Genomic DNA, 576,716 nt, shown 5'->3' on the forward strand with positions numbered 1-576,716 from the left:
ACAAAAACATCCTCTCTGCCCAGCAGCATTCCTTGACAATGGAAGACTATATCTTAACCATCACTACTCACACTTTCATCGAAAGAGCTTTCAATATCAAACTCACATTTTTCAACGTTACTTGGGCATTCCGAATAATTATCACTAAGTAGAGAGGCTGCTGTTGCTCTCTGCATTTTTCTTGGAATTGTCTCGCACAGAAGATCATGTCAATTGCGCCTCTTGAGGAACAGAAACCACACTGAAGCTCGGGGAGAATCTTCTCAGAGACATCTTGGAGACGGCTAAGTAGAATCCTTGCAAGAAGTTTGCCAGCTAAGCAGGGATATACCGATATAGTTGCCACGTATATTGTAATCAAATTTGAATATATTGAAAATGAATTGGTCCATATAGCCCTTTAATCCCTGCATACAAGTTTTGCACATCTCTGGAATTGGATAACCTTTGACATTCTTGAACTTTCTGTTGCCATTACTTGTTCCTCATTTCTACGAATTCTGTCTGGCATTTCCATTTAAGATCTTGAAAATGGGCTTTCTTCAAGCTGGAGAATTGATCTTGCTGAAGGGAGGTAAGGGCTTGCCATTTGGCATCAATGAGGCTCATACTTTCTGCATTGTTGTCCTCACACCAGTCTTAACTCTTCTTTTCTTCAAAACCAATTGTTTCCTTAGCTGACTCAAGAAGAACCGTTCAAATTGTTGACCATTCTTGCTCCACGTCATTTGCAGTATTTGGACTAGATGCTAGCTGCTCAGAGAACACATTCTGGAACTGCGTAGCAATGAATCAGTCAGAATATTTATAGATGTCAAACTTCCTTCTGGACAGACTTGAATGATGCAGAGGCACTTTATGGCGGAAAGAGATTCTGAGTTGGCAGATCAGAAGTTTGTAATCTGTCCAGCAGTCATCAATATTTCTTGTGGTCTTGGTGATCAGAATCTCCTTCTTTATCACATTCCCAGGTGATGATGTACCAGTAGTGAAGAATATGCCAGTGCTTAGAGTGTGAGTGCATCCATGTGGTCTTAAAAATGGTTAGATCGCTGAAACTGAGTACTGGTGACAAACAGGTCATGCTCAGCATGATACAATAATCCATTGGTGTAGCATTTTCCAATACCATACCATATTTGACCATCACATTTTCTCACAACTGATTATCACTCCCAATTCTGACATGGAAATCACAAGCAATAACAGTTTGCCCTTAGGTGGTACTTTGCAGATGATTGTGCTCAGCTGGTGATAAAATTTGCTCTCAACATCTTCATCAGAATCTAGAGTGGGAACATGTGAGGAGATGAGAGTGATAAAATGTTCTTTGTGAGGGGTATACAGAGAGTCATAACTGTAGGGCCAGAATTTTGATGTAATATCTTTCTTTCTTAATCTGCTTACCCTCCAGGGTTGGCTTTTCCCTCGGACTCAGCGAGGGATCCCACCTCTAGCGCTGGGACACACTTGCCAAGGATTGCTTGCTTTGGCGCCAAACCACCTCTACTGCTGTTAAACCATTTGAGCAAGAGCGTCGCTATTATGCATACTCCATCAGGTGCAGCCTCGTCCTCCCCCATCCATTGAATGCAGTATGTGTTGATGCATGTTTCACTCTAGAATTGGTTTGTTCAGTCATCAAAAGTATGAGCACAAACAGCATTGAGTGTTAGTGGATTGTAAGCAGGAGAATTTGCACACTCGAAAAAGAGTTGCAGCCAACGACGATGACTGTAAGATGATTGTGTGTCCATAAATTTCTCCTTATGCGCATTGATAAACTGCATAACTGGTGATTTTCTTCTGTCTCAATTATAAGAGTGAACAAAAGGAGGATTTTTAAAATGTATATGTGATTATTAATACCGAGCAGAGTGGCCGCGCATGTTAACATGCTATGGCTGTGGAGCCAAGCTCTGCATTCAGGAGACGAGTAAGATTTGAACCCCACCATTGGCTGTCCTGAGAATGGTTTCATGTGGTTTCCCATTTTCACTTCCAGGCAAATGCCAGGACAGTTCCTATTCATAGGCCACAGCAGATTCCTCCCCCTTCCTTACCCAATTTCATTCACCAGCATCCATCCCATCTTCATTAGCTCCTCAACTGAGATTGGCATCAGGAAAAGCATCAAGCCATAAAAACATGCCATATAATTTCACCCCACCTTATTCCTGACCCTGCATCAGGAAACGGGACTAACGAGGTAGACATACATTATTAAGGTTCACTGGATTGTCTTTTTAGGCAATGTGTATTTCTATGAGCTCTTTTTATGTTCAGTCATGGAGATAGATACTTTTAATCATAGTGATTTCCACTATGGACTACTTTCACAAAAATGCTCAAAAATTACTTCTATGACAAGTGAAAAGTATTTTATAAAGAACATTATTTTATTCAAAGTGTCTGCAGTTCCTATTCAATAAAGTTCTTAATCAAATTACACCAATACAGACCATTACAATGAAATTTTTCAATTGTAAAAGTACTTTATTGTTCAAAAATGAAATATGTGACTCACCTAAAAGAAGAAGGAATCAATTTTACTATCATTGCTGGCTGCAAATTTATCAAAACACACAGGAAAAAAAAAAGTACAACTGTGCAACGAGTCTTGTTTCTCAAACATAACAGCTTTAAAAATTCTACTAATACTACAATTGCTTGTGAAAGTTTGATAGCTGGTGTTGGTGTTTCAATATCTATATTTTCTACTCTGACAGCCTTGATAAATTGTTTTTGACTGCAAACTAAGTACCGAATTAATCAATATTCACTTACAATTTTCCTGTTATAATAGGCATTTTACAACAAGGATTAAGACAAGAGAAACAGTGTATAACATATGTAGTGTTTACAAGCTCAAATGCAGTGAATGCCCCAAATTCTACATTGGACAAACTGGCCAATATTTCAGTATCAGCACTTAACACATAATTTGTATTTGTCTTCCACTTAGGCACAGGGCACAAATAAGTGCACATTAATTTAAGCATGAAAGTTCTCCAGAACATCCCTGAAGGACACACTCTTGACACACAAAACTACTATCAAATATATGCCCACATAATACTTCAAAGCACAAACATTCTCAATGAGAAGACAGTAAGCCTGTCTAAATCCCATGCATTAAATGACCATATCTCACAAAACTGCCTTTCTAACTGCAGAAGAATTTGTAAGCTACGAAAAAGTTAAGGATGAAAAACATGAAATTCTGGGTGTAAGGCCTATCTCTAAAGATAATAGGCAACTTGATGTCTTTGAAGTGTACAGACCGGGAAATGGTAGCGCTGACGCTGATTTGGAATTATTTGACAAGATAATCAGCTATGTGGGAAACAACAAGGAAAGGAACGTGATTGTAGCAGGTGACCTCAATTTACCAAATGTCAATTGGGAAGGTAATGCGAACGACAGGAAGCATGAACAACAAATGGCAAATAAGTTAATATGGGAAGGGCACCTGATTCAGAAAGTGATGGAACCAACTAGAGGGAAGAATATTTTGGATGTGGTGCTGATAAAACCAGATGAGCTCTATAGAGGAACCAAAGTAATAGATGGTATTAGTGATCACAAAGCTGTTTTTGTCGTAGTTAAATATAAATATGAAAGAAAGGTATTAAAATTAGGACTATTAGGCAGTACCTTATTGCTGATAAAACAGGCATGAGGGAGTTTTTAAAAAGTAACTATAATCACTGGAAAATGGGAAATAAAAATGTAAACAGACTCTGAGTTGGGTTTAAAGCAATTGTTGAGGAATGTGAAAAAATAGGTTTGTACTTTTAAAGGTGGTAAGGAATGGTAAAGATCTACTATATTATAACAGAGAAGTAAAGAGACAAAGAAGGAGGTGCAGGTTGGAACGAAATAGAGTTAGAAATGGTTTTGGAAGTAAGGAGAAATTGAAGGAACTTACTAGGAAATTGAATCTAGCAAAGAAGTCAGCTAAGGATAACATGATGGCAAGCATAATTGGTGGTCATACAAATTTTAGTGAAAAATGGAAGGGTATGTATAGGTACTTTAAGGCAGAAACAGGTTCAAAGAAGGACATTCCAGGAATCATTAATGAATAAGGGGAGTGTGTATGTGAGGATCTTCAAAAGGCAGAAGTACTCAGTCAGCAGTATGTAAAGATTGTTGGTTACAAAGATAATGTCCAGATAGGGGATGTGAGTAATACTAAAGAAGTATTAAAATTTACCTATGATGACAATGACATTTACAGTAAGATACAAAAGTTGAAAACTAGAAAAGCAGCTGGAATTGATAAGATTTCTGGAGATGTACTAAAGGCAATGGGTTGAGATATAGTACCATATCTGAAATACTTATTTGATTATTGTTTGGTTGAAGGAGCTATACCAATGAATGGAGAGTTGCTATAGTAGCCCCTGTGTATAAAGGAAAGGGTGATAGACATAAAGCTGAAAATTACAGGCCAGTCAGTTTGACATGCATTGTGTGTAAGCTTTGGGAAAGCATTCTTTCTGATTTTATTAGACATGTTTGCGAAATTAATAACTGGTTTGACAAAAGGCAGTTTGGGTTTAGGAAAGGTTATTCCACTGAAGCTCAGCTTGTAGGATTTCAGCATAATATAGCAGATATCCTGGATTCAGGAGGCCAAATGGACTGTATTGCGATTGACCTATCTAAGGATTTGATAGGGTAGATCATGAAAGACTACTGGCAAAAATGAGTGCTATTGGATTAGAAAAAAGAGTGACTGAATGGGTGGCTATATTTCTAGAAAATAGAACTCAGAGAATAGGCAAAGCTTTATCTGATCCTGTAATAATTAAGAGGAGAATCCCTCAAGGTAAAAACAAAACTTCTAAAACCTGAGCAAAAAATCAAGATTATTAACGAGTTTGTTTGGCTGGGTTTGATCTATCCTCTACAATGTGCCCCTCTGACACAACTATCAAACACTTTTCTTAAAGATCTGGACAAAATTATAAGACATTCTGTAAAAGAAATAATGATGCTGCCTGATGATACTCCAAATTCGATGCTGTATAGTGCCAGAAAGGTCAGAGGGATGGGAATAATTTGCGCAGAATGGGAAGCAGATATACAGCATTACAATATTTGTAATCGCTTACTCCATGTTCAGGACGTTCACCTACCATACGTAAGGAAGTTACCTGAAGAACAAGATATGGCACTCCACAGACTTGACATAAAAAAGGAAAGTCTCCCCCCAAAGATTGACAAGGAAACTTATGAGAAAATTATGAGAAATCGATCCTTTCAATCGTGGTGTCAGCTACCACATAAAGGAAAAGGAGTAGTGTTATATTCAGACTGCCTGAAAGCAAACTCCTGGATGACTCAGAAATCACCTCTGTCCTCCTCTGAATACATGAATACAGTGAAGATGACACGCAACCTCACCGCAGTCAGGTCGGTTCCAGGTAGGTCATTCAACATAATCCTTTGCCGCCAAAATGGCTGCAACGAGACAGAAACCCTTGGACATGTGCTGGGATTCTGCCGGAGCACTGAACTAATGCGCAACCACCGCCACCACCATGTAAGATCGTCGATTGCTCAAGGCTTGAGACAGCGTGGATGGGAGGTGCATGAGTCACTGCGTCTCTACCGATGACTCTAATTGGAGGGCGGACATCGTAGCCATCAACAGAGAGGACATGAAAGCGATGGTCTTAGATCCCACCATTCGCTTTGAAAGGGACCTGGATCAGGCTCGGGATGTGGACCTAGAAAAGCAAGCTATTTATATTCCATGCTTGCCTTACCTTTCATCTAAGTATAAAATACCTATCGATCGGTGGATTGTCAGAGGCCTGCTATTCGGAGCAAGAGGCGCCCTCCCTAGTTAGACATCGAACTTCCTACAAAACTTGAAAGTTCCATTCTGCGAGTTAGAAAAAATAGTAATACAGATACTGACGGACTCTCTGCAAATCATTCACTTCCATCTGTACCTGAGAACGCGATTGACATTTCTCCCCCACTAACCCCGGGAAAAAATAGAAGATAACAGCTTCAACGATTAAATCTTCATTTCTTGATATTTTTTAACTCCATTGAAATTGAAACTGTATTCCGGATCCAAATGGTCACCCTCATTGGAGGACGGACGATTTATTTCTTTAATAAATCTCTCTCTCTGGACCTTTATATTTTCTTATATATATCAACTAGCAAGATACCCGTGCTTTGCTACGGTATTATACTGAAATTTAGAATTGAATGAATATTGTTTTATATATAATCCGCCGAAATTCGCGATCTGACTCGTTTTCTGAGAGAATCCGCCAAAATTCGTGATCTGACTCGTTTTCTAATAGATTATGGCAAGTTCATTTTTCAATCTTTCTTTCCAGCAATCGATTTCATACTTCCCGTGCTAAGTCCAGGTATTCCACCCGGTCAGTTGGGCCCATAATCTTTGCCATCTTTTACTATAAGTATTTTTAATATGGGTCAAATCCTTCAGGAGATCCAGCGTGGTGTCGTCTTGGGTGCCTTGGCGATACTGAACCCGCGGCCGGACTGCATTCTTAGTCATTACCCGTCCAGGACCCGTTTCCAGCGCGGTCCGCACATTTGACGACGGTCCAGAACATTATTATTATTATTATTATTATTATTATTATTATTATTATTATTATTATTATTATTATTATTATTATTATTATTATTATTATTATTATTATTATAGATGTTCTGGACCCAACAGCAAGATGCAAGACCGCTACTTGGCGGTAAATTACATCTGCTGCCATTGTCATTGTTGAAAATGTGACCAACACCCTTGTCGCGCGTAGGCAAGTGTGCTGGATTTCTGGCCGTACGAATGACATACTTCCGTGCATTATTGACCTTATTATGGAGGTGAAAAATTGGACTGTCAATCTCATTCCTATCGTTTATTTCAAATGTGTTTAAATTTTTATTTATATGGCAGGAGAATCTACTGTAATCTAAGAACGTTCTCCGAAGGAATGGATGGCTGTTGAAAATGAACCCAGGAAAGATTAAAAATGATCGGTTTATGATCAGAATAAGTACATTGAAAATCTACAGCCTGTTTCCAGTCATTCGACAGGGTCAGGAATGGAATGAATAAAGCCCTCATATAGCGGCGAAAATAGGAATTGTGCCGGCAGCCGAAACTGTCGCACTCCTCTGGGGCAATGATTAACGGATGACAAATGAAATGAAATTATATTGGACAGTGTTGTTGGAGTGAATGATGACAGGGAAAACCGGAGTATCCGGAGAAAAACCTGTCCCGCCTTTGTTTTGTCCAGCACGAATGTCACATGGAGAGACCGGGATTTGAACCACGGAACCCAGCTGTGAGAATTTTATTTAGCCAACCCCCACCCCAGAAAAAACTAAAAGATGGCGTGTTTCTTTATGTTAAAGGAGATTCCAAACACTAATGTTAACGTCTATTACCTTCAGTTGTGAAATTTAAATAATTCACTTTTTTTCACTTTCACACTACTCCCCCCCCCCCATCCCTTTGTAAATTTCCGGCAAAAAGTACTTGTTTCTTTAATAGTAAAGGATCTTCTAAATACCAATTATCACGACTGTAACTCTGTAACTTCTTCAGTTTTTTATTTATCTGTCCTCATGAAAGGAATTCATCTCCTTTTCACTCCCGCCCCCAAGATGATTTGCCCCCCAAAACGCGTTTTTCTTTGTTTTTAAAGGAGATCCAAATACCAATATTCACGTCTGTAGGCCCTAACAACTTTAGTTTTTAATAGATGTAAGTATTCTCATTCAATTAAGTCAATTCATTTTTCAATTCTTTCACGTCCCCCCCCCCCCTCCATTCATTGGATTTTCCGAGAATACGTGTTTCTTTACTTTCAAAGCAGATTCCAAATATCAAATTTCACGTCTGTAACATCTTCATTTTTGAGATAACTGTAGCCTAATTAAAAGAATTCAACACCCTTTTCAGTCGCTTTATCCCCCCCCCCACCCCCCACTCCGCCCAAGGGGTATTTCTGAAAACTAAAAATACACGTTCCTTTATTTTTAATAGAAAAAAATGCCATTTTTCACTTCTGAAACAAGTTCAGGTTTTTTTTGAGATATACTGTATAAATTCTCATTTTAAAATTTCACCCCATTTTTAGTTCCCCGTAAGAGGAGTTTCCAAAAACAAATCACCTATGTTTCTTTACATTTACAGGAGATTCCAAATACCACTTTTTACGTCTGTATCAATCTATGTTTCTCAGATATTCTGTAGATATAGTCTTTCAAAAAATTCACCCCAATATGTCACTCCTGTTAAACCGCCATTAATAGGAATTTCAAAAAAAAAAAAAAAAAAAAAGTGTTTCTTTATTTTCAAAGGAGATCCCATATACAAATTTTCAGTTCTGTAATATCTTCAGTTTCTGAGATATATGTATCCTCATTAAAGGCATTCAACCCATTATTCACCCTTTTACACCCCTCCTATTCGGATTTACAGAAAACCAAAAATACGTGTTCCTTTATTTTTAAAGGAGATTCTACATATCAATTTTTACATGTGCAAACTTTTAAAGTTTTGATATATAGATACACTCATTTTAAAAATTCCCCTCCCCCCTTTTCCCCCTCCCATTAAATTGGATTTTTCAAAAACAAAAAATACGTGTTTCTTTATTTTTAAAAGAGATCAAAAGTGCAAATTTTCAGGTCTGTAATATCTACAGTTTCTGAGATATAAGTACCGGTATCCTGATTAAAGGCATTCAACCCATTTTTCACCCTTTTAAACCCGTCCTATTGGGATTTACTGAAAACAAAAAAATACGTGTTTCTTTATTTTTAATGATGATTATAAGTACCAATGTTTACATCTGTAAACTTTCAAAGTTTTGAGATATAGATACACTCATTTGAAAAATTCACCCCCCGGATTAACTGGATTTTCCAAAAACAAAAAAATACGTGTTTCTTTATTTTTAAAAGAGATCCAAAACACCAATTTTCAGGTTTATATTATCTTCAGTTTCTGAGATATAAGTATCCTCATTAAATGCATTCAACCCTTTTTTCACCCCTTTCCACCCCTCCTATTGGGATTTTCCAAAAACAAAAAAATACGTGTTTGTTTATTCTTAATGAAGATTCTAAATACCAATTTTTACATCTGTAAACTTTCAAAGTTTTGAGATATAGAAACACTCATTTTAAAAATTCACCCCCTTTCCCCCTCCCATAATTGGATTTTCCAAAAACAAAACAAAAAATACGTGTTTCTTTATTTTTAAAAGAGATCAAAAGTACCAATTTTCAGGTCTGTAATATCTACAGTTTCTGAGATATAAGTTCTGGTATCCTGATTAAAGGCATTCAACCCACTTTTCACCCTCTTTCACGCGTCCTATTGGGATTTTCTGCAAACCAAAAGAAACGTGTTTCCTTATTTTCAAAGAAGACTCTAAATACCAATTTTTACATTTGTAAACTTTTAAAGTTTTGAGATATACACTCATTTTAAAATGTCACCCCCATTTTCACCCCTTTAGCAACGGAATATCCAAATATCCTCTCTTAGCGAGCACCTACATCTTAATATGAATGTATCCCCAAATTTCCATTTCATTATGCCCAGTTGTTTTGGCTCGGCGATGATGAATCAGTCAGTCAGTCAGTCAGTCAGTCAGTCAGTCAGTCAGTCAGTCAGTCAGTCAGTCAGTCAGTCAGTCAGTCAGTCAGTCAGTCAGTCAGGACAATCTATTTTATATATATAGATGATATGTGTAAAGAAGTGGAATCAGAGATACGGCTGTTTGCAGATGATGTTATTCTGTACAGAGTAAAAAATAAGTTACAAGATTGTGAGCAGCTGCAGGGCACCTCGATAGTGTTGTGAGATGGACGGTGGGCAATGGTATGATGATAAATGGGGTTAAAAGTCAGGTTGTGAGTTTCACAAATAGGAAAAACCCTCTCAGTTTTAATTACTGTGTTGATGGGGTGAAAGTTCCTTTTGTGGATCATTGTAAGTACCTAGGTGTTAATATAAGAAAAGACCTTCATTGGGGTAATCACATAAATATGATTGTTAATAAAGGGTACAGATCTCTGCACATGGTTATGAGGGTATATAGGGGTCGTAGTAAGGTTGTAAAGGGGAGGGCATATAAGTCTCTGGTAAGACTCCAACTAGAGTATGGTTCCAGTGTATGGGACCCTCACCAGGATTACTTGATTCAAGAACTGGAAAAAATCCAAAGAAAAGCAGCTCGATTTGTTCTGGGTGATTTCCGACAAAAGAGTAGCGTTACAAAAATGTTGCAAAGTTTGGGCTCGGAAGACTTGGGACAAAGGAGACGTGCTGCTCGATTAAGTGGTATGTTCCGAGCTGTCAGTGGAGAGATGGCGTGGGAGGTCATCAGTAGACGAATAAGTTTGAGTGGTGTCTTTAAAAGTAGGAAAGATCACAATATGAAGATAAAGTTGGAATTGAAGAGGACAAATTGGGGCAAATATTCGTTTATAGGAAGGGGAGTTAGGGATTGGAATAACTTACCAAGGGAAATGTTCAATAATTTTCCAAATTCTTTGCGATCATTTAGGAAAAGGCTAGGAAAACAACAGATAGGGAATCTGCCACCTGGGTGACTGCCCTAAATGCAGATCAGGATTGATTGATTGATTGATTGATTGATTGATTGATTGATTGATTGATTGATTGATTGATTGATTGATTGATTGATTGATTGATTGATTGATTGATTGATTGATTGATTGATTGATTGATTGATTGATTGATTGATTGAAGGTTGCTAAGAGACACATCACCACTTGTTCTTGTCCCAGGAGTCAGCTGCTTAGGACAATCATTCTAAAACTAACTGAATACAGTTCAGCAAGATTTGCCATTAAAAGACAGGTCAAAATTAAGTTGTTATAATAAATTTCCATAAACGAGGTCATCAATAATGTACTGAATTTTGAACGCAAACATTGATTTTTCTCAAAATGTAGGTAGTTGTACGTGAATTATGGCCATCATTAAATGAAAAAGATTCGTTTTAAAATAATAAAATGCTATTTGTTCGGGGCGTCGACCTATGAAGATATTTTGCCTCTTAGAAGATATTTAATAGGCTCTATTTTACTTATTCTGTTGAAGTACAGGACGCTTATATTTCTTGCTTGAGATTGTCCAGGGACATTAACTTTTTCTACAAATCAGTTTTTGTGTCCTAGCAAAGCAAAGCCATCTCTGTACAGGCCATGAAGGCCCCTAGAAAATAGGAACGTAATCGCTTTCACTATCCACAACCAGAGTTGGGAAGTAATTGAGTAAAAATAATTGAATAAATTGTAAGATTTACTTTCTTCATCATCTTTACTCATAATCATTACTTTTCATAAAAGGTAGTTTTTACTTGTAATTTACTCCTAAAAATAAAATTGTAACCATTACATTTTAGTAATCATTACATTCTAGAAATCAATATATGTTGCATCGAGAGCTGGGCAACTTTGGGGTCCCAGCACTGGAAAGGGTATAATTCCATTCATTCCATTCGTTCATTTACTTGTAGGTTGTTGTGGTTGCTGGTTGAGATTTAGATAATCGTGTACGTCATCGAAATGGTAGTGGTGGTGGTGATTATTGTTTTAAGTGGAAGTACAACTGGGCAACCACCCTCTATTAATGCTAACCAGAAGGAAAATGGAAGTGTACAAAAACTTTGAAAAATAAAGTTATCAGCAAAAGAAAGGGAAGGGCCATGAAGAGACTCGCTAAGCCTAAAAAACCTAATACCGTCGGGGTTGGGGAAGAACAAGAGTTGACCAAAGGAGTTCAGATGGGAAAGATGAAACCGAGGAGCCTGACACAAGTAAGTGGAAGCAATGTCAGACACAGCTAGTGGAACTGTGGTTGTCAACCCACGCCCCCAAATTGAGATTCTCTGGTCCAACTTTTAGTCGCCTTTTACAACAGGCACAGGATACCATGGATGTTATTCTACCAACCCCACCCACAGTTGTTACACAGTTGAGAGTGGAGTCCGAATAAACATGTGGCGTTGAAGGGGTTAAGGAAATTCCATTCCCCTATTTGAATAAATATTCTGAATTAGCTAAGGGTAGACTATTAAAATCAATCAAAGGCATCTATGTTGACCATTGGACTGCAGTGAGAATTGATAGTAGAATGAGTTCTTGGTTCCGCGTACTGACAGGGGTTAGACAAGGCTATAATCTTTCACCTTTGCTGTTCGTAGTTTGCATGGATAAATTGCTGAAAGGTATAAAGTCGCAGGGAGGGGTTCAGTTAGGTGGAAATGTAGTAAGCAGTCTGACCTATGCTGACGACTTGGTCTTATTGGCAGACTAGCTGATGTACCCGTGCTTCGCTACGGGATTCTCAGAAAGACTGTCTTCTTGGTGGTTTTCCTAACTGAATTCAACGTAGGTCTTCACAAAAACGTCAGTAGGAATGTAGCGATTGAAAGCAATGTTATCATATAAAATACTCGATCAAATGAAAAACCGCACACTTTCTCACTTTCAACGAACAGTACTACGGTGCCGATCTAAGAGTCCAAAATTCCAGAGCTGGAATAACCAGGTCGCAGACTGGCGTGAACACTCTTCTGTCATTATTCCGTTAAATATGCACACTACTCATTCCAATCAGTGCCTCAAAGTAGGGATTGAATAGCTCGAATATTATGATGAACCAGTGTGTTACGTACCAGATATATCAGAAAATGTATGAACCAGAGGAATGGCATGCTAAAGAAGAAAGTTATCTTACTCCCCAGCTACTTCCCGCCAATATACAGGCAGGCTGTTACAGTCGATAGACCAGGCGAGTTGCCCGTGTGGTTAGGGGCGCGCAGCTGTGAGCTTGCATCCGGGAGATAGTGGATTCGAACCCCACTGCCGGCAACCCTGAAGATGGTATTCCGTGGTTTCCCATTTTCACACCAGTCACACCAGGCTGTACCTTAAAGACAAGGCCGCTTCCTTCACAACACTATTCATTTCCTATCCCATCGTCGCCATAAGAGCTACCTGTGTCGGTGCGACGTCAAGCAAATTAAAAAACTCGGTACGCTGCAGTAATCCTATCTATCGGGGATAAGAGGAAACAGAAGACAAAAAAGCACATCACAACAAATAATGGTCAAGGTAATGTTATTGTTGATACAGTTTATGAGCTTTCTATATTGCAGGCCTTCACATTAATTTTCTTTCGACTCTGTGATATTAGGGTGTCTTACAAAATTATTTATATCGTAGACTGCACTTCCTTATTCTCAGACTTTACATACCGATTTTCACTAAATTCTGTTTACCCATTTCCTCGTGACTCGGCTCTGATATGGACTTAGTAACAAAAATGTAAATTCATGAATACCTCTGATTATATGCGGTGCGGTAACAATGTATAAGACATAAGTGATCGGAAATTTAATAACTTCTTACATAACTACTACTAACTTACGACATAACTAAAATTATGTTAGTTATGTAGTATTTATCGATACGACCACTAACAACATAAATAACTTATTTGAGAATTACATTTCAGGCCTTCCCCTAAACTACCATTTCACTCAGCGTGATTAAAATAATTTATAACCTAGATTGTAGTGGTTCATCACCCGACTTTACATTCCGATTTTCATTAAATTCTCTTCAGCCGTTTTCTCGTGATGCGTGTACATACATACAGACAGATAGACAGACAGACAGAAATTACGGAAAAGTAAAAAATGCATTTTCTTGTTACTGTGGACATGGCCGATACAGAAATACCATTCTTTTCAAATTCTGACCAATGTACAGACAAAACTCTTATTTTATACAGTTATATAGATTACATTTCAGGCCTTCCCCTAAACTACCATTTCACTCAGTGCGAATAACATGATTGATAGCCTGGATTATAGCGACCTATTCCCCGACTTTGCATACCAATTTTCGTGAAGATGCGACCTGTAATAAAATAAATATTTGACAATTAAATTTTAGGCCTTCCCCTAAACTATCATTTTTCTCAGCGTGTATAGCCTATATTGTAGCGACTTATTTCCCATCTTTGTCTAGCAATTTTCATTAAGACAGGACCACTAATAACATAAATATTTGAGAATTAAATTTCAGGCCTTCCCCTAAACTACCATTTCACTTAGCGTGATTAAAATAATTTATAGCCTAGATTGTAGCGGTTCATCACCCGACTTCACATTCCGATTTTCATTAAATTCTCTTCAGCCGTTTCCTCGTGATGCGTGTACATACATACAGACAGACAGACAGAAATTACGGAAAAGTAAAAAATGCATTTTCTTGTTACTGTGGACATGACCGATACAGAAATACCATTCTTTTCAAATTCTGAGCAATGTACAGACAAAACTCTTATTTTATATATATAGATTGTGCTGAAAACCTGCAGTCTAATATCTTAGAACTTGAAAATAGATGCAATGAGTATGGTATGAAAATGAGCCTTTCGAAGACTAAATTGATGTCAGTACGTAAGAAATTCAACAGAATTGAATGTCAGATTGGTGATACAAAGTGGAACAGGTAGATAATTTCAAGTATTGATTGAATCAAGGTGTAGTAAAGCTGATGCAGTGAACTAGCAGTTGTGACCAACAGTATTCTGTAAGAAGGAAATCAGCTCCCAGGCGAAACTATCTTTACATCAGTCTGTTATCAGACCAACTGTGCTTTCATTCATAAGTTAGAAGTAACAGACATGAAAGTAGCAAGAATGATTGCTGGTACAAACAGTGGGAACAATGGCAGAAGGGTACTCAGAATGAGGAGATAAAGGCTAAGTTCAGAATGAAATAGATAGATGAAGCTGTATGCTTAAACTGGCTTCGGTGGTGGGGTCATGTGAGGTGAATGGAGGATGATAGGTTACCTAGGAGAATAATGGACTTTCTTATGGAGGATAAGAGAAGTAGAGGGAGACCAAGACGATGATTTTTAGACTCAGTTTCTAACGATTTACCAATATGAGGTATAAAACTAAAAGAGGCAACAGCACTAGTTGCTAATAGAGAATTGCAGCAACGTTTAGTAAATTCACAGAGGCTTGCAGACTGAACACTGAAAGACATAACGGTCTATAATGATAATGTATGTATGTTGAAAGTAATGAAAACACAAATGTGGCATGCAAATTTTGCTTGGGAGCAAAACCTTGAGTTTCTTTAATCTCGCTTAGTGATGACAGTCTCATTACATCTGTATGCTAAAAAACACAAAAAGGAATACTGTAATGTATTTTTCCTTTCTAACTTTGGAATCATTCCATTCCCCTGTGAAGAAAATGTCAATTATTCCCTAAAGACTCGCAATCTGTGAAGTAATTGTAATTTTACTGATTACAAATTGAAAAGTAATTAGTAACTGTAATTGAGTAAAAATTTTCTCACGTAAGTGTAACTGAGCCCAATTACTTCTATTTTGTACTTTTCCCATCATCTTGGTACTAGGTGAGACAGAGTGGTTATCTCTATGCCTGGCTTTTGTGTCCGAGAGTGTAGTTTAATTATTTTTATCAAGTTTACGGAAAACACTTCTTTCTCAACATAAACTGAAAATATGAAAATACTAGCAAGATACCCGTGCTTCGCTACGGCTTCAAACTGAAAATTATTATTCAAAGTTTTATATTTTTGAGAGTCCACTGTCAGCTAAGCCTGTAAAATACGCCCTCAGTTTGTATGTCAAATGTTTTTAGGGGTATAATTATTTATTTTCTAATCTAACACACATTTGAACCCCATACGGAAGAATTTGAAAATTTTAAACCCCATCTTATTTAAAATCTGGGATGTAAAAGCGACAACCTGTGAAATTTTTATTTTCTATGTCGAGGAGGAATGAATACTTTTCAAGGGGTGAATGTTTTTAAACATTTATTAACATCTAGAGTACAGAAGACCAACTTTCATTAATTAAAAAAAAATAGTGCCTGAAAGGGTTTCGGAGGGTCAACCACCATCTAAAACCCTTAGGGGAGAAATATTTTGAAATACATAAGATATTTTAAACATAGGACATAAAAGAACACCCTTTTAGTAAAATTACAACTTTGTATGTCAAACAGCTTTGGAGGGATGAATAATTTCATGTACGGAGCTAACCTCACTTTAGGGTTGGAATGTTAAAAATTGTTTCCTATTTCACACCTAGGATTTGGAATTGGAATTTTGTCTTCGTACGTTAAACTGTTTTGGAGGAAGGAATGAACATATTTGTTTTGGGATCTTAATCCCCATTTATCTCTCTGAGTAGTTAAATTTGTTTCAAACCTTCTGTCATTTAACACCTAGGATATCATTTGGAATTTTAACTTCATAATTCAAACGGTTTCATATAAATGCATATTTTTTCATCATTCCTCACCCTCAGACGAAACGCCCTTACAGGTGTATTGTTTTAAGTCCACTTCTTATTTGTATCCTCATAAAAATAATTCAACTCCTTTTACGTCCCGTTAAGTTGATTCCAAACCCCCTCCCCACCACAAAATACATGTTTCTTTATTTCTAAAGGAGATTCCAATTTTCTTGTCCATAACATCCTTCATTTTCAAGATATAAGTATCTTCAAACAAAGAATTCAACTCATTTTTCAATTAATTTATCCCCCCCAATTGGATTTTCCGAAAACAAAAGAATACGTGTTTCTTTTTTAAAAGGATATTCCAAATACAAATTTTCATGTCTGTGTCATCTTTAGTAATTGAGATATACAACCTGTGACAATAAAGTTCAGTGAATGAAGTCAGAACGGTCGATCCGGTAACACTGGCAACACACAACGCTGCACCTACGTAGCAGCAGGTTTTGACCACCTGCTCCCAACGTTGTTCAGTTGAGCATCATGTGTGTGCCATGTAAGACCTGTTTGACACAGTGCGTGTTTAGTGTGCTGGTTCTGAATTGCAAATAGGAACATGAAGACCAAAGGATCCATGTACAGTTTTGTTTTAAGCTTGGCAAGACACCAAAAGAAACGCATGACATGCTGGTACGTGTTTATGAAGATCAAGCACTGTCCTTGAAGTGTGTGTACGAGTGGTTCGCCCATTTTCGAGGAGGCCGGGAAAGTGTTTCTGACAACCCCCGTAGCGGAAGACTGTGACCGCCGTCAGTGGCGAAAACATTGAGAAGGTGAGGACATTAATCACGAACGATCAGTGAATAACTGTGCGCATGACAGCGGATGAACTGCAGATTAACCGTGAATCTGTGCGACAAATCGTTACCCGGAAGTTAGGGAACAGGAAAACGTGTTCTCGTCCTGTGGCACATCACTTGACTGACGATCAGAAGCAGGCACGTTTAAAGGCTTCACAGGATTTTGTTGAAACGGCGGATGCGACACCAAATATCTTGAACTGTATTGTCACTGAGGATGAAACTTGGTTTCTCAGGTACGACCCTGAAACAAAACGGCTAAGCATGGAATGGCGTTCTCCAGGATCCTCTCGTGAGAAAAAGGTCAGAGCCAAAAAGTCACGCATCAAAACGATGCTTATCGTTTATCCACAAGCAATTTCTTCCTGAGGGAATGATGCTGAATGCTGCACGGTACAATGAAATTTTGACCCGTTTCATGAAACGTCTACGCAGGGTACGACCCCAGTATGCATAACAAGGTTCACGTTTTTTTTGTCCATGACAACGCTCGCCCACACACAGCCATACACATCCCCCATACTCGCCAGATCTCAATCCTCCAGACTTCTTCCTATTCCCACGACTCAAACTCGCTTTGAAAGGAAAGAGATTTGACGATATTCCTGACATCCAACGAAATGTGACGAGGCTTTTGACACCATCCCAAAGGAAGCCTTCTTGCAAAGTTTCCAGGACATGTATCGCCGATCTCAGCAGTGTATAGTTATGGGAGGGGACTATTTCGAAGGACAGTAAGGTCACTGCCATGCATTGTTCATCTATGTTGATAGTACAGGACTATTCACCGAACTTTATTGTCACAGGTTGTAAGTATCCTCATAAAAAGAAACCATCCCCTTTTACCGTCCTTTTTACAAACCCCACCCCTTTAAGTGATTTTTCTAAAACAAAAGATATATGTTACTTTATTTCTAAAATATATTAAAAATACCAATTTTCATGTCTGTAATATGTGGTAAGTTTTTCATATACTGTAGATAAGCTCATTTTAAAATTTCATGCGCTTTATCACTTCCCCTTACGTAGATTTTCAGAAAACAAATGATGCGTGTTTCTTTACTTTTACAGCAGATCCAAATGCCAATTTTCACGTCTGTAACATCTTCAGTATTTGATATATAAGTATCCTGATAAAAATAATTCAGCACTTTCTTAGTTCTTTTCAACCACCCCACCCCCTTAAGTGGATTTTCTGAAAACAAAAGAATATGTGTTTCTTTATTTTTAAAGAAGATTCCAAATACAAATTTTCATGTCTGCAACATCTTCAGTTTTTGAGATATAAGTATCCTCACAAAAAGTGTTCAACTTATTTTCAGTCCTTTTTCAACCCCCTTAAGAGAATTTTCTGGAAACAAAAATATGTGTTTCTTTATTTTTAAAGGAGATTCCAAATAGCAATTTTCACATCTGTAATATATTCAGTTTTGTAGATACCAGCATCCTAATAAAAATTATTCAACCTTTTTTCAGTCACTTCCACCCTCCCCCACCACCACTTAAGTGTTTTTTTTACTAAAACAAAATATACATGTTACTTTACTTTCAAAAGAGATTGAAAATACTAATTTTCATGTCTATAATATGTGGTAAGTTTTTTTATATACTGTAGGACGCTCATTTCAAAAATTCACCCCCCTTTAACACTTCCCCTTAAGTGGATTTTCAGAAGACAAATGATGCGTGTTCCTTTACTTTTACAGGAGATCCAAATGCCAACTTTCACGTCTGTAACATCTTTAGTATTTGATATATAAGTATTCTCATAAAAATAATTCAACACTTTCTTCAGTTCTTTTCACCACTCCAACCCCTTAAGTGGATTTTTTCAAAAAAAAAAGAGAAGAATATGTGTTTCTTTATTTTTAAAGAAGATTCCAAATATAAATTTTCATGTCTGTAACATCTTCAGCTTTTGACACATAAGTATCCTCATAAAAAGAGTTCAACTCACTTTTCAGTTCTTTTTACAACCCCCCTTAAGTGTATTTTGTGAAAACAAAAATATGTGTTTCTTTATTCTTAAAGGAGGTTCAAAATTCCAATTTTCACGTCTGTAATATTTCAGTTCTGGGGATACCAGTATCCTAAAAAAAAATTCAACCCCATTTTCAGTCATTTTACCCCCCCTCAAGTGTTTTTCCCGAAAACAAAAATACGTGTTTCTTTATTTTTAAAGGAGATTACCAATACCAATTTTCACATCTGTAATATCTTCAGTTTTGGAGATACCAGTATCATAATAAAAATATTTCAAACAATTTTTCAGTCATTTTACCCCCTCCCCCCTCAAGTGTTTTTCGGAAAACAAAAAATTTGTGTTTATTTTTAAAGGAGATTCCAAATAGCAATTTTAACACCTGTAATATCTTCAGTTTTGGAGATACTAGCATCCTAATAAAAATAATTCAAAACTTTTTCAGTAATTTTACTCCCCCCCCCCCACTTAACTGTCTTTTCCAAATAAAAAATGTGGGTTACTTTATTTTAAAAGAGGTTAAAAATACCAATTTTCACTTCTGTAATATGTTAAGTTTTTGAGATATACTACAGATTGCTCATTTTAAAAATTCACCACCTTTTCAGTTCCCCTTAAGAGGAGTTTCCAAAAACAAATCACCTATGTTTCTTTACTTTTACAGGAGATTCCATATACCAATGTTTATGTCTGTAACATTTTACGTTTCTGAGATATACTGTAGATATTGTCTTTCTAAAAATTCACCCCATTTGTCACTCCTCTTTAAACCCCATTAATTGGATTTTCCAAAACAAAAAATACGTGTTTCTTTCTTTTTAAAGGAGATTCAAAATACCAATTTTCAGGTGTGTAATATCTTCACTTTCTGAGATATACGTATCCTCATTAAAGACATCCAACCCATTTTCCCCTTTTTTCACCCCTCCTAGTGGGATTTTGTGAAAACCAAAAAATATGTGTTTCTTTATTTTTAAAGGAGATTCTAAATACCACTTTTTACTTTTGTAAACTTTTAAAGTTTTGAGATATAGATACACTCATTTTTAAAATTCACCCCCCTTTTCACCCCTATACAGTAGATGTTATCAGAGGTAAAAGGAAGCCAATGAATAGCATAAAGGCACTTGAAGATGAAAATGGAAATCTGGTTAGGACAGAAAGTGACATGAGAGAAGTCCTGAAGAACCATTTTGACCACCTACTGAATAGACCAGTTCAAGAACAAAATAGAGAACCAGAAATCCAAACATACAATGAGGAACCTCCCATCACCTGGAGGGAAACTGAGACAGCCTTAAAATCTATGTCTAAAGGAAAATCTTCAGGTGCAGATGAAGTGAATGCGGACATGATAAAGGCAGCAGGCATCCAGGGTATACATAGCTGCACAGAGTACTAAATGCCGTATGGACAGACAACAAAATACCTGCAGATTGGAGAAAGGGGGTTATAATTCCCCTGTTTAAGAAAGGCAGCAGATGGAAACCCACTAACTATAGAGGAATAACACTGCTGTCTAATTGGCTAAAAATTCTAGAGAAGATCATAGAAAGGAGATTGAGAACCATCATTGAACCACAGTTAGAGGAGGAGCAATATGGGTTCAGAAGTAACAGATCAACAACGGATCTAATTTTTAGCACCCACATGCTGATGGAAAAGTATTGGGAGAAAGGCAAGAACCTGGCCATTGTATTCTTGGATATATAAAAGGCCTATGATAGTGTTATAAGAGATAACATCTGGGAGTGCCTGAGGAAAAGAAATGTGCCTGGAGGACTGGTAAGGAAAATTCAGATGTTGTACAAAGACTGTACTAGCTGTGTACAAATTGGGGAAGGTCGATCATCATGGTTTGAGACCAAGAGTGGAATTCAGCAAGGAAGTCCCCACTACTGTTCATCACTGTTATGGACGATATAATGAAAAACATCAAGGAAAAGTTAGGTAAACTGAATGCAGTGGGCGTTGCTGATGATATCATGATTTGGGGTGAAACAGAAGAGGAAGTACATACCAGACTCAACATATGGAAATCCCAGTTCCAGGAATATAACCTCAACATCGGCGAGACCAAGATAGTGGTGATGGGAGTCAACAAAGAAGGCCGTCCAGCAGGTGTAAAACTAGAAGACCACCAGCTAGAGTGTGTGGATAGTTTTCCTTACCTTGGAAGTGTAACTCCAGTGATAATTTGGTTAGAAAGGAAATTACAAACAGAGTCCAAAAGGGATCAGAATTCTACCAACAAGCAAGAACACTTTTATGGGATGACATGATTCCAAAACCGGCCAAACTGATGATGTTTAACAGCTATTTCATACCAGTATTGACCTATAGTATTGAAACATGCACCCTCACAAAAAGAGATTCATGAAGACTGCAAGCATCAGAGATGAAATTTCTTAGATCCACCATCCAGAAGACCAAGATGGACAAGTTAAGAAATGAGGAGGTGAGGAAAGAAGCCAGAAAAAAACATCCCTATTAGACAGAAATTGCACATCCAGACTACGGTGGTACGGGCATGTGATGAGGATGGAGCCTACAAGAACAGCCAGAATAAATCTGGAAAGACAGGTGGAGGGGAAAAATCCTGCAGGAAGACCTAAAACCCGATGGATGGACATGATCAAGGTTGATCTAGTTCCCAGAGGATGGACAGTGGATGATGTTCTCCATGACAAGTTGTTTATGGACAGGAAGAAGTAGAAGAAGCTCATTAATAGTGCCCGGGAAACTGGAATTGTACAATGATGATGATGATGATGATGATGACAGTAGATTGGAGTGTGCTTACACCCGTATTGCCCACAGTTGTTAAGCAGATGTTATTGTCGCGGCTGTGGCCTTGGAGAACACGTGCAGGGGCATCGCCTTTTCTGGTATAGTCAGTCAGTTAGTCGCTAGCATGGCATGGAGTGGTGAGCATCGAGGTTTCGTGGTTGAGATTTATTTAAAAAATGCTGACTCTGTTACCACAACACAGCATTTATTTCAAAGACACTTCGGATTAGGTCGACATGGGAGAGTTCTGAGCAGGAATACCATTCTGTTATGGGTGAATAGTTTGAGAAAAAGTGGTTCAAGTGTTAAAACGAAGCCGCCTGGTAGGCATCGTAGAATCTGAACACCAGAGACAGTCCGTGCAGTGAGACACACCATTGCGCAAGCTCCTCAACGTTTGGTCCGTAAGCATACAAGTGTTATGGGACTCTCGGATCGCATCATAAGGTGGATTTCACACACAATGTTGGGTGTTCAGAAACACAGTGAATGTGATTGGGCCAACCGGAGAGCATGTTGTGAGACTTTCCTGGAAGCTGCGGCAGCTGACACCAATGTTGTGGCAAGTAATGAAGTGCACTTTCATTTGTCAGACTACGTTAATAAACAACCTTTTCCATACTGGTCTGCAACCAGTCCTCGACAGATCCATGAGTGACCTCTCCGGAGTGATTGTGTTACTGTTTGGTGTGCTGTCGCTGATTTTGGAACTGTAGGCTCTTGCCTTTTCGAAGAGGAGGACAGAACTGTGACAGTAACATCTGATCGTTATGTACAGCTGTTATGCAACTTCCTACAATGGAAACTCAACTATTTAGGGAATCCTGCTGAGTGGTTCCAGGAAGATGATGCCATTGCGCACACACAGCCAGGCATCGATGGGCCTCCTCAGAGAAATGTTTCCAGGACATGATCATGTCTTACAATGTAAGCCGTGAACATTACACGACCTGACAGCTGCCATCCATGAAGAAATCAAGCCAATACCACAAGCCATGCTCAATCGAGTCATGCGGAACTTCAGGGAGAGGCTTCAGAGGTGCATCGAAAAGGACGATTAGCATTTGGATGACATTATTTTCAAAACTTTTTGTGCATGTTTATACAACATAAATGGCAAACACTACTCGTTTAAACTGCACCAAAAAAATTGTGAATGGCTTGTTGTGTTGCTGGGTAAATTATGTTTGAAATTTGTCAGCTATTTCTGACGCACCCTGCAATTTCCTAGATTCTTAGTCACCTCTCATTTCAATGTAGATTAGTAAATAATTTTAAAAAATATTCTTAGGATATATGTGGTTGTGGTGGTGGTGTAATTTATATTTGAATTTAATTTCACTTCTGTATTACTTATTTAAGTGGGCATTGCCTGTGGGATATCTCCCAGTTACATTTTACAGTATATATTAAGAATAATAATATACTACTATATATGTCTCAAAACCCAGGTACAATGGATACAATCCCAGGTATGATGGATATTCAATGAAGTTTAAATCACAGTTGCTGTAGTTACTACTTTATTGTTAAACTCGTTGATATTTAATATATAGGTATATAGCAAGGATCCCATTTCAATATTGAGCAGATGGGAGAATTATTTATTGAATTATATTCATCAGTGAACAACTGTTATTTTGTTGGTAAAGATGGATTTCTTGAAATATGCTTACATAGCTGTATCAGTCTTAACAGTAGTATTTCCTTTTCCCCTGAAGGTTCATATATTATTACTAGCAATTTCCTGCAGCTTTGCTCGCTTGGATTTCATAATTTGATCAAAGTAATCGTTCCTTGTATTTTATATACCGTACTAGCATTTAACCGCGGCTTCGATCGCGTGGGTTTCGTAATTTGATCAAAGTAATCGTTCCTCGGCACTGTATTAAGACATTCTCTGAAAATTCCTAAAGTATAAAAACTCGCCCAAAAATTGAGTTTCATTTACCCCAGAAATTCTTTGTAAACCATGTTTGTGGTATTATCTTTTCGGGCTAAGGCGACCATGCGACATAGAACTATACATGTGAGAAACAGTCTTCTCTCAAGTCAAGAAGATAAATACATGTTTCTTTACTTTTAAAGGAGATTCCAAATACCTATCCCCACATCTGTAACATCTTCAGTTTTTGAGATATACATAAGTATCCCCATAAAAAGAATTCAACCCCTTGATAAGTCCTTCTCTCACCCCCACCCCATCTAAGTGGATTTTCCGAGAACAAAGTTACATGTTTCTTTATTTTTAAAGGAAATCCCATATACCAATTTTCAGGTCTGTAATATCTTCAGTTTCTGAAATATAAGTAGCCTCATTAAAGGCATTCAACCCCTTTTTCATCGTTTTTCACCCCTCATATTGGGATTTTTCGAAAACAAAAAAATACATGTTTCTTTATTTTTAAAAGAGATTCTAAATGTCAATTTTTACATCTGTAAACTTTTAAAGTTTTGAGATATAGATGCACTCATTTTAAAAATTCACCCCCTCCTTTTAACCCCCTTTGCGACGGAATATCCAAAAATCCTCCCTTAGCGAGCACCTACATTGTAATATGAATGTTTCCTCAAAATTTCATTTCATTATGTCTAGTAGTTTTGGCTCGGCAATGATGAATCAGTCAGTCAGCCAGTTAGTCAGGGCATTTTCTTTTATAGTAAAATCACTTGGTCTCACCTCCTTTTTCACCCCTCCGCTGTTAAGTTTATTTACACCCCAGCCCCTTAAAAGGAGGCGTGTTTCTTTTTGTTTCAAGGCGATTTCAAATACCAATGTTCACGTCTGTTATTTTCAGTTTTGAGATATAAGTATCCCCATAAATATAATTCACCTTTTTTCACCTCCTTTCACACTCACCCCCTTAAGTGAATTTTCTGGCAAAAAATACTTGTTTCTTCAATAGTAAAGGATCTTCTAAATACCAATTATCACGACTCTAACATCTTCAGTTTTTGAGATATGTGTCCTCATGAAAGGAATTCAACTCCTTTTCACTCCCGCCCCCCAAGATGGTTTCCCCCCAAAACGCGTTTTTCTTTGTTTTTAAAGGAGATCCAAAAACCAATTTTCACGTCCGTAACAACTTTAGTTTTTATTAGATGTATGTATTCTCATACAATTAAGTCAATTAATTTTTCAATTCTTTCACCCCCCCCCCCTTTCATTGGATTTTCCGAGAATACATTTTTCTTTACTTTTAAAGCAGATCCAAATTTCACGTCTGTAACATCTTCATTTTTGATATATCAGTAGCCTAATTAAAATAATTTAACACCATTTTCAGTCACTTTTACCACCCCCCTCAACCCAAGTGGTATTTCCGAAAACTAAAGATACACGTTTCTTTATTTTTAATAGAGATTAAAAAATACCATTTTCACTTCTGTAACATGTTACGTTTTTTGAAATATGCTGTCGAAATTCTCATTTTAAAATTTCACCCCTTTTTAGTTCCCCTTAAGGTGAGTTTCCAAAAACAAATCACCTTTCTTTACATTTACAGGAGATTCCAAATACCCACTATTTACGTCTGTAACATTTTACATTTCTCAGATATTCTGTAGATATAGTATTTCAAAAAATTCACCCCAATTTGTCACTCCTGTTTAACCGCCATTAATTGGATTTTCCAAAAACAAAAAAATACTTGTTTCTTTATTTTTAAAGGAGATCCCCTATACAAATTTTCAGTTCTGTACTATCTTCATTTTCTGAGCTACCGGTATATGTAACCTCATTAAAGGCATTCAATCCATTATTCACCCTTTTACACCCCTCCTATTGGGATTTACAGAAAACAAAAAAAATACAAGTTCCTTTATTTTTAAAGTAGAAACCAAATACCAGTTTTCAGGTCTGTATTATCTTCAGGTTCTGAAATATAAGTCGCCTCGTTAAAGACGTTCAACCATTTTTCACCCTTTTCCACCCTTACTATTTGGATTTTCCGAAAACAAAAAAATACTTGTTTCTTTATTTTTAAAGGAGATTCTAAATACCAATTTTTACATCTATAAACTTTAAAAGTTTTGAGATATAGATACACTCATTTTAAAAATTCACCCCCTTTCCAACCCCCATTAATTGGATTTTGCAAAAATAAAAATTACGTGTTCCTTTATTTTTAAAGCAGATCCGAAACACCAATTTTCAGGTCTGTAATATCTTCAGTTTCTGAGATATAAGTATCCTCATTACATGCATTCAACCACTTTTTAACCCCTTTTCACCCCTCCTATTGGGATTTTCCGAAAACAAATAAATACGTATTTCTTTATTTTTAGTGAAGATTATAAATACCAATTTGAGATATAGATCCACTAATTTTAAATATTCTTCCCCCTTTTCACCCTCCCATTAATTGGATTTTCCAAAAACAAAAACAAATACGTGTTTCTTTATTTTTTAAAGAGATCAAAAGTACCAATTTTTATATCCGTAATATCTTCAGTTTCTGAGACATAAGTACCCTATCCTGATTAAAGGCATTCAACCCCTTTTTCACCCTTTTTCACCCCTCCTTTTTGGGATTTTCTGAAAACAAAAAACTACGTGTTTCCTTATTTTTAAAGAAGATTCTAAATACCAATTTTTACATCTGTAAACTTGTAAAGTTTTGAGATATAGATACACACATTTTAAAATAATAATACCCCCCTTTTCACCCCCTTAGCGATGGATTATCCAATAATCCTTTCTTAACGATCACCTACATCTTAATATGAAATATACCGTACCCAAAATTTCATTTCTTTATGTCCAGTAGTTTTGGCTCGGCGGTGATGAATCAGTCAGTCAGTCAGTCAGTCAGGACAAGTTATTTTATATACACTGACTGACAGAGCAAATGCAACACCAAGAAGGAGTGGTCAGAACTTTATGCCAATTGCAGGGTAGACTGACGTCACTGAGGTATGCTCATGATGTGAAATGCGCCGCTGTGCTGCGCACGTAGCGAACGATAAATGGGACACGGCGCACAGTGTGCCGAATCCCCGATCTAGGTGGAAAAAATTAATAACGTCGTTAATAATCCTGGGATCCTATTAAAAGTTGGCACTATACCGTTTTCGAGGTCGCTGAATTCATATCTGGCATCGTCTAACGTGTACGATGTTCGGGGGTAAATATATAGGGGTGAGGGGCAAGGGGAGGTTTAAAAAATGACCGAAAGCAACAAAAGAATCGTCCATTTACGGGAGTAAAAATACGATTTGTATGTGTATATTATAGTTTATAACAGTGGTAAACATACTATTTAAAACTGGATAAAATATGAATAACAATGAGAATTTCAGTCCAGTATTCTTGTTACACCTTATTTGAGGGAATAGACGAAGGCATTGTATGTAAATTCTTCCAGATTGAAAACGTATTTTAAATACGTAGTTTTAGTAAAACTCACCTTACACACGAAAACAATATTATATATATTATATTTCCATATAAAAAAGGTTAAGATTACACTCAGAAACATTTCATAAAAAACGTGAAAGGATCATATCACAGTATTTGCAAGTAATTGTCTCATCAATCTCATCCTGTTCATAATAACAACATGTCCAATGTTCAATCGTCCCCTGATTCGTCTGTAGAGTCCAGAGAATCGTAGTCGTTGCTATACTGGTCTTCTTCATTTGATGTGAAACGATCTTGGGAGTCAGTAAGTAACTCAATAGCTTCCATAGGTAGATTACCAGGAGTTTTACGTGGCATTGTTCGGTACTTGTTTATTAAGGGATTTGATGTAATCAACAACATCTTAAGCTGCTACATTTTCGAGTATGAAGTTCACGAAACCTCCGACAATCTTTATTTCTAGCTTCTTGAGCTTCTTCAGATAAAGTTCTTATTGGCACAAGAAAATGTTTAATTACTTGAGTAATGTGTACTAATATGGTATGCACAGTTATGGGCATATAATTCCATGGATATAGTTTGACATACAAAGCCGCAGTTTGCGCACGAAATTCTTTGAATTTATTCACATTTATTTCAGAGCCAGAAGAAAGAGCAGCTAGTAATACACGATATCGTTTAATTAAGCCTTCATCTTTTCCCGCTTGATCGAAAAGAATCTTCAGCAGCAAACGCGACTTCCTCCAAATTACGCGATTCGGTAATATCACAAACATTTTGCTTCTTCGTCTTTATGGAAGAGTCCTTAAATTCCTTAGGGTGACGGCCGGCTTTGTTAGGTACACAACTTGTTTTTGGATCATACGCTGGATCAATGTCGTCTTGTTCACTTAACACGATGAAATCCGTCACATTTCCCTAATCACCGAATTTTTCTCGGAATCGTTGTTCTCTTCTTCCTGAACTCTCCCATTTTTGTTGATATTACGGGATATCAACTTAATTTTATTTCTTAACTCCAGAAATTGAGTGTCAGTAAGATTTGTAGGCTCTAATTTATCCATAACATATTGAAATATGATTTCTAAATGCCCCTTTTTAAGACAGGACCGCCACGCGTTGAAATATTCTTCTCGCGGTAACGCCCACATAGTCACTGAAAATAAGAAAATAAACTATCATGCACATTCGTGCGCAACAAAACCACTACAGATCCTGAATCTACATTAAATTTCCCATCGAATGACGTTTAAAGTAAAGTGGCACTATGAGGCACTCATAAAGTTTTTTTCGAGCAAATCGTAAAAACAATCTAATTTTCTACAACTGCTTCCTTTTACAACGCACTGTAAATAACTTGTTTACTGCAGAACGCTTGTATTATGCTTAAAATGAGAACACATACCTCTTTTCACTATTCCATGAACCACAGAATACAACACCTTGTTGAACTTACTAGAAACACAACGTTCGGTTCTCTCCGACACCTCCTATCAACTGAGTTGATAACTGCAAGGAAGATGTTTCAGCACCTGCCCCCTCCATCCTACGTACCAGAAAGCGAAAAGAAAGACTGAAGGTCAACATCTGGTTTGTTTACTATCGAATGAGCCAGGTTGCGCTTTGATTGGCGACAGTGAATTTTTTCCACCTAGATATGGGATTCGACACACTGTGCGGCGTTGGCGAATGGACCACTTCGTACCGTGATTTCTCAGCCGACAGTCATTGTAGAACGTGTTGTCGTGTGCCACAGGACACGTGTATAGCTAAGAATGCCAGGCCGCCGTCAACGGAGGCATTTCCAGCAGACAGACGACTTTACGAGGTGTATGGTGATCGGGCTGAGAAGGGCAGGTTGGTCGCTTCGTCAAATCGCAGCCGATACCCATAGGGATGTGTCCACGGTGCAGCGCCTGTGGCGAAGATGGTTGGCGCAGGGACATGTGGCACGTGCGAGGGGTCCAGGCGCAGCCCGAGTGACGTCAGCACGCGAGGATCGGCGCATCCGCCGCCAAGCGGTGGCAGCCCCGCACGCCACGTCAACCGCCATTCTTCAGCATGTGCAAGACACCCTGGCTGTTCCAATATCGACCAGAACAATTTCCCGTCGATTGGTTGAAGGAGGCCTGCACTCCCGGCGTCCGCTCAGAAGACTACCATTGACTCCACAGCATAGACGTGCACGCCTGGCATGGTGCCGGGCTAGAGCGACTTGGATGAGGGAATGGCGGAACGTCGTGTTCTCCGATGAGTCACTCTTCTGTTCTGTCAGTGATAGTCACCGCAGACGAGTGTGGCGTCGGCGTGGAGAAAGGTTAAATCCGGCAGTAACTGTGGAGCGCCCTACCGCTAGACAACGCGGCATCATGGTTTGGGGCGCTATTGCGTATGATTCCACGTCACCTCTAGTACGTATTCAAGGCACGTTAAATGCCCACCGCTACGTGCAGCATGTGCTGCGGCCGGTGGCACTCCCGTACCTTCAGGGGCTGCCCAATGCTCTGTTTCAGCAGGATAATGCCCGCCCGCATACTGCTCGCATCTCCCAACAGGCTCTACGAGGTGTACAGATGCTTCCGTGGCCAGCGTACTCTCCGGATCTCTCACCAATCGAACAGGTGTGGGATCTCATTGGACGCCGTTTGCAAACTCTGCCGCAGCCTCGTACGGACGACCAACTGTGGCAAATGGTTGACAGAGAATGGAGAACCATCCCTCAGAACACCATCCACACTCTTATTGACTCTGTACCTCGACGTGTTTCTGCGTGCATCGCCGCTCGCGGTGGTCCTACATCCTACTGAGTCGATGCCGTGCGCATTGTGTAACCTGCATATCGGTTTGAAATAAACATCAATTATTCGTCCGTGCCGTCTCTGTTTTTTCCCCAACTTTCATCCCTTTCGAACCACTCCTCCTTGGTGTTGCATTTGCTCTGTCAGTCAGTGTACAGTATATAGATAGACTAGCAAGATACCCGTGTTTCGCTACGGTATTATATTGAAATTTATAATTGAATGCTTATCGTTTTATATATAACCCGCCGATATTCGCAATCTGACTCGTTTTCTGAGAGATTCCGCCAAAATTCGCGATCTGACTCGTCTTCTGAGAGATTACGGCAACGTTTCTCCCATTTTTTATTCCTTTTTTCCAGCAATCGATTTCGTACTTCCCGGGCTAGTTCCAGGTATTCCGCCCGGTCAGTTGAGTCCCTAAATCTTTGCCACCTTTCCCTATAAGCATTTTTAATGTGGATCAAATCTTTGAGGAGATCCGGCGTGGTGTCGTCTTGGGTGCCTTGGCGGTACTGAACAGGCGACCGGACTGCAACCGTAGTCATTACCCGTCCAGGACCCGTTTCCAGCACGGTCCGAATATTTTGACGACGGTCCAGAACATTATTATTATTATTATTATTATTATTATTATTATTATTATTATTATTATTATTGATGTTCTGGACCCCACAGCAAGATGCAAGACCTCTACTTGGCCGTAAATTACATCTGCTGCCATTGTCATTGATGACAGTATGACCAGCACCATTCTCGCCAGTAGGCAAGTGCGCAGGACTTCTGGCGATACGAATGACATACTTCGTGTATTATTGACCTTATTATAGAGGTGAACAATTGCACGGTCAATCTTATACCTATCGTTTATTACAAATGTGTTTAAATATTTATTTATATGCCAGAAGAATCTACTGTAATCCAAGAAGGTTCATTGACAAAGACAAAGCCACCTCCGTACAGGCCATGAAGGCCCTTGGAGGAGTGGAAGGTAAAGGCTTCCACCATTGTTTACCGCGGCACATGATGGGGTGGGGTGGTTAGCTCTACGCCCGGCCTTTTTTGCCCCCAGGAATTAACCTGGCACTCATTTTTGGTGTAGGCTGAGTGAACCTCAGGGCCATATGCACCTCCGGAAGTGGAAATCTCGTTTCTTAAATTTTACTACTTCCTGACGGTCATTCGAACCCACGTCCTTCCGGGCGAACAGAGCACGCCTTTACCGCCCCGGCCAGACAGCCCCTTCTAAGAAGGTTCTCCAAGGAAAAGATGGCTCTTGAAAACGAACCCAGGAAAGATTAAAAATGATCGGTTTATAATCAGAATAAGTACATTGAAAATCCACAGCCTGTAGATTCTAAGTAGCAATTTTGCATCTGTAAAGTTTGAAATTCTTGAGATATAGATTCACTTATTTTAAAAATTCACCCCCTTTTCACCCCCATTATTTGGATTTTCCAAAAACAAAAAAACGTGTTCCTTTATTTTTAAAAGATATACCAAATACCAATTTTTACATCTGTAAAATTTAAAAGTTTTGAGATATAGATACACTCATTTTAAAAATTCACCCCCCTTTCAACCCTCCACTATTTGGATTTTCCAAAAACAAAAAGCACATGTTTCTTTATTTATAAAGGAGATCCCAAATACCGATTTTCAGGTCTGTAACATCTTCAGTTTCTAAGATATAAGGATCCTTATTAAAGGCATTCAACCATTTTCACCCCTTTTCACTCCTCCTAATGGAATTTTCCGAAAACGAAAAAATACGTGTTTATTTTGAAAGTAGATTCTAAGTACCAATTTTTACATCTATAAACTTTGAAAGTTTTGAGATATAGATACACTAATTTTAATAATTCACCCCATTTCAACCCTCCACTATTTGTATTTTCCAAAAACAAAAAGTACTTGTTTCTTTATTTTTAAAGGAGATCCCAATTACCTTTTTTCAGGTCTGTAATATCTTCAGTTTCTGGGATATAAGTATCCTCATTAAAGGCATTCAACCCAGTTTCACTCCTTTTCACCACTCCTATTGAGATTTTCCGAAAACAAATAAAACGTGTTTCTTTATTTTGAAAGGAGATTCTAAATACCAATTTCTACGTCTGAAAACTTTTACAGTTTCGAGATATAGATTCACTCATTTTAAAAATTCACCCCCCCCCCTTTTCATCCCCATTATTTGGATTTTCTAAAAACAAAAAAATACGTGTTTCTTTATTTTTAAAGGAGGTTTAAATTTAAATTTTTATGACTACAACATCTTCAGTTTTTGAGATATAAATTTTCCTCATAAAAGGTGTTCAATCCCTTCCCCCCCTTTTTACCCCCCTTCATGGGATTTTTCGAAAACAAAAAAATACATGTTTCTTTATTTTTAATGGAGATACCAAATACCAATTTTTATTACTCTAAACCTTTAAGTTTATGAGATATACATATTCTCATTATACAAATTAACCCGCCTTTACACCCTCTTAGCGACGGAATATCCAAAAATCCTCCCTTAGCGAGCACCTACATGTTAATAAGAATGTATCCCCAAAATTTCATTTCTCTATGTCCAGTAGTTTCGGCTCGGCGATGATGAATCAGTCAGTCAGTCAGTCAGTCAGTCAGTCAGTCAGTCAGTCAGTCAGTCAGTCAGTCGGTCAGTCAGTCAGGAGAAGTTATTTTATATATATAGACCAGTAATTACCCGCGGCTTCGCTCGCGTAGATATCGTAATTTGATCAAATAATCGTTCCTCGGCATTGTACTAAGATATTATCTGAAAATTCCTAAAGTATAAAAACTGACCCAAAAAATGAGTTTCATTTACCCCAGAAATTCTATGAAAACAATCTTTGTGGTAATACTTTTTGGGGCTAAGACGACCATGCGACATAGAACTGTACATGTGAGAAAGAGTCTTCTCTCAAGTCGAAAAAATAAATACATGTTTCTTTATTTTTAAAGGAGATTCCAAATACCTATTCTCACATCTGTAACATCTTCAGTTTTTGAGATATACTTAAGTATCCCAATAAAAAGAATTCAACCCCTTGATCAGTCCTCCCCCACACTCACCCCCATCTAAGTGTTCCGAAAACAAAAATACCTGTTTCTTTATTTTCAAAGGAGATTTCAAATACGAATTTTCACGTCTGTAACATCTTCAGTTTTTAAGATATAAGTATCCTTATAAAAAATAATTCAACTATTTTCACTTTTTTCACCCCCCCCCCCAACCCTTAAGAGCCTTCTCCGAAAACTAAAAGGTACAGGTTCTTGTATTTTTAAAGGACTTTCCAAATACCGAGTTTCTTGTCTCTAACATGTTAAGTTTTGGCATATAATGTAGATATACCTGTACCTACTCATTTTAAAAATTCACGCGCTTTTCCCAATCTCTTCAGCCCCTTAACTGGATTTTCCGAAAACAAAAAATGCGTGTTTTATTATCTTTAAAGGAGATTCCAAATACCAGTTTTCATGCCTGTACGTCTGTAACACCTTCAGTTTTTGAGATAAATGTATACTCATAATAATAATTCAACTTCTTCTTTTCACTTCTTTCCTCCCCTCTCCCGCCTTAAGTGGACTTACCGAAAACAAAAGATACGTGTTTCTTTATTTTGAAAGGAAATTCAGAATACCAACTTTCACGACGGTAACAGCTTCAGTTTTTAAGATAATGTATCCTCATAAACATATTTCAACTCCTTATTTACTTATTTTGAACCCCACGCCACTTACATAGATTTTCCGAAAAAGCAAATGCGCGTTTCTTCATTTTTAAAGGAGATTCCAAATACTAATTTTCATGTCTGTAACATTTTCAGTTTTTGAGATATAAGTGTACTCATAAAAGTAATTCAACTCCTTATTCACCCCACTTCCTACGCGTTAAGTTGATTACCCCCTTCCCAAAAGTGCGTGTTTCTTTACTTTTAAAGGAGATTCCAAATACCAATTTTCATGCCTTTAACATTTTTAGTTTTTGAGATATAAGTATCCTCACACAAAGAATTAAACTTATTTTTCATTTTATTCACCCCCCCTTAAGTGGATTTTTCGAAGACAAAAAACACGTGTTTCTTTACTTTGAAAGAAGATTCCAAATACAAATGTTAATGACTCTAACATCTTCAGTTTTTGATATATATAAGTACCCTCATAAAAAATATACAACTCCTTTTTCACCCCAGCCTCCAAAATGCGTGTTTCTTTATTTTTTAAAGTGATTCCAAATACAATTTTTCATGTGTGTAATATTAAGATATAAGTTTCTCCATAAAAAGAATTCAATTTTTCACTTCCTTTCACCCTACCCCCTTAAGTGAATTATCCGGAAACTAAAAGAAAAAAGTTTATTTATTTATAACAGAGCTTCCAAATGCCAATTATCACGACTGTAACATCTTCAGTTTTGAGATATATGTATCCTCGTAAAAAGGAATTAAACTCCTTTTTCACCACCTCCGCCCCCAAGTTGATTCCCTCCCCCCATCCAAAATTCGCGTTTCTTTATTTTTAAGGGAGATTCCAAATATTAATTTTCATGTCTGTAACATCTTTACTTTGTGAAATATAAGTATCCTCATACAAAGAATTCAACTAATTTTTCAATGAATTCACCCCCACCCCCCTTAAGTGGATTACGTGTTTCTGTACTTTGAAAGAAAATTCAAAATGCAAATTTTCTTGTCTGTAACATCTTCAGTTTTCGAGATATAAGTATCCTCATGAAAAGAATTCAACTCCTTTTTCAGTCCACCCCCGCCCGATAAGTTGGTTTTCCAAATACAAATTTCCAAGTCTGTAACTTTCAAATTTGAGATATAATTTTCTCCAGAAAAAGAATTCAATTTTTTACTTCCTTTCACACTTTCCACTCAAGTGAATTTTCCAAAAACAAACAGTACCCGTTTCTTAAAAAAAAGCTCCCAAATACGTATTATCACGACTGTAACATCTTCCGTTTTTGAGATATATGTATCCTCGTAAAAGGAATTCATCTCCGTTTTCATTCCCCCACCCACCAAGTTGATCCCCCCCACTAAATGTGTTTTTTATTTTTAAATGAAACTCTAAATATCAGTTTTCTCGTTTGTAACATCTTTAGATTTTTTACGATATATATACATTCTCATACAAATAATTCAACTGATTTTTTAATTCTTCATCCCCCCCCCCCTTCAGTTAAGGGTTTTTCCCGAAAACCAAAGAATACGTGATTCCTTATTTTTAAAAGAGATTCCAAATACCAATTTTAACGTCTGCAACATGTTAAGTTTTACAAATATACTGTAGATACGCTAATTTAAAAATTCACCCCCTTTTTCAGTTCCCCTTAAGATGATTTTCCGAAAAAATATTTGTTTCTTTACTTTTACAGGAAATTCCAAATACCAGTTTTCAAATCTGTAATATGTTACGTGTCTGAGATAATTTGCAGATATAGTCTTTTTTTTTTTATTCACCTCGTTTGTCACTCCTGTTCACCCCCTATTCATCAGATTATCCAAAAACACAAAAATACGTGTTTCTTTATTTACAAAGAAGATACCAAATTTCAATTTTCATGCCTGTAATATCTTCAGTTTTTGAGATATGTCTTCTCACAAAAGGTGTTCAACCACTTTTCCCAATTTTTCACCCCCCCCCCCTTAATGGGATTTTCCAAAAACAAAAGATACGTGTTTCTTTATTTTTAAAAGAGATTCCAAATACCAATTTTTACGTCTGTAAAACTTTAAGTTTTTGAGATATAGATATCCTCATTTTAAAAATTCACCCCCTTAGCGACGGAATATCCAAAAATCTTCCCTTAGCGAGCACCTCCATGTTAATATGAATGGATCCCCAAAATTTCATTTCTTTATGTTCAGTAGTTTTGGCTCGGTGATGATGAATCAGTCACTTGTCAGTCAGGACAAGTTATTTTATATATATAGATATAGATAAGTAAAATGAAAATCCACAGCCTGTTTCCAGTCTTTCGACCGGGTCAGGAATGGAATGAATGAAGCCCCCATCTCGTGGCGAGGATAGGAATTGTGATATAAGATATTGATTCCCATAGGGAATGTGAAATATTTGTCCCTAATGAGTAAATTTATAATACCAATATAGTTGGTCCGTTATTGGACATTATAAATTTTCCAGCTAACTCATTCCTGTTTGCCAGCATTTCGCCCCAGAGTGCCAAATTGGGCTCATCAGTTGGTAAATAGCACACCTACCAAGACGCCTGGCTAGTGCATATCGTGGAGGTCACTTCGTAGGCTACTTGGAGCCACCGGCAGTGCCAATGCACTATGAGAGACTTTTTCTCATTTTCAAAAATTGATGCCTGTCTGGCTATCAGATGATATAGATGTTGATACCCATAGGGAACATGAAATATTTGTCCCGAATGTGTAAATTTATAATACCAATATACTTGGTCCGTTATTGTGCCGGCTGCCGAAGCCAGTCGCACTCTTCCAGGGCAGCGATTAATTTTAAATTCTAAATGCCAATTTTTACATTTGTAAACTTTTAAAGTTTTAAGATATAGATACACTCATATTGGAGGGTGTTGCTGGAATGAAATATGACAGGGAAAACCAGAGTACCCGGAGAAAAACCTGTCCCACCTCCACTTTGTCCAGCACAAATCTCACATGGAGTGACCGGAATTTGAACAACGGAACCCAGCGGTGAGAGGCCGGCGCACTGCCGCCTGAGCCACGGAGGCTACATATATATATAGATAAGTAATAAAACAATGTTATCTACATCTGAAGACTGACTTCTTTTCTCTCTGCTAAACCACCCAACTTTTACTAGTTATTGCTTTAAAGAATATATATGACTCAGTAAACAGTAATTAGCAAAGACTCATACTCATGTGTTCTGTACAAATATACTGGGGGCATGGTAGCCGAGTGGCATAGACACTGGCTTTAAAGGGACTGTGGTTCAAAATCTGACCGATGCATGTAGGATTTGTGGTTTAAATCCTGGTCAATACACGTGGGATTTTTAAAAAGAAAAATCATGTCCTTGTGGTTTGGATTTAACATGAAACTGGAGGTCCCATGGATATGAACATGATCTCTACAGTCATGAAAAACTACAAACTTGCTTATAAAAATCTACTGTCCATAAATCACTATGCCAGTGGTCCCAGCATCAAACTGCATTGAAACTACCCCCCGTCCACTGCTAGTCAATATTCACCACCAAGTTGAATATTCAGTATTTACTCAAAAATACAAACCCCATTTCTAATGCCATTTTTAGACCCAAATCAAATAAGTATATATAAGTATAAATATAAGCATAGCCTATTCGCTATGGTGTAAGTATAAATATTATGGTATATTAAATTAAGGTTTCATTAAACTATTGTAAGTATTCAGATAAAAACTTGTCATTTGGGGCTGTATGTTATTTGATATCAGGTCATTGTTCTGTTCAAGTTCATAGGTGCCGGTACCAGTATACCTGAAAATAGCAAATAGCAATTAACACCTTGAGAATTTAGATCAATCTTTTTTGACAGCTTTAAGTTTATCTCTTTGATTTCTCCATTAACGAACACTCAGCTTGTGGCCTGCACACCATTATTTTTGGCAAATTCCAAGAAAAACAGCTTGAACTCCATAGGAAGGTTATATGAATTCATTTTACCAGTAATACTGACAAAAAAAAAGAAATGGCGTATGGCTTTTAGTGCCGTCAGTGTCCGAGGACACGTTCGGCTCGCCAGGTGCATGTCTTTTGATTAAAGTCCCGTAGGCGACCTGCACATTGTGATGAGGATGAAAAGATGATGAAGATGACACATACACCCAGCCCCTGTGCCAAACTTTACTAGTAAGAATCAAGCAGGTAGCAAACAGAAAGGTAGAAGCTGCTAGGATGTGTGAAGGTCAAATTCCCATCCCCTCCCTGTTAATGACATTCTTTCACAAACACCTGAAAGGGGGAAATTTGTCCTTGGCCAACAGTACAGTAAGAACAAAATTGTGAAGAAATTATTTTCTCAGATTTATAGCCTGTTCAATAAGACCATTTACAGGTTCAGTATTTGCACATGCATTTATTTTTCTGAAACTTAACCTCAAAACTTGGAGGGTCTTACAATCAAATGAATATGATATATACAAGAGTAAGTCAAGTGATATCCTTAAAAAAAAATTTCAAATTAATTTCATTGAGTAAAAGTGGTGCACAATTAGTATTTTTCTACAAAATCTCCATTACATTTAATGCAAGTCCTCCATCACTTACAAAGTGCAAGATTTCTCACAAAACATTCCTCTGGCTATTTGCACAGCCAATCATGTACTGCCTTTGTCATTTGTCTTCATCCGAATGAAACAATGAAACACCTTTCCTCCAAATGCCTCTTTTAGTGTCCCAGGCATGTGGTAATCACTAGGAACGATTTGGTGGATGTTTAAGACTTTCAAAATGGAAGTCTTGGATGGTCACAACTGTTGCATGGGCAAAATGGGGACTGGTATTGTAATGTTGCTGCTGTGAAAAACATGTATCACAATAGTGAACCATCATACATCGATGAATTTCAATAGGCACCTCTCCTTCACTTTCAAAAACTGAATAACAGACCACTGTTCTTCTTTCATCTATGTCTGTAGTGGAGTGGCCATAGATACTCTGGTACTTTGATGGTGTTTGCTTGTCTACAGGATATTCATTAAAGCCTATGTAACAGTACCAGCAATCGAAAGAACCGTGGTGTGACATTTTAAATTTTTATCACATTTTTAATGTTTCCATTTGACACACCCTCGTAAGAACAAGGATAAATCATAAACGTCCTTGAGATTCATCTACAAGTTCTTGATTAATAGCTGGAAGTTATTTTTTCCTTTATCTTAAAAGTCTGACTCTTCTATCTATCTGACAACTGACTGAAACTATCTACAGCTTTCTAGATTCAGCCCCATCTATGTCATCTTGTGCCACATTAAGTGTTATTCCAGCAACCTTTGGATTTGAGAATATGAACAGGTATAATTTATGAAACGACAGTTTCTGAAGGATTATCAATAACTTGCCTATATAATACAATATTGGTGCGTGGTTTGTAAAATATAAATGTTAATGAGAGTGAGAGTGACTATGACTAGAGCCCTACATGAATATACAAAATATTATCCGCACCTACTCCACATCTGCACCCTCATCTGCATCCTCAAATGGTTATCTGCACATATTGCAACTATTTACCTTTTTTTTTTTTTTAAATGCTTTCATTCCCCACCCTGAAGGGGTGGGGCGGGCCACCTAGAGGGTGTCGCCCTCTCTCTGGCCAGGAGAGATGACGGGGTTGAGAAGTTGTGAGAAAAGAGGGAGGTGGGTAATTTGATGTATGGAATTAGGAGGTGTGTGCGGATAGTATTGAATGATCGGAGATGTGTGTAAGGATTAAATATTTAGAGGAGAGTGCAATGATTGACAAGTTTTAGGTGAGAGGGCTAGGATGGAATTGAAGAGTTAGAAGGTGTAATGTTGCGGTTATATTGCATAAGGAGGTGGTGAGGAGTCTGAGAAGTTCAAGTTGCAGAGGAGGTTGATAGAAGAAGTTAGGTGGAGGTAGGGGTGGACGGACGGGTTGACAAGGTTGAAATGAAGGACTGGCTGGCCGGGGGCGACGAAAGGGAGTGTTGGAAGTGTGACGAAAAGGTTGGGGTGGGGAACGTGAGGGCTCCACTTTGAAGCGACGTTGAAAGATGTAGGCACCAGTGTTGACAAGTTGTTCCACATCATTGGCGGTGGGAAGGTGAATGCGGACCATAAAAGTAGGGCCGGAGGCGTTGTAAATCCTGAACGCACGACGAGCGGGGATGTCTGCTTCCTGGAGTTCTTGGAGAATTTCCCGTTCTGAGATGGCAGGTTCTACGCCGCGGATGACACAGCTTGACATAGTGTCCAGAGGTGGTGGTTGCGAACGTTGCGACGATGTTGCGGCGGCTGTTGTGGTGTCGTCTGGTGGTGACACGGCAGGGGAGTCTAGGATGTTGTCGGGAATTTGCTGGGAACGAGGTTGTACAGAAGTCAGGGTAGAAGAGAGGGAGGATATCATTACAGGGGAAGGATGGCATGACGTAACGGTAGTAACAGGAATATGGTGGCGAGTAGTGGCTGACATCGTAGTGGTCGCGGTGGTAGTAGTAGGTGGTGTATGATGAGGGGGAAAGGAGGGCGATGTTTGTTGTAGCAGAGGCTTGTGGTGAGGCGCGTTGACGACAGGCAATGTGGTGGGATCTGCTGTAAGCTGGGCTAATATAGGCTGGCTGGTAGGCTCCACTAGGTAGTATCGGTCGTGAATAGACACTCCCGTGTCAAGGAGGCGCTTCCAGTCGTCCAACGTAGGTAGATAAAGAAGAACCTGCGATGATGGTGATGAAGTTGAGGCATCCAACATCCGGTGGGCATCGTGGACTGGGTAGCCAGCGGTGCGAAGGGCGTAGCAAATCTCTTCTTCGGATATGGCAGGATTAACATCGGGGATGACACAGGTGCGCATGGTGTGGGAACGGCCGACTTCCAACTCGGTGTCAGGCCTATATTCTTTAGAGTCCGGCGGGGAGCTGAGTTAAAGACGTAGAGCCACCCGGCCGGCAACAAAAAATAAGGAGAGTCTTCAGAGATTTTTGAAACCAGCGCTCCTCGAGAATGCAGCGGTGATTTTTTTACCTATATTACTCCCGAGGTATTGAAATGCATAGATCTGTTAACATGTGAGTGACAAGTTTATGAGAAAATTCCTCTTGCGACAACTACCAACATATTGAGCCGTTCTCATTCAGAACCTGTTCCTTCCTTCCACCAAGTGCAGGTAGGAGCCAGTTAGGATTAGGTCAGATTTACGGCTTCTCAAGGCTCTTGATATATCACCATTCTCAATTAAATAAGCTTATAGTAGGTTCCACCTTTTCAATACATTCACAATGTTTTTTATCTGATGTTTACAACATTATTTATTTCAAATTACAGGACATGCTTCGGTGTACAATTTTTAACACCATCATCAGCTGCGTGAAAAGTGTATAGAAACTTGGCGGTCAAAACAATGAACAGCATATTATCATACATAACTCCTTATATACAGGCAATAGAATGATGTTATAATTAAATTTAACATCTTTTAACATCTTTTAATTGATTAATTATTAAGAATTATTAAAGCTGCATTCTTTTATATGCAACGAATTATTAAAGCTGCATTCTTTTATATGCAACAAACTTTTAATTCAACAAAATAACATATACAAAAAATGAATATCTTAATGTCAAACAGACTGCATTCAACTTCAATCCTCTAATTTAGGATTGCATGTGAAACCAATATTATGAGTGTATAATATTATAGACATTAAGGAACCAAAGACCATTCACATACCAAATGAAGAATTTTATATTTTGACATGCAAGAATCTCCTTGTTACACAAATTAGTTTTTAACTAGCATAAGAGATGTTAAATTTAATTATAACATCATTCTATTGCCTGTATATAAGGAGTTATGTATGATAATATACTGTTCATTGTTTTGACCGCCAAGTTTCTATACACTTTTCATGCAGCTGATGATGGCGTTAAAAATTGTACACCGAAACATGTCCTGTAATTTGAAATAAATAATGTTATAAACATCAGATAACAACATTGTAAATGTATTGAAAAGGTGGAACCTACTATAAGCTTATTTAATTGTGATCTCAGTTCAATACGGATAAAAACATGAAATTCCTTACGCTTAATATCACTTTCTCCCATTCAAGCAAAAATAACTCCATGAAATGTATGAAAGACTAACTTGTTGAGATTTTTAGGGTATACCTCAGTGAAAATTAATCATCATTATGTAAAAATTATCAGCAAAATTATCTACACTGCCATACAGTTTGCACCTGCCAAGACACTAACTTTGCAGATATCCACATCTGTGCGGGACTCTTCGCAACGATTGCTGATCACACCACACGTCTCTAAGTTGGATTTCTTCGCACTCAACACCACTTCTTCTTTTTGATCGGCCGGTGACGCCGCATCTTTACTTCCGCACTCAGCCGCGAAAAGAAGCATATCGGCTGATGCCAAGTAGGAAGAAGGCTTTCCCATCACCATCATGCCCAACTGCATCCTTCACGATGTCGAGCTCACCTACTCGGATGAAGAACTTCTCCACTACTTCCGCAATAACTGCTTCCCAATTACCAACGTATCTCGGGTACAGGACAATTGTCCTCCCACTCGGCGGATCCTCGTTCACGTTCCAACAGAAGATGCCATACAACAACTGCTCCAAGACGGTGTGTACCTTGACCTCTCCACGCATCATGTGGAACGTTGAACATATTTTGACGACGCTTTTGAGCCCTCACCGCACCCATACTACCCCAAGGACTTCCGCCTCCCCTGACATTGCTCTCTTCCTACGACCTCCCTGTCACCACCACCACTTCTACCATCATAACTACCACCAACACTTCTGTCCATGCTTCCTCTACTATTACTCAAACTACTACCGTTATGTCCCATTCCTCCCCACTTACGATGTCTCCTCTCCCAATCCCACCCTCCCTTACTCAACAACATGCAACAAACCAGCAGCCTGCTAAGGAAAATGCCACCGTTCAAGATACAGAGTGCCCACCTCCTCCACCATCACCGCCGACAGACCAACATACCATCTACAGCTGTGTTGTTTGTGGTGTGGATCTGAATCTCCCTATTGAGGTCATCGTCCATGAACTTCGCCTGGTAGGGATCCCCGTGCGTAAAGTGTTCAGAATCCATAATGCCGATGGACCCACATATCTCGTGCGCCTCCAACTTCTGATGTCTGCAGACAATCAACGCCTCATCGCTCATGGAATCCATCTCCACGGCCGCCACCATCGAGTAGAACCCTCCTGCACACCTCCCCAAATTTTGACCCGACCTACATTACCTCGTCGGCGTCCCTGGCCTGCCCCTCCTCCTCCTCCACTTACTCCCAATATGCGGTTTCATCCACCCCCACCCAATTACTTTTCTCCATCTCCGCCCCCATCAGACATTCTTCGCCTACTGCTCACATCTCTTATGAACTTCTCCTCCTTCTATCTCAACTTTGCACTTCACCTTTTCAATACCCACCCTCGAACTCTCCTCTGAATTTTCAATACTTGCACATATCCCCTTAAATAATATCCCTGCACACACCTCCTCATTCCTTACCTCGAATTACCCTCTTCCTCACACTATCGCTCCTTCCCCAACCAGCCGAACCTCCTGGCCAGGGTGAAGGCGTAACCTTCAAGGTCCGTCCCTCCCCTTCAGGGAGGGGAATGAAAACATAGGGGAAAAAACATCTGTGCAGGGCTCTAACTATGACTACTATCCATATTGATTTTATATTAATCTGCAGGAGACCTGGAGAAATTGATAAATGGTACGGACAAGCATTGCAGAGGGAGTATACAGTGAAAATAAATACTGTAAATAAGTAGAAAGATGCAAAATGCAAAAATGCAAAATGCCTAATGACTGTGTCAAATTTCTTTAATATCCAAGAAGTTGCTGACTAACTGCGTATCTCTAAAGCACGTTGCATTCACTATGATGTTAATAATATAGGCAGTGTTACTGTGAAATTTGCCTAACTTATAATAATATCAAAGTAGGTAATACCATTGTGGCCAAGCAAGTTGGCTACTCAATTTTGGTCACGTAGCTGAGAGTTTGCATTCAGGAGATAGTGGGTTTGGACCCCACTGTCAGCAGCCCTAAAGATAGTTTCCCATTGTTCCCATTTTCACACCAAGTAAATCCTGGAGCTGTACCTTAACTAAGGCCATGGTTCCCTCCTTCTCAGTCCTAGCCCTGTACTATCCCACCATCATCATAAGAACTCAGTACAACAATAAAAAAATTGTGTTGCTGAAAAAAGGTCAAACAATAATTGGTGTATAGTAAAACATAAACGTTACAAAGAGTGACTGTGACTACTGCCCTTACTCATTTTATATGAGTGCAGAAGACTTGAAGAAATTGATGAACAGTGTGGACAAGCATTGCAGAGGGGGTATACATTGGAAAAATATTGTAAACAAAGGCAATGAAATGCAATCGAATGTAGTTGAGTGATGCAGGAAATATCAAATTAAATTTAAAATTTAAGTAGATAAATATAGCTATGATGGTAGACATAAATAAAGTGAAGAGAGTACCTGCAAGTCACACAGAGATGCAAAGTATCAAAACGGTGGAAGATTCTCAATAGTGTAAAATTTAGTGAAGCTCTGCAATGTCGATGATACTGCAATAGCATTTCAAAGCAAGCTACTCAAAGAAGAACATGCTCTGACACAAGACTTGGGCAAACTCGATTGTTTTTACAGGCAGTGGAGATTATGTCCAAACCCAGCATAAACTGATGTTACAGCTTTTCAGCTCAATAACTGCATGGTAGGCCAACCATTAAATGTCACATACAAGACATATCTCAAGATAGGTGGAGAAAAGATCAAAACAAGGAATAATATCATCCAAAAATTAGCAGGGACAACTTGGAGAGCACAAACAGAACCTGTATGGACAGCTGCTCAAGCACTGTTTTATTCTGCTACAGAAAAGTGCACACCTTGTGTGGCAACAAAATGCCCATATTGGGAGAGTCAATGTTCACCTTAACAGAACAACGGGGATAGTATTGGGTGTCCTAAAACCTACCCCAACACCATGGTTCTACAACATAATGAATATCCCCCCTCCACAGCTGAGAAGCCTTCAGGCAGAAATTCATGAATGGGAGAAATGCAGTGACTTGAAGTTCCCGCAACAGCTACACATCAAGAAACTGTATTCAGTATCCTTCGCCTAAATTCAAGGAAACCATCCTGGACCATTAGCCACCACAAGGGATTTAAGATCGATAATAAGAGGCGTGTTTTTTAAGTAAGGTCCGTTTGAAAATAAGTACACAATGAAAGGTTATTTCAAAAAAGTAAGTTTATTTTCAGAAAGTACATACTTCACTCTATTTTTCGACATAGTTGCCAAGTTTGTTCAAACACTTATCATACCTCGTAACCAATTTTAAAATTCCCACTTCATAGAAACTTGCCGCCTGCTCTGATAACCAAGAGTTCACTGCCGTTTTCACGTCGTTGTCATCATTGTAATGGTTGCCACTGAGGTGATGTTTGAGGTGGAGGAACAGATGGTAATCGCTCGGCACAAGATCAGGACTATAGGGTGGGTAGTCTAAAATTTCCCAGCCAAAACTGTCCAATAAATCACGGGCCTGACCTGCAGTGTGAGGTCTTGCATTGTCATGGAGAAGGACAATTCCCTTTGTCAGCATGCCACGTCTTTTGTTTTGAATCACTCTGTGTAGCTTTCTCAGGGTTTGGCAGTATGCTTCTTCATTGATAGTGGTTCCTCGTTGCATGAAGTCAACCAACAAAACACCTTACCTATCCCAAAACACCGACGCCATGATTTTGTGCTGGGACAGAGTCTGTTTGGCCTTCACCTTTACAGGCGAGTGTGTGTGTCTCCATTCCATGCTTTGTTGCTTCGATTCGGGCATGATATGCAAAACCCATGTTTCATATCCAGTTACGATCTGACTCAAGAAGCCGTCACCTTCTTCGTCATAACGAGTCAAGAACTTCATCACACACTCATATCTTTGGTTTTTGTGGTCCTCCGTTAGGAATTTCGGGACCCAACGGGAGCACAGTTTTCTAAACTTCAGGTGTTCAGAAACAATGTTGTAAAGCACTGATCTTGACACGTCAGGAAATTCATTTGAGAGACCTGTTATTGTGAAGCGCCTGTTCCCACGAATCTTCGCTTCAACTGAAGCCACCAAATCGTCTGTAATCAAAGAAGGGTGACCGGAGCGGTCCTCATCATGGATGCTGTCTCGGTCATCTTTGAATTGTTGTACCCACTTACGCACTTTGCTTTCACTCATAACAGTATCGCTGTACACTTCGCAAATCTGTCGATGAATTTCTGCAGCAGACAGGTTCCTTGCTGACAAAAACTGTATCACTGACCGAACCTCACACACGGCGGGCGAGTTGATAGTCTTAAACATTTTGAAAGCACAGAACAGAACCATACAGGTTAGCTACAGAGCTGAAGCTGAGTACAGTTGTTCCCGAGGCATGCCAGTATACGACGCACGCGCTTGTTGCGATATGCGCGCAAACTACTAGTGTCTACAACAAAACGGACCTTACTTAAAAAACACGCTTCGTACATGTAAGGCAACGTAGAAGAGCATCCCAAACTTCAGCCACCAACAGCTTGATGACCCCATATATCTACCAGGACTTGAGCTACCCAGAGGAACTTGTTGCCGATTGAACTATTTGAGGACTGGTCCTGCCCAAACTAGGGCAATATTGCAAAAATGGGGAATGACCAACTCCCCATTGTGTGACTGTGAATTCTCACAACAGACAGAGAGACCCCACATTATTGAAGAATACTCTAGCCTCCTCAGTCCGTATGTAGCATGTGCTCTACATGTGGTTTTGTTTACTTACAATAATACAAAACAATTTAAAGAAAAATATAATAATGGTAGGAAAGTCAACTCTGAGTCCTGATGTAGCATATAAGCTACACATCATAAAACAACTTGGTGAAACACACTAATTTTCTATGGTGAATTTTTTAAAGTTATTTGAGAAAAATATAACACATTGAATGCAAGAACAGATTCGGGACTGAAGAGGCTAGGAGGCATTTTGTAGATAGCCAGAATGAACTAATGGATACCATACCAAGAGCAGTAGAGTGTATCAAGTCGTTAGCCTTCTCACAGATAAAAAATTCCACAGCCAGTTTCCAGTCATTTGACCGGGTCAGGAATGGAATGAATGAAACCCCCATCTAACAGCGAGGATAACAGTTGTGCTGGCTGCCGTCCTCTGGTACTGACAGATGAAATGAAATTATATTGAAGAGTGCTGATCGAATGAAAGATGACAGGGAAACTGGAGTACCTGGAGAAAAACCAGCCCCGCATTTGCTTTGTCCAGCACAAATCTCACATGGAGCACCGGGATTTGAACTACGGAATCTAGCAGTGAGAGGCCGGTACCCTGCCACCTTAGGCATGGAGACTCTCTTCTCATAGATAAATTGGGTAATTAACAGTACATTTTATAAATATTTATCTACTCATTACATTGCACATGGCTATTTGCTTTACATCGCACCAACACAGATAGGTCTTATGGTGACGATAAGATAGAAAATGGCTAGGACTGGGAAGGAAGCGGCTGTGGTCTTTATTAAGGTACTGGTCCAACATTTGCCTGGTATGAAAATGGGAAACCATGGAAAACCACCTTCAGGGCTGCCGACAGTGGGGTTCAAATCCACTATCTCCTGGATGCAAGCTCACACCTGCGCGCCCCTAACCGCATGGCCAACTCGCCCGGTAAAATAAACTTGAACCCAATTTGGATAAAAGTATTCTTATAGTAACATTTCATTTAATATAATCTCTCATGTTGTCCAACTCGTTTGCTGAATGGTCAGCATACCGGCCTTCAGTTCAGAGGGTCCCGGGTTCGATTCCTGGCGGGGTCGGGGATTTTAACCTTCATTGGTTAATTCCAATGGCCTGGGGGCTGGGTGTTTGTGCTATCCCAACATCCCTGCAACTCACATACCACACATAACACTATCCTCCACCACATTAACATGCAGTTCCCTACACATGGCAGATGCCGCCCACCATCATCGGAGGGTCTGCCTTAAGGACTGCACTCAGCAAGAAATAGCCACACGACATTATCTATATATATAAAGTAGCTTGTCCTGACTGACTGACTGATTCATCATCGCCGAGCCAAAACTACTGGACATAAAGAAATGAAATTTTGGAGATATATTCATATTAAGATGTAGGTGCTCGCTAAGAGAGGATTTTTGGATATTCCGTCGCTAAGGGGGGGAAAAGGGGGGTAAAATTTTAAAATTAGTGTGTCTATATCTCAAAACTTTAAAAGTTTACAGATGTGAAAATTTGTATTTAGAATCTCCTTTAAAAATAAGGAAACACGTATTTTTTTGTTTTGAGACAATCCCAATAGGAGGGGTTAAAAAGGGTGAAAAGTGCGTTGAATGCCTTTAATCAGGATACCGGTACTTATATCTCAGAAACTAAAGATATTACAGACCTCAAAATTGGTACTTTTGATCGCTTTCAAAAATAAAGAAACACGTATTTTTTGTTTTTGAAAAATCCAATTAATGCGAGGGTGAAAAGGGGGGTGAATTTTTAAAATGAGTGCATCTATATCTCAAAAGTTTTTAAGTTTAGAGATGTAAAAATAGGTATTTAGAATCTTCATTAGAAATAAAGGAACACGTATTTTTTTGTTTTCGGAAAATCCCAACAGGATGGGTGAAAAGGGGTGAAAAAGGGGTTGAATGCCTTTAAAGAGAATACTTATATCTTAGAAACTGAAGATATTACAGACCTGAGAATTGGTGTTTGGGATCTCCTTTAAAAATAAAGAAACGCGTATTTTTTTGTTTTTAGAAAATCCAATTAATGGTGGGGGGTAAAAGGGGGGTGATTTTTTAATATGAGTGTATCTATACATCAAAACTTTTAAAGTTTATAGATGTAAAAATTGGTATTTAGAATGTCCTTTAAAAATAAAGAAACACGTATTTTTTGTTTTCGGAAAATCCTAATACGAAGTGTGGAAAAGGGTGAAAAACAGGTTGAATGCCTCTAATGTGGCTACTTATATTTCAGAACCTGAAGATATCACAGACCTGAAAACTGGTATTTGGGATCTACTTTAAAAATAAAGAAACAGGTATTTTTTCGTTTTGGGAAAATCCAAATAATGGGGGGTGAAAAGGGGGACGAAGTTTTTAAAATGAGTATATCTATATCTCAAAACTTCTAAAGTTTATAGATGTAATAATTTGTATTTAGAATCTCCTTTAAAAATAAACAAACATGTACTTTTGTTTTCGGAAATACCACTTGGGTGTAGGGGGTAGTTAATAATGACTGAAAATGGTGTTGAATTCTTTTAATTAGGCTACTGATATCTCAAAAATGAAGATGTTACAGACGTGAAATGTGATATTTGGAATCTGCTTTAAAAGTAAAGAAACACGTATTCCCGGAAAATCCAATGAAGGGGGGGGGGTTAAAGAATAGAAAAATTAATTGACTTATTTGTATGAGAATACATAAGCTAATAAAAACTAATGTTGTTACAGACGTGAAAATTGGTATTTGGATCTCCTTTATAAACAAAGGAAAACGCGTTTTTGGGGGGAAACCATCTTGGGGTGTGGGGGGGGGGAGTGAAAAGGAGTTGAATTCCTTTCGTGAGGACACATAAATCTAAAACTGAAGAAGTTAGAGTCGTGATATTTGGTATTTAGAAGACCCTTAATATTAAAGAAACAAGTATGTTTTGCCGGAAAATTCACTTAGGGGGAGGGGGAGGAGTTTGAAAGGAAGTGAAAAAAGTGAATTAATTTTATGGGGACACTTATATCTCAAAACTGAAGGTAATAGACGTGACCACATTGGTGTTTGGAATCTCCTTTAAACATAAAGAAGCACGCCATCTTTTCATTCTTTTTGGGGGGGTAAATAAACTTAACAGCGGTGGGTTGTAAAAGGAGGGAGACCAATTGATTTTACTGTTCGCAATGTACTTACAAGGAGCCTCCGTTGCTCAGGCGGCAGCGCGCACATTGTCAACAATTACAATGGCAGCAGATGTAAGTTACCGCCAAGTAGCGGTCTTGCATCTTGCTGTGGGGTCCAGAACATCTATACTAATAATAATAATAATAATAATAATAATAATAATAATAATAATAATAACAATAATAAAAATAATTCTTCTGGACCGTCGCCAAATGTGCGGATCCCGCTGGAAACGGGTCCTGGACGGGTAATGACTAATAATACAGTCCGGCCGCGAGTTCAGTACCTCCAAGGCACTCAAGAAGACACCACGCCGGTTCTCCTGAAGGATTTGATCCATATCAAAAATGCTTATAGGAAAAGAGGGCAAAGATTTAGGGACCCAACTGACCGGGTGGAATACTTGGACCTAGCCCGGGAAGTACGAAATCGATTGCTGGAAAGAAAGATTGAAAAATGGGAGGAAACTTGCCGTAATGTATTAGAAAACGAGTCAGATCGCGAATTTTGGCGGATTCTCGCAGTAAACGAGTCAGATCGCGAATTTCAGTATAATACCGTAGCGAAGCACGGGTATCTTGCTAGTTTATTTATATATCTCTCATGTTTCGCTTTTTGCATTTTGCACCTTTCTTCTTGAAGGTACCCAATTAAGACTGGCTCAAGCAATGTAAGCCTTTTATGAGGAAGAAAAATATATTCACCTTTAAAATACAGCAAATATGTGTGTTAGAAAGATGCTTCTGAAGGCACTTGCATGGAGTGAGCACTGAATGTAAGTGAAATACTGACAGTAAGAATTCAGAAAAAAAGAAAAAAAAAATCATTGTGGTACTAATAGACAAGAAAGTAGAAAGTGAGTTGGAGAGATTGGATCATAAATGAAAAATGACTAAGCCAAGGTGCTGGAAAAAAAATTGGTGAAAATTGACCTGAAGGAGAGATTATCTGATAGGATAGATCCTGAGACAGCCATGATTTGTTCAGTTAGCAGGATCTGAAGAAAGTAACAAATGAAGGAGAGACTAACCCATAAATAATGTGAATAGATTAGCTGCAAGTCACATAGAAATGAAAATGCACTTGACTCCCACTAATGCAGCCATTCCTTGCACAGAGGAGTAGTGAATTAGTGAAAGTGTCGGATTACTGATTGATATAATTTAACACTACAAATGCACTAAACACACACAGATTACTGAGTCATATATATAAAACAATTAAAATGCACAAAAACCATACAAAATACACAAAACACTACTACTGCATGTACACAACAAATCTTGAAAACGGTTTACCCAGTATGGGCATTTTGAAACATGTCACTCAATTTTCTTTGTTTTAGTGAAAATGCTTGGTGGCAGCATGCTTTGCCATACAGTCTCTTCACTAGCAACATGTCAATATTGCATATATCTGATTGGAGCATCAGGTACTGCAGGAATATATCTGCAGCTTGGATGCCATCTGATTGGAATTTTCCTAGTCCCTGCTTCCATGGTGTCATCTTCCTCAGTACTTTCATCCTTTCTTCCTGCATGCTTTTTATGATCTCTTCATCTGCTAGTCTCTTCTTTTTCACTGTTTTCCTCATTCAACTATTTAGATATGTCTTCTTCAGCAACTCCTGCTCCTCCTGGAAATTTGTGTATCATATCAATATACACAGCATTGATGAGCCTGAATTGATTGGTTCTCCACTGTGACTGTCATTCGGTGCCAACTCCAACTCAATGTCAATCCTAGGTCACACATTCTTCCATAACTTACATATGGTTGTATTCTGCACCATGTCCCATGCTTCTGCTGCATGGAAAACATCACATACATTTCCACACTTTCAGCATAGACTCAATGGAGTCACTTTCATTCATCCAGTAAGAAGCTCATATCGGTAGTCTGTTTAATTGATTCCAGTATGACCTGTTCCATAGGCTGAATCAGGGCTCTCATGTTGAGTGAAAGAAAGACAGCTCGTATATCACCTGATTTCAGACACCAGTCCGAGGGGTGACTGGGAGAATTATCAATAGGAAGTATGGCATTAAGTGGAAGTTTCTTTTCCTTCAGTTCTTTGATCACAGGTGGTAAGAATTTGTTTTGGAACCACTTTGAGGAAATTTAACCTCCCATCCATGTTGCAATTTTGAAAATGTTGTGGTTCTTGCTTTTTTCCAATCACCATGGGGGGAAATTAATGGCTTTCATCTGTATTACTACATGCCATTAATGTGACACTGTTGCTTATATCCATGAGCTCCTTTCTTGTTCTTGGCAGCAACAGTCTTTGAAGGGAGCATTTGGAAAAAAAGAAAAGGCCTGTTTCTTCAGCACTGTATACATCAGCAGGCATTAAACCTTCTACCTCAGTCATTAACTCAACTTTTTTAAAATTCTTCAGCAACTTTGCTGTTTGCCAAGCGACTTTGCCTGGTAACTGTTAATTGTCACACATCAAGTCTATTCTTCCAGTTCAATAGCCAATCCTTGCTTCACTGCCACCAAGGTATTAGTTAAATAATATTTCCTTGCTTTATTATTGGACTGATGTTAGGTAGTCTTTTATTGTATTGTTGTATGAACCATCTGTAAAGGATTACATCACTTTCCTCATTTTTGCTCTTTTGCAGAACGTTTTGTTTTCCTACCTCATTGTCCATTTGGCTTGAATACTGTTGAATTTGATCTTCTTTCACTTTGATGCCATAAACAGTAGTACCTACGATCTATGTTTTATTAATGCATTGTAGATGTGGAGTTACAACAGTGCTTAGTAAAATGAGAGGGTGAAGAAGATTTGATACATTGTCGACATCGAATCACAACGCTGTCATACTACAATACATGTATGTAAGTATTGTACACATGAAGAAGATCATTAGGATAACTGATGACCTGAGATACTTAAAAACATTTAAAATACAGTACAGTAACCTATTTATTCTCATTTGGAATCAACCTTATCTTCATACATACAACTTATGCAGTCATCATCATCATCATCATTTCCCAACTCCAGTTTCCCGGGTGTGGTGTACAAGCACTCGCAATCTCCTTCTGTCTTCATACATCTTCTGATCCAGTACATCCTCCCATTTGTATCCTCTCTCATCCACATCTGATCTTACAGTCTCTATCCAACGTTTTCTTGGTCTTCCCTGTGGTCTTCTTCCTACGAGATTAAGGTCGAAATATTTTCTGGCAGGTCTTTCCCTGTTCATTCTCGTTACGTGCCCATATCACTGAAGTCTGCGTTTCTTTATGACACTGATAATAGAAACCTCAATACTAGCTACTTTCCTATTCACTTCATTTCTGATCTTGTCCTTTCTGGTTGTTTGGTTCATGGTTCTAATGAATCTCATTTCAGTTGCTTGGATTCTACTGAAGTCTTTGTTTAGTAGGGTACATGTCTCTAAACCGTACGTGAGGTCTGGTACGAAGTAAGTGTGGTACATGATTGTTTTTGCTTTCTGTGATATTTTGCAGTCCCAGAGGAGATTCCTGACTTGACTGTAGAAGTTCGATGCTTTCTGTGTCCTGCTGAGTATTTCCTGCCTAACAGTGTTGTCTTTCGATATTGTGCTTCCGAGGTACTTGAAGTGGGAAGCTGATTCGATTTTTTCTCCTTACGCAGTGTTCCCCCCCCCCCCCCCGGCCAAGAAAAAACCATGGCACTAGCCCTTGAAGGGCCTTGGCCTACCAAACGACTACTGCTCAGCCCGAAGGCCTGCAGATTACGAGGTGTCGTGTGGTCAGCACGACGAATCCTCTCGGCCGTTATTCTCGGCTTTCTAGACCGGGGTCGCTATCTCACCGTCAGATAGCTCCTCAATTCTAATCACGTAGGCTGATTGGACCTCGAACCAGCCCTCAGGTCCACGTAAAAATCCCTGACCTGGACGGGAATCGAACCCGGGGCCTCCGGGTAAGAGGCAGGCACGCTACCCCTACACCACAGGGCCGACAGTGTTCTCCTTAGGACCTTTTTAATGGGTGCACCACCCTGCAATTTTTACAGACCGCCTGGCTAACATAACCTAGACATGCTTTTTTTTTTGTTGCTATTTTACTTTAATTCGCACCGACACAGATATGTCTTATGGCGACGATGGGATAGGAAAGGCCTAGGAATGGGAAGGAAGCAGCTGTGGCCTTAATTAAGGTACAGCCCCAGCATTTGCTTTGTGTGAAAATGGGAAACCACGGAAAACCATCTTCAGGGTTGCCGACAGTGGGGTTCGAACCCACTATCTCCTGAATACTGGATACTGACCGCACTTAAGCGACTGCAGCTATCGAGCTCAGTATACCTAGATATGTGTAGTTACATAATATTAATGCATATTTGAGTCAATGGGTGTTACGAATTAAAACGTAAATACTGTAAAACGGTTTATTTAAATGACAAATCTGCATTATTGTCAGCGTAATTGCATCAGTTTAACTTGACTACCTATCATGTTGTGTTGTGCGTGAATGATGTCTGGAGTAGTAGTACTCCATAACAACCGAATAGTAAGCCCTGGTGTTACATAATTATGAACGAGCTGTGGAACACTAGAAGTTCAAAATACTCTGTTATGTCTCGTTCGTGATCACACTAAAATAGTATAATTATACAGTTAGTGATTACCTGCCTGATATTATTGTTAATAACCAGAGGGGAATACATTTAAATATTATCACATTTATTTTTTACATTGTTTACCCCGCCCTGCTACTCATTCCTACCACCCAGCTAACGAATATTTCTGGAGAGAAAACTATTATGTAAAAAAAACAGCTGACAGTGTAAGAAGAGAGTGATTCCTACTGCTAACAATGGAATCCAACTAAATTAATATCCTAATTTTGTGGATGAATAACCATCAAGACTCTTAAAAGCCCCATCACTATATATATTAGTTCAAGATCCAAATCAAATCCAAATGTTTTCTAGAAAATCTATTGATTGCAAATTCCACAGAATCATGTCTCAAGCAATATTCTGTGAGTAAAAATGTATTCTGTTAGATAAACCTCAACTTGACACTGAAGCCAAATCATATGTCTCAATTGAACAGGATCATGAACAACTTAATGCCAGTTCTTATCAATTTTCTGCAACGTTAGTTGTTAGTTACACCCGTACAAAAGTGATACATCCTATCATAATGATTCAACAGTTTTCTCTCAGGTTTAGTTAAAAACATATTACTGACTTTACAGTACACACAACCTTGTCTCTTAATTATGAGTCTGGTAATGTAGGGTAGCATGCCTATCTGTTACCAAGAGGCCCAGGATTTGATACCAGGCTCATGCACGGATTTTAATCCTGGACTGAGAGCTGGAACAGGGTTTGCTCAGCTTCATGAGGGACCAACTGAGGAGCAGCCTAATATGAGAGGCAGTGGATCCAGTCATGATTGCTGACCTTTGGCACTCCAATTTCTGCAGGCCGTCTCTCTGGAGAGCAATCATCTTGGTGGGATATGGTCTACTATGGTCTGAATGTGCCTTGGGTTTGTTTTTATTGGCTTGTCCCCAATTATGCTGAATAATAATAATAATAATAATAATAATAATAATAATAATAATAATAATAATAATAATAATAATAATAATTAGGGCACAAAGTTGAACAAACTGTGTTCTGGCTCTCAGGACAGGATTAAAATCCCTAAATGAGCCTGTGATGGCATATATTGCTGGGCCTGTGGGTGAGAGATAGGCATGCTGCCTCTACATTATTATTATTATTATTATTATTATTATTATTATTATTATTATTATTATTATTATTATTATTATTATTATTATTATTATTATTATTACCAGTACCTGTTCAGAGAACTTGACATTTATCAGGATGGGCATAAAATATTTGAAATTAGAGAGCTGCAATCCCCACTCACCTAATTCCAGGGCAATTCATGTAGACATCTGACGAATTACTTATGTGACTAGTAAAATAGTTTAGTGCAGATGAAAGGAAATGGTGTAATAGGGCCAACCCTGCACTCTACATTTCTGTACCGTAGTAGATCTAATGAACTATTTTAAAGGAGCAGAAAATATTCTAAACTAGCAATTACCCGTAGCTTCGCTCGCATGGATTTTGTAATTTGATCAAATTAATCGTTCCTCGGAATTGTACTAAGACATTCTCTGAAAATTATTAAAGTATAAAAACTCACCCAAAAATTGAGTTTCATTTACCCCAGAAATTCTTTGTAAACCATCTTTGTGGTATTACCTTTTGGGGTTAAGATGACCATGCAAAATAGAACTGCACATGTGAGAAACAGTCTTCTCTCAAGTCGAAAAAATAAATACATGTTTTTTATTGTTATAGGAGATTCCAAATACTTATTCCGACATCTGCAACATATTCAGTTTTTGAGATATACATAAGTATCCCCATAAAAAAAATTCAACCCCTTGATCAGTCCTTCCCCACCCCCACCCCCATTTAAGTGTATTTTACAAAAACAAAAATACATGTTTCTTTATTTTTAAAGAAGATTCCATATACAAATTTTCACGTGTGTAACATCTTCAGGTTTTTTTTTTGGTATAAGTATCCTCATACAAAGAATTCAACTAATTTTTCAATGAATTCACAACCCCCCCCCCTTAAGAGGATTTTCCAAACACAAAAGATTATGTGTTTCTTTACTTTGGAAGAAAACTCCAAATTTTCATGTCTGTAACATCTTCAGTTGTTGAGATATTAGTATCCCCATGAAAAGAATTCAACTCCTTTTTCACCCCACCACCGGCTGTTAAGTTGGTTTCACCCCACCAAAAAAATACATGTTCCTTTATTTTTCAAGGAGATTCCAAATACCAATTTCCACAGCTGTAACCTTCACTTTTTTATATAAGTTTCTCCAGGAAAACAATTCAATTCTTTTCACTTCTTTCACACTCCCTACTTAAGTGAATTTTCCAAAAATAAATAGTACCCGTTTCTTTAAAAGAGCTTCCAAATACAAATTATCATGACTGTAACATCTTGAGTTTTTAAGATATATGTATCCTCGTGAAAGGAATTCATCTCCGTTTTCATCCCCCCTATCAAGTTGATCCCCCCCCTCCCAGGTGCATGTTTGTTTATGTTTAAAGGAGATTCCAAATACCGGTTTTCACGTTAGTAATATCTTTAGATTTTTTGCTATATATATCTATCTATATATATAAAGTAGCTTGTCCTGACTGACTGACTGACTGACTGACTGACTGACTGACTGACTGACTGACTGACTGACTGACTGACTGACTGACTGATTCATCATCGCCGAGCCAAAACTACTGGACATAAAGAAATGAAATTTTGGGGATATATTCATATTAAGATGTAAGTGCTCGCTAAGAGAGGATTTTTGGATATTCCGTCGCTAAGGGGGTGAAAAGGGGGGTGAAATTTTAAAATGAGTGTGTCTATATCTCAAAACTTTAAAAGTTGACAGATGTAAAAATTGGTATTTAGAATCTTTTTTAAAAATAAGGAAACACGTATTTTTTTGTTTTCAGACAATCCCAATAGGAGGGGTGAAAAAGGTGAAAAAGGGGTTGAATGCCTTTAATCAGGATACCGCTACTTATATCTCAGAAACTGAAGATATTACAGACCTCAAAATTGGTACTTTCGATCGCTGTCAAAAATAAAGAAACACATATTTTTTTGTTTTTGGAAAATCCAATTAATGCGAGGGTGAAAGGGGGGTGAATTTTTAAAATGAGTGCATCTATATCTCAAAAGTTTTAAAGCTTAGAGATGTAAAAATTGGTATTTAGAATCTTCATTATAAATCAAGGAACACGTAGTTTTTTGTTTTCGGAAAATCCCAATAGGAGGGGTGAAAAGGGGGTGAAAATTGGGTTGAATGCCTTTAACGAGAATACTTATATCTTAGAAACTGAATATATTTCAAACCTGAAAATTGGTATTTGGGATCTACTTTAAAAATAAAGAAACAGGTATTTTTTCGTTTTGGGATAATCCAAATAATGGGGGGTGAAAAGGGGGATGAAATTTTAAAAATGAGTGTATCTATATCTGAAAACTTTTAAAGTTTATAGACGTAAAATTTGGTATTTAGAATCTCCTTTAAAATAAAGAAACACGTATATTTTTGCTTTTGGAAAATTCAATTAATGGCGGTTAAACAGGAGTGGCAAATTGGGGTAAATTTTTTGAAAGACTATATCTACAGAATATCTGAGAAGCGTAAAATGTTATAGACGTAAAAAGTGGGTATTTGGAATCGCCTGTAAGTGTAAAGAAACATAGGTGATTTGTCTTTGGAAACTCCACTTACGGGGAACTAAAAAGGGGTGAAATTTTAAAATAAGAATTTCTACAGTATATCTCAAAAAACTTAACATGTTACAGAAGTGAAGAATGGTAATTTTTTAATTCTATTAAAAATAAAGAAACGTGTATTTTTAGTTTTCGGAAATACCACTTGGGAAGTGGGGGGGTAAAAGTGACTGAAAATGGTGTTGAATTCTTTTAATTAGGCTACTGATATCTCAAAAATGAAAATGTTACACACGTGAAATTTGATTTTTGGAATCTGCTTAAAACGTAAACAAACACGTATTCTCGGAAAATCCAATGAAGTGGGTTTGGAGGGTTAAAGGATTGAAAAAATTAATTGACTTAATTGTATGAGAATACATACATCTAATAAAAACTAAAGTTGTTACAGACGTGAAAATTGGTATTTTGATCTCTTTTAAAAACAAAGAAAAGCGCGTTTTTTGGGGGGGAAACAATCTTGGGGGGGGCGGGAGTGAAAAGGAGCTGAATTCCTTTCATGAAGACACATAAATCAAAAACTAAAGAGGTTAGATTGGTGATAATTGGTATTTAGAAAATCCTTTACTATTAAAGGAACAAGTATTTTTTGCCTTAATATCACTTTGTGAGGGGGGGGGGTTGTGAAAGGAAGTTAAAAAAGTGAATTATTTTTAAGGGGATACTTATATCTCAAAACTGAAGGTAATAAACTTGAACATTGGTATTTGGAATCTCCTTTAAACATAAAGAAACACACCTTCTTTTAATTTTTTGGGGGGTGGGGGTAAATAAACTTAACGGCGGTGGGGTGTAAAAGGCGGTGAGACCAATTGATTTTACTGTTCATAATGTACTTATAAGGAGCCTCCGTTGCTTAGGCGGCAGAGCGCCGGGCTCTCACAGCTGGGTTCCGTGTTTCAAATCCCGGTCACTCCATGTGACATTCGTTCTGGACAAAATGGCGGCGGGACAGGTTTTTCTCCGGATACTCCGGCTTTCCCTGTCATCATTCATTCCAGCAACACTGTCCAATATTTCATTTCATTTGTCACTCATCGATCATTGCCCCAGAGGGGAGCTTCGGCAGCCGGCACAATTCGTATTGTCGCCGCTAGATGGGGCTTTATTCATTCCATCCCTGATCCTGTCGAATGATAGGAAACAGGCTGTTGACTTTCGATGTACTTATTCTGATCATAAACCGATCATTTTTAATCTTTCCTGGGTTCTTTTTCAACAGCCGTCTTTTCCTTCGGAGAACGTTCTTAGATTAGAGTAGATTATCCTGGCATATAAATAAAAATTTAAACACATTTGAATTAAACGATAGGAATGATATTGACCCTCAAATTGTTCACCTCTATAATAAGGTCACTAATACACGGAGGTATGTCATTCGTATCGCCAGAAATCCCGCACACTTGCCTACGCCCGACAGTGGTGCTGGGCACATTGTCAACAATGACAATGGCAGCAGATGTAATTTACCGCCAAGTAGCGGTCTTGCATATTGCTGTGGGGTCCAGAACATATAATCATAATAATCATAATAATAATAATAATAATAATAATAATAATAATAATAATAATAATAATAATAATAATGTTCCGGACCGTCGTCACATGTGCGGACCACGCTGGAAACGGGTCCTGGACGGCTAATGACTAAGAATGCAGTCCGGCCGCGGGTTCAGTAGGCTACCGCCAAGGCACCCAAGACGACACCACGACAGATCCCCTGAAGGATTTGATCCATATTAAAAATGCTTATAGGAAAAGATGGCAAAGATTTAGGGACCCAACTGACCGGGTGGAATACTTGGACCTAGCCCGGGAAGTACGATATCGATTGCTGGAAAGAAAGATTGAAAAATGGGAGGAAACTTGCCGTAATGTATTAGAAAACGAGTCAGATCGCGAATTTTGGCGGATTCTCGCAGTAAACGAGTCAGATCGCGAATTTCAGTATAATACCGTAGCGAAGCACGGGTATCTTGCTAGTCTATATATATAAAGTAGCTTGTCCTGACTGACTGACTGACTGATTCATCATCGCCGAGCCAAAACTACTGGACATAAAGAAATGAAATTTTGGAGATATATTCATATTAAGATGTAGGTGCTCGCTAAGAGGGGATTTTTGGATATTCCGTCGCTAAGGGGGTGAAAAGGGGGGTGAAATTTCAAAATTAGTGAGTCTATATCTCAAAACTTTAACAGTTTACAGATGTGAAAATTTGTATTTAGAATCTCCTTTAAAAATAAGGAAACACGTATGTTTTTGTTTTGAGACAATCCCAATAGGAGGGGTTAAAAAGGGTGAAAAAGGGGTTGAATGCCTTTAATCAGGATACCGGTACTTATATCTCAGAAACTAAGGATATTACAGACCTCAAAATTGGTACTTTTGATTGCTTTCAAAAATAAAGAAACACGTATTTTTTTTGTTTTTGAAAAATCCAATTAATGCGAGGGTGAAAAGGGGGGTGAATTTTTAAAATGAGTGCATCTATATCTCAAAAGTTTTTAAGTTTAGAGATGTAAAAATAGGTATTTAGAATCTTCATTAAAAATAAAGGAACACGTATTTTTTGTTTTCGGAAAATTCCAACAGGAGGGGTGAAAAGGGGTGAAAAAAGGGTTGAATGCCTTATAAGAGAATACTTATATCTTAGAAACTGAAGATATTACAGACCTGAAAATTGGTGTTTGGGATCTCCTTTAAAAATAAAGAAACGCGTATTTTTTTGTTTTTAGAAAATCCAATTAATGGTGGGGGGTAAAAGGGGGGTGATTTTTTAATATGAGTGTATCTATACATCAAAACTTTTAAAGTTTATAGATGTAAAAATTGGTATTTAGAATGTCCTTTAAAAATAAAGAAACACGTATTTTTTGTTTTCGGAAAATCCTAATACGAAGTGTGGAAAAGGGTGAAAAACAGGTTGAATGCCTCTAATGTGGCTACTTATATTTCAGAACCTGAAGTTATCACAGACGTGAAAACTGGTATTTGGGATCTACTTTAAAAATAAAGAAACAGGTATTTTTTCGTTTTGGGAAAATCCAAATAATGGGGGGTGAAAAGGGGGACGAAGTTTTTAAAATGAGTGTATCTATATCTCAAAACTTCTAAAGTTTATAGATGTAATAATTTGTATTTAGAATCTCCTTTAAAAATAAACAAACATGTACTTTTGTTTTCGGAAATACCACTTGGGTGTAGGGGGTAGTTAATAATGACTGAAAATGGTGTTGAATTCTTTTAATTAGGCTACTGATATCCCAAAAATGAAGATGTTACAGACGTGAAATGTGATATTTGGAATCTGCTTTAAAAGTAAAGAAACACGTATTCCCGGAAAATCCAATGAAGTGGGGCGGGGTTAAAGAATAGAAAAAATAATTGACTTATTTGTATGAGAATACATAAGCTAATAAAAACTAAAGTTGTTACAGACGTGAAAATTGGTATTTGGATCTCCTTTAAAAACAAAGGAAAACGCGTTTTTAGGGGGAAACCATCTTGGCGGTGTGGGGGGGGGGGAGTGAAAAGGAGTTGAATTCCTTTCGTGAGGACATATAAATCTAAAACTGAAGAAGTTAGAGTCGTGATATTTGGTATTTAGAAGTCCCTTTACTATTAAAGAAGCAAGTATTTTTTGCCGGAAAATTCACTTAGGGGGAGGGGGAGGAGTTTGAAAGGAAGTGAAAAAAGTGAATTAATTTTATGGGGATACTTATATCTCAAAACTGAAGGTAATAGACGTGACCACATTGGTGTTTGCAATCTCCTTTAAACATAAAGAAGCACGCCATCTTTTCATTCCTTTTTGGGGGGTAAATAAACTTAACGGCGGTGGGTTGTAATAGGAGGGGAGACCAATTGATTTTACTGTTCGCAATGTACTTACAAGGAGCATCCGTTGCTCAGGCGGCAGCGCGCCGGGCTCTCACAGCTGGGTTCCGTGGTTTAAATCCCGGTCACTCCATGTGACATTCGTGCTGGACAAAAAGGAGGCGGGACAGGTTTTTCTCCGGATACTCCGGTTTTCCCTGTCATCATTCATTCCAGCAACACTGTCCAATATCAATTCATTTCATTTGTCATTTATTAACCATTGCCCCAGAGAAGTGCGACAGGCTTCGGCAGCCGGAACAATTCCTCTTGTCGCCGCTAGACGGGGGCTTTATTCATTCCATTCCTGACCCTGTCGAATGACTGGAAACAGGCTGTAGATTTTCGATGTACTTATTCTGATCATAAACAGATCATTTCTAATCTTTCCTGGGTTCGTTTTCATGAACCATCTTTTCCTTCGGAGAACGTTCTTAGATTACAGTAGATTCTCCTGGCATATAAATAAAAATTTAAACTAATTTGAAGTAAACGATAGGAAAGAGATTGACCGTCCGTTCACCTCTATAATAAGGTCAATAATGCACGGAAGTATGCCATTCGTATCGCCAGAAATCCCGCACATTTGCCTACGCGCGACAATGGTGCTGGTTACATTGTCAACAATGACAATGGCAGCAGATGTAAGTTACCGCCAAGTAGCGGTCTTGCATCTTGCTGTGGGGTCCAGAACATCTATAATAATAATAATAATAATAATAATAATAATAACAATAATAATAATAATAATAATAATAATAATAATAATAATAAACCGTCGTCAAATGTGCGGATCCCGCTGGTAACGGGTCCTGGACGGGTAATGACTAAGAATACAGTCTGTCCGCGGGTTCAGTACCGCCAATGCACTCAAGAAGACACCACGAAGGTTCTCCTGAAGGATTTGATCCATATTAAGAATGCTTATAGGAAAAGATGGCAAAGATTTAGGGACCCAACTGACCGGGTAGAATACTTGGACCTAGCCCGGGAAGTACGAAATCGATTGCCGGAAAGAAAGATTGAAAAATGGGAGGAAACTTGCCGTAATCTATTAGAAAACGAGTCTGATCGCGAATTTTGGCGGATTCTCGCAGTAAACGAGTCAGATCGCGAATTTCGGCGGATTATATATCTACAACAATAAGCATTCTATTATAAATTTCAGTATAATACCGTAGCGAAGCACGGGTATCTTGGTAGTCTATATATATAAAGTAACTTGTGCTGACTGACTGACTGACTGATTCATCATCGCCGAGCCAAAACTACTGGACATAAAGGAATGAAATTTCGAGGATATATTCATATTAAGATGTAGGTGCTCGCTAAGAGAGGATTTTTGGATATCCCGTCGCTAAGGGGGTGAAAACGGGGTGTGAAATTTTAAAATGAGTGTATCTATATCTCAAAACTTTAGAAATTTACAGATGTAAATATTGGTATTTAAAATCTTCTTTAAAAATAAGGAAACCCGTATTTTTTTATTTTCAGAAAACCCAATAGGATGGGTGAAAGAGGGTGAAAAAATGGGTTGAATGCCTTTTAATCAGGATACCGGTACTTATATCTCAGAAACCGCAGACATTACAGACCTGAAAATTGGAACTTTCGTTCGTTTTTAAAAATAAAGAAGCACGTATTTTTTTGTTTTCGGAAAATCCAATTATGGGATGGTGAAAAGGGGGGTGAATTTTTGAAATGAGTGCATCTATATCTCAGAAGTTTTAAAGTTTACAGATGTAAAAATTGGTATTTAGAATCTTCATTAAAAATATATATAAAGTAACTTGTCCTGACTGACTGACTGATTCATCATCGCCGAGCCAAAACTACTTGACATAAAGAAATGAAATTTTGGGGATATATTCATTTTATGATGTAGGTGCTCGCTAAGGGAGGATTTTTGGATATTCCTTCGCTAAGGGGGTGAAAAGGGGGGTGAAATTTTAAAATGAGTTTATCTATATCTCAAAACTTTAAAAGTTTACAGATGCAAAAATTGGTATTTAGAATCTTCTTTAAAAATAAGGAAACACGTATTTTTTTTGTTTTCAGAATATACCAATAGGAGGGGTGAAAAAGGGTGAAAAATGGGGGGAAATGGGTTGAAAGCCTTTAATCAGGACACCAGTACTTATATCTCAGAAACTGAAGATATTACAGACCTGAAAATTGGTGCTTTTGATCTTTTTTAAAAATAAATAAACACGTATTTTTTTGTTTTTGGAAAATCTAATTAATACGAGGGTGAAAAGGGGGTGAATTTTTAAAATGAGTGAATCTATATCACCAAAATTTTTAAGTTTGCAGATGTAAAAATTGGTATTTAGAATCTTCATTAAAAATAAAGAAAAACGCTTTTCTTTGTTTTCGGAAAATCGCAATAGGACGAGTGAAAAGGGGTTAAAAATGGGTTGAATGCCTTTAATGAGGCTACTTATATCTCAGAAACTGAAGATATTATAGACCTGAAAATTGGTGTTTGGGATCTCTTTTAAAAATAAAGAAACACGTATTTTTTGTTTTTCTGGAAAGCCCAATTAAGGGGGGTGAAAAGGGGGTAATATCTCAAAACTTTTAAAGGTTATAGATGTAAAAATTGGTATTTAGAATCTCCATTAAAAATAAAGAAACACGTATATTTTGAATCGGAAAATCATAATAGGAAGGGTGGTAAAGGTTGAAAAAGGGGTCTAATGCATTTCATGAGTCTACGTATATTTCAGAACCTGAAGATATTACAGACCTGAAAATTGGTATTTTGGATCTACTTTAAAAGTAAAGAAACACGTATTTTTTCGTTTTTGGAAAATCCAAATATTGGGGGGTGAAAAGGGGGGGTGAATTTTTTAAAATGAGTGTGTCTACATCTTAAAACTTTAAAATTTACAGATGTAAAAATTGGTAGTTAGAATCTCATCTAAAAATAAAGGAACACGTATTTTTTGGTTTTCTGTAAATCCTAATAGGAGAGGTGTAAAAGGGTGAAAAATGGGTTGAATGCCTTAATTGAGGATACACATATCTCAGGAACGAAAGATAATACCGAACTGATAATTTGCATATGGGATCTCCTTTAAAAATAAAGAAACACGTATTTTTTAGTTTTTGGAAAAGCCAATTAATGGCGGTTAAACAGGAGTGACAAATTGGGGTGAATTTTTTGAAAGACTATATCTACAGAATATCTTGGAAACGTAAAATGTTACAGACGTAAAGAGTGGGTGTAAATCTCCTGTAAATGTAAAGAAATATAGGTGATTTGTTTTTGGAAACTCCACTTAAGGGGAACTCAAAAGGGGTGAAATTTTAAAATGAGAATGTTTACAGTATATCTAAAAAAACTTAATATGTTACAGAAGTGAAAAATGGTATTCTTTATCTCTATTAAACATAAAGAAACGTGTACTTTTAGTTTTCGGAAATACCACTTGGGTGGAGGGGAGGGGTAAAAGTGACTGAAAATGGTGTTGAATTCTTTTAATTAGGCTACTGATATCTCAAAAATGAATATGTTACAGACGTGAAATTTGATATTTGGAATCTGCTTTAAAAGTAAAGAAACACGTATTCTCGGGAAATCCAATGAAGGGGGGGGGGGAGGGGGTAAAGAATTGAAAAATTAATTGACTGAATTGTTTGAGAATACATACATCTAATAAAAACTAAAGTTGTTACAGACGTGAAAATTCTTATTTGGACCTCCTTTAAAAACAAAGAAGAAAGCGTTTTGGTGGGGAAACCATCTTGGAGGGCGGGAGTGTAAAGGAGTTGAATTCCTTTCATGAGGACACATAAATCGAAAACTGAAGAAGTTAGAGTCGTGATAATTGGTATTTAGAAGATCCTTTACTATTAAAGAAACAAGTATTATTTGCGGGAAAATTCATTTAAGAAGGGGGGGGGATTATTGTGAAATGAAGTGAAAAAAGTGAATTATTTTTATGGGGATACTTATATCTCAAAACTGAAGGTAATAGACGTGAACATTGGTGTTTGAAATCTCCCTTAAACATAAAGAAACAAGCATTCTTTTAATTTTTTTTGGTGGGGGCGGGTGGCGGTAAATAAACTTAACGGCGGTGGGGTGTAGAAGGAGGTGAGACCTATTGATTTTACTGTTATTAATGTACTTATAAGCATCCTCCGTTGCTCAGGCGGCAGCGCGCCGGCCTCTCACAGCTGGGTTCCGTGGTTCAAATAACGGTCACTCCATGTGGCATTCGTGCTGGACAAAACGGAGGCGGGACAGGTTTTTCTCCGGATACTCCGGTTTTCCCTGTCATCAGCCATTCCAGCAACTAATAATAATAATAATAATAATAATAATAATAATAATATTCCGGACCGTCGTCAAATGTGCGGACCGCGCTGGAAACGGCTCCTGGACGGGTAATGACTAAGAATGCAGTCCGGCCGCGTGTTCAGTGCCGCCAAGGCACCCAATATGACACCACGCCAGACCTCCTGAAGGATTTTATCCATATTAAAAAAGTTATAGGAAAAGATGGCAAAGATTTACTGACCCAACTGACCGGGAGGAATTCCTGAGCCTAGCCCGGGAAGTACAAAATCGATTGCTGGAAAGGAAGATTGAAAAATGGGAGGAAACTTGCCGTAATCTAATAGAAAACGAGTCAGATCGGGAATTTTGGTGGATTCTCGCAGAAAAAGAGTCAGATAAGGAATTTCGGCGGATTATATATCTAAGACAATAAGCATTCAATTATAAATGTCAGTATAATACCGTAGCGAAGCACGGGTATCTTGCTAGTTAAAAATAAAGAAGCACGTATTTCTTTGTTTTCGGAAAATCCCAATAGGAGGGGTGAAAAAAGGTGAAAAAGTGGTTGAATGCCTTTAAAGAGAATACTTATATCTCAGGAACTGAAGATATTACATATCTGAAAATTGGTGTTTGCGACCTCCTTTAAAAATAAAGAAACACGTATTTTTTGATGTTGGAAAATACAATTCATGGTGGGGCTGAAATGGGGGTGAAATTTTAAAATGAGTGTATCTATATCTCAAAACATTTAAAGCTTATAGATGTAAAAATTGGTATTTAGAATCTCCTTTAAAAATAAAGAAACATATTGTACCCGTAAAAATGTGTTCATATCTTTAAGGCGCTTGATATTAAATGAACGAGCATGATTCTTAACCTAGGGAGTGGCTTTATCATTGGAGCTGGTACAGAGAGAGGTATAGTTATCAATTTGAGAGATTATTTTGATAAATTGATTGTATTGATCATCAAAAGCAAGTTCATATCACCTTCGTACAGCAGCGTGGAAGTGTCGTGGCTGGATGGTAGCTCCAAGTCCTGGGATGGTGCTGGACATCGACTGGGCAGGGACCACACCCGCTCGGATGAGGAGTTCTGGAATGTCTGGAGGTTCTGGAAATGTCTCGACGTTCTGGAAGTCTCAACGTTCTGGAATGTCCCGACGTTCTGGAATGTCTCGAAGATTGGCACACGTTCCTGGGTTCGATTCGAGACGTAATTCACACTTGAATTTCCTGCACGGCACTCCACACATTCAGGGCACTGTCTGAACAGATATGACCCCTTAATTATGGTTACTGCACTCTAGATATTAAATCAAAACGTTCTCGAATAATCTCTCGAAGAACAAGTACTGGTAGAAATGCAAGTTCATAATGCAAGCTCACTGTAAGTCAGAATGTTCTAGAGGATTACTGTCACTGCAGTCCTAAATGCATAGTTCTGAAGATTTAAAACATATTGGCAATGAACTGAATAAGTAGCACTCGGAAACTGTCCTGTTGCATTAATAGGCGAAGTGAATAGCCATTAAAGAAAATAATATTTGAAAGAAAAAGTCTGACTTCATAAATTATGAATCACTCAAAATACTGGAAAGTTCTAGGCTTTCTGGAAATGCGATATGCGTATTCTGAATTGTCACAGTCTAAGAATCAAAACATAAGTCCCTGTGCAGCACTTGGAAAGCATTGCATATTTCACAATTAAACGTAATGTTGAATGTCCCCTAAGTTTCATAGTCTTTACAAGGCGTAAATTCAACGAGGCACTTGAGAAAACAAGTCACATCGTTTACACGTAAGTTTATGTTGGTAGGGCACAAGTTCATCCTACACGCTCGGAAAGTTTCAATGTTCCAGAAATTGATTCAAAAGTATATGTTCGAATAAGTTCGAAACGTAAGTTCAATGCGATACACAACACTCGTGAAAATTCAATCGTCGTCGAATAAGTAAGTCCTTATGTGGCACTTCAAAAAAAACAAAGTTCCAATGTGTAGAAATAACAAAGTTCCAATGGGCCAAAATGTTAAAGTCCCAACACGACACTCGAAGAAAATAAAGTTCCGTGGTGTCAAAATGTTAAAGTCCCAACACGACACTCGAGTTCCAACGTGTCGAAATATTAAAGTCCCAACACGACACTCGAAGAAAATAAAGTTCCGATGACAATGTTCCAGTGCGTCACCTTAAGAAAATAATAAAGTCTTATCGCGACACTTGGCGAAAATAACTAAGTTCCAATGAGACGCTTCAGAAGAAAACAAAGTTCTTATGTGGCACTTTAAGAAAATATCAAAGTCCAATCACGACACACGAAAAAAACCAAAGTTCCAACGTGTCAATATGACAAAGTTCCAATACGATGCTCTCAAAAATAAAGTCCCATTCAGGCACTTCAAGAATATGATGAAGTCCTGAGACAACACTTAGAGAAAATACCGAACTTGGATATCGCAGACTGTCGACTAGAAGTTCGACACGCACAATACTTCTCTTGTCACCCGTGTCACAGAGACGGCGGAGTGACAGACACTGAATTCGTAGGTCAGGTGGTCTTCCTTTTATACACGTTCGCATGGAAGTGTCTAGAACTCGGGTACTATCTACCCTTATAACTTCTATAATACTCGGTGGATTTTCTTGAAATCTTAAGAGATGATGTCCATTGTAAAGGTTTTTAAGATGGCAGTGTCAAAATAACGATAAATTAGCTCAAAATGTACTTTTGAGGACGAGCTGGATCATTACCATATATGGTAGCGGATAGCTGGCTTACGGCGTCCACGTCACTCGCTGGGTACGTCACTGCGTTCGGCGGGCTGCCTACCTTCCACCTCGCGCGAAGTTCAACAAACATACTTCGGACTTCTCTCGTAGCGGCGTTCCCGGTACATGCCCCCCCCCCCCTCTTAGGGCAAAGAAAATTCGGCAAAGATTTTCTTTAGGCTTCTCTCTCGAAGTATGTTTTTAGGCTAGAAGCATTATATATGCCTTTGGTGGTTCCATGATGTGTGTTATTGCTTATGCTCTGCATCTCCATACTATGGAATAGGGACGTCTCTTATAAGTGGAAGTATCCTTGACATCTAAATGATATTTAAAATCTCGGATCTCTCCGGGTTTATCATTGAACACGTCTGGATAAGTTTCGAAGATTTCCTTGACTGAATCCGCAACGTCTTTGTTGGCCACTGGGTCTTCAATCACACTGATTACGGAGCTGACATAGTCTGGACCGTCGTCGTACATCTCATCTATCAGGGGTACATCTTCGACGGGTCCCACTTCTTCGGGATGACCCTCTTCATCTCCGACTGGTGCAGCATCGCTATTTCCACCATCGAATTCTTCTTGCGGGGTATCTATCCCTTGTATCCGACCGTCGTCTCCTTCGATCAGCTGTAATTCTACAGGGTCAACGGTATAAAATGTAATGACATTTGCTGTGTAATCAATCACTCCTCCATATTTGATGAGAAAATCCGATCCAAGGATAACATTGAATTTCATCTGAGAGATTACTAGAAAAACATGCTCAAATTGAACATGTCCCACGACGAATTCCATAAACGCCTGTAGTTTACATTTAATGCACTTATCTGGAACAATCCCTTTGATCCTAAGTTGGGAAACAGGCATCACAAGTACATCGCGTCTCTCCTTTATGGCTTCTAATAGTCTGGCTGAAATAAGTGAGGCTTGAGCTCCTGAATCTACCAATGACATAACTTTAATATTGCCAACCCTAATGGTGATTACTGGCAGGCTACGTTGGATTCTTGGCCTAGACGGTGTCATGTTTTCATGGAGTAGTTCCGAGTCCTCTACGTGCCAATAATGTACCTGAGTTACGCAGAGCGGCTCTTCCCTCCTTCCATTTTCAGGCAATCTTCTTAAGAAAACATTGGAGTTTTTTTTGCACCAGTTGTGTTAGGGTTCGGGGCAGGCGTTTCATTTTTCTTACCAGCGGCTTGCTGATACTCTAGCGAGGCGGCTCCTTCTTGATCCTCGCCCTTTCGCTGTTCTTTCAAGTACTCTTGAGTATCTCGCCATCGTCTATTCAATTCATCTCGATAAGAAACCCTATCCTCTACTTGTTGGGCCTCTGTTGGCTTTTTCCATGTTAATCTATTTTGGTATGGCACTTTCCCTCGGTCCGGCCGTCCTTTATACCCTCGATATCGGGTAGGTGTGTTTCGTGATGTAGGCCGTTCCTCTGGTACTTCCGGATCTGGACGTCCTTGTGTCACAATGGCGACAGGACTGGTAGTCATTTCTTTAGTCTTACTCCCTTTCGGTAAACATTGAGCGTGGGCTGTGTCCAATCTACGAAGTATCCCATCCATTTGTTCTAAAGATTGTATGTTAGCAGCTACCAAAATCTCCTGAACTTGGGCTGGGAATTGCAACGTGATCGCCTGGATCAGCTCTTGCTCAGGCAATGGTGGATCCAAAAATTGCATCTTCTTAAGTTGCCCGATGAAATAATCTGAGTAACGGGATGTGTTTATAGAAGTATTGTACTTCTTAGCATACAACTGCAACTTAATTAAATGTTGCGTCTCTGAATTTCAAAAACGCTTCAATAGAGCTTCCTTGAATTCAGAATAAGCGTTAAAGCAAGATTTAAAAGCGGAATACCATGATAGAGCGCGTCCCTCTAGTAACTTGGAAACGACACGAAGCTGTCGATCAGGATTGATTTTATTTTCTTGAAAATATTCTTCAGTGTTGAGTAAAAATTCCCTAGCGGTGTATTCCTCCTTCCCAGAGAATTTAGCAGGTTTTTCATCGGTCATTCGGATGATAGTGGTAATGTTTGCGTTTTCATTCGTTTTTAATAGACTAGAAGAAAATAAGGGAGTATCCTTCAGTTCTAAATTAGAGACTTTACTACCAAGGGTTTCTATCTGTCCTTGTAGTTCTGTTTTAACATCCTTCACCTGTTGTTTAATAGTATCTTCTACTACCTTAACTTCATCTTGGAGATCCTTTTTTAATTCGGATACGTCTCGACATATACGCGTAACCTGAGTGTGTGTAGTATCTAATTGAGATGTAAATTTTTTATCAAACTCTCCCTGTTTACTCTTTTTAAGACTGACTTCATTGTTTACTCTTTGAATGTCATTTTTAAGCGTATCTCTAAGGTTCTCCTGAATAGAGGCTATTTTAACCTGGGCTAAAGATAATTGTGAATGTGATTCCTGTAACTGAGTTTTTAAGCCTTCCATCTCTTTAGCAATTGCCTGAGAAGTGGGGAGAATGGCTTTGAAGTCATCTTTAAGAAGAGCTACAACTTGGGTTTTAATTTCTTCTTTCATGACCTCCATGTTACTTTTCAATTGGTCATTGATTTCGGAAAATTTTTCATCTACCCTAGCGTTGGACTCTTTAAATTTTTGTTCAATGCGAGCACCAGCCTGAGTAAGCCTTTGTTCTAGGTTGGCATTCGCTTCTACAAACTTCTTATCTACTTCCGCATTAATTTGAACTACGGATTCCCTAAGTTGACGTTCAAGGTTAGAACTAGATTCATTAAGCCGATGTTCGAGATTAGAATTAGACTCATTTAATTGTTCTCTCAATGACTCATTAAATCTGTGTTCGAGATTAGAACTAGATTCATTTAGTTGTTCTTCGGTCTCAAAAATCCTACGTTCAAGATTAGAGCTGAACTCACAAAGTCGGTGTTCTAAGTTTTCAGTTGCTACTTTCATACTGAGCCTAAGGGCTTCAATCGCTGCCATAATCTCCTCCATTTTATTAAAATATATAACTCTAGTACCAAGTACAGAAATAATGATTGACACACTTCAAAAAAATTTTTTAAAGATTTTCGAAACGTGCATTCAGTCAAAAGTTCAAAGTCTTAAGTCCTAGTGCCAATGTTTCAACACAAATTAATTAAACCAAGTCTTTGCAAATCACCTCTACCAAATCACTTAAATTATGCACTTATACTTCGGTTAAGTTAGTGTCCACTGAAATTTGCAAACACTCCTACTCTGCTTGAATTTAGTCACCATAGTTTGAGCTGTATGTAAGTCTTTCATGTTAAGCTCCAATGAAATCTGATCCCTAAAGGTGGGCGCCACGTATACTACCTCCTCTCTGTACCCGTAAAAATGTGTTCATATCTTTAAGGCGCTTGATATTAAATGAACGAGCATGATTCTTAACCTAGGGAGTGGCTTTATCATTGGAGCTGGTACAGAGAGAGGTATAGTTATCAATTTGAGAGATTATGTTGATAAATTGAGTTTATTGATCATCAAAAGCAAGTTCATATCACCTTCGTACAGCAGCGTGGAAGTGTCGTGGCTGGTTGGTACCTCCAAGTCCTGGGATGGTGCTGGACATCGACTGGGCAGGGACCACACCTGCTCGGATGAGGAGTTCTGGAATGTCTGGAGGTTCTGGAAATGTCTCGACGTTCTGGAATGTCCCAACGTTCTGGAATGTCTCGAAGATTGGCACACGTTCCTGGGTTCGATTCGAGACGTAATTCACACTTGAATTTCCTGCACGGCACTCCACACATTCAGGGCACTGTCTGAACAGATATGACCCTTTAATTATGGTTACTGCACTCTAGATATTAAATCAAAACGTTCTGGAATAATCACTCGAAGAACAAGTACTGGTAGAAATGCAAGTTCATAATGCAAGCTCACTGTAAGTCAGAATGTTCTAGAGGATTACTGTCACTGCAGTCCTAAATGCATAGTTCTGAAGATTTAAAACATATTGGCAATGAACTGAATAAGTAGCACTCGGAAACTGACCTGTTGCATTAATAGGCGAAGTGAAAAGCCATTAAAGAAAATAATATTTGAAAGAAAAAGTCTGACTTCATACATTATGAATCACTCAAAATACTGGAAAGTTCTAGGCTTTCTGGAAATGCGATATGCGTATTCTGAATTGTCACAGTCTAAGAATCAAAACATAAGTCCCTGTGCAGCACTTGGAAAGCAGTGCATATTTCACAATTAAACGTAATGTTGAATGTCCCCTAAGTTTCATAGTCTTTACAAGGCGTAAATTCAACGAGGCACTTAAGAAAACAAGTCACATCGTTTACACGTAAGTTTATGTTGGTAGGGCACAAGTTCATCCTACACGCTCGGAAAGTTTCAATGTTCCAGAAATTGATTCAAAAGTATAAGTTCGAATAAGTTCGAAACGTAAGTTCAATGCGATACACAACACTCGTGAAAATGCAATCGTCGTCGAATAAGTAAGTCCTTATGTGGCACTTCAAAAAAAAACAAAGTTCCAATGTGTAGAAATAACAAAGTTCCAATGTGCCAAAATGTTAAAGTCCCAACACGACACTCGAAGAAAATAAAGTTCCGTGGTGTCAAAATGTTAAAGTCCCAACACGACACTCGAGTTCCAACGTGTCGAAATATTAAAGTCCCAACACGACACTCGAAGAAAATAAAGTTCCGATGACAATGTTCCAGTGCGTCACCTTAAGAAAATAATAAAGTCTTATCGCGACACTTGGCGAAAATAACTAAGTTCCAATGAGACGCTTCAGAAAAAAAAACAAAGTTCTTATGTGGCACTTTAAGAAAATATCAAAGTCCAATCACGACACACGAAAAAAAACCAAAGTTCCAACGTGTCAATATGACAAAGTTCCAATACGATGCTCTCAAAAATAAAGTCCCATTCAGGCACTTCAAGAATATGATGAAGTCCTGAGACAACACTTAGAGAAAATACCGAACTTGGATATCGCAGACTGTCGACTAGAAGTTCGACACGCACAATACTTCTCTTGTCACCCGTGTCACAGAGACGGCGGAGTGACAGACACTGAATTCGTAGGTCGGGTGGTCTTCCTTTTATACACGTTCGCATGGAAGTGTCTAGAACTCGGGTACTATCTACCCTTATAACTTCTATAATACTCGGTGGATTTTCTTGAAATCTTAAGAGATGATGTCCATTGTAAAGGCTTTTAAGATGGCAGTGTCAAAATAACGATAAATTAGCTCAAAATGTACTTTTGAGGACGAGCTGGATCATTACCATATATGGTAGCGGATAGCTGGCTTACGGCGGCCACATCACTCGCTGGGTACGTCACTGCGTTCGGCGGGCTGCCTACCTTCCCCCTCGCGCGAAGTTCAACAAACATACTTCGGACTTCTCTCGTAGCGGCGTTCCCCGTACAATATATTTTTTTTTTGTTTTCGGAAAATCCCAATAGGAAGGGTGGAAAAGGGTGAAAAACGGGTTGATTGCCATTAATGTAGCAACTTATATTTCAGAACCTGAAGATATTACAGACCTGAAAACTGGTGTTTGGGATCTCCTTTAAAAATAAAGAAACACCTATTTTTTGGTTTCGGAAAATCCAATTAATGGGGGGGGGGGGGCGTGAAAAGGGGGAGAATTTTAAAATGAGTGTATCTGTATCAAAAACTTTTAAAGTTTATAGATGTAAAAATTGGTATTTAGAATCTCCTTTAAAAATAAAGAAACATGTATTTTTTTTTTGTTCTCGGAAAATCCCAATAAGAAGGGTGGAAAAGTGTGAAAAAAAAGGTTGAATGCCTTTAATGAGGCTACTTATATTTCAGAACCTGGAGATATTACAGACCTGAAAATTGGTATTTGGGATCTACTTTAAAAATAAAGAAGCAGGTATTTTTTCGTTTTTGGAAAATCCAAATAATGAGGGGGGTGAAAAGGGGGGTGAATTTTTAAAATAAGTGTGTCTACATCTTAAAACTGTAAAAGTTTACAGATGTAAAAATTCGTATTTAGAATCTCCCTTAAAAATGAAGGAAAACGTATTTTTTTGTTTTCTGTAAATCCCAATAGGAGGGGTTTAAAATGGTGAATAATTGGTTGAATGCCTTTAATGAGGATACATATATCTCAGAAACTGAAGATATTACAGAACTGAAAATTTGTACATGGGATCTCCTTTAAAAACAAAGAAACACGTATTTTTTTGTTTTTGGAAAATCCAATTAATGGCCGTTAAACGGGAGTGACAATTTGGGGTGAATTTTTTGAAAGACTATATCTACAGAATATCTGAGAAACGTAAAATGTTGCTGACGTAAAAAGTGTGTATTAGGAATCTCCTGTAAGTGTAAAGAAACATAGGTGATTTGCTTTTGGAAACTCCACTTAAGGGGAACTAAAAGTGGTGAAATTTTAAAATGAGAATTTCTACAGTATATCTCATAAAACTTAACATGTTACAGAAGTTAAAAATTGCATTTTTTATCTTACTAAAAATATAGAAACGTGTATTTTTAGTTTTCGGAAATACCACTTGGGTGGAGGGGGGGGGGTAAAATTGACTGAAGATAGTGTTGATTTCTTTTAATTAGGCTACTGACATCTCAAAAATGAAGATGTTACAGACGTGAAATTTGACATTTGGAATCTGCTTTAAAAAGTGAAGAAACGCGTATTCTCGGAAAATCCAATGAGGGGGGGGTGTGTGTGAAAATATTGAAAAATTAATTGACTTAATTGTATGAGAGTACTTACATCTAATAAAAACTATATTTGATACAGGCGTGAAAATTGGTATTTGGATCTCCTTTAAAATCAAAGTTAAACGCGTTTTGCGGGGGAATAATCTTGGGGGGCGGGAGTGAAAAGGAGTTGAATTCCTTTCACGAGGACACATAAATCAAAAACTGAAGAGGTTAGAGTCGTGATAATTGGTATTTAGAAGATCCTTTACTATTAAAGAAACGAGTTAGTTGCAGGAAAATTCACTTAGGTGGGGGGGGGGGGGAGTGTGAAAGATGTGAAAAAATGAATTATTTTTATGGGGATACATATATCTCAAAACTGAAGGTTATAGACGTGACAATTGGAGTTTGGAATCTCTTTTAAACATAAAGAAACACGCCTTCTTTTCTTTTTGCGTGGGGAGGGGGATGAAACTAACGACGGTGGGGTGTAAAAGGAGGTTAGACCAATTGATTTTACTGTTTATTCATTCCATTCCTGATCCTGTCGAATGCTGGAAACAGGCTGTGGATTTTCGATGTACTTATTCTGATCATAAACCGATAATTTTTAATCTTTCCTGGGTTCGTTTTCCAGAGCCATCTTTTCCTTGGTATTCGGGAGATATTAGATTCGAACCCCACTGTCGGCGGCCCTGAAAATGGTTTTCCGTGGTTTCCTATTTTCACACCAGGCAAATGCTGGGGCTGTACCTTAATTAAGGCCGCTTCCTTCCAACTCCTAGTCCTTTCCCGTCCCATCGTCGCCATAAGACATATCTGTGTCGGTACGACGTAAAGCAACTAGCAAATATATATATACCTTGGGAGAACGATCTTAGATTACAGTAGATTCTCCTGGCATATAAATAAAAATTTAAAACATTTGAAATAAACGATAGGAATGAGATTGATTGTCCAATTGTTCACCTCTATAATAAGGTCAATAATGCATGGAAGTATGTCATTCGTATCGCCAGAAATTCCGCGTACTTGCCTACACACGACAATGGTGCTGGTCACAATGTCAAAAATGGCAATGGCAGCAGATGGAATTTACCGCCAATTAGCGGTCTTGCATCTTGCTGTGTGGTCCAGAACATCTATAATAATAATAAGAAGAAGAAGAAGAAGAAGAAGAAGAAGAAGAAGAATATTCTAGACCGTCGTCAAATGCGCGGACCGCGCTGGAAACGGGCCTGGACGGGTAATGACTACAAATGCAGTCCGGCCGCGGGTTCAGTACTACCAAGGCACCCAAGAAGACACCATGCCGAATCTCCTCAAGAATGTGATCCATATTAAAAATGCTTATAGGAAAAGATGCCAAACATTTAGGGACCGAACTGACCGGGTGGAATACGTGGTCCTAGCCCGGGAAGTACGAAATCGATTGCTGGAAAGAAAAGATTGAAAAATGGGAGGGAACTTGCCGTAATCTCTCAGAAAACGAGTCAGATCTCGAATTTTGACGGATTATATATAAATCGATATACATTCAATTATAAATTTCAGTATAATACCGTAGCGAAGCACGGGTATCTTGCTAGTATATATAAAAATAGCTTGTCCTGACTGACTGACTGACGGATTCATCATCGCCGAGCCAAAACTACTGGACATAAGGAAATGAAATGTTGAGGATATATTCATATTATGATGTAGGTGCTAGCTAAGAGAGGATTTTTGGATATTCCGTCCCTAAGGAGGTGAAAAGGGGGGTGAAATTTTAAAATGAGTGTATTTATATCTCAAAACTTTTAAAGTTTACAGATGTAAAAATTGGTATTTAGAATCTTCTTTAAAATAAGGAAATACGTATTTTTTTGTTTTCAGAAAATCCCAATAGGAAGGGTGAAAGAGGGTGAAAAATGGGTTGAATGCCTTTAATCAGGATACCGGTACTTATATCTCAGAAAATGAAGATATTACAGACTTGAAAATTGGTACTTATGACCTCTTTTAAAAATAAAGAAACGCGCATTTTTTTGTTTTTGGAAAATACAATTAATGGGGGGAGAAAAGGGTGGTTAATTTTTAAAATGAGTACATCTATATCTCACAAATTTTAAAGTTTACAGATGTAAAAATTGGTATTTAGAATCTTCATTAAAAATAAAGAAACACGTATTTTTTTGTTTTCGAAAAATCCCAATAGGAGGGGTGAAACGGGGGTGAAAGCTGTTTGAATGCCTTTAATGACGATACTTATATCTCAGAAACTGAAGATATTATAGACCTGAAAATTGGTGTTTAGGATCTCCTTTAAAAATAAAGAAACGCGTATTTTTTCGTTTTTGGAAAATCCAATTATGGGGGGCAAAAAGGAGGTCAATTCTTAAAATGAGTGTATCTATATCTCAAAACTTTTAAAGTTTTATAGATGATAAATTTTTATTTAGAATCTCCTTTAAAAATAAAGAAAGACGTATTCTTCGTTTTCGGAAAATCCCAATAGGAAGGGTGGAAAAGGGTGAAAAATGGGTTGAATGCCTTTAATGAGGCTACTTATATTTCAGAACCTGAAGATATTACACACCTGAAAATTGGTATTTAGGATATACTTTAAAACTAAAGAAACAGGTATTTTTTCGTTTTTGGAAAGTCCAAATAACGGGGAGTGAAAAGGGGGGGGGGTAAATTTTAAAAATGAGTGTGTCTACATCTTAAAACTTTAAAAGTTTACAGATGTAAAAATTGGTATTTAGAATCTCCTTTAAAAATAAAAGGAACAGGTGTTTTTTATTTTCTGAAAATTCCAATAGGAGGGGACTAAAGGGTGAATAATGGGTTGAATGCCTTTAATGAGGATGCATATATCTCAGAAACACTGAAAATATTACAGAACTGAAAATTTGTATATGGGATCTCCTTTAAAAATAAAGAAACACGTATTTTTTGTTTTTGGAAAATCTAATTAATGGCGGTTAAATAGGAGTGACAAATTGGGGTGAGTTTTTTGAAAGACATTATCTACAGAATATCTGAGAAACGTAAAATGTTACAGACGTAAAAAGTGGGTATTTGGAATCTCCTGTAAATGTAAAGAAACATAGGTGATTTGTTTTTGGAAACTCCACATAAGGGGGACTAAAGAGGGATGAAATTTTAAAATGAGAATTTCTACAGTATACTGTATCTCAGAAAACCTAACATGTTACAGAAGTGAAAAATGGTATTTTTACCTCTATTAAAAATGAAGAAACGTGTATTTTTAGTTCTCGGAAATACCGGTTGGGTGGAGGGGGGGGGTAAAAGTGACTGAAAATGGTGTTGAATTCTTTTAATTAGGCTACTGATATCTCAAAAATGAAGATGTTACAGACGTGAAATTTGATATTTGGAATCTGCATTAAAAGTAAAGAAACACGTATTCTCGGAAAATCCAATGAAGGGGGGGGGTGTGTGTGTGTGAAAGAATTGAAAAATCAATTGACTTCATTGTATGAGAATACATACATCGAATAAAAACTAAAGTTGTTACAGACATGAAAATTGGTATTTGGATTTCCTTTAAAAACAAAGAAAGACGCGTTTGGGGGGGGAACCATATTGAGGGGCGGGATTGAAAAGGAGTTGAATTCCTTTCATGAGGAAACATACATCAAAAACTGAAGAAGTTGGAGTCGTTATAATTAGTATTTTGAAGATCCTGTACTATTAAAGAAACAAGTATTTTTTTACAGGAAAATTCACTTGGAGGGCTGGGGGGTAGGAGTGTGAAAGGAAGTGAAAAAAGTGAATTATTTTTATGGGGATACTTATATCTCAAAACTGAAGGTAATAGACTTGAACATTGGTGTTTGGAATCTCCTTTAAACATAAAGAAACACGCCTTATTTTAATTATTTGGGGGGGGGGAATAAACTTAACGGCAGTGGGGTGTAAAAGGAGGTGAGACCAATTGATTTTACTGTTCATAATGTACTTATAAGGAGCCTCCGTTGCTCAGGCGGCAGCGCGCCGGCCTCTCACAGCTGGGTTCCATGGTTCAAATCCCGGTGACTGCATGTGACATTCGTGCTGGACAAAACGGAGGCTGGACAGGTTTTTCTCCGGATACTTCTGTTGTCCCTGTCATGACTCATTCCAGCAACACTGTCCAATATTTAATTCCATTTGTCATTCATCGATCATTGCATCAGAGGAATGCTTCGGCAGCCGGCACAATTCGTATTGTCGCCGCTAGATGGGGCTTTATTCATTCCATTCCTGACCCTGACGAATGATTGGAAACAGGCATAGATTTTCGATGTACTTATTTTGATCATAAACCGATCATTTTTAATCTTTCCTGGATTCGTTTTCAACAGTCACCTTTTCCTTCGGAGAACGTTCTTAGATTACAGTAGATTCTCCTTGCATATAAATAAAAATATAAACACATTTGAAATAAACGATAGGAATGAGATTGACCGGCAAATTGTTCACCTCTATAAGATGGTCAATAATGCACGAAAGCATGTCATTCGTATCGCCAGAAATCCCGCACATTTGCCTACGCGCGACAATGGTGCTGGTAACATTATCAACAATGACAATGGCAGTAGATGTAATTTACCGCCAAGTAGCGGTCTTGCATCTTGCTATGGGTTCCAGGACATCTATAATAATAATAATAATAATAATAATAATAATAATAATAATAATAATAATAATAATAATAATAATAATAATGTTCTGGACCGTCGTCAAATGTGCGGACCGCTCTGGAAACGGGTCCTGGACGGGTAATGAATAAGAATGCAGTCCGGTCGCGGGTTCAGTAGGCTACCGCCAAGGCACCCAAGACGACACCACGCCGGATCTCCTGAAGGATTTGATCCATATTAAACATGCTTATAGGAAAATATGGCAAAGATTTACGGACCCAACTGACCAGGTGGAATACCTGGACCTAGCCCGGGAAGTACGAAATCGGTTGCTGGAAGGAAGGATTGAAAAATAGGAGTAAACTTGCCGTAATCTATTAGAAAACGAGTCAGATCACGAATTTTTGCGGATTCTCGCAGAAAACGAGTAAGATCGCGAATTTCGGCGGATTATATATCTAAAACTATAAGCATTCAATTATAAATTTCAGTATAATACCGTAGCGAAGCACGGGTATCTTGCTACTGTATATATAAATATTTATAAAAGTAATTCAGCTAATGTTTCAATTCTTTCATCCCCCTCCCCCATTAAGGGTTTTTCCAAAAGCAAAAGAATACGTGTTTCCTTGTTTTTAAAGGAGATTCCAAATGCCAATGTCCACGTCTGCACCATGTTAAGTTTTTGCGATATACTGTACATGCGCTAAATCCACCCCCTTTTCCAGTTCCCCTTAAGTGGACTTTCCGAGGAAATATTTATGTTTCTTTACCTTTACAGGAAATTCCAAACACCAGTTTTCAAATCTGTAATATGTTACGTGTCTGAGATAATTTGCAGACATAGTCCTTTTAAAAACTCACCCCGTTTGTCACTCCTGTTCACCCCCTATTCATCGGATTATCCAGAAACACAAAAATACGTGTATCTTTATTTTCAAAGGAGATTCCAAATACCAATTTTCATGGCTGTAACATCTTCAGTTTTTGAGATATAAGTCTCCTCATAAACGGCGTTCAACCTCTTTTTCCCCCATCCCCCCTCCCCCCTCCCCGTTAATGGGATTTTCCAAAAACAAAAAATACGGTATGTGTTTTTTATTTATAAAGAAGATTCCAAGTACCAATTTATTACATCTGTAAACTTTTAAGTTTTTAGATATAGATATCCTCATTTTAAAAATTCACCCACTCAGCTCCGGAATATCCAAAATCCTCCCTTAGTGAGCACCTACACCCTAATATAAATGTATCCCCGATATTTAATTTCTTTATGTCCAGTAGTTTTGACTTGGTGATGATGAATCAGTCAGTCAGGACATGTTATTTTATATATACAGACTAGCAATTACCCGCGGCTTCGCTCGCGTGGATTTCGTAATTTGTTCAAAGTAATCGTCCCTCGGCATTGTACTAAGACATTATCTGAAAATTCCTAAAGTATAAAAACTCACCCAAAAATTGAGTTACATTTACCTGAGAAATTATTTTTAAACCATTTTTGTTGTATTACCTTTCGAGGCTAAGACGACTATGCGACATAGAACTGTACATGTGAGAAACAGTCTTCTCTCAAGTCGAAAAAATAAACACATGTTTCTTTATTTTTAAAGGAGATTCCAAATACCCATTCCCACATTTGTAACATCTTCAGTTTTGGAGATATACATAAGCATCTCCACAAAAGGAATTCAACCCCTTGATCAGTCCTTCCCCCACGTGATCAAAGTGTATTTTCCGAAAACAAAAATGCTTGTTTCTTTATTTTTAACAGAGATTCCAAATACCAAATTTTTCGTCTGTAACATCTTCAGTTTTTAAGATATAAGTATCCTCATTAAAAAATTTTAATATTTTTCACTTCTTTCAACCCCTGTTAAGTGCCTTCTCCGAAAAAATACGTACAGGCTCCTGTAATTTTTTTGCTATTTGCTTTACGTCGCACCGACACAGATAGGCCTTATGGCGACGATGGAACTGGAAACGCCTGGGTATGGGAAGGAAGCGGTAGTGGCCTTAATTAAGGTACAGCCCCAGCATTTGCCTGGTGTGAAAATGGGAAATCACAGTAAACCATCTTCAGGTCTGCCCACAGTGGGGTTCGAACACACTATCTCCCGGATGCGAGCTCACAGCTGCGCGCTCCTAACCGCACGGCCAACTTGCCCGGTTCTGTAATTTTAAAGGACCTTCCAAATACCAAAATTCTTGTCTCTATCATGTGAAGTTTTTGACATGTAATGTAGATATACCGGTACTCATTTTAAGAATTCACCCGCTTTTCCAATTCTTTTCAGCCCCGGAACTGGATTTTCCGAAAACCAAAAAAAAAAAACACGTGTTTCATTATTTTTAAAGGAGATTCCAAAAACCAGTTTTCATGTCTATACGTCTGTAACACCTTCATTTTTTTTAGATAAATGTATACTCATAAGAATAATTCAATTTCTTCTTCACTTCTTTCCACCCCTCTCCCGCATTAAGTGGACTTTCCGAAAACAAAAAGTACGTGTTTCTTTATTTTGAAAGGAAATTCAAAATACCAACTTTCACGTCTCTAACAGCTTCAGTTTTTAAGATAATGTATCCTCATAAACATATTTCAACTCCTTACTTACGTACTTATTTTCAGCCCCACACCTCTTACTTCGATTTTCCGAAAAAACAAATGCGTGTTTCTTCATTTTTAAAGGAGATTCCAAATACTAATTTCCACGTCTGTAACATCTTCCTACCCGTTAAGTTGATTCCTCCTCCCCAAAAGTATTTCTTCACTTTTAAAAGAGATTCCAGATACCAATTTTCACGTCTTTAACATTTTTAGTTTTTGAGATATAAGTATCCTCACGCAAAGAATTCAACTAATTTTTTCAATCGATTCACCACCCTTAATTGGATTTTCTGAAGACAAATGAACACGTGTTTCTTTACTTTGAAAGAAGATTCAAAATACAAATGTTCAAGCCTCTAACATGTTCCGTTTTTGAGATATAAGTATCCTCATAAAAAGAATTCAAGTCCTTTTTCACCAAAGCCCGTTAAGATGATTCCCCTCACCCGCTCCAAAAATGCGTTTCTTTTTGTAAGGTGATTCCAAATACAAATTTTCCCGTGTGTAACCTTAAGTTTTTGAGATTTAAAATTCTTCATAAAAATAATTACATTTTTTACTTCCTTTCACCCTCCCCCTTAAGAGAATTTTCCGCAAACCGAAAAAACTTGTTTCTTTATTTATAAAGGATCTTCCAAATGCCAATTATCACGAACGTAACATCTTCAATTTTTAGATATATGTATCCTCATAAAAATTTATTAAACTCCTTTTTCACCGCCCCCGCCTCCAAGTTGACTACTCACCCCCTCAAAATGCGTGTTTCGTTATTTTTAAAGGAGATTCCTAATACTAATTTTCACGTCGGTTACAACAGATTTTTAAATAAATTCACGCCCCGCACTTAGTGGATTTTCCAAAGACAAATGATTACGTGTTTCTTTACTTTGGAAGAAAATTCCAAATATAAATTTTCATGGCTGTAACATCTTCAGTTTTTGAGATATAAGTATCCTCATGAAAATAATTCAACTCCTTCTTCACTCCACCCCCGCCCGTTAAGTTGGTTTCGCCCACCCAAAATATGCGTGTTTCTTTATTTTTAAAGTAGATTCCAAATACCAATTTCCATGTCTGTAACCTTCATTTTTTATATAAGTTTATCCAGAAAAAGAATTCAATTTTTTTTACTTCCTTTCACACTCCCCCCTCACGTGAAATTTCCAAAAACAAACAGTAACCGTTTCTTTAAAAGAGCTTCCAAATACCAATTATCACGACTGTAACATCTTCAGTTTTTGAGATATATGTATCCTCGTAAAAGAAATTAATCTCCGTTTTCATCCTCACCCCCACCACCACCACCCACCCACCCATTTGATTCCCGAACGAAATGCGTGTTTTTTACTTTTAAAGGAGATTCCAAATACCAGTTTTCTCGTTTGTAACATATTTAGATTCTTTGGTGTAGGCCTATATATACATTCTCATACAAATAATTCAATTAAATTTTCAATTCTCCCCCCCCCCCCCACCGCTAAGGGTGTTTCGCGAAAACCAAATAATACGTGTTTCCTTATTTTTAGAGGAGATTCCAAATATCAATGTTCACGTCTGCAACATGTTAAGTTTCTGAGATATACTGTAGATCCGTTAATTTTAAAAATTTAAAAATTAACCCCCTTTTTCAGTTCCCGATAACTGGATTTTCCGAAAAAATATTTGTTTCTTTACTTTTACAGGAAAATCAAAATACCAGTTTTCAAATCTGTAATGTGTTACGTGCCTGAGATAATTTGCAGATATAGTCTTTTTTGAAATTCACCCAGTTTGTCAACACCTGCCCCCCCCCCCCCCGTATTCATCGGATTATGCAAAATCGCAAAAATACGTGTTTCTTCATTTTCGGGGGAGGTTCCAAATTTCAATTTTCATGTCTGTAACAGCTTCAGTTTTTGAGATATAAGTGTCCTCATAAAAGGTGTTCAACCAGTTTTCCCCCTTTTTTCACCCCCCTTAAATTTTTATGTATATGCCAGGAGCATGTACTTTAATCTAAGAACGTTCTCCGAAGGAAAAGATGGCTCTTGTAAACGAACCCAGGAAAGATATGGAATGATAAAGCCCCATCTAGCGGCGACAATAGGAATTGTGCCGGCTGCCGAAGCACTCCTCTGGGGCAGTGATTAATGAATGACAAATGAAATGAAATTATATTGGACAGTGTTGTTGGAATGAATGATGACAGGGAAAACCGGAGTATCCGGAGAAAAACCTGTCCCGCCTCCGTTTTGTCCAGCACGAATGTCACAAGGAGTGAACGGGATTTGAACCACGGAACCCAGCTGTAAGAGGCCGGCGCGCTGCCGCCTGAGCAACGGAGGCTCCTTACAGGTACATTATAAACAGTAAAAACAATTGGTCTCACCTCCTTTTACACCCCACCGCCGTTAAGTTTATTTACCCCCTCCCCTAAAAACATAAAAGAAGGCGTATTTCTTTATGTTTAAAGGAGATTTTAAACACCAACGTTCACGTCTATTACCTTCAGATATGAGATATAAGTATCCCATAAAAATAACTCACTTTTTTCACTTCCTTTCACACTGCTCCGCTCCCCCTACCCGGTGAATTTTCCGGCAAAAAATGCTTGTTTCTTTAATAGTAAAGGATCTTCTAAATACCAATTATCACGACTCTAACATCTTCAATTTTTGATTTATGTGTCCTTATGAAAGGAATTCAACTCCTTTTCACTCCCGGACCCAGGATGATTCTCCCTCCCCCAAACGGGTTTCTCTTTATTTTTAAAAGAGATCCAAATACCAATTTTCACATCTATAACAACTTTAGTTTTTATTAGATTTTTATTAGATTATTCTAGTACAATTAAGTCAATTAATTTTTCTATTCTTTCACCGCCCCCCCCCCTCATTGGATTTTCCGAGAATACGACTTTCTATAATTTTATAGCAGATTCCAAATATCAAATTTCACGTCTGTAACATCTTCATTTTTGAAATATATGTAGCCTAATTAAAAGAATTCAACAAAATTTTCAGTCACTTCCACCCCCCCCCCCGCCTCCTCCCTCCACCCAAGTGGTATTTCCGAAAACTTTCCTTTATTTTTAAAAGAGAGAAAAAATACATTTTTTCACTTCTCTAACATGTTAAGTTTTTTGAGATATACTGTATAAAGTCTCATTTTAAAATTTCACCCCCTTTTTAGTTCCCCTAAAGTGCAGTTTCCAAAAACATGTCACCTATGTTCCTTTACATTTAGAGGAGATTCCAAATACCACTTTTTACGTCTGTAGCATTTTACGTTTCTCAGATATTCCGTAGATATCGTCTTTCAAAAAATTCACCTCAATTTGTCACTCCTGTTTAACCGTCATTAATTGGATTTTCCAAAAACAGAAAATACGTTTTTCTTTGTTTTTACAGGAGATCCCATATACAAATGTTCACTTCTGTAATAATTTCATTTTCTGAGATATAAGTATCCTCATTTAAGGCATTCAACCCCTTTTTCACCCCTCCTATTGGGATTTTCTGAAAACAAAAGTACATATTTATTGATTTTTAAAGGAGATTCTAAATACCAATTTTTACCCCTATAAACGTTAAAAGTTTTGAGATATAGATACACTCATTTTAAAAATTCACCCCCTTTTCAACCCCCCCCCCCATGATTTGGATTTTCCAAAAACAAAATAATACGTGTTTCTTTTTTTAAAGAAGATACCAAACATCAATTTTAAGGTCTGTAATATCTTCAGTTTCTGAGATATAAGTATCCTCATTAAAGGCATTCAACACTTTTTCAGCCCTTTTCACCCCTCCTATTGGGATTTTCCGAAAACAACAAAATACGGGTTTCTTTATTTTTAATGAAAATTCTAAATACCATTCTTTACATCTGTATACTTTCAAACTTGTGAGATATAGATACACTCATTTTATAAATTCACCCCCCTTTTCAACCTCCCATTAATTGGATTTTCCAAAACAAAAAAATACGTGTTTCTTTATTTTTAAAAGAGATCAAAAGTACCAATTTTAGGGTCTATAATATCTTCAGTTTCTCAGATATAAGAACCGGTATCCTGATTAAAGGCATTCGACCCTTTTTACACACTTATTGACCTAATTCACTTTTTTCACTTTCACACTCCTCCCCCTCCCCTAAGTGAATTTACCGGCAAAAAATACTTGTTTCATTCATAGTAAAGGATCTTCTAAATACCAAATATCAAGACACTAAATTCTTCAGTTTTTTATTTATGTGTCCTCATGAAAGGAATTCAATTCCTTTTCACTCCCGCCCCCCAAAACGGGTTTTTCTTTGTTTTTAAAGGAGAACCAAATACCAATTTTCGCGTCTGTAGGCCCTAACAACTTTAGTTTGTATTAGATGTAAGTATTCTCATACAATTAAGTCAATTAATTTTAAATTCCTTCACCTCCTCCCGTCCCCAATCATTGGATTTTCCGAGAATATGTGTTTCTTTAGTTTTAAAGCAGATTCCAAATATCAAATTTCACGTCTGTTGCATCTTCATTTTTGAGATAACAGTAGCCTAATTAAAAGAATTCAACACCATTTTCAGTCACGTTTACCCCCCCCCCCTCCGCCCAACCGGTATTTCCGAGAACTAAAAATACACGTTTCTTTATTTTTAATAGAGATAAAAATACCATTTTTCACTTCTGTAACATGTTAAGTTTTTTGAGATATACTCGATAAATTCTCATTTTAAAATTTCACCGCCTTTTTAGTTCCCCTTAAGAAGAGTTTCCAAAAACAAATCACTTATGTTTCTTTACATTTACAGGAGATTCCAAATACCACTTTTTACGTCTGTAACATTCTACGTTTCTCAGATATTCTGTAGATGTAGTCTTTCACCCCAATTAGTCACTTTCATTCCCAAGTGTTGTTCCTAGGCAACATCGTATTTAAAGCTGTTATGTACAGTATTATGTTTATCAATCCTTGAAATACCCTTGTTGTTGAGGGACAACAAGCTTCTAGTATGGTATTTTGCCACTTGGTGGTGCGTGAATCTACTTCAGATGTATTCATCTCTTTGACTTGGATGTCATGTTTAGTTGCTGTCTTGGGATGGCTGTTTGTGTGGTGTATTTATAATCTTTTTATTGTTATTTCAGCAGTGAATTGTTATTTCTTTGTTTCTTTGGTGAAAGTTATGCCTGCATTATTGCTTTGAGATAGCAATTATCAACTAAATAGTTTATGAATTGATAATACACCTCAATAAACATGTGTGTTATCCATGAACAACATTGGGACTACAAGGTTAGTAATTGTCAAGATCCAAATAATACTATATTTGGCTGTTTAGATTGATAAAACGAGTGATAAGCGGAGATTCAATTCTCACAAGTATTCCATTTACTTTATTTCAGGTGGTACTATTACTGGACTACTAGATGGGTTTCAATTATAGGCTAAAACTACGAAAGCTTGTGTATAGTTATAACTTTTGGTAAGCTAAAGACAGTTTTACAATGGAACATTTGGATTTAGAAAATATGACAATTGAGGAAATTCATGAACTTGTTGATGGTGTAAATGATGGAAATTTATCAGAAATTAGTGATTTCTCAGATCATATTGATGATGATGAGCTCTTCCGTATATGTGATAAAGTGTGTGGTACTGACAAAGCTCAGAATGTTGATACCATTAGTGAAGTTCATTCACAGCAGTCTCTGCCATTTAACCCTGAAATAACTACCTGCAGTGTATCTGATGTAAATTCGTCTTCACCAGGGACTACTATTTCAAATTTATCCAGTGATGCTGCATCGTCTACGACAATAACTGCAGAAATAACAAACAGTGTCCCCAACAAAACAATTAAACGTAAAGCTGAGTGGAGATTCAAAAAAGTAGATTTTGAACCTCCAAACACCGCATGGGGCAATTACTTACCCCCGCCTCCAACAAATTTGGAAACTCCTCTAATGTATTTTAAAATCTTTATTACAAATGATATTATAAAAGAAATCTGTATTCAAAGCAATTTGTATGCTCATCAAAAAGATGGAGAGGTACTCAACTGTACTGAGGTTGAAATTAAGCAGCTTCTGGGGATTTTGCTCCATATGGGAATTGTAAAAATGGCAGCTACCAAACTGTACTGGCCTTCATCATGTAGACACTCTCCTGTTGCAGATATAATGAGTCGAAATAGGTTTCAAAAACTTATGAAATATTTTCATATAGTTGATAACACTAATCAAAAACCAAGCACTCACCTAGAACACGATAAATTATTTAAAATAAGGCCATTGCTTGACACTCTTCTTCAAGGTATTAATGCAATTCCAGTCGAAGAATACAATTCTGTCGACGAACAGATTGTGCCATTCAAAGGTCGCAGCTACTTGAAACAATATATTCGAAACAAACCCCACAAATGGGGATTCAAAATTTTCATGCGAGCAGGTTCATCTGGAATTATGTATGATTTTCGTCCTTATGTGGGCAAAGGTACCTGTGGTGATTTCGGACTTGGTTTTTCTGGGGACATCGTAATGGCACTTTGTCAAGATTTACCCGAAGGACAAAATTTCAGTTTTCTTTGATAACTGGTTCTCATCCCTACAACTTGCAGTAGCACTAAAAGCTAGGGGTATACTCTGCGTTGGCACAATTAGACAGGATAGAATGGGAAAATGTCCTTTGGCAAATGAGCAAGATCTGAAGAAAATGGGGCGTGGTAGTAAAGGCTGGAGAGTTGAAACCAAGTCTAACCTTTCCCTGATTCGGTGGTTCGATCGGAAAGCCATCAATTTCATATCATCATATGCTGCCATAGAGCCTGAATCGAAATGTAAGAGGTGGTGTGCTACAGAAAAGAAGACTGTAGAAGTGGATCGACCATTTGTTGTAAAAGAGTACAACACGTTCATGGGAGGGGTCGATAAAGCTGACATGCTTCTGGAGCTTTATAGAACTGACATACGATCGAAGAAGTGGTATATGCGACTGGTTTTCTGGTGTCTAGGGGTAGCAGTCGTAAACAACTGGCTGTTGTACAGGCGACATCAAGAGCAACTAGGGAAAAAATGTGAGTACTCTCTGATGCAATTTCAGGCTGATATATCAACAGGCCTGACAAAGAGTGGGAAAGTCGATGTGAAAAGGAAAGGCAGACCCAGCAGTAGTGAGAAGAATCCAAAGAAGAGGAAGGTGCAAGTATCAATTGCTGATGTCACATATGACAATATTGGCCATTGGCCAGAATATGATGTGAAGCAAGGCCGGTGCAAACTTTGCCCAAAGGGCTTTGCACATATCATGTGCAGAAAATGTGGTGTTCATTTGTGCTTGACAGCAAAAAAGAATTGCTTCAGTGACTATTACAAAAAGTAGTCATTGCATGTTGAAAAAACGTCGGTGTCTTTATTTCGGTTGTAACTGTTTCATACATAATGTTTGTATTTTATTTTTCATAATTATTTTCATTTTTGTACTTAGTATGATTAAGAGTGAAAATTTTACCAAATAATGTGTTTATTATTTCAGAATTTTAATAGTTTCCATCTGTTGTGTTAGTGTTATATTTCCCATTTCATTTGACTGTCGAGTCCCATTGTTGTTCCTGAACAACATGATGTAAAAAGTAAATTATTTGATAAAAAATATTAAACAACAAATGCTTGTGTTTAGTGCATTGTATTAATACAGAAAATGCTGAATTAAAAATTTTCCACAGCTGAATTCATAATGTGGGAATGAAAGGGTTAACCGCCATTAATTGGATTTTCCAAAAAAAAATATACGTGTTGCTTTATTTTTAAAGGAGATCCCATATACAAATTTTCAGGTCTGTAATATCTTCAGTTTCTGAGATATATGTATCCTTATTAAAGGCATTCAACACATTATAAACCCTTTTAACCCCTCCCATTGGGATTTACAGAAAAAAATGTTCCTTTATTTTTAAAGCAGATTCTAAATATCAGTTTTTACATGTGCAAACTTTTAAAGTTTTGAGATTTAGATACAGTCATTTTAAAAATCCAACCCCTTTTCAACCCCCCCCCCCCCCCTATTTGGATTTTCCAAAACAAAAAAAATATTTCTTAATTTTTAAAGGAGATCCCAAATACCAATTTTCAGGTCTCTTATATCTTCAGTTTCTGAGATTTAAGTATCCTCATTAAAGGCATTCAACCCCTGTTTCACCCCTCCTATTGGGATTTTCCGAAAACAAAAAGTACATGTTTTTTTATTTTAAAGGAGATTCTTACTACCAATATTTACATCTGTAAACTTTTAAAGTTTTAAACGTAGATACACTCATTTTAAAAATTCACCCCCCTTTTCACCCACCATTATTTGGATTTTCCAAAAACGAAAAAACACCTGTTTCTTTATTTTTAAAGTAGATCCAAAATACCAATTTTCAGGTCTGTAATATCTTCAGGTTCTGAAATAAAAGTAGCCTCATTAAAGGTATTCAACCATTTTTTCACCCTTTTCCACCCTTCCTACTGGAATTTTCCGAAAACAAAAAATTCGTGTGTTTCTTTATTTCTAAAGGAGATTCTAAATACCAATTTTTACACCTGTAAACTTTAAAAGTTTTGAGATATAGATACATTCATTTTAAAAATTCACCCCCTTTTCACTCCGCCATTAAATGGATTTTCCAAAAACAAAAAATACGTGTTCCTTTATTTTTAAAGGAGATCACGAACACCAATTTTCAGGTCTGTAATATCATCAGTTTCTGAGTTATAAGTATCCTCATTAATTCAACCCATTTTCCAACCGCTTTTCAACCCTCCTATTGGGATTTTCAGAAATCAAAAATGAAGATTATAAATACAAATTTTTACATCTGTAAACTTTTAAAGTTTTGAGATGTAGGTACGCTCATTTCAAAAATTCACCCGCCTTTTCACCCTCCCATTAATTGGATTTTCCAAAAACAAAAAAATACGTGTTTCTTAATTTTTAAAAGAGATCAAAAGTACCAATTTTCAGGTCTGTAATATCTTTAGTTTCTGAGATATAAGTACCGGTATCCTGATTAAAGGCATTCAACCAATTTTTCACCCCTTTTCAACCCCCCTATTGGAATTTTCAGAAAACAAAAGAATACGTGTTTCTTTATTTTTAAGGAAGATTCTAAATAACAATTTTTACATCTGTACACTTTTAAAGTTTTGAGATATAGATGCACTCATTTTAAAATTTCACCCCCCTTTTCATCCTCTTAGCGACGGATTTTCCAAAAATCCTCTCTTAGCGATCACCTACATTTTAATACGAATGTCTCCCCAAAATTTTATTTCTTTATCTCCAGTAGTTTTGGCTCGGCGATGATGAATCATTCAGTCAGTCAGTCAGTCAGTCAGTCAGTCAGTCAGTCAGTCAGTCAGTCAGTCAGTCAGTCAGTCAGTCAGTCAGTCGGTCGGTCAGTCAGTCAGTCAGTCAGTCAGGACAAGTTATTTTATATATATAGACTAGCAAGATACCCGTGCTTCGCTACGGTATTATACTGAAATTTATATTTGAATGCTTATTGTTTTATATATAATCCGCCGAAATTTGTGATCTGACACTCTTTATGAGAGAATCCGCCAAAATTCGCGATCTGACTCGTTTTCTAATAGATTACGGCACGTTTCCTCCCATTTTTCAATCTTTCTTTCCAGCAATCGATTTCGAACTTCCCGGGCTAGGTCCAGGTATTCCACCCGGTCAGTTGGGTCCCTAAATCTTTGCGATCTTTCCCTGTAAGCATTTTTAATATGGAACAAATCCTTCAGGAGATCCGGCGTGGTGTCGTCTTGGGTGCCTTGGCGATACTGAACCCGCGGCCGGACTGCATTCTTAGTCATTAGCCGTCCAGGACCCGTTTCCAGCGCGGTCCGCACATTTGACGACGGTCCAGAACATTATTATTATTATTATTATTATTATTATTATTATTATTATTATTATTATTATTATTATTATTATTATTATTATAGATGTTCTCGACCCAACAGCAAGATGCAAGACCGCTACTTGGCGGCAAATTACATCTGCTGCCATTGTCATTGTTGAGAAAGGGTCCAGCACCATTGTCGCGCGTAGGCAAGTGTCGGGGATTTCTGGCCATGCGAATGACATACTTCCGTGCATTTTAACCTCATTATAGAGGTGAAAAATTGGACGGTCAATCTCATTCCTATCGTTTATTTCAAATGTGTTTAAATTTTTATTTATATGCCAGGAGAAGGTACTGTAATCTATGAACGTTCTCCGAAGGAAGACATGGCTCTTGAAAACGAACACAGGAAAGATTAAAAAATGATCGGTTTATGATCAGAATAAGTACATCGAAAGTCAACAGCCTGTTTCCTATCATTCGACAGGATCAGGGATGGAATGAATAAAGCCCCATCTAGCGGCGACAATACGAATTGTGCCGGCTGCCGAAGCTCCCCTCTGGGGCAATGATCGATGAGTGACAAATGAAATGAAATATTGGACAGTGTTGCTGGAATGAATGATGACAGGGAAAGCCGGAGTATCCGGAGAAAAACCTGTCCCGCCGCCATTTTGTCCAGCACGAATGTCACATGGAGTGAACGGGATTTGAACCACGGAACCCTGCTGTGAGAGGCCGGCGCCCAGCCGCCTGGGCAACGGAGGCTCCTGATAAGTACATTATGAACAGTAAAATCAATTGGTCTCACCTCCTTTTACACCCCACTGCCGTTAAGTTTATTTACCCCCTCCCCCCAAAAAATTAAAAGAAGGCGTGTTTCTTTATGTTTAAAGGAGATTGCAAACACCAATGTTCACGTCTGTTACCTTCAGTTTTGAGATATAAGTATCCCCATAAAATTAATTCACTTTCTTTCACTTCCTTTCACACTTCCCCCCCCCCCCCACCCTAAGCGAATTTTCCGGCAAAAAATACTTATTTCTTTAATAGTAAAGGATCCTCTAAATACTAATTATCACGACTCTAACTTCTTCAGTTTTTGATGTATGTGTCCTCATGAAAGGAATTCAACTCCTTTTCACTCTCCCCCCCAAGGTCCCCGCCCCACAAAACGCGTTCTTCTTTGTTTTTAAAGGAGATCTAAATACCAATTTTCACGTCAGTAACAATTTTAGTTTTTATTATATGCATGTATTCTCATACAATTAAGTCAATTAATTTTTCAATTCTTTCAAACTCCCCACCCTCTTCACTGGATTTTCCGAGAATACGTGTTTCCTTACTTTTAAAGCAGATTCCAAATATCAAATTTCACGTCTGTAACATCTTCATTTTTGAGATATCAGTAGCCTAATTAAAAGAAATCAACACCATTTTCAGTCACTTTTACCCTCCCCCCTCCACCCAAGTATTATTTCCGAAAACTAAAAATACACGTTCCTTTATTTTTAATAGAGATAAAAAATACCATTTTTCACTTCTGTAACATGTTAAGTTTTTTAATATATGCTGTAGAAGTTCTCATTATAAAATTTCACCACTTTTCATGTCCCCTTAAGGGGAGTTTCCAAAAACATATCACCTATGTTTCTTTACATTTAGAGGAAATTCCAAAACCCACTTTTCACGTCTGTAACATTTTACGTTTCTCACATATTCTGTAGATATAATCTTTCGAAAAATTCACCCCAATATGTCACTCCTCTTTAACCGCCATTAATTGGATTTTCCAAAAACAAAAAATACGTGTTTCTTTATTTTTAAAGGAGATCCTATATACAAATTTTCAGTTCTGTAATATTTTCAGTTTCTGAGATATGTGTATCCTCATTAAAGGCATTCAACCTTTTTACAGCCCTCCCATTGGGATTTACAGAAAACAAAAAAATACGTGACCTTTATTTTAACGGGAGATTCTAAATACCAATTTTTACATCTGTAAACTTTTAAGGTTTTAAGATGTAGACACACTCATTTTAAAAATTCCCCCCCCCCCATTATTTGGATTTTCCAAAAACGAAAATATACCTGCTTCTTTATTTTTAAAGTAGATCCCAAATACCAATTTTCAGGTCGGTAATATCTTCAGGTTCAGAAATACAAGTAGCCTCATAAAAGGCATTTAACCCCTCCTTCACCCTTTTCCACCCTTCCCATTGGGATTTTCCGAAAACAAAAAATACGTGTTTCATTATTTTTAAAGGAGATTCTAAATACCAATGTTTACATCTATAAACTTTAAAAGTTTTGAGATAAAGATACACTCATTTTAAAAATTCACCCCATTTTCACCCCCCCCAAATAAATTGGATTTTCCAAAAACAAAAAATATATATTTCTTTATTTTTAAAGGAGAATCCAACCACCAATTTTCAGGTCTGTAATATCTTCAGTTTCTGAGATATAAGTATCCTCCTTAAAGGCATTCAACCCCTTTTTCTCCCCTTTTCACCCCTCCCATTTTGATTTTCCGAAAACAAAAAAATACGTATTTCTTTATTTTTAATGATTTTAAATACCAATTTTTACATCTGTAAACTTTAAAAGTTTTGAGATGCAGATGCACTAATTTTAAAAATTCATCCCCTTTTCACCCTCCCATTAATTGGATTTTCCAAAAACAAAAAATACGTGTTTCTTTATTTTTAAAAGAGATCAAATGTACCAATGTTTAGGTCTGTAATATCTTAAGTTTCCGAGATATAAGTATCCTCCTTAAAGGCATTCAGCCCATTTTTCACCCCTTTTCACCCCTCCTTTTGGGATTTTCCGTAAACAAAAAAATACGTGTTTCTTTATTTTTAATGAAGATTTTAAGTACCAATTTTTATATCTGTAAACTTTAAAAGTTTTGAGATATAGATGCAATCATTTTAAAAATTCACCCACCTTTTCACCCTCCCATTAAATGGATTTTCCGAAAACAAAAAAATACGTGTTTCTTTATTTTTAAAAGAGATCAAATGTACCAATTTTTTGGTCTGTAATATCTTAAGTTTCCGAGATATAAGTATCCTCCTTAAAGGCATTCAGCCCATTTTCACCTCTTTTCACCCCTCCTTTTGGGATTTTCCGTAAACAAAAAATACGTGTTTCTTTATTTTTAATGAGGATTTTAAGTACCAATTTTTACATCTGTAAACTTTAAAAGTTTTGAGATATAGATGCACTCATTTTAAAAATTCACCACCCTTTTCACCCTCACATTAAATGGATTTTCCAAAAACAAAAAAAATACGTGTTTCTTTATCTTTAAAAGAGATCAAATATACCAATTTTTAGGTCTGTAATATCTTCAGTTTCTGAGATATAAGTACCGGTATCCTGATTAAAGGCATTCAAATCCTTTTTCACCGTTTTTCAACCCTACTAATGGGATTTTCTGAAAACAAAAAATACGTGTTTCCTTATTTTTAAAGAAGATCTAAATATCAATGTTTACATCTGTAAACTTATAAAGTTTTCAGATATAGATACACACATTTTAAAATTTCAACCCCCATTTTCACCCCCTTAGCGAAGGAAAATCCAAAAATCCTCTCTTAGCGAGCACCTACATCTTAATATGAATCTATGACCAAAATTTCATTCCTTTATGTCCAGTAGTTTTGGTTCGGCGATGATGAACCAGTCAGTCAGTCGGTCAGGACAAGTTATTTTACACTGACTGACAGAGCAAATGCAACACCAAGAAGGAGTGGTTCGAAAGGGATGAAAGTTGGGGAAAAAACAGAGACGGCACGGACAAATAATTGATGTTTATTTCAAACCGATATGCAGGTTACACAATGCGCACGGCATCGACTCAGTAGGATGTAGGACCACCGCAGAAACACGTCGGGGTACAGAGTCAATAAGAGTGCGGATGGTGTCCTGAGGGATGGTTCTCCATTCTCTGTCAACCATTTGCCACAGTTGGTCGTCCGTACGAGGCTGGGGCAGAGTTTGCAAACGGCGTCCAATGAGATCCCACACCTGTTCGATTGGTGAGAGATCCGGAGAGTACGCTGGCCACGGAAGCATCTGTACACCTCGTAGAGCCTATTGGGAGATGCGAGCAGTGTGTGGGCAGGCATTATCCTGCTGAAACAGAGCATTGGGCAGCCCCTGAAAGTACGGGAGTGCCACCGGCCGCAGCACATGCTGCACGTAGCGGTGGGCATTTAACGTGCCTTGAATACGCACTAGAGGTGACGTGGAATCATACGCAATAGCGCCCCAAACCATGATGCCGCGTTGTCTAGCGGTAGGGCGCTCCACAGTTACTGCCGGATTTGACCTTTCTCCACGCCGACGCCACACTCGTCTGCGGTGACTATCACTGACAGAACAGAAGCGTGACTCATCGGAGAACACGACGTTCCGCCATTCCCTCATCCAAGTCGCTCTAGCCCGGCACCATGCCAGGCGTGCACGTCTATGCTGTGGAGTCAATGGTAGTCTTCTGAGCGGACGCCGGGAGTGCAGGCCTCCTTCAACCAATCGACGGGAAATTGTTCTGGTCGATATTGGAACAGCCAGGGTGTCTTGCACATGCTGAAGAATGGCGGTTGACGTGGCGTGCGGGGCTGCCACCGCTTGGCGGCGGATGCGCCGATCCTCGCGTGCTGACGTCACTCGGGCTGCGCCTGGACCCCTCGCACGTGCCACATGTCCCTGCACCAACCATCTTCGCCACAGGCGCTGCACCGTGGACACATCCCTATGGGTATCGGCTGCGATTTGACGAAGCAACCAACCTGCCCTTCTCAGCCCGATCACCATACCCCTCGTAAAGTCGTCTGTCTGCTGGAAATGCCTCCGTTGACGGCGGCCTGGCATTCTTAGCTATACACGTGTCCTGTGGCACACGACAACACGTTCTACAATGACTGTCGGCTGAGAAATCACGGTACGAAGTGGGCCATTCGCCAACGCCGTGTCCCATTTATCGTTCGCTACGTGCGCAGCACAGCGGCGCATTTCACATCATGAGCATACCTCAGTGACGTCAGTCTACCCTGCAATTGGCATAAAGTTCTGACCACTCCTTCTTGGTGTTGCATTTGCTCTGTCAGTCAGTGTATATAGATAGATATTGATAAGAGTTTTGTCTGTATATTGCTCAGAATGTGAAAATAATACTATTTCTGTATCGGTCTTGTCCACAATAACCAGGAAATGCACTTTTTACTTTTGCGTAATTTCTGTCTGTCTGTATGTATGTATGTATGTACACGCATCACTAGAAAACGGCCAAAGGGAATTTAATGAAAATCGGTATACAAATTCGGGGAATAAGTCGCTACAAACTAGGCTATAAATACTTTTATACACGCTGATAGAAATGGTAGTTTAGGGGAAGGGCTAGAATTTAATTTTCAAATATTTATGTTTAGTAGTCCTTTCTTCATAAAAACTGGTATGCAAAGTCGAGGAATGCTTCGCTACAATCTAGCCTATGAATAATTTTATTCACGCGGAGTGAAATGGTAGTTTAGGGAGAGGCCTAAATATAATTATCAAATATTTATATTATTAGTTGTCGTGTCGATAAATACTACATAACTACAGTTATAGAGAATTAAATTTCAGACCATTTATGTCTTATACATTTTTACCGTACCGGCTAGGATAACACAGATATTCATGAAGTTGTGTTTTTGTTGGTAAGTCCATATCAACGCCGAGCCACGAGAAAATGGGTTAACAGAATTTAATGAAAATCGGTATATAGAGTCGGGGAAAAAGAAGCTACAGTCTAAGCTATAAACAACTTTATTCATCCTGGATGACACTGTAGTTTAGGGGAAGGTGCCTAAAATGTAATTTTGAAATACCATTGTTATTGGTACTATCGAAAAGTACTATATAAAAAAGTTATAGAGAATACAATTTCCGATCATTTATCTCTTATTCAGTTTTATCGTACCGACTATGATAAGAGTGGTATTTCAGAGTCGGAAGAAATGTCGAAATAATATCGAACAATGACATTACATTGACCATTGTTTATTGTGATGTTCTTTGTCTCCTATGCTGCCTCTCAACTCCGATAGATGGGATTACTGCTGCATACCGAGTATAACAGCCTGACTGAAATTTGGCGGGAAATAGCCGGGGAGTTAGAAAACTTTCTTCTTTAGCATCCCATTCCTCTGGTTGATACATTTTCTTATACAGTTGGTACGTAACAAGCTGGTTCATCATAGTATTTCAGCTATTCGATCCCTACTCTGACGCGCTGTTTTCAATAAACAGTGTGCATACTTAAGGCAGAGCCTCACTTAGTAGTAGTAGTAGTATGGCCTGGTCCAGAAGAACAATTTAGTTCTTTTCCAAATTATAGCACCACAATATTAAATAACTCAAAATTCAATTCTGAAAAGAGCCGTTTCTTAAGAAAAGCTTCTTTCTCTTCACATTTGATGATGGGGTTTCTCTTCTGGCCTGGAGAAAAAATTTGCCTTCAAGTCCGATAGATTTTCCGCCGCCAGTGTAGTGAATTGATATTTTCCGACTCATCGGGTACTCCTAGGAAACAGAATAGTAATTGGGCATAGTTTTTGTCCTGGGAGCCTCCACTATTCGACCCTCTCCCCGCCGAAGGGTGTTCACGGATCACTGCTGTCTGCGGTTTGTTCATTCCAGGTCTGGAACTTTGGACTGTTAGATAGGCAGTGTAGTCCTGTTCGTTAAAAGTGAGAAAATGTGTGGTGTTTCATTTGAACGAGTATTTCGTAATATGAGAGCATTGCTTTTAATCGCGCCATTCCTATTGACGTCATTGTATGTTCATTTCAGTTGGGAAAACCACTAAGACAGTCTTTCTGAGGACGTAAAAAGGCATTATAATGAAAACATCCCGATCTGATTTGACTGATTGTATGATATTGGGTCTACAATTACGGTGAAAGTTCCATCAGTCTTCATACTGTATGAGAAAAGATGTTTGGGGACCTCCCGTTGCATTTCTAGGGTTACGTTAAGAGCTATACAATTTAAGACAATCTTGCTCACAACGTGTACACTACCTAACCTAGAATTCTGTATACAGTGTAGAATTCCGTAGCGAAGCACGGGTACATCAGCTAGTTTTATATATATAGACTAGCAAGATACCTGTGCTTCGCTACGGTATTATACTGAAATTTATAATTGAATGCTTATTGTTTTAGATATATAATCCGCCGAAATTCGCGATCCGACTCGTTTCCTGTGTGAATCCGCCAAAATTCGCGATCTGACTCGTTTTCTAATAGATTACGGCAAGTTTCCTCCCATTTTTCAATCTTTCTTTCCAGCAACCGATTTCGTACTTCCCGGGCTAGGTACAGGTAGTCCACCCGGTCAGTTGGGTCCCTAAATCTTTTCTATCTTTTCCTATAAGCATTTTAAATATGGATCAAATCCTTCAGGAGATCCGGCGCGGTGTCTACTTGCGTGCCTTAGCGGTACTGAACACGCCGCCGGACTGCATTCTTAGTCATTACCCGTTCAGGACCCGTTTCCAGCGTGGTCCGCACATTTGACGACGGTCCAGAACATTATTATTATTATTATTATTATTATTATTATTATTATTATTATTATTATTATTATTATTATTGGATGTTCTGGACCCCACAGCAAGATGCAAGACCGCTACATGGCGGTAAATTACATCTGCTGCCATTGTCATTGTTGACAATGTGACCAGCACTATTGTCGCGCGTAGGCAAGTGTGCGGGATTTCTGGCGATACGAATGACAGACCTCCGTGCATTATTAACCTCATTATAGAGGTGAACAATTTGACGGTCCATCTCATTCCTATCGTTTATTTCAAATGTGTTTAAATTTTTATTTATATGCCAGGAGAATCTACTGTAATCTAAGAACGTTCTCCGAAGGAAAAGATGGCTGTTGAAAACGAACCCACGAAAGATTAAAAATTTTCGGTTTATGATCAGAATAAGTACATCGAAAATCTACAGCCTCTTTCCAGTCATTTGACAGGGTCAGGATTGGAATGAATAAAGCCCCATCTAGCGGCGACAATTGGAATTGTGCCGGCTGCCGAAGCACTCCTCTGGGGCAATAATCAATGAATGACAAATGAAATGAAATATTGGACAGTGTTGCTGGAATGAATGATGATAGGGAAAACCGGAGTAAACGGAGAAAAACCTGTACCGCCTCCGTTTTGTCCAGCACGAATGTCACTTGGAGTGACCAGGATTTGAACCACGGAACGCAGCTGTGAGAGGCCGGCGCGCTGTCGCCTGAGCAACGGAGGCTCCTGATAAGTATATTGTGTACAGTAAAATCAATTGGTCTCACCTCCTTTTACACCCCACCGCCGTAAGTTTATTTACAACCCCCCCAAAAAAAAATTAAAGGAAGGCGTGTTTCTTTATGTTTAAAGGAGATTCCAAACACCAATGTTCATGTCCATTACCTTCGGTTTTGAGATATAAGTATCCCCATAAAAATAATTCACTTTCTTTCACTTCCTTTCACACTCCTCCCCCCCCCCCTAAGTGAATTATCCGGAAAAAAATACTTGTTTCCTTAATATTAAAGGATCTTCTAAATACCAATTATCACGACTCTAACTTCTTCAGTTTTTTAATTTATGTGTCCTCATGAAAGGAATTCAACTCCTTTTCACTCCCGCCCCCCAAGTTGGTTTCCCCCAAAACGCGTTTTCTTTGTTTTTAAAGGAGATCCAAATACCAATTTTCACGTCAGTAACAACTTTAGTTTTTATTAGATGTATGTATTCTCATATAATTAAGTCAATTAAGTTTTCAATTCCTTCATTCCCCCCCCCCCTTTCATTGGATTTTCCGAGAATACATTATTCTTTACTTTTAAAGCAGATTCCAAATATCAAATTTCCCGTCTGTAACATCTTCATTTTTGATATATCATTAGCCTAATTAATAAAATTCAACACCATTTTCAGTCACTTTTACCCCTCCCCTCCACCCAAGTGGTATGTCGTATACCGACCTCCCAGGGACTCGAACCGGCGGACTGCCAGGTGGAAGGCAGCCGGGGTTCGCAGCCGAGTCTCGAGCTCAAGGTGTCAGAGGAGATTAATTAGTGTTAGAATGATGATCAATGACAGGAGACACCTTGTAGTATTAAGGTAATTGAATAATAATTATAGTCAGATTTAGTTACTGTAAGAAAAGGGAAATATTTCAAGAAGTTACATGTAGTGGAGAGAGCTTGCAAAGTGCGCTTACAAAATTTGTTGACCAAGAGCGGAGACTTGTTGATCACAACAGGATATTTACTATGTATCAACAAACAAAGTTAGTATGCGGGCCAGGCGGCCTGCCTGGTGCCCGACAAAGGAACAAAGCAGAGTACAAGGCCAGTCAGGGCCAGTACAGATGCACTTTAGGAAAACAAGGAAAGATGAGGACAATGTAAGACAGAAGACCTAGGTAGCAGCACTTACTGTGACAACTATTGAGAATAGCTACTTGAAGGCGCCACGGGTTGGATGAACAGTTTGGTAATGCCCGTAAGACCCAACTCCTTGGTAGGAGGTAGGGATAGAACTTTGAGTTCAGGAGCGGAGATATAACCCCTGGCCAAGATGGCGCGGGGCCTTCTTCCAGTCAGTAGTTCGTACTTGTCAGAACGAGATTCTTTTCGAGCATAGCTCAAGTGCCGCAGGGCAAGATTCAGAGATACGCGTAGTAGAAAAGTAGGCGCATGTAGCAAGCTCGCTCTCTCTTTAGATCATCACATTCAGACTTGTAAATATCCTGTACATAGTAGTTGTAGTGTCCTCAGTAATAAAGGACAGGGAAATAACTTCTTCTTTTATTTCGGGAGTTGCGGGACGAGTCATACCTACAAATTACCTCCCTACATTTCGCTCGGCAGGTCAGGTAATACTTCAACATCCAACTGCCTGGTGACCAACCTACGAGATCGTCTCACTGGACAGGTAGGTCACGACAGGTATTTCCGAAAACTAAAAGTACACGTTTCTTTATTTTTAATAGAGATTTAAAAATACCATTTTTACTTGTGTAACATGTTGAATTTTTGAGATATACTGTAGAAATTCTGATTTTAAAATTTCACCACTTTTTAGTTCCACTTAAGTGGAGTTTCCAAACACAAATCACCTATGTTTCTTTACATTTACAGGACATTCCAAATACCACTTTTTACGTCAGTAACATTTTACGTTTCTCAGATATTCTGTAGATATAGTCTTTCAAAAAATTCACCCCAATTTGTCACTCCTGTTTAACCGCCATTAATTGGATTTTCCAAAAACAAAAGTACGTGTTTCTTTATTTTTAAATGAGATCCCATATACATATTTTCAGTTCTGTAATATCTTCCGTTTCTGAGATATATGTATCCTCATTAAAGGCATTCAACCCATTTTTCACCCTTTTCCACCCTTCCTATTGGGATTTTCTGAAAACAAAAAATACGTGTTTCTTTATTATTAAAGGAGATTCTAAGTATCAATTTTTACATCTATAATCTTTGAAATGTTTGAGATATAGATACACTCATTTTAAAAATTAACCCCCCACCTTTCAACCCTCCACTCTTTGGATGACCCAAAAACAGTCGCCCCCGAAAGTCCGTGATCAACACACTGTCGATCGCCTTTCTGACTGCAATGAAAGAGGTCAAACTGTCGCCACATTCTATTAGAACGATTTGAAACCGTTCCTACTATGCATCAAGCATGTTTAGCCATAGTTGTACATAACTGAAAAGTGGAGCCTCCTCCACAATACCCAGCCACACATTGCAATCCGTATGCACAACTTCTTGGCTAAGAGGCGCGTAACTGTTCTCGAACATCCACCATATTCTCTGGTGCCTGGTGCCTGGTGCATGCAGGCTTCTTTTTGTTTCCCTGCCTCAAGGGAATTCTGAAAGACACATTGTGCTCATATACCGGACATCCAAAGACGTGTGACATCAGTACTCCGACTGATTACAAAAGGTGCTTTCACTGCCAGTTTCCAGCAGCTATATAAAATTGTCAAAAGTGTATTGTAGCCAATGGTGAGTTCTTTGAAGGCGATCTCACTCATATTGTTTGTAACTTCTGTTTCTTTTTGTTATGGTATCATTCACCAAACGTTTTAGAGGCACCTTGTACCTGAATGTTTTGAAGTATAATTTTTTATTTCAATTGTGATTCTTAACACATGGGTGACGGGCTCCGAGGAATCTCTATTTTATTCACGACATTGTTTTCAGTCTTCCTTTGACATCTCTTGACCATACATTGAACTATTTTGGACTTGCACATTGAGTAGAATAAATCATAGATGTATATCTGCCACTTTTCTTTTATTCACTGCCTTTATTCTTTGATTTAGTTTCAAAACGTCGACTTTCTTTCTGTCGGTTCAGTCAATGATAAGATGGAGCACTCGCGTAATACAGTGTTAGCTGATGACGATATTTTAGAAGAATTGTATGCTGATGATCGTTCAAATTGATATAATCTTGTGAATTAGTGGAAACTGAATGTGAGAGTGATATTCAAGCCCCTACACGCCGTAATTTACATAGTATGCTCATTTATTCAAGCGACTCTGATGATGACAACAATGTAAACAATGATGATGTATTAGGAATTGACGCTGAAGATGGTTTTATAAGGACAGATCCTGCGACATATTTACAACTTTAAAGATAAAATCTTGACTAGTTTAATATTTACGTACATTTTTATAATCATGTATACTCTAGTATGCTCAGTAGGAAAATGTCTGGTCCACAGGGTATGTGACAAGCTCAAGTATCCGGTCAACAATGTGTTAAATATATAAATAATTAAATCATCTGCATGAAGGTCAGTATTTTGTTTGATTATATTGACAAAATACATAGTCATAGTCTGATATTACGAGGCATGTTTTTTAAGTAAGGGCCTTTGAAAATAATTAAACAACGAAAGATGATTTTCAAACACCACATCTATTTGCAGATTCTACATACTTTACTCTATTTTTCAAGTTTGTTTAAACACTTATCATACCTCACAACTACGTTTTGAATACCCTCTTCATAGAAACTTGCCGCCTGCTCCAATAACCAAGAGTTCACGGCAAAACACAGATACCAAGATCCTGCGCTGGGACAGAGTCTGTTTGGCCTTCACCTTTACAGGCGAATGTGTGTGTCTCCTTTCCATGCTCCGTTGCTTCAATTTGGACGTGATATGCGAAACCCATGTTTCGTCTCCCGTTACGATTTGACTCAACATGTCGTCACCTTCTTCGGCACAATCAGTCAAAAACGTTATCGAACACTCAAATCTTTTGTTTTTGTGGTCCTCCGTTAGGAGTTCAGGGACCCAACAGGAGCACAATTTCCTAAACTTTAGGTTTTCAGAAACAATTTTGTAAAGCACTGACCTAGACACATCAGGAAAGGCGTTTGAGAGAGCTGTTATTGTGAAGCGTCTGTCCTCACGAATCTTCGCTTCAACTGAAGCCACCAAATCGTCTGCGATCAGAGATGGGCGACCGGAGCGGGCCTCATCATTGACGTTGTCACGGCCATCTTTGAAGTACCATCGTACACTTCGCAAATCTGTTAGTGAAATGTCTGCAGCAGACAGGTTCCTTGCTGACAAAAACCGTATCACTGACCGAACCTCGCACGGGGCAGGTGAGCTGATAATCTTGAACATTTGAGCAAGCACACAACAGAACCGTACAGGTTAGCAATAGAGCTGCCACTGAGCACCGTTGTTCCCGAGGCATGCCAGAGCATGACGCACACGCTCGTTGCGACGCGCGCGTGAACTACTAGTGTCTACAACAAAACGGCCCTTACTTAAGAAACACGCCTCGTATTTACTGTATCAGCGAGTAAAAATAATAATGAAGAAAATTAACATTTCTGTAGAGACTGAAAAACTATTAATAAAAATAATGCGAGGTATAAAAAATATTTATGAACATTCACTGTGTTATTAAAGAAAAACTGGTCTCTATTGTAGGCCTACTTGCTTTTGCACAGAGGAGGATGTCTGAAGACTTAAAATAGGAAATTATTACCCACAGGCATGTCAGCATGAAATAATGAATCAGACTTATAGAAAGAAAGAAAGAAAGAACATGGATTACATCTTTAATACCTACTTTTACTTCTCAGCGAGATGCTTTCCTCCTCTTCGCTAAACATAATAATAATAATAATAAGGAGAAGAAATAAAAAAAAGCAAGAGAGGAAGATCATCAGGAAAATCCTAGGAGCAAGATATACCCAAGATGGTTACAGGCTACAATCAATCAAAACAACAGAAAAAGTTTCAAACATTGAAATTGACATTAAGAAAAGACGAATGAAATACTTTGGACACCTCACAAGATTACCAGAAAATCGACTGTCAAAAAGAATATTAAATTATGTTAGCTCACTTAAGAATTCAACACCTTGGCTGGACGAACTTCGAAAGGACCTCAAAAACGCAAACATATGTGCAACAGACATTTTAGAAAGAGACACCTTCAGACACAAAGTCAACAAGTGGGAAGTAACATCAGAGCAACCAAAGCAAAAACAGTGCAGACCGAAATGGTCGGAAGAACGTAAACAAGCCTTCTCAGAGAGAATGAAAGCCTATTGGAAGAACAAGAAGAAGCCAAAGAAAGCTTGATTGAGTTGTTTGCTTAACGTCTTCCATTATTGGGAGAATACGCTAATAATAATAATAATAATAATAATAATAATAATAATAATAATAATAATAATAATAATAATAATAATAATAATTGTATGGCCTCAGCTACCATGTACAGACATTTTAATTTGATGCCATCTGGCTGTCTCCTCATCAATTTTGACATTCCTTTTTACTTTAGGCCTACTAGATGGCAGACAGCATAAATCGAATCCCTCTTGGGCATATATGGCTGAGTTTTAATGAATTTTGTCAGGTAAACATCAAATGTGTCACCAGAGATCTTTTACATGCCGACATCATACTTTTTCTGCCCTTCAAAAATCTGACTACCTCTGCTGGGTTTGAACCTGCTATCTTGGGATCTGGAGGCTGACACTCTACCACTAATCCACAGAGGCAGCTATAAAAACTATGAAAGTAAGGTCTTCGCTCAAATGGCAGGACGTATAAAGATTTAAAAAATATTATGTATTCAAATACAATTGCACTTGAGAAATGAGGGGCTAGTGTTTGTTTATCACAGTTGATAGATGACAGCAGAGCATGCACAAGGCATGCCAGTGGACCAAATACAATAATCACTTGAACATTACTGACAGGAAAAGATGAATAAGAGAAGAATTTATGAATGCTTCAAATGCAAAAACAATAGAATTAATTCAGAATGGAATGTGTGCTAGCAACAGTTTGATCAAGACAGAAAAAAAGCAGAATTGGTGCAAAAGGACTGTCCGACTGATAAACTAAGCTGATATAGATCTAGTGTGGTACTGTTGCTGTTGACAGAGCACCGGACGTAAACAAGCATTTTTTTTCCTTGTTATTTGCTTTTACGTCACACCGACATGATAGGTCTTATGGCGACGATGAGGGAGGAGGGGGCTAGGAGTGGGAAGGAAGCGGCCGTGGTGTTAATTAAGGTACAGCCCTGGCATTTGCCTGGTGTGAAAATGGGAAACCACAGAAAACCATCTTCAGGGCTGCCGACAATGGGGTTCGAACCCACGATCTCCCAAATACTAAATACTGGCCGCACTTAAGCGACTGCAACTATCGAACTCAGTAAACAAGCAGTAGTCCCTTGCATGGCCAAGTGCAACTGAACACATTATAATTCCATTTCAAAGCAGTTAGTCAGGAAGTAGCAGAACCTTATACCCTAGAAACCAGTTTCAACTTCATAGTTGATTGTACCTCACTGATATATTGCTATTTACTTCAGTTTCCATTAGACCAAAAAAAAAAAAAAAAAAAACCATGTGATTGTAATTATCAAAGGTAATGTAGATGAAATGGTTACTTGTTGGTAATCAGAGTTAGTTATGGACATGCTCTTTCGAAGGGGTGGTATTTCAGCAAGATGAATTATCTCAATGCAAAACAGGATTCTTTCTTCCAGTAGGAGAACATAATGTTTCCTTTTCTGGTACCAGTAATAACGACTTAGTATGAGAAATGAGACTTGTTTACCTGTCTGAAACACTCACCCCATATTCATAAGGAGATTGATTGATACAGTTTCAAATAATCTGTAAAATTTCGTTTATTTCTCTCACTCATTCATTTGCTCATTTTCTGACATATGTTGCTTCATAAATTTCAATGAAAAGGTGCTTTGCTTAGATACTGCAAGATAAAATCTGTAGGAATGTACATATATATATATAACCAACTGACATAATTTCTTTTCAAGTCAAAAACTGATTGGCTCCATATGATTCCTTCCATTCTCTATTACTCCACACTTGTCTGAGAATATGTGAGTAGCACTATATAATACAAAGTAAATTTGAATTTGAACATAAAGAGAAAACTAATAGGAAAATAACATTTAGAGCATAACAAAATAAATATGTTAACCAGGCAATTTTGTGTTTTAAAAACAGATTCATACACTTATTTTGTTCCACTGGACTTGGTCTTATCTGCATGTACCGAGTTGATAATATGCTACACTTGTTTTTATTCTTAAAGATAACATAACTAAGTAAAACAATATAAAACACAAAACAAAACAGTAACAAAATTCATTTGCTTTCAAAAATAAGTATTCTGAGTCCTCTCAATATAATAACACAGTCTAATATTAGTTTCACTGGCAAGTCAATTCATACTGGTATACTACAAAGTAAACAAAGATTAAAAACTTATTTTACAGGTGATTCATATCTTCTTCAGACAGTAAATTATAATCTTTTGTCTTGAAAGACTATGGACCTCGCAATCTTCCCTACACAACTAAAATCGTTCATCTTTAAAGAAATTTATGGTAACCCACTGTTTTCGAGATCAGATTCTGAAATTTTGGTATCAGTGTACCAGTGCAGTCAGCATGCGTTATTTATAAACATTTAACAAAGAAAACACAGGGTTGCATTGTACCATTCAACTTCAATATTAAGATCAATTTAAAAAAAAGTATTATTCACACATTCTCACTGGCCATATATTTGTTCCAGCTTTCTGTGGGTTTATGTAATGAGCTCAGATCTTCTCAAATACAGCACACATTAGTCATATTAAAAAGCCAACACTTTTGAAGGTTGATGGCAGAGCACCATTGACCATTAGTATCCATGACACTGTCATTTATACATCCTCGCGAATATACATACTGAATAATCAGTCAGGAAAATATACATTTTTTTAATAAAATAACCATGCAGTCCCATTACAAAAGTTTATGGAAAGATGAATGTGAGAAGTGTATCAGCCTCAGGTTCTAGTAAAGTACTATTTCACCAGAAGTTCATTATTGTTGTTCGTCCTGAAGAGGAGATTAAAAGTGGAACTGAACACCCATTAGAAACAAACAGAATTTGTATTTCACAAGCACTGGACACCTTCCAATTGAAGACAAACTTCAAAAAACTATAAATGAAACAAAATGGAATTTTGTTACTTTAATTAATGAAAAACACCCATCTTTAATCTTATCTAAAATGAACAAATCAGTAGAATATTACATGCACAATCCAGAATACAGGTACATGAATAAGCAATAGCTCTTTCTTTTGTACCACATACCTGCTTATAAAATTCCAGGACTCATACACCAACTATGTAAATGCCATGATTAAACACAGACCTTTTAAATAAATGTAATATGGTTACATCAGTGTTTTGTAGGAGTATCTTGTACAAATATATAAGAAAACAGTTAAAAAACAAACTATATGCAGAACCTGATCTACAAAAAAATGTTAACAGCTGGACTAGCCACTGATATCATTGACAAAAATGTGATACAGAAAGAATATGAAAATAGCTAATATACCGGTACTATGCAAAAATAGGACATGGTTTTCTTGGAACATGTATTTAATACAATTCTGAGCTGCTGGGAGTAATGTCTTCCATAGAAGTAAAGAATGTGAAAATTTTATCATAAAATATGATTATAATTTGCCATGCAACTTCCTTGTAGTAGTTTCATTTAATTTCAACTTTGGCAGAATCTGTTAAGTTTTCAGGTACAGATGTCTTTCTCCTATGCTCTCTTCTACTCTTTATAAAGCTGAGGGAAACAATCTGAAAATATTTCCCTTTCAAGGTACCATGGCAAGATCAGAAACAGTGAATAATTTTATCTATACTCAGTTATTCCATTTATTTATTTTTTAAGTCTTCAGAAGATAAATAAAGTAAAACTTATACATTAGACCATGTCATGGAATACAACTGCAATAATTTTAAGCCTGGCAAATAAGATATTATTCAAGTTAATGGTTTAGAGCTTGAAGTGAATTGGTATTTTTTTATTTGGCTAAAAATAATTGGAAAGTAAATAAAATTTGTTTTATAATTTATACAATTAAAATTCAGTGCTCTTCTCATTCTTGGCAACTGGACCAAATACACTTTATCTTCCTTTTAACAGCAAATAGTCTGGCTATGCTGCCTTCAATATATTCACACCAATAGGAATGTTCTGTGTATGAAGCTTAAAATTAAAAGAAGTTCAAGTTTACAAAACCAAAATGTAAAATAGGCCATGGAAATAAATGTGTACATTCAATGTGAAGCCAATATTTCAAAACTGAACTAATACAAGGTCTTCAAACTCAATTTCCAACCCACACAACCTAAATTGCTGATATGAAATTCACAGCCATGGCCATGTTCAAGTATGTATTTTAAGAATATAGTACTGATAATATGAACAAATTGAGGTGAATAACTTAATGGTTTGGAAACACATCATGTGGAGATAAAATAAAACTGTCACGATTAAGACAATGATTCACTGCGAGTCATGAATAGTATGATGACCTTGCTCAGACAGGCTTACCAGTCAACTAGCTGACACACAATAAAGATTAGATGTTGGGAGGGTGTATTACCAGTAAAAAAGCATGCACCAAGTAACTAATTTTCAGATAACAGAAGTTACCATGCAGATTCCTGGATCATCTCATTGAGGGTCATAATATTGGTAAAATACCAGAGAGACCCTCAATTTTTATTTGATTTTCACTATGAACCAGATTGAAAAGACTGGATGATACCAGAAGGGTGAATAGCTAGTATTTCATAGTAATCATAGCTACCTATCTTTTTGAAACTACTATCTGCTTGGTATAAACAAATATTATAATATATTTTGAACAGAAGGTTTTAATGTATAGCTTGCATTTTTATGTAAAAAGAAGTTTTCTCAGACCAATGTGCCATGGAAAATGAATAAAGATTAAAATATCAGACCGAAGGGAATTTATCTTTACTGTGGTACTTATTAGTCACTCATGTACATTGCAACACCATGACAGTGACAATTTTTGAAAACAAGATTTAATTTCAATAATATAGATTGATCATTTCATACTTATGATTTCAAGGCTATGGTATGGCTATTCTTTTCACTGTGTTTGAACAAATTAAGTTAGCACATTTACTCCAAAAAGTAGCTTATTAATGTGTAAATGTATAGAGAAATTGCATGCACTTCCAGAATTAACAAACCCATGCAAGCTGAATACGGTATATAAAATTTTGATATGAACACAAAAACATCATGAATATTTTCTATAAGGGATGAATTCAATGTACATTTCAACATTCATGAAATAGCTGAGATGAAACAAAAACAAAGGAAGACATTTTGTGATGTGGAGTATAGTGATGTTAAGTTTACTTTGAACATTTTTCTCAGACTGTCACTGAAGTTAACATACTGTACTATACAATAACATTGGACTGCCAAAGTATTATAATTTTATGTTGGATTTTTTCACTGTTTAGTAATAGGAAGCTTTAGCCTGAAAAATAAAGATGCCTCAAACACTGCAACATACACCTGCAAGGTAATCTTTCAATAAAGGATAGTTGCTGTTGCATTTCAGAAAAGTATATGATCCTAAGAGCATTTTAGTACCAGGTGGCCCCTCAGTGCCAGAAGGAAATCAAATAGAGACAACCATTGAAACAGGAGGGAGCACAAAGTGTTCTCTTTATTCAAGGGGCAATATCAAAGGCGTTATGAGTTGAGCTATGTAGACCATGCTAAACAGTCACCAAATTCAAAGACACAATGAGTCAAAATTGCAATTCATCACGAATAACCTCCAGTGGTCAAAACTTTAAGTAGAAGTGTTCTGAACTCACTCCGTTCATTCCATTTCTGTTTCTGCAAGATTTAACTTGAGTTTTCCCTATGGGGCTACACTGAGACTAAGGTGTTCCAAACAGAACCTCTGAATATAGAGGACTTAACTTACATCAGAGAATTATTGTGATGTTTTTAAAATCAATATAATCATATAAGTAGACTAGATTGTTTCCAGTTTCTTTTTTGACTTTCTCTGAACAATGGGAGTCTTGTAAATTCTGCCCTTTCAATGCAGAGAACTTCATGTGTTCTCCTGTCTGAATGGTAGTCTCTCTCTGCATTCCTGTCAGTGCTAATGGGCCATCTGGTATATTAAATCCAAACCCATCATGCATATTCAAGTGAGTATCATATGGATATCCTCATCATCATCATTGTACAGTTCCAGTTTCCCGGGTACTGCTAATGAGCCTCTTCCACTTCTTATGTGGCTCTTATGTGTTTTAAAAGCAATTACAAATAAGCTCTTTTACTGGCTTGCTAGGCCTAACGTAAATATGGATATCCTACCATTAGCAAACTGAGAAGCAATTTTTGGGGAAAGCTCCACTATTTTAGAGGAGTCTAAAATGTTTCTCCCCTTTGAATCATACAGATATATTTCCCTAAGCAAAGTCACTCAATAAATTATACAGAGAAAGCAACTTAGGATAGGCAAAGTATTATAATTTTGGGTTAGATTGTTGTTAATGTTAAGGTATAACACTTGAGATTAGAAGAAGGTGACTGATAAGATCACCCAATCTATATACACCATCATATCCAACTGTAAAGTTATCTTTCAACAAAAGAAAATGTTTCTGCACCTTTAAATGAATAAATGTGTTCCTGAGGCAATTAGTTCCAACATCATTAAGTACGTTCAACTAACAAAAGTCTGACTGTAAAATACTGGCATGTGAACCTCTCATTTCACTTAGCTCATGTTGCTTATTGATGAAATGGAATCACATGCAGGACAAATCTAAGAAAATGTTCACTAAAAAGTTCTTTCATCCAAAGAAACACAACCAAACTGACCTCTCCACCATTGTCTCTTTTGATAAGTTTATAATATATTCAGGTACCAATATTTATTGGAAATCAGCTATTGGGACAACAAAATGAAAATTGGGAAATGTCATAATAGACTAAATGACTGACGTATAGTAGCACTCAGAAATATTTTGACAAGGGTTTGTTCACATACACCCTCTAAGCACAACACAGTCACCTTTCATTGTGTCACCTGATTCATGGACTGTCTGACCTTCACTCAGAAGATGCACTGCACCACATTGGACAGGTAAGTGGTTCCTTTAGTGAACCTTTCAGAAACCACTGCAAGCAAAACTATTTTGACATTAACATAGCAGCATACTAATACTGAGACTTTATATAATCAAACCGTATGTTATACAGGCTGAAGCATAAAAATGCTGAGATTATGTCGAAAGTGGAGGAATTCTCTGAAGACCCAAAAACAGCTGTAATCACTGCTCTAAGGGAGGGCCATTCTCAAACAGATATACTTCACGATTTCAAGGTGTCTAGACAAATTATAAGTCTATGGAATAAAATGTTTAACAAGAGGGGAACTGTTTGTAATTACCCTAAATGTGGATGACCAAGATAAACCTCCATAAGGACAGATAATCTTATCAGAAAGAAGTCTATGTTAAGCCCACACTGCACTGCTGTTGACACACATAATGATCTAGAAGCAAACTCTAATAGAATGTTGCATGTCTCCACAATATAAAGGCACCCGAATGTTGTTAATTTAAATGGTCAGTGACAAAATAAGAAGCTTCTCATATCAAAGAACAGGATACTTAGCTCAAAAGAGCAAACACTGGACTTCTGCAAAACTGGTCTAACGTGCTGTAGAGTGACGAGAGGAAATTCAATTCACTTTCTTGGGATGGAATTCATTATGTTTGATGTCCATCAAATGCACAAAACAATGTGTGATATCAGATTCCTACCATGCTGCTGTGTTCAGGTATGGGTGTGTTTTTCTCTTCTTGGAGCAATCTTTTGGTAGGTGCTGATGGGACGATGGATTCCTTTTGGTATTGTGATATACTGATAAACATATGTTGATGCATTCCAGAAGAACCTTTCATGGAATATGGACTTTCCAACTTGACTGTCACCCCAAACATACATCGATGTGTGAAAAGGATCACTTTAAGAAAGTGAAGGTTCAAGTTCTGAACAGGGCTTACTCAAAGTTTGGACTTCAAACCCATCAAGCACGTGTGAGTTCAAATAGACAAATGTGTCAGTCACCACAATTACACAGATAAAGATGCTTTTACTGAGGCTGTGAGTGATGCATGGAAGATGGTATCCTCTGACGTCATGGAGAACTTGGCTGACACAGTGTCGAGATGATACATGGCTGCTAATGGTTAGGGAACAAAATATTAGACATTGGAACAGCACACATGTTGAAAAATTGCATTACAATAAACCAGTTATGATGAATATCAAAATTTCTGTGAATTGTCAAATGTTGATTACTTTCACTTTACATTCTTGAAGTCCAGAAAACCTGAATGTTTGCTTTTGATATGTGAAGTATCATATTTTACTGGCTATACATTGTTCACTTAATTGTTCTATAATACAATAAACAAACAAAAGTGCTCTAAATAGTTTGTCAAAATATTGATGAGCGCTATTGTACGTATAATGGAAATACTTTGCCTTCGAAGCACCCTGACGATAGGGTAGTATCTCGTAAGCATATTGGTGTGAAATGCACAGAATAAATGCAATATATGGCACAGGAAAAAACAAAAGAATTTCATTTTCAGAAGATTCAAATGGAATAAGAATTAACTATGATATACCTCATATTAAGATTGGCAAACCAGGAAATCATTAAATAAAAATATTGTAGGTATAAAGTACAGGTGGGTTGGGGCATTTAAGTTAGCACTTACACCATTATCCAAAGGCTAACAAGAAGCCATAGACATTTATATCAAAGATGTGACCCACTGCATTTTTATCAACTACTACTGAAAGGATTCCAACCAGTAGTTGGTAGATTAGAAAAGCAGAATATAAATATAAAAAAGAATGAAGGGGGAAAAACAATGATTATGACCTAAACTGTCACAGGAATGTCATAATAGGACCAGTGAGAACACCGTGAAAGTAAAAGAACAGAAATGAAAGAAGAAATATTGTAAAACATACCGAAATATCGTAAAACATATCCCACAGTTGTTGTTGCTCAAAGCTCAGATATGCCAGTCAAAGATAACTCCCAGGAAAATATGAGGAAAGGAAGTCTTATAACAAAAGATGTATATACTAGTTCTGAAAGCAGTTTCATATTATTTGGGGAGGTGGGGCAGTAGAAAGCAAGGAAATAAATCCTCAGGGAAATATGAAATGTAGGATATTTACGTCTTTATAATTTTGCATGAGAAAGGACCTCAAGGTGGGGAATAGCTCATTTGAAGAAAGCAGCAAGAGGACAAAGCCCAGATTCAAAGCCAAAATCAGTTCTCAGCCAATGACTCCGCAACATGAAATTAAATGAAAATCCACAGCCTGTTTCCAGTCATTTGACTGGGCCAGGAATGGAATGAATGAAGCCCCCATCTAGCGGCGAGGTTAGAGATTGTGCCGGCTGCCAAAGCCTGTCGCACTTCTCTGGGGCAATGATTAATGAATGACAGATGAAATGAAATTATATTGAAGTGTGTTGCTGGAATGAAATATGACACAGAAAACCGGAGTACCCAGAGAAAAACCTGTCCCGCCTCCGCTTTGTCCAGCACAAATCTCACATGGAGTGACTGGGATTTGAACCACGGAACCCAGCAGTGAGAGGCCGGCGCGCTGCCGCCTGAGCCACGGAGGCTCTTCAGAAACATGAAAATGGACAATAAATACAAAGAATATGCTACCGTATTAGATGCAAAAGCAATTAGAAGGTATTTGGGAAAATAACTATGTATACTGCTGTGTACATTTAGGAAAGGCTTCAATGGCTGAGCAACTTGAATAGGATGAGCATAAGAAAAGTATACTCATATGTACTCTACAAAAGGCCAATATCAGGAATCATTCTTTTTCTACTGCAGTATTTATTTATCTATTTGATTGATAAATGTAATTTTATTTTATATAGCAAATATCTCTTGATTATTTATAAGATTATGTCATAACAATGACTGGTCCAACCACAGCATGTGATCATTCATGGCATTTAGCTTCAAAAAATGTCCCATTGCATATTAATATTCCTTACATTACAATACAATCCTTTCAAGATAGAGTTTCACGTCATGTGATTTCATTGTAAAAAGGGTTAAAATATTACTTGACGTCAGTTCAACCGGAAGTTTCCAACATACATATTTCTCCACTGCCCCAATTCCCTTCAGGATAAACTTAAAAGAGCTTCACAAAGACTCTTTGAAATCCAACTGGAGTACTGGAAATGAATCTGTAAGAGGTTTTGCAGGATTATCTCATTACCATAATAAAAATACAGCATGATTAAACAGCAAATTTCTCACACTTACAAACTGGGATAGTGTTACTCATCAGAGAATATTCAAAGCATTTTACACATTATGTTAAACAAACTACCCCTAAATATTCTGAACAGACTGAGCTGGAGTCCTACTTTCCCAGAAATTAAATCCACAGTCTCTCAATGTGTTACTGAGCATGCTACCTCAGAAAGAAAGAAAAGATTTGAACAGAAAACTTAAAGAAATCATAAAGAGCACAATTCACCTTGAAAAATACGTGACATTTTGAGTTAAGTATGGCCACTATATGTACACAACTCATTAGTAATGAGGTGACATGTCCAATTCTGGAGAATTAAATGTTTTCAAAATTTACAATAGCTTACTCTTAAAATCCATTTTTACATTCCTAAATTAATACCCAAAAACTGTGGCACTCATTGGGCAATGTGTGAGTAGAAATGATCATCACAATCAATCTTTAATAGACAATGAAAGTAGCTGAGATGGATTAAGAAGATAAATTTGAAAGGCTCAGAAAGGTGTTGCAATTGTGAAGAGGAATAAGCATCTTCAATGTTCTCCCCAGAAAATGTTCATCACCTGGGTGGCAGGGATAAGTAGCCGGATGGGGGATTGAACTATTTTAGTGTTATTATTGCGAACAATACATAACAGACTACTTTGAACTTCTAGTGTTCTACTGCTTGTTCATAATCGTGTAACACTGGGGCTTACCACTCACTTGCTGCGGATTGTCCAACGGGTTTGTGACGCCATGTGAAATCAAGTGCTAGCTTGCGATTCCACACCAAATGCACGACACTACATTATAGTCAAGCTAAATATTTAAACTCCGATGTAATTGATGCAATTACGCTGACAATAATGGAGATTTATCATTTAAATTATCAGTTTTACAGTATTTAGGCCTACATTTTAATTTGGAGCATCCAACGATTCAAATATGTATTAATATTATGTAATTAGCATATATCTAGGTTATGTTAGCCGGGTGGTCTGTAAAAATAGCACCCATTAAGGAGGTCCTGGGGAGAACACTGATCTTTATGTCCTAATACGATGATGCACTAATGAATCTTATCTTACGAAGCAAGTAGATTTCTGTATCCAAATTATTATAAAAGGTATTCAAAATCTCTGAAAAATGAGGAACAGCCCATTCAGCATCAGAGAACTGAGTGTGTCTCTTTGTGCTACCTCAGAAAGAAAGAAGGAAAAAATTCAACAGAAAACTCGAGGAATGTGGCATTTTGAGGAAAATATGGACACACTACATACAACTCATCAGCACTGAGGTAACATTTCTGGATTGATGTTGGAATTTTTGACTGTCCAAGCTGAATCAGTAAATGCACCTATCTGGAGGGCAGGGGATTCAGGTTCACATTCCATAGGTGGTTCATAATTTCAACTCTTTAGTCTTAGAATAACATTAAAGTTTTGATCTCTGAAAGCACTACCGACTATTTTCTCACAATAGAGATATGATGAGTACCAGATTTAAAACATGTAATTGGGTATAGTAATGTAGGCATTCAAGTCACTGGCAAAGATTCTGTCAAACATTCACACTTTGGTGAAAGCATTAATTAGCTTTCAACTAAAATGAAAGGGGCTGTTAAAATAGACTATAAGTGGTGGTAATTGGACAACTATCCCCATTAAAACTGTCTTAAAAGCCTGCAGGCCTACCTCAAATTAACCATCATATGGAAAAATCACAGCCTTTCTCACATTTAATAATATTTACTCAACTTTGATGGCAGTACATCTTCTGAGTAAGAAATAATTCATATATCTATAATTCCAAATGGATCCTAATGAAACAGATAATAGTGGCTGAACTTTGGAATATAAAGTTGTTCAGAAGCAACTGAATTTAGTTTCAGATTCAAAGTAAATAGTCCTACATCCTAAGTTTTCAAATTCATCTCAAACCAATCATGGAAACTCAGTGAAAAGATAGCTCAGTACATTGAGTAACATTTTTACACATGCGTGTATGCTACTCTCAAGATTTCTTTGGTAAGAAATACCTTGCAATAGTAGCTATATCTTATATTTCAGGATAACAGGATCTGACAGTTGAAATAAATTTGATAATAGAATATAACATTATTAAAATAACAAGTTGTACTACTGTAACTAAATATCTAACACAGAGCTTTGTTACATGGCATTCATAATACCAACTTTTATGCACACATGACTTTTTATTGTCAACGTCCAATCCCTTAACATTTAGAAGTATCAAAATAAGAGAGTATGACAGAATGAAGTAACATTTAAAATAAGATGGAGAGAGAAGAAAATACACTACGTAGGCCTTGCATTTGAAGTACTCTTGCTCGTGCAGTCCAACTTGCTCCAGCTGCATCTCATGTTATTGCTGTAGTGTTAATCTGTAATAATGATAGGTCATCACGGAAAAACTGTCATGGTAACAGCTGTCATTAGAGTATGATGAGTCTACAATGTTGTAGTTCTGTCAAATTTCCTTTATTTGTATAAACAACAGTATTGTTTTCACTTTATCTTCACTCACTCTTTGGTTTATCCTTTTAATTCCAAAATAAGCCAACACGTGTTTCTTTAGCATCATTTCTGAGCTGCAGTAAAATGAACAGGAATTTTCATTTATTAAAAGTCTTAAAAGTATTTCACAAATTGAGCATGTGTTCTTTCCCACTGTTGCAGCAATTACAAAGTTCAAATGTTCCAACTTTTGCAGGAAACAGCACTGTATTCCAATACCTTTCAACTAATTAATAAATCCTAATTTGAAGTCTTTACTGAGACCAACAATAGTTATAATTATCATTATAACAATAATTATAATAATCACTTCCATCGACACTGGGGGCGTAACATTATTGTCCTTTCTCTTTGAGACCTAAAAGATGTTCACTTGCCATTAATGAAGAAGATGTCGGTTGATGAGCATAGTTTCTTATTTGATGTAATGAAATCAACTGATTTGGAAAACTATTTGAAGAACTGGTCTTTGGCATTTCCATAGTTCCTCCTCCAAGACCAGATATCTGTCCTGATGATGAAGTAACGACTTTGGATGTAGGGAACGAAATAGCATCATATGGGATATATGATGGTCGTGATGAAGTAGACGACATTCCGAGTTGATGATGATTTAGATGATTTAAGTGATGATGTGCCTGTGCTAAACCTCCCATTGATTGAATTGGCGTAAAAGCCGAAGTGGAGGACGGTGTTGTTGAAGTCTTTATCGTCGAAGAATTAATCAGATTTGCTGCTGCCACAATACTGGAATCTGCATAAACAGAGGATGGCGAAGATGACACTATCACTTGTTGGGATGTAGGAGTTGGAGGAGGTGCTGGAGGAGCGGAGGTGTGTTGCTGGTGAAGTCCACCCTGCTGCTGACCCCGTATTACCACCAGGTCCTCACCACTGTCCCCAGCTGAGCCTGTGCCACCATTAATCTGGCGATTATGGTGTTCTAGCAAGCTCCGATGGTGAGATACAGCTAGATGGTGCTCTCCAAGTCCTTGGTTCCCACTCTGCTGAAGACATACTTCATGCTGATTCATGGCCTCCACAAGAGAATTAGCCGTGTCTGGAGAAACCTTAGGCCAGTACGGATGTGGATCACCAGGGTTCCCTGCAAGACTGTTAGGATTATTTGCCCCTAGGACAACATTGCGATTATTAAGACCAATGCCAGTAATTGGAGGCCGTTTATCTGTCCGTTCAGCATGTTTCTGCATATGTTTACTTAGGTAAGTTTCTTGTGTGTAAGATTTCCCACAGTACTGGCAGATGTGCGTTTTAAGATGTTTTGATTCTTTGTGCTTAGGAATGTGCTCTAATAATGAAGGTTCATCGGAAAAGCACTTATAACAGGAATTACACTTGTACGGTTTATCAGTCTGATGGCATCTCGAGTGACTCTGTAAGTTACTAAGTTGAGAGAAAGCTTTGTTGCATCCAGGATGACGACACTTATAAGGCTTGTCCCCTGTGTGGGTTCGGATGTGCTGCTGCAGGTGTGACAGCTGTGTGAACTTGCGCTGGCAGATCTCACAACGATACGGCTTGATGCCCAGATGAATGCGGGTGTGCTGGGACAGATATGAGCTATTTGCAAAGGCCTTACTGCACTGCGAACATTTGTAGGGCTTTGCTTCACGCATATGAATCTGAGTATGGAGCTGCAGATCAGCTTTGGACCCAAATATCTGAAAGAAATCAGAAAAGAAAAATTACTGAAAGTTCTATAAAACCAACACATACTGAAAAGTTTCAATGCTCCTAATTTTCAAAACATAAAGAGTTTGATAAATAGACAATTAACACCAACATTAATATGCAATGTACACTGCTGTGTAAAACTCAAGGATGAGATAGATAATGCAACATAACATATCAACTACTCGGTGGAAATGAATGAAAGTGCGTTAACATGTTGCCAGTGGTCTCCCACACGAGCATAGAAACTTGGTGTGAGGTCAGCATGACTACAGCGCCAAATGGGGCTGGCACCACAAAACAAGGCAGTTGAAGGAACGGGACAAGACAGTGTGAGTCAATCAGGGAGCTGATATGGTACACTGTGGTGGTGTTATTCATTACAATATGGCCCGGAGACAACATTAGGATGACTTCATACAGGGATGAATAATCGGGAAACTGGAAGGAGGAAGTGTGACGAGTGTAGCCCAGGAGTTGGGTATTGCACACAGCATTGTTTCACATGCATGGAGAGCATTCCGAACCACAGGCACTGCTGCCTGAAGGAGAGGAGCGGGTCGATCACAGTAAACTACAGCAGCAGATAATTGCTACATTGCACAACAAGCAAGAAGAGACTCACGTCAAAAAAGTGGGTGCAATTGTAAACACATTTAACAGGACTGCAAGGCGCACAATCTCATACTCCACAGTGACACGGCGACAGCATGGGGATGGTCTGATTGCCCGACGACCATTACGTTGTGTTCCGTTGACACCCGCACATCAGCGGCACCATTTGCGATGGGTGCATCAAGTCTGGAGCGACAAAGAGTGGGGTCGTGTGCTCTTCTCAGATGAGAGCAGATTCAGTCTGAGTAGTGATTCTAAATATAACCTCATCTGGAGAGAGGTGGCAACATGTAATTCACCCAGGAACATTGTCGAACATGATCATTTTGGTAGTCCAAGTTTTATGGTGTGGGGAGGCATAATGTTGCATGGGCGTACCTACCTCCAAATCTTTGAATGGGGTACACTTACCAGTCAACGTTATTGTGACAGTGTAGTCCTTCCCCATGTGCGTATTTTCAGGGGTGCATTCGGCCCTGACTTCATTTTTATGGATGACACTGCACGACCGCATCAAACAGCGCAGGTGGAGGAGGTCTTGGAATGAGAGGATATTCAAAGAATGGACTGGCCTGCTCGTTCCCCCAACTTAAATCCCATCGAGTACTTGTGGGACATGTTGGGCAGACGTATTGCAGCACGTCCACATGCACCAACGACCAACCAGCAATTGTCAACCGCGGTGGTGGAGGAATGGGACACCCTACCACAAGAACTCCTTACCAATCTTATGCCAGCATGGGAACACATTGCAGTGCGTGCATCGCTGTCCGTGGTGATCACACACTCTTAAGAAGCATGTCCCATCTTTTGTGATGTCCAGGGGAACATAATGAGTCACGGTGACTTACGCGTTATTTATTGTCTCTGTATAAAAGTGTCATTTCTGTTTGTCTCATCGCTTATTCCTTTCAGTTGTCTACCGTACCATACTGTAGCAGATTTTCCTATGTATGGTTCAAGTTTCATTGAGCGCATATTTGGCAGTGACACAACATGCCAAAGTTTCTTTTGTCCTTAAGTTTTGCATTCGATTTCCAAAATGACTTATTAGAGTAGATGAGTTTAATTAATGTAGGTAGTTTATGAATTTCAGCCAATGAAATTCCATATTAAGAAATGTATATCAGAAACAGTACTTAACACTCAGACACAGCTTATGATCATGATATGAAAATGAAACATATCCAAAAAATATTTTTTCAGCAATCATATTAATATCAGGGCCTATTCAAAGCCTAACATGAGTTATGCATTCCAATTGAGCTTTTTCTAATCTTACAATTTCGAATAAAGGTTAGCATGCACGTAAAAATACATTATAAAACAAAGCTTGCTCTAAATTTATGTCTGGATTATCAAGTATAAATTTACAATCGGTCGGTCGGTGTATGTATGTATGTATGTATGTATGTATGTATGTATGTATGTATGTACGTACGTATGTATGTATGTACGTACGTACGTATGTATGTATGTATGTATGTATGTATGTATGTATGTATGTATGTATGTATGTATGTATGTATGTATGTATGTATGTATGTATGTATGTATGTTCCTTTGTTTGAATTTGTTGGTTGAGATATATGATGGGATGAGAGAGCACTGTATCATGTCTGCAACAGCTTCCATTGATTCATGCAGTAAATGAATCAATCAATCAATCAATACTGATCTGCATTTAGGGCAGTCGCCCAGGTGGCAGATTCCCTATCTGTTGCTTTCCTAGCCTTTTCCGAAATGATTTCAAAGAAATTGGAAATTTATTGAACATCTCCCTTGGTAAGTTATTCCAATCCCTAACTCCCCTTCCTATAAATGAATATTTGCCCCAGTTTGTCCTCTTGAATTCCAACTTTATCTTCATATTGTGATCTTTCCTACTTTTATAAACGCCTTTCAAACTTATTCGTCTACTAATGTCATTCCATGCCATCTCTCCGCTGACAGCTCAGAACATACCACTCAGTCGAGCAGCTCTTCTTCTTTCTCTCAATTCTTCCCAACCCAAACATTGCAACATTTTTGTAACGCTACTCTTTTGTCGGAAATCACTCAGAACAAATCGAGCTGCTTTTCTTTGGATTTTTTCCAGTTCTTGAATCAGGTAATCCTGGGGAGGGTCCCATACACTGGAACCATACTCTAGTTGGGGTCTTACCAGAGACTTATATGCCCTCTCCTTTACATCCTTACTACAACCCCTAAACACCCTCATAACCATGTGCAGAGATCGGTACCCTTTATTTACAATCCCATTTATGTGATTACCCCAATGAAGATCTTTCCTTATATTAACACCTAGATACTTACAATGATCCCCAAAAGGAACCTTCACCCCATCAACGCAGTAATTAAAACTGAGAGGACTTTTCCTATTTGTGAAACTCACAACCTGACGTTTAACTCCGTTTATCAACATACCATTGCCTGCTGTCCATCTCACAACATTTTCGAGATCACGTTGCAGTTGCTCACAATCTTGTAACTTATTTATCATTCTATAGAGAATAACATCATCCGCAAAAAGCCTTACCTCCGATTCCACTCCTTTACTCATATCATTTATATATATAAGAAAACATAAAGGTCCGATAACACTGCCCTGAGGAACTCCCCTCTCAACTATTACAGGGTCAGACAAAACTCTAACTCTCTGAGATCTATTTTCTAGAAATATAGCAACCCATTCAGTCACTCTTTTGTCTAGTCCAATTGCACTCATTTTTGCCAGTAGTCTCCCATGATCCACCCTATCAAATGCTTTAGACAGGTCAATCGCGATACAGTCCAATTGACCTCCAGAATCCAAGATATCTGCTATATCTTGCTGGAATCCTACAAGTTGAGCTTCAGTGGAATAATCTTTCCTAAAACCGAATTGCCTTCTATCGAACCAGTTATTAATTTCACAAACATGTCTAATATAGGACCTAATCAGAAAGAATGCCTTCCCAAAGCTTACATACAATGCATGTCAAACTTACTGGCCTGTAATTTTCAGCTTTATGTCTATCACCCTCTCCTTTATACACAGGGGCTACTATAGCAACTCTTTAAAACAAAGAAATAAAGCACATAAAAACTAAACTGCAATTATATATTTGACTATAAATTACAAGAATTACCCTTGTGATATTGAGTCTTTTTATGTTTGACAGATTAAAGCATGAGAACTGAACTACTACAATTACTACTACTACTACTACTACTACTAAATGTTTTCATTCCTCCCCTGAAGGGGGAGGCGGGCCTCCTAGACGGTGACGCCGTCTCTTAGGCCAGGAGATTTGTATCCGAGAAAGTAGGAGGGTTTACGGGCGTGGCCTGTACTAGGCATTCGCCTTAGTACAGGAGAATGGAAAACCACGGAAAACCATTTTCAGAACAATCGAAGGTGGGGACCAGCCCCTCTCCGTCTCCCGAATAGAGACGTAGAGCCACGGTAAAGCCGCGGCCACCCATCCTCTGCTCGGTTGGTCGGTCGGAGTACAGAGATGTCGGACCACGGACCAGCCGTGGCCACTTGTAGACCGAGACCTACTCTTCGACGAAAATTGAAGCATGAACATTTATAATAGGGTAAGTTACAACTAACACATTGCGATGTGTTATCACGTCGATCTTTAGTGGTCTTAAGAAGCGCTAGAGTACTGGAATTCGTGACCGGGCAAGAAGGCCGTGCGGGTAGAGGCGCGCGGCTGTGAGCTTGCATCCAGGAGATAGTGGGTTCGAATCCCACTGTCGGCAGCTCTGAAGATGCTTTTCCGTAGTTTCCCATTTTCACACCAGGCACATGCTGGGGCTGTACCTTAATTAAGCCACTAAATCCTGGCGCTTTCTTACCCCATCGTCGCCATAAGACCTATCTGTGTCGGTGCGATGTAAAGCCCCTAGCAAAAAAAAAGTACTGGAATTCTGCCCTAAAAGAGTTTCTTAAACGAGCCAGTAAATCTACCGACACAGATCTCTAGCATTAAGAAGCACACGTGAATGTCGACCAACTGCGCTAGGATTCGATCTCACAATTGTGAGCAAGGCAGTCGAGCACCTATCCAATACAGCAACGTAGCCATTCAACTACTATGAAGTTTAGGCTTACTACCACAACAACTGATCTTGGTCGAAGTTATTATTTTTATAATATTATTACTACTATTATATTACTGGTTTTACCTCCTTCTAATTAACGTTCATTGATAGGGATTCTGCCACCTGGGCAACAGCCCTAAATGTAGATCAATGGTGACTGATGATTGATGAACTTAAGTCGCAACAAGTGACTCCGCCGAGGTGCCGAAATGTTGTCTCACATGAGTTATTTTATGTGCCAGTAAATCAGCTGACCATAGGCTTCCTTATCTGAGCACTTTTATTACCACCGGACTGAGCCGGGATCACCTCCCCCCCCCCCCCCCAACTTGAGCTCTGAAAACTGGCGCCCTACCCTATGAACCACTAAGCCTGATATTATTGTTATTATTATTACTGAATGAAAATCCACAGCCTGTCCGAGTCAGGAATGGAATGAATGAAGCCCTCATCTAGCGGCGAGGATAGGAATTGTGCCGGCTGCCGAAGCCTGTCGCACTCCTCTGGGGTAATGATTAATCAATGACAGATGAAATGAAATGATATTGGGGAGTGTTGCTGGAATGAATTATGACAAGGAAAGCTGGAGTACTCGGAGAAAATCCTGTACCGCCTCAGCTTTGTCCAGCACAAAGCTCACATGGAGTGACCGGTATTTGAACCACAGAACCAGAGGTGAGGGGCCGGCGCGCTGCCGCCTGAGCCACGGAGGATTATTATTATTATTATTATTATTATTATTATTATTATTATTATAAGTCGACCGGAATAAGCCAGGAGATCGTTTTGACACTTTTGAGTTAATTTTGCAGCTGCACCCTAGAACAAGGATTGAGAAATCAAACTGCGCAGAATCCAGGCCAAGAGAATCTCAATTAACAGCCTATGCTCAGAATCAGCCAGAACTCTCTGGAGTTCTCAACGCCCAATAATGTTTACTTTCTCCAGGTTCCACCAAAAACAACAATTCTCTTTTAATTTTACATGAGTATTTATTATCCGTCAATAGTATTTTTACTACATTTCAAGCACCGCTTAATCTCTGCGAGATTGAATTGAATTTATTGATGGTTTACAGGCCACTGAGATTGAAAATCAAACCAAACCCCATGGCACAACAGCCCCGAAGGGTAATGGCCTACTAAGCGACCGCTGCTCAGCCCGAAGGCCTGCAGATTACGAGGTGTCGTGTGGTCACCACGACGGATCCTCCCGGCCCTTACTCTTGGCTTTCTAGGCCGGGGTCGCTATCTCACCGTCAGATAACTCCTCAAATGTAATCACGCAGGCTGAGTGGACCTCGAACCAGCCCTCAGATGCAGGAAAAAAATCCCTGACCTGGCCAGAAATCGAAGCGGGGGCCTCCGGGTAAGAGGCAGGCACGCTACCCTTATATCGCGGGGTCTGCCTACTGAGGTTGAGAAGCCACTTTAATGTAGTGTCTCCATATAATAAGATACAGGTTTAAGAACACACTAACTAAATAGTTATAATATTAAATTACACATTAAAATATTTTTAAATTAGGATTGTGTTTGTGTAAATACTAAATCGAGTAAAATTAAATTACTTTGAAACTAAAAGTTATGAATACCGAGCTAGATAGCTGCAGCGCTTAAGTGCGGCCAGTATTCAGGAGACAGTGGGTTCGAACCCCACTGTCGGCAGCCCTGAAGATGGGTTTCCGTGTTTTCCAATGTTTGCACCAGGCAAATGCTGGGGCTGTGCCTTAATTAAGGCCACGGCCGCTTCCTTCCCAATCCTAGCCCTTTTCCATCTTAACGTCGCCATACGACTTATGTCGGTGCGACGTACATCAACGTGTAAAAAAGAGTTATGAATTATTTTGGACTACAAGAATCTAAAGAATTAGCAGTGATAAAAGCAACTGTATAAGAAATTACAGCTTTCTGATTCATAAACACAAGGTTGTGTGTTCTCAGCCACTTGCATACTCCTCCAGGAAGAAATATGTTAAGGACCAATTTAGTCGAGTACGGTACATTTAGTAGTATGTATGAAACGGTGCAGATTAAAGGAATTAAGATACGTGATGCCGTACAAATTTGTTAAATTTGGTGGTACGATGGATGGGAATTTGAAGAGTAGTCTTTGAAAACCTATTCTCTCCCGTGTACTGATTCCATAGCTTTAAATTATTATAAGGGGAGAACGGAGTCTTCGTTTCCAGAATTTTATGCGTAGTAACACCTACTGAGATCTCGCCACGTTCATGAAGTTTCAACCACTGCAGCCGTAGATGTGTTCATCACGTCTGGCATTTGTAGCGTACCGAACACATCCGTTTTGCACACTCTGTAGTCCGATGTTCAAGGTTTCAGACTAATCGTTAGATACGATATTCAGGAAACCGATCCCCATCTGAGTACATAACTAACAATACGAGGCTGTGTTGCAAGCTGTGTTTAGGTGATCAACGCTATCACTGTCAGCATCTTCTGTAAGATACAGTACTTGATTCTCTTCGAGAATGCAAATGAAAGTACAGTATAAGTAAGAGCCAAAATCCTTCTGTCTAAAGGACCTTCGAAAACTGTTTAATAAAGAAGAACTGTCCTTTAACTGGAATTTCTCCTTTAGAAGTCATAATCTTGAAGTATTACTCCACACCAAGTTGACAAAGATCTGAAATGTTCGTATTCTACTGGTGATATGGGCAGTTTGTAAGGGACTATTCTAGCATCTTGTATGCACAGGCTACCTGAAAATAACAAGAGAAATTCCAGGTACCCTGCTAAGGGCCTGTAGATGGGAATTCCCGGTGTGTGCAAGTACACAGAGAGTGGAGAATTCAAACATTTGTAAATAACCACATTCTTTCAAAAGTTATTTGCAAAGAGTTATTCTGTCTCACTGAAGTCTTGCAGGAGAATGTTTCATATTTGTAATCTCTTTACTATACAGTACCGTATCAGATTGTAATGTACTATGTGAAAAAGGAAATATCTGGCGATGCTATTTAGAGCCTAGAGGAAACTGGAAACATACAGTATTCGGTATTCATAAACGCGAATATACAACTATTATGCACTATAAATAATTGATAGTACACTTTTTGAAACAAAAAGTAATCGGCTGAAAATATAAGTCCCCGAGTACCAGCAAGACTGAAAGGAAGGAGCACATTATCATAGAGACTTCTTGGTTAGTTAATACACGGAAGTTTATCTAAACTTCTCCAGTAAAAGAGGTGCACATATTGCATATGATGCCCGTGCACAGTCCAGCACGAAGAAAAATGTCATTACAGTATTTTCCATTTCGGAAATTCTGACTAACAAGAGGTCGAGTATGAATCTATCGTTGAACACTTAAAATAGTTTGTGGTTAATAATAATGACGTACGGCTTTTAGTGCCGGGATGTGTCCGAGAACTTTGGTCCGCCAGGTGCTGGTCTTTTAAGTTGACGCCCGTAAGCGACCTGCGCGTCGTGATGAGGATGAAATGATGTACCGAGACATACACCCAGTCCCCGTGCCAGGGGAATTAACTAATTATGGTGCAATTTCCCGACCCTGCCGGAAATCGAACCCGGGACCCCTGTGATCAGAGGCCAGCGCGCTAGCCATGGAGGTGGACACAGTCTGAGGTAATATGTAACCAGTAAAATTTAAAGTATGAAAAATATGTTCATTAATGAAGTGTGGGTGTAGACTATGTTAGTACGGTATCATTTTCTTAGTATGACTTTCATAAATTGTACAAGCGCCTCCGTGGCTCAGGCGGCAGCGCGCCGGCCTCTCACCGCTAGGTTACGTGGTTCAAATCCCGGTCACTCCATGTGAGATTTGTGCTGGACAAAGCGGAGGCGGGACAGGTTTTTCTCCGGGTACTCCGGTTTTCCCTGTTATATTTCATTCCAGCAACACTCTGCAGTATCTTTTCATTCCATCTGACATTCATTAATCATTGCCCCAGAGGAGTGTGACAGGCTTCAGCAGCCGGCACAATTCCTACCCTCGCCGCTAGATTCCATTCCTGACCCGGTCGAATGACGAAACAGGCTGTGGATTTTCATTTTTCATAAATTGTACACATTACTTACGATTTATTTCAATTAAAATATGCCTTAATGTTTCTGTCCTAAGCATCACATATCATATGAATCCCCAAGACATTTCCTGCCTCAACAACTGTCAGCAGCAATACTTGCCTAAAACGGATGTAGATGATAGTGTAATCCACCACAGATATCCTCCTAAGAAATGTACCATACGAGGTTATATCCAGAGGCGTGATAGCCATCTGACATTGTTGCTGGCTTCTCATCGAGGTGGCCGCGATTCGAATCCCGGCCAATGCATGTAGGACGTTCCTGTGGTTCCGATTCCACGTAAAGCTCAATGTCCCATGCCTATGATCACGATATCAACAGTCATGTAGAGCTACAAGCTTAGCTTTCAGCTTTCAAATACTGTATATGTTATGTTATTTCCACTATTAAGGCATACACAATCAGTAAAGCTGATTTCTCGAACTAAAGCCATAGAAAAAGATCATCGGCCTGTCTGTGTTGAAAACTGTAACCTACTGGAATTATGAACTTTTACAAGATCTTCAAAAACTAACATATTGTTAATACCCATCATACAGCGGCAGTTTGGGTCACCTGGCTGTAAGTAAGGATGCACTGAGTCTCAAATATTCTCAAATAGACCAAATTACTAATAGCTACTAAGGAAATTAGGGACAAGGGAAGATTTTCGGAATATGAGCAAATCAATTACTTAATCTTATTGGCTGCAGATCATTTGGGAGAAAACAGATCACCTTCTACAAAGTGATCCAAATTTATTATCGAAATGTGCTGAATTACGAAGCCAGGAAATATAATGACAAGGTGTTGCTTTACTGCTTTATATTTCTCAAGGAATCTACAATGGTATATTACGCACGTATATACAAACGAATATAAAAACTTCGAGAAATACCACATGCGTCATTGTTCACATCCCGCACAATCAGCCTATCTATTGAAATACTGAATTTCTAACCCCACTGTCGGCAGGCCTGAAGATGGTTTTCCACGGTTTCCCATTTTCACACCAGGCAAATGCTAAGGCTGTATATTAATTAAGACCACGGTTGCTTCCTTCCCACTCCTAACCTCTCCTATCCCATCGTCGCCATGAGACCTATCTGCGTCGGTGCGACGTAAAGCCAATTGTACAGAAATATTAAATTATAGCATTTTAAACATGGTGCGATGTTTAATGAAGGTCTTACTCCACTTTCATGGTCAAGTGATAGAAACCCTGATAGTTAATAAAGTACTGGGTCGACACTAGTATGTTAACACTCAGTATGCCTCTAAGTGATACCGGGCGAGTTGGCCGTGCGGTTAGGGGCACGCAGCTGTGAGCTCGCATCCGGGAGATAATGGGTTCGAGCCCCACTGTCGTCAGCCCTGAAGATGGTTTTGCGTGGTTTCCCATTTTCACACCAGGCAAATGCTGAGGCTGTTCCCATTCCTAGGCCTTTCCTGTCCCATCGTTGCCATAAGACCTATCTGTGTCGGTGCGACGTAAAAGCAAATAGTAAACAAACCTCTATGTGTTAGGCAATTAACCTCTCCTTCATGTGCAGTGTCAGTATTCGCTCAAAACATTATTTTCCATACACTTCATATAAATATGCCAGAGATAAGGCAAATTCCTTTTAAATGAATGTTATGACCGGTCATAGTCGGATTTCGAGTCACGAATCCGTTCGTACAGGAGCCCTACCAGCTGTACAACACAACAATGGGTACCTAAAGTAGGTAAGGTAGGCATTACCGGATTCCACGTAAGAGATTGCCAATGTACTAATGTGATTGGAACAATTCTAATTTAGGTCATATTAATAAAGTAATTACTGATGATGATATCGCCAGAAAACTATAGGTTATTTGGTCTACTTTGCTATACAGTCACCTATAGGTCTAGTGTACAGTATGCTGACCTTTAATTTAAAGCCAGATCACTTTAGTGGATGATTTGTAACGACTGGAAAATATGAGTCACAATGATTAAAGTACAACACATATGTAATGAAATTAACACACATAACGATTACCATTTCTCGGACTATTTTTGACAGAACAATAATTGTGTAAACACTGACATTATAATAATTTCGTGTGGCTATTTTTAGCCGAGTGCAGCCCTTGTAAGGCAGACCTTCCGATGAGGGTGGGCGGCATCTGCCATGTGTAGGTAACTGCGTGTTATTGTGGTGGAGGATAGTGTTATGTGTAGTGTGTGAGTTGCAGGGATGTTGGGGACAGCACAAACACCCAGCCCCCGGGTCACTGGAATTAACTAACGAACGTTAAAATCCCCGACTCGACTGGGAATCGAACCCGGGACCCTCTGAACTGAAGGCCAGTACGCTGACCATTCAGCCAACGAGTCGGACTTACCACTGACATTGAAAAACGCAAACAAATCTACCTCCAGACTCAAGTACGTATCCTACGGTGAAGGCCATTATAAAGCCAACGCTTTGCCTTTCAGCTGACCAGGGTTCCAAGAATTAACACTGTTCCCTGTTAGACACAAGTGTTTGGAAAGTAAGGAGTCAGATTAGATCAACTAAAAGAAGACAGCACGTCAAATAAATTCTCAAATTCACTGTCAACTAAAATGTGATACATGAAAGCCTCTAGAACACACAAAAGTAAAGCAGTGATCTACGTGAGTGGTAATAAAAGAAACAAGCAATGGGGAATGCAACATGGTTATCGACAACAGCAAAATATATCATAAGCTCCTGTAACACAAGAGCTGTAATATCAAGAGGAATAGAAACTAGCTTCGCGAGAGACTGGAGGAAAGAATAAAGTGGTTGGAATTTCTGCCGAAGGTATTGAAGGATCTACGAATCCGTAATGTTTTCACTAGCTTCGTCCTAGAGTGAGAGAAATTATGTACACAAATTTCATGGTAATGGGTGGAGTAGCGACAATTCCCCAGTCCACTGCCAGAGGCTCCTTTTATTTTGATGCTGAGAGTAAAACAGAATTCTCCATAAGTTTGAGCATTCTTCATTTATAACAAACAACAGGCGTGTGCTGATGCAAGATCACAGACAATACTTGTAGCGTTGATAAATAGTTTGATGAAAATATTTTGCTCTTCGGTTTTGTATGTGTACATAATTTCCGGGAACATTATATTTTTAACTAATGATTAGGAGTAGAACATTTACAATATTGTGTAATATGTATTACAGTGTAGTTTATAATGCAGTTTGGTACAGCAGCAGGCTTTATAGTCTGAGTCCCCCCCATACAAGAGAGTGGTATGTTCCGAGCTGTCAGCGGAGAGATGGCGTGGAATGACATTAGTAGACGAATAGGTTTGAATGGCGTCTATAAAAGTAGGAAAGATCACAATATGAAGATAAAGTTGGAATTCAAGGACAAACTGGGGCAAATATTCATTTATAGGAAGGGGAGTTAGGGATTGGAATAACTTACCAAGGGAGATGTTCAATAAATTTCCAATTTCTTTGAAATCATTTCGGAAAAGGCTAGGAAAGCAACAGATAGGGAATCTGCCACCTGGGCGACTGCCCTAAATGCAGATCAGTATTGATTGATATTGATTGTCATGTCATCATCTGTTTACCCTCCAGGTTCGGCTTTTCCCTCGGACTCAGCGAGGGATCCCACCTCTACCGCCTCAAGGGCAGTGTCCTGGAGCTTCAGACTCTTGCTCGGGGGATACAACTGGGGAGTATGACCAGTACCTCGCCCAGGCGGCCTCACCTGCTGCTATGGCCTTGTAGGGGGATGGGAAGATTGGAAGGGATAGGCAAGGATGAGGGAAGGAAGCGGCCGTGTCCTTAAGTTAGGTACCATCCCGGCATTCGCCTGGAGGTGAAGTGGGAAACCACGGAAAACCACTTCGAGGATGGCTAAGGTGGGAATCGAACCCACCTCTACTCAGTTGACCTCCCGAGGCTGAGTGGACCCCGTTCCAGCCCTCGTACCACTTTTCAAATTTCGTGGCAGAGCCGGGAATCGAACCCGGACCTCCGGGGGTGGCAGCTAATCACGCTAACCACTACACCACAGAGGCGGCCCATACAAGGGTACTGTATATTATTATTATTAAGTTTAAAGAAGTGTAATTGAAAAGAGTCCGCCTCTGTGGTGTAGTGGTTAGTGTGATTAGCTGCCACCCCCGGAGGCCCGGGTTCGATTCCCGGCTCTGCCACGAAATTTGAAAAGTGGTATGAGGGCTGGAACGGGGTCCACTCAGCCTCGGGAGGTCAACTGAGTAGAGGTGGGTTCGATTCCCACCTCAGCCATCCTGGAAGTGGTTTTCCGTGGTTTCCCACTTCTCCTCCAGGCGAATGCCGGGATGGTACCTAACATAAGGCCACGGCCGCTTCCTTCCCTCTTCCTTGCCTATCCCTTCCAATCTTCCCATCCCTCCACAAGGCCCCTGTTCAGCATAGCAGGTGAGGCCGCCTGGGCGAGGTACTGGTCATTCTCCCCAGTTGTATCCCCGACCAAGAGTCTGAAGCTCCAGGACACTGCCCTTGAGGCGGTAGAGGTGGGATCCCTCGCTGTGTCCGAGGGAAAAGCCGACCCTGGAGGGTAAACAGATGATGATGATGATGATGATGTAATTGAAAAGAACATTATCCACAATCTAATTTAGCAACTGGAGATAAAAGACAGGACAAGTTAAATGGCATTTTCTCTTTGTCAGGTCAGACATGGCCAGTGAACATACTGAAAGGCAAAATATATTTTGTGTAATTATTCTGATTACAACACTATAAAAAGAGTTATTTTTAAGAGTAGGTGACTGTCTTCACAAGGAAATGAAAACAATCCGGGTTGAGTAGCTCAGACGGAAGGGTGCTGACCTTCTAAGCTAAAGATGGTTGGTTCCATCACGGCTCACAAGGGGGCATTCCCTACTCGTCACCGTCGATTTTGCTCAAATTTATAGAACATGCAGGGCTTGGCTAGAAAGGAAAGTACCCGAAGTGGGAACTCCAGATGGCCAAGCCTATCGAAAATAAAAATGTTGACGCAGCTCTCGCACCGTATAAGTCACTTACGTGAGCGCACACGCCGAGCAGTAGTGGGCGTAGCGGTAAGAGCTGGGACTAGTACTTCGGTGGTCGTGGGTTCGATACCTCGTGTGGAGACATCTTTTTCTATGGAGGCGTTGAAACAACGATGTGGTTGTAAAAATACGGCGTTTATGACTTGTACTAGATGCAGAAATAATTATTGTTTCCCCTGTTTCTACGATAAATATCATCCCGACACATGTAAAGCATCGAATGTCAATGAATAAAGTTTTGAATTTTCATGTACAAAGTCTTTTCGTCATCATCATCATATATTTACCCTCCAGGTTCGGTTTTTCCCTCGGACTTAGCGAGGGATCCCACCTCTACCGCCTCAAGGGCAGTGTCCTGGAGCTTCAGACTCTTGGTCGGGGGATACAACTGGGGAGTATGACCAGTACCTCGCCCAGGCGGCCTCACCTGCTATGCTGAAAAGGGGCCTTGTGGAGGTATGGGAAGATTGGAAGGGATAGGCAAGGAAGAGGGAAGGAAGTGGCCGTGGCCTTAAGTTAGGTACCATCCCGGCATTCGCCTGGGGGTGAAGTGGGAAACCACGGAAAACCACTTCCAGGATGGCTGAGGTGGGAATCGAACCCACCTCTACTCAGTTGACCTCCCGAGGCTGAGTGGACCCCGTTCCAGCCCTCGTACCACTTTTCAAATTTCGTGGCAGAGCCGGGAATCGAACCCGGGCCTCCGGGGGTGGCAGCTAATCAAGTCTTTTCGTACGCGCTTTAATTACAACCCCTTGTTGAAAAGTCTGACAATGAATTCCCATTTTTTTACCTTTTCTATGGCTTTTGAGTATAAATAAATAAATAAAATGAATTATTCACCTCTTTGCTTAATTGGAAAATGAATAAAATAAAAGTTGAGAGGAAAGAAAAGAAGTCTCCACACGGGGAGTCGAACCCACGAGCACCAAATTACTAGTCAGAGGTCTTATTGTTACGCCAACTACTGCTCGGCGCGCGTATTAACTTAAGTGGTGTATGCGGTGCGAAGCCGCGTCAACATTTTTTTTTTTCGGTACGTTTGGCCATCTGGAGTTCCCACTTCGGGTACTTTCCTTTCTAGCCAAGCCCTGCATGTTCTGTAAATTTGAGCGAAATCAGCGGTGACGAGTAGGAAATGTCCCTTTGTCAGTCCGGTAGAATATGAAGGTGCTCAAACACGTCAGCTTCGTGTCGATAGATTTACCAGCACTTGCATGAACTCCTGCGGGACATAACTTCGGCTCCTTAGTGACTCCGAAAACCATACAAGTAGTCATGAGGGATGTAAAACTATTATTATTCCAAAAAAAGTATATAATTTTTTTCAGTAGAGCGCATAAACTAGAGTCAAATCTAAAAGTGCTGGTATCTATCAGAAAGCTAGTAACAATCAGCCTAAATCGTCAGAACATTCAACTTTCAAAGTGAAACGAAGTCTACAAAACAGAACAAAGTATCAAGATCAGAAGATGTAGACGTAGAGAGACCAATAACGACCAGAAGAGAAGACCAAAAGCGAAACAGCCCATTCAAAAAGAAGACAAAACATAATGGACACAATCATGGTTTAATACAAAGAAGAGTTTTAGGAAACATTTAGAATCTGTAAGTAAGCAAGACTTTCAGGTCTGTAATAAGAAAGTTTCCTCATATTTCCTTAGACCAGTCTTCAGGAAAGGATATACAACAGATAAATGTGGTTAAGTTCATTAGAAGCATTATTATTTTTATTTTTTTAATAAATTGTGTACTCCTCTCATACGACATACGAAGACACAGTAGGTTATATTTTTGTGACATCATCTGACAGTAAGACTAACATCATCATTACTAACCCTCAAACACATGCGCTGGCGTGTAAACCACCCTAGGCGATTAAATTTCGGTTCAGAAGGGAGCAAATATTTATTTGATAATCTCACCTTCTCAGTACCTTTCCATCTGCAACTTCGTCACATGTCTTTAAAAAAATTAGCCATTTCGCACGCCGCTGATACGTCTATATTATAGAAGTTCTAGTTTCAAATACGCCATCTAGTTCATTAGTAAGGAATACAATACAGATTGAACTGTGACTGAAAACAGTTTTGAATATAAGAGAATAACGTGTAATTGATGCCTAAGAAGCAAACTAGTCGCAAAAATGAACCGACGGGATTCTGTGACACGAACACACGAGCGGGGTGCAATTCACCCGAGTCAAACATTTACGAAATGACTAATTGTTTGAAGACACGTGACGGGGTTGTAGATGGAAAGGTACTGAGAAGCTGCAACTACGGGAATATACAGTTTCATTTCTCCTAGCCTCATCTAAAAACAAAAATTTGTTCGTTCGTTCGTAATCGGTTTACCCTCCAGGTTCGGTTCTTCCCTCGGGCTCAGCGAGGGATCCCACCTCTACCGCCTGAAGGGCAGTGTCCTGGAGCTTCAGACTCTGGGTCGGGGATACAACTGGGGAGTGTGACCAGTACCTCGCCCAGGCGGCCTCACCTGCTATGCTGAACAGGGGCCTTGTGGGGGATGGGAAGATTGGAAGGGATAGACAAGGAAGTGGGAATGAAGCGGCCGTGGCCTTAAGTTAGGTACCATCCCGGCATTTTCCTGGAGGAGAAATGGGAAACCATGGAAAACCACTTCCAGGATGGCTGAAGTGGGAATCGAACCCCCCTCTACTCAGTTGACCTCCCGAGGCTGAGTGGACCCCGTTCCAGCCCTCGTACCACTTTTCAAATTTCGTGGCAGAGCCAGGAATCGAACCCGGGCCTCCGGGGGTGGCAGCTAATCACACTAACCACTACACCACAGAGGCCGACGACAAAAATGTGTACTATAAGAAAGCGCCAGTCTCTCTTACGAGTCATTTATATCCAATTGGTATGGAATATTTAAATTTTAATTTGGTGACAAACAAATATTCGTGTTTAATCATAGGTAAATATTAATCTACTTTATCATATAATTTTCTGGAGTTATGCATTTTAAATGCAGTAATTTTCTTTATTTGTTCATGTTCTTTAAATAAATCAACTATTAAAAATGTCTAAATACATTGTTAAGACATTGACGTTATTTTCCACAAATACGCACAATATTTAACATATTCACATGTTGTGCACATTATAGATAATAAATTATGGTCGTAGTAACATTTCAGAGCATAAGGCTTTATTATAGCCAACAGGAAGAGTTAACTTACTTTTAAGAAAATTAGTCTGAACACCCAATAAATATACTATCTTTAATTTTATAGAAATATAAAGTCTGGGGTATAGTGCACCCCGCGCGTGCGTTTGTGTTCTGAAACTTGGCGCGTGTGCTAAAGAGTTAGTATTAATTCCATCTTAATAAAGTACTGGTGTCTGCAATGAAATATTAACTGCAAATCGCGCGAATAAAAATTACGTATACCTTATCTTTTAACTGTAGAACACGATTTATTCTAAACTAAACGAAGATGGGCTAATTTTATTATTTCCAATAATAGGCAAAATTACTACAAATGGCACCATATCTTGACACTCTTTTATGTCCTAAAGTATCAACTGCATGCAGATACCAACGTACTCTTTCTTCATCGTAAGTAATGCTCCTCACAACTTTATTAGTTAAAAAAAGCCTTATTTATGATACTTTTCCCTGTCGAAAATACATAATTTCAAGAGTGCAAAAGTGAAGACAGCTAGGCACTGCAAGAATTTCGGGTCTGAAATAAGAATGTTCACTCCTTTATACACAAAAACATTCACAGAAACAATAAAACGTTATACTCTGTATTGGTATTTGTTTTATATTGTCAATTCCAATATATGTTGGAAATATCTGAAAGATGTATTGACAGTAACATGAGAATATTTAAATACAAATTTAGAAATTCTACTGTATTGAAAGTATTACTCGTTGCAAAATGTGTTTGGATATCACTAAAAATCATATTGAAAAACAATTATAGTTCTGTAAGTTTGTGTTGAAAACATATTTGCACCAATAATTACAAATTCCCCCCCCCCCCCTGAGAACCATGTGACCTTGCTGCCGTAGGGAGGCTTGCCTGTCCCAATGAAGCAGATAGCCGAGTCGGAGGTGCAACCATATCGGATGGGTATCTGTTGAGAGACCAGACTAACGAATGGTTCATCGAAAGGGGGGTAGCAGCCTTTCGGTAGTTGCAAGGGCGGCAGTCTAGATGATTGACTGATACGGCCTTGTAATAATACTCAACATGGCTTAGCTGTGTTGATACTGCTACACGGCTGAAAGCAACGGGAAACTACAACCGTAACTACCTCCCGAGGACATGCAGCTCTCTCTGTATGAATGATGTACTGATGATGGCTTCCTCCCGGGTAAAATATTCCGGAGGTAAACTAGTCCCCCATTCGGATCTCCGGGTGGGGACTACACGTGAGGGGGCGATCATCAGGAAGATGGATACTGACATTCTGCGAGTCGGAGCGTGGAATGTTAGAAGTTTGAATCGTTGTGGTAGATTAGAGAATCTGAAAAGGGAGATGGATAGACTAAAGTTAGATGTAGTTGGTATAAGTGAAGTACGTTGGCAGGAAGAACAAGATTTTTGGTCAGGCGACTACCGAATTATCAACACAAAATCAAACAGGGGAAATGCAGGAGTTGGTTTAATAATGAATAAGAAAATAGGGCAGCGGATAAGCTACTACGACCAGCATAGTGAAATAATTATTGTCGACAAGATAGACACCAAACCAATGCCCACAACAACAGTGCATGTCTATATGCCTACTAGTTCAGCGGATGATGAGGAAATCGAAAGAATATATGAAAAGATAGAAGATTTAATACAATATGTAAAAGGTGACGAGAATCTAATTGTGATGGGAGACTGGAATGCAGTGGTAGGCCAAGGAAGAGAAGGTAATACAGTAGGAGAAATTGGACTGGGACAAAGGAACGAAAGAGGAAGTCGGCTGGTTGAATTCTGCACTGATCATAATTTAGTCCTTGCCAATACTTGGTTCAAACACCACAAACGACGGCTGTATACGTGGACGAGACCTGGAGACACTGGAAGGTATCAAATAGACTTCATTATGATTAGAAGAGATTCAGAAACCAGGTGTTGGATTGCTAAACTTTCCCAGGAGCAGACATGGACTCTGACCACAACTTGTTGGTCATGAAATGGCATCTGAAGTTGAAGAAATTGAAAAAAGGAAAGAATGTAAAAAGATGGGATCTAGACAAGTTGAAAGAAAAGAGTGTGAGGGATTGTTTCAAGGAACATGTTGCACAAGGGCTAAATGAAAAGGCTGAAGGAAACACAATAGAGGAAGAGTGGATAGTCATGAAAAATGAAATCAGTAGGGCTGCTGAAGAAATGTTAGGAAGGAAGAAAAGATCAAGTAAGAATCAGTGGATAACTCAGAAGATACTAGACCTGATTGATGAACGACGAAAATACAAGAATGCTAGAAATGAAGAGGGCAGAAAAGAATACAGGCGATTAAAGAATGAAGTGGATAGAAAGTGCAAGGTAGCTAAGGAAGACTGGCTGAAGGAGAAGTGCAAGGATGTCGAAGGTTGTATGGTCCTGGGAAAGGTAGATGCTGCATACAGGAAAATCAAGGAAACCTTTGGAGAAAGAAAATCTAGGTGTATGAATGTTACGAGTTCAGATGGAAAGCCACTTCTAGGGAAAGAAGACAAAGCAGAAAGATGGCAGGAGCATATCCAACAGGTGTATCAAGGTCAAGATGTAGATAATTTGGTTCTGGAACATGAAGAGGCTGTTGATCCTGATGAAATGGGATACCCAATTTTGAGGTCAGAGTTTGACAGAGCTGTGAGTGACCTAAATCGGAACAAGGCAGCTGGAATTGATGACATTCCCTCTGAATTACTGACTGCCTTAGGAGAAACCAGCATGGCAAGGTTATTCCATTTAATGTGTAAGATGTATGAGACAGGAGAAGTCCCATCCGATTTTGGGTAGAATGTTGTTATACCTATTCCCAAGAAAGCCGGTGCTGACAGGTGTGAAAACTACCGCACCATTATTTTAGTATCTCATGCCTTCAAAATTTTAACACGTATTATTTACAGAAGAATGGAAAAACAAGTTGAAGCTGAGTTCACGAATTAACCACAAAGCAGCATTAAAATAAATTCCGCACTGTTATAGGCCCTACGTTTCCTCGTATTCTCTTAGAGCAGTGTTCAGGAAAGAATAAGCAGCAGGTAAAGGCGCTCAAGTTTATAAGAGGCGTAAGACTAAGGAAATTAAGTATTCACATCTAAGAAGGAAATTTGAAATAGCATACATCCTGAAATTTCAAATGCTACACTGGAGAGAAACAAAGTTCTGATTTCCTATATCCCTAGCAAGAGGTTAGGTCTATGAACTGCAGATTCGATTATTTATTTCGAAGTCACACGCAGTGCCTAGCTGACTGAAGTAACTTTTATGACTGTAAATTATGAAACTTATATAAAAATGTACTGAAGATCGAACATTATAAAAACAGAACAACAAGAACAATGTGAGGACTATTTATTTTTTATTCAAGAAAGAACAACACCTGCCTTAGTGACCATGGAGGTCCAGGATGACAAAGCAAAATATAGTGTGTGATTTATAAAACAATGTTTATCTAAATGTATGACACATAAAACAACTCATCTGTTGTTATATAACTGATTTTTCAATATATATGAATAGAATCCAACTTGATTCCCTTTTAAATGTTCTTATATTCCTGGTAACACAAACACAGTCGACTTATGTTCTACTATTGATTCACATCCCAAACACTAACTTAAGGATAGGAAGCTGAAGAGAAAAAATGAACCAACCAAAGGAGATCCGAGTCATAATAAACGTTCCCAAGTCTTGGTCAGGAATTTCGAACATAAGTTCTTTTGCAATATACTGTGCTACTGAATAAAATAAACGGCTAATTATAGTGCACAGAAAACTAACTACACACCAATATCGCGGGAAATTTGCAAACCAGAACTTAGACCATACATTAAAACACATATAAAAACTAAACAATCAACAAGAAATATTTCCCTGTATTTTCTACAGCATGGCATTAATGTTAAGTAAAGTGTAGCCAATGAGATCACAGCAATATATTTGCCTACCTCTGGGTTGCCGTGATCTATCCCTGTCCAGCTGAGTGCCCCTTCTCGGGCCTTGCCGCCACCCCTCTTCCTACCGCGCACCTGCCAGCAAATACACCAGTTCACAACTTTAGTTTGCAACAAAATAACACACTCTCTTCATTAAACATGGACGGGCATAGAGACATGCAAGTGATATAATATCCATTATACGGATACAACAATACGGATTGGAATAGGTAGAAACATGGATGGAAGATATTGCATTACAAAGAAACAACTACACACGAAAATCCAAGGACACACCAACAAACCTTACATAAAATGTACTATATAACGTCTCTGGACACTACAATTATTAATAATAAGGCCACGTTACACTGATGATAAAAAATATACGAAGTGACCTATCGAACTTCATAATCGCTAAAAGATTACCGAATTCTATCAAATTATTACAATATGTAGTGGCCAAATTTCTAACGCGTTTTTGTAAATATCTAGGACGAATTTAGGCCTCTTAAGATATAAATAACACCTCATAAATTAACTTTTGATTACAACAAACGAACACAAACCCTATCAAGGTCATACATTTTCTAACAGAGAATGATGCTACCGGTACTTCATTAGCACGAGAGGGTATCAATAATATATAGAAAAATTAATGTTTACACAGAATAATAATAACAATAACAGAGAACTTTATAGCTGTAAGACGTTTACGAAACAAAACACGAAATAAACTGTGCTTTTTGCCAACAAAGTGATTTTATTTTTACTTTCCTGTGAGTCATTCTACAATCTTTTTTATCCCTCACAAAAAAATCTGAAGATCTGCCAAGACTGTTTTTAACATCAGTTTACTTCTGCTCTCCGCAGTTCCCTTCCATCAATGCCACTGCCACTTCTTACCTTCTACTGCACTTTCAAACTCGCAAACGGCGTGGTATTAAGCAGAGCAAAATCATACATAATAAAATTCGCACGTGTTGAGTTGAGCATATTCTCTATTAGTAATTTAATTCAAGTAAACCTACCCTGCCTGAGACAAACCTAAACTTCCGATTTTAAAAAGTACCACAAGTAGGCTATAAATAATTTATCACAACTAAAAACGATAGTGCTCCTTCCATTTCGTCAGTGAAGAGAAATTCGGCTACCGTTGTGAATAAATAATGGAAGAAATACAAAGATAATATAAATATCCAAATAACATAGACATAACGCTTTATCTACAGTCCTGACCATCGGTTATCACCGAAATGTAATGTAATGTCCATAATGACTTAGGCTGATACTTAGGATCATCTGTGATCATGAGTCCCGCGTACTATGTGTTTAGGAACTGCGACAACACCCCCTCTCCCTATCTCTCTCTCACATACACTCTCTGTGGTGTCGTGTGTGTGTGAGAGAGAGAGTAAATATGGAAAACTCGGGGAACAAAACGACACCGAATATAGCAGCCATAAGTGATGGGATTCCCTTCAGAGCGAGATGTAACACGGTAAGTTAAAAGGTGGGTTCCGGGAAGCTGAAATTAAAGGTGTAGTGGTTTCCCTTCGGCGATGGTCATACCATTCCCATTCGCTGAAATGTACGGTATATTTCAAGGTAGTTTTCATTCAGTGAATGCATGAAAGAATCAGAAAAATAAAGGCACAATTTAAAGGTTCAATTCTGTATCGCACTACATTTAATACGTACACCTTTATTTACGTAGAAGAAATAATCAAAGATCAGCTGTAGTCGTTCTGTCAATGGTAGTAAAGAATATATCTTTACGACTGCGTGTACAATCACCAGTGCACTACTTCTTCTTTTCCCACATCTGTGGGGTCGTGGGTGCGAACTGTGACGCACATGTTGGTTTGGCCATATTTTACGGCCGGATGCCCTTCCTGATGCCAACCCTAAATGGAGGGATGTAAGTGCTATTCCGTGTGTCTGTGGTGGTTGGTAGTGTAGTGTGTTGTCTGAGTATGAAAAGGAAAGTGTTGGGACAAACACAAACACCCAGTCCCGGGGCCGAAGAATTAATCAGACGCGATTAAAATCCCCAATCCGACCAGGAATCGAACCCGGGACCCTCTGAACCGAAGGCCTCAACGCTGACCATTCAGCCAATGAGTCGGACACAATCACAAGTCACTAGAATGCGAAAAGACACACGAGAATGTTCTCTGAGTGAAACTCATGGCTCGCTGAATGAGCGACTTCATAATGTCATAACAAATGGTCACTGAAGTTATGAAAGACTTCTTGAAAAGTGACACGATTACAAGAGCTCTGATAAAATATAACTCGTCACTACTCATATGTGTCTAATCGCAGTAAAAACCTGTCAAGACAAAAAGTTACGGTTACACTGACCGTAAAAGAGAAGGAAGGCTGTTAATGGTTACTATTTACTGTTGATGATTACTTGATAGCAAACGATCTTGAAAAATAATCATTACATATGGACCTTTTTACAATCTCACAACCATCTGGCACAGTTTCAACAGGATCAGTCCTTGACACTAACCCAGACCAAGAATAGAATTCTATGAAGCAGTGTCGTTCAATAGTTCGAGATTTTTAGGTTCAAATAAGTTTTTATTTCAGCTGCTGTAACAAACCTCTGAAAAGACCTGCCGTACACCACGAATGTGTTTAAAACATGCCAAAAATCGATTAAATGGCAGTGAAAGAAACGAAATCATTCACTGTCTCCTGTCTTCGCCTGTATGTTTTCCGCACAATGCAGAGAAGCATTTTAAGGTAAATTTCATAATCGGTACAAGACTACATAATATAAACGATGACTTATCGGAGGGCACAGTAGGTACTTAACAGTGACTCATGTAACACATCTCTTTTCTGCCTTCCTTACTTTTCCAAAGCATCGAGAGTGATGCTATTATAGTTTTTAACTCAGTGCCAGTCGGATAAATACGTATTGAAACATCAATATGTAGGCATTTCAAGAAAATATACCAAACTGAATTAAGCATGTTCAGTTATTGGTTAGACTAATGCCAGCCAAAACGAACATATTGATGGTTTGACGTGGACTTTTTCAAGTCCTGATGTTACTTTCATGTTAAGCAAAATTGTAAACCACATGGGTGTTGCTATCATGGACGCCCTTCTTGGTGCGTTTTCAAGCAGTCTCTGCTTCCCGCTCTGAGGAGCCTGTATGCCTAATGTGGCCATATGTACAGATTTTGGCGGGACAGCCAATTGCTCCGCTTTTGAGAAATTGTCCCGATTTTATTATAATTTGCCATAGATAACAATGAGATGAAAGAATAACTTATTTTTCTCACGAAGACGTGGCGCAATGGGAAATATTGCAACTAACCTAACCCTAGAGTACAGCAGTAGGATTCTAAGTGTCATGTTAAAAAATGTAAATAATAACCATACAGAGAAATCTGACACAAATTGTATTTTCCTTCACGATTCTTGGCCAACGAATACCACCTTTCGAAACTTGAATTTCGTGGGAGTGGGAGTGGAGAGAGAAAAACGTGCCCCGGTTTTTTGGTGCAAGAAAAATAGTCACATTATGTATGCCCCTCAAGGAACAGCGTAGATCAATTGAACATCATGATGATCCAAGCAATGCATACAGTACTGAGATGTTTTCTCAGTTAATCTGAGAGACCATTGCTCTGCAGTAGTAATGGAAGCACTTCCCGAAGAGTGCGTCATGCATAGAAGGGTTGATTAAAAAAAAAAAAAAGACTGTAAAGGGACATTGAGTAGACATAATACTGAAGTAGGTCACTGCACAGTATTGTAAGATGGAGAAGCGGAAGGGAAATGACCACACTACCGCATAGCGAACGACCAGGACTAGATAAGGTTACGGAAGGTGCGCTTTAACAATGTGTGTTAAAAATAGACTTAGGTCATGGAAAACATGCAAGGAAGAGGTAGATTCCATCTGGGGTATTTTTAACAGATCGAGAAGTTAAGGACGCAGGTTTGAGTCACTTACTCTAAGTCAGTTCTATGCTAGCATCTGTCTATCCCTCTCGTGCCGAATGGGGTGTTACATACCCTGAGGCTATCGCTTAGACAGGTTGAAAGATGAGAAGAGTCCTTCAGACCATAAGATCCATAAATTCAAAGTAATCAGTAAATACAGTTAGTTAACATGTTACAATGCTATGAAGGAAAGTGATAATATGTTTACTGAAACACTGAATACATCAATTTCACAGGATATAATATCCATAAACATATCTCCAACCGAGCTCGATAGCTGCAGTCGCTTAAGTGCGGCCAGTATCCAGTAATCGGGAGATAGTGGGTTCGAGTCCCACTATCGGCAGCCCTGAAAATGGTTTTCCGTGGTTTCCCATTTTCACACCAGGCAAATGCCGGGGCTGTACCTTAATTAAGGCCACGGCCGCTTCCTTCCAATTCCTAGGCCTTTCCTATCCCATCGTCGCCGTAAGACATATCTGTGTCGGTGCGACGTAAAGCAAATAGCAAAAAACATAGCTCCGAGGTAACAACCGTAAACCAAAAATGTGACAAAGCCTCTGAAGACCTAATAACCGGAATATTCGACCTGACTGGTGAAAAGCCAGGAGAACCGAAAAGGCGAATGATCCTGTGAATTCTAAACTGGAATTAAACTGGAATTTAAGTCTCTGGTAAGACCCCAACTAGAGTATGGTTCCAGTGTATGGGACCCTCACCAGGATTACCTGATTCAAGAACTGGAAAAAATCCAAAGAAAAGCAGCTCGATTTGTTCTGGGTGATTTCCGACAAAAGAGTAGCGTTACAAAAATGTTGCAATGTTTGGGTTGGGAAGAATTGAGAGAAAGAAGAAGAGCAGCTCGACTAAGTGGTATGTTCCGAGCTGTCAGCGGAGAGATGGCGTGGAAGGACATTAGTAGACGAATAAGTTTGAATTGCGTTTATAAAAGTAGGAAAGATCACAATATGAAGATAAAGTTGGAATTCAAGAGGACAAACTGGGGCAAATATTCATTTATAGGAAGGGGAGTTAGGGATTGGAATAACTTACCAAGGGAGAAGTTCAATAAATTTCCAATTTCTTTGAAATCATTTAGGAAAAGGCTAGGAAAGCAACAGATAGGGAATCTGCCACCTGGGCGACTGCCCTAAATGCAGATCGGTATTGATTGATTGATTGAAGGTCTAGGAGTGGGGAAGAAAGGGACGTGCCCTTAATTAAAGAACAGCCCCAGCATTTGCCTGGTGTGAAAATGGGAAACCACAGAAAACTATCTTCAAGGCTGCCGACAGTTGTGTTCGAACCCACTATCTCCCGGATGCAAGCTCACAGCTGCGCGTTCCTAACCGCACGGCCAACTCGCCCGGTACTACGATTACCAAACTATGCATAATAATAATAATAATAGTAATAAAATGTAATCCCGTTTCCTGATAGGTCTACAGGTTCGGGGATGAGGTGAGATAAAATTACATTACATGGTTTTACAGCCGGATGCCTTTCCCGACGCCAACCTCAGAATAATAATATTACGGGAAAAGACTTAGTTTAGGCCTACATTCTCGTGACACGCATCGGACACCTTCAGAACTCTTCTCACACCTACTGTTGAACGGGGTAGACAGAACGCTTATGATTCCTTGTTGATAAATCCTACAAATACATCTTGGTGTCTTCTCGAGTCTCCCCACATTAGAACATGAAGAGAAAGAATAGCTTTCAGAATATGATATGAATTCGGTATCGGCACTATAGGGCTTCTAGTCTCATTCTGTCTGAATGGTGATATAACTCCCAAGATATGAACTAGACCTGTCTTCGTCGTACCGGTACTGAGGAAATTAAAACGACTGATACAGCAGTCCGTGCTAAGGCCCTGTCACATATGTTTGGATTCGGAAGGCAAAGTTAGGAGCTCGAAACAGGATAAAAGCTTGTTCAGACGAACATCCTGAGTAAGATTGTTTAATAATGTTACTTTTTTACGTCCCATTAACTCCTTTTACGGCTTTTGGAGACGCCGAGGTGCCGTAACTTTGTCTCACAGGAGTTCTTTTATGTGGCACTTAATCTACTTACACGGGGCTGACGTATTTGAGCACCTTCACACACCACCGGCCTGAGTCAGGATCGAGCCTGCCAACTTGGGCTCAGAAAGCCAGAGTAATATTTTTCCTTGGATTTCAGTCACCTGCCCTTGGCAAAAGTACATCCCTCCAGGCTTGCGCTATCTGATAACGTCCTGGACTAGCGCTCGTAACAGCTGTTTCTTGTGCACGCAGAGCTGTCAGTCAGCTCGTAACCTTGATATGCCTGCGAGAAAAAAGTGCGGAGAACCATTGCATGTGGCAACAGTATACTAATGAGTGAGTCACTTGAATTTTCGAGTTTGCAAGCTGCTCGATCTATGCAGACTAGTTTCTGCTCATTGTGATCAGACAGCAAGGACAATTCAGTAGACTCATTTGTTTAGTGAAGTTGAGGACTTTTTCGCGTTTGGTCCTCCCAAACGCTCATTGAATAAAGTGCTCGAGTAGGAAACTCTGAACGAGTCTAGACTGAGGGGTAATTTCTTGTAAATTAGTTTGAGCTGGTCTAGACGTCGTTTAGCACAGCTCTACTACACGGTATATCCTTCGAGGAGCTGAAATGTAGTAGGTCCACAGCTACACTAAAACTGCAGGTGAACTGTCTTTAAAACAATTCTGCAACTGCTCATGTAATTGTGCGCAGGCCAATAGGCCATATATCACCATCCCCTCCCACCTCTCGACTATACTGTACTAAGGCCCACGAGAGTTGGAGTCTAGCGTTTAGTGCTACCGGCGAGAAAATGTTGAATAACGCTGCTCGAAAATGGTCTGTTAATCTGTTACTATGACAACGATAACAGCGATGCCACATTTTACGAAGCAATCGCCACGTGGATTGGCTTGCTCTCGGTCGCTTTTGTGATACTATTCGGAGTGGTACTGTATGAGCCGTTGCTGCTTTGTATTTACGTGTTTGATTTCTGAATATTCTTTTAGTTGTTAGTTAATTTTGTTATACGTTAATCAGTGGCTAGTTGCACAGTTCTATTCTGAATTTAACTTGTGCACTTGTTGTGGTTATTGTCAGAAACTTATAATTTTGTTAGTGATTACGAAATCTCATCGCCTATGCCGCGTTCTGTCCTTACATACTGGAATTATAAGCACGAGCTTAGGAACGGGACAAAGTGTATTGAATTGCATTAAGCCTACATGTGTTATTCAACACTCAGCCTGTATGAAAGTGTGATATGCCGCAGATGTAGGCAACTATGACAATGCATATAGCACATCCTTGTTTTCCATCATAAGATCATCAGTTACAGATCGCGTAGTCAATATAGGCTACTTAACTCTCCTCCCACCTATTAAACCTGACCTAGAATCACTCCAAAACACTGCTTTTAATCAGGACGATATGAGCAATTAAGCACCAAAGAGCGCGAGCGAAGACTAAGATGCAGGATAAGTGGTAATAAAAACCATGTAGGAAACAGTAAATAATATATGCACATAGCTGTTAGTTCCCTTAATCGTTGGAAATGTATACTGTATTTCTTTACACAAACGAGTTCAATCTTGGAAAGTAACACCAGAGCAGATTTACTTTTAATCGACCGACCAAAGGAAAACATATTGTGTTCTTATTGTAATCCGGAAGCCTTCAGCTTCTCTCACTGATTGTCGGGTAGTTAGTAACATTTTTACCTAGGGGCAAAAGATCCACATGGGTCGACGCCCCGAAAAAATAGCATTTAAAAATATAAAAAACATTGATATCTGAAAAAGGAAGATCAATAAAAGAAGAAATTTGTTCCAAGACCCAAATTTGCTAGATTAGTCGGGGCATGAATCCTGAGTAGCGTCGTTGCTGACTTCATACCAAGGCGGCCGCCGTTCGAATCCAGCCAATAAATGTTGGATTTTTTAAACGAAACCTTTTGTCCCGTGGTGTGGATTCAATGCAAAACTGGAGGTGCAGCAGTCGTGTAAAACTATAAATTCGCTTTGGCTCGAAAAAGAAACCGTATTGGAAAATAAATACAATCAGTATATGCTGTACTCTCCTCCCACTTCCTAACCTTGACCTAGAATCACTCCAAAACACTGCTATTATTTAGGAAGATATGAGCAATTAAGCACCAAAGAGCGTGAAGGACACACACACTTTATAACAAGAATCGATACCGTGGGTGTTATTCTACCGCCTCCACCCACAGGGGGATCAGTTATTGAAAGACGAAGAGAATGTATTCCTGGCATCCTATGTGACAACCAAAGTTAGTACTTATTAACCAAGCACTTTCTTATGTGTTGCTTGATTAAACATGGACGTAAGCTGGAAGGCCCCACGTCGATCTTTGCAATTCTTAGGAACAATGTGTCCCAGTTATACACTGCTATAATCTGAACCGTAAATTGTGCATTACTCATTGACGGCTCATTTTGTATATGTTAGACGAACAAATCAAAACTTGTATCACACTTCTGTGAAGCCGCTTTACTGAGATAGCACCTTACGAAGCTTGGTTTTGCACTGAACCCTCTTCCGTTGTTATCCTGGAATTTCCTACCCGTAAATCGCACTCGTCGCACGTCTTTGTTATCGCAGAAGGCAATCGTTATCAGTTATCGGACAAGTAGCTGCGGCAGCTAGAGATAGGTTTAACAAAGTGATCCGTTCAAATCCTAATTTTGAATTCGTCAAGCTTATAAAAGACTTATTGTGGTGAAAATGCAAAAGATGTGCAATTCGTCTTCACTTCATCCCAAATGCTTTCATTTAAGTATGCACCTGTCACTTCTTGTGACGTAGCATGCTTAAGAATGTGCTGACAGATAAACAGATGAGCTTACATCAAGACTATTTGGAGAAATCACGGTAGTTTTACAGTGCTTCAAAAGGAACTGAATTTTGAAAGCGCATATTTTCCAAATTATTGTGCATGTTTTGCCATATGATAGGGCATGAATGCATGCATATTTTGAGATTTGATAGTGCATGGAAATCCGGGCTCTACCCTCATTAACTATATTAAACATAACAACAACATTACAATTAATAAAACAGCGGCGATACACGAATTTCGCAAATGGATCAAAGTTAATTTAATTACTTATATTTTTCCATGAAGAATAGTAGAGATACACAAGAGGCACCTTTATTAAAAAGAAACTACCATGAAAACAATAAACCAGCTCTAATTTCACCTCCCTACCACTCCTCTGAAACTTTTCCACATTTTGGCATTCTAAAGGAGGTTGCTGACGTGAAGATGTACAATCAAACAGTATGAAAGACGGATTACGATTTATTTTCAATATAATAATAATATTAATAATGTAATATTGAGTATTCAGCCCGAAGGCTGGTTTGATCCTCAAGAGCCCATTCAGCTGCCATAAATGTCATGGGCATCGCTGAATATGCATACTGCGGAAATGAGGAGTGAGGTAGTTTCCTGTTGCTTTCCAAACCAAGCTAGAAGTTGTCATTACATATCAGTCTGACAAGCCCACTTAAATGTACGCACCAATTGACCCTATGAGCGACATTTTCACACCATTCATAACAGGGACTGGCGGTATAACGAATGGCATTACTAGCATCGCTCATACCTCAGTCGCTTACATATTGTCAAAGCCAAGGATGAGGCTGGGACAGGTCAATGTCTCTCTCCAGTAAAGGCACGAAGAAGTTCTTTGCTATTGGTTTTACGTCGCACCGACACAGACAGGTCTTATGGCGACTATGAGACAAGAAGGGGCTAAGGAGTGGGAAGGAAGCGACCGTGGCTTTAAGGTACAGCATGGTGCGAAAATGTTTGTTTTTTATTTGCTTTATGTCGCACCGACACAAATAGGTCTTATGGTGACGATGGGATAGGAAAGGGCTAGGAATGGGAAGGAAGCGACCGTGGCCTTTGTTAAGGTACAGCCCCAACATTTTCTGGATGTGAAAATGAGAATCCACTGAAAATCATCTTCAGGGCTGCCGACAGTGGGGCTCGAACCCACTATTTCCAGAATGCAAGCTGGTACCTACGTGACCCAAACTGCGCGGTGGGATTCAAACTCACCATCTCACGAATACAAGCTGGCACAAACCACGTGGCCAACTCGCTCGGTAATAATAATAATAATAATAATAATAATAATAATAATAATAATAATAATAATAATGTTTTTGGTTATACGTCCCACTAACTACTTCTGCGACTTTCGGAGACGGTGATGTGTCGCAATTTTGTCACGCTGGAGTTCTTTTACGTGCCAGTAAATTTACTGAGACTAGGCCGACGCATTTAAGCACCCTGTAAATACCATGGGATAGAACCGCAGGAGATCGTTTAAAGTGTCGGAAACCAGCAGTACTGAGTTGTCGCATTTTAACATACTCAAATGCCACCGAACGCAGCCGGTATCCAAACCGCTCTATTAACCGACTGTGCCATGTAGCATTAATTCACATGTTAAACCTAATCACAGTCTACTGACTTAATATTAGTTGGAACAATCTGATCACACTCATCCGAAATTACTGACTGGTGAAAAGCTCGCCCCATCTCCTTCGACGGAGTTTTGAGTTCGAGGTGCAGGGTAATGTCTAACAGTCCAAGTTAAGCGTGAACTAATTTTACTTCTTTCTGGCAGATAATGCCGAATGCAAATTAAAAGTTACAAACAATTGAGCATCATTTGCGCATGTGACAAATGCAACGCACAGAATTCTGATTTTACAGTACATCATTCGATGTTAGAACACGTACCTTGAAATAGATGTCACTAACAAGGTTTCGTGACTAACAGTATGTGCCGAGAGGGGAGAAAGTACTTGTCCTGAACACAACGGAGCCTAATAAATACGAGCAACTGGGTGAGACCGTCACAACCACACAGTACAGAGATATCCTATCAAGTGCAAGAAACCTAGAATGCTTTCCAAAGGAGTCATCACTTCACATGATGATGTCCGTCCGTAAAATGCCACATGACTCTATGAAATCGCATGTAAAAGAAATGGAATGGGCATCAATACGGCCAAAATATGTCTTCGTGTGGTTTTGCAGTCGAACAATGTGTGGAAGAAAATTCCCATCAGATAATTCTGTGAGAAGTGTTGTCACAGAATGGTATCATGATCAATGCCCGCCTGGTGGCCATAATCGTTAAGACGTCAAATATATAGTGAATAGCCAGTTCGAGTCCCATTGGTCGAAAAATGTTCACCATCAGAATGTTGGCCGGCAGGATAGGGGAGGTGGTGGTATACAATTTATAATCAATAGATTGCGTGCCAAAAGCCTGGACTCAATTCCAAACCTCTCTGCAGTGTTCATATGGAATGACGGCATATGACACTGTTGATAGTGATTCGTCCTTCGCATGGAGACGTAGGCCTAAAGCTTAGAGCAGACCCCTTGGCATTGTTCGACATAGGGGCTGACACCCGGTTCCACCCTCTCCCTACCTCATTATCAGAATCATCATCCCATATCCAGACGCGCAGGTCGCCCATGGACAACAAATAAAAAGACATACACCATGCGAGCCGAACATGTCCTCGGACACTCCCGGCACTAAAAGCCATACGATAAGTACGTGCCATGATCAATCTACCATCTCCTACAGTACGAACCTTCACTGCCACTACCAATGATGTTTACAGTGAGGCAAGTACTCGAATTCTCACGGGGATTAGTTTTTAAATAACGCATCTTTAAATCAACTGCAGTTATGTATTGTGGTGGTCCGTTTTTGAACCGTAAATTTTCTCTTATTGTTTATCTCCGATACCTGAACAACAACAGCTGTGGTCACTGTCATTTTGCAGAATTCTCGAAAAATCACAAACCACTCATGATCTTTTTTTTTTTTTTTTGGCTCCTTAGCTGAATAGTCAACATACTGGTCTTCGGTTCGGAGGGACATGAGTTCGATTTCCAGCCAGGCCGAGGATTTTAACTTCGTATAGTTCGGGGGCTGTGTATGGATCCCGTCTTAATACACATCTTAATTTACATACAACACATCACACTATCGACCATCACCAAAACCAAACCCCATGGAACTACAGCCTTTGAAGGGCCTTGGCCTACCAAGCGACCGCTGCTCAGCCCGAAGGCCTGCAGATTACGAGCACGACGAATCCTCTCGGCCGTTATTCTTGGCTTTCTAGACCGGGGCCGCTATCTCACCGTCAGATAGCTCCTCAATTCTAAACACGTAGGCTGAGTGGACCTCGAACCAGCCCTCAGGTCCAGGTAAAAATCCCTGACCTGGTCTGGAATCAAACCCGGGGCCTCCGGGTAAGAGGCAGGCACACTACCCCTACACCGCAGGGCCGGCAATCGATCAACTCAGGAAACACAAGTGAATACATCCCTCACACAGGACTGGCGTCAAGAGCCTCCGGCCTTGAAGCTAGGCTTAATTCACATTAGTGTCGTCTGTAGGTGTCTGGGAAAAGACCATGAAATACAGGAATTCATAATATATTTTAGATATCTTATGATAACTTTATCCTGGTTGGTTGCATCTTTTGTAAAACCAAAACAGAAAAATGCTGCCTACGACTGTAAGAAAGATAAACTGTAAAATGAAAAATATGGTTTATAAATTATTTACGGAAAACCATAACTACGGCAGTACAGTGGTATAAGAGATATTAAAACAGAACTGTAATGTCTTACTTGGTCATACCATTAAAAGCACCATAGGCACACAGGTTCAGCTATGAGGCAGAACTGACACACACTAAATGCATAAGGCTCTTGCTTGCAATATCCCAAGCTTCTAAAGGGAAGCAACAACAACCATATTTGATTAGTTCACCGACAGTATCAAATTATACAAGCATAAAACGTAAACCTATGCCTCTTATCTACATTACAGCTCTCTGTATAATACCAACTCAACTGCAGGGAAATGAATGAATTAGTTTCTGAAGACCTTATTTATTAGCTAGTAGTAACACACAAACAAATATTTACTTATTGACTGAAATAAAGGCCGAAATAAAGTCGCAAAGAAATAATGTCAAAGTAAAAAGCCGATAAGCAGATGAAATACCGCCTATGTCAGCTAAAATGACACAAGTAACTTGCTGCAAACATACTAATTTGTTAGTGGAAAGAGTAAACACAACGGTTACTTATTATTTAATCATTTCATCGTGAGTATTGTGGAGGTAGGTAAGGCTGTTTAAATTAAGCTGAACGCCGAAATATTGATGAAAAACTATTTACTCATCACAGTTATTTTGGGATGTACGTGGAACCATCCCAACTCATCTTGGTTTTGGACGGAGATTTAAGGCCACTTGCCCTTCCTGACACCACATGATTTTTCGGGAGAAAATCACCTCCCGCGATTCGCCGAGATTCGACGCTCGACCGTCAGGTAGAAAGTCAGCAGCTAAGCTACAATGTTCTACCCATACTCACTTCCAGTAAAATGAAGAGGATATTGGTACAAAAAATGGGCTGAGCCTCTAATAACTACATACATTCTATTATCAAACTTCACATGCGGAAATCACACGGAGCTGTTGACCGTATTGTCCAGTCCCTAAAATGAAACAAGAGCAACGACAAGAAAACAGTCTACACACAGGATTGAAATTCAAGATTTTATGATCTCAAAAGACATGTGAAGGAGTATTTTATGACCTTAGAAACCTTATTCTCAATCGAAATTTCTAACGCAATTACTGTTACGTACCCAAATACTTCACTTAAATATATCCGCTGACTGCACTAATTATTTTTATTTAACTCAAGACTTCCCGTCGAGGACTGATTCCTATTCTAAGAAAGCTGCGATATTGTACACATTTCCCTTACCTACATCGGAACTTGTATTTAATTTTCGTGGTAATATCTGCATTAACTGAAATTTCAGGGCAGTTCTGTTCGTAAACAGGCCACGGCCGCTTCCTTCCCATTCCTAGGCCTTTCTTATCCCATCGTTGCCATAAGACATATGTGTCGGTGCGACATAAAGAAATTAACAAAAAAAAAAAAAAATATTCGTAAACAGCAGAATTCGAAGCCGAACCGCATCTGAGATTGTTCTTTCTAAGTCCAAAACACCCGAACTTATCTATATTTTCCAAAGAAATTACATACCGTTGTACCGGACAGCAGAAACGCGAATGCCGCGGCTGGCAAGGCATACCAGGATGATGCGATTATGAAGGATCATGGAACAGTAAACTGGAATGAAAGTGATCGGAGGATCATACGAATGTAACGTAATCCTCTTCCTGTTTCTTCGACATAAATTGCTTATTCACCTTCATACTGAGAATCAGATTATTATTATTATTATTATTATTATTATTATTATTATTATTATATTTCATAAAAGTGTTCATTCAACGTGAATAAACAAAATATTGAAATGATGTTCAATTGAATTAATAAACAACAGCAAGATTTAAAACTCTTTCGCGTGCAACAACTGTTTCGAAGTGTTTTGACGAGAAACGAGCTGAGAACCTCGAATCGAGCCTAGAATATTAACAGAGACCATTCGGTAGGTATATCGAGCAGGACAGACCTGACAGATTTTGTAATTCACTGCTATCCAGTAGGCATAGATGCGTAGGACAAATTTCTGAGTTGGTTCCATGACTGTGGATGATAAAGATATTGATGTATGAGTCACAATTGTACTCAACTTGCATACATGCAAGGATGTTTGTGATGACTCGTGGTTCTCAGCTCGTTTCTCGTTAAACTACACCAAGTTTCAACGTCGCAATATCTCAAATCTCATTAAATAACAATTAACATCCATATAGTTAATCAAGAATTTGAAATGTTAATGCGGGGCATTTTTAAGCGGAACTTGAAAATTATGTTTAAGAAATGGATGTCCTTTGTGCATTTACTGAAATATGAATATTTCAAGATTCCTTCCATAGTTAAATCTGAGTCTTCAAGATAAATATCCAAAATATTAGTGCTGTGTGCTTTCATTATTTTGTGGGAATGCATGTTGGTTAGTAAGTTAGCAATAGTGTAAAAATATTAACTTGATCCTATAGTTTTGGTATAGCGATAGGGAAGTAATTATTGGGAACATGAACAAGTATTGCATGTGGTTATAGGCTTCATATGATCCAGATCTATTGGTCTTACGTCCCACTAATAACTTTTACGGTTTCCGGAGATGAAATTTTGTCCCACAGGGGTTATTTTACGTGCCAGTAAATTTACCGACACGAGGCTGGCGCATTTGAGCACCTATAATACTACCGGGCTGAGCCGGGATTTAAACGCACCCCCCCCCCCAACTTGGGCTCGTTGGGCCAGTGTTTCTACCGCCTGAGCCACTCAGTCCGGCAGTTCTAATCTGGCTGGACAGATGATGTAATTTAATGGGAGTTTTTCGAGTCTTCACCGAAATGTTAGCCGTCCTAGTTTCTCCAGCGCCCTCCAATACCACATCAGCTCTGTTCGCAGCGAAAGCTGGACCGCCCTTCATTCAATTACACGGTCTAACACCAAAGACCGAGAGACGCAGTGCCGAAATCAGTCGCGAAGCTAAGTTCAGAAATAAATTATGCATCGTTCAATAAATAATAACGATGTATAACCAAATGTATCCTACTGAATTGTCAATGCTCGAAGGAAACATTTGAACTGATCTTTATAAAACCTATCCCTCCCTCTTATATAAAATATGACGCAATCAAATATTCGGTGTTTTTTGCTCATATCAAAACAGGCAATTTTAGGAAGCGAAACATGGTCGATAACTAAAAGAAGAGAATAGAGGCTTTTAAAATGTGCTGCAAAAGAATGCTAGAGGTGAGATGGGTAGCTCGAATCACGAATGAAGGGATACTGAATTTAAAGGCCAACGATTTGGCGAAATTTGACGAGAAGAAGACATAGAATAATAGGACACATTTTAAGTCATCCTAACCTTGTTCAGTTAGTTTTTGAGGGATGTGTAGGTGGTAAATACAGTAGGGGTAGATCAAGGTATGAATATGGCAAACAGATTGAGAAGATGTAAGATGTAGTAGTTAAGTAAAAATGAAAAGTTTAGCAGAGGATTAGGGTGGCATGGAGAGCAGCATCAAATCAGTCTGTGGACTGATGACCCAAACAACAATAACTTCGTTAACAGATACAGTTTTAGCGTATAACTCTCCAGCATGTAGTTACTGTAGTATAAATATGATACGAAGTACTGAATTTCACGTAAACTCTAGGCCTAGTTGTCTATCGTTTTGATTTATATAATTACTTGACTACTCTTAAATATATCCACAGGTCTTTACAGGCCAGGAGGGCTAATAATTTATTAAAGATTTACATCATTATCGTCCATTTCATTGTCATGATTTTATAAACTACAAAAATGTCAGTTTCGCGAACAAATGACTGAATCTAAAATAAACGTATTAAACGTCACTGACAAAATTCAGCCATGGGATGACGCTTTAAAAAGAGGAACTATAGCAGCGAAGTTGGGAGGTATTATCTGTCGTAAACGTATATCCACCTATCTAATCCATGTCCATCTGGCAAATCAAGTAAGAAATAAGTTACTTCTTAAGCGAAAATATCTCATATATCTTCGCCGAACATTCACATAAAAATGTACATATTTACAGGTGGATATAAATTTATTTATTTTTTATACTAATAGTATTCTGGTTACATTTGTTTTAATCGCCGCGTTAGTCGAGTCGCTTGCTTTTCCTATGCCATACATAGTGAACTCTTCAGAGACGACGAATACCGGGCGAGTTGGCCGTGCGGTTAGGGGTGCGCAGCTGTGAGCTTGCATCTGGGAGACAGTGGGTTCGAACCCCACTGTCGGCAGCGCTGAAGATGGTTTTCCGTGGTTTACCATTTTCACACCAGGCAAACGCTGGCCGCTTCTCCTATCTTATCATTGCTATAAGACCTATCTGTGTCGGTGCAACGTAAAACAAATTGTAAGAGAGGATGAATGGAAAGGTTAGCCTGACCGACCTCTGCAACAGAGCACATTAAGAAAGTGATTCTATTCCTTGCTGTAACACTTTTCAGTAGCTCTCTTGATAAAGCTTTCTAGGTTTTTCACTCATTCCCGAAAAATACCGGAATAGAGCCTATTTAAAGCTCCGAAGCATTAAGTCCTATTCTACGCCTTAATAATTGTATGTCTTAAATAGACTACAGCAGCCATCGCATTTACCGTCAGAGGGTTTTGCACACCTAGACAGATGTGCCTGATGGCCCAAGATGTCCTTGGCCCAAGATGTCCTTGGCCCATAACATGGAATAGCAACTTAGTTGGGACTGAAAACTATTATTTTGTGAACAGTATAGTGAAGGAAGGATCTTAGCCAACAACAACTCAGTGCATAAAGAGTAAAAGGTAAATAAAAAGCTAATAATATGCACATCAATAAAGATTAATCCATTACATTATTCCTGTAGACCTCAGATAGTGTATCTCTACAGGAAAACCATCAATTAAGAGCTACATAAACGTGGAATGACCAACAGCATACAATTTTCATTCCACGTTATTTATTCTGCAAGCAAAAGTTGGTCCTGTAATAACAAAGAAATGAAAAACGATACTCTAAATAATTAACTCTCCAAAAAAAAAAAGGAACCACAACATTTGACTGGCCGAGGAAAACTTTTGTGTTTACGTCAACTGTTTTTCACTTCATAAACTGGTATCTACAGTCATCATAGCTCTTCTCGAATAAAATAATCCGTTTAGTAATTATCCACCTAAACACACACTCTATTTAAGGATATTGCAGAAATGAGAGGAAAGTAATAATGATTTAACTTCACAGGGATAACACAAACAAATATTTCTGTATTATAATATTAATAATAATGCTACTGGTTTTACGTCCCACCAACTACTTTTACGGTTTTCGGAGACGCCAAACAAATGTTAAGAAATCATCTTAAAACAATAATGGTAATTCAAAATGTATCAAGATGAGCCATGTTTTAATACGAATGACTGGCATTAATTATATACCTTGAGCTGGACAGAACTGTCTTCCGCCAACTGCGTCGGGGGAGTAGGTGGTGCGCTGTAGCATACTTTAATGTCTTCATGATCGTGCTGATTCTCGTGAGGGAGTGTGTTGTTAAACTCATTAGCTCCAGCTATGGAACCACCTAGCGGAGAATGCTGGAACTCCGCCCGGCGATACTCGACTGTAGAGCCCTCCAGCGTGAAGTTTTTAAGTCACACGTTTACAAATGAACCGCATTTATGTGAAATAATAAAATTTTGTCCTCTCTCTCTTTCTAGTCATGTGACTATCTCTTCTCACGGAAGATATGAAATATAAATCACATGTCCAAAACCATTCAACACAATTATCTTCTGACGATATGGTCTCTCAGGCGAAGTTTTATGAATGGTGTGTTTTTTTCTACTTACGTTTGTACAAAGTTGTTTTATTTTAATCAGAAAAGAAATACTACCAGTTCAAAACCACACAACATGCACTGGTAAGTATGCTGCAGAATAATGGACAAGACTAAAATGCTAATTCACAAATTTCTATTTTCAGTTTCACTGCAGATAAACACACGTAAAATTTAATCGAGAGCCGTTGTTTCGGGTATATAAACACAAGCACGTGACTCTATAAAGAGTTACTTTTCAACATACGAAAGTGTTTTAAAATCACAACTATCTGACAGACAAACACTTCACCGCAGGATAATTTCAATTAAGAATAAAATAAAATATATTTGAGTGGTATAAAACTCCATCTTTATTATCCACTCCACACAAGTATAAAGACACTACTTATAAACACTACTGGAAACACAAATATTAACGAATAGAGTGCCGATGGTGACATTTTTTACTAGAACGCCATCACACGCACTTGCACACACTTTTTTTGTTGAACCTCTACGACATCGCGTCTTCCAACAGACTGCTAGTTGAGTAGGGAAAAGGGAATGAAAAAGTATGTAGGATGAGGGACGATGAAGGGCGGGGGGACGACAAGGTGGGGGAGAGGGCAGGGAGGGGGAAGGGGGAGGGAGACGAGAATAACGCTTCTTTCTCAGTTGGTGGTTGCCGATGCTTACCCCTCATGATTTAGGCTTCGTCTAGTATGCAGTCCCCTAACTAAAAAAAGAATGAAAAAAAGCTGAGTTTGGAAGAAGAGAGAGCAAGAGGGGAAGTAAAAACACGATGTTCACCTCCCCCATTCTCTCCATTTCCCTGACTCTCATTGTAGGCTGCAATCAGCCATCTATGTCACCAATCTATCCATTTCTCACTCTCTGTAATATTAGTTTACTGTGGCACTTAGTTTTTCTACCGGTAGTAATTAGACTAATGCCGGCCCCGTGGTGTAGGGGTAGCGTGCCTGCCTCTTACCCGGAGGCCCCGGGTTCGATTCCCGGCCAGGTCAGGGATTTTTACCTGGACCTGAGGGCTGGTTCGAGGTCCACTCAGCCTACGTGATTAGAATTGAGGAGCTATCTGACGGTGAGATGGCGGCCCCGGTCTAGAAAGCCAAGAATAACGGCCGAGAGGATTCGTCGTGCTGACCACACGGCACCTCGTAATCTGCAGGCCTTCGGGCTGAGCAGCGGTCGCTTGGTAGGCCAAGGCCCTTCAAGGGCTGTAGTGCCATGGGGTTTGGTTTTTTTTTTAGTAATTAGACTAAGTACCGATCAAGCAGTTAGTCAATATGTAATTTTATTACACGTGAACTTCCTTCCTTATTTCCCAACACATTCTCCATAACATTTCTAAAGCAATAATTATTTTGGTTTTTAATCATAGAAAATAGTTTTCAGTGAAATCAAACATCCTGACACCGAACACCAAGACATTTCGGCCTTCGCCTAAAATGGAGGAAGGACGTTCATGGGGTAAATGAGAGGCGAATTTCACTGTCTTGTCTTTGATCTGTGTTCCTAAAGTTAAATACAGTCCATTTATAACCCTCAGAGTACAGAATCGAACCTAGATCAACCTAGTGGTAAGTTACGACACTAAGATTCAGATTGTATTGTTGGCACGAAAATCTCATAAAGACAGGATATTAATCATGCAAACAGTATAACTTTCGTAAAGAGTAATTGGATCCATTTCCAGACAGACAACATAATATGTAGCCTATATAGGCTATCTCTTTAACGTAAAAATAAATGAATGTGGTTATAATGTAAAACTATAAATGCCGGGCTGAGTGGGTCAGACGGTTAAGGCGCTGACCTTCTAACCCCAACTTGGCAGGCTCAGTCTGGTGGTATTTGAAGGTGCTCAAATACGACAGCCTCGTGTCGGTAGATTTACTGGCATGTAAAAGAACTCCTGCGGGACTAAATTCCGGCACCTCGGCGTCTCCGAAGACCGTAAAAGTAGTTAGTGGGACGTAAAGCAAATAACATTATTATTATTATTATTATTATTATTATTATTATTATTATTATTATTATTATTATTATTATTATTATTATTATTATTATTATTATTATTAAACTATAAATGACGAAGAAAAACAGGTTCGTAAATAATTATCCAAATGATACTATCAAGTTCACGCTATCATAAAAACGGACTACAGTGCCACAATATTGGAATGATATCACACAGAAACTTCACAGTAATTATACCAACCAATCGAACTGAATAAAGTAGCATCGAACACACTTAATGTTGCTCATTGGAACATTTGGTCTCTTTACTGTAATTAGAGACCAGTTCCACTTTTAAAACCTACCGGGTTTCACGTAAGGAACAAAGGCAAACTACACCTTCCACATTTTTTTCTGAAAATGAATGTCTTAATTTCAGTCAACGATCCACGCTAGCGCCGTAAACTCCATTCGAGTAGACATGTGTTGGGATCTGAATAAATGGCAACTGAACTACATCAGCTGTAGCTCGAGACTGGATATGTGCAGGAATTTTGGTATTTGGTATATTGAGGGTATATCTGAGATCGGGCTAATGTATGTTAGTGGAATGGATAGAATATGAACGTAATAATCGGCTTGATAGCCACAGACGAAAAATGCAGTCCTTGTGAACCCATTAGCGTGAGTTCAGTACCATTAGGCCTACATTGCGTGAATATACCAAAATTTCTTCAAAGTAGATCTGCCGGAATGTAAAATCTTGCAGGCAAATCACCACTCGGAAACGGTATGGAGATTGTTAGTAATTGTCGGGGAAAACCCTATTAATATTATTAATAATAATAATGCTATTTGTTTAACGTCCCACTAACTACTTTTAAGGTTTTCGGAGACGCCGAGGTGCCGGAATTTTGTCCCGCAGGAGTTCTTTTACGTGCCAGTAAATCTACCGACACGAGGCTGACATATTTGAGCACCTTCAAATATCACCGGACTGAGCCAGGATCGAACCTGCCAAGTTGGGGTCAGAAGGCCAGCGCCTCAACCGGCTGAGCCACTCAGCCCGGCATTAATATTATTATTATTATTATTAGTAGTAGTAGTAGTAGTAGTAGTAGTAGTAGTAGTAGTAGTAGTAGTAGTAGTAGTAGTAGGTTTGGTTCACTACATTGTCCAGCACCATGGCTAAATGATTGGCATTCTGGCATTTGGTCCTGGGTTCGATTCCGGGCCTGACCGGGATTTTACCCTTAATTTGGTTAATTCGTCAGGGCTGGGTGCTTGTGCCATTTTTATCATTAGAAATCATCTTACCGAGCTCGATAGCTGTAGTCGCTTAAGTGCGGCCAGTATCCAGTATCCGGGAGATAGTGGGTTCGAGACCCACTGTCGGCAGCCCTGAAGATGGTTTTCCATGGTTTTCCATTTTCACACCAGGCAAATGCTGGGGCTGTACCTTAATTAAGGCTACGGACGCTTCCTTTCAACTCCTAGCCCTTTCCTATCCCATCGTCGCCATAAGACCAATCTGTATCGATGCGACGTAAAGCAGCTTGCGAAAAGAAAATCATCTTACGTACGGCCCCATCCTAACAGATATGAAGGTCGTTTACTAGAAAAAGAGCCGGAGACCTTGTTTGTTATGAATAAGCACAATATTGTTTCGGAACTGTAGATTTGTTTAAAATCATAACAGGTTAATATACTCGAGGGGAGATTATAATATTATTTAATCGTTGAGCACTGTCCTTATTGTTTTCTCACCATCTTCCGTTCATCTATTCAAAATGTCCCACGCTTCGAATATAAGAAGAGTCACCTCTTGTATAAAATCGGTTAATTACTAAATGTGAATTAAATGAAATGCTGTGACAACTAAATACTGTAACATGCTGTGTCATGCATGTTAAATAACAGACTTGCCTGAACTAAAGAATAAACACCTTCGATCTACAGTAACTTTAATCAAGGTAGACTCATTCCTTCCACATACAACAGACGCAAGCAATTGATCGTCAACTATAATTTCCTCATAAAATGCACTGGCCAGTATGATAAATATGCCAGTCCCCTGGTGTAGGGGTAGTATGTCTGTCTCTTACTCGCAGGTCCTGGTTTTCGATTCCCGTCCAGTCCAGCGAATTCTGGACTGAGAGCTGGGATGTGGATCACTCAAATTCGTGAGACCATCTGAGGTCCTGTCTGAGAGGAAAGGCAGCGGACCCCATCGCGAAAGCCACTAAGGCACCTGAGGATGTCATCACGCTGAACACGTGACACTCCTGTACCTCCATGCCATGTGGATGGACAACAGTCATATTGACGCTATGGCTGCTGCGCCACGAATTTGGTTTTTTTTTAACAATTATGAATGTACTTCATAAAAAGCATAAAATTCGTGATAACATTTAATAAACCAAACCCCACGGCGCTTAACGCCCTTGAAAGGACCTTGGCCTGCCCAGCGACCGCTGCTCAGCCCGAAGGCCTGCAGATTACGAGGGGATGTGTGGTCAGCACGACGCATCCTCTCGGCCGTTATTCTGGGCTTTCGAGACCGGGGCCGCCATCTCACCGTCAGATAGCTCCACAATTCTAATCACGTAGGCTGAGTGGACCTCGAACCAGCCCGAGAGAAAAATCCCTGACCTGGCCTGGAATCGAACCCGGAGCCTCCGGGCGAGAGGCAGACACGCTACCCTACACCATGGGGCTGGCCTAAAACACTTTTAATAGTACTCCAAAATATAAGTTGCAGACAGAAGATGTAGGATTTAGTTTTGCTTAAATTTAGCTAGGCCTATTTACTGTACACTGCATGGTAAATTCCATCTCCAAAGGCTTTCAAAGTGTATAGGATTGCTAGAGAAGGAAGAAGGGTCTATAAAGTTATACGTTATCGCAGACTATATTTGAATACTTGAGTCTAATTGCTAGAAACAGTAAGGAACTTAGCAACTTGTAACTTTTCAAAGCAAACAAGAACTCAAGGCAATTTTCTCCAACACGGACTTTCCCCTTGCAGGACCGGTTTTCTTCCCCCCAGATAGTAGCTGGATATTAACCAGGAGAATACTAGTAGTTATGACTTCCAAGCAACGTTAAATTTTAAAAATCTACACTTTTCTTGTATGTTTATGCAGAAGAATATTCCTTAAAGGAAATCGGGCAATATTAAACAATAATTATGATTGTAATTTAAAACTATTTAACTCTGCAGTGATGGTGGTAACGGAGACTGTTGTTCTAAGGAGCAAAACCAGAGAGTTTTTCGCATCGGTATAAGGGAAAATAATTACTGTTTTTTCACTTTGTTTTACGTCGCACCGACACACACAGATTTTACGGCGACGATGGAATAGAAAAGGTCTAGGATTGAGGAGGAAGCGATCGTGGTGACCATCTTCAGGGTTGCCGACAGTGGGGTTCGAACCCACTATGTCCAAATGCAAGCTAACAGCTACGTGACCTAAACCACGTAGCCAACTCGCTCAGTGACAATAATTAGGAGAGTGACGAAATGTCCATACGATGTCGAAGAAAGGAGTGCCAGAAAAGATGGACAATGAAGAGGCCGACAACACCAATGGGAAGAGAGGAGAAAGACTCAGTTCAGAATCATAATTTACGAGTTCACTAGTTGTTAGTCACTGAGGGTAGTCTTTAACGTTATCCTGGTTGTACCATGCTAAAGGCAAGGTGAATCAAAATGAGTAATAGGTATATCTGCGAACTAAGAGTGACGGTGCAAGACTAAACTGTATCGGATTCAGTACCTATTCGAAACCATAATACACTTTCACTCAGTTCAGTTCTCAACATAACACTTTGACTTGCAAAAGGTTCCTGTTGATACCACAGTCAAACAGGACGAAAAACGTAGTTTCTCTTGATATTCAAATGTAGGCTATGCTTTATCTAGATCTGATGAAAGTCCGCATTCCTGGACAGCGTAGTGGACTTAGGTTCAGAGGGTCCCGGTTGGGCTGGGGATTTTAGTCGCTTTGGCTGACTGAACCTAGTTCCTAGAATTCAAATATTTCGACTGGCTCGGAGTCGAATCCAGACCCTCTGGGCAAGAAGCAGACACGCTAACCCTTCACCACGGGACTGGCATGGAATACTTTATATTATTATTACTGTCACTTATGTTATTGTTGATTCATGTTAGAGTACTTGGACATCTTTAGCCATCAGCTACGTATACTAGAAAAAATTATCTGATAACCTGTGCAGTGCAGGGCCTGTAAGAGTGTGTTTTGGTCGAGAATTACGATAGGAGCCTCAAATGAGACTGCTGACGCCTTACATGGAGCAACAACAACATTACCCCGAAACTTATGAAGTACGAAGTTTCTATAAGTGTAGTTTTTTTACTCAAACGGTGGGCGGAATGGCACAGAGATCAAGTTGCTGGGTTCGATCCCTGCTCGGTCCGGTATCATTTGGAGGTGCTCAGATACGTCAGCCTCGTGTCGACGGACTTACCGCCACCTAATGGAACTCCAAACCCCAAACCCCATGGCACTACAGCCCTTGAAGGCCCTTGGCCTACCAAGCGACCGCTGCTCAGCCCGAAGACCCGCAGATTACGAGGTGTCGTGTGGTCAGCACAACGAATCCTCTCGGCCGTCATTCTTGGCTTTCTAGACCGGGGCCGCCATCTCACCGTCAGATAGCTCCTCAATTCTAATCACGTAGGCTGAGTGGGCCTCGAACCAGCCCTCAGGTCCACGTAAAAATCCCTGTCCTAGCCGGGAATCGAACCCGGGGTTTCCGGGTAAGAGGCAGGCACGCTATCCCTACACCACGGGGCCGGCTTAATGGAACTCAGGCGAGGCAAAATTCCGGCACCTCAGCATCTTCGGAAAACGTAAAACATTAGTTAGCTGGACGTAAGACCAATAGCATAATTATTAACTTACTGTCGTTTTATTTAAACCTAGATTTTGGGGACCTGGCAGAATTCTCCAGCTAAGCCAGGAACTTGGAGTTTACTTTAAATTCGGTGGTCAGACAGTGTCTTTATGTTCTTCCTCCAACCAACAGCACGAGAAGGCACACTGCGTACAATTTTAAAACATTATTCTTTTATATGGTCACATATCGCATACGGTTATTTTAAACATCGCGGTCGCATAGTCCACAGTGCACACGATCAATTTCAACATTGTGTGCCTCATATTTCTTACAACCGTACATAGTTCACGGGATTGAGAATGATTACACTGGGTTGATATTTTGTTTGCTACCTGACAAAAAACAAATCCCTAATGAGACTACTTTGCGTCATGTAATTTGTGTGCTAAGCTAGAGTAAAATTAAGTCCTGAAAAAGAGGAGCTTGATTATGAAATAGATTTACACAAGGCAGTGAAACAAATTAATTGGATAAACGCGACCATAATAGCGAGAAGGTTCCATTTGACCTAAGATTGGTGGAGGCACGTATAGCATGTAGGTTTAGCTCCGTATTACTAGGAGAAAGATTTTAATGCGTAGCTACCTTTATACTGTATTTTGGATTGTATTTATTGCCTCCCAGCGAGGTACAAGATACAGTACATTCACATAAGACTTTGTGTTAGAACTACTAGAATCGGCTAAGCCATTCGCCGATCATTTATTGAAGAATTATGTCAATTACGGAGGCGTTATCGGTGTCGTCCCATTTGCGATCACTCAGGTAGAATACAAGACTAATTTATTTTTGACGGGTTAAGTAAGCATTGTCCCATTTGCGATCACTCTTATGTGACATACAGTCAGGTTGCTGTGAGGGAATTCCCTACTGACTGGTACAGAAAGACATCCCTCAAGTAACTGGCGAACCTACATATACTAGAATTCTTACGAATCGTATGTTGAGACTCGTTAAATTATATTTACCGTTTGAGACTGATGCGTTAATGCCGGGACTGATAGAACCTTTTATTTAGAGTTACTAGATGGTCATGGGTGTAAAGGCGGTTAAATGAGTTTTAAAAAGTAGGACAAAAGAGGGGGTATTAAAACCCTTGAATTTTACACTTTCCAATTTCAAAACAAAGGATTTTGTTGTAACCCTTTGCTTCATCGATAGTGCTACCCTTTTTGAAGCAATTGTAGCTCATCTAAAACTTATCAGTTAGCTTACATTTTCTTATACAATACGGGGACACTATTAAATTACTGCTTAAATAATGCTTAAATTGTTAAACCATCATACTGACACGTTAAGTAAACAGCTCCTTAAAATATAATGAGCCTACTTTCATCAACTGTATGTATGTCTACACCTTAGTCTCGTTTCTTGATACCGGGTCGGGATGAGATGAGATTAATTTATACGGGATGCCCTTCCTAGCACCAACCTCAGTTGAGGAGCTAATGAGGATGAAATGTGTTATGGTGAATGAAACTGTGTAAGGGGCGGGGCGGGAGGACTCAACTCTGGCCTACGAATAGGAACTGTACCGGCATTTGCCTGGAAGTGAAATATTAAACCACAGAAAACCACTCTGAGAACAGCCGACGATGGGATTCGAACCCACACGTTTCCCGAATGCAGAGCTTGGCTCCATAGCCCTAGCGCGTTATAACGCAAGTTGCTTTACATCTCACCGACACAGATACTGTAGGTCTTATGGCGACGATGGGACAGGAAAGGGGTAGGAGTAGGAAGGAAGCGTCCGTGGCCTTAATTAAGGTACAGCCCCAGCATTTGCTTAGTGTGGAAATGGGGAAACCACGGAAAACCATCTTCAGGGCTGCCGACAGTGGGGTTAGAACCCACGATCTCCGAATACTGAATACTGGCCGCACTTAAGCGACTGCAGCTATCAATCTCGGTGCGTTAAAACGCGCGGCCACTCAGCCTACTTTCACCTACATAAATAAAATGATTATTTTTGTACAAGATTCTAGAACTTAATGTTAAGAAAATATTTAGATTAAAATAAGTTGAAGAAATGGTAATTATATCATGATAGCGCGAAAAGATGAGATTGCATTCGGGAAATAGTGGGTTCGAATCCCATTGTCGGTAGCCCTGAAGGTGGTTTTCTGTGGTTTCCTATTTTCACATCAAGCAAAAAATGCTGGAGCTGTACCATAATTAAGGCCACGGCCGCTTCCTTCCCGCTCTTAGCCCTTTCCTAACCCATTGTCGACATAAGACCTATCTTTGTCGGTGCGATGTAAAGCCAGCGATAAAAAGCCCATGTCACCAAACAACCCTGATGTTTCGTAAATTTCTGTAATTGTTTCAGTTATATAAACCACAAGCCTTGCCTTTATTCCTCTCAATGACCTGCATGTCGTAAGTAAGCATGCAGATAACAACATAACAACAAAATCTGCATCAACGATGAATGCCTACAGCTGGAATAATTACAATATGTAAAGAAAAAAAACTATAGAGTAATATGATCTCAAAAAACCTTCAAGAGAGAGGTTGTGTGGAGTACGCCCTAATTAGCAGTCCGCCTGCTGCATGGGCACTGGAAAACCCTGATAGGCTGCTGATAATTTTACAGTGGTGGCAAATGGGACACGAACTGGTCTTTCTTCACATTCACATTCTTGTTTTCCACTGTAATGGGAGTGATCGCAAATGGGACAACTTTTGCTGTGATGGCAAATGGGACACAACCGCGTTATCCACCAGCAACGTGGAAATCCCAGGAAATATAATCAATAACCGAGGAAGTAGGCCGTGTGGTTAGGGTCGCGCAGCTGTGAGCTTACATTCGGGAGATAGTGTGTTCGAACCCCACCGCCGGTAGTCCTGAATATGATTTTTCATGGTTTCCCATTTCCACACCAAGCAAATGCCGGGGCTGCATCTTAATTAAGGCCACGGCCTCTTCCTTCCTACTCGCGTAACCCTTTCTTATCCCATGGTCGCCATAAGAGGCGTCCGTGAGGCGTAAAGCCAATTGTAATATATGATCAGATTGGACAATAAAGACCTGCGAAGCTTTCCGCAGTGTGTCAGGTAAACAGTTTGATAATTCACATCCCAATTTTTTAAGCTTTTATTAACGTTGGAAAATGTATCCAAGCAAAGGTACACTTATATAAGAAAACAAGCAACTAAGACATTCAAAAAATCGTTAACACCTTAAAATACAGAAATACCTCAATGAAGTAATCCATCTCCACCAACATTGACAAAAACGCACTTTACTTTCTTTAAGTGGGCTGCTTACCACGTGCTTACCACTACAAAATACACTGATAATAATCAAACACAATGAAATAAACGTTTAAACCACCTAAGTAATATCAAAACACGTTCTCAGTATATTCTTATACCTCTGTAGTACCCGGCGTTGCCTGGATAGTTTTTGAATGTTTACCTTTAAGATTTGCCTTACCAGTTATGTGTGAAGTGAATTTGTATAGAATTCAATCTATTATGTAGTTGTAGAGTTATTTATATGTGTTTGATTTCAAGTTTTAGATTATTTAATTTTCGAGTAAAACTTTGTCACCGAGCTCGATAGCTGCAGTCGCTTAAGTGCGGCCAGTATCTAGCATTCGGGAGATAGTAGGTTCGAACCCCACTGTCGGCAGCCCTGAAAATGGTTTTCCGTGGTTTCCCATTTTCACATCAGGCAATGCTGGGGCTGTACCTTAATTAAGGCCACGGCCGCTTCCTTCCCACTCCTAGCCCTTTCCTGTCCCATCGTCGCCATAAGACCTATCTGTGTCGGTGCGACGTAAAGCAGCTAGCAAAAAAATAAAACTTTGTCCTTATGGTAGCTAGAATTGACTGGGAATTATTTGATCCTGTCAAAAATTAACAAGTGATATCTATGTGTATTTAGCCGTCGCAATATAGATACGATGTACAGGATTTCAACTGTCAATGAGACTGCCCGCCTCTCGCCCCCACCCCTAAGAGATAAAAAATCTGGATTGTCACCATTCATCTCAGTGACCCCGAAAAATGTGGATTCAACACTATTTTCGATTATTTTTATATCTCACTCCTCCCCTCACCCCCACGCCAAAGGGGGCTGAACATGGACTTCAAACAATTTCGGCGTGTCACTATTCATCTCAACGACCCCAAAAACTATGGATTCGACACTGTTTTCGATTATTTTCATATCTCACTACCCCCTCGCCTCTACTTGGACTTTTAAAAATTTGGAGTGTCATTGTTCATCTCACGACCCTGAAAACTATGGATTTGATACTATTTTAGATTATTTTCATACATTACACCCCTCGCCCCGCGCCCATAAGGGTGCTAGGGATGTCTTATCCTCACGCGGTTTGTCTCCTGACACTAAGTCATAAGAGTACCACATTTGGTTGAAATCGCTCCAGTGGTTTAGGAGGAGATGTAATACATACATACATACATACATACATACATACATACATACATACATATATATATATACTAGCTGATGTACCCGTGCTTCGCTACGGAATTCTTCATTGTATACAGAATTCTAGGTTAAGTAGTGTACACGTTGTGAGCAAGATTGTCTTGAATTGTATAGCTCTTGACATTACCCTAGAAACGCGACGGGAGGTCACCAAACATCTTTTCTCATATGAAGACTGAGGGAATTTTCACTGTAATGGTAGACCCAATTTCATACCATCAGTCACAATCAGGTTGGGATGTTTTCCTTATAATGCCTTTTTACATCCTCAGAAAGACTGTCTTAATGGTTTCCCCAACTGAAATGAACATACAATGACGTCAATAGGAATGGCGCGATTAAAAGCAATGCTTTCATATTACGAAATACTCGTTCAAATAAAACACCACACATTTACTCACTTTTAACGAACAGGACTACGCTGCCTATCTAACAGTCCAAAGTTCCAGACCTGGAATGAACAAACCGCAGACAGCAGTGATCCGTGAACAGCCTTAGGCGGGGAGAGGGTCGAATAGTGGAGGCTCCCAGGGCAAAAACCATGCCCAATTACTATTCTGTTTCCTAGGAGTACCCGATGAGTCGGAAAATATCAATTCACTACACTGGCGGCGGAAAATCTATCTGACTTGAAGGCAAATTTTTTCTCCAAGCTATAATTTGGTGCTATAATTTGGAAAAGAACTAAATTGTTCTTCTGGACCAGGCCATACTACTACTACTACTACTACTACTACTACTACTACTACTACTACTACTACTACTAAGTGAGGCTCTGCCTTAAGTATGCACACTGCTCATTCAAAACAGCGCGTCAGAGTAGGGATTGAATAGCTGAAATACTATGATGATCCAGTGTGTTACGTACCAGCTGTATCAGAAAATGTATGAACCAGAGGAATGGCATTCTAAAGAAGAAAGTTATCTAACTTCCCGGCTATTTCCCGCCAATATTCAGCCAGGCTGTTATACTCGGTACGCAGTAGTAATCCCATCTATCGAAGTTGAGAGGCAGCATAAGAGACAAAGAACATCACAATAAACAATGGTCAATGTAATGTTATTGTTGCTAAATGTTATGCTCTTTCGATATTATAGGCCTTCACATTTCGTTTTCTTCCAACTCTGAAATACCACTCTTATCATAGTCGGTACGGTAAAACTGAATAAAAGATAAATGATCGGAAATTGTATTCTCTATAACTTTTTAATATAGTACTTTTCGATAGGACCAATAATATTGGTATTTAAAAATTACATTTTAGGCACCTTCTCCTAAACTACAATTTCATCCAGGATGAATAAAATTGTTTATAGCTTAGACTGTATTTTCTTATTTCCCGACTCTATATACCGATTTTCATTAAATTCTGTTCACACATTTTCTCGTGGCTCGGCGTTGATATGGTCTTAGCAACAAAAATACAAATTCATGAATATCTGTGTTATCATAGCCGGTACGACAAAAATGTATAAGACATAAATGGTCGGAAATGTAATTCTCTATAACTTTGGTTATGTAGTATTTATCGATACGACAACTAATAATATACATATTTGAGAATTACATTTAGGCCTTCCCCTAAACTACCATTTCACTCAGCGTAAATAAAATTACTTACAGCTTAAATTGTAGTGGCTCATTCTCCGACTTTGCATACCAATTTTCAATGAAATAGGACCACTAATAACGTAAATATTTAGAAATTAATTTTTAGGCCGTCCCCTAAACTACCATTTCACTCAACGTGAATAAAATTATTCATAGACTATATTGTAGCGACGTATTTTTCGACTTTGCATACCAATTTTTATGAAGATAGGACTATTAAAAACATAAATATTTGAAAATTAAATTTTAGGCCTTCCCCTAAACTACCGTTTCTATCAGCGTGAATAAAATTATTTATGGCCTAGATTGTAGCGACTTATTCCCCGACTTTGCATACCAATTCTCATTAAATTATCTTTGGCCGTTTTCTAGTGATGCGTGTACAGACAGACAGACAGACAGACAGACAGACAGACAGACAGACAGACAGACAGACAGACAGACAGACAGACAGACAGACAGACAGACAGACAGACAGACAGACAGACAGACAGAAATTACGGAAAAGTAAAAAGTGAATTTCCTGGTTACTGTGGACATGACCGATACAGAAATACCATTCTTTTCCAATTCTGAGCAATGTACAGACAAAACTCTTATTTTATATATATAGATACTAGCAAGATACCCGTGCTTCGCTACGGTATTATACTGAAATTTATAATTAAATGCTTAACGTTTTATATATAATCCGCCGAAATTCGTGATCTGACTCTTTTTTTGAGAGATTACGGCAAATTTCCTCCCATTTTTCAATCTTTCTTTCCAGCAATCGATTTCGTACCTCCCGGGCTAGGTCTAGGTATTCCACCCCGCCACTTGGGTCCCTAAATCTTTGCCATCTTTTCCAGTAAGCATTTTTAATATGGATCAAATCCTTGAGGAGATCCGGCGTGGTATCGTCGTGGGTGCCTTGGCGGTACTGAACCCGCGGCCAGACTGCATTCGTAGTCATTACCCGTCAAGGACCCGTTTCCAGCGCGGTCCGCACATTTTGACGACGGTCCAGAACATCATTATTATTATTATTATTATTATTATTATTATTATTATTATTATTATTATTATTATTATTATTATTGATGTTCTGGACCCCGCAGCAAGATGCAAGACTGCTACTTGGCGGTAAATTACATCTGCTGCCACTGTCATTGCTGACAATGTGACCAGCACCATCATTGCGCGTAGGCAAGTGCGCGAGATTTCTGGCGACACGAATGATATACTTCTGTGCATTATTAATCTTATTATAGAGGTGAACAATTACACGGTCAATATCATTCGTATCGTTTATTTCAAATATGTTTAAATTTTTATTTATATGCCAGGTGTATCTACTGTAATGTAACTTGATGTTCTCCAAAGGAAAGGATGGTTCTTGAAAACGAACCCAGGAAAGATTAAAAATGATCAGTTTATGATCAGAATAAGTACATTATGAACAGTAAAATCAATTGGTCTCAACTCATTTTTCACCCCACCGCTGTTAAGTTGATTTAACGACCCCCCCCCCCCCACCAAAAAAAGAAGGCGTGTTTCCTTATGCTTAAAGGAGATTCAAATACCAATGTTCATGTCTGTTACCTTCAGTTCTGAGATAAAAGTATCCCCATAAAATATTTCACTTTTTTCACTTTCACACTCCTCCCCTCTTTTGTGAATTTCCCATTAAAAATACTTGTTTCATTAATAGTAAACGATCTTCTAAATACCAATTATCACGACTCTAACATCTTCAGTTTTTGAAATATGTGTCCTTATAAAAGGAATACAACTCCGTTTCACCCCCGCCCCCCAAGATGATTTCCCCCCAAAACGTTTTTTTCTTTGTTTTTAAAGGAGATCCAAATACCTATTTTAACGTCTGTAACATCTTTAGTTTTTGTTAGATGTAAGTATCCTCATACAATTAATTCAATTAATTTTTTATTCTTTTACCTCCACCCCCCCCCCCCCCCGTTTATTGGATTTTCCGAGAATACGTGTTTCTTTACTTTTAAAGCAGATTCCAAATACCAATGTTCACGTCTGCAAAATCTTTCGTTTTTGAGATAATATCTTCATACAAATATTACCAACTAATTTTTCAATTCTCCCCCCCCCCCCATTTAAGTACAGACATCTTCCATTTTTGAGATGTCAGTATCTTAATTAAAAGAATTCAACCCCTTTTTCATTCACTTTTACCCATTGGTTTTTCCGAAAACAAACAATTCATGTTCCTTTATTTGTAACAGAGATAAAAAGTACATTTTTCACTTCTGTAACAAGTTACGCTATTGAGATATACTGTAGAAATGCTCATTTTAAAATTTCACCCCCTTTTTAATTCCCCTTAAGAGGAGTTTCCAAAAACAAATCACATATGTTTCTTTACTTTTACATGAGATTCCAAATACCAATTTGTACGTCTGTAACATTTTACGTTTCTGAGATATACTGTAGATATTGTCTTTCTAAAAATTCACCCAAATTTGTCACTCCCGCTTAACCCCCATTAATTAGATTTTCCAAAAACAAAACAAAAAAACACGTTTATCTTTGTTTTTAAATGAGATCCCAAATACCAATTTTGAGATGTGTATTATCTTGAGTTTCTGAGATATAAGTATCCTCATTAAAGGCATTCAACCGCTTCTTCACCCCCTTTTCACCCCTCCAATTGGGATTTTCCGAAAAGAAATAATACCTGTTTCTTTATTTTTATAGGAAATTCTAAATACCAAGTTTTACATCTGTATACTTTTAAAGTTTTGAGATATAGATACACTCATTTTAAAAAATCATCCCCTTTTCACCCCCCCCCCCAATTAATTTCCAAAAACAAAAAATACGTGTTCCTTTATTTTTATAGGAGATCCCAAATACAAATTTTCAGGTCTGTAATATCTTCAGTTTCTGAGATATAAGTATCCTGATTAAAGGCATTCAATCACTTTTCCACTCCTTTCACTCCTCCTATTGTTTTTTCCGAAAACAAAAAATACGTGTTTCTTTATTTTTTAAAGGAGATTCCAAATACGAATTTTTACATTTGTAAACATTTAAAGTTTTGAGATATAGATACACTAATTTTAAAAATTCACTCCCCTTTTCAACCCCCATTCATTGGATTTTCCAAAAAAAAAAAAATACTTTTTTCTTTTTCGAAGGAGATTCCAAATACAAATGTTCAGATCTGTAATATCTTCAGTTTCTGAGATATAAGTATCATCATTAAAGGCATTCAAGCCGTTTTTCACCCTTTTTCACCCCTCCTATTGGGATTTTCTGACAACATAAAAATACGTATTTCTTTATTTTTAGAAGAGATTCTAAATACCAATTTTTAGATCTGTAACCTTTTTAGTTTTTGAGATATAGATACACTCATTTTAAATATTCATCACCCTTTTCACCCCCTTAGCGACGGAATATCCTCCCTTAGCGAGCACCTATATTGTAGTATAAATGCACCCTCAAAATTTCGTTTCTTATGTCCAGTAGTTTTGGCTCGGCGATGATGAGTCAGTCAGTCAGTCAGTCAGTCAGTCAGTCAGTCAGTCAGGAAAAGTTATTTTATGTATATAGATATTATTTTTATATTTCACCCCCTTTCCATCCCCGCCTAAAGGAGGCGTATGAGTGTCTTACACAACAGTATATTTTTCCAGATGGTATGTCATATACTGTATGTACAAATTTTTATCGGCAGCTATGTCCAAACGTACATCCACAATCTCGCTGCTGTAGAATCCTGGACCTGACGTTGCCATAGTAACGGCAGTTCATTTCTTTATTCGATTCCTAGAGCATTGGTAGTGTGGTACCAATACCTCCATAACGGTTGGTTTTAGGGTCTTAAAATATGGTTTTCGGGCCCCGTAAGGCTTACTGAGGTTTTTTTTTTTTTTTTTTGCGTCAAGGGACTTAAAATGTGCTTTGTCTCGCCCTTGTACGACAAATTCGTTATTTCGGCTATATTAGTCTATTATTTTTATATCTCCCCGTCGCCCCACCCCCCACTCGAATTGTTTTGAAAATAAAATACAGCCCATGTCCCTCGGGGATAATGTATATTTACATTAGTAAAATATTTTTTAGGATCGGTCCAGTAGTTCTTGAAATTAGCCATTACATTCAAACGAAATTTACCTCTTTATATATTAGTATAGATTACTTGGCTAGTCCTAATCTTATAATTTGAAAGTGTGAAGAAAAATCGCATTTCGTTTGAAAATGCATCCAATGTATCTTATACAACGCAAAGTGATATACAGTACACATAGTGTGTGAGAGTGTTTCCTTACTGATATAAGTATCCTCATAAAAGGAATTCAACCACTTTATCAGTCCTTCGCCCATCCCACCCCCACCTAAGCGGATTTTCTGACAAAATACATGTTTCTGTATTTTGAAAGGAGATTCCAAGTACCAATTTTCATGTCTGTAACATCTTCAGATTTTGAGATATAAGCATCCTCATAAAAAATATTTCAACTGATTTTTCACTTCTTCCCCTACACCCCGCCCCCCGTTAAGTGCCTTTTCCGAAAACAAAAAATACACGTTCCTGTACTTTTAAAGGACTTTTCAAATACCAAGTTTCAACACTGTAACATGTTAAGTTCTTGATATATACTGTAGATATACCATACCGGTACTCATTTTTAAAATTCAACCGGTTTTTCAATTCTTTCATCCCCTTAAGTGGATTTTACGAAAACAAAAAAGCGTGTTTCTTTGTTTTTAAAGGAGATTCCAAATACAAATTTTAAACTCTGTAACATCTTCCATTTTTGAGATATAAGTTTCCTCATACAAATAGTTCAACTTCTTCACTTCTTCCCACCACCTCTCCCTTTAAGTGGACTTCCCAGAAAAAAACTGTTTCTTTATTTTTAAATGAGATTCAAAATACCGAGTTTTTTTAGATATAAGTATTCTCATCCTCCTCTGCGAACCATGTGACCTTGCCGCGGTGGGGAGGCTTGCGTGTCCCAATGATGCAGATAGCCGAGCCGCATGTGCAACCATATCGGATGGGTATCTGTTGAGAGACCAGACTAACGAATGGTTCATCGAAAGGGCGGTAGCAGCCTTTCGGTAGTTGCAAGGGCGGCAGTCTGGATGATTGACTGATACGGCCTTGTAATAATACTCAACATGGCTTAGCTGTGTTGATACTGCTACACGGCTGAAAGCAACGGGAAACTACAGCCGTAACTAACTCCCTAGGACATGCAGCTCTCTCTGTATGAATGATGTACTGATGATGGCTTCCTCCCGGGTAAAATATTCCGGAGGTAAACTAGTCCCCCATTCGGATCTCCGGGTGGGGACTACACCATCATCAGGAAGATGGATACTGACATTCTGCGAGTCGGAGCGTGGAATGTTAGAAGCTTGAATCATTGTGGTACGTTAGAGAATCTGAAAAGGGAGATGGATAGGCTAAAGTTAGATGTAGTTGGCATAAGTGAAGTACGTTGGCAGGAAGAACAAGATTTTTGGTCAGGCGACTACCGAATTATCAACACAAAATCAAACAGAGGAAATGCAGGAGTTGGTTTAATAATGAATAAGAAAATAGGGCAGCGGGTAAGCTACTACGACCAGCATAGTGAAAGAATTATTGTCGTCAATATAGACACAAAACCAATGCCCACCATAATAGTGCAGGTCTATATGCCTACTAGTTCAGCGGATGATGAAGAAATCGAAAGAATATATGAGGAGATAGAAGATTTAATACAATATGTAAAAGGTGACGAGAATCTAATTGTGATGGGAGACTGGAATGCAGTGGTAGGCCAAGGAAGAGAAGGTAGTACAGTAGGAGAATTTGGATTGGGACGAAGGAACGAAAGAGGAAGTCGTCTGGTTGAATTCTGCACTGATCATAATTTAGTCCTTGCCAATACTTGGTTCAAACACCACACACGACGGCTGTATACGTGGACGAGACCTGGAGACACTGGAAGGTATCAAATAGACTTCATTATGATTAGGCAGAGATTCAGAAACCAGGTGTTGGATTGCAAAACTTTCCCAGGAGCAGACGTGGACTCTGACCACAACTTGTTGGTCATGAAATGCCATCTGAAGTTGAAGAAATTGAAGAAAGGAAAGAATGCAAAAAGATGGGATCTAGACAAGTTGAAAGAAAAGAATGTGAGGGATTGTTTCAAGGAACATGTTGCACAAGGACTAAATGAAAAGGCTGAAGGAAACACTATAGAGGAAGAGTGGAGAGTCATGAAAAATGAAGTCAGTAGGGCTGCTGAAGAAATGTTAGGAAGGAAGAAAAGATCAAGTAAGAATCAGTGGATAACTCAGGAGATACTAGACCTGATTGATGAACGACGAAAATACAAGAATGCTAGAAATGAAGAGGGCAGAAAAGAATACAGGCGATTAAAGAATCAAGTGGATAGAAAGTGCAAGGCAGCTAAGGAAGAATGGCTGAAGGAGAAATGCAAGGATGTCGAAGGCTGTATGGTCCTGGGAAAGGTAGATGCTGCATACAGGAAAATCAAGGAAACCTTTGGAGAAAGGAAATCTAGGTGTACGAATATTAAGAGCTCAGATGGAAAACCACTCGTACGCAAAGGAGACAAAGCAGAAAGATGGCAGGAGCATATCCAACAGTTGTATCAAGGTAAAGATGTAGATAATTTGGTTCTGGAACATGAAGAGGCTGTTGATGCTGATGAAAAGGGAGACCCAATTTTGAGGTCAGAGTTTGACAGAGCTGTGAGTGACCTCAATAGGAACAAGGCACCTGGAATTGATGACATTCCCTCTGAATTACTGACTGCCTTAGGAGAAACCAGCATGGCAAGGTTATTTCATTTAGTCTGCAAGATGTATGAGACAGGAGAAGTCCCATCCGATTTTCAGCAGAATGTTGTTATACCTATTCCCAAGAAAGCCGGTGCTGACAGGTGTGAAAACTACCGCACCATTAGTTTAGTATCTCATGCCTGCAAAATTTTAACACGTATTATTTACAGAAGAATGGAAAAACAAGTTGAAGCTGAGTTGGGAGAAGATCAATTTGGCTTCAGAAGAAATGTAGGAACACGTGAAGCTATCCTGACTTTACGTCTGATCTTAGAGGATCGAATCAAGAAGGACAAGCCCACGTACATGGCATTTGTAGATCTAGAAAAGGCATTCGATAATGTTGATTGGACCAAGCTATTTATGATTCTGAAGATGATAGGGATCAGATACCGAGAACGAAGAATTATCTACAATCTGTATAAAAATCAGTCTGCAGTGATAAGAATCGAGGGCTTTGAAAAATAAGCAGCAATCCAGAAAGGAGTGAGGCAAGGCTGCAGTTTGTCCCCTCTCCTTTTCAATGTTTAGATAGAACAGGCAGTAAAGGAAATCAAAGAGAAATTTGGAAAGGGAATCACAGTCCAAGGAGAGGAAATCAAAACCTTGAGATTTGCCGATGATATTGTTATTTTATCTGAGACTGCAGAAGATCTCGAGAAGTTGCTGAATGGTATGGATGAAGTCTTGGGTAAGGAGTACAAGATGAAAATAAATAAGTCCAAAACAAAAGTAATGGAGTGCAGTCGAACGGAGGCAGGTGATGCAGGAAATATTAGATTAGGAAATGAAGTCTTAAAGGAAGTAGATGAATATTGTTACTTGGGTAGTAAAATAACTAACGATGGCAGAAGTAAGGAGGACATAAAATGCAGACTAGCACAAGCAAGGAAGAGCTTTCTTAAGAAAAGAAATTTGCTCACTTCAAACATTGATATCGGAATTAGAAAGATGTTTTTGAAGACTTTTGTGTGGAGCGTGGCATTGTATGGAAGTGAAACATGGACGATAACTGGCTCAGAAAGAAAGCGAATAGAAGCTTTTGAAATGTGGTGTTACAGAAGAATGCTGAAGGTGAGATGGATAGATCGAATCACGAATGAAGAGATACTGAATCGAATTGGTGAGAGGAGATCGATTTGGCTAAATTTGACGAGAAGAAGAGATAGAATGATAGGACACATCTTAAGACACCCAGGACTTGTTCAGTTGGTTTTTGAAGGAAGTGTAGGGGGTAAGAACGGTAGGGGTAGACCAAGATATGAATATGACAAGCAGATTAGAGCAGATGTAGGATGCGATAGTTACGTAGAAATGAAAAGGTTAGCACAGGATAGGGTGGCATGGAGGGCTGCATCAAACCAGTCTATGGACTGATGACTCAAACAACAACAACAAGTATTCTCATACAAATAATTCAACTAATTATTCAATTCTTTCACCCCCTCCCTATTAAGTGCATTTTCCGAAAACAAAAAATGCTTTTTTTATTTTTAAAGGAGAATCCAAGTAACAATTTTCGCGTCTGTAACATCTTCAGTTTTTGAGATGTCAGTATCCTAATAAAAAGAATTCAACCAACTTTTTAGTCCTTAAGTGGATTTTCCAGAAACAAAAAATACATATTTATTTATTTTTGAATAAGATTAAAAATACCAATTTTCACGTTTCTAACATGTTAAGGTTTTGAGATGTACTGTAGGTAAGCTCAAATTAAAAATTCACTCCCTTTTTCAGTCCCCCTTAAGTGGATTTTCCGATAACAAATGATCTATGTTCCTTTATCTCTAAAGGACATTCCAAATCCCAATTTTCACGTCTGTAACATGTTACGTTTCTGCGATATACTGTTGATATCGTCTATTTAAAAATTCCTTTTCACCCCCCATTAATTATATTTTCCAGAAACAAAATAATACCTGTTTCTTTATCTTTAAAGAAGATTCAGAATACCAATTTTCATGTCTGTAAAATCTTCAGTTTCTGAGTATAAGTATCCTCTAAAAAGGTATTTGACCCGTTTTTCACCATTTTTTGCCCCCTTACGGTGATTTTCCGAAAACAAAAAATACGTGTTTCTTCATTTTAAAGGAGATTATAAATATCAATACTTTCGTTTATAAACTTTTAAGTTTCTGAGATAAAGATATACTCATTTAAAAAATTCACCCCCTTTTCACCCCCACTGGCAACGAAATATCCAAAAATACTCCCTCAGTGAGCACTTACACTCAAATATAAATGTATCCCCAAAATTTCGTTTCTTTATGTCCAATAGTTTTGGCTCGGAGGACATGTTGGTATTTTATTTTATGCATTTATTTTATAGGCCTACATGTCCTGACTGACTGATTCATCATCGCCGAGTAGGACTTCTGGACATAAGGAAATGAAATTTTGGGGATACTTTATATTTGACTGTAGGTGCACACTAAGGGAGGATTTTTGGATACTTCGTTGCCAATGGGGGTGAAAAGGGGGGTGAATTGTTTAAATGAGTATATCTATATCTCAAAAACTTAAAAGATTACAGACGTAAAAATTGGTATTTATAATCTCCTTTAAAAATGAAGAAACACATTTTTCTTTTGCTTTTAGAAAATCCCCTTAAGGGGGTGAAAAATGTGAAAAACGGGTTGCATAACTTTTGTGAGGATACTTATACCTCAGAAACTGAAAATGTTACAGACATGAATATTGGTATTTGGAATCTCCTTTAAAGATAAAGAAACATCCCTTTTCCACCCCTCCTATTGGGATTTTCCGAAAACAAAAAATGCATGCTTCTTTATTTTTAAAGAAGATTCTAAATACCAATTTTTACATCTGTATACTTTTAAAGTTTTAAGATGTTGTTACACTCATTTTAAAAATTCACCCCCTTTTCACCCCCATCATTTGGATTTTCCAAAAACGAAAAAATACCCGTTCCTTTATTTTTAAAGTAGATCCCAAATACCAATTTTCAGGTCTGTAATGTCTTCAGATTCTGAAATATAAGTAGCCTCATTGAAATGTCGTATGGCTTTTAGTGCCGGGATATCCCAGGACGGGTTCAGCTCACCAGGTGCAGGTCTTTCTATTTGACTCCCGTAGGCGAACTGCGCGTCGTGATGAGGATGAAATGATGATGAAGACAACACATACACCCAGCCCCCGTGCCGTTGGAATTAACCAATTAAGGGTAAAAATCCCCGACCCGGTCGGGAATCGAACCCGGGACCCTCTGAACCCAAGGCCAGTACGCTGACCGTTCAGCCAACGAGTCGGACAGTAGCCTCATTAAAGGCATTCAACACATTTTCACCATTTTCCACCCTTCCTATTGTGATTTTCCGAAAACAAAAAATACGTGTTTCTTTATTTTTAAAGGAGATTCTAAATATCAATTTTTACATCTATAAACTTTAAAAGTTTTGATATATAGATACACTCATTTTAAAAATTAACCCGCTTTTCACCCCCCCCCCCATTAATTGGATTTTTTAAAACAAAAAATACGTGTTTATTTTTAAAGGAGATCCCAAACACCAATTTTCAGGCCTGTAATACCTTCAGTTTCTGAAATAGTATTATCCTCATTAAAGGCATTCAACAATTTTCACCCCTTTTCACCCCTCCTATTGGGATTTTACGAAGAAAAAAAACGCGTTTCTTTATTTTTAATGAAGATCCTAAATACCAATACTTACATCTGTAAACTTTCAAAGTTTTGAGATATAGATACACTCACTTTAAAAATTCACTCCTCTTTTCACCCCCTTAGCGACGCAATATCCAAAAATCCTCTCTTAGCGAGCACCTACATCTTAATATTAATGTATTCCCAAAATTTCATTTCTTTGTGTCCAGTAGTTTTGGCTTGGCGATTATGAATCAGTCAGTCAGTCAGTCAGTCAGTCAGTCAGTCAGTCAGTCAGTCAGTCAGTCAGTCAGTCAGTCAGTCAGTCAGTCAGTCAGTCAGTCAGTCAGTCAGTCAGTCAGGACACGTTATTTTATATATATATAGACTAGCAAGATACCCGTGCTTCGCTACGGAATTATACTGAAATTTATAATTGGATGCTTTACGTTTTATATATAACCCACCGAAATTCGCGATCTGACTCGTTTTCTGAGAGAATCCGCCAAAATTTGCGATCTAACTCGTTTTGTGAGAGATTACGACAATGTTCCTCCCATTTTTCAATCTTTCTTTCCAGCAAACGATTTCGTACTTTACGGGCTACGACCAGGCATTCACCCCGGTCAGATGGAACCCTAAATCTTTGCCATATTTTCATATAAGCATTTTTAATATGGATCAAATCATTGAGGAGATCCGGCGTGGTGTCGTCTTGGGTGCCTTGGCAGTGCTGAACCGCCAGCCGGACTGCATTCGTAGTCATTACCTGTCCAGGACCCGTTTCCAGCACGGTCCGCACATTTTGACGACGGTCCAGAACATTATTATTATTATTATTATTATTATTATTATTATTATTATTATTATTATTATTATTATTATTATTATTATTATTATTATTGATGTTCTGGACCCCACAGCAAGATGCAAGACTTCTACTTGGCCGTAAATTACATCTGCTGCCATTGTCATTGATGACAGTATGACCAGCACCATTGTCGCCCGTAGGCAAGTGCGCAGGACTTCTGGCGATACGACTGACATATTTCCGTGAATTATTGACCTTATTATAGAAGTGAGCAATTGCACAGTCAATCTTATACTTATAGTTTATTTCAAATTTAAATTTTTTATTTATATGCCAGGAGAATCTACTGTAATCTAAGGAGGTTCTCCAAAGGAAAATATGGCTCTTGAAAACGAACCCAGGAAAGATTAAAAATGATCGGTTTGTGATCAGAATAAGTACACTGAAAATCCACAGCCTGTTTCCAGTCATTCAACCGGGTCAGGAATGGAATGAATAAGCCTAGCGGTGAGGATAGGAATTGTGCCGGCTGCCGAAGCCTGTCGCACTTCTTTGGGGCAGTGATTAATGAATGACAAATGAAATGAAATGATATTGGAGAGTGTTGCTGAAATGAATGATGACGTGGAAAAATGGAGTACCCGGAGAAAAACATGTCCCGCCTCCCCTTTGTCCAGCACAAATCTCACATGGAGTGACCGGGATTTTAACCACGAAACCCAGCGGTGAGAGGCCAGCGCGCTGCCGCCTGAGCCACGGAGGCTCCTTATAAGTACATTAGGAACAGTAAAATCAATTGGTCTCACCTCCGTTTTCACCCCACCGCGGTTAAGTTGATTTACCCCCCCCCCCCCCCAAAAAAGAAGTCGTGTTTCTTTATATTTAAAGGAGATTCCAAATAACAATGTTCAAGTGTGTTACCTTCAGTTTTGAGATATAAGTATTCCCATAAAAATAAATCACTGTTTTTTCACTTACTTTCACACTACCCCCTCCGTCACTTAAGTGAATATTTGTTTCTTTTAATAGTAAAGGATCACCTAAATACCGATTATCTTCAATTTTTTGAGATATGTTTCCTCATGAAACGAATTCAACTACTTTTCACACCCGCCCCAAAGATGATTTCTCCCCCCACCCCCCCACCCCCCGCTCCCCAAAACGCGTCATTTTATTTTTAAATAAGATCTAAATACCAATTTTCACGTCTGTAACAACTTTAGTTTGTATTAGATGTAAGTATCCTCATAAAATTAATTCAATTAATTTTTCATTCCCCCCCCCCCCTTCATTGGATTTTTCGAGAATACTTGTTTCTTTACTTTAACTGGAGATTCCAAATACCAGTTTTTACATCCGTAACATTTTACGTTTCTGAGATTTACTGTAGATATAGTCTTTCTAAAAATTCACCCCAATTTGTCACTCTTGTTTAACCCCCATTAATTAGACTTTCCAAAAACAAAAAAATAAATGTTTCTGTATTTTTAAAGGAGATTCCATATACTAACTGCCTGGTCTGTAATATATTCAGTTTCTGAGATATAAGAATCCTCATTAAAGACATTCAACCCCTCATATACAATTTTCACCCCTCCTGTTGGAATTTACAGAAAACAAAACAAAAATACGTGTTCTTTTTTTTTAAAGGATATTCTAAATATCAATTTTTACATCTTCAAACTTTTGAAGTTTTGAGATATAGATACACTAATTTTTAAAATACACCCCCCACTACTTGGATTTTCTAAAAAAAATACATGTTTCTTTATTTATAAAGGAGATCCCAAGTACCGATTTTCAGATCTGTAACATCTTCAGTTCCTGAGATATAAGGATCCTTATTAAAGGCATTCAACCATTTTTCACCCCTTTTCGTTATGTTGTAAGAATTTTTCACAATGATCACCGCCCGCTCCTAGAGACAGACTTATAACATTGGGGTCTGCTGTACTACTGTTAAAGACTGCTCTAAGAACAGGTTTCCTTTTTATTAATGATATTTTCAAGGTAGGCGTTTGCTGGCAAGATGTAGTGTTTACAGTGCGCTATGTCTTCTAGTATGGGGTAGAATAAAATTGTTACTTTCATTGACCTGTCTCCGTCCCTTCCTTGGCTTTGACAATATGAAAGTGGCTGAGGAATGAGTGATGCTAGTAATGCCATTCCTTATGCAGCCAGTCCCTGCTATGAATGGTGTGAAAATGTCGCTCATAGGGTCGGTTGGTGCAGGCATTTCAGTGGGCTTGGCAGACTGATGTGCAATAGCAACTTCTGGCTCGGTGAGGAAAACAACGGGAAACTACCTCACTCCTCATTTCCCTAGTACGCCTCTTCAGTGACACCTAGGCCATCTATGACAGCTAATGGTGAACCTGTTGAGGATCCAACCAGTCTTCGGGCTGAATATCCAACACATTCACCCCTCGTATTGGAATTTTCCGAAAACAAAAAAATAAAATACGTGTTTCTTCATTTTGAAAGTAGATTCTAAGTACCAATTTTTACATCTGTAAAGTTTGAAAGTTTTGAGATATAGATACACTCATTTTAAAAATTCACGCCCCTTTCAACTCCACTATTTGGATTTTCCAAAAACAAAAAGTACATATTTCTGGAATAACCAGGTCGCAGACTGCAGTGAACACTCCTCTGTCATTATTCCGTTAAATGTGCACACTACTCATTCCAATCAGTGCCTCAGAGTAGGAATTGAATAGCTCGAATGCTATGATGAACCAGTGTGTTACGTACCAGTAATATCAGAAAGTGTATGAACCAGAGGAATGGTATGCTAAAGAAGAAAGTTATCTAACTCCCCAGCTACTTTCCGCCAATATACAGGCAGGCTGTTACACTCGGTACGACCAGGCGAGTTGGCTGTGTGGTTAGAGGCGCGCAGCTGTGAGCTTGCATCCGGGAGATAGTGGATTCGGACCCCACTGCCGGCATCCCTGAAGATAGGATTCCGTGGTTTCCTATTTTCACACCAGTCATACCAGACTGTACCTTAATTAAAGCTTAGGCCGCTTCCTTCATACCCCTATTCCTTTCCTATCCCATCGTCGCCATAAGACCTACCTGTGTCGGTGCGACGTAAAGCAAATTTTAAAAAACCTCGGTACGCTGCAGTAATCATATCTATCGGGGATGAGTGGAAACAGAAGACAAAAAGCACATCACAACAAACAATGGTCAATGTAATGTTATGGTTGATAAAGTTTATGAGCTTTCTATATTGCAGGCCTTCACATTAGTTTTCTTTCGACTCTGTGATATTAGGGCGTCTTACAAAATTATTTTTATCGTAGACTGTAGTTCCTTATTCTCAGACTCTACATACCTATTTTCACAAAATTCTGTTTAGCCATTTTCTCGTGACTCGGCGCTGACATGGACTTAGTAACAAAAATCCAAATTCACGAATATCTCTGAGATTATATGCGGTACGGTAACAATGTATAAGATATAAGTGATCGGAAATTTAATAACTTCTTACATAACTACTACTAACTTACGATATAACTAAAGTTATGTTAGTTATGTAGTATTTATCGATACGACCACTAATAACATAAATAACTTATTTGAGAATTACATTTCAGGCCTTCCCCTAAACTACCATTTCACTTAGCGTGAATAAAATAATTTATAGTCTAGATTGTAGTGGTTCATCACCCGACTTTACATTCCGATTTTCATTAAATTCTCTTCAGCCGTTTTCTCGTGATGAGTGTACAGACAGACAGACAGACAGACAGACAGACAGACAGACAGACAGACAGACAGACAGACAGACAGACAGACAGACAGACAGACAGACAGACAGACAGACAGACAGACAGACAGACAGACAGACAGACAGACAGACAGACATTATGGAAAAGTAAAAAAAATGCATTTCCTTGTTACTGTGGGCATGACCGATACAGAAATACCATTCTTTTCAAATTCTGAGCAATGTACAGACAAAACTCTAACTCAGTACTCTAAGGTAGCACACACAGTACTTCGCTCAGTACTCGACGAAACTCGGACTCCGGAGGGACACTAACGACAGCCAGAACTTCTGCCGTCCCACTCCCACTACTGACTGACCGTTTGCGGATTGCCTCCTTTTTGTATCCTGATGATGAAATACTAGAATCTTCGGGGGCCAGCTAGATACGGAACATTCTCGTTTCACCTTCGAGAAGGCGCAAGGGGAAACCAAGCGAAGAAACAAAATAGGAGAGACCGCGGCGTGTCCTGGGACCAATTGGGAGGCCCCTAGCTTGGCTTAGACATCCCTTCCAAGAAATGCCGCAGGGGACTACGATATGGCTGGCACGTAACTTACCATACAGTGTAGCAAAACATAACTGATTTAAGTAAGTCGTAAATTCCCGTCTCTCTCGTTTGGTTCTTTTTCATTCTCCGCGATCTCGTACGATTCGATTTTTATTACCGGTATCAAACTGTGACACCGAGAAAAATAAAAAAGCTTAAGGCACGGAACCTACAATTACACGTGAAATCCAGTACCATGAGATGTTACTATTCATTTCGAGAATCTCAGCTGAATAGACTGAAATTCGATCTACGAAACTTGGTGAAAGGCCATCATGGTCGCCTCATTACAAATACCCTCCCGCGAGTGACTTATTGGTAAGAGTTTCCCTGAAAGAGAAAGAAAACAGAATAGCGCAACATTCAATGTGGCTTGAAGGCCAGGACAGAAATGAAAAGAAATATGACAGCAGTGCATATTTATAACAAATTATTCGGTACAAATTGGGCTCTTCACTACGGATGCTGCATATCACCACACTAGCAGATCACGAGCAAGAAACTTCACAGAACCCACAGGATCCAAAATTCGTTCGATTCCCACTATCTCTGGTCTGTTCCAACACTGTTCAGATAATACTCTCTTAAGACGGAAGCTGGATCTCAATAAACTCGGCATCTAATGCTTCTGTATATTACCATGGCTGAGATGGCGCCCCTGGGTATCAGTATCAACTTACATGATCTCTAGGAAATATGCTATACAGTATTTCCCATCATTCAATATCTCGTTCCGTAAGTACACAAACAGAATTCTACTTTGTTCATAAATCCGAACATTATAAAAGAGCCATGATAAGTGTCTGAATTTCAGAGGGCAGGTTTATTATGCAATACGGACGACGTGATTAGCATAGTGTTTTCAGTAGTGCACGTATAGTGGCCCCTGGCCAGGGTTATTAGACGTTAGAAAGTAACGTTGTATAAAGTCGGCAATAATCGGTGGTATGTGGTAAGTTTTCAGGCCAAACTGTCAATGTTAGATTACCGATAATCTGTAGAATCCGTTATGATGATAATGATGATGATGATGCTTGTTGTTTAAAGGGGCCTAGCATCTAGGTCATCGGCCCCTAATGGTACGAAATGAGGCGGAATGTAATGACGATTTAAAAGTTCAAAATCATCCACTGACCGAAATAAAAAACGTGATGATGAAGAATGAATGGATGGATATGAATTTAAAACAATCAGTGGATCCGACCCAGAAACTATCATAAAGAATAGTGTGACTGACCAAGGGACTGCTTCTAAGCACAATCCTGAATCAAGGATGCCTGTTGTCTAAAGGAGTCCAAAATCCATGTCAACGGCCCCTCATAATCGTACTTATCGCTAATAGGGTAGAACCATAGTATTTGTCATGATGCGGTACTAATCAAAAGTAGCGTAGACTCACGGTGTTCCACACATTATGGTACTAGGTACTCACAAGTATTGTACGTCGCATAGGTAACGCAGACCTACGGTGTTTCTCATATAATGGCGCCACTCATAGGCAACGCAAACCCATGGTGTTCCTCACCTAGGTGTACTAATCACGGGCGCCAGCATTCCTGTGGTGTTACTCATATAGTGGGCACTAATCACAGGCAACGCAGACCCATGGTGTCACTCATATAGTGGTACTAATCACAGGCAACGCCCAGACCCGTGGTGTTTCTCCTAATGGTACAAATCATGGGTACTGGAAAACCCATACAGATTCACCTTCTGTTGCTACCAATCACAAACGTATTGTGCACTTAACATCGTGGTACTACTAGCAAGTAAAGGCGACCCATGGTGTTCCCCGCGTGATGGTACTAATTACAAGTAGTTTCATAGTTCTAATACGATCATCCCTTAGTCGCCCCTTTTAGTCGCCTCTTACGACAGGCAGGGGATACCGTGGGTGTATTCTTCATCTGCGTCCCCCACCCACAGGGGTTAGAAGCCGTTAAGGAAACCACGTCAGCGTATTAAGACACCCGTACAGTCAACGTAGTTTGAAGAGATCGCATTGCTGGCAAACGAGAATAATAATAATAATAATAATAATAATAATAATAATAATAATAATAATAATAATAATAATAATAATACATACATACATACATACATACATACATACATACATACATACATACATACATACATACATACATACATTATCATTAAAGACTGTTATGCCTTTCAGCGTTCAGTCTGCAAGCCTCTGTGAATTTACCAACCATCGCCACAATCCTCTATTTGCAACTAGTGCTGTGGCCTCATTTAGTTCCATACTTCTTATCTTTAAATCGATAGAAACTGAGTCTAACCGTCGTTGTCTTGGTCTCCCTCAAATTCTCTTACCCTCCATAATAGAGTCCATTAATCTCCTCATTCCGAGTACCCCCCTGCCATTGTTCCCACCTGTTTGTATCAGCAATCGTTCTCGCTACTTTCATGTCTGTTACTTCTAACTTATGAATAGGATATCCCGAGTCCACCCAGCTTTCGCTCCCGTAAAGCAAAGTTGGTCTGAAAACAGACCGATGTAAAGATAGTTTCTTTTGGGAGCTGACTTCTTTCTTACAGAATACTGTTGATCGCAACTGCGAGCTCACTGCATTAGCTTTACTACACCTTGATTCGATCTCACTATATTACCATCCTGGGAGAACACACAACCTAAATACTTGAATTAATCGACCTGTTCTAGCTTTGTGTCACCAATCTGACATTCAATTTTGTTGAATTTCTTGCCTTTTGACATCAATTTAGTCTTCGAAAGGCTTATTTTCATACCATACTCATTGCATCTATTTTCAAGTTCGAAGATATTGGACTGCAGGCTTTCGGCACAATCTGCCATTAAGACCAAGTCGTCAGCATAGACCAAACTGCTTACTACATTTCCACCTAACTGAATCCCTCCCTGCCATGTTATACCTTTCAGCAGATGATCCACGTAAACTACGAACAGCAAAGGTGAAAGCTCACAGCCTTATCTAACCGCTGTAAGTACCCTGAACCAAGAAGTCATTTTAAAATCAATTCTCACTGAAGCCCAATTGTCAACATAAACGCCTTTGATTGATTTTAATAATCTACCTTTAATTCCATAGTCCCCCAGTATGGTGAACATCTTTTCCCTCGGTACCCTGTCATATGCTTTCTCTAGATTTAGGAAACATAAACACAACTGCCTATTCCTCTCGTAGCAGTTTTCAAATACCTGGCGCATACTGAAAATCTGATACTAACAGCCCTCCTGTGGTCTGAAACCACACTGGTTTTCATCCAACTTCCTCTCAACTACTGATCGCACCCTCCCTTCCAAGATGCCAGTGAATACTTTGCCTGGTATACTTACCAATGTGATACCTCGATAGTTGTTTCAATCCTTCCTGTTCCCTTGCTTATAGATAGGTGCATTTACTGCTTTTGTCCAATCTGAAAGCACCTTATCAAAATTCCATGCTAATCTTATTACTCTATGAACCCAATAATAATAATAATAATAATAATAATAATAATAATAATAATAATAATAATAATAATGTCTGTTCATCAATTTTAGTCACTCGACATATTTTACTGTTCCTCTTTGTAAGTGCTTACCTTTTTCTTTCCTTGTTAGTTTGTTTCTTTTTTCTTTTTGTATTCATTTTGGTGGTTTGGCGTGCTGAATAATGTTGGAACACCAATTCGTTTCTTAGAAAATATAAAAACAATCTTCATGGAAGTGTAGGGCCTACACCACATAGTGTGCAGTTTCTTTTGAATTTGTAGAATCATTTTCTTAACAATTTATCTTTTATTCAGTGCATAGTCCATCTCTTCCCTCTGGAAAATGTACGATTCGCGATTTTTAATTAGACTTATAGCTAACTGGAATTGTACAGAATATTTTATTCGCAATGTTCTACTGTTGCTAATTTAAACTTATTTTACTTGTCGCCGCTATTTTTGAAAGCTGAAGGAACTTCTCTTAATTTGTATTGGAATTTATTTATTTATTTATTTATTTATTTATTTATTTATTTATTTATTTATTTATTTATTTATTTATTTATTTATTTATTTGCAATTAGGTGCTGAGCACCATCGACTACCTTTCTTCTTACAAACACTCATTGTCAAGCGTGCAAAATTACAAATATTTACAAAGGTAACATTCAAAATATGTAACACAAGTGTTCACTTGAATGTACGTATTACAGCTGTTTAACACTTTCAAATTAAAACTCACAATTATGAAACAAGTGTTTACTCGGCAGATTACTTTGTTTCAATATGACGGACACTGGTCATGCGCACTAGAATTTGGCGCACGGATTGAGGGGAAGCTTCCTATTTCGTGCTTAGGTATCCCATGGATGATGTGTGTAGCAATAAATTTCTGGGGAACGGATTTGGGAAAGGGGTGGGGGAACTCTCATGAAGTTATATCCTGACACTGAGTGGTTAAGAACGAAGGAAAAGTCTCTCAAAACGACCATCTCGACTTGCTAAGTGTAAGTTGAGGTATTAACTACACATCTTGTGATCTTTCATTCAGGCGCCATTTCTAGGAATAGAATCCTGTACGAAAACCCAGGTCACCTCTTCATTTTTAGGTCTATAAAAGCACCAACACTCTAAGTGAGGATGATCCCCCACCCCACCCCACCTCCCACCCCAAACTCGAGAATCAGAAAGTCACAAAAATTTTAAACTGATGTATATTGAAATGCTCAAATTAAATATTACTAGAGTTCAATGGTAGTACAATGTAGTATACGGTAAGTATTCGAGCTTTTAAATGAGGAATATCGTTGCACACCGTATTGTCTACCAATGGACAAAATGGATTTCGTGTGATTCCCCATGTTCTCTTCCATGCTGCGAAATCGAATTGTGAAAAACCGTGTGTTTTGCTAGTCTACAGTAAATGAGGTTTGAAATGTAACTATCGATTCAATTTTCTTTTTGTCCGCCGAAATGACCGCAGCAAACCGTATTGTGTCCACGGATATATTGTTACATTGGATACAACGGAAGCTCGTTGCATTCTTAAGTACCGGGCGAGTTGACCGTGCGGCTGTAAGCTTGCATCCAGGATATAGTGGGTTCGAGCCCCACTGTCGGCAGCCCTGGAGATGGTTTTCCGTGGTTTCCCATTTTCACACCCGGCTGTACCTTAATTAAGGCCACGGGCGCAGATCGTAAAAAAAAAACATTCTTAAGTTGGATATCCTGCAAATGAGGCGCACTGGAAGCAAACTATCAGCTCTCCAAAGGAAGCCGAAAGGAGCAGATGAAAGAGAAAAATTCACACCAACTAAAATCTGAGGAATGGTACGTAAGAAATGTATGAAAACGTAACAGTTTAATAATAATGTTATTGGCTTTACGTCCCATTACCTAGTTTTACGGTTTTCGGAAACGCCGAGGTAACGGAATTTAGTCCCGCAGGAGTTCTTATACGTGCCAGTAAATCTACCGACACAAGGCTGACGTATTTGAGCACATTACCACCGGACTGAGCCAGAATCGAACCTGCCAAATTGAGGTCAGAAGGCTAGCGCCTCAACCGTCTGAGCCATTCAGTCCGGCCATAACTGTTCGTTTTGTAAAGCATATCAAACATACTGTTAAAGTATATTCTTGTATACCATATTTAAATTTCATTTCACATTAAATATTCAAATGAAGATTCACTGATCTTTCTAATAATTATTGGTGTCCGGCCACGCGCTGTAGGGGGAAACGCATCCACCTGTTACCCTTCGGCCCCGCGTTCGATTCCCGGCTGGGTCAGGGGCTTTTATTTGTAATGATTAATATGCCTGGCATGGGGACTGGGTGTTTGTGACGTCCTTAATGCTCCTTTCCCCACACACAACATTACACACTACCGCCATTCCAATAACACGCAGGTTCATACAATATGGTGCCAGTAGGGGCAAATGATCCACCTGGGTCGACTCCCCGAACAAATAACATTAAAAAATAATCATAATTATTGGTAATTTTTGTTATACAATCCGTGTCAGGGCCACATTTGAATCATGATACTAATAAAGACGAATGTGATTGCTTTGGAGCAAGGGGGAAGGATGAACAGAATATGAAAGCCTGTAAAGGAAACAAACCCACCCTTACTAGGGCTAAACGTGAAAAACTGTTATCTTAGAGTCGTTGTTATCTATAATATATATTGTTTCTTGTAAAAGAATTAGTTTCCTTCATTTACAACAAAGTTCCATAATTTGAGTAATTCAATGCAAGTGTAAAAAGCGAATATTACCATACCGTGTGAATAAAATCGTTTTATGTCCAGAGTGTATCAATTTTCGTAAAATCCAATTCTAAAATGATTTGATATTCCGTGGTTAATGGGCGCATGCATAACATGGAATACAGTACACTTTACTACTTCGTGATTTCTTGCCTGATTTGGTTATAATCATCTGTTTTCTTTCTCTTGAAAGATTTAATTCAGTGGACACAATACCTTCAACCACACTACTCAAACGTGAACATTTACAACTAAGTTCATGTTTTATAATCTGGCTTCCCTCAACACGAAACGGACAGCGGGTGGTAGATCAAACTGCCTCAGGAATATTATTATATTATTTTAATTTTTTATAATAGTTGTATTAACTAAAGCTATCTGATTGTCTTAAGGGACGTCGAACTGTCGACATTTTGCTCCAAAGAGAGGATTCGTTAATGTGCCAGTAAACTTACTGACACTCTTATCTGCAGCTGGAGTCAGTCGACCAACCTTGAAATCAGAATGCAAGCGCCCAGCTACACTATTTTTTTTATGTCGCACGACACAGACAGGCCTTATGGCGACGATGGTAAATGAAAGGGACTGGAGTGGAAAGGAAGCGACCCATTTAGGTACACACTCAGCATTTACCTGGTGTGACAATGGGAAACCATGGAAAAACATCTACGGCTGCTGACAGTGCGGCTGGAACCCGTTTTCCCGAATGCAAGCTGATAGCTACGTGACCCAAACCACGCAGCCATCTATCTACATTAAGATAGGGATATTAAGGATAGCAGTGAAAACCAGAGAAATGGCGTAGCGCACCATTTGTAACTGCTTGGCTGGTACTGTATGTGATTTTGTTGTTGTTTGTTGTTGTTGTTGTTGTTGTTACTGGTTTAACGTCGCACCAGCTCAGACAGGATTTTCAGCGACGATCGGGGTATAACGGAGCATTTGCCTGGTGTGAAAATGGGAAACCATGAAAAACTATCTTCAGGGCTTCCGATTGAAGGGTTTTAACCCACCGCATTCCGAATGCAAGCTAATGGCTACAGGGCCGAACCGTGCAACCAACTAGTTCGGTGGATTGTATGTGTTAAGTTCCCACTTCTGCCATAAGACAATCTTGGTGTGCACTCCGACTTATGAGGATAGTTAAAATATGTGGCCACTCTCAGCCGTCATAGACTTGTTTTTCAGTGGATTTCTACTTCAACATCTGGTACATGAGTAATCACAGACAATCACAACGAGTTCCATGCACGAGTACACGGATCTGTTGAACAAAAATCAAGTTGTATGGTCGGATGCCCTTCCTTGCGCTAACCCTATGAGGAGGGATGTGTTAACTCGCGCGAGCTTCTATGGTGATTGGTAGTATGATGTGTTGTGTGTAAATGAAGAGTGTAAAGTTTCTTCAGGGAACTTGAACACTCAGTTTGAAGCTCCAGAACTCTGAATTCCAGGGGCATGATAGCCGAGTAACATTGGTACTGGATTCCCACCCAAGCAGCCACGGTTCGGATCCAGACTAATGTAGTGAACATTTGAAAAGAAAAATCATATGCTTGTAACTCTTATTCCCCGTAAAACTGGAGATCTCGTGGTTATGACCACGATATCAATATTCACGTAAAACTACAGGCTTGCAGCCTTCTAATTCTGACTCCATTGAAAAGTTTTAAGTCTGGACCTACAGGTTGGCGCTAACGAAGTGGGACTTCCTCCATGAGAACATGAAGGGTACCTCAGCCATACGACGCAGTCGATAGATTTCAAAAAATAAACACATTCAATCTGTATCAACAGCGACAGCTGAGATAAGATGTAACTGGGGCACACCACACAACCTGTCGGAAGTGCAGTAGCTCTTATGCCTATTGGTATAATATTTTCAAGGACTACCCACTTTTGCATATAAAGTTAATATTTCTTTAACATTGTCATTATTTTATATTTCTGTTGTTGTTGTTGTTGTTGTTGTTGTTGTTGTTGTTGTTGTTGTTGTTGTTGTGAGGACCTCTATTCTGACACGGAATACGACCCACTTTTCATTTCAGACATCTCAGATGCAGTGAACGAAATTCGAACCGCAGTCACCTTCGTAAGAAGTCATTCGTCTATCATGCTCATCAGTCATATTTTTAAACGTTCCTTCCATCATTCTCACGGATAAACTGTACTAAATACGCAGTGGCGTGCGGTGAACATATTCGTTACTCCAGCTGCAAAAATGTTTTTTTTTAAATATATATATGAGCAATCGTAGCCCACTACACTCTCTAAAGTCAACATTACCATATGAACTCACTTGATAACTACGTGGAAATATAACAAGCAAACAGACCAAATAATAAATAAATAAATAAATAAATAAATAAATAAATAAATACAGATATTTTAGGTATTAAAGAACTTTCGAAATTATAATTCCCATGAATGATTTATGCAGGTGAACTCAGCTGCGTATTTGCCCAGTAGCTGGTACCCTGCAGTCGGGAAGGGTGGTTCAAATCCAGTCGAGATTTGTAATGTGAAAGAGAGTTTGGTGCACCATGAAGAATTCCTCCGAGATGATATTTTGCCATTCTGCCAAACGTTTTGGCCACTAAAGTAGTGAGCAGTAAATAACGAGATTATTAATTTCATGTTGCATAGTGACAGAGTGGTCTGTTCTGAATCATGTCGACAACGTTGGCATCCTCATCTAAAAGGTGAACTCCATTCTTCTCTCCTGCGTAGTAAAGTAGCGAACAGTTCTTTCAAAAAATGAATCTTTCTGGCGAACGTTTTTCAGTAATGCTGCTTCAATGGAAAGCAGTCCGGCTCCGTGGCTAAATGGTTAGCGTGCTGGCCTCTGGCCACAGGGGTCCCGGGTTCGATTCCCGGCAGGGTCGGGAATTTTAACCATAATTGGTTCATTCCGCTGGCAGGGGGCTGGGTGTATGTGTCGTCTTCATCATCATTTCATCCTCATCACGACGCGCAGGTCGTCTGCGAAACGTAAAGAATTTCACCTTATTTTCTTGACACGGCATAAGCCCAAAATCCTATATCACGTCTATAAGTACGGGCCGTGAAAGCATCAACGGCAACACTCGCACATATTTCCAAATTGATATTCACGGCAGTGACGACACCATCATAACTTAACCTACAGCATCACGACGCATAGCACACGTTATATTCATGAATAATGCCACAGAACTCACGAAAACTTCACCTGTAATCCAAGAGAAAACTGCAAAAATTCACTATACACCACCATTACAGACAACCAAATACAACATTTGCTTAGGTCTGTGTTCATGCTGGGCAACCTAACTATTTTTCTGCGACTATCGGAAAACATACTGTACACGTGCCATCAATGAATTGCTCGAAAAAAAAAAAAATTATACATGCCGAAATCCAAAAATAAAATATATTCTTTTATATTACAATTGATTTCATAAAGAGGTTCTATTTTTATTAGCAAGACGGTGTGTAAGTGGCTGTACTGTTAACTTGTTGATATTTTTATTGTAGCCTCTAGTGTGTGGCGCTGAACACTTCGAGTATCAAGTATTAAAACTAACAGGCCCTACCTAAGCTAGCTTGCCTGTCAAAGTAAATTGCTGTCTGGGGAGGGGCCATAGCTTCGAGGACAAGGAAGCTTCAAGTGCATGTGCCATCCAAGCGACTTAAATTTCGCTTCGGTAGCTCTCTTTTCCGCCGGCAAGGAAACCCAGCTCGTTGGAGAAGCTGAACTGCGCTAGTGCGAGCGGATCGTCGAGACAGCTGTACTTGGCTTAGATATTAGCAGTTTTAAAACTTTATAAAAAGCGTTCTAAGGAATAATAAGAAAATATAAATATAAAGTTATTTACCCAAGCAGCGCTGGGGTAGATGGATTTCAGTGCATGCCACTGCTGAATAGTTATTATGAAATCGTACGTTGCAATGTTGAAGCAGTACAATGTTCAACACGTACTCCTGGTGAAACTAACTATAAGCTATATCTATTATTATTGCTACAAATAAAACATTAACTTTTTTATTGGACTAATATATTTTAGGATGACCCAATCAGTACACAGTGAGGGACATAAGTATTCATACAGATGGGTTTATTAGGAAAAAATATTTTATCAGAAATAATTACACAAGAGAACGTAATTAAGTAATGACAAAGGGCCATGAAGGCCCTTGGAGGAGTGGAAGGTAAAGGCTTCCACCATTGTTAACCGCGGCACTCCACGCCCGGCCACCTTTGCCCCCAGGAATTAACCTGGTACTCATTTTTGGTGTAGGCTGAGTGAACCTCAGGGCCATATGCACCTCCACAAGTAGAAATCTCGTTTCTTAAATTTTACGACTTCCTGACGGTGATTCGAACCCACGCCCTTCCGGGCGGACCGAGTACGCCTTTACCGCTTCGGCCATGCAGCCCCTTATTAAGTAATGAACACTTGTTTATTAACATCTCGACTTAAACATATACATAAGAAAATCAACACAAAATGACTCCTTACTAAATAAAAAAATACGACTCATTGGAATATCATTTTTACGTAGGACATAAGTATTCATACAAGAACAAACGTACTGTATGTTGCTTCTATAAGTGACACTTCCACCAAATCGTTTCTGAAAACTTGGTATGCATTCCTTTGGTATGGATGACTTGTGTAAGCCTCTTTGGAATTGAATATACCAATTTCCTTGCTATTTCGGCCCAATTGCGTTTCGTTCCTGCAGCAGCAGTTGTTTAAACCTTTGTTTGCTCGTAATGTCATGCTTCATTACTCTTGTCCCCAGCTCGTTCCACAAATGCTCGATTGGACTGAGGTCTGGGGACTGAGCTGGGGGTTTCAGGGTGTATGGTGTGTGATAGAGCAGCCAGAGACGGACAATTTCCGCACTATGTTTAGGATCATAATTTGCTGGAAATAAAGATTGTACCCAATGCCCAGTTTGTCGGCACTCTTCTGCAAATTTTCCCTCAGTATATTCAGGTAACCAAATCTGTCCATAATTTCAAAGTTCTCCTACACCTGAAGCTGCCATGTAGCCTCATACCACTGCTCCACAGTAGCCTGGATATTTTTGATGTCCAGCCCAGTATTAGGCTTTCTCCAGACCAACACTCGTCCATCTATGTGAAATACTGTATATTATATTTACTTTCGTCACTAATAAAACTCGGTCCCAGAATCCATTATCTTTTCCTACATACTCATTGGTAAACTGCAATCTGGCTACTTAACTTTTCTTACTAATGTAGGTTTTCTTCCTGGGGACACTAGCTTTATACTCCGCGCGATGAAGGATTCTTCTGATGTTTCTACTTATGGCTTGTTTACCATAATATTCTTCTACGTGGGCTTTTATTTCCGTCGCACTTATCTCCGGATTCTTCATGACTATTTTCACTACCATCCTCCATTCTCGAGTCGTCAGGTTGTGTGGTCAGCCTGATCTTTCACTGTTTATAAGGGTTCTGTTTGTTTTAAATCTCCGTATGACACTTTAGACTTTACCATGGCCTGTATATACTACATCTGCGAATTCAGAATAATATTTATTTTGATTGTGAAGCCGTATCATGATCTCTCTATCAGCAGCCGTAGTTTCCTTGGTCTTTCGCACCTTTCGTATAACAATAACAGGTTGTACTCTGTACCGGTGCTGTGCATTGCTCATCTAATTCTTGTTAAGAACCGCTGGGCACTGAATAGGGATGGGGATGTATTCATTGCCTGTACAGTTGAAGTAAAACCAGGTGTATGAATACGTATGTCATTGGGTTAATCCAGACTAATTACGTATTTCGTTATTATTTACAAACTTTTTCTGTTTATTCACGTTGTGTCGTTTACGATGTTTTATGATAAAGCATCTCCGTTTATGTTTTAGTCATCTGAAATGTGTACGTAAGGCAATTAGTAATTTCGTGTCGGTATCAGGCTGTATGAATAATTATGCCCCCACTGTACACACTCACACACAGTGTAGGCCTACTTGAAAACAAATGACCTCTTCTTCTACTTTTTCTACCGCTTTTCCCATATCTGTGGGGTCGCGGCTGCGAACTGTGTCGCACATGTGGATTTGGCCCCGTTTTACAGCCGGATGCCTTTCCCGACGCCAACCCTATATGGAGGAACGTAATCACTATTGCGTGTTTATGTAGTGGTTGGTAGTATAGGGTGTTGTCTGAATAAGAAGAGGAAAGTGTTGGGACACACACGAACACCCAGTCCCCGAGCCAGAAGAATTAATCAGGCGCGATAAAAATCCCCGACTCGGCCGGGAATCGAACGCGGGGCCCTCTGAACCGAAGGCCTCAACGCTGACCATTCAGCCAAGGAGTCGGACACTTGACAACGAATGATCACAGTTCACTAATTAGTGACTGTCTACAAAGTCTCTAGTCCTCACGCCACGTCTACAGCTTGCTGGTATTTACCTGGAACGGGTGACCGTTCCGTAATCTTCATTGACAGCTGTCAACTTCCACTTGGTATGCAACAATAGTAGCTACACGCACACAGGTTCGAACACAAGTCTGTTGAATATCACGTAGTACGACCTTTGTACAACTGGCTCGACTCCAGACAAGGCCGACAGCCCACACAATCAATTGATGTGACTGCTCCACACACTGAACTACTCATCGCTTATCACTCGATACTAATGGACCAGCAACTCTCCAACACTTCTCACAACGGCACTCTCACAACACTTATCTCCAACATTACTACGACACACTCAACAGCAGCAACTGTTCCAACACTTCAACTCGTCGACATTCTTTCACCAAAACTGCACTGTTCGCAGCGTGCCGGCTTTTACTGTATATCCCTGGTGATGAAGCACTAGATCGTTGGAGGTGCGCCTAGAATAGGAACATTCTAATATCACCTTCTAGAACGTCCACGGAGACACCAGACGAAAAGCACAATAGAGGGTGAGGATGCCACATGCCCTCAGGCTATCTGGGAACTCCCCAGGCTGACTCACTCATTTCTGTAACTGGAGTAGTATTGAATCTGTTGGTGATAAATAATAAAATCAAAATCTCATTCCGTAATGGTACCCTACTCATTTCTATATATCCTACAAGTCACATTTTGGACTGAGCTAGATACCTGCAGTCGCTTAAGTGCGACCAGTATCTAGTATTCGGGAGATAGTGGGTTCGAGTCCCACTGTCAGCAGCCCAGAAGATGGTTTTCTGTGGTTTCCCACTTTCAAACCAGACAAATGCTGGCGCTGTACCTTAATTAAGGCCACGGCCACTTCATTCCCAATCCTAGCCCTTTCCTGTCCCATCGTCACCATAAAACTTATCTATGTAAAGCCAGTTTTAAAATGTCACATTACTGAACGACAGAAAATAAGGCACTTCATGTTAAGAGAAAGAAGAAAGTAATTTTGGAAAATATGAGTACACGATCATTCTGTGTGAATTAGGCTACAGACATTGTTGGCTCAAAGAACTATGGAGAGCGAGTTGGCTACGCGATTCGTGTTGCGTAGCTGTGAACCAACATTGGGTAAAGTACTAGCACAGAAGATGGTTTTCAGTGGTTTTCCATTTTCGAACCAGGCAAATGCTGGGGATGTACCTTAATTAAGGTCACGGCTGCTTCCTTCCCACTTCTAGCCCTTTCCTATGGCACCGTGGCCACAAGACCTGTCTGTGTCGGTGCGACGTAAATCAAATCGTAATAATAATAATAATTTTTATTTATGTAACATCCCATGAATTGCTTTAGCTTTTAAGAAACACCACTGTGTCGGAATTTTGCCGGAGAGGAGTTCTTTAACGTACCGAGCGGAGTGGCTGTGCCTGTTAACGCGCTGCAGCTATATTTGGGAGAAGAGTCTTTTCCCATATTCACTTCCAAGGTACTGCCGGGATAGTTCCTATTCATAGGCCACAGCCAATGCCTTCCACTTCCTTGCCCGATTTCATTCAACATCATTCATTTCAACTTCATTAGCTCCTCAACTGAGTTTTGCGACAGGAAGGACATCCAGCCGTAAAAATATGCCATACAATTTCATCTCACCTTGTCCCCGACTCCGGATCAAGAAAGGTGACTACAAGTACAAGAGTTCTTTAACGTGCCGGAAGCCAATTACACAGAGATGCGCCATTTAATACCTTTAAATGTCACCGACCTCAGCCGGAATTGAACCCGGTATCTCAGGAACAGAAGGACAGCGACTAACCAAATGCACCACTGAGCTCCGCAGTAATAATACATACATTTGCATTATGGACTGTAATACCTTTCAGCTTTCACTTTTCAAGCCTTACTGAATTAATTAAACGGCTCCATATTATTCAATTTGCAACTAACTATATGCCCTCATTTAGTTTCACACCTCTTATCATTATGTATTTAAAACTGCGTCTATACTGTATATCATCACCAAGGTCCTCCTCTACCTCTGTTACCCTTAATGGCCGAGTACATAATTCTCCTAAGTAACTTATTCTCCTTCATTCGCCTCACAAGACCACACCGCCGAAGCCGGTTTATGCATACAACTTCATCCATAAGAGTTAATTCCTAACTTTGCCTGTATATTCTCATGCCGAGTACCCTTCTATCATTGTTTCCACTGGTCTGCACCAGCTATCATTCTCGCTACTTTCATGTCTGTTACTTCCAAATTATGAAAAATATACCAGAGTCCATCAATCTTTCATTCGTGAACAACAAAGTCGTTCTGTAAAGATAGTTTCCTCCGAGAACTGACTTCTTTCTTACAGAACGTGATTCATCGCAACTGGGGCTCACTGCATTAGTTTTGCTGCACCTTGATTCAGTTTTCGCTTTCTAAAATACCATCCTGGGAGAATCTGTCTGCCTGTTAGGTCATCAGCACAGAGGCTACTTGGATCCTCAAATAGCACCACCAAAGGCTATGCAGATATAGGTAAGGTAAGGGTTATTCTGCCCGAAGGCAGGTCCGAACCTCCGCAGAGGTGTTCCTGAGCCGGAGCTTACGTGCGGTTAAGGTGGCCAGTTCCTTTCCGCTCCTCCATTCCCCTACCACCCACCAACAGCGCGTGGCAACCCATCCAACTCCTGACCACGCCCGATGTTGCTTAACTTCGGAGATCTCACGGGATCCGGTGTTTCAACACGGCTACGGCCGTTGGCATGCAGATATAGGAAAACCACAAAAACAATTGACAGCATCAAAATGAGGCGTACTAGGCAGGATGAGGAGTGAGGTAGTTTGCCATTGGTTTCCTCACTCGGCCACAAAGTGCTATTGCAGCCCGACATTTTTGAAATGAATCAACTGTTCCAGTTTTGTATTCCAGACCTGACATTCAATCCTGTTAGATTTCTTTTCTATTGATATCACTTTTAGTCTTGGAAGTACTTTCATATAATAATAATAATAATAATAATAATAATAATAATAATAATAATAATAATAATAATAATAATAATAATAACAATAATCGTATCGTATCGTAGTCCGTTTACGCTTCAGGGTTGGCTTTTCCCTCGGACTCAGCGAGGGATCACACCTCTACCGCCTCAAGGGCAGTGTCCTGGAGCTTGAGACTTGCGGTCTGGGGATACAACTGGGGAGGTGGACCAGTACCTCACCCAGGCGGCCTCACCTGCTATGCTGAACAGAGGCCTTGTGAGGGGATGGGAAGGCTGGAAGGGATAGACAAGGAAGAGGGAAAGGAGCGGCCGTGGCCTTAAGTTAGGTACCATCACAGCATTTGCCTGGAGGAGAAGTGGGAAACAACAGAAAACCACTTCCATGATGGTTGAAGAGGGAATCAACCCCCCCCCCCCTTCTACTCAGTTGACCTTCCGAGGCTGAGTGGACCCCGTTCCAGCCCTCGTACCACTTTTCAAATTTCGTGGCAGAGCCGGAAATCGATCCCGAACCTCCGGGGGTGGCAGCTAATCACACTAACCACTACACCACAGAGGCGGACAATAATAATAATAATAATAATAATAATAATAATAATAATAATAATAATAATAATAATAATAATAATAATAATAATAATCATCATCATCATCTGGACATGATTGGAAAAGGTGGACTTCAAGATATCCGGAAGAGAAAGAAAAATGCTAAGAAAAGTTCTGGGCCCCAGTATAAAAAATTGGGAGAGGAGACTCAAATTTAACAATGAATTATATCAACGATCAAAAGAAGTGGTTGAATTGAGAACGAGGAGAAAGTTACAGTTCTATGGGCACTTGTTGAGGATAGACGATAACAGACTAAGGAAGAGAATCTTTGAATTCTTCAGGAAGAGGAAGACAGAGAGAAAATGGTTTGGATTTGACTAAGATGGGGGTTAGGGAAGATTATATCATGGGCAGAAATCGATTTAGAAAACTGGTAAAAAAGTTCCGTGGTTTTCAGGAGACTGGGAAAACACTAGTGAGAAAAGGGAAATCCTATATAGAAGAACAGAAGAAGGAAGTAGGAGAAAGGATGAAAATATACAGGCAGAGAGTGAAGCAGAGAATACTATAAATACTGCAATAATTGTAAAACGTGGTCCATAGACGGCCAAAATAAATAAATAAATAAATCCTAATCTTTCTCCCAATCATCTGGGGTCGGCACTAATGTAAATTAGGCCTAAGCCCAGTTTTACTGCCGGAAACCTGGCCTACGTAAAGTAATGAGCTCAGTAATGCGTATTATTCTGGCGGATAGTAGTATGGTGTTTTGTGTGTAAGTGAAAATGTATATTACGACGATCATAAAGACCCAGCCCCGAGCTAGAGAAACTAACTTAATACGGCCAAGAACTCCGGACTAGCCGGGAATGACGGCGGAGTGCCGGAATTTTATACTTAAACCAGCTGATGTACCCGTGCTTCGCTACAGGATTCTCAGGAATTCTGACTTGGTGGTTTTCCTAACTGAATTCAACATAGGTCATTACAAAAACGTCAGTAGGAATGTAGCGATTGAAAGCAATGTTATCATATAAAATACTCGATCAAATGAAAAACCGCACACTTTCTCACTTTCAACGAACAGTACTACGGTGCCGATCTAACAGTCCAAAGTTCCAGAGCTGGAATAACCAGGTCGCAGACTGCAGTGAACACTCCTCTGTCATTATTCCGTTAAATGTGCACACTACTCATTCCAATCAGTGCCTCAGAGTAGGGATTGAATAGCTCGAATGCTATGATGAACCAGTGTGTTACGTACCAGTAATATCAGAAAGTGTATGAACCAGAGGAATGGTATGCTAAAGAAGAAAGTTATCTTACTCCCCAGCTATTTTCCGCCAATATACAGGCAGGCTGTTACACTCGGTACGACCAGGCGAGTTGGCTGTGTGGTTAGAGGCGCGCAGCTGTGAGCTTGCATCCGGGAGATAGTGGATTCGAACCCCACTGCCGGCATCCCTGAAGATGGGATTCCGTGGTTTCCTATTTTCACACCAGTCATACCAGACTGTACCTTAATTAAAGCTTAGGCCGCTTCCTTTACACCCATATTCCTTTCCTATCCCATTGTCGCCATAAGACCTACCTGTGTCGGTGCGACGTAAAGCAAATTTTAAAAAACCTCGGTACGCTGCAGTAATCCTATCTATCGGGGATGAGTGGAAACAGAAGACAAAAAGCACATCACAACAAACAATGGTCAATGTAATGTTATTATTGATAAAGTTTATGAGCTTTCTATATTGCAGGCCTTCATATTAGTTTTCTTTCGACTCTATGATATTAGGGCGTCTTACAAAATTATTTATATCGTAGACTGTAGTTCCTTATTCTCAGACTCTACATACCTATTTTCACAAAATTCTGTTTAGCCATTTTCTCGTGACTCGGCGCTGACATGGACTTAGTAACACAAATCCAAATTCACGAATATCTCTGAGATTATATGCGGTACGGTAACAATGTATAAGATATAAGTGATCGGAAATTTAATAACTTCTTACATAACTACTACTAACTTACGATATAACTAAAGTTATGTTAGTTATGTAGTATTTATCGATACGACCACTAATAACATAAATAAATTATTTGAGAATTACATTTCAGGCCTTCCCCTAAACTACCATTTCACTTAGCGTGAATAAAATAATTTATAGTCTAGATTGTAGTGGTTCATCACCCGACTTTACATTCCGATTTTCATTAAATTCTCTTCAGCCGTTTTCTCGTGATGAGTGTACAGACAGACAGACAGACAGACAGACAGACAGACAGACAGACAGACAGACAGAAATTACGGAAAAGCAAAAAGTGCATTTCCTTGTTACTGTGGACATGACCGATACAGAAATATCATTCTTTTCAAATTCTGAGCAGTGTACAGACAAAACTCTTATTTTATAGGCCTATATATAGATGGTGTTTCTTAAGGTCCTCGGAAATCTGCTAACACGGGACTATCACATCTAAGTACTTTTAAATACCAGCTGACATCCCCGGATTTCGATCACATAATCTTGAGCATTGGAAGCAATTGCCTAACCAAGTACTGTACGCACTTATGCAGCAAGTCGAGTACTGTAACGTGTTACGTTATTCCCTCTTGCGTGTATCTCTTAGCACAGGCCAGAGCAAAATGTAGTCTCCACTAAAGTCACAGTCTCATTATGCCTATGAGGTATGGGTGGTATTGAGTAATTGCCAGTCCTGAGAGTTATATGCACTAAACGCGCCTTAAATATACAGTACGTTTAAAAGCCTCAAAATATGCACTAGAAACGAAATCTTCCCAGTGCAATAATGCATTGTTTGGCGCTTTCTGTTTACTAACCTAACATGACACTTCTTATACTTAAAAAACCGAGCGAGTTGGCCGTGCGCTTAGGGTCGCGTAGCTGTGAGCTTGCATTCGGGAGATGGTGGGTTCGAATTCCTCCTTTGCAGCCCTGAAGATGTTTTCCCCGTGGTTTCCCATTTTCGCACCAGGCAAATTGTGAGGCACAAAAAGGCACCAGGTAGAACTGAGTAGTAGCTGAACTGTGGAAGTACGCAGGTGACAATGTAATCGATAAACTGACAAACATCCTCCACGAGATTGGGAAACAGAGAAACTTCCAAGAGATTGGAGTTTTGCGCTGATTCACCCACTTCATAAGAAAGCGACAAAAAGAATGTTAACATCGATGGTAGTATTCCCTCCTCTTAATTACCTACAAGATTCTTTCGAAAGCTCTTCAGACTAGGGCAGAAGAACAACTAGATCCACAACTAGGAAAATACCAAGGAGGCTTCGGTAAAGGACGCTCTTGTATCGAGCAGATTATGAATCAAAAATCTACCCTTTCATATCTGAAGCTCAGGAACAAGAAATTCGTGGTGACTTTTGTCGATTTCAAACATGCTTACGACTCGATTGATCGAAATAACCTAATACAAATCCTAAAGTAATTTGGCTTGGACAACAAAACAAGAGTGATCATTCAACAGACCTTGAAGTGAAGTTCAGAGAAGTAGTTTCAGATACGTTTGAAATAAGGACAGGAGTTAGGCAGGAAAATGGGCTCTCACCTCTGCTCTTCAATTGTGTTCTAGAGAAAGTCATCCGCGAATGGCGCAAGGAAATGGGAAATGAAGGGGTCAACAATGGAGTCAGTCTGGATTGCAGGAACACAAACCTTGTAAGTGGCTTTTGCAAATGATCTTGGAATCTTTCCCGATTCGTACAGACAGCTGCAAAACAAATCAGGCAGCTTATGACACAGGCAGCGAAAGCAGGTCTTCAGATCTCCTTTGTGAAAGTCCGTTTATAACAAACATAAAGCAGGCACCAAAAGAGCTAAATGTGAAGAAGGGAGAAATCAAGAGGGTAGGGAAGTTTAAATATGTAGGTGAGTGGATAGAACCCAACATATCTGAGAAAGAAGCCTTCTTGTCACGCATAAATAAAATGGCATACTATCTAACCAAGGGTGTATACAACAAAAGATCGATATCCTTGAACGACAAGTTCAGACACTTCCGGAGAGTCATTCGTCCGGAGGCCCTCTATGTAGCGCAGTGCCTTGCAATGAACAAACAAGACCTTATTGAGAAACTTGAGATCAAAGAAAGAAGGATTTTTAGGAAAATCTTGAGCCCTATCAAAGATAAAGGTGAATATAGAAGACGGCACAACCTTGAGCTCTATTTATACGTAGAGAGGATAACCGATACGATGCGGAAGAGAAGGATTGCTTTCTATGGTCATGTGACAAGAATGATGCCTGCAAGATGAACCAAGTGGATCTTTTCCTACTTCCAACAAAAGAAAACAAAAGCGCAACCACTTAAAGCTAGCCATACACGTACAGGAAATCCTCAAGGAAAATGCCTCCGGGATTTCCTTGAGGATTTCCTCAACCGAACCCTCGCCCACACACGGAGAAGATGTCCTCAAGGAAAAGACCTTGGGGATTTTCTCAAGGTTCAACTGCAGGTTGACTGGTGGTGGTTGGTGGTTCACGTGGTGTTGCAAATAACTTTCATCATGGTAATTTTTTGAACTCACTTGCCACAAGAAAGGTTCATTCTGGTATATTTGTATAAATTCTGTTAAAAGTTCTCAAGACATGACGATATAGGACACTCCCGACAATCACTTCACTTCACATATCCTCAAGGCCTACTGCCGTCAACACATACACGCAGCAAGAGACTGGGAAAATCCGCCTGCTTGGCCTCAAGGCGGAAAAGAATTGAATTTTGTTCGGGATTTTTGGATCTTTCGCACCCAGCGCGGCCTCAAGGACGCCACCACACACGTTGAGGAATTCCTCACGGATTGGACTGTTCAGACCGAACCTTGAGGAAATCCCGCTCGTGTATGGCCGCTTTAAGAAGAAACTTCAGGACCACTGGAGTTTCCAAGAAAAGTCGAAGGTAAAAACAGGGAAGGCATGGACCGAAGAAAGTAAGGAACAAAACCGGCAACGAATGCGGGAGTACTGGCCAAATGTTAAAGCCCAGGGAAGGAGACAGTTGAAATGACGTGGTCCTTAGTTGGCCGAAACGACATCAATGAAATCAATAAGTAGGCAATGGTGCCTGTTTATGATATAGTTAGAAAAAAAGTTCATCATTTATAGGGCAGGTGTATCTTGACATCCGGTGTGATATGAGCATTTTATTAGCTCTTTTCTCTCTCAGCACCTTCGCTTCACTTCTTGACTGATGAGAGAACGCAGTTATAAGGTGGCTGTAGCCCGAACGACAATGGTGCATACTTTACCGAGGTTTTTCCCTTGTTTGTTTGATAATGGAAGGGGAAGTATGGGGGAAGTATAACGAGGAAAGAACTGTATGTCTTAATCTCAGCCTGTCAGTACGACTCTTCTAGGAATTTCACAAATACCTCTGGCCTTCCCTTCTTCCCAAATTTGCAGGGAAGGCCAAACTTGACTTGCTTCATGTGCATCGGGAACAAAAAGAACGCAAGGAAGACAGAATATGCACAAATATACAGCTCAGTACTAAATATGCGCCAACACCCAAGTATGCTCAAATATGCACTATAAACTTTAATTCCTTTAATTCCACGAGACTCGTCAAACCCCAGAATTTGGTAAAAATACACATTTGCATATACTTCTCAGGTCTACTAACGACTAGTACATCTGAACGCCAGGAAAGGTGCTACTCATAGGGTCAGTAAAGCTTCATTAGCACTTTCTGGTTCAATAAAGAAAGCAATGGCAAACTCCCTCACTCCTCGTCTTGCCTATTACGCCTCATAGCGCTGTCAAACGTTTTTACAGTTTCCGTATAAGTACATAACCTTCGGTGGTGCTACATGAGTATCCAAGCAGCCTCCCGGCTGATGACTTGACAGACAGGCGTTACTTCCTAGAAGTTAGATTTTCACAAAATGGATTACTAAACTTCACTCTAGTAAATTAATGAAATTCAAATCAAGTCAATTCAGTATGCAAACATTTGAATCTGCCATTTCCTACCTGCTATTTAACAATCTCACAACGGAATACAAATGTCTATCAGAAGCACCTAAGGGTGACACTTCATTTTTAATAAATAATAATAATAATAATAATAATAATAATAATAATAATATATTGGCTTTACGTCCTACTAACTACTTTTACGGTTTTCGGGGACGCCGAGGTGTCGGAATTTAGTCCCGCAGGAGTTATTTAACGTGCCAGTAAATCTACCGGCATGAGGTTGACTTATTTGAGCACCTTCAAATACCACCGAACTGAGCCAGAATCGAACCGCCAAGCTGGGGTCAGAAGGCCAGCGCCTCAACCGTCTGAGCCACTCAGCCCGGCACACTTATATTTTGAAACGTAATATAAGTTATGTATATTCCTACCGTTTCACGAACATACAATGGCATGGGAACTAATATTGTGTTCAGTTATTTGATGGTGATGCCTGTTGTTTAAAGGGGCCTAACATCTAGGTCATAGGCCCCGTTCAATTAATTGTCTTAGAGTTAACCTGTTGTTTAAAGGGGCCTAACATCTAGGTCATAGGCCCCGTTCAATTAATTGTCTTAGAGTTAATGTTCAAGAAAATTTGGGGAGGAAAACAAGCATCATTCGCCACAACTGCGGGATGAATACATCTCCTTATTCTTAGCGAAATAATAGACATGAAGTGAAAAATTACGGAGTGTAACTCTCAACTGTATGCCATCTTTTTCTTCAACACCTGTTCCCACACACTGCTGGCGTGGTGGGTAGTAACTGTGTAACACATTTGGACTTGGCCCTGTTTTACGATTAGATGCCCTTTCCGGCGCTAAACCCACGTGGAAAGATATTTTAACTGTTATGTGTTTCTGTGGTGTGGTGTGGTGTGGTGTGGTGTTGTGTAAGCGTACGAATTGGTGTGTATTAAGACGTACTCAGTTTTCGAGAGGGAGAAATTCACCAGATGTTATAAATTCCCCGACCCAGCCGGCAGTCGAACCCGGGACCATTGCAACCGGAGGCCTCGACGCTGGCTATTCAGCCAGGGAGCCGGAAAATGCATGATAACTTAATGAGAATACACCATGATTTCGCAGTCTAATAATTTATTAGCAAATTCGTCGTCGTCAAACGAAAGCAGTGAGGATAAAACAGTACTTCTGATACACCAACGTTTGTCCGTATGATATTGACTGTAACGGCATTCAGATCCAGAGAGATGGATTTTGAGATATTTACCTAAAGTGGAGAGTAGAGAAGTCGGAAGTCAGAATCCCAACAAGCTGACCAGTAGTGTGATTCTGGACAGGAAAAGGGAGCGCGATTCCGAAACAAATAATACAGCCACATATTTCCTTTAGTGTTGCAGAGGGAAGGAAGAGGAAGAAGCGAAAATGTACAAGAACGAGCAAGACGACCTGTATATCGTGATTCTGTTTTCATGCTAGAAAAGATAAATATGATAATGTTGTTGAGGGGAAACTTGGGGGAAGGGCATAGAAAGCAGAAGGTTCTATAGGGGAGGACTGGACGGAGCTAAAGAAAGGAAATATTACAAAAGAACGTAAAATAATTTGAATTTTTTGTTAGAAATTCCCACGTCTCTTTACCTGAAATCAGGAAGTGAAAAGTATTCGTTGATTTCATATTCAGACATAAAATATTGCATGACAATCTCGACAAAATAAATTTCTGCCGTATATCTGAAGCAAATTTACAACCATAGTGAACACGTCTATGTTCGTCAAGTCTAACAATTACCGGCAAGCAATTGCCCTCAGAGAAAGGACATTAGGGGCAAACCTCAACAACGACGATCTAACAATTGTGTAGGCCTACATGGAGAAGGAAATGTTCGCAATTGCAATGACCAAGGTAGTCGTTAACGGCGTCCGTATATTATTTGCTACTTGCTTTACGTTGCACCGACGAAAAGTGGTCTTATGGCGACGTCATTATGTTATTTTTGCTATTTTGCTTTATTTCGCACCGACACAGATAGGTCTTATGGCGACGCTGGGACAGGAAAGACCTAGGAATGGGAAGGAATCGGCCGTGGCCTTAATTAAGATACAGCCCCAGCATTTGCCTGGTGTGAAAATGGGAAACCACGGAAAACCATCTTCAGGGCTGTCGATAGTGGAGTTCGAACCCACTATCTCCCGGGTGCAAGTTCACAGCTGCGCGCCCCTAAACGCACGGCCAACTCGCCCGCTCATTATGTTATTAGAACCAAATCAATGTATCTACATTGTTTACGGGCCCTTGGGTGCGTGTGTTCGAAACGGTAGCCTTGAGATTCCAGGACAGTGCCAAAATATTGTTACGTGGTCATGTGACTGCCAGCCCTCTTCGGTGCTTCGGTGGTGAAGGGGGCACTTTCGTGTATGTGGGGCTACGCCCTTTCTCCATTCACCATCCATAAATTGTACCTTCAATTGGTGGAAAATAAATAAATAAATAAATAATAATAATAATAATAATAATAATAATAATAATAATAATAATAATAATAAATGGAAGGAATGAGTGAGTCAGACTGGGAAGCTGCCAGACGGACTGAGGACATGTGACGGCTTCTGCTTGTATTGTTTTTTCGCCTGGTGTCTCTGTGGACTTTCTGGAAAGTAAAACTAGATTGTTTGTATTCCGGCTGCTTCATCACCAGGGTATAAAAGCAGACACTCCGCGAACAATGGAATGTTGTTGGAGCAGACCTGCGAGTGTTGAGAGAATATATCGTGGTGAAGTGTTGTTGTTGTTGCTGTTGAGTATGTCATAGTATTTTTGGAGAGTAGTGGTGAGAGAGTGTCGTCGTGAGGAGTGGTGGTGAGTACCTGAACTCAAGCGGTGTTATTGTTGAGTGATACGTGTTGAGTAGGTCAGTGTGTGGAGCCGTCACGTAAATTGATTGTTAGAGTTATCGGCCTTGTCTGGAGTCGCGCCAAGAGTACAATATTCATGCTACGTGATAGTAAAGAGATATATGTTCGAACCTGTGAGCATGTAGCTGCTATGCAAAACGACGGTGGTGCGTGCCAAGTGAAGAAAGGTGAGAGCTGGCAAACATGATTACGGAAGGGTCACCCGTTCCAGGTAAATACCACCAAGCTGTAGACTTGCTGTGTGGGGAAGATACTTTTACAAATAGCCACTAATTAGTGAACTGTTCTCATTCATTTTCAAGAATAATTGTGTGTGTATATATATATGTGTGTGTGTGTGTGTGTGTACTAATTAGGTCATCCTAGATTAAATTAGTCCAATAAAACAGACAGTGTGTTATTCGTAACAATATATCACAAAGGAAACTAAAAGAACAAAAACTAAGCCATCTTTGTACAAGCCATTAAGGTCCTTGGAGGAGTGGAAGGTAAAGGCTCCGCTATTCGTTACTTCGGCACTGAGTGGAATAGAGCGGTTAATTATATGCCCGGACGTCTTCGCCCCCAGGAATTAACCTGGTGTCATTTTTGGTGTAGGATGTGTGAAACTCGGAGTCACATGCTTCTCCAGAGCCGAAAATATCGCTTCTAAAAGTTTCGACTTCCCGACGGGCAATCGAACCTACGTCCTTCCAGATGAACCAGGCATACCCTTACCACCTTGGCCTAGCAGCACCTAAAATTAAAAGAACAGGTACTGGACAATTACAACGGAAATACACTATAGATCCGAGAACGGTTTCGCATTTCAATCGATTAGACAGGTGGGCCTACGTAACAAACCATCTCCGCAAGAAATATTGATAGTCACCTTTAAAATTGATGTCAGCTCAAAGCAGTCTTGCATGTAAAAAAAGAATACATTCAGAGTTATTCACTAACTGCAATCAGTAACGAAAAATCTAAAACGAATTTTAGTATCACAAAATGGACAAAATAGCGAAGTCTCTTCGTCAGTGTTGCCAATTTAACCATTTTATAACTAATTCTAGCTATTTTGAAAAAGTTATTTGCTACAAAACTTTGAGTTTAGTTATTAGTTACTTTTTTAGCTATAAATTTCAGTTACGTGAGCAATTTTGGCTTTCTCCCATATTAATAGTTTTCTTTACGATACATGGATTTCTTTATAGCGTAAGTATGAAATAAAATCAAAGTTGTTTGAGTTAAGATTACATGCACAACGCGAAAACCATAAAAGTGGCTTATCCCTTCACCGGCCTGCGTCAGCGAACAATAGACTTCCACACTACAAGAGAAATACAGTCTGATAATAGACGAGTCGACAGACATCTGTTGTAGAACTTTTGGCTGTTAGTGTGCGTTATTTCAGTAGCAGTCTCAGTAAAGTGATATCGACATTCCTTGCCATCGTGGAACTTGATCGTGGGTGTACTGGTAGTATAGTGAAAAGCGTACTACATCTGCTCTCTGAAAAAAATGGAACTCTAATAGCTTAATTGGTCTAGAAACAGATAATGCTAACGTTATTTTCTTATTCTTATTCTCCTTCTTCTACCGCTTTTCCGACACCTGTGGGGTCGCGGGTGCGTATTGTTGCATATGTGGATTTGGCCCTGTTTTACGGACGGATGCCCTTTCCGACGCCAACCCTATATGGAGAGATGTAATCACTATTGCGTGTTTCTGTGGTGGTTGATTGTGTAGTTTGTTGTCTGAATATGAAGAGGAAAGTGTTGGAACAAACACAGACACCCAGCCCTCGAGCCAGAAGATTTAATCAAACGCATTTCAAATCCCTGACGCGGCCGGGAATCGAATCCAATACCCTCTGATCCGAAGGCCTCAACGCTGACCATTCAGCTAAGGAGTCGGACATAATGCTAATGATATGACGGGGGAAAATAGCGGAGTGTTTCCACGACTCAAAGAAAAGTTACAAAATCCTTGCTTAGTTTTGTTTCGATATGTGTGCCATTCCCTCCAGCTTGCGGTAAGCCAAGCTCATGAGGCAACATTACCAGGTAATTGTCCGACTCGTTGGCTGGATGGTCAGCATACTGGCCTTCGGTTCAGAGGGTCCCGGGTTCGATTCCCGGCAGGGTCGGGGGCTGGGTGTGTGTGTGACGTATTCAGCATTAGAAATCATCCTAGGTAGGGCCGTTACCTTCACAGACATGCAGGTCACCTAATAGGCCGTCTACGAGGAAAAGACCCGCACCAGGCCTCTTCGGAGGCCATACCCCATTATTATTACCAAGTAATTTAGATTATTTAATCAAAGAAACTTACAAATGGTTTTCATATTCAACTACAAGGAAAATTGCGTATAGAGAAATATATAAAATAACACATTGTGGCAACGAACCATAGAAAATTCCCCAAATGAGCAATACTTGCTGGATTTCTATAGAGCGCGCTGTTAGTCGCATTTTAAATCTGTACAACGAATTGAAATTACATTCTGACTTGCCTAAAAGAGGAGAAAAGTGCTGAACTGCTCAAAAGCTTTCTGCCATGTACAGTGACCCATAAAATGTACTGTGGACTTTCTTATTTGAAACCAATTTTGGTGGAAATTCAGAAAACCAATAAAGCTTTTGAGGAAGAGAATATTGGCTCAACTAAGTTAATAAATGACTGACTAAATCACTAGAGTCATTGAGTAGCTGTGTCTTGATTTCTACAGCAAGAATTTTCCCATTAGTCACCTCAGTTAAAAGATATTTGGACCCAAAACGATACCTTGTTTCTGATTTTGAGTCAGCTCAAAATGAACATATGCATAGTATCATAACTGATATTGAGTTTAACACTCGCCAAAGATGAACACATTTTTCTTCAAAATTGACCGATGAACTGCGATCATGCCTTCCACAAAATATAAATAAGCCTAGTATGAAAATGAAAAAAAAAAAATGTTTTATGTTGGGGAAAGCCTGAAAGTACTGAAACCTTCAATTGTTGATATCGCGGGTGAACTCGGTGTTGTTTATGATAACAGACTTAGACCAATTGGTAACCCAGTGGAAATATATTACATAGACCAAATAGGATAATGTTTTAATACAATAGAGTTTTGGGTTGAGGTGATGAAAATCCCTATCAAGAACTTGTATTCTTGGCATTGTCTATATTATGACTAAAATAAACCCCATGGCGCAACAGCCTAGAAGGGTCTTGGCCCACCAAGCGACCGCTACTCAGCCCGAAGGCCTGAAGATTATGCGGTGTCTTGTGGTCAGCACAACGAAACATCTCGGCCGTTATTCTTGGATTTCTTGAACGGGGCCGCCATCTCACCGTCAGATTGCTCCTCAATTGTAATCACGTAGGCTGAGTGGACCTCGAACCAGCCCTCAGGTCCAGGTTAAAGTCCCTGTCCTGGCCGGGAATCGAACCCGGAGCCTTCGGGTAAAAGGCAGGCACGCTACCTCTACACCGCGGGGCCGGCTCGATATTAAGAGTACCATATTCAAATGCTAATGTAGAACGGGTCTTTGGTCAAGTTAATATTGTCAAATCAAAATCAAGAGACAGAATGGTGACACAAACATTAGATGCCATTTTGCTTGTACGTTTTGGCCCCAGAAGAACCAATGGCTGCTACCATTCATATAAACTTCTCACAAGTGTGTTTAAAATAATTGGCACCACAGCAGCATACTCTTTCGCGGTGCATCTAATACTGCTAATGTACCTCCTGCTACCTCTAATAGCGCTATTGAGGACGAAGAGCAGGATGAGGAGACCGTATTTTTCAATAATTAGGTGAGCTCACCTAGCCTTTTTTTAATATTTCAGTCTGTAATTTTAGCCATTTTAGCTATATTTTTAATACAGTTTAGCCACTTTTTGTGTTCGTGAGTTGGCAACACTGATCTCCGTACAGATCGAGAAGAAGGGGAAGGTAAACGCACCTACTATCCGTAACTCCGGCACTAAGTGGAACAGAACGGCTAGCTCTATGCCCGGCAGCCTTTAACTACCTGAATTAATCTGCTACTCAGTTCTGCAGTGGGGTGAATGAGCCTCAGGCCCATGTACCCTTCCTGAAGTCGCAGTCTCGTTTCTGAATCTCTTGACTTCCTGATGGGAAATCGAACACTCTTCCTCCCGAGCTCTCGAACGGGGTCCAACTGAAAGTCGCTTACTCGGTTTAAGGGAGTCTATCGTGCTATCACTGAACTGATCGGCTGTATAGAGTAGTTGATTAGACACTCGCTTACACGTTCAAGGGTGCGGGTGCGAATTCTAGCGTACCTACTCCGTTAATGTTTAAGAATGCTAAAATATGACAGACCCGTGTCGGTCGATTTACTGACACGTTAAAGAAACCTTTTTCAGTATATTATTCCGGCATACTGGTACAGCTAAAAATCGATAAAAGTCGAAGAAACATTACATGTGTTTAGACGGAATCCATCATTTTACTGTCAATTTACCTAATATAGAAGCTTCTTCAGTCTGCCGAACACTTTTATTTTTCAGAAATACACCTGCCAGTGTTTTCATAACATTGTATCTTATGCTCTACAGACTGAAAAACGTCCATGTTATAAAAATATTAAATGCAAAGTGTTTTTATTGTTATATCCAGGGGAGATGTAGCGGTAGAGTGCCCCTCTCTTACCCGGAGGATGTGGGTTCAATTTTCGGCCAATACAGCGATATTTATTCTGGAGTGAGCGCTGAAATGGTGTTCACTCATCATTAAAAGATCAACTGAGGAGCTGTCTGGTACAAAAGGCAGCGCACTCGGTCAAGAAAACCAAGCAATATGGCTGAGGATGTAGTCACCCTAACCAGGTGGAATTTCAGGATCTACAGACTATCTGGATGGGCAGCATTCGTCTTGGCAGGCCAAGGCCCTAAACGGCTGTTGCACCGCAGTCGTTGTTGTTGTTGTTACTACACCTTAAGAAACCATTAAGATTTTGTCAACACTAAACCACTACGATAGTTGTTAGTTACTGCTGTTCTACAGCTAGGTTGAAGTAGATTCATGAGAAAACTTACAGCCTGAATTTGAAGGTTCAGTATTTTGAAAGAAAATGCATTATTTTATTACACACGCCCAGCTTACATATTTGATGTCGAGTTTCCTTGATGGCCTATAATCGTACTAGGTATTCTTGGCTCTCGGGCTGCTCATTCCGATCTCACAATGTTCGAACTATGAAGACGACGCTCAATACCAATATGTGACATATGACATATTTTCATTTGAGACGATCACGCATTTCATTGTTGACTGAAAGTCTCTGTAAATAAATCATGCGCTTCAATAACCCTCTATTTGCAGCTAGTGGTGTGGCCTCTTCTGCTTCCACGCGTCTCATCTTGAAATAAATAAACAGTCTGACAATTGCCTAATTGGGTACCTATACTATGCTTTCCCTCTTCTCTAAGACCGATTCTATCAATACTCTCCGTCACCGAAAACCTTCGATATGTTAGCGCGACTTTAACAAAAAAAAAATCCATAAATTTATGACAAGATGCCCAATATTGTAGGCTTTTCATTTTTCTTTTCACAATTTGTTTTACGTCGCACCGACATTGATAAGTATAATCGCGACAATGGAATAGAACGAGCTAGGAGGGGGAAGGAAGCATCCGTGGCCTTGATTAAGGTGATGCCTGGTGTGAGAATGGGAAACTGCGGAAAACCATCTTCAGGGCTGTGGACAGCAGGGTTTGAACCCACTATCCCCCGAATACAGTATTATGGGATAAGGCCTAAGTTTGAGAGGGGGGATGTACAGTCCATCAGAGTAGGCCTACTAAGTTATTGACAGTGAAAAATACGTAGAACGGGAACAGAAATAAACAATTTAGAGAGTTGGTACCGAAACTGTACGAAAAGAGAGTGGATGATGAAGTTGGTGATTGGCACAATCCACTGCCATAGTGATGCCTAAACGAACTTTACACAGAGAGCTCATTCTTGTTCCTTTTAGTCGGAACCCTTCTTCCTGGCCTTTTCCCAGTTACGCTGGGTTCAGCAGTTTGTATGGATTCTGCCCAGTTTTACTGCCGAATGCCCTTCCTGACGCCAACATTATGTGGAGGGATGTATTCATGATTGCGTGTTTCTTTGGTAGTATGGAATGCGATGTACTGTACTTTTCCCAGCCGGGAATCGAACCCGGTGCCCAATGAACCGAAGGTCAGTACACTAATCATTGAACCAAGGATTTTCATTCGAAACCCTAAGATAGGAAAAATGTGCACTTATTGTTAATGTTATTTCAGTAAACCGCACCATACTATTGCCGTGTGTTTCAAAGCCAAGTGGTTAACATTATTACTTTCACTTTCCCTTACTGAGTGGTCAGAGGGCTGGTTACAGTTCCTCTCTTTTTAAAGGGTTGACAGAGAACTTACGATTCCCGTCGAGCAGTATGAGGTGCATCTAGAAAGTAAAGCGCAAGAGATATATTTAATGTGGTATTACGTATGAATTGAGTGCTCTTTTTAAGTTAAAAGTGTAAGGATAGCTAGTGAAAAACAGATAAAATGTCACTCCCTGTAGAAATATTAGTAAGTGCGGCTTACCAAATTTCCTAAAGAAATGAGTGCCATCCTGAAAAATATTGTCAAATCGTGCACCTTTATGTCACAGGTAATTAACCCTTTTTTTATTCTGTAATTCTCACTACACAGTTATATTCAACTTTCAGCTATTTACGAGCATTACCGCAATTATTATGGCCTATGATTTTTTCAGTATTATTTACGTTGCACCGGCACAGATAGATCTTATGGCGACGATGAGGTAGGAAAAGGCTAGGAGTAGGAAGAAAGCATTTGTGGTCATAATTAAGACACAACCTGGTGTGAACATGGGAAACCACGGAAATAAAGATGATATTGTTAAAAAATCGACTGATTTTCCAGATTTAATCCCAAATTTGAAGTGTAAAAGATGGCCTTGAGCTGTAACTTCGCCACGAATTACTTACTTACTTACTTACTTACTTACTACTTGAAATTGCCTCCCACAGTCCTTAACTTATCACACTGAGCATGGTAGCCTGAAGCACCGTTTGATTTATGAAAGACTTTAGGATGCTAATGTTTTATGTATATACAGTACCTCGGACCAAGACAAACACCCCATAGAACGCCAGCTGGTGGAAGTTTTTTAAATATTGCTACGGTCAGGCTATTATAGCAACTCAGTAACTGACGAGTACTCACATTCCTCTGCAAAATAATGAAGCCCTAATAGTGGAGTACATTTACGTGAGATTTTATCAGAGATAAATTCAAATAACCGTCCCAGGGAATGAAGTATGGACGTCTCAGAACTGGCGGGAAAGGTCCTCGGAGGAGTGTAAAGTAAAGACTTCCACCATTCGTAAACTAGCCCCGAAGTAGCTCTACTCCCGACTGCCATTGTCTCCAGGAGTTCCAGTACTCAATTCTGGTGTAGACTCAGTGAATATCAGGGCCATATGCCTCTCCAGATGTGGAAATCTCGTTGCAATTTTTTTCGACTTCGTGACGGGGAATCGAACCCGCGTTCTTCCGGGTGAACCAAGCACGCTTTTACTGCATTGATTAGGCAGCCCCTGCTCCTATAAAGTTGTGCAGTATCTGGTAGAGAACTTAAAAAAAAACCACTTTATTTAGCATTATTCGTAGAAATATGAAAGAATCAGCGGTTAGCTCACTTTTCTACCTCGATCGGAGTAAGAATCATAATTAAGGGTATCAATTCCCTGAAGCCTTGATCACCTACAGGCAGCTTAGATTTCAGATCCTGGTTTCTGGCTTACACAAACCTTCCTCATTTAATTACTAAAGGCTTAGACGATTGAGGCGCTGGCCTTCTGACTCCAACTTGGCAGGTTCGATCCTGGCTCAGTGCGGTGGTATTTGAAGTACAAGAACTCATGCGGGACTAAATTCCGAGACCTCGGCGTCTTCGAAAACCGTAAAAAGTATTTAGTGGGATCTTAAAACAATAACATTATATTGTTAATCACGGTTCCCCAAGCTCCATAATAACCTTTTGAACTGCACCTCGTTCGAACCCTACTACCATATATGGATATGAAATAATATTGTTGCTGTCACAGTGGCTTCTGCATTATTATCCTGTTCTATTTACATGGTCTGGCAGACATCTGAGAGTGAAGAGAACGCGTCCTGAGTGATGTTGCTGCGGGGCAGGGCCGGCCCAGGCGAGACCAGCAGCGAGGGGCCAACAGAGAGGGACAGAGAGACTGAAAGCACGAAAGAGACCGACCTTGAGGGAGCTGTTGGTATAGACCGTTCCGAGTGAGACGTTTTTTTGGTACTAACATTTTATGAACTAGATATCTTTTTATGTATCCGAGTGAACTGCTTCCATAGGATGATTTACATATTCTCACACAGCAATCTACAGATGCTACGAGAAGATACCGATCAATGAAAACTATTTGTATGTAACGTGAAGCAAATAGACAACTGTATACCTGTGGCTACTTGTTAACAGATACACTATTTCGTAAGTACTGTACATATCAACCGTCCAAACTTACTTTATATTGTGACTTCCGATCGCATGCAGCGAAGTGACTGATCAAACAATCCAAAATGTAAACACAGGACAAAAATGGTACAACGAAACACGAAGTTCCGGTCATTGCCATAAATAATGTCATAGGGGCAATCAACTCAATTTTAATTACGTGTTCAGCCATTGGCTATTCAGAAGACTCCATGGTTACGCGATGTTCGTTTCGTCTCTACAATATCATCAACGAGAACAGTTTTCCGCATTTAAGATGGCTAAGTTTTATGAGAGTTATTTATTTATTCGCTATTCACCATATGTTGATATTGTTCCGGTCAGTTAGAGCGTGTGTAACAGGTAAGACGACTTGAGGGCGAATCCATGTATGACAGCGTATACAAGACTTTTAGCTAACCATCCTAGAGGTATGTACTCTAAATGGCGAAAAACACTGGAAGGGATTGTTAATTAGTGGGGGAGCAATGAGTGCTGAAATGTGACTATACAGAGACGGCCTAGAGAACGACTGAGTGGGGGGGTAGACCAGAGGCCGGGGGCCGGGGGTGGGGGTACAGTTCCCTAAAGGCACTACAAGTCTGCTGCCCTTCATCTCAATCACTACAATCTTCCCCTCATCTTCCTACCAGCCGACATCTTGCCCACATCTCTTTCATATAATATGTGAACACACACGCACCCGCACACACACTCAACACACATACAAACCCCGCTTTTCCTCCCCCGTTCTCCCTTTTCCTGCCACGTATAAAATCTCCTCTTAACACAGAAGTTCTTTAGTACTCTCTTTAGGTTTGTCCATTGGTTTTTGGTTCACACGGGGCCATTTCCATGTACTGAAATGTACATTCTGCTCCATCTCCAAAGTGAAGCGTATAATTACACAAACACACTGTATTAGACCTAACCGAAGAGGACATTGAGTTCAAGTATACACACAAAGTATGAAATATTATTTTCCGATATCCATTCACATGAATGGGACCAGTAACTTAATGCTGGCAAGCAGGGAGGAGCCTTAAAAGTGCTAGAGACCGCGGTTCAAGACCACTTCCGGGAGTTATTTCCTGAAGGCAATTTCAAAAACAAAATAAACAAGAACGACAATAAGGAAATTGTCCATTTCCACCAAATGCTTGTGGGTACTCCTTAGTAATCTTACAGTCATAAACTTCCAGAAAATTGGACGCCACAAAAGCCAGTAACATCTCTTCGATTACATAATATAGCCTATATACCGTACCTTATTCCCCACATTTTTATGCAAAATTGATGGAACACTTTGTGAAAATTTCATAATAACCTTTCAAAAATACATATTCCGAGTGGTATGCCAGCTTCTTATAACAGACTTAGAGGAGTAAAGTTGGTTGTAACAAATGTATAGAAACCGGGCGAGCTGGCCGTGCGGTTAGGAGCGCGCAGCTGTGAGCTTGCATCCGGGAACCCCACTGTCGGCAGCTCTGAAGATGGTTTTCCGTGGTTTCCCATTTTCACACCAGGCTGTGAGCTTGCATCCGGGAACCCCACTGTCGGCAGCTCTGAAGATGGTTTTCCGTGGTTTCCCATTTTCACACCTGGCTGTACCTTAATTAAGGCCATGGCCGCTTCCTTCCCATTCCTAGGCCTTTCCTCTCCCATCGTTGCCAAAGACCTATCTGTGTCGGTGCGACGTTAAACAAATAGCACCGAGCTCGATAGCTGCAGTCGCTTAAGTGCGGCCAGTATCCAGTAATCGGGAGATAGTGGGTTCGAGCCCCACTGTCGGCAGCCCTGAAGATAGTTTTCCGTGGTTTCCCATTTTCACACCAGGCAAATACCGGGGCTGTACCTTAATTAAGGCTACGGCCGCTTCCTTCCAATTCCTAGGCCTTTCCTATCCCATCGTCGCCGTAAGACATATCTGTGTCGGTGCGACGTAAAGCAAATAGCAAGAAAGAAGAAGAAAGAAACAAATAGCAAAAAAAATATATATATATATATATAGAAGATTGATGAATATCCACAATATAATTACAAGAAATATAGTAATATCTTGGGAACATGCAAATGCATTCTTCGATAGTAAGCAACTCCCACACACTTAGTTTAAAATATCCTCAGATATAATGTATTCAGAGTAAAAAGGAAATCATTTTAGTCTTGGGTAATGCAGTGAGCATGAATGCATATGTCTCTCTTAACCGTGATGATTGAGTGACATCGTCACTGGCTTCTCACCAAAGACGCCGCCGTTCGAATCCCGGCCAATGCTTTGAAATTAAACCTCGCGTTTCTGTGGTTCGGATTTCAAATATAACTGGATATCCCGTGGCTATGATCACGACATCTAAAGCTTGCATTCTTCTCTGTCATATAATTGAATTAATCATTCAATCGCTTAAGATTATTGTTATATGTTAGTTTTATTTTTTCTTGCCTTAATTACTAATGTCCCAGGAAAACTTCCACAATCTATTATCAGCACCTCAGTCAGTCCCATACTCATCACTGAAAGTTACAACACCCCATGAAAGGAGATTTCTCCTCTGGAGATTATTTGGGAACAAGTTGGACAGTTTCTTACACTTCCTCCACATCTCCGTTGATGGTCTGGATGAGACACTCATGCAGACAAGCACGTCATTCTTTATTTCGTGGTACACCCAGGAATCGGGAAATGACTCCAAAGTCCACGTGTTCAGCAGCCAGTGATGCTTATACACCAACGTAGTGATCATTCAAATTCCAGATTGAACTAAGTAAAATGCACAAATCAAAATCGACATAACAGTACTACATTATGAGACCTTTCACTCACACAGTAAGTTCTCAGAGACGATTAAGATGTTACTAGCCTCTAACTAACATGTGAAAGAATCATCAGTATTATCAAGATTATTTATTTATTTATTTATTTATTTATTTATTTATTTATTTTATTATTTATTTATTTATGGTGTAGGTTACTGTAGTCACGTCCTAGTTCGTGAACCATGGGCAACGGCTGAGTGGCCTAGTAAGTGGCCCTGAGAGTCGGGGTGCCAGTTGCTATGGAATGGGAGTGGGCATCTCGGACATATTCTGAGTCATGGCCCTCTTTGTGCTCAGACGGCTAGGACTATACAATCCACCGTGGTCCCTAACCCGTTAGAGGAGAGATCCTCACTTGGGCTGTGTGCACGAATTTACCGAGCTGAGAACATTTTAAGCAAGACTCGGACCTATGGGAGTAACGGAGTCCCACTCCCATTTGACAGGCGAGGGACTCCTTGGAAACAACTTGGCGAACGAAATGGAATTCGATGGGGAGCTATCAATATTTATGGGGCTTATGAAAGAAAGAAAGAAAGAAAGAAAGAAAGAAAGAAAGAAAGTAGAACTGGCTGAGTCAGCAAAGAGGATGCATCTGGATGTGCTAGGAGTAAGTGATATTCGGGTAAGGGGAGAGATAGGAGATTATAAAGTGTACTTGACGGGTGTTAGGAAGGGAAGGACAGAGTATGGGGTAGGGCTGTTTATCAGGAATACCACTGCACACAACATAGTTTCTGTTAGGCACGTAAATGAGCGAATGATGTGGGTAGATTTGGCAGCTGGAGGAATTAGGACGAGAATTGTCTCAGTATTCACCAATTGAGGGTGCAGATGAGGATGAAGTTGACAAGTTTTATGAAGCATTGAGAGACATCGTGGTCAGGGTCACCAACAAGGATAGGATAGTGCTAATGGGTGACTTCGACGCGAGAGTTGGAAATAGAACTGAAGGATACGAAAGGGTGATTGGTAAATGCGGGGAAGATATGGAAGCTAATGAGAATGGGAAGCGTTTGCTGGACTTCTGTGCTAGTATGGGTTTAGCAGTTACGAATACATTCTTCAAGCATAAGGCTATTCACTGCTACACTTGGGAGGCTAGGGGTACCAGATCCATAATAGATTATATCTTAACCGACTTCGAATTCAGGAAGTCGGTTAGGAATGATCGAGTTTTTCGGAGATTTTTTGATGATCTGTAGTGAACAAAGTATCTCTAGGCCTAGGATAGAGAACGTGAAATCTGTCTGCTAACGAATAAGGGTAGAAAATCTCCAGGACGAGGACATTAGACAGAAGTACATGGATATGATTAGTGAGAATTTTCGAACAGTAGACAGTAAGTAGCTTCAGGATATAGAAAGAGAATGGATGGCATACAGGGATGCTGTAGTAGAAACAGCAAGGGAATGCCTAGGAACAACTGCGTGTAAAGATTGAAAAAAGCGAACATCTTGGTAGAATGATGAAGTGAGAGCAGCTTGTAAACGTAAAAAGAAGGCTTATCAGAAATGGTTCCAAACAAGGGCCGATGCAGACAGGGAATTGTACGCAGATGAAAGAAACGGAGCGAAACAAATAGTTGTTGAATCCAAAAAGAAGTCATGGGAATATTATGGTAATAACCTGGAAAGGCTAGGTAAAGCAGCAGGGAAACCCTTCTGGACAGTAATAAAGAATGTTATGAACAATGTTTTGGGTAATTCGGGTGAACTCACAATAGATCCCAGGGAATCACTAAAGAGGTGGAGGAAATATTTTGAACATCTTCTCAACGTAAAAGGAAATCTTCCTGGTGGTGTTGCGAACAGCCAAGCGCACGGGGAGGAGGAAAATGATGTTGGTGAAATTACGCTTCAGGAAGTGGAAAGGATGGTAAATAAACTCCATTGTCATAAAGCAGCAGGAATAGACGAAATTAGACCTGAAATTGTGAAGTACAGTGGGAAGGCAGGGTTGAATGGCTTCATAGAGTAGTACGATTAGCATGGAGTGCTGGTAAAGTACCTTCAGATTGGACAAAAGCAGTAATTGCAGCTGTCTATAAGCAAGGGAACAGGAAGGACTGCAACAACTATCGAAGCATCTCATTAATTTGTGTACCAGGCAAAGTATTCACTGGCATCTTGGAAGGGAGGGTGCGATCAGTCGTTGAGAGGAAGTTGGATGAAAACCAGTGTGGTTTGAGACCACAGAGGGGCGGTCAGGTTCAGATATTCTGTATGCGCCAGGTAATGGAAAACTGCTACGAGAGGAATAGACAGCTGTGTTTATGTTTCGTAGATCTAGAGAAAGCGCATGACAGGGTACCGAGGGAAAATATGTTCGCAATACTGGGGGACTATGGAATTAAAGGTAGATTATTAAAATCAATCAAAGGCATTTATGTTGACAATTGGGCTTCAGTGAGAACTGATGTTAGAATGAGTTCTTTGTTCAGGGTACTTACAGGTGTTAGTCACCTTTGCTGTTCGTAGTTTACATGGATCATCTGCTGAAAGGTATAAAATGGCAGGGAGGGATTCAGTTAGGTGGAAATGTAGTAAGAAGTCTGGCCTATGCTGACGACTTTTGTCTTCATGGCAGACTGTGCCGAAAGCCTGCAGTCTAATATTTTGGAACTTGAAAATAGGTGCAATGGGTATGGTATGGAAATTAGCCTTTCCAAGACTAAATTGATGTCAGTAGGTAAGAAATTCAACAGAATTGAATGTCCGATTGGTGATACAAAGCTGGAACAGGTCGATAATTTCAAGTATTTTGGTTGTGTGTTCTCCCAGGATGGTAATATAGTAAGTGAGATTGAATCAAGGTGTAGTAAGGCTAATGCAGTGAGCTCGCAGTTGCGATCAACAGTATTCTGTAAGAAGGAAGTCAGCTCCCGGACGAAACTATCTTTACATCGGTCTGCTTTCTGACCAACCTTGCTTTACGGGAGCGAATGCTGGGTATACTGAGGATATCGTATTCATAAGTTAGAAGTAACGGACATGAAAGTAGCGAGAATGATTGCTGGTAAGGCACGTGGGAACAATGGCTGGAGGGTACTCGAAATGATGTGATAAAGGCTGTTAGGGATGAACTTGATGGAAGAAAGCTGTACGTATAAACCGGCTTCGGTGGTGGGGTCATGTGAGGCAATTGGAGGAGGATAGGTTACCTAGAAGAATAATGGATTCTGTTATCTAGGGTGAGAGAAGTAGAGGGAGACCAAGCCGACGATGGTTAGACCCAGTTTCTAACGATTTAAAGATAAGAGGTATAGAACTAAATGGGGCCACAGCACTAGCTGCAAATAGAGGATTGTAGCGACGTTTAGTAAATTCACAGAGGCTTGCAGACTGAACGCTGAAAGACATAACGGTCTATAATGATAATGTATGTTATTTATTTATTTATTTATTTATTTATTTATTTATTTATTTATTTATTTATTTATTTATTTATTTATTTATTTTTGCTAGCGATTTAACGTCGCACTAACACATCGAAGGTTTTCGGCGAAACAATTATTGGAAAGGGCTAGAATTAGGAAGGTAGTGGCCGTGGCCTTAGTTAAAGTACAGCACCAGTATTTGCCTGATGTGGAAATGGGAAACCAAGACCAACCATTATTAGGCTACCGACAGTGGGGTTCGAACTTCGAAACCATTGAATTCCGAATTCGAGCTCATAGCCACACAACCCGTAGTGTGGAAGCAACCTGCTTAATAAAATGCCTCTATTTCCTTTTCAAAGCTGCACAACTTCCTTAAGATCCCCTTGATTAAAACGGAGATTGAGACACTACTGATCTACGGATGAAGTAGTCCTGAGGCACAATCTGTCTCAAAACTAACTGCACTCCAGTTCGTCCCATTGATAGCTATTCCACGATTGGAATTTCGTTGGATAATGCACGAAACTTTTTCTTCCGCTCGTCTAAATAACTGAATTCCCACTTGTTTTGGTTATTGGCTTCGGACTGAATTATTTACAACTGAACAGACTATCCCATTCTTGTATTTTACTTACGGTATTGTAAACCTAATGCCTCTGTCAGTGACAGTATTCGAACACCCTAATCTCCGGAATAATTGCAGCCACCCAAATTAGCACTCTACAGTTTTGAATAATCAATAGTTTCCCAGGTCTCAATATTGCTCATACAAGTACAACTTCAGAAGTATTTTTGCCGTACAATTCGGGTTTTCAGACAGTATGGTGAAGTTCCAAAATATTGTTTCTCCCAGCTTCGAGATGATTGAATTTAAGGGTCCTAAAACAGTGTCTATAGACCTTCCAGCTTCAAGAAATGTAAGCTTAGCTGCGTTGTGTTACGTGAGAAAATGCATGATAATTCACCCTGCTTAAATATTAAATATTCTTACCGAGCGAGTTGGCCGTGCGGTTAGGGTCGCGTAGCTGTGAGCTTGCATTCTGAAGAAGGTGGGTTCGAATTCCACCGTCGGCAGCCCTGAAGATGGTTTTCTGTTCCTATTTTCATCACGCAAATAAACGGTATCCTGCCTAGCTGAGTGGCTGAAACTTTCTGAGCTCAAGTTGACAGATTCGATCCTGACTAAGACCAGTGGTATCCAACAGAGCACAGTTCTCCGGCAAGATTCTGTAGATGCTGTACCTTAAGGCTATTGCCACTTCCTTCGCAGTCCTAGCCTTGTCCTATTCCATCGTAGCGATAACACGTGTCTGAGTGGGTGCGACGTAAGGCAAATCAAAATAATCAGCATTATCAGGAACTTCGTCCAAATATATGCAAGTGAATTATTCAAGTATGAGATTTAAGATCATTAACACAGGAAGGGATGCCTTATTTTTAAACAATCAATTGTAATGGTTTATCGTACAATTTCTTGATCTGATTATTATTATTATTATTATTATTATTATTATTATTATTATTATTATTATTATTATTATCATCATTTCAGCCTCCATAGCTAACTGGTTGGTATTTTCCCTGGTCTTCCCGGTCGGGATGGGGATTTTAACATCACTTTGTTAATCCTTCTGGCTCGGGTACAAGGTGTTTGTGCCATCTTCAACAAAATATATTATCCTATAAGTAGGCCTCTATCCTCAAATACGGGCATGTCGCCCAAGGACGTCAACTCGTAAGACCTTCACCAGGTCTCTCCAGAGGCCATACGCCATTATTATTATTATTATTATTATTATTATTATTATTATTATTATTATTATTATTATTATTATTATTATTATTATTATTATTATTATTATTATTATTATTATTCAAGGGATATGAACAATTTCCACCATAGTACCGAATTGTTTTATTATTACTTATTACTATAATTGTGTCCGACTCGTTGGCTGAACGGTCAGCGTACTGGCCTTCGGTTCAGAGGGTCCCGGGTTCGATTCCCGGCCTGGTCGAGGATTTTAACCTTAATTGGTTAATTCCAATGACACGGGGCTGGTGTATTTGTTGTCTTCATCCTCATTTCATCCTCATCACGACGCGCAGGTCGCCTACAGGTGTCAAATAGAAAGACCTGCACCTGGCGAGCCGAACCCGTCCTGGGGTATCCCGGCACTAAAAGCCATACGATATTTCATTTCACTATAATGTAATTAGGTTATTATGAACTATTTCAATATATTGTTTTATTACAATTCCAAGTTATATGAATAATTTCTCCATGTTGTCATATTACTTGGTTCAAGGTTTTCTGTTCTATATTTTCATTCTCTGTAAGTAGGGTTAAATGTATTGTGATTTATTTTGTAATTCTGGAAATGTGTTAATTTTCCTTCTTTATGCAATATGTATGTAGATCTTTTATTTTCAATGCTCTCTAAAAAAATTGCACCTGCGAGTGCTTTCCTAACTAGGAACACTGTGAAACGGTCCTTTTTTCCTGCAGCCTGTGTATGTGCTTCCTCATCAGACCCACTGGTTTTGATCGCTTAAAATATGGCAGAAGTGGCGTTCAAGTGGATTCAAATATGGCTGTGCGACAGCCACTCTTATAGTCTTTTTTCTAGTTCGTTGGTAACAACAATTAAAACTAAGTTAGCATCCATTCGCAAATTCCCGTTGCCTCTCACTCTGCGTTTTAAAGATGGAACATTCGTAAACAGTTCATTTCCTTGATTCGAGGTTTTTGTACTGTTAGTGCACTCACATACCACACTTACACGCAGTTTCCTCTACCTGAAGAATGCCATCCACCCTTGTCGGAGAGATTGCCTTAGAAGGGCTGCACTAGGCTATCAGTATGAAAATGAAAATCCTCAGCCTGTTTCCAGTCATTCGAGTGGGTTAGGAATAGAATGAATGAAGCCCCATCTAGCGGCGAGGATAGGAACTGTGCCGGCTGCCGAAACCTGCTGCACTCCTCTGGAGCAATGATTAATGACTGGCAGGTGAAATGAAATGATATTGGAGAGTGCCGCTGGAATGAGAGATGACAGGGAAGATCTGAATACTTGGAGAAATACCTGTCCCGCCTCCGCTTTGTCAAACACAAATCTTACACAGAGTGACCGGGATTTGAACTACGGAACCGAGCAGTGAAGGGCTGCGCGCTGCAGCATGGGCCACAACGGGTAAGGCTATCAATAGCCACACGAAATTACGTAGTTGATATATATACAGTAGATTATTTTAAAATTCTAAAACATTGCATAATCAAATCACTGGTTCAAAAGTAAACAACAAAGTAAACAACAGAGCGCACGCATACCAATTATACGTGCCTATTGGCTAAGATGTTCCTGGCCCTTTACAAGAAGATACAATTACTCGCATGTAAGTAGGGATACTCATGACCAGGAGTGGGATTTTAAGCCACGTCTCTTCTTACCTGTGTCTAAATGCAACCCATTCTACACCTTCAAACCAGTCTTAAATTTGTGGCAGAGTCGGGAATTGAACCTGGAAGGGAAGTTATAATGCTAACTTATAGAACATGGTGCCGGAAGTGACGTGACAAATTCATACGATTGAGAAATAGGTACCTAATTTCCAATACCGCAATCAGCTATCTCTGAAAGTACTCGAAGTTACTCGTTGGATCAAATGCGTAATGATACACAGAAAAAACAAAACAGAAAAGAGAAAGAAAACCCTTCAACCATTTTCAGCGACCAGTTTTCCTACCAATATCTTGCAATTCGGAGCGTTCGAGCACAAACACTTCCCTCAGCAGTTTGTAGTAAAAATTAGGATGATGACTCTCTGATGAGTGTCAGCTACCCTAGATAGACATTAATACATCCTCCAAAACGCCGAATATGCATCAGTTTTTTCAAATACAGCCATGGAGCCCCTATATGAAACAATGCGAATAAGAACACGTCTACACATTTTATTTCTCTATTGCACGGCACAATAATACCGTATCACAAGGGTTTCGCCTACTGAGTAACGCAGTTGGCCCCGCTCATGGTGCAGCGTATCTGCCACTTGCAATAAGACCAGGGCTCTATTCCCGACTTGTCCAAGGATTTTTACCCTGGACTGTTTCCCGGAACGGTGTTCACTCAGTCTAGAGAGACCAACTGAGGAGTTGTCTGATATGAGATGTAGTGGGCCTAGCCCAGGAATATGGCTGATGATGCCATTACGCTGACCACGAGGCACCCCAATATCTATACGCATTCTGGTTAGGCAGCAGTTGTCTTGACGGGTCAAGAAAGTGCCACAAAGTTTGAGTAATGCAATTGCTGGCGCACTCCTCCTGTGTTCAAAGTTACAAGATCGAATTTCAGCAAGTCAGTTCGCACAGCTGATGCTTAAATACAAGAGAAATGTATCAGAAGATTACTTTCTTTTTTAAACAAATTTCGGGTGTCTCTTAAGCCTAACATTGGTTAAATTTTTTTAAAAAAATAAAGTTTTCATTGTTATTATTAGTCTCATTTTTTTGCTAGTGGTTTAACGTCTCACTAACACATTGAAGGTTTTCTGCGACGCAAGGATGGAAAGTGATACGATAGGGATGGGAGTGCTCATAGCCTCAGTTAGGGCACGGCGCCAGCATTTGCCTCATGTGAAAATGGTAAACCATGGAAAACCACATTTAGAGCTGTCGTCGGAGAGATTCGAACCCATCATCTCTTGAATGTAAGTTCACTGCTACGCGACGCGAGCCACTCGCTCAGTCCCACCGGACTGAGTTGGGATCAAATCCTCTAACTTGGGATCAGATGGCCAGTGCTTCTTTAATCTAAACTAACTTACTGAGCTTGCATCCGGGAGATAGTAGGTTCGAATCCCACTATCGGCAGCCCTGAAGATGGTTTTCCGTGGTTTCCCATTTTCACACCAGGCAAATGCTGGGGCTGTACCTTAATTAAGGCCACGGCCGCTTCCTTCCAACTCCTAGGCCTTTCCTATCCCATCGTCGCCATAAGACCAATCTGTGCGTCTCCGAAGACCTTAAAAAAGTAGTTAGTGGGACGTAAAACAAATAACATTATTATTATTAGACCTATCTGTGTCGGCGCGACGTAAAGCCCTTAGCAAAAAAAACTAACTTACTCAGCCCGGCATTACAGCAGCTATTAGGTTTGTTATTTGGACAGGAATGAGGATGGTAGATTAGGTCAGAAGGGCGTGTACAGTTGCAATGAGCTGATGGTTGCGGTGTCCGAGTGGTTAAATATAACTAGGAATCTCGCGTTCATGAAAAGGGAGAAAAAGATGAGTGAGCATCGGGGCGCAAAGTGCAATGGGAAGGGGAGAGAAGGTGCAAGGGACGAGGATATATACTGGCGGAAAATTAAATACCAACACAATGAAGGAGTTGTGCTTGATAAAGGAATTTCGGGAGGCGGGTTTGCCCATCTGAAAGATGTCGCCTGCCGGGGTGAGTGGCTCAGACGGTTGAGGCGCTGGCGTTCTGACCCCAACTTGGCAGGTTCGATTTCTGGCTCAGTCCGGTGGTATTTGAGGGTACTCAAATACGTCAGTCTAGTGTCGGTAGATTTACTGGCACGAAAGAAATTCCTGCGGGATTAATTCCGGCACCACGGCGTCTCCGAAAACCGTAAAAGTAGTTAGTGTGACGTAAAGCCACTATCATTTTTTGTTAAAGATGACGTCTGTTTAAATTTGCGCGATAGTCGGCGAAGAGTGGTTCCAGTAGCTGCTTTATGATCTTGCAAAGCAAGTTTGCTTTAAACATACGCTGTACACTTCATGGGCGTTAGTCATCGTCCGGTGTCGACGTGACGTAGGTGTGAGTCGAACATGTCTTTTAAGGAGACGAAGAAGGCAGTATCAGCAGCTTACTGAGTTTGAACGAGGCCGTGTAGTAGGGCTACGAGAAGGTGGATGTTCTTTCCGCGATTTTGCAGAAAGATTTGTTAGAGATGTATCCACAGTGCATCGGTGTAGGCAACAATGGTCACGGGAAGACACTGTCTCAAGAAGACCGGGATCCAGCCGCACCAGGTCACTACGGAGAGGGAAGACCGCCATATTCGCCGCATGGCTCTGGTGGATCGTACTGCATCTGCAGCAGCCATTGGAAGTTCAGTTGGCGCCACAATGACACAGTGAACTGTAACAAATTGATTACTGTAGGGACAGCCCTGAGCCAGACGTCCTATAGCGTTCAAGCCACAAACTCCGGATCACTGCAATCTGCGTCTTCAGTGGTGTCAAGCTAGAGCTCATTGAAGGGCGGAGTGGATATCTGTTGTGTTCTCAGATGAGAACCGTTTATGTCTTGGTGGCAGTAATGGCCGCAGGTTGGTAAGAAGGAGGTCAGGTGAGCGTTTGGAACCAAGCTCTCTGCGGCGTCGACACGTTAGACCTCCACCAGGAGTTCCGGTCTGGGGTGCGATTTCCTTTGACAGCATGAGCACTCTCGTCGTTATCCCAAGAACCTTGACAGCGGATTTGTACGTCAGATTGATGACTGAACCGGTTGTGCTGCCATTCATTCTAGTATTCAAGGGGGAGTTTCCCAACAGGATAACGCTCGTTCTTATACCGCTGCTGTCATCCAACGTTCTCTAAAGTGTGTCGAACAGTTGCCTTGGCCTGCGATATCACCAGACTTTTCACGCAATGAACACGTATGGGACATTATGTGACGACAAATCCAGCGTCATCCAATACCAGCATTAATAGTTGCTGATTTGACTGACCAAGTGCAACAGGCGTGGAACTCCATCCCACAAAATACCGTACGACACCTGTACGGCACAATGCATGCACGTTTGTATGCTTGCATTCAAATACGTTGCGACCCCATGTCCCAGGTCTTCTCGCGCATACTTGAATCTGTGACCTGGAACCTTAAATCAAATTAATCTGTTACCTAGATAATTGCTTAGAATAAATTGCATTCCTCTAAACTAATGTCTTCTTTGTGTTTGGATTACATTTTCCGCCAGTGTATTATCACCTAGGTACTTCACAATTTTTTTTTGCAAGTTGCTTTACGTCGCACCGACACAGACATGTCTTATGGCGACGATGGGACAGGAAAAAGCTATGAGTGGGAAGGAAGCGGCCGTGGCCTTAATTAGGTACAGTCCCACCATTTGCCTGCTGTGAAAATGGGAAACCACGGTAAACCATCTTCAGGGCTGTCGACAGTGGAGTTCGAACCCACTATCTCCCGAATACTGGATACTGGCAGTAATTAAGCGACTGCAGCTTTCGAGCTCAGTGATCCCCGTGAGGTACTTTCACCCCTTCAACGCATTAATTATAACTAGTGGACTTTTCCTCTTGGTGAAACTCACAATCAGACTTTCCACCCCGTTTAACTTCATAACATTGGCTGCTGTCCATCTCACAACATTGTCCATGTCTTTTTGCAGTCGTTCTGAGCACTGCGAAACAAAACATGTCATCGAACCCAGTAGTGATCTAGAACCATAGTGAGATCTAACAAATTACAATCATACTTGAAGCTGGATTTTGAAGCACGAGGCAAGTGGTCCACTGCATATGCTAGAAGGGTGCTGATATTACCTCGTACATTACCTCCCATGATATCTTGGTGTGTTACTGGTCTAGGTAGTAAACCTAGCAACTATTGGAAATGCCGAGGTTTTGGCTATCCAAACGTTAAGTCAGTAATCTCCAAGAGGTCGTTTATATTTACTTACTTAACATGAGGATAGTGGAAGTAAGCACAAAACTATAAAACATTCCATCGCATTCGAATTCCCAGAAGTAAAAATACAGTGTTAAAGAAAGTACAGTATACAGTGTAGTTACATTAGTGCCAAGGAGCACTAATTACTATACGACATTAAAAATGGCTATTATTTTTCTTATACCGTTATAAACTGTTCGAAATACTGTAAGTTCTTGTTATTGTTTGCTTGTTGCTTGTTGTTTAAAGGGGCCTAACATCTGGGTCATCGGCTCTCTGCTGTTAGTTCTTAACAGAGGATTCATAGCATATTTCTGGGACGAGTGTGGGAGCTCCATTGAATGACGAGAGAGAGTGACAAAATTCGATCCCGCAACGAGCATGAGTGAACACACTCAGCAGCAAAATTAGATCCTGTTCGAAGACAACAGAATTTTAATTAATTAATAAAGCTGGTTTATGTAGTAACTCTAGCAGCTGTAATATAGGCTACTGGGATGGAAATGCCAAGGTTTTGGCTATACAAATGTCAAGTCAGTATATTTACTTCCTTAACATGAGGGTAGTGGAAGTATGTATACACATATGGAACGTTCTGTAGCATCCTAATTCCCAGAAGTAACAATACAATGTTACAGAAAGTATATAGTGTAGTTACGTTTGGTGCCAAGGAGCACTACTATACAACAACTGGTGGGGTAGTGCGTTTTTACAAATTTTAGTTGGACTTTCTCCCCATTATCCGTATGAAACACAAAGAAAATGGTCAACGGAATGGAATACACAGGATCTCCAACCAGCGTGCCAGTTCATCTTTCTCCTGTCAAACAGAGTTTAAGCGACTTCAGCAAAATTTCTCAAACATAGTGTTTTAAATATATATTTTGTGTCTTTTTACCGCTCTTATTTTATCAGACATATGTATTGATTTTAGTCATGTTAAAAAAATTGTAAATATCAGAACATCCAGGGAGTTTGTGGAGTGAAAGAGACCGTTTCAGGTGATATTTTCTGTCTTCCATTTATGTCATTTATTTCCTGTATCTGTCATATGTATATATATTATTGTGTGACTTGTGAATTCTTAATAGTTTGCTGGCTGTATGGTTGATGGGACCAAAAGCCAAATACATTTTGTAAAATTAGTTGACCTGTACTCGTCCGACTCGTTGGCTGAACGGTCAGCGTACTGGCCTTCGGTTCAGAGGGTCCCGGGTTCGATTCCCGGCCGGGTCGGGGATTTTAATCGTCTCTGATTAATTCTTCTGGCCCGGGGACTGGGTGTTTGTGTTTGTCCCAACACTTTCCCCTTCATATTCATACAACACACTACACTACCAACCACCACAGAAACACGCAATAGTGATTACATCCCTTCATATAGGGTTGGCGTCAGGAAGGGCATCCGGCCGTAAAACAGGGCCAAATCCACATGTGCGACACAGTTCGCACCCGCGACCCCACAGGTGTGGGATAAGCGGTAGAAAAAGAAGAAGAAGAAGAAGTTGACCTGTACTCAATTAATTCATTAATTCATTCATTTAATTGTAGGTTGTTATGTGTCTCGTGTTCAGTGTGGAAGCCCATATCAATCAATTAAGCAACTCCATAATATCCAATTTGTAACTGGTACTATTCCTTTTACGCCTTTCGATCTGAGGCCACGTTGGTGAGAAGTCAGCTCGATTGTCACATGCCTACCTTGTACATTAAGTAGAACAATCTTAAGACACAGCTAATCAAAATAAATTTATCTCCTTTTCCCCCAATCGCTATGACTACTATCACTAGCTCTTCATTTTGTATCCTCCGTGAGCCCAAAGGACCAGTACGTTGAAGTCAAGCGCTCAGTGACGAACCGCGACGATTATTTTTTCTAGTTTGTTGCTTCCTTGAAAAGAGGTTAGAACATCGTCGTCGAAGTAAGCCTTATAATCTGCGTGGCTGTGTGGCTCGGGTCTATACTGGCGTGTGTATTTGTAATAGTGTGCCAGCCGTGGCCAACGTATTAGATACCGGCTTTCGTGGTGCTGGCGACAGTAAACCACCCCTACGATGGCCGCGAATAGGTTTGAACCCACTACTCTTCTTAGTCTAACTCATAAGGCTGAGTATCCTACATTCTGTTTCAAACCACACACGGTATTTAACTATCGAACCCGGACTAACCGAACAGTTAAATCCCAGACGACGACATCGACCTATGGCGATTTTTGGTATTTAAGGTTGTATCTCGAGTTTTCTATCACTAGCAAGTTGCGGATGTTGAAGTCGCAACACAATTCAAGTGTAGCCAGTTCGAATCCCCGCGGTTTCCATTTAATTTTAATAGGAATATCGTAGCAGCAGATAGAGCATCCAGTCTTAAATTCCTAGTCGGGGCTAAAACTGAGTCAAGGTGGCCCGGTGGCTCCACGCAAGTAAGAAAAAACTGTAAACAAAAAGAAAAAATGAAAGCCTTCCAACAACTGGCGGAGTAGTGTGTTTTTACATAGTTTAGTTGACCTGTCCTCAATTAAGCACTGTTTTGCACTCTAAAGTACAATGAACATTACAGTAACTTAGGTTATCAGGCAATACACTAAGACGGCTCAGGATCAAGGTCCGTACGTCCATCCGAGGACTGATGATAACCAAAAGTTGTGTAACAGAGTTTTCAACATTATGCAACTGAAATTCAATACATTCTGAAAAGAGTAAATATAACCGACCAATGCTCTCCGAATGTTTCAACAAACAAACAACAAAAAAAAAAGATATCAATACTCTTCATTCGAGACTGACGTCTAGGATATTGTATGCTACTATACTGTATTATATGTTATGGGATACTTCTCCTTCTATCGAATTTCCCACACTCTGGCGGGATCGCGGGTTCGAAAAACGTTGACTTGGCCCTGATTTACAGCTGGATTCCCTTCCTGAGGCAACACTATGGGGATGATTATACTGTACTCACTATTGCGTGTTTCTGTGGTGGTTGGTAATATGAAGGGAGTGTGTTGGGACAAATATAAAACCTAGCCTCCGAGTCGGGGGAATTAACCAGACGCGATTATAATCCATGACCTAGCCGGGAATCAAACCCAGGACACTCTGAACCGAAGGCTTCGACGCTGAACATTCAGCCAGAACCCGAAATAATATGATACTGCAGAAATAGCAATTTTTTGTCGACAGTCCTGTTTAATATAAAACCTTCCCAAATCACCCGTGATAGGAAGATGCTGTATTTCAGATAATCCTCGGAATAATAAAACGAAACCGTTGTTCAGAGATACGGTATCTAAAACATTCGTGTGAATGATTTTAAGAAATGACCCCGAAATATATCACACAAATCTTTATTTATGTCTGCAGGAAAGGTTAATGCCCATAAAATTTCTCCTGTTCTAAGTCTAATATTAAATACGAGATGGAACCAAACAGGTTGTGCCGGTTTTCTTGTCGAACTTGTGCGGATGTACTTTGGATCGTAATTGAAGCATTTTTGTTAATAGGTCTACTTGTATTAGTCAGCGAGTCGCTGGAGTGCAGGTGTTCGTTCGCCTTGCCACTGCCGCAGGTAACAGAAGTTGGAGTGGGGGAACAGACTGAGAGCAAGGTAGGGGAGGTGGGTCAGGGTGCCTGCCCTTAGGGGGCTTCTCCTTCCCTTTACTTGACAAGACCTCAGGAGACCACAATGCCCGACTATGAATAGCCTCAGCCTGGAAAAAGTTAGTTTTGACGCAATTGACATACAGTATCTAAAGTCTGAAAAAATGTCCCCTATTCGAATAAATAGAAATTCTTGCAGAACAAAGAAAGCCATCAAATTTATTATTTTACTCTTTAAAGGACGCAGTAAAAGTTTTGAAGAGACACTTTCAAGAAAAATTGCTTACGAAATACATGAGACCGAGTAAATGGAAACTGCAATTTTTATTACGGAAGTGTCTCTGGGTTGGTTCAGACTTACCCAAATTCCTGTTTTGTTTGTACAATAATAAAAAGTCACCCGTCTTAATTTCCATTACTCCTCTTCCGAGTTCAGAAAATAAATTTAAAGGAAATTAATATTCCCTTCCTGTAGCGTACGCCGTATTTCGTCAAGGATGGGCGTGGGGGTGGATGGGGTCAGTTTTAAGACAGGTTATTCAAATGCATTTTACTGGTATTTTAATTATGTTTCATATTATTACTATTATTCCAGTATCGTTATTAAGTTCAAATGTTCAGGGTGGGGGGGGGCGTAAATGCGGTAACCCCACCCCCTGCGAGCGTCACTCTTATTTTCTAAGTAAACCAATTTTAACCCTTCGCATTCGACATAGTAGTTCAGTGGAAAATGCTTCACACTGAAGCAACGTACCAGCTACGATGTCAGTTTATATGTGACTTACAGTACACCTACACAGTTCGTTATTGCGACCTTTCATTGTACTAGTTTTATCGAAAACACATACAGAAAAATATAACTAATAGAAAGCATCAATCTAAATATTACAACTATAGAACTGATGACTAGAGTTGCCAGATTTCAAAGCTGGAAGTAACGGAGTTCTTAAAACCAGAAAACTATTTTGACACAGCCATAGAAAGCTTAGATACACACTTCAACTGGATAGGTAAACTCAACCACAAAAAAATTGGCCGGCAAAAAAATATTTAATTTATACATTCTCGAAACGAGAGGATATTCGTAAACTGTGGGTAGCCGGTGGCCGAAGAGATGATATTTGGAATCCTATTTTCATACGTTTTTTTCAAACAAGAGGATTTTGAAAGAATGTCTTCTTCTGCGACGGCCAATTATTGAGCGGTTGAGTGTATGTTACAACATATATTACGTCCGGCTCCATGGCTAAATGGTTAGCGTGCTGGCTTTTGCTCACAGGGGTCCCGGGTTCGATTCCCGGCAGAGACGCGAATTTTAACCATAATTCAGAAGTTGACTCGGCTGCAATAACAAAATCTCGATTTTATTCCATAAAGTTGAAGAAACTCTTCACAAGAATAATGAAATTTACGAAAACTTGTAACTCTGCATTTATGAATTTGCTTCACGTCGCACCGGCGACGTTGAGATAGGAAAAGGCTAGGAGTGGGAAGGAATTGGGCGTGGCTTTAATTAAGGAACAGCCCAAGCATTTGCCTAGTGTGAAAATGGGAAACCACGGAAAACCATCTTCAGGGCTGTCGACAGTGGGGCTCGAACTCACCATCCCCCGAAAGCAAGCTTACAGTTACGCGACTCTAACTGCACGGCCAACTCGCTCGATTTTTATTTCTTGGATCTGTCCATTCGTGATTCATTAATGAAAACACTCCTTCACAATCAAAATTAGAGCCTTGAATGCTCATAAAAATACAAGAGTTTTTCTAAACTGGATACACAAACTCCATTTGATTGACACTCCTGAAACAGGGTCACCCATTTCTGACAAACACAACCAATTACCTTGACCTTATTTTGGCAAACGTCTAATTGGAACTGAAAGCACACGAACATTTTCATAATGATAAGATAAGATGTTCGATTTATCCTGACAAAAATTACGGATGTACTCCCGTTCTTACACTCAACTACCGGGCGAGTTGGTCGTGCGGTTAGGGGCTCGCGGCTGTGAGCTTTCATCCGGGTGATAGTATGTTCGAATCCTCCTGTCGGCAGCCCTGACGATGGTTTCCCGTGGTTTACCATTTTCACACCAGGTAAATGCTGGGGTTGTACATTAATTAAGGCCACGGCCGCTTCTTTTCAACTCCTAGGCCTTTCCTATCCTATCGTCGCCACAAGACCTATCTGTGTCGGTGCGATGTAAAGCCACTAGCGAAAAAATACACTTAACTAGTCTTAACAGCTGAACACTGAAGTTTAATAGGAATGTAGTGGAGGTATGGAATTTGCTATCGATTTATCGATAAAATAACGAGTTTGATTCCTATGTTATAGTTCAGCAACTATGCTAATAATTTAGAAAACGCAGTCAAACTTCACGGGAGATATCTTTTTAAATACGGATGACTTGTCAAAATAGGTCTAAAATATGGGGGAACCCGGAAAATACGGAAGATCTGGCAACACTACTGATGATGAAGATGTCCGTAACCTCGAATGAAACAGAAATAACTACTCTCTCGCTACATGGATGACTTCTGAAGAGGGTAATTGGGTCAGTATGTATAGAAATATGACAGTTAACACCATTTATTGAAGTTACTACAGTATGAGTAAAAATATAATCATATGATTAAATTTATGCAAGTAACGAAAATGTAGATGTAAATAGAAACCCATGAGTGATGTATACAAGATGTATTTAAATTCTACCGACAAAAGAAATCAGGGGTGCTCTTCATGTTATATATAGAACGATAGCGCAATCAGGTTGGCGGAGAAAATGTTTCTTATCGAGAAAATGAGGTTTCTTCGTTACTTCCGGGCGCGCGATTCACTTTATTTGTTGTGCCAGAGCGCACACCGCTGCCCGCTGCTGTGCTTCAGAGAAGGGAGGGAAAGCGGGGTGTATGATAGTTGGAGACAGAGATAATGTTCCACGTGTATGCACAAGTTTCTTCGTTTGACTCGCGCAGAATTGTCCTTGTCCCTAACAGGCAATATACACAATTTGTTTATTAAGTAGCCGTAACTGCAGAAGTACAAGAACACACAGTAAATAAGACACACTTTTCACTCAAGAAATGTACCCGATCATTTCTCTTCTCGTCTGTTGATTTCAGTAACGTTCTTTATTATTTAACATGAGCGGACGTCCATCGCTGCGGACACACGATCTTGCATTCCTTTAAGCACATTGTAAAGAAATGAAATGGCGTATGGCTTTTAGTGCCGGGAGTGTCCGAGGACATGTTCGGCTCGCCATGTGCAGGTCTTTTTATATGACTCCCGTAGGCGACCTGCGTCTCATGATGAGGATTAAATGTTGATGAAGACGACACATACACCCAGCCCCCACGCCAACAAAATTAACCAGAGCTGGTTAAAATTCCCCTCCCTGACGGGAATCGAACCCGGAACCTCTGTGACCAAAGGCCAGCACGCTAACCATTTAACCATGAAGCCGGACAGCACATTGTAAAACGAATGAAATACTGAACGACAGAAAAATATACTCTCAATTGTTTGATTTCAAAAATGAAATGGCGTATGACTTTTAGTGCCGGGAGTGTCCGAGGACATGTTCGACTCGCCAGATGCAGGTCTTTCGATTTGACTCCCGTAGGCGACCTGCGCGTCAGTTGTTTGATTATAGTAAATCTTCAATATTCTCGCCTTCTACTTCGATTGGAGTTAAATAGGCCAAGCGCGGAGGCCATTTAACTAGCCCACCACGTCCTATTCCTCTCCCTGGATAAAGTGCTTCGTGACACGGCGAGTAAACTGCGGTGAAGCCCCATTATGACACAGCGGCATTCGCTGCCGAATAACCAGGGGAACATCTTCCAATAATCCAGGGAGTGATTCTACCGACAAACGGTAGGATTCTACTCCGTTCAGGCGAGGAGGAAGGACATAGGAATCAAGTAAATAGTTACCAACAATGCCGGCCCAAATATTGACACAAAACCAATGCTGAAATGTGCGCACTACTGTCACATGAGGGTTTTCTTCCGCCCTCCTTCACGCAGTCGCCTGCCAATGGACACGAAGTTTGAATGATGAAGTTGGTGGCGATTAGGGTGCCGAATACCATAAATCAGTGCGGCTTCTTTCCCATTGCCATTTGCAGCACCATAGGCTTGGTGCCTATCAGCCATTTCTACGTTGATATGCCGAAACGGAGCCATTCTTATCCATTTATACTGCAAACTTTGTAGCCAATATGGACAGAACAAACTGTGTACTGCCCACTGGGGCTGGGAAGCGACTGCACTAAATAAACGAGAAACTTTTGCATTGGCACCGAGCATTATCTCCGTCTCCATCTATCACACACCCCACTTCCCTTCTCTCTCCTGAAGCACAGGAGCGGGCAGCGGTTTGCACTCTGGCCAGCAAATACGACGAGTTCGGCAATTTGAATCGCGCGCCCAGAAATAACGAAGTAACCTCATTTCTTCGAAAAAAAATTCTCCGCCAATCCGATTGCGCCATCGTTCTTTATATAACACGAAGAGCACCCCTCATTTGTTGTTACTATAATTCAGATACACACCGTATAACTTGTATGAACTAGAAGTTCAAAAGTGATGTGTGCAAGTACAGTTGAAGGTGGACGAATGTGAATGTGTTCGTGGTAGTAGTGGTTGTAAATGAGTAGGAGCTCGGAAGAGTGTGTATGCAGGGTATGAATTACTGGGTCTATTTTACTCTTAATATGTACAGCATAAATCAATATAATAATTATTCTAAGAATACAATGTCTGGAGTGAAAATATCTACATTTAAAGGTGTCTATACATGTGTATATGTTTTTTTTGTTTTTTTTTTGCTATTTGCTTTACGTCGCACCGACCCAGATATGTCTTATGGCGACGATGGGATAGGAAAGGCCTAGGAAGTGGAAGGAAGCGGCCGTGGCCTTAATTAAGGTACAGTCCCGGCATTTGCCTGGTGTGAAAATGGGAAACCACGGAAAACCATCTTCAGGGCTGCCGAGAGTAGGGCTCGAACCCATTATCACACGATTACTGGATACTGGCCGCACTTCAGAGACTGCATCTGTCGAGCTCGGTCTGTAAATATTCAGTAGAGTTTATGTAAACATACACGTGGGGATGGAGGCACTTCCATACATGTGGGGTTTGCCCTTTCTCCATCTACCACCCCTAGATTGTATATGTACAATTTAAATAAATAAATAAATAAATAAATAATAATAATAATAATAATAATAATAATAATAATAATAATAATGAACATACACAAAGGGTGGTGCAAAATGTACATTTCTAGATTTCCAGCCTTGTTGTCTCGCAAAGGAGGTTATAGGCCTACACTGAAAAAAAGGCACATACATTTCGAATTGTATTGACATGGTGGAACTTGGACACAATTAACTGTAGTAATTAAGTCAATACGGACCATTGCACTCTGTTTTGACTCTGCAGGCAGTAACTGTGCAGAGGTTAGAAGTGAACAGTGTTTGCAACATACGTGCTTCTGTTGAACAACTGCAGTCATTTGAACGGGGTCGCATCGTAGGCTTGTGGGAAGCTGGATGGACGTATCGATGGATTGCTGCACATGTTGGGCACAACGTATTGGCGGTGTGCCGCTGCTTTCCGCATTGGTCTGTGGAACATTCCCACAGCTGTAGACCAGGCTCCGCGTAGTACAGACGCACGTCAAGATCGATGCATTGTGTGAGCAGGGGTGGCCGATCAAACATCATCCAGGAACGAAATCCGGTCACATGTTGCACCAGCTGTGTCACCAAGGACCATTGGGAACCGTCTGCTTGCAGCAGTTTTACGAACACGTGTGCCTCTGGCCAGGCTGCCGCTGACATCACGACACCGTACCGCTCCATGACTAATGGTTAGCGTGCTGGCCTTTGGTCGAGAGGATCCCGGGTCGGGATTTTAACCTTCATTGGTTGATTCCAACGGCTCGGGGGATGGGCGTGTGTGCCGTCTTCAATATTACAATTCATCATGTTTACGGCCCCATCCTCACAGAAGCGCAGGTCACCGATGCGGCGTCAATTCGGAAGACCTGCATGAGGCATCTTTGGAGGCCACACGCCATTATTATTACCACGACATCACCAAGGACGGCTACTCTGGTGTCGTGAAAGTGTCGACTAGAGAGGGGAATGGTGCTCTGTTGTCTTCAGTGACGAGAGTGGGTTCTGTCTGTGTGCCAGTAATACACGTACACGTGTACAGCGTCGACCTGGTGAGCGGCCTATTCCAGACACCCAGGTCCCACCCCCAGGCTTCATGGTGTGGAGAGGCGGTCACAGTTGGTACTTCTGCAGGGTAACGCAATCAGTGCCTGCTACATTCCACAGGTTGTTGTCCCCGTGCTACTGCCATTTCTTCGACAGAAAGGTGATGTGCTTTTTCAACAGAACAATGGACGTCAACATACAGCTGCTGCGACACAACGTGCTCCACGAGGTGTATAACAACTGCCCTGGCCAGCAAGACCACCGAATCTGTCGCCAATAGAACACGTATGGGACATGATTAAGCGGGAACTATTCGCATTCTCCAGAGCCTGAAAGAACCATTGCCGAACTGCATCAAAAGGAGCAAGATGGTCGGGACAGTCTATCACAGGACGCCATTCAGCATTTTTATGATCGTTTGCATGCGTGAATACACGCCTGCATTTCCGCCAGAATGGGGTACACTATGTATTGATGCGACTGTTTGGGCACCCTTTACTGTGACATGTGTGTCTCATTTGGTCTGAATTTGTAAGTATATACTCCTAAAATTATGAACTACCTGTCACATCGCTTGTGAATAAAATGACCTTGTCTTTGAGGATGTTGCATGTTTTTATTTTATTTTTTCCGGCAGTTTATGAACAGTAAGTACAGTATGCAATGTGGTGCTTGATTCCTTTCCCTCCTCTTCCCAGTGTCGCGGGTGCAGCCCTGCGATTCAACAAACAACTTACTTATAACAATAATATAATCTCATTTTTATAATAAGATGTTTGATATCCTGGCAAAGTTAGGATGTACTCCCTTCCTTACACTCAACCAGTCTTACCCTAATACACTCTTACAAATAACAACTAGTTTTAAATGATGCAAATAATACTGATAACAATAAGATGACGAAAAGAAATATGTTAATAATAATAAAAGTAATAGTATGAATCAAATAATTAAACCTAATGATATAAAGATAGAATCTTATCATATTTACATAGCACCATTATGCGCCTATTTATAAACAGTAAGATATCTCAAGTCACACATGGCCGAATTGAATTGTATATGAAGGCGTCTCTTGTCGCTATACGATGGCTACAAAGTGTTACCGGTCGTTATTGCCGCTGCGATTTTCGCCGCAGCCGAAGAACAGAAAATAGATGACGTACACTATACAGAAGGTCGTTCGTATTATATCCGAGCGACCGAGCGATCGAGTAACGCTACTGCCACCTGGTGAGTGAAAGTTGGAACTACGGGTGTTTTGTCACGAACAGTGTTGTGTCAAATCTTGTAGATGTGAGAGTGTCATGAAATGGCCCCGAAAAATCAACCGTTATTGGGAAGGGTATTATTATAGCCCTTTTCCACGCTAATTTTTCGTATACGCGCATGGTGAAACAGTGTCGGGAGAATGGGTTAACACTCGGTACGAAAGGTATTGTTGCCCGTTACGCATAACAGGAGCCCTTGGCGAAACGTTCGCCCATGAAGTGCACCAGGAAGTGAGCTCCAAGGAAAGTGTTATCCGTAGTGATAGATAGATAGATATTTATTGAAGATAACAGGCGAATTTGCCCCGATACATGTTCACATACAAACATAAAATGAACAATAAAGGATAATAAAATAAAGCAAGAAATAATAGAACCAATTGCCAATAATAATAATAATAATAATAATAATAATAATAATAATAATAATAATAATGGTTATCCGTAGTGCTTCGGGGAATTTGCCGATTGGCCTGCCAAGAAAATCCACCGACACAACGTGGTAAGTTGATGATATGTTAGGTTCGACAAAAACGTGAAAGTGAATGCAAGATATTGCCAGGGAATCGATTATGAAACTTATCCAGTGGCGGTTGGTGCATGAAGAGCTTTTGGACGCCGCTCCGGGCGCCTTTTTGAAAACACTTAACATGATTTCACTCTGTACCTGATTACATAAAGAGTTGGACGAATGTAGCGAAGTCGAACTTATGGAGGTGTGCTATTCATACAATTATTATTTTAGCTGTAAACATTTCGCTTTTCTATTTTCAAAGATATGGCTGCTGTCGAGCAAGCGCGATATTTTCTCTGAGGCGCTCGGGCTGTGTCAGAAAGGCCCTCAGTAGGTTCCTAAGTTAGGAAGTGTGCGGGGTGAGCGAGGAGCTTGGAATTACGATATGGGCTTGTCAGGGGAAAGACGAGTGCAGGCGGGTGTATGGGCTATCCGGTGTAGCCCTCAGCACAATCTCCAGCTACTTTATAATACGGTACGTAGGGTTTTTCTCCCACATCTTACATTATCTGTTGTTAGAGATTAATTCCAAAACATTTTACAAAACAATGACTTCCATTACACTGACTATTGAAACAATTCATTTCTACAAATAAGCTAAAATAAAGATTTAAAATGTACCCATAAGGTGATGGCACCTTTTGTAGGTTGGTCAATTTGTTAAATACGTCTTCATGCTTTGAGACTTGAGCAAGACGGGAAAAATTCGGGCGTGAGCTGTTTATTTGTTTTCGCGAATGTCATTATTGTCGTTTGTAACCAGTGAAACAGTGCAGTACCATAGTAGTCGTGATTGCAGTAACTGTTAGTCTATTAATGTGTGTATAAGTGCCAGTGTAGTGTAGTTAATTATTGTTGTAGTGCAAGTGTTCAATAGATAAAACTGAAGTACCATTCTAGTATAAATAGCCGTGTAAATTCTACCTTCAGTATTTTAGTCTCGTGTTAATATCTTCATTCGTGTGTTTAGTGTTTATCCGTCTAGTTGAAAACTAAATATTGCTGTCATTAATTTAAGAAGATGAATTCTGTAAGCAGTAGTTTAAGTGGTGACGGGAATTTAAGTTTTGACCATAGGCTAGAATTAAGGAAGTTAGGGCCTCCTGGGCCGAACTTAAATATTGCACAAGAACAGAAGGGTTATAAGTAGGGACACGATTTTAAGGTGGAAAGTATGGTCAGAAAAGGTGGGGGGGGGGGGGGGGAGGTTCTGAAAATGCATATGAAAAGGTGTTATGATATCACGTTAATACGGATTAAACCAGTTACATGAACTTACCCTATCCCATTTACTGGGTTCTAATAATTAATAAACTTGTTGTATTGGATTACACACCACATTTCAATGTTTTTTGACAGAAAGTCGCTGGTCCTTTTTGCTCAATAGATACTTATATATAGAGAAACTCCGCCCGACATTACAGAAACCAATGGAGCTTATCTTGTCAGCACTCACAAAGGGAGTTCAGTCAAAGCTGCAAAGGTTTCCACATCTGGACTGTTCTTCAAATTTAATTCAAATTTGTCTTTAGTAAATCCATCAACGTTCTCCCTAATACTCATCAACTTCTTCCAAACTCTGAATCACAACATCTCCTTCTTCTTAACCTTCGGCATGGTTTTGTGTTGTGAAAAATACATTGCCACCTCTGTAGTGTAGTGGTTAGTGTGATTAGCTGCAACCCCTGGAGGCCCGGGTTCGATTCCCGGCTCTGCCACGAAATTTGAAAAAAAGGTGGTACGTGGGCTGGAACAGGGTCCACCCAGCCTCAGGAGGTCAACTGAGTAGATGTGGGTTCGATTTCTACCTCAGCCATCCAGGAAGTGGTTTTTCCGTGGTTTCCCACTTCTCCTCCAGGCAAATGCCGGGATGGTACCTAACTTAAGGCCACGGCCGCTTCCTTCCCTCTTCCCTGCCTATCCCTCCCAATCTTTCCATCCCCCACCAAGGCCCCTGTTCACCATAGCAGGTGAGACCACCTGGGCGAGTTACTGTTCATTCTCCACAGTTGTATCCCCCGACCCAATGTCTCAGGCTCCAGGACACTGCCCTTGAGGCGGTAGAGGTGGGATCCCTCGCTGAGTCCGAGGGAAAACCAACCCTGGAGGGTAGGCTGATTAAGAAGAAGAAGAAGAAGAAGAAGAAGAAGAAGAAGAAGAAGAAGAAGAAGAAGAAGAAAAATACATTGTGGTTTGGCCTGATAATACACTAACACGGTCAACAAGAGATTACACATCGATGGGTGGAACCGTTCAATTCATACCACTACTAACTGAACTTAGTTTAAACTGTTGCAGCATCAGTGTAAAAAATTTAATTTGATTTCATAGCTGCAAGTTGGCCCTTCTTGCTAGGATATGAATTACTGGTGGTTGGCATAAATTACATTGTAATATGTACTTATTGACTGTTGATGACTTCTGATAAAACAACTTTTTTTAAATCTTTCTGCATTATCTTTTAAAAAACGCTGATAAAACTGGGGAAAGTATGAAGGATGAAATAGAAGGGAAAAGGTGGCAACATGTAGTAATCTCACAAAAAAAAGAAAAGAAAAAAAAAGAAAAAAAGAAAAGGTGCAACAAATTGTGTTTATTTCGCTTCATTTCATGTCTCCAAATACATACTGTATATTGACCTGCCTGTACGAAAATAGCTATGCTTTTGGAAAGGTATTGCACCTTATAATACTTTCACTGGTTATAAGAATGAAACTGCATATACTAGGAAATTCAGCCTGTCACGTTATAAGCACGCCGACTGGTTGTGCGGATGTGAAAAAAAGGAATGCGTTCTTTTATTACTCTTGTTTTACAATGAATGTCGTTGATCCTGCATGGTCATCAGTCAGGCTTTCAGACATAAAGTAAAAGCAAATCAAAGTCATTTCCGTACAGGCCATGAAGGCCCTTGGAGGGGTGGAAGGTAAAGGCTTCCACTATCCGTAACCTCGGCACTTAATGGGGTAGAGTGGTTAGCTTTACGCCCGGCCGCCTTTGCCCCCAGGAATTAACCTGGTACTCATTTTTTGTGTAGGCTGAGTGAACCTCAGAGCCATATGCAACTCCGGAAGTGGAAATCTTCTGACATAAATTACCTTGGTGAAAAGGTGAAAAAGCATAAAACGAACGAGAAACACAAACATTGGTGCTGAATTTGTTATGCTTGGTGAAGAAGATATCTGATGCCAATTAGACAGTGCATACAGACTTAGAATTAAACAATCAAACGAACAGGTTTCGAAGAATCGATACGTTCTTAGTAAGTTAATCTATGGTTTATATTCTGTGGGCAGTTTGAAAGAGCGCTCAGGGGCCACTATGACACATATACATCTGACAATCCAGCTATTTTTCGAGGTTTTCGCGATATTACCTGATTTTCGCTACGTGATCATTCTGTCTCGGAAGGAGATTTATATTCAGCCAATGTCATCGGATTATTATTATTATTATTATTATTATTATTATTATTATTATTATTATTATTATTATTATTATTATTATTATTATTATTATTATTATTATGTCCGTCTCCATGGCTAAATGGTTAGCGTGCTGGCCTTTGGTGACCCGGGTCTCAGTTTCGATTCCCGGCAGGGTCGGGATTTTTAGCTATCATTGGTTAATTTCTCTGGCACGGGGGGCTGGGTGTATGTGCCGTCTTCATCATCATTTCATCCTCATCACGACGCGCAGGTCGCCGCCTACGGGGGTCAAATCGAAAAACCTGCATCTGGCGAGCCGAACATGTCCTCGGACACTCCCAGCACTAAAAGCCATACGCCATTTCATTATTATTATTATTATTATTACTATTATAAAATAGATAAAATATCTTGGCGCTGATCAGTGAAAACTGGATAGATGGGGGACGGGGAAGAGATGGCGGCACAGCCCTGCCAGAGTAAAATGTCACGAACAGCCACTGCATCTACTGTATCTATCGGAGAGATGACCCACAATTGTATGGAGCGGACTCAAACCACGTGTAGATCCATAATGACGAGGTCTCAAGCATACCACCAAGGCATCTCTGCGTTTTTATCAGGAAATGGAACAGAAGTTGGGAATACGTGTAAATTTTGTTTCAAGAGATTCCTATGAAGAATCCTGATACCAGTCCTGTGGATTGCTACGCATTTGGACCGTTGAAAAGACGTCTTGAACATCGCCGTCCGTGCACTCTGGATGGTCTATGGGAAGCTTGCAGGGAGGGATGGGACAGAATTCCCACGTCTGTACTTTGACGGAGTTTGCTTCAATGGAATCGGCGATGTCGGGCGATAGTTCATGTTGCAATGGGTCCTATAGAATATTGACTGATGGTGACGGCGAGGTACTGTATCTCGTAAGGTGACTAAAATCGGTCGGATATAAACCGAACGACCTTCTATGTATCTAAGATAGTTAATAGACTACTTAAACTGAAAGAGATATGACACTAAATAATAAGGCTGAAGTCGGAGAAAATTAATAATAATAATAATAATAATAAGAAGAAGAAGAAGAAGAAAAAGAATAAGAATAAAAATAAGAATAAGAATAAGAATGATAAGAATAAGAATAATGGAGGGTGGCGCCCGGAGAGGCCTAGTGTAGGTCATTCGAGTTGACGCCTTTTAGGCGACCTGCGCGTCTGTGTGGATGGGGCCCTATCAATTATTAATTCTAATACTGAAGACGGTACACACATTCAGTCCCCGAACCATCGGAATTAACCAATGAAGGTTACAATCCCAGACCCGGCCGGAAGTCGTACCCGGGACCCCTGGGCCAAAGGCCAGCATGCTAACCATTTTGCCATGGAATCGGACGGAGAAAATTCATAAGTGAAGGTGCCGGCCTTTGATTCAAGGGGCTCCAGTTTCCATTCCCGGCCGGGAATGGTATTTAATCTTAATTGGTTATTTCCACTGGCTCGGGAACTGTGTGTGTGTTGTCTTTAAATAGGAAACAAGAGGAAAACAAGGAAAGAATGAGAAAAATAAGAAAAATCGGTATTACGATCATGAATGTGTAAAAAAAATGTCCGCCCTAGGGCCTACTGCTTGCCCCACATATGCATGTGTTTCAGCAGAGGAGAATTTGAGTAGGATTTATTGTAGCTCAAGTGGTTTAGAGGTAAAAAGTTACGACTCCGACGTACCTGCTTGCTCAGATATTCTCCATCACTGTGAAAACCTACCGGTCGACCCAATTGAGGTTAACAGCTTCAGAGACATGTGGAAAAATGGTAAATAGGGATCGTTTACAATAGAAGTTTCTCACGAGATCAGTCAGCGAGAAGACGAGAAACAAATTAACTTAAGTAATATTGTGAGTAGGAAATGCTATGAATGTGAAGAGATGATTATGATGATAATGATGATGATGCTTATTGTTTAAAGGGGCTTAACATCTAGGACATCGGCCCCTACCAGTGAAGAAATGAAAGAAGTATTTTAATGAACATTATTGTAGAAAGGAGCCAAGAAGAAAGCTTGCGATTGTGTGATCTGGGATCGCTGATTTCAATACAAGTGTCACGTGGCTCTACACCTTGCTGGCTGACTTTCAACAACGTTATATAACATGTTGTTATACACAACTCAAAACACTCTGCCATATAATGGTAAGGCATCCCTCGCCCAACAATTGGAAATGTGACACAAAAAAAGGAAAAGAAATCTAACCTTGCACTTGTTCCGATGGGTCGGGCCGCAACGTTTGGGAGACAATAAAAGAGATCGGTAAGTTGGCGGGAGGAAAGGGTTGGGTAACTTACAAAAGAAAAGACGAAGGGTGGTATAGCACGTGCCTATGGAACGAGTGATTGAATGGAATTGCTTATCGTATAGTATCGTAAGTCGAAAGACTAAGAAAGGAAAACTGTTCGGATATCAAACGTGGAATTACTCAATAGAGGAGCACAAAAGGAACACCAAAGCTGAGAAGGAAATACTCCTCTCTACCTAAGCCAAACGGAATATTCGTAAACGACAACATACTGATTGTGAGGATAACAGTTCAAAACTAGAATTAATGTATTTTTCTGTATCACAGCAAATCCATTGCTTTAAGACTATTACTTGCAATAGGGGTGGTTCGAAACATGTTTGTTCAGGGAACATGGTGCTCGTCAGTCCTGCCTGATAATCTGTGCGACTGTGGTGTCTACATTACAAAATGTATCTTTGCACTCATTTATGTTATGGGACTTGAAAAATCTGGCAGTATTTACCCGAAGATAATGAAGACAAATATATTATTTCTGGGGTCGCTGGTAGCACCCTCGTTTTGTCTGAATGTTATTCGAGATACTACGTGACCGTTAAGATGAACATTCCATTTTAGGACCCACTAGAATTCGAACTTCGGCCATACGGGTGAGAAAAACCAGCACATAACTACGCCCCTGCAAAATTCTCACAGTGTAGTTGGCGATAATCGCCGAGGCCCCAAATTGAAGAGCTCAGCTTTGACTCCTTAGTCTTCTTATGGTAGGTCTACTGTTTGGCAACGGGGGCAGATAACAATGTGTTTGGGTAAAATTATGCAGTATGCATGTATATTCTCTTCGACCTTCGTTGATTCGTTGCGCTAACCACACGCGTCACTTCATAACCCGCAGGCCATCGGGCTGAGAAGCGGTCGCCTGGTTGGACAATGCCCATCAAGGGTTCGTTTGTATGCTTAGTCCTCGTCTACCGAATACTAAGCCAGAAAGGAAAGCTCTTTCTAGACCAGATTTAGAAATACAGAAAGCATAAAAAGAAATGTTGGAATCAACAGAAAGTGAAACAAACAGAATCAAAAGATTAAAATTCTACAGACGCAAGTTAGAAACTAACACGAAAAGAACAACGGTACTTTTTTGTCTGGTTAATCGCTATTTCTTTCTCTGTTTTGTAAATTAATTCTAGGACGCGCTCGGACTTGTATTGCAATCAAGAATCACTGGATATTAGAGTTAGTAATGACAAGACGTTATTTTCTCTGGGTTCAGCAGCAATGTTATGGGTGTGGATATACAGTATGTGAGTGTGACTGTTATTGGCGTTCCCATGTTGTTTATACGGTGAACATATGTGTAGGTTGTGTTTTGAGGCTTAATCAAGAAGTTGAAAATATAGAATTGGCGACAACGATCGTAGAACAAATGCTATGCTTGTTTTATACGAAACTACTCGGGTTGGACTAAATATTTAGAACAAGGATTGGTGAAATTAACATAAACAGTATACCATCTTCCATTCCTCGAAATTTTTCAGTTATCTCTGGCAAATAAAAATGGGGAGATAGGATCTAAAGAGAATCGCTGAAATGGAGAAAAATGCCTTTGTTAAGGACATGGTGTAACTTCATAAGACCGGGCGAGTTGGCCGTGCGCGTAGAGGCGCGTGGCTGTGAGCTTGCATCCGGGAGATAGTAGGTTCGAATCCCACTATCGGCAGCCCTGAAGATGGTTTTCCGTGGTTTCCCATTTTCACACCAGGCAAATGCTGGGGCTGTACCTTAATTAAGGCCACGGCCGCTTCCTTCCAACTCCTAGGCCTTTCCTATCCCATCGTCGCCATAAGACCTATCTGTGTCGGTGTGACGTAAAGCCCCTAGCAAAAAAAAAAAAAAACTTCATAAGAGTCCAAGCATCAACACGAGACCAAAGAAAATACTCTTTTCGAATCCAAGTGCTTTGATCTCCTAACGATTTCATTTTCCATATTTTCCGAAATTATCATAATTGTCTGTCAATTTCTCAGCCCAGAAGCTGGTTGGGTCCTGAGATAGCACCACAGAAAGTTATGTGGTTATAAGTAAACTATAAAAACCGATGGCGGTGCTATAATGAGGCGTACTGAGCAAGATGATGAGTGAGGTAGCTTGCCGTTGCTTTCCTCACTGTGCCAGAAAGTGCTATTGCAGCACGACTGGTCCTATGAGTAGCACCCGTCATAGCATGTAGGCGCACTAATCGTGCTACGAAAGTCATTACTCAGTACTACCCACACCTCTGCAGCTCCATACGTGAAATGTCTGCTTTGCAAGCAGCTGCTTGACCATGGATCCCCATTCCTCTTAACTCTCGACACACAGACATAGTGCCCACAGGACAATTATTAGCAATGCTAGAATCCATGGGAGATAGTTTCACTCCATGTCTGACGATTTTCACGAATTCTCTTCTTCCAACACTCGACGGTTCTTGTCTGCCTTAAGAGCAGCCTACCTGGCCGTGGGTTTGTCGTGACTGTGCCTCTAGGTTTCCACTTTACAATCATCTCATCAACATGGACAAGTTTAAAAGGGTTGAAATGTTTCTGATAGATATTTTTTACAATGTGATTTACGTCACACCGACACAGGTAGGTCTTATGGCGACGGTGGGATAGGAAAGGGCAAAGCGTAGGAAGGAAGCAGCCGTGACCTTATTTAAGTTACAGCCCCAGCATTTGCCTGGTGTGAAAATGGTAACCCACGGAAAACTATCTTCAGGGCTGCCGACAGTGGGGCTCGAACCCATCATCTCCAGAATGCACGCTCACAGCTGCGCGCCTCTAACCGCACGGCCACTTGCTCGGTGATGGATTTATTACTGATGCGGCAATCAATAGCTAATCCACGTTCGAGGTTACTGTACTAAGCTCCCGTGATCTAACAGCTGTGTTAGTATTTCTCCCTCCTTTTGTACCTACGTATGATCATAGTGACATCCAGGATTTGGTCTCCTACAACAACGGGGTGTCTGGATATTTTTGATCAAACGGTACAGGCCTATATGCAAACACTACATACAGATGTGTTTATGAATGGTAAACCTGACGCACTGTTGAAAAGAAAAATGAACTAACAAGTTGTATGTTAGCCATTAGTCGGCCCCGTGGTGTAGGGGTAGCATGTCTGCCTCTTACCCGGAGGCCCCGGGTTCGATTCCCGGCCAGGTCAGGGATTTTTACCTGGACCTGAGGGCTGGTTCGAGGTCCACTCAGCCTACGTGATTAGAATTGAGGAGCTATCTGACGGTGAGATAGCGGCCCCGGTCTAGAAAGCCAAGAATAACGGCCGAGAGGATTCGTTGTGCTGACCACACAATACCTCGTAATCTGCAGGCCTTCGGGCTGAGCAGCGGTCGCTTGGTAGGCCAAGGCCCTTCAAGGGCTGTAGTGCCATGGGGTTTGGTTTTTTTATGTTAGCCATTTCTTCCCCCATCGTCATCGTAAACATATATGATTTAATGCGACGCTAAAACACCAACAAAAGGATCTATGCCCCGCCTCCTATGCCCCTAGGAATTAATCTTATACTCATTTTGGTGTAGGCTAAATAAACCTCAGAACAATGTGCCTGCCCAGAATTGGAAATATCAGTCCTAATGTTTTCGACTTCCTGTCAGGGAATCGAACCCATGTCCTTCTGAGTGAACACAGCACGCCTGTGCAGCTTCAGTGAGGGCATATTTTGTTTCTTTCTTAATCTGCTTACCCGCCAGGGTTGGTTTTTCCCTCGGACTCAGCGAGGGATCCCACCTCTACCGCCTCAAGGGCAGTGTCCTGGAGTGTAACATTTTATTTGTGTGAAAATAGGAAACCACGGAAAACCATTTCAGGGCTGGGGATGGTAGAGTTCGAGCCCATCAACCCCTAATGCAAGTTACCAGCTACGCGCCCCGTACAACACAGCCAGCTTACTAACCACCCTATCTCAGTTAGTGTCGAGGTAGTAGGAGCCTCTAGTTTCCACTACTCCATGGGCTTTCATAGGCTGTACAGAGATAGCTTCACTCTGAACTCAACTTTGGTCCAGCGAACAGCACTATGCGTACGTGGTCCAGCGCCCGGTTTGCATGGTATTTGGTCCTTGCTCGTTGGATATTGAAACCACTGGAAAAATGACGTTAGGTCTACTAGATACCAAAATCTGATGAGCTCACGACCTGACTCGTAGTGGCAATTAATTGGTCTACCACGTTTAGCGTAATGCAGAGCATCGCCGCGCGCAGTTGGACGCCATTAACGCATATAAACAGAAGTTTACAATAGTTACGCCAGTTCTTTTTTAGATTCCATATCAAGCTAATCTATGATCTTCGAACCAAAGAACTTCAAGGGTCACCTCTGAACATATGTTGAGTTCGCATAAAATATCTCCTATTTTATATAAAACTTTTGGTAATTCTGGATGATCTGTCATTTTTAGAGATCGTTTCAGAATGTATTACAATTACTTCTAAATATATTTCGATGTGAAAATATCGGAGCTATAGTTTTATTTCAGCGTTTGTATCTTAATTTTTCTCTAATAAATTGTGTTCGAATAACTAGAAATGTTTTACACACTGTCACTATAAACCTTTAATGATAGAGTCTTTCCAACTAGAGAGGTAAATTGTATTTCTCATAGCATCATATCCTGGTGCTACGACGACATACCACGTCATCTCGTCACGAAATGCATTATGGTTATCATACTGTAGTTTTCAAATGAATAACATATCCGTTACGATACTGTTATCGGTTACTAATGTAATTAACGCAAATCGATAAACATAGCCGCATTTATTAGTTCGATCATGCATATCCTATGTTTCCTGTTTGTTGCTAAAGGGATCAATTGTAAGTCAATAAACTATTCTCTGTCTAGATTACTAGGACGTGTATTTTCAGAATATAAGAATATATATATAGTGTAAACCGAGGGTGGATATAGTTCACACCAAAGGATCGCAAAAAGTCCTATGAACGTAAATCCTACGGTCGATTGTGTAAGAGTTTCGTACTTTGCAACTTTGTACGGGCATTACTGATAATAGTCTTACTTGGCACATCCTACGTCGAGTAGCTGTTGCCATATTGGTGTAATTGCAGGGATACTGCGTTCTAATACAAGAAGAGCTCAAAATGTTCACCATGCGCCTAAATGCACGCCTGAACAAGTCGCCTCATTCATTGTTGGACACGTTCGAACACACCAGGTATAACGCTCATTGTATGGCAACCTTGCTCCATACGTTGGCGTGTGCGTAACGGCATGCCTGACTCCAAACTTAATCCTAAATACGAAATCTACCGTCATTCTTAATAATAACTCAAACAGAGTTAGCTCGTAAACAACTGACCGTAGGGCATGTGTTCATAGGGACTTTTTCTGTCCATCTCCCGATTACATGGGAACATTCTGTATAGTCTTGGGCTTACGAAGGAAAACATCGCTTCAGAGCTACCCAGATGTTCCATTAATATTAAACGTCTTATTTAGAATTGGATTTATCGTTGTTTTTTTTTTATCTTTCCAAAGAAAAATCTCATGTTCGAAGTTAAGTAGATCAGTACACATTCTTGCACATGAGCTGTGGCAGGAGGTACAAAACTAACCCACTTCCAAACTAGAGGAGTCATACGGTTCATTTATGTAGGGTTATCTTAATATTAGGCCTATATCATATTTTATTATATGAAGTATGTTAAGACGAAAGTGGCAGAAGTAAATATCGCAATTGACACCGAAAGAGGGAGAAACATGGAAATAATGGAAGATCTATGTACTGAAGCTCTGCTCTCGGTAATGCATGGATTATGAAAAAAAAAGTATTCAGTACGCCCAGAAAATTGAGAAGTTTTACTGGGATAACGATGAATTCCTGACAACATCCCTCCGATGGAACCAATTATCATTAACATGGACTCAAGCTCTGATTCGGCAGCAACCTATGTAAATAAAGTAAAGATTTCATAGTTAGGCCTACACAGTTTCCTTACCAGCGATTGTTGGTTACAAGGATAATGTCCAGATAGAGGAGGAGACTAAGGCCAAAGAAGTATTAAAATTTACATATGATAATAATGACATTTACAATAAGATACAAAAGTAGAAAACTAGAAAAGCGGCTGGAATTGATCAGATTTCTGTGGATATACTAAAGACAATGGGTTGGGATATAGTACCATATCCGAAGTACTTATTTGATTATTGTTTGGTCAGAGGAGCTACACCAGATGAATGGAGAGTTGCTATAGTAAGCCCTGGATCTGAGGAATGGTTCGAGGGCCACTTAGTCTACATAATTACAATTGAAGAGCTGTCTGACGGTGCGATAGCGGTCCCGGCCTAGAACGCCAAGAATATCGGCCAAGAGGATTCGTCGTGCCGGCCACACGACACCTCGTAATCTGCAGAATTTCGGGCTGAGTAGCTGTCGCTTGGTAACCTCCCTTTGGGGCTGTTGCGCCATGGATTTTGGTTTGGTTTTGGTTTTTTATACAACATCATATACAGTTCATACACTGTTGACCACTGTGAAGATTAAAAACTTCGAGTAATGCAGTGAAATTATTCATCAAAGTTTTAAACGCTATTCTTCCATGGCCTATACAGGTTTAAAAAATATATATACTGTATATGTTGGAATTCATCTGTAGTTATATATATAATTCAAGGGAAAGCACTGAAACAGCCTGATGATCGAAGATGCCCCAAGCCCCTAAAATAAATCAAAAGCATCAAACGGAAAAATTAATAATGAAACAAATAAAATAATCAGGCGGGAATATACTCACTGAACTAACGCTCAGGAATCTAATTTCTTGTGAACGGGCATCCCAGCAGCTTGTGTAAGACTTAAATTATAAGACCTAAAAGTTTGAAAAGTGATTATTCTAGTATGACAGACCATAGAACTACTAGCATGAGTGATTTCGTCTATAGGCATACAAGTCGATAAGCCGTCTTTCGGTCATCAGTATTATTAGAAAACGGCTAAACACATTTCATGATTTTATGGTGTACAATCTGAAAGTCTTCTGAAGAGGTAATAGCTTTTATAGGTTTTCCGACCTTCCTACAAAACTTCCTAATTTTCTTCAAATAGTTCCAAGGTCTTACTAGGTACCATGTGGCTGCTGACGTAGTTCTAAGTTCCTCTGCAACTGTATGTTCCTTGTGGCAGCTGGAATCATCGCTACTAGCACTATAGCGGGAGAATCGCCAGTTTCAAGCAGTCGCGTGTTAGCTTACTGTTAAAATGGTAGCATGAAGTTACTACGAGCTGTAGCTTCAAGTTTGTTGTTACAAACTTAGAGACTTACTTCTCCGTATAAAATTTAGTATCATTATACTACCATGTCTGCTAGAGAACATCCCCGCATAAGCACCTGTTCCTTTTGAGACTCGTCTCAGAGAAACTGAGCCCAGAGAATTTCAAATGCAACAACTAGATCGCAATGACTGACTGCAGTTTCGCCCAGTTATCTTGAAATCACAATTATTTTATTTTATTTTTGCGGCATTTGCTGCACAATCCATTGAAATATAAGCTTACCGGACAAAATGTTAGTCACCCCTGGAGAAATCAATACAAGCATCATTTATTACCGAGCAACTCCGCCTTTGAACTTGATAACCGCCTGGATTCGGTTAGGAAGAGAGTTCACAAGGTTGAGCAGGTACGTCGCGTCCAGGTTAAGGTACTCGCTGAGGATCTGATCGCGCCATTCCACCAAACTGGGGGGATGCTGATGTCAGCGTTATAACGCTGTTCCAACATGTCCCACAGATTTTCAATGGGATTCAAGCCAGGTGATTTTGCAGGCCAATCGAGATGTAATAGGGTGGGGGAGTATTCGTAAAACCAGTCAGGTATGCGTTCAGCCCGATGAACTTTGCTGTTGTCATCTTGAAAATTCGGGATTTGAATAGCATACCCATCATGCTTATGTTGACTGAAAGGTAACATCTGATCATCAATAATGTTTAAGTAAATATACTGGCTCATTTTAGTGGTCACCTCAGTGAGCTGGCTCAATCCATGATACGAAAAATACCCCCTAAAACATAATAGACCCGCCTCCGCCTTGAACCTGACCTTACACACATCCAGGATGAAATACTTCATTTGACCTTCGGTGCACTCAATGATGTGTGTCATTGGAATACAGGCAAAAATGTGATTCGTCAGACCACATTACATTCCGCCAGTCAGCTACTGTCCACATTCGATGATTTCTAGCCGATTGAATACGCGCAGCTTTATGTGTCTGTGTGAGCAGTAGCCTCTTGCGAGGTGACTGAGTCCAAACGTTCATTGCATGTAGTTCCCGTCGCAATGTTCTCTCGCTAACAGGTTAGGATGGACCTTCATTCACTGAATTCAGCAATTCCTGTCGGGTTTGGAAGCGATTTTGATTCATAAGCCGTGAAACGGGTCTTCTGTCCCTCTCAATCAGCATTTTTATCCGACTTTTCTGACCACAATTCTGACTTCGTGTTTCGTGGCCTCGTGTAGTACACCACTGCTTGTAGACTCGTTGTACAGTCCACAGCGAAACACGAACAAATTCAGCAAATTTATGAACCGTAAGGCCATGGGCACGGCCAAACACGATTGCCCCTTTTGGACACTCTGTCACATCTTTACATCTACCCATGTTGACGTTCACTGCCCGCTTGAAGCATCAATGTTTCACCGATCGCTACTGCCTTATACCAAATACAGTAGAGACAATACGCGACACTGAGCGAGATATCGAGGGACAGCTAATGGAGCTCTCTCTAGCGAGTAGACCTGAAAACTACTGATTCTGTCATAAGAGCACGTGTATTTTTGTGTAAAATTTTTGGTGTTATTTATGCGTTTTCAGTGAGTTGACATAATTAAATAGTAGCGTGTGTCATTCCTTGATATCTCCTCGCAACATGAGGGGAAAGGTGTGTGCTGTGTTTGGCTGCAGTAACTATGAAGTAGAGAAGAATTCGCGGTCGTTCTTCAGGTTCCGTCGTGACAAGAAAATGTAAGTAATATTGTGTTTGCATATATATTCTTCCAGTGACAGAGAATTTTATAGTACTTCATAATCTTCTGACCTGCTCGACCCATGTTTTAACTGGCTTAAAATGTAATACGCATATTTTATTGTGTAGTGCAGCAGTTAACCTTCAATACCAATGTTTTGTTGTAGGTGTGATCTATGGGTTTTGAAATGTCACAGAAGTGATTTGGATAAGGTGTACAAGAAAGAAGGGACGTTACGCTTATATAAGAATTATAAGATCTGTTCAGATCATTTCCAGGACAGCGACTTTAAAAATCCTCAACTATACAGCCAAGGGTATGTTACATTTTTACTCTAATTGTACGTAAATATTCCTCAAAGCATCACTATCGACAACATTTTCATACTTTTCTTTCTTTTATCCCTCTTCTCAGATTAAAGCCGGGATTTTATAGATTTTCGTTCTGTTAGTAGGCTTCATGTTAAGAGGAAAATTGTCTAGCTATTAAATGTTAATTCATTGCATCATATGTGTAAGGAATGTGCCGATATTTTTATTGACAAATGTCTTAATGTGATGATACAATGTTTTTAAATGAGGAAAAACGACAAATCCAACCGTAAGAGTTCAGGCAGGAATGCTAAAGCTAAAAAAGTAATGCATAAATGAAAGATCAAGCCATTTCACAGCAGTCCATTTCACACCTTGTTTATATGTCTAATTTCAGTTTTTGAATAATAACCTTTTAAATAATTCTTCATTCATTTATCCAGAATTGCTTTAGCAACTTCGAAGTTAATATCTCAATAACACTTTCTTTCTAGACGTAAGTTAATTTATTTATCCATTTCCGTATATACATTTCCATTGATATTTGAATTTAGCGCGATTTTTTCAGGTCAAGTCACTAGGAGCGCCACCGTCGAATTGTCTCCCATTTTAACAAGGCTAAATCCGTAAGTGTCGCGTATTATCTCCACTGTATTTGCTTATACTCACGTAGAGGCAGTGCACGTGCGGTTGAACAATGGACTCGTTCGCTGCGCCATCTGTATAGGCTTAACGATGTATCTGTGCGTGCGCTGTGCGTGCGCAATAGGGTGACTAATTTCTTGTCCAGTGAGCTTATGGTTCCATAATAAAAACACCCTTAAGCCCTCTATTGGTAATGTTGCTCTCAGGCAACATTATTTAATGCTCATATATGCAAGCATTTCACTTTTATATTGGTAATGTGGGTCTCGAGCAACATGTAACCTACAGGGTTTGTAAATATACAGTAAATTGTTAAGGCGGACATTGCCTTATTTTCTTATTTTAAAATATTATTTTAAAAGTTTATTAATGAGCTGTAGCCACTAGTTTGTGTTTGTTTTATAGAAGGTGTGTGTCATAATGTATCCAATATCAACCTAACTCAACGTCATTTAATAATTTACGTCTCTAAAGCTTTTATGGTAAAGACGTTACTACGAGCTCTGGCTTCAAGCTTTGTTGTTACGAACTTCTTCGTCAGAAGTAGGAGTTAATTACCGTAAAATGCTTTAAGAGACCAGTACTTATTTTCAGTCATCTTAAGATGACTTTAAAGTTATTAATTAATTTAATGAATGAGTTAATACTGATGCCTTCAATTACAAAAGGTATAAATCGGTGATTAGGGCCACAAATTTCTCAGCACCGACCACACAATAACCCTGGACGGTTTATAAAGGAGCTTGTGAAGTGGAGTCGTCTAAGTAACACATATTTAACACCCCCAGTTATATTTAATATTATGTCTATTATGTGTAAATTAATTAATTCATATGTTAAATATAGAAATTGGAAAACTGCGCGTAGTAGATATTGTTTATATATATTTGTACAGTACGCCATTCGTTCATATTGTGTTGGTACATATATCAACTAAATATATGCGGCCGTTTTCAGAAAATGATTACTGGGACAAGAGCACTTGGTACAATGTGTCTGTTGCCAATGTTACCGTTAATAATAATAATAATAATAATAATAATAATAATAATAATAGGCCTACTTATCTTTCACGTGTTATAACAGGAGTCAACAGGGAAGATGGCAGACGTCAAGATAGTCGATGACTACGACTACGAGTCTGCAATGGAGACGTTCGTTCAGAGACCGAACGCCAAGACCGAAACCGTGAACCCAGCCCTCCCAGAGTTAATGGTGTACTACTGACGGGGCCAGAACTGAGACAAGGATATCGTCACTATGATATAATTTCTGGCTCTGTTAATGAATCTCACGAAAGAGAAGACCCGCTGCAACTCGTCGAAGACGTCCTAACCATTCGCCCCAAGGATCTGGACAGCATCAACTTCTCCGAGAGACACCTTCTCGCTATTTTCAGGTTGTCCGGCTGCAAGGTATCGTACGAGAGAAAGCTCAGACGACACCGGCAGACAGGTAGCAGCCACCTAGACTGCCAGGAGGCAGAAACACGAGCAGGTTGGCACGGGGTTATGACCTATGGCAGCCACTGATGCCACGGACGCGAGGACCGGACGGGATGGCGACGGCGCGACCCTGGTCGTCAGGCCCTGCTTCTTCAAGTTGACGCAGATGACCAAGGCCGCCGCCGAACGTCCACTATCCCTACGGGATACCGAGGAAGGGTCCACCAGCCGGGCGCAATCCAGGCCGCCGCTCCAGGCTAAGAATGGCAGCACGGAGGTGGAAACGGGCGCACTCTGGTGTTCCAAGGCTGCTACCCGGACCTCGCGTCATGTCAGGGCCTCCTTCACCATGCAGATGCCTGAATGTGCCCTACAGGACAGGGACAACACTAGAACGCCTGCGGACGCTGCTGACGCCTGCCAGGGAGGAAAAGAAGACAGAGTAACTGAAAGCCCGCTCGCACCCTCGCGGTTCCCAGGCCGGGAGGAGGGGCGTTACCAGATGAAGGCCTCCTCCTCTGTCGAGAAGAGATCGTCATTAGGAAGAAGACGCCGTCCCCGCACCAGGGAGAGGGAGATGCTGGCCTACCAGGGGAGGGCCAACCAGCAGTAACTCATGGCTGGACTCCGAGAGGCAATCGAAGCATGGACAAGCCAGGAGAGGACCCCAGCAAGTAGCGGCAATCAGGTGAGATCAACAAGTCTCCCTCAACAGCTCTTGCAGTCTTTCCGCTGAATGAGGTAGGACTGCCGTCATGTTAGCGTTGGGTTCCCGGTACGCTGCAATCGCTGTTCTGATGGCCACCACCACCACCACCACCACCACCACCACCACACAGCTTGCACGGCATCTAGGGAGGCAGCGGTGTGCGCCAACTGCGAGGGGGTCACCCGGACTCTCATCGCAGTTGTCCAGTATTCAGAGCCATGGCTTGGAGGGAGAGGAAGGAGACCCATTGCCATGTACCAGTCCCCTCCAATAGGTTCCCTTCTAGGTGGGCGTGGCGACATTCTCCGGGATTCGGCACCAGGTTCCAGGGGCCCCAATGAGACTAGGTTGTGTCGCAGGTCCTAGAACTTCTCGCGACATGGCTTGGTAGCCGGCAACACCAGCGCTAGCCACAGCAGTAACTGGAAGGACTGATACGCTGAATAATTGGACCGGCATGGAACTGGTTAATAACTTGAGCATGATACTTGTTTCTAACTATCATTACCTGGACGTTTCCAGCCCAGATCCTTACATGTGTTATCTACAAAATGCCAGGTTTTACATGTAGGCAACTTTCTGTGGTTATTCCTAGACCCTTAGCACCCGATTACAGCACTATATTTCACCCATCACCACATCTGTCTGGTAACATGCTGAGCATGGGGACAGGCCGATACTCCTTCAGTATCATTCCCAATGTCCCCTTCTCCCCTTTTCTTCTTAGAATTAATTGTATGTCGGAGGCGATGTAGGATATGTTGATCAGCACGGGGAGGGTGTGTGGGTGTGTGTTGCGGACTTCATCCCCCCCCTTTCCTCAATCAAAAAAGCGGCCGAGTGTCATTAATCAAGGATCAGTCAGTGAATCATCTCTATTTGTTGTCTGTTGTACAGTATTCGTGGGCTGTTCAGGTCCAGTTTATATGAGTTTATATTGATTACTGTCTGTTGGCTAACAGCTGGTATGCGTTAGCGAACTGTTATAGTCTACGGCCTGGTTTTAAGGCGTAGATGAGTCTAGTGAATGATAGGCGTGTTTTTAAAAATAGAGCGGTATGATTATACACTGACTGACAGAGCAAATGCAACACCAAGAAGGAGTGGTCAGAACTTTATGCCAATTGCAGGGTAGACTGACGTCACTGTGGTATGCTCATGATGTGAAATGCGCCGCTGTGCTGCGCACGTAGCGAACGATAAATGGGACACGGCGTTGGCGAATGGCCCACTTCTTACCGTGATTTCTCAGCCGACAGTCATTGTAGAACGTGTTGTCGTGTGCCACAGGACACGTGTATAGCTAAGAATGCCAGGCCGCCGTCAACGGAGGCATTTCCAGCAGACAGACGACTTTACGAGGGGTATGGTGATCGGGCTGAGAAGGGCAGGTTGGTCGCTTCGTCAAATCGCAGCCGATACCCATAGGGATGTGTCCACGGTGCAGCGCCTGTGGCCAAGATGGTTGGCGCAGGGACATGTGGCACGTGCGAGGGGTCCAGGCGCAGCCCGAGTGACGTCAGCACGCGAGGATCGGCGCATCCGCCGCCAAGCGGTGGCAGCCCCGCACGCCACGTCAACCGCCATTCTTCAGCATGTGCAAGACACCCTGGCTGTTCCAATATCGACCAGAACAATTTCCCGTCGATTGGTTGAAGGAGGCCTGCACTCCCGGCGTCCGCTCAGGAGACTACCATTGACTCCACAGCATAAACGTGCACGCCTGGCATGGTGCCGGACTAGAGCGACTTGGATGAGGGAATGGCGGAACATCGTGTTCTCCGATGAGTCACGCTTCTGTTCTGTCAGTGATAGTCACCGCAGACGAGTGTGGCGTCGGCGTGGAGAAAGGTCAAATCCGGCAGTAACTGTGGAGCGCCCTACCGCTAGACAACGCGGCATCATGGTTTGGGGCGCTATTGCGTATGATTCCACGTCACCTCTAGTGCGTATTCAAGGCACGTTAAATGCCCACCGCTACGTGCAGCATGTGCTGCGGCCGGTGGCACTCCCGTACCTTCAGGGGCTGCCCAATGCTCTGTTTCAGCAGGATAATGCCCGCCCACACACTGCTCGCATCTCCCAACAGGCTCTACGAGGTGTACAGATGCTTCCGTAGCCAGCGTACTCTCCGGATCTCTCACCAATCGAACACGTGTGGGATCTCATTGGACGCCGTTTGCAAACTCTGCCCCAGCCTCGTACGGACGACCAACTGTGGCAAATGGTTGACAGAGAATGGAGAACCATCCCTCAGGACACTATCCGCACTCTTATTGACTCTGTACCTCGACGTGTTTCTGCGTGCATCGCCGCTCGCGGTGGTCCTACATCCTACTGAGTCGATGCCGTGCGCATTGTGTAACCTGCATATCGGTTTGAAATAAACATCAATTATTCGTCCGTGCCGTCTCTGTTTTTTCCCCCAACTTTCATCCCTTTCGAACCACTCCTTCTTGGTGTTGCATTTACTCTGTCAGTCAGTGTACGTGTACTAAAATCAGTGAGCGGCTAAAAAGGTAAGGTATAACAAAGGTGATCTGAAACAGGATACCACGTGTCAGTGGAACATTCTCTGAAAATTGTGCATATTGCACCAAGTTTTGAAGTGTGTTGCCGTTATTATTCGACGTTGCTTATAAAATTACTGCAAATGGTAATAGATCGTAGTGTCTGCTTTCCCGTGAATTAATTTCAGCTTTAGATTTGTGTTTTTATGTTAATATGTTAGGGGAAAACTTTCCAGTCTTCCATTTGTTTATCCTGAAGTAAAATGAAATGATTTTAGTGCCAGGAGATCCCAGGACGGGTTCGGCTCGCCAGGTGAAGGTCTTTTATATGACTGTCGTAGGCGACCTGCGCGTAGTGATGAGGATGAAATGATGATGAAGACAACACATACACCCAGCTCCCGTGCCAGGGAAATTAACCAATGATGGTTAAAATTCCCGACCCTGCCGGGAATCGAACCCGGGACGCCTGTGACCAAAGGCCAGCACACTAACCAATCCTGAAGTGATAGCACTGAATAAGATAGTTTAGAAAAGTTGTATTTCTCTTAAATAAGAAACAAAACTTAATGTAACTTCATATATTTTTTCACCTTGTTTGCAGACATAAAGGTATATCTCAATAATTGAAACGGTTAGTTTTCAAACCCAGTAAGTAACATTTTTTGACAATTTCGTTTTATGTGACAAAATGAATGTTGAAGGGCCTATCATTTTGTGTAGAACCCCCGTAAGTCTGCTGTATACAATAGCCGTGAACGGATCATCAATATTTGGTTTGAATACTTCTTAAGTCATGCGGGGTTTCTCAATGTAAGAGTGTTTTACTGCTAGAGTGGGCTGTCAGTATCAGCAGTTGGTAACAACAATTTCACTAATCGCGGGAAGCACATTGTTTTGCGTTTGTTACATAAGCGTTCCCGATTGTTGTGCACGCATGTCTTCTTCGGACGATAATAATGGTAGTGTCGAAAAGAAAAAAGGAACTAGATATTCGCATTTATATAAGTGCAAGAAAATACAATCAGCAAGAGTGAAACAAACTTCATATATAGGCTACAATAACAAAGAAGTGTAGCCGATCACGGTATGTCAGATCCCTTACGTGGATCAATAGCAAAAATTAATCCTAGGAAATGCCTCCATTTACTTTGGGCTAGTTTTATGAAGAAGTGGTTTAGGTAGACCATAACGAAAAGAAATTAAATATTTTTAGTTACTCATTCCAAACTCAACCTACTCATACCATTCATATTCTTCCTTCTGTTTCTGAAATGTAATTTCAACTTCTTTGTACGATGAGGAAAATGTGTTCTTATTTAAATGATGCCCGACAGACTTTCATTTATGGATCATTCAGGCATTCACATGAGCTGAGAACGGAATGATCCTGACCTGAGAACTAAGAAATCAAATCCATGATCTACTGATCAACGACCACTAAGCACATTTAATCGGCTGTACTACCGTTCCCGGTCATTGTCTTGCTACAGCGCCATAAAACACAGCGATTAAAGGAACACGTACGCGACTGCTCCCATTTACGATTGCTGTTTCAGCACAGTGGCTGTGCAGATTTTTATTACATCAGCTGAGCGATTGCCTTCTTACACCATTGGTGAATAAAATGAGTGGGAGGGATATAAGAGGCGACAATTAGAAGAATCTGACGAGAAACTGCGCCTCCCATTTCAAAGTTGGACTTCGGTCCATTCCTTTCGCCGCCTTAGCTGTAAGGTTGTGAAACCAAGATTTCGTAGTGTACAATTCTAACATAAGTGTTGAGGAAGAGGAGTTCGCCGTTCTGAGCCACCATTATGACTTTTTATGTTATCATGCTGTAACGTTTAAGCTTTTCCAATATAACATTGCTGTAAAGTGGTTGCAAATAACGGATTTTGTGTAATATATATATATATATATATCATTATACATTATCATTATAGACTGTTATGCCTTTCAGCGTTCAGTCTGCAAGCCTCTGTGAATTTACTAAACATCGCCACAATCCTCGATTTGCAACTAGTGTTGTGGCCTCATTTAGTTCTATACCACTTTAAATCGTTAGAAACCGAGTCTAAGCATCGTCGTCTTGGTCTCCCTCTACTTCCCTTACCCTCCATAGCAGAGTCCATTATTCTCCTAGGTAACCTATCCTCCTCCATTCGCCTCACATGACCCCACCACCGAAGCCGGTTTATGCGTACAGCTTCATCCATCGAGTTCATTCCTAAATTAGCCTTTAACTCCTTTACGACACCTTGATTCAATCTCACTTACTATGTATCCATCCTGGGAGAAAGCACAACCTAAATACTTGAAATTATCGACCTGTTCTAGCTTTGTATCACCAATCTAACATTCAATTCTGTTGAGTTTCTTACCTACTGACATCAATTTAGTCTTCGAGGGGCTAATTTTCATACCACACTCATTGCACCTAGCAGGCTTTCGGCACAGTCTGCCATTAAGACTAAGTCGTCAGCATAGGCCAAACTGCTTACTACATTTCCACCTACCTGAATCCCTCCCTGCCATTTTATACCTTTCAGCAGATGATCCATGTAAACTACGAACAGGAAACATAAACACAACTGCATATTCCTCTCGTAGCATTTTTCAATTACCTGGCGCATACTGAAAATCTGATCCTGGCAGCCTCTCTGTGGTCTGAAACCACACTGGTTTTCATCCAACTTCCTCTCAACGACCGATCGCACCCTCCCTTCCAAGATGCCAGTGAATACTTTGCCTGGTATACGAATCAATGAGATACCTCGATAGTTGTTGCAATCCTCCCTGTTCCCTTGCTTATAGATAGGTGCAATTACTGCTTTTGTCCAATCTGAAGGTACCTTACCAACACTCCACGTTAATTTTACTACTCTATGAAGCCATGTCATCCCTGCCTTCCCACTATACTTCACCATTTCAGGTCTAATTTCATCTATTCCTGCTGCCTTATGACAATGGAGTTTATTTACTATCCTTTCCACTTCCTCAAGCATAATTTCACCAACATCATTTTCCTCCTCCCCATGAGCTTGGTCGTTTGCAACACCACCATGATGATTTCCTTTTACGTTGAGAAGATGTTCAAAATATTCCCTCCACCTCTCCAGTGATTCCCTGGGATCTATTATGAGTTCACCTGAATTACTCAAAACACTGTTCATTTCCTTTTTCCCTCCCTTCCTAAGATTCTTTATTACTGTCCAGAAAGGGTTCCCTGCTGCTTGACCTAGCCTTTCCAGGTTATTACCAAAATCTTCCCATGACTTCTTTTTGGATTCAACAACTATTTGTTTCGCTCTGTTACTTTCATCTACGTACCAATCCCTGTTTGTCTCGGCCCTTGTTTGGAGCCATTTCTGATAAGCCTTCTTTTTACGTTTACAAGCTGCTCTCACTTCATCATTCCACCAAGATGTTCGCCTTTTCCCATCTTTACACACAGTTGTTCCTAGGCATTCCCTTGCTGTTTCTACTACAGCATCCCTGTATGCCACCCATTCTCTTTCTATATTCTGAACCTGCCTACTGTCTACTGCTCGAAACTCCTCACTAATCATATCCATGTACTTCTATCTAATTTCTTCATCCTGGAGATTTTCAACCCTTATTCGTTTGCAGACAGATTTCACGTTCTCTACCCTAGGCCTAGAGATACTTAGTTCACTACAGATCAGATGGTGGTCTGTATCATCGAAAAATCCGCGAAAAACTCGTACATTCCTAACAGATTTCCTGAATTCAAAGTCTGTTAAGATATAATCTATTATGGATCTGGTACCCCTAGCCTCCCATGTGTAGCGGTGAATAGCCTTATGCTTGAAGAATGTATTCGTGACAGCTAAACCCATACTAGCACAGAAGTCGAGCAAACGCTTCCCATTCCCATTAGCTTCCATATCTTCCCCACATTTACCAATCACCATTTCGTATCCTTCAGTTCTATTCCCAACTCTCACATTGAAATCGCCCATTAGCACTATTCTATCCTTGCTGTTGACCCTGACCACGATGTCACTCAATGCTTCATAAAACTTGTCAACTTCATCCTCATCTGCACCCTCACATGGGGAATACACGGACACAATTCTTGTCCTAATTCCTCCAACGGACAAATCTACCCACATCATTCGCTCATTTACTTACCTAACCGAAACTATGTTGCGTGCACTGGTATTCCTGATAAAGAGCCCTACCCCAGACTCTGCCCTTCCCTTTCTAACACCCGTCAAGTACACTTTATAATCTCTTATCTCTTCCTCGTTATATATATAGAAATTTATATTTTGTGTCAAATAACACAGTCACTATGTCCCGTCCCTTGGCTGAAGGGTTACCATAGTCACCTTCGGTTCAGAAGGACCCTGGTTCGATTCCCGGTAGGGTCGGAGATTTTAACCTTAAATTGTTACTTCCCCTGGCTCTAGAACTGGGGGGTTGTACTGTCCCCAACATCTCTGCAACTCTCATACCATACACAAAACAATCCTCCACTACAATAAAACACTCAGTTCCCGAACACGGCAGATGCCGCCCACCCTCGTCAGAGGGTCTGCCTTACAATGGCTGCACCAGGTTAGCAATAGCTACATGGAATTAAAAAAAAAAGACGCCATTTAATGTGTTGCTTTTAATGCAATTCATTATAAGTAAATCACAAACCTTTAAGGGAATTTGACAGTAATAAAAAAGCACGGAAGGAAGGAAGGAAGGAAGGAAGCGAGGAGATATTAATATATTCAAGCTGCTGATGCCAGGATGAGTGGCCCAGGCGGTAGAATGCCGGCTTTCTGACCCTAAATTTTCCGGTTCGATCTCACCTCAGTTCGGTGGTATTTGATGTTACTTAAATACGCCTGTGCCGTGTCGGTAGATTAACCGGTGCGTAAAAGAACTGCTGGATAAAATTTCGGCACCTCGTTGTCTCCGAGTAGTAGTACTTGGACGTAAAACCGATAACATTTTTTAAAAACATTACAAAATGCTGACATGAGCGGATACGTACTTTCGTGTATTATGATTGCTTGCTTTTGTTGATGACTGTGTATATAGGTTTAAACTACAGTTTGATTGGTTGTATGGCTGATGGTATTTTGAAGATAAACAGCGAAGATCATTCCCCTTGACAAGATTTCAAGCCCAATCAACTTTACTTTAACAGAGTAATATGAAGTATGAAAGGTTATTATATTTCTTTTACGAGGAAGTACGGCACTTTTGTACAAATTTCAGGTTTATTTTTGAGAAAGCCAAGAACTTGACATTCATTTCATAGAAGAGAATGATTTCTCATTTTATAACTAATTCAAAAAAGCTAAATACCTTGCGCAGAGAAGACACATAGCTTAGAATATTTTGGGCACACATCACACCTGTCGCATCTATAGCATGGAGGCTGTTTGGATCCTCAAATAGCACCACCGAAGGTTATGTAATGAGGAAACCGCAAAAGCCGATGGTGGTGCCATAATGAGACGTTGTTAGGCAAGTTGAGGCGTGAGGTGGTTTGCCATTCCTTTCCTCACTGAGACGGACACGACTGACTCCTATCAGTAGCACGTTTCTCAGCATCCAGACGTACCAGTCGTACTCTAAATGCCATTTTTCAGCACAGCCCTAACATCAGTAGCTTCCACACTGTCAGAGTCGTAAATGAAACTGAGACTTTAGACAAAGCCACATTTATTCGGGCCTGTGAGAAGAGACAAGCGCAAAAATACTGCATCCATCAAAAAATAGCCACACGCTCTTTCAATGCAGGAACCAAATAAATAAGGAAAGCTGAGGGAAGGGAAGCAATAACAAATGCAGTATCAGCAAGGCACTATCGTGAGATAAATAAGGGATAGAGAAGGAACATTCCAAAGGTAATTTCACTCAGGATCACCGAATGTCAATGTATTCCTTTGGTGTCCGATTCGGGTACAACGTAATACGTAGAGTATGTCATAGTTATTACATCATGTTCAAAATGTCCTCACTAGAATAACATTTCTTTCTTTTCCGACTGAGGCAAACATAAATGACGATTCCATCCTCAGTAAACTTAAACCTGCGTTCATTGCGTAGATTTCATTTTACATCAATCACAATGGTATTGAAACCTGTAGTAGCACGGGTGAACAAGTTGTAAAGAACAGGTGTTACCGCGACTCGTGAGGACCGGAGGAAAGCTGTTCAATATGAGAAGCAACATTCCTAGTTGTGAGTATATTGTGCAGAACTGAAGGAAGTGTTCGTGCTGAGCAAGCAGAATGCGTGTTTTCTAAGTCTTGAGCCGGATGACAGTCACTTGGGGTAGAGTACTTGATTTTAATAATCTTGAGTAATCTGTAGGCCTAACTATTCGTGTAGTTAGTTAGATATCGAAGAAGTATCAATCAATCAATCAATCAATCAATCAATCAATCAATCAATCAATCAATCAATCAATCAATCAATCAATCAATCAATCAATCAATCAATCAATCAATCAATCAATCAATCAATCAACACTCATCTGCATTTAGGGCAGTCGTCCAGGTGGCAGATTCCCTATCTGTTGTCTTATAGTCTTTTTTTAAATGATTGCGAAAACATTGGAAATTTATTGAACATCTCCCTTGGTAAGTTATTCAAATCCCTAACTTCCCTTCCTGTCCGGCTCCATGGTTAAATGGTCAGCGTGCTTTGGTCACAGGAGTCCCGGGTTCGATTCCCGGTGGGGTCGGGAATTTTAACTATAATTGGTTAATTTCGCTGACACGGGGGCTGGGTGTATGTGTCGTCTTCATCATAATTTCATCCTCATCATGAAGCGCAGGTCGACTATGGGCGTCAAATCATAAGACCTGCATATATATTTGCAAGTTGCTTTACGTCGCACCGACACAGATAGGTCTTATGGCGACGATGGCACAGGAAGGAGCTAGGTGTGCGAAGTAGGCGGCCGTGGCCTTAATTGGGTACAGCCTCAGCATTTGCCTGGTATGAAAATGGGAAACCACGGAAAACCATCTTCAGGGCTGCCGACAGTGGGGCTCGAACCCACTATCTCCTGAATACTTGATACTGGCCGCAATTAAGCGACTGCAGCTATCGAGCTCGGTAGACCTGCATCTGGCGAGCCGAACTTGTTCTCGGACACTCCCGGCACTAAAATCCATACGCCATTTCACTTTTACTCCCCTTCCTATAAACGAATATTTGCCCCAATTTGTCCTTTTGCATTCCAACTTTATCTTCATATTATGATTTTTCCTACTTTTAAAGACACCACTCAAACTTATTCGTCTACTTATGTCATTCCACGCCATCTCTCCACTGACAGCTCGGAATATACCACTTAGTCGAACAGCTCGTCTCCTTTCTCCCAAGTCTTCCCAGCCTAAACTTTGCAACATTTCTGTGACGCTACTCTTTTGTCGGAAATCACCCAGAGCATATCGGGGGTACTTTTCTTTGTTTTGTTTTTTTCATTTCTTGAATCAAGTAATCCTGGTGAGGGTTCCATACCCTGGAACCATACTCTAGTTGGGGTCTTACCAAAGACATATATGCCCTCTCCTTTACATCCTTACTACAACCCCTAAACATCCTCATAACCATGTGCAGAGATCTGTACCCTTTATTTACAATACCACTTACGTGATTACTCCAATGAAGATCTTTCCTTAAATTAACACCTAGGTAATTACAATGATCCCCATAAGGAACTTTTACTCCATCAACGCAATAATTAAAAATGAGAGAACTTTTCCTTTTTGTGAAACTCACAACCTGACTTTCAACCCCATTTAAGTATCTGGCAAGAATTTACCTTCTTATTTAGATTTATCTTAGATTTACCATCATCATCTTATTCATATTCTTATTCCTCTTCTTACATTTTTCCCACACCGTGGTGGGGTCGCGGGTGAACTTATGGACTTGACTCTGTTTTACGGCTGGAAGTCTTCATGACGCCAACTCTTTGTGAAGGGATATATTTACTATTGCGTGTTTTTGTGGGGGTTGGTACTGTGGTGTGGCGTATGGAGAAGAAGAAGAAAATATATGTATTTAGCGAAACACAAGCACCTAGTCTCTAAGCAAGAGGAATTAACCAGACGAGGCTAAAATTCCCGACCCGGCCAATCAGCCGAAATGAGAATTAACTTCACCATTAATAATAAGTAGATCCTACTGTATTTTTTTAATGGATCACATACAGGTCTTAACATAATCTCTGACATACCGTGAATAAAGTATAAAATTGTCTGAATTGTCATACCAAAATTACGCAGCAAGAATCACGAAGTCAGCAGTTAACCCATAAGGGTGAGGTGAGAAGAACCAGGAGAGTAGGGACGTTCATTGATGCTAGACACTAGTGTAATCAACGCAAAGAAGAACGAAGAGAAATTTATGTGCATTTGTAACAACAGGATATTTTTTCTTTCTTCACGAAGTGAATTCCTTACGCCAGTATTCTCTTGGACGCAGGTAGGCCCTGGCTCAAGAAGCCCACCGCTAAGGGACAGAAGGGGTCAACACTCATTTAGTCGCGGTGGCCTTTTACTGGGGTCATAAACCTCGCTTTGGAATTGATCTATCCGGACCACGTTATATAGTTCGAACCTTCTGGGACAGCCATTAAAATATACGAAGGACGCGTGAAGCATTCGAACAAAAAGAAACGTGACGAAAAAAGTAAATAAACTTCACTGGGAGGCTATTTCCTCAGTCGCGACAGTCCTACCTTTGTGAAGATTTCTTTTCCGGGAAGCGTTTCTAACAAATTCGATACGGAGCAAGTGAGGCTGTCACAAACACACGTTATGCTAGTACCGGGATGTACTAATTACATAGAATGATTTATTGCACCGGGACGCATCGCATCGCATACCAGAACCACAACGAGACCAGGTAATCATCCTAACTTAGTGCGCTCATAACAGTCAGTTTCCAGTTTGACTCGGGTTCGATCCTGAGCTATGCCACGAATTTTAGGTTTGCAAGGATCACACCTCTCCCTTTCTTTTCCTGTGATTAGAGTAAAAAGGGAACACGTTGCATTTCCCCTTAATGATCACCAAAATCACTACACAAGAGTTCCCTCTGTAAATCACTGATGGAGTGTCGGCCTCTGGATACCAAGACCGTGGGTTCAAACCTGGCAGAGGTAGCCGGACAGAAGGGCGGAAAAATATCCATTCGTCGCTCCATGTCGTACAATTAACCATCAATCAATCACCATTGTTCTGCATTTAGGGCTGTCACCAAGGCGGTAGATCTCTTATCACGTATTTACCTACACTCACGTTCATGAAAAAACAGAACACTTTGAAAGACTAGAGACAGGAAGTTCCTATCCAGAGGACATGTTCATTAGTGTGTTCTGCAGAAACGATTAGCATTTCAGTCACCTAGGTTCAGCATGTGTCCTGTTTCCTAGTAGGCACTGGGTCCTCCATGGCACTGATAACTTGGTCCATGAGTGATGGCATCGACGCGTATAAGGCGCGAATAGCGTCCTGGGGTATAGCCATCCATGCTGCATTCACCTGGTTCCACAGTTCGTTGTTGGCGGTTGGCATTGGGTTATAGCGCCGCATCCGTCGTTTCACCATATCCCAAATATATTCGATTGGTGACAAGTCTGGTGATCGGGCTGGACAGGACAACAGTCTGACATCCAGTGACGACAAGAAGCCACGTAGTCGTACAGCAACATGTGGTCGCGCAATCACCTGCTGAAATATGGCGTCTGGCGTGTCGTGCAAAAAGAGTATGGTTACGGGTCGAAGGATGTCATTCACGTAGGTCAAACTGGTCACAGTGCCCTGGACACTCACCAACTGTGATTTGTGGTTGTACCCAATAGCACCGCACACCATAACGCCTTGAGTTGGCGCTGTATGTCTTGTGCGAATGCAGTTAATGTGATGCCTCTCCCCCTGTCTGCGGCGAACCAAAATTCGGCCATCATTTTCAAACAAACAGAACCTTAATTCGTCCGAAAACAATATCTGCTGCCATTCCTGTCCCCAGTGACGTCGTTCCATACACCATTGCAGTCTAGTCAGTTTATGCACATTAGTCAAAGGGAGGCGGAGAATTGGACGACTCGCCGGTAACCCAGACCGTAAAAAACGGCAACGGACTGTCACTCCCGATAGCGTACGATGTGTTACACTGTTCCACTTTTACCCCGGAGCCGAGGAGGACGCAGATCTGTCCTGCAATACCATTCGGACGAGGTGTCGATCTTCTCGGGGGGTGGTCATGATGGTGCGACCAGACCCATCTCGTCGTGCTCTGCGGCCTTCTGTGAACCATTCTCTACACACCCGTTGCACTGCCAACACACTTCGTAACACACGAGCAGCAAATTCCCGGATGGATGCATCACGTTCTCTCATGCCAATAACGCGCCCTCTTTCAAACTCAATCATTTGACGGTACGGTTCTCGCATATGTCTGCGAGGCATCCTGCACGTCTGCTTAAGTCACACTGATCCATTACCTTCGGTTTACAGCGACAACGAGAGCCTCAGGCACATTTTATCAGTCGGTGGTGGTGTGCCGAGATATCGATGTGGACTTTGCACCTGAGGGCCGACATGGTTCAAATGCTAATCATTTTTCAGAATATACTAATGCACATGTCCAGTGAATTTAAACTTCCTATCTCTAGTCTTTCAAGGTGTTCTGGTTTTTATGAACACGAGTGTCGTATTTTCTTAAATTATTTCAAAGAACTAGGAAATTTATCGAAGATTTTGGTAAATTATTCCAATCCCAAATTTCTCTTCCTATAAACGAATATTTGTTCCCATTAATTCCAAATTTATCTTTCCGATTCTTAAAAACTCCATCCGTCTACTGTTATTCTATGCCATCTCTCCGCTGACAGCTCGGAACATACCGCTTAATCGAGCTGTTCGTCTCCTTACACCCAAGTCTCCCATCCCAAAGTTTGCAACGTTTCCGTAACACTAATCTTTTGTCGGAAATCACCAAGAACAAATCGTGCTGCTTTCCTTTGGATCTTTTCCATTTCTCTAATTAAGTAGGCCTAATCCTGATGTGGGTCTCATACACCTGGAACTATATTCTAAATTGGGGTCTTACCAGGGTCTTACGCCTTCTTCTTTGATGTCGGCATGTAAGAGATCTCTGGTGACACATTTGGTGTTCACCCGACATAATTTATTAAAACTCAGCCACAGATCGCTCAACAGGGATATACCATCTGTTAGAGCAAAACTGACAGCGAAATTGAAACGCAGCTGGCGGAGATGGCTGAAATAAAAATGATTTTCCAAACTGTAGCGGAGTCCATAAATTATTATTATTATTATTATTATTATTATTATTATTATTATTATTACCGGCAAATACGGTATTGGTGGAGGAAATGACAGAGGAGAAAGACTTCTCCAGTTTTGTATGGAACATCAATTATGTGTAGCAAATTCTCTTTTTCAACATCATATTCGAAGGTTATACACATGGCGTTCATCTGGTGATTTTGGAGTCTAATTTCATATATTCCAGCTGCTTTGTGACAATGGAGTTTATCTACCATCCTTCCCACTCCCTCAAGCGTAACTGAAGAGCCCGGCGCAAGAACCAGACAGTTCCAAAATATAAACATTTTCAGGAAAGACAAAACACTTCATAAAATAATTATATGTTGAAAAGGTAAGGGTTATCTACGTACACTAGCTAGAAGCAGCAGTAACATACATATTGAAGTGGAAATTATACGGGTTGTGTTACTGGACTCCTCTCAGTTTATTCACACAACCGCTGTAGCTGTCTTGTTTCATGCCTGTGCAAACTATGCAGAATGCAATAACCAGTACTGCAGTATTTACCTGAGTTATCAATGTAAGATACTTTATTATGCAGCAGACTTACTGTGAGAGTAAATATCGTTATAATGCAACAAGATTAACATACACCAAGGAAATGAGGTTCACAGGAAGTTCGTCATTATTCAGCACCAACATCATTACCGTGTGCATCATCAGTCATCACTCCCAGTTGAAAGTATCTGGTTGCAGAACCACAAACAGTCAGGTGGAAAATATTTGGAAGCCATATCTTTAACATTCTTTGCCTTACTTGCATTGACTTTTAAGACACTGCGATGCACTTGATGCATCTAGTAAGGAAAGAGTAGCTCCTGCTTTCTCCAAAATAAATACATCGCTTACCATGGTACTCGCATTGACAGTCCATTGCTGTTGTATTCTTTTTGCTATTTGCTTTACGTCGCACCGACACAGATAGGTCTTATGGCGACGATGGGATAGGAAAAGCCTAGGAGTTGGAAGGAAGCGGCCGTGGCCTTAATTATGGTACAGCCCCGGCATTTGCCTGGTGTGAAAATGGGAAACCACGGAAAACCATCTTCAAGGCTGCCGACAGTGGGACTGGAACCCACTATCTCCCGATTACTGGATACTGGCCGCACTTAAGCGACTGCAGCTATCGAGCTCGGTGTTCAAAAAAAGTTGTTCTCGTTACATCATGAACAATGAACTTACGACTCGCATTCTGTACGAGGGCACGATAATCTTGTGGCAAATACCGTATATTCTCTCTCTCTCTCTCTCTCTTTCGTGTTTCGTTTTTCCTTCTGGATTACACCAAAGGTCCGGTCGCAGTGGTCGAACATTGAACTATACAGGGAACTGCAAGAAAGAGACAGCTTTAGGAGTTGTCTGAATTCATGCGCCGGCAGAGGCAATTAAAACAACCCCGATAGCTCATTTTACATTCCTACTACGCACCAAATCAGTGGAGCAGTACACTTCTTGCACCGGGCTCTTCAATTTCACAAACATCATTGTCCTCCTGCCCATGAGCTCGGTTGTTCTCGGTGTATACAGAAATATTTCTTTGTCCGTTGAGAAGATTTTCAAAATATTCCTTCCACCTGTCCAGCGATTCCCTGTGATGTAATATGGGTTCACCTGATTTACCCAACACACTATTCATTTTCTTTTTTCACCCCTTTCTAAGTTTCTTATTACTGTCCAGAAAGGTTTCCCTGCCGCTTGACCTATCCTTTACATCTTATTACCGAAATCCTCCCACAACTTTTTCTTAGATTCAACAATTATTTGTTTCCTTCTGTTTCTTTCATCTACGTACAACTCCCTGTCTGCATCTGTCCTTGTTTGAAGCTGACAGCTGCTCTCACTTCATTATTCCACAAAGATGTTCGCTTTTTCCCATCTTTACACACAGTTTTTCCTGAGTATTTCCTTGCTGTTTCTACTACAAGATCCCTGTATGCCACCCATTCTCGTTGTATATCCTGAACCTGCTTACTGTCTATTATTTGGGACTTTTCACTGATCACTTCAGTCTAATATCCTCGTCTTGGATATTTTCTTCCCTTATTCGTCTGCAGACAAATTTCACTTTCTCTATCGTAGGCCTAGATATATTTAGTTCACTACAGATCAGATAGTGGTCTGCATCATCAAAAACAAACCGGAATACTCGCACATTCCTAACAGATTTCCTGAATTAATCAGTTTTTGAAAGAATCATGGGTACATTAGGGAGAACATGTCATTAAATTTAATATAAAGCACCACGAGATTGCCACACCATAATAAATACTACACATACTGAAGCCCTGTATGTTCAACGTCCCTTCAAGAACTAACAATCTTTTGAGGCATCGATTGTAGGGATTTTTTTTTTTTTTGCTAGTTGCTTTACGTCGCACCGACACAGATAGGTCTTATGGCGACGATGGGATAGGGAAGGGCTAGGAGTGGGAAGGAAGCGGCCGTGGCCTTAATTAAGGTACAGCCCCAGCATTTGCCTGGTGTGAAAATGGATTTTATCCTATTGACTAGTAACATGCAGAATACTAAGGTTCAAATCCCAATACTGATAACTGTTTCATGGTTTTACCATGCATTCGAAAAAACGTGAATATTTTACCTTAATTTTCCATCTGCAACATCGCCAATGGCGTAGAAGTACCTTCCGAACAACTTTTCCAACCCAGTCCCAAAATAATTACGATAATGGACTGTGGTATATTCACAGTAAGACTGACATTCTTCTCCTTCTTCTTCCTGGCCTTTTCCCAATTTTCAGGAGTCAGCACATTGAATGGACTTAGCCCAGTTTCGGCCGGATGCCTTTCCTGACGCCAACCCTATGTGGAGAGATGCATTAACTATTGGCTGTTTTTGTGGTGGTATGTAAGGTGATGTGTTGTATGTAAATGAAGATGTGTATTAAGGTGAACAAAAACACCCAGGATCCGAGCAACAGGAATTAACCAAAGTTAAAATTCGAGACCTGCCCAAGAATCGAATGCGAGGCTCTCTGAACCGAAGACCACTACGGTCACCATTCAGCCAAGGAGTCGTACAACAAGACAAGTTATCTGAAATTATTCAGACATTAAGTACAGGAAGCTGTTGAATACACTGTTTCTAGATAACATACAAAACAATATACACAACAACAAACCTACAAAGTGATAATCATTTTTTTTGCTACTTGCTTTACGTCCCACCGACGCAGATAGGTCTTACGGCGATGATGGGACAGGAAAGGGCTAGGAGTGGGCCGTGGCCTTAATTAAGGTACAGCCCAAGCATTTGCCTGGTGTGAAAATGGGAAACTACGGAAAACCATCTTCAGGGCTGCCGACAGTGGGGTTCGAACCTACTGTCTCCCGAATACTGGATACTGGCCGCACTTAAGCGACTGCAGCTATCGAGCTCGGTAAGTGATAATCAAATAGGCAGTTTTGAATTTATGTCAATTAAAGGAAAGCAACAATGAAAAACAAGTGAGAACGTTGTTTAAAGTGGTTGAAAATTTGGCCTTGATTGGTGACACATGACATTCTGTTACACATGGTGAACGGTGGATGGTTCTCATTACACGATCCGCCCCCGTATGAATCGGAATGAAATAAACAAACAAACACTTATCACATACAGCCCATAAGGACCTCGGCTTCCTAAGACAAGTTCTGCACAGCCTCGTGGCCTGCAGATATTGGAGTTCAGCGTAGTCAGAGTGACAACATCTTCAGACGTATTGCTTGGCCTTCGTGACCGGGTCCGCCGCCTCTCATAAATCAGAGCGCCCCTTACTTAGTCTCACGAGGCCGAGCTGGCCCCGTTCCAGCCCTCAGTCCAGGACTAACATTCTTGGACTGGCCGGAAATCGAATCCGGGGCCTCTGAGTAAGAGGCAGGCACGCTGCCCCTGCACCATGAGGCGGGCAATATTCCTTACAACAGGTACAAATTTGAGAGATGAAAGTTAATGGTATCTATCCAACTCCCACGAACTAAGGAAAAAGATGCAGGAAATGATATTTTACAACTCCCCTCTTTTGAACTCTCACTTTAAGGGGACTTAATTCTGTATGACCAATAGGCTAAATTGCTATTAAATACTTGAAATATCTTAACAGAATCAATATTATGTACTTATAATATTAACTAACAATCTTAAACTTGCTCCTGAGCGGGTAGTGTGCGCTTAACATACGGAGTCCTTGAACCCCCTTGGCTCCTATTCTACCGACCCATTGTCACTGTCATGGTAGATCAGGCGACGAACCGAGTGAAAGGCAGTACACCTCCAGCAATACCAGTCAACACTGCTGACATTTAGGCCGCTGAATTGACCACTTCCTTCTTTGCTCGCCGTAACAGGTACATACAATCACCTGGTGAACAAGAGAAACGCTGTGCGAGGCACGTGACTATCGGTTCATGTTTCCTTCTTAACAAGCTGAAATACTTCGTTCTGCATGATCAGGTTCAATTTCTAAAGGTATCATTGAAATATTATTTTAATACGAATAGCTCACACATTTTAAAGGTAGGTCCGCGCGCGCGCGCGTGTGTGTGTGTGTGTGTGTGTTCAACCCCTTTCCCCATTTCGCTATGGGGTCGGCTACGAAGCAAGATGAATCTTCGTGGCGAAATTTTACGACATTTTCCTGACATCAACCTCATTAGAGGAGTTAATAGGCTAATAAATCACTGATCCCAGGATATGTTACCTGGAGGTCCTACGTTCGATTCCCAACCCAGTCAGGAAGTTTTACTTGGATTGGAGGGCTGGTTTGAGGTCCACTTAGCATACAATAGAAGAAATGAGGAGCTATATGATGGTCTAGAAAGCGAAGAATAACAGCCGAGAGGATTCGTCACCTCGTAATCAGAAGGCCTTCCGGCGGAGCAGCGGTCGTTTGGTAGGCCAAGGCCTATCAGGGTTGTAGCGTCATGAAGTTTGGTTTGGTTTTGTAGACTTCTGGATGAGTACATAACATACGATCCCAAAGTCTTCGCAATATGCTGGTTGATGAGAATGAACAGGGCTATCCAAAGAGAACCCATACCGAGCTCGATAGCTGCAGTCGCTTAAATGCGGCCAGTATCCAGTAATCGAGAGGTAGTGGGTTCGAACCCCACTGTCGGCAGCCCTGAAGATGGTTTACCGTGGTTTTCCATTTTCACACCGGGCAAATGCTGGGGCTGTACCTTAATTCAGACCACGGCCGCTTCCTTCCCATTCATAGGCCTTTCCTATCCCATCGTCGCCATAAGACCTATCTGTGTCGGTGCGACTTAAAGCAAATAGCAAAGAGAACCCAATCTGTGATCAAACAGTTTGCCAGAATGAGGGTGTGTCTGCCGAACCTCGGAAAAGCGATCAGTGTGTCCTGAAACTATGACCAGGTACTGATTTATGTGGGAAAATGGATGGTATCTTCCACTTTACATCGCAGAATTCATGGACGGATGTAGTGTTGTTGTTGAGTCATCCGTCCATAGACTGGTTTGATGCAGTTCTCCATGCCACCCTTTCCTGTGATAAACTTTTCATTTCTACATAACTGCTGCATCCTACATTTGCTCTAATCTGCTTGTCATATTCATAACTTGGTCTACCCCCTACACTTCCCTCAAAAACCAACTGTACAAGTGTCTTAAGATGTGTCCTATCATTCTATCTCTTCTTCTCGTCAAATTTCGCCACATCGATCTCCTGACACCAATTCGATTCAGTATTTCTTCATTCGTGATTCGATCTATACATCTCACCTTCAGCATTCTTCTGTAGCACCACATTTCAAAATCTTCTATATTCTCATTCTTTCTGAGCGAGTTATCGTCCATGTTTCACTTCCATACAATTCCATGCTCCAAATGAAAGTCTTCAAAAACATTTTTCTAATTCCTATATATTTTTGTTAGTTGCTTTACGTCGCACCGACACAGATAGGTCTTATGGTGACGATGGGACAGGAAAGGCCTAGGAATGGGAAGGAAGCGGCCGTGGCCTTAATTAAGATACAGCCCCTGGTGTGAAAATGGGAAACCACGGAAAACCATCTTCAGGGCCGCCGACAGTGGGGTTCGAGACCACTATCTCCAGGATGCGAGCTCACAGCTTCGCGCTCCTAACCGCACGGTCAGCTCGCCCGGTAATTCCTATATCAATGTTCGAAGTGAGCAAATTTCTTTTCTTAAGAAAAGCCTTCCTTGCTTGTGCTAGCCTGCATTTTATGTCCTCTTTACTTCTGCCATCGTTAGTTATTTTACTACCCAAGTAACAATATTCATCCACTTACTTTAAGACTTCATTTCCCACTCTAATATTTCCTGCATCACCTGACGTCGTACGACTGCACTCCATTACTTTTGTTTCGGACTTATTTATTTTCATCTTGTACTCCTCACCCAAGACTCTGTCCATGCCATTCAGGAACTTTTCCAGATCTTCTGCAGTCTCAGATAAAATAACAATATCATCGGCAAATCTAAGGGTTTTGATTTCCTCTCCTTGGCTTGTGATTCCCTTTCCAAATTCTTCTTTGATTTCCTTTACTGCCTGTTCTATGTAAACAATGAAAAGGAGGGGGGACAAACTGCAGCCTTGCCTCACCCCTTTCAGAATTGCTACTTCATTTTCATATCCCTCGATTCTTATCACTGCAGACTGATTTTTATACAGATTGTAGATAATTCTTTTTTGTACCTGATCCCGATCACCTTCAGAATCTCAAATAGCTTGGTCCAATCCATTGACAGATATACCAATGTAATTAGTTGGCTTTAAAATTTTGTTTGCTAGTGGTTTTACGTCGCACCGACACAGATGGGTCTTATGGCGACGATGGGATAGGAAAGGCCTAGGAGTTGGAAGGAAGCGGCCGTGGCCTTAATTAAGGCACAACCCCAGCATTTGCCTGTTGTGAAAATGGGGAAACCACGGAAAACCATCTTCAGGGCTGTCAACCCCGGAGGCCCGTATTCGATTTCTGGCTCTACCACGCAATTTGAAAAGTGGTATGAGGGCTGGAACAGGGTACACTCAGCCTCGGAATGTCAACTGAATACAGGGAGGTTCGATTCCCACCTCAGCCATCCTCGAAGTGGTTTTCCGTGGTTTCCCACTTCTCCTCCGGGCAAATGCCGGGATGGTACCTAACTTATGGCCACAGCCGCTTCCTTCCCTCTTCCTTGTCTATCCCTTCCAATCTTCCCATCCTCCCACAAGGCCCCTGTTCAGCATAGCAGGTCAGGCCGCCTGGGCGTGGTACTGGTCATCCTCCCCCGTTGTATCCCCCGACCCAAAGTCTGGAACTCCAGGACACTGCCCTTGAGGCGGTAGAGGTGGGATCCCTCGCTGAGTCCGAGGGAAAACCCAACCATGGAGGGTAAACAGATTAAGAAAGAAAGAAAGATAATTTGTTTTCTGAAAATCCACTTAAGGGGAACTAAAACAAGGGGTGAATTTTTAAAATGAGCTTATCTACAGCATATATCTAAAAAACTTAACATGTTACAGAAGTGAAAGTTGGTATTTTAATCTGTTTTAGAAATAAATAAACATGCATTTTTTGTTTTTGGAAAAACACTTGTGGGGGGGGGGGCGGATTTACTGAAAAGTGGGTTGAAGTCTTTTTATTACAATAATGATATTTAAAAACTGAAGATGTTACAGACGTGAAAATTGGTAACTGGTATCTCCTTTAAAATAATTAAAGAAAAACGTATTTTTTGTTTTCTGAAAATCCACTTCAGGGAGGGGGTTAAAAGAATCGAAAACTTAGTTGATTTTTTTGTATAAGGATACTTATATATCAAAGACTAAAGATGCTGTAGACGTGAAAATTGGTTTTGGGAATCTCCTTTAAAAGTAAAGAAATATATATTCCTTTGATTTCGGAAAATCCAATTAAAGGGGGTGAAAGAATTGAAAATTAATTGAAATATGTGTATGAGGATACTTATATCTAATAAAGACTAAAGTTCTTACAGACGTGAAAATTGGTATTTAGAATATCCTTTAAAAGTAAAGAAACACGGATTCTTGGGGGAAAATCAACTGGGGGGTGGGGGCTAAAAAGGAGTTGAATTCCTTTTATGAGAACACATATAAGTTATCTAAAAAACTCAAGATGTTACAGTCGTGATAATTGGTGCTTGGAAGCTTCTTTATAACAAAAAAAACACGTATTTTTTGTTTTCGGATAATTCACTTAAGGGGAGAGTGTGTAAGGAAGTGAAAAAATTTAACTATTTTTATGGGAATATTTATATCTCAAAAACTGAAGGTTACAGACGTGAAAACTGGTATTTGGAATCTTCTTTAAAAACAATGAAACAAGCATTTTTGAGGGGGATCATTTTTTTTTTTTTTGCTACTTGCTTTACGTCGCATCGACACAGATAGGTCTTATGGCGACGATGGGACAGGGAAGGGCTAGGAGTGGGAAGGAAGCGGCCGTGGCCTTAATTAAGGTACAGTCCCAGCATTTGCTTGGTGTGAAAATGGGAAACCACGGAAAACCATCTTCAGGGCTGCCGACAGTGGGATTCTAACCTACTATCTCCCGAATACTGGATACTGGCCGCACTTAAAGCGACTGCAACTATCGAGCTCGGTGGGGGATCATTTAACGGGGTTGGAGTGAAAAAGGAGTTGAATTCTTTTTATGAGGATACTTATATCTCAAAAACTGAAGATGTTTCGGGCACAAAAATTTGTGTTTGGAATCTTCCTTCAAAGTAAAGAAGTTTTCGAAAATCCACTTAAAGGGGGGTGAAAGAATTGAAAATTTAATTGAATTCATTGTATGAGGATACTACATACATACATACATACATACATACATTATCATTATAGACTGTTATGCCTTTCAGCGTTCAGTCTGCAAGCCTCTGTGAATTTACTAAACGTCGCCACAATCCTCTATTTGCAACTCGGCTGTGGCCCCATTTAGTTCTATACCTCTTATCTTTAAATCGTTAGAAACTGAGTCTAACCATCGTCGTCATGGTCTCCCTCTACTTCTCTTACCCTCCATAACAGAGTCCATTATTCTCCTAGGTAACCTATCCTCCTCCATTCGCCTCACATGACCCCACCACCGAAGCCAGTTTATGCGTAAGCTTCTTCCATCAAGTTCACTCCTAACTAAGCCTTTCTCTCCTCATTCCGAGTACCCTCCCACCATTGTTCCCACCTGTTGTACCAGCAATCATTCTCGCTACTTTCATGTCTGTTACTTCTAACTTATGAATAAGATATCCTGAGTCAACCCAGCTTTCACTCCCGTAAAGCAAAGTTGGTCTAAAACAGACCGATATAAAGATAGTTTCGTCCGGGAGCTGACTTCCTTCTTACAGAATACTGTTGATCGCAACTGCGAGCTCACTGCATTAGCTTTACTACAACTTGATTCAATCTCACTTACTATATTACCATCCTGGGAGAACACACAACCGAAATACTTGAAATTATTGACCTGTTCTAGCTTTATATCACCAATCGGACATTCAATTCTGTTGAATTTCTTACCTACTGACATCAATTTAATCTTCGAAAGGCTAATTTTCATACCATACTCAGTGCACCTATTTTCAAGTTCCAAGATATTAGATTGCAGGCTTTCGGCACAATCTGCCATTAAGACCAAGTCGTCACCATAGGCCAGACTGCTTACTACATTTCCACCTAAGTGAATCCCTCTCTGCCATTTTATACCTTTCAGAAGATGATTCCTGTAAACTACGAACAGCAAAGGTTACAGCCTTGTCTAACTCCTGTAAGTACCCTGAACCAAGAACTCATTCTGCCATCAATTATCACTGAAGCCCAATTGTCAACATAAATGCCTTTGATTGATTTTAATAATCTACCTTTAATTCCATAGTCCCCCAGTATGGCGAACACCTTTTCCCTTGGTACCTTGTCATATGCTTTTTCTAGATCTACGAAACATATATACAACTGCCTATTCCTCTCATAGCATTATTCAATTACCTAGCGCATACTGAAAATCTGATCCTGACAGCCTCTCTGTGGTCTGAAACCACACTGGTTTTCATCCAACTTCCTCTCAACCACTGATCGCACCCTCCCTTCCAAGATGCCAGTGAATACTTTGCCTGGTACACAAATTAATGAGATGCTTCGATAGTTGTTGCAATCCTTCCTGTTCCCTTGCTTATAGACAGCTGCAATTACTGCTTTTGTCCAATCTGAAGGTTCTTTACCAGCACTCCATGCTAATCGCACTACTCTATGAAGCCATTCATCCCTGCCTTCCCATTGTACTTCACATTTTCAGGTCTAATTCCATCTATTCCTGTTGCTTTATGACAATGGAGTTTATATACCATCCTTTCCACTTCCTCAAGCGTAATTTCACCAACATCATTTTCCTCCTCTCCGTGAGCTTGGCTGTTCGCAACACCACCAGGAAGATTTCCTTTTACGTTGAGAAGATGTTCAAAATATTTCCTCCACCTCTTTATTGATTCCCTGGGATCTATTGTTAGTTCACCCGAATTACCCAAAACATTGTTCATAACATTCTTTATTACTGTCCAGAAGGGTTTCCCTGCTGCTTGACTTAGCCTTTCCAGGTTATTACCATAATATTCCCATGACTTCTGTTTGGATTCAACAACTATTTGTTTCGCTCTGTTTCTTTCATCTACGTACAAATCCCTATCTGCCTCGGCCCTTGTTTGGAGCCATTTCTGATAAGCCTTCTTTTTACGTTTACAAGCTGCTCTCACTTCATCATTCCACCAAGATGTTCGCCTTTTCCCATCTTTACACACAGTTGTTCCTAGGCATTCCCTTGCTGTTTCTACTACAGCATCCCTGTATGCCAACCATTCTCTTTCTATATTCTGAACCTGCCTACTGTCTACTGCTCGAAACTTCTCACTAATCATATCCATTTACTTCTGTCTAATTTCTTCGTCCTGGAGATTTTCAACCCTTATTCGTTTGCAGACAGATTTCACTTTCTCTACCCTAGGCCTAGAGATACTTTGTTCACTACAGATCATCAAAAAAATCCCCAGAAAACTCGATCATTCCTAACAGATTTCCTGAATTCGAAGTCGGTTAAGATATAATCTATTATGGATCTAGTACCCCTATTCTCCCATGTGTAGCGGTGAATAGCCTTATGCTTGAAAAATGTATTCGTAACTGCTAAACCCATACTAGCACAGAAGTCCAGCAAACGCTTCCCATTCCCATTAGCTTCCATATCTTCCCCACATTTACCAATCACCCTTTCGTATCCTTTAGTTCTATTTCCAACTCTCGCACTGAAATCGCCCATTAGCACTATTCTATCCTTGCTGTTGACTCTGACCACGATGTCACTCAATGCTTCATAAAACTTGTCAACTTCATCCTCATCTGCACCCTCTAATGGTGAATACACCGAGACAATTCTTGTCCTAATTCCTCCAACTGACAAATCTGCCCCATCATTCGCTCATTTACGTGCCTACCAGAAACTATGTTGCGTGCAATGGTATTCCTGATAAACAGTCCTACCCCATAGTCTGTCCTTCCCTTTCTAACGCCCGTCAAGTACACTTTATAATCTCCTATCTCTTCCTCGTTATCTCCCCTTACTCGAATATCACTTACTCCTAGCACATCCGGATGCATCCTCTTAGCTGAGTCAGCCAGTTCTACTTTCTTTCTTCCATAAGCCCCATAAATATTGATAGCTCCCCATCGAATTCCATTTCGTTCGCCAAGTTGTTTCCAAGGAGTCCCTCGCCTGTGAAATGGGAGTGGGACTCCGTTACTCCCATAGGTCCGAGCCTTACTTAAAATGTTCTGAGCTCGGTAAATTCATGAAGCAGGATGCTACCCTACTTACACATAGTCCAAGTGAGGATCTCTCCTCTAACGGGTTATGGACCACCGGTGGATTGTATAGTCCTAGCCGTGTGAGCACAAGGAGGGCCATGACTCAGAGTATGTCCAAGATGCCCACTCCCATTCCATAGAAACTGGTACCCCGACTCTCAGGACCACTTACTAGGCCACTCAGCCGTTGACCATGGTTCACGAACTAGGACGTGACTATAGTAACCCACACCATGAACAATGAGGACACTTATATCTCAAAAACTAATGTTGTTACAGACGTGAAAATTGGTATCTGGAATCTCCTTTCAATATAAAGGAACAAGTTCTTTTGTGTTTGGAAAATCGACTTAAGGGTAGGAGATAAAAATAAGTAATGAAGGAGTTGAATTCTGTTTAAGAGGATACTTATATTTCAAAAACTGAAGAAGTTACGGACGTGAAAGTGGGTATTTTGAATCTCCTTTAAAAATAAAGAAATAAGTACCTTTTGTTTTCGGGAAGTCCACTTAAGAGCGTAGGGGGTGGAAATAAGAAGAAGTTGAATTATTTTATGAGGATACTTATATCTCAAAGACTGAAGATATTACAGACGTGAAAGTTGATACTTTTAATCTCCTTTAAAATTGAAGGAACACGCTTTTTTGTTTTCGAAAAATTCACTTAAGCGGCTGAAAAGAAAGTAAAAAGCGGATGATTTTTTCAAATGAGTAACGGTATATCTACAGTATATGTTATAAACTTAACATGTTATAGACATGAAACTTGGTATTGGGAAGTCCTTTAATATACAGGAAAACATATTTGTTTTGTTTTCGTGAATGATACTTAAGGGGGGTGAAAAGAAGTAAAAAAGTGTTGAATATTTTTTATGCGGATGCTTATATCTCAAAAACTGAATATGTTACGACATGAAAAGTGGTATTTGGAATCTCCTTTAAAAGTAATGAAACATGTATTTTTTTGTTTTCGGAAAATCCATTGAGGTGTGTGTGTGTGTGTGTGTGTGTGTGTGTGTGTGTGTGTGTGTGTGTGAAGGACTTATAAAGGGGTTAAATTATTTTTATGGGTATACTTATATCACAAAAACTGAAGATGTTAAGGACGTGGAAACTGGTATTTGGAATCTCCTTAAAGATAAAGAAACATGTTTTTTCTTCAAGTTGAGAGAAGACTGTTCCTCACTTGTACAGTTCTATGTTGCATGGTCATCTTAGCCCCAAAAGGCAATACCACAAACGTAGTTTGCAAAGAGTTTCTGGGGTAAATGAACCTGAATTGTTCGGTTAGTTTTTATACTTTAGAGATTTTCAGATAATGTCTTAGTACTGTACCGAAGAACGATTACTTTTATCAAATTACGAAATCCACGCGAGCGAATCCGCGGATAGCTGCTAGTACTGTATATGTATTGTATATTGTACAGTAAGTGCAATTATCACGTATCTAACTCACAAGATGCATGACGACTTTGGAGTTACAGTCCCTGTCTAATTTATACCTATTTAAAGGAGGGGTAGTAATCTCGATTATAGTCGCCGTGCCTGCGAGAACTTGCGGCACTATAGTATTTACATACGGAACACTGAACAATTCGGAAGTCCCATTAGTTTCACACAGAATCAAACTTACCGATAAAGCAGTAGCCTTTGCATTATATTGGTTAGGAAGAGGGTTTTTGTTTTATTTGGGAGAAGAATGATTGGATATTTTCTTTCTTGTAAGTTTGTGTGATTTTAGTTATCCTAGTAAGTTCCCGTCAAGGCTGGTAAATGTATGTGCGTTTGAAATCCCAACTTTCCGGTCGAGGGACTGCTTTTGAGGCACATATGGATTGATATGAGAAAGAGATTAGGGTATAGAACTGAATTTAGAGCAGAGTTTCAGTCTGAAGGCAGACCTGATTCACTGCCATCAGTGTCACATTGCATGCAAACCTATGACTAATGCAGGGAAAACAGTTCATTTATTTTCTCCTTTATGTAGAGGTTTTAATTTTAATGCCTCTACCAAATGGTAGTCTACGGGCTTGTAAGGGCTTGTTAAATATAATTATACGTTCTGTGGCTATCACAAGATGATTTTCTACACACGTAATATAATGAAGCATTGATTCATCACTTTAATAAGGAAGACATGATCGACTCGAAGAAAGGTATCCACAGCGTTAGTTACGCCCATAGATATACTCCACGGCATTAGCGTGAGTGCAGGTCTAGAAGGTGTGGACTCGTTAGCCGTAAGTTCGTGCATCCACGAGTATGTTTCGAATATTTTATTTTATCAATGTCGTCAGTAGTATTACGATGGTAAATATTTATTAACGTAAAGCATAGTTATCAGTCTTCAGAGATTTTGGCGTATGTGGATTTTGTCCCATAGGACTTCTTTAACATACCAATAAATTCGCCGAAACGAGACTGATGTACCGTATGTAAAAGTGCTTAACGACCGCAATCGGTATCGAACACGTGAATTTTCCGGTAAAACGGCTCGAAGATACGGGAAAAGTTTAAAAGATTTGTCATTAATTATGAATAATATGTCAGAACAAAAAAGTTAATGTTGGCCATAAGGTAGTTTCTGCAAGTATCTGTCTTCCTAGATTTTGCCTCTGGCGAAACTCTTCATTTACACGATAGGGTCTGTATAATGGCCTGCATTCTGTTCCTATGCCCATTACGACATGCAGACACGCAAAGAAAGGTGAAATCAGAATATAACATTATTCGGCATGTTTACTGGTAAATATATCGTCTGGGGAATTATATTGGAACAATATTCAGGTACATAAATACATCGCATGCACTCTCTTATAAACATATTTTATAAATGATGCTGATAAATGACAATGAATTTGAATTGGATTTAGAACTGCGACCGACGAAGCGAGTTCGCCGTGTGGTTAGGGACGCGCAGCTGTGAGCTTGCATTCGGGAGATAGTGTGTTAGTACCCCACTATCGGCAGCCCTGAAGATGGTTTTCCGTGGTTTTCCATTTCCACACGAGGCAAATTCTGGGACTGTGCCTTAATTAAGGCCACGGCCAATCCTTCCCACTCCTAGCTCTTTTCTATCTCATCGTCACCATAAGACCTATCTGTGTCGGTGCGACATAAAGCCAGTTGTAAAAAAGATCTGGCTCGGGAACTGTGTGTGTTTGTTTTAAATACACGTATCGACACCCCACACTACCAACCATCAGAGAAATATGCAATAGTGAATGCATCCCTCCACACAGAGTTGGCATCAGGAAGGGTATCTGCATAAACCGTAAAACCGTAAAACGACACAAATCACACCAGCAACTTCACCAGTAAGTGGAAAATGTGACAGAAAAAGAATAAATAAATAAGTGAATAAATAAATAAATAAATAAATAAATAAATAAATAAATAAATAAATAAATAAATAAATTTTTGCTGGTTGCTTTACTTCGCACCGGCACAGATGGGTCTTATGGTGACGATGGGATAGGAAAGGGCTAGAAGTGGGAAGGAAGCGTCCGTGGCTTTAGTTAAGGTACAGCCCCAACAATAGCCTGGTGTGAAAATGGGAAACCACGGAAAACCATCTTCAGGGCTGCCGACATTGGGGTTCGAACCCACTATCTCCCGGATGCAAGCTTACAGCTGCGCGCCCCTAACCGCACGTCCAACTTGCCCGGTAATAAATAAATAAATAAATAAATAAATAAATAAATAAATAAATAAATAAATAAATACATACATAAATAAATAAATAAATGATTATGCCTCTTATAAATCAAAGACACGCATTTTACCTCTGAAATAATATTATTGAGACTTCTCGAAATATTGTAGTCCTCTTTTTATTTTCGTCATCTTCCTATGAGTTTATAAACAAATGAAGGCAATGGGCAGTTCAAAAACTACGATACTTTTAGTTAAGGACAGCTATGGAACTTGACATTCCCATCTCCTTCCTTTCATCCCGAGAAATGTTTAAGTTAACTTGCAATGAGGAAGAAACTCTCCTGGTTGCATGAGTGACACAATAAAAAAGAACTCCCAGTGAGAAGAACTAACTAGACAGTCTGCTAGTAGGTGGGAGGAGAGCAGCGACGTAAAGTTGATATAGTCTGCATAAACGGTCATGAATTCTAAGTGCTTTCAAATCAGTCCAGCCGGCAGCGGTAGTCCGGCCTAACAGGGCAGGAACACGTGATCAGCCTGCGTAGGTAGGACACTCCTGCCAAAATTTGCAGAAAATTATTAACAACTTCCAGTTCTTGGAGATGAAGATGCAGTTGGAAAGACGATGTTGCAATGGAAGAAGGAATGCGAGCTGGTCTGGTAGCAGGCAAGCTGTGGCTGTTGGTAGCCGCAGGCGGACCATGCTTCCGGCGTGTTAGGCACGCCAGCCAGCGGGAAGATGATACTAAGTCTACGTCCCCTCCCTCCGACCGTCCCTTCTCAAATGCAATTGGGTAACTGATTTACCGCGAATTTATCTGTGAAGAGCTATTTTCTAACTCTGTAACAGTATCATTAAACTACTAATGGACGTAGGAATTGTTGGCAGAAGTGTATTTAAGCGACATTAACAATTCTACGGACATCATTATTCATTATTAAATCCTACCATGAAATTATTATCACAATCTACGGTATGTCTTATAAAGGGTGCAAGTTTACCCAAGACAAGGAACATCCGGTAAAGTTGAGAATGAGGAATTGTTGTGAAGACTTTAATGGAAAATCCACCTGCTTCAGTCTGTAAAACTCTTTGTTAGGACATAAATAGTTCCGTTCTGAAATATACACACGAACAGAGCGAATTCTACTTGCCTCAGCTAAATTCACATGACACTCCTATATTATCGGAGTTAGCAAGCAGCTAGGCTAGGCAGCAGTTCTCTTGGCAGGACAAGACGCATTACAAGCTGATTTAAATGTTCGGGGTTTTCAAAGCTTCGTAATAAATAGATTATTTTTCTCGATGCATCAAGATTATACTTTTTATTTTATTTTTGACAAGTCGCTTTACGTCGCACCGACACAAATAGGTATTATGGCGACGATGGGATAGGAAAGGGCTAGGAGAGGGAAAGAAGCGACCGTAGCCTTAATTACGGTCTTACCATTACCATTACCATCTTCAGCGCTGCCGACTGTGGGGTTCGAACCCACTACTTCCCGAATGCAAGCTCACAGCTGCGCGCCCCTAACCGCACGGCCAACTCGCTCGGTGATTATACTTTTCATGCAAGCATTAAGTAAACTGCACCGCTGTATTTTGCAGAGAAATTCTTGCAAACCAAGATAAAATCCCAGGTAACATTTTTCTATCCCGTTTCTACTTATTCTGGCTATTACAAATCATGCGTGTTTGTATTTATTCTAGGACAGGTAGTAAGAACATTACCTAAGAGATGGTTTCATCCTCCGACACTTGGTAATTTTGTATTTCACTGCCTTCCATTATAGCAGCAGTGTTGTGGGTATCGGATCAATAAGCAGTTGCATGAATATATAATTGAGCCACTGCTTTCCATTATTATTATTATTATTATTATTATTATTATGGAGCTTGCATTCCACCGTATGAAAAACACGTACAACAAGAGAGTGATTTCTAGTAGGACTAAACTACGACACTATCAGATATTAATCCAACCAGACTGCTTGTATGCTTCAAAATGCCTAGGATTATTTTTTTTGCTAGGTAAGTCTTATGGCGACGATGGGACAGGAAAGGGCTAGGAGTGGTAAGGAAGCGGCCGTGGCCTTAATTAAGGTACAGCCCCAGCATTTGCCTGGTGTGAAAATGGGAAAGCGCGGAAAACCATTTTCAGGGCTGCCGACAGTGGGGTTCGAACCTAATATCTCCCGAATACTGGATACTGGCCGCACTTAAGCGACTGCAGCTATCGAGCTCGGTGAGAATGCCTAGGATTAACAACCAGAAACGACACTAAGAATACGAGAAGAAGGAAAGGAAGATTTTAAGAAAAATGAGCCTACCGGACCGAAAAGATGTGCTGACACATACCGATTACATAGTAACAAACAAGTATATAAAGCATGCAGCAGGATTTCAGATACAATACGCAAACGAAGGGTTAAATTCTTTGGACCTATTTCAAGAATGCCCGACGACAGACTCACTAAGAACATTTTTAACAATTTCAACAAGCCCAATAGGAAAGACAACTCTTATTACAAATGGTTTTTAACACAAGAAGAACGATGAGGAGCCGGAATTTTGTCTCGTAGGAGTTCTTTTAAGTGCCAGGAAATCTACTGACACGATGCTGCCGTATTTAAGCACCTTCAAATACCACCAGTCTGAGCCGGGATAGAACCGATCATCTTGGTCTCAGAAAGTTGGCGTTCTACAATCTGAATCACTCAGTCCGGCTTCTATAGATATCACTGATCCGATGACCGAGATGTCAGGTCCTGTAAAACAGCAATCTTCATCCTTTTCAAATTTAAAATACGTTCTTATGTCTGAGCCTATATTGTTGATTATGTCGTCGCAAGTCTACGATGCAGGAATAATAATTAGTCTACAGAATAACTTAGTGGGTTCGGATGTAATGTTACGATTTCCATCTACGTCCTCTGAAGAGATCATTTCTGAGAAGGTCTTCGATTGTATCTGTTTAAAGATAAATCAGTCTGGTTTCCTGCTCATTGCTGTAGTCTTTTAAAGTAAAAACTCTGAAAGAAATGGACAAAGGTCTAAAAGACTATTTCTACAGAACTCACTATGGTTACATCGGTATTACTAATTACATATCATTCTCAATTTATTCAAAACACAGGAGAGGTTACAGTTGGTTCTAGATATTTCTGGAGACAGGTTTTAAGTAAGAGGGGAGAACTTCTACTTTCGCGGTAGAGAACAATACTACTACATTTATTTACGAGAGTAATTATTAACATTTAACTTAAGTCGAGAATGTGCTCGTTAACGCTGCCACCAAGAGTTGTTCGTAGTTATTTTGGTAAATATTAATCCTTAATTACTAATTATTTAGTTCGCCTCTGTGGTGTAGTGGTTAGTATGATTAACTGCCACCCTCAGAGGCCCGGGTTCGATTCCCGGCTCTGCCACGAAATTTGAAAAGTGGTATGGGGGCTGAAACGGAGTCCACTCAGCCTCGGGAGGTCAACTGAGTAAAGGTGGGTTCGATTCCCACCTCAGCCTTCCTGGAAGTGGTTTTCCGTGGTTTCCCACTTCTCCTCCAGGCAAATGCCGGGATGGTACCTAACTTAAGACTATGGCCGCTTCCTTCCCTCTTCCTTGTCTATCCCTTCCTGTCTGTTAGGTCATCAGCCCAGAGGCTGGTTTGATCCTCAAATAGCACCACCAAAGGCTATGCAGTTATAGGGAAACTGCAAAAACCAATAGCAGAGCCCAAATGAGGCGTACTAGGCAAGATGAGAAGTGAGGTAGTTTGCCATTGCTTTCCTTACTGGACCAGAAGGTGCCACTGCAGCACGACTGATCCTATGAGCAACACCTTTCATAACACTCAGACACTAGTTGTGCCCCAAATGTTATTACTCAGCACCACTCATACCCCAGCAGCTTCCATATTGTCACAGCCATGGATGAGACTGGGACTTCGGTGGAAGCTACACTTTGCTCTGGCCTGTGCCAAGAGACGGATACAAAAATACTGCATTCATCAAGAAATGGCAACAGGCGGCTATCCCTTCCAATGTTCCCATCCCCACGCAAGGCCCCTGTTCAGCATAGCAGGTGAGGCCACCTGGGCGAGGTACTAGTCATCCTCCCCAGTTGTATCCCCGACCCAGAGTCTGAAGCTCCAGGGCACTGCCCTTGAGGTGGTAGAGGTGGGATCCATCGCTGAGTCCGAGGGAAAAGCCAACCCTGGATGGTAAGCAGATTAAGAAGAAGATTATTAATTATTTAATGAATTATTTATTAATTTATTTATAAACTACTGTGAGTCCTTCCAAGTCAGTTCAGTTATGAATTATCTTCAAATACATGCAATAGAGTTGATATTTTTTACTTTTAACAGGTGAAAAAAGTAGCACATGTAATTGAATAGTTCCAACAGAAATTAAAATAAAAATATTTTTAAAATCAAGAATTCAAGAAGGCACGAAATAATGTTACATAACTGAAGTTGTTGTGCAGTGAGTATTCAGTCCAGAAAACTAAAAATGTTAGGAAATAAAGGCAAATAAAGGTCAAAAGAGTATTACGATGATATTTTTATCCATACCTACACTTGTATATCCTCCTGAGCCTTTTGAAAGGGAGGGGAAAATGTCACAATTAACAACTGAGAATCTACCCGCACTTCTCAAATTCCTCAACATTCAAACAATCTAATTTTCCGTTACAAGAGGAAGTTCTAAATATTCCGCTGCAGAAAATCAGCGTTTTTTAAATATTCAGGGAATGGATTCAATACTTAACTCGATTTTTTCGAGAGTAATGAACAATAAAGGATTGATATGAGATCTCCTCAGAACGCCACTACGAAGCTGGAAAAGCCTGCATCGAATTAGAAATATGTTCAGCGGACTGCACAAATAGTATTTACCCTGCTTTCTTATGTTACGTTTATTATTCTCCTCTAGGGCAGAAGTAGAAAGGGAAACTGAGAGGACAGTTACCCCGATGGTAACTAGATAAGTGGACTCAGAAGGAGCTGAGAACGGATATGAATTTCACGCAAGAAACAAACACGTACTTTTCGTCTCAGTGAATGTCAAATGCACTGAATTATTTCCCTGAATTGTCTAGCTACAAATGTTGAACACAACACGATTCATGATACATGCAAATCAAGTTATAGGCCTACTACCATTTGCAGGTTCGAATATACACACTGAACGATAATATTTGAGCTTGATGTGGCATATCTCAGATCTAGCTTTGAATAGTATTGTGAATAATAATACTAGTCCTCATTTAAGTGTTAGTAGGTAAATGCGTTCCTTAATAAGTCAAGATATGTTGAAACCTTGCAGCTCAAAGCGACACCTTTTACCAGTTGTCAAGGCTGTATAATTTATGTAATAAACAGAGCCAGCTGCTAATATAACATGCGATGGTTACGTCAGACGTAAAGTTACCTGAGGGCACATCTTGCATTGGTACTTGCGGCCTGTACCACCGTTGCTTGCCATCACACTTCCTGGTTGACCCGACGCCATTTTGGATGCGTTGATGGGTTGCGGTACCACTAACATGGCAGCGCTAGCGGACGCCGGCGTTGAGGCCGTTGCTGGTGGGGACGCCGAACTACTGCTGCTGTTGGAACGGGGCGCGCCGCCTGCCCCCGAACTGTACAGCGAGGGTGGCATACCCCCTTGGTGGCCGGAATCCATACGAGCCTCCTCCAAGCTACCACCTGCCAAATAACAATATTATTGAATTCATAACTATCTTACAAGAAACAAATCTTAACACTAAAGAAAAGGCCTGAGGACTTCGTCTCCTGATCATATCCTGTTCTTACTTCGTCATACAGAGAAAGAGGGGTCAAAGGAGTTTTTGTCATAAAATTCCTTGGCACGCCTCTCTCTGAAAAAATCATTGGTATAGGAGGTTGAGAGCGGGCGAATGCTCAGAAAGAACCAATTCCTCAGGCCAGCTATTGTTAGACTATAGTACACCAAATTTGGAATGAAGTCAGATGTAGCAATAAATACTACTAAATAAGCCTACTAAAATACACGTTGCCTGTTCTGTTGCGCTTTCACAGTGACAACCAAAAAGCACCGCAGAAGAAGCAACGACCATGCAATTAACCTTACTCTTAACATTTCTTTTGCTAGTCGCGTTAAAATATCGAAAGTTTTCGGAGACGTAACGATGAGAAAGGACTTGGATTGGGAATGTAGCGTCCGTGGCCTTAATTAAAGTACAGTCCCAGAATTTGCCTGGTGTAAACATGGGAAACCACGAAAAATATTCTTAAGGGCTGCCGACGGAGAGATTCGAACCCACCATCTCTCTTACGCAAGCTCACAGCTACGTGACATTTACCAGTCGGCGAACTCGCTCGGTCTTTCAACAGCTAACTTCTCCTTAATTCCTTAATCATGCTGAGGACTAATATGTACAAAACTGTTAAAAATAGGCATGCGAATTACACCATAAAAGGACAAAATTTAAAATCGTTCTTAAATTGAAATTATATCCTTCCCGCTTGCCACCACACAAGCTGATTTTGAAAGTAGGTTTGCCTATTGTATTGTTACGTAATCCACACCCCCGAAGTTATGCAATGGAATGCGATTCTAGTGATCCTTTTGAAGAACTGTTTGATCGAAGCTACTAATGTAACTGGCTGTGGCACAGGAGAAGCGATCTTAATACCGACAATCCCTATGATTCCTTCAGATTTGTATTTTGATTTCAGACGAGCCCAAATCCCGACAAGAGTGTGCTTTCGCATGACAATAAACAAGGCATATATTCAGACACGTAGCGTGGCTGGAGTTGGTGTCACAAGGGGAGGTCACGATGCCCGCATCACCGATTTTGTTCAAACTTTGTAGGTTGGTAGTACTAAATCACAAAAACACACTGGCAAAGTAGCAGCGCGCAACTCTCAAAAATTTTAGGAAATAGCGATTTTGGAAATGTCGAGAAAAGTTAAGAGAGGTCTAGCATGCCAGGTACATCAAGCAAGAGACAATGGTGCGGTGGTCGAGTGGTTAAGGTTCTCCAAGTCAGTTTTGAAGATGGGGCGTTCGACTCAAGCTCGTCTCACCTTTTTTTTTTGACATTTCCTGATCCCCCTTTTCCTCGTGTTGCGAATGAGAGCAACAGTTAGTCACTGTCCGACCGCGTTGTGTCGTGTAGCGGTTGTGTGCGATGTAACCAGACGTGCTCATCGTAAGTTCGATCGGCATGGAGATCTCGCATGTGAATTTTTTTGAACGGAAGTGTTTTTGAACGTGAAGGTACGCAAAGTGTAAACAAGTTCCCGGGAGATCAAACAACAAATAAACAGTTGAAAAAGGCCATTGCTTACGTCGAGCACCTTCTTTGTATAAATCGCTTACTGGATCCCGGCGACTCTGTAGAGATTACAGAAGAGGCCGAATTATTGGGAAAGAAAATTTTAAAATCTATTTTTGCAGTAATAGAAGAAAATACATTTGTAACAGATGAAAAAAGGAAGAGTCCGCCTCTGTGGTGTAGTGGTTAGCGTGATTAGCTGCCACCCCCGGAGGTCCGGGTTCGATTCCCGGCTCTGCCACGAAATTTGAAAAGTGGTATGAGGGCTGGAACGGGGTCCACTCAGCCTCGGGAGGTCAAATGAGTAGAGGTGGGTTCGATTACCACCTCAGCCATCCTAGAAGTGGTTTTCCGTGGTTTCCCACTTCTCCTCCAGGCAAATGCCGGGATGGTACCTAACTTAAGGCCACGGCCGCTTCCTTCCCTCTTCCTTGCCTGTCCCATCCAATCCTCCCATCCCTCCACAAGGCCCCTGTTCAGCATAGTAGGTGAGGCCGCCTGGGCGAGGTACTGGTCATTCTCCCCAGTTGTATCCCCGACCAAGAGTCTGAATCTCCAGGACACTGCCCTTGAGGCGGTAGAGGTGGGATCCCTCGCTGAGTCCGTGGGAGAAACCGACCGTGGAGGGTAAACAGATTACGAACGAACGAACGAAAAAAGGAAGGAAAAGGGAGGAATGGGGTAAACGCTGCTAGCTGCGTGCCTCGAACTCACCATCTTCATAACTGAAATGGAGAACCTTAACCAGCCGACCACCTCGCCACAGTTTCTCGCTTCATGGTACCTGGCATGCTAAACATCTCGTAACTTTCTTCGACATTTTCAAAATAGTTTATTTTCGAAAACTTTTGAGAGTTTCGCGCTACGATTTTGCCAGTGTGTTTTTGTGATGAAGTACTACCAACCTACTAAATTTGAACAAAATCGGTGATGCGAAGATCGTGACCTCCCCATGTCAGTGGAGAATGTCTTTCTCATGGACAGCCTTACGCGTCTTTTTCGCGTGTTACATCAAACCAAATTTTTGTTCGTGTGCATTTCTTTCTTTCTTTATCTGTTTTCCCTCCAGGGTTGGGTTTTCCCTCGGACTCAGTGAGGGATCCCAACTCTACCGCCTCAAGGGCAGTGTCCTGGAGCGTGAGACATTCGGTCGGGGATACAACTGGGGAGGATGACCAGTACCTCGCCCAGGCGGCCTCACCTGCTATGCTGAACAGAGGCCTTGTGAGGGGATGGGAAGACTGGAAGGGATAGACAAGGAAGAGGGAAGGAAGCGGCCGTGGCCTTAAGTTACTGTAGGTACCATCCCGGCATTTGCCTGGAGGAGAAGTGGGAAACCACGGAAAACCACTTCCAGGATGGCTGAGGTGGGAATCGAACCCACCTCTACTCAGTTGACCTCTCGAGGCTGAGTGGACCCCGTCCCAGCCCTCGTACCACTTTGCAAATTTCGTGGCAGAGCCGGGAATCGAACCCGGGCCACTAACCACTAAACCACAGAGGTGAACTCGTGTGCATTACTGGAGGAAAAACGACTAATGCCTTATACGGAGAAATCTGGTAAGTCCTCGGTAAAAAAGTAACCTATCGTCTGATTCATAACTGCTCCCGTGCGAAGCCGAGGCACGTAGCTAGTCCTCTATATACCAATAGTCCGACTCGTTGGCTGAACGGTCAGCATACTGGCCTTCGGTTCAGAGGGTCCCGGGTTCGATTCCCGGCCGGGTCGGGGATTTTAACCTTAATTGGTTAACTCCAATGGCACGGGGGCTGGGTGTATGTGTTGTCTTCATCATCATTTCATCCTCATCACGACGCGCAGGTCGCCTACGGGTGTCAACTCGTAATACCTGCACCTGGCGAGCCGAACATGTCCTCGGACACTCCCGGCACTAAAAGCCATACGCCATTTTTTATATACCAATGTCTTGCCTGACCTGACCCGCCGGGTTATTACATAAATAATCTTGACCTGGAGTGTACTTCCACTTGGACGACAAGTAGTGATGTGCACGAATGACGCCTGGAATGGCGAGAATCGGTTTCTACGACTCCGAGGTCGCACTCAATGTCGCATGCGAGGAATCGGTTCCCGATGACGTCACCAGAGTGTGCTGGGCGCACTCACTAGAGTGATTCTTCCGTATATAAGTGGGGCAATTTCGAACGTGCAATATTTACTATTTTGTTTGTATACAGTGAAATGTCTTATTGGTTTTCATAAATGAATTATGAAACATAATAATGAAATAACAATTTATCCTTGTAGTAAGGAAATCACATTACACATTTCAACACTGGGTGTAGCAATCTACATTGTTATTTATGTTTATACTGTATATTTCTAATGTAATTTTCGAATATCGCTAGTATAAACGTACAAAGTCCGTGGAATTGTCACATTTTAATAAGTACACAAGTTGTTTCGTAGCATATCTGGCTTCCGTTACATTTAATTTGTAATGAGCATATCGTGCTACTGTCTGACTCATTGGCTGAATGGTGATTGTTGAGGCCTTCGGTTCTGATGCTTTCAGGTTCGATCCGCGGCCGGGTGGGGATTTTTAATCGCTTCTCATTAGTTCTCTTGTCCGGGAGACTGGGTGTTTGTGTTTGTCCCAACATTTTCATCTTCATATACAGAAAACACACTATACTACCAACAACTAGAGGAACACGCAATAGTGATTACACCCATTCACATAGGGTTGGCGTCAGGAACGGCACCTGGTTGTAAAACAGGGCCAAATCAACATGTGAGGTAAAGTTCGCACCCGCGACCCCCACAGGTGTGAGAAAATTTGTAGAAGAAGAAGAAGAAGTAGAAGACGAACGTTTCATACTACTACTAAATATCATTATGGGAAATGTCAGAATTACTATTTTTGTTTTCATCACTGCTTTACATTAGTTATTGTTGTCTCTCTGGTACGATTGTATTTTTATGAAATAGTAGTGTTATATTATGTCATCCCCGTACAAGTTTTGATTTGTTTACAATCCATACAATTTGATTAGTTTCAAACAGATGATCATATTTTCTGATAAAATTACAGCCGCATTAGAATATATAACTCCAGGACGCTACAGTGAGAGCAGGCATGGCTTGTAAAGTGACCTACACCAAAACGAACTCACAGTACAGAACGCATTAGTGCTGCACGTGTTTACATATCTGTATCATAGATGGTGCTACTAGTTCCTCGGAATTGATTCCGGAATCGGGTATCCCATTCCCCAGGCATATGGAATCGACTCTTCGCGATTCCAGTCGCAACCCATCACTAACGACAAGTACCTTTCTGCTTCCAAACTAGACAAAAGCACACAGCCAAGTACAGTACTAACCACGCTCCCTATTGCTTAACTTTTAATATTTCACGGGCGAAATCGTAGAAGTATCATCATGTTGATGATGACGATGATGACGATTATTATTATTAATAATAATATTATTATTGGGCTGAGAGCCTCCGATAGTAGAGTACTGGCATTCTTTCTTACCTTAAGTCGACGCGTTCGATTCTGGCTCTCTCCGGTGGTATTCGAAGGTGCTCAAATACGCCAGCCTCATATCGGCAGATTTTTCGGGACGTAAAAGAACTGTGAGACAAAATTTCGGCATCTCTACATCTCCATAAAAACAAAAAACAACGTAAAAGTACTTACTGGGACTAAGAAACCAGCTACATTATTATTATTATTATTATTATTATTATTATTATTATTATTATTATTATTGCTTTTTTCTGCCGGTACGCAGCAATACGCAGTACGGGCACCTTCTTTTCCCAATTCTTTTAGAGAACTGCGATTTATTATTCTAAATATTCAAGTACAGTAGATGGTACTGTGTTCACGTATAGAATTTTCAGTTGTGATTCTCGTAAGCTGGTACCATGTTTACATGCTTTATAGGTTGGGAACGCAGCCGGAAATAGGAAGCTGTGTTCACTTTCCGATTGTTTCCAGTGTTAGACTCTCAGTTCTATATCAGCTCTGGAACATGCAGGTGTTCACCTGAGTTTTGAATAACACTTCCGTAAGTTAAATCAGTGCAAACATTGTTAAAAATTAGTAAAATAAGTAGTATTTTAGTCAATAAGCAAAATAGGGAAAGCTGTGGGAGTATAAATTGTCAAATCTACTTGTGATCCTAGTACCGAAAATTCACGTGGTGAAGAGGATCACAAAACCAAGACCGAATATTCACGGGGTTAAATGGAAATAGATCTGATAATACTGACCAGACTGTTGGATATTTAAAATAATAATTGGAGTGTATGTTCGAAGTGTAGAAGTTGCTCTAATAGGCAAGTACCTGTTGAGTACCGGCACCTTTTCTCACAGAAGAAAAGCACTGATTATTATTATTATTATTATTATTATTATTATTATTATTATTATTATTATTATTATTATTATTATTATTATTATTATTATTTGGCGTGTTTATTGGCACTTATAATACTGTAAATATTTAATAAAAATTTACCCTAGCCTAAAGATAGTCAGGAAGGAAAGCGTGGTAGTAGCCAGAAGTTGTAAACAGGTTGATACAGTTAAAGGCTTGCGAAGGTCAGATTGGCCGGCATGGTACTAAAACCTCCCATTAAAACTTCGGTTCTTCAAAGCACTGTAAGGCAATCACCCATGGTTCTGGAGAACTGATCGGCGAACATGGAGATTTGTCTGTTTGGTAGATTACTCTGAGCCGGGCTGAGTAAGTCAGGCGGTAGAGTTCTGAGCAGGTGGCTTTGCTCCCAGCTCAGTCCGACGGTATTTGAAGGTGCCTTGTGTCGGTAGATATACTGACACGTATGGAACTCCTGCGGGACAAAATTCCGTCACCTCAGCGTCTCCAAAAACCGTAAACGTAATTAGTGTGACGTAAAACCTTTTTTATTATTATTATTATTATTATTATTATTATTATTATTATTATTATTATTATTATTATATGACTCTGTATGCTGGTCGCTTCATTTCTTCTAACGGGAGTAGCCTACATCTAGTGCACGCACAGTATCAGAAGATGTTAGTATTTTATCGCCCTGATTCCTCTGTTCGACAGATAACATTATACAAAAAATGTACACGTTCTCATCGAAAAATGTTTATGTCCTACTGACTACCGCCCTTTTCCCTCAGGAAATGTTCGTTGCGTCATGGTAGTCGTCCCTGAATGGTAGTCGTAATGAGTTCATAAACGACACTTTTAGCTCCAGAAGAAGTTGTCAGGTTCCTCTTCTTTAGTTATAGGATAACTACTTTCAATTGAATCTATATTTCCTTGATCCTTTCCTGAACTAATGAGATACTGTCACAAAACGGAGCCGTTCGTCATAAAATAACTGTAAGAGAAATCTACAGGGTGGGAGATCCAAAATGAAGTGGTCTGCTTGTATCAAGACTAAAAAAGGAAACGAACTTATGGCACATATAGAAAATTAAAGATTTTTGCCTTCCAAGACGACTCCTGCTAATCACGTGGTTTGCAGATCTTAGAGTGCACATAGCGTGGTGGCATTTTTACCAGCATTGCGCCGGGCTGAGTGGCTCAGACGGTTAAGGTGCTGGCCTTCTAACCCCAACTTGGCAGGTTCGATCCTGGCTCAGTCCGGTGGTATTCGAAGGTGCTCAAATACGACAGCCTCATGTCGGTAGATTTACTGGCACGTAAAAGAACTCATGCGGGACTAAATTCCGGCACCTCTGCGTCTCCGAAAACCGTAAAAGTAGTTAGGGGGACGTAAAGCAAATAACATTATCATTATTATTATTATTATTATCAGTATTGCTGCTTGTCATATCAGACAGTTCCTCACTTAGTCCTGCGATGCTGAGTGAACTCCGTTCCATCTCCCAGTCCGCAATAAAAATACTTGAACGAGACAAAAATTGAACTCGGTGCCTCTGTGTAGGAGGCAGAAATGCTTCCCGTACAGCACGGTGCTGGTCATAAATGCCAAAAATACTATTATTCAAGATCTGTTACAATGAATGAAAAAATGTTATTATTATTATTATTATTATTATTATTGTTATTATTATTAGTGGCTTGTGCTGAAAGATAAGTAGTTCCGGAGTACCTGGACGAAACTGAAGTCGGTCTTAGCTATCTAGTTGTTACCATTACGACTCTCTGGGCACAGTTTCTCTCACTTGTCAGAGGAGTCTGTACAATCGGCCGCGTAATCGGTGACGAGCCTTTGCAGATATTAAGAGTATTTTGGTTCGTATATTGCATTTTATACGGTGAAAATAACTCCGGAATTTCGAAACAACAAAGCTTGAAGCCAATACTAGTAGTAATTTTACACTACTGCCTAAACAGTGCACTAAAGCCTGTTGTACACGATCAAATTTTTGTCAAATTCAAGACTTCACAAGACTTCACAAGAATTTTCAATACTTCACAAGTTTACTTGTCAAATCGTTTGCAATAATTGACAAGTTTTGAGAGTCTTAAAAGTCTTGAAAGTGAATTAGAACATGTTCTAGTCGATCAAAGAATTGCCAAATCTTTGACAGAATTGACCGATGGAATTCCAGTATTAACGGTGCGCGCTATGCCTCTAGGCATGCTGGGATTGCCGGGACGGGAATGAAAACAAGAAAAATGGCTTCGCCTTCATGACCGAGGGATGTTTTTGTGTATTAATTGCTAAGTATGAGCCATAAGTAAGCGCTGTCAGCAATGATCGATTTATGATGATCTTCGCATATTATTATCATTATTATTATTATTTTATTATTATGGAATTCCTAGTATGTTTTCATGTGATAAGATATGAATGTCCGTTGCATTTCTATAATTTTTATTCAATTAATGCGACTAAATGCAATATAACATAACCTCTGCAAATGATGTTATGGCAGTAAATACATTGCAAAAATTATGCTGAAGATAACCACATTCACATTTTCGCCATGTAAATTATGGTTTATTGCGCGTTTCTCTACTTTTTAAGAATATCCCTCTGCTAGTCCAAGAACCACAACTGCTGTTTGCATTTCTTCCATGCTAAAACAAATAGCAGCGATGAGATGAGTTCTCATCCGGTATAGTTCTGTTACGTGCTCATGCGACTGCCAGCCCTCTGGGAGCTTCCTCCGGTTTTTCCTGGAAGAAATGAGTGAGCCAGACTGGAAAGCTCACAGCTGGCCTGAGGTCATGAGACGGCCTCTACATACATTGCGCTTTTCATCTGGTGTCTCCATGGGTTTTCTGGAAGGTGAAACTAGAACTTTCCTATTACGGCCGCACCCTGAATATACTAGAATTCCATCAGCAAGTATGTAAAAGCGGGCTCGTCGCGAATAGGAGTGAGTGTTGAGAGTATCGTTGTGGTGAAATGTTAGAGTAGTGCTGGAACAGTTGTTGTCGTTGAGAAGTGTTGGAGTCGAGAGTTGATGTTGTTTAGTGGTTTGTGTTGTGTTCTTGCCGTGTGATATGTATTAATTAGTTCAGTAAATGGAGCAGTCACGTGAGCTGATTGTGCAAATTATCGGTCTTGTCTGGAGAAGAGTCAAGTGAACGGAAGTCGTGAGTTGTGCTAGTCAACATACGTGTGTTTGAACATATCTGCACGGAGTAAAGCGACAGGTGCGTGCTAAGCCAAGGGAAAGGTGAGACCTGTCAATCAAGATGACTTAGGGATCATCCATTCCAGGTAAATACCAGCCAGCCGAAGACCCGCTGTGAGTACAAGAGACTTTTGTAAACAGCCACAAAATATTGAATTGTTGTCATTCATTGCCAATAATAATTTTCTTTATGTGTATGTGTGTGTGTGTGTAATAGTTGCGTCATCCTAAATTAAATTAGATCAATAAAACAGAGTGTGTTTTATTTGTAACAGTTCGGTTATCCATTGCAACGGCAGTTGTCGTTGTTTGTTAGAAGGGAGCTTTGCCGGCAACTCACCACTGCAATTAACAGAAGCGTGCGGCAAGTTTCTGTTCCCACTGTTGTTAAATCTAAAATACTTTGGCTTTCGACATTCAGCTTCTTGTGTTAAGTAACTAATTGATGTTTATGAAATGATTACTAATTTCAGAATTATTAACGAACAGTTAGTAATTAAATATCCCTGATCGTTTGGTTTATTTTAGTTTACTTGTCCATATAGCACAGCTGCCGGTTTCTATGGTAACCTGAGTCCACTACTCTTGGGCACTGAACCACCTACTCGTCTGGGGATTACTGGTGTCAACTGGTGGATTTAATTCGCAATTTTCAGGAACATTTAACTTTCTGGTTTGCTTAGAAAGGCCTTCCCCATCATAAAATTGAAATTTATGATACACTAATACGCTTCACAAACTTAACTAAGACTTTCAAACAGCGAAAAAGAAACATGTCTTGGAACTGCGTCAGCTATAGTTCAGAGGATTGGGCACTTCCCTGGATTGAACGTAAGGCAAGGCAAGGCAAGGCAATGATCCGCAGCTGTGAGTGGTGGCCTCAAGGCCGTGCCTTGCTTTCAAACCAGTGTAGCGGCGGGAAGCACCCACAGTTATATCTTCTGAACTACACTGGCACCAAAACGTTTTGGCACACCTACCTTCATATATACATTTCACACAAATAAAGGTGATGCCAAGACACTGTTATATTTATTGAAATATACAGTAGTAAACATAAGATTATTCGAGTATAATTGGTTTCTCACAACAAACATAACAGTTTACAAAACAAGATCAGTTACTCTACACATCAAAAAAGTATAGGCACACGAACACAAATGAAATTAAAGTCTCTATAAGTCACGTGGCCGGACCCGTGGTGTAGGGGTAGCGTGCCTGCCTCTTACCCGGAGGCCCAGGGTTCGATTCCCGGCCAGATCACGGATTTTTACCTGGACCTGAGGGCTGGTTCGAGGTCCACTCAGCCTACGTGATTAGAATTGAGGAGCTATCTGACGGTGAGATAGCGGCCCCGATCTAGAAAGCCAAGAATAACGGCCGAGAGGATTCGTCGTGCTGACCACACCGCGACACCTCCTAATCTGCAGGCCTTCGGGCTGAGCAGCGGTCGCTTGGTAGGCCAAGGCCCTTCAAGGGCTGTAGTGCCATGGGGTTTTGGGGGTAATTCACGTAACTCAAATCCAGTACCCTGTGTGCATACCGTTGGCAATGATGACAGCTTGTAGACGTCTTGGAATGGAGGGAACCAAGTTGCAAGTAATCTCTCGTGAGATTTTCGACCATTCCTCCAACAACACCTTCTGAAACTCCCGCTTGCCTATAGAACGATATTCTTAAACTTTTGTCTCGAAGTGAGCCCACATACTGTATACTGTATTGGGTTAAGATCAGGGCTCTGTGGTGGAGTGAAAACTTGGTACATTATATATTAACCACTCCCGCGTTCGCAGAGGCGTATGTTTCGGGTTGCCATCTTGATGAAAGTAAAAAACGCCATCGAGACCCAGTTTCTGTACACTGCTATGCAAGTGGCCTCGCAACACATCGATATATTTACGATGATCCATGACACTTCCAATAATCGCCAAGTCACCAACACCAGAAGCTACCATGCATCCCCAAACCATTATGCTTCCTCCCTATGTTTTACTGTAGGTAGGCCATGTTGTGATTGGAGCTCTGTATTCGGTCTGCGCCACACTTTGACATTTCCATCAGATACAAACAATTTAAACTTGGATTCGCCAGAAAATATCACAGAATTCCAAAATTATCTGGTATGTGTCAACTTCGTTTCATCTTTGGGATACAAAAAAGAATTATGAGGAATATACGGAGGTGATACAAGAAGAACAGAGTACGTTCTGTACAACTCAAAGACTACTCACCATACTGCACAACACCCTCCCCAAATACTACACTGGGAAATGACTATTACTCTTCTTCTTTTCCTACAGCTTTTCAGACAACTGTGGGGGTCGCTGGTGCGAACTGCGTCGCACATGAGGATTTGGCCCTGTTTTATGGCCTGATGCCCTTCCTGACACCAACCATATACGGAGGATGTAATCACTATTGCGTGTTTCTGTGGTGGTTGGTAGTGTAATGTGTTGTGTGAATATGAAGGGGAGAGTTTCGGGACGGACACAAACACCCAGTCCCCGAGCCAGAAGAATTAATCAGAAGCGATTAAAATCCCCGAACCGGCCGGGAATCGAACCCGGGACCCTCTGAACCGAAGGCCAGTACGCTGACTATTCAACCAACCAGTTGGAATGAGAAATGACTACTACTACTAAAATGTTTTCATTCTTCCACTGAAGTGGACGGGGTGTCTCTTAGATGGTGACGCCATCTCTCAGGCCGGCAGATTTGTTACGGCAAAGGAGATGCACGGAGAAGGCGAGGGAGGGAGTTTGCGGCCGTGACCTATACTAGGAACTGGCAAACCACGGAAAACAATTCTCAGGACCGCCGACGGTTGGGGCCAGACGTGAGGTCCAGCCCTGTCCTGTCTCCCAAATGCAGCCGTAGCCACCCCTCCTCTGCTCGGTTGGCCGGTCAGAGTGCAGAGCTGTTGGTCCACCGACAAGCCGTGGTCACTTAATGGCCGAGACCACTCTGCATCTACTCAAAGACGTACGGCTGTTAGTGCCGGGAGTGTCCAATGACATGTTCGGCTTGCCAGGTGCAGGTCTTGTGATTTGACTCCCGTGAGCGACCTGCGCGTCGAGATGAGGATGAAATGACGATGAAGACGACGCATATACCCAGCCTCCATGCCAGCGGAATTAACCGAAGATGGTGAAAAGGGGGAATTAACAAGTGGTGAAATTTTAAAATCAGAATTTCTACATTATATCTCAAAAACTCAACATGTTACGGAAGTAAAAATGGTATTTTTTTAATCTCTATTAAAAATAAAGAAATGTGCATTTTTAGTTTTCGGAAATACCATTGGGTGGAGGGGGAGGGGTAAAAGTGACTGAAAATGCTGTTGAATTCTTTTAATTAGGCTACTGTTATCTCAAAACTGAAGATGTTACAGACGTGAAATTTGATATTTGGAATCTGCTCTAACACTGAAGAAGCACCTATTCTCGGAATATCCAATGAATAGGGGGGGTGGGGGAAAGGTGAAAGAATTTAAGATTAATTGACTTAATTGTAGGAGAATTCTTCCTTCTAATAAAATCTAAAGTTGTTAGAGCCTACAGACGTGAAAAATGGTCCTTGGTTCTCCTTTAAAAACAAAGAAAAACCCGTTTTGGGGGGGAACAACTTGGGGGGCGGGGGTGAAAAGGAATTGAGTTCCTTTCATGAGGACACATAAATAAAAAACTGAAGGAGTTAGAGTCGTGATGATTGGAATTTAGAAGATCCTTTACTATTAAAGAAACGAGTATTTTTTGCCGGAAGATTCACTTTGGGGGGGGGGGGGGACGAGTGTGAAAGTGAATAAAAGTTAATAATTTTTATCTCAAAACTGAAGGTAACAGACGTGAACATTGGTGTTTGGAATATCCATTAAACATTAAAAAACACTCCTTCTTTTAGTTTTCTTTTTTTTTTGGGGGGGGGGGGGCAAATAAACTTAACGGCGGTGGGCTGTAAAAGGAGGTGAGACTAACTGATTTTACTGTTCATAATGTATTTATAAGGAGCCTCCGTTGCTCAGGCGGCAGCGCGCCGGCCTCTCACAGCTGGGTTCCGTGGTTCAAATCCCGGTCTCTCCATGTGACATTCGTGCTGGACAAAACGGAGGCGGGACAGGTTTTCTCCGGATACTCCGGTTTTCCCTGTCATCATTCATTCCAGCAACATAGTGCAATATAATTTCATTTCATTTGTCATTCATTAATCATTGCCCCAGAGGAGTGCGACAGGTTTCGGCAGCTGGCACAATTCCTATTGTCGCCGCTAGATGGGGGCTTTATTCATTCCATTCCTGACCCTGTCGAATGACTGGAAACAGGCTGTAGATTTTCGATGAACTTATTCTGATCATAAACCGATAATTTTTAATCTTTCCTGGGTTCGTTTTCAAGAGCCGTCTTTTCCTTCGGAGAACGTTCTTAGATTACAGTAGATTCTCCTGGCATATAAATAAAAATTAAAACATATTTCAAATAAACGATAGGAATGAGATTGACCGTCCAATTGATCACCTCTATAATAAGGTCAATAATGCACGGAAGTATGTCATTCGTATCGCCAGAAATCCCCCATACCTGCCTACGCGCGACAATGATGCTGGTCACATTGTCAACAATGACAATGGCAGCAGATGTAATTTACCGCCAATTAGCGGCCTTGCATCTTGCTGTGGGGTCCAGAACATATATAATAATAATAATAATAATAATAATAATAATAATAATAATAATAATAATAATAATAATAATAATGTTCTGGACCGTCGCCAAATGTGCGGACCGCGCTGGAAACGGGTCCTGGACGGGTAATGACTAAGAATGCAGTCCGGCCGCGGGTTCAGTACCGCCAAGGCACCCAAGACGACACCACGCCGGATCTCCTGAAGGATTTGTTCCATATTAAAAATGCTTATAGGAAAAGATGGTAAAGATTTAGGGACCCAACTGACCGGGTGGAATACCTGGACCTAGCCCGAGAAGTACGAAATCGATTGCTGGAAAGAAAGATTGAAAAATGGGAGGAAACTCGCCGTAATCTATTGGAAAACGAGTCAGATCGCGAATTTTGGCGGATTCTCTCAGAAAACCAGTCAGATCGCGAATTTCGGCGGATTATATATAAAACAATAAGCATTCAATTATAAATTTCAATATAATACCGTAGTGAAGCACGGGCATCTTGCTAGTCTATATATATAAAATAAAATGTTCTGACTGACTGACTGACTGACTAGGACTAGGAAAAGATGGTAAAGATTTAGGGACCCAACTGACCGGGTGGAATACCTGGACCTAGCCCGAGAAGTACGAAATCGATTGCTGGAAAGAAAGATTGAAAAATGGGAGGAAACTAGCCGCAATCTATTAGAAAACGAGTCAGATCGCGAATTTTGGAGTATTCTCTCAGACAACCAGTCAGATCGCGAATTTCGGCGCATTATATATAAAACAATAAGCATTCAATTATAAATTTGAGTATAATACCGTAGCGAAGCACGGATATCTTGCTAGTCTTTCTATATATATAAAATAACTTGTCCTGACTGACTGACTGATTCATCATCGCCGAGCCAAAACTACTGGACATAAAGAAATGAAATTTTGGGCATAGATTCATATTAAGATGTAGGTGCTCGTTAAGAGAGGATTTTTGGATATTCCGTCGCTAAGAGGGTGAAAAAGGGGTTGAAATTTTAAAACGAGTGCATCTATATCTCCAAACTTTAAAAGTTTACAGATGTAAACATTGGTATTTAGAATCTTCTTTAAAAATAAGAAGACACATATTTTTTGTTTTCAAAAAATCCCAATAGGAGGGGTGAAGAGCGGTGGAAAATTGGTTGAATGCCTTTAATCAGGATACCGGTACTTATATCTCAGAAACTGAAGATATTACAGACCTGAAAGTTGGTACTTTTGATCTCTTTTAAAAATAAAGAAACACGTATTTTTTTGTTTTTGGAAAATCCAGTTAATTGGAGGGTGAAAAGGAGGGGTGAATTTTTAAAATGAGTGTATCTATATCTCAAAACTTTGAAAGTTTACAGATGTAAAAATGGTATTTAGAATTTTCATTAAAAATAAAGAAACGCGTATTTTTTGTTTTCGGAAAATCCCAATAGGAAGGGTGGAAAAGGGTGAAAATGGGTTGAATGCCTTTAATGACGCTACTTATATTTCAGAACCTGAAGACATTACAGACCTGAAAATTGGTATTTGGGATCTACATTAAAAATAAGGAAACGGGTATTTTTTCGTTTTTGGAAAATCCAAATAATGCGGGGGAAAAGGGGGGTGAATTTTTAAAAGGAGTGTATCTACATCTTAAAATTAAAACTTTACAGATGTACAAATGGTACTTAGAATCTCCTTTAAAAATAAATAAATAAATAAATAAATAAATAAATAAATAAATAAATAAATAAATAAATAAATAAATAAACAAACATGTATTTTTTGTTTTGGAAAATCTCAATAGGAGGGGTGAAAAAGGGGTTGAATGCCTTTAATGAGGTTACTTATATCTCAGAAACTGAAGATATTATAGACCTGAAAATTGGTACTTGGGATCTCCTTTAAAAATAAAGAAACATCATTCTTTCTTTTGGAAAATCCAAATAGTGGGCGGTGAAAAGGGGTGAAAAATGGTTGAATGCCTTTAATGAGGATACATATATCTCCGAAGCTGAAGATATTACAGACCTGAACGTTGGTGTTTGGGATCTCCTTTAAACATAAAGAAACACGTAATTTTTGTTTTTGGTAAATCCAATTAATGGGGGGGGGGGGTGAAAAGGGGGTGAATTTTGATAATGGGTGTATCTATATCTCAAAACTTTAAAAGTTTATAGATGTAAACATTGGTATTTAGAATCTCCTTTAAAAATAAAGAAACACATGTTTTTTTATTTTTGAAAATCCCAATAGGAAGGGTGGAAAAGGGTGAAAATGGGTTGAATGCCTTTAATGACGCTACTTACATTTCGGAACCTGAAGATATTACAGACCTGAAAATTGGTATTTGGGATCTGCTTTAAAAATAGAGAAACAGTTATTTTTTCGTTTATAGAAAATCCAAATACTGGGGGGTGAAAAGGGGAGTCTATTTTTAAAACGAGTGCATCTACATCTTAAAACTTTAAAAGTTTACAGATGTAAAAATTGGTATTTAGAATCTCCTTTAAAAATAAATAAATAAACATGTACCTACTTTTGTTGTCATGAAATCCCAATAGGACGGGTGAAAAAGGAGTTGAATGCCTTTAATTAGGATACTTATATCTCAGAAACTGAAGATATTACAGACCTAAAAATTGGTATTTGTGATCTCCTTTAAAATTAAAGAAAAAAAATTTGCTTTTGGAAAATTCCAAATAGGGGGGGGGGGCGAAAAGGGGGTGGATTTTTAAAACGAGTGTATCTATATCTCAAAACTTTAAAAGTTTGCACATGTAAAAATTGATATTTAGAATCTCCTTTGAAAATAAAGGAACAGGTATTTTTTGTTTTCTGTAAATCCCAATAGGGTGAATAATGGGTTGAATGCCTTTAATGAGGATACATATATCTCTGAAACTGAAGATATTACAGAACTGAAAATTAGTATATGGGATCTCCTTTAAAAATAAAGAAACACGCATTCTTTTGTTTTTGGAAAATCAAGTCAATGGCAGTTAAACATGAGTGACAAATTGAGGTGAAGTTTTTGAAAGACTATATGTACAGAATATCTGAGACACGTAAAATGTTACAGACGTAAAAAGTGGTATTTGGAATCTCCTGTAAATGTAAAGAAACATAGTTGATTTGTTTTGAAAACTCCTCTTAATGGGAACTAAAAAGGGGTGAAATTTTAAAATGAGAATTTACACAGTACCGGTATATCTAAAAAAACTTAACATGTTACAGAAGTGAAAAATGGTATTTTAAAATATTAAAATAAAGAAATGTGTATTTTTAGTTTTCGGAAATACCACTTGGGTGGAGAGGGTGTAAAAGTGACTGAAAATGGTGTTGAATTCTTTTAATTAGGCTACTGATATCTCAAAAATGAAGATGTTACAGACGTTAAAATTGGTATTTGGATCTCCTTTAAAAACAAATGAAAACCCGTTTTGGCGGGGGGAATCATCTTGGGGGGCGGGAGTGAAAAGGAGTTGAATTCCTTTAATGATTACACATAAATCAAAAACTGAAGAAGTTAGAGTCGTGATAATTTGTATTTAGAAGATCCTTTATTATTAAAGAAACAAGTATTTTTCCCCGGAAAATTCACTGGGGCAGGGGGGTGGGAGGAGTGTGAAGGGAAGTGAAAAAAGTGAAGTATTTTTATGGAGATACTTATTTCTCAAATCTGAAGGTAATAGACGTGAACGTTGGTGTTTAGAATCTCCTTTAAACATAAATAAACACGCCTTCTTTTTTTTTTGGAGAGGGTAAACAAACTTAACGCGGTGGGGTGTAAAAGGAGGTGAGACCAATTGATTTTACTGTTCATAATGTACTTATAAGGAGCCTCCGTTGCTCAGGCGGCAGCGCGCCGGCCTCTCACAACTGGGTTCCGCGGTTCAAATCCCGGTCAGTCCATGTGACATTCGTGCTGGACTAAACGGAGGCGGGACAGGTTTTTCTCCTGATACTCCGGTTTTCCCTGTCATCTTTCATTCCAGCAGCACTGTCCAATATCATTTCATTTCATTTGTCATTCATTAATCATTGTCCCAGAGGAGTGCGACAGGCTTCGGAAGCCGGCGCAATTCCTATTGTCGCCGCTAGATGGGGCTTTATTCATTCCATACCTGACCCTGTCGAATGACTGGAAACAGGCTGTAGAATTTTTATGTACTTATTCTGATCATAAACCGATCATTTTTAATCTTTCCTGGGTTCGTTTACGAGAGCCATCTTTTCCTTCGGAGAACGTTCTTAGATTACAGTAGATTCTCCTGGCATATAAATAAAAATTTAATCACATTTGAAATAAACGATAGGAATGAGATTGACCGCCCAATTGTTCACCTCTATAATAAGGTCAATAATGCATGGAAGTACAGTATGTCATTCGTATCGCCAGAAATCCAGCACACTTGCCTACGTGCAACAATGGTGCTGGTCACATTGTCAACAATGACAATGGCAGCAGATGTAATTTACCGCCAAGTAGCGGTCTTGCATCTTGCTGTGGGGTCCAGAACATCTATAATAATAATAATAATAATAATAATAATAATAATAATAATAATAATAATAATAATAATAATAATGTTCTGGACCATCGTCAAATGTGCGGACCGCGCTGGAAACGGGTCCTGGACGGGTAACGACTAAGAATGCAGTCCGGCCGCGTGTTCAGTATCGTCAAGGCACCCAAGACGGCACCACGCCGGATCTCCTGCAGGATTTGATCCATATTAAGAATGCTTATAGGAAAAGATGGCAAAGATTTAGGGACCCAACTGACCGGGTGGAATACCTGGACCTAGCCCGGGAAGTACGAAATCGATTGCTGGAAAGAAAGATTGAAAAATGGGAGGAAACTTGCCGTAATCTATTAGAAAACGAGTCAGGTCGCGAATTTTGGCAGATTCTCTCAGAAAACGAGTAAGATCGCGAATTTCTGCGGATTTTATATAAAACAATAAACATTCAATTATAAATTTCAGTATAATACCGTAGCGAAGCATGGGTATCTTGCTAGTATAATATATAATAAATTATTATTATTATTATTATTATTATTATTATTATTATTATTATTATTATTATTATTATTATTATTATTATTATTATTATTATTATTATTATTTAACTGCGCCAATTACTGGCGATCTAAAGAGGCGCTGGAGTGCTGAAGTGGTCCTGAAATATTTTGTTTTAATGTTCCAATAAAGCTACTGACACGCGTCTTTCCCGTAAGTACTATTAGATGTGACCTGTGTGTGCCGGGCTTTGACCCAGCAATTCTTATCTCAGACGGCGAGCTCATAATACTACGGTAACTGCGCTATGCCGGTCAAGTGGGAACTACACCCAGTTATCTGACCAATTCTTGGCTTTCGTTGAGCCGGAGAGAAAATGTTACGTCAAATGGCGAAATGAATTCTCGGCGTAAAGTGTATGAATAATGTTGATGATGCTTGTTGTTTAAAGAGCCGCAGCATCTAGTTCATCGTCCCTTTGTGAATAATTATGTTATTGGTTTTATCTCCTATTATCTACTTTTACTGCTTTCGGAGACGCCGAGGTGCCGGAACTTTGTCTCGCAGAAGTTCTCTTAGATACCGGTAAATATACCGACACGAGGCTGAGGAATTTGAATACCTTCAAATACCACCCAACTGAGCTGGGATCGAACCCACTAACTTGAGCTCAGAAGGCAATGCTCTACAGTATGAGCTATTCATTCCGTCACAATGTATGATTTACTTCCTGATAGTGCCCATCATTACCCCTAAATTAATTAATATATATTATTACATCATTCCTCAATATCGAAAGAAGAATAACAAAATACAGGCTTCAGTGATATAATGACATGTCAAGCTCGATGAAAGAACTGAGCGCTTATACAATGGAGATTCAGTAAGTAACCTAACGCGGCCTTTCAATACGTAAACTCACATATACATGTATAATGCGTAGTATAGACTTGGTACATATCACTTTTAAAGCAGGCAGTCAAGCCTGTAGTTTTACGTGATTCCAGATATCGTGATCATAGCCACAAAATCTCCAGTTTTACGTGAATCCTGAACCACTGGATTCAAAAATCTCAATGTGCTTTGACCGGGATTCGAACCAAGGCGACCATAGTGAGAAGCCAGTGACAATCCAATTCGGCTATCTCGCCACCATATTACTTTTAAACATAGTCCTCAAAGTCATCTAAGCATTGCTTTTAACAGTATACCACGGCGTCTGTCTCGGCATGGAAGAAATAATGAGTCACTCACTTGACGTCAGGATGATCCCTAAACTTCCCCGCCAGTTCCTAATCCTCTTCCATCTAGATGCTTCTTCCATGGCCCTAAAAATCGGTGCCACATCAGAACAGGATGGTTCACTAGTCTACTTCTCAATTTTAGCACCATAAACCAACTCACGAGTGACGTTGGCTGACCGTGGTCTAGGGTTATCGTGCAACAATACGGTGCCAGTTCATAGTAACTCCGGTAATTTTCTATGATTTTTTCAGATGCTGATATGCCATTTAGATACAGAAATTAGCTCGCACTGCACCGCTAGCCCTATAACGTGATGTGAGGGGCTATCTTCCGGCCGTAAGCGGAAATAAGGGTATAACCGCTATAGTTAGGCGAGAAAATGGAATGAAATAGGGAGGGAGCAAGGTACGTGTGAGAGGTCTTGTTTCCTATTAAGGTTCTCACCTGTTCTTACCAGCAATTATCCTCATTACTTTCTTGTTCACTACCTCCAGCTTGTGCATATATAAGACATCTCGACTCCACCCCGATTCACTCCCATACAAGAAATTCGACTTGGAAGTTATTTGTTGTAAGATAATTTGGCCTGAAACTAACTTCTTTCCTACAAAATATCGTTGATGGGACCACAACCACACTTCGTTAGCTTTGCTATATCTCTCCCTATTTCTCGTATTAAATTATTATCCTGAGAGAGGACACATTCGAAGTATTTCAAGTGGTCCACCTGACATTCAATCCTCTTAAGGTTTCTTCCCTACCGATTTCGTTTACATCTTGGAACTAATGATTTTCATTCAATTGTCGACAGTGAACTTCCTTCAAAGTTTTAAGTTATATGATATTAGACTACAAGTCCACTACGAGTCTAGTAATACTGCTATTAACTACTGTATACTACTTGTTCTTCTTCCGCCACTTTTCACACACTCTGGTGGGCTCGGAGATGCAACATGTGCTGCACATGTGGTCCTGGTCCAGTTTTACGGTCGGATGATCTTCCCGACGCCAACCCCATGTGGAGGGATGTAATCACTAATGCGTGTTTCAGAGGAGGTTTGTAGTATGGTGTGCTGTATGTGAATGAAGTGGCGTGTATTAAGACGAACACAAATACGCAGTGTCAAGCCCGAGGAATTAACCAGAAGCGGCTAAAATCCCTGATACAGCCGGGAATCGAACTCGGGACTCTCTGCAGTGCAGGCCTCAATGCGGACCATTCAACCAAGGAGCCAGACTACTACTAACTACTACTATTGCGTTTACTGTTGTCTACCTCCGTAGTGTAACGATTAGCGCTAGTGGTTAAAAACGTACACACGCAGCTCACCTAAATGGCAATGTGTTAAGAAAAAGAGTTCCACCACCTCAAGGAATACGGTACGAGAACATGAGTTTACTTCACTTTACTTGTATTATTTACTGATACGCTTACAAGAAGTAGAGGCATCCTTCAGGAAATCTAGTACATAGCATAAATTGTATGATAACATTGATAGCTCAGTATACCAAAGAGACAACCCATCTTCGTTACAAGTAACATTGATGGCAAAATACACTGAGAACCAAGCACAAACACAGACTCAATGAATATATGTACATTACTAGTGCAGCGAGCCAAATTATCAGCTTCAACATGTGAGGAAAATAACTTCCGGAGAAGATAGAGAGTAAATATACTGCAGCGATGTTTGTACTGGACCGAGCGAGTTGGCCGTGCGGTTATGGTCGCGAGCTGTGAGCTTGCATTTGGGCGATAGTGGGTTCGAATCCCACCATCGGCAGCCCTGAAGATGGTTTTCCGTGGTTTCCCCATTTTCACACCAAGCAAATGCTGGGGCTGTACCACAATTAAGGCCACGGACGCTACCTTCCCAATCCTAGTCTTTTCCCTTCCTTACGTCGCCCGAAACCTTCGGTGTGTTAGTGCGACGTTAAACCAACAGAAAAAAAGGCATGAGGGACACCTCAGTCCAACATATTCGCATCAACAGATTTTGATTCATCATTTAGTTAGCGTGCTTGAAGGGTCTGGCTGAATTCTTCACCACCTGCTGTCATTCCAAGGTTATATTCAAGCTCAAAATAAAGAACAGGGAGAAGACTGCGGTCAGACAACTCACGTTGTAAGGTCAGTCAAACCGCAGATCACGGCTGTATACAATGTATCCTACTGTACAGTTATTGTATTATTTTGTGTTCTTAGCATGGAGGTCACGTGTCCAACAGATCCAACCGAAGAAGGGTGAATTGCATATAAAATTACAAGTACGTATCTACGTAAGTGTATGCAAGAACAATTCTCGTCCTTGCAGAATGACAACATAAAAATACTTCCCTGACGGTTTAAAACATTATTTTGTCACTGATTTAGGGGCTAGAGGGCAACATGATTATCAGTTCTAGTTATCATCGTCGTGGACTTCTTCTTCACCACAGACACATGTTGGGATTATGCCTTGTTTCAAGTTCTGGAGCACCTTCCCTACTCCTACATACGTATATTCATGCTGCAACGGATTTCAAACAGACACTAGACATCAAACGACACTCACGTACATGAGTTCACGGAACTAATGACCATCTTTCTTCTATCGTCTATGTAAGAAAATAACAATATTTTGTAAAGAATGCTGTGTCAAATTTTATTACCTTAGTGACGTAAATGGCAGTCCGGCTCCTTGTCTGACGGTACAAGTGCAATTGAAGCCAATCTGCACGCCCCTTCCCTTACCGCCCCCTTCCACCAAATGATTATTACCGGGCGAGTTGGCCGTGCGGTTAGGAGCGCGCAGCTGTGAGCTTGCATCCGGGAGATAATGGGATTGAACCCCAATGTCGACAGCCCTGAAGATGGTTTTCCGTGGTTTCCCATTTCCACACCAGGCAAATGTACCTTAATTAAGGCCACGGCCGCTTCCTTCCCACTCCTAGGCCTTTCCTATACCATCGTCTCCATAAGATCTATCTGTCTCGGTGCGACGTAAAGCCAATTGTAAAATAATAATAATAATTGCGCAATAGTTACACACTCCTGAATATTTTGAAGTCGTTCTGTAAGAAGAAGGAATTCGTGATTCCTTTGAACTTCGTTCTCTACGTGTATTCCTGATACTCTGTAAGTACAAGATTAAAATGTTGTCGTCTTACTCAATGGCTACTCTCTAACTCCAAGAATACTTTCTCCGCATGATCAAGAAAGTCAAACCGTCATTAAGGCCCACCACTTTTTTATGTTTGTTTCGGCCAATTAAAGGCAACATGGAGGCTAACAAGGCAGTGTGTGCTCATTGTGTAAACTCGGCTGGAATGCGCTTGGCTGATGGGCGTGAGAATATGCAACTCGGACCAAGTTCACAAGGGCTAAGAGCATGTGCTATGTGGACATAAACAGTGGGTCACCAAGATGTTTCCTTATCCTTAAGCATAATACCCATCGTTAAACTAGGACCATATTTAAATTCTGAGAACGGCAGTATAATAATGGTTTCATTTAACATCTAGCATCTAGAAGCAACTTTGTGTCCGTGGTATTCTCTGTCAACGATTCGAAGACTTCTACTAGCAGTACAAACTCATCTCGCATACAAAGGTGCCAAGAGATTTATCTCTAACCCAAGTATTGCAGTATTGATACTGGCGTGTTCATCGGTAAACCAATCAATCACATGTAACGTGGAAGTGTTGGGTTAGGAGCAAAATTTACGATAGCTATCAAAGGTAACTAGACACGGGTTAGAACCGATAGAACCACGGCTGTCTCTAGTCATGGCCTGGCCTACACTATGTAGCAACGTCGCAGATGGAGATGGTCGCCATTCTTTAACGAGACACAGCTAGGGATAAAATCAAGTCCTAGCTGCTTGTATTTTAAAACAGAGATGACCTTCATCACTGCCAACATTGTATTGTAATCTTAAATTTAATACTTAAGAAGTCAATTAAAAATACAAATATATACAATGTCATTAAATACTTCTTTATTTGGCCGGGCTGAGTAGTTCAGACGGTTTTTTTTTCTATTTGCTTTACGTCGCACCGACACAGATAGATCTTATGGCGACGATGGGACAGGAAAGGCCTAGAAATGGGAAGGAAGCGGCCGTGGCCTTAATTAAGGTACATCCCCGGCATTTGCCTAGTGTGAAAATGGGAAGCCACGGAAAACCATCTGCAGGGCTGCCGACAGTGGAGCTCGAACCCACTATCTCCCGATTACTGGATACTGGCCGCACTTAAGCGACTGCAGCTATCGACCTCGGTTGCTCAGACGGTTGAGGCACTGGCCTTCCGAATCCAACTTGGCAGGTTCGATCCTTGCTTAGTCCGGTGGTATTCGAAGTTGTTCAAATACGTCAGCCTCGTGTCGGTAGATTTACTAGCATATAAAAGAACTCATGCGGGAATAAATTCCGGCACCTCGGCGTCTCCGAAAACCGTAAAAGAGTAGTTAGTGGGACGTACAGCCAATAACATTATTATCACTTCTTTATTTATAATGATGCTTGCTGTTTAAAGGGGCGTAACATCTAGGTCGTCGGCCCAATTTATAACATACAATATTAATTTGCCTGTTAACCTTATGACGATGACAGGACAGGACTGGGAAGAAAGGGACCGTGGTCTTAATTAAGGCACAGCTCCAGCATTTGCTTGGTGTGAAAATGGGAAACCATAGAGGAAATATGAAGTAATAACACACTGTTTTATTTACGAGTTAATTTCGAATAGGTATACAGTATTGCTGTAAAACGTGACCTTTACATTTCATCTCTGAGAAAGTATTGCTCACCGTTATAATTGGTAATATCAATAAAGGAACACAATTTTCCTACAAAAGTTTAGTTTTCATCATCATCATCATCATCATCATCTGTTTACCCTCCAGGTTCGGTTTTTCCCTCGGACTTAGCGAGGGATCCCACCTCTACCGCCTCAAGGGCAGTGTCCTGGAGCTTCAGGCTCTTGGTCGGGGGATACAACTGGGGAGTATGACCAGTACCTCGCCCAGGCGGCCTCACCTGCTAAGCTGAACAGGGGCCTTGTGGAGGGATGGGAAGATTGGAAGGGATAGGCAAGGAAGAGGGAAGGAAGCGGCCGTGGCCTTAAGTTAGGTACCATCCCGGCATTCGCCTGGAGGAGAAGTGGGAAACCACGGAAAACCACTTCCAGGATGGCTGAGGTGGGAATCGAACCCACCTCTACTCAGTTGACCTCCCGAGGCTGAGTGGACCCCGTTCCAGCCCTCGTACCACTTTTCAAATTTCGTGGCAGAGCCGGGAATCGAACCCGGACCTCCGGGGGTGGCAGCTAATCACGCTAACCACTACACCACAGAGGCGGCAAATCTCCGACCCGGCCGGGAATCGAACCCGGGACCCTCTGGACCAAAGGCCAGCACGCTAACCATTTAGCCATGGAGCCGGACTTAGTTTTTTCGATCTAAAGGAAAAAAGTCTTTTCTCATGATCAGCCACGAAAGTTGTATAGGTTTGGAAACAAAACAGTTGTGGTTTTTAAATTAGGGGTCACTGTTTATATAAGTATTTGCAGCCTTTCTGTGGCATAACTAATAATTTTAATAATAATAGTGATATTATTGGCTTTACATCCCACTAACTGTCCGGCTCCATGGCTAAATGGTTAGCGTGCTGGCCTTTGGTCCAGAGGGTCCCGGGTTCGATTCCCGGCCGGGTCGGAGATTTTAACCTTAAATGGTTAATTCACTTGGCTCGGGGACTGGGTTTTTGTGCTGTCCCCAACATCCCTGCAACTCACACATAACACTATCCTCCACCACAATAACACGCAGTTACCTACACATGGCAGATGCCGCTCACCCTCATCAGAGGGTCTGCCTTACCAGGGCTGCACTCGGCTAGAAATGGCCACACGAAATTAATTATCCCACTAACTTCTTTTACGGTTTTCAGAGAAGCCTCAGTGGCAGAATTTTGTCCCGGAGGAGTTCTTTGCCGCGTCGGTAAACCTTCCGAGACGAAACTGACGTACCTGACCATCTTCAAATGCCAGCGGACTGAGCCGGGATTGAACCTGTTAACGTAGGCTAATAAGGCCAGCAATCTTTCACACGAGCCACTCAGCTCAGCAGTTTTGAGAATTTCAGGAAATATTTTTACCTGTATCTAACCGTATGTCAATAGTTTTGACACTTTTCGCGGGCAGACGCCATTGAATTAGGCAAACTCCTTGCAAGGTTTTTAAAGCAGCCTCGTGGTGTAAGGTTAGCATATCTTCCTCTAATCCGGAATCCCCGGTCAAAAGATTTTAATTCTGGACTGAGGGCTGGAACGGGGTTTATTCAGCCTCGTGAGACCAACCGAGGAGCTGCCTGGTAGGAGAGCCAAGTAATACGGCTGAGGATGTCGCCATGCTGACTACGTGGCACTCCAGTATTTACAGCCCATCTGACTATATGGCAAGTCAAGGCCCTAATGGGCTGTTGCAACACGGTTTGTTTTAATATACAGGGATATTCACCTAACATGTTGCACAGAAATAACTTCTAAACCATTAAAGGTATCGGCATTCTGTTTTCATATTCGTAAATGGTACGCAGGGTCTTGTAAAATAACGTGCTACTTAGTCTCATGGGGTGATTAACAACCGAGATATTGATAGTAACTCTATATTTTAAATGGAACGGCACAAAGTCATACAGCTGATTTAAAAGTTCATCTCGTAAAAGTTCAAATATGTAAGTATTTTCAAAATCGGACAATTACTTTTTGAGATATAAGTAAGAACACCATGCGCTGTTTTGCATGCCGCATCAGACGGCGTGAAGTGGGGCAAGGACATATTGAGGCGCACAAACAGTTTCCTGGGAGTGAGTCAGCCACAGAAAGGATACCAGGCATGTAAGCACCTCGTACACATGTGATGGATTTGCAAAGTGTGTATGACAGGCGAACACATGACAGGACAGGGAGGGTTGATGTGTTTAAAAGGAATAAAATAACTACTTTGCCTTGAAGGGAACATAACGAAAGCTATAATTCTCACTGGTTTTAGTGTTCAGTTCATACTACTCTGTGAGTTGAGAAATAAACATAACACAAAACACCGGAAGAGCTCCTTCTAGAAAAGCAAATGTTCAGAGCTGATCGTGGTGAGATGGTAGCAACACTATTATTTATGTTGTATTTTACACGCATTAATCTCCGCAGAGCTCCAGCGCGACTGTAATAGCGTGCATTCGGGAGAGCGTAGGTTCGAGTCCTGCCTCGCCCAACCTGAAAATGATGTTCATGGTGTCCCATGTTCAACACCAGGCCAATACCGGATAGGTACATTTGTGATAGGCCACGGCCGACTTCCTTTCCAAATCCTTCCCATTCCCATCCGTGGGTAAAAACGATAAACTGAGCGCAACCTGTTACATGTCAAAACAAAACAATACAACTTTAATCGCCCTTCCCCGTTGTGTGTTTGCCAGTCATACAATAACGTTGCACACCCAGGGTATGTTACGATACATCACATTTTGTTTACTGTACATGCCTGGTATCCGTTCTGTGGCTGGAATCAAGGCCAGGAAGCAGCTTGCGCCTCAGTATGTCCTTACCCGACTTCACGCCGTCTGATGCGGCATGCAAAACCGCGCATGCTGTTCTTATTTATATCTCAAAAAGTAATTGTCCGATTTTGAAAATACTTACATATTTGAACTTGTACGCAGTTGAACTTTTAGGCCAGCTGTATGAATTTGTGCCATTCCATTTAAAAATATGGAGTTAGTACCAATATCTCGCTTATTAATCACCCAATGAGACTAAGTGGCACGTTATTTTACAAGACGCTGGATACCATTTACGAATATGAAAACAGAATGCCGATACCTTTAATGGTTTAGAAGTTATTTCTGTGTAACATGTTAGGTGAATAACCCTGTATAGTATATGCCATTAGTACAAAAATTCGAACCCCTTATCGAAGAACAAAATAAAGTGCTTCAGTTAAATCTCGAGATGGAAATCACGGATTACTGTGGTAAATACCCGCCCACAACATGTACAACACTAATCTACACAAACATGTGATGTGTCTTAACGATGAATTGTGCTTCATCCCATATACAGTATAATTCTATATTATTACCATGTGAAAGAAACATGTTCTGCGGTCGATGTTTGCTCTCATTTAGGTGGTGGATGACTGTTGGTATTTCTGTATCCGCGGATATCTTGACGGATGCAAACTATATGATAGTGGGGATAATTTATATATAATGAAGTTTATTGATTTTCACTCAGGTAAATCCTTATTTTTGCTTGTGGTTATGCAACCCTTGACAGTGGTTTGGGGGAATGGTGATATATAAAGAGACTTGAGACCATTAAAGCCGTAAATCTGACCTAAGCCTAACTGGCTCACGCCCGCAGTTAATGGAAGGAAGCAACAAAGGTCAATACGTCGGTAGTTGTCACAAGAGAAAATCCCTCATAAACCTGTGCCTGTAGGCGGTCTGGTGTTATGTATCAGGCCTATTGTATTATGTTAACATATCTATCCGTTTCAATACCTTGGGTGTAGTATACTGTAGTTAAATATTTACAATATCCGCGGATAACCATTTGCGGATGCGGATGACCATTCGCGGATGTGAATGCGGATAATATTTTGTATATCCGCGCAGGGCTCTACCCATTGCCAGAGAACGGGGACCAGGAGTGGTCTATTTTATTCCATCTACTGAAGAGTGCCAAGATTATTTACATCTGCCTGATAAAGTGTTGCCAATATCCTAGCCGAGTTAAAACACCAGATCACGAGAGATCTCTTTATATACAATCACCATATTGACAGATGACAGTGCGGCTGGTGAATGAGTGGAAGGAAACATACCATTCTCTCATGTTTAAACTGCAAAATCTATAGTATATTAATTTTGGATATATAATTTCAGTGTATATTTATCCACATCATCGATAAACACTTATCATTTTGTAAAACACTTCCAAAGAAGACTTAGTCACTTTAAAATCTACAGAACCGGGCGAGTTGGCCGTGCGGTTAGGGGCGCGCGGCTGTTAGCTTAAATCCGAGAGATAGTGGGTTCGAATCCCACTGCCAGCAGCCCTGAAGACGGTTTTCTGTTGTTTCCCATTTTCACACCAGGCAAATGCGGGGGCTGTACCCTAATTATGGCCACGGCCGCTTCCTTTCAACTCCTAGGGCTTTCCTATCTCATCGTCACCATAAGACCTATCTGTGTCGGTGCGACGTAAAGCCACCAGCAAAATAAAATATACAGAAGTGTTTATACATATGACTACTACTACTACTACTACTACTAAAATGTTTTCATTCCTCCCCTGAAGGGGGAGGTGGGCCTCTTAGACGGTGACGCCGTCTCTCAGGTCGGGAGATTTGTTACGGTGAAGGAGATGCTCGGAGAAGGTAAGGGAGTTGGCGGCCGTGGCCTATACTAGGAACTGTCCCGGAATTCGCATTAGTGCAAAAGAATGGAAAACCATTCTCAGGACAGCCAATGGTTGGTGCCAGCCGTGAGGTCCAGCCCTGTCCCGTCTCCCGAATGCAGGGAGCCGTAGCCACCCCTCCTCATACATTTATAACAATGTCAGCTTAAGGTAGCTTCCTTGGAGTGTTGAATGCAGAAGAGAGATTATTAACGGCGAAATGGCAATGTATTTTGTTATAATAATAGAGTTTACGTTCCATTACCTGATCACTGGGAAATATTTACTTTTAGCAGGAGACCAATGAATAGGAAGAGAACGTTGCGCTAAGATAAGGTAAACTAAGTGAAAAGATCAAACATTCTATGAGTTCTATGTATACAATGACGAAAATTTAAAAAATAAATTCTGATCTTGAATGTTCAACACCAAACCAGTATGGTAAATAAAATCACTTCCTAAAATCGCACTGCAAGACAAATCATCAGCGACCAAAACTGAAAACTTCCATGTGTACGCGTTTATTCTGACCTTAACTTTACTGGATTCTAAAATTTCTGGAGGAGTAGAACTAGCAGGCAGAAATACGGATGCAACAGGTGAATTATAGGTAATTTTCATGTCTTCTTAAAATTTAAATATCATTAATGATTCAAATTGAAATTCTACTACCAGAATCTAACAATACGCACACCGGTTCGTCATTAATTTGTGCACACACGTAAGGCAATGTAGATGACTGTTGTATGAAAACACAGATTTGTCAAACAGCTATTTTCAGCTTTATTTTCCTGTGAATACTCCTTACATTACCTGACCTGTTACTCGTGAGATGTATTACAGTTTCGTCATAAACTAAAATTCCTTCTGGGACAATTACTGTATTTTTAATTTTCGCCTTACAATTAAATCTTTATGGTACTGAATGTTACCCCTTATATGTGCATTAGATGAATATCTGTCCGTTGGAGGTGAATTCATTGGTCTTGCAAGGTCAGCGTATTTAGCGCTTTCAGTGGTACACATTTCTTCTAATTTGGTAATATTCGTTGGATTATTAACAAAACACGAATAGTCTATGAGGAAATAATGTCTACCGAGCTCGATAGCTGCAGTCGCTTTAGTGCGGCCAGTATCCAATAATCGGGAGATAGTGGGTTCGAGCCCCACTGTTGGCAGCCCTGAAGATGGTTTTACGTGGTTTCCCATTTTCACATCAGGCAAATGCCGGGGCTGTACCTTAATTAAGGCCACGGCCGCTTCCTTCCAGTTCCTAGGTCTTTCCTATCCCATCGTCGCCATAAGACATATCTGTGTCGGTGCAACGTAAAGCAAATAGCACAAAAAAAATAATGTATCTCATCCGTAAGTATATACTGTAATAATGTTATTGGCTTTACGTCCCACGGTACTTGGAAACGCCGAGGTGCCGGAATTTAGTCCCGCAGGAGTTCGTTTACGTGTCAGTAAATCTACCGACACGAGGTTGACGTATTTGAGCACCTTCAAATACCACCGAACTGAGCCAGGGTCGGACCTGCCGAGTTGGGAGTCAGAAGTCCAGCGCCTAAACCGTCTGAGCCACTCAGCCCGGCATACTGTACTTGTTACAGACTTTGCCAGCAATGGTCAATTATAGTGTAGTAGAACATGGCTCAAATACAACAAAATAATATTCGCGGCAACAATTTAATATGGCCAATAAGTTGGCTAAAACATGTTTATAATATTTCTCCTCTATGCTTGAAAATACGAATATTATAGCATACTCTAAAGAGAGCTGGATACAAAAAAGTTTCAGGGGTTCGGCACCGGTTTGTTGTTATAATTCCCTTACAATTTTAGATCATATTTAGACTATTTTTTTGAGAATTTGATGTGAATAACATTTTTTATATTATGATAAGGAAGTTATTGTACAGTTCACTGAACTAAACATATAAACGGCTCTAACGTTCGTCTTTCTACTGTGGTAGATATAGGAAAGTTCGAGCCTCAGCGATGATGAACATTTTCTGCTCAACTTGATCAGGAGAAACATATTATTTTACTCATCCATGTATCCAACAACAATAGAGATGAACTGTTCTATAACATCACCTTCCTTGGGAACATCGCAGCCCAGAAACTTGATAACTAAGAAATGCTAATGCTGAGTTGTTCAGACTTCACTATGCAGACTCCCAAATAAATGACCAGGCTGTACGCTTGAGTCTTCTAGAAACCATGTACGAGGATTTAATTTCATCTTAGGTCCAGGAATTTTAAGACTGTAGATTATTGTCACGTAAAAGAGTAGAATGCACCGAATTATGTTATGGCTCACAGCAATTGTTGGACAAAACGTCTCTAATTTTTTTATTATTATTCCTTCGCTGACAAATTTATCCCAGTTACCACAAAACTCTTCACAGACGTAGTTGTTACATAGAAACTAACCTAACTTTCCACTGCCTTTGATTAATAGGTAGACTGCATTAAGACATGTCTATGCACTTTTGAACTCGATGTTTTTTATAACTCCTTAATAATAATCATATGGCCCTGAGGTTCACTCAGCCTACACCAAAAAATGAGTACCAGGTTAATTCCTGGGGGCAAAGGCGGTCGGGCGTAGAGCTAACCACTCTACCCCATCACGTGCCGAGGTTAACATTGGTGGAAGCCTTCACCTTCCACTCCTCCAAGGGCCTTCATGGCCTGTACGGAGGTGACTTTGCTTTGGTTTTGCCTTAATAATAATAATAATAATAATAATAATAATAATAATAATAATAATAATAATAATCAACATCATCATCACGAATAAATAACATCACCACGTTTCATCGTCTTTTATAACTCTAGACCAACATATCACAATTTTATCAGCGTAACAGCACAGGTTTTCAGATTGGTTACACACACCACCAAATACATAAAGACAGCTCATAAGTGACCTATTTTACACTATCACGTTCTAACGAATTGAAGTAACAAGCGAAGAGGTGATTCTTGTAGCCTTTCATTCTGTAGCCGCAGTTGCGCAGTGTGTGGGGGGCGTCCTGTCTTCTGGAAGCGGACTCGTCGAGTCAGGAAAGTCTACGATTAAAAATAGAAGACGTCAACGAGGTCAAACAGGAGCTGAAATCGGTCCGCGTTAGCGATCTAAGCTATTGCGCATATTACGAATGTCAGAGTTTCGAAAATGGAACTAAGAATTTATTTCAGCTCTTGTCTGTGAAGTGAGGGAAAACAATGTTCGCGTTTTAGTAAATGGTAAGATAGGTTGTCGTCTACACGGATTGTTTTACTGGCCTCCAGCTCCAGGTCACCACATTTCCTCTTCTTCAGCAAGAGAGGAAGTCGTCCGTGTATGGAACTAGGGTGCTGTTCTACTTGGAATGAGATCTCAAATCTTCCTGAAGAATTCCTTGAAGTGATTTTCTGTCCATTGTGAGGATGTTGTTGTGTTCAGTAGATATGTGTGCCTTAGTGAAGCAAATAGAGAAATCGAGTTCTTCATTTGCAGACGGTACGTTCGTGAATAGGCAGTGCAGACGGCAGGCAGTATCAGGTAAAAGCACTTCTCGATTTTGCAAGAAGAATATTCGCACCAAAAAGTACGATACGCCTGAGATGATTTATTAGAACTGATATACGTTAAAAGCAACGCTGAACCATCCATTACAGTTTCTCGTGGATATGTAGCTTTTGAAGAAACGATGCAGAAAAGTATGAGGGTTTCCACCTTGAATTCCAGAGATGAAAAAAAGGACCAATTATATCTTACGCTACAGAAGGATACAAAGAAGAGAACTGACACTGTTTTAGCGTATGACTGTTTAGAGCTGGGAATGTCCGAGGACATTTTTCCCGGTACACCCCATGAGGATGAGATAATTTACTGTTGTTTGAGGGTGTTGTCGGTGGGTGTAGATGTAAATGTACAGGACAGGAATGGGGAAGAAGCGACTGTGGCCTTGAAAAGGGTACCATCCCGGCATTTTCCTGGTGATGAAATGAAAAACCACGGAAAAAATATTTCGAGGATGGCTTACGGGGGATTCGAACCTAGCGTACCAGTCTTCCGAGTAGTAAGCTAGCAGTCATAACTCTCCGTGCCGCAATTCACTGAGCTAACTTGCTCGTTACTGATACTGTATTAGTAAAACATTTGAATGCATATTTATTTTTAAGCATATCATAAGGTGAAACTGAGTACTATTAAAATTATATAGTATTAGTTAAAGTAGGATTTCTGTTCAAATGTACACAGTTAACTCAAAATCGTATAATACGAAGTAGGCAATCTGCAAAACGTATACAGGCCGATGAAAATGAAAATCCAGGCCTGTTCAAGACATTCGACCAGGTCAGGAATGGAATGAATGAAACCCCCATCTAGCGGCGAGAATAGGAAATGTGCCGGCTAGCGAAGACTGTCGCACTCCTCTGGGGCAATGATTAATGACTGACAGATGAAATGAAGTGATAGTGGAGAGTGTTGCTGGAGAAAACCCTGTCCCGCCTCCGCTTTGTCCAGCACAAATCTCACATGGAGGGACCGGAATTTGAACCACGGAACCCAGCGGTGAGAGGCCGGCGCGCAGCCACCTGAACCACGGAGGCTCTATACCAAGCTGATATAGTTTTAAAATATAGTATGGTGTTATTACTAGTAGTCAGCCCCGTGGTGTAGGGGTAGCGTGCCTGTCCCTTACCCGGAGGCCTCGGGTTCGATTCCCGGCCAGGTCAGGGATTTTTACCTGGACCTGAGGGCTGGTTCGAGGTCCACTCAGCCTACGTGATTAGAATTGAGGAGCTATCTGACGGTGAGATAGCGGCCCCGGTCTAGAAAGCCAAGAATAACGGCCGAGAGGATTCGTCGTGCTGACCGCACGACGCCTCGTAATCTGCAGGCCTTCGGGCTGAGCAGCGGTCGCTTGGTAGGCCAAGGCTCTTCAAGGGCTGTGGTGCCATGGGGTTTGGTTTGGTTATTACTAGTAGCAGACTCGTATTAAAGCACCAAAGTTAAATTTATCAAAATAATTTAACGTATCTCAAAAATTGTGCAGATGCATTAAAAACCGAAAATATCATAACAGGAAATGGGTCTAAATCTTGTTCTCGGCCACCCGAGAAGTGTTTTACACTTTACTTCTTGACGAAGTAATACCAATTACCAACTTTCAACCCAAGGCCATTTCAAGTACAGAGGGCTGTTAATTGCTGTTAAGGAATAGGAGTTGAAGCATCACAATCGGAACAGAATTTTACAAACACTACTTAGTTCTTTCTATCGGTTCGGTTCGTTGGCTGAATAGTCAGCGTAGTGGTTTTCGGTTTAGATGGCTTCGGGTTCGATTTCCTGCCCAGGTCGGAGGTTTCAACTACATCTAATTAGTTCCTCTAGCTCGGGGCTGGGTGTTTGTGAGATTCGGCTTAATACATGTCTCCATTTTGAAGCATCAGTATCCGATCAAAATTTTACTAAAACTGCTTAGTTCTTTCTATAGGTCCGGCTCCTTGGCTGAAGAGTCAGCGTAGTGATCTTCGGTTTAGATGGGTCCGGGTTACTGCATCTGATTAGTTCCTCTAGCTCGGGGCTGGGTGTTTGTGGGGTTCAGCTGAATGCGTGTCTCCATCTACATACAGTGCATCACATCACAAGACGCCTCTGTGGTGTAGTGGTTAGTGTGATTAGCTGCCACCCCTGGAGGCCCGGGTTCGATTCCCGGCCCTGCAACGGAATTTGAAAAGTGGTACGAGGGCCGGAACTGGGTCCACTCAGCCTCGGGAGGTCAAATGAGTAGAGGTGGGTTCGATTCCCACCTCAGCCATCCCGGAAGTGGTTTTCCGTGGTTTCCCACTTCTCCTCCAGGCAAATGCCGGGATGGTACCTAACTTAAGGCCACGGCCCCTTCCTTCCTTCTTCCTTGTCTATCCCTTAAAAACTTCCCCCCCACAAGGCCCCTGTTCAGCATAGCAAGTGAGGCCGCCTGGGCGAGGTACTGGTCATTCTCCTCAGTTGTATCCGCCGACCCAGAGTCTGAAGCTTCAGAACACTGCCCTTGAGGCGGTAGAGGTGGGATCCCTCGCTGAGTCCGAGGGAAAAGCCAACCCTGGAGGGTAAACAGATTAAGAAAGAAAGAAAGAAAGAAAGAAAAAAACATCACATCACACAACAAACCACCGCAGTAAAACGCCATAGTGAATAGTGAAGGCATCCGGCCGTAAAACTGGGCTTAATTCACATATAGTGCCAACCTTACGCAGATGGGAGAAGGTCGAGGAGAAAAAGAATTGGGTTGAGAGCACCCAAAAGTATATCCTTTTGTCAAGAAAGGTCAGAAAACTCTAATATTTAGTTTAAAGAACTGAACATACCTGGAAGAAAAAAATGTTTCTATTGAGGATATATCAATCCCAATATTCCATGAAATCAGTGCAGGGAAAGAGCTAGACTACACAAACTGCAAAAACGGAACAGAATGAAAGAAAAAAGGAAAATTAAGGGAATGGTGGAAAATAAAAAGGATAGCACGATGTAAGCAGAAAAGATAGAAGATAATCTTGGACATAGTTTATTGCTCTAAGATTATATGTAAATGACAAGCTAATGGAATGGAATGGGGTAAACGGGGCTGAATGCCGTGTATAATATGCACTGCGAGGACTAGATTACTGAGTTAGTTGGTTGCACGGTTGGGGTCACGTAGTTGTAAAGTTGCACTCGGAGATGGTGTGTTCGAACCCCACTGTCGGTATTCCTGAAAATGGTTTTCCGTAGTTTGTCATTGTCACACCGAGTAAATGCCGGGGCTGCACTTTAATTAACGCCGCGGTCCCTTTCTTCCCAGTCTTGTCCTCTCTCATCGTCGCCAGGTCCGACTCGTTGGCTGAATGGTCAGCGTACTGGCCTTCAGTTCAGAGGGTCCCGGGTTCGATTCCCGGTCGGGTTGGGGATTTTAACCTTCACTGGTTAATTCCAGTGGCCCGGGGGCTGGGTGTTTGTGCTGTCCCCAACATCCCTGCAACTCACACGCCACACATAACACCATACTCCACCACAATAACACGCAGTTACCTACACATGGCAGATGCTGCCCACCCTCGTTGGAGGGTCTGCCTTACAAGGGCTGCACTCGGCTAGAAATAGCCACACGAAATTTAAAAAAATAAAAAATCGTCGCCAGAAGATCTGTCAGAGCTGGTGTGACGTAAAACTACCAGTTTCATTTTAGGGGCCTAGAGCATCGCAATCAGCATCCCTGTGTACTTGAAGAGGCCTTGGGTATTAGTTTGTTATTATGCCCTCATTCGTCAAGCAGCAAAATGGAAAACACTTTTCGGGTGGCCGAGTACAGGATTATTTATACCCATTTATCTTTCGATTTGCCGTCACGAGGCTGAATGCTCTCCGTTTCAAACCTCATGAGGATGGCAGAGTCGAGAGTCGAAACCAGAACAACCTGGTAGGAAAGTAATAAGCCGAGCCATAAATCTAGATGGCGGCGTAAGTTGATCAGAGTGAGAAGAGAAATATTTCGTGTCAGGGAGTAAGATTACAAGTCGTGCTCGATCGGGTCAAAATGCAAGTCACTGATTTAATTTTCGAGATTTAGTAGAAGAAAACAATTATTAAGAAATGAAAATACCACATTCTGAAATATGTTGGTGTAGGCCTATTCATATCAAACCCTCTACAAGTGATACTGTCTCTGTTTTTTAAAATAATGTTGCCGGGCTGAGTGGCTCAGACGGTTGAGGCGCTGGCCTTCTGACCCGAACGTGGCAGGTTCGATCCTGGCTCAGTCCGTTGGTATTTGAAGGTGCTCAAATACAACAGCCTCGTGTCGGTAGATTTACTGGCACGTAAAAGAACTCCTGGGGGACTAAATTTCGGCACCCCGGCGTCTCCGAAAACCGTAAAAGAATAGTTAGTGGGACGTAAAACAAATAGCATTATTATTTTTACGACCCATTAACTCTACCGCCTCAAAGGGCAGTGTCCTGGAGCTTCAGACTCTTGGTCGGGGAATACAACTGGGGAGTATGACCAGTACCTCGCCCAGGCGGCCTCACCTGCTATGCTGAACAGGGGCCTTGTGGAGGGATGGGAAGATTGGAAGGGATAGGCAAGGAAGAGGGAAGGAAGCGGCCGTGGCCTTAAGTTAGGTACCATCCCGGCATTCGCCTGGAGGAGAAGTGGGAAACCACGGAAAACCACTTTCAGGACGGCTGAGGTGGGAATCGAACCCACCTCTACTCAGTTGACCTCCCGAGGCTGAGTGGACCCCGTTCCAGCCCTCGTACCACGTTTCAAATTTCGTGGCAGAGCCGGGAATCGAACACGGGCCTCCGGGGTGGCAGCTAATCACGCTAACCACTACACCACAGAGGCGGACTCACGATGAAACATACTTACATTTAAAAGTGATGGCGTACAGTCGAATGAAGTCAGATGATGCAGGAAAGATCAAATTAGGGAATGGAGCTTAACAGAACAGATATTTTTTACGTAGACGGATAACCAATGATGGTAAAAGTAAGTAAGCTATAAAATGTAGAATAGTACAAGCAAGGAGAGTTTGCCTTATAAAAAGTTGTTTGAGACATTTCTGTGGAGCGTGGCATTCTACTGAAATTGAATATGACAGTGGCTAATGCAGAAGAAAATCTCTGAAATGTGATGTTACCGAAGAAGTACTAAAGGTGAAATTAGTAGATTAGACCACAAATACGGAATAAAATTGGCGTGAGGAGAAATAATATTCGTGACATCAACTCTAATATAGGCTATATCCATATGATATAACAGTTATTCGACAGTTTGATGAACGAGATCGATAGCTGCAGTCGCTTAAGTGTTGCCACTATCCAGTATTCGGGAGATAGTGGGTTCGAACCCCACTGTTGGCAGCCCTGAAGATGGTTTTCCGTGGTTTCCCATTTTCACACCAGGCAAATGCTGAGGCTGTACCTTAATTAAGGCCACGGCTGCTTCCTTCCCACTCCTAGCCCTTTCCTGTCCATTCGTCGCCATAAGTCCTATATGTGTCGGTGCGACGTAAAATTGTAAAAAAAAAAGACATTTTGATGGTTGATTTTTCCCTCACCTACACTTATATTCCGCTTCGAATACGGGAGAATAAACAGCCGGTTGTTCATATATATAGGGGCAATGACTTCGATGTATGACCCTTAAAACAACAGTAATCAATCACCAACAATAATTATACATGTAGAAATATGCAGTATGTTTTTTTATTATTTCATGAGGCATTGTGTGTTATTATTTATTAAAAATAAACTAATAAACGCACAAACACAGGTACCCACAGAGAGAGACTGAGATGATCTTTTGCAGACTTGAGCGAAGTCAATCATGAATACGAAGACTTTTTCTTTTTGATACTTCGAAATGTGTGCCCATTAAAAATATAAATGGATGCGGAAATTAATTCAAAGACATTGTGCACGCTGTAGTACCATTTCTGACATCCCCAAGCTAATCAGGCTTCGTATTCCCGTTTAACTGACGAATGACCATTACAAAATGTGTTATAACTTCGTTTGCAGTAATATCCGTTCACCGCCACCTGTCCTGCCTTACCGGGCAATATCCTCATAATTAAAATTAACTCATGGGAGCAAGAGGCAGACGTACCCTCGACTTCTTTGTCAGTGGATCACAGCAAGCCGCCAAGTAGCGTTGCAAATCAGCTGGCTCACTGTGCGACTACTAGCATTACGTCACTGCCAACCCCAATGACGTCACAATCATATTTACAATGGACGGCTAGTTCCGCCACGTACAACGCGGTAATTCCAAACTGACTTCAGAAATAATTAGCCATTAAAAGACAAGGCACTAGTGGAGATGGAGAGATGACAAACAAGATTAAAATAATGTCAAGGACATGAGAGCAAATGACAAACCGGCACCGTCCTTCATGCACTGCTGTTACGCATATTTCAGTTTAAGGCTGGCTCTCACCAAGGCATCGAACTATTGAGGTAGGCTCAAGTACAGTATCTACGTTGCCTGATTATAAACCTGCAGTCATCGTCCTGATGTGGAGAAAAGCGTGTCCTTCGGTACCTGGGTACCCACTAACAAGTCTTCGGCTATTAGACAAACGTAAACTCTGTGTTATAGAAAAGCTGAAAACATTCTAGCTCATCGCGGCCTATACGGTATTCCAGTGTTTATGATTAGGAGGCTTCTCACGAAAATAACGTTTAAAAAAAAGACATTTAGGAGAAATAAAAAGAAGTGTCATCTCCGAACTAGGGGTACTCTCACCTTCATGAGGATAACTGAAAACAGAAGTAAGACTTTAACTCGCTCTCAGTTATCCTAGAAAACAAACGAAGACATTAGCTGCGCAGGCTGTTTTACGTCGATTCCCACTTTCTGTTTCATATGTATGTGGGGCTCGTCTTTTATTTTACAAGAACTTCCAAATTTCTGTTGTCCTAATTGTGGTAAATAAATATATTACCAATACTATCCAGGCAAATGCCAGGATGGTACCTAACATACAAGCCATGGCCTCTTCCATCCTAATACTAGTCTCAAGTTATCCACTTAGTATTTCCGAGATCAATCAAATATTTTCAGAGAAGTACCACACGAGTGAAGTGCACCAGTGACTCTACTACTTCTTTTGTCTCTTGTTTTACCGAGCAGCCCTTTCCAATCCCATTGTCGCCATAAAACCTATCTCTGTCGGTGCGACGTAAAGCAAATTGTCACTTGTTGCACGAATTTCTCGAGATTAAGGAGAGGGGCAGGACTGTGAAGGCAGCGGCCATGGACATAATTAAGGTACAGCCCTAGAATTTGCTGGGTGGGAAAACGGGAAACCATGGAAAATAATTTTAACTGTTAACAACATTGGAGTGTGAACACACCATCTCTCAAATGCAAGCTTACAGCTTCATGACTAGTACCGTGTAGCTAACTCACTCGTAAAATACATTTAAGTATACAATTAATTTTCAAAATATTCCATTATTAATTTACTGAATCTGCCTCTGTGCTGTAGTGGTAAGCTTGATTAGCTGCCACCCCCGGAGACCCGGGTTCGATTCCCGGCTCTGCCACGAAATTTGAAAAGTGGTACTGCACCCATCACATTGCCAGTAAAGGGTGCAGTACGAGGGCTGGAACGGAATCCACTAAGCCTCGGGAGGTCAACTGAGTAGAGGGCGGTTCGATTCCCACCTCAGCCATCCTCGAAGCGGTTTTCTGTGGTTTTACACTTCTCCCCCAGGCAAATGGCGGGATGGAACATACCTTATGGTCACGGCCGTTTCCTTCCCTCTTCATTGTCTATCCCTTCTAATCTTCTCATCCTCCTACAAGGCCCCTGTTCAGCATAGCAGGTGAGGCAGCCTAGGCGAGGTACTGGTCCTTCTGCCCAGCTGTATCCCCCGGCCCAAAGTCTCAAGCTCCAGGACAATGCCCTTGAGGCGGTAGGGGTGGGAACCCTCACTGAGATAGAGGGGTAAAACCAACCCTGGAGGGTAAACAGACCAAGAAAGAATGAAAGAAAGATTAATTTACTGAAGGTCCATCTCCATGCCTGAGCGGATAGCGTCTTAGCTTTCGATTCTTGGGGCCACAGGTTCGATTCCGGCCGAGTCTAGGAATACTACTCTTAAATGGTTAATTCCCTTGGCTCTGGGGCCAGCTGTCTGTGCTGTCCCCAACATCCCTGCAACTCATACACCGCATACAACAGTATCCTTTACTGCTATAGTCCTTAATTTCCCATACACGGTAGATGTCGCCCACTGTCGTCGGTGGACTTGCCTTACAACGGCTGCAGCAGGCTAGCAATAGTCGCACGAAATTATTATTATTATTATGATTATTATTATTATTATTATTATTATTATTATTATTATTATTATTATTATTATTATTATTTAGGCTACTGAAGAATGCCATTGTAAGTTTGTAAGTACTAGTCTACTGCTATAGCCATGGTCACCATTCCACCTGTCAGTGTTTTAGGTTTTATTATAAAACGATTGTTCGCACCCGTAGTGATATTCATTTAGCTGGCAGCTCTTTTCAACCCCCACCTTTCTCTTCAGAACCGCTTGTTACTAGCATCTATAACCTAGCCACTCACTTTCTACAAGAAAAATATCCAAACGGGGTATTCCGTCAGGATCGGAACTTTTTTTTACAGCTTGCTTTTACGGCGCACCGACACACGTAGGTCTTATGGCGATGATGGGATAGGAAAGGCTTAGGAGTGGTAAAGGAAGCAGCCATGCCCATAATTAAGGTACAGCCCCAGAATTTCCAAGGTGTGCAAATGAGGAAACCATGGAAAACCATTTTCAATGCTACCGACAGTGGGGTTCGAACCCGCTATCTCTCGAATGCAAACTCACAGCAGCATCAGAACTACGTGTGATGATAACACATTATAACATTCATGGAAGTCTCTAAAATAAAAACATTGCAGTGGAATACTCAATCAGCCCTAGCTCATAAACATAGCCTTCTGAAAATATTCACGACTGACACGTCGCCTTGGCAGTATTATGAGACCTGGTTTCCTGTATTCGTCGTTGCGCCTTGTAATACGGTTGTATGACGATAGTGAGGGGAGAAATACTGACCCGCAGCACATGCATCACTAAGAACCAAATAGTTCATGCAACACTGAACCTTAGATGACAGAACCTTTCTGGTCAGTGCGCTGAAATATTATCACATAGCGGGTCTTCTAGGCATAATGACGATATACTGTCCTGCGATCGGTTGGAGATGATGAATATGGTGGCAGCGGTCTGCTAATAATCAACAATATTCGTCACATCCAAATATCCTTTACTTTTCCCGGAGTTCTTTCCTTCCATGTTGTTACTGTTGGTATCTTCCTCCCTGTAGGTGCAATCACATTTATATATACCTATAATCCATCAAGTATTGTAATTTTTTTTTGCTATTTGCTTTACGTCGCACCGACAGAGATAGGTCTTATGGCGACGATGGGATAGGAAAGGCCTAGGAATTGGAATGAAGCAGCCGTGGCCTTAATTAAGGTACAGCCCCGGCATTTGCCTGGTGTGAAAATGGGAAACCACGGAAAACCATCTTCAGGACTGCCGACAGTGGGGCTCGAACCCACTATCTCCTGATTACTGGATACTGGCCGCACTTATGCGACTGCAGCTATCGAGCTCGGTAGTATTGTAATTCAACCAACAGAATGGCGCAGTTTATTTCACCAACTGGAACTTCCATTTATAATATGCGGAGACCTTAACGCACATAGTGTAGCTTGTGGAACTTTTTAAGGACCGTGCTGGGACAGCACTTCAAGATATTATGGACGATCTCCACCTGGTTAATACTCAATGACGGCTACTCTACCCTTATATCTTCTCGCACAGAACATGGACCTTCGACGGTGGATGTAACTATATGTTCTCTGAAATTGTGTCAATCTCACTTGGGAAGCACGACTATACTCCCTGGTATTTGATCATCCTCCTACGAAATTTAGTTTCAGAATAGCTACGCTTTACATACAACCTTTTACCCCACCACAAAATGAAACATCAAACGTGCAAATTGGATTGCCTTCAGTGGGATAATACTGTAGACTATGACCTGTGCACAGCAACTCTACCAACCGAACCACTTAAAATCTCTCCTACTGCAACCAGCACATCTACACATTCTTAGAACAATTCCTATAGGGCAGTGACATTAGTGTATAAGTTATGCAGTGTGTATCGACGACTTATTTCATGCAAAACAAAATAAATGAGTGAGCAGAAATTTATTGTGGAAAAGACTAAGAATCAACGCATTTGAATCTGCAGAGCAAGCTATCTGGTGTACAGTGTGCACTTCCTCCCTAACGTATGAAATCTAGCTAGGGTCAATAGGCCAAAGCTAGTAAATGAAGAGAAAGAATCACTGAAAAATACGAATGTTTAGTACATATTATTCTTTTTTTTCAATTTTGCTTTACGTCGCATCGGCACAGATTGGTCTTATGGCGACGATGGGAAAGGCAAGGGCTAGGACTGGGAAGGAAGCGACCGTGGCCTTAATTAAGGCACAAGTCCAGCATTTGCCTAGTGTGAAAATGAGAAACAACACAGAACCATCTTCAGGGCTGCCGATAGTGGGGTTTGAACCCCCTATTACACATTATTAACAATGCAGCTCCGGTTAGTATACGCGTTATACAGTCCTACTTTTCGAAACGCTCCCCCACACCGTGGTGGATGGAACACACAATGTTCTCGAATTATTGTAAAAAGAATACGTGCTTTTATGCAATATCAACATATTTCTCCCTGGAAAAATTATTCTACTTATCAACGAATCAATGCACAAGTCAAACATTTTTTAAGACCGAATAAGTGATTTAGCTGACGAAGATACTGTGTATAAATTAACAGAGGAACACCGCTTACTGCAGTCTGGACTAAGGTACGGACGGTTATTGAGTAGCTTTCGAATTTTTTTCATTTCCGTCCGATTGTGTCTAGGCTTTTCAGACTCATATTGTTCCACCAAATGTGCCGAAAGTGCACGTTCTGTGACTTTCCCCCAACTGGGATTGCAATAATTTCCTGCTTCGGCGATTTACATACCCGACATTTCAACTGGCGTTAAAACATACTAACAACACAGCCCCTGGCAAGAACTACATCCAGTACTCTATGTTATCTCATCTCCCCTAAATCTACGGATGAACTATTATTGGACTTTCTTTTAGCAAGATGTGGTCACGCGATGATTTACCTTGGGACCAGATTACTCAACGTGTTCTCTCTTGTGACCCTTCTTCTCGCAAAGCAATTGCTCTTTCCTAGTGCGCGATGAAGACTCAGGAAAGGATGGTGAATACACGGTTCGAATGGTGGTTGGAACACTATCAGTTACTTCCTCAGTAACAGTATGGTTCCCGTCGTGGACGTCGACCGTTACACTATCTCAACATATTCAATACTTCAAAAGAACATGCTTTTGCGTTTAATGGATACCTAGAGGCAAAATTTTTAAGCATTAACGATAAACACGACAAAAAAATATTTTGAAGAAATATTGAAATATCTTAACGAATCATATTATTCTGGTTAAGAAATTAGTGATTTTGTTTTCGCTAATTACGGCGAATTAAAGCGTCAAGGCCATTTTAAAGCGAAATGTGCTTATTTTGCGATAAGTGCGAAAATGCAGAGAAATACATGGAAAATAAAGATCTTCAAATTGTATTCCAATATCACGTGTGTGAAGGGAAACAGAAGACAGAATAAGGATTTCTTATCTCGACAGAAGTACTGTATCTCTTCGTATTAATATTCTATGAAATCCCTTAATGGTATGACCAAATAGGGTGAACGCTATGGCCATGTTGGGTAAAAGGATAATTTGTTATGTAATCATGATTAGGCCTATATTATAGTTCTAATCAAGATTACATAAGGAATAATGAATGATTAGCAATATTGATTCTCTTTATTTATCTATCTTTCACATAAATAATTCACAAATCTCACGAATTAAACTTGTTATGAATAACTTTATGGAAGGATTAAAGCGAAATTAAAGCGATGGGATCGGTCCTATTTCGCGACATAACGCGAAAAATTGTTTCCTTTCCTGAAATCGAACATAACATGATTTTTTGGCATTCATTTTCTATGGTCACCATACGTCTCTCTCACTGGACATCAGCTCTGCTTATGATAACGTCAGTATGCCTGTTCTCTTCAGTAAGCTCCAAGCTTTACATATCCCTCCAGATTTTTTGTATGGTCTTCAGACAATGTTACATGAACGAAATACATACGGTCGAGATGGACATAGTCGTTTACATGTGTGTTTACAAGTCTTCCACGGGGTGCTGTGCTCGGCCCGATTCTGTATACAAATTTTACCGCTGAACTTGAGCATCTGTTTAGCCCCTCGGTTCACGTTTTACAGTACACTTAAGCTGGGTTCACACGGTGCGAGTAGACTCGGAGCGAGTGGACTCGCATGATGCGTGCGCATGTTTGGCCCGCCACTCGCATCATGTGAACAGTTCATGCGAGTCCAGTTGCCTGAGTTTGAGAGAAGCGAGTCAACTCGGACCGTGCCCAACTTTCTACAAGCGAGTAACAAATTCAATATGGCGGAAGGCTTGAAGACGGTGCAAGGAAGGAAGTGGAGCGATACGCAGACAATAATACTTGTACAATTGTACGAATCTGAAGAAGTGTTGTGGAATCCTAGGTTTCCCAGTTATAAAATAAACGATGCCAGGGATTTAGCGTTGCTACGGATTGCTGAAAAAATGAATATTCCTGGGGTAGGCGTCGAAGAAATCAACAAAAACTAAAAACATTCGTAGTACGTACAGAGAACTACTATTAAAAATTAAGAAATCCAAGAAGTCAGGCGCATCACCCGAAGAAATTTATTCACCGACAATGTAATGGTTTTAACATCGCTGATATATTCCTGAATGGAGTGATGAATACGGGAAGCAATTTCACCAATTTGGTAAGAGTGTGATATTTATTTATTTATTTATTTTTTTATTTATTTACCGGTATTTATTTATTACTCCGTTGTCATCTATCATTTATTACAGGGTCAAAGAATATAATACCTACATTGTAAACCATTCAATATTACCGGGCTGAGTGAATGTTTAACAATGTATTATATTATTTGACACTTAATAATTGATACATGCGAACACACTATGATGCATTCTTTCAGTGCATCATAAATCGCATCCAACACAGCCGACACAAACGTGGATATTGTAGGCTTTGGAACTCGATATAAAGATTCCAAAGATCTGAGACAGTCACAAGTCGCCAAGTACCGTAGTGTAACCTGGAGTTTCAGACGGCCAGTTGAAGCCGCTCTCATATTTGTGTTGCATTTCTGTATTTGTACTTTAATCATCTGTAGAAGTTGATCGAACTGGATAGCTGTGAGTCTTAAGTGATTTTTAAATGTGTTTTCATCCCCCTCTAGAACTTCACGTAAAAAATGTGTCGACGCACCGAATGCACTACGTCATGCAATCCACTCTCGCGCTCACATTACATTTTCCTTTCTATTTATTTTCCCAACACTATTTACTAACTCTACAGTTAACATATCAGCAACAGCTGATATCCTTTCCCTTACGTCCGCCATCTTAATTCAGACGCGAGTACAACGTCGTGTGAACACCCATTACATGCGAGTAGCTGGCCAGAAGATGCGCACGCATCATGCTAGTCCACTCGCTCCGAGTCCACTCGCACCGTGTGAACCCAGCTTTACGGCGTGTGTATCTACACTATGTCCGCCAATTTTGATGTCAGATCTCTTCCCTTACATCAAATGACTTTTGATCTGGGAAATGGTTGCGTAATAACGGACTTGAATTGTCTCCATCGAAATTTACTGCGGTGAATTTTACTCTGAAGAGGACTCTGCCTCATATCCTTCTTAAGTGTAGTCTCTACGATGGCTCTCGATACCTCATTTTATCTGAACTGCAACACCTACTAGTGCCCTTCCCAACCGGTAACTACATTAATGATACAAAGACGAAATTGTTCAGTACTTAATGTTCTTATTAATTTTTTGATGATTGCTGATTTGAGAATCTGACATTTTAATCACTGCATTGTTAACAGCGGGTGGGTTATACTCCCTCTCCCCCCCAAATTGTGATCCAATTATAATTGTTATGTACTTGTTGAACGTAGGAGTTTTAACCGCTTTATGCAGCCAACTTATATTTTTGTATATCTGTTGTATGCTGTTCAAACAAAAATCAATAAATAAATGTAAAAAAATCAGTTTTCCTTATAATGGAAGTTGTTTGAACAAAGAATTTCCTTAGCAACCGCAATTTTTATAGGAATGTGAGAAAACAGGAAATACTATAGATAAAGCTCTTTAATGATCTAAGACAGTTGCAGATCATTTGAATGTTACAGTACATTTCTTGCAATATTTTGTGACCAAATATTTTTTTTAAGTTCATAGAGCGAAACAAGATAAACCAGTAGCATAGGTAGGTTCTTGTACATTCGAACAGGGAATATTTTGCTATGGACGGTAATCTCTCTGAACATTTCTTAGATTAAACCTTATTCTTGGAAGAGGCCGTGAGGGACATACAAGAAAATGCCATCTCATCTCAAATGTTATTTATTTACTATTTATATAGTCTTAAAAGTTTAAAAAACATTCATGGGGCGAACAATACTCTTACAGGATAATTTTAATAAAAAACCTGTTCATAATTCCTTTAAAGGAAACACATTTCTGCAATACCGCAATTTATTTTTCTCACGCTCCAGGACACTGCCCTTGAGGCGGTAGAGGTGGGATCCCTCGCTGAATCCGAGGGAAAAGCCAACCATGGAGGGCAAACCGATTAAGAAGAAGAAGAAGAAGAAGAAGAAGAAGAAGAAGAAGAAGAAGAAGAAGAAGAAGAAGAACGTTATCAACAGTGTTATGATGTGCAAAGAACGCGTCTGGTGAGAAGCTAGCGACGATGCCATTGAGCTGTAATGTGCATAGGAGTTGTGCAGACTATTCTGGAGGCGTTGTGTTGTTGTTGCTGCTCCTAATAACAAGAAAGTGACGTGATGAGCCATGGTTGAATGGTCAGCGTACTAACTGCTGGTCCAAGCGGTCCCATGTTCGATTCCCGGCTGGGCCGGGAATTTTAATCTTCATCGATTAATTCCGATGGCTCGCGGGCTGAGTGTGTGTATCATCTTCAACATTAGAAATCATCATACGTAGGGCCCCATACTCAGAGACGCGCAGGTTGCCGATAGGCGTCAGTATGAAAGACTTGCACCAGGTCTCTCCGGAGGCCAGACGCCATTAATTATTATCTACTGTACTAGCTGTCTCCGTAGAACAGCAGTAGTGTGTCCGACTCGTGATACAATGTTTGGGGGTTCGATCCCGGCCTAGGTAGCCAATCTTGGCACTCCATGCCATATTGTTGGCGTGGTGTATTCTGCACCTAGCCGACAAAATTAACTCATCCGTAGGAACCGACCTGTTAGATGGGAGTAAAATGGAATTTTGAAATAGGTATTCAGGCCGCCTAGCTGGCACCAATTCAGAAGGCTATCCTGAGGGCATTCGATCATTATACATACTGAACCCATAAGGCGGCCATCAAAAGGGTACAATGCATAGAGTACATCTTCATTATAGATTGTTATGGCTTTCAGCGTTGAGTTAGTCCGCAAGCCTCTGTTAATTAACTAAACGCCGCCACAATCCTATAAATATAAGTTGCTCTGTGGCCTCGTTTATTTCTATAACCCTTGTCTTCAAATCATTAGAAACTGAGTCAAACCATTGTCGTCTTGTTCTCTCTCTACTTCTCTTACCCTCCATGGCAGTGTACATTATTCTCCTCGGTAGCCAGTCAGCCCTTTAATTGTCATTTCCTGCCACCCATATCAAAGTGACTAAAATGTGTCTCATTCCAGAGCTTTAGGAGCCGACTGACTGTTGAAATATATGATGGCCATGTTTGATGCTCTCCCACATACTTCCCAATACGGAAAAGACACTAACTTGAAAACAGTGGCATACTAACCAAGACTAAACGATAGTCTTGCTCCACGGTCGTACACCCCAGCACCCCCTCCAGTATGTTACAGGTGCTGATATACATTTGTAAAATGTCTAGTTTAGCAATAAAATAGAACATTACTGAACTCCAAACTATTCGTCTTTTGTTTGAGTTTAAAAGCAAACAGCTAGACGCCTGTAACAATCCTGTTTGTTTTACACACACTTTTATGGTATAGGAGTTAATTTGCATGGCTATGAAGGTCGGGAAAATAACGACTAATGACAGAATCGCTCAGGAAACTACAAGAACTATTTTTATCAGCATGCCCAAAGGCATTATCTCAAGGTCTAGGGAAAGTACATGCTTTATTCAATAGCAATCAACTGTAATTCATCCATCAGCAATGTAAATAGATGTTGTTCCACTATTACTTGGACCGAGCTCGATAGCTGCAGTCGCTTAAGTGCGGCCGGTATCCAGTACTCGGGAGATAGTAGGTTCGAACCCCACTGTCGGCAGCCCTGAAAATGGTTTTCCGTGGTTTCCCATTTTCACACCAGGCAAATGCTGGGGCTGTACCTTAATTAAGGCCACGGCCGCTTCCCTCCCACTCCTAGCCCTTCTCTGTCCCATCGTCGCCATAAGACCTATCTGTGGTCGGTGCGACGTAAAGCAACTAGCAAAAAAAAAAAAAAAACAAACTATTACTTGGAAAAGTAAGCATATTACTTTACTATAATTAATTCCACGTTAACAAAGCAGTATTGCTCATATGGCAACAGGGTTGCCATATAGAACGGCCTTGTTCAACACCATCAATCACGGGAAAACGGCGGCATATAAATTTGTGAAATTCAGTATTTAAGTTCAAGTTAAAAAGGGGAAGAAACTAAGCTGAAAATTATGTTTATGAATTAAAGGAGACTGGGGGTTTACAGGGCCTATTTTTGGTTTGTACAGAATCTTTTTTTTTTGCTAGGGGCTTTACGTCGCACCGACACAGATAGGTCTTATGGCGACGATGGGATAGGAAAGGCTTAGGAGTTGGAAGGAAGCGGCCGTGGCCTTAATTAAGGTACAGCCCCAGCATTTGCCTGGTGTGAAAATGGGAAACCACGGAAAACCATTTTCAGGGCTGCCGATAGTGGGATTCGAACCTACTATCTCCCGGATGCAAGCTCACAGCCGCGCGCCTCTACGCGCACGGCCAACTCGCCCGGTTTGTACAGAATCAGAGGTAAGCTACAGCACATAAAAAAACCTCAGCATTGAAATGTAAGGTAAATTGGGAGAGAAAATAGAAAAATAATATTTTTCATGGGCTCGAAGGGTGAGGGATGCATTTAATAAATTTCCCCAACCAACGCGGGGTACTACTGGGCTGTCGTATCGCTCACAAGAACAATAGTAACAATTAAATGCGGTCGTAAAAAAGTTGTAAAATTAAAATGCGCATAAGAAAGAACAGTTAAATAACAAATCCAAGCACAAATAAAACAAACGGCAATTTTTTTATCAGTACAATTTAGGTCTATGCCATGACGTATCGCTGCACACCACAACACCAAAATCCGCAGTAACAACTTCTGTATAGTACGAAATTAATAGAGCACACACAAATATTATGCAATATACAACCAACTCTCACTCAACACAAGGCAAGTACGCACTGACTTAAAATCTAAAAATACACACACAACAAATAAATACTGTAGATGACTTTACTATAGAAATGAGCTGCCGGCTATTCACACGATGCTTGTAGAAGAGCAACACAGAAGAAGGAAAATGAAGGAAGGCAACGAAGCGATGGCTGTTCGTGCCATTGTGCTTCATCCCTACGAATATATTTATGAAAAAGAAAATGTTATGTAGTTATTTTAATAACTCGTAGGAAAAAATGCCTGATCCTTTTTATCTACCTTTCTTAGGGCCTGTACCACGACTGTCAGGTAAACAGCCAGATACGTAGGCTGCAGTTTTGCAAACTAGAAGTTAAATATTTTCTTGCGTACTACCAACGAATTTTAACGGCGGTATTGAAATGCGGAAGATGTAGTAACATTTTTATTGGGTTGGTAATGAGGTTACTGAAAATATAGTGATATTTAGCGCGGTGGTATACGTGTTCCCTGGTGTTTTCGTTTGTTTAGCTGTATTCCTTTTAAAATCGTATTACTAGAATCCAATATTATTATTATTATTATTATTATTATTATTATTATTATTATTATTATTATTAAAGCGTCTTTATTGTGGCGAAGTTAGGGCTCCCGGCCCTTTCTTACACTTAACCACTTCATGTATATACAACGTAATTTTTACATAAAATTTAAACATATGAAATTTTTACAACCTAAAGTATAACTAAAGCAACTAAAGTATCACTAACTAAACTAAGGTGAGTAAAGTATAACTAAATTATATACAGGAACACATTGCAATAAACAACCATATTCACTCTCATTCATGCATCCCATTCACACTCAAGAAAGACTGGAAGTGCTTAAAAGATGACGCTGGCAAAGGATTTTAAATTTTGTCTTAGATTTAGAATCAGAATCTTATTAAGCTATAATGTGGAAGTTCAGGTCAAAAACAGAATTAGGACTGAAATATACACAAACGAAGGAATGTTAAAATTAACTGTATAACGAAACTGAAACTGTTATAGAAAATAAAGACTGAAAATGAAACCTGGATGCTAAAGTTAAGATTCAGGTTATGTATCATTTTTTCGTCTAGTACTATTTACGAGGTAGCGCGTTACGGCGAAAGTAAAGTTTATATTCGTAATTAATGCCACTGATGCAGCGTGGGATCATTAATTTTATTATTAATTCAATTTATTGTTTGCTCATTGAATAAGTAGTTAGTTTCTTTCTTTTCAATACAATATGAGAATAGTAACTGGAAAGCATTTATCTCACTTTAGCGTAAATACTTTTGTAGCAAGTTGTTATGAAGTAAAAGAAATATAACCTCCTTGTTGTATGTCCGGCGCTCTCTTCTCGCTCCACCAGCCAGCTGCAAGCGCGCCTGTGTATCATTCTGCTAGCTTCGACGCGCAGCCCTCAGTGCGCGTGCCTGACCATCGAGTGTACTATAAATAGGAGCTCCCTGCCTGCTCAATTGCCCACTTGCCCTGGTGTCCAGCTCCAGAATACACCCTACGTCGAGCACGGAGGCTACTCCTCTTGAAAATGTGCTTCGACCAGGTGGACTGAATTTCTGGCAGTACGAGGTTTCACCTCTGGTCACCGCTCCCTTTCCTGTTTCCTCTGCCTATGTTCCGTAATTCTTTTACAAGCCATTTGCATTCCCTAATTTACGCAAGCTCCCTTAGTTTCGCTAGGTGGAATTTCTTCAATCAATTGAACTTGCTTTTTAGGAATTCAGGCACTTCAACAAACAAGGACTCTCAAAGACATTTATGTTAGTGTGCCAGATAGTTCTCGACTATCAACGTGTCAATTCACAAAGACTATCTTTTCAAGATAGAAGTGTATATAAAGACTGTAAACCTGTACATATTGTATAAAGACAGACTTTTCTCAAGATTCAGTATTCCTTTTTGCTTCAAAATAAATTTCAGTTATTTATGTAAATATCATAAAGTGAAGCAATAAAAGTTGTGTTTTGTAAACTTCAACCTTGGTTACAACACTCCTTAACATCCTCATTCGACGGACGAATCGCCATGAACAACGTCGTATACCTTTACTCCATATGTGCGTCATGGATAGATCTGGAATAGAACCGCATTTTAATGATTAGGAAATGTGTACTATCACCTCTAGTACCCTACCAATTACCATTTACAAGATAAAAAACGTTAGACTATTGGGACTCGAACCCACGAAAAACTGCTTAGCAGCAAGCTTTGCTGCCCTAACGACCACGGCTACCCATGAATTTCACAGGTACGTTCTTGTGTACTAATGATATACTCAGTAGCAACAACTTACTAGCTTGGGAAATATTTAAGAATTCTGTGATAGCTGGACAGGAAGCATGACATACTTTATAAATATATACATAAATTACATTGTAACAACTTAATTTCGCATAGCATTATGCAGATGTAGATTCATCTTCATGAGTACCCATCTTGATTCTTTACCGTAGCGTCCCCGATAAGAGCTAAGTGCCAGATAAGAGCGTTAACAGCCTCTCCAACTTCGGCATAGCTATACTCGAGAATATTTTCCCAGATTGCACATAAACGAAAGTCGTAGTACGCGGTTTCAACCGAACTTCCAGATAAATGTCCAAACTGCCAAATAAATTTATACCGCACTTTTATCTGGCTGTCGTAGTACAGGCCCTTAATACATTACAAATTACAGTATAAATTCCCTTACTCATGAGGAATTATGGGTGTCTCAGAGGGGGAGTGTTCACTCCTTGTAGGTCCATAAGAGCAGTACTGTTTCTTTACGTGGAATGAGCTATATATACACATAAACTCTGAAGGGACCTAACGTTTGGAGGTTCAGCGTTCGAATACTGGCACTTCCGGCTGCCATACGGAGATTTTTGTGGGTTTTACCTACACTTACTTCAGCAAAATACCGTGATAATGTATCTTCCGAGCGCGGGAACATTTTTACCAGTCTCAAATCCATTTTAACTACTCATTCACAATTTCTTACAACGTATGAGATGACTGTAACGTAAAGATTTGTTCTATATCATCTCTATGTTTAAAACTATAGCTGAAGATGATACAAATATGGTCATATCGTAGTTACCAAATGAGTATATATTCCCACTATACAACGTGATGAACAATGTCTGAATCCCTGACGTAGTTTAAAAGAATATGAACATATATCAGTCATCTTGATTAACTCTTGTATAGTCTCGTAAAGGGAGCCAAAGTGGAGTGGTTCAATTTTGGACTTCTGATGGACTTCATGTGCATGATTTCAGGCCGAAATTTAAAAAAATAACTCAAGAAAAATATTGGGATTATATTTTATTAAACTATAGAAACATCCTTATCAATTTTAGCCCCAGTTATTGGCAGATATGCATACCAATACAGGCATTACAAAAACACCGTCATCAGAAAGAAAGTACTGTACATGTTCCTAGTTCCTAAACAAAGCATCAGCAGCGATAACAAGAACAATATAAGTAAAATCGATAGCAGAAACATGCAATAGTAACTACTTTATATGAATTTCCACCAACACGGGAACTCGCTATTCAAGACGATGCCCCTACAAAGGTGGGGTATCCTTGAAATCAGTCAGCAGACGACACAGATAGGTCTTATGGGTACGATGGGACAGGAAAGGGCTAGGAGTGGAAAGGAAGCGTCTGTGGCCGTAATTAAGGTACAGCCCCAGCATTTGCTTGGTGTGAAAATGGGAAACCATGGAAAACCATCTTCAGGGCTGCCGACAGTGAGGTTCGAACCCACTATCTCCCGAATACTGGATACTGACCGCACTTAAGCGACTGCAGCTGTCGAGCTCGGTATATTTGTGATTTTTAAATAGATGTTTTCTGTATACTTATAGGAGAGGCGACCATGATTTGCTTGTAATTTTCTTGTCGTTGGAGGGGATCAGTCCAAAATAATTGTAAACATTCTATCATAATTTCAAATAAATGTAATAATAAATAACACATCTATTTTTGCACTGATGCATCGTGGAATGCCAGATTAATTTTTAAAATCTCGTAAAAATAATGCTTTATATATTAATTATCTGTATATTTCTGACTACAGTTCCATCGGAGAATGATACCATAATTTTCTTATTCAAAGGGAGATTTTAATATGAAACTTTGTCAGAGAAATGGTCAGAATTAAAAGCTATTGCGTAAGAAAAATACACCAGTTTTCATGAGCACAAGTTTAGTTAAGAAAATAAAAATTCGATTTATTTTTTCTCTAAAATGTCCCACTATCTATTAAAAAAATAAGACAATGATCTGTAGAAGATGGTGGGTCTATGGGAAAATCATTACTCTAGACTGCTTTTTCTTCGGAACCTACCGAGTAAGTGGCCGCGCGACTTTGGTCATGTAGCTATCAGCTTGCATTCGGAAGGTAGTGGGTTCGAACCCCACTGTCGACAGACCTGAAGATGGTTTTCCGTGATTTCCCATTTTCACAGCAGGCAAATGCTGGGATTGTAACTTAAATTAAGGCCACGGTGACTTCCTTCCCACTCCTAAAGCAAATTCTTCGGAACCGTAAATCTGTTACTATCTATTTTTAACATATTGTTCATGCGTCCAGACTTATACTATCAGGTGTTTTAAAGGAATGGGACACTCTCTTTATCGAAGTGAGGATATAAACCAAATGACTTAAACAAAAATAATAATGTGTTTTTATTTTTACTTCGGGGACATGTCAAATGTACGGACAACATGATTCGGGTCAGAGTACAGTTAGATCTCACATTTATTTATTTATTTATTTATTCACGAAGGACAAGATACAGCTACACTGAGCAAATTTCACTTGCACTGTCAACAGACTATCAACAAATGATCATAAGGAACTGTGTGTACTAATCTAGTGATTCATGTCAACCTGAGGTGTATCTGTCCACTAGGGCCCGGTTTCTTCAGCTGTGTGCACTGATCTCTGTATAGAGATCAGTGGCTATGTGTTAAATTGTACTTGACAACTTTTAACTAACAATTGTTATTAATTTAACACTTCGGTTAAAATTATCCTGTTTCACGAACACATTTCCAACATTTGTTACGTAACAGTTGTTAAAGACAAATTAACACGTTTCCGTGAGATTTCTGAACGCGTTTGGGAGTGAGCGTCTTTTGTTTCTTTATATAAAGCGTTCCTAGCGATATGTTGGAATAGTATTTTGTCTCACATTGCTGACATTATTATAGTTATGGTTAGCGGAAACAGCTAAGACGTAAACATGTCAAGTAAGAGGCAACATGCGAGACAAATGTTGTTATAGATTTAATTTGAAAGTATGCGAGTGTGCTTGAAAAATGAAGGACCGGACTATTATATGTTCTTATATGAGTGCAATCTAAGGCTCATACATCACCGGGAAAATGTGATAATCGATATGTCTTGAATGATATTCGAGCATTCTTTTACTGCGGGGAAAATAATATAATGCCTTGTTATTGCTGCAATGGCAGCAGGAATTCTTTGCAGAATTCTACACACTCTTGTCTTGCACTCATGAACATAGTCGCCTACAGTTACATGAAAAGTGTCTGAAGCATAATATCTAAGAACTGTATGAAACCGCTGCACCTAAAACACTGATAAGTTTCAATCTGTGGAAAATTCTAACCTATTTTCAATTTCTTCTAGTACCTTGTTCATTATTTCTTTATTCGTCGCCATAAGACCTATCTGTGTCGGTGCGACGTAAAGCCCCTAGCATTATTTCTTTGGTAATTAGGTATCTTTGTGGAAAACTTTCTTCTGACAAATCTAAAAAGTTGTGTTTTATAGATCGTCCTTTGCCTTTTTCAGTTTAGAAATAGTCTTCAAACAGCAGTAAAGCTTCAAACTTACGTCCTCTATATATTAACATTTTGAAATTGTAACAGCTGTTAAGAGGTTTCATACAGGGCTGCTATCATGTTCACTTAACACAAGTATTAACAATTTGATATAATTAACAATTCTTGATGAGATGGCCATTTTGTTAAATTATGTGTTAAGTTTTCTTAACAGCAGTGTTAACACAACATTCGTTGAAAGAACTGGACCTAGTTAATATGGTGAATTACTTAACATTTAGTTTACCATCGGTCGTTAGCGACCTCCTGAATATCAGCAGTCCAACATAAGCCATTTATCATACTGTTATCTCCCACCAACAGTTCATAATTGAGAATCGCATATTATTTTACATATTTATAAGAGGTAAACCACCAAAACGAAAACGATGTAGGAAAAAATTGTAATTCAACCCTCGAAGAGAAAAATCTTTAATGATATTATTATTATTACTATTATTATTATTATTATTATTATTATTATTATTATTATTATTATTATTTATGGTTCGTGGTGTGAAAATCTGTAGTCAAGTCCTAACTCCTGAACCATGGGCAAGTGCTGAGCAGTCTATATAGTAAGTGGTCCTGCATCTTGTTAATTCCTCTAGCTCGGGGATTGTGTATCTGTGTTGGTCTAATTACACACCACACTACCAACCGCTACAGAAGTAAAATACATCCATTCAAAAGGGATTGGCTTCAGGAAGGGCATCCAGCCGTACAACAATAATAACATCATTCATACAAACATCTGCATTATAGACTGTTATGCCTTTCAGCGTTCAGCCTGCAAGCAGCTGTGAATTTACTAGACACCTCCACAATCCTCTTTTTGTAACTAGCCCTGAGGCCTCGTTTAATTCCATACCTCCTATCTTTAAATCTTTAGAAACTGAGTTTGCCGGGCTGAGTGGCTCAGACGGTTAAGGCGCTGGCCTTCTGACCCCAACTTGGCAGGTTCGATCCTGGCTCAGTCCGGTGGTATTTGAAGATGCTCAAATACGTCAGCCTCGTGTCGGTAGATTTACTGGCACGTAAAAAGAACTCCTGCGGGACTAAATTCCGGCACCTCGGCGTCTCCGAAAACCGTAAAAGAGTAGTTAGTGGGACGTAAAACAAATAACATTATTATTATTATTATTAGAAACTGAGTTTAATCATCGCCGCCTTGGTCTCTTTCTACTTTCCTTACCCTCCACGATACAGTCCATATTCGCTCCACATAACCCCACCACAGAAGCTGGTTTAAGCGAACTGCTTCATCCATTGAGTTCAATCCTAACTTAGCCATTCTCTCCTCATTCCCAATACCCTCCTGAAACTGTTCTCACCAGTTTGTATCAGCGAACAGCTGGCCAGTGAACCTTCTACTATAGCCTGAAACAGATACTGAAATGTATCTGCATTCTCGATGTCCCTGTCTTCATCACAAACTCAAATGGTCTTTTATAACTCCAATAAATCTTCATTTTTCCAACAATTTGCTTTACGTCGCACAGACACAGATACTGTAGGTCTTACGATGGGATAGAAAATGGCTAGGAGTGGTAAGGATTGGACTGTGGCCTTAATTAATGTACAGCCCCAGCATTTGCCTGGTATGAAAATGGGAAACCACGGAAAACCATCTTCAGGGCTGCCGACAGTGGGTTTCGAACCCACTATCTCCCGGATGCAAGCTCACAGCCGCGCGCCCCTAACCGCACGGCCAACTCGCCCGGTAGCATAATATTTCTGAAAAAAGTGAGGGAAAGCTTGTTTCAATAACAAGTTTTTGAAAAGAAAACGATTTTAATTGGCATAATTACTGCGTTGATGCGGTGCAAGATCCTTATGGGGTTTGGTGGATTCAGTGTCAACATTGGTTTTTCGACGTAGCGAATAAGAATGACCCCAGGGATTAGACACTACAATAGTCCTACAGATCTTCAACATTTTCTGGGCTAACAATATGTGAAGCAAATATTAAATATTAAATTGGGAATCGTGAAGCCTTGCGCACTGATTTTTAAAATGCATTTTTTAGCTACGAACATAAATCAGTTAATTTAAATAACAAATTTTCGAAAAGAAAACTATTTTAATTGGCATAATAACTGCGTTGATGGGGTGCAAGTTCCTTATGGGGATCACTGTAAGTACCTAGGTGTTAACATAAAGAAAGATCTATTGGGGTTATCACATAAATGGGATTGTAAACACAGGTTACAGATGCACATGGGTATTCAGGGGTTGTAGTAAGGGTGTAAAAACCCATGGCACTACAGCCCTTGAAGGGCCTTGGCTGACCAAGTGACCGCTGCTCAGCCCGAAGGCCTGCAGAGTACGAGGTGTCGTGTTGTCAGCATGACGAATGTAAGGGTGTAAAGGACAGGGCATTTAAGTCTCTGGTAAGGCCCCAACTATAGTATGGTTCCAGTGTGTGGGTCTCTCACTAGGATTACTTCAGCCGGGCTGAGTGGCTCAGACGGTTGAGGCGCTGGTCTTCTGACCCCAGCTTGGCAGGTTCGATCCTGGCTCAGTCCGGTGGTAGTGCTCAGATACGTCAGCCTCGTGGCGATAGATTTACTCGCACGTAAAAGAACTCCTTCGGGACTAAATTCCGGCACCTCGGCGTCTCCAAAAACCGTGAAAGTAGTTAGTGGGACGTAAAGCAAATAACATTATTAGGATTACTTGATTCGAGGACTGGAAAGAAAACAAGAAAACAGCCCCGATTTGTTCTGGGTGATTTCCAACAAAAGGTTAGCGTTACGAAAATGTTGCAACGTTTGGGCTGAGAAGACTTGGGAGAAAGGAGACGAGCTGCTCTACTAATTGGTATGTTTCGAGCTGTCAGTGGAGAGATAGGGTGGAATTTTATTAGTAGAAGAATAAATCTGAGTGGTGTTTTTAAAAGTAGGAATGATCACGATATGAAGATAAAGTTGGAATTCAAGAGGGCAAATTGGGGCACATTTTCGTTTATAGGAAGGGGAGTTAGGGATTGCAATAATTTACCAAGAGAGATGTTCAATAAGTTAGCACATTCTTTGCAATTATTTAAGAAAAGGCTAGGTAAACAACAGATAGGGAATCTGCCATATGGTCGACTGCCCTAAATGCAGTTCAGTGGTTGTTGATTGACGTGACCATGGCAAGATAAACGTTGGTTGAGAAAGAAACCATTTATTCACATGAATTTTATTACTATGCACCGAGTGAGTTGGCCGTGCGGTTAGGTTCACACAGCTGTGATCTTGCATTCCGGAGATAATGGGTTCGAACCTCACTGTTGGCCGCTCTGAAGATGGTTTTCCGTGGTTTTCCATTTTCACTCCAGGCAAATGCTGGGGCTGTACCTTATTTAAGGCCACGGCCGCTTTCTTCCCACTCCTTGCCATTTCCTATCCCATCGTCGCCATAAGACCTATCTGTGTCGGTATGACGTGAAGCATTTGTGAAAAAAAGAACTTCTGCACACAGCGTACTAGCCACAGAGTTAGGAAGGAAGTAGGCTGTTAGTTCTCAATACAATAGGGTCTTTATTTTGCATGTCTATTTGCAATTTTCTAAAATGTACTGTAATATATTGATCAATTTCTAAATTTGCCCGTAGTTGTCACAACGGTACACGGTGACTCAATAATTTTTCATGTAGCCTCCGCTAAAGATAATGTTATTTTAAACTTTGTGCTGGATCTATGACCTCGTAGACTCGTGCCTTAAAACAACAATACTCATTATCTATCATCATCATCATCGTCACTGGATCTGCATAAGGTGGAAGGAGGAAGCCGGCAGTTTAGGAAGAGAACTTTGAACATTGTTGTGTGCCAGTTTACTTGCTGTCATTTAACCATCTGCTAATATGTTATAAGGAAAAAAATGCTCTTTGCAACCTGCTTTCTTATGTGAATTACGGTCTGGAAATGTTATCAAACATCTTTTTTCTCGCAGTATCTTCGACCTCATTATCTTGTCCGCATAGTTGCTCAGAAGTTTGTGAATGTACGGGATATAAAACATTGTTTGTTCCCTAACCTTTACCAAGTGCTTGAGTTTCCTTGAAAAAATGTTGTATACGAAATGAGCCGTGGCTTCATTTTGAGGACATGGGGCATAGCTATAAGCAGCTCTGTGTACATACTGCTTGTGTGAAACCTGCCTGCTGTGATGAGCTGTGTTGCTGCAGTATCTGTTCCAGTGCATGTGTGTATGTATGTATTCGTAATTAACTGGGATAGGGAAAGAAGTGGAAAACTCGGGGGGCGTGATTAGCTCAGTGGCTTAGTTGTTGGCTTCCCACCCGAAAGGCTAAGGTTCGATTCTGGGTCGAGATTTTCATCTCAAGAATCACATGACGCCAGGAAGGGCATCCGGTCTCAAATCCCCGGCCAAAACCAAAATGAGCCTAGGTGGCTCCAGCGAACCCAGAAATAACTGGGATAAGCTGAAGAAAGTAGGGAAAGAAGTGGAAAAATATTTTGAAAATCGTTAAATAATCTCGGGGATCCAAAACCAAACCAAACCAAACCCCATGGCACTAAAGCCCTTGAAGGGCCTTGGCCTACCAAGCGACCGCTGCTCAACCCTAAGGCCTGCAGATTATGAGGGGTCGTGTGGTCAACACGACGGATCCTCTCGGCCGTTATTCTTAGCTTTATAGACCGGGGCCGCTATCTCACCGTCAGATAGCTCCTCAATTCTAATCACGTAGGCTGAGTGGACCTCGAACCAGCCCTCAGGTCCAGGTAAAAATCCCTGACCTGGCCGGGAATCGAACCCGGGGCCTCCGGGTGAGAGTCAGGCACGCTACCCCTGCACCACGGGACCTGCAATCTCGGGGATCCATGGGTATTTAATCAATAAACTGGCCATTGTTTTAGTGCACTGAGTTACACAGGTCGTTGTATGAATAAATTAAAAAACTAATCTCAGCATGCATAAAATCCTATTTGTTTGCTTTGAGGAAATGAAAATTAAAACCTACAACCTGTTTTCCAGTCAGTGACCGGGTCAGGGATGGTAAGAGTAAAGCCCCATTTTGCGGCGAGGATAGGAATTGTGCCGGCTGCCGAAGCCTGTCTCACTCCTCTGGGGAAATGATTAATGACTGAGAGATGAAATGATAGTGGGGAGTGTTGCTGGAGAAAAACCTGTCCCGCCTCCGCTTTGTCCAGCACAAATCTCATATGTAATGACAGAGATTTGAACCACGGACCCAGCGGTGAGAGGCCGGCGGGCAGCCACCTGAGCTACGGAGACTACTTTGAGGAAATATGAACTATTATTAATAGTTCTGTCCAGCTCCATGGGTGAGTGGTCAGTATCTTGGCCTTCGAGTCTCGGAGCCCCAGGTTTGATTCCCGGCTCTATCATAGAATTTTAATCGTAAAGAGGTTAATTCCCTAGGATCGGGGCTGGGTGTATGAGCTATTCGCAATATTCCTGCAACCAAAACAACACAACAACCAAAATAACACGCAGTTTGCCATACACGGCACAAGCCACCCATCTCCATCGGAGAAGCTACTTTACAAAGGCTGCAATATCCACGCAAATTTATTAATTTTAATAATAGTGCTATGGAAAATTCCAAGAAAACAATGTTACGAAACACGTAAGAATTATTAAATGAGCAACTCATGTACAAATACACGCACTCACTTTTATTTTCATCAATGGAAACCAGCCTTAAATCTTCAGTACGAGCTAATTTGCAATAATTCGGGCCTATTCCATGTCGTCCGATGCAACTTCATCCTGATGATATAGTCAAGGGGAGAGACGATGTCACTCTATATGTAAAAGTCGCTAGTAACGTTGACAAGTCCCAGTCACTATGAAGACGACATTATGACAGCCGCAGTAGTTCGGTGGACACGCAATCCTTACTGTTCACTTGATTGAGTAGATCTGTAGATCACTCTGTGAGACTGAATCTGCTTAAGATGTACACTTTTTAAATCATTATTATTTTACTACAAGGACTTTATAAATCACGTTCAACACTCTCCTGCACTAAGCATTTGAAGTCTGCCTCATCATCAGCGCGAAGTGTCTATACTGATTCTTGTATTTGCAGTTTAACTGAGGCTGCGAATGGCCTTCTGACCCCAAGTTGGCAGGTTCGATCCTGGCACAGTCCGGTGGTATTTGAAGGTGCTCAAATACGTCAACCTCGTGTCGGTAGATTTACTGGCACATAAAAGACTTCATGCGGGACAAAATTCCCACAGTCCGGTGGTATTTGAAGGTGCTCAAATACGTCAACCTCGTGTCGGTAGATTTACTGGCACATAAAAGACTTTATGCGGGACAAAATTCCGGCACCTCGGCGTCTCCGAAAACCGAAACAGTAGTTAGTGGGACATAAACCCAATAAAATTATTATTATTTGTAACCCATTCAGCATGCCTTTGTCTGAAAGATTTTACAAGTCTGTTCTATGGAATATTTACAGAAGATTGAGGCAAGCCTGATGCAGCTTGTTCTCCACATGCGTGTACTCTGAAAGTATCGGTAGAGTATTTATTTTAAAGTAAAATACTTGATAATTTGTTTGTTAAATGATTTCGCACCATACCATTTTATTTGGCTTAAATTATGTTATGATGCCCCTGTGTCTATTAGAGATACAGGTAATAGTCATTTCTCAAATATCTATCGTTCACATGCTTCTTTTCCTTTTTTTTTTTTTTTGCTATTTGCTTTACGTCGCCCCGACACAGATAGGTCTTATGGCGACGATGGGATATGAAAGGCCTAGGAGTGGGAAGGAAGTGGCCGTGACCTTAATTAAGGTAGCCTACAGCCCCAACATTTTCCTGGTGTGAAAATGGGAAACCACGGAAACCCATCTTCAGGGCTGCCGACAGTGGGGTTCGAACCCACTATATCCCGGATGCAAGCTCACAGCTGCGTGACCATAACCGCAAAGCCAACTCGCCCGGCACTTGCTATTCACCAGTCATCCTGACATGTTTGTCCAACTGCCTGCTCCTACCACGGGCTATTACACGTCAGAAGCAAACGCAAGGGTAAATAAATCCAGCACCGATTTAAGAAGAATGTGCTCTTTCAGTGGAACTTGAAGCAACCAACCGATGAAAGACGCAAACAGTCATTTGGCGATCGCAGCTAACCGAGTGACACGAGAATTATTCTGTGTGCATGCACTTCTCTCCAGCACCGAAAACATATAATTAAACAACCTTTAAAGCTTCATTGACGAGTGTATATGGAACTTGATTCCTGAAGACCATGACGCACAAGAGTTAATTAAATGTGAGGTAATTTCTATTACTGCTAAAATGGTAAGTGATGCCAATGCATAACAAATAAAGAATGATTTATATATCATACTGATGAACATTTTCTCACTGTCAACCAAGGCGCTCTGAGAAGCAGTATGGTCGCTTTGAGGGTCGCACTATTACTGTCACAAGCAGACTGGATGGAGTATTAGGGATATAGACTTGGCATCAAGGTTGGCAACTTCTTCTCTCCTTTGGAGAACACGACCTCTGCCTAGAGGAGCCCAACCGCTCCTGTGGTTAACTGAGTGGTGTGCAATATACTGTGTGTACTCCGCAACCATAGACGAAGATTTACAATAACACTGCAGATCAAGTTAAATATACTTTCAAGCAGTAGCGGTTCGTACATGAAGGGCTTTTCGGCGCCGCTCCGCCGCCTTTTCAAAAACATTTAACGTTATTTAACTATGTAATTGATTACATAAAAGGATGGACAAATGTAGCGAAGTCGAACTTATATGTGTGCTATTCAGTTATACAATGTTATCTTTATTACTTCGGCTGTAAACATTTTGTTTTTCTATTTTCAAGGAAATGGCAAAAGCGTTCAGACCGTGGCTGCTGTCCAACAAGCACGATGTTTTCTCTGTAGTCTTACGGCACTCGGACTGTGGCAGGAAAGCCCTCAGTAGGTCCCTAGACTTACCAAGTGTGCGGGGTGCGGGAGGAGCCTGGAAGGACAACATGGGCTTGTCAGAAAAAGGAAGAGTGCAGACGGGTGTATGGTCTGTCCGGCAGAGCCCCCAGTAGGTCCCTAGACTTACCAAGTGTGCGGGGTGCGGGAGGAGCCTAGAAGAACAATATGGGCTTGTCGGGGAAAGGAAGAGTGCAGGCGGGTGTATGGTCTGTCCGGCAGAGCCCTCAGTAGGTCCTTGGAGTTGGCAAGTGTGCGGGGTGCGGGGGGAGCTTAGAAGGACAATATGGACTTATCAGGGGAAGGAAGATTGCAGGCAGGTGTAAGCGCTGAACGGCGGTGACCCCTGCAACATTGCCAACCACTTTACAACGTACCTAGGCTTTTTACCCCATGTCTTACATTAATCGTTGTTTGAGTTTAATTCCATAACATTTTACAAAACAATGAATTCTATGATACTGACTCTTTAAACAATTCAGTTCTATAAAGAAGCTACAATAAAGATTCAAAACGTAACCATAACGTGACGGCGCTATTTGTAGGGTGGTCAAATTGTCAAATACCTTTTCATGCTTTGAAATTTGAGCAAGGAGACATTCGGCAGTGAACTGTTTGTTTTCATGAATGTCGTTATTATCACTTACGAGTGTGATCAGTGAAACAGTGCAGTGCCATAGTAGTCGGGATTGCATTAGCTGTTAGCCTGTTAATGTGTGTGCATAAATACCATTGTAATGTAGTTAATTAATTCAATCATTAATTAATGTTGTAGTGCAAGTCGGATTATTATTATTATTATTATTATTATTATTATTATTATTATTATTATTATTCATCTAGAAGTGCCGTGGTGCTGGTCAGTGAAAACTGGACCGATTGGGGAGGGGGAAGAGATGGCGGCACAGCACTGCTAGAGTAAAATGTCACGAACCGCTACTGCTTTCAAGCGAACCGTACGAAAGATAATCATTACTTAAAGTGAAGAAAGGAGAATATTTACCTCACTAAAAGTAACTTTCGTCCACAGAAACATACGCTGGATGTTCTTTTTCTTTGTAAAGTGAAAATACCAACTTCCAAAACCACTCGGTTTAAGTGACAAGCACCGGGCGAGTTGGCCGTGCGTGTAGAGGCGCGCGGCTGTGAGCTTGCATCCGGGAGATAGTAGGTTCGAATCCCACTATCGGCAGCCCTGAAAATGGTTTTCCGTGGTTTCCCATTTTCACACCAGGCAAATGCTGGGGCTGTACCTTAATTAAGGCCATGGCCGCTTCCTTCCAACTCCTAGGCCTTTCCTATCCCATCGTCGCCATAAGACCTATCTGTGTCGGTGCGACGTAAAGCCCATAGCAAAAAAAAAAAAAAATTAAGTGACAAGCCGAGCGCGCTAAAGCAAGGAAGTTGCACAATTTAGAGATCCGATGCTTGAATTCTGATTCTGAATACACTGCCCGAGTCTGACTTTATTTCAAGTTTTTTAAAAAAATTCTACTACTAATGGCACTCGGCCTCAGAAGACCATGCGGCCAGTATTTACACAGTGAGAGAGCATTCATTTATAGATATTCGTGGTTGAATAGGAGTCATAACTTATAACTTAATACTACATTATGATAAATAATGAAAAACTGCAGCGCGTAAGCTTTATTTGTGGAGTTAGGTTTGATAAGAGGGTGACAATACTGAGGCTGACAAAGCAAAGCAAAAGCAAAAGCAAAGTTTTGAAGGTCCTGGGAGGGGTGGAAGGTAAAGCCGTCCACTATCCGTAACCGCGGTACTTGATGGGGTAGAGTTGTTAGCACTGCGCCCGGCCACCTTTGCTCCCAGGAATTAACCTGTACTCATTTTTGGTGTAGGCTGAGTGGACCTTAGGACCACGTGCACCTCCGGAAGTGGAAATTTCGTTTTGAATTTTTTGACGGGGAATCGAACCCACGTCCGTCCGGTTTAATTGAGGTTGGCAATGGGGTATTTAACTTCACTAGAGAAGAGCACAGATGGTTCTGCTGTTGGGAGTATTTCATACATGACAATCGGCTATTTCTCCAGTGTCTTCTGGGCAGTGAGCGGTGCCCAATACCTTGATCCTGTGGAGATGACTCGGATAGCATCCATGACCCAGGCGCATTCTTATTAAACATGAAAGGTGTCTTCGTGTTAATTTCAATTTCTTGAACCAGACTTGCGTTGGGATGTTGGGCTGAATTCTAGCATGTTGCTTTCCTCTTGCAAGCTGTGACGTTTTCCAGTACTCTGGCCATTCCCTCTAGCCTGTTGCTTGATTGTGGGCAGGAAATCAGAATATGGTAACTGTTTGTATAGGCGGTGTTCACATGTTGTGGCTTCTTTCGCTAACTTGTTTACTACGTATCTCGTTCATCGTTATACCTGCGTGACCTTTAATCCATAGGAGATGTACCTCCTGAGCTGCTTTCTGGGCGGAATAGATCTTTTTTTGCTATTTGCTTTGCGTCGCACCGACGCAGATAGATCTTTTGGCGACGAAGAGACAGGAAAGGCCTAGGAATGGGAAGGAAGGGGGCGTGGCCTTAATTAAGGTACAGACCCAGCATTTGCCTGGTGTAAAAATGGGAAACCACTGGCGGTATAGATCAAATTCAAAATATCTAATGCATATTGATGAGTTGACAGGTCCCAACGTGGATATTGTAGCTTTTGAAGTGAGTCAGTAAGTATTAGAATCTTACGGAAGTGCCGAATACCTTAGCTAATGGCTGAAGAGAGAGATAAAATTTCTGCAGTAACGCTAGACGTCTCTTGAGGTAAGGAGTACTTTCCTGACACCTGAGATGCAGCACAGAAGAACGCATAACCCACGCCTGTTGAGGTCTTGGATCCGTCAGTATAGATGTGAACAAAGCTGCGCCGTGTGGTATTGAGAAAAGTTTATAAACTTTCATTGGTGGAAATACTGTTAGTGATGAAGCATGGTAAGAAGAATATGGGAGGTGCAAATGTAAGAAGTTAGTACTTTTCTTGAAAGACGGAGTCTTTCAGACTGAGGTGTGAGGGGAATCATGTTTTTGACCGAGGTTATTTCTGCCGATTACGATTTCTTTAATCGTCTTAATTTACTTATCAGTTTATTGGTCTCCAGTCTTGAATAGCGAATAAGGAAGGTATTGGACAGATATTGTCTTCTTATCGTGAGAGGCATCTCCTTGGCTTCCACTAGGAGTGCGTTCGTAGGAGTAGAATTCATGTCACTAGATATATTCGGATAGCAAAGAATATCCATTTTCCGAAGAACGTAGGTGCATTTCCATAAAAATGCTGTCATAGTCTAATTAAACGTTTTAATGCCCTATATAATACTAACAAAGTTGCAGTGTCCGCGCCCCACCAGATTCTTCTTTTTCTTGCTATTGGTTTTACGTCGCACCGACACAGATAGGTCTTATGGCGACGACGAGACAGGAAAGGGCTAGGGGTGGGAAGGAAGCGGCCGTGGCCTTAATTTGCCTGGTGTGAAAATGGGAATGTACGGAAAACAATCTTCAGGGCTGCCGACAGTTGGGCTCGAACCCACTATCTCCCACCAGATTCTAGAAACCACTCGTTAGACATTTAAAAGTCGTTCAACTTTTGTTACTAGGTGTTCTACGTGACTGCTTTATGTAAGCTTACTATCTAGATGAAGTCCTAGTAGTTTGGCTGGTGATTTTAGTGGAAAGGAAAACGGATCTAGGCGTGAATTGTGTGAAGTATATGGAATTATTTCTTTGACCAAAAATAACAGCAGTTGATTTCTCAGCAGATAAGGGGAGTCTTGTTCATTACGCCAGGCGTGAAGTTGCCGTGTCTAGACACATACAGGGCGTATGTCAACCATAAGCTAGCAGAAGCTGCGTAAATACATACATCAACCGCATAGTGTCCGGCTCCATGGCTAAATAGTTAGCGTGCTGACCTTTGGTCAGAAGGGTCCCGGGTTCTATTCCCGGCAGGGCCGGGAATTTAACCATCATTGCTTAATTCCGCTGGCACGAGGGCTGGGTGTTTATGTCTTCATCATCATTTCATCCTCATCACGACGCGCAGGTCGCCTACGGGAGTCAAATCAGAAGACATGCACCTGGCGAGCTGAGCATGTCCTCGGACAATCCCGGCACTAAAAGCTATACGCCATTTCATTTTTCCGCATATTGAAGCACTCTGATCGAAGTACCAAACATTCTAGCCGGATCTTCCGTGTAGGTGGCATATAATAAAGGACTGAGAATAGCACCCTGAGGTAGTCCTTTCGTAACAATACGAGGGCTATAACGTGCATTGTCATGACGACGGAAATACACTGTTCTTCTGATCAGGAGGTTATTGATCCCACAAATATAGACTATATTTTGGGGAGGCCTAAAAGTCGTAGTTTTGATACTAGTACACGCATTATCACACTATCGTATGCCAATAAATACTATTTGTTGAAGAAAATTCCGTTCTATACCAGTGGTTAATGGGCTGAGGTTGTCAAATGTACGTTTGGCATTTCGGAATCCAAACTGTGTCGTGGAAACGACTGCGTGATGTTCTATCCACCATTCAAGCCGAAGTTTCAAGATCCTTTCAAAAGTCTTAGCGATGTAGGATGATAGTACTATAGGCCGATAGGATGATGGATTGTTGGGATCCTTCCGTGGTTTCAATATTGGAACAATGATTTGAGTAGACGAGGCTGCTGGGAAGTCACTTTTCTTCCATATGTCGTTTAAGAGCTTAAAAAGGATCTCTTTGGTGCACCGAGGATGATTAGAAGTCAACAAGTAATGAACCTGATCATACCCTGGAGCTGAGTTAGTTATGACTTCGCGACCAAGTCTAATTCATGGAGTGCTATTGGTGATGTAAGAGGGCACATATACGAAGTGTGCTGATGAGTAGATGGCGAATGTTAACTGTCGAACGATGTGGACGGTGGAGCGATCAAATTCGCGAAGTCTTCAATCCAGTCGTGGAGAGCTAATAACTGTGACGAATTCTTCCTCATTTTATTGATTGTTGACCAGACCTGCGACAATGGGGTATCATTAGATAACTTCTCACAGTAGATCTTTTACACCGATTTCTTTCGATTCCTTAGGAAACGTTGAACTTAGGCGCCTGTGTTCTTGAACATTACATAGTTGTTTCATGTTATTTCGCGTTTCAATTGGCTGAAGGCTTGTTTCGCCTTAGCAATCATACTTGAGCATTCCTGATTCTAAAAATGGATTAAGCTGGTTCTTAGTATGATATTTACTTCTCTGTGGTATCGTTACTGAATATTTAGAAAAATCTGTTATATGGTTCGAACTGTTTCGTGTTTGGGTACTGTAGGAATGAGGTATTCTCTTCTTCTTCTTCGTCTCCCTCTATATTTCAACCAGTCAGCTTAGTAACATGCCATTTCACTGCCGGCTTACTTGAGGTATAGCGATGCGGATTATTATAGGAAATTAGGATCCCGTAGTGATTTCAATCTAAAGGATAAGATAAAGTTTTCCATAAAACGTCCGTAGAGATTGTTGCTGAGCAAACAGGTAAGTCGACGGCCGAGGTAGAAGTGTAGGTGAACCGTCATTCAATATATATAGGTTATATTCATCCATAACTTGTAAAATAGCATCTCCACAAATACATCCCCACATAGTATTGTGAGCGTTGAAATCTTCGAAGAAAAGATACGGAGGTTCTCGATTGCGAGTAAGGTAAAACCATTGTCGTAAAGTGACGACTGTCTTTGGAGGGCAATATATACAAACGATTGTTATGTTTTGGTTACGAACGCGAACCGTAGCTGCCACTGCTTGAAGACTGTCCTATTTGTTTATTGTCTATTGTCTATTGTTTGCAAAGGGATTTGTGCACGTAATTAATAATGCTAATCCACCGTATCCATCCTCGCGATTATGGCAAAGTACATGGTAGCCTGGAAATTTAACTGTCGTTCGTTGTCGAAACCATGTTTCTGAGATAACTCCAATTGAGGCATTTTCAGTTTGTACTACTACTACTACTACTACTAAATATTTTCATTCTTCCTCTGAAGAGGCAGACCGGCCTCCTAAACGGTGACGCCATCTCTTAGGCCAGGAGATTTGTATCGGAGAAGGAGATGTGCGGAAAAGTTGAGAGGGTTGGCGGCCGTGGCATATACTAGGAACTGTCCCGGCATTCGCCTTAGTGCAGGAGAATGGAAAACCACGGAAAACCATTCTCAGGACAGCCGACGGTGGAAACCAGCCCCTCGCCGTCTCCCGAATACAGAGGCCCACGGACCAGCCGTGGCCAATTGTGGCCCGAAACCCACTCTGCATCCGCCGACTTCAGTTTGTAATACACGTTGTAAGGATTCTTTATTCACACTAGCAGACCGGGCGTTCCACTGAAGAATACCGAGCTGAGTGGCTCAGACGGTTGAGGCGCTGTCCTTCTGACCCCATCTTGGCAGGTTCGATCGTGGCTCAATCCGGTGGTATTTGAAGGTGCTCAAATACGTTAGACTCGGTCGGTAGATTTACTGGCACGAAAAAAAGGGCTCCTGAGGGACTAAATTCCGGCAACTCGGCGTCTCCGAAAACCGTAAAAGTAGTTAGTGGGACATAAAGCAAATAACATTATTATTATTACCACTGAAGAATTGTAAACTCCATCGTTAGACGTGAACATACTGGCAATCATATCATGAAGAACAGTCGGACTGTAAGCTGCCGGTGAGGACTGAACTTGCGTGATCAAGAGCATGGTAAGGTTAAAAATCTTATCTATAATTGTATTGTTTCTAAGAGGCGTGCTTGTCATCCTGTTATGTGGTTGAGGAGTATATGAAATACGAGATATAGGACTATACAGTATAGGTTGAGGAATAAATAATCGTTCTGTGACTAGAGGAAATTGAGGTTGATGAAGGTATTTGGGATGGGTCTCGGTGACTTGTACTGATTTACAGATTGAGCCGAGAGGTATCTAATATTGGAATTTTGTGGCTGAATAATTTGAAGACTCTGTTATTATTGTTGTTGTTGCTCCTGTGTTCGTTGTACCAGAAGTGCTTGTGGATGTTGATGAGCAATATCCCCTTAGAGCAGATGAAAATCAGGAGTGTTGTTGTTCGCTTGGAGGCTTTGACGGCGTAACTGTTCCAATGGATGCTACATCTGTTCGGAGAGGGGCTGGTGGTAGTACTAGGGTTATTACGCGATGTGCTGAGACAGGAGGGCATCCTTTTCTGGATTGCCGGTTAAATGTGGGTGTATTCACAGATGTCGCATATCGTCGGTTATTACATAACCAGTGCACTTTCTCGTGAAATGTTATTTTGAGCCATTAGATGTTTGATTTAGGTCCACATTTTTATATTCTGGACATTTTCGGTCGGTGGAAAGATGAGGTTCTTGACAGTGAACACAGGAAGGGGCTACAGTTTCGGTACACGATCTTATATCTTGAGGGCCGCTACAGTGATTGCAGCGTTGATTACTACGGCATTGTGACGTAGAATGGTTGAACCGTAAACATCGTTCACATTGTAATACTGAGAGAATGTAAGGCTGAATCACGCAGCGTGTGCCGAGAATGTAAACATATGGAGGTAGGCCCTGTGCTCGAAACATGACTAAGCAGAACGGTATTGGGCCCGAGTCCGCAGTTGGTGCTTTCCTTGTAAAGCGTTTAATGTTCACGATAAGGACTTCGCATTGAGCTTCTTGTAAAATGTTTTTTCACTGAGTGAAATATCTAACTCTTTAATAATTCCAAGCCTATGAATAACACTGCTAGGGATATACACATCAAGATGTCTGTTTCTAAATATAGGAGATTATACTAGGTGATTAGCTATTGAACATGATACAGTTTCCACACGTAATTTATTACGTCCTGTTTTTGTAATGTTTATGATTTTTTCTTAGGAACAAATACTTTCTTCAAATATCAGCCTTCCGATTGTCATTGGATGAAAATTACCCATAGTTTTTTCTGGTCCTTCTATAATTACAAAGAAATGGCCTTTATCAGTATCAGAATGACGTTTAATTTGACTGCGACGGTGTTTCGACTGGTTATGCACATGGGGTACCTCACCTGACTGAATAATATTCGCACACTCAATTCGATCCGTATTGCAGGATTTCGAACTACCCCTAGTAACAGTTCCTTCTGGGACTATCGACGAGTCTACTAATGGTGTTCTGTTGGCACGAAAACATTTAGGTTGATGACACATTTGATCACATACATCAGATTGAGAAAGAACATTACCTGGTATGAATGGTAGTAGTATAAGTCTGTTATTAGTTATTTTGGTTGTTATGTTTCATTGTGGTTTATAAATTTCATTTGACGATACCATTAGAGCGGCTGCTTCTTTATACAGGGGATGTTGAACTTCCAGTAGAGAAACATGTTGAGGTTTGATTTCACCATAAAACGTCTGAGACCGGGCGAGTTGGCCGTGCGGTTAAGGGCGTGCAGCTGTGAGGTTGCATCCGGGAGATAGTGGGTTCGAACCCCACTGTCGGCAGCCCTGAAGATGGTTTGCCGTAGTTTCCTATTTTCACACAAGGCAAATGCTGGGCCGTACTGTAATTAAGGCCACGGCCGCTTCCTTCCCCTTCCTAGGCCTTCTTATCCCATCGTCGCCATAAGACCTATCTGTGTAGGTGTGACGTAAAACAAATAGCAAAATAAGTCTGAGGGCAGAATGCACTACCTGCCCGGTATCGGGAGGATCGTTCATATTCTTACGTATACTAGGTTCTGTTACAGAGAACTGCTATAAACTATGGAGTGAGTAAGCACGTTCCACTGCACTGTGTTCACACTTGGATAGTGAACACGATAGATACGACCTTACTCCACGAAGTGCACACAGCGAATTTTATTTCAAGTTACGGATTTCTCATTCCAAATCTTCACCAAATAAATATAGTTACGAAAATTACAGTATCACGATGTCAAGGTAGTCATGTTGAAATACCAAATCTTATGAAAAATTAACAAGGAAAAAAGGGGAAGGAACTTCGGATCAGAATGCCTGGTATGTGGTCCACTGGCTTAGCTAGGGCAGTATTACTAATAAGAGGTGTGCACTGAGCCTGAAACGAGTCTTTAAGTGGTTGCCTGGCCATTGTCACAGGTCAAACACAGTCTGACTACCCGAGAAAAAAAAAGCTCCTTGGCCGGGCGTGGGCTGTGACGACGACGGACTTATGGACGGACTCAGAGCCCAATGAGCCTAACCAAGTTCCATTTGCGCGGATAAACACATAGACCTGAGCGCGTTGAACTGGTTGAGCCGACTGAGCCTGAAATAAGTTTGAGCCTAGTCGGAACAAGAGTCTAGTTTCAGATTTACCGACTTAGGAGAACCGTGCGCTGTTGCAAAGTGTACGTTTTTGTCATAGAAAAATATAACTTATTTGAGAAGTTCACTGGACAAAGGCACCGAAATTCACTTTGGTGGCTTTTATTTCTGTTGGTTGCTGAAAAACTATTAAAGTGCACTAAGTGAATTATTAAGCTGACAACATTGTGCTGTTGAGTTTGGCCCACAAATGTGAGTCACAACTGACCCACGAATCTTCAAGAAACCAATTCGCTAACTGAGCGTCAGTGCGGCTCGTCCTGCCCATGCAGGCCCACTGCAGGCCCATATGAGTACGTTATTGTTTGGGCGAGTCCCATTCTGGGCTCATACGCCTCTAGTTACCATACGTCCCGAACTTTCCGGAACAGTATAGGATAACAGTCAACTGTCCCGGTGTACCAAAAATGCATTTCGGGATATATAAATGTCCAGATTTGATGAAAATTGAAACTAAATACCGGTTTTGACTTCAGGCAACGGAACACTAAAAGTAGCAGGTACTGTGTACGCATACCTGTTGTATATATTACTGTCCTGAGAATGTTTTTTTGTGGTTTCCCATATTCACTTCCAGACAAATGCCAGGACAGTTCCTGTTAATACGCCACAGCCGATTCCTTCCACCTCCTTACACAATTTCATTCACTATCATTCATTTCATTGGCATCAGCTCCTCAACTGAGGTTGGCGACAGGAAGGGCAACCAGCCGCAAAAAAACATGCCATATAATTTCATCTCGTCTCATCCTCGACCTCGTACCAGGAATCGGGACTAAGTGGTAGACATACATTATTATTATTATTATTATTATTATTATTATTATTATTGTATTCGCACACGTGTAATTCTTGGAATGAACCTGAAAGTGATTGTTGATTGTTCTTTTAAGGGAACCAAACAACGTTATATCAACAAAACTACAGACAACGACTACTAGACACCAGTTCTTTATTGCAAAGTTTGCTCTAATATGCATCTGTATCATCTAGAAGAGGGAAGCAATACATTTTGAACACCCTCCCGAATAGACAGGAAAGCACAACAAAACTCTAGCAGTCATGCAAGAAAGTGGAACGTTAACCTACCTATCCAAGACAACCACTGGTTTCTCGTTACGAGTCACCGTGGGAGACATCACTCTCTCCCACGACCTGACCGATAAATGCTAAGATTGGAGCTGGCAAGCAGGTGGCATGCGTATGGACGCTGGACACCTGTAGCACGCATGCCAATGCAGTAGCACAGAGTTGACGTGATCACAGACCAAAGGGGAATGAGCTTCTTGCTGCATGTCCGTACACAATGTCACTGTACACTGTGAGAACACCTATCAAAATGAAATCCGTTCGGTTGTAGTCTTCAGTTCGAGCCTGTGGTTTCCTTGATCAGGTGACTCAACAGGTGAACATTTTCTACGCAGCAGGAAGGGCTACAGTTTCATTCTCAGCAGTGGCAGGTATTTTAATCGGTTCCCGTTTGATCCTTCCAAGTAACGAATACTGGAAGTATTTCTTTCTGCAGTGCATTCCACCAGAAGGAAGAGCCAATCGTGCGAACACATCACATCCTCATTTCCTGCACTACATAGTCACGGCTCGAAGCTGGCTCAGATCGACGGCATGTCAAGGTGTAACAGCGCAGAGTTGATTATAAACTTCCACACAAAATATCAACGGACAGACACCAATTTAGTGGTTTTCCCACCAGATTTTTTTGGCGGGGGCGGGGAGTAATCTCAAGGCTGAAGTTATAATAACCCACTTAGCGGATATCATAGCGTTGGTTTAACATTCGGTGGACAGTTAAAGAGATCTAAAAGACATAGAAATATTTCGGTTATGGATGCCTGAAATAAAATTTTAGGTAGGAATTCATGTACTATATCCACTCCTGTTCCAGTCTTGGCATCGTATACGCGCATTAAGGAAGCGGAATCCAACTTTTCATTTCCCATTCCTGAAGGGATGGGGTGGGCCACCTAGAAGTTTGCGCCTTCTCTCTCGCCAGGAAGGCTTTAATTATGGCGCTGTTCATAAAGACAGTTATACAGAATTGTTCACATCTTATCTCTCAGAATTGCTCGACGCCCTTGTGCACCTTCGGCTTCCCATTCCAACACATATCCAGCTGTTATTGACAGCCGGAGATATACGTGTGTACAATGAATTAATGGAATAAATTATGAAGGAAAATGTTCGATAAATTTCCAAGTTCCATGAAAATATTTAAGAGAAAACTAGGTAAACTGTTATAAATAAATGTAAATATGAGGGAAACAATTGATAGGGAATCTGCAACCTGAGCGACCATCCTAAATGCAGGTAACTGATGATTGAGTGATTGATTGAGTAATTGCAATAGCAAAATACATCAAGAAAACTGGTGTACGGATTTAAAGAAACAAGAGTGTCTATTCCAAGTTCTTCCTTCTTTTTTTCGCTCTTTTCTAGGATCTTTCTGTCATGCTAAATGTATTTTACCCTGTTATCCAAAGGTTTTTCTCTTCGCTGTAATATATTAATCATTGTACATTGTTAATGACCAAATGCCCTAAGGACGAAGGCCATGAAAAAATGTATTAAAAAATTCTTCATGTCCTTCTTCCTCAAGTACTAATTGTATGCATGTTATACAAGTAATAGTGGTAGTAGGAATAATAATAATAATAATAATAATAATAATAATAATAATAATAATAATAATAATAATAATAATAAAGTCACAGAAGAAATCACACATAAAATTAGAGAAAGGCGATTAAAATTCTACGGATACCTACACAGAATGGATTACAACAGGCTGACAAAGACACTTCTAAACTAGCACTATCCATGAAAAAGTGCAACAACTGGTTAGTAGAAATGAACGAAGAACTAAAAGAAATTGGTATTACCGAAGAGACCATCCAAAGTAGAGCAAAATTTAGAAGCTTAGTAAGCAAACATAAATTTGTACGAAAACCTAAAAGAAAATATACAGGATGGACAGAAGAACGAAGAAAGGCGTTCAGTGAACGAATGAAGAGATGTTGGAGAGAAAAGAATAAACTTTGTGCTAAAGTTCAAACGCGCTCCTCAGTTGGGCATTACGAACACCAACCAACCCAACCCCATCACACAACAGCCCCGAAGGATGGCCTACCAAGCGACCGCTTCTCAGCCCGAAGACCTAAAGATTACGAGGTGTCGTGTGGTCAGCACAACGGATCCTCTCGGCCGTTATTCTTGGCTTTCTAGACGGGGCCGCTATCTCACCGTCACATAGCTCCTCAATTGTAATCACGTAGGCTGAGTGGACCTCGAAACAGCCCTAACCTAGCCGGGAATCGAACCCGGGGCCTCCGGGTAAGAGGCAGGGACGCTACCCCTACACCGCGGGGTCGGAGGGCATAACGAATCAATAATACATACATACATACATACATACATACATACATACATACATACATACATACATACATACATACATACATACATACATACATACATACATACATACATACATACATACATATATACATACATACATATGCCTTTGCTGGCGGGACCTAGTGTTTACAGTGCACTATGTCTTCTGGTATAGGCTAGAGCAATCTTGTTACTTTCATTGATCTGTCTCAGCTTTAACCTTGGCTTTGACAAAATGAAAGTGACTGAGGTATGAGTGATGCTAGTAATGCCATTCCTTCTGCAGCCAGTCCCTGCTATGAATGGTGTGAAAATATTGCTCATAGGGTCGGTTGGTGCATGCTTTTCAGTGGGCTTGGCAGACTGATATGTAATAGCAACTTCTGGCTCGGCGAGGAAAGCAACGGGAAACTACCTCACTCCTCATTTCCCTAGTACGCCTCTTCAGTGATGCCTAGGCCATCTATGACAGCTAATGGCGGAGCTGTTGAGGATCCAACCAGCCTTCGGGCTGAGGACTAAACATACATACATACATACATACATACATACATACATACATACATACATCATTATAGACCTTTATGCCTTTCAGCGTTCAGTCTGCAACAATCCTCTATTTGCAACTAGTGCTGTGGCCTCATTTAGTTCTATACCTCTTATCTTTAAATCGTAAGAAACCGAGTCTAACCATCGTCGTCTTGGTCTCCCTCTACTTATCTTACCCTCCATGACTGAGTCCATTATTCTCCTAGGTAACTTGTCCTCCTCCATTCGCCTCACATGACTCCACCACCGAAGCCGGTTTATGCGTACAACTTCATCCATTGAGTTCATTCCTAACTTAGCCTTTCTCTCCTCATTCCGAGTACCCTCCTGCCATTGTTCCCACCTGTTTGTACCAGCAATCATTCTCGCTACTTTCATGTCTGTTACTTCTAACTTATGAATAAGATATCCTGAGTCCACCCAGCTTTCGTTCCCGTAAAGCAAAGTAGGTCTGAAAACAGACCGATGTAAAGATAATTTGGTCCGGGAGCTGACTTCCTTCTTACAGAATACTGTTGATCGCAACTGCGGGCTCACTGCATTAGCTTTACTGCACCTTGATTCAATCTCACTTACTATATTGCCATCTTGGGAGAACACACATCTTAAATACCTGAAATTATCAATAGCCTAATAATAATAATAATAATAATAATAATAATAATAATAATAATAATAATAATAATAATAATAATAATAATAATAATAACCGCAACAATTGGTTAGTGGAAATAAACGAAGAACTCGGGGGGGTGGTGGTGGTGGCGGCGATTTTTGTTTTAAGAGGAAGTACAACTAAGTAGGTAGTCGTCATTCGTTTTAATACACATCTTCATACACATACAATCTCCATGGCTAAATTGTTAGCGTGCTGGCCTTTGGTACAGGGGTCCCGGGTTCGATTCCCGGCAGGGTTGGGAATTTTAACCATCATTGGTTTATTCAGCTGGCATGGGGGTTGGATGTATGTGTCGTCTTCATCATAATTTCTTCCATATTACGACGCGCAGGTCGCCTAAGGGAGTCAAATCGAAAGACCTGCACCTGGCGAGCCGAACATATCCTCGGACACTCCCGGCACAAAAAGCCATACGCCATTTCATTTCATACACATACAATACACCAGTGTGTTCGTGTTAATTCACAACTTCATTTAAGTACAGAACATCACACTTCCAGCCACTACAAAACATGCAGAACCGAATACAACCCTGCACATAGGGCTGGTGCCAGGAAGGGCATCCGGGCATAAACCTGCGCTTAATACACATATAATGCCGCCATCCAATTAACTGGGGAAAGGCTATGAATACTACGCCTTAGCCCCGTTTCTTAATACGTTGTCGGGGATGAGGTGAGATGAAATTATACGCCCGGAGCCGGACTGAATGGCTCAGACGGTTGAGGCGCCGGCCTTCTGACCCCAAATTGGCAGGTTCGATCCTGGCTCAGTCCGGCGGTATTTGAAGGTGCTCAAATACGACAGACGCGTTTCAGTAATTTACTGGCACGTGAAAGAACTCCTGCGGTACTAAATTCCGGCACCTTGGCGTCTCAGAAAACCGTAAATGTAATTATTTGGACGTAAAGCAAATAGTAGTAGTAATTAATAACTAGCTCTTACGATACTGATTTGTTTAGCAGAAAATCGTGGGTTTTTGAAAGCCATATATGGAATTCTACTAAATACTGTTAGCAACTCTGCCTCTGTGAACTCACATCCGGGAGATAGTGGGTTCGAACCCCACTGTCGGCAGCCCTGAAGATGGTTTTCCGTGGTTTTCCATTTTCACACCAGGCAAATGCTGGGGCTGTACATTAAGGCCACGGCCGCTTCCTTCCCATTCCTAGGCCTTTCCCTCCCATCGCCGCCATAAGACCTATCTGTGTCGGTGCGACGTAAAGCAAAGTAACAAAAAAAAAAAAAAAAAAATTGCAGAGAGTGAACCAAAATACCATCACATGCTATAACGCTTTTCTACAGGCTGAGGGAAAGCAATTTCAAAATTTACTGTAATGGGGTAGTTTTATTGCCATTCTGCCTGTTTTTCAATTTGATTATCCATTCATCGAAGTTGGTGGTTATTCTACGGGCGCACCGGGAAATGTGTGACGGTATCCGCCCTCGAGTTTAGCGACACGCAACATATAGGAAGGACGGCAACCATTTCGGGATTCGTCATGTAGATTTCCGTACGTGATGATAATAAAACTCTTCTTAAAGCAGCTGCAAGTGAGAATATATAACCCACATTATAGTTACCATCTTTTGTACTCGATATTGACAATATACTCTACATGCAATACTTCGTTCCTCGAGGCCATGGTACAACTTTGCGTACTTATTTTCTCAGTGTTTATACTGCTGTACGGCTGAAAGCAATTTTTTTTGCAAGCTGCTTTACGTCGCACCGACACAGTTAGGTCTTATGGCGACGATGGGATAGGAAAAGGTTCGGAGTGGGAAGGAAGCGTCCGTGGCCTTAAGTAAGGTACAGCCCCATCATTTGCCTGGCGTGAAAATGGGAAACCACGGGAAACCATCTTCAGAGCTGCCGACAGTGGTGTTCGAACCCACTATCTCCCGAATGCTGGATAATGGGCGCACTTAAGCGACTGCAGCTATCGAATGGCTGAAAGCAACGGGATATTACTGCAGTAACTAACTCCCGAGGACATGCAGCTCTCTCTGCATGAATGAATGAATGAATGAATGAATGAATGAATTAATTAATGAATGAATGAATGAATGAATGATGTACTGATGATGGCTTCCTCCCGCGTAAAACATCCTAGAGGTAAAACAGTCCCCCATTCGGACCTTCGGGTGGAGTATACACCAGAGGGAGCAATCATCAGGATATGGATACTGACATTCTACGAGTCGGAAGTTTTTTTACAATTTGTTTTACGTCGCACCGACACAGATAGATCTTACGGCAACGTTCGGATAGGAGAAGCCTAGGAGTAGGAAGGAAGCGGTCGTGGCCTTAATTAAGGTACAGCCCCAGCCATTTGCCTGTTGTGAAAATGGGAAACCACGGAAAACCTTCTTCAGGGCTGCCGACAGTGGGGTTCGAACCCACTGTCTCCCGGATGCAAGCTCACAGCTGCGCGCTCCTAACCGTATGACCAACTTGCCCGGTGCTAGAAGTTTGAATCGTGATACGCTGAGAATCTGAAACGGGAACTGGTTGGACTAAAGTCAGGTGTAGTTTGTATAAGTGAAGTACGTTGGCAGGAAGAGGAGGATATTTATCCGGCGACTACAGAATTATCAACACAAAATCAAACAGGGGAAATGCAGTTGGGTTAATAATGAATAAGAAAACTGGGCATCGGGTAAGCTTCTATGACCAGCATAGTGAACGGATTATTGTTGTCAAGATGGACACCAAGCCAATGTCCACCACAATAGTCTACATGCGTACTAGTTCAGCGGATGATGAAGAAATCGAAATAATATATGAAGAGAGAGAGAACACTTGGCACAATATGTAAAAGGAGGCACGAATCTCTGATGGGAGACTGGAATGCAGAGGTAAGCTAAGGAAGAGAAGGTAATGCAGTAGGAGAATTCTGACATGGACATAGGAATGAAATAGGAAGTCGGCTGGATGAATTCTGCATCGATCATAATTTAGTCCTTGTTAATACTTGGTTCAGACACCACATGCGACGCCTGTATTTGTGGACGAGAGCTAGAGACACGGGAAGGTATCAGATATACCGTAGGCTACTTCATTTTGATTAGACAGAGATTCAGAAACCATGTGTTGAATTGCAAGACCTTCCCAGGAGCAAACGTGGACTGTGACCAGAACTTGTTGGTCATGCAGTGCCATCTGAAGTTGTAGAACGGGCAAGTTGGCCGTGCGGTTAGGGGCGTGCAGCTGTGAGCTTGCATCCGGGGGATAGTGGGTTCGAACCCCACTGTTGGCAGTCCTGCAGATGGTTATCCACGTCCGCTTCTTTCCCACTCCTAGGCTTTCCTATCCCATCGTCGCCATAAGACTTATCTGTGTCGGTGCGGCGTAAAAGCAAATTGTAATTGAAGTTAAAGAAGTTGAAGAAATTGAAGAAATGAAGAAAGAAGATGGGATGTAGATAAGTTGAAAAAAAATGTTTCAAGGAACATGTTGCACAAGGACTAAATTAATAGATTGAAGGAAACACAGTACATGAAGAGTGGGCAGTCGTGAAGAATGAGATCAATAGAGCTGCTGAAGAAAGGTTCGGAAGAAAGGTAAGATCAAGTAAGAATCAGTGGGTAACTCGGGAGATACTAGAACTGATTGAAAAACGCCGAAAGTACAGGGATGCAAAACAATGAGGAGGGGAAAAAAGAATATAGGTAATTAAAGGATGAAGTTGATAGAGAGTGCAGGACAGCTAAGGAAGAATGGCTGAAAGAGAAGAGAAATAATATTGAATGTTTTATGGTTCTAAGAAAGGTAGATGCTGCGCACAGAAAAATCAAGAAAACCTTTGGAGAAGGAAAACTATTTGTATGAATTCTAAGAGCTCAGATGAAAAAACCCACTTCTAGTAGGCAAAGAAGACAAGGCAGAAAAATGACAGGAACATATCCAATAATTGTATCAAGAGAAAGAAATATATGATAAGGTTCTGGAACAAGAAGGGGTTGTTGATGCTGATAAATGGCGGACCCAAATTTGAGGCCAGAATTCGACAGAGCTTTGTGAACCGTAAATAGGAACAAGGCATCTGGAACTGATGACATACCCTCAGAATGACTGAATGACTTAGGAGAAACCTGCATGCCGAGGTTATTCCATTTAGTGTGTAGGATGTATGATACAGAGGAAGTTCCATCCGATTTTAGACAGAATGTTGCTATACCTATTCCACGAAAGCAGGTGCCGACAAGTGTGAAAACAACCGCCTGCAAATTTTTAACACTGTTATTTAGAGAAGAATGGAAAGACAAGTTGAAACTGAGTTCAGAGATGATCAATTTGGCTTCAGAAGAAATGTACAAACACATGAATTTATATCTGATCTCAGAGAAACGAATTAAGGACAAGCCCATGTATTCGTACATGAAGTTCGTAGATCTAGAAGAGGCATTCCTTAATGTTGATTGAACCAAGCTATTTGAGGTACTGAAGGCGAACGGGATCAGATGCCGAGAAAGAAGAATTGTCTACAATCAGTACAAAAATCAGTCTGCAGTGATAAGAATCGAGGGCTTTGAAAAAGAGTCAGCAATCCAGAAAGGAGTGAGGCAAGGCTGCAGTGTGTCCCCCATATTTTTCAATGTTTATGTAGAACAGGCGGTGAAGGAAATCAAAGAAGCATTTGGAAAGGGAATCACAATCCAAGAAGAGGGAAATTCAATACCGTGAGATTTGCCGTGATATTGTTATTTTACCTAAATCTGCAGAAGATCTGAGAAATTGCTCAATGGTATGGACACAGTTTTGGAGAAGGAGAACAAGATGAAAATTAGTAAATCCAAAACAAAATTAATGAAGTGCAGTCGAACTAAGTTAGGTGATGGAGGAAATATTAGATTAGGAAATGAAGTCTTAAAGGAAGTTGATTAATATTTTTCCTTGGGTAGTAGAGTGACTAACGATGGTAGAAGTAAGGAGGACATAAAATGCAAACTAGCACAAGCAAGGAAGGCCTTTATTAAGAAAAGAAATTTGCTCACTTCAAACATTGATATAGGAATAAATTAGAAAGATATTATTGAAGACTTTCGCCTGGAGCGTGGCATTGTATGAAATTGAAACATGGACGATAACTAGCTCAGAAAGAAAGATAACAGAAGCTTTCGAAATGTGGTGTTACAAAACAATGCTGAAGGTTAGATGGATAGATCGAATCACGAATGAAGAGATACTGAATCGATTTGGTAAGAGAGAACGATAAGACGAAATTTGACTAGAAGAAGAGATAGAATGTTAGGGCACACATCTTAAAAGATACACAGGACTTGCTCCGTGCTTTTCGAGTGAAGTATAGGCGGTAAGAATTGTAGGGGTAGACCAAGGTATGAATATGACAAACAGATTAGAGTAGATGTAGGATGTAGTAGTTACGCAGAAATTGAAATGTTAGCACGGCATAGGGTGGCATGGTAAGCTGCATCAACCTAGTATATGGGTTAATGCGCCAACAACAACAACAACAACAACAACAACCAATATATTTTAGGGTTTGTTGAGTTCTTACGTTTTAAAAATGCAGTAAACCATTGTGCTTACCGGGGAACACAATTTTAGAGTCTCCTGTGAATTAGACGAGGGCTGGAAAGAAATAATTATAAGAGATTGATGTCTGAGTTCAAGCCGCTTCCACATAACTCCTTTAAAAGTTTGTGAATCAACTCATGGCCAGTATCAGATCGAAGGACGACAGTTTCTGATATAAGTGCCTATTTCAGTGGTGTATTCGGTTAGCCGCTGACCAGGTTAGCGTGTTCACTTCAGGGCGGAGTTGAAGGCACTTCAGGGCATCCCAGTGCGACAAATCTTTATCATTGGCTTCCAGTCGCTGTTGAGCCGAAGCCCACACTGCTGGCTGTCGACGATACGGCCATTCATGTAGGCATAGATACGTGTAATGTGCTTTTTAACAAGGGAACTATCACAGTTTAGAAATAGACAGGACAGTCGCAATGCATTTCACTGGCTGTGAGCGAGAGATTCTCAATATTGAAACACTGTTTATATCGTTAAGTTCGTATAGAGTCATTTTCGCGAAACAGTTTTTTGTCGGAAACATCAACAAGAAAAATAACCAAATGTGCCTATAGTTGATATAACTCATTGAAAGTAATCATACAAGAGTTGACCGAACTGAGAAGACAGTTCTCGTGGCACATGAGGAAAACGATGAAAATGAGTCCAGTGATACTGACAAAGAAGGCAGTTCTGCACCCGGAGGTGATGTTGCGGGTTCGAGTTTGAGTTCCAACCTAGAGTTGGAATTCTCATCAGTGATTCAAGCCAGTCACCCTGCAAATCCTCAGGTTCTCCTACATAAGAAGGCTTGTTGTGGTGTCTCAACGGCGCACTAGCCGCCAGCAGCTTGGAAAACTGTGGTAATTCAACTAATGAGCCCAGTGCCTCACTGGGGCGAAACGCTGGTAATTTCACGACTGAAAAGGCCTAAAGAGCTTAAATGTATTTAACATTTACAATCGATGGAATTAAATTGCGGTTTCCTACTGGGAACTTATTTTTTTGTTAATTGTTATGGTTGACTTTTGTGTCTGTACTTACAGTATATGCGTATCTGTAATTCAATTGGGGCTATGGTTGAAAGGGAAGTGACCGTGGTGTCCATTAGGTACCATTCCTGGAGCTTAAGTGGGAAACCAACTTCTTGGTTGATCAAAGAAAAAGTGATATTTTAAAGCTATTTCTCTTCCCAGTCGTGTTACCGGAGGCTAAATACACCGTGTTTTAGTCCCTGAAACCGCTCTTAAATTCATCTTAGCTTAAGCGCGTCCAGTATCCAGTACTCGGGAGATAGTAGGTTCGAACCCTAATATCGGCAGCCCTGAAGATGGTTTTCCGTGGTTTCCCATTTTCACACCAGACTGTACCTTAATTAAGGTCACGGCCGCTTTCTACCCACTCCTAGCCCTTTCCTGTCCCATCGGCGCCATAAAACCTATCTGTGTCGGTGCGACGTAAAGCAACTAGCAAAAAAAAAAAAAAAAATCATCTTGAAAAAAATGGAATGGCGTATGGCTTTCAGTGCCGGGAGATCCCAGGACAGGTCTTTTGATTTGACTCCCGTAGGCGACCTGCGTGTCGTGATGAGGATGAAATGATGATGAAGGCAACACATATACCCAGCCCCCGTGCCAAGGAAATTAACCAATGGTTAAAATTCCCGACCCTGTCGGGAATCGAACCCGGGACCCCTGTGGTCAAAGGCCAGCACGCTAACCATTTAGCCATGGAGCCGGACAAATCCATCTTAAACCCATGGCAGAGATGGAAATTGAACCCAGGGCACCTGGGTGGAGAGCTACTCTGACCACAGACAATGAAATGAAATGGCGTATGGCTTTTATTGCCGGGAGTGTCCGAGGACAAGTTCGGCTCGCCAGATGCAGGTCTTTTGATTTGATTCCCGTAGGCGACCTGCGCGTCGTGATGAGGATGAAATGATGATGAAGACGACACATACACCCAGGCCCCGTGCCAGCGAAATTAACCAATGATGGTTAGAAATTCCGACCCTGCCGGGAATCGAACCCGGGACCCCTGTCACCAAAGGCCAGCACGCTAACCATTTAGCCATGGAGACCACAGACAATAATGGAAGCCGAAAGTGAAATGTATTAAACAGGTAAGTTAGCAAATGGTGATTTCCCAAGTACTGTATATGTTATTAACTTCGTAACCGCTCAATTAAATTGTGAGTCTCGCTGTGTAGAAAACAGGACTGCGGAAGACTGGGGCTATAGGGTGGTACTCGTACGTTTTTTTTTTTTTTTTTTTTTTTTTTTGCCATTTGAGAAAAACTTCGTAAATAACATTTTTTAGTGCCTATAAGTACTAACGGAATATTATTTAGGAGAAACAAGGGCAAACTATATTTACGTGATCCCCTGTGTGATGAGGAGAGTGAATGTAGAACAGAGTAACTTCTGAGAATCAAAATGATAAAATTTAGTTTCTCCTATCAAAACACCTGAATATAAGATCTGTCAAATACAGATTACCTAGTTTATAAACTAACGTTTATACAACCGTGCTGATCTAAAATAGCATGATATTTCTGTTACGAGATGAAGAGATCCTTTCGTTTCATTGAGAATATAGAGCCTGGTGGTTCTTCGTTTTAGCGAACTTGGACAAGTTAACGTTCACGCTCTACTCTCGGATCCACATTTATAGCCGATAGGTTAACACACACTCGCAGATAAGACTGAGGAGCTGCATTGTTTGGTGGTATGCGATTCGAAGTCCGGCAATAACGGTATCGTCACTGTAGTTCCAGATCCGTCCTCCTCGAAGTTTTCACACTGATTCCAGGCACATTCTAGGATCATATCTTACTTCATGGCACTAGTACCTGAATAATTAGAGCTACAATATCATAGACCCCATATTAACAGAGGTTATCAAATTGTTTCGTTACTCGTAAATTCACATCAAGCAACCAATGATCACCGTGAGTTTATTAACTGTTAATCCGAGTTAAGCTTGGGATTAAAGGTTACACCCTAAAAAGTAAAGCTAAATTGATTATTAGCATTTTCATTTTCATTTTCCTCCTTATCTGTTTACCCTCCAGGGTCGGTTTTTCCCCCGGACTCAGCGAGGGATCCGACCTCTACCGTCTCAAGGGCAGTGTCCTGGAGCTTCAGACTCTGGGTCGGGGGATACAACTGGGGAGGATGACCAGTACCTCGCCCAGGCGGCCTCACCTGCTATGATGAACAGAGGCCTTGCGGGGGGGGGGGGGGATGGAAAGATTGGAAGGGATAGACAATGAAGAAGAAAGGAAGCGGCCGTGATCTTAAGTAAGGTACCATCCCGGCATTTGCCTGGAGGAGAAGTGGGGATCGAATCCACCTCTACTCAGTTGACCTTCCGAGCCTGAGTGGACCCCGTTTCAGCCCTCGTACCACTTTTCAAATTTCGTTGTAGATCCGGGAATCGAACCCGGGCCTCCGGGGGTGGCAGCTAATCACACTAACCACTACACCACAGAGACGGACGTAAATTATATTCAGTAGAAAAATATGTACAGCGGTAGTAAGTACCGATGTTCAGAGGTGTCAGACACATTCTAGGTTTACAGGTGTACCAAATGACGAATTTGAGCTCCGAACGAAAGCTATAAATACAACACGTGAACAACTCGTCACGGATCTGGTGAAATTAACTCGGGGGCACGACGTCAGAATGAAATAAGACATTCCAGTTTGAATGGATCAGTGTTAATATTTTTATTATGATAATTTCTAAAAAATCTTACATATATAAATTTTATTCCGTAACGTAACTTTCTTCAGATTGTCACAGATATTTACGAACAGCTAAGCAACTGCGATAATCATGCCCCTGAGTATTCTATTTCTTAAAAGACAACAAATATGTAATTTATTTTAACTAGATACTAGACTACTCACAGGGGCTGCCTAACCGAGATGTTAAAGGTATTTATTTCAATAATATAGGCCAGAAGTATTAAAGGGGCAATTTTTTGCTAAGTTATTAAAATAAAACAGTTCTTTCACCTTAAATCTTCTGTTGTTCCCAGAAACCAGAAATGGAAGGGGGCGGCTCGCTTCACCTGGGCGGACGTAGGTTCGATCCCTCGCCAGGAAGTCGAAACATTTAGAACAGAAATTTCTACTTCTAGAGAGCTACTGGCCCTGAGGTTCAATTAGCCTACACAAAAATGAGTACCAGGTTAATTCCTTGTAGTAAAGGCAGCCGGGCATAGAGCTAATCGCTCTATCCCACTTAATGGTGAGGTTACGGATAGTGAAAGCATTTACCTTCCATTTCTCCAAAGGCCATGAAGTGGCTGCACGGAAATAGCTTTTTTAAGACACTGTCTGTGGGAAGTATAGTAATTATTTGCTTCTTTACAGTCGCAAAATATAAATTATTATTATTATTATTATTATTATTATTATTATTATTATTATTATTATTGTCTGGCTCCATGGCTAAATGGTTAGCGTGCTGGCCTTTGGTCACAGGGGTCCCGGGTTCGATTCCCGGCAGGGTCGGGAATTTTAACCATCATTGGTTAATTTCTTTGGCGGGGGCTGGGTGTATGTGTCGTCTTCATCATAATTGCATCCTCATCATGACGCGCATGTCGCCTAAGGGTGTCAAATCGAAAGTCCTGCACCTGGCGAGCCGAACATGTCCTCGGACACATCCGGCACCAAAAGCCATACGCCAGTTCATTTTTCATTATTATTATTATTATTATTATTATTATTATTATTATTATTATTATTATTATTATTTTCCCAAGGCATACATAAGCCATTAAGGCCTTTGTACTGCCAAGACGACTGCTGTCCGGCCAGACAGCCTGAAGATGTTGGAGTTTCGCGTAGTCAACGTGACGACAGTCTCTTCTGCGTCCAGGTCCGCTGTATCTCATATTCGACAGCATCTCAGCTGGTCACATGAGGCTGAGAGAACCCCGCTCCAGCTCTCAGTCCAAAGTTAAAATCATTAGACTGACCGGGAATCGGACCTGGGGCCTTCGGGTAAGAGGAAGATAAGCCACACCTACACTACGGGGCTAAGAAATCAGTTACAATATTACGTACAAAATTTACGAATTACTTGATGTTTCTTTTGTCCAAAACTCAGCCTTTTGTAGAGCATTCAGCGTAGCTTGGCATACGTCATCTGTGCATGATACTGGAAACGGCGAATGTAGGCCTACTTTTCGGTCTGATCTCCAAATTCGCATCATGTCAGGACTGCATTTAAGTGCTATATCGTATTAATTGCCAGCCCCGTGGTGTAGGGGAGGCCCCGGGTTCGATTCCCGGCCAGGTCACGGATTTTTCTCTCGGCCTGAGGGCTTGTTCGAGGTCCACTCAGCCTACGTGATTACAACTGAGGAGCTATCTGACGGTGAGATGGCAGCCCCGGTCTCAAAAGCCCAGAATAACGGCCCCTCGTAATCTGCAGATCTTCGGGCTGTGCAGCGGTCGCTGGGCAGGCCAAAGCCTTTTCAAGGGCGTTAAATGCCGTGGGGTTTGGTTTGGATATCGTATTAATTGGATTTACTTCCAAAACTTCTGTCTTACTATTAATCGTGTTGTTATACCATCATGAAAGTGTCCTCTGGTTCTGATTCGATTATTTCTAGCTTGAAGTGGTGGTTGGAAATTTTCCGATTAATAGCAGCTCTCCAAAGCCTAAAATATTGAAAATCAGATACAAATGAAATTTGCCATTTTGATTCGTATCTGATGTATAATAGGGACGTAACGCAACAGACAGTAAATCATTAGATATTAAGGAGAGATCCTTTGTTTCGCTATCCCAGGCTCTTTGGCGTAATATGATAATAACAACGCTCACTACAGTCTTAATTTCTGCATCCTAACGTTTCAAAATCAGAAATTTTATTATCCATATCGCCATCGGTGTAACCAGGTTGAGACACCGGATCCCGTGAGATTTCTGAAGTTAAGCAATAGTGGGCATGTTCAGCATGTGGATGGGTAGCCATATGCTGCTGGCTAGAGCAGGAGCGGAAAGGAACTAGCCTGCCTACTGCTAGAAAACTCCTGCTAGAGATGCTTGATCGTTGAACCTTGGCTAGCGGAGGGCACGGACTAGGTCGCTAACGTCCAAGTTTACATATGAATTGGTTACTAGACAAATAATGATATATTAGTTTTCAGTTCCGTCTTCATATTGAATTCGAATTGCTCACAGAATGAGTATGAATATGTTCTGCAATAAATTAAATAAATATCAACCTTGTTTTACTAGGTCTGGAATTCGTGGCTTGGGTAAGAAGGGCAAAATGTCTCTCCGTAACGTACATCTCTAACAACATGCAACATCGTAAATATGGACTCTGCCGTATTACTCTTATTTTAAAATGTATTTAAATTTCTTTTTACTGTAATTTTGCACACCTTTTGTCGTATAAAGGGTACAGTTAGTGTTCACCGCTCTTGGGACAACGCGGCAATCACCTCCCTCACATGCGTGTGTTGCTGTGATGTCTGATAATGAGTGTCATTGTGATACATACACTTGTGCGTGTAGTGGTACTTGGGAAATAAGTCGAAAGATTAAAAATAGAGTTCCATTCACGAATATTCTTGAATTAAGCGTGAAAGGAAAAAGTAGGGGAAAGCAGCAACAGCAAAACGAGTGACAACTGCCAACATTGAAAATTAAACCTTTCAACTTTGACGTTCCTCTATCTCAATTATAGGAGTGGAGACTGAGTCTTGAAAAAGCAACGTTGTTACCCGAAGTCATAAATATTAATCTGTGTAGAATTGTCCTTTGAAGATGATTTTTGGTATTGCTTCTCTTCGAGTTAGGGATATTGTGGTCGTTAGCATTGCGTTCCCTCTCGGGGCCCGGGCTGAGTAGTTCAGACGGTAGGGCGTTGATCTTCTGAGATCAAGTTAGTGGGTCCAATCCCAGCTTAGTTTGGTGGTATTTGAAGGTGCTCAAGTACGTCAGCCTCGTGCCGGTAGATTCACAGGCATGTAAAAGAACTCCTGTGGGAAAAAATTCTGGCATCTTGGCGTCTCCAAAAAACCGTAAAAGTAGTTAGTGGGACGAAAAAATAATAACATTATTATTAATTATCCCGGGGAAAAACTCTCAATCAACATGTGTCATCTGTGTTAGTGTGTGAATCAGTAAATAATGTGATCTAGGATGGGTGAAAGTACAAGTGAGGAAGAATATGCGAAGTGTAGGCAATCGATGTCACCATGACCAAGGATCGAATGTCTCAAAGTTCAGCATCTTGTCGTATCACGCATGGTTAAGGAGGTAGGTATTTTAAATATTCAATAAGTTAAATCTTGGTATAAGAGACTACAACACTAAACGCAGCGAGGAAGGAATTCATCTGTGCTTCAGCCAAAATGCGTGTTTCAGTAATTCAGATACATCTAGTTATGTAAAAGTGTCAAGATAAGAAAGAAGACACAGATTAGGCCCCAATTCAGGCCAAGGGCAAACAAAGCGTTGGCTATTAAAGATGGTATTACAACTTTCCGACTATGTTAACTGGCAGTTTGCACTGTTTTCTGTATTAACCTGAAGTAATGAGTATCTTCAGGAACTCAGCGGAAATGTGAGTGAAAGAGTATATTTTATGTGACACCAGACACTCCCGACCAGAGTGGTCGAGAGTGTATCCCGCTAACTTTTGGCTGCCAAGGTCGCCACCAACTAGCAGCCGACCTTGGGCAGGGAGTGAGCTCTGTCGGGTATACAAGCAGCTTCTACACTGAGAATTAATACGATTATACACCCATCAGCAGTCCTTTATTACCAGCTAGACATTCTGATATCTTAAAATGGTGTTTTTGAAGGACCGCTGGGAGGGAAATAAAGATACACTTCCTTCAGATAATAAGAAAGTTATTAGTTGTACGTCCCACCAACTACTTTTAAGGTTTTAGGAGACGCCGAGGTACTGGACTTTTGTCCCACGGGAGTTCTTTTACGTGCCGGGATCGAACCTGCCAACTTGGGCTCAGAAAGCCAGCATCTTAACCGTCGGAGCCTCTCAGCCCTGCCTTCTCTCAGGTGCAATACAGTGAATAGCCACTTGAAAGAAGTTATACTTGTCAGTCATAAATTAATAAATTCCTGCAATCAGTACAAGTTTCATATGAATCAAAAGTACGCTCAACGGCAGTGACGTCTGTGGTAATAAAATCTTTTTGTTTTAAATCTAACTACCATAAAATATTGTTCAGACCTGTTGAACTCGTGGTAATACAAAATTAATGTCTCATGTAAATGTTTAATCAAACTGCCAGTAAAATTATTATATAATATATTTCCGAATATGTTCCCTACTTGAAATTTCCGGGGCCCTGGTCTTAGTTGGATGTAAAAATATGCCAAAATTGAAATTGTCCAGTAAGCCCCAAGGCCTAAAGTTTGCTTCCTTTTACTTAACTTTTATTTAAAAGTTCTTTCTTTGAAGAAAGCATGCTGTAACATTCAATGCAAACTTTATGCATAATTTTGTCTTCGATTTCAAACTTCCAAATCAAAAGAAAAGAATGTCCTGTTCGTTAGTTCTATATGAAACCTTCAGCGTCGCCAAGGACTAATAAATATATTTCACTTGGCAGGAGGTGCAATTATTAACAGCTAATCTACAGACACTGGGACTATCTAAGAAATCGTTATCACTCAGGGTAAATGCAAAATTATCCCCTACAAGTGAGAGTAGATGTACTCGGATCTTATTCTATTATTTTTCGCCTTCCTATTCACCGAAGTATTGGAGTCTTTCGTTCTTAAAACAGATTAATTATCTCAATACATTTTATACTTAAAGTTAATAAAAAATGCGTAAAAGTCCAAATATAGACTAAATCAAGATTAAGTGTTCCAATGAATAGAGGTACTGAAAACTTTAAATGAATAGAATAAACTATTTTATTCTTCATTGAATTCACCTGTATCACATCTATCGAATTTCTGTATGGACTGAGTAATAGAAGGTTTAATGAAATCAAAGTAATAAAACTTAACCAGCAAACACTGTTTTACTTGAAATAAGTAGGCTATAAAACAGTTTCAGTTAGTTCCAAAGTAGACTATATTTCTCTTCAACCTACAAAATTGTCTGCTATAGCATCACATGCTATATCTCAGTTCTGTTTGGTACCGAAATTCTAGGAACTTTACAGAAGAAATACCATTCACTGAAGACCACGGAGGGAGCATAGCAGCGAGTCAGCTTTAACAGGTGCATGTGTAGTTAGGTTAGGCGGGATCGTAGAAGCCAAGAAAGCCGGCAGAGCTTATGAGAGGTAGGTAGTTTTCCTTTCTGTTAAAGCAAAACCAATACATCTATGTGTTAGTGGTTACCTAAAACTCACCGTTTTCTAAGGGTACATCCAACAACATTGATAGCCAGAGGTTTCGTACAACTTCGCAAGACACTGACAGGCCGGAGGCATTAGGACATATTGCACATCGATCAGTCAAAGCCTAGAATTCAATGTTTTAAAATGTTACTCGGAACTTTATGTGACTCTTCCTCTACACAGTTAATTGGAGCAGGACTTTTCTGAAGCGCGATTCAAGGCTAGCTGGGCACACGTGCCTTTATATAATTAGCAGGCGACTGTCTCCGCACATTACACACGCATGCTTGGTAGATTTTTCACAGTTCCGTTGGATCTTCAAGAAAAACAATTCTCCTTTACACAGGTTTCAATATATAAAACTTAAAGTTACCAGCTCTTGCAAACTTAAGACAATGTATTGGAGGAGTTTACTATCAGAGTTAACCGCGTTTTTTAAAAGTATTCAATGGACGTGTTCGAATTGATCTAACGCCCTACACACAAACAAGAATGACCGTCAAAAACTGCTTTCCTTCGCTGGACCGTTGTGGCTTAGTCTCTGCAGCATAAAACGTATGAGTTAACAGTTCCCCTCCCACACGAACAATATAAAAAGTTACGTCGGTTCCTATTGGTCAGTTTTTATAAGCAGAGTCGAGTGGAGAGGGGGGCACTTTCCTCCCCTCCATGCCCTTCGTCACATATTTCTCGTTCTCTTTCCACTTAAAAGAAAGTATTTTAACATGAAGTTCGGATTACGTCGATGTTGCTTGAATCCAGCACTCATTCTTTACTCACAATCAGTCCACTTATTTCAGTCAGCAGCATTAAGGCGGCCGCAACCGTCTCAACCTATTCATTCACGTGTTCAGTGTTCAGCTGTTTACTTCTCTTTCTCCTACCCTCCCCCTCATCTCCCCTACTCCTGGCTACTAGCTCACTCTTATGTCTGCGTATCACACTTACTCACTCTTACGCAGTTCCCAAATGTTACCGTGTTTACCTCGTTCCCAGACCGCAGTCCCCGTCTTGTTATTGTTCATACTCCACTTTCTCTCCTTCCCTATTCTGTCTGTCTATCCGTCCGCTCCGTCTCACGGAGTTAATCCTTCCTAATAGCTAAGTCACACATCGCAATAAAAAGAAGAAAAACGCATAGCAGTGAATTCACTCCAAGGCCTTTCAAATACTAGCCTATCGTAACAACACCCCACATAAATTAATAACAATGCATTTCGATTGAAACGACGCACTGAAGTTAAAAGCAATTACGCTCAAGGATGTACAGTAAGAATGGCAGGTGAATACCAAAGCATGATAATATAAATTACAAACAGCTTAGAGTAGATGTAGGTGGTTTTAGTTATACGGAAATAAAATAGTTAGCCTAGGATGAAGTGGTTTGAATGCGCCATCAAACATTATAACAACTTGCTTTACGTTGCACCGACACAGGTAGGTCTTATGGCGACGATGGGATAGGAAAGGGCTCGGAGTGGGAAGGAAGCGACCTTGACCTTAATTAAGGTTCAGCACCATCATCTGCCTGGTATGAAAATGGGAAACCATGGAAAACCATCTATAGGACTGTCGACAGTAAGGTTCGAACCCACTATCTCTCGAATACAACTGAAAGCTACGTGACCGAAATCGCGCAACCACTTGTTCGTCAAATATGATTATTATTTCGTATTAATAATAATAATAATAATAATAATAATAATAATAATAATAATAATAATAATAATAATAATAATACAGTGGAACATTTTAAATTCGAGCCTGAAATGTCAAGAAAAAACAATCAAATTCACCACGAATTCGAATGTTGATGGCGTTTGGCTTCCGAATAGGCCTGATGCAGGTCTTTCCATCTGACTCCCATGGGTAACCTGCGCGTCTATGAGGATGAGTCCCTACCTAGGATAAAATCTAATGTTGAAAACGGCACAAACACCCAGTCTCCGAGTCAGAGGCAACAACGTATGAAAGTTAAAATCCCCTACGCACTCTGTGTACCAAAAGTGATCTACAAATCTACACGCATAATCATGCCTTTATATATGACGTGAACGACGACTCAGGACGCATATGCCAATGGTCTTATCATCCTGCACTTACAGTGAAAGCAGTGAAATAGCAATTCTGTTAGGTTCCCAATAACGTCACGCACCGCTTAAAGGAATATTTTTTTTCAGTCAATACTAGTGAACGAAATTCAATTGCAGTAGTAAACAAAGTCAAAAACCTAGGACTCTTTGTGGGCATGATCATGGTTGTAGGTGTTTTATTCTCCCAAAATACAACTCCTCAATTGTAATCACGTTGGCAGAGTGGACCTCGAACCAGCTCTCAGATCCAGGTAAAATGTCCTGCCCTAGCCGGGAATCAAACCCCGGGTCTCCGGCTAAGAGACAGGCATGCTACACCTACACCACAGGCGTTTTATTCCCCCATTCTATTCAAACAACCCAGAGAATAAATGCCACCATGTGAGAAAATTACTGTAATAATAATAATAATAATAATAATAATAATAATAATAATAATGTGAGTGACCTCCAGAGATGCCTGGCGCAGGTTTTCCGAGCTGACTCCGTATTGGCGACCTGCGCCTGTGAGAATGGGGCCCTACATATGATGAATTCTAACGCTGAAGACGGCACACACACCCCGCCCCCGACCCATCGTAATTAACCAATGAAGGTTAATATCCACTCGCCGGCCGGGAGTCGAACCCATGACCCTCTGTACCAAAGCTCAGTACGCTAACCATTTAGCCATGGAGCCGCACATTATTGAAATAAAGTCCATTTTTGGTCAAAGTGTCGATTACAACTGTCTATGCACATTACTTTTCAAGTTTTAGCGAATTCATGATACTTGTGTTCGATTTAAATCGCGGGACAGCGTTTACACGGGCGGAGGAGTCTTCACTTTTACTATGTTCAGTCGCATATTGATCCTAAATACTGTACATCAGAAGACATCGGCTCTCAGTTCCATTACCATTCACCCTCCACCAGTCTACCGATCTGCTGATCAGCTGGATGCAACAAGCCAATTGTTGTCGGGCCAATGACCTAGACGTTAGACCCCCTTTAAACAACAAGTAAGGATCATTTGTTTTCTCTGCAAGATGTACCTGGAATTTTCTTCTACCTATTGATATTATTAGGAGCATTTCGAGCATCGTATACTAAGAAGCAATGCAGCAAACGAATTGTTAAATATATATAAAAGAATACCATTAGAATACAAATATAGTAACATTAAGCAGTAATTGACGCTGTATGTCCGCCTATGTGGTGTAGTGGTTAGCGTGATTAGCTGCCACCCCCGGAGGCCCGGGTTCGATTCCCGGCTCTGCCACGAAATTTGAAAAGTGGTATGAGGGCTGGAACGGGGTCCACTCAGCCTCGGGAGGTCAACTGAGTAGAGGTGGGTTCGATTCCCACCTCAGACATCCTGGAAGTGGTTTTCCGTGGTTTCCCACTTCTCCTCCAGGCGAATGCCGGGATGGTACCTAACATAAGGCCACGGCCGCTTCCTTCCCTCTTCCTTGCCTATCCCTTCCAATCTTCCCATCCCTCCACAAGGCCCCTGTTCATCATAGCAGGTGAGGCCGCCTGGGCGAGGTACTGGTCATTCTCCCCAGTTGTATCCCAGACCAAGAGTCTGAAGCTCCAGGACACTGCCCTTGAGGCGGTAGAGGTGGGATCCCTCGCTGTGTCCGAGGGAAAAGCCGACCCTGGAGGGTAAACAGATGATGATGATGAATTGACGCTGTATTCTTATTTAAAAGTAGCATTACGTAATAAGTTAAAATCAATTAGTTACAAGATTACGTTAAGTTATGCCCCTACAAATTTTAATTGTAAGACAATTTTTCCAATTTTTAGTGCAGGTGAATGTATGTTCGGACAGAACAGCAGGCTTCAGAGCCTGAGGCCTGCCATATAAATAAATAAATAAATAAATAAATAAATAAATAAATAAATAAATAAATAAATAAATAATATGTCCGGTTCTGTGGTGTAGTGGTTAGCGTGATTAGCTGCCACCCCTGGAGGCCCGGGTTCGATTCCCGGCTCTGCCACGAAATTTGAAAAGTGGTACGAGGGCTGGAACGGGGTCCACTCAGCCTCGGGAGGTCAACTGAGTAGAGGTGGGTTCGATTCCCACCTCAGCCATCCTGGAAGTGGTTTTCCGTGGTTTCCCACTTCTCCTCCAGGCGAATGCCGGGATGGTACCTAACTTAAGGCCACGGCCGCTTCCTTCCCTCTTCCTTGCCTATCCCTTCCAATCTTCCCATCCCTCCACAAGGCCCCTGTCCAGCATAGCAGGTGAGGCCGCCTGGGCGAGGTACTGGTCATTCTCCCCAGTTGTATCCCCCGACCAAGAGTCTGAAGCTCCAGGACACTGCCCTTGAGGCGGTAGAGGTGGGATCTCTCGCTGAGTCCGAGGGAAAAACCGAACCTGGAGGGTAAACAGATAATGATGATGATGATGAAATAATATTCTTTCCAGTTTACTGTGGTCAGTATTTGATGTGAATTTTGCGCAGTTTCACGGCCGGATGCCGTCCCTGACTCTAAAACTATATGGTAGGATCACTATTGCGTGTTCCTGAAGTGGTTGGTTGTGTGGTGCGCTATATGTAGATGACTAGAAGTATACAAAGACGAGAAGGTCATGCGTGGCGCAGACGGCAGCGCGTCGGCCTCGAACCGGTGGATACCGTGGTTCAAATCTCGGTCATTCCATGTGAGATTTTTGCTGGACATAGCGGAGGCGAGACAGGTTTTTCTCCGGGTACTTCGGTTTTCCCTGTCTTCTTTCATTCCAGCAACACTCTCCATTCTCATTTCATACCATCTAGGCCTATTAGACATTAATAAATCACTTCGGGAGTGGCGAACTCAACGTACTAATAGCCTATATATGATTCATTCATTACATCCATGACCCGGTCCATGACTGGAAAACAGGTTGTAGGTTTTCATTTTCATATTAAGACGAATACTAACACCTAGTCTCAAGGAATTAACTGTACGCAGTTAAAATCTCTAGCCCGACCGGCAATCGAAGGCCAGAATGCTGACCATTCAGCAAGGAGCTGATAAATACAGTAAATAAATAAATAGTCCTCCTCTGTGGTGTAGTGGTTAGTGTGATTAGCTGCCATCCCCGGAGGCCCGGGTTCGATTCCCGACTCTGCCACGACATTTGAAAAGTGGTACGAGGGCTGGAACGGGGTCCACTCAGCCTCGGGAGGTCAACTGAGTAGAGGTGGGTTCGATTCCCACTTCAGCCATCCTCGAAGTGGTTTTCCGTGGTTTCCCACTTCTCCTCCAGGCAAATGCCGGGATGGTACCTAACTTAAGGCCACGGCCGCTTCCTTCCCTCTTCCTTGTATATCCCTTCAAATCTTCCCATCCCCCCACAAGGCCCCTGTTCAGCATAGCAGATGAGGCCGCCTGGGCGAGGCACTGGTCATCCTCCCCAGTTGTATCCCTCGACCCAGAGTCTGATGCTCCAAGACACTGCCCTTGAGGCGGTAGAGGTGGGATCCCGCGCTGAGTCCGAGGGAAAAGCCAACCCTGGAGGGTAAACAGATTAAGAAAGGAAGAATAAATAAATAAATAAATAAATAAATAAATAAATAAATAAATAAATAAATAAATAAATACATGTTGGAATATCCGATGTGACGGGTAACACTGTTGAATGAGAAAATTGAACTTGTCGATAAGCAACATTTCCAATAAGCTTTTTCTTACAATTTGCTTTACGTGGCACCGACATAGATAGCTCTTATGGTGACGATGGGAGAGGAAAATGCTAGGAGTGGGAAGGAAGCAGCCGTGGCCTTAGTTAGGGTACAGTCACAACATTTGCCTGGTGTGAAAATGAGAAAGCATCGAAAAACATCTTCAGGGCTGCCGACAGTGGGGTTCGAACTCACTATCTCCCGAATACAAGTTCAGAGCTGCCCAACCCTAACTGCATGGCCAGCTCGCTTGGTTTTCCGATAAGCCGAAGATGGTGTATCTCCGACGACATTCGAAATGATAATATATGTGGATTGTTTAGAAGCCATTTTTTTTTGTTTTCTTGATGATGATACTTGTTGTTTAAAGGGGCATCGACCCCTCTTGTTTTCTTATTAGAATTCTAAATAACTTGCGTTTTCTAATTGATCAGCACGTTAATTATCAAGTCTAATTGCCTTGAGTGAAAATTTTAATTAATGGTTATGTGTTTGCTAATTTAAAACCTACAACGAAAACAACATAACCACTTACGTATTTGAAGAGCAGTATTAAGTATGCCAATACCGAATCCACAATTGATGTTTCTTATATGCTGGCGTGTTTCAATCGGTTAAAACGAAGATTATGAACATCGATTTCCCCATAGCACAACAGCCCCGAAGGGCCATGGCCTACCAAGCGACCGCTGCTCAGCCCGAAGGCCTGCAGATTATGAGGTGTCGTGTGATCAGCATGACGAATCCTCTCGGCCGTTATTCTTGGTTTTCTAGACCGATGAATATCGATTTAGTCTAAAATAATTTGATGATAATTTGTTTAATAAGACAGTTCAATCTTCAAATTTAATCTAAGGCTCCATGCCCTATTAAAAATTTGGAGTGCATATTCTGAAAGGAATGAATCGAGACCTACTTGCAAATCATCATCATCATCTGTTTACCCTCCAGGTTCGGTTTTTCCCTCGGACTTAGCGAGGGATCCCACCTCTACCGCCTCAAGGGCAGTGTCCTGGAGCTTCAGACTCTTGGTCGGGGGATACAACTGGGGAGAATGACCAGTACCTCGCCCAGGCGGCCTCACCTGCTATGCTGAACAGGGGCCTTGTGGAGGGATGGGAAGATTGGAAGGGATAGGCAAGGAAGAGGGAAGGAAGCGGCCGTGGCCTTAAGTTAGGTACCATCCCGGCATTCGCCTGGAGGAGAAGTGGGAAACCACGGAAAACCACTTCGAGGATGGCTGAGGTGGGAATCGAACCCACCTCTACTCAGTTGACCTCCCGAGGCTGAGTGGACCCCGTTCCAGCCCTCGTACCACTTTTCAAATTTCGTGGCAGAGCCGGGAATCGAACCCGGACCTCCGGGGGTGGCAGCTAATCACGCTAACCACTACACCACAGAGGCGGCCCTACTTGCAAATACTAATTATTAATACAGGTTTTTTTTCTTACGTATGCCAGTGTTTGTGGTATTTTACCTCCTCATCATTTTCATAAATTCCATTTTCCGCCCAAGTCAATTGAGGAACGTTTCTTCAAAAGCCGGTAACTGCGTGAAAAGTAATTTGGAGATATTTCTGTTTTTTGTCTACGCCAGAAGGGTTTAAGTTCTTTTCAATGACGTTTCTGCATTTCAGATGTCAGATCGAACATCTGAAATACAGAAACGCCATTGAAAAGGCATGGATAAAAATTTGAAATAAAATATCTGAAACGGTTTTTCACGCAGTTATCAACTTTTGAAAAATCGCTGCTCAACTGGGCATCAGTAACACGAACACTTAATGCAAATCACATATTGTTTTAATGTACAACAATGCATTCTTTTGTAATAAACTATTGATTTTTTCGCGCCATTTACCTTTGCCTATTCCATGTATGTACCTCATAGAATCACAGAGGAGATGGGTGATCAGTGGGCAGTTCCTCGCTCTTGAGGAAGTTATTCCATCCGTGAAGAAAGATTTCTAAACGGTTGTCTGTTGTGTTCCTTCATGACAGAAATTCCACGAATCCTGCTACCTGTCGTGTTCCTTCATGACAGAAATTCCACGAATCCTGCTACCTGTTTCATCAGTGTTGCAGAAGTGGAGTGAGCTGGATTCAGGACTGCAATTAGTACTGCCAGCATTTCTAAGTTGTAAAATGTATATTGATTTTCAGCCTTCTTCTTCTTCTGCTTAATCGGTTTACCCTCCAGGGTTGGTTTTTCCCTCGGACTCAGCGAGGGATTCCACCTCTACCGCCTCAAGGGCGGTGTCCTGGAGCGTGAGACTTTGGGTCGGGGGATACAACTGGGGAGAATGACCAGTACCTCGTCCAGGCGACCTCACCTGCTATGCTGAACAGGGGCCTTGTCGGGGGATGGGAAGATTGGAAGGGATAGACAAGGAAGAGGGAAGGAAGGGGCCGTTTCTTTAAGTTAGCTACCATCTCGGCATTTGCCTGGAGGAGAAGTGGGGAAACCACGGAAAAACACTTCGAGGATGGCTGAGGAGCGAATCGAACCCACCTCTACTCAGTTGACCTCCCGAGGCTGAGTGGACCCCGTTCCAGCCCTCGTACCACTTTTCAAATTTCGTGGCAGAGCCGGGAATCGAAACCGAGCCTCTGGGGATGGCAGCTAATCATACTAACCACTACACCACAGAAGCGGACGAGTCTCTTTCAGTCAGTCAAAATTTCGCACAAACTAGGAAAAGACCATGAATTCTCGGGTAAACTTTATTACACTAAAGAAAATCATAGGTTTCTTCCTGATGCCATAATCAAACTAGAACAATCGGATATGTCCCTTGTGAGTGTGGTGTAAGGTAAGACTGCCAGCCACGCGACGTGCCTGCCGCTTACCCGGAGGCCCCGGATTCGATTCCCTGCCAGGTCTGGGATTTTTACCTGAATCTGAGGACTGTTCCGAGGTCCACTCTGTCTACCTGCTTACAATTGAGGAGCTTTCTGACGGTGCGACGGCGGCGCCGGTCTAGAAAGTCAAGAATAACGGCCGAGATGATTCGTCGTGCCGAGCACACGACACGGCGTTCGGGCTGAGCAGCGGTCACTTGTTAGGCCATGGCCCTTCGGGGCTGTTGCGCCATAGGTTTTGGCTTTGTTTGGCAAGGTAAGGGTGCATTAATGATTTTTTAAAGTAAGAACAGAAGAGCTGTAATTAAGCGTCTGATTGTTTCAGGTTTATTGAGCTGTTTGGAAAGTCCTGAGAAGTATGTATAAACTTTCGGTCTTTGGTTGTACAACTTTAAAACATACCGATATGTTGCAGGCCTACGCTTGTAACCATTTCCAATATGATTCTTTGTCTACATTTCGAGAGATCGGGCTATGCGACACCAGTCGTATAGGTGTAAGCTTGTATTTGGAAGATTTGGATGAGGGGTAGGGCTCGGGGGGGGGGGGGGGGGCGGACGTGGGGGCGAACGAACACGTTGGCAGCCCTAAAGATGATTTCCTGTGGTTTCCCCATTTTCGCCCCCCCAAAATTTCTTAATTAAGGCTACGGCAGCTACCTTCCCATTCTTCTGTCGTCGAGAACCTAAACCAGTTAGAGCGACCACTATCTCCCGAATGCAAGCTCACTGCTGCGCGACCCTAAGCGCATGGCCAACTCGCTCGGAAACAGAAGAAGCTGTGTGTTTGAACTAATGATGATGATGATGATGATTATGATACTTGGTGTGGTTTTTAGAGGCCATACTTTGTGCTCATCTCTCCTTGTTTGTATTAAGTTTTCAAAAAAAGGTATCATTTTCGATTATAATGCTAAACCTTTATGAAACCTCAACCTCCACCTCTACCAGATTAAGGGCATCTCCACCTCCACCTCCGCCTGTACCTCCAACTCTACAGAGGTTCAATTATCAGTCGGAATAGAGAGTTAAGATGTTTTATTTGACTCAGAACACCACCACAGCGTCCGAAAGAAGCCTCAATAGCACTCAAAAGAAGTTTTGTAGGCCCAAAGGAGGTCCGATAGCCGCCGCAACTCCCAGCATGATGTTATGAGAAAAAAATAAAAATGAAAATAAGAAATGTACACTATCTACATGCTCCCTATCGCACGAATACTCAAAGGAAGCTCTACAGTACTCAAAAAGAAGTCATATAAAACCCAAAAGAAGTCCCGTAGCACCCAAACGACTTCTCATAATGCCCAAAGGAGATTCTATAATGCCAAAGATACGTTCTAAAATCCTAAAGGAAGCCTGGATAATGACAAAAACGAGCCCTACAGCACTCAAACAGTCTTGAAAAGGTCCCAAAGCGCCCAAGACAAGTCCCAAATTGTCCAGAAGAAGCCCTTTTGCGCCTTGAAGCAGCCCAAATGATGCTCTGTAGCACCTATAGCACCTATGTTCTGTATATCCCTACAGCGCTTGAAAAATGCTCCGTAGCACTTCCAAAAGATACGCTGTGGCATCCCTAAAAGTACCCAAGAAATGCTTAAAAGATTCACCGTAGCACTCTCAAAGGAGCCTCCCATAGTACACAAAAAAGGCTATAGCCCTTTATCAGCTCTGAAACCTTGAGATAGCGTACGGTTAAACTTGCAGTCTTATGTAGATAGCCTGGATATTGAACTTAGGTCAATAAGGTTGGCACCTTGGTGAGGTAAGTCTGCACACGTAGCCAGCCACGCCCACATTCCAAATCGCTCGCGAAGTAACGTCACAACAATAATCATAATAATGAGCGTCTATTCAGTAAGATTAGCAGCTCTGTGAGATTAGGCCTGGACTCGAATCCAAGCCTATTACGTTAAGCTTGCACACGTAGCCACCCGCCTTACTTTTCAAATTGCCCCGCCAGTTAGCGTCACACTTTTCAAATCTACGCGCTGTGACGTCACACACTCAACAGTCCGTCAGCGCTTGGTCTACCTTCGGCATAAGCTTGTGTAGTGGATTGTGACTGAAGATAAAAAATGTATCTGGAGGAATTCCAAAAGTACTTTCTATGAACCAATCCCTCACAATTAGACGATCAGCTCGGAGTGTAATGGAAGGGTTCTAGAAATGACACGTATACATTCAACCAAACACAATAATTGTAGTGTTCGAATAATACAAAGAGAGGTCTCACGTATCATTCCGTCAAGCTAAAAATGTTATAAGTATATATTTGGACGCAGTGGATGATGTCATTAGTGATGGATTTATTTTCTATTCTGTCCTAAATGGAATAAGTCAAATTAATGTGAAATGCAGACCAGAAGAGATGCCTAACCCACAGCAAAACTGAAGTCAAACTACAGGGTGTGTTAGAACTATACCGACAAAATTTTTTTATCAGGGATGCTCTTCGTGTTAAGAAAGATGGTGCAATCGGATTGGCGGAGAAAATGAGGTCACTTATCTTACTTCCAGGCGCGCGATTCAAATTGACGAACTCGTTATATTTGCTGTGCCAGAGCACAAGCCGCTGCCGTGCTTCAGGGAAGAGAAGGGGAGGGAGGGGAAGTGGGGTGTATGATGGAGACAGAGATAATGCTCCGCGCGTATGCACAAGTTTCCTCGTTCGACTCGCACGGGATTGTTCTTGTCTCTTACAGGCAATATCCACAGTTCGTTTATTGAACAGCCGTAACTGCACACACAGTACAAGAACACACTGTAATTAAGACATACTTGTCAGTCAAAGAATGCACCAGATCGCTTCTCCTCTCATCTGTTGGTAGCAGTAACGTTCTATATTATTTAACATGCTCGAAGATACAACGCTGCCACCCCACGATTGTGTATTCCTTCACTCACAACATTGTAAATGGAATGAAATACAGAACGAGGGGAAAATACGCCCAGTGGTTTGATTACAGTAGATGTTCAATATGCTCCCCTCCCACTTCGACGCACATTTCACAACGGTGTAGTAGTGACTTTTGGACTCTGTTCAGGATGTGTAATGTGTCGCGAACGACCTGGAAAGCTCCCTGTATTCTTCGTACAAGTTCATCTTCTCTTTCTACCGGGTTCGCAAAGTAGTCAATTTGTGCAGAACAAGTTGTACACTGCCTACTGGGGCTGCGAAGCGACTATGCGAAACTAACGAGAAAATTGCGCATTCGCACAGAGCATTACCTCTGTCTCCCACTTCCCACTTCCACTCCCTTCCCTCCTCTGACGCACAGCAACAGGCAGGCTCTCTGGCATAGCAAATATGGCAAGTTCTTCAATTTGAATTGCGCGCCGAAAAGTAACAAATTAACCTCATTTTCTCGAATAAAAACCATTTTCTCCGCCGACCAGATTGCACCATTGTTCTTAATATAACGCGGAGAGCACCCCTGATTTTTTTTTCGCTGGATCAAAGCAGCCTTCGAGCTGAAAACTCAACATACATACACACACACACACACACACACACATATATATAATTTTTGGTATTTCTGTATCGGTCATGTCCAAAGCTACAAGGAAATGTACTTTTTACTTTTCCATAATTTCTTCCTGTCTGTATGTGTGTGTACGCGCATCACGAGAAAACGGCCGAAGAGAATTTAATGAAAATCGGTACGTAAAGTCGGGGAATGAACCCCTACAATCTAGGCTATACAACATTTTATTCACGTTGAATGAAATGATAGTTTAGGGGAAGGCCTAAAACGTAATACTCAAGTATTTATGTTTTATTAGTGGTCCTACAAATGAATACTACATCACTAAAGTTATATAGAATTACATTTCCGGTCATTTGTGTCTTATACATTTTTACCGTACCGGCTATGATAACAGAGATATTCATGAATTTGTATTTTTGTTCCTAAGTCCATGTCAACGCCGAGCCACGAAAAAATAGGTTAACAGAATTTAATAAAAATCGGAGAGTCGGGGAATAAGAAACCATAGTATAGGCCATAAACAATTGTACTCACCCTGAATGAAATGGTAGTTTAGGGGAAGGCGCCTAAAATTTAAGTTGTAAATACCTACGTTATTGGTCCTATCGAAAAGTACTATATAACAAAAGTTACCGTATAGAGAATACAATTTCCGATCATTTATGTTTTATCCAGTTTTACCGTACCGACTATGGTAAGAGTGGTATTTCAGAGTCGGAAGAAAACTAAATGTGAAGGCCTACAATGTCGAAAGCTCATAAAATTGATCAAAAATAACATTACATTGGCCATTGTTTGTTGTGATGTTCTTTGTCTCTTTTGCTGCCACTCATCTCCGATAGATGGAATTACTGCTGCGTATCGAATATAACAGCCTGCCTGAATATTGGCGGGAAATAGCCGGGGAGTTAGATAACTTCCTTCTTCACATGCCTTTCCTCTGGTTCATAACACACTGGTTCATCATCGTCTTCCAGCAATTCGATCCCTAATCTGACGCGCTGATTTGAATCAGCAGTATGCAAACTTAACGGTATACGGCAAAGGGGTGTTCACAGCTGTCTGTTGTCTGGTCATTCCAGCTCTGGCACTGTTCGTTAAAAGTGAGGAAATGTGTGGTTTTTCATTTGTTCGAGTATTTCATACGATAGCATTGCTTTTTAAGCACGACATTTCTACTGACGTCATTGTCATGACCTATGTTGATTTCAGTTGGGAAAACTACTAAGTCTTTCTGAGGATGTAAAAAAGGTAGGTGGAGACCGAGTGTCTGCCATTATAATGAAAATTCTCTAATCCAGTCTTTACATGAGAAAAGACGTTTGGTGACTTCCCAATCGCGTCTGGGGTAACGGTAAGAATTATGCAATTTAATACAATCTTACAATGTGTACACTACCTAACCTAGAATTCTGTATACAATGTAGAATTCCGTAGCGAAGGACGGGAACATCAGATACTACATACATACATAGTTCTGATACACTTTGTATAACGTATATCAAACCATGAACGGAACTAATACAACCACTACTTATGCTACAAATTACGATCATTAGGCCAGCTGGGAGATTAATTTTGAAAGACGTTCGCCTTTTGCACTGAAGGTTACAGAATCGATTTCTGGTATAGATTTCTTCGGAAACTTCAATGGAGGACACTTGTCTACTAGGTTTCTGGTATGACAAACAGCCATGATACGATATCTATCATGTCAATAAGCAGTTAATAATAATGATACTCGTTTTACAGCTCACTAACTATTTTTACGATTTTCGGAGACCCAAGATTCCATAATTTTACCCACAAGAGTTCTTTTACGTGCAGGTAAATTTACCGACACGAAGCTAGCATATATGAGCACCTTCAAATATCACTGGGCTGAGCTTGGATCGAACCCGGCAACTTGAGATCCGAACTCAGCCTGGCCGTTCATCAGTTAAAGGATTATTATTATATTCATACCCATTGAAAACAAACACTAGTATAAACACGATGGTAGTCTTGCTTTATTCCTTTCAATGAGACTCAGTAGCATGAATGCAGTAGTGTGCAATGCTGTGAACTCAGTTTATCATTCCTCTGACCTGTGGCCAGTGAGTGAGTAGTGTGATGTCATCCAATATGACGTCAAGTTAGGAACACAGCGCAGACTAAACAAAGGCTCCTGTAACAAGTCACCACGTGCTTTCCTCGTCTACTTTAACGAACGGGTCGGCGCGATTTCTTTTCTTCAGCCTTGTTATAAGTTCACTGGGAAGAGCTTATTCTGATAAGTTAATCAGACGTTTACACGTGCTTCTTTCCCACTTCTGCACGTAGCAGGGCAGTTGAATTCTGAGTTACGAAGGACATAATTGTTCAGAGGCTTTTTTCGTAAGCTTTCTCACTGAGGTGGTCGTAGTTTGAACTCCAAACAACGCACAAGGATTTCTTTCCATACAAAGTTATGTCCGGGAGATATGAGTTCCTCTAAAATTGTATACATGATAATGATATTAAGAATTATTTGCTTACAACTTATGTCAGCAACAACGTGAATTTTGCCATTGGGGTCGGGAAAAATATATGGAAGGTTTAACTACTGTCACATTGTATAATCTGTCTGAATAAACTAACGAAAGTCGGAGCAAAGGAGAAATTTATATTATTATTATTATTATTATTATTATTATTATTATTATTATTATTATTATTATTATTACAAGAACATCAACCATTTTTGGTGACCGGGCGAGTTGGCTGTGCGAGCAGGGGCGCGCAGCTGTGAGCTTGCATCTGGGAGAAAGTGGGTTCGAACCCCACTGTCGGCAGCCCTGAAGATGTTTTCCGTGGTTTTCCATTTTCACACCAGGCAAATGCTGGGAATTTACCTTAATGAAGGACACGACTGCTTCCTTCCCACTCCTAGGCCTTTCCTATCCCATCGTCGCCATAAGTCCTATCTGTGTCAGTGCGACGTAAAGCAGATTAAAAAAATTGTTGAGGTATATTGACAGTATACGCTGTTTTCAGATATGGTTAGAATAATTTTCTCTCCAACTGAGTTGGCTACGTGATAGGGTCGCGTAGCTGTGAGCTTGCATTTCGGAGATGGTGGGTTCAAAACCCACCATTGGCAGCCTTGAAGATATTTTATCGTGGTTTCCCATGTTTACACTAGACAAATGCTTTTCTATCCCATCGTCGCCGGAAAACCTACTGAGTTAGTGAGACGTCAAACTACTAGCAAATAAATAAATAAATAAATAAATAAATAAATAAATAAATAAATAAATAAATAAATAAATAAATAAATAAATAAATAAATAAATAAATAAATAAATAAATAAATAAATAAATAAATAAATTAATTGTCCGGCTCCATGGCTACATGGTTAGCGTGCTGGCCTTTGGTCATAGGGGTCCCGGGTTCGATTCCCGGTAGGGTCGGGAATTTTAACCATCATTGGTTAATTTCGCTGGCACGGGCCTGGGTGCATGTGTTGTCTTCATCATCATTCCATCCTTATCACGACGCGCAGGTCGCCTGCAGGAGTCAAATCAAAAGACCTGCACGTGGCGAGCCGAACATGTCCTCGGACACTCCCGGCACTAAAAGCCATACGCCACTTAATTTAATTTAATTTAATTTAATTTAATTAATTACTTAAATAAAATACTGCACCCTTTTCAAATTCTATGGGTGCAGTACTCTCATTAATTTCTCTGGCGAGGTCTTCATATCGCTGAAAACGTCGCTCACCGTCTAGTACGCATGCTCAATATTAGCTGCCCGAGGAAAACTTTTTCATAGGAGAACAATAAACTGAAAGTTTTCCTTTGGGTACCGGTAGTGCAAAAAGTATCTGCCAGTGAGCAGGAAGACGATCTTATTGGTGATTAGTATTACATATCACAAATTGGTCATCGTCACAGTTCACAAAATTATTAAGGCAGACTTTTTTTATCTGCACCATGGGCAGCGAATTAAGTCATTGCACTGATCACAAATGTTAACTCCGTCTAAATCAAATGCAAACTCTTACGGAGTGGCAAACTATTCAGGACGAACAGATGTATAACCACTCTTGAAGGACGCATCTTGAATTACCACGCTTTACAAATATCGTTCCGCGTTGTGATAGTACATATATCACACCCCCGAATTATATGTAGAAGTTAGAGATATTATTGTCAGTATTCGATTTATTATTATTATTATTATTATTATTATTATTATTATTATTATTATTATTATTATTATTATTATCATTAATAGTATCAGTATTTCATTTGTATATTTTGCCATTTATATTGGTAAGCTGGAAGATATCCACATATGTAGGTATGAGTAATTTGTTTTGCACGAGTGGGAAAACATTGCTTTAATAACTCTGGTAATTTGGATGAGTCATATGGCTACCCCAGTGTTTGTTGTGATGTACTTGTGTCGGGAAATTCATGAGTCATGTATATATCCCAGCCTGATGAGATGAGCTTGTTGTTGTATTAGGGAAGTTCCTTGAGTCATCCGAGGCAAACCCCAGAGTTTGTTTATCTCTTGGAAGCAAGGGGTCTTGACTAGAGATCACTTATGATTGGCTGGCAAGCACCAATCCAGACGTATCATCTGAGAGGAGGGGAATGTTGATGTCTATAAAGGTTGATCATACGGCGGCAACCAGGGACATTGTAAGGGTGATTGTAAAGGTGATTGTAAAGGAACGAGAAGGAAGATAACTACAACCAGTAACACTGTATGAAAGAACGACAACTGGCACACTGTACGGGAAGGAAGTGGTGCTGATACACGGTACTGGAGTGACACGGCTGCAATGGACTGGACTAAAAACGTCCGTGGAGCGTAGTCTTGTTATGTTCGTGGAAAGTGGCTGATTGTGGAGAGTGCTTGCGCATCAAGTGTTGTTGTACTTGTGGAGGTCTAGCATTATATGTCGGTGAAATCTATCTCAGACTTTCCATAATTTATGTTGAGGATCGACAGACGTGTGTATATATCCTTACAACAAGTGTTAAAATATGTGAACACAGTATTACAAGGTACAGTATCTGTGTGATGTGATAACTGCCGATTATGAGAATCGGTAAGTCGAATTGATACAGAGACAGTGAAGGGTATTTATCTTCATACCTGTACATTGTTCATCGGACTATTTACAAATGGTAGCTTAGTTCTCGCTTTCGTTTTCCCACGATTTTCATTATTGTTGTTGTTGTAAATATGGAGTCTTCCAGCAATATTTTATGTGTGTATTATATGTATAATGTTGTATGTTGATGAGGTGCTCATGCACGGAATTTGTTAAGAATATAGTTAGCTATTCTAGAATCAGTGGAGTTATTGATGAACCTAGGTGCAGTTCCTACCTATTTAGTCGTTTTCAGGAGGTTAGGTAAGGCTTGCAGCAGATGTACGATTACGCAGCATTATGTACACGCCCTGGGACATACAGTTTATCATGCTCTTATCTAAATTCGAGGGATCCATTCTGGTGAACTCTGGCGCCCATACTACGGACATTTCGGTTAATTATGCTTATTAATTTTATTAAGATTTTGAGTAATTTTATTTATATATTTTTATTCATGATTTTATTTATCAGTAAGCCATTAAATAGTTACAGCGTATGAAGTCGAGTAGTGGAAGTGTGAACAATACTAATAATACCATTCATTAAGAAGCCGGGGGTTGTGATGAAAGGCGTGAAGTTGTCGACCATAGTGCCCATAGCTAATACATTGATATGTAAGTAGAACACAGTCTGGCTCGATAAGGAAAGCTACGGGAAGCTGCAGAACTCCTCATTGCCTTAGTACGCCTTTTCACTGTGCCTAGGCTATACCTACAGTATAATAGCTGGTGTTGGAGCTGTTGAGGACTCAATCAGCCTTCGGGGTGGAGACTCAATATTCATAACAAGAATATGCATTTGACATCCATTTCGGGCCATTTTCATGCTTTAGGCATTAGCAGAGTAGCTTCGAACCTCATTCGGAGTTCGGTTACTTTGCCACGAATGTTTAAGTACTGTATCAGGCTGATGTGAATTTAGACTCAGGAACCCAATTCTCAGTGATTAATTGTGTTGATTAGATGTGAAGATTCCAAGGTATGTAGAGTTATTTAGTTCTTCTTTCTGGTTCAACCGTCTTGTTATTTCTGTACATTCCGTACAGTTTGCCGACGTTTCGAATACATTGCAGTATTCTTTGTCAAGGAGACTGAAATACCGCTACTCGAACCTAGGTAATCAGTTCCCCAGGCGCTAGCGATAAGCTATTAAGATGTACAGGCACAGAGGTTTTGAGGTTGACTAAGCTGGTGAACTGTCACTTACGTACGTAACTAAAGACTAGTGTCTTGAAGACTCGACTCTACAGTCACCTACTACGTACAAACTAACGGTCCATCAAATCCAGATCATTCAGATCGACAACTTACACGTCACAATACTGAGGTGCTCTTTCTTTGGATACCTACCCATAAAGGCATCCAACACAACGAATATGTTGACCGGCTCAATGGAGCAACAACGCATTTAGGCCAAAGCCTAGACCTAGATTCACCAGTGCCAATTCGAGACGTATCAAGCAGCGTACCAAGCCACGTATCAAGCAGCGTTCCCGAACGCACATTGAAGAAGAATGGAATATTACAAAAAAAGGCAATGGGGAAAACAATATGCTGCAGTACAACCATACCCTCCTCACTCACCTTGGTTCTGCAAATTGAATGCTTGTCGCCGATATGTCAATTCTCTTATTCGCATGAGGTTCAATCACGGCAGTTCCGCAAACCACCTCTACCGGATAGAAGTCCTAAACCCACCTTGCTATTCCTGTGACCGTCAAGCAATCGCTGACCTCAACCACATCTTCTCGTGCCGTCTTCATAATGTGCAGCGGAAAAAATTATTAACAACTTTGCTTTCAATCAACTTTCTTTCTTTCGTTACAATTTGCGTTACGTCGCACCGACACAAATAGGTCTTATGGCGACGATGGGATGAGAAAGGCCTAGGAGAGGGATTGAAGCAGCCTTGGCCTTAATTAAGGTACAGCCCCATCATTTGCCTGGTGCGAAAATGGGAAACCACGGGAAACCATCTTCAGGGCTGCCGACAGTGGGGTTCGAACCCACTATCTCCCGGATGCAAGCTCATAGCTGCGCGCCCCTAACCGCACGGCCAACTCGCCCGGTAATCAACTTTCAACTACCACTCAACACACAGTGCATTTTTTTATCCCAGCAACCAGAGGTGTACGCCTCTAATGCAATCGCCATATTCTTAAAATACACCGATTTAAGACTGCAAAGACTGACGTGCTACATCGGTAAAAAGAACAAAACGTACTACAGTTGCAGTGTTTAAATATCTTCTTTTTCCTCTGTGTATGTGAGTGTGTGTGTATTTGTGAGTGTGTATTCTGTAAGGACTTAGAAATATTGTATATTGTATGTTGGGAATTCAGACCAAAGGCTGGTTTGATCCTCTACAGCTCCACCAACAGCTGTCATAGATAGCCTAGGTGTCAATGAAGATGCATACTAGGAAATGAGGATGACGTAGTTTCCAGTTGCTTTCCTCACTGAGCCCGAAGTAGCTATTACATATCAGTCTGCCAAGCCCACTGAAATGAATGCACCAACCGACCGTATGAGCGATATTTTCACACCATTCATAACAGGGAATGTCTGCATAAGGAACGGTATTACTAGAATCACTCATACCTCGGTCACTTACATATTAGCCTAACCAACAAATCCCGTCACTATTAAACCTCAACCTCAAACCCCTCTCACGTACCGTCTAATCCGCACATTACAAACCATCCCCACGATAGAACTTTTAAAATATCTTCTCTCCCTACTAACCAGCACCACATAATCCAGCTACCCAACCCAAGACCTTTTCCCACCCAGAAACACTGCATGCCCCAACAATCAACGACAGATCCCCTGCAATAAATCCCATCTAAACCCCTCAACGAGTCCAAACGATGGCTAGCACCTTCCAAAGTACAAATAAGTCTCCTTACCCAAGTCGCAGACAACGGCAGACAACTGTGACCACCACATCTCAATATCTCCAAGTTCGCCACTCCTCTACCTACCCTGATATACTGGAAATTATACCAAATAAAACCAACAGTCTACGCTCTAAGCGCCACATGTTAAATTGAGATTAATGACCCAGTGAGGTTGGGAATCTCAAACAAATTCACAGCTGTCGCTCGAAAGTCGCTCCGCGAGGCTCAGGCTCAGGACAGTCAGTTGGACTCGGAGTCAGTGTTGGACTCCGTGTGAGACTCAGTATGGTGGGATTCGGTGGCTGGGCTGAGGGCGACAGAGGTGTTGGCTGTCGCTAGTGTCCCACCGAGGTCTGAACCAGGAGCTGTTGTGGTGTCGGAGACACCAGTGAGTGCGTGAACTGGAGACGACAGAACGGAAGACTGTACTGTATGTTCGTGTAATTCTGAGGACGGAGGATCGCCGTGAGCCAGCGAGAAAACCCACTATCGTGAGTGCGAAGATAGATGGACCTATGTTAATGTTCGCTGTTGTGAGTATCGTCCTGCTGTTGAATACTGTTGAATTGTTTCGTTGTTTGCTGCATGTGACTGCGTGAAGTACTGGAATATCTGTGGAGTCGAACCAACCAACAGTCGTCGTGTGTTGTGTAGCCACTGGCACTGTGTTCAAATTCAGCGGTCTACACACAGCTGCTGTACGTGTTGACTGGACTTGGGAAAGTAAAAGTAAGGATTATAGCCGTCTCCAGGTAATTCCAACCGGCCGGGACTCCCTGGTGTGTGGACAGAATGGATTCGTAAATCGATTTGTAATTAGTAAGTGTGGCCTTTCATAACTGGTTAGAATTGTGTGTATTGAAACATGTGTGTGTGTGTGTGTGTGTGTGCAGTTATTAGGTCATCCTGAAATAAATTAGAGTAATGAAATAGATGGAGTTTTATTCGTAACAATATACTCGAGCTCTAACAGTGCTTTATGAAGAATACATTTTTCAAAATGCGACACAAACAACTGCAGTTAATATGTTTGAACAATATTCACTTAGTAGCTGCAGCGAGTAAGATGTAACTGGCGTCGACTGCACACTACTGAAATTATGAAGTGGAGAAGCAGTTAATCATAAGTAAATTATGAGATATTTGAAATATGTAAACAAACAAATTGGTGGTGCAACAGCCTATTAGGGCCTTGGCTGCCATGATGACTGCTGCCCAGCCAGATGGCTTGTAGATATTAGAAAGCAAGTGGCCAGAATTATTACATCCTAAAACTATTTCGTGGCTTTCTTGACCGAATCCACTGCCTCTCGTATCAACAGTTGGTCTCGTCAAGCTGAGTGAACCCCTTGGTCCATAATTTAAAGAATCGACCCCTACACCGCGGGGCTATCTTGTAACATTTTAAGCAGTGGTGGCGCGTGACCCTTATCAAAGTGTTAGCACACCAGTTTCTAGAAACATGCATAAAAACAAGTTATGGGTATTAAAGCTTAAATATAGGCATGCGTTTTTAAACTCACACAAATCAATCCTCCCCGTACATCTGCAGATATTACATCTTGTAACACAGCTCTATCCGGCGATTTTGGCAGCAAAAATGCCTATGTCAGAATCATAGAACTCCGGATTTTTCTTACAGCTTTTCAGGAGATTCTTCTCAATTGAAATTAATGACAATTTTGATAATCTTTCTTGTGTTTGCGTATTTCTTAAATAAGTTTTTATCCGCTTCATAGCCGAGAAAGATCGTTCGACAGAGGCACTGGTAGCCCTAGAAGTAGTAGTCAAAATTAAATAACAGAGTTTGGTTACTTCAGGTAGTGCCACATTTAATCCTAAACATGTTAAATATTTATAATGTTCTAATATACAGGACTTCATTCTTCTGATGCATACAAAGCTGACAACTCGGTTTTGAGTACCAGGACGTTGAAGTAGCTACCATATGATTTAACGAGGGACTCGAATGGCCGAGCAGGAAAAGAGTCTTTGTATGTTTCAAATAAGTCAAAATCCAAAGGGCAAGAAATTCCAAGTTATTCAGTTCGGAAAAATGGTTGGTTATATGTCCAGCCATTGTATCAAGCACTTCACAATACAATCAGCAGTATGATTTCTTTTTGTGGATTTCCACATCACCGATTCGCTGCCTTTTAGCTGTAACTTAATTTTCATTTGATGAAACTCATGAATGTTCGTCTGTGCACTGCTTCCAAAACAAATCAAATATATCAGTTTATCATTCAGAAATTTTGTGAATTCGTTGACCTTTACAACACAATATCTTATACGATATCATTCATTTTGGTTTGTAAAACGTTGAAGAACATTCTTTCTTGAGGCAGTACACATGAGAAGAAATTTAAAAGAAAAATAAATTCAAAAGGTCTAGAAAGCCAAGAATAACGGCCGAGAGTATTCGTCGTGCTGACCACACGACACCTTGTAATCTGCAGGCCTTCGGGATGAGCAGAGGTCGCTTGGTAGACCAAGGCCCTTCAAGGCTGTAGTGCCATGGGGGGGGGGGTTAAAATTCAAAATCTTGTAGAGTAGCAAAGAAACCTCTTGAACAGATTCTCGTTTCACCGTCCCACTCTTCGGTGTTGTTTATGACTGACTTGAAGAATTTCTTCAGATCCTCTTCTACTTCTGATATTACTTCAACCAAACGCTCTGTATATATCCAGCGGGTCGGGGAAACTAATGACAAATGCTTAGTAGTAAACCTCTCAAATGCAGATCTTCTCCTTGAAGATCTCGAGAAAAAAGTTGCGAACTCAGGTAGAGTTTCAAAGAATACTTTACATTCCTTAACGCCTGTAACAGACTGTTTTAATACTAGTTTTAGCTTGTGCGCATAGCAATGCACACATACGACGGGCTACTATTTGTCAGGAATAATCTGTTGCAGACCGTTATATGCTCCAGTCATAACATAACACACATCGTACGTTTGAGCGACTAATTCGTCACCAAATTGGAATTCAATGATTAAAGTGAAAACATGCCCAGCCAGAGAAACAGCAGCGCGATCAGTACTCATATCAATGAACTTACTCAATCTCTCCTGAATATCATCATGTGTAACACAATGAAGCACAGAAGAAAGCTGGGATATTTGTGTAAAGTCCGTGGTCTCGTCTTCTGTCACACTTACAAATGGTGCCTTTTTGATTTCTTCTTTTATTTTACTTAACAAAACAGCTCAGGCTGAATTAATTAAGTCGTTTTGGATATCATCGGAAGTACCAAGAAACGTAGCAGAGGTTTCCAAATGGTTCCATAATATTTCATCATAAGTGCCTCTATAATGGAGCAATTCAACAAAATTTCCACTATTTACTGAGTCGTGGTTTTCAGTATGACTCCTAAAAGGCAGCTCTTGCTCTGCCAGGAAACAACATCTATTAAGCAACGAACTATATACCTGTTTGTCCCGATTAATTTTGAAGGCAAGACTTCGGGATTCCTCTCTTCTAGTGTTACCAAACTTCAGTAAAGCTATTTTGGAATGAACATCGTGTACAGACTGTTCATGTCGTTTCCTTAATACATAATAACTGTTAACATCAAAAACTCCCCTTGTTGTCCAAATATTTGTGTCTGTTGAAAATAAAGGGCAAGGCCAGCAATATTAGGAACACGATTTATTTCAGCCGTTGCAGGCTCAAGACTCGCTTACAACAATCACAACTGAACACTGCAAGCGATTACCGTTAGCCTCTCGACTGGGGCAAACATGCGAGCCTAACAGACACCATGGACCGCTCTGTGTAGTGTTGTGTTTCCGAATACATCGAATGCGACTGAATTCAAGCTCCTCATGTTTGCCTCGGAGGAAGGGCAAATAGAGCGCTGAGTAGGCATTTCTTCATTGCTCGACGGATGCGAAGATTTCGTCAATTTGTTTTATTTATACGGATGAGAATTAGGCTTTATGGTTGCTATAATATAGTATGCAATATTAAGTAATTGAACAAATTATATGCCGTAATATTAAGTAGTCATATTCGTTGATCTTTCGTTTTATACAGTGTTAGCCCGTGTAACACGGCAAACATACGCCCGCCGCGCCTGATTTTTAGACACTTAAATTATCACCGTTTCCTTAAATAGTATCTCAAATATGGCCCACGACACTTTTCTGTCAACCCTAGCCCCAGATAACACATATACACAAAGCAGTTCAGATGATGATAATAATAATAATAATAATAATAATAATAATAATAATAATAATAATAATAATAATAATAATAGCAATAATAATAATAACAATAATTTTATTTGCTTTACGTACCACTAATTACTTTTACGGTTTATGGTGACGTCGAAGTGCCGTAATTTAGTCCCGCAGGAGTTCTTTAGCGTGTGCCAGTATATCTACCGAAACGAGGCTAACGTGTTTGAGCACCTTCAAATACTACTGGACTGAGCCAGGATCGAACCTGCCAAGTTCGGGTCAGAAGGCCAGCGCCACAACCGTCTGAGCCACTTAGCCCGGCTCAGTTCAGGCACCAAACCGATGTATCTAAGTAGATAGGCTGAACATAACACTGTATCATAAAACAACAACAACAACAACAACAACAACAACAATATCGCATTATCGATCTTTCTAACAACGTGAGGGGGCGAGATAGCCGTATGCTATTGTCACTGGTTCTTCATGAAGACAGTGGTAGTTCGAATCCTGATCAATGCATGTGGGATTTTTAATTGAATACATCACGTCCTTATGATTCAAATTCTACGTAAAACTGGAGGTCCTGTGGCTGTAATCACGATATCCCCAGTCACCTAAAACTACAGTATGAATTGGCTTCTTTCTGATTACTGTGGGAGATGTGCTTTCAGTCTCGACACTGGAGGTCTGTTCAAGGAAAGGGCAAGGACATTCCCGAAGTGGTAAATTTAAAAAGCGGGAATGATATGTAGGCCTATATGCGTTGTAGGGGTTAGTTGATATAATATAGGACTGAATTTATAAAAAATAATAATTATTGATAGAATTGAATGAAATTTGGTTTGTGGTCTCCTAATGGTGAAATAAGGCCATTTGCCAATTTTCAGGAAAATAGCAACAGAAATTTCTGAGAAATTAATACTTACAATTTAAAATTTTTAAAAATCGGTAAGCATAAAAAACGCTCCAGCTGAACAGTTACTTCAAATATGACATTGAAAACTGGTGTACAGGCACTTCAAGGTATGGAAAGAATTTTAACAGAGAGAAAGTCTGCATATGTAGTCCACGAATGTGAGGAAAAAATGTGTTTTGTGTGTTTGTTTTTCTCAAATGCTAAAAAATACCCCTTTGAAGGCTACTATCTTTTAAAGTATCAACATTATAAAAAATTCCTTCTGTTAATATCAAGACAATACAGGTGTTAACAACCCATGAAATTCTCGTGGAATTTGAAACCAAATTGGTTCAGCTGGAACATTTTAAATACCTGAAAATGTATATATGAAAAAAAGAGAAAACATTTTCGTAAGTAAAAGCTAGTGGATGGGGACATTTAAATGTCACGCTAGTACTTTAAATATTGCGGAACCCGAAAAATACCACCGCCAAATGATCCGCAGGAGACCGGCGTACAATAATATGCACAAATTGAAAAAAATCGATGATTTTTACTTTTTTCCACCAAAAACTCAGTCCCAGCCTCCCTTAAGTACGTACATATTCATTATAGACTGTTATGCCTTTGAGCGTGTGAATTAACTATGTGCCTCCATAATCCTCTTGTCGTTTTAGTCTCCCTCTGCTATTCTTATTTTCCACGGCTGAGTGCATTATTCTCCTAGGTAATATACCCTATTACATTTGTCCACATAAGCCGATATGTACCCACAGTTCATCCATTGTGTTAATTCGTATCTTAGCCTTTATTGTCTCATTCCGACTGAGAGCTCACTCTGTCTTACATAATACTGCTGAGGTACAAGTGGGATATGTTAATTACTTCATGTCACGGCCAGCAAGAGATGTTATCTCTAAGGGTCTAAACTGCAATCGAAGTTATTCATTCGTAGAAACAACGTTGATAGGCCCATTGTGAATCTCAGTTTTTTCCAGGATATACACTGGCGGAAAATGAAATACCACCACCAAGAAGACATTAGGTTAGAGGAATGCAATTTAGGCTAAGCAACTGTCTAAGTAACATATTTATATGATGAATATGTGACCAAGAAATATTAAAGTATACGAAAGAAGACATGTGACATGGTGGTCGCCACGATTTTGAATGCAAGCATGCAAACGTGCATGCATTGTGTCGTACAGGTGTCGTACGGCATTTTGTGCAATGGAGGCCCACGCCTGTTGCACTTGGTCAGTCAAATCACCAACGGTTCATGCTAATAATAATAATAATTTCGTGTGGCTATATCTAGCCGAGTGGAGCCCTTGCAAGGCAGACCCTCCGATTAGGGTGGATAACGCTGGATCTGTCTGTCGTCACATAATGCCCCATACGTACTCAATGGTCGAAAGGTCCGGTAATCTCTCAGGCCAAGGCAACTGGTCGACACACTGTAGAGCATTGGATGACAGCAGCGATATGAGGACAAGTGTTATCCTGTTCGAAAACACACCCTTGAATGCTGCGAATGAATGGTGACACAACCGGTGCAATCACCAGTCTGCGCACAAATCCGTTGTCAAGGTTCTTGGGATATCAACGAGAGTCCTCCTGCTGTCATAGGAAATCGCTCCCCAAATCCTGGTGTAGGTCCAGTGTGTCGACGCCGCAGACAGTTTGCTTACAAGCGCTCACCTGGACTCTTTCTTACCAAACTACGGCTATCGCTGACAACAAGACAGAAACGGTTCTCACCTGAGAACACAACAGATATCCACTCCGAGCTCCAATGAGTTTTAGCTTGACACCACTGAAGTCATATATGGCAGTGATTCGGACTTGTTGGCATGAATGCTAGAGGACGTCTGGCTCGGAACTGTCCCTCAATTAATCGATTTGCTACAGTTGGTTTTGTCACTCTGGTGCCAACTGAACTTCTAAATGGATGTTGCAAATGTAGTACGATCCACCACAGCCATGCGGTGAATATGGCAGTCTTCCCTCTCCATAGTGAGCCGTGTAACGCCGGACCCCGGACTTCCTGAGACAGTGCCTTCCCGTGACCATTGCTGCCAACACCGATGCACTGTGGATACCTCTCTGCCAAACCTTTCTGCACTATCGCGGAAATAACATCCTATGAGGGGCGTACTATATTGTTTTACACTTTATTTATTTTACGTCCGGGTATGGTTCACATTTCACTTTTGAAGGTGGTGACATGTAACTAGTGTCATGTTCCACCGTTTGGTAGCAACACACGCACAGAGGCCAACGAATGCACTCGCCATAGCCATTTCATAACAACACTGTCAGAGTAGGAGCAGACAACATGGAAAGCAACCGTCAGGGACAGCGCTATACGACTTGGTTTCTATGGAAAAAAAGGCGTGACCACTGCATGAATTCATCGGCGCTTTGTGGCAGTCTGTGGAGAACATGCGCCGTCACGGAAAACAGTTTAACTGGGTGGAAGGTTGGAAAACATGGCGCACATCGGTGGAAGGAATGTGACAGTGTCAACACCAGCCAACATTGCCTGGGTCGAACAGGTCATCCAAGGAAACAAATGCATCACATTTAAGGAAATGGAGGCAGCCATGGGAATTAGCCGAAAGACCCTGCAGCGGATCGTGCACGGCCACTTACAGTTGGGGAAGGTGTCATCAACGTGGGTGCCTAGACTCTTGTCTGCAGACGAAAGGCAGAGGCCTGTGGACGTGTGCATAGAACTTTTGCAACGCCATGATCAAGATCCAGCAGACTTCATGGCTAGGTTTGTGACTGGTGATGAGACAAGCCTCCATTACCATGAGGCACAAACGAAACAACAATCGATGCAATGGAAGCATAGGGGCAGTCCACCGCCAAAGAAATATTAATCAGTGCCATCAGTTGGCAAGCGAATGGCGACAGTGTTCTGGGACACAAAGGGCATCATCCTTATTGACTGGCTGGAATTTGGGTCACGACTAACAATGCAGCATATGTGGCAACCCTTAAGCGCTTACGTCGTGCCATTCAAACTAAGCGGCCAGGAAAATGGGTTAAAGGAGTGCTTCTGCAACATGACAATGCCCGGCCCCACATTAACCGAGAGATCACCGCTGCTATTGATCAAATTCGATTCACGGTGCGGCCACATCCACCATACTCTCCCGACTTGGCACTAGGTGATTATCACCTGTTGAAGAACATGAAGAAACCTCTGTGTGGACGCCGTTTTGCTGATTTTGCAGAACTGGACACAGCTGTCAAGGCATGGGTACGCAGAATTCCGAAAGAATGGTTTGAGGAAGGTCTGGAGAGACTGATACATCGATGGCAAAAGTGCATAGAGTTACAAGGAGATTATGTTGAGAAGGTGGACGTAACAACTGATGTGTTATATACTTCATTTGGGTAGGAAAAAAATAAAGTGTAAAACAATATAGTACGCCCTTCGTATTACACGGCATCGTTCAAACTCAGTAAGTTGCTGACACTGACTTCTTCGGCTCCTTAAAGGCATGTTTGTCTCTCACCTACCTTACAACGTCAACACCGGATGATGACAAACGCTCACAAACTGCACAGCCTGTATTTAAAATAAACTTGCTGTGCATGGTCATAGCCAGTGTTGCCAGATCTCCCGAAATTTCAGGAGATCTCCCGATTTTTGCAACACTTCAGAAAACCCGAAAAAAACTCCCGAAATTTCTTCTAATCAAAATTTAAGGAAAAATGAACAATAATGATTAATGGTTCATAATATTGACCTATTGGTGCCGAAAACTCTTTCCTCGTCTCACTGCGTGACGTTTTATCGATAACATCACTCGTTAGGTACTTCCCCGCATTCATTTTAGGTTCGAATGACGTAATCTCTCCACCTCTTATTGAACTCAAAACACGCGCTTGACTGCATCATTCGAAAAGAAATCACCGACCCGCACATAGAATACAAAAGCTGTATCCTGCTACGACTTCAAAATTGGCACACAATTTCTACGCTTGATGAATAATTACATCTACAGGAAGGGTGGGGGAGAAACATAATAATAATAATAATAATAATAATAATAATAATAATAATAATAATAATAATAATAATAATAAGCATAGAGTGGCCAGAGAGCACGGGTGAGTGATATTTTTCTCAAAATGACTTCAAATGACTTTTTTCATATTTAATTTACGAGGTACTTATATTATAACATTTCAGTGCTCGAGAAACTACCAACTTTTTCATTAAAACTCCCGAAATGTTTTCGTACAATCTACCGATTTTTTATTTGCAGAGCTGGCAACACTGGTCATATTGGCGCTACTATAGCTCATTCCACGTTAAGAAAACAGTATTGTCTTATGGACCTACAAGGAGTGAACACACCCCCTCTTAGACACCCATAATTCTTCGTGATTAAGGAATATTATACTGTACTTTGTAATGTATAATGAAAGATGGATAAAAAGTATGAGGCATTTTTGCCCGTAAGTTATTAAAATAACTACACAAAATTTTATTTTTCATAAATTCATTTGTAGGGAGGAAGCGCAATGGCGGGAACAGCAATCGCTTCGTTGCCTTCCTTCATTTTCCTTCGTCTGTGTTGCTCTGCCACAAGCCCCGTGTAGTCGCTCACTCTGTGAACCGCCGGCAGGTCACTTCTGTATTTGGAGTAATCTGCAGTATTTACTGGTTGCATGTGTGTATTTAGGCTTTAAATCGGTGCGTAATTGTCTGCTAAGAGAGTTATGCGACAAGCCTACGTGTGTGATTTTTTTAAACATTAATACGGTGATCTTTTGTAGAGTCAACTACAGTATTTATTTGTTGTAGCGTTTATTGTCTGGATAACTTTATTAAATGCAATCAAATGCGTTCCTCACCTCTCGAGCCCATACAAATTATTTGTCTATTTTCTCCCCCAATTTGCCTTACACTTCATTGCTGAGGTTTTTTATGTGCTGTAGTTTGCCTCTGATTCTGTACAAACCAAAAATAACCCCTGTAAAGCCCCCGTCCCCTTTAATTCATAACAGTAATTTTTAGCTTAGTTTCTTCCGCTTTTTGTCTTGAACTTAAATACTGAATATCACAAATTTATGTACCACCGTTTCCCATGATGCTGTTGAGCAGAGCGTTAGATATGGCAACCCTGTTGTCATAAGAGCAATACTGTTTTCTCAACATGGGATGAGCTATAGCTCCACTCTTCGTCGACTACCGCGCAAATCTGAATAGGCGTCATCCTTCAGGCGCGCAAACACGCCTCCCGCACTTTGTTTATCTAGCACAACTCCCTCTTGGTGTCGTGATTTCCTTTTCCGCCACTATGCATCTTATTTGGCGACAATAAATGCATGTGAAGGAGTGTGCGTTTATGAACTAAATTTTAGATGTAACTAGGAAAAGGAATAACATTTAAATTAGGATAAAATGTGCTATTTCCTACAAAACTAAAATATCGCCCACTTACCCTTTTGCATCGAATGACTGTTGTGCTGATCTGCGGAGTTCATTTTTGCCTGAAATGAAAGATGTTGAAACGAAATGAGTATTTAAGGAGCAACATACAATAACATTGCATAAATAACTCTACAATTAGTTACTAATACGAAATTGAAAAAAAAGAGCAATATATTTTTCTTTTTGTTCATTGAGTTAAATTCTCAGTGTTATGAAGTAACTTAAAGAAGAGTAGCGACTAACCATCTCTCTTTCTGGTTACGAACTCGCTGTGGGTTGACCTTCGTCTCGACAGCTCAAAATGATGGCGAGGTTTCGCGATCACATTTCAAAAGACAATAAATACATTAACACACGTGGCTGTTCAGTACCCATTTGGAGGGTATCAGGAAACCGCGGACTACTATACAGCAGATGTCAAAAGTGCTGCTGATGGATACTACAGACCCGACAAGTATACTTAATTCTGGTTCGCCGTCACAGTCTTCCTTCACTTACTGTACACAGAAGGGGGTTGTCGACAGCTCGATTGGAGCAATAACATAACTCTAGTACAGTAGAATTCAAAGGAAGTTTTAAAGCGAGAAAATCTGTCGACTGGAACTTAATTATAACTACAGATCTACATGTACTTAATATGTAAAGACCAGGTGAGTTGGCCGTGCGGTTAGGGGCGCGCAGCTGTAATCTCGCATCCGGGAGTGGGTTCGAATCCCACTGTCGGCTGCCCTGAAGATGGTTTTCCGTGTTTTCCCATTTTCACACGGCCGCTTCCTTCTTATTCCTAGGCCTTTCCTGTTCCATCGTCTCCATAAGACCTATCTGTGTAGGTGTGACGTAAAGCAAATAACAAAAAAAAAAGTAGAACATAGGCTTAACAGTAGAGTCATCAGATTAACACCGGCTTATTATATCAGACATGTTTCTCTTTAAATACACGAGCTTCTTGTTGAAGATACTCAAGTTCCAAAATTAAATAACGGTAAATATGTAGATCAAAATAACAAAGATAAGAAAGAACAGCAATAGCAACTCCACCGAGGTCAGGCACATCGTCTCTCAAGTTAAACAGTACAGTACCCGTGTTCATTAATCATTACCAACCACAGGTGGTGCAGTTTGCATGAGTATGCTACTGTAGACACTGGCTTTTTGCAGTAGTGAACGCCAGGTTGTCCAGCTCTGGTTCTGGTACGGAATTTCATTATTCTTCTTCTTCTACCGCTTTTCCCACGCTTTGTGGGGTCGCGGATGCGAACTGTTCTGCACATGTGGACATAGCCCTGTTTTACGACCGGATGCCCTTTCGGACGCCAGCACTATTGCGTGTTTCTATGGTGGTTGGTAGTTTAGTGTGTGAATATGAAGAGAAGAGTGTTGGAACAAACACAAACAACCAGTCGCCGAGCCAGAAGAATTAATCACACGCGATTAAAATCCCCGACCCGGCCGGGAATCGAATCCGGGACCCTCTGAACCAAAGGCCTCAACGCTGACTATCCAGCCAAGGAGTCGGACAAGGTAAGGTATTCCATTAATCCATTATAACCTACTTGAGCTTCGGAAGAGTTGTTAGAGATATAGGCGAAGATACTCAGCATACCTCTCGAGTGTCTTATGTGCCTGGATATCCCATCCAGATGGTAGCAGTCCATGTCAAGCAAATCGTAGCCTTTTAGGCTTACAAACCGCACTAGTGTGATGTCTGAAAATGGAGATAACATGCTCTGGAAGTTGGAATATTCATGGCAGAAGTTCCTATTTTGTTGTTTGTTCGTAACATCTGGAACTTATTAATATAGCAAACCTACAGTGTTATTTTAACCACCAAAACTTGCATTTATAAGAGTTTCGACTGAAGATTTCCAACCAGTTAGAGCACGGTTATGTGAGTTTAAGTGGCGTCAAATTTCTCAAACACCACTCTTAATAACATTGCCAATGTGCATTTTGTGTGGTAACAAGGATTGTTATATCCAGAATGAACACAGCATATGCTCCCCTACGCAGCTTTGATTCCCTAGAAGCCTACATTTTAACCGGATAAAATACACCGTCTCCAGAAGTTTAGGAGTTGGTACAGTCTTAATCGCTTCGATGTCGAGTGCCCATTGTAGTGGTTAAGGGGAGAGTTTTCGTCTTCTGGTGGATCAAACTGAATTTTGTTACACAGGTAACACACAGGCCCGCGAGTATAGCATTAGTATTTAATACTTTCTGGTGTGGACAGAGTCAACTTAATATCAATATTTACAATGTCTAACATTTTATCCATTCCAGGATGTGATATCATCATAGTTATTGATGCATACAGAAGTATACATATGATTTATAATGCCTCATGGGTGAAGCGTTTAAGTCTTCTTCTTCTTATTATTATTATTCTTCTACTTCTTCTTCTTCTTCTGTTTTACCCTCCAGGGTCGGTTTTTCCCTCGGACTCAGCGAGGGATCCTACTTCTACCGTCTCAAGTGTCCTGGAGCTTCAGACTCTGGGTCGGGGGATACAACCGGGGAGAATGACCAGTACCTCGCCCAGGCGGTCTCACCTGCTATGCTGAGGGATGGGAATATTGGAAGGGACGGGAAAGGAAGAGGGAAGGAAGTTGCCATGGCCTTAAGTTAGGTAATATCCCGGCATTTGCATGGAGGAGAAGTGGGAAACCACGGAAAACCACTTCGAGGATGGCTGAGTTGGGAATCGAACCTACCTCTACTCAGTTGACCTCCCGAGGCTGAGTGGACCCCGTTCCAGCTCTCGTACCACTGTTCAAATTTCGTGGCAGAGCCGGAAATCGAACCCGGGCCTCCGGGGGTGCAAGCTAATCACACTAACCACTACACGACAGAGGCGGACATAAGCCTATTATTAATTATTATTATTAATTTCACGCAAAGAGAGCTCGTTCGAAACTGAGTTGACTGATTTTTATTACAAATTCTTATTACCATTATATACTGTTATCGAATAAATGTGTTCTGAAAAATGTGTGCATAATACTATCACAGGTGTACTACACATCAAAAAGGTATCATTTCCTAACTAAGATAAGATGCGTTGGCATTTTCATTGCTTTAATTATTTTTATATAATTTGGTGCTTGTCTTTTCTGAGGAACCTTTCGCTGTGTTGCGAGAGACGGTAAGGGCAAACATTGTTTACAGCTGTGCTATGTTACACTCAACACAATAAACTGCTACTAGGCGCAACCAAGTAGCAACTCCTCTTACGAACAATTGGTTTAAAAAAATATATATTTCGACTGATTGTACAAAACCGCCCAGATCATTTCCGTGCAGAGTGATATTAGGCTGGGGTATATTGTTTTTAGTTAGTTGCGAGGAGTGTGCTGTGCCCCTTAAGGCCCGGGCCTGCCTGCATTGTAGGCCCTGCAGGCTCTAACGTTACGCCCCTCGTTCAAATTAGTTCCACATTTGCACACTAAAATTGGCAGCACATGCTTCCACAATATTCAAAGAGTGAATAGAACAAGAACATACACACTGGATCCTTTCACAGAATTCTTGTTTGAATATCTAAACATTTGTCGACCATTATCATCTGACTGTCCCCTGAGATTACTTATATCAGTATTGATACTTTTAAGATAGCAATGCACGTGAGACTGTTGAAATGAAAAGTTGTGGTTCTGCTTGTTCTGGGTGATTTTAGACAAACGAGTAGTGTTACGAAAATATTTCAAACTTTGGGTTCGGAAGACTTGGGAGTGAGGACGTGCTACTCGACTAAGCGGCGTGTTCAGAGCTGTCAGTGGAGAGAGGGCGTGGAATGATATTACTAAACGAATAATCCTGAATGGACTTTTTTTTTGCTAGTTGCTTTACGTCGCACCGACACAGATAGGTCTTATGGCGACGATGGGACAGGGAAGGTCTAGGAGTGGTAAGGAAACGGCCGTGGCCTTAATTAAGGTACAGCCCCAGCATTTGCCTGGTGTGAAAATGGGAAACCACGGAAAACCATCTTCAGGGCTGCCGACAGTGGGGTTCGATCCTACTATCTCCCGAATAATGGACCTTTTAAAAGTAGGAAGGATCACATTATAATATGAAGATAAAGTTGGAATTCAAGAGGACAAATATTCGTTTATAGGAAGATTGGAATAATTTATCAAGGGGAATGTTCGATAAATTTCCAACTTCTTTGAAATCATTGAAGGAAAGACGAGGTAAACAACTGATAGGGAATCTAGCACCTAGGCGACAATCCTAAATACAGATCAGCGGTGATTGATTGATTGATTGATTGGTTGATTGATTGACTGATTGATTGATTGATTGATTGATTGATTGATTGATTGATTGATTGATTGATTGATTGATTGATTGATTGATTTAACGTAAAACTGAAGGACAGTAGCCACGAAAAATTACGAGTCTGCTTGCTGTTCTAGTGGTTGTTGCCACATGACAGCTCCCCTGGTGGTCCTAGATACTGCCTACGAAGCTAGCGAGTTGCCTGCGTGGTTCGAGCCGTGTAGCTGTTAGCTTGTATTCGGAAGGTGGTGGTTTTCCGTGGTTTCCCCATGTTCACACCAGGCAAATGCTGGGCAAATATGTTAATTAAGGTCATGCTTCCCTTTAAAAATCCTGAGTTGGTGCGACGTTTAACCCCTAGCAAAAGAAGATTTTTTTTTTTTTTTTGCTAGGGGCTTTACGTCGCACCGACACAGATAGGTCTTATGGCGACGATGGGAGAGGAAAGGCTTAGGAGTTGGAAGGAAGCGGCCGTGGCCTTAATTAAGGTACAGCCCCAGCATTTGCCTGGTGTGAAAATGGGAAACCACGGAAAACCATTTTCAGGGCTGCCGATAGTGGGATTCGAACCTACTATCTCCCGGATGCAAGCTCACAGCCGCGCGCCTCTACGCGCACGGCCAACTCGCCCGGTAGCAAAAGAAGACCCATCCAACCTATATAATTTTTCATGGTATGAAAGGAGGCCTAGTGGACTACTGGATGGCTATTTGATACCAAATGTATCGAATTTAATTAAGATAAAATAATTAATGACATGCGATTTACAACATTGACTGCGTGACACGCAGTTCTGTACTAGAGAATACTGCCGTCAGTCAACAGACCTTCACCAAATAGAAGGCTGTCATATCAATGGTTGTCTTTGTTCTTGTTTTATTTCTTCAAACTGGTCAATGGAAAGGAGCCAATAGAACGAGACCGTCATTTGATGACCACTTCCTACACGCCGCGACTCCGATTTCAACGGACGATGTCTACCTGGACATGGTAGGCTTTGTGAGATGGTACACGTGATATTTAAAGTAAAGCACAACTATAAGACCGCAATATTTTTCTTCGTCTGTACATATTGCTTCCCTGAATGGCATCTGTCCTTATGTGGAATGCTTTATATCACTCCTAGTCCATCGAACATCAGAACTAATAATAAGAGTAGGAGAAGGACTTCATTCTTGTCAACCCATGGAGGGGAGTGAAGTTGTGGAAGGGTCGAAAAGCGAGAGTGATGTATTGGCGGAGGGGGAGGTTGAGGTGCTCAGGTACGGGTACAATAACAGGAGAAGGAGAAGAGGAGGGGAACTTCGGTCACACACTAGTTGCCAGCAGCACTTATTCCCTTCACACCTCGATTCAGAGGCCACAATCCGACCTTGCAATACCAAAACAAACAAAAACAAAAAACAAAAAACTTGTTTCCAACCCAAGTAAAACAAGCCGAGCAGCACTGTTATGAATCAGAGCTACTGTCGTAGCCTAACAAAATTCGCTTAGAACAACAGGAAATTGTCGGTGCTAACACGTTCATTCTCAGACCCGTCTATTAACATCGACTAGTAACCCTTCACTACGTAGTGCCAGTGTAACTCTCACTTAAACCAGGTGCGGCGAAAATACCCACTCAGGCTGGAAATTGAACTCGGGGCCCTCTAAATCGAAGGCCACTATGTTGACCTGAAGATAGTTTCCGTGGTTTCCCATTTTCACACGAGGAAAATATTAGGGCTATACCTTAATTAAGGCCACGGCCACATCGAACAAAACAAAAGCAATAAAAATAATCTGAGTTGTACAGTAGTGTTTGCAATGCACTACGTTCGCTAATATGGCAAGAACAAATCGATGGCCGAGAACGAAAGGGTTGCAATTCAAATTCCTTGATCTTTCAGGAAAAGAGTTTAAAGTTTTAACAGTGCAGCATTACCAAGTGACCTCCACACACACTGTCGACGGTCATCGGGTGTGAAATAGTGGTGGGGACGGAGCTGTGCGGAGCGGAGCAGTTGTTGTGACGTCATCACCCGGTTGTACTGAGTGAACTACCGAGTGAATGTAATGTGGCGGCACTCTTAAGTACGTTATTGGTATGGCAACGTAAATTCAATGCTCTTTTCTCACAACATAACTGTTTTGCTGAATACAGCAATGTTGTTTTCTGCTGCAGAAGCAGACCTGCTCATTTCATCCTTGTGATGCCACTTGATATGATCCCACAGATTTGATACGCCACCACCCGTCGCGTAAATGCAGCCGCAAAATTTGCATTTTGCTGATTTTTCATCATCATCATCATCATCTGTTTACCCTCCAGGTTCGGTTTTTCCCTCGGACTTAGCGAGGGATCCCACCTCTACCGCCTCGAGGGCAGTGTCCTGGAGCTTCAGACTCTTGGTCGGGGGATACAACTGGGGAGTATGACCAGTACCTCGCCCAGGCGGCCTCACCTGCTATGCTGAACAGGGGCCTTGTGGAGGGATGGGAAGATTGGAAGGGATAGGCAAGGAAGAGGGAAGGAAGCGGCCGTGGCCTGAAGTTAGGTACCATCCCGGCATTCGCCTGGAGGAGAAGTGGGAAACCACGGAAAACCACTTCCAGGATGGCTGAGGTGGGAATCGAACCCACCTCTACTCAGTTGACCTCCCGAGGCTGAGTGGACCCCGTTCCAGCCCTCGTACCACTTTTCAAATTTCGTGGCAGAGCCGGGAATCGAACCCGGGCCTCCGGGGGTGGCAGCTAATCACGCTAACCACTACACCACAGAGGCGGACTTGCTGATTTTTATCATCAGTAATTTCAAAGAACTGCCATGCATCAGACGGTTTTCGTGGCATTTGTGGTACAAATTTCTGTAAAAATGTATTCAATTCCTTAAATACCAGTACCGTATTCTAAAACATGAATACCGTACCATGTAAAATGGGATTAAATATCAAACTAATACCACAATTATTATCTAATATACTTTGCATTATCTACAAAACACCACAAGCGGAGGAAATATAGACGCAAATTAAGAAGCACAGACTGAATACAGGTACAATACACTTACAAGAGAGGCCTCGACATTCGGATCACGGAGTATCTTCGAACTTTGTACACATTTAGCAGTCCATTAGGACAAGATAATGTGCAAATAGTAAGGTGTACTACTAAGGCGTTCTCAAGAAAATCGCAGATAAGTTTTCGCATCGAATACAGTGTGTACCGGTGCGTTGCGATCATGAGCACGAAACGGCGGTGGTCGAGTGGTTAGTGTTCAAGCTGTGTAATCGTTGGTTCGCTGGATCGAGTCCCACTTGTCGTTCTGTTTTTCAACACTGGTCATAATATTCCAAATATATTATAATTCAACGGTAATATAATGAAAAAGGTGTATTTGCATGAACTTTTATTTGGCTCTTTACTAATGTTTATCATTACAAAAAAGACCTTTCTTTCTTATTTCGTAATCTGTTTACCCTCCAGGGTCGGTTTTTCCCTCGGACTCAAGGGCAGTGTCCTGGAGCGTGAGACTGTGGGTCGGGGGATATAACTGGGAAGGATGACCAGTACCTCGCCCAGGTGGCCTCACCTGCTATGCTGAACAGAGGCCTTGTGGAGGGATGTAAGATTGGAAGGGATAGGCAAGGAAGAGGGAAGGAAGCGTCCGTGGCCTTACGTTAGATAGGCGCCTACATCCCGGCATTTGCCCGGAGGAGAAATGGGAAACCACGGAAAACAACTTCGAGGATGGCTGAGGAGGGAATCGAGCCCCCCTCTATTCAATTGACCTCCCGAGGCTGAGTGGACCCAGTTTCAGTCCTCGTACCACTTTTCAAATTTCGTGACAGAGCCGGGAATCGAACCCGGGTCTCCGGGGGTGGCAGCTAATCACACTAACCACTACACCACAGAGGCGGTCATGACCAGTGTTGAAAAACGAAAAAGCGATGAGCGGGACTCGATCCAGTGATCCAGCGATTACGGAGTTTGAACGCTAATCACTCGACCGTCGCCATCTCGTGCTCTACACTGCAACGCACCGATACATATTCGACGCGAAAATTTTCTTGCGATTTTCTCGAAAACGCGTGAGTAGTACGCTTTACTATTTGAACATTATCTTTTCCTAATGGACTACTAAAAGTGTACAAAGTTTGAAGATAATCCGTGATCCGAACATCGTGATCTCGGTTTCTTAAACATGTGTCGTACGCTACACTGTGCTCTGGTCCTCCGCGAGTGAGTACTTGCAGTTGTAAGCGGAGGGAATCGGTAGTGCGCTCTACTGCTACAACCGGATTACTCATCGGTATTACTCGCTCCGCTCCCAGTTCTAGTGTCAAACATGTGCAGTACACACCTGTGAAGTGAACTTTGCGCCAATTTTCCATAGTCCAATCGTGGTGATGTTGTGCCCATCTGTACCGTTCAGCGTGGTGTATGGGCCGGGCCTGTACATGGACGTCTAGAATATAGGGAGGCGTTTTGGAGTCTGTTTCGTACAGTTTGGTTGGATATCTGCCTCCTGGTGGCCCCCATTAGGTCATTGTTAATCATGATGGCAGTGTGGTCGGGGTTCCTGCGGACTAGAAGTCGCAGATACCGGTCATCTACCGAGGTTGTTGCCCTAGGGTGACCTACATGGGGCAAGTCATGAACACTACCTGTGTTTTGTAAACGATTCTAGGTCCATACCCCATAACTCTAGTTCACCGTCCCTTGTTTTATTTATTTATTTATTTGTCTTTAATAGTGGCGAAGTTAGGACTCATGGTCCTCTCTTACACTTAATCATGTCACTGTACAGAAAACCGTAGAGAATATTAAATATTTTAAAAGAAACTAATTTGTATCATAAATTCAAAATAAATGCAACATCATAATTATACCAATATGGACATATAATTTGTCAAACTACTAAATGAAATTTAATGATAAATAAGTTTAAATTAATTTAAAGAAAATTAACTAAATTATACACACATCCATACACCACCATTCACTCATCAAGATTCACACCGTGGGCTTATGATCTAAGAGATACCTTCTGTAGGAAGACTTGAAGGACTCTAGTGAGTTACTACTTCGGATGTTATTTGGAACAGAGTTCTATAATCTACTTTCCATCGCAATAAATGAGCGATTATAGGCAGCTGACCTGCTAAAGAGAATGTCAAGTGTAGTAACAGAGCGTATATTATGCTGGTGAAAAGAATAAAGGTATGTAAAGTTTGATGACGGGTACAGGGGAGTTCTCACAGTTAGTGATCTGTACACCAACATGGTTACATGAAGATTTCTGAGTTCTTCAAATTTCAGGAAGGAAAGTTGCTTATAATAAGGTGTGACATGAATGTCGTAGCGTAACGAAAATGTAAATCTGATGCAGGAATTCATGGTGCTTTGTATTTTTCTAATTTGTTTTTTCGTTGCATCTATGAATACAGCATCACCATAGTAGAATAAAGGGAGAACTAATGTTTTTATAAGCCTGACTTTCATATTTAACAGTAAAATGTTATGGTGGTATTTCAGAGGATGGAGTGATGCATATACCCTGTTGGAGATTCGTGTGACGTGTTCATTCCAATTTAGGTTTTCATTTATAACAACACCTAGATTATTTACCGAGCTTTCATACGGAATTCTGGTACCAGATAGAGTGAGTGAAGGGATGTCTAAAGACTTTGTCATGTTTATTAATTTCGATTGTCCAACTATAATAGCTTCTGTCTCGGAGGGATTTATTAATATAGAGTTTTCACAAGCATATGATGATATATTTTGTAAGTCAGCATTCATTCTATCAGTTGCTATACGAATATCTCCCAAATTTGTGTGATAATATATTTTGGAGGTCATCCGCTTATATATGATAACTACAATATTTCAGTCGAGATGCTATGTCATTTATGTATAAAATAAAAAGCAATGGTCCAAGTACAGAGCCTTGGGGTACTCCTGCGTGTTTCATTGCCCATTGAGAAGTCTTATGCTTTATAACGACTCGTTGTCTGCGGTTTGTGAGGTAAGAACTAAAAAGTTGCAAAGCAGCCTGATTTAGATGAAGGGATTTTAATTTGGCTTGCAATATGTCTAAGTTAACAGTGTCGAATGCACTGCTAAAATCAAGAAGAGTAATGTGACCTTCTGTTCACTCATTACGTATCTAATGTCATCTGTAACCTTCAATAGGTCAGTGGTCCTGCTGTGTCCCTTTTTTAAACTTTACTGTAATGGGTCAAACAAGGAATATTTGTTAAGATACCCCGTTAGTTGTCGATGGATTATCCGTTCGAAGGGCTTGGAGAGAGATGAAAGTATACACACAGGTCGATAGTCTGATAAGGAAATAACTGGATACTTTTTTGGTACCGGATTTATGATTGCATCTTTCCATATCCTTGGATATGTTCCAAAACTGAGGCAGAAATTATATATGTGAGTAATTACTGGGCAAATAATATCTAGAATGCGTTTAATGATGATGATGATGATGATGGGGAGATCATCAACTCCAGTGGCATCTGACTTGACCGAAAGCAGTTCACGCTTCACCTCAGTTTCCTTAACAGTAAGGAATTTGAACATTGGTCTATTTGGTGGCGGTTTAGTCAGTAATGAATTCATTGTATGAGTTATAATCTGTGGTTGATGCTTAATTTTAACGTCAGAGAAGTGTTTATTTCAGTCGTCAAGTGATATATCTGGGTTACAATGGTTAGGTTCAAGTTTCCCTATTCCCATGGAGCGAAGCTCTCGCCATGTGCTTCGTGCATTCATATTATTTTTGGCTGGCTCTTGGTAGTGAGAGAATTTCTTATTTCGGATCAATACTTTAATTTTGTTGCGCAGAGACCGATACTGTTCAAGAATATCAGGAGAGTCGGTTCGTCTAAGTAATGAATCTCGATGGGACATTAAGCGTTTGACGTCATCAGTTAGCCATGGTGAGGGAGGTCTAGATATGGAAAGATGCAACTCCACGTTTCGGAGCATGCTTATTGAAGAGACCAAGTAAGAGGGAATTGAACTTTTGTAGTTTCACATCAATATCATGTATGTTAATTATGTCCTCCCAAGGAGAATTAGAAGTATCCAGTCTAAAGTCATTCATAGTCCTTGTTGACAAAACAACAATCTTTGTGCGATCAAAAGTCGATATCCGTCGTCTTGCAATCGCAACGTCCATACACTGATTACAAAATATCTACACTGTTGTCTGAGCGAAGGTATACGTGTAACTGCCTCACCGACGTTCAACGAAATGGGTATGCTAGCTATAGATGGGGCTATACGCAAGTTTGTTTACATGTTTAGACAGTTCAAAGGCCGAAGTGTTTCATAACATTTCAACGTAGGTCGAGGAAGGATGTGTTATGGCAGGGCCTCTCAAACGCCCAAAATCCCACGCATACAAACCGAGGCGCAGAGGTTCTGTGCCCCGTGCATCGGCCCAACACGGCTCGGTTTGGACCAGCGTTTTGTCTCGGGGACTCGGCTAAGCTCGGCTCAACTCTGCTCGGATGATGGAGCGCTGCAGAGCAAGTGAGGAAGGGGGAGAGAGGCGGAGTGAGGGAGACAGGCGTAGGGAAAGAGAGAGACAGCGCTATTGCTTATAATCCAGGAGTGGGGTCTGCACTCTGGTAAACCGGGCGAAGTAGCCTTTTGCACCTTTGCGCTGCGCAATGCACCGGTGCATGCACCCTGAGAGGGCCAGGTTTATGACATACACAGGCGATGCATAACATTTTTTCCTCTGGTGTTTATTAATACATAACATGCATTCATGTTACACTTTAAAGCAAGTTTCAGGTTTTATAACTGAAATAGTTATTACAATGTGACAAGTAGACATTACAGGAAAACAGACCAATATAAATGATCATTCAGTAAAAAGGAGTACACAGAATTCTATAGTGGAATTACATTTACTGATCATTTTATTCTGCTACTTTTGGAGATCTATAAAGTACATGATGTACACTTGGAATGGCGCCGCATTCATAAAGATCTAACAAATCTTTATTCTTGCTTGCATTTATACCATGTGCTGAACAATATGCTCGCCGCAGAACAACGTTTTGAGTGGAGTTCGTAGTACTACGTCTGATATTTATATCTTGAAATGTTTCCTCGTCATAACTGGGCTTATGCAGATTGCTTTACGTCGCACCGACACTGATAGGCCTTATGGCGACGATGGGATAGGAAAGGGTTAGAAGTGGGAAGGAAGCGTCCGCGGCCTTAATTAAGATACAGCCCCAGATTTGCCTAGTGTGAACATGTGAAAACACAGGACACCATCTTCAGGGCTACCGACAGTGGGGATCGAACCCACTATCTCCAGAATGTAAGTTCATAGCTGCGCGCCCCTAACCGCACGGCCAGGTCGCTCGTTAACTGTTCTTATAGAATACGGTATAAGCATATTCTTTCTTAACTTCCGTTACTTTCACATTTAACCAATAAACGGTATCACCCTTGCTACTTTTGGAAAAATTGTAGCCCAACTGTTCATATAGGCTTTTAATATTAATAATATCAAAAGTATCCAATACAACTGCCGGTACTTTATAAACACTGCCATTTTTCTTCACCATTCTCATAACTGGGACCCACTGCATTGGTAACGTTATTGGACTACTTCTAAAAATTATTCATTTTGCGTGTTCCCTAATATGAGAAATTTGTGTGTGATTTTGCTTATGTGTAACAGGTTTTGAACACAGTACATTAGCAGTGAGGCAGAATACTTATTTTTATTTTGTGCAGCACTGTTTCCTGAACACAGGGTTATTTCATGTATTTCTCTGGATAGTAACTTCAAAATTTACAAAGACAGGAACCAATTTCATTGGCCCCTCTCTTAGGCAATAGTGTAGGCTACCGAGAGTATGATTCGAAGCAGTGTATCGATTCATTCAAGTGTCCGAGTGAATCGATTCACAGGAACGGCAAGCTCACGGCACACGATTCACTTGAATCGCAGCAGACAGTGCTGAGTGGCGCAATCACGGCTCATTTATCGGCACACTGGACTTCGGCGGGGAGGCGAACTTCCGCTGCAGCCAAGGTACGTAGAATACTCTAACTACCTTGCGCTGCAGTGAGGCATATAGAGCCATAGCACACTGAAAGAATCGTACACTATAACGGACTCCCGCTCCCAGCTCATTTGAAAATAATACCCACTTGCATTCACTCTCCTCTTTTTACAGGGAGGTTTAAATAATAGATGGATTTATTTGCAGTGTTAAAAAGGTAGTCAAAACAATGCCAAAGTACCCAGCTAGTAAATAGGTAGGCTAAGGTTATTCTACTTATTAGTTTAATGAATCAGTATTATAACTTAGTTGACATTCGACAATTCATTCAATTTACCTATCTAGTCTACCCTATGACTATGAGTCATGCGCATGACCACTCGAAATTGTGTGATTTATATTGGGAAGAACCGCTCAATATTTTCTCAGTTCGTATGTCACATCTTTGCTCAAGACTCAATAATCAAATCACGAGATCACCGGTGCACGTGAACAGTGAGTAAGTGAGCCGACTGCCGTAATAGCTTAAATAAAACGATGTTGAATCAGAAAACCAAAGGGCTTCTGTACATTTCGTGTAGCCTATACAAAATACGACGATTTAAAAAATCTTCTGCTGATAGTAAAAGGCATATTTTCGAAGATGACCGAGCGAGTTGGCCATGCGGTTGGGTTCGCGTAGCTATGAGCTTGCATTCGGGGGATGGTGGGTTCGAATCCTACCGTCGGCAGCCGTTAAGATGGTTTTTCGTCGCTTCCCACTTTCAAGGTACGTGCTTATTTGATATATATTTAATATGTAGGCTGCTTATTGTGAACACAGGTATGTTTACATCTAATCTATATATATGTTGTGACCTTTAGAGAACTGTGGAAAACCACATGTTAGTGTATAAAATATGAGTTATATCAGTTATTATTATTATTATTATTATTATTATTATTATTATTATTATTATTATTATTATCAATCTATACGTATTTTTGTACTGTAACTGAATAAGGAAGTATTGATCTACCGGAGTGGTAATTTTACATGGATTTCATTTTTAACATTTGTTTTATGTTAATATGTAGGCTACTTTTTGCAAACACAGATATTTTTTACATGTAATTCTCTATATTTTGTGGAGTTGTTACTTTCTGAGAACTATAAAAAATCACAAGCCTGTGTAGAAAATTTGAGTTGTGTCGATTATTATTATTATTATTATTATTATTATTATTATTATTATTATTATTATTATTGTTATTATTATTATTATTATTATTATTATTATTATTATTAACTATATAAGGTTTTTACTCTAATATAATAAGCATGAATAGTACTGCACTCGTACCTACTTTTTCATGCATTTCATTTTTTAACTTATTTGTTTTGTATTGTGTACTTACCGTGAATACTATGAAATTTTCATGTTCTCTGAAATCATTTCACAAAAGACTAGGCAAACAATTGACAGCTCTAAATGCAGATCATTGATGACTGTGAGTAGAGATTTTTTTCATCTAATTCTATATACTTATTTAATGGAGTTGTCACTGTGGGCGAAAGGCTTTGTAACATCAAAACTTAATGTGAAGAGGAGGCTGCAGGAGAAACCTGAATCTGAAAGCTAGATGACGCATAGGAAAGCAGTTCATAGAAAGAAGACCAGATGGCAACAGCAAGCATTGAATGTTGTTGTTGCTGCTGTCTTATCAGTACACACTACACAGATGTAATAGGAAGTGTCTCTAATGTGCCGCGAATCGGATCTCTGCATCGAATGAGTAACGTGAACGGAATCAAATGAATCGATTCAGTAAAATGAATTGAATATCCCATCACTATTAGGCAAGCCTTCATACCAGAAGAAACAAGAGCAACCAGGAGGACAAAACAACATACAGTTTTATTATTTGCACTATTTTGAACTGAACTTTCTCAATATATTTACTTTTACAGATCTTGACTTATGTTGTCCATATTGCGTGAATCATAACTTTTTTGCAATTTCATTTTGTCGGATTCATTGCCATTATCGTAAGCTGTACACACACACAACACTGATCTTTTTGGGGATATGAAATGACAAATTTAACGAATGAGAACTGAAAAGTGTGTATGTTGCTTTGCACAGGCAATACATTTTATGTAATCTGTACATTACACTATATTCAGACTACTGCCTAAATACTCACTTTTTTCCGAGAATAATGAGACTTTGCTCAATTAAAACTAATTATGTGCCACCGAGCTCGATAGCTGCAGTCGCTTAAGTGCGGCGAGTGTCCAGTATTCGGGAGATAGTAGGTTCGGCAGCCCTGAAAATGGTTTTCCGTGGTTTCCCATTTTCACACCAGGCAAATGCTGGGGCTGTACCTTAATTAAGGCCACGGCCGCTTCCTTCCCACTCCTAGTCCTTCCCTGTCCCATCGTCGCCATAAGACCTATCTGTGTCGGTGCGACGTAAAGCAACTAGCAAAAAAAAAAAAAAAAAAAAAAAGTGCCATTTCATACTTTCTGATGTATCATTGTCTACCTTATTGATTTTATTTTGGTGTTTTCCAAGATAATCACCCTCTAAATTTCCATCTTGCTCCAAGCTGTAGTTACATATTTGTGACTAATAATTGACAGTTGCAGGAAATATGTGCTTACTCACGTTTACCTTTTTGTTATCAATTTCAAAATAAAAATATATTGTTGATCTATTACTATTGATTTTCGCATACCTGTATTTAGGTTTAATTATAGTTGTATATATGGTGAGCCTCCGCGGCTCAGGCGGCAGTGCGCCGGTCAGTCATCGCTGGGTTCCGTAGTTCAAATCTCGGTCATTCCATGTAAGATTTGTGCTAGACAAAGCGGAGGAGGGACAGGATTTCCTCCGGGTACTGTCATCTGAACTTCCCTGTCATCTTTCATTCCAGCGGCACTCTCCAATATCATTCCATTTCATCTGTCAGTCATTAATCATTGCTCCAGAGGAGTGCGATGGGATTCGGCAGCCGGAACATTTCTTATTCTCCCCGCTAGAGCCTGAGGATTTTCATTTCATATAGTTGTATATATGACTGTAAATTCTTTCTGGCGAGTTGCATCTCCTATTTTCCAGAATGATTCATGAATAATTATCCTGTTTTCTTCACCAAATTTTCAGTGAATTTTAACGGAAACGTCTCACTGCATGATGGGCTGAGTTTCCTCTCAGGGGATATTTTTCAAATTTGTACACATTTGGGCTGGCTTTCTTTTCTGAATTTTGTGCGATTTATTTACTACCAATGATCGACTTCCTTCCTTCTTCTGACCAATCGAGTTTAATGCTAGATTAACTACAGTAAACGCACACTTCTGGTTTCCATTTTTAGATCACTACACGTGTTAGGACTTTCAAGTATGACACATGCCCGTTTTGTACTACTACTACTACTACTACTACTACTACTACTACTACTACGTGACCGTGCAGTTAGGGGCGCGCAGGGGTTCTAACCCCACTATCGGCAGCCCTGAAGATGGTTTTCCGTGGTTTCCCATGTTCATACCAGGCAAATGCTGGGGCTGTTCCTTAATTAAGGCCACGGCCGCTTCTTTCCCATTCCTAGGCTTTTCCTGCCCCATCGTCGACTTAAGACCTATCTGTGTCGGTGCCACGTAAAACAAAGAGCCAACAAATATACTACCACGACTACTACCGGGCGAGTTGGCCGTGCGGTTAGGGGCGCGCAGCTGTGAGCTCGCATCCAGGAGATAGTGGGTTCGAACGCCACGGTCGGCAGCCCTGAAGATGGTTTTCGGTGGTTTCCCATTTTCGCACCAGGCAAATGATGGGGCTATACATTAATTATGGCCACGGCCGCTTCCTTCCCATTCCTAGGTCTTTCCTATCCCATCGTCGCCATAAGACCTATCTGTGTCGGTGTGACGTAAAGCAAATAGCAAAAACTACTACTACTACTACTACTACTACTACTACTACTACAACTACTACTGCCGAGAGCGGAACATAAACTAGAACAACTATCTGTTTGCATTGTTGAGTCAGAAACAGTTGCAGTTTTGCTTCAGTTTTGTCCTGCAACAAATTCTGGATCATAATATGGAAAAGAGTTACAAGTCAAAATGTAACCCTTTCAAATTGAGCAAACCGACTAATGACAGAACACTGCAAACCGTTAGAAGTGCTTTCTGGCTTGAATACATTAAGTTTTGTGGTGTCACACTTTCGGAGGTTGTAGAGGTAGGAACAAGCTACACATTGACGGTAAAGTCTCAAAAATTCATTTTTTGAGTTGTAACCCTTTCGTTCTCAGCCATCGAAATTCGTTACATTCATTGACCTGTTTCAGTCTCACGTTTGGTTTTGACGGTACTGAGGTATGAGCGACGGCAATATCATTATTACTTAGGCAGTCAGCCCCTACGATGAATAGTACGATGATGCCACTCATAGGTCTGTATATTTCAGTGGGATTGGCAGATGACATGCGCAGTAATAGTAGAAACGTATGGCTTAACGGGGAAAGCAACGGGAAACTTCCACACTCTTGATTTTCCTAGTATGGCTGTTCAGTTACACCCACTTTGGAGGTTTTAATAGAGTAGGGAGTCCGATGACCTAGATGTTATATCTTCTAAAGTGACAAAAATAATATTAATCGAATCGTTAGTAGAATAGTAGCTTTGATCGTCTTCATCCACGATTCCCCATAAAGCCCTGTTTTACAGCCGGATGATCTTTCCGGCACCAAGCCTTTGTAGAGGGATGTATTTGCTATTGCGTGTTTTTGTGATGGTTCGTAAAATGACGTGTTGTGTGTATTGCGTGTATTGAACAAACACAAACACCTAGTCCCAAAGTCATAGAAATCAACCAGACGCGACTATAAGTACCCAACATGGCCGGAAATCGAACCCGGAATCTTCCGAACCAAAGGCCTCGACGCTGGCCATTCAACCAAGTAGTCGGAAAGAACAATAGCTTCAATTATGAATGAATACCTGGAAAGCAATGGTGCTCTCCGCAACTCTCACACTGCTGCTCATTTCTGTGCTTGTTAGGAAGTGCAAACATTTTAGGTTCTCAAAAGAAATTCGCTCCGATATTTTTCAGGGACAATAGAAAGGATATTACAGCATAGTTCACTGCCCCCGCTTTGTGACTATTTTAATCTTCATGGCCAGTTCAAATTCATAGTTATTAATTTTTAAATATTGACTGCCTGAATGAACAATCTTGAAGTGAATTTATATTATAGCTGCATGATAAGCTACTTTATTTCATGCATTTCTGTCCACTAAGGTCAATAAAATTAGGAATGATATCTTTTTGAAAATTGTCATCTCCTTCATCATTTTAAAATAAGCCTTAAAAATCACAGATTGTACAAGACCTTTTTGATATTTAATAGTAAACATCTATATATTCGTTGTAACCATACGAATACTCGGATATGATATAGCATCAACTAGACAGACAATATTCTCTTCAGTTTCTCAAAGTAAATAATGAAATCGAATTGATGACGCGCGTAAGAAGCGCGATCCCTTAGAATATACTTCCAAGAGACATACAGTAGTTTCCGATGGACGTGAATGCAAGTGAAGTATGCAATTTGATCAAGTGAACTATGCTGCAATGTCCTTTCTATTGTGGTAAAGGCATGGTGAGATTAGCAAGAAAAGTACTTAATTTAAATCAAACCGACACATTATAAAGTTTCAGTGAGATCTTAAATTTTAAATCTGTTCACAGATACTTAAACTGTATAACTTAGGAAACGAGAATATTCTGATAAAAATTAGGTCTATGAGAACTTCATGATACACATCTATGCTAGCAATGTTTCTGTTACACCAGAGTGGATAAACTTTTCTTTAATTATATTAGCTATGCTGTACCTACGAAGGATCCTGAGATATTGTATCGTGTTTTGTATCAAAGATAAAGAATTATGCTGTTCAATTAGAAATAAATAGTTAATTTATGCTGAACCTATATCATGGAGAATGAATGTACGATTAATTGAACAGTTTTCTTATATTCCGAAGGGAAATAAATCTCTGCCTTTCTACATTTCTTAATTAGTTTCCGGTTCTTTATACACACCTGGTCGGGGAACATTAACTATTCCTTTGATATCGACTACAAAGTCCAATAAGAATTAGCAGGTGTCGGTTTAGATAACATAAATACTGCTGTCCATTGCACTCTCTGGTTAACAAGAAACTCCTTCTTCAAAACCTTATTCAAGCTCAATAATGAATTATATTTTCGGTGTAGCAGTCTTAAATTCTTACTTTGCTGCTAACTGCGGGAATTGAGAGTCCAATTGTATCTCAGGCATCACTGTAAGTCTTTTCCTATATTTTTCCTGGACTAGGAACGTTTGTTCATAATATTTTACCAGTGACATGTTTTTCTCCATCAAATAATCACGCACATTGGGTTTTGTCTGCCCCCTTTTCGCAAATATGTACAGTATTTTGTTAAGAAGGAAGCCATACTTTCCAGTATCGACTCAGTTAAATGTCGAACATACAAAACATACAAAACATTAATATTTCAGTACTAGCAATTACACGCGGCTTCGCTCGCGTGGATTTAGTAATTTGATGAAAGTAAACGTTCTTCGGCATTGTAGTAAGTCATTATTTGAAAATTCCTAAAGTATACAAACTCACCCAAAAACTGAGTTCCATTTACCCCAGAAATTCTTTGTAAACTATGTTTGTGGTATTATATTTTGGGGGCTAAGACGACCATGCGACACAAAACTGTACATGTGAGAAAGAGTCTTCTCTCAAGTCGAAAAAATAAATGCATGTTTCTTTATTTTTAAAGGAGATTCCAAATACCTATTCCAACATCTGCAACATCTTCAATTTTTGAGATATACATAAGTATCCCCCATAAATATAATTCAACCCCTTGATCTGTCCTTCCCTCCCCCCCCCCCCCAATTACGTGTATTTTCCGAAAACGAAAATACATGTTTCTTTAAAGGAGATCCAAATACCATATTTCACGTCTGTAACATCTTCAGTTTTTAAAATATAAGTATCCTCATAAAAAGAATTCAACTAATTTTCACTTCTTTTCACCCCATGTTAAGTGCCTTCTCCGAAAACAAAAAGGTACATGTTCCTGTATTTTTAAAGGACTTTCCAAATACCAAGTTTCTTGTCTCGAACATGTTAAGTTTTTGACATATAATGTATATATACCGGTACTCAATTCAAAAATTCACCCGCTTTTCCAATTCTTTTCAGCCCCTTAAATGGATTTTCCGAAAACGAAAAATACGTGTTTCATTATTTTTAAAGGAAATTCCAAATACCAGTTTTAATGTCTGTACGTCTGCTACACCTTCAGTTTTTGAGATAAATGTATACTCATGAAAATAATTCAACTTCTTCTTCTTCACTTCTTTCCACCTCTCTCCCGCCTTAAGTGTACTTTCCGAAAACAAAAAATACGTGTTTCTTTATTTTGAAAGGAAATTCAAAATACCAACTTTCACGTCTGTAACAGCTTCAGCTCCTTATTTACTTATTTTCAACCCCAATTTCCTTACGTCGATTTTCCAAAAACAGCAAATGCGTGTTTCTTTATTTTCAAAGGAGATTCCAAATACTAATTTTCACGTCTGTAACATCTTCACTTTGTGAGATATAAGTATCCTCATAAAAGTAATTCAACTCCTTTTCCACCCCCCTTCTTACCCGTTAAGTTGATTCCCCCCTCCCCAAAAGTACGTGTTTCTTTATTTTTAAAAGAGATTCCAAACACCAATTTTCACGTCTTTAACATCTTTAGTTTTTGAGACATAATTGTCCTCATACAAATAATTCAACTAATTTTTCAATTCATTCACCCCCTTAAGTGGATTTTCCGAAGACAAAAGAACACATGTTTCTTTACTTTGAAAAAAGATTCCAAATACAAATGTTCATGCCTCTAACGTCTTCAGTTTTGAGAAATGAGTATCCTCATCAACAGAATTCAACTCCTTTTTCACCCCAGTCTGTTAGGTTGATTCTCCCCCACCTCCAAAAAATGAGATTCCAAATTCAAATTTTCAAGTTTTGAGATACAAATTTCTCCATCAAAAGGATTATATGTTTCCACTTCCTTTCACCCTCCCCCCCCCTTATGTGAATTTTCCGGAAACCAAAAATATTTGTTCCTTTATTTATAAAGGAGCTTCTAAATGCCAATTATCACGACTGTAACATCTTCAGTTTTGAGATACCGGTACATGTATCCTCATAAAAAGGGATTAAACTGCTTTTTCACCGCCGCCGCCCCCAAGTTGATTTCAACCCAAAATGCATGTTTCTTTGTTTTTAAAGGAGATTCCAAAAACTAATTTTCACGTCTGTAACCTCTTGAGTTTTTGAGATATAAGTATCCTCATGAAAAGAATTCAACTCATTTTTCACTCCACCTCCGCCCGTTAAGTTGGTTTACCCCACCCAAGAAAGTCGGTTTCTTTATATTTAATGGAGATTCCAAATACCAATTTCCACGTCTGTAACCTTCAGTTTTGAGGTAAAAGGTTCTCTAGAAAAAGATTTTTTTTCACTCACTTTCCCACTCCCCGCTCAAGTCAATTTTCCAAAAACAAACAGTACCCGTCTCTTTAAAAAGCTTCCAAATACCAATTATCACGACTGTAACATCTTCAGTTTTTTAGATATATTTATCCTCGTAAAAGGAATTCATCTCCGTTTTCACCCCCACACCTTCCTACCAAGTCGATCCCCCCACCCCCCAAATGCGTGTTTCCTTATTTTAAAAGGAGATTCCAAATACCAGTTTTCACGTTTATTACATCTTTAGATTTTTTGGGCATATATTCTCATACAAATAATTCAGCAAATTTTTCAATTCTTTCACTCCCCCCCCCCCCCGTTTGGTGTTTTTCCGAAGACAAAAGAATACGTGTTTTCATATTTTTAAAGGGGATTCCAAATACCAATTTTCACGTCTGCAACATGTTACATTTTTTGAGATATACTATAGATATGATGTCTTTGCTGGCGGGACCTAGTGTTTACAGTGCACTATGTCTTCTGGTATAGGCTAGAGCAATTTTGTTACTTTGATTGACCTGTTTCTGTCTTATCCTTGGCTTTGACAATATGAAAGTGACTGAGGTGTGAGTGATGCTAGTAACGCCATTCCTTATGTAGCCAGTCCCTGCTATGAATGGTGTGAAAATGTTGCTCATAGGGTCGGTTGATGCATGCATTTCAGTGGGCTTGGCAGACTGATATGTAATAACAACTTCTGGCTCGGTGAGGAAAGCAACGGGAAACTACCTAACTCCTCATTTCCCTAGTAAGCCTCTTCAGTGATGCCTAGGCAATCTATGACAGCTGATGGCAGAGCTGTTGAGGATTCAACCAGCCTTACGGCTGACGACTGAATATACATACACTATAGATATGCTAATTTTAAAAATTCAACCCCTTTTTCAGTTCCCCTTAAGTGGATTTTCCGAAAAAAATATTTATGTTTCTTTACTTTTACAGGAAATTGCGAATACCTGTTTTCAAATCTGCAATATGTTACGTGTCTGAGATAATTTTCAGATATAGTCTTCTTAAAAATTCACCCCGTTTTTCACTCCTGTTCAACCCCTATTCATCGGATTACCCCGAAACACAGAAACACGTGTTTCTTTATTTTCAAAGGAGATCCCAAATACCAAGTTTCATGTCTGTAAACTTTTAAGTTTTACAGATATAGGTACCCTCATTTTAAACTTAACCCCTTTTCACCCCTTAGCGACGGAATATCCAGAAATCCTCCCTTAATCAGCACCTACACCCTAATATAAATGTATCCCCAAAATTTCATTTCTTTATGTCCAGTAGTTTTGGCTCGGCGATGATGAATCAGTCAGTCCGTCAGTCAGTCAGTCAGTCAGTCAGTCAGTCAGTCAGTCAGTCAGTCAGTCAGTCAGTCAGGACATGTTATTTTATATATAGAGATACATATCTGTAGAGAACACACTATGAAACAAGGAGTAAAAATACACACCATTAAACAAAGAATGCGTTTTTTTAAGTGGGTTTACGTCGCACCGACACAGATAGGTCTTATGGCGACGATGGGATAGGGAAGGCCTAGGAGTTGGAAGGAAGCGGCCGTGGCCTTAATTAAGGTACAGCCCCAGTATTTGCCTGGTATGAAAATGGGAAACCACGGAAAACCATCTTCAGGGCTGCAGACAGTGGGATTCGAACCCACTATCTCCTGGATGCAAGCTCACAGCCGCGCGCCTCTAATCGCACGGCCAACTCGCCCGGTAAACAAAGAATGACATGTTTCGTTCCTACAAGAATACCATGAGATTCTATGAAGTCACATTCAATCTTTGGAAATATTTATGTTTATTTCTGTCCATACACCTAGGAATTTGAAATTTGGAATTTATCTCAGTGAAGTCCTGCTTTGTCTCCACTCCAGCATACAATGCGACTATTTCCGATAGTCCTTGTCCTGCTATTACCTCATAAGATTTGTTTTCTGAACATATTGTACGTTTAATTTCTACTTGTCTTATTTATTCTTTACAATGAAGGGTTCCTTTAGAGTGATTTTGGAAAGAAGGAATGCACTTAAATAAGGTTTGATTGCATTCTTTCGGTATGTGGTCAAGAGCACATTTACCACAACGTGGAACCCTTGACTTACAATTATTACTGGTATGTCCATATCTTCGGCATTTGTGATATCTCATCGGTGAAAAAATGAATGCTCCAACCCGTAAATAAACATTAAATACAAAAACAAATTTTGGTAATGCTTGTGTTTCAAACGTAAATTTGACTGTCCCAGTAGTAATATATTCAGCTTTACTTTCACTATTCTTTCTTCTATTCATTATCTTGACGTGTACCACTGGATATGAGGATTGCATATACTGTTTTATTCCTTCTTCAGATAGTTCTAAATCAACATTCCTCCTAACAACTCCTATACGTTGTACAGAAGATGTTGGGATAAAAAAATGGAGATTCTTCTGATCTATAAATGTATTGCTAAAAAATTCGTCATTTACTCTCGAAGTGAACATAATTTCTATTCTATTTCTGCCTTTATGTTTGATTGATTTTATTCCTGGAATACTGTTCTGATATATTTTTCTAAAGTCATACGAGAATTGTTACCTAAACGCCTCTTTTCATTACTGGATTCTGCATATACCACGTAAAGGCACGAATTATTGCTATTACATTGGTTCTGAACATTTAATATTCTGGGTATTGCTCCCTGTTTATCTTGATTCAAGTTAGATGGGCCACTGTTCTCATCTAACTCATTAATTTGCGATTTATTGTCCTTTGGTATTTAATTATCTTTTAGAATGTGCATGCTATCTTAATGAAACTTCTTCCGTTAAAAGATTCTCATCGCTGAAATACATCCGAAGAAAATGGCATTTCGCTGCCATTTTAACTTTGGCTTACAATAGAGGTTAGAACTAAACAGAAATAAAAAGAAAAAAAGGAGGAAAACATATAAAAACTACACTACAAACCACTATTCGTAGATCTGACACCTCCCTCCACAGTTACGTCAGATGTTTCTTGACTACTGCCGTCTACTTCAAGAGACAACCGTGAACTGTCATGTTGAAGCCAGGATTTGTTCACTACATGACGAACATCGGATATATAGTCTAATCGCTCAAAAAGAAGGAATAGGCGCATGGTATTGTATGTTCCTCGCATTTAATATTTTAGCAGACTTAATTTTAATTATCATCAAAATATTATCCACCTCCCATATAGATACAAACCCTGTGGATATCCAAAACGCACCTTATATCTACAGGTGCAATTGTTTCTGAGGAATGTGTATCTGAGAGGAACTTATTCAATACCTGGACTTATTCCTTTTTTTTGCGATTGGACACTGACTAATTTGTTAGATGAAGTGTAACCTCCATAACGTATACAGTATAGATTTAAATATAGAAACTGAATAACAGAGACTCACTGCGAACGTTTTAGACACCTGAGAGATGATATGTTAAAACTGAAATAAACGTACATATTTTCAACGTGAATATCAATAGGCTTTACATAGCTCGTCCTACTATAGCGAATTTTGTACAACAGGTTCCAAACCAAATAAATGACTGTAAATATAACGAAGTTTTTGCATAAGTATATTTTACGGATAATTTTAGTCAAAGTAGAAGCTAAGGAAATACCAACCACAATAGTACAGGTTTATATGCCAACTAGTCCAGTGGGTAATGAAGAAATCGGAATAACATATGAAGAGCGAAGATTTAGTACGGTATGTAAAAGGAAACAAGAATCTAGTTGTGATGGAAGGCCATGATTGAGGAGGTAATGTAGTAGAGGAATTTGGACTGAGACAAAGGAATGAAAGAGGAAGTGAGTTCGTAGATGTCTGCACCGTTCATAGTTCAGTCCTTGCTTCTGCCTGGTTCAAATATGATAAGCGACGGCTGTATACGTGGACAACACCTGGGGACACTGGAACGTATCAAATATAGTTCAAAAGGATTAGGAAGAGATTCATAAAACGATGTGTTGAACTGCAAGACCTACCCAGGAACAGACGTGGATTCTGACCACAACTTGGTGGCCATGAAATGCCACCTGAAGTTGAAAACATTGAAGAAAGGAAAAAATGCAAGGAGATGGGGTCTGGACAGTTTGAAGAAAACTAAAATGAAAAGTCTGAAAGAGATGGGTAGATCAAATAACGAATGAAGAAATGCTGAATCGAATTGGTGAGAGGTGAACGATTTGGCGAAACTTGACCAGAAGAACAGATAGGATGATAGGACACACTTAAGACACCCAGGACTTGTTTAGTTGCTTTTTGAGGAAAGTTAAGGCGGTAAGAACGGTAGGGGTAGACCAAGGGATGTGACGTAGGGTGTACAAGTTACGCAGAAATGAAAAGTTTAGCACAGGATAGGGTGGCATGGAGCTGCATCAAACCTGTCCATGGATTGATGACCTAGACACCAGCAGTTCTGTATCCTGTTCATTTCCCAATTCAAATCTTACTGTGGGATCCACAATTACACTCTGCCTTGTGTTAGTAGAGTACGATATCATGTCAACCCTCCGAGTAGATCGATTCACAACAAGGCAGCTCTTGTCCAGCTCTTCCTCCTCTTTTAGCTTACAATGTGGTAACGGCAAGTTCCGAATAAACTTTCCACGGTCACATTGTCCCAAGATGCGAACCAGGGTTTCAATCTCCGGACAGCCATGTCTGCAACGGGTACCATTTGAGGGCCGACCGCGAATGGCTTGAACTGCTTTCATCTTAGACACGCCACCCACTCCGAAGTAGGTAAACCCCTCTTGTTAGACATCCACTTGTTAGCCTCAGGTATTGCGCTGTACGTACGTTGCTCCCCCTTAACTCCTCTAGAAAAAGATTTCAAAGTTTCAAACTCGCGGTTTACGCGGTTATTCCCGGAAATGATCACAGATGAATTCGTCATTTCTAATGATGGAGGAAAACTAACTCAACTTACAACTTCCTATTGTGATAGTACATATATCACACCCTCGCACTATATGTAGAAGTGAGAGATATTATTGTTAGTATTGGATTTATTATTATTATTATTATTATTATTATTATTATTATTATTATTATTATCTGTATTTCAGTTATATATTTTGTCATAAATATTTGTAAGCTGGGAGGTCTCCACATGTGGTATGAATAATTTGTTTTGTACAACGGATGGGAAAACATTGCTATATTTAACTTGGAAACTTTGCATGAGTCATGTGTATATCCCAGTGTTTGATGAGATGGACTTCTTGTTGTAGTCGGGAAGTTCTATGAATCATGTGAATAGCCCAGAATCAGATGAGCTTGTTGATGGTGTAGTTGGAAATCTCCGATGAGTCATGTGAAACACCCCAGAGTTTGTTATTGTCTTGGGACCAAGAAGAAGTTCACGGTGTGGTCTTGACTAGAGGATCCACTCATGATTGGCTGGCCAGGATCAATCTCGACGTACCTTTTGAGAGGAAGGAGAATGCTGATGTCTATTTAGCATGTGATCAAACGGCGGGAAACACACACTGTACGGAATGATGTAGTGCTGACACACGATACGGGAGTGAAACTTCAAAATACGGTACTGGAGTGACACAGTGGCAATATACTGGACTGGACTTCCAATGTTTGTGGAACAAAGTCTTTTTATGTTCGTGGAACGTGGCTAACCTACAAACTGTGGAGTGCTTACGCACTGGGTATTGTATCACTTTGTGGCGGCCTGGTATTACATATTGCTGAAAGCTGGGAGGTGCTATATCTCAGACTTTCCATAATTTATGTTCAGGAACGACAAGTGTGTGTTTCTCAAATGTATATATCTTTAAAACAACTGTTAAAATCAGTGAACATAGTATTATGAAGTACAGTATCTGTGTGATATTATAAGTGCCGATTATGAGAATCGGCAAGTCGTGTTGATACAGAGACAGTGAAGGTTTCTTATCTACATATATGTACATTGTTCAACGGACTAATCACGAATGGTGGCTTAGTTCTCGCTTTCGTTTTCCCACTGTTTTCTTTGTTGTTGTTGTAAATATGGAATCCTCCAGTAATATTTTGTTTGTGTATTATAAGTATATTTTGGTGTGTTGATGAGGTGCCCATGCACGGATTTTGTTGAGAATATAGTTAGATATTTTAGAATTAGTGGAGTTATTGATGAACCTAGGTGCAGTTCCTACCTATTTAGTCGTTTTCAGAAGGTTAGGCAAGGCCTGTAGCAGATGTACCAGTACGCAGCATTATGTACACGCCCTGGGAGATAAAGAATTATCATGCTCTATCTAAATTCGAGGGATCCATTCTGGTGAACTCTGGCGCCCATACTACGGACATTTCGATTAATTATTTTCGAATAATTTTCTGTATGATCATTTATGATTATTTTATTAATATTAACATTAAAGTTATAAATGGCACCCAAGCGTGGGGCAATGTATATTAATTATTGTTATTATTTATTGGTATTCAGAAATAGTTACACTAACTGCGTTTACGTGGACATACTCTATTTTGTATATGTGGGATTATTACTTGATACCGCCGGGCTGAGTGGCTCAGACGGTTGAGGCGCTGGCCTTCTGACCCCAACTTGGCAGGTTCGATCCTAGTTCAGTCCGGTGGTATTTGAAGGTGTTCAAATACGTCAGACTCGTGTCGGTAGATTTACTGGCACGTATAAGAACTCCTGCGGGACTAAATTCCGTCACCTCGGCGTCTCCGAAAACCGAAAAGTAGTTAGTGGGACGTAAAGAAAATAACATTAAATTATTACTACTTGATACCAAAGAAAACTAGGCGATCGCGCCGTGGAAACTGACTTACGACATAGGAAAAGTTTTAAATATATTTTATTACCGGGGTTGGTATGGGCCGTGGCACGTAGCCCCACAATTGTCCTCACGGGACTCAGCCAACGCGTTTTAAAACCCTTTGACTAATAATTCGATTATAGGATTGCCTGTATAGTGGATGGAGTAGTCAAACTGAGTCGGCACCATAATAAACAATTCAAAGCAAAGTTAACCAAAGTCATCTCCATACAGGCCATGAAGGACCTTGGAGGGGCGAAGGGTAAATGCCTCCACTGTCCGTAACTACCGCACTTGGTGGCGTAGAATGGTTAGCTCCACGCCCAGCCGCCATTGACCCCAGGAATTAATCTGGTACTTTTTTAGTAAGGGCTGTGTGAACCGCATGGTCACGTGCACCTCCGGAAGTGGAAATCTCATTCTTTTTTTGAATTCCTGACCGGGAATCGAACCCACGTACTTCGGAGTGAACCGAGCATGACTTTACCACCTCAGCCAGGCAGCCCCTAATAAACATTTAATGTAAAAAATACAAAGTGCAGAGGATATTTGTTCAGTTATGCCTATTTGTTAAGGAGAGAGTTGCAGGCGATGGTGATTGAAATCAGGTAGTTATATCGAGGCAGGAATTATCCGAAAAAGTATTGTTAACCGGCAGCGTGAGAAATTTGATTTCGGAGACACAAGCCTTCAAAGCAACGACCTTCTCTCACAGAAAGTATGCGAGAAGGAAAACAGTTCTCTCATTATCCAAAAACGCTCCACACAGTATTTCGACTCCTTATCAATCATTTCTGAAAATATCGATGTAACTAATAAGGTATGATGAATGATTGATTCAGTTTAGGTGTTCGCGATAATTACCGTCTAGAACAGGGATATGTGCTCTGTTACGAGAAATGCGGTTTTACCCTTCAGAATTTGTCTGCAATAGTGGAAAATTACAGAGAAAACGTACTCAGATCAACTGCAGTCAGCACAGGGATTTGAATCTCGGAATTTCAAATGGTTCAGGTTTCCAGACCTATCGTGGAGTGAGAGTTAACACGCGTGTCTATGAGTGTGGGTCTTTCTTTAAAAGCACGGATAAGGACATTCTTTCTTCCAGTACATGTCAGTGTATATGACTTTTCCTGAAAAAAGAATACCATTTTATTGGCTCTACAAACTATTTTAGTTTTAACTTAAAGTCCTATTCCCACTCCCACCCTAAAAAAGGACCATGTCAGCTTTGAGTGTACCAGAAAAAAATCGTGAAGATTCTAGTCAGGACCGCAGAGTTCAGTTGAGTCGTGCACAATATTGAGTTTCATACTCTGTCGAGTGTTCGGTTTGTGTGTAAGGAAAAGTTAAATGACCGTGTTAACCAGAGGCGGCTCGTGAGGTAGTGCCGGTGTGTCATGCCACCACCAAATATAATAAAGAATACGAGATTCTTTTATTTCCAAGAACTGTTTATATTAAATTTAAATTTGAAGAACATATATGCATATCGTATTCTGTCTTCATATGAACGAGCGCGCAAACTGACATGCGCTCTGACGGCGTTTGTCAAAGCACGTGCGCCAGAACTCACGGGCACCGCTTCCGGACATAAGACACAGTACAGAAGACTGTTTGGCTTGGGTTTGTATGTGTTGCTAAGGGCTGAGAGAGTGCCAGAGGCTGCGTGACTCAACGTTTCAATTTCAATCACTAGAGTGCAGCATGTAACACGTACAATTCCAAACTGTTGTATATTTCAACCACTAGAATACAACATATGGCAAGCGCGGTATAGGCAACGCCTAGAGTTACCAATACACCGATTTTGTCACTGTAGTTGACGACTATTATATCTTGTAACCTTTACCTACCAGAACGCAAGCTCAAAATATCAAAATTGTTAACTTTTCTGATGTTATTTTTTTGTGTTTATGAATAGCGTCGTTAAATTATTTTTGTAAGCAATGATATAGGCTGCAGTGAATATCCCTTCAAAATGTGTGTATTTGCGTATATAAAGTATGGTACCCTTGAAGTTGAAGGCACCGAGCTCGATAGCTGCAGTCGCTTAAGTGCGGCCAGTATCCAGTAATCGGTTTTTTGCTAGTTGCTTTACGTCGCACCGACACAGATAGGTCTTATGGCAACGATGGGACAGGGAAGGGCTAGGAGTGGGAAGGAAGCGGCCGTGACCTTAATTAAGGTACAGCCCCAGCATTTGCCTGGTGTGAAAATGGGAAACCACGGAAAACCATTTTCAGGGCTGCCGACAGTGGGGTTCGAACCTACTATCTCCCGAATACTGGATACTGTTCGGGAGATAGTAGGTTCGAACCCCATTGTCGGCAGCCGTGGTTTCCCATTTTCACACCAGGAAAATGCTGGGGCTGTACCTTAATTAAAGCCACGGCCGCTTCCTTCACACTCCTAGCCCTTCCCTGTCCCATCGTCGCCATAAGACCTATCTGTGTCGGTGCGACGTAAAACAAAAAAAGCAAGAAGTTGAAGAGGCATTTTGTTATTTTCAGTTTCACGGCAACTAAAACTGTGACCAAGTGTTTGCGCACGCGCGTATGTTGGCGATAGGTATGGTTATTTCTACATGAGGCAAGCACGTGTTGCTTGCAGTACCGTTCTTTTTAGTTCCTTTGAAGGAATCATTCGAGGTTTTGGAACAAATACTTTGGTGGGTAGGCCCTACATATGCTTTCTTCACTTTTTCTGAGCGGTTATTAATATGTTCAATCATTTTCTAAAAACTGTAATTTTAAGACAAATGCATGCGGGTTAAAGTAAATGTTTATATTAGTTTCTCAATTTATAAAATCATTTCAATTGATACTTCATTAAAATAACGGTCTTGTACAATACCCTAGCACAGATAAATAATGTGATTTAATGTAACTAACAGCTGTCTGTATACTAGCAACTTTGAAAGATTTGCTCACAAATGTTGAATTTGCTGGCACCGCCGACGGAATTATCACCAGCCACGACGTTAGTGTCCAAGCTTAAGTGCTTCATTGCTGCATCTCTCTAACTTCGCTGAAGGCAGGAGCGCAAGTGTCGTTGGTAAAGTTGGTAAAGATTCAGCTAGATGGCAGGTCCGATGTAGTTGCGACGAAGTTATTAAAAAATGCGAGCAGCAACATGGGCGGTCGTTCAGGATTCAGGGAGTGTTTAGCCAATGTAGATATGTCATAAATATATTTTGCAAGAAACTTTAATTTAACTTACTAGCCTTATATATAAACTGTTAGTATCTGGGAAACAAAAATGAGAGGTACAAACGTATCTGATCAGGTGATCAGTATAAATTACATTGCATGCTCAAATACGCCAGCCTGTTGTCGGTAGATGCAGAGTGGGTTTCGGCCCTTGGGTTTCGCCCCTTAAGAGGCCACGACTTGCCCGTGGTCCAACAGCTCTGTACTCTGACCGGCCAGCCGAGCAGAGGAAAGTTGGCCACGCCTCTACCGTGGCTCTACGCCTCTGCATTCGGGAGACGGGCCTGGGGCACAGTGCCGGCCTTCACGCCTGGCCCCACCCGTCGGCTGTCCTGAGAATGGTTTTCCGTGATTTTCCATTCTCCTGCACTAAGGCGAATGCCGGGACAGTTCGTAGCACAGGCCACGGCCGCCCACCACTTCACCTTCTCCGCACATCTCCTTCACCGTAACAAATCTCCCGGCCTGAGAGACGGCGTCACCGTCTAAGAGGCCCGCCTCCCCCTTCAGGGGAGGAATGAAAACGTTTAGTAGTAGTAGTAGTAGTAGGAACTCCTGCGGGACGAGATCTCCGGTCTCCGAAAACCGTAATAGTAGTTAGTGGGACATAAAATCAACAGTATTATTAATATTATTATAAAAACTTCATTATTATTATTATTATTATTATTATTATTATTATTATTATTATTATTATTATTATTATTATTATTATTTCCAGAGCTTCATTTTGAGGATTAAATGAATTATTCTGTGAATCAACTAGTTTATTTATGAACATGGATTCTGAATAGAATGTAAACTATAAACCGTATAATATTTTGCTCTTCTTCATGACCTTCCTGATGCCAACCCTATGTGGAGGGTTGTAAATACTGTTGCGTGTTTTTGTGGTGGTTGGTAGTGTGGTGTGTTGTGTTGTCTGAATATGAAGAGGAGTGTTTTGGGACAAATGCAAACACCCAGTCACCGAGCCAGCAGTATTGAAATACACTACCCACGCGGGAATAGAACCCAGCACCTTCTGAACCGAAGGCCTCAACGCTGACCATTCAGCCAAGGAGTCGGACTAATCTGCAATACCTACCGGGCGTGTTGGCCGTGCGGTTGGTAGCGCCCAGTTGTGAGCTCGCATCCAGGAGATAGTGGATTCGAACCCCACTGTCGGCAGCCCTGGTTTCCCATTTTCTCACCAGGAAAATGCTGGGGCTGTACCTTAAAATTAATTAATGCCATAATTAAGGCCACGGCCGCTTCCTTCCCATTCCTAGGCCTCTCCTGTCCCACAATCGTCGCCATAAGACCTATCTGTGTCGGTGCGACGTAAAGCAAATAGCAAAAAAAAAAAAAAAAAAAAAAAAAACTGAAATCTACACTACTGTGCTAGAACTCAAATATTTTGCTTGCCATACATTTTTGTTCTGTGGCGGAAAATATTATAATTTATTGCTTAGAGCCCATGTCAATCCACTTGAGATTTACTCAATGGAAAGTCACGTCCTGGTGGTTTGGATTCCACGTAAAACTATAGATTCCATTATTCACGCCTTAAGATTAACAGTCTCGTAAAAACTAAGACCGTAAGTTACGTCACCAGGTAAAAAAGCCAGTAAGTCGAGTCCTATGTTGAATTTTTGGGCACATAACTTGCTTTGTGTGTTAATAAATTTTATTTATTTATTTATTTATTTATAATGCCAACGGCCGTAGCCGTGTTGAAACACAGGATCCCGTGAGATCTCCGAAGTTAAGCAACATTGGGCGTGGTCAGGAGTTGGATGGGTTACCACGCGCTGTTCGTGGGGGGTAAGGGAATGGAGGAGCGGAAAGGAACTGGCCACCCTACCGCACGTAAACTCCGGCTCAGAAACACCTCTGCGGAGGTTCGGACCTGCCTTCGGGCAGAAAAACCCTTACCCTTACATTATTTATAACAAAATGCTATATAACTGAATACGGTACTATTTAATAGGTATACTGAACATCTCTAAACTGAGTGTGTCAAGAAAAGCATACTTACAAATAAGCAAACATTCTCAATTACAGACTTAGTTCTGACACTGACACCAACTAGATTTGTCTATGTTAGCAGTATGGTTAAAATGTTCGCACAATTCAGTATTATTTTAAAATACATGTGCAACCTATGGAATTGCATTTAAAATGCGAATATGAATTATGGTTAGCCTTCATTTGGCTCATATTGGAAGGTGCTTAAACGAAGTAGTCTTCACAATCTGGAGTCGTGAATTTTGTTGTTGTAAAGCAAGCATATGCTTCCGTAGAAAATTTCCTTATTTATTATATCTGCTCTCAATTTTCATAAAATTCCTAGTAATATATCTGTATCTGATCGGATGTCTTATGGTATCTGCATCATATTTTATGGTAAGGAGGGGAAACGAACCTCTCGGATTTAGGTATACCAAAGGGGGTGCCTAGCTGAAGCGGTAAAGATGTGGTCGGTTCACTCAGAATGACGTGGATTCGATTCCCCGTCAGATAGTCGAAACATGTCAAGAAATTAGTTTTCCTTTTCCGAAGGTACATTTGGCCCTGAGGTCCACTCAGCCTACACCAGGTTAACTCCTGGGGGCAAAGGTGGTCGGTCATACATTAGAGTTAACCACTCCATTCCACCATTACCTTCCACTTCCCCAGGGATCTTCATCGCCGAAACAGAGAGAGATTTGCTTTGCTTTATTATCGCTACGCAGAATTCGAAAGTAGGTTCAGTTCAAATTTTGTCTGCCTGCCTGTCAGTTTGTGTCGACATCATGGGAAAACTGTTTAGAAATGTTGTACATCAAACTACATACTGCTGCCGGCATAAAAAAGAACGTAGGGCCTAACACTTAGGAAAAACCAAGTTTCTGAATTTTATTTTACAATTATGTTAATTTTAATTTAGTCGGGCGATTTGGCCGTGTGGTTAGGGGCGCACTGTTGTGAGCTTGCATCCGAGAGATAGTGGGTCAGAGCCCCACTGTCGGCAGCCCTGAGGATGGTTTTCCGTGGTTTCTTATTTTCACACCTAGGCAAATGCTGGGACTGTACCTTAATTAAGGCTACAGCCGCTTCCTTCCCACTCCCAGGCCTCCCCCATCCCATCGTCAGTCACCATAAGACCTATCTGTGTCGGTGTGACGTAAAACAAATTGTAAAAAAAAAAATTGATGTTTGTATTTAACAGAATTTTTATCCAGCTCTTTCGCTGAAATGGTCAGCATCGTTGCCGCTGGTTCAGAGGATACCGATTTCCATTCCCGGCCGGATGGGGCATTCTAACCACCCCTAGCTAATTCCTCTGACTTGGGGACTGGGTGTAACTGTGTCACCATACACACCTCTTGGTATACACATAACACACCACACCACCGAACACCACGGAAACAAGCAATACTGTGTATATCCACATAGGGTTAGTGTTATTAAGGGCACTCGCCCGTAAAACAGAGCCAAGACCACTTGTGCGGCACAGTGTGCACCTTCGACCTTATCAAGGTGTGAGAAAAACGTGGGATAAGAAGATGATGATTTATTGTATTTTGGATTCTTTAAATTCATATTACGAGTGTTGGAACTTCAATAATGGCAATTAGGCTACTTAATTACAACTGATAGAAAAGAGCTACATGTTACCAAGTTTTACTGTCATTAAAAGTAGTCACCAGCATTGTGTACAACCCGTTGCCAGCGATGTGGAAGTCGATGACTTTTGCTTTGCTTTTGTTGTGTTCATAGTGGGTTTTTTTTTTTTTTTTTTTTTTTTTGCTTCCGTCGCATCGACACAGATTGGTCTTATGGCTACGATAGGATTTGGAAGGAAGCGGCCGTGGCCCTAATTAAGGTTACTACACCCCCAGCATTTGCCTGGTGTGAAATTGGGAAACCACGGAAAACCATCTTCAGGGCTGCCGACAGTGGGGCTCGAACCCACGATCTCATGGATGCAAGCTCACAGCCGCGCGCCTCTACGCGCATGGCCAACTCGCCAGGTGTGTTCGTTGTTCGAATGGAGCGGTATATTGTAGCGCTGTTAACGGAGCGGTTGTTTACGGAGCGGAGGCTCCGGGCGCTTTCAATCGGTGCCTCCGGAGAACCTCCGATTGAATTACAAGCGCGCAGTTTAAACTTGGTACGGGAGAAATGAACGAGCATTTTCTCAGGAACTTATAACTTGTCGCAACTATTGTGCGAAACTAGGCCCCTCAGTTAATACCTTAATTATTTGGCTATAATACAGATAGCATTCTTACGTACAAACGTAATTATGTACCCGAACCTCCGATTGAATGTCAAGCGCGTAGTGTGAACTTGGTACGGGAGAAATGAACGAGCATTTTCACATGAATTTATAACTTGTCACTATTATCGTGAGAAACTAGGTCCCTCAGTTTATACCGGTACCCTTATTATTGGACGATAATACGGATAGCATTCTTACGTACAAACATTGAATGATCGAGCTCGATAGCTGCAGTCGCTTAAGTGCGGCTAGTGTCCAGTATTCGGGAGATAGTAGGTTCGAACCCCACTGTCGGCAGCCCTGAAAATGGTTTTCCGTGGTTTCCCATTTTCACACCAGGCAAATGCTGGGGCTGTACCTTAATTAAGGCCACAGCCGCTTCCTTCCCACTCCTAGCCCTTCCCTGTCCCATCGTCGCCATAAGACCTATCTGTGTCGGTGCGACGTAAAACAACTAGCAAAAAAAAAAAAAAAAAAAAAAACATTGAATGACAAGCGCGTAGGGTGAACTTCATACGGGAGGAATGAACGAGCATTCTCACATGAATTTATAACTTGTCGCTATTATTGCGCGAAACTACACTCCTTTAACTTTTTTTTAATGCTATATGTTCGGGGCGTCGACCTTTGAAGATCTTTTGCCTCTACTTGCACCATATGTGAGGAAACCTGCGTGTATTATGTAAATGGCGGTACTGTAAAGTGTTGAATGTGAGGTAAGGAACGTTAAGGATGACACAAACACCCAGTCCCCAGACCAGGGATATTAATAATTTAAATAAAAAACTCTGAACCGGCCGGGAATCGAACCCGGGGCCGCCGGGTGACAGGCGGACGCGTTGCCTCCTACACCGTGAGAACGGTGTTTAAAAGGTGTTTGTGCCATGTTTTACAGCGCAGCACTTACAGACTTGAACCGTTGAACTCCTCCGTCCACTCGTAAATAATCATCCTTTACTTCTGCACGACTTTCGCGTTTTTTACATATGTCCAGAAATTAAAAGCGAATTCAAATTTAACTTGAAACTACTGTATTCTAGTGCCAATACAATGGGCATATTTCCATAATAATAATAATAATAATAATAATAATAATAATAATAATAATAATAATAATAATAATAATAATGAACGAAGTGTACTGTGTAAGTTCTTTGAAATTACAGCTCACTACGTCCTTACACTCGGAGCTACTGTTGCGAATAGAGCTGGGAACGGAGCAGTTGCTCCTATGATTGCAATCGGTAGTGCGAGTGCAGCGCTTAGTAAACTGTTGCTTGGAAACCAATCGGTGCTCCGGCACGCGAGCGGAGGGCGAGCGGAGGACGGAGCAACAGTATATACTGAACGTGTGCCTCGCTTGCCGTTCCATCCGTGGTGCGCAACGGATGTGCTAGCGATATAGTAAATACTGCTTTATAAGTATGACGAAGGAGAATATAGGAAATACATTCTCATTTATCGTTCGTGTTTCATTTGTCGATTACTTTTGTAACAATTTGCTTTACGTCATGCCGTCTTATGACGACGATGTGATAGGAACGGCTCAGGAGAGTAATTTCTAGGCGTGAAAATGGAAAACGACGTAAAACCATCTTCAGAGTTGCCGACAGTGGGGTTCGAACCCACTTTCATCCGGAAGATAGTGGGATCGAATCCCACTGTCGGCAGCCTTGAAGATGGTTTTCCGTGGTTTCCCACTTCTCCTCCAGGAAATTGCCGGGATGGTACCTAACTGAAGGCCACGGCCGCTTCCTTCCCACTCCCAAACCTTCCCTATCCCATCGTCGCCATAAGACTTATCTGTGTCGGTGCGACATAAAACAAAACCCAAAGTCTCACGCTCCAGGACACTGTCCTTGAGGCGGTATAGGTGGGATCCCTCTCTGCGTCCGAGGGAACACCCAACCCTGGAGGGTAAATTGATGGAAGGATGATTATTATTATTATTATTATTATTGTACTCCCATAACCACTTCTGTGGTTTTCTGTGACGTTAAGGTGCTGACATTTTGTACCACAGGAGTTCTTTCATGTGCCGGTACAGTAGCGGCGATTAGGGGGGCGAGGGGGGACAGTCGCTCCCCTACTTTGTGGAGAAAACTTTGCATTTGTATTCCATTTTAGCTGGATGAAACAAGGAATTACAGGAATCATTACAACAAGCAATTTGTACAAGCCCTGTTGTCTTATCAGCTAATTATTTGCTTTAATTAATAACGAAATTATTAGCGGAAATACGCAACAAAGTCGTTCACGCGGTTAACCGATTTGTATAGCGCCACAGCGAGTACTGTAGTGGAGACTTTGTATGTGCTGTGAGGAAGGGTACGCGTGCATTCGTTAGTCTGGCAGTCTATTTAGTGTCAGTTTTTTTTTTAAAGTTTGTAGTCAAATACTAAATGATTTTTAATTATATAATCACGCCGTACGTCTATGTAATTGTAATACATGCGTAATATTGTTCCTCTCGTGAAAGTTTTATTATATAGTATTGAATCAAAATCTCAAATAAATATTATCAACACAGGTAAGTTGGTAGGCTGAGAATCTTTACCTCTCTGTCGAAATTCCATTTAGTAGCCTTTTTTTTTCAGTTTTAATGTATAACGCATATACCACCCCCCCCCCGCTATATCCCACAAACTGGGGTACTTTGTTGTCTTTACATTTTTTCCCCCTACTTCTACTTCCCAATCGTCGCTACTGCCGGTACACCTGACCACCTTCAGGTACCGCCGAGCAAAGTCGGAATTCAAACCGCAAGCTTGAGCTCAGAAGGCCAGCGCTCTACCGTCTGAACTACTCAGCCCGGTACAGCATATAACCAGTTCCAATCAGTTCGTACTCTTCAGTAAAAATTGAAATGGCGTGTGGTTTTTAGTGCCGAGGACAAGTTTGGCTCACCAGATGCAGGTCCTTTGATTTGACGTCTTTAGGCGACCTGCGCGTTGTGATGTGGATGAAATGATGATGAAGACGACATATACACCCAGTTCCAGCGCCAGCGAAATTAACCAATTAAGGTCAAAATTCCCGAACCTGCCGGGAATCGAACCCGGGACCCCTGTGACCAAAGGTCAGCACGCTAACCATTTAGCCATGGAGCCGGATGTACTGTTCCGTAATAAATGAGCTACGAGTATAATTAATGTAAGAACATCGTATATAATACATGTTTACATGCAATGGAATATAATTACCACTTAAACTATTTTACTACGAGTATTAATAATATTGTTAACGCATTTGCAACGGTATAATATATGCCAATATTCAATCTACAGTATTCTATCCACCTGCACCTATTGCAAACTGAACGTCAGCAGATCAAAATCTGTTATTCATAACGTAACAAATAATGCGGCGATCTTGAAACGACTACATCATTTGAATGACAAACGTAGGGGAACACATGCATCTGTGGAATTAGTACTGAAATCTAAATTGTAATTCCTCCTAAGATCACCGTTGCAACATTGCCCACATCAAAGCATTTGAATTTTCCGCCAGTGAATTCAATCGGAGGACTACCGGAGGTCTCCGGAGGAGCGCTGTAATCGTATTATCCGATTCAATCAACAGGAGGTCCGCCTCCTCTTCACAGCGCTGGTATATTGCCTGACGAATCTCTGGAACAGTTCTGAAGCGAATGCCATGACGTGTTTCCTTCATCTTAGAAATCAAGTCAAAGTCACAAGGGCTTAAGTCTGGGAAGTATGGTGGATGGTACAGCAACTCCCAGCCCCATCGACCAAACAAATCAGTCACACCTTGCGCTGTATGCGGCCAAGCGTTCTCGTGCAAAATGATGGTTCTGCAGAAAGTGTCGCCGCTTCTTTCTCAAAGCTGGTCGTAGGTTGTGTTCCAAAAATGAACAGTAATACTGTGCATTGACGGTCTGCTGTGGAGGAACGTAATACTTTAGGACAACACCATCACTGTTGTACAGGAGAATAACCATAATTTTCACATTGCTGGGGTTCTGATGAGCTTTCGATCATTGTGGTGACCCGCAATGACGCCATTGGTTAGACTGGCGTTTCAGTTGTGGCTCGTACAATTTGGCCCATATCTCATCCAGCGTAATGATACGGCGTAAGAAAGCCTCACTTTCGCGCTCACAGCACTCCGAGTGATAATAATAATTTCGTGTGGCTATTTCTAGCCGAGTGCAGCCCTTGTAAGGCAGACCCTTCGATGAGGGTGGGTGGCATCTGCCATGTGTAGGTAACTGCGTGTCATTGTGGTGGAGGAGAGTGTTATGTGTGGTGTGTGAGTTGCAGGGATGTTGGGGACAGCACAAACACCCAGCCCCCGGGCCATAGAATTAACCAATGAACGTTAAAATCCCCGACTCGGCCGAGAATCGAACCCGGGACCCTCTGAACCGAAGGCCAGTTCGCTGACCATTCAGCGAACGAGTCGGACGCTCCGAGTGATTACGAGCAGTATAGTATCGTAACCATTTCTAAAGTTTCCGTCAAATCACGCAGAACCCATCATGACGCAGTTTTTCTCATGCCCAGGCGTTCCTTCAGAATATGAAGCACAGTCGTATGAGCTAATCCGGTGTTTCGGACCAGCTCACGAATCGTATGGCGTCGATCAGTGTCCAGCACGCACTTCTTCTTCACTGACACTTAGCACGACCTGACCGACGCATGTCTGCCTCCTATTGGCGTCCCTCGTTTAACACTTTTAATCACCGTGCCACTGTTCTGTAAGGAAATGCAGATTCCCCGTAAGCCTCTTGAAGACCTTGATGACACTTTCGTGCTGTACGACCCCTGGCACATTCAGTCTTTGTCCAACTCCGTTGTTCCTGTTTCGAAAACATCGTGACAACACTACCTTAGACCGCCAGCTAACACGAAGCTCTGTTTCTCTCGCCAGTTCGCATGCGCGTGATGTGGGAAGGAAGCGTCCATGTGCTCTGAGGTACGATAGGTACACTTAATAAAATGGAAAATGCAAAACAATGAAGGCATAGGTCGTTTGTGTTGATTTTCAAGATATGGAACGATGCCATGTAGGTATGTAAACGATCAAAGTTTCAGACCCATTGGATTGTTGCTACAGGTCTCCCCACGTGATTGGTCGCGGAGGAATCGACTCCAGTATACGGACTCTGGTGTAGCGTAGTTGACTTGCACTCTGTGCAGTGAATTGTTCCCCGTCAAACATGCCTCGACGACAGAGAAGAGCACGCTATCAACAACTGTCGCAGTTTGAGAGGGCTCGGATAATTGGGCTGTGTGAGGCTGGATTATCGCTAAGGACTGTCGCTGCACGTGTTGGCCGACAGGCATCTACGGTACAACGTGTGTGGCAGCAGTGGTCAAATGAAGGTACCCACACTCGTAGACCTGGCACAGGCCCAGCGCGACAGACAACTGTGAGAGAGGATCGCCGCATCATTCGGATGGCCCGGATGGAACTCCATGCAACAGCAGCGCAAATTCGAGCAGCTGTGGCACCCCACGTTACACAACAGTTGGTAATCGCCTGCGTGCAGCTGGCTTACGAACCCGTGTCTCTGCAGAAGGTGTTCCATTGACCCCACAATAGCGACGTGTAAGGCTGGCCTGGTGTAGAGAAAGATCGACGTGGGTCGACGAATGCCATAGGGTCGTCTTTAGTGATGAATCGCACTTCTCTCTTGCCCGCAGTGATCGCCGGAATCGTATGCGACGACGTACCGGGGAGAGGGGCCGCCCAGATCTTATTGTCGAGAGGCACACAGGGCCAACACCAAGCATTATGGTCTGGGGAGCTATTGGCTTTAATGTGAAATCACAATTAGTGCTTGTTGCGGGCACTATGACTGCTCGACAGTACATTGATAGGGTACTCAATCCAGTGGTTGTCCATATGATGGCGAACATTGCTAATGGGATGTTTCAGCAGGACAATGCCCGGGTTCACACTGCACGCATCTCCAGAGAAGCTCACCAGGACATCACAACCTTAGAATGGCCCACCAGATCCCCGGATCTCAGTCCTATTGAGCATGTGTGGGACATGATGGGTCGACAACTGGCGAACCGTCCTCAGCCACCCACAACTCTGGAACAACTGACCCGTGCAGTGCAGCAAGCATGGGCCACAATTCCTCAGGAAGCGATCCAGGGCCTTATTGACTCCATGCCTCGACGAATTCATCAATGTATTGCAGCTCGTGGTGGGCACATCCTGTATTGATTGTTGTCCAAACTTGCTGTCCGAGGGACCTGAAAGTGTAATAATCGAATCACAACCGAACACTCGTCCTGCATGTTCAATTGCAGCAATGTAGCACCACTCCTTCTGGGTGTTGCAATTTCCATTTTCTTCAGTGTAAGTAACGTGTGCTATAAACCACATTATTAGGTTCCGTTGCATGGCGTCTCTACTGCAGTGTTACCACTATTAAATTTCCAACGTTAATATTTGTAGACATCCAAGTGTTACGTACGATCTTCTTGACTGGCAGTGTATTTGATTAGAATATAGCGAGGTAGCAATATTAAAGGGTCCAAAACAGGAAATGCAAAATTTCTCCGTTAAAATTAGCGGTATGGAAAGAAACTGAAGATAATAAAGGTTGTGTAACATATCATTGTCAATCTTTCACATCTCATACGTTTTACCGTACGAGGAATTACATTCTTCACAAACTTTTAAATATCTCCAGAAATATTAGTTCCGTCTAAAACGTGTACATAACAGTAATAAGAATATCTAATTTCCAACAATTTCTATATGATGCACTTTTACCGTAAAAGCAATAACAATGTAGGCCTAAATATTCACGAATATAGAATTTTATTAGGAAGTTCATCAACACCGAGCAATGCTGACGTGGAAATATCGTTCAGTTGCCATGGTATCGAACGAACTAGTAATTGTGGTGGTTGTTGTCGTGATTGATTCAGTCATGCAGTCATTAGCCCCTGCTCATCAGCAAGATAATGAAGATTGCCATCGAACTGAGAAGAAAAAAGTGAAGGAACGATCTCGGGTTTGTGAGTGTGTTTGTGTGTGTGTGTCGCTGAGCCGAGGTGTGCTCCGTCCCATCTGCTGTCACTTGTCTCCGTATTTCTGCTGAAATTAAAATAAGTAACCCGTCAAGGACGCGGTCACAACAGCTAGTTATAAATATTATGGATGTTTGGCAAGTAATAAACCGTAAATTGTTCTGCTTTCAAATGTACACACGGAAAGAGCGGCACTATCCACTGTATCTTCTATAATCATTATCGCCAATAAATAAATAAGTAAATAAATAAATAAATAAATAAATAAATAAATAAATAAATAAATAAATAAATAAATAAATAAATAAATAAATAAATACCTTAACCTAACCTGGACGAGGCGTCCTGAGCCGGAGTTTACTTGAGGTAGGGTGGTTATCTCCTTCCCGCTCCTCCTACACCCAACAACACAGGGTTTACCCACCCAAGCGGTGACCGCGACTAATGTTCCTTAATTTGGAGATCTCACATGATCCGGTATTTCAACATGGCTACGACCGGGCGAGTTGGCCGTGCGGTTAGAGGCGTGCGGCTATGAGCTTGCATCCGGGAGATAGTGGGATCGAATCCCACTGTCGGCAGCCCTGAAGATGGTTTTCCGTGGTTTCCCATTTTCACACCAGGCAAATGTTGGGGCTGTACCTTAAGTAAGGTCACAGCCGCTTCCTTCCAACTCCCAGGCCTTTCCTATCCCATCGTCGACATAAGACCTATCTGTGTCGGTGCGACGTAAAGTCACTAGTAACACGGCTATGCTGTTGGCATTAAATATTTGCTTACACCGAGAGTGTGGGCTTGCAGTGGGAGATAGTGGGTTCGAACCCCTCAGTTCGCAGCCCTGAAGATGGTTTTCCGTGATTTTCCATTTTCACGCCAGGCATGCAGTCATTAGCCCCTGCTCATCAGCAAGATAATGAAGATTGCCATCGAACTGAGAAGAAAAAAGTGAAGGAACGATCTCGGGTGTGTGAGTGTGAGTGTGAGTGTGCAGTACCTAAATTAAGGCCACGGTCGTTTCATTGCCACTCCTAGCCCTGTCTTATCCCATCGTCGCCACGACGTAAACAGATAGCAATCTATATACGTTGTCCAATTCTATGGCTTACTGATCAGTGCCTTGGCATTCGGGCGTCGGGACCCCGGATTCGATTTCCGGCTGGTTCGCGGGACTTGAGTCGCTTTTTTACAAGCTGCTTTACAACGCTTCTTCTTCTTCTTCTTCTTCTTCTTCTTCTTCTTCTTCTTCTTCTTCTTCTTCTTAATCTGTTCACCCTCCAGGGTCGGTTTTTCCCTCGGACTCAGCGAGGGATCCCACCTCTACCGCCTCAAGGGCAGTGTCCTGGAGCTTCAGACTCTGGGTCGGGGATAAAACTGGGGAGGATGACCAGTACCTCGCCCAGGCGGCCTTACCTGCTATGCTGAACAGGGGCCTTGTGGGGGGGATGGGAAGTTTGGAAGGGATAGACAAGGAAGAGGGAAGGAAGCTGCCGTGGCCTTAAGTTAGGTATCATCCCGGCATTTGCCAGGAGGAGAAGTGGAAAACCACGGAAAACCACTTCCAGGATGGCTGAGGAGGGAATCGAAGCCCCCTCTACTCAGTTGACCTCCCGAGGCCCGTTCCAGCCCTCGTACCACTTTTCAGATTTCGTGGCAGAGCCGGGAATCGAATCCGGACCTCCGGGGGTGGCAGCTAATCACACTAACCACTACACCACAGAGGCGGACTTGCTTTACGTCGCACGGACACAAAAAGGTCTTATGGCGACGTTAGGATGGGAAAGAGCTAGAAGTAGGAAGAAAGCGACCGTGGCCTTAATTAAGGTACATCACCAGCATTTGCCTGGTGTGAAAATGGGAAACCACGGCAGCCGACAATGGGGTTCGAACCTACTATCTCCCGAACAGTATCCAGTATTCGGGAGATAGTAGGTTCGAACCCCACTGTCGGCAGCCCTGAAAATGGTTTTCCGTGGTTTCCCATTTTCACACCAGGCAAATGCTGGGGCTGTACCTTAATTAAGGCCACGGCCGCTTCCTTCCCACTCCTAGCCCTTCCCTGTCCCATCGTCGCCATAAGACCTATCTGTGTCGGTGCGACGTAAAGCAACTAGCAAAAAAAAACCGATTACTGGATACTGGCCGCACTTAAGCGACTGCAGCTATCGAGCTCGGTGCCTTCAACTTCAAGGGTACCATACTTTATATACGCAAATACACACATTTTGAAAGGATATTCACTGCAGCCTATATCACGCAAAACCATCTTCGGGGCTGCCGACAGTGGGGTTCGAATCCACTATCTCTCGAATACTGGATACTGACTGCACTTAAGTGACTCCAGCTATCGAGCTCGGTAACTTTAGTCATAATTAATTCCCTTGACTCGGGAATGGGTATTTGTGTTGTACCCAACATTACTGCAACTAACACATGGCACGTAAGACAATCTCCCACTACAGTCACTCACAGTTTCCCGTACACAGCTGACGCCGCCCACCCTCGTCAGAGGATCTGCGTACAAGGGCTGCATCTGGCTACAACAGCCACATTAAATTATATACTGTATATAATACGTACGTTGTTATATATGCTAAATCTTAAGCGTGTATTCCACAAACAATACTAGAAATATCTGAGAGAGTGTAAGGAAAACCAGAATGACTAGATTTTAGAACTGTCCAGACTTGTGCATAAAACAATCGAAACGTGTATGTTATTGCTTGTTGCTAAGTATTTCAAGGGCTATTCTGAAAAGAAAGCAGAGTCAGAGATGAGGCACGTATCAAGCACAAATAATTTTAATATTACATCTGTAAATAGAAACTGATTTCCGGTTCCCAAATATTTCTGTTGTAATCATCCTTTGGTCATTATACTATTTTTGAAGACAACCGTAGGCAGTATCATAAAGTTATCGAATAGGATACTCTCCAACAGATCAAAATCACGTTACGAAGTCGTTAAGAAAGATCATTAATTACTGACGGTACTGCGACTGATCGAAACACAGGATATCCCGGTACTTTATATGAAAGCATTTGCATCATTTAGATCAGCACGCAGAGATACTTAGTTCAACATTAGCCTTGTGGATTAATTAAGCAGCTTTTATCATATTTACCCCCTCATAAATGCTGTCACTAGAAACAACGAACACTAATTGGTTCCAGGTTATTACCCTAAATGCCAACGGCCGTTGCCATGTTTAAACACCGGATTCCGTGAGATCTCCGAGGTTAAGCAACACTGAGCGTGGTCGAGACTTGAATGGGTTGCCTCGCGCTGTTGGTGGGGAGTAATGAAATGGAGGAGCGGAGAGGAACTCGCCACCCTACCGCACGTAAACTCCGGCTCAGGCAAACTTCTGCGGAGGTTCGGACCTACTTTCGGGCAGAACACACCCTTACCTTACCTTATTGTCCTAAACAACTTTATGGATGACAGACTTGCGTTTAACTGTGTGCTCATAATTTTAGAGTGAAAATACTTAGTAAATGTTACGTGAATATCCACTTAGCTCGATTACCGTGTAAGGATCTGGCTGACTTAACCCGTATTATTAAAAGAAGAGTTTTGAGAGATAGGGCTGGAGGGAGGAGCATTGCACGGTGTTGCCACATTCATGCATTCCTTTCTCCTTCCCTTCGCTTCCGACTCACTTGTTCGTTCGCTCAGACCACTGTGTTATGCCGTACGTAACTCAGAAGTGAGAAGTTTGGCAGCGCCAAGCAACACGAGCCGGCCAGCGGACTTATCTCCATGGCAACCGCAGTGCGTTCAACCTCGTTTCCATATCAACCACACCTCCTACTCCCTTTCCTCACCCAGGTAGGCAGTAAACGGACCTCCCTCTAGGGACAGCCAGAACGCATCTTTCAATATTACGACTATATACGTAGGTCGAGTCATAAATCATGGCAACTATTTTTTTCTCGCGAACAGGAGACAACACGGAAAATCGCTTAAGTGCGGCCAGTATCCAGTATTCGGAAGATAGTCGGTTCGAGCCCCACTGTCGGCAGCCCTGAAGATGGTTTTCTGTGGTTTCACATTTTAAAACCAGGCAAAGGCTGTACCTTAAATAAGGCCACGGCCGCTTCCTTCCCACTTCCAGCCCTTTCCTGTCCCATCGTCGCCATGAGACCTATCTGTGTCGGTGCGACGTAAAACAACTTGCAAAAAAAAAGTGGTAAACCACGGAAAACCAATTTGAGGATGGCTGAGGTGAGAATCGAACACCCCCTCTACTCAGTTGACTTCCCGAGGCTGATTGAATCCCGTTCCAGCCCTCGTACCACTTTTCAAATTTCGTGGCAGAGCCGCAAATCGAACCCGGGCCTCCGAGGGAGACAACTAATCACACTAACCACTACACAACAGAGGTTCTTCCCTCCTAGCTTCCTACACCTAGGTCTCATAATAATAATAATAATAATAATAATAACAATAATAATAATAATAATAGACCTAATAATTTTACTTCTCACTAACTGCTTTACTGTTTTCAGAGATGCCGAGATGCCGGAATTTCGCCTCCCATAAATATTTATGTTGGTACGACGTAAATAAAATTGTAAAACATATAATAACAACAATAAAAAAAAATAATAATAATAATAATAATAATAATAATAGCCTAATAATTTTACTTCTCACTAACTTCCTTTATTGTTTTCGGAGACACCGAGATGCCAGAATTTTTCCTCTTAGGAGTTCTTTTGCATGTCAGTAAATCTGCCGACACGAGACTGACGTATTTGAGCACCTTCAAATACACCAGACTGAGTCGGGATCGAACCCGCTGACGTGAATTCAGGAGGCCAGCGCTCTACCACCTGAGCTACTCAGTCCGGCCAATGTTGTCTCAAACCAATAATTGAAACAAGCTGCATCGAAACATCCCGAAGTGAAGTGATAATATCTACAACCGTCTGGCCTCCCTCTGCATTTTCAGACTGATTCAAAGTAGCCCCACGACTGGTGCAAATGTCAGCATGGTCAAACGTTCAGTTATGAATAAGTAATTTATCAATTGCAGAAGTATTATTTATGGATTTATAATCAGAATTAATATTAAATTAATTACTAATCACTAACCTGTATTGAATTACGCATGATGGTCACTACGGATAAAGTTTCTTGTAACAAGAAAAGAGTAAAAATTTGTGTTAATATACAACTACTTGCAAACTCGGAATGCCATAACTCTGACGTCAACTTACACCTCCAACGATGTCTTTTTCAGTCAACCATAATGGTATTCTTAGTATGAAAATACAGGGATATTACACAAGTGAAGCGGTATATTTGAGATCTTTGGAAACATTTTAACATAACACTTAAGGCAGAAAAACATCGAAAATAAATTCTAAACGTCTGTTCTCTGAAGACCACGTAGCAAGAGTAACTGTAAATAAAAATCCCGTCACTTGGTCGAAATCAACTACAAAATGTGTCTCTTCGATATCATAGCTTGTGAGTGCTTCGAGGCAGTGCTTATAATGGATTGTGCACATGAAGAGTTTTGGTTGCAGCAAGGTCCGCATGGTGACGTGAACCGATACCTTATTTCTGTAACTCAGCTGGTAATTCCATGTCACGTTCTAATGAAGCGCGTCAGATAATCTATACGTATAGCCGCTAACTCAAACCGAAAGCTGACATGACGTGTTTAGGCCATTTCTTGTCAACAGTCTGGCTATTGTGAGCGAAGAAGGTGAATATGACGTACCTAAAACAAAATAACGCCCACTGGGCACACTCTCTCAAGGTTGACAGAAGATGTAGTGTATATTATTCAATTAATGCTTTTAAAACCACAGTATAAATGTTTCACCGGGTGAGTTGGCCGTGCGGTTAGGGTCGCGCAGTTGTGAGCTTCCATCCGGGAGATAGTGGGTTCGAAACACATTGTCGGCAGCCCTGAAGATGGCTTTCCGTGGTTTCCCACTTTTACACCAGGCAAATGCTGGGGCTGTACCTTATTAAGGCAACGGCCGCATCCTCTCCACTCCTAGGCCTTTCCTAACCCATCGTCGCCATGAGACGAATCTGTGTCGGTGCGACGTAGAACAATTTTTAAAAAAAGCTTCATGTAGCCGTAACTTAATTATCTTTCTTTTGTTCTTCCCTTCCTCTTCCGAACTTAAGTTGTTCTTGTAGCGTAAATTTGCAAGTTACATGGCCAACAGATCCCCATGTGTTGTGTGTGGAGCTTGTCTGAAAACTTCAGTAATTTGGAAAGAAGTATGAAGTAAGTGTGTCCTGCGATCTTGAATAACATCCTGTTTCAGTAGTTAAAGCGGTCAAGGGTAGAGTAGCTTGATAAAGCACACTTTGCGGATAACAGCCAAAGAAGCATTAACCCAGGATCGAACTACTCAATTTTGGTTTCCTAGTCTTCTCACAGAATGTGTCTAGAGCCCTCAACTCTAAAGGTGAGATTTCTACATTTGTGTGTGAAGGACGAAAGATAGAGCTTGAGAATCAATTGTCCAACAGATAATAGATAAATAGATAGATAGAGAGATAGAGAGAGAACGTTTGATACCAACCGAAGGAATAATAATAAGCAGGGATACAAATAAACATCTTCCCTATAAACTATTGTGCCTTTCAGCGTTCAGTATGCAAGCCTCTGTAAATTTACTATGTGCCGTCACAATCCACTATTTTGTAACTAGCTCTATGGCCTCGTTTAGTTTTGTACCTCTTATATCTAAATCGTTAGAAATTGAGTCTAAAATCGTCGTCCTCGTCTCCCTCTACTTCTCTTACTATTCATGGCCGAGTCCATTACTCTCCTAGTAACCTCTTCTCATCCTTACACCTCACAAGACCCGACCAACGAAGCCGGCTAATGCCAAGAGCTTCACCTATCGAGTTCATTCTTAACTTGGCCTTTATCTCCTAATTCCGAGTGCCCTCCTGCCATTTTTCCCACCTAATTGTACAAGTGATCATTCTTGCTAGTTTCATGTCTGTTACTTACAACTTATAAGATATCCTGTGTCCACTCAGCTTCCACTCCCGTAACGAAAAGTTGGTCTGAATACAGATCGCTGTAAAGATAGTTTCGTCCGGGAGTTGACTTTTTTCTTACAGAATATTGTTGATCGCAATACCGAAATCACTGCATTAGATTTGCTGCATCTTGATTCAACCACATTTACTGAACAACCATCCTGGGAGAATACACATCCTAAATACTTGAAATGATCTACCTGTTCCAGCTTTGTATTCCCAACCTGACATTCAGTTGTCTTAGGTTTCTTACCTACTGACATCTCTTTAGTCTTGAAAGGCTAATTTTCATATTATACCTACTCATTACACCTATTCTCAAGTTCCAAGATATTACTGTAGACTGCAGGCTTCCGGCACAAACTGCCATTAAGATCAAGTCGTCGGCAAACTGCTTACTACATTTCCACCTAACTGAATCCCTCCCTGCCATTTGATACCTTTCAGTAGAAGATCCATGTAAACTATGAACAATAAATATATAAAAGCTCAGTGGACAAAAAAAATTTCACCCTAATGCGCACGTACAGATGGGTCGTTAAGCCGGAACAGATAGCGCAACGAACGAGTCCCGTGCTCAACCGCACACGCACTGCCTGACGTGAGCATTAGGCAGTAGCGATCAGCAAGACATTGATGTTTCAAGCGGACAGTGTACGTCAACATGGCCAAGGATGTAACAGAGTGGCAAAAAGGGTAAATTGTGTTTGGCCGTGCCCATGGCCATATGGTGGGTAAAGTTGCTGGATTAGTTGGGATATCATAGCGGATTGTTCAACGTTTCTACAAGCATTGGTGTATTACGCGTGGCCACGAAACATGACGTCAGAATTGTGGTCGGAAAAAGATCCTGACTGAGAGGGACCGCAGACGTGTTTCACGGCTTGTGAATCAAAATCGCTTCCAAACCCGACAGGAATTTCTGCAGTCAGTGAATGAAGGTCCATCGCAACCTGTTAGCGTGAGAACACTGCAACGGGAACTGCATGCAATGAACATTTGCAGTCGGTCACCTCGCTAAGAAGCCATCGCTCATACAGGCACATAAGGCTGCGCGTCTTCAATGGGCTAGAAATCATCGAACGTGGACAGTAGCTGACTGGCGGAACGTGATGTGGTCTGACGTATCACGTTTTTGCCTGTATTCCAATCACGTACGTCGTCGAGTGCACCGAAGTCCAAATGAAGCATTTCATCCTGGATGTGTCCATGGTCAGGTTCAAGCCGGAGGTGGGTCTGTCATGTTTTGTGGGTGTTTTTCATACCATGGATTGGGCCCGCTCACTGAGGTGACCACTAACATGAACTAGCGTGTTTATTTAATCATTCTGGATGATCAGCTGTTGCCTTTCAGTCAACATCTGCATGATGAGTATGCTATTGATACCTCGACTTTTCAAGGTGACAACTGCAATGTTCTCCGGGCTGGATGCATATGTAATTGGTTTTATGATCATTCCCCCACTCCATTACATTTTGATCGGCCTGCAAAATCACCAGGCTTGAACCCCATTGAAAATCAGTGGGACATGTTGGAACAGCGGATAAAATGCCGACATCAGCATCCTCACATTTTGGTAGGATTGAGCGATCAAATACTCAGCGGGTGGCTTAACTGGATGCTACGAATCTGTACAACCTTGCGGACTCACTTTATAACTTTACAGGCGATTATCAAGTCCAGAGGCGGAGTTACACGTTATTAAATGATACGTGTAACGATTTTTCCAGGGGTGACTACTTTTTTGTCCGCTGAGCATACATACATACATACATACATACATACATACATACATACATACATACATACATACATACATACATACATACATACATACATACATACACATAGTAGGAGCCATGTAAGCGTGGTTACTAAGGGAGCAACCTAACACTTTCACCCCTAACTGTTAGGTTGCATTCTGCGTCGCCAACCATACAGTGTAGCAACCCTGCTTCCGATACATCTTGCAGTTAAATTTCAAATGGCATGCTGGTAGCGTCTGCCGTAAGTTGGAATACCACTGCCAATTTTTATATTGTGAAAGTCTCTACTTCAATCGTACGCCGGTCTCTCACCTCTGGGTTCCGTTGTTCAAATCCCACTCACTCCATGTGAGATTTGTGCTGGAGAAAGCGGAGGTTGGACAGGTTTTTCTCCGGGTATTCCGCTTTTCCTTTTCATTCCAGCAGCACTCTTCAATATCATTTCATTTCATCTGTCTGTCATTAATCATTGCCCCAGAGGAGTGCGACAGGCTTCGGCAGCCGGCACAATCCTCGCCGCTAGATTCCAAACCCGGTCGAATGACTGGGAAATGGCTGTGGGATGTACGAATAATGTTTTTCATAATCCTACAGTAGTTCGAGTAGGATGACAAATGTGTTTTAGGACGCAGTAGTGATATTATTTCGTCCGTTTCGTATTTGAATTTTCATTGAGGTGTCCAAGAAGCAAGAAAAATCTCTAACAACGCTTTAAAAATCGAAAACGAAGTTATCTGCTCTTCGAAGCTCATTTCAGGAATCTATCGTTAAAATGTACGAGGATTTCAAACTATAGGAAGACGAGGTGCAAGCAGATGTGAACCAGCAATCCCAACAAGATTTGCTAAATTGGTGGGGGTAAGTATTTTAATCTTGTTTCTGTGATAAATAAGTGATATGTTTCTAACATAATGTGAATTAGTAATAACTGCAGCAGAGTTCTTCTCCACATGAATGAAAATTATACTTTCTCACAACATGTTGTTTTCTTGGATGTGACCTAGATGTTATGAGTACTACATATTCATATATTATGAGACTGAACAAGAAACCTTCCTGACTTCATTATGAGTATTTCGATTCAAATGTCCATTTATATTTCAGGATCGCCGACATATACATGAAAGTTGGAGGTGATGTTGAAGGAATGATTTCTTGTGCTATTTCTGAAGGTAGATGACTGGTCGTTATTCATACTGGAACATAAGAAGGCTTTGAACCTGGTACGTTTTTACATTAATTTTCCTGTTATTGTGTACTGAAGTCGATAGGATGGTAAGGGAAGAGCTCTATGACATACGTTTCGCAGTTCTATCAATGGTTCTCCTCGTCTAATACAGATTTTATCTTCTCTACTGCTAAGGGATTTGTGGCATTCTAAAGAACCCCTCACATACTATTCTTTAGTCCAAGAATTAAGTTCAGAGAGGCATGTCATTTAAAACTTCTCCAGCGTATTTTCATTTTTTTTTTTTTTTTTGCTAGTTGCTTTACGTCGTACCGACACAGATAGGTCTTATGGCGACGATGGGATGGGAAAGGCCTAGGAGTTGGAAGGAAGCGGCCGTGGCCTTAATTAAGGTACAGCTCTAGCATTTGCCTGGTGTGAAAATGGGAAACCACGGAAAACCATCTTCAGGGCTGCCGACAGTGGGGCTCGAACCCACGATCTCCCGGATGCAAGCTCACAGCCGCGCGTCTCTACGCGCACAGCCAACTCGCCCGGTCAGCGTATTTTCATATTGGTATAAAGAAATACTTGCATTTATTATGTTTGTTATTTATTTGACAATAATTTGTCAGTGTACGACTGTTGAGAGGCATAATATTTGGACTTCGTTTAGATGTGTTTGTTCTGAGAGTAGACGACTGGAACAAAAGAGGGCTTCGTATCTGGTATGTTTTTACATTACTTTCCCTGTTATTGTGTATTGCGGTTGACTCGCTGTTAAGGGAAGAGGCACTATGCCGTACTTTTCGCATGCTTCTATACAATCGTTCTCTTCATCTAATTTTGCCTTCTCCAATGTTAAGGGATCTCTAGTCTTGTAAAGACCCCTCTTACATATAATTTTTGAGACCAAGAATTAACTTCAGAAAGGTATTCCACTTATCCGGTGTATTTTCATGTTGGTATAGGCAATTACTTGTATTTTCTTTAGGTTTGTTTTGTATTGTTTCGTATTTTAAAATCTCTACCTGACGTAATCTAAAATAATTTGTGAATATACTATTCCTGCCTGCATTTATTTTCTAAGCATCTTATTTCTTAGTGCCTGATATATTAAAATAAGTGGTAGACTTCTAATTTAGATATAGGCTAATAATAGACGCACATTCAAAATACATTTTACGGCAGATTAGTAATTCGATCATTTCAACTTTAAGTGACGTTGCTGCATTTATGTTGCTTTCACTTAAAGTCTGTTGATGTAGTTGGATTCATTAGTGCCCCTGTAGGTTTTTTTGGGTTTCTCTAATGTGGTAATCTTGAGATACATCCAGTCTGCAAGCTGAAAATATGGTTTAAAAATCTCTGTCCCTTACTGCTTATTGCAAAAGGAAGGATAGAAAGAAAGAAGAAAGCAACATTCAAGCAAAAGAAAGAAAGAAAGAAAGAAAGAAAGAAAGAAAGAAAGAAAGAAAGAAAGAAAGAAAGAAAGAAAAGGACAGATAGGTACTGCATGGTAAGTTCTTAAAATTTAACTTAAACTTTTGAAAATCACAATAAATCATTAAATTCGTATCTTTCTCTCCTTTTAAGAATACCGTTATAGTAACCCGTACTTCAAAATAAAGGCAGGGACCGTAAAAAGAAATTAAGAGAGTGCGTGTATCTTTCTTTCTTTATTTCTTTCTTTCCATCTTAATTGTTCTTGCCAGGCTGAGTAGCTCAGGCTGTGGAGTGCTAGCCTTTTGAGCTCAGAATGGTGGATTCGATCCCGGCTCAGTTCGGCGGTATTCAAAGGAGCTCAAATATACCTGCCTCGTGTCTGTAGATTTATCAGCACATAGAAGAATTCCTGCAGGACGAAATTCGGGCACCTCGGCGTTTATGAAAACCGTAAAAGTAGTTTGTGGGACATTAAACCAGTAACATTATAATTCCTCAGTGAGCTTGAAAGATGACCTAATTTCTGTTCATGTAGTTTGGCTCATTAGTGCCCTGTACGTTTCCTGGGTAAGCTTGAAGATATAAACAGCCTGAAAGCTGAGCATATGCTTACAAATCTCCTTCCCTTACTGTTTATTGAAGAAAGAGGTAAGGAAACAAAATTCAAGCAAAATAAAGGAAGGTCATAATTATATGTTAGTAAGTTATCCAACTTTTAAAAGTCATACAACAAAGATTTAATAAATAAATTACATCCTTCACGACATATCTCTTATTTTAAGAATACTGTCATAGTAATGCGCTCGCCCGGAAGGACGTGGGTTCCAATCCCCGTCAGGAAGTCGTAAAATTTAAGAAACGAGATTTTCACTACCGGAGGTGCATATAGCCCTGAGGTTCACTCAGCCTATACAAAAAATGAGTACCAGATTAATTCCTGGGGGCAAAGGCGGCCGTGCGTAGAGCTAACCACTCTACCCCAGGTGAAGAATGGTGGAAGCCTTTACCTTCCACTCCTCCAAGGTCCTTCATGGCCTGTACGGAGGTGACTTTGCTTTGCTTTTTTGTCATAGTAATGCGTAGGTATATCAAAACAAAAGCAGATTATTTCCTTATTTCTTCAGTGAGCCTGCAAACTAACTTGATTATGAATAACGTGATTTATTTAATATGACAATATAGAAGACGCTGCTATATCTTACGGTTTATTGACAATTTTCTAGTTAACGGAATCTCCGTTAATGCTAATTACATTGAGGATGGTTTGTTATGGTAATGTCCGGTGATTTTAATGTATAACTAGTCAAGTTGCCAGCAGCGATGAGCCGTTAAAAAGGAACGGGGCAGCGATATTTTCTAAGTTAGTGACTAACTTTACGTAATTCCGAGTATACACACGAGGGCGAGTCAAATTATAACACTGGGCTGAATGGCTCAGAGGACGGAAGATCTGATCTTCTGAGCCAAAGCGGGTTTGATTGCGGTTCAGTCCGGTGGTATTTTAAGATGCTCAAATACATAAGTGTCAGTAGATTCACCGCTAGAACTCCCGGGACGCAAAATTTCGGTACCTGGACGTCTATGAAAACAGTACAAGTTAGCGGGATGTAAAATCAATAATATTAATATCAGATGTTCTTTCAATTTACTTTATTTTATTTTATTTATTAAACAGGGACAACTTTCGTACTGATACATTAATAAAGAGAATATCGGGATGATATTTAATCTCCTTATTTTGTCACCTTGATAATATCACTTATACAGAAAGTTCACCGTGAATCGCAACCCTCTAGTGGTAGCAACAGGCGAGAACTGCTCGCGGCAAGCGAGGACACAACTTCCCAGTTCAGTCTTCTTCTTATTCTTATTCTTCTTACTCCACCGCTTATTCCACATCCTGGTTTGGTCGCGGGTGTGAACTGTGTCACACATGTGGACTAGATCCTGTTTTACAGCCAGATGCCCTTCCTAACCCAAACTCAATGTGGAGAGATTCAATATTGCGTGTTTATGTGTTGGTTGGTAGTGTGGTATGGTGTGTGTTTATGAAGAGGCAAACACACACGTCCAGTTCCTGAGTCAGAGGAAGCCCCGACCTGTCAAGGAATGGAACCCGGGACCCTCTGAACCGAAGGCCTTGACGCTGATCATTCAGTCAAAGAACCGGACACGCCACCTACGTCAATACTTGTAAAAATCGTGTATCATATTAATGCAAACGGAAATGTAACTGTAAATAATGTATACATTTTGTAATTCCTTAGCTTACCTTGTAAAAGGGGCGCGCAGCTGCCATAAGACGAGCCTGTGTCGGTGCGACGTAAAACAAATTCTAAAAAATAAAATAGCCACCTCCCAGAGAGCTCATTCTGGAACAGGGAAAAATCAAGCGGGTGGAAAAGTTTAAGTACTTAGGCGAGTGGATAGTACCTAACAACTCTGAGAAAGAAGCAATCATATGCAGAATCAACAAGATGGAGGTGGCATATCAGCTGACTAGGAATGTCTACAACAAAAGATCAGTGTCCATCAACGCCAAGCTTAGGCAGTATTGTTCGGTTGTACGCCCGGAAGCACTGTACGCAGAAGAATGCCTTGCAATGAACAGAAAAGGTCTGATGGAGAAGCTAGAAGCTGAAGAAAGAAAGATCCTGAGAAAGATTCTTGGACCAATCAAAGAAAATGGTGAGTACAGGAGACGACACAACAGCGATCTGTACCAGCATATGGAGAGGATAACGGACACGATTCGGAAAAGGAGGATTAATTTTTATGGCCATATAGCACGCATGAGCACACAGAGAGAGACCAATAGGATCTTTTCCTACTTTCTTAACAAGAAAACCAAGGGACCCTGGTTTATCGAAGTTGAAAAAGACCTTCAAGAAATAGGAATCACACTCGAAGACATCCAGAAACGTGCTCCTCTCCAGAAAAAGCTCCAGGGATACAAGAGGTTCCAAGAAAGGCCAAAGTTGAAAACAGGCAAGAATTGGACTGATGAAAGAAAGGAGGCTCACAGAACGAGAATGCGTGAGTACTGGGGAAGAATTAAAGCTCAAGGATGCAAACGGTTGAAATAACGTGGTCCACAGCAGGCCGAAACGAAGAAAGAAGAAATAAAAAAGACGCTTGATGTGCCGACCCTCCTAACGTATGTATATTTGACTAAACACAGAATAGTTGATCTTGCTGGCTGGAAAGATCCTGGATATTTGCAACCATTATTATGATTTTTTTCCTAGTGGCTTTACGTCGCACTGACACAGATAGGTCTTATGGCGACAATGGGATAGGAAAGGCCCAGGATTTGGAAAGAAACGACCGTGGCCTTAGTTAAGGTACAGCCGCAGCATTTGCCTGGTGTGAAAATGGGAAACCACGGAAAAGTATCTTCATGGCTTCAGACAGTGGGATTCCAACCCACTATCTACCGGATGCAAGCTCACAGCTGCGCGCCCCTAACCGCACGGCCAACTCGCCCGGTTATTATGACTTTCCGAAACACTTCTTTACACCGATACCTTCATAGAGGAAACTGTAGCGTACCATAATATACCTAACGTCTCGACACTCAATGGAAATGAGAAAGAGATTGATTTTTATCTGACCTTAGGCGAACCATGTGCAGATAGCTGCCGACAGCTTGCCAGCAACTATACACATCGTTTTAATTGGGCGTGATTCTAGGAGGAGAGAGAAGGAAAGACATACTGCATCGACGTAAGAATAATATCCCCTGGTGTCTTCAGCAAAAACTCTCCTTTTCTTTCGCAGTAATTCTTTACGATTATTTAGGTCAGCTTTAATGGCATACATTGCTACGAGATTTTACGTTGACTTTGCACAATCGAAAAGTCACTTTTTTAAAAATTTCCTTATCTCAAGTATTTGTCCCGTCAGGAAAGCCAAACAATACGGCTGAGGATGTCGTTACGATGACCACATGGAACTCCAATATCGGCAGGTTGTCTGGCCGGGAAGTAGTCATCTTGGCAACCCAAGGCCCAAAATGGGTTTATATGTCCCAGTTTTCAAAATGTATGTATGTATGTATGTATGTATGTATGTATGTATGTATGTATGTATGTATGTATGTATGTATGTATGTATGTATGTATGTATGTATGTATGTATGTATGTCTGTCTGTCTGTCTGTCTGTCTGTCTCTCTGTCTCTCTGTCTGTCTGTCTGTCTGTATGTATGTATGTCTGTCTGTCTGTCTGTCTGTCTGTCTGTCTGTCTGTCTGTCTGTCTGTCTGTCTGTCTGTCTGTCTGTCTGTCTGTCTGTCTCTCTGTCTGTCTGTCTGTCTGTATGTATGTATGTATGTATGTATGTATGTATGTATGTATGTATGTATGTATGTATGTATGTATGTTCGAGGGCGAGAAATATGAAAGGATTAGGGAGTAATTAAAATTCGAAATGTTGCGCCATAGTACTGTCCGTTGGCATTACTGTTAGGCTACACAAAGACTTAAACGAATATCCGATAGACGGCAGTATCGCGCAGATTAGCAAACAGCATCAAAGGAGTTTTTTTTTACTATTTCGTTAATGATGATGATGATGTTTGTTGTTTAAAGGGAACTAACGGCTAGGTCATCGGCCCTTTTTACAATTTGCTTTAGGGCCTACGTCGCATCGACACAGATAGGCCTTATGGTGACGATGGGATAGGAAAGGGTTAGGGGTGGGAAGGAAGCGACTGTGGCCTTAATTCAGGTATAGCCCCAGTATTTGCCTGGTCTGAAAATGAGTAACCACGGAAAGCCACCTTCGAGGCTGCCAACGGTGGGATTCGGACCCACTATCTCCCGAATGCAAGCTGATAGCTGCGTGACCCAAACCACGCAACTACTTGCTCGGTCATCATCAAAGTACCAGTGTAACAATGACCGCCTCGCTTCAGAGATGCACGAAAGAAAAGCAACAGTATATTATTCGGTTTTTGAATAGTGAAAGCGTGAAACCTATTGAAATTCATCGACGAATGACGATTCAGTATGGTGATGCATGTTTGTCACAGCAGCAACATGACAATACTCGGCCCAATACTGCCCGTGTAACAACTGAGAGCATCTAAGACATGCATTCTGAATGTCTTCCACATCCACCGTATTCTCCCGACCTCGCCCCTAGTGAATACTACACGTCTGGGCCACTGAACGAGGCACTGGGAGGAAAGATGTTCCGTTCTTGTGAAGATGAAAGATGAAGGTGGTGCGCGTGGGACTGCGCAGATAACCATTCCATGCAATTTGTACTGTAAGCTCTGGAGGACTGGTATTCAACGTAATGGAGATCACATAGAATGATGATATTTTTAGTTTACAATTTATTTTATGTCACACCGGCACAGATAAGTCTTATGGCGACAATGGGATAGGAAAGGCCTGGGAGAGGGAAGGAAGTGGCCGTGGCCTTAAGATACAGCCCCAGCATTTGCCTGGTGTGAAAATGGGAAACCACGGAAAACCATCTTCAGGGCTGCCGACAGTGGGGTTCGAACCCACTATCTCCCGGATGCAAGCTCACAGCTGCGCGGCCCTAATTGCACGGCCAACTCGCCCGGTCAAACAGCTTTTATAAGGTAAGCTAAGGAATTACAAAATATATACGTTATTTACAGTTACATTTCCGTTTGCACTAATATGATGCACGATTTTTACAAGTATTGACGTAGGTGGCGTGTCCGGTTCTTTGGCTGAATGATCAGCGTCAAGGCCTGCGTTTCAGAGGGTCCCGGGTTCCATTCCTTGACAGGTCGGGGCTTCCTCTGACTCAGAAACTGGACGTGTGTGTTTGCCTCTTCATAAACACACACCATACCACACTACCAACCAACACATAAACACGCAATATTGAATCTCTCCACATTGAGTTTGGGTTAGGAAGGGCATCTGGCTGTAAAACAGGATCTAGTCCACATGTGTGACACAGTTCACACCCGCGACCAAACCAGGATGTGGAATAAGCGGTGGAGTAAGAATAATAATAATAAGAAGAAGAAGACTGAACTGGAAAGTTGTGCCCTCGCTTGCCGCGAGCAGTTCTCGCCTGTTGCTACCACCAGAGGGTTGCGATTCACGGTGAACTTTCTGTATAAGTGATATTATCAAGGTGATAAAATAAGGAGATTAAATATCAACCAGATATTATCTTTATTAATGTATCAGTAAGAAAGTTGTCCCTATTTATAGGAACTATGAACGCATGAAAGCTGCCAATTCAAGACAGAGTGGACACCTCTGCACCATTTCTCGTTTAATCATGTATGCAACTTCAATATTTCCATCCAAGATGAAATGTGAAAATGATAGAGAGATATTTATTGTAAATATGTTAATATGTGTAAACAGTATAGAGAAAAATGTACAAGAATTTTATTTCCATCTTGTGTATTTGAAGCAATAATCCTCGCAACATTCGCGTAGTAAATTATGCGTCCCCTAAGATTCTGAATCATTTAAACTGTTTTGTTATATGCTGTTTCTTTCGCATTTAAACTAAACTCTGAGAACGTTGAAGTTTATGGGGGAGAAATTTCACGGTAATAGATATTCCTGAATGGCTTTTTCAATTGTGTATTGTACATGCACGTAACTAGACCACCAGAGGAGAAGAATAAAGTCTTTATATTTTCGATAGGCATTTAATTACACGTAACGTAAATGCAATAAAAGACGATCATAAATTCGTTCAGGTCACTTCTCTCCGGAAATATGACTATTTTATTTTTTACATGTATGGATACGGTTCTTGCAACTTACACTGGCAGCAGATAATATTCCGGTTTATTATTGTCCAGGATGGCCCAGAGATTAAAAAGGAAATGGTTGTCGGGTGCAGAGAGAGATACACCTAAGTTGTAATCAAATACGCGAATTGTAAACTGCCTTTAACTGCAGCAAAAATCTATATTGTAGTAATCATATATTTCTGGTAAGGACACAATTCCCATTTTACACAGTGTCTATAAAACTGCAGGATGCAAGGCTATGAAGAAATTGGTATATGAAAGAAAAGGGAGAAAACAAATCTCTCAATTATGATAAATTTGTACGGGGCATTCATTTTAACTGAAAGAAGGATCGTGATAGCCGGGTGGGATTTTCACTGGGATCATGTGAGAATTTTGAATTGGTAAGTCACATTTCAGTGATTTGAATGTCTCGAGGCTAAGTCACGATATCAACAGTCACATAAAACTAAATTATCTATAACATAAGCTGCTACCTAGTACATAGGTGCTTCAATAAACAGGATAATGAGGACTCTCACATGCGAACTGTTCACTCTTTCATTCCAGTTCCACACCTAAATGGAGCAGACATATTACTGCTTCCCCTCACGACCACAAGGCATACTACATACAACAAGTTATACTATCCGAACATAACTTGTTATGCGGTGGGGCTGGCGGAAATATAATGCGTAGTATTATCCTATTTTAATTATCCTATTTTTACAACCAAAGATCACATCAATACCACAAAACGACCTATGTCGTTGTGAACAAGCATCACATATGACGCCAGCGGCGTAGTCATGTTGAAAAACCGTCTCCTGTGAGAGCTCCGACGTTAAAAAACGTTGGACGTGGTCACCACTTTGGTGGGTAGCCAACGTGCGGTGCACGACAAGACTAGGCCATATTCTGTAAACTGCACGCGTAAGTCGCTGCGGTACTGAAACTAAGAGGTAACTGACTATCCTGTTTAGACATGGCATCGACAATTTTAGAAGTATCTTGGTGGAAGATGATCAAGAACCGACTGGAAAATTCAGCGAGCTGTCTTGTCCTAACGTCAGACAACTGACTGATTTCTTCCATGCCGAGGCAGATACCTTGTAATGCCGTTAAAAGTATTTGGACAAATATGAGGAGAAAGAGTAAGAAGAATTCGTACAATACTATGTTTTATAAGAGTACTAGCTGCTGTACACGTCGCTGACGGGACAATAACTTAACATGTGAATGATGACATTTTTGTCGACCCCTCAAGATTCTGAGGCCCTCTCACTGTCAGCGCCTTCTCGTGATGTACTCGACTTCTGGCTCTCTGTGGCCATTTCCAATTTCATCTTTCTTTCCTTTTTGCATTATTGCTGTTCATGATCTGATCTCTTCTTTTCGGTATAAATACGAAGTATCAAGTTAATATTTAAAAAATACAGACAGATGTACCAAGCCTTTAAAAAGGTTGCTGGAATGATCTCCATTTGGATTTTACGCACGGCTAATTATCGGCTTCAGGGTTTAAATTTTCACAGGACCACCACTGATATTTCCCTATATTTCAATGTATGGGAAAATAGCATAGAATTAAAAAAATCGTAGATATGATTCTAAACAACTTTTTTCATAAGCAATATTCATGTAAAACCAACCGTAAGAGAAATACAGCGACCGGGCGAGTTAGCCGTGCGGTCAAGGGCACGCGGCTGTGAGCTTGCATCCGGGAGATAGTGGGTTCGAATCCCACTGTTGGCAGTCCTGAAGATGGTTTTCCGTGGTTTCCAATTTTCACACCAGGCAAATGCTGGGGCTGTACCTTAATTAAGGCCATGGCCGCTTCCTTCTTACTCCTAGGCTTTTCCAATCCCATCTTCGCCATAAAACCTATCTGTGTCGGTGCGACGTAAAGCAACTAGCAAAAAAAAAAAAAAAAAAAAAAAAAGAAATACATCGAATGTTTAACGCCCCGTCTGAAGTAGCCCTCCTGCTGAGTTATTTTTAATAGCCTATAGTTAAGATCCTACTCGCCCTTATTGTAAACTTAAATGCAGTGGCGGCTGGTGGATTCTCAGGTCCGGCAGGGTGGGGGGCGGCGGTCACAGTACTTTTTCCAACAAATCTTTCTTTCTTTGCTACTGAGTGACCAGTACCACCGCACTCATTCAAGTCTTCCGCGTGAAAACAAACTAATTCACTGCTGCCAACCCTCACAAAACGCTGGATGCAAGCCAGAGGTCCAATTTGAATCAAAATTCCTGGTCTCAAATTTCAATATCAATACCGTATTTATTATTGTTCTTCTTAAAATATAAATAATAGGGCAAACAAGGACATAAAATATAATTTATTTTTATCGTATGCAACCATGGAGATTTGGCTGGCACATGCTCATTTAGGGGTTTGTGAGGATATCTTAACTGTTACACTGCTACGGACTCTGCCCACGTGAAAGCCTCTTCCCGCAACCTTCCTCCCCCCGAAACCGTCCACTAGCGCGCTTCTCTCTTACATCTCAACCCCCTCACCAACACTATATCTTCGGACGGAAACTCGAGAGTCCTTACCTGACCTTCAACCTGAAAACATTTACCAGTGAACTGCGCGCTGAAAGTCAGTCACCTAAGTTTGATAACTTATCGCCGAACAGTCTTCCTTGTTGATGAGAATTTGCAGTTTTACAATGAAATGTAATTTTCTTAGCATTGTTGGAGAGAAAATAAAAGGACCTTTTCGTTCTCTAGGGAGGGCACCGTCCGGGAGTCCTTAGGAGCCGGCCGCTACTGCTTAAATGCCAAGTTTCAGGAGAATCCCCTAATCCGTTTACCCGTGGTGAAGTAACAGAAAAAAATTAAAATGAACCCCACACTGGCTGTTATTTGTCCTGACCAGTATAAATACCAAGTATCAGGTTAATGTTCAGGAAGTACGGACAGAAGACGATTATACAAACATGGTGTTTGGGAGATAAATGCACATACTTTTCTGCTGGTTATTGGTAGGGCCTTGAATACATATGACCTCAAAATAATGTCCTATTTCAAAAATAAAAATAAAATAGAAGTTGAACATTTGATGTTTGTAGCTCAGGTAGTATTTAATCATGAACGACTTAGGGCTTTGCTGACATACATTACAATATTTTCCAGTGTGGAAACGTTCGCTTCTTATACGAAGGATGTATTTATACATCTTACGCACGCGTACTACCTGAAGATGCAGTGCAGTGATATGCTTAGGACAGCCTCTTGCACATTACGCATGCATACGTCCTGAAGCCGCAGTGAAGTGATATGTACAGCTGCAGGGCAGTGTTGCACGTTGAGTTGCTTTTTAAACATTACGCACTCATACAGTACAGCGTGAAGCAAGGCGGGTGGCATAAGCCGAGGGGCAAACGAAGCTACTATCTACCTCACAAACATCACACTATACTTCAAGCTTCTCCCTCGGAGCAACCATTCGATAACTTTTTAAAAATGCTATTTGTTCGGGGCGTTGATCTATAGAGATCTTTTGCCCCTATTGGATAACTTAAAAAGAAAATACGAACTGCGGACATTCATCCGTACCTTTCGTAAGGTTATATGTGCTTATGTCACAATCATCCTGTATATAGATATAGGAATTGCGAGCATTTACGTAATGAGATGTAACGTGACCTTATTTATTGAATCACCCTCTACATCGAAGCAAACTAAATACCAGACCTCCTTAAAGAGTTTTATTATAAAAGAAACCAAGGAATATGATAATCTAATGTTTTTGATATGGTTCACTCTAGCGTTTTAATTTCATAGTTTTGAGTGTACGGACAATATAGACTACAGTCGCCAAGGTATTTGTGTGTGTATGAAGAGCTCTATAACTTTTGGTTCATTGCTCGCTTCTGTGGTCAAGGTTGCGGAATCGTTTCACGTCGCAGTAGATAGGCATTCAAGGATGGTTAAATATGATAGATACTTGTTAGTAATTCCACTGACACATTCAAACAGGGAAAGGGAAAACTTTCGGCAATCCGCCGGTTCTCATGACTAACGTTAGACGTATGTCGAGTATTCAGCCCAAAAGCTGGTTTGATCCTCAACAGTTCCCGCATCCCCTGTCATAGATGGCCTAGGCGTTACCGGAAAGGGATGCTAAGGAAGTAAGAAGTGAGTTAGTTTATCGTTTCTTTCCTCACCAAGCCGGAAGTTGCTATTACATATCAATCTGGTAAGTCCACTGTAGTGCACGTACCAGCCGACCTATGAGTGACATTTTCATACCATTCATAACAGGGTCTGGCTGCATAAGGAATGGCAAAGCTAGCATCGCTCATTCCTGTGTTACTTTAACATTGTCAAAGCTAAGGATGGGATTGAGGCAGGTTCATAAAGGTAACAAATTTGATCTAGCCTATACTAGAAAGAGAGTGGACTGTAAACACTTGGTCTCGCCAGCAAAGACATAAACGATAGATGAAAAGTAGTAAAACACAATGCACTGTACAGTAGTATTATTACTATTGCCGACCTCAGTAGCGTAATCGGTTAGCCGGTGTCCAGTCTCTAAGAATGTGAGATCGGTGGCATTTTGGCTTGTTTAAAAGCAGCAACTGCTTGCCATTGGTTCTAGTACGTTAAACAGCTCCTGCGAGACAAAATTTCCACACCATTGAGTTCCTAAACAGCCTATATAGCGAGTGTGTGGTTCAGACGGTAGAGCGCCGTCTGTTTGAGCTCAAGTCGGCAGGTTCAATCCCGACGCAGTCTGGTAATATTTGAAGGTTCTCAAATACAACTTCCTAGCGACGGCAAATTTACTGGCACATAAAAGAACTCCGGCATGACAAAATTCTGACACCTCGGCATTTCCTAAAAGCGTAAAAGCAGTTGGTTGGACGTAAAACCATTATTATTATTATTATTATTATTATTATTATTATTATTATTATTATTATTATTATTATTACACGGATAAACAAACAAACAAACAAACAAACAAACAAACAAACAAACTGATTAAGCAGCAATGTCGACAACTCAGAAGGAGGCTAGATATCTTATTCTTAAAGACGTGAGATTGAGATACTGTATGCTACTGCGTATTCTTTTCAGCTATGGTACTTCTTTCGTTCTGAAGAAACACTGGTAACAGGGAGTAGATAGATGGTGTGATAGTACATATATCACACCCTCGCGCTGTATTTAGAAGTGAGAGATATTATTGTCATTATTCCTATTATTATTATTATTATTATTATTATTATTATTATTATTATTATTATTATTATTATTATATCATATGCATATTTATTCTCAATATCTTAGGCTGGAAAGCCTCCATATGTGATATAAGTATTTGTTTTGTACAAACGGATGGGAAAACAGTGCTATTTTCAACTGCAAACTTAGCGTGACTCATACGGAACGACCCAGAGTCTGATGACGCGGCCTGGTTGTTGTTATCTTGGGATCCGGAGGAGGTTCAGAGCGTGGTCTTGACCAAGGGATCTTCTACTAGTGATGGATGGCCAGGATCAGTCTGGACGTATCATGTGAGAGGAAGGGGGAAGCTGAGGTCTATATAGGCATGTGACCAAACGGCGAAAAAAAGACTGGACTTCAAACTTTGGTGGAGGAGACTTGACTTCAAACAGCGGAGGAGAGGAGATGTAACTTTGGTGGAACGTGGTCTTATTGTGTTTGTGGAATGTAAAGTGTGGTACCAAACTACAACTGTGGAGTGCTTAAGGCACTTAGTATTGTATCACTTATGGCGGCTTGGTATTCTATGTTGGTGAAAGCTATGGGGTACAGTATCTCAGACTTGCCATAATTTATGTTCTGGAACAGCAAGCGTGTGTTGCTCGAGTGAATGTATCTTTAAACCAAATGTTACGAGTCAGTGAACACAGTATTATAAGGTACAGTATCTGTGTGGTATAACAAGTGCAAATAATGAGAATATGCAAGTCGTGTTGATACACAGAGACAGTGAAGGGTACTTATCTACATATACAGTATGTGCTTGGTTCAACGGACTGACTGCAAAGGGTAGCTTGGTCCTCGCTTTTCGTCTCCCACTGTTTTTGTTGTTAATGTTGTAAATATGGAGCCTTCCAGCAGTATTTTTTGAGTGTATTTTCTTGGTCAGAAAGTAGGTGTTCCCTACTAGGTGGCCCACCTCCCCCTCAGGGGTGGAATGAAAGCTTAAATAGATAGATAGATAGATAGATAGGTATGAGACAGATAGTGTTTCAAACGTCGTTCGATGCAGAGTGGGTCTCGGCCCATACGTGGCCACGGCTTGTCCGTGGTCCAACAGCTCTGCACTCTGACCGGCCAACCGAGCAGAGGAGAGGTGGCCATGGCTATACCGTGGCTCTAAGCCTCTGTATTCGGGAGACGGGACAGGGTTGGACCTCCCGGCTGGTCCCAACCGTCGGCTGTCCTGAGAATGGTTTTCCGTGATTTTCCATTCTCCTGTACTAAGTCGAATGCCGAGAAATTTCCTAGTATACGCCACGGCCGCCAACCCCCTCCCCTGTGGGTGGGGGGACGCAGATGAAGAATACACCCACGGTATCCCCTGCATGTCATAAGAGGTGACTAAAGGGGATGATCAAATTAGAACCATGATACTACTTGTAATTAGTACCATCACGCAGGGAGCAACATGGGTCGGTTTTTCTTGCGCGTAGTACTACTATATTAGGTACACAATAGGTCTGTGATTATTAGCGACTGTGTGTGCTCAGGATGCATTTTACAGAACTTGTGATTCGTACCACTATTTGAGCGACACCATGGGTGAACGACACCATGGTTCTGCCTTGCCTGTGATTAGTACCCACTATGTGAGGAACACCACGGGATAGTTCGAGTCCCTGTGGTTAGTCCACTTATGTGAAGAACACCACAGGTTTGCGTTACCTATAAATAGTGACAATGTGCGAAACACCATAGGGCTGTGTTACATGTGCGCATTACCTCTGAGTAGTACCATAATGTGTGGAATACTGCGGGTCTATGCTACTTTTGATTAGTACCGCAACATGACAAATACTATAGTTCTACTTTCCTAGCGATAAGTACTATAATGAGGGGCCGATGACCTGGATTTTGGATCCGTTTAGACTACAAGTATCATCGATTCAGCATTGTGCTTTAGAAGTAGTCCCTTGGTCAGTAATACTAGCGTTTAACGCTAGTTTCTGGGATTGTGGGGCTTTGCAGGTCGGATCCACTGATTGTTTTAACTTCATATCCATCCATTCATTCTTCGTCCTCACGTTTTGAATTCTGGTCAGTAGAGGATTATGGCTCTTTAACTGTCCTTACATTTCGTCTCATTTTGTGCCATTAGGGGCCGATGACCTAGATGTTAGGCCCCTTTAAACAACAAGCATCATCATCATCCAAACCCCACCTTCTCCGAGCATCTCCTTCACCGTCACAAATCTCCCGGCCTGAGAGACGGCGTCACCGTCTAAGAGGCCAACCTCCGCCTTCAGGGGAGGAATGACAACTTTTAGTAGTAGTAGTAGTAGTAGTAGTAGTAGTAGTAGTAGTATCTCAACGGCGTACTAACCACCAGCGTCTTGGAAAACTGTGGCAATCGAACTGATGGGCCAACTGCCACCTGGAGCGAAACGCTGGTAATTTCACAATTAAGAAGGCCTAAAAATCTTGAATGCTTTTAATCGCAACGTTGATCTGGAAGAAAATGCATTATTTAATTATTTTACGTGGCATAAAATATATCGTTGTCAGATTTGTGATCGTGGTCACTTGAATAGGCCTACTTCATAAAGTGTTACACATTATTATTTTAAAGAAATACGCGGTTGATGTCATTCAGTTATTCTGGTGATGGACGTCTGAAGACTGGTCTTAGAAACAGTAACTAAAGTAAGTTCTGTAGTAACAGTTAATTCATCCGTTATTGATTAAAGCATTTTATTATTATACTGTTGCCATATTATGTTTATTTTGATGATGTATTAGTTTGTAATATGGGAATCTGAAGCCTACTATTCGAACCTACAATCACATAACTTTTCGAGATAACCTGTTATTTAGATAATTAGTTATCGGTTATCAATTTTAAAGATAGAATTCTACGCAGCTGTCACTGTTTAATCATTTATAATGCTAGTAAACTTGTGACTTGGAAATGAATAGTAATGTAACTGCCATACAAAATTCCTTTATACTCGTTTAACAAGATAAGAACTCAATAGTACATTCAATCTTCATTTTAATTGATGAAAGTGATAGGAACTTAATCCCTCGGATTAAAACTATACTACCATGATAATCGCATACAATAATCCTGATTTATTGATCTTGAAGTCCGAAGAGTAGGTGCAGCTATCACAGTGAAGTTATAAAAGTGGCGAACATGCTACTTCATATAATATTATCTGTATGCAAATACCCATGACAAACTTGTAATTCATTCCCGAGTTAAATTGTAATTTTAAAAATACGAGTATGGAACCTTGAGCGTAACTACCTACACTACAAACGTGTTATTTGTGACAATAAAGTTAATAAACAGAACTGTCTTAATACAAGGATGCTCAGTTAAATCTATCCTGTGATGTAGTTATAAAGTCTTATATATAATAAGGCGTATGGCTTACAGTGCCTAGAGTGTCCGAGGACAAGTTCGACTCGCCAGATGCAGGTCTTTTGATTTGACTCCCGTAGGCGACCTGCGCGTCGTGATGAGGATGAAATGATGATGAAGACGACACATATACCCAGCCCCCGAGCCAGCGAAATTAACCAATAATGGTTAAAATTCCCGATCCTGCCGGGAATCGAGCCCAGGACCCCTGTGACCGAAGGGCAGCACGCTAACCATTGAGCCATGGAACCGGACTATAAAGTCTTGAAAAATACACACTGCTGCTTCCGTGAATATTTTAAATGGTTAAGTGTTACGTTCAGGCACTGTTTTATGTAGAAAAGGCATCTAGATTACTTCCAAATACTACACAGTCAAGAATCTCCGTATGGGCCAAGTTTTGTTTTGTGATCATGATTTAGAAATTGTCTACGACAACCTCTTTTGTGCGTACAGTCCAACTAGTGAACGTCTGAAGCAGACTTCAAGAGCTCTGAATTAAGCTCAGTCACTCGTGCTGTGTCAGAGGTACTGTGCGTTGCTCCTTGTCACTTCAGCACTTAAGCTAAAGTCGGATTTTCAGTTTTATTTCTATGTTGAAGAAAAATAAGCACTTGCTTCATAAGAACTTTACATATTATAATTTGTCTTTTTCGTTGATAATGAAGATATCAGCAGCTTTCTGAGACCATACTGTGACCGTTCACAACGTCACATATAGTACGTCATGATACCCAGGAGATGAAATATGCCGTTTTCCGCGTCATTCTGCGGTAAAAACTGTCCAAGTTAGGATTTATCCACCCGCTCCGGGATGCGATTTGCAGTATGCCGACTCGCGCGACCCAACTCTAGTTGTCGGTAATTAGCAGCGAGGCATTGCAGGAGCGCTGTTACTTGAAGTTTTCTCACTCCAACCACGAGCGAGACGGAAAGAGACGCGTTATCACGTGACAGAGAATCTAGGTTACTAGCAGAACTCAGGGAGTATATCCAATGTGAGAACTAGCATTATACCCTATTTCCCTCATTCATTCACCACTGCCAAATCATCGAGTTCCAATTGTTTTTACCCTGATAATTATTATAAATCGCGAAATACTCAACGGAGAGTCACGTGCAAACATTCATTTGAATCAGGGAATTTTTCACATAATTATGAGACCGAGAAGTGCTCTACATAATTGAACGAACGGTAGCTACGCCGTAACAAGGGCTCGTCTTACAGGTTATCAGATGTTGGGTCCCAACCGTGGCAGCCAGCTCAAGGATTCCCCTGGCGCTCGTCATCATTCACCGACAGAGACAAAAGGACGCTTTTAAGATTGCTTGAGAATCCACGATGCTATTTTAATAATATTCACTCGTTGAAAATGGGAATACAGGAGCTACAATTTGATATCCTGTTCGTCACTCTACGTTGCGTATTACCGGAGCACATTTTGAGAAGGCGGTGTGTTTTACCCCCACTGCTAGCATCAGGGTATCTCGCCTATATAGTAAGGAGCTGAGGAACGGACACCACCAGTTCATTTTCAGTTCAACGCCAGTTCGTTACCAGTTCGTCGTGATTTGTGTGTGTCTTTTATGAAGAAATCATTCTATAATGTGAGCAGTGTAATGCAGTGATTTATTAAAGTCTGTGAATGTATGTGGAAATAACCACAATCTGAGTAAGTTGTTTGCGCGTACAGTGTGCCGCTAACAAATATAGTAGGAACGGTACGAAACCGTGATGATCGCTGTCCGTGTGTGGAAGAGGTCGTGCATCGAGCCTCATATATGCCTAAACTAATACGGCTCTATTAACATAAATAGGCACGTATTTAACTAAGTGCGTGGAGCGAGTGTAGTCGATATGAATGTGAAATATAAGGAAAGGGAATGAACGGCTCATTGTCGGCATGATTAAGGGCAGTGTCGCGTTAGATCGATCCCTAACGCAGTAGAGAGCTCGACTTACATATGACTAAGTGCAGTAGAGCCTGCCTGAATTATTGTTGTGTAATACGAGAGTGTTAACACATTAGTGGCCTAACCAGTGACGTTTCTAAGTGAACCAGTGGAGCTTCAGGATTTAGAGTAGCTGTCAATAAAAAGGATAGGTGAATGAGAAGGGAATAATGTCGGGCTTCAGGGACACAACCGACGTTAGGTTGGGATGCTTGTGTCATTAAGCAGACCCAGCCATATATTTAATCTGTGATGTGTAATATAAACTAACGCATTCACATGAGATAACTCCCCTCATTTACACAAGGAATCTACAAGAACGTCGGAGTGAACAAGGTATCTAGCTGCCTGCCGGAATTTCGCCTGGCGTAGCAGAGATCGTCTGGAACTTCGCACGAGATCAAGCCGTCATGTTCGTGACTTGCCAAATGGTCATCAAAGGACTTCACATCGCTGATGGCGTCATGAGGGCAGAGTAAATACATGGGCGTGCCCTCCTGTAATGCTGTGTTCGTGGTTTTGCGGAGGATGAGTACATTTCCAACTATTTGTAGCTTTGAAAGTCATATCCTATTGTAAATATCGAGTAAATTTACATGTAGATGTAACGTAGATTGCCAATATGTAATTTCAAAGGGATAATAATAATTTCATTTTATTTATGGGTTTTTTATAGAATACATTCATCATGGTTTGGAACAACCATATTTTACTTCCGTTTTTATAAGGGCTTTTGGTAATGCATGACGTAATTCTAAGGACCTTAGATTAATTAAGTTTGAAGCGCTGTCGAGTAAAGAGGGCTTAAATATTCTGTAAAAATGACTCCAGTTATCATCTTCTCTATAGCAAATATGAGTCATCAAAGATCTCTAAGTAATTGACTTTTTTTGCACTTCACACCTGGTAGGGAGTCCTCCTAACTAGTAATTAAGGCTGCTGAAACAACGGATGGAGACATGGCATTGGGGTATATATCGTTGAATTATTTAGCTCGTGAGTGCGTGATGTAATTCGGACCCTTGTGGCAGGGGTTCATCATTAAATAGCACTGTATTCGAGGTTCCGAGAGGAGGAACGGGGGGCTAGGCAGGCTGTAGCCCTAATGTATATTGTGAAATAGAAATGTAAAGCTCCCCCTGGAATCTGTTTTCAATATCTGCGAAGTGGATACCGTGCTACGAAGATGACGATTACGGTCGGATTTAGAGCCAATATTTAATGTGCTGCATTGTGGCCTGGAAAGAAAGAAGTGAGATTATTTGCCGTGAAGCAATTGTATGAGAAGACCCAGTCGCCCGCTATTTGGAAGTGGGTCGTGGGCGACTCAAAGCTGAGTGAGGTGATTTACGAGCCCGTCAAAGGGGACGAAGTAAAGTGTTTGCTCCATTGAAAGGGAACAGAATACAAGTAGCTGGTTCATTCCTCTCGGCACAGCGATTACGAGCGTCAATTTAAATATTACCAACGTCGCATAGATTCCAATGTGCATTAAAGGAAGGATCCCTCCAATTTCTTTCCTTAATTATTTACAGCGTGCAGGGAATTCCAGGTTAAATATACCTCGTCTCAGAAGAATCGAGTTCATTCCAGGAGACAGTGAAAACTTCTACTCACTGTCACCAGCAGCAGATGACTTGTACCATCTGTGACTCATCGTGTGTATTTGAAATGTATTTGTTCTTGCCCATCTCTTGCAGAAAGTGCTATGATACTCTGTTTATGATGTTTGGATATTTGAGTTGCTTTGATTGTCCACAGGTAGCAACGTTGTGTAAATAATGTCGTGTTATGTGTATTGATAGAAATTCTGATGAAACTAGCGTGTGTATTATACTGCATATTCAGCAATGATTAATTTAGGGAAGTGTTGTGATACGACTTTCAAAAGTTCAAAAATGTATTCATGGAAAAATACGTTCACTTCAGTTCATAGGATATCGTAACTTGATATAATTTGAATATATTAATTCTCAACAGGTAAACAGAATTACAGCAGGGTATGCCTATACTAATTAAATGTGTGCGCAAAGTGATAAATGTAAATAATTCGAGAGGAAACGCCTCTCTAAATTTGAAATAGCGTAAATAATTCAAGAGGAAAGGCTTCGTTGAATTTGAAATAATTTAACGTCGAATGAGGTGTAGAGAGAGACTAACGAACATTCACGACGTCAAGATCAATCTAAATAATATTTGTAAAGTGCGTCGTATGGCATATCCATGTTAGTAAGATGTGTTTCACTAGTATAGTAAAATTTATATACAAGATATTGTTTCTCTTCTCATTAGTAATGAACTAGTGTTCCTCTCAGAATTAATATCCCCCTACTACAGAGATTATTTAAAAATTATCGCCCCATCGGACGCTCCAGTCAGACCCGAAATGCTATACCGACTCAGCTAACGAATCGTTCTAGTAGGGGAAGGTGAGACTTCGATAACCGGGTTGAGTTCGAAGCTCATCGGGGGTGCTCCATTCTAATATATTCATGAACCACGGTAACTTGTTTATGTACTAAAGCCTTGGACAGGTACATAACAAACATTCACCTAAAAATATGTAGAACGCAGGCAGCGAGAATCTCCATGAACAAGATTGATATAGTCACTTCACTCCATTATTTTCACATTTCACACCAAGAACCCGTGTAAAACCTATAGAAGAAACCCTGCGGTTTCATGAGCAGTAACCTCGGCAACAAAATCCAAGGTCAAAAGGCTAATCCATATCGGAGAAGTTATCTGTCCTACTCAGTCTTACAATTTGGTAGTATAAGAGCATGAAGAATAACGAACTACTTATTTGCCTCTCTCATTATTTTGAAAATTACAATAATGTTGTCTAACGATTTCACTGTTCATAATGTCATGGATAAAGCATTAGACTGATACTTACTTTATACCCATGCCTACTAAGATATGTACCAAGAGACCACTCAAAATTGAGTAATTCGATCCCGAATACAGCGACTTTCGACCATCATCTTGAATTTCATTTTATTTTCCTCAATAAATTTCCACACTTACTACAGTGGCAGTAGGAGGTGGCACTTCCATTCAAATCCTGTGGTGCACTCCACAATCGTACCCTCTACAAAATCTAACACGTTAACACTCATCAATCCTACTCGCCACAATAATACCAATGAAAAGACTGATTTTAGATTATACAATAAACACAAAGGGCTTATGATCATAATGTCCCTAGCTCCTGAACTGAAGCTTCACCAAACAACAACTGAACCCAAAGTAGCGTACGAGCTCAAAATCAAACGACATATGCTGTATATTTTTATGAAATATAGCATGTGCTAATATTGTGTGGTATTCTGGAGCGAAAATATTTCACCACAGTTCCAAGAAACACAACTGTATGTAAACATCATTCAAGCAAGGACCAAAGGGGTCACATCGTTGTCTCGTTTTCGTCAGCATCACCATCAGCAGCAGCAGCAGCAACTGAATAATTTGGGCTGGGAAGACTTGGGAGAAAGCAGGCGAGCTGCTCGACTGAGTGGTATGTTCCGAGCTTTCAGTGGAGAGATGGCGTGGAATGACAGTGGACGAATAATTTTGAGTGGTGTCTTTAAAAGTAGGAAAGATCACAATATGAAGATAAAGTTGGAATTCAAGAGGACAAATTGGAGCAAATATTCGTTTATAGGAAGGGGAGTTGGGGATTGGAATAACTTGCCAAGGGAGATGTTCAATAAATTTCCAATTGTTGGTTAAATGCGAAAATTTGTGAAGGGTGAATCTCAGTACAGGCAGATAGGATTCAATGGTATATAAATACAAGAGACCATTGTTATTAGATTTGCTGACACACTGAAGGATCGTTAAAGGTAGAAGTTAGTTTGGTCTCTGAAGACCAAAAGATCCGGGAGATAGTGGGTTCGAATCCCACTGTTGGCAACCCTGAAGATGGTTTTCCGTGGTTTCCAATGTTCACACCAACAAATGTTGAGGCTGTACCTTAATTAAGGCCACGGCCACTCCCTTCCAACTCCTAGGCCTTTCCTATCCCATCGTTGCCATAAGACCTATCTGTGTCTGTGCGACGTAAAGCCACTAGCACAGAAGACCAAATGCCAGTAAGCAACCAAGCTTGTTGTTCCACGAGAGTGTTGACACCGTGATTATAGCCAAAGTACCTATAATTTAATGCGAAATCAAAACCAAAGAAACGTGATTTATTTATTTAAAATCCTACGTGCATTGGTCGGGATTCAAACAACTCAAGAGGTCCTTAACGCATATTATTATTGCTCTGCTCCAGGCTGAATGTCCAGCGTCTTGCCTTTTGGTCCCCGTGAGCGCGGATTCGATTTCGGCCAGTTCGAGGGATTTTAATCGTAAATGGTTAATTCACTTGGCTCGGGACTGAGTATATGTGTTGTCTCTAACATTCCTGCAACTCATACATCGCACTTTACCCCAGCTTCCTATGTACGGCAGATGACACGCCCCCTCTAACACGCAGATTTTTTTGCTTTGCTTTTGGCTTTACGTCGCACCGACACAGATAGGTCTTATGGCGACGATGAGACAGGAAAGGGCAAGGACTGGGAAGGAAGCGGCCATGGCCTTAATTGAGGTATAGCCCCAGCATTTGCCTGGTGTGAAAATGAGAAACCACGGAAAACCATCTTCAGGGCTGCCGACAGTGGGATTCGAACCCTCTATCTCCCGAATACTGGATACTGGCCGCACTTAAGGGACTGCAGCTATCGAGCTCAGTGCGCATTTTTAAAATACAATTTGCTTCACGTTGCACCGATACAGATAGGTCTTATGGCGACGATGAGATAGGAAAGGACTAAGAGTGGGAAAGAAGTGGCCAGGTGGCCTTAATTAAGGCACAGCCTGGTATAAAAATGGTTTTCCGTGGTTTCCCATTTTCACACCAGGCAAATGCTGGGACTGTACCTTAATTAAGGCCACGGCCGCTTCCTTCCAACTCCTAAGCCTTTCCTATCCCATCGTCGCCGTAAGACCTATCTGTGTCGGTGTGACGTACAGCCCCTAGCAAAAAAAAATAGCAACTCGCTCGGTAACATATGGATTGTACTATTCTACTTTCTGATTAGTGGGATAATTCTCTTCTCTGGCCAACACATGTTCAACATTCTAATTTAGCAAGCTATACGATCACAACGTTGTACACCACAAGCGGTGTTCTATTCTAAATCGTTAAGCACTGCTCGCAAAAATCACTGAGAATCTTAATCTCTCTTATCAATCCACAAAATTATTCCACATTACCGGCATCGAATAATAGACAAAGCCGAACGAACATCGTATAAACAACACAACAGCACAGAACAGAAGATGCAAAGTGCAGTGAGATTCTATGTCATACTATGTTAAATAAGTAGCTGTTTTAGGTGCATTTTTCTCAATTTGAAATTCTTTATGGTTATGATGCTAACGTTTTATGTACATCACAGTCATTCGAAGCACTAATATATTTCCATTGTAGACTATTACGTTTTACACTAATTTTCAACATTTGGTGAAGATTTTGCTAAAATATATTTGAAATGTTTGACCTCACCGTGATGTTAATGCTCCTCTTCCACAAGAAATCTCTATTGCGGGGAAATGATTTACTTTTTATGTTTTTACATTGCATAGTAGGCTACGTGTATTTAGTAAACAATGTTCTATGATTTCATGTCTTTCTGATGTTAAAGAAAACTGTAGTGGTAACACAAAAACGATTTAGGGACTCTTCAGGTAGAAAAGGACATACCACTTACATGAGCTCTAATTCTGCAAATTCGACAAGAATGTTTAAAAGCCAAATTATTCAGTTGCCTCAGAAATACGCAAAGAGAACATCCAAACTTACAAAGTTATCTAGAATTTATTATTCTCCTGTTTTGTCAATGGACTATTCTGTTGCATCGCTCGTTGTTGAACGTGCGGACAATTTGTGTGTACAGTGATACTTGCCTAAACGGCCACCTTTCACTTGGCGGTCACATTAACAAACGACCATGTTTCTCTACAACCGTTTAATTTGCCCATAAAGCCTGTGTTAATATCTCTTCCTTTAAGCGGTCACCTCACGCCACGGTCAGCGGCCAGACATATTTCACAAAATAGCCTGAACCGAACGGTCGGCCATAACAAATCCGAATACATTGTTCATTCCTGCAACAATTACATTGTAAAAATGTCGACATTTTTCACTACTGGAAGTCCGAATAGCATTGCCGTTTTTCTTTCCTGGGCTACAATAAATACCACCATTCTTATTTTCTCATCTGCGCAGCCATCAGTAAACAAAGTTTTAATTTAAAGCAGGCATTTATACAAGTGGAGGCACATGATTACCTTATTGCACCGTCACTGCATGGTCCTACACAGGAGGCTTGAGGTGTTTCAACGGCGCACAAGCCGCCAGTGTCTTGGAAACGTGTAGCAATCCAACTGATGAGCCCACTTCTACACTGGGGCGAAATGCTGGTAATTTCACGACTGAAAAGGCCTAAAGAGCTTAAATGTTTTTAAAGTTTTAAATTACCCGCGACAATGAATGCGTTGGAGTGATTGAACAAGCCGACAATATACGAAATCATTTAAAGATGTTTTGGTTGTAATACTGTTTAAATAGGATGTGTGAAGACTGTCTGAATAGACTTAGAATCTTTTGAAACGTGCGCCGCTAAAAAAGAGATGTGGGAATGCTTCAAATACTTCAAAACTCACTGGAATATTGTGATATAAATGAAATGATTGAAGAAAATGTTATTGAACTCAACTGCTCCAACCCGTTTTGATATAGCACACGCAACATTTAGTAGTATAGATTTAACTGTATGTACGCCAGACATAGCTGCACTGATTAACTGGTCCATTTATTGAACTCGACAAGGAAGTGACCACTTCTCCATTATAATGAACGATGATGAAAATGCTTCAGATACCACCTCAAAACCCCAATACCATAAATGGAATTTAAATAAGGCCAATTGAGAAATATTTAGGAAGACTAAAAAAAAAAACATTTAAATGACCTAACTTCCACTTCTTCTTTCTTTTCCCACCGCTTTCCCACACATATGAGGTCGCGGGTGCGAACTGCGTCACACATGTGGATTTGGCCCTGTTTTACGGCCGGATGCCTTCTTGCCGCCAACCCTGTATGGAGGGATGTAATCACTATTGCGTGTTTCTGTGGTGGTTGGTAGTGTAGTATGTTGTGTGAATATGAAGAGGAGAGTGTTGAGACGGACACAAACACTCAGTACGCGAGCCAGAAGAATTAATCAAAAGCGATTAATATCCCCGACCCGGCCGGGAATCGAACCCGGACCCTCTAAACTGAAGGCCAGTACGCTGATCATTCAGCCAACGAGTTGGACATTTAAATGATATAAATCCAATAAATAAATTTCCTTCTATTCACATCAATGAAATTGTTCAAGATTTCACTGAAGTAATAATTAAATCTGCTGACCAGAGTTTCCCGAAAACAACTCCCAGTCCCTCCATGAAAACGGTTCCCTGGTAGAATAACTCTTGTAAAGAGGGCACCAGAAATAAAATCCACGCTTACTACCCCTACAAAACAAAACCAACACCTGAAAATAAAATCAATTTTCAGAGATATCGAGCAATAGCAAGAAATAAAATGAAGAAAGAAGTCCTCCTGGTTAACATTTGTCTCCTCCTTGAACTCCCAAACTCCACAAAACGTTATGTAGAATAAAACGCAAAGAATAAGTGGAAAAATACAATAAGTTCTGTATCACTTCTCTAAAAGATCCATGCGATGGATCATAAATGAACCTCAAAAATATAGCAAATCAACTCACTCATTTGAAAAAATCTCTAGCGATAACGATTATGAACCTGAATTTCTTCACATGAAGGCAACTCGAGATTCAATAGACTTAAGTGAAACTGTACCTAGACCAAACTATGTTTATAACGATGCTTTACAGTTACACGAAATTGTTACAGAACTCAACAAATGTGGAAGATCTAGTCCAGGCCCAGACACTATTCCGTATGAGTTTTAAAAACTGCTTGCACACAGTGCACTAAATTTTCTACTTGCTATTTTCAATTATACATCGAGTTCAGAACTATTTCCAGATGAATGGCGTTGTGCTATTTTAGTGCCTACACCCAAATTAGGAAAGTATATGTTTATTCCAGATAATTATCGTCCCACCACCTTGACAAATGCAGTGTGTAGGTTAATGGCAAAAGAATTGTTAATAAGATATTACGCTGGTACTTGGAACATATACAATTGTTCAGTGATGCACAAAATGGTTTTCGTAAAACATGTTCAACAACAGATACTCTGATATGTTTAGAAGCAGAAATCCGAGAACCTTTCCTGAATAATCAGCACATCATTGCTGTTAGTTTAGACATTGAGAATGTATATGACATGGTGTAGAAGAACTACGCAATTGAAACACTGATGAAACATAATATTTCAGGAAACATGTTCCATTTCATTTATACTTTTCTTAAAGATCGACGAATTCATGTCAGGACAAATGGAATTCTTTCATAGGAAGTAAACGTTGATAATAGAGTTCCCCAAGGAGCAGTCATCAGGGTCACATTATTCCTTGTCGCAATTTATATTTACAGTTACACGAAATTTTTACAGATCTCAACAAATGTGGAAGATCTAGTCCCGGCCCAGACACTATTCCGTATGAGTGGAATTGTTTCTAACATTCACTTACCAGTAAAGGCATAACGTTTTTGCCGATGATTTAACTATATTAAGTGCGGAAGAAATCAGACGACTACTCAACCGTTACTTCAAGAATCAATTGTGAATATCAAAAAAATAGTTTAAGTTACAGTGTTCATGTTTTCAAAAATTAAACCAAATGCATAATGTTGTCCAAAAATAAGCATGTGTTACAAGACTCTGAGTTGTACATGGACAATCATAAAATTGAAACAGTAGCAACTATCAAAATCCTAGGAGTTTAATTTGATACTACGTTAAGTTGGATACCTCAGCTGAAAAACCTTAAAGATGATTACTTGCGAAGGCTAAACGTAATGAATATCCTGCCAGCAAAGAACTGGGGGCAGACTACCAAGTGCTAATGAACACGTATAGAGCCATTACACCGGGGGAGTTGGATGTGCGGTTGGAGGGCGCGCAGCTTTCAGCTTGCATCCGGGAGATAGTGGGTTCGGACCCCACTGTCGGCAGCACTGAAGATGGTTTTCAGCGGTTTCCCATTTTACGACCAGGAAAATTCTGGGACTGGTACCTTAATTGAGGCCGGGACCGCTTCCTTCCCTCTGCTAGCCCTTTCCTGTCGCATCGTCGCCATAAGACTTATCTGTGTCGGTGCGACATAAAGCAAAATTTTTAAAAAAGTAGCCATTATTAGGGCTAAATTAGACTACAGCAGCATTGTATACAATTCAACAAGAATGTCTTCACTATAAATCCTTGATTCCATCCAGTCCACAGCTCTTCGAATTGCTCTAGGAGTCTTCCGAACCAGTCCAATAGCCAGTATCAATTAGAAGCAAATAAACCACCGCTCACAATTAGACGTAGACAACCAAGTTTGACTTACGCTCTCAAGGTAGCAGCTACGACTGAATCACGCATTAAGCTGTATGTTTTTCCTAATAAACACCAAGGTATAAACATTAGATTAGGATCAAAACTATCACCTTTCAAAGTCAGAATAGCCAAGTTTCTTGAAGAATTAAATCTAAATATCCTTCCAATACTCCTCTCAGACCAATGTATTAATGTTCCACCATGGACAATTACCCTTCCAACAATTAACTTCGAACTAAACAACAGTGTCAAAGACCAAAGTGACAGATATCATTCCATCAATTATTTCTTGAAATTTCTAATATAATACCCGAGGCACAGTGTAATTTACACTGATGGATCAAAATGTGAGGAATGAAATGGTTTTGGGATTATATATCCTGAACATACCATGCTATACTTATTGCATGCCTACTATACAGTCTTCTCTAATGAGTTCTATGCAATAAAGCAAGACGTGTTACACATTTTGAAAACTATCACCTGCGAAAAACTCCTTCATTTTTTTTCTGATTCAAAATGTGCCGATAATAGAGAGTTAAAGACTGAGTACAGGGATCTCTTCTTGTACTGGTAGTTGGGGGTTTTCGCGGCTTTTACGGCACTCGCTTAAGAGGGCGTTCAATCTGCGCAGATCAGGTGCCATTATTCCCGAGAGCAGCCGGAGCCAATAGATTGGCGTGGATCTGATTGTGCCCGAAATAAGGCGCATGCTGTTGTTCAGCTGTGTATCAACATATCGGTTATATGGGCTATCAAGCCATACAGGAGGACAATACAGTACTACTGTATATTATATTGAATGAGTTTACACCCTATTTAGTAATGCAATACTTATTGGGTTTCAGAATTAACTCCGCTTTGTTCACCTACTGCCGAACTTCGTTGAATGATAGGAAACCTTGATAAGTCCTTAGCAAGGTAACATTCAGCCGCGTTACATAAAGTGGTTGGATGATTTCTTGTATGTCTGATATTTAAGAAGTGATGCGGTTCGTAATTTAGCATATTGCTCATTTGCCAGAGGTTTGAAATTCTTGAGTACAACTTTAACGCTGTGAAAGTTTGAAAAGACCGCTGGGAATCTTCAGCAGACTTGTCCCTTCACAACATGATTACAGTACGGTACTGTGTATATTAAGTGCTGAGGTTTTTTGAATGTACTGCAGAATGACATTTGTATGAAGCTGGTTTATAGTCGCTTTAACCCTATGATCTTACTGCGACTTCTAATTCTAGATTTGACATTAAATTACTGTAACAGTTGGGTACAGAGTGAAGAACAAGAGGAAAAATACGAGACTGCGCTATTTTCAATTGAACAGAATAAAGCAGACCAAGGGAAGAATGTCGTATAGTGAGTGCTTGTAATAGATCCCCAAGTTGTCCTGTACACTTTCTGAAGAATATTGTTTCGAGTTTCCAGTTTCTAAGGTAAGTTCAATAGATGTTTCTTGAATGACAATGTGCGATCCAAGGTTACGCCTAGATATTTAAGAAACCAGTTATGACGAAGAGCTCGATTACAGAACTTTATGTTCAATTTTGTGTTAGATAGTCGGTTATTTAAATAGAAACATGGCACTTCTCTGTTATTTCCACTAGGAATAAGTCTCCATTTCCTGAAATAGACATCTAGAGCTGACAAGTTCCTTGTTTGGATTTCCTCAGTTTTCTTTAGATCTCTGTGTTGTGTGACTAGTGCAATATCGTCAGCATAACATAATTTCCTGCAATTTGACTTTAACTTACGAAGATCAGAGATGTATCGAGTGAACAGCAGAGGGGAAAGAATTGATCCTTGGGGTATGCCATTCTATATATTTAAAGAAGTGAAATTAGTGTCATAAAGTAAAACGAACTTTGATTTAAGAAGTGATGTGGTTTGTAATTTAGTAAATGTCCGGCTCCATGGCTAAATGGTTAGCGTGCTGGTCTTTGGTCACAGGGGTCCCTGGTTCGATTCCCGGCAGGTTCGGGAATTTTAACCATAATTGGTTAATTCCCCTGGTATGGGGACTGGGTGTATGTGTCATCTTCATCATCATTCCATCCTCATTACGACGCGCAGGTCGCCTACGGGAGTCAAATCAAAAGACCTGCACCTGACGAGCCGAAGTCCTCGGACACATCCCGGCACTAAAAGCCATACGCCATTTCATTTCATTTCATTTCATTTAGCAAATTGCTCATTTGCTACAGGTTTGAAATACTTGAGAATTAGTATTAGGATCACAGAATAGAATTGGCCTGTATTGAATAATGAGATTACAGTACGATACTGTGTATGTTAAGTAGGTGGTTTTTTAAATGTACTGCAGAATGACATTTTTATGTAGTTGGGGTTATAGTCGCTTTAACCCTATCGTCTTATTACGACTTCTAATTCTAGATTTGACATTAAATTACTGTAACAATTGGGTACAGAGTGAAGAACAAGAGGAATTTAAGAGACTGCGGTATTTTAAATTGACCAGTTGATTTTTTAATACAGTCCAGTGTCTTTAAAAAACTTAATGATTTGATTGCACAGTGAAGGAGATGAGAGTGTCTCCTTAATTTCCTTAGGTATACCGTGGAACTGGCGCCATTGGTTGTACAGTGAACAGTCTGTAATGATGTGTTTCATAGTAAGTACACTATGCATGTTGTGCAGATGGGAGACTGTTTCTTCTCAAGGAGGTAGCTGTGACTTATCTTAGACTGACCAATCGTTATTCTAGATATTAGGACTTTATTCTGCCTGTGGAGGTTATGAAGATAATGTTGTACTGTACATTCTGTTGTTATTTCATGTCACTGTTGTTCTTTGTTAGATCACTTAACGGGAGGTATATAGCTTATTTAGCTGACTGATCAGCGGATTCCTTGCCATGAATACCCTATGTGTGGGTATCCAAACAAGGATGGCTTGTTTCACTTCGTTCATGACTTTGTTAAACAACAATTTTATTTCTTGTACAAGAATGCGTTCCGATGATGGACCGCTGGGAATCTTCAGCAGGTTTGTCCTTTCAAAACATATTTGCTGGTGCGCAAATTGTCAGTGGATTTCACCTACTGCGCAGGCAGTGGGTCACTCTTAACAGAGTACGTACGATACATGGAGGATGCAGGGACTCACTCTCCAAGTGGAACTGCTAACGTCCACGAAATGCGACTGTGGTGGCCCACGGCAAATCATCCCTCACATTTCGGCAGGTACAAATTACGTGCTTACTCGGATAGCTAGACTGATTTCTTGATTCCATCAGAGACGATATTAGAGTGGATAGAAGGACTGAACACACTTATTTGAAATTATGTTTTCTTGTTATTGTTATATGTTCAATTGTATGTATGTACATTTTATGCCATACACTAAATAATAATAATAGTAAAAATTTTTGTAGGAAAAATAAAATTACAGTATATAAGGATTGCCAAATTAAAGGGAAACTTTTGTTGGTTTCTGTAATGGGTTTTGGTCTGGAATACGTGAACATTCAGGAAATAAAAAGCGATGTATGGATGGATTATATCTGCACAAATATATGCTTTTTGTTTTTTTTGTTTTTTGCTATTTGTTTTACGTCGCACCGACACAGATGTGTCTTATGGCGACGATGGAACTGGAAAGGCCTAGGAATGGGAAGGAAGCGGCCATGGCCTTAGTTAAGGTACAGCCCCAGCATTTGCCTGGTGTGAAAATGGGAAACCACGGAAAACCATCTTCAGGGCTGCCGACAGTGGGGTTCGAACCCACTATCTCCCGAATACTGGATGCTGGCCGCACTTAAGCGACTGCAGCTATCGAGCTCGGTATATGCTTTGTTGGTTTAAGCAAGTGTCCCAGCAGTCCACTCGATGGATACCCGGAGCGAACAACGTCCATGGCTTGCGGCGTAACCATTCTTCAACGGCGTCTCGGAATCACTATTGTGTGCGAATCAGCATCAATTAATTGTTTTTTGTTTTTATTTTTCATTTTCTAACCAGGCTCCCCACTGTGCCTGACCTGGTTTTAGCACATCTTTACTCGCCCATCATGAAATTCCCAATAAGCTACCAGCTGAACACTATACAGCGTGATACGCACTCATTCCCATACACATTCCTAATACGACAGTAAATGTCGGCTCCGCTAACACCATCTCCCACCATAAACTAAATAACTGACGCTGGGCAATTCTGGATAAATTCACGGCAAAACCGTACCTGGTCACTTTATTTCCGCAAGTACAAATAGCAAACTATTTCTTTCCGACGATAACATATATCTTTGTGAAATACGTAGACATCCACCAAGACTTGCGCAATGTTCTCTTTCTCGAGTAAAGACGCTCGTACCACTGATCTCTATACCTGGATGGCTGGTAGCTTGAGTAGCAGTAAGCCGAATAGAAGATGGCTGGCGTACTAAGATGGCAGCGAGCGCACGGTGCAATAGACCACGAGGAGCGCGCTTGCTTTGTTTATGCTTAGTTCAGTGACGCCAGGCCTCTTGATTGTAGTTCCACGAGTGTTCTGTGCTGTGTTATTGCAAAGTAAATAGTAGTGTATTTTACGAATTTAGGTTCGTTGCCTTGTAGTATACTTGTGGATTACAAGATTCAATTTAAATATGTAGGCTATGTGTTTATCTGAAATATGAATGAAGAAACATTCTACGGGGTATTAACATACCGCAGTGTTCAGCTTATGGATGTACAAACAGAACCGATCAGCAGAAGGAAAACTCATTTCATCGGGGAGTTTTATACTGTACATAAGAATCTTCCTAGGGTAGTGTTTTGAGTTTTAGGTTTATTGTATCTTATTTCACATATTCCGGGAGCAAAATGGCAATTAATTTTTGTAGGTTTCCTTTCTCGAGACCCGAACATCTAAGATCATCGATTAGGAGTATCAGGCGGGAGAATTGGGAGCCTTCTAAAACAGCTGTTCTCTGCTCGGATCACTTAGAGGAAGACTGTTTTGATAGAAATGGACAAGCCGGGCTGAGTGGCTCAGACGGTCAAGGCGCTGGCCTTCTAACTCCAACTTGGGAGGTTCGATCCTGGCTCAGTCCGGTGGTATTTGAAGGTGCTCAAATACGACAGCCCCGTGTCGGTAGATTTACTGGCACGTAAAAGAACTCCTGCGGGACTAAATTCCGGCACCTCGGCGTCTCCGAAGACCTTAAAAAGTAGTTAGTGGGGCGTAAAACAAATAACATTATTATTATTATTATTATTAGAAATGGACAAACTGTACACCTTAGAAGTGATGTACAGCCAACTGTTTTCAATTTTACTGTATGTTAACTGCAAGTAAAGATTTACTTATATTTTTATTTCTCATAATTAAACTGACAGTTTCGATGAAATAATTGACCTGACCTTATAACAATCTTAGAAAATGAAGTCTGGAGGAATTTTGGACCTTATTTACATCAGTAATAATTATGGGTTTCAGACACTGGAGTGGTGGGTGTTTGGGGCTATCCCATTATACTATTCGTGGTATTTGGGACTCTTTTAACTGGTGTTACATATTTCTGATGATGACTATCAATATCGCTTTGCTAGGTGAATTTAATTAAAGAGGTCTGTACTAGTAAATTAAGCTGCAGGTAATGTGATATATTGACAAGTTTTGAATATTTGCTGGTTTTATAAATGTGTACATTTGCTTCAATGATATCTTAATTTGATAATATGCGCGTTATTTCATGGAAACAGGAAACAGAAATTCATTATCAAGCACCGATTACGATATGTCGAATCTAGGCCTGTATAGTGAGCTACGTTTATAGGTACACCATTTTAAGAATGCATAATTTCGTGGCATACATGTATACAATTTACAGCAATGTTTCCAGAAACTGGTTTTCACTCGTATTGCGTTACCGATCGCTAATTGCATGTATTCAGCATCTAAGTTAATATTTGTCGGCCGTTATTATACACTCATGTTTATTGCTATCTCGGAGATTTAGTGACCTCGGAATGACGTGTCAGTGATCCCAATGTCCTTAGGCTTTGAGTGAACATGTCTCTATATTTTTAATTATTCCAATGCGCCATTAATTGCGACTTAAAATTGACTATATTTTCATTGCTTCCCCATAAGGAGAGCTCTAGGTTGGGTACGCCAACATGGCGAACCGCGCGCTCAACTTGGCGTACCTTCTCCTGCAGCGGAGACCTGCCATCAGCGATCCATGTATAGAGATCAGTGGCTCGTACTGAACTACTGAAGTCTCAGTTCGATTTGGGCAACCCTTATACTTGTAAAATGAGATACGCCTACTTTGCTTAGTATACTTAGTTCCAAAGTAGTAAGATACGATTTATTTGTCTAAAGTCTAGAGTCTAGACTATTAACAATGTTTAGGTTCAATGCTAGTTAACGTTTGGTACAACCGGATTTAACCTTTAACAAACGCATTTCTAATGAAACTCTCACTGTCGGTAGTAGCAGTTCAGACTTGTGAAATACAAGAGTACTGTTTAAGTTTTCTTCTGAAACTGGAAGTTCTCCTAAAATTGGAGTCTATTATTTTACAATCAGTCCATCAAGAATTTTAGAGAAGATTTTGCATCTTTTCAGCTACCACACTTTTCTCCTACCGTAAGATTTTTTAGGCATTGACAGGACATTTACTTTTGTGATTTTTGAGGCCAGGAAGTTTATTTCTGTATGGTCCGCTAAGTTTTATATTGACTTTTGTATTGACTAGACATAATTCGATGATGAATGGTCTTCCCATATAAAAGTGGTTTAGAGCCATTGCAGGTACCTTAGTGTGAGGTGATGCAAGTTTCCAAGCTTCAAAAAAATCAGAATAATCGTACAGTTGGTTGCCGATTCTTTGGTGATTTAAAGAATCGGATGACGTAAATGTATGACCTGGCTCAGGATATTTAACAGTAATTTTAACAGCAACTGTTTCATCTGAGTTTCCTGTAGATACTGTAGATGCAGGAAGATAAAAGAGACCAATTCTTATTTTGGGCTGATCAATTATCAAGCCATATCGTTACTTGTTTAGCATTTCTTTTACATATAAAAAACTTGTATAACTGTTGATATGTTCATTCTTATTTCACCAAAAGGTGCTACGGCTAAATTATTAAGGGAAACATGACACTACTAATTCGCTCAGGATTTCAATAAAATTTTGAGATGTGGCATAATTTATTAGTGTTTTTCATCTCTTTATACGGCTATTTTGTTAAGACATATTATACTGATCTCTAAACATCACTATGGTAAAAAAACGATATATTAAAAAATCAAATACGCCCTTTAGTCTCAGAACGGAAGTGTGTTTGAGGTGTTAATCAGGCAATAGATCTGTAAGTTACATTTAATATACAGTAGGCCCCACTGCAACTAATCATATGATGAGACAAACCCTTTCTCCGGTTCCAAAATTTCGTATTAAGCACCCACCTGTACTAATGGCCCTGGAAGAACGACTGGTGGCCGTTGCACTGCATTCCCATCACAGTGCGCAGTCCAAAGTTTGAATATTAGAAACTATACCTCGGCGGCTGAAACATTATATCGGAACTGGAAATGCTAAAATACAACATTCGACGTTAACTTAGTATACATGAAATACGTTCATGCCACAAGACCATTCTACCATAATGCAGACGCATATATACTCCATGCATAACAAGCCCATGCTAAATTGAAAGAGCAAAAAGTAGCTAAGACTTTATAAGGAACCGAAAATAGACATAGCAGTTAAAGGGAACTACACTGAAGCATGTTTGATGGAAACGTGCCTAATTATCTACTGAATGACAGCAACCGCATCGGACTATGGATTTTATGAACGCAAAGGAAGCATAATGAGAACACTGTCGAATATTCAGGGAGTTTTAAATGATGATTTTCGATCTGTAAAAAATAAATGTCGTAGTATTATACGCCAAAGCTTCAACATCAACATAATCTATTAATCAAACCTAGAATCTTAGAAACTTAGTTTCCTACAGAAACTGAACATGCGGAAAAGTATTTTGAGAGGCGAAAGTAACCAGAATCTTTAGTTTAGGCTGGTTTGATGCCGCTCTCCATGCCACCCTATCCTGTGCTAACCCTTTCATTTCTACGTGTCCTGCTCTATGGCTAAATGGTTAGCGTGCTGGCCTTTGGTCACAGGGGTCCCGGGTTCGATTCCCAGCAGGGTCGGGAGTTTTAACCGTAATCGGTTAATTCCGCTGGCACGGAGGCTGGGTGTGTGTGTCGTCTTCATCATCATTTCATCCTCAGCAAGACACGCAGGCCGCCTATGGGAGTCAAATCAAAAGACCTGCCCCTGGCGAGCCGAACTTGTCCTCGGACACTCCCGCCACTAAAAGCCATACGCCATTTCACTTTTCATTTCTACATCACTACTGCATCCTTCATCTGCTCTAACCTGCTTGTCATATTCATATCTTGGTCTACCTCTACCGTTCTTACCACCTGCACTTCCCTCAGAAACCAACTGCACAAGTCCTGGGTGTCTAAAGATGTGTCCTATCATTCTATCTCTTCTTCTCGTCAAATTTAGTCAAATCGATCTCCTCTCACCTAATCGATTTAGTATCTCTTCATTCGTGATTCGATCCATCCATCTCTCACCTAATGAATAGTTATTTATCTTAAACAATTACAAGAATCAATTCTCACGTTTCCCTTCAATTCCTCGTACATAGACCTATGTAACATTCTGCACATCTCTTCAGTGCACAATATTGAATGGACTCTCAGTTCATGTCAATATCGACCGATGGGGGTGGGGAGGGGGGGGGAGGGGGTAATAGTTACAAAATAATGATATAACATAATTAAAGAGCTTGGGCATGTGTGGTGCGTGCATACGTGAGTGTCATTATAAGGACACTGATACAAATAAATTATGTTGCTGTTCAGATTGCAGTACCGGTACACTACAAAATCTTACATTAATATTCTTTCTTTCTTTCTTTCTTTCTTTCTTTCTTAATCTGTTTACCCTCCAGGGACGGTTTTTCCCTCGGACTCAGCGAGGGATCCCACCTCTACCGCCTCAAGGGCAGTCTTCTGGAGCGTGAGACTTTCGGTCGGGGGATAAAACTGGAGAGGAGGACCAGTACCTCGCCCAGGTCTTACATTAATATACAGAACAAAAACAACATGATCAAGGTTAATAGTTTTACGGCGAATGTTATGTTCAGATTACAATCTAAAATCCAACTTTCGGGGATTCTTTGAAAATTTATTTGAGAATTGTATATTGTGAGTTTCTGTTTATTTTCATTTGTAAAAATCACATGCGGGGTGTTTCTAACCCCGCAGTAACCCACCCCCGCTGGTTACGCCCCTGGTTCATGTACTGTACATGGTATCTCTGGAAGAGCTACTCGTAGTACTCCGTTGTAGCTGATAAGCTACCAGCGATGTCATCTAAAACTATCTGACAAGCGACTCACATTCAGTTGAGGCATACATTCCTCACTATATTACGTTTATAATGAGTTCCATCAGGGAAAGGAGTTGAAACTAGCCATATCTACTTAATGAGATTTCATAATGTACTTTACCTTGAACACGAGGTTAAGAAAAGCAACTTGTACCCTTCAGATTAATTTGTCAGAAGCCGTAAATATGAAAAATAACACGTGCAAAATTCAATTTCAGGCATATTCACTGCTTTGAAGTAAATGAGAAAATAACCTTGATGGATATTATTACCTTGAGGAAACATTATTTGCCAACAGGATATACTAATCCTTTAACAAAACGGTATTCAATATGAAGTACTCCTGAATTTCTTCTTTTAGGTAATCTTATTGAGAGTATATAGGACATGTCAATGATTCACGAGATTGCGTCCAAAGTGGGTTTCGCAACCTTGTTATGCTCTGCCCTGCTGCGGCCAAGGCCGTGATATCGCAGCAACCTGCGTAACAGTTTCACACTCTACATGATTAATATTGCTCAGTGGCGAACATAGAATCTGTTTTCGTGAGCATTTCATGATGTGAAGGATTAGTAAAACGAAGATATAAATTGTTAGGATTTTACTGCCAGTCATAGGCGCACTAGAAGATAATTTCGAAATTGTAATACAATTATAAGTTATGTTTAGCATTATAATTTCTCATATATGAACCAGCTACCTCCTCATGACTGCCTTCGTGATAGGGTATAATATAGCATATAACAGACTGGAGGACACATGCACCACTAAAGAGCGGTCTCCAAAAATCATCACATGCATCACCTAAACTGCCGACAACGCAAATACAACCACCTACTATAAGAAGGATATCCTCTAACTTCAGAATTCAAGCCAGACATCGGTCGATAGTAGGTTATATACATAGATAATATGATTAATAAGAACAATTGTTTCAGAAGATATTTCGGTTACTTACCTCGTATCCTTGTTTAGCTACCACCGACTGGCGTGGCCATGCGTAGTCCACTTCTTTACCATGAGGCCCGCATTGCTGAAAAAGGAGAGACAGTATTACTTAGAATTTAATTTCAAAGGATAAAATGAATGTTTCCTTTTATACAGATTTGAAAGCACGCAAAATAGATTTACAACTCAACGTAATGCAGTCTGTGGCATGAAGTTGCGCATGAAATGAACTTAATGTTTCGGTCATTCTTGAAAAAAGAACAAAAGACTGGGTCCAACAGTTTTTATTATCCCCTTCCTTCAATTTTTTTTTTTTTTTGCTAGGGGCTTTACGTCGCACCGACACAGATAGGTCTTATGGCGACGATGGGATAGGAAAGGACAAGGAGTGGGAAGGAAGCGGCCGTGGCCTTAATTAAGGTACATCCCCAGCATTTGCCTGGTGTGAAAATGGGAAACCACGGAAAACCATTTTCAGGGCTGCCGATAGTGGGATTCGAACCTACTATCTCCCGGATGCAAGCTCACAGCCGCGCGCCTCTACGCGCACGGCCAACTCGCCCGGTCCTTCAATTATTCATTAATTCTCAGAACATCAACGAATTTTTCATTCCCATTAACACAATGCAGTATAAGCTAATATAATGAAAGCGCATTCGCAGAATTGGTAACATTGTAAGACATTATTTCGTTTGAACGTAAGAGAAACACTCAAAGAAAAGTAACTGATTTAGAAGTAGTCAGAAAGGGGCAACAAGCTAGTCATTAAATTATGGGAATTGTCGGAGAATGTTGGCATTCGAACACTTGTTAATTTAGATAACCTTAACCATAGTTAGTCAAAATAGATACTTGCCGCATCACGAGCTTTTACTCCACATTCTGCAAGTCTTGGTTATGATGTTCTATTTTTTTCTATTTCTCTTGACCGAACAATATCAACTAATCCATTATCCTAGCACAAACAACCGGCTCTTTGACTAAATGGTCGGCGCACTAGCCTTCGATCCAGAGGTCCACGGGTTCGATTCCCGGCCGGGTCGGGGATTATAAATTGGTCCAGTTAATTCCTTCAATTACATACAACACATCACACTAAAAACCACCACAGCCGAGCTGAGTGGCTCAGACGGATAAGGCGCTGGCCATCTGACTCCAACTTGGCAGGTTCAATCCAGGCTCAGTCCGGTGGTGTTTGACGGTGCTCAAATACGTCAGCCTCGTGACGGTAGATTTACTGGCACGTAAAAGAACTCCTGCGGGACTAAATTTTGGCACCTCGGCGTCTCCAAAAACCGCAAAGGTAGTTAGTGGGACGTAAAGCAAATAACATTATTATTGAAAACCATCGCAGAAACATGGAATAATGAATGCATCCCTTCACCTAGGTTGGACGTCAGGAAAGGAATCCGGCCATAAAACTGGGCTAAATCCACACAATGTGCCGACACCATTAAAAACGGGAAAAGACCAGAAAGAAGATTGTCCTAGCTGAAATGTGAAGCATGGCATTCAGGAGGGCTGCACCTTCCGTCGACTGTGGTTGAAATCTTTGCACTAGCAAATGCTAAACTGAGAAGTCTTAGTTCCGAGTATTTTCCAACCCATTCCAGATAAAAGTCGATAAGGTACTATGTGTCTAGTGCCACATCCCTTTCTGTATGAATATTAACACTTACACAGACTGAAAATACCAAAATAACACAAGTTCTGAAACACGGCTGCCGGGCTGAGCGACTCAGACTGATGAGGCGCTGACCTTCTGACCCCAACTTCGCAGGTTCGATCCTGGCACAGTCCGGTGGTATTTAAAGGTGCTCAAATACGTCAGCCTCGTGTCGGTAGATTTACTGGCATGTAAAAAGAACTCCTGTGGGACAAAATTCCGGCACCACGGTGACTCGGAGAACTGAAAAAGTAGGTAGTGGGACGTAAAGCCAATAACAGTATTATTAAGTTTATTTTTATTAAGTTTATTATTATTATTATTATTATTATTATTATTATTATTATTATTATTATTCCTTTCTTCTACCGCTTTTCCCACAATTTGTGGGGTCGCAGGTGCGACTTGTATCGCACATGTGAATTTGGCTGTTTCACGGCCGGATGCCCTTTCAGACGCCAACTCTCATCTGGAGGGAAGTAATCACTAACGCGTGTTTCTGTGGTGGTTTGTAGTGTGGTGTGTTGTCTGAATATGAAGAGGAGAATGTTGGGACAAACACAGACAACCAGTCCCCGAGCCAGAAGAATCAATCACAGTCGATTAAAATCCCCGACCCGGCCGGGAATCGAACTCGGGACTCTCGGAACCGAAGGCCTCCACGCTGACCATTCAGCCAAGGAGTCGTACATTATTATTATTATTATTATTATTATTATTATTATTATTATTATTATTATTATTACTGAAACACGGCTGACGACAATTATGACCCTACGCCCTGATCGACAGTGACAACAAAACAAATATAAAATAAGTGGCAATCTTGCTGTTGATGTGGTCTATACATATTGTGCTAAGAAAATGGGGACATCTGAAGTTCTTAGTGGACCCCACAACGGCAAATTTGAGCTTTATGGACTTCAACCACGTAGTCAGGCTTCTGAAAGGAGAGTCACCATCAACACTATTACAGTCTTCATCATCATTACATTCCAATGGTGAGTTGACAGATTCATTGCCTAATGGTTTAACGTCGCACTACCCCTGCAAGTTTTCGGTGACAATGAGAAGGTACCGATCGTAGCCTTAATAATTCAATTACTTCGTGTGGAGAGGCGAACTGCAGAAAACGACTTTCCAGGCTGCCCAAGGCGAGATTCGAACCCATCATCTTCCAAATGCAAGCTCACAGCGACACCACCCGTACTGCGTAGCCAACTCGGTCAGTAAATGACTCATTAACTCAACTAAGAGATTATCTGCGTGAGAAATATTCTATTGATTTAACAAAATTATACATTAAATGTCAGAAACAAACAATTTTAAATTTTACAACTGTACATTCACGAACGTGCAATACTAGAAATAAGTACTGTAATGGCCCAATTTTGTAGTCGTCAAAGTTGAAGTCCCATAGCGCATGTTACAGGAAGCGTTATAGCCGCCGTGTGGAAGTTCGCGGCGTGAATCCACGAATGCTCAGGGCAATTTTATTACAGTTACAATTAAAATGTACAATGTACAATTACAGGTACATGAAACATGTAATAGGTGCTACCCAATGCCTCGGGGTTAATATTAGCTTGGCTGGACACATAAGCACAATAAGCACAATCTCGTCTCTGTCCAACATGTCTCTGTAGCTGAGGCGTTCCTCTTTTACGTAGAAGTGTGAGAGTTCGAACATCCCCCCCCCCCCCCATGCCCCGCGGCACTTTGCTAATTTTAGTAAGCATACGGGCGATGCGGTTGCCGTCTTACGGGCATATTTATAATAACACCGAAAATAAGTGGATAATTATTTTGGCCCAACAATCCGTGGGCTAGTTATAGACCTTATCTGACCCATGGTACAGAGAAAAGTAACGCAAAGGAACATTAATATTTCGAAGATAAACCTGTCTTTCTTCTACAACATGCACAATAGAGGAAAAATATAAACATAAAGTACAATAAACAGGCACGCGGACCTAATACTTTGCCCACATGCCCTGAGCTTCCAGAGTTCTTTGGATTCTCCGCGGCATGCTTTCCATCAATCTGCAGAAACAATCATCATGGGTGAGATTTTCCCAGACCCTGAGAACTTCATCCCACAAATGGCCTGCATTCTTAGGTGGGTCGGCGGTATATACGTCTAGCCTCCTTCGTTTTAATACCACTCATACGTTCTCTATGACGTTCAGATCCTGTGACATCGGAGGCCAATCTAAATTCGTGATCTCGGGCAAACTCCGACACCACGCCTGAGCGACTACGGCTTGGTGCGCCGGATGATTATCCTGCTGGAAACAGAATCCTCGGGGATAAGGTTCTGAGGTGAAAGGAAGCAACGTGTTTTCCAGAATATACATACATTTACGAGCGATTAACCGGTCGTGGGTGCGCTGAAACACGCCACGACATCACGAGAGATCCAGCCCACCATGGCACGCTAAAACGTTCCGACCTTCGCTGCAGGTTTACATAGTATGGGTCATATCTGGTACCACAGGGGCCTGCCGGTCGGCAGAGATGTATGTCTCTTCGGAGAAGATGACATTTCACCAACATATGTTCTCCCAACTGACGACAGAGGCTTCACGGTTCAAAGAATGCACCACCCCATTCCCAAAGTCCTCGGACTACGAAGATTACGACTCCACAAACGATTGATCTCTCTGTGAATCAGTGGTAGAGCGTTGGCCTCCGGATCCCAAGATCGTGAGTTGAAACCCGACAGAGGTAGTAGGAATTTTGAGGGGCGGAGTAAAGTCCATTGGACGCTCCATTGACTCAGCCATACATCGCCAAATAAAGTGGCGTGCAGGCACCCTAGACGGGGTCAAAACAAGATGCCTGCATGCGGCAGCTGAGGTCATATGGTTATTGTTTGTTCTTGCTATTTGTTTCACGTCACACCAACTCAGAGAGGTACTACTACGACGACGATAGGAGAGCACAGGGCTAGGACTGGGAAGGAAGCGACCGTGGCCTTAATTAAGATACAGCTCCAGCATTTGCCAGGTGAAAACGTTTCTCCTGTTGACCGCGAGTTAAATCCATGCTTTGAGTATGTTCCAATAGTTTCTGCTGAAGTGGAGAGGTGTTTTTCCATGTATAAGTCTGTACTGGCAAACAGCAGGCAATCAATTTCCTTAGAGATCTCTGTCAAATTTTCGTTGTACACGGGAATTCATATGTTGTAAAAATATCATAGCGACTGCCTGACAAAACAATTGAAGCACCCAGAAGAAATGGTCGGATGTAAATGTAACTTCATACACAAACACACCATCGGCGAGTATGTAAATGATTAGAGTCACAATTCTCTGTAACAGGTAGAACGGCCACCAGAGTGCATTAGTGCTGTTTGGGTTTAGTGTTGTTGTTGCCAGGCCTTTTAGGGTATATAACGGGCGTGAACAGCATCAGATGTTGAGTGATCACTGTGAAAGACATGGAAATTCCGCGTACTCGTGTGAGACAGCGTTATCATTGTGGGTCTCCATTTGATCCAGATGATCGAATTGTGCAATATCCAGATTTTCAGGACATTCGATGTGACATTGGCTCGATGTGAGACTACATGGGAACATGAGGGCAGGCATACTCATCGTCAAGGTTCCGGTCGACCACGTCTGACCACTACAATGGTGGATCGCCATATTTTTAACAAAGCACTTCGTAACCCCTTCGCATCTGCATCTGCCATCCGAGAACAAGTAATGGACTCACTGCAACAATGTGTGTCATCCCGCACAATTGGTCGGAGTCTGGCAGCAGTCGGACTAGGGAGTTACCTGTCCCATGTGTAGGCTGCTGTCAAGACCACAACACAAACGGCTGCGTTTGGAGTGGTAGCGTGACAGGAAATCATGGAACGGTTTCACATTGTGTTCAGCGATGAATTGCTGTTCTGCACTACCCCGGATGACTATCACCTGCGAGCATCCTGATCACCTGTGCGGGTGGTCCCATTCTTCCAATGTTTTGAAGAGGCATAGCGGTGTTACTCCTGCCGTCGCGGTGTGGAGAGCCATCGGGTATGATTTCGGGTCACGGCTGGTAGTGATTGAGGAAATTTTGATGACAGAACGGTACGTCACGGACATCCTGCCCCCTCATGTGTTACCTCTCATGCGAAAGGATCGTGGTGTCATTTTTCAACAGGTCAATGCTCGTCCACACACGGTACGTGACTCTAATGAGCTGTTTGCATGATCTTGAGGTGATCTCGTGACCAGCAAGATCCACAGATCAGTCCCCGGTAGAACATGTGTTGGACCAGCTCGGACGTCAACTCCGTCCCAGTGCCAGTATCCAGAATATCAAGAACCAGTCACAACAATTGTGGGCCAGCTTGCCTCAGGAGAGGATACAATGGCTTTTTGACACCCCTTCCAACCGAATCAGTGCAAGAATCAAGATAAGACGGGATGCAACTTCATACTAATAAGTGGGCTCGTACGGCCACGTTCTTTGTAAATTTGACTTGACTTCGCAATCACTGAAATAACATCGCATACCCTCTCAACACATGAAGTTTCACTTCGTTTCCTCCTCCTTTTCTGTTTGCTTCCATTTTTTTGTCAGGCAGTGTATTTAATAAATTAGGGGAATGGAAATTCCTTAATCTCTTCACCGTCACATGATTATTCCGGTTCCATCATCGACCATGTGCAAACTCACAAAGTCGTGGTACACCATTACATAAATATCAACCAGTAACGGAGACAAGTTGCGAGTGAATGAGCGAGGGTACATCGTATCCTGGACTTTATACCCCTGACATGACGCCTTGAGAGTACTGAGGTTCCAACGTTGGTGAGCTTTCGATTCTGATGTATATCGATTACTATAATGTAACGATTACAACTTTATTTCAAGAAATGAATTACGAGTAAATTTATATTTTGTGAAAAGAAATGATTACAAATGAATAAATAAGTACTCATTACAAGTAATTCGATTACTTTCACTCAGTTAATTTCTCAACTGTGCAGCCCATTACGGTTTCGCTCCCGTCCGAACTAACTGAACTAACGGCTGCACATTTTTCCTAGGAACACCTTCCCATGCTGTATGGCAGAGAACAATACATGTTGTTATTAAACTAAAAAACACGAAGTAATTGATGAATTTATAGTAAAACAGGAGAAATTATTTTTAAAATAGTGTTAGTAACCTAACAATTAAGCTTTTATCATAATAATGCGTGCTTTTGGAGCTTGTAGACCATGGTCTGATGGGATTCAAAGTTCCCAACGTTGCATCGAGACCCAAGTTTGGTATTTACAAAGGATTCGCTCCCTCAGAGGTTTACGGAAGTAAGTAGTGGCGAACTTCGGTCCGGCTCCTTGGCTGAATGATCAGCGTACTGGCCTTCGGTTCACAGGGTCCTGGGTTCGATTTCCGGTCGAGCCGGGGATTTAACCACGTTTGGTTATTCCTCTACCCCGGTGGCTGGCGGCATGAAGAGCATCTGGCCTTAAAAATAGGCTTAATGTATGTGAGAAAAGGTCACGAGAAAAGATGTCGTGGCGAACTTGTCTTGCCATACCACTTTATAAGTCTTCATGATAATTATTATTGCGGATGACAAAGATAGGGGATTACATAGCAGAGGTGGTAAATCCATGCAAAGCCCACTCGGAAAGATGTAGGTTTTATTCCACGTCTGGAAATCATGAAATTGTAGGCCGACCTCCACTTCCGAAGAGATATAAGGCTGTGAGACTCACTCAGCCAGCAGCAAAAACAAGTAGCAGGTTAATGCCTTGAAATAAACGCTAACTTCTCTATTCCATTGTGGAAGACTCTACCTTCCATTTCTCCAGCGCCGTAAATGACCGCGATGGAGATACATTTTCTGCATGTAATTTCTTGATGTCCACCTCCGTAGTATTCGGTTCGATTTCCGGAACTGACAGAGATTGAGGAATGGCAGGAGGGCTTGTATGTGGTTAAAAAAGACACATGCAGCTCACATTCATTGGCGATGTGCCTGAAATTATCTACACCATCTCGAGGAATACTTCGATACGAGTTTAATTAATTTGTTGATGGCTACAGGAGTTCTGCATATCTCTTTGCGAAGAGCAGAGTATAATGTAGCTTCCACGAAGTTTAAGTCTCATTTACGGGAAGAGGGGTGGCTACGGCTCTTCCGTGGATCTACGCCTCTGCATTCGGAAGATGGGACAGGGATGGACACCACGGCTGGCCCCAACCGTCGGCTGTCCTGAGAATGGTTTTCCGTGGTTTTACATTCTCCTGTACTAAGGCGAATGCCGGGACAGTTCCTACGTTCCTAGTTTAGGCCACGGCCGCCAACCCCTTCACCTTTTCCGAGCATCTTCTTCACCGTAACAAATCTCCAGGTCACCGTCTAAGAAGCCTCTTCATGGGAGGAATGAAAACACTTTAATAGTAGTCATTTATGGCAGTGACAGTATGGGTGGTGCTGAATAAAGACGTTCGGAACGAAAAGTGCTACTCATAGGGCAGGTCGTGCTATAATAGTACTCTCTGGCCCAATGAGGAAAGCAATGGCAAACTACCTCACTCCTCATCGTGCCTTGTACGCCTCATTATGGCAATGGCATAGGTTTTCGTGGTTTCCTGTACACACATAAGCTACTCTTTGGGAATCCAACCAGCTTCTGGGCAGATCACTTAACAGGAGATAATTGTGCTCATTAGGATTCTGATTTATGTCCCAAGATTCATATTATTGCACCATTTTTCGGGTCAGGCTCCTTGACTGAATGGACAGCGAAGTGGCTTTCAAATCAGAGGGCCCCTGATTCGATTCACGGCCGGGCCGAATATTTTATCTGTGTATGATTCATTTCTTTGGCTTAGGAATTAGAAGTTTGAGTTCGGCTTAATTACACTTCTCTTCATTTACATACAACATACCACAATACTAACTCTCACAGAAGAAACCGCTAATATATCCCTCCACATAAGGTTTGCTTCAGGAAGGGCAGCCAGCCGTAAAATTGGACCAAATCTACATCAAGAACTCACCTCATAAACTGGGGAAAAGGGCAGGAAGAAGATCGTATGATTTTTCGATGCTTGAGATCATCAGTCCTGTGTGTTGACTGCATATATGAATAAAGCTATTTACCATGATGTCCCTGCTTTATATTTATAGCAACAAGGACTGGGAAGTGGCCGTGGTATCTTTCCTGGTGACAAAATGAAGAACCCATGGAAGTCACTCGAATCCTTTGGTACACGCTTTGAAGTGCTGAGCTACCCTAGTTGACCGTAGAGTTATAAACAAACAGAGTATAATTTAACTGTATAAGTGCTGACATACAGGCCTAAAACCTATTTAGAGACTCGGAACATTATGGTACTCACTAAAAGTTATCCAAGGCAATTCTCTTTCGCAAGTGCATTTATGTAATGATTGCTTTTAATGAAGCTGGGAAATGACTGAATATATAGGCACTTACATCAATAATAATAATAATAATAATAATAATAATAATAATAATAATAATAATAATAATAATAATAATAATAATAACAGAAGTTCAACGGGATATGGCTGAACGGGGATCACAAAAGTATACATTAGTCTACATACCTGGAGGAAAAAGAACAAGCAAAGGAAATCTGTCTGGACGGAGGAAAGAGGGAGGGAACATAGTGAACGAATGAATGGCAAGACAGAAAGACAAGGAGAGGAAGAAAATCATGAAGTTAACTCACGAGGTCCACATTTGACCAAGATCGAAGAAAGAAGAATACCAGCGAAGTCATCTGCTTACAGATTATGAAGGCTCTTGGCGCAGTGGAAGGTAAAGTCCTCCATTCGCCGTAATTTCGGCAGTAGGTGGGACGGATTGGTCACCCCTATGCTCGTCCTTCTTTGACCTTAAGAAATAATTTGTTTCTAATTTTTGGTGTAGGCTGAGTGAACCTCAGGACCATATGCTTCCCCAGAAGGGAAATCTCGTTTCTAATTCATTTTTCGTTTTCTTGACCGGGAATCGAGCCCACGTTGTCCATGCTGAATCGAACACGCCGACGACCGAACAAAAATCGTACGAACTCAGCTACTGAGTTGCAGAGACCCCATGTAGGTAGTCTGCCTACCAGTTTTGGCGTTCCGATTGTGCTACTGTCCAGCAAAGGAAGCACAATTCTACTGGAGTGTTTCGATGGCTGAGTTAATGTTATTTTATTGGGCGATACTCACTGCGGCACCAAAGATGCCAACGGCAATGACATGACCACCCTTCAAAAATTGACTACCTCAGCCGGGATCGAAACCTCGAATTTGGAATCAGGAGAAGGACGATCTACCACTGAATCACCGAGCAGCTACTTAACATTGCATTGTTGACTATACAGTACACGTGTGCATGACAACAAGTTTAATTTGTTTCTTTTTCTTGTATCCCATGGCGTTTAGTGCCAGGAATGTCCGAGGACACGTCCAGCTCACCACTTCTGTTGCTGCACCGCTGTGTGAGGCTGTTGCCTGTGGGTGTAGGAGTAACTGTAAGGAAGCGGCCGTGGCCTCCAAAATGGTGCCGTCGCGACATTCGTCTGGAGTTGAAAATGGAAAACCAAGGAAAATTCCAAGATGGCCGACGGGTAATTCGAACCCATCTGTCTCCCGAGTACTGGCTATACCGCACCGCACCGGGGGAACCTGTTCGGTAACGAATTTATTAAATTAACCGTTAAGCCATTAGGTTCAACTCTCAAACTGCGTGGTGTTTGCAGTTACATATTCATGTTCAAATGGTAATGAATGTAAGATTAGCAGTAAGTTAATCATGGTCAGATATGGTGATGGTGAAAATACTCTAAAAATGACTGGTTGCTTCCTGAGTTAATGTGACCAATATTCGTTTAACAAGGATTAAGAAACAAGATGAAGGAAGTAGGCCTAACCATGGGAAAGGGGTTTGGGGATGTACAATATACACAAAGAAGTCTGCAGTTAAGAAGGATATTACTATGTTTGTACGCTTTACAAATTACCTCATTCGGAAAGAAGTATTTACAGCACGCGACCTTCAGCTGCTTTTGTCCGTACGACAAAAGGCAGCCAAGTCGGGCGGTTTCCGTTCATCTCCCTTTGAATTTCCAACTCGGGGAGGCGCGAGAGAATACAGGCGGGCAAGATACTTAAAAATAAATAAATAACAATTAACCGGGAACTCTGCCATCTGCCAGTCTATTATCTGTCACGAAGTGCTGAATCCTCTCATGTTTAAGAAGAGTAAATAGGCAGGAATTTTAATTTCTTCGAGAGTCATACAAATTAAATCTATAATTAGGCACAGTTTATTCTGATTTTTCTCTCACGTTTCATTGGTATATTTTTGTACTCAAAATAAGCTCAGTGATACCTTTTTGGTGTACGGGTCCATGGCTAAATGGTTAGCGTGCTGGCCTTTGGTCGCAGGGGTCCCGGGTTCAATTCCCGGCAGGACCGGAAATTTTAACAATCATTGGTTAATTTCGCTGGAACGGGGGTTGGGTGTATGTGTTGCCTTCATCATCATTTCATCCCCGCCTACGGGCGTCAAATCGAAAGACCTGCACCTGGCGAGCCGAGCATCCCGGCACTAAACGCCATACGCCATTTTATTTACCGTTTCGGTCTCAGTAAGGCTGCAATAGATTGAATCGAGGTTACGGCATGCAAGATTTTCACCAAGAGAAGACGTGTCTCTGTGATACAGATTTTATGTAAAATTGTAAGTTCTCTATCTTATAACTGGTCAACAGTATCAATTTTATAGTGTGCGTTTAAGTCTGACAGTCAATCTGTGTATTGGAGTTTTTCCCTGGCCTCTTTTTCAATGTATTAAGGCCGGCATTTCACGTGGACTTGGTCCAGATTTACTGCCAGATGGCCTTCCTGACGTCAACCCTCTGTGGATGGATGTGTTCACTGCGTGATTGTTATTGTGGTGTATATAGACGAAGAGATGTGTGTTAAGACGAACACAAACACTCAGAACCCTTGCCAGAGAAATTAACCATACACAGTTGAGATCCCGGCCCTCTGAATCAAAGGCTAGGAGCCAGATTGCGCATATATTAGAGTATTTGTAATTAATAATAATATTTTTCTTTACCTCCCACTAACTACTTTTACGATTTTCTGAGGCTCCGAGGTACCGGAATTTAGTCCCGTAGGAGTTATTTTACGTGACAGTAAATCTACCGACACGAGGCTGGCGTAGGCCTATTTGAGCACACTCAAATAGCACCGGAGTGAGCCAGGATCGAACCTGTCAAGCTGGAGTCAGCAGGCCAGCACCTCCGTCATCTGAGCCATCCAGCATGGCTATTTGTAATTAAGTGTGGCTACAATAAACGAGGAAGCGGCCATGGCTAGTATGTTAGGAATCATCCCAGCATTCGTCTGGAATTGTAGTGGGGAAACCACGGAAAAAGTACCATTTCATGGATAGCTGGGAATATTTGACATTAACTCACGTCTCATATAAATGGTACTGTCTGAGGTTGAGTAAGTTAATCGAACGAGAAGCTATTATGCTAACCCTAGTCAACGTCGACAGACTCCGTATCTTAGAGTCAACAGGCTTAAATATATACTACAGTTTCCCGCTGACTCCGCAGGCAATATACAAAGTATGGTGTTGTTCGTTACTATCCTCACGGATGTATTTGCAAAGTTTCGAGTTAACGATGATGATGCTTGTTGTTTAAAGGGGCCTAACATCGAAGGTCATCGCCCCCCCCCCCCCCCCCGAGTTAGTGAAATAAAGCACATGATCTTCTGTGGTAATAGAATGTAATATTATGTCAACAAAACACTTGAAAATACATCACACAAAGAAATTGAATTAAACGTTCCTTGGAAAAACAATACGCGCCGAACTGTTAAAAGGTCCTTCAGAGATCTTCGTCATGGAGACAAATGTACTCATAACTTTTCTCAGAATCTACCAATGTAAGTGGTTATTACCTCAAAAGAAAGCGCCTGATCCACTGCGTGTTTTTAGACCAAAACGAATTGCGTACCTCAATCATAACGAAAGATATGATTTCTTCAATGAGAAAAAAATGTTGAAGAAATGAGACGTCAAATTGAATGTGCACTCATAACTTTCCTCAGAATCAACCAATTTGAATAGTTAAGAGCTGAAATGAAAGAGCATGATCCACGGAGTGTTCTTAGGCTAAAACTAACTCTATACCTCAATTAGATCCAAAGATATGATTGCTTCGAAGAGACAAAAAAAATGAAAAATCAAATAATTTGACGAAGGCGGAAGTTAAGTGATTTATAGTACCTGAAGACAAATCTGTGCATGAATACCTTTCAGTTTTAAAAAATGAAGGAAATCGACCGGAGGGCTGGAACGGGGTCCACTCAGCCTCGGGAGGTCAACTGTGTAGAGGGGGTTCGATTCCCTTCTCAGCCATCCTGGAAGTGGTTTTCCGTGGTTTCCCACTTCTCCTCCAGGCAAATGCCGGGATGGTACCTAACTTAAGGCCACGACCGCTTCCTACCCTCTTCCTTGTCTATCCCGTCCAAACTTCCCATCCCCCTACAAGGCCCCTGTTCAGCATAGTAGGTGAGGCCGCCTGGGCGAGGTACTGGTCATCCTCCCCAGTTGTATCCCCCGACCCAGAGTCTGAAGCTCCAGGACACTGCCCTTGAGGCGATAGAGGCGGGATCTCTCGCTGAGTCCGAGGGAAAAAGCGAGCCTGGAGGGTAAACAGATTACGAACGACCGAACGAACGAACTCATTTTCGGTGTAGGCTTAGTGAACACCAGACTCATGACGAGAAGTTTCAACTTTTGAACCTTTCAAAACTTATACTAACAGAAAAAACCCAGAAGGATAGCTGAACGAGTTGTGGTTACAAGCTCTTTGGAAAATCCGCGTTCATTTCCTAGCCCGAAGTCCGCCATGCATTCTGCTATTTTTCCTTTATTTTTTCCACTTTTCCCACATCCCCACGGGGTCATGGGTGAGATCTGCGTCGAACATTTGAACCTGGATCAGTTTCACGGCTGGATGCCCTTTTACTTTTTCACAAGTTGCTTTTAGTTTGCACCGACACGGATAGGTCTTATGGCGACAATTGGACAGAAAAGTGCTAGGAGTGGGAAAGAAACGGCCATGGTCTTAATTAAGGTACAGCTCCAGCATTTGCGTGGTGTGAAAATGAGAAACAACCGAAAACCATCTTCAGGGCTGCCGACAGTGGGGTTCGAACGCACTATCTCCCGAATACTGGATACTGGCCGCACTTATGCGACTGCAGCTATCGAGCTCCGTGATGCCCTTTCTGATGCCAGCCCAATGTGTAGGGATATTTCACTAGTGGGTGTTTCTGTGGTACTTGGTAGTGTGATGTGTTACGTGTGAATGAAGAGGAGAGTATCCTGCATAAACTGTCTTTGGCGTGGCTGGTTGCAGTGAGGAACATCATGCAGAGGTTGTTACGGCAACAAGGTCGCCCAGTACCAGAAACCATCTAGACACCAAGTCCTGCAATCACTACACGTCATGCTCAAATCTTCAGTCATGAGGAAATGAAATGTCCTCTGAATCTGGTTAATCAATGTTATTTAGTAGTTTACTTATTCCGTGGGCCCTCGTTGGCTCAGGCGGCAGCGCGCCGGCTTCTCACCGCTGAGTTCCGTGGTTCAAATCCTGGTCACTCCATGTGAGATTTGTGCTGGAAAAAGCGGAGGTGGGACAGGTTTTTCTCCGGTTTTCCCTGCCATCTTTCATTCCAGCAACACTCTCCAGTATCATTTCATTTCATCTGGCAGTCATTAATCATTGCCCCAGAGGAGTGCGACAGGCTTCGGCAACCGGCAGAATTCCAATCCTTGCTGCTAGGTGGGGGCTTTATTCATTCCATTCTTGACCCGGTCAAATGACTGTAAACAGGCTGTGGATTTTCATTTTCAATTAACTTATTTCGTAAATTTCCAGTGGAATTCGCTGTCGTCGGGTTTTTAGAACAATGTTGCAAAATATACAGTTCTAGATTATATTCTCAGAACTAGGGTGATGAACTTCGCGGTCCGGTAGGTGAGCTGTTGTCCAGTCACCGAGGTGGTCGAGGTTTATATCCGAAAGACCGCTGCATACTCTCAAATTACAATTTTGCTCCGAGAGATGTACTGTAAAGGTCAAAAGGGTATTTGCTACGGATCTGGTTAATCAAATATTCAGTTGACCCAACTCTTAAATTTTCAATGGAGTGTTTTATTTGCCTGAATTTGTATGTGAATGTGTTGTAATTATTATTTTGTATTCGGGAGATAGTAGGTTCGAACCCCACTGTCGGCAGCCCTGAAAATGGTTTTCCGTGGTTTCCCATTTTCACACCAGGCAAATGCTGGAGCTATACCTTAATTAAGGCCACGGCCGCTTCCTTCCCACACCTAGCCCTTTCCTGACCCATCGTCGCCATAAGACCTATCTGTGTCGGTGCGACGTAAAGCAACTAGCAAAAAAAAAGAAAAATATTATTTTACACTACTCGCAGGTAACTTTTAATTGTCATGCACTTTTTGCTTCTGGTTTAAATATATTTAATAACAATAATAATAATAATAATAATAATAATAATAATAATAATAATAATAATAGTAATGTAATTGTTTTTCTGATGGCTTTAACTTTGCACTAATACATCGAAGATTTTCGGCGACGCAAGGATGGGAAACGGCTAAGATTGCGAAGGTAGTGTCTGTGGCCTTAATCAAGCATTTTCCTGAAGTGAAAATATAAAATAGGAAACCACGGAAAACCATCTTCAGGACTGCTGACGATGGGACTCGAACCCACCATCTCCCGAATGCAAGTTCACAGCTACTCGACCCTAACCGAACGTCCATCTCGCTCAGTTAATAATATATAAGCTCAGATCAATCTGTGATGAGGTGGTTGGTCATATCAAGGAGAGTAGTATAAAAATATTCTGTGAGCAGTTTGCTAAGGAATAAGGAAAGTTTTGTAACTTTCTGACTTATGAAAGTTTTCTTTTCTGTTTGCCATCCAGGTCTGATTTCACTCCAGAAATTTGTTATGAATCATTCTTCTATCCGCCCTCAATGGTAGTGTCGTAGAGTTCTTCGTTCTGGATGAAGATATCGTCCTCTGTTCAGGTTTAAAGAAATGGAAAGGCAATATAGTTAATCAAACACAGATTTCGGAAAGAGGCGATGCTAACTTCTGAGAAAGGCACTTCTAGAATTGGCTGAGAGTTGAAATCGAAAACCATAGAAATTCATATCGAGGATGACACACGAATGATTTCACAAACCAGGTCTCCGCAGCTAGCGTCACAACGCGCTATTCAGTGAGTTGTGATTCAGAATTCTTTTTCTTTTCCTTTTCCTCATTATTATATTTGACTTACTGAATAAAAGATTATGAGTAAGACCTCTACGTGGCTCAAGCAGAGAATAACGTTTCTTACGGATATTCAAGAGATTGCCCATTGGTTTATATAGCAACAATAGGAAAATACAAGAATTACAATTAATGGTTATGTTTATCGAGAGAAACATTTTCTACTTGAAAATATCTGTTACCAAACACTACCAGAAGACCTATATATTTAAATTTATTGACGCATAAATGAATGTTCTGTTATTGTGATACGCATTCGATGTCATAAGATATGTGTTTTATAAGTAATCTTGGCTCTTTCTTTGCTTTGAATATTATATTTTAATAATGCCCATTGTTAGGTAAAGTACCCATTGAACGAACTACCATAAGCTTCATCGTGTTTTATTTCAGGATATAAACGCTTCAAAATGGTCCGCTAGCCGCAATAGCTTAGGAGCAAGTTTCATTGTGAAGGACTCAAGAGAACGTAAATAATATCCAAATACTTAATGTTCATTATATACATTGAAACACCAGTATTAAATATGGAGAAGAATAACTGCTCTTTTTACACCAGAAATGGGGATGCTCTATCATGAGTATAGAAAAAAATACAGACAGGTCTGATCCGACAAAAAGAAACGAAGGTTTACACGTTCTGACGTAAGGCCTGCGCTTGCGCATCGCCACAAAAGCGATCGATGTTCCAAGAGCAATGAAAAAGTGCGACGGTGCAAAATATGTCATTATACTGGACGCTTGGTCCAACAGCTACATTTCATTTGCTTCAGAAATCAGAGAGAAACAGGAAACCTTGCACGAATTCATTCCATAAATCATTGTTGGACTTCGCATTTCCTCAAGATCCTTCAACCTACTTTTACAACCCAGTTCAGAACTATGAGCAGAGAAGTGTTATTGATACTTTTCTATATCCCATGAATTACCTTTAAACGAGGGTATTTTCAAATTGAGTACTTTGCGTGAGCAACAAAGTGGAACGTGTCAGCAAACGGAACTCTTCTATGTCATTGTTTTCCCAGAATGTCTGTCCAATTTGCACACACACACAAAAACAGATCTTAGGTTATATCCTAAACTTTTGTTCACAAACAGAGGTTTAGTCGAAACATATCCGGTCTTAATCTTAATTTCGTGTGGCTATTTCTAGCCGGGTGCAGCCCTTGTAAGGCAGACCCTCCGATGAGGGTGGGCGGCATCTGCCATGTGTAGGTAACTGCGTGTTATTGTGGTGGAGGATAGTGTTATGTGTGCTGTGTGAGTTGCAGGAATGTTGGGGACATCACAAACACCCAGCCCCCGAGCCATTGGAATTAACCAATTAAGGTTAAAATCCCCGACCCGGCCGGGAATCGAACCCGGGACCCTCTGAACCGAAGGCCAGTACGCTGACCATTCAGCCAACGAGTCGGACAACATATCCGGTGACCAGGATAGATGAGGATGATATATTAAGGGGTATGACACCGGCATCATCGGGCCCTGCGACAAGGATAGCTCAGTGCGTTAAAGGCGAGGCTAGATTTTGTGGGAAACCACAACTCAGAATATCATTATCATTCATTCTTGAAATGATTTTATGTTCATCCAATTCGCTTGGAAGTAAATGCGGGAATAGTGCCTTTCTCAAGGCCACGACTCCACTTCCTGACAAATTTCAACCCCAAATTATTACAAAATACGCGCATAAGAATATTTACACTAGCCACACACGTTACATGACATTACGTAGTAACTTCACGATGTTTCAGTCAACAAAAGCTATAACAACAATAAAAGCAGAAACACTGTATATTTCATATCATAGTCAGAATATAGAATTTCCTCTTCAATTCCTACTAATAATAATAATGTTATACAGCGTGGGATGTAATCGAAGGATGGATAGTACACCCACAAAACAACACAAAAGCTCCCTATCAACATGCGTCGTACGGTCGACCGTTTGCGAGCTAAGCCTGTTGTAGTTTTTAGCTGGAATGTCGGATAGTTCGTATTTAGGATTAAGTTTGGAGCCAGACATGCCGTTACGGACATTGCAGCACTTCGCCAGCGTGTGGAACAAGGTTGCCATCGAATACTGCATTTCCTGGAGCGTTCGAAAGTTGCCGACAATCAATGAAGCGCATGGTGGACATTTTAACCACTTCTTTTATAAAAATACAATATCCCTCCTGGTACACCAACATGGCGACCAGCCACTCGACATGGGATGTGCCATACTTCCCGTACAAAGCTGTAAAGTCTGTAACTCGTAAATGGTGGACCGTAGGTATTTATGTTCATAGGGACTTTTTGTGTTATTTTGGAGTGCACTGTCCACTCCTGATTACTTCCCCCAGGTCTGGGAACATTCTGTATATTTACAGTTCCTTCAATATTGTTATAGGTTTTCATCTGTCCAGCACTCAAACCTATTGTCCCTCTCCATAATAGTCAGTATCAGTATTATATGTTGAGGAGGAAGGAAAGTGATCGGACAATGTGAGCAAAGGGGAGAACAAGGAAGGTGTATGATATGGAGATGATAAGTTTTAGAATAGTGTCAAATGTTAATCATCGCAATCAATAACTTGTCTGAGTTTAAACTCTCACTAAAAGCCTATTTTCCCCTCAAATGCTATAAATAAGGACATTCATTTTGACTACGGTACTAGTTCGGTACACTCAATTTACGTTTTCACAGAGAATGAATGAACAGAATACTTTTCTCTCACAATTGTGGATGGCCAGCGCAACTGGGGAGAGAGTATTCGTTCATTATAATTTTTACTGACCATGCTGTCAATTTTTAAAATTCAAACAACAACATGTAAAAATATTTAAAATATAACTTACTTTTATCCTATAAATCTTCACTGAAAGTATGTTATCTAATCTGTATGCACTGTATATATAAAATAATTTGTCCTGACCGAGTGATTCATCATCACCGAGCCAAAACACTGGACATAAAGAAATGAAATTTTGAGGATAGGCCTGCATTCATATTATAATGTAGGTGATCACTAAGGGAGAATTTTCGGATACTCCATCGCTAAGGGGGTGAAAAGGGGGATGAAATTTTAAAATGAGTGTATCTATATCTCGAAAACTGAACAGTTTAAAGACATGGAAATTGGTATTTCGAATATGTTTTAAAAATCAAGAAACGCGCATTTTTTGTTTTCGGAAAATCCCGTTAAGGGGGTGAAAAAAGGTGAAAAGTGGTTTGAATACCTTTTATATGGATGCTTATATCTCAAAAACTGAAGATGTTACAGTAATGAAAATTGGTATTTGGAATCTCCTTTAAAAATAAAGAAAAACGTATTATTTTGTTTTCGGAAAATCCAATTAAGGGGGGATAAATGAATTGAAAAATGAGTTGAATCCTTTGTTTGAGGATACTCATATCTCTAAAACGAAGAATGTTACGGACGAGAATATTGGTATTTGGAATCTCCTTTAAAAATAAAGACACGCGTATTTTGTGGCGGGGGAGGGGTTGGAATCAACTTAAGGGGGGTTAAAAAGGAGATGAATTATTTTTATTAGGATAAAAATAAAAGTTGGGCTTAAATAATACACCCGTAAGGGTGTTTTGACCGGGGGGTGAGGAATGATGACAAAAATATGCATTTATATGAAAACGTTTGAATTATGAAGCTAAAATTTCAAATGATATCGTAGGTGTTAAATAACAGAAGGTTTAAAAGAAATTTAACCGCTCAGAGAGTTAATGGGGGTTAAGATCCGAAAACAAATATATTCATTCCTTCCTCTGAAACGGTTTTACGTACGAAGACAAAATTCCAAATAACGGTAATATTTTAAATCCTAGGTGTGAAATAGGAAATATTTTTTAACGTTCCTAACCTAAAGTGTCAAATGAGGTTAGCTCCGTAAACGAAATTATTCATCCCTCCAAAACCGTTTGACGGACAAAATTGTAATTTTATATCCTTAGTGTAAAATATCGTATAATTCAAAATATTTCTCCCCTAAGGGGTTTAGATGGTGGTTGACACTGAAAAACACAATATCCATTCTTTCCAAACCGTTTCGGGGAAGAACTTATTTTTTTTATGAAGGGTGGTCTTTTATATCCTAGATGTTAATATATATATCTAAAATATTCACCCCTTAAAAAAGTATTCATTCCCCCATTACTGTTCGACGTACGAAATCAAAATTTCAAAGGTTGATCGCTTTTACATCCTAGATATTAAATACGATCGTGTTAAAACATTCAAATTCTTCCGTATGGGGTTCAAATGGGTGTTAGATCAGGTAATAAATAATCATCCCCCCAAAAACGTTTGGCGTACGAACTGAGGGCGTATTTTACAGGCTCGGCTGACAGTGGACTCTCCAAAATGTAAAACTTTGAATAATAACTTTCACTTTAAAAACGTAGCGAAGCATGGGTATCTTCTTTTTCTTAATCTGTTTACCTTCCAGGGTTGGCTTTTCCCTCGGACTCAGCGAGGGATCCCACCTCTACCGCCTCAAGGGCAGTGTCCTGGAGCAACAGACTCTGGGTCGGGGAATACAACTGTGGTGGATGACCACTGCCTCGCCCAGGCGGCCTCACCTGCTATGCTGAACAGTGGTCTCGGTGGGGGATGGGAAGATTGGAAGGGACAGACAAGGAAGAGGGAAGGAAGCGGCAGTGGCCTTAAGCTAGGTACCATCCCGGCATTTGCCTGGAGGAGAAGTGGAAAACCACGGAAAACCACTTCCAGGATGGCTGAGGTGGGAATCGAACCAACCTCTACTCAGTTGACCTCCCGAGGCTGAGTGGACCCCGTTCCAGCCCTCGTACCACTTTTCAAATTTCGTGGCAGAGCCGGGAATTGAACCCGGGCCTCCGGGGGTGGCAGCTAATCACACTAACCACTACACCACAGAGGCGGACACGGGTATCTTACTAGTCATATATAAACCTCCTGAGATATTAAATACATTTTACTTAACAATAAGTTACACTGTGCAGAATACTTCGTCCCTTCTCTCTTTTCAACTTCTCCGACTTATTTTCCCGTATGCCTCTGATAATATGATATAATTGTTCTGTTCTCCCTGGCTTATTCTATTTTCTGTTTAATTAATAAGAACATAAAGCTCGATCTCATTTTCAGTTCTACATGTATCTTTCCACTTATTAAATTTTCATGTGATATTTGTTGTCTCTTTACAGCCTAGTAGCAGAGAGTACGAACAGAGAACAGAAATTGTTGATTTGCCTCATCTGACATATTCAGTCTTCAGTCTGAGTACTTAAGTGTGTGAGTGCATTCTGAAACTGTGTCGTAATGGTGTTAGTGGGGTTTGATAGTTCAGTGATTGTTCATGCCTTTCCACCAAGGGGGCCACTTTGGATTCTAGGCATACGTATTGTGAATTTAATATGGAGAATCACACCCGTTTCGAGTTCCACGTAAACTTGTAGTTACTGAGGAAAAAGATCACAAAATTATCAGCGACCCAAAACTGCAAGGTTTCGTGTGGTGTATGTTGCGATGTGAAGAGTGTATAATTATGTAAGTTACAAGTGTGTAAACCGAACAAGTTAGTAGTGCGGTTAGGGTCGCGCAGCTGTGAGCGGGAGATAGTGGGTTCGAACCCCACTATCGGCAGCCCTGAATATGGTTTTCCGTGGCTTCTCATTTTCACACCAGGCAAATGCTGGGGCTGTAACTTAATTAAGGCTACGGCCACTTCCTTCCCACCCCTAGCCCTTTCCTATCCCATCGTCGCCATAAGACTTACCTGTGTCGGTGTGACGTAAAGCAAAATAAACAAGTGTGTAAACACACTATGGTCCGGAATCAATTCAGCTTTGAATGCCCAGTCCTAGCATGCAGCATAGCAACTCGCTCACAATGAAGATAAGTTAAGGACAATGTGCACTAAAATTGCTGTACGTCAACTCGAATGATAATCATCTACACAATAGGGATACCAAAGAGTTCATTTTGGTTTCCACGAGTCATCGTAACCAGACGTGACACAGCTATTTGAAATATGAACAGATATTGCAAACTGCTGTGTTAATGTAGATGGTGAACGTACGTCGTAGCAAATAATTGTAATGGCGCTCCATTTAACATTAGCCGATATCACGCATAGGTTTATTGCCAGTACATGAAAGAAGAGTACTTATTCAGTGACACATTGTCCGTTCACCCCAAGGAAGGTTAGGCTACATAAAGTACCCAGGCAAGCCTCGTCTTTGATTTATCATCAAGTATTTTGTTGCGTCTGAATGTTTTGCAATTACGGAAACTGGTTGTAATGTTAGAACTAAGGGAATCTTGTTTTTCGAGTTATCAACACTTTCTTTGCACTATCGAATTCAAAATTAATTCTTTTAACCAATGCCATGTCCGACCGTCCTTCGACCGGGGAAGAGACAGTGGAACGTGTTCGCGCCAGTTTCGTGCGGAGTCCGCAGGAGTCCACCTAACCGGGCAGCGAGGCTACTTGAACTTCCACAGGCAACTGTTTGGCGCATTCTGCGGAAACGTTTACGAATGAAACCCTACCTCTTGCAACTGGTGCAGGCCTTAAAAGACACTGATTATGCTGCTCGAACGTCCTTCTGTGCTGATTTTCTCGCATTAATGGAAGCGTATGGGTTCTCCGAAAGGGTAATTTTCAGTGCTGAAGCGACTTTTCACCTTTCCGGGACTGTGAATAGACACAACGTAAGGATCTGGGGAATTTCCAATCCCCATCAAGTTGTGGAACACCAACGCGATTCTCCCAAGGTGAATGTGTTTTTGTGCCATTTCCTATGAGGAGGTTTTTTTTTTGCTAGTTGCTTTACGCCGCACCGACACAGATAGGTCTTACGGCGACGATGGGATAGGAAAGACCTAGGAGTTGGAAGGAAGCGGCCGTGGCCTTAATTAAGGTACAGCCCCAGCATTTGCCTGGTGTGAAAATGGGAAACCACGGAAAACCATCTTCAGGGCTGCCGACAGTGGGGCTCGAACCCACGATCTCCCGGATGCATGAGGAGGTTTATGGAGCCTTTTTCTTCATTGACCCTACTGTGACAGGAAATGTTTTTTTATATGCTGCAACAATGGCTCCTGCCATAGCTCGAAGAGGATAGTGCATATTTCATCCTTCAACTGGATCGTGCCCCTCCGCATTACCATGGCAACGTTTGGAGCCATCTCAACCAGACATTGGCACAACGCTGGATAGGTCGTGCATCTCAGGAGGATCGAACTCTCATTCGTTGGCCAGCGCGTTCCCCCGATTTAACCCCATGTGATTTCTTCTCGTGGGGTTTCGTAAAGGATCATGTTTACGTACCACCTCTTCCACCAACTTTGGACGACCTTCGTGCCCGCATCACAGCAGCCATCGCAGAGATTGACCGCGACACACTACACGAGGTTAGGCAGGAGATAGACTATCGGCTTGATGTGTGTCGTGTTACGCGATGTGCTCACATAGAACACTTGTGATATGACTGAAAAAACTTTGAGAGTTTACCGTTCTTAGCACATTTTTCACATTACGATATGTTTATTAGATTTCACAGAATAAATTTATGAAATCGGACCCATCATTTTGAATTGCCCTGTATTTTTACGATAATAGAACCCTAATTGCACTGGTGTAGGAAACTGTCAGCAACTAAACTATTAAATGGGCTAACATCGAGTTTCATTTTATTTAATACGTGTTTACCATCAGTCCCCTGGTAACAATGGAAGACAGGATATACTATATACTTCGGCATTCTAATGTCAAGAGAAATATATTTTTAGGTGGTACTGGGACTGTCAGCTCTCTTGAAGCCCCCTTCAATAGTTCCTGGGAGGGGTGAGTGAGTCACACTGGGTAGCTAGTGGCCAGCCTGCGGACGCGTTACAACCTTGCTTCTGTTGTCTCTTTTGTCTGATGTCTCCGTGAATTTTCTGGAAGACGAAACTAGAACAATCATATTCCGCCCGTACACCGAAGATACCAGAACTTCATGACCAGTCGCTTCGAAAAGAGGTTGTTGTGTTTTGTAAGGTGTTGAGTAGTCGGTAAGAAGTCGTGAGAGGAGAGTTCACTGTGTTGATCTGGCACGTGAGTTGATTGTGCAAGTTATCGGCCTTGTTTAGAGTCGAACCAAGTGTACAGCAGTCGTGGGGGTGTGATAATCAACATACGTGCAATCGAGCCTGACTGCATGGAGTGCAGTGTAAAGCGACGGTTGTGCGTGTGCAGTGAAGTGAAATGTGAAACCTGTGAGTCAAGATTACCGAGGATCACCCGTTCCAGGTAAAGACGGCCAGCCGGAGACCCGCTATAAGGACAAGAGACTTTTGTCATTCATTGCCAACTATAACTCTTTCTCCGTGTACGTACTGACTGAGTCATTCTCGATCAGTAGAACAGTCAGTGTTTTATTCCGTCGTTGCGCCTGCGAAAACAGCTATGTGATAATCTGTTTGGAGAAATACTGACCCGCAGCACATATACTACGAAGCGCGAGAATTCCTCGACCTTTGTCGCACAATATTGAACCTTAGATGACAGAACCTTACACACCAAATTTCTAAGCTGAAATATATCACATTTTACGATTTGTAATAATATCAACTTAGCTGTTTGGCGGGCGTGTAGATTGCAAGTGCTCATTTCTTTCGGTGGTAGCCGTACGTGTAACCTTACTTCCATTTCTTAATTGCGTTTTTTTTACACGTTGCCTTACGTCACAGATAGGTCTTAACGCGACGATGGGATAGGAAAGGGCTTGATATGAAGAACAATTACAGGCCAATCAACTTCTGATACATTCGAAATAACTGTGCAGTCTCTCCATCATTTGGTTCAACAAAACGTGAAACTTCCTTAACATCAAGTGGAAGCATTCTTTTCGAAGAACTGAGTGGTATATAATGGTCATTTGAGAAAAAAGAAAGAGTAAAATTAAAAACGTTACTCGAAGAAAATGTCAGAGGAACAATAAACAGAAAAATTATTATTCATCTTCCGTAACGTGTTTTCCTCATCAAGAGACGTTTATGTCAGGCGCGGCTTTGCACATCACTATACGACGGTATTAGGACTTTGGATCACATCCAAACCAGTTATTCTTACTGTCGTCGGGTGAGGAATACACGTTTAGAGAGGAAGATAGTGTCTAGGATGTTCTTCATTCTGAGAAAGCGTATTTTGAGAACCTTTGCCGTTCCCTCCCCTGTATCGATTCAGAAAACTATTTCAGACTATTTAAATGAATCTCGCAGTTCCACGAAGCTCGCATACAGAGGGACAGTTTAACACACACTGGTAAGTAACGAATGTACAGAATATCCTTACGTATATAGGCCATTCATCGAAACTTGCCACTAATTAGGTCCTTTCTTACATTTTTTGCTGACCTAAAGGAATGTTTTTGCTAGGGTTTCAAATTATTAAGCATCAATGTTCATTTCCATTAGTTTTAAACCAAGAAACTTACTGCATTCTACATATACCAATTTTATTCTTGAGATGCTTCTGTTCATATACTCGAAAAGAGATAGGTGTGAAGCAACTCGGCTATCACGCCCCAAAATTTCTTACTGACAATTATTAAAATAAACTAGTGATTTATATGACTTCATAATGACCTCAGAACCCCTTCAGTACAACTATCTACAAAATTCACAATTTAATTTTTCTCTCTTGCACTGTGTGAAGAGGGAACTGTTTTTGCAGTACGAGACGATGTAAAGGATCCTGGTTTCAGAAACGGGCAAAAATGTATCTTTTCTTGCTGCAGAGCGTACATCAACACGAAGAATCCGCCGCAAGTAGCTGGATGCATATACTGGTAAATAAACTTGGGTCACTACTTAGACAACGGACAAAGTCGGTGGTTACTGAAGACGAAAAAACGCAATGATTTTCATACAGTTCATGTTCTTAGCGAACAGATTACGAGTCCACCAGGAAACTTTCTTACTGACAGATCATATCCTCGAAATTGACATGCAAGAACCTAGATGGCGTAAAATCAGTAGTCTTTAAATTGGTAACGGAGATCAAACTATATTACTGTATTATTATTATTATTATTATTATTATTATTATTATTATTATTATTACTATTATTTCGAAGCAGTGATTTTCAAAGTCACTGTTTAAATGCATCTTGATTTATTGCTCTGCTACAAACTGTAATTATGGAGCAAGTAATGTAATAAAGAAATAATTGGGCTTAGTTGCTCATTTTAATTGCTTTCTGCTCGTACCGTCAGCGGAAAACACAATCATGAGTATTTTTAGGGGTTAGTATGTTTTTCTGGTTTCCGGGACAAAAGAGAGAAATAAAAATATCAATCATTCGGTAGAGATGTAGACCTCCGAACGATCCATTTCGAAGAGGAGTTCAGTCCCTGTACGTTTCCTTTGCTATTTCGACCATTTATGATGATGAGCATGATTATTATTATTATTATTATTATTATTATTATTATTATTATTATTATTATTATTATTATTATTATTATTATTTATAGAGTAACCGTCGTTGATGGGCTGTACACGTATAAGCATGATTTTGAGAAAACCCATCAAATTACGAAGAAAATTCATATCAGCTCTTTCGTAGAAAATTGAATTCATTTTGTGACAGGATTAACCCTTGATTCATTTTTGTTTGTCAGCAGATAAAAAAATGCGCAAGTTAAGTACATTCCTGTTTATTGTATGGATGTCAACTCTGAAACGTCTAAATATTAAAAAATTGAAACAGTCTATGCGTGAATTGAGTATCTACCTATATTTCAGCTGAGTTCGTTCAGTAGTTTTCGTGTGATTCGGCAAGAAACGGAGAACTGGTTTCCAAGCTGTCAAACTATTTTTCAAATACATTCGCAAATAATTCCTTGTCAGGTAAATAAGTAAATCATACTTATTCACATGGCACATTCCCTTCAAAATGTTTGTACAAATTCTCATGAAATTTCACTGAGCTGTTTAGATGTAATGCCTTTCCGGAAAGGAGACACACATCATTTCAGTTTTATATACATAGGCCCACACGTAAGTTATTAATATTCATGGCCTATTCTCAATTACTGGGGTTGGCACGTTGTATGGATTTGGCCAATTATTTTTACGGACGGATGCCTTTCCTGGTGCCAACCCTAAGTGAGGGGATATGGAAGCTATTACTCAATATTGCGTGTTTGAATGGCGAATTGTAACGTGAAGATGTGTATTAAGACTAACACAAACACCCATTCCCCAAGCAAGAGGAAGTAACCAAAGTTAAAAACCCCGACCCGGCCGGGAATTGAACTCGCGTATCGCTAAACCGAAGTTTACTACGCTGACTATTCAGTCAAGGACTAGAATATTATTATTATTATTATTATTATTATTATTATTATTATTATTATTATTATTATTCATGTGGATCATTTCTGTGTCACTTTGTGGTTATTATTATAGATCCAATGGCACCAATGATCATGAAGATATGTGTTTACTATCCCTGCAACTAATATCGGTATGAAACGCTGGATTGTGGATTGTCGCCCTGAAAAGCGAGAAAACCAGGCCGAAAACAATTGCAAAAGAATTATATACACAGAATGGATTGATAGGTTGATACTGTATCACAACATGTTTAACCGTACCTACTGCAGTAGCAGTAGACACTGGTAATTCTGTTAAGAATGGGATAAAAAATATCGTTTACTGGGGAGCCAACTTCGTAGTGACCCTCCAACAGCCTGGAAACCAACTCGGATATCTCCTCGAAAATGGTTGGGACCATGTAATAGATCTGGGAACTAATTTTAGTCCAGCCAATCAGTCTTGACATTTCAATACAGGCGCTCGTGCCGAAGTTTATGTAACTCCGCCCCAGAAATAAAAAACCTTTAGAAGAAAGTTGTTCGATTCATATTGCATAGTGATTCTTAACTCCATTGTGTTCATGAATGGTTAACAATGGCAAACGTAGCAAGGTAGGATGAATAGAGTACATATTGATCTGCGAACAGTTTGGATTGAAATTCAAGCGTAACAATGAATGAACCCTCTCAAGAACTTCCAAGGACCGTTGTCATTAATATTCAAGACTCCTTCCTGTGTGGGCCGCATCAAAAGTATTTACTGTGTGAGACGTTTCATTCGTACTATGGTGTAGTTAATGAAGCGACAAAGTTCGTCACCAGGGTCTAGTGGTTAGCATAATAGCTAAATTGTCTACTTGGCCTGGGTCCTATTCTGTGGCTCTGCCATAAATTTAAGACGGTTTAAGAAACTGGAATAGGGTGAACGTATTGTCAGAATGGAAGTGGATTACGGTCCAGTTTACAGCCATCCAATCCTCACTTCAGCTCCACGGTAATGCTAATCGCCATTAATTAATTACAAATGCACTTACTATCCGTCTCCTCGATGAATGGTTTGCGTCGTTTGCTGGGTCAGGGAATTTAGCAACATCTGATTAATTTCTCTGGCTTGGGGACTGGGTGCTTGTGACTGCCCCAATTAACATCCCTTCACAAACACACAACACAACACACAACCAACCTGCACAGAAACATGCAATAGCGAATATATCCTACCACATAGCGTTAGCGTTAAGAACGGCATCCGGGCATAAAAAGGGTGCAAAGGGTGCAAGTAGATATGCACGACACATTTTTAAAATAATGTTATTCTATTAATATCCCACTAACTACTATCTTGGTGGTTTTCTGAGACGCAGAGATGTAGGAATTTAGGCTCACAGGAGTTCTTTTATAAGGCAGTAAATTTACCGACACGAGAATGACGTATTTGAGCACCTTTAAATACGTCCGGACTGAGCGAGGATCGAACCTGCCAAGTTGGGGTCAGAAGGCCAGTGCCTCAACCGTCTGAGCCACGCATACCAGCACTTCACACCTGCGACCCCTCCACGGCGTGGTAAGAGCGGCAGAAAAAAAAAATAGAATTGCAAATACATTCACTAATGCTCACACTATTGCTACATAGATTATCAAATCAAAAGCAAGCTTGCAGTTCTATGTGACTGCTGACATCGTGATCACAGCCAGGCTATCTTGAAATCCGAACTTCAAGGACACGACTTTCCAGTGCAAAAATTACACTTGCATTGGCCGGGACTCGAAATCCGGCCGCATCACTGACGAAGTCACTTTGGTTTCACGCTCCACAAATAATACCTCGTAAGTACACAAGACTGTTGCCCAAGATATCCAAGCTCGTTACAAGAAGAGCGATATTAACAGAAGCGACAGTTCAATGAGATGTACAGCGTAGAAGGTTAATTTATCAACTGGTCTGGAATCTGACATCCTCGCCGAATACCCACTGTAAAATCAAACTTAAAACTCTTCCGCCATGATCTAGAGGTTAAGTGTTTTACACTCAACCACACAAAAATTGGCCGGCAAAGAAATAGTTAATTCTGAACATTCTCGAAACGCGAGGATATTCTTAAACTGTGGATAGCCGGTGGCCGAAGAGATGATATTTGGAATCCTACCACCTGCACAGTACGTTCATCCTATTTCGAACAGCCGGGCTGAGTGGCTCAGACTGATGAGGCGCTGGCCTCTGACCCCAACTTGGCAGGTTCGATCCTGGCTCAATCCGGTGGTATTTGAAGGTGCTGAAATATGTCAGACTCGTGTCGGTAGATTTACTGGCACGTAAAAGAATTCCTCTGAGACAAAATTCCGGCACCTTGGCGTCTCCGAAAACCGTAAAAGTAGTTAGTGGGACGTAAAGCAAACAACATTAACTATTTCAAACAAGAGGATTTTTGAAGAACGTCATCCTCTGCGACCGCCCAATTTTGTGTGGTTGTGTGTATCTTCCCTTTGACTGAATGAGGAACAAGAAGAGATTACATCACCCTTACTACGTAAACATTTGCGTAAAGAGGTGGAAGGTTCACGAGATTCATTCAGAACACCATTTATTTATTTATTTAAAATGTATGTATTAATTTTACACATAACTTATAAGAATGTTTATTAAACATAGACTTGGCCATGTCGTGATGTTTCTGGTCAAAGATTAAAATTTCGATCTACCATTAATCAGCAGAACTAGTAGTATACTTCAAACATACCCTGTTTGGTAAATTTAATCAGCTGTCCAAAATACCTATTACAAACACTCACTCGCAGGATGGAGACCACATCCACACAGTTTTTCGAACGGACTTCACACACATGCATTATATGGGTCTGTTTACTACGAGGGCCCATGAAGCAACAATGCAACGTAGATATGATGACAGAAAACAGTACGTTAATGGAAGGAAGCTCACCCTTTTACTGATAATAATAATTTTCTCTGAACATACAGTACGTGTATATGGAACTGGAGCAGAGGTCATACTCGCAACCTAGAAAACATTCTAGCTGTTACAGAATTATGCATTTCTTCGTTGACGATGTCTCTTTCAAGGTCAGAAAATTATTGATGCCGGAAACCTGTTTCAAACAAGGCGAGTTCTTGTGTTATGATTTTCACTTTCGTCAGAGGTCAATGCACTTAAAATTGGTGCCTTGACATCTTGTGCAAATAGGCTTGCGGTTCTTCTGGCGTCTGTAAGCAGACAGATCTCTTCTCGGCTACTCCCACGGCGTAACATACCCTAGTTTCAAAGAACATGAAATTTATTGGTCAGTGAATTAAAAAATGTAATTGGCAGTGGTTTTCATAATGCATAAGTAGGAGAAAATAGTATATTTCAGTTGCGTACATAGATTATTTCCGATCAGCAACTACAATATTGGAGTTACTTGCAAGTGGAGTGACTGAACAGGAGAGTGCAGTGCGCTGCTCTTCGCGGGAGCCACCCTTCAGACTCAAGAATAAAAGCAGGTTTATATACCCGTATATAGTGTACCCACAATCACTCATGAAATAATTCGACATGGTTTCTCCACTTCATCCCAAGAAAATTGCCTTTCTCAATCAATCAATCAATCAATCAATCAATCACCACTTTTTGCTACTTGTTTTACGTCGCACCGACACAGATATGTCTCATGGCGACGATGGGACAGGAAAGGCCTAGGAAAGGGAAGGAAGCGTCCGTGGCCTTAGTTAAGGTACAGCCCCAGCATTTGCCTGGTGTGAAAATGGGAAACCACGGAAAACCATCTTCAGGGCTGCCGACAGTGGGGTTCGAACCCACTATCTCCCGAATACTGGATACTGGCCGCACTTAAGCGACTGCAGCTATCGAGCTCTCAATCACCACTGATCTGCATTTAGGGCTGTCACTCAGGTGGAAGATTCCCTGTACCTAGTCTTTTGTTAAATGATTTCAAAGAAGTTGGAAATTTATCGAAAATCTCTCTTGGTAAATTATTCCAATCCCTAACTCCTCTTCCTATAAACGAATATTTGCCCAAATTAGTCCTTTTGAATTCCAATTTTACCTTCATATTATTATCCTTTGTACTTTTTAAAACTCCACCCAAGCTTATTCGTCTATGCTCATAGGTTATAGTCACTCACTTCCCCGATTTCCGCATCTAAAACAGTTTTATTCATGTTCGGTTTTCTTTTCAAGTTGCTTACGTCACTCCGACCCAGATAGGTCTTTTGGTGACGATGGGACAGGAAAGGGCTAGGAGTGGGAAGGAAGCGGCCGTGGTCTTAATTAAGGTACAATCCCAGCATTTGCCTGGTGTGAAAATGGGAAACCACGAAAAACCATCTTCAGGGTTGCCGAGAATGGGGTTCAATCCCACTATCTTCCAAATACTGGATACTGGCCGCACTTAAGCGACTGCAGCTACCGAACTCGGTATTCATATTATTATTATTCGTAACTTGTTATTCAGATTCAATGCACCAACACTGGACTGAGTGGCTTAGACGGTTGAGGCGCTGGCCTCCTCTCCTCAACTTGGCAGGTTCGATCATGTCTCAGTCCGGTAGTATTTGAAGGTGCTAAAAATACGTCAGCCTCGTGTTGGTAGATTTACTGGCACGTAAAAGAACTCCTGCGGGACTAAATTATGGCATCTTGGCGTCTCCGAAAATCATAAAATTAGTTAGTGGGATGTAAAACCAGTAACATTATATTAATAACTTGAAGAGTTGTTCGGTGTTGTTGATGCAAGTCCAGTCTTTGATGTTTTGGAGCCATGACATCGGCGGTCTACCAGCTCCTTGTTTGTCCTCTATCTTTTCTTGTAATGTGAGGTGTAGAAGCTACGTCGTAGAACATGGCCTAAACAAGCTGTTTTCCTGGCTTTGATGCTGTTTGCCATCTCACGCTCAGCTCTAGCTCCCCTTAACACTTCATTAAGGTATTGGTTACAAAACCTGTCCAGGCTATTCTGAGCATCCTCCTACGTAACCACATTTCAAGGGCCTCTAATCTGTTCATGGAGGATGCTCTAACAGTCCAAGTGTCTACTCCATAAAGCACGGTTGACCATACATAACATCCGAACAGCTTTTGCCTGAGTTTGAGGTTTAGATCATCATCACAAGAAATGGCCTCATCTTTTGGAAGGGTGATCTGGAAATCTCAATAAGGCGTCTGACCTCATTTTAAGGGCCCATATTGTCTGTTATGGTGTTTCCAAGCACTGAGAACTAACTTACCCGTTCAATGTTTTGATTATTTAATGAAATGGAGACACCTTCATGGTTGCTTCTGTAAAATACCGTGAACTTTGTTTTTGTGGTATTGGTGTGTGGATCCACTGAGATGAATTATGCTGAGTAGCCCTTGAAAACCTTCAATGGCGTGGCATATAATTAGGGTGTCATCTGCATATCTAATACTATTTATGACGACTACAGTCATTTTCACACCTAACTCAGTATCATGCAAGGCTTCTTTTATTTTTTACACGTTGCTTTACGTCGTACTGACGCAGATAGTTCTTATGGCGACGATGGGATAGGAAAGGGCTAGGAGTGGGAAGGAAGCGGCCGTGGCCTTAATTAAGATACAGCCCCAGCATTGTCTGGTGTGAAAATGAGTAACTACGCAAAACCATCTTCAGGATACCGACAGTGAGGTTCGAACCCACTATCTTCCGAACGCAAGCTCACAGCTGCGCGCCCCTAACTGCGCGGCCAACTCGCTCGTTTTTTGAAGATGTGATCGGCATAGAGGTTGAATAGGAGCTGTGAAAGTATGCAGCTTTGCCGTACTCCTCTTTTGGAAGTTATCTCTGAAGTTCTTGTTCGTTCAATCTTGACTGTGGCTCACCGGTTCCAGTAATTCTGTACGATGCGGATATCTTTTATGCCTAACTGTTTCTGCCATAGAATCTCGATTAGTTTTTGACTCTGTCGAATGCCTTCTCATAATCAATGAAACATGCAAATACATCTTTGCTTTGTTCTCGGCATCTTTGAAGGAGAAAATTGACACTGAACAATGCCTCTCGGGTACCAAAGCCCTTTCTGAACCCCATTTGGTTGTCGTTCATGTCCATTTCGCACTTTGATCTGATACGTGCATGTATAATACGCCGAAATATCTTCAGCATGTGGCTCATTAGACTTTCCTTGGTTGTGATTTCTTTGGTATGGAAATTAATGTTGACTGTAGCCATGACATAGGATTTCTCCTGTACTGCCGGCGTCTCTGAACATCGTAAGTTAGCAGATCGGCATCGGAACACCAATAATATTGACAGTAATAATGTCATTGGTTTTACGTCCTAATGTGTTTATTGAGTATATTGGTGTTTTTAGACGTGGTAGATGGATGGGTGTGTATAGACTATCACATAGAGTTATATGGATCTGTCCTTGACGGCTGATGTGGACGATCTCCATGTTTGTGTTGCTATCTGCGAATTTGTGTCTTGTCTCTAGTAGAGTGAGTAGCTGAACTGAATAGGTAAGATTATTATCTCAATAATAATAATAATAATAATAATAATAATAATAATAATAATAATAATAATAATAATAATATCTAGAATATAAATAATATTTAATTAACTAAAATACTATGTCACAGATGGAGTAGAGGAAATGTACAGTGAATTTTTAATTGTCCGCCTCTGTGGTGTAGTGGTTAGCGTGATTAGCTGCCACCCCCGGAGGACCGGGTTCGATTCCCGGCTCTGCCACGAAATTTGAAAAGTGGTACGAGGGCTGGAACGGGGTCCACTCAGCCTCGGGAGGTCAACTGAGTAGAGGTGGGTTCGATTCCCACCTCAGCCATCCTGGAAGTGGTTTTCCGTGGTTTCCCACTTCTCCTCCAGGCGAATGCCGGGATGGTACCTAACTTAAGGCCACGGCCGCTTCCTTCCCTCTTCCTTGCCCATCCCTTCCAATCTTCCCATCCTTACACAAGGCCCCTGTTCAGCATAGCAGGTGAGGACGCCTGGGCGAGGTACTGGTCATTCTCCCCAGTTGTATCCCCCGACCAAGAGTCTGAAGCTCCAGGACACTGCCCTTGAGGCGGTAGAGGTGGGATCCCTCGCTGAGTCCGAGGGAAAAGCCGAACTGGAGGGTAAACAGAAGATGATGATGATGATGATGATGATGATGATGATTCTTTTAATTTCTGTTTTACAGTTCTGCAGTTAACTTTCCGTTTATCTTTTATACTGTTTGCGTGGATTGTTCAGTAAACTGTGTTTATACAAGCACTGTAAAAGATGAAAGAAAATCGTTTGATTATATAATAATGTATGTGGATTATGCTTAAAAAAATAAAGGCGACCTGACATGAGGAGTCTACCGTCACTTGCTTTTTCTTTCTTGTCATACCTACGTTGGCTATATTTCATAAAGAAAATACACACGAATAATATTACGAATGGGTTACATTTACCATAAGACTTGTCTGACTGGCACGGTTAAATTTGTTGAGTCTGAGTTTCGATTCGGAACTTTTCCCTATAAAACAAACAAGGGAGAATAGCTTTATAGCCCGAAACGTAAAACAAGTTTCCCCATTCAGTCTTATCGCAATCGATACGCCTTTATAGGAAGGCAGCAATGTACAACCCTCCCTGCTCAGGTATTTACACAGTGCAGCACTGAAACCTATTTTAACATACAGGTAGCCGGGGGTTGTGCTTTGTAACGGCGTCTATTAGAGTCCCTGGATACCTATAGACTAACACCTATACCCTCTAATATTTAAGACATCACTCCTCACCTGTTGTCTGAATTCTTCCCTCATTCTAACTCATTGTTTCGTTATGTACACTTTCGGACGCAAACATTCATCATCGGAGGTTTAAGGCCCGAGTTTAGCGCCCAGGATACACATTAAACTGATATGTTTCACCCTCAAGAGAATGACAGTAGGTGGCGCGCTATCTGATGCTGTAATCATTAAATTGGGGGTCCCGCAGGGCAGTATTATTGGACCCTTATATGAGTAAAGACCTTTAATCACAGATAAGGCCATTTGCGGATGATGTTATAATATTGTACTTATAGAGTAATAAACGGGTTGCAGGACTGTGAGCGACTGCAGGGAGACTTAAACAATGTTGTGAGATGGACAACAGACAATGGTATTGAACCCTAAACGTCATGGGTTCAGTATGAATGTAAATAGAATGAAAAGTCATGTTGTAAGCAAGAGGAAAAGTCCTCTCAGATTTAATTATTGTGTTGAAAGAATGGATGAGGTGTTGCCTCCAGAGAGGCGTAGTGCAGGTATTTTGATTTGACTCCCGTAGGTGACCTGCGCGTCGTGATAAGGATGAAATGACGATGAAGACCACATATACACCCAGTCCCCGAGCCAGGGGAATAAACCAATTATGGTTAAAATTTCCGACCCTGCCGGGAACCGAACCCGGGACACCTGTGACCAAAAGCCAGCACGCTAACCGTTTAGCCATGGAGCCGGACAATTAATGTGCTGATGGTGTGATAGTACCTCATAAGGAAAACTGTAAGTATACCTAGGTGTTAATATAAGTAAGGGATGATCTGCACTGGAGTAATCATATTAACGAGGTTGTTAAGAAACGTTACAGATCTCTTCACATGGTTATGAGAGTATTTAGGGGTTATAGTAGGGGTATAAAAGAATCAGAACCTCCGTGGCTCAAGCGGCATCGCGCCGCCCTCTCGCCGTTGGATACCGTGGTTCAAATCCCGGTCACTCCATGTGAGATTTGTGCTGGAAAAAGTGGAGGCCTGAAAGGTTTTTCTCCGGGTACTCCGGTTTTCCCTGTCATCTTTCATTCCAGCAACACTCTCCACAATCATTTCATCTGTCAGTCAATAATCATTGCCCCCAGAGGAGTGCGACAGGCCTCGGCAGCCGGCACAATTCGTATCCTCGCCGCAAGTTGGGGGCTTCATTCATCTCATCCCTGACCCGGTTATTGACTGGAAAACAGGTTGTAGGTTTTCATTCGGTAAGGATTTAAAGGAGAGGGCGTATAAGTCTCTGGTAAGACCGCAGTTAGAGTATGGTTCCAGTGTATGGGACCGTCACCAGGAATGCACGACACAAGAACTGGGTGATTTCCGACAAAGGAGTAGTGTTACGAAAATTTTCCAAATTTTGGGCTGGGAAGACTTGGGAGTAAGGAGACGAGTTGCTCCACTTTGCGGTTTATTTCGAGCTGTACAGTAAGTGGAGAGTTGGCGTGGAATGACATTAGTAGACGAATAAGTTTGAGCGGAGCGTTTAAAATTAGGATAGATCATAATATGAAGATAAAGTTGGGTTTCTTCTTCTTCTTATTATTATTCTTTATCTGTTTACCCTCCAGGGCCGGTTTTTCCCTCGGACTCTGCGAGGGATCCCACCTCTACCGCCTCAAGGGCAGTGTCCTGGTGCTTCAGACTCTGGGTCGGGGGATACAACTGGGGAGGATGACCAGTACCTCGCCCAGGCGTCCTCACCTGCTATGCTGAACAGGGGCCTTGCGGGGGGATGGGAAGATTGGAAGGGATAGACAAGGAAAAGGGAAGGAAGCGGCCGTGGCCTTAAGATGGGTACCATCCTGGCATTTGCCTGGAGAAGTGGAAAACCATGGAAAACCACTTCCAGCATAGCTGAGGTGGGAATCGACCTCGGGCCTCCAGAGGTGGCAGCTAATCACACTAACCACTACACCACAGAGGCGGATAAGTTGGAATTCAAGAAGACAAACTGTGGCAAATATTCATTTATAGGACGAGGAGTAAGGGGCTGGAATAAGTTATCAAGGGAAATGTTCGATAAATTTCAAGTTCTTTTAACATGTTTAAGAAAAAGCTGGGTAAACAATTGATAGGGAATCTGTCATCTGGGCAACAAACCTAAATGCAGATGATTGATTGATTGATTGATTGATTGATTGATTGATTGATTGATTGATTGATTGATTGATTGATTGATTGATATGAACTGGATAATATTAAAAACATTGCCCGTGATTGATTTGTTGATGAATGTCTCCTTATTTTGATGAAACTACACCACGAAGCAAAGCAAACCCATCTCTGCACAGGCCAAGAAGGCCGGCTTCCACTATCCGTAAATTCGGCACTAATGGGATATTGTGGTTTGCATTATGCCCGACCACCTCAGACCTAGGACTTTATGACTTCTTGACCACGAATCGAAACCACGTCCTACCGGGTGAAGAAAGCAAGCCTTTACAGCCCCGGCTAGTCAATTGATTTTTTTTAATTGGTACACTTTGTTTTATGTCGCACCGACACAGATAGGTCTTATGGCGACGATGGGATAGGAAAGGGCTAGGAGTGCGAAGGAAGCGGACGTGGTCTTAATTAAGGTGCGTCGCCGGGCTGAGTGGCTCAGACGGTTAAGGCGCTGGCCCTCTGACCCCAACTTGGCAGGTTCGATCCTGGCTCAGTCTGGTGGTATTTGAAGGTGCTCAAACACGTCAGCCTCCTGTCGGTAGATTTACTGGCACGTAAAAGAACTCCTGCGGGACTAAATTCCGGCACCTCGGCGTCTCCGAAGACCGTAAAAGAGTAGTTAGTGGGACGTAAAACAAATAACATTACTATTATTATTAATTCAGGTGCAGACCCCGCATATCCCTGGTGCGAAGACGGGATACCGCGGAAAACCATCTCCAGAGCTGCCGACAGTGGAGGTCGAGCCCTCTATCTCCTGAATACAAGTTGGCAGCTACGTGACCCAAGTCGCGAATCCACTCGCTCGGTTGACTAGGCAGTTCCTATACCAAAATCGGCAGTGTATTGTTAGGACGTCCGACTCTATGGCTAAATGGTTAGCAAGCTGGCCTTTGTTTCGAGGGATCCCGCGTTCGATTCCTGGCCGAGTCGGGGATTTTAACTTGCATTAGTTAATTCCTATGGCTCGTGGGCTGGATTTTCATACCTTATTCAGCATTCGAGTTCATCGTTGGTAGGTCCCCATCTTCACAAACGCGTAAGTCACATATGCGGCGTCACCACGAAGGACCTGCGCCAGGCCTCTCCAGAGGCCACACACCATTAAAATCTTAACTCTTAGGAAGCCATGATTTCGTTATGTCCAAAGATGTATGGTCGCTTAATGAATTCATCCTCGCATTTATTACTTCATCACAGTTAATTTGAATTATTGTCAAAATATAATTCACCTCCCACAATCCCTGTGGATACTCACAACAAACATTATCAATAGGTTCAATTGTTTATGATTCGTTGGCTGAATGGTCAGCGTACTGGCCTTCGGTTCAGAGGGTCCCGGGTAAAATTCCCGGCCGGGTCGGAGATTTTAACCTTCAATGCTTAATTCCTATGGCTCGGGGGCTGGGTATTTGTGCTGTCCCCAACATCCCTGCAACTCACACACCACACATAATACTATCCTCGATCACAATAACTCGCAGTTACCTACACATGGCAGATGTCGCCTACCCTCATCGGAGGGTCTGCCTTTCAAGGGCTGCACTCGGCTAGAAATAGCCACACGTTATTATATATTATTGTTTATGAGAAAAGTGTACCTACGAGGAACTTATACAATGCTATGCACTTGTTCCTTTCTTTTTTGAGCGACTGTACGTTGTATTTTTTCGAGATAAAGGAAAATCCCTATAATACATTGCATTATAGACCTTCTTAGGTCAACGTGTGCTTCTTCTTTTGTATGACAGTTAACAACTGAGCATGTAGCCACGATCCCAAACGTAAGAATACTGTGGAACTACGTTGTAGTGGTAGTATCTCTGCCTCTAACCTGTAGGCTACGGGTTCGACCCCGGATTGTCTGATATGAGAGGAAATATCCACGTTCACTGCAGTGACAGGCAGCCTTGTTTCCAAGTGTCGACATGTTTGAATCTCGTACGGAATAAGGAGATCTAATCATTCTGCCTAAAACTTTCACTCTATATTCAGTTGTACTGTTTTGATACAGTTTACTTTGCTTATCCAGAAATGATACTGCAGACTGATTTGCGTGTGTCAACGATAGTACTTTAAGCCTCAAAGGTCACAGGCTCCACGTAGGTGCCAGTGCATATTTCAGTGCGCCAGGGCTGACCTCCTGACCTTGTATTGAATCACATCGTTTTCCTTTGGGAAGTACACCTGGAAGCTGCACCTTTTGTCACCAGCGCCTACCTGCATCAGCCCTTATGCTTCCGACAATGTATTTATTTAATATACTGTAACGAGTCTACGTTGCTCAGGCGGCATCGTGCCGGCCTCTCACCGCTGGGTTCCGTGGTTCAAATCCCGGTCACTCGATGTGAGATTTGTGGTGGACAAAGCGGAGGCAGGACAGGTTTATATCCGGGTACTCCGGTTTTCCCTGTCGTATTTCATTCCAGCAACACACTCCAAATCATTTCATTTCATTTCATTTCATTTCATTTCATTTCATTTCATTTCATTTCATTTCATCTTCCATTCATTAATCATTGCCACAGAGGAGTGCGACAGGCTTCGGAAGCCGGCACAATTACTATCCTCGCCGCCAGATGGGGACTTCATTCATTCCATTCCTGACCCGGTCGAATCACTGGAAACAGGCTGTGGATTTTCAATATACTGTAAAAGGTATCATATAGTCCAACTCCTTGGTTGAATAATGATGACCATTCAGCCAAGGTCAGCGCTGAGGCCTTCGGTTCAGAGCGTCTCGGATTCGATTCCCGGCCGGGTCGGGGATTTTAATCACGTCTGATTAATTATTCTGGCTCGGCGACTGGGTATTTGTGTTCGTTCCAACACTCTCCTCTTCATTTTCAGAAAACACACCACACTGCCAATCACCACAGAAACACGCAATAGTCAATACATCTTTCCACAGAGTTGTCGTCAGGACGAACATTGAGTCGTAAAACAGGGCCAAATCCACATTTGCGACACAATTTACACCCGCAACTCCGCAGGTGTAGGAAAAGAGGTAGAATAATAATAAGTACAAGTTTAAGAATAAGAAAATGACTGTTACAGGAGGTGATTTCAACACTCATAATAGGTTATGGGGAAGTGCGCATTGTTGCAAAAAGAAAGGAAATTATACTGAAAATATAGCCAACAAATTTCACGTAACTATATTAACTGATGGATCATCAACCAGACTGAAAAGTCCTAACTCTAATCCCAGTGCTGTTGATCTAACCATAACAACACTTGACTAAATTCACAAAGTAAACCGGACTACCATTAATGATGCACATCAAAAAGTAATCAATAGGGAACGACCTTTTATGTAAATAAATATTTTTTTGTTTATAGATAAAAGACTGTAAGTACGACAGAAATTCCGAACTCGAACAATGTAATCTGTATATGAAATTTTATTTCACTTAGAAATAAATATTTTTGAATTGTTCGTGTAAGTATTTTAAATATCCAGCTGATGAGCCCAAGCCACGCGGGGGCGAAACCCTGGTACCTTTACGATTGAGCGACCTGTATTTATTTAATATTCGAAGTATTTCATCATAGCGACATATTTCAACGCTCTGTTTGAAAGCCTTTGTAAATGGTCGAAGCATCTAAATAATCCTGTACTTTCATATAAGATGATTAAAACATATTGGTCAACAACGGTAAGGGTCTGGGCTGTTTAGAACCTAAATTTTACGTATACATTTCCAAATCCAAGGAATTCCATAACACAATACTTGTCCATTCCTGGCTGGGCTGTATATTTTAACCACGTGTGGTTAATTCCTCTGGCTCGGTGACTGGGTAGGTGCTAGAATTCTTCTTCAAATAAACCGTTCATATATATACAAACGATACTCCACGCTATCAACCACCTCTGAAACACGCAATAGTGATTACTTCCTTCCACATAGGGTTGGCGTCAAGAAGGTCATGCGGTCGTAAAAGTAATTACGAAAATAAATAGGAAGAAGTCAACCATCAAACCTGGTTAACTGAGTGGAAATCTACTATGCTAACACTTAGATATCACTGATAGATTTCATAATCGTCTACGTGTCTTATTTAAGTCATCATAAATATATAACCACTTACTGTGTAAAAGAAGTTCTAGTGTTTCAGTCTTCCCTTCATGGAACACATGTTTATTCAGGGAGGATTGAGGATATAATAGCACGGTGCTAAGCCATATTTGATGAAATTAAAAGCCAGAAATAAACATAGTGAAATTTAAACTTGGCTGTTTTAAACGACAGTTACAAGCTGCGTTTATTGCGCACTAGAAGATAAAATATCCATATATTGCTGTCCTGTTATAAAATGGAGAATAAAACGTGTTCATAATCTTCTTTATTTTACATTTTATTAATATTATTTTCTAGTTGAAAAATAAATGTACAATATCTGGGACGAATGGAGCCCCAAAGAACTCCGAGGTTTCGGTAGACACACCTCGAGAAACACTGTAATGCAATGACTAATCTGTATAAACAACCCGGTAATGGTAATTGTTATCGTCTACACCTACATCCTACAGTAGAGTAGACACTCTGACATTTTAAAGCCAATAACAATAGTGTGCTTGTGGATGTTATTTCACTATTCAGATGAAGAAAAATTTCCATTTACCGTGAACACCACGATTGAGAGGTTAGGGCAGACGGGTTACATTGAGGTCGTCCAGTACATCCTAGCTCCTCGAACGCGAACTCTTATTTTAATTTTTCGGGAGTGTTCAAGAATTTAGAGACCTTTGAAGCTTTAGATTAACGTTATCGAACGCTTTATTCGTCTGTACGAACATGATCCTTGTTCCCTGGCAACACGTCAGTCAGTTAGCACCCACTAACCGAATGAAAGGTACGGCGGTAACGTTACACACAAAGACAGTGAACTATAAAAGTATTAAATTAATACTTCTATAGCATGTAAGACGTACATCAGTGATATATGTCCCAGGAAAATGAATACAGAAATTCGTAGACACACACTATCATTCTTGAATTAAAAGTACGGCGCAGGACAGGTTATCCTACTTGTCTGGACGACCTAGCTAGACCTGGCCAGCAATCAGCATGGCAGCTCCCAGCACACTGTCTGCGCGTGTAGGCTGGGTCAGGGATTTCCTTTGAAAAGCGCAAGAGAACGAAGGAAAAAAGGGGGGAAAAAGAAAAAAAAGCTTTGGGCTGCGGGAGGTGACGGAGAGGGGCAGGCAAAAATCAATAGGTGCTCACAGACAAAGTAGTAGGGGCTGAAAGAACACACCAAAACGCATGCTCGGAGCAGAACTGAAGGCGGGGTGCAGGGTGGTATAGTAGGGGAAACACCTTTTATTAGTTTTTCTGTCGCACAAAGGGCAGAATTCTTAAACAAGAGGCATGGGTGAAGGAAATGCATGTCACAATAATATAGCATGCATCTAGGTCGAACGGGTTCGAGAAGCAAATAAAAACATACGTCATTATTTTAAGTGAAACCATGGTCCGACTCCTTGCGTGAGTGGTCAGCGTTGAGGCCATCGCTTCAGAGGGCCCGGGTTCGATGTCTGATCGGGCCGGGGATTACAGTCGCGTCTGATTAATCCATCTCATTCCGGGACTGGGTATTTGTGCTTGTCCCAGCAGTTTCCTCTACATATTCCGACAACACACCACAAACCACCACAGAAACACGCAATACCGGTAGTGATTACATCCCTGTACATAGGGTTGGCGTCAGGAAGGGCATCCGGCCATAAGACAGGGCCAAATTCACATGTGCGACACAGTTCACACCCCCGTTCTCACAGGTGTACGAAAATGCGGTAGAAGAAGATGAAGAATGAGAATCTAAGCCATATGCTCATCGGAAGTTGTTACACTTCTCAAATGATAATAATAATAATAATAATAATAATAATAATAATAATAATAATATAATAATAATAATAATACGACTTTAACGTACATTCTGTTAATTTCAATGCCAGTAGACACCGGACTGTACTGAATTTTTTCGACAAAAGAGGCTCCTTAATGTACCAATAAGTCTTAAAGTTTATACTGCATTTTTAGCATGAAAACACTCTTAAATGTCAAGTGACTGCACCGGTATATCCAACCATGCAAGCTAGAGCAGTCTGTAGAAGGCGAGAGCATTGTCGATTACGCTACGCAGTTGGTCAGTCAGTAAGAATGTTTCCCTACGTGCGAGCAAATTATAACACGATATACGCCGCAAATTTGGATAATATTGTTTAATATTCTAATCGCGTGTTATATATAGAGGCACTTTCATAGAATACGTCATAAACCCACATGATGATGCTGATGATGATGATGATGATAAATGGCAAACTCGAGTTGACGAGAGGGCTGTGGGGTGCTATATAAGGGAATGTGATTTACTCGACACAAAAAGCAGTTTTAGACATGAGGATTCTCTCCGCTTTAATGGTATTCCACGTCAGATCTCTTTGTCTCTGTTGTAACTCCTTTCCCCTGTCGAGGCTTCTCACTCTCACACTCGCTGAGTCACCCCCATCCCCCTACCACCCTCCTAGGTTGCCCAGCACACCGTGACACTGGGTCAAAGTTTAACTTGTTGAAACACGGTCAAGGACAGGCAAGGTTGTCTCATTGATATGAGAAGCGAGCTCGTTAGAAGGATTTTCTCCTCAAATATTCACAACATGTCTCCCTTGAAAAGGAAGCTGCTTACTGTATGTCAATAATTACCCAGCGGCTGGTCATAAACTTCGGAAGAGTGAAATCAAAATACAGAAATTACAAGTACACAGAATGCGCGTAAAGAAACACAGAGTGAACAACTGGAAATTCAAATATCATATCGTGGGGTTGTTTCTTCAATAAGGATACATAATTAGGCAACCCGCAGGCCTGCATTTCATCTTTCATCTGGACAACTTCACAAATTCTACGGCTTCAGACATACAAGTAAGTCTCGATGTAATACATATGTGCTTGCAATACTGAGTGATTTAAGGATGAAAAACTGACAAGAATTAATCATCTGAGAAGCAAGATTTAAAAACACTGCATAAAACACATTATTATTGATTTATTGAGGACACAAGCCTCATGTATTTTAATCCCAGAAATCTCCTGCCATCTCAGTATCTCTGGCTATTAAAGAAAATGAACATCCACAACTTGTTTCCAGTCATTAGATCGGATAAGTAATGGAATGAATGCAGCCCCCATCTAGCGGCGAGGATAGAGATTGTGCCGGCTGCCGAAGCCTGTCGTACTCCTTTGGGGCAAAGATTAATGACTGACAGATGCAATGAAATGATATTGGAGTGTTGCTGGAATGAAAGATGACAGAGAAAACCGGAATACTCGGAGAAAAACCTGTCCCGCCCCCGCTTTGTCCAGCATAAATCTCACATGAAGTGACCGGGATTTGAACCACATAAGACAGCGGTGAGAGATCGGCGCGCTGCCGCCTGAGCCACGAAGGCTCTACTTCTCTAGCTGCTAAAGGAGAATCATTATTTCTCGAAGTATCCTCCACATTTCCACTTGTATTTGTCTGTATTGTTAGCAGTTTTCAATTTCTAGAACCGGCCTTTTAGGACAGCGATAAAACCATCAAATGATTATCCGTACAAGAAAATTCTGCAGGGACTAAAATGTGCCCATTATTGTGGGTGTGGTAAGACATTCCACCTAATCTTGTGCAACTTTCTGCAAGCGGCCACCAAGGATACGAGAGATCATGTGTTGTTTTGATGGAACGAAATCCTTTCTGTTCGCTAACTCTGACCTCTTCTGTTGAATATGTGGAGGCCTTTTTCGCAACTGGGCGCAGTGAATATTCGAATTAATCGTCTAGGTAAGTCGAGAACCGGGCGAGTTGGCCGTGCGGTTAGGAACGCTCAGCCGTGAGCTTGCGTCCGGGAGATAGTGTGTTCGAACCCCACCGTCGGCAGCCCTGAAGATGGTTTTCCGTGGTTTCCCATTTTTACACCAGGCAAATGCTGGGGCTGTACCTTAATTAAGGCCACGGCCGCTTCCTTCCCATTCCTAGCCCTTTCCTGTCCCATCGTCGCCATAAGACCTTTCTGTGTCGGTGCGACGTAAAGCAAATAGCAAAAAAAGAAGAAGATAAGTCGAAAATGCTCACAGTACAGAGAAAGCATGTGAACTAAGAACCAGGCCTGCCGTGCTTTTACCTTCGTTTGCCGAGTTCAATGCACGGTAGGTCCACACACATCTGAGGAGAATCGTTAATAATAATTTCGTGTGGCTATTTCTAGCCGAGTGCAGCCCTTGTAAGGCAGACCCTCCGATGAGGGTGGGCGGCATCTGCCATTCGTAGGACACTGCGTGTTATTGTGGTGGAGGATAGTGTTATATGTGGTGTGTGATTTGCAGGGATGTTGGGGACAGCACGAACAACCAGCCCCCGGGCCACTGGAATTAACCAATGAAGGTTAAAATCCCCGACCCGGCCGGGAATCGAACCCGGGACCCTCTGAACCGAAGGCCAGTACGCTGACCATTCAGCCAACGAGCCGGACAGGGGAATTGTTGCAAATCGTACTATGTACACCCATGCATAAAATTGAGTGTGATGTGGTTTCGTGTAGTTTTCATGTGCTTTTTCAATTTGCGAAATCAAATTGTACCGACCGAGTCAGTATGTTGTCCTTATTCAAATGAGGCTTTAAAAGTGACTGTCGCTTCAAATCGTGCTTTGCCCACCGAGATGTCCGGAGCAAATGGCGTTATATCCACTCACATATATTGTTACCTTGGATACAATGGAAGTTCATTGCATTCTTACGCTGGATATTCTGTGCATTTGGTGCCATTTTATTAAGATAATACTGGAAATAATGAGCTCATTTGCAGTATGATGATGGATCAAGATCTTAGCACTTGAAAGGAAGTCGAAAGTAGTAGGAAAAAAAGAGAAAAATGCACGCCAGCTAAAATCTGAGGTACGTGAGAAATATGTTTCAATCGTACGGGAGCGTGGAATGTTAGCAGTTTGAATCGTTGTGGTAGGTTGGAGAAAATGAAGAGGGAAATGGATAGACTTAAGTTACGTGTTGTTGGTACTTATAGTGAAGTACGATGGCAGGAAGAGTAGAGTTATCAGCACAAAATCAAACAGGGGAAATGCTAGAGTTTGCTTAATAATTATTAAGAAAATAGGGCAACGGGTATGTTACCAGCATGGTGAATGGATTTGTCAAGATAGACACCAAGCCAATGCCCACCACAATAGTGCAGGTCTATATGCCTACTAGTTCAGCCGATGATGAAGAACTTGGAAGAATATATGAAGAGATAGAAGATGTAATACAGTACGGTATGTAAAAGGAAATAAAAACAGATTGTGATGAGAGATTGGAATGCAGTGGTTGGCCACGTAAGAGAAGGTAATGTAGTAGGGGAGTTTGGACTGGGAAAAAAAAACTGGAAGAGGAAGGTGAGTGGTGGAATTCTGCCCAGATCATAATTTAGTCCTTGCTAATACCGGCACTTGGTTCAAACACCACAAACGACGGCTGTACACGTGGACGAAACTTTGAGACATTGGAAGGTATCATATAGACTTCATTATGATTAAGCAGAGATTCAGAAAGCAGGTCAGATTGCATGACCTTCCCAGGAGCGGACGTGGACTTTGACCACTACTTGGTGGTCATGAAGTGTCGCCTGAAGTTGATGAAATTGAAGAAAGGAAGGAATGTGAGGAGATTCGATCTAGACAATTTGAAAGAAAATAGAGAGGGATTGTTTCAAAGAACATGATGCACAAGGATTAAATGAGAAGTGGTGAGAGAAACACAATAGAAGAAGAGTGAACAGTCCTGAAAAACGAATTCAGTTGGCCTGCTGAAGAAAGGTTGAGAATAAAGGCAAGCTCAAGTAAGAATAATTGGATAACTTAGGAGACACTAGACATGACTGAAGAACGGCGGAAGTACAAGAATGCATACAATCAGGAGAGCATAAGAGAATACAGACGATTAAGAAATGAAATACATAGAAATTGCATGACCACTGAGGAAGAAAGGCTGAGAGAGAAGTGCAAGGATATTGAAAGTTGTACGGTTGTAGGAACGGCAGACGCTGCGTATAGGAAAATCAAGGAAACCTTTGGAGAAAGGGAACACTAAGAGCTCAGAAGAAAAACCTCTTCAAGGAAGGAAGACGAATCAGAAAGAAGGCAGGAACATATTCAATAATTGTATCAAGGGAAAGAAGTAGATGATAAGTGTATTGGACAAGAAGAGGCTGTTGATGTTGATGAAATGGGAGGCGCAATTTTGAGATAGAAAGTGCAGGACCGAAAAACAAGAAAGTGTGAAAGAGAACTGCAAGGATGTTTAAGGTTGTACGGTTGACTAGTTGAAGACAGAGCTTTGATAGACCTAAATGGAGAAAAGTCACCGAGAATTGATGGCATACCCTCAGAACTACTGACTGCCTTAGGAGAAACCGGTATAGCGAGGTTATTCCATTTAGTGGGTAAGATGTATGATACAGAAAAAGTTTAATCCGATTTTAAAAAGAATTTTGTTATTCCTATTCCTAAGAAAGCAAGTGCTGACAAGTGTGAACAACTACCGCACCATCAGTTTAGTACCTCGCGCTTAAATAAGATACCTTGAGTCCACCAAGTTTTTACTACCGTACAGCAAAATTGGCCTGAAAACAGACCGATGTAGACATAGTTTCGTCCGGGAGATGACTTCTTTCTTACAGAATAGGGCCGATGAACTTAGATGTTAGGCCGATTTAAGCCACAAGCATCATCATCACCATGATCACCATCAATCATCAACTTACAGAATACTGTTAATCGGAAGTGTGAGCACTGCATTAGCTTTTCTGCAACGTAGTTCAATCTCACTTATTATATATTATACATACTACCATCATGGTAAAATAGACCTATACATCCTAAATATTTGAAATGATCTACCTGTTCCAGGTTTTTATTCCCAAGGTGAGATTCAGTTCTCTTACGTTTCTTACCTATAAATACCACTTTGGTCTTGGAAATGCTAATTTTCATATCATACTCGCTGCACTTATTTTCAGGCTTTCAGCACAGCCTGCTATTAAGACAAAGTTGTCGACATGCGTCAAATTGCTTGCTACATTTCCACCTAACTGAATCCCTCCTTGCCACATTATACTTGTCAGTAGATGATCCATGTAAACTACGAAAAACAAAGGTGAAAGATTACAGCCTTGTCTAACCCCTGTAAATACCTTTCCTCACGAACTCATTTCTCACTGTCTTGTAGCCCAGTTGTCAACATAAATCTCTTTCATTGATTTGAATAATCTACCCTGAATCCCATAATCCCTCAGTACGGCTAACACTTCTTACCCTCGGTTCATTCGATGTACGAAAGATTTTCCTCTCGTAGTAATTTTCAATTAGGCTATCTGGCGCATACTGAAAATCTGATCCTGATAGCCCTTCTGTGTTTTCGTCCAACTTGTTCTGAACAATTGATCGCATCCTCCCCTTTAAATGCCAGTGAACACCTTGGGTGGTATACCAATCAATGAAATACCTCGATAGTTGTCGCAATCCCTGCTGTGCACGTGTTTGTAGATAGGTGCAATTACTGATTTCGTCCAATCAGAGGGCATGTTACTAACATTCCATACTAATCTTATTGAAAACCTACAACCTGCTTTCCAGTCATTGACCGGGTCAGGGATGCAATGAATGAAGCATATATAGGCTGTAAGTACGATGGGGTCGCCACTCCCAAAGTGATATATTAATGACTGATGATGCTATGAAATGAGAATGGAGAGTGTTGCTGGAATGAAAGATGACAGAGAAAACCGGAGTACCCGGAGAAAAACCTGTCCCGCCTCCGCTTTGTCCAGCACAAATCTCACATGGGATGAACGGGATTTGAACCACGGTGTCCAGCGGTGAGAGGCCGACGCGCTGCCGTCTGAGCCACGGAGGCTCTACTAATCTTATTATTCTGTGAAAATATGTCGTCCCTACCATCCCACTAAATTTCACCATTTCAGGACTAATTTCATCCATTCCTGTTTCTTTATGACAATGGAGTTTACTTGCCATCCTTTCCACTTCCTAAAGCGTAATTTCACTAACATAATAGTCCTCCTACTCCTGAGCTGGTTGTTTATGACGTCAACAGAAAGGTTTCCTTTTACGTTGAGAACATTTTCAAAATATTCCTTCCACTTTCCCAGTGATTCCCAGGGGTCTACTACGAGTTCAACTGAATTACCCAAAACAGTATCAATTTCCTTTATCCCTCCAGTTCTAGGATTCTTTATAACTGTCCAAGAAGGTTTCCCCTGCCGTTTGATCAAGCTTTTCCAGGTTTTTACCGAATTATTATTATTATTATTATTATTATTATTATTATTATTATTATTATTATTATTATTATTATTCCCTTCCTGAGTATCACAGTTTTGATACTTCAGTACAAAAAACTTTAATTAATTCGTCTATTTCAAAGTAACGAATTTATTTCCTTCAAAAGTGTTAAAATATTTCACTGATTGTTTTGATGTTCAGTATTTCATAATTACTTTTCCATTACCTTGCGCGCTGATTTATTGTATGAACGAAAATAAAAAACATAATATGAATATTCTCATGTATCGTACCAAGCAATAACAATCCAATTATTGACATAAAACAGTTAGTTAATTTACTTATAGACCTATATAGTGAGGATTTTAGCGTTAAACGATGTGTACAGTTGCATAAATACAATGATATGGTGATTAATAGGACGTGCGCTGTTTGCAAGAACGTACCACCCGCAACAAACTAAGAACTTGAACAGTAACTGAAACTGACTTAAACAAAAGAGCGTCTCACTCAGATGGGTTACGAAGCTGTTTCATTTATTGAGGTGTGTAATACTGTAGTGGTGCCCGTGTCCTTGGCTGAATGGCCACAACCATCGTCTTCGGTTCGGAGGTTCCTGGATTCAATTGCCTGTCAAGTCGGGAATTTAGGCCGTGCCTGGTTAATTCCTCTGGCTCGGGGACTGTGTCTTCGAGTTTGTCCCAATACGCACCTCTTCATACACACGCCACACATCACAACCTGCTGACTACTTATAATAATCGTATGACCTCAGCTACCATGTGCTGGCGTTTTAATTTGCCGCCATTTACATTGCCTGCGCGCCAGTTTCGACGTTCCATTTTACCCTACCAGATGGCACAGTAAAGCGGAACTCTCTTAGGCGACCTATGACTGAGTATTAATGAATTTTATCGGACAAACAACAGATGTGTAACTACAGATGGTACTTCATGGAGTATCGAATGGACTTTACTTCCGCCCTTCAAATAACCGTCTACCTCTGCTAGGTTCGAACCTGCTATCTTGGGATCCGGAGACCGACACTCTACAACTGACCCACAGAGCACCCTACCCCTACAGAGATATAATAATGTTATACCATCAGTGCCAACAAGAGCAACCGGCCGTAGAACTGAGCGAAGTCCATATGTAGTCTTACTCAATGCATGTGAGAAAATGCCCGGAAGAACGAGAAAAGGAAGCAATGTTCCTGCGGGATCAGTTCTGATGACTTTCCCATGTTTATGTGCTATCGGTAATAATGGCGTGTGGCATCCAACGAGGTCTGGTGCAGGCCTTTCGAGTTGACGCCGTAAAGGCGACCTGCGTGTCTATGAGGATCGGGCCCTACCTATGATGAATTCTAATCATGAAGGCGGCACACACACCCAGTCCCCGAGCCATCGGAATTAACCAATTAATTTTAAAATCCTCTACCCGGCCGGGAATCGGACCCGAGACCCTCTGCACAAAGGCCACCACTCTAACCATTTAGCCATGGAGCATCGGTGGAGGCCTATAGCTCAGTTTCGGACTTCTTTGGGGGTTTAACCCCGACACCAATCCTCCTTTCATACTCCGCTCCTATTGAAGATCCCACACGAATGAGTAAAATGTCGAGACTGGAAAACTCGTGTTAAGTCCGTCAGGTTTCATTTTTAGTACGTTTTACTTAGGTAGAATGGAGGCTGACTGCATCCTCAGATGGGAATTCCCGAAAGTTTTGCAGTGTATGGTAACCAAAAGAACCGATGTCGGTGCTATAACGGGGCGTACTAGGTGAGTTGTGTGGAGTGCGTTAGTTTGCAATTTCTTTCCTCGCTGAACCAGAAAGTGCTATTGCAGCACGACTGGACCCATGAGTAGCAGCTACCATAAGCACTGGTCGTGCTCTAAAAACCATTATCCAGCATCACCTAGAACTCCGCAGCTTCCATACTAGCACAAACACCGAGCTCGATAGCTGCAGTCGCTTAAGTGCGGCCAGTATCCACTATTCGGGAGATAGTAGGTTCGAACCCCACTGTCGGCAGCCCTGAAAATGGTTTTCCGTAGTTTCCCATTTTCACACCAGGCAAATGCTGCGGCTGTACCTTAATTAAGGCCACGGCTGCTTCCTTCCCACTCCTAGCCCTTTCCTGTCCCATCGTCGCCATAAGACCTATCTGTATCGGTGCGACGTAAAGCAACTAGCAAAAAAAAAAAAAAAAAAAAAAAAAAAACTAGCACAAACATAAATGCGAGAGATTTCAATGGAAGCTACATTTTGTCCTGGCCTGAGCCAAAGGACAGATGTAAAAGTAGAGCTTCCATCAAGAAATGGCAATAGGTACAGATTTAATAAATTTTATTTTCCATGATTATGTGGTGACTTTATTTTCCTCAAATAAAGTGGCATCTCCATCCCTGAGTTTAATACGAGATGCTGAGTTACTATATAGATGAGTTTCCAGGATGGTGAGCTTCAATATTTACACTGATATTGATATCATTCTCTAAAGCTGTAGCCTATATAGGGCTACATTCTATGGCCGCCCGAGGGTGTAGGGATAGAGGTCTCTTAACTGGAAGTCCCAAGTTCCATTCCCGTACTTTAAAGCTGATTTCAGGGTTTAAACCGGATGCATTCAGCCTTGTGAGGGGCTTTTTGACAAAGTACAAAGGGCATTAGGAAAGTTTTGCAATGTGAGTGAACGCTTTTTCAAAATAATTTCCACCACACTCAATACACTTCTCCACACGTCGAAACCAGTCACTGAACCAACTCTGCCACTTTTCTTCGGTTACATTTTCACACTCTTGATCCCATTCTGCCAGAAGCTCCTCGTCGGATGCAAAATGCCGCCCTTTCAGCTTCATCTTCACTTCTGGGAAGAGTGCGAAGTCACATGGGGCAAGATCAGGACTTTATGGAGGGTGATCAAGCTCAGTCAACCCTGATCTGGCAAGAAAATCCATTGTTACATTAGCACGATGTGCTGGAGCATTGTCATGATGCAAGAGCCAAGTGTTGAGCCTGACCTTGGACGGAGCTGCTTGAGAGCCTGGATGACCTGAGGCAGACAAGTCCCACTGTACCACTTCGCAGTAACTGTCCTTTGTGTTTCTAGCACAACCCGAGACAGGATGCCCTTTTTAGTGAAGAATACTGCAACCATCCTTTTCTTCACTGACCTTGACTTTCGCACAGTCACAGGAGTACCCTCATCTTCAAACCGCCATACCTTGTTCTGGGATTTTAAAACATAAATAAATTCCGTATGGCATCCGGAGAGGCCTGGTGTATGCCTTTTTCTAGTAGACGGCCTATTAGGCGACCTGCATGTCTGTGAAGATGAGGGCCCTACCTAGGATGTTTTCTAACCCGGCCGTGAATCGAACTCGGGACCCTTTGAACCGAGGGCCAGTACGCTGACAATTCAGCCAACGAGTCGGACTGGGATTTTGTTGTGACATCGTAATAATACAGCCAAGTTTCGTCACCTGTAACGATGCTATTGACGTTATGCGAAGTCCCATTTTCAAACTGTTTTAGCATTTTTCTGCACCATTTCACTCGCTGTGCTCCTTGTTCCTCTGAAAGTGAATGGTGCATCGAATGGGAGCAAACCTTTCTAACATGGAGATGGTCAAGTAGAATTGAATGAACAGCTGGTGCAGGGATGTGGAGGGTCTCTTCTACTTGCCGATATGTCAAGCGCCTCTCTTGCTGCAATATTTTCCTCACAGCTTCAATTTTTTCCTCAGTCGCTGATTCAGACAGTCGCCCAGAACGAGGACCGTCTTCAACCCCAAAATTTTCCTTCCGGAACTCTTTGTACCAGCGGAAAATTGTTGTCCGATGTGGACAGTCTTTCACCAGCACAGTAGTCATTTCCTCCAGGCACTGGTCAACAGTTAATCCACGAGCAAAATTATAGCGCATAAATGCGCGATATTCACCTTTAGAACACACTGACATCTTAACTTGCTTTCAATCCCACTGCTTGGTAACAACTGGAGTGTGGGTCGCGCCTTGCTGTCTTCTAGACCGGTTTCGACCCCTCTTTTCATCCCTCACCATAACAGGTGTGTCCAGCCAACCGTTTTTCGTATTGCAAAACTTTCCTAGTGCCCTTTGTAGGTGGGCAATGTGGCTGGCTACGTTACACTCTAAAATCCGTAGGCAGGCACCACCTGTCTGTACATGTCGAAGCCTCTCGGGGCTGCATTGAACACAGGTTTAGGTTATGGATTAGTTAATACTTACTGGTACAATATTTCTTCTGAAATGTATCCTCTTTCATCTAGTATATAGCTGAGAATACACCTTGTACTATGTAAGGTAGGAAGTGAACTGAATATTTTAATACAGGGAGAGGCAGTGAAAAGTTTCCGGCAATTTAGCCGGTGATACCGCGCAAGTGGACTGGGAAAAGGCTTGCTTTGTTCTGAAGTTGCGTAGATAGAGTGCGCGGTCAGGCAGCGCAGCAAACATGGTTAGCGGTAAGCGTACGGAATGAATGTTTAGTGTAAGTGTGGAGTTCATCTTGAGCGCACGTTTTTAATGTTGCATTCCTACACTTATTGTAGAACGTTATTTGTATTAGCTATCAGTATGGTGGCGTATAGTAAGAGATAACCGATATTTCTAGTCGAGACATTTCTTCTAGAGAATAAATAGCATGGCAGATTTCTACGTCGTTTCCGTGGCGCTGCAATACCTTCGAGACAATACGGTTGAAACAAGCCTCACTCTCACTGGACACTTACCAATTATCTTTCCCAGTCGCTGAACATCGTCTATATCGGCTTCCCTGCTGCTTATCTTCAGACTTCTAATTATTAAATCTAGTGCTTTAGCTACTAGATCTTCTTTGGCATCCTCCGGTAACCCTTACGGGTTTCCTTCTGGAGCTTTTTCTCTTGCCATCTCGATTATTTTATCCCTACTTCCATTCTCTTCACCTTATCCCTCAAACTTGATATTTCTTAACTGTTTTGGAACACCAGTTCTGTTATCCTTTTTTAGCTCCTCTTTTATACAGTCCTTCATTACTCTCAGTTCACTGGCTTGTTCCCGTAGGAGATCGCTTGTTTATTATGCTTGGTCCTTGACAATTTACTTTATCTTCTCCACCTCTTCCCATCGAAATATACTAGCAGGATCAGGTCCAGGGTCGATCCTCACCCCTCCAATGACCAGCAGCACCACCATCACTGAAGCTGCTATCAGAATTGAAATAAGTCCCACTTGCTGTCCTTCACTGTATTCCATAATACGCCTCGCCCACCTGCCTCCACCGCGCCAACGACCTATCGTCGCCCGGTACCGTTCACTCGAAATCCCCATGTCTGCACTCACTCAGTGCACAACGTTCCTCTTCGCTTGCACGATTACAACTGTCTTCGAAACAATACCTAACCAGGTTATTCCGGAAATGGCGAGAAACAGGTGTTAGATGAGCGAATTATTGGTCGTGAACATTGGTCTCCTCGTTCCCTCGATTTAAGTGTCTATGATTTTAATTTGTGGGAGACTTCAAAACAGAAAGTGTACAAGAACAATCACCGTACGTTTGAACCCCTGGAGAATGAAATCAGATGACTGATAGTCGAAATTTCAGAGGCGGAGATACACGTGTTTCGGAATTTTTTACGCAGATCCAACGTTTGTATCAAACATGATGGACATTATTTTCAACAGCAGCTTTGATGAAAGGTAAGATGCACATTAGTTTTCAACTTCATTGATTATTTACTCTTAACTAATAATTTAGGGCTACCGTAATGAAACAGAACGCCCGCCCGCTCTGCTACAGCTTACCGGTGAGTCTAGCAATGTTCTCCCGACGTCCCCTGCATAGTGCGGTAACATTTCGCTACCTCTCCCTGTACTTGTAGGGAGAGCAGTAGATGAGGTGAAGTGTTCCTACACTGAATATGTGATGACCTCATACAACAAATCCTACAAGACCGATAGGTGGTCTTCTTCTTCTTGTTGGCCATTTCCCAATTTATTGGGGTCGGCACTTTCTGTGGATTTGGCCCATATTTATAACTGGATGCCCTTCCTGACACTAATTCCATGTGGAGGTATATACAGAGAGTCCCTAAAGTCCAGTAACACTTTTATTAACTTATTGGACAAAAACTGCAAATAATACAGCTTTCATATAGATTTATATAATATTAAAGAGGAACTCAAATGGTTTTGTTTTCAGTGTTTGATCCCGCAATGACACGATATGGGTACCACGTGTAACTCGGTATATGTCTACACGGTAATGAAGCTCTTTCCATACTCTTTGGAGCAAATATGGGGGGCTACAGTGGTGGCAACTTCTTTACAATTTGCTTTACGTCGCACCGACACAGATAGGTCTTACGGCGACGATGGGATAGGAAAGGCCGAGGGATGGGAAGGAAGCGACCTTGGCCTTAATTAAGGTGCAGCCCCAGCATTTGCTTGGTATGAGAATGGGAAACCACGGAAAACCATCTTCAGGGCTGCTGACAGTGGGATTCTAACCCACTATCTTCCGGATGCAAGCTCACAGCTTCGCGCCCCTAACAGCACGGCCAACTCGCCCGGTGGCAACCTCTTCAATTCTACGCTTGAGTCCTTCAATATTTTGTGGTAATGGTGTCAGATACACACTATCCTTGGTGTATCCCCATAGGAAAAGTCACAGGGAGTTAGATCTGGTGATCTGGGAGGCCAGTGGTCGTAGCAGTTTTCATCATTTCCTGCTCGTCCGATCCAGCGTTGAGGTAGCTCGTTGTTCAGAAAATCACGAACGTTGCTATGGTAAAGGGGTAATAGGGTGGGGCGGATCTTTGAAAAATGCCAACTGCAGTGAATGCGGGAACTACGAGCATTGGTTGGAGAATTCCAACACAGAGAAAGTGCGTTCTTTACCTGAAGTCACCACCTTTACAAAACGACAACAGCGGTAAATGCGGGAACTACGAGCATTGGCTGTAACATTCAAATAAAACCATTTGAATTCCCCTTCAGTATGACATACATACAAAAGCTGTATCATTTGGTAGTTTTCGTGTAATAAAGTTACAAAAGTGTCACCGGACGTTAGGGACACTCTGCATTTATTATTGTGTGTTTCTGTGGTGGTTGGTAGTGTGGAGTGTTGTATGCAGATGAGGAGATTTGTATTAAGACGAACATAAACACCCAGACCCCGAATCACAGGAGTTTAATTTTTTTAAATCATTGCAGTGTAGAATATGGCACATTTAAAAAATAATATTACCCATTCAAATACAGGATAATACTCTGTCAAATACCAGAGCATGTGTTATATTGATCGTATTCGTCTACAGACCTCTTTCACAAATGCCTGCAATTTTGATGCGTAATTCAGACTCTGGAAGAAAGGTTAGTCACTTGATACAAAATTTTAATTTAATGATAGAGGGGTTGGCGTTCGGTCAAAATTTATTTTCCGCAAAACTATGTTCAGAACAAAAGTCCGAAAAATCAACTTTATAAAGTTTACACCTTTAGCTATCAGATGGAGCAGTCATGTAAAGAAATACATTTTTGCACATGGTCAAGTGATGCATAAGACCGTCCAATTAAAATATGAACGTCAAAGTGCCCGAAATATCAAAATAAATGTTGGTAAATAATTGGATCACCTTCTCGTGTAGAATCAAAGTCGACAGTATGGTACCTAAATCTGCTGGGGGCCGATGACCTAGACGTTAGGCCCCTTTAAACAACAATCTGAAATCTGCCGGAACTCGGGTTGCGAGCCAAAGGGCTTAACTGCTGCATCACTAATAATTTAGGCCAGGATTGAGTGGTCTGCACCTTGACCTACGGTCATCCCTCTGCCCCAGTTCATTTCCAGGCCGGGTCGGGCGATTTTCATCTTAAACAGTTTATTCGCTTGGTTCGGGGACTGGGTATTTTTGCTGTACCCAGCATTACTGCCACTCACATGCCACACACAATACTACCATACCTAAGACGCAGTTTCCTACACACAGCATATACCGCTCTCACTCGTCGGAGTAGTGTCTGCTTTTGCAAGAGGTGTTCCAGGCTAACAATAGTCACACGGAATTAATTATTATTTAGGACCAGGATTCGGTGATATTCAACCGTGGCCTGGAGATACGTACTGTCCTAGTATATTCTTCGAGTAATAAGGAGAAAGAACGGGAAGCAGTTTAGAGGATGGTGAACGAAAGATATGAAGTCATCCGTCTCTTGAGTGAAAAAATAATGGGGGAGGATTAACCCTGTCTAGAAAGCCAAGAATAACGGCCAAGAGAATTCGTAAACCTGCCATGCTGAACTATCTCGATCAGTCCAGGCTCTTTAATCGGCAATTTAAGTTATTGTTTTATTATAGCTAAGGCAAAGAAAATCATTATGAGAATTTAATGTGCCTATTGCTAGCCTGGCTCAGCCCTTGTAAGGCAAAACCTCCGACAAGGATGGTCGGCGTCGGCTGTTTATAGAAAACTGCGCGTTGGAGTGGCAGTGTTGTATGTGGTATATAAGTTGCAGCACCAGTCCCCGAGTCAAGGAAATTTACCGTTTACGATTAAACTCCCTAGAAACAGCCGAGAATCGAATCCCAGGCCTCCGAAGACCGAAGACCGAAGGCCAAGACGCTGACTAGTCAACCATGGAGGCGGAGAAGAAAATCACTGACATCAGGCTAATATTCTCGGAGTGGGTGTCAATCTGGTTTGCTAACCTTCGTTGTTGTAGTTGAAGTCTTTAAATGTCATTTAGACGGGAGACGGGAGTGTGAAAGACGCAGTCGTGTCCTGTGTGAAAGGCAACCAACAGTCATGCAGCCCTGAAATGCCAGATTGTAAAAAAAAAAAAAAAAAAAAAAAAAAAAAAAAAAAAAAATCACATACATACATACATTATCATTATAGACTGTTATGCCTTTCAGCGTTCAGTCTGCAAGCCTCTGAGAATTTACTAAACGCCGCCACAATCCTCGATTTGCAACTAGTGTTGTGGCCTCATTTAGTTCTATACCTCTTATCTTTAAATCGTTAGAAACAGAGTCTAACCATCGTCGTCTTGGTCTCCCTCTACTTCTCTTACCCTCCATAGCAGAGTCCATTATTCTCGTAGGTAACCTATCCTCCTCCATTCGCCTCACATGACCCCACCACCGAAGCCGGTTTATGCGTACAGCTTCATCCATCGAGTTCATTCCTAAATTAGCCTTTATATCCTCATTCCGAGTTCCCTCCTGCCATTGTTCCCACCTGTTTGTACCAGCAATCATTCTTGCTACTTTCATGTCTGTTACTTCTAACTTATGAATAAGATATCCTGAGTCCACCGAGCTTTCGCTCCCGTAAAGCAAAGTTGGTCTGAAAACAGACCGATGTAAAGATAGTTTCGTCTGGGAGCCGACTTCCTTCTTACAGAATACTGCTGATCGCAACTGCGAGCTCACTGCATTAGCTTTACTACACCTTGATTCAATCTCACGTACTATATTACCATCCTGGGAAAACACACAACCTAAATACTTGAAATTATCGACCTGTTCTAGCTTTGTATCACCAATCTGACATTCAATTCTGTTGGATTTCTTACCTACTGACATCAATTTAGTCTTCAAGAGGCTAATTTTCATACCATACTCATTGCACCTATTTTCAAGTTCCAAGATGTTAGACTGCAGGCTTTGGCACAGTCTGCCATTAAGACCAAGTCGTCAGCATAAGCCAGACTGCTTACCACATTTCCACCTAACTGAATCCCTCCCTGCCATTTTATACCTTTCAGCATATGATCCATGTAAACTACAAACAGCAAAGGTGAAAGATTACAGCCTTGTCTAACTCCTGTAAGTACCCTGAACCAAGAACTCATTCTACCATCAATTCTCACTGAAGCCCAATTGTCAACATAAATGCTTGTGATTGATTTTAATAATCTACCTTTAATTCCATAGTCCCCCAGTATAGCGAACATCTTTTCCCTCGGTACCCTGTCATATGCTTTCACTAGATCTACGAAACATAAACACAACTGCCTATTCCTCTCGTAGCATTTTTCAA

The 576,716-nt window shown here is 40.8% G+C and overlaps 1 protein-coding gene and 1 pseudogene across 1 annotated transcript; one reads left to right on the forward strand and one right to left on the reverse strand.

The window, feature by feature from the left end:
• The first annotated feature begins 88,525 nt into the window (after nucleotides 1–88,525).
• On the forward strand, nucleotides 88,526–90,398 carry LOC137498467 (piggyBac transposable element-derived protein 3-like; annotated as a pseudogene).
• Nucleotides 90,399–119,072: 28,674 nt separating this feature from the next.
• Nucleotides 119,073–394,606, reverse strand: LOC136862906 (zinc finger protein rotund). The gene is made up of 4 exons (XM_067139185.2): nucleotides 394,461–394,606; nucleotides 300,643–300,920; nucleotides 141,911–141,991; nucleotides 119,073–120,969 (listed from the first exon to the last, which is right to left on the reverse strand). The coding sequence occupies exons 1-4, from the start codon at nucleotides 394,486–394,488 to the stop codon at nucleotides 119,623–119,625; spliced, it is 1,734 nt and encodes a 577-aa protein (XP_066995286.1). The 5' UTR covers nucleotides 394,489–394,606; the 3' UTR covers nucleotides 119,073–119,622.
• Between the last annotated feature and the right edge of the window lie 182,110 nt (nucleotides 394,607–576,716).

The sequence above is a fragment of the Anabrus simplex genome, chromosome 2, assembly GCF_040414725.1.
Source record: "Anabrus simplex isolate iqAnaSimp1 chromosome 2, ASM4041472v1, whole genome shotgun sequence".
In the NCBI taxonomy this organism is placed as follows: Eukaryota; Metazoa; Arthropoda; class Insecta; order Orthoptera; family Tettigoniidae; genus Anabrus; species Anabrus simplex.

Coding starts and splice junctions, on each gene's coding strand:
- LOC136862906 (XM_067139185.2), bottom strand. CDS start 394,488: ATGTTGTTGGATGTACCCTTAGAAAACG. Junction 300,921..394,460: donor GGATGTACCCTTAGAAAACG/GTGAGTTTTAGG, acceptor GTTATTTGGCAG/GTGGTAGCTTGGAGGAGGCT. Junction 141,992..300,642: donor AATGCAAGATGTGCCCTCAG/GTAACTTTACGT, acceptor ATTTGCTGGCAG/GTGCGCGGTAGGAAGAGGGG.